Source organism: Hetaerina americana, unplaced genomic scaffold, assembly GCF_022747635.1.
Source record: "Hetaerina americana unplaced genomic scaffold, ioHetAmer1.1.p SCAF_4, whole genome shotgun sequence".
Classification (NCBI taxonomy): Eukaryota; Metazoa; Arthropoda; class Insecta; order Odonata; family Calopterygidae; genus Hetaerina; species Hetaerina americana.
In genome coordinates, this window is record NW_027286985.1 from 95,722,585 (window position 1) to 96,299,300 (window position 576,716).

Here is a 576,716-nt window from a genome sequence, read left to right on the forward strand (position 1 = left end):
CATATCACTTACTTTTTTCGCCACAATGGATGGATATAATGATGGAAAACTTCAGGTAAAGAAACTGCGGAAGGCAATACCTATATCGTGTACTGACGAGATAATAATAGCAGAGAGTTATTTCTGGCTAAATATACACGGGAGAACGTTGTCTTTAAGGTTATGGTTGCAAGCCAAGCAATCAAACTAGTAGATTCTCCTATAGCCTTGTCCCTTTCGGATGAAATAACCCATCCGAAACAGAGATAGAGCCCGCGTGATTTTCTTCGCACTCTACATTTTGCTGCAAATTATGCCTATTTGAGGGATTCCATCTTTTACCGCCTACCCAACTTTTATTTATACGTATATATAACTCAACAAGGTTAGAGCATCGGTTCGGCAAGTCGAAAGATCCGTGGTTCAAGTCCCGGTCAAGGAAATATATTCGCACTTATAGGTGGAGAAGGCACAATCTGCTCGATTCCGCCTTCCTCACCTCTCTGTGTTTGTCTTTTATATATTCTCCTTGGGTCTATATCCATGTGAATATATATATATATATATATATATATATATATATATATATATATATATATATATATATCCTCATTCACATAGAAATAGATATAAATGAACAATTATCGGCACTCCTGCAATTCTGCCTCACTCTCTTCTCTTCCTATCCCTTCACACGCAAATTCCTGCAACCTTTTATTCGACCAGTGTTTTGCTCTTAGCATCCTTGAATCACTATCCGATTCAGCCACGAATATAGAGGAGAGGACTCGAGAATCCGCGTATATATTAGCTTTCCGATCTTTCAAAATTCCCACCCTTAAACGCCATCTTTAATTTCCCTCCCTGCACCTCCCCTCCCCCGCCCAGAACCCTAACCGCTCTTCGCAAAATTTCAGTCTTACTTGGGGAAGGCCTCTGAGAAGGCCGAAAGCTTACACAATTTACAATCTGAGTGTCCTTTTAAGTGTTACTATTTCATTTGTGTTTTATTGTGTCGTCCAAATATCAAAAAAAAATATATATGTATATATATATATATATATATATATACATATATATATATATGTATATATATATATATATACATACATACGAGGGTCATCCGGAAAGTAGTACCCGTTCGTGAAATAAAGACACAAAAGTAAATATTAACAAACATAAAAAATTTTATTTGAAAGAGGATACTTTAAACTACTTCTCAACATAATCTCCAAGCAAATTAAGGCATTTGTCATAACGTGTGACAAGTTTCTGTATTCCTGCTGCATAGTCCTTCGCCGCCAGCTCATTGAGATACGCGAGGGACCCATCTTGCACAAATTTTTGCATAATGCAGATGGTGTTTAACAATTTCATGAACAATTGTTCGAGAAACATTGGGAAAATGCTCACAGATGTCATCAATTGTGACGCGCCGATCGTTCCTCACGAATTCGTCAACTGAGCTCACCAGTTGGTCTGTAATGACAGACGGTCTCCCCGAACGCTCATCGTCGTGTGTGCTCCCCCTCCCCATGTTGAAGTTGCGACACCACCGCCGAACAGACGACTCGTCCATTACATTGTCTCCATACACCTCCTTTAATTGGCGATGAATATCACATGGGCGAACGTTTCTTGCATTGAGGAATTTAATCACTGCCCTCACTTCACAACTGGCGGCGTTCTCAATTTTTTTAAACATTGTAAACAATCACAGAAACAACACAGGCAATGCTAGCGTCACGCAACTTGGCTCAGAGAAGGCAGACAAGCCACTGAAGCTATCTGACCTCGTCCAGCGGCTACTCGCGTCGTCAGCACTTCATGCGGCACGAACGGGTACTACTTTCCGGATGACCCTCGTATATATACATATACATATATATATACATATATATATATACATATATATATATATGTATATATATATATATATATATATATACATACATATATAGGGTGCATTCCGAAAGTAATGCAATTATTTTGTTAAAGTAATTTATTGAACATATTAGCACAAACACTTAAAATTCTTCAAAGTACCCTCCTTGGGACTCTACCCATTTTTTTCAGTGACTCTGCTATGAACAATACGCTTCCTTGAAGTCGTCTTCGGGGACCTCTCGCAAGGTCTTCATCACGGCTAATTGGATCTCCTCTATGGACGAAAAACGGGTTCCTTTCAGGGCTGCCCTAATGCGAGGGAATAGAAAGAAGTCTGCTGGGGCGATACCAGGACTATAGGGGGTGATGGGGCAGCGTTGGCACCTGGTGTTTGGCCAGGAAAGCGCAGACTTGCTGCGCGTTGTATTGATGGAATTGCCCGGTAGCGGAAAAGTCTTTTCTCGTCCTGATAACCATTTTTCGGAGTCTTTCAAGCACATTCACGTAGTAGGCAGAGTTAACTCTCTGTTTTTGAGGAACATACTCCTAATGGAGCACTCCTTTACTGTCGAAAAAGACAATGAGCATTGTTTTCACTTTTGATTTGCTTATTCTTGCCTTTTTAGGCTTGGGGGACTGGTCGGTGCACCACTCCGAGGTTTGGCGTTTTGTTTCTGGGTCGTATTCAAAAACCCAGGGTTCAGTGATGACGTTGGCCAAATAATCAGGTTCATTTTGAATACGTAGCAAAAATTCACTAGAAATGTCCGCTCGGTTGATCTTTTCGTCGTCTAACAACCACTTGGGCACAAGCTTGACATACACTTTCCTCATCGTTAAATCTTTAGTAACAATGCGAAACACAACAGTAGACGACAAGTTCAGTTCATTAGCAATCATCGTAATAATCAATAGGCAGTCAGTGTCCAATAGTTGTCGAACACGAGCCACATTGTTGTGGGTTTTGCTGGTTGACGGCCGCCCAGAGCGTTTTTCGTCGTGAACCTTTCCCAGCCCTCCTTGAGGCCTTTAACTACCTCGAGACTAGTGAGTAGGACAGGGTAGAGTCCCCTTAAGCCTCACAAATCATTTTGTTAGCCTCCTCAAAAGGTTTATTTCAGTTTAGCACAAAACTTAGTAATCGCGTAACGTTGCTCCATTTTTTTCGTGATACGGTCGGCGCGCAGAGATTTACAATAACTAGCGTCCTGCCGCTTCCACAGCTTGAAGAGTACTGAAAGGGGTTTCGCGGCAAAGCTTAATATCCCCCCTGCCCACTTCAATTGGTTTGATTCCACTCTAACGAGTAGGAACGGCGCGGGAAATTTAATTTCATTACTTTCGGAATGCACCCTGTATATGAATAGGTAGGAGGCAGACGGAAGATAGTCCGCGCATCATCTGTTCCTCATTTCGCTTATGACTTAAGGCTGGTTGTTAAGTCCGTGGATAAGAGATAATGGATTTTCAGTCCCAAAGTCCCTCATCCATATGTGCGTGGTCAGTTCTCGGTGGTTAGCCTTAAACAGCAATACACAGTACTAACTATTATTATACGTACTTCTGGAAGATGGATTTAAATATTTGACTCCACGAGTACTTGGTGAGTGTGTTGAATTCTTCTTGGTTGGCCTGCTAAGTAGTACCTATTCCAAGTCTTTGAAAGGAGATTGAAATCGCCTCTGGAATTCATTTTTACGACTGAAGGTATCCGATACATCCGGCCGGCTTTCTGCTTGGTGCTTCGCGCACCGCAGGTGGGCGCTTTGTGGATCGAGTCCATGGATTTCCCGCAGGGTATCATTAACTTTTGAACTTTTCATAGTATTATTTAGCCTATATTAACCTACATGATGCCGTAAAAAATCAAGTAGATAAAAAGCACATGTAGTGGCATTTGCTTATTACATAATATTTTTGATCATTAAATAACACTGAAGACCTCAGTTATTTAAAAACAAGAGATGACTCATTTTAGTCGGGCTGATCCTTGAACTACATCCATCGCTCCCTCCTTCCCCCCCTTATTATTTGCTCCACCAACCGAACCCGTCGTGCATAACACTCCGTCCGAAATTTGCTTCCTCGAGTGGAGTCGCAGGCATCGCACTGAGATTGTGCCTTTTCATCGAACTCGCCGCCAGCGTTGACCCTTGGTGGAAATCTTAGCCTTCCGTCACGTCTCCTACAATTCGAATGTTGCGGCGCGTGGCCCGGATGACCCTGTGGCCTCGCGACGCCCTTCAGAGCCGAAAACCCTCTCGCCGCGCTGCGAACTTTGGCTCTTGCCTTCCCTCTGCCCTCTCCCCACCGTCGGAAGCACGAATGACGAATATGGGGAGGGCGACAGAAATCTTTCGGACAGGTGAATGGGAATGGACAACCGTTGTTGAGCGTCCTCGAGAAATGGCCACTGCGAGGCTTTCACCCTCGTTAATCCGAGTGCAAAAGGAGCGAAGGTAAATGAAAGCGGATGGGAACTTTCATCGGGAAAAACAGGAAGAATACACAGGAAAGTTTACAGGGCTCAAACGCCCGAACAAATTTTTGTACATTAGACTTTGCATGAAAAAATATTTTGACCACTTTCACTAAGATGTGAAGAAATCATCAGCAACAGTTTGTTACTACGGAAATGTGCATGCGGACACGAAATGACTCTCCATTCGCAAATGAAAAGAATTCATCGGCCGTATCTTCATCCTTTTCAATGGTTTATTAAGCATGAAAAGGAATGTAGAGAGTATAATTGTAACACATGAAAAATCGACAATTAGGAAGGTATGACATAAGAAAAAAATATTCACCATGTGTTGGGACGTTTTATATATACGAAGTTTGTTCACATTTACGTTAATAAATATTATTTCATTTGATAATTAACTTTAGTGAATACCTGTGAGCAAGTAAGCATTCGTACATCAACCCAATTCCAACAAATTTCCAAAATATCAAATAAAATTTATTCATCATCTGTGCAAAAACACTTGCTGTGTAGGATTTAAGTGTCCTTTCCGCAGTTTTATATCGACGCAGACGGTGCCCGAGTGAGAGAACATTCGTCCGATGAGATGCCATCGAGGAGACTTTTAGTCCCGGGAGAACAGTTTTTCTGGCCGCAAGTGCCGGCCAAATCCCCGATCAGCGACCCCCACCCCCTCTCCCGGCACCCTCTCCTGGGCCGTCGCTCTCACCGCGACGCTATTCCCTCGTCGCGGGGCGACAGACGGGGACCAGTGGGGCGGCCAGGGGCACACGGTCCTCCTCCCCCCCCCCCAGAATGGAGGCGGCCGCAAAGTGAATTCGTCCCGGAGCCGCGCCGTAGACGGGGGGAGGAATGAGGAAGGGAAGGGTTGGGTGGGGGCGCGAGGGGATTCTGTGTTCATAGGCTGGGGGGTGAACCCCCTGCGGAAGGGGATGGAGGGCCCGGGAAAGGTGGAATAGGGGGGAAATGCGCTCAGGTGCAGAAGTTTGTGTTCGCCAGAGGACGGCACGCCCTCCATGTGAGAATTAATTATTCCAATGCAATTAATTACGGCTTGAATTTTATTAATGAACACTGCGTGATGTACTAATTCAGCGGACAGACGGCACAGGGTGACCGGATGACCCGGGTTCGGAAGCCGGTGGGTGATGCCCCCCTCCCCATGCAGCAGTGGGGTCCAAGCTGCGTGCACCAGGACTCCCCCATTATTAATATCCCGTTTTTATGCTCAAATTGTGTCACACTGCGCGGGGTCGTCCATGAATTGTACCCGGCAATTACTGGTCTAAGATATTAACCCCCTCCTACGTATTTACAGAAAACACCGTTAATATCGAAGACATTTTCCTGAAAAAAAAAAGAAATTAACTTTCAGTGTAATTTTTTTTTCAGTATGATCAATTATGAGTTCAATTATGTGTTTTTGTTATTGATTAAGTACACCATTCAAATAAAACTTTTATTTTAGCGTACAATTGATAATTTATGGCTTGACTTTGTGTAAATTATTCATAACGGAAAGAAAAATTGCAACCTTGTCAATTCCATAAATTAATGTCAATTTATTAATTCATGTTAATTGCATATTAAGTGGAATTAACCAATCCGTAATTTTTCTTTTTGATTCAGAGTGATGTTAAAGTACTAACGGGAAATTTAAAATTTAGAAACTAGCGTATTAGCTTTATAAATACTTTGATTAGTATGTGACGACACTTCAATTTAATAAGTCTTTGCACAAAATCTTCACTATGATCAAGGAAAATAAAAATTCTTTTTCCTTGGGCAATAGCTAAAATAATGTAAAATCGAACGTCACGTATATTTTATCCTAATAAACCTCATCCCCCAAGACACCCCGAAATAAAGAGAAGCCCCTTCGATCTTTCCGGTTTCAGACGTAAAAAGGTTCACGCGAAGGGCAAGGAGACGGGCCTCGAAGGATTGGATTCATTCCGCGAGATAAGATACACGTACGACTTTTACGGTGGACGGCGCATGAATCATGGATTGAAGGGGCCGGTGAAACGATAGGCAGGGTGTGTCATGGAAGCTTATGACCAGTGAAGAGGGACGTGAATAGGTGGACTAAATAGAGAGGGAGGAGACTCTGGGGGGGGGGCGTGGTGGATGGGAGGAATGGGTTATATTGGATGAAATCGTATGCTATTGCGAGTTCACAATTTGGCGAGACGTTTTCAATTATATCCCGATCCCTACTAGGTGTGCTATGTTCCGAAATCCATTTTAATGGTAAAAGACAAAGATATTAAAATTTCGCATGTTAAATGATGTCTGCTCGACCATGATTCAACCTAAATGGATGGCGGTGCGTAGCTAACCAGGAACCGATCATGTAGGTCCAGGCTAGCGTTTTTTGGCGCAACTAATTCTACAGGTATCCTGTATATAGATTCTCTTGTACCAAAAAGCGTCCAATTCTGCCTCCCGGAAACCAGAAGCCTTGTAAACCTCCTCTCTCCCTCTCTCTCTTACGCATCCTCAGTAGCCGTTGATGAGCTAAGCTGAGGTATCTTTCTATAATAGTGCATATGATAAACGAATATGTCCAAGTCTCAATAGAGGGCGCGGAATCGCTTACGGCAGAGACCGTCTATCCAGCCGACCGACCATAGTCCCTTTCGGAGGGCCCCGGGATCAGACTGCTTATTCAGTGGAATCATCAAATCTTCGTAATATTTACAATGACAAAAATATATGGTTCCAATTCACCTGGGTATGGATTCATATTCAACTTTTCAATGGAAGAAAACTCGCATAAAATAAATACATAGGTTCAATCATAACATGAATAAATTGGTAATCTACCGATAAAGGTAGGTTTTGGATGAACATGCCAAGTACCAAATATTTCTCATATCTCTCCTAAAAAAACAAACCCCAGCATTCTACTCTGCAACAAGCCCCTCTTCATCTCCGTATACTTCCTTCCTCCCTTCATTCCGCCCAACATGCCTATCCTATTCCTGTCCCTTCCTCGTTTTCCTAACATTCTCCCCTCGATCACAGTCTTCAACATCCCATCAACAATCAATATGCTTTGCATCCATTTTTCCTGTCTCCTAATAATTTCTCCTAACAATCAACTCTCCTCATCCACCATAAATAGCACTTCCTCATTTGTTTTCCTTTCAGTCTACTTCACCTACTCCATCCTTTTCCATACCTACATTTCAAAAGCCTCCAATCTACGCCTATCATCCTGCTTCAATGATCATGTTTCCGCGCCATTCATAACTACAAAGTTTTTAACGAGCCTTTTCTTAGCACCTTTACCCAACGTCCCTGAAATCAACCATCTCCTCCTCGTGGAAGCGTATTTGTCAAATGCAGCTCTTCTCTTTTTGTCCCTGCTACGTCGACCATTTTAGTCTAAAAGAGTTCCGAGATACGTAAACTGCTACACCTGATCTAATTTTTGCCCTCCTATTTTAGCTTAGCCTTTCCATTCAGGAAAATTGCATAACCTTTGTTTTATCAATATTGATTTTCATCCCATATTTATCGGACTGAATTTCCAATTCACTCAGCAATGCTTGCGATCCCTTGGTTGATTGACAAACTAAAGCTTGGTTATCAGCAAACCTAACTGATTTTACGAATTCCCCACCGACTTTTATTCCTACTTCCAGGTCTTCCCATGCCTCTTTATCATTTACTCCACATATAGGTTGGACAGTAATGGTGATAATGGGCAACCCTGCCCTACACCTCTAACACAGCCCATCCGGACTCTGCATTCCCCACTTGCATCTGGGCAGTCTGAGGCATGTACAGGTTGCGGATTAGCATTCCGTCTCTCCAATCAATTCCTATTTTATGCAATTTACTCATTAGTTTTTCCCAATCAAATTAACTCTATCAAATTCCTTTTCGAAATCTACGAAACAGGCATTTACCTCTTGATTGTAGACTATGTTCCTCTCGATTAGGCATCCCATTTCTGCAATAACATCGCCCGTGTATCGCTTCATCCTAAACCTAAACTTATCATCCCCTAAGTAATCATTTACCCTACTCTACATTCTCTTATTGATGATCCTGAGAACCACTTTAGCTGCGAGGAAAATCAAACTTATTGTTCTGTAGTCCTCACATATGGCATAGGTCCTCACATAGGCTGTCTTTCCTTTTTTCGGAATAGGAACTAACACTGATCTCATAAAGTATTCCGGCCAAATCCCTATCTTATAAATGCTACAAATTAGCCCATAAAAAACTTCCTCTCACATTTTCCTAAACCTTAAATAAGTTCCGTGGGAATGTTGGCTACCCCCACGGCCTTATTAGATTTCAAATTCGTTAATGCACTTTCTATTTCACCATCGCGTAAGTCTGAATCTAAGCTATCTTTGCCTACGTCATATTCTCTTTTTTTATGTCATATTACTTTGTGACATAACTACGTCATATATTCTACAGATGGGGATCGAGATGGTGCGGGGGCTAACGTACTGGCTTCCCACCCTGAGGGCGCGGGTTCAAATCCCGGCGGTGTTGAATATTTTTCAGAGGTATCTCGATCCCTACGTGAGGTGCTTTGTGGAGGGCACTTTGGGTGAGTACGCCGTCCGTCGGATGGGACGTTAAGCCGCGGACCCCTTGGCGCCTTTCGTAAAGAGTAGGCTAATGCCGACGCCGGGTTTCTCTCCACCCTTCATCCTTTCCTGTCCTTCCCCTATGGCGCAAATGACCTTAGCTGTCGGTCGCCTCCCCTCAAAACTACTACTACTATATTCTACAGATCCTGTATGTTTAAGCTTGTTGGCTTGAGTTCTTTACCACATAGTTCTTTTATATCTTTCCTTGGTCTTTCCTGGTTCGGCTATTATTTTCTCCAACTTATCTGTAACAGTTAAGCAAATCTTTCCTTCTTGCTACCATATAGTTTTTTAACCTTCTTGTGTAGTGCACCAATTTCACTCTTCCTCGGCAAACAAATATCCTCGCAATGCGACTTTAACCACGCTTCTTTTGCTCTGTTGGTACCCATATTGATTTACTGTTTGACTCTTTGTACGGCCTTCCACATCATTTTGAGAGATGGTTAAGGCTGATACTTTGTGGAAATCCAGTTGTAAAGTACGAATAAAAAACTAAAGGCTTTGCATTTCTAAAGGAAAGCCACAGTTTTTCTATTGAAACGCAGTCTTTACTTCTTTCTTCGTACTTTACTGCTACCTAACTCTGTATTTATATTTTTCCCTTTCCTTCTCTCACATATCTTTCTAATAATCTCATCCGCAATCCCCGATTTTCTAGTCCTTTTCCTATTTTGGGTTCCAATTACATTCAATGGAAAAATGTCAAGGTTTAAACATGAGAACAACCCTTTGAAAATAATCATTCGGTTTCTTTGATTAGTTTCAATCAGCAATACCTCTAGAGATTTCAGGAAAATTAATTTACACTTATAATTATAAAATGTAAGATATATATATATATATATATATATATATATATATATATATATATATATATATATATATATATATATATATATATATATATATATACACACACATATATATATATATATATATATATATATATATATATATATATATATATATATATATATATACACACACATATATATATATATATATATATATATATACCTCTTATCTAAGGAGAACATTGTTTTTTTCACACTCAGTACGGATGAGAATATTTATCGAAAGAGATAAATCACGAAAATATGGATCGTGGCAAATAAATTTGCGAATGTGCGAAAGTCGGACAGAGTGCTGACAATAAAACGCAAGAGAAGTGGACGCCTCGAATATTCAAATTCCATGACGTGCACGTCAAGGATTTCGCAAGATTCATGACTCCGTCACATCGGCAACAAAATATTTCACTGCGCATGCATGCATTTTAATCTACTGGATGTCGATGTTTGAGTCATTGACTAACAAAAATGCCAGTTCCGAATTTTGAAACGAAAAATAATCCAGAATCACGATGTGTAATCTGAATTTGATAGGGATTCTGTTTCGACCACTTATTTTTAGACAAACTCTCTGGAGTTATTCGACCATCTACCTGGATAACATACAGCAATTGCGGAAAGCAACCACCAAACGTGTTGCTGACGAATCGCTAGGCGCCGCAGATACGTACGATAGAGCAGTGCCACCACGTTTTTTCGATGCAGAATCAACGCCCCTCGAGACTCTGGCGGAAAGGAGTGCTTCTTCTTCGATGCAGTACCTCCCCCGCCCCATCTTATCCACACGGGGGGAGCGAGGGCGGAAGGAGAACTCCCTGGGTGGAAACTCAAACACTCGCCCGAACGTCCCCCGCTCCTCTCCCCTACCTGCCTCTCCCCCCCCTCTCTCTCCCCTAGAATCCCACTGGTCCGGGCACTTTGGCCGCAGGGATCATCTGCACGTGTATTTTAATCCAGGTTCCTTCAGAGTCACTCAAGCGGCGGGTCCCCATCGGAAGGTTTAAAGGGGACAGCGGCGGAAACGGGGCACGTTGGAATGGCTCGCTTCGCCACGCGCCCTTAGCGGCGACGATTCCATTAAACAGTAAGAGAGAAAACACATCCAAAGGGGAGGATTAAAAACTAATAAATTTGTGTCTAAATTTAAATTAAAAAATCACAATTGTTAACTTTTTTGAAATTTAATTCATACAATACAGTTTAGTCCTTAATTATATTTAAATCAAATTAGAAATCTGATAGCTTTGATTTCACATCCTTTTCATGATTCGGTCACAAAATGACTGCACCCACGCATTCGTAGAATATACTCAAATGAGTCTTTACTTTAAACTTAACATGAAATATTATTATGTATTTTAAGCCTGTAAAGAAATAGTTGAATTATTTTTACATTTTGCACAGAGTGCACGTATATTTTTTCTGGATCGAAACACGTGAAGAAGAGTGAGGTGTAATTTTAAATGTTAATGGGAGATGCTATGGATTTGAATATCAGAAAGTATACTTTGATTCAGGGGAAGAGAGTACGATACGTCTCTCGGGAGTCGTGAAAGAGGAAGATGCAAAGCGTGGAACGGTGTCAGTTTGGTTTGACTTCTCCTGCACCGAATTCACTGCGGAGCTCACGCCCTTCCCTCCACCACATTTTCCTCCCGTATGTTTCCCAAATGGAGAATGGGAATAATACATATGAGTGCACGTTTAGAAGGCGTTTGTTCGGCGCAGCAGGTACGAGTGCGACGCCAGAAATCGGTTGGGAGTCCTGTGGGAAAGCAAGCCAACTGATTTGACTCCGGGAGGCTGGTCTAATGACTCTCATCGTCGAGGAAACCTCAATTGAGCATCACTGCGTCTGAGTTCAGAGGCCGGGATTCAAACTGGCGGCGTCGGGGCGACGAGGGGATCACTCCAGAAGGAACTGCGGCCCTCCCTCGTTGGAGTCCTTTCGGGGAGACGGGTTGAATTCCTTTCCGCGGGCCGTAATCGATCCACGTGGGGCGTTGCAGGAGGGGGTCGTGGGGCTTTGCGGGGGTGTTTGCGCGAAATAAACACGCGGGTCCTTCCAGGCGAGTCCCGCGGCGATGCAGGAGCAAACGGAGGCGACGAAGAGGGGGCGTTAGAGGTGGGGGCGTGGAGGGAGTGGCGTGGCGGCGAGGTGTCTCCGGGTGCTGGCGGTGCTCTTAGCGACAGGTTTACTTCCCTCTGCCCACACCAGAACATCCCAAATTAGGCTCTCGAGCTTGAATTTTTGGCTAATAGTCATCAAGTATTTTGAATTTCTGCGTTCTATGAGTCAATAACGAGGTGACTAAAATTTTCTTCCACAGTATTCTACATGGTTTGCATATGAAGTACTGTGAAAAGTTTGGGAAAAATGGATTAATTTCAGATATTTGTACAATTCCTCAAAATTCTTCAAAGTACATCCCTTGAGCGTCAGCATACTCTTGCCTGCGGTTATTCTACGACTCGAAGGCTCCCTGGTAGGCGAATTTCAGAAATTCCTTAAGGATACGCGTGCAAGCTTCTTTGGGAGTATTTAGGGTTCCATGGTGTTGTCATTTGAGGGAGGATTTCACTTTTAGGAGTAGAAAGTAGTTTTCTGGGGCCAAGTTGGGACTGTCCAAAAAGTTGAGGTCTTCTACAACGCGTTGCAGAAGATCTTTGCAAGCAGACACTCGCCTTTGCTCTTGGTCGCCTGTTCAAAGACCCTCGGGACGCGTTTAGTGCAGATCGTTCGCATCGCCAAAATTGCAGTGATAATGGAATGCACTGTCATCTTACCAATGCCAATATACGATCTGTGATCATGCGCACATTTAATCGACGGTGTGATATCAGCACTTCATGCACACTTCAGGAAAAGTTGTTACCGATTCTTTTTATGCAAATCTTGTAGTTCCGTGGGAAGTAAGAACTCCATCGTGGTGATCTACGCCCCAAATGAGGAAGTGACTCATCCCTCGGTAATGGAAGAACGAGTTGGATCTTGAGATAAGTCTTGAAGACTGATCCTCTCTCGGCGATGACCAACCCCTGATAAATATCTGTATTTTAACAGACAGGAATTTTTAATGGGCGTATTTCTCGATGAGTTTCTGTTTCGAACGAGTGGTGCGTATCTTCGATGAATAATCCTACCGTGATTGTGCATGGCCTGGTCACCCTTTGGACCAGCGTGTGATCACCGATCCCCACTCCCCGGCAATATATCTCCGCTTGAACCCACGGAAAGGTGTTACAAGGCAGACCCACCGGCCCAATGGTGCAATTCCTTACTTGATATTGGCTTGATCGGCTTATCAGCATGACTTCTATCCCATTCCCTTCATCTCCTTTAGTCTCGGCTTTAAGGCAAGAGCGCAGCCCTCCTCGACCACAGCCAACGATCAAAACATAATCCCCTCTCATGGTGTGCTCTTCTTAAACATAATAAATCATGCGCTCGGTCTTATTTCTTTCTTCTTTGGTCTTTAAGACTTGAATTGTTATCCACGCCCTCTCTTCTCCGCGGGTCGTCTGGATACACTCCCGAAGTGAAACACTGACAGAACTAGAAACTTGCTTGCCCCGCCCCCAAGATCCACTCGATTCCGGATTGGTAACTCTTGCAATAAATTTTCCATCGAATAGAAAAAATATTCACCCAATGAAGATATAATCGGCGTCAAGTAAAATAAATCGTGAGGAATAACATGACTGATTTAATAATACCACCGAAAATAGAATCGACGGAGAAGTGATTCCCTCGTCTCGGTTCCAAAACGCGATGCGTTGCGATGCGTATCAAAACGATCAATTTGTGTTCATTTGGGAATAGAGGAATGATTTCAATGAGAATTGAACCTGTGGACTTAATGTATTTTTAGAATAGGAGCTAAGAGTTAACTAAGAAGTAATTAAAATATTCTTTTGAGACCCTCTCCAAATGGTCTCTCTCGAATTCACTCAGGTGAAGGGGGAGAAATCGTATTGTGATAGAATTGGGTTCGGCGCACCTTTCGTGGCAACGTGGTTCATAAATGTATTGCTCCCAAATTGCCGTGGTAATAACAGCAATGGATCCAAGATGCTCCTGTTCGGCCTTTCTGTGATGGAAGGGGAGAGGCAGAGATGGATTAGGGACTCCCCCGGGAAAGGACATTTACACGCACTCACTAGGCGTTTAAAAGGACGTAAATATCTCCTTTAATTTTCTTGATTTTCTTCGGCCGTGAAGTGAAGTATTTAGATTTGGCTTCCGTTTTTTTCCGAACAGAGACGACATGTCAGACTCAGTTTAATGCGTTTATGCAGCGTTTCTTGTTTCGTTTTTCCTGTTTCCTATTTAATTTACATGACTTTCTGGGATTTTATCGTGCTAAACAACTCTAATTAAATCATCAAAAGAGAAAGCGGATGATATAAAACCGCCGTTAAAAATGCTTATATTCGAAATTACATGATATTTCACATCCCAAAGAAAGATTCAGGTAAATCAGTGATTTTTAATAATTTTTCTCACTGTTGCATTTCATTTCTCCTAAGAGCGTACAAAGTTATCAGAAGCACTGCAAATGTAATTCTTACAACATGCCACAGCAATAAGAATGCTGACGTCTTTGCATGACGTCAGCACTCACCAATCAACCCAAATTGACGCAAGATTCCAGGACTGCATCAAGGGAAAAGGAAATGCTGTGGAGGTGTAAACAGGCAGGCGCGTGACCCCCACGGCTGATGAGGATCATACAAAGCGAGTGGAGTGACCATAAAAGCAGCCAAAATGTGGGAGTGACTCTTCATAGTGAAAATACTGCAAGTAGTGCTCCTTTATTAACGCGTGATCCAGAACATTGTGCGCCTTCTTTCAATTACGTTGTAGAAACTATTCAATGAATGTGCATTCTTTAATTTCTCATTTTATGAAATATTCGAAAATATTTTGCTCGGTTTGGATGGAATTGAGTTAATGTTGTTTGTGTAGTTATGAAAAACAGTTCAATTAATTGCAAAACGATGTCATATTCTGCCTTCTTCCCCAATTTAAGCACTGTTTATCCTAATCCTTCCGGTCAATATCGCCATTGTTTTTTCGTTGTTGAACAAGTATACATTCTTCAACGCTTACGAAATAATGAAAAAAACTGTGCTATCTCCGTGTACTATCCAGCATTTTTAACTAAAGGAACTATTGACATTAAAGTGTGTGTACGTTATCATTTTAAGGCATTAAGGTCGATAAACTTCTTCATCCGAGTGAAATTGAGACCTTAAGGACCATTCTTCCATTTGACTCTTCGCCAAGTACATGACAACAATAATAATAATAACAAGAGGAAATATAAAGCGATATAAAAGAAATAAGCACAAGATTTAGTTTTGTGGGAAAAACCTAGGGAATATAGACACGAAGATCCTAGTAAAAAACCACGCAGGAAAACACCCGTAAAGAAGGGGAGTGTGAAAAACCTGCGAAAACGCTGCAAAATATGAAAAAATATATGTAAAAAAAGTAAAATGCATGCATATATAATAGTGTGAGGCACAGTACAAAACAATATGGTATTACATATACAATGCGATATACGATGGGGTATAGTACAATAAATACATATGAATATACAGACATACGCAGTAAAGTAAAACAAGATATTATATGTTTAAAATCAAGGTAAAATTGATGGTCAGAAATTGTGTGCAGATAAAGAGGAATTGACATGACCTATGTCTGCATAGAAGTAGATTTATAGAGAAGTGTTTTCGTCATGTAGAATCATTTTAGCGTTTTTGTTTTTAAACGGAATGACTGGCAATTTCTAATGTCCTTAAGGAAAAGAGTTCCAGTGTCTACAGGCTGTTACACGAAAAGATTTGCTGTAAGTTACTGTGTCGTGTCGAGGTATTAAATAGATATTTTTCCCCCTGGTATTGGCACTGTGCATACTGTTAATGAGGACAAGTTCATCAGATAAGTACTTAAGTAGATAACTGCAAATCTGGCTGGATATTGCGCGTGCACGGCATTAAAAAAACTAAAATCTGAACTGTGCCAATACGATCGACTGGCGGAACATAGACTAACGTATAGGCTTAACAAAAATTTGGACAGATGTCGATAGCTATGTGCAGGACATGAAGCGGTAAACAAAGAGATTTACAATGATAATACCATCAAAAAACTGCGAGTTACTTTCAAGGGACGATCAAAGGGGCAAATTAATCCATCTCACTGACAATTCTTCTCTCCAATGTATGCATGCATATCAATAGGTATTCTGAGATTTATAATACTCTTAAGTAAAAACATAATGGAAAGGGTTTTATTTCATGAATACCCCTTTCTTTATTCCCAATGACGATTTTAAGAGCAAATGCCATCAATTTAGTAATGGTTTAAGTATGTGCGCATCATACACCATTCTGATCGCTGGAAGTCATTAATTTTTTATTGACAATCGGTAGAAGACGACCCGTGACCCCACGTACTGATATTCAAATCTAATAGTGAAGTTAACTACGATATCATGAATCCGCCTCTATTTTTAAGTTTTTTATTTTAGAATTGCACTTTCATTTGGAAGTTTCGAGAACTTTATCACCAACATTCTGATAGGCATGCATTGGGGTGAATTGATTAGCTCGGAAACACGGCCACCGACCCTAAAGCTCCCTGGTAAACTGGCTCCATTAATATATTAAACTATGATGCGTGATAAAATTTTACGACAATTTTTTTTAAATATTGCCTCTGTATCTGCAGGTCCACTTACATTCGCCAACTAAAAGGAAATGCGTAAATGTGATGAGGAGGCAAAGAGTGTCAAATATTTTGGAAATTACGAGAATGCCGAGTTTCACGCAGTGTGATGTTCATTCGGAACCAAGATTAACTGCACTTCACTACACGGCACTGCGTGTGCATTTATTCACTACAAGGTCGCGAGGGAGCGCGGACTCTCGCCACCCAGACGACATCTACTGTCTCTCCCTTTCCTCCCCGACTCACTCCCGCCGAGGGGCCGTGGGCGGGAGGGGATAGCGCCCTCGCCGCCGATTTATGTCGCTCTACGGTGGAAGTAACCACGGCGGCGCGTCTATTCCAACACGCACGGCCTATTCAGAGCACACAGGGCCTAAGCAAACAGCAAATGCGTAAGCAGAGATACCTCCCGCTGGGGGTAGTATTAAAACTAACGCATTTTACAAGTTTCAACTCATTCATTTTGTTTTAAATTTTGTAAATCTAATCCAATTAACGTATATCTCAGTTTTTCTCGAGTAATTCTTTAAGATCAGCAAGCTAAATAAGTAAATAAAAATTGGTGCAAAATTATTCCACTTCAAAACAGAATTTCCACGAATATGAGCTGGATAAGAGTACATATTTACCATATGTAAAGCGGTATTATAATATCTTCTTGGGTAAGGTTAAACATTAATTCAATTATTTTCCAAAACTGAAAGGAAAAGTCGAATCGAAAATATTATAAACGGTTCCCTTCGTAAGATACGGCACAGGGAACTCTGCCATATGAAGAGGGACTTAGCAGTCAATCTACCACCCAGGTGCCCAATAAAGAGGTCGTACGCGTGCCAAGAGAAGGCTTTTCTCTTCCGTCGTGGGTGGTCATTCATCGATGGCGTTGCTTTTCCCTCCCGACGAGCAAGGCCCCACGGGTAAGGGGTGTGGGGTCGCACTCACATTTCACAGCCAATGACCGAAGGAGAAAGGCGCACCCCAGCACACCGGGTTTCCTCTCTCGGCGTGGCGCATCGAAGTGCTTGCCTCCACCGGCCTCGTGGCCGCCACTCGCTGGGATGCAAACTGGAAGCACATTTACTGCGCGCCATTTCCCCTTGGAAAACTGCCAAGGGACGTCGGAGATCGACGAGATGCACTCGGCGTGGATTTCATCTGAGAGGAACACTATTTTGATCCCCGACCGGAATAACAGCTTCCCTCTTGAGTTTCCTCTTAAATTCAAGAGGGAAACTACAAGTAAGTGAAAACGTAAATGTAACAGTATATTGTGTTGTAGGGATAAATACTTCGGAAGGAGGGAGAAACATAACCTTTATAAAATTCATTACTACAGGGCATCGTTAATAACGAGTCCTTGATTATGCCTTTGCGGTTAGTATGATGCCACTTCAATTAAATGCTTCCTCCTCTATAATATTGTTGGTCGCGATGATCACTTACCACCAATGTTAAATATTTCCCCAACAAAGGTAAGGAAAATGAATTAAAGCCGTTGTTTACGTTGGCACAATAAGACAGCACCAAGGCACCAAAAGTGATCCCACCTGTGCCACTGGCTTCGGCCTTTGGTTTCACCATCCGACGGAGGGAAGTATTATAAAGGGTGCGTTCCAAAGTAATGCAATTATTTTTTAAATTAATTTATTGAAAAGATTTGTGCAAACTCTTTAAATTCTTCAAAGTACTGTCCTTGGGCCTCTACACATTTTTTCCGGCAATTCTTTCATGACCGGTACACGCCCTGGAAGGCGTCTTCACGGACGATGAAAACCCCATCGCCTTGAATACATATTTACAACGAATAACATAATATTTAAAACCGACAGACAACCCGAAATATTTATAATGAATAACACGGGAACGTGCCGTTTTTTCTATTCTGAACGATCTGCACGCCCGAGTATCCAGGAGAATGCGCTTAAGTAACTTAAAACTATTGAGCCGGCAAAACGGCATTTTTATCACTGGTCTTTTTATTCGGATTAAAGAACTGGTTTAATTTGGCCCAGGCAACCAGAAGTGGCATTTTTATAAAAATCGGTCACTTTTAATTTGAAATTATAAAGTTTCCAGTATCAATTGGTGGAATTTTTCCATATTAGAATATAATCAATAACTTTTTATTACATAAAGGTATTGATAGTACACGAGAATGGTCCCAGATATACCCGGCCTGACCTAGAGATGACGGTAGTTGTTTAAAAAATATCACTGTATTAGAAATTATGCAACCTATTTAGCATATGTTTCAAGTTTGAAGACACCACATTGTTTAGTATTTGTTTGGCAGTCATCAATAGGGAACGTTTCCAGTGAATTTTTGAAAATGGAGATAGTTGGTCATCGCAATGAGATGAAATACCTTTATTCGAAAGGCCTCAGCCGAACCAACATAAAAGCTGAACTGGATTCTACTCTGATTGAGTCTATTCCTTCGTTTACAATGGTAAAATATTGGGTAGCAGAGTTTAAACGAGGCCATACGAGATGCCAAGACGAGCATCGCCAAAATCGGTCGACCAAATGAGGTGATGACTCCAAAAACGGTGAAGAAAATCCACAAAGTGATACTGGATGATCGTCGACTGAAAGTGCGCGAGCTCGCGGACATAGTAGGTATTTCAAAAAGTGCAGTAGATCGCATATTTACTGAACATTTGGACATGAGAAAGCTGAGTGCAATATAGGTGCCGCGTTTGCTCACACTCGAGCAAAACCAGTGTCGTGCAGATGTTTCAATTGAGTTTTTAGCAAAGTTTCACAGCAATAAAGCAGATTTTGCGCCGTTTCATAACCATGGATAAAACATGGGTCCATTACTTCACACCTGAGGCAAAAGAACAATCAAAACAATGGATTTAAAGGGAGAACAGCCTCCAAAAAAGGCAAAGACCGTTTCATCTGCAGGCAAGGTCATGGCTTCGGTTTTTTGGGATGCGGGTGGGGTAATTTTCACTGACTATCTTGAAAAAGGAAAAAATATCAACAGCGAGTATTATGCAAACTTATTGCAACGTATGAGCAAAGAAATCAAGTGAAAGCATCCACATTTGGCTAAGAATAAAGTGCTGTTTCACCAAGACAATGTACCAGTTTACAAATTCGTTATTTCAATAGCCAAAATTCATAAATTAAAGTTTGAATTGCTACCTCATGCACCCTATTCCCCAGATTTAGCCCCCTTGGATTATTTTCTGTTCGCAAACTTGAAAAAATGGCTCGGTGGTCAAAGAGTTTTCGACCGTTAAGAAGTGACGTCTGCAGTCAATGGATATTTTGAGGAGCAAGACAGTTCTTATTATAAAAAGGGTATCTAACTTATTGAACATCGCTGAGAAAAGTGTATAGAGCTGAAAAGAGATTAAGTTATAAAAAAAATACTTTTTTTCCAAAATCTTTTGTTTTCTTTGTTGAGTCGGGAATTCTGGGAATACCCTCGTAGTCTGACAGTCATCCATGGGATTGCAAACATTGCTGAGGGCAGTGGCAAATCCCTGCAATGAGTATGGGATGAGAAATAATGTTCATAAAACAAAGGTTATGCGACTTTCGAAAAAGAGGAAGGCTATATTGAACATTAATAAAAATAATTTGAAGTTAATAAACCAGAAAATGTGGATCAGTTCACATATCTCGGAAGTGTTTTAGACCAAAATGGTCAAACTAGTCACGACGTAGGAAGAAGAATTGAGTTAGGCAAAGGACCTTTCACTAGGAGGGGGTTGATGACGGGGACATTCGTTAAGGATGTCAAGAAATGGCCCACCACAGCTTTGAATGAGTGTAGTTTTGGACGGCGCGGAAAGGTTATTATTGAAGCAGGATGATAGGCATAGATTGGAGGCTTCTGAAATGTGAATGTGGAGAAGGATGAAAAAAGTGAAGTTGGCAGAAAGGAATACAACTGAATAGGTGCTACATATAGTGGGGGAGGAGAGGGATTGCTGGGAGAAATCGTAATTAGGCAGGAATGATGGACACCGAGCGTTTTGATTGAGAATAGGATGTCGTAGACTTTGATAGGGGGAAACGTTGGGTAATATTTCAAACAAACGATATAGGTTCAGATTAACTTTGGTTGATTGCGCTATGAGGTGAAAGTATTCGGTTCAAAATTAGTCTGGTGTATAATCACCCCCTGCCACACACACTGGCGGTGTCTTGCAGCATACTAACAAAAAGAATTTTGCGGAATTGAAGAGGGACCTACGGTAGTGTCCGATATCACACTGTTTTTTGTGTTTTGACCCATACTTCACAGTTCTATCCCGTTATACTTTCAGTAAAGCTTCTCTTTCCCGAGCAAATTTGGACTCAAAGGATACCACAGGCATATTCTCTCTTTCCCAACCAAATCCCAAGACCCTGAATTCTATTTCCTACCCAAAATTTACAAAGAAAATAACCCTGAAAGCCCAATTGTCTCCAGCATCAACTTACCCACCGGACGAATCCGGAACCTTTTCCTCTCAATCATCCAGTAGATATTTTTATCAACCTCCTCTTATCCAAAATTTCTAGTCCTTCCTTCCTCAATTCGTTAAAACCCAAGATAATACTTCCAAATCTGAATGATTTGCTTTAAAAAAAACCCATCAACAATCCCAATTTTGTTATCATTTCTTCAGATAAAGGCTCCACAGTGGTAGTACTTAGCACCACAGATTACTTAAAAGAAAATAAAGGACTCTACCTCCTCATACGAAGCCACCCCTAACTGACCCAAACCCTATCTTTAAAAACGTTATCGTTACCAGTCTTAAAAACAGACGTTCCCGTGAAGGCCTATCTGACGAAGACATCGCCACCCTTTCCCCACCTAATCCCAGTACCCCTTAGTTTTATATTCTTCCGAAAATTCATAAACCTAGCATTCATGTCCCACCCATTGTTTCTTCCCATTATTCCCCAGCGGAATGTATATTTGCATTTGTTGACTACCATCTCCAACCCCTTATACAATCCCTCTCGTCATACACAAAAGGCAACGTTTCCAAGAAAAAACTTAATTCTTTTTCCTTTCCTAACGATACAGACTAAATAATGGTTATTATTTATGTGACCTCTTCATATATGTACATCTATCCCCCATTAAGAAAGTCTTTCCTCTGTTCAAAATTTCCTTTCCAAACGCTCCATTTCACAAGTACCTTAGCACAGATTTCCTTTTAAAACTTACAAAATTAATTTTTTCACATATTTTTTCAAAGTCAATAATATCCACTACATTCAGAGTAATGGTTTCTTATGGTCATGCGTATCATCGTAAGTTCAGTCCTTCATATGCCAATCTCTGCCTAAGCCTCCTCGAACCTAATTTTCTCTCTCACCACACCCTGAAACCCTTGCTTTGGCTCGGATAGATCGACGATATTTTTCTCGCATCACCGTATGGACTTCACATATGCTTTTCTCTTCCTTCGATACGACGTCATCTTTTTCCTTCACTTCAACGATTTCCTCCACTCAAATCATATTTTTAGGACCCCAAATCTCCCTCCTCAAAGATTTCCATACTCCAGTTTATATCAAACTCACAAACAAACAACTGTATCTCTAGTTTAATAGCTGTCATCCCCTCCACGCTAAATGGTCAATCCCGTACTTTCTTTCCATCCGAGGCTACCTTAACTGCAAAACTCCGGAGCCTCATGAAGTTGGATTAATTGGCGAATTGGATTGCGTGCAGCGTGAGGGAGCTAGAATTGTAAAACCTTGTAATGATAAACTGATTAGCGCATCAAAAATATTTGAGGAACTAAGTTAGGAATAACTCACAGACCGAAGGTTAAATTACCGATTAAATCTCTTACATCAAATGGAAGCATGTCTCTTTATCGATGATGTAGAAAATGTATTACTAAGATAGGGATATCATGAAAATAAAGTTAGAGAGATTAAGTGTAAGAAGAGATAGATTTAAATTGCCATTTTTCCCCCGGACGGGAAATGGATTATAATAAAATAACGTTTGTCCAACCGCGCTAGGATAGAAAATTATTATGGGACAAAATTAGCCTTGTATGTAATCACCCCCTGCCACACACCCTAGCTTTGACTTGCAGGGAACGAAAAAATATTGTTAAAAATCGTCCATCATTTTCAGTGCCCTCAATTCACATTATTCCATGACGCACGCACTCTTATCCTCCAATCGCCAATGCAAACACTCGCCAATCGCCACATACCACCTACGAACAAACGCACAGATCTCTTTCATTCTCACATCCCTGCTTTCCCCCAGGACGAGGAAACAGACGACCCCTGCTTCGCCTGCTAGGGGCATTGACACCACAGTGTTGGTTGCTCGTAGGTTTTTGTCAAGTCTCCCTTAGATCTCCTTCAATCGAAGTTTTGTCGAACACTTTGTCGATTCACATAGTCACGAGAAGAGCGCTCCTGTATGTATTCTTGCGTTCCATCTGCCTCCCCTTCCCTCTGGCATTCGGCCTTGTTTGCACTACCCAACATTTTCCCAATCGATCGACACAACTAGAGTGGACACAACTAAGGTTAGCATTACGGTCGACCGCCCCCTCACCTCATCGCTATTTCACCTGATATCCCTCTCCAACCTACACCCTAAGCCACTCCATTCATCGAAATGCCGTCACGACCGCAATTTCAGCCCTATCCACTCCCCAGCATTCAGTCTCATTTCGCAACACGTACTCTCTTTCCGCAATCGTCCCCGCTCTCTTATGTTGTAAATGCTCTTCATAACGCTTCCTCTAAACTCCAGTCTCCAAATCTGTAATTGCTCCAGAATTCATCCCCACGCTTACTTTTCCCACGTCAGCCATTTGCTTCCTCCCCTTAATTTTCCCTCGCCACATTTCTGCACTCACTCTATTTCCCCTCGTAAACATTAAATGCCATCTTCCGGCATGCCTTCCCCGCTAGCTGCACCCATTCTCTTACAATACGCGGCACATGGAATCTCTCATTAGAGGAGCAAATTTGCATAAATAGGAAGGAGGTCTCTTAAGCAATTATGCTGAAAATGTATTATTACCCCCAGCGTACTACGGTAGGACAGATCATGCTAATGATTTACTGCAGATCAGATGGATATAAAGTGACACTTGTCCCACGCACATTATGGGATTAGAATTACATTATCTGACCGCGGTAGGGGTAAAAATATTCGGGTCAAAACTAGTCTGGTGTATATTAACCCCCTGCCACATTCCCGTGGTTTTCAGGGTACTACGAGGTACTACGTATAAAGAAATATTTACCGTATTGTGCCCCGAGGACCCTCAACATAAGCGTGCATCCATAAAATTACGTATTTTATTGGCTTCACACTTCAATCTTTGATATACGAAGTGTGCCCAAAAAGTACCCGACCTGCATTTTTTTATTGTGAGAGTATTGTGCACAACAAATTTTCTCCAAGAGGTCAAACGATCAACAAAGAATATTACGCTAAAGTTTTGAAAAGATTTCGTGATGCCGTGAGAAGAAAGCGACCGAGTCCCTGGTCAAGCGGTGACTGGCTTCTTCACCACGATAACGCGCCAGCGCATTCATCGAACCTTGCGCGGCAATTTTTGGAAAAACACAAGATTTTACACCTTCGCCAGCCTCGGTACAGTCACAAAATAGCTCCCTGCGACTTTTGAATGCTCCAAAAATTGAAAATGGCGCTCAAAGGAAAGCGGTTCGACGACATCGAGACGATTCAGAGGATTGCGACGCGCGAGCTGAAGGTCATTCCGAAATCTGCGTTCGAGGACTGCTTTGAGGTATGGAAGCACCGCTCGGAGCGTGTGGTTCAATCAAATGGGGACTACTTCGAAGGATGCTACGGCCCGGATGACGAATATTAGCACCAATGTGGAGATATTAACGCAGGTCGGATAGTTTTCGGACACACCTCGTTACCTTAAATACGCTGATCTAAGCACCATGTACCCTCGTTCATGAGCGTGCATTCGCATATTTACGTATTTTCTTGGCTTCTCCTGGATTTTACTCTCGATTTCCTTGGTGTTTCGCCTTCCTCCCTCCCCATATTCACTTTTGAAATCACCACATACCTTGTTACGACTCACTTCCACACCCAGTTTCATTGCCCTCTCATTTCCCTCACTAACTCTGTCTCTTACCATGGACACAACAACATCAATGGTTTTCCATGAATTATCTATATTTACAAATGAAAAAGTGTTTGCCTAAAACACATATTTGAGCAATTCTTGTTTCATGCACACATTGATCAAGTACTCACCGCGATCTCCTTTACTTGGAGATCAATTAAAGGCCAAAGATCACCTTTTCAGAGTCATCTCAAACTTTCTCCGTCCATCACACCAACCTTTCAGGTAACAGCTTTCACGTAAATTCATAGCGTGTAGGGGACACCAAATCGTATTTTTTAGCGCAATCTAGAGCCCTTTTATTCAAAATCAAACGTACACCTAGAATTTTATTAATCCCTTATTAAGTCCTGACTATAAACATAAACCACTTCCATTAATTCCAACAACACCGCACATATCCTTTCACTGTGTCACACACATCATAGCCGTTCGTTTCGGGATCTTTTCTATCATCGGCACTTGTACCCTTTCATTCGCACCTCTCAAATACGAAGTGAACCCCCCAATGATGCCGTCGTATAAACGGTAGCTTGGGCAGAGGCGTCCTGTGTCTCACGCAATGCGAAGGGTCTGGGGTAGGCAGTGGGAAGGGGAGAGTGGGGGTTTGTGGGTGAAGCTGAATGGCGGCAGAATCGCCAATTGTGACCATAAGTGGACCACTGGGTGAGGTGGAGGCCCTCGGCAGGAGAGGAGCGGGGAAATCGAGTAAAGAGGGATCTCTCGCACGGAGAGACTCGTGACTCGGTCAGCAGTCATCAAAAGGGCAGCAAAGATAGTAGATAATAAAAGAGCAGACACTGCACGCTGCATATAATAAAAGAGAAGGCAAAATTGTGGCAGGGAAGCGTTGTACACATAACAGCCATACGAAACTATTTTCAGTTGTAGTCGGATAGACTACTCTAAATTTGGCCATTATCTATTTCACTCCGCGTGGTAGGGCAGCATTTTTAATGCCAGCATTTAATTTATTCTTGGTAACATTAAATCGATAGATTCAAGATTTCGTAGATAGGATCTGATAGATGCATGTGTTATTTTTTGTTCTAATTACCTCCGCATCCGTTGAATTTCAATGGCATTGGCTGAGAAATGATATCAAACACGTGTACAAACGATTTGTTATTTTATTTCATCTCGAAATATTTACAGTTTTCAGTGATGGGCCGTTTCAGAACTTCAATGTTTGCCCTTAGCGACGAAATATGGCGTCATGTCTGGCTGAAAATGGACAAAAATAGCGCCTTTAGCAAGAAGTGGATTTCGGCAATCGCAACGAATGGGGTCGTTGTCGAATGGGCACTCCCCAAAGCAGGGGGTGGGTGTGGAGGGGGTGAGGACGGGGATAGGGGAGTTAGGGGGAACCAAGCCGTCACAGGCGCTTCCCCCCGCCGAGGGGGGGAGGGCATCGGAGGGGGAGTAAGGGGGAGGGAGAACGGGGTCAGGAAAGTCGGGAGAGAGGTCGCCTCGTCCATTTCCCACTGGACGTTCTCAAGGATTCGGGGGCGGTTGTGATGGAGGGAGGGGTATGGGGGAGGGATGAACGGGGAGTGGGAGATCGCGTGCGAACGGACGGTGGCGGTCTTTCGGACAAGAATCCGCTACTTCGCGCGCTCAATGGAATTCGAGGGAAGGTAGACCCAAGGAATGGATTAGAAATGCTGACTCCAATTACGACTACACGATATGTAATGAAGGTATTTGGTGCAACTCGAGATAGTAAAAATATTAATCATGAAAATATATATAATGCACAAAATGTGCTGGAGATTCAATGCAAGGAGGAAATTGGTAAGTGTTACCAAAAAGGTTCCTGGTCATTCAGTTGTTCAGTACCAAATGTCAATCTTCGTAAACGCAGCTGAACACCTGAATGACCAGGAACGATTCAAGAGGTGCACGAATGGCAGAAGTGCATTCGGAGACAGTTTCTTCACTCCCGGTGTGTTTCGTGGGGAACCGTCCCGGGTGACGCCCCAGGAACCCCGTGCGCACGCATGCGCCAGGCGGCCGGTTTCCACCCGTATACTTAGTGGGGTGCCATATTTTCTAACTGGAACTTTGGGGGCAGAGACCATGAGTTTAACGGCCATGAATTAATAGAACTTCCCAGTTCTGCATGACCTATCTCGGTATGTTGTAGGTCTTTCGGGTAACTGGTTTCGGTTCATTTTTATTTCCTCCTTTATTACTTCTTAAAGAACTTTTACAGAGGGTTAAATTAACGCTTTTTTGGAAATAGATTTTCCAACAGCATGCATATGGATTTGCACATATTTTTGGGTTCTTTATTAATATTTTTTCACTTTTCTTAACTCTTTAATCACCATTCCTCTCCCTCGTATCTTAACCATCCCACTTTGTGCGTACACCCCCTACCATATGCCCTTCTGGTGAATCGCGGGGTATTTATGTAAATTTAGATGAAGAAACTTCCTGTTGAGGGACTTCAAAAGGAAATTTGAAAAATTGTTTCCATCCCAATTTCTGTCGGCACTCTTCAAAGCGGAATTATGGGTACAACAGAACAGTTAATATATTTAAACATTATCTGCTCATGCACGTGGAATACTTGTTATTCACGGGAATTTTTAGATAGCATGAAAATTTTAAAAATTAATAGTACTAAATTTTCTAACTTGACCGTCATACTGAAAGGAATAAATAAAAGTAAATAAAGGAAGACTTAACTTGGCGAATTTCGCTAGAATTTTTATTTTTCAAGACTATGGTTTTGTCGCTAGGCAATATCATTAGGTCGTGAACATCAGAGGCGGTATCGAAGTGGGCTTATTGTTGTGTCAGATGTCAAATTGTTTTTTTTTAAGGAGAGGTATATAGTTAATTCATAGTCATACAGTGGTATAGGCTGTGTTAATCCAAAACCTACCTTAACTGATAGAATGCCAGTAATGATAATGGTTCGTTAAAAGCTTAAACATCAATTAAAATAGAAACATAACATAGAATTGAGCAGATAAAGACGTTTATGTACATGGGAAATGAGATTTTTGAAGAATAGGGATATTGTAATGGGAAAATCAAGGAAGGGTTGCGTAAGCGGCAGAAGCATTTGATAGAAGTAAATTGATGACGAATATCAATGACGCGAGTGCAGCGAATAATTTGGTGGAGAAAAGATAAGTAATTACTTCAAAATAGAGCGTAGTCGTTTATGGATGTGAGACCTGGTCTTTTAGGCAAGAGCGTGATCGCAGATTGGAGACTTTTCGAGTTGAAGAATGGAGGAAATAAGTTGGTCAGAGAGGGAGGCCAACCCCAAAGTTTTAAATAGGGCAGAGGAAGAGTTGAGGTTGCCACTGGGGAAATCCGAAAAAGGCAGAGTAAATGAATGGAGGAAATGCGGAAAGGTGGTGGTGGTGGTGCGCTGTGAGGGCCATGACGGAAGGGAGAACGCTGGAAGGGGAAGGAGGAGAGTAGGCCTAGGCAAGTGGAGAACGGGTCGCCTCTTCGGAGTGCTTCCCGATTAAAACAGGGCGTAGTCAGGTAAGTGGAGACGAGAACGGCTTTCGGACTACTCACCCATCCGGTAGTTCTGTTGGTGCCTACGATAACTTCTTAACACATTCGAGGAATTCGGAAATCCTAGTGCACTGCGATTGCTAATGATAGATGGATAAACGTCTTCATTTGGGCGAAATCGAGACCATAGGATTCCTTCTTCCATTTAACTCTTCGTTAAATACGTAACCATTAAAATAATAAAAGGAAATAAAAAGCGATATTAAAGAAATAAGCACGAGATGTAATTTTGTGGGAAAAATCTAGGAAGTCCAGACATGATGACCCTAGTAAAAACCTTCGCAGGGAAACATCATCAAAGAAGGGGTACGTGAAAAACCAGCGAAAATCCCCACAAGATAGTAAAAAAGAAACAAATTATAATAATGCATATAAACAAATATATATGTATTATTATAATTTGTTTCTATAATATATGTATATATACGTATATATATATATATATATATATATATATATATATATATATATATATATGTACATATATACGTATATATATACAGATATACGTCAGCCAAGGGGTTGCAAGCATTGCTGAGTGAATTGGAAATTCAGTGCGACAGGTATGGGATGAGAATCAATATTAATAAAACAAAGGTTATGCGATTTTCTAGAAAGAAAAAGGCCAAGCTTAACATTAGAATAGGACGGCAAAAACTAGAGCAGGTAGAACAGTTTACGTATCTCGGAAGTGTTTTCGACCAACACGGTCAAAGTAGTAGGGACGTAAGGAGAAGAATTGCGCTAGGCAAATAGGCTTTCACAAGGAGAAGGGAGTTGATGACATGGACGTTGAGTAAGGATGTTAAGAAAAGGCTCGTAAAAACTTTGATATGGAGCGTAGCTATGTACGGTGCGGAAACGTGGTCATTGAAGCAGGAGGATAGACGTAGATTGGAGGCTTTTGAAATGTGGGTTTTGGAGAATTATGGAGAAGGTGAAATGGACCGAGAGGAAAACTAATGAGGAAGTACTTGGTATGGTGGGCGAAGAGAGGGATTTGTTGTGAGAAATCCTATGGAGGCAGGAAAAGTGGATGATCGGCAGTGGGATGTTGAAGACTGTAATTGAGGGGAGAATGTTAGGCAAACGAGAAAAGGGAAGGAACAGGATAGGGATGTTGAACGGGATGAAGGGAGGAAGAAAGTACTCAGAGATGAAGAGGGACTTGATGTAGTGTAGGATACTGGATTTTGTGTTTTTTTAGGAGTCACAAAATATTTATTTAGTAGTTGTGTCCATCGAAAAATCTACCTTAACCGGTAGATTACCTAATAATAATAATACACGTATATATATGAACATATATATATGTACATATATATGTATATATATAAATAAATATATAGATATAAACAGTATGCAGTACGGTAAAATATAATATAGCAATACATGTATAATGTGATAAACTTGTACAGTACATTACATACATGGGTATATAGATTCATACGTTGTTAATTAAAATAAGATATCAAAAGTTTGAATGATACCACCGAAAACTTTGGTGCTACAAAACTTCGATGCCTGACATTGGAGCTTACGGTTTTCCTTCCTTTCCAAGCCATCTAAATTTGCTGTTGGAGCAGATGTCTTCACGCCGCGTTTTGTATTGAGCCTCCATCACCTTGGGGTAGGGCCTCTCGTCGGCGAGGCGAGGTCTCTTGCCCCCTTCTCGTCCCTTCCCGACTCCTCGCCTATTTTTGCGTATATACCGTGGAGATCGGAAGCAGACTGATCTTGATTCGAAAATAAATAATTGAAAATGCATCATTCGACAAATTGATGCCTCATATGAGGCCATACTTCAAATATACTTCCCATTGGCCTAATTATAAAATAAGCCTGGCTGTTGTGGAAGAAATGGTAGAGATTTGAGCTCTGATTGACCTCATCTGACCATAATTTAGTATTAAAATGAAATTATTAACTTTGTCATTCCACACACTTTTATAAAATCATTTTTAGTATGCACGCGATTTTTATGAGCACACGAATTCCGCGTGCCGTGTAATATTAATCTCCAAATACCTGCTTGGAACATCCGCATTGAGAAGTGTATGTATACACAAATGGTAGCGTTCAACGCATAAAGAGGGGATTTTGGTATCTCAAGTAGGATCGCGAACAGACATGGTCATGTTTGCATTTGCATTGCTCATAGCGACACTCGAGGGAGAGAAGAATCCCCAGCAGGCCCCGCACAAGTCTGCATCACTTGAATCTTCCCTTAAACAATTTTGACATCGTTGAAAGACAGAAGTTCACAAACAGATAACTGGTCACCTAATGGTTTGCACTAACAATTATTTGTAAATCAATTAAGCAAGAAGCTAGTCCAAACAAAATAAACTAACGTCATTTAGGATTCGATGGTTTCTGGCTCAACTTTGTGGGAGTTCAATATTCATTAAATGAAGAACAAAATGTATTTTTCCACTCTTCTTTGTTTTGGTGCCTTAGTATAGTATTGTACCTAAATAAAGAACAGAGGAAAATACATTGTGTTCTTAATTTAGTGAACAGTACCAAAATAAATAACAGTAGAAAAATACATTGTGTTCTTCATTTAATAATTTAAGATTTCTAAGTATATTCAAGGCTGTAAAAAATTTCAGAGACTATATTAACAAATTCACTCAGAGAGGACAAAAACCTAGACTTTCCGAAAAGGATTTCCAAAGTGATATCTCAATACAGAATCAAATATTAAAATTCTTGGATATTCATGGCGATTGCAAAGATCATTCCAGACTGGCTCATAATGAACCGCGCCAAATGGAATTCCAGAAAATAGTGCGGCTGTCTACATCTTGTATACGTTTTCATCTCGCGGTTACACTCGGAGCATCATAAATCGCAAGGAGATTAGGCGATCTGGTTAGTGCCCATTTGGTGAAATCGACTACAAAACTACTTCTATTACGATTAATTAGATTTTTATAGAAACCGGAAAGGACGAAATAACATAATGATCCTCGTATGTTTTTGCAAGACCCAATTCAAACTAAATAACACTTTGCTTGCTGAAATTGAGACAATACTCGCGCACTTTGTCTTGAGCACTCTACAACTTGGAGTGCAGTTCCTGGAATGCGGACTCCACGAGTTCACAAATAAATTTAAAAGAGAATGATGACGACTGGTTATTTCCGCTCCCGACTCATCGAGCTCTTGTGCAAAATTGTATGCGGCAGATATCGTGGTATTGAAATGATCCTACTTAGAACGCAAAACCTTTGCGTGCGAGTCTAACTGCTCTCCATTTCCTCCGTTTCCGGCATAATTAACTTGGAATCACGAAAAGAAACAATCGAAACAAAAGGATAATAACTCCCAAACAAAAACACACTCCTCTGGGGTTTCGGTTGTAAATCTCCGGAAGTGTAGGCGACGGAGGAAGGGCTCGAGAGGCGAGGTAGCAGTAAAAATGCCCAAATATATTGAATACTTAGGACGGCGGAGGGGGGGGAGGCTTTTACTGAAAAGTAGGGAAGGGGGGGACGGGAGGTGGGTCACCTGCTGGCCGGCGATTTGGAGGCCCACATCACACACACACACTGTGTACCCTCAAGGCAACTTTCTGTCAAGAAAGCGAACTGTTTTCTTGTAATGTTCAGTGCATACGCGATCCTCCCTCTACCAATAAAACAACTGCCATTCAAACTAAGCTCGGGATATAGGAGGGAGTTTGAAACCAAGACTAATAGGTACGAGGGTGAATCAAGTGAAAGCCTTTTTTAACTTTGCTACAATTTCTAAACATCGAGAATATGCCAATTTTCGTCCCCCACAGAAAATATCAGGTTTACGCATGAAATCAATTATTAAAAAATATAGTAGGCGAAAGATCCGCCGAATTTAGCGTACTCACGTAGTCTGTTGGATCACATTGCAAATCCTGTAATTAGTATGGAGTGCAGAGTGCTCTTGTCACGTCACTTCTGAAGATTAGTTTGCCAGACACTTAGGAACTACTTTGTTTGAGTGGGGATATGACAGCAGTCTTGAACCAATCTGATATCAATATTAATAGAGGCTCATGAATGGAAACAAAACTCTAGACTGAAAAAAACAGTTCTTCTTAGCAATCCATCAAGATAAGTTTTTACCCATGGGAAGCAAATCTAAAAATGATGAATGATATTTATAATGTGGGTAACAATAAATTATCTCGTATTGATTATAAGTTTGGTATTTCAAGCATTAACGCCTATATTGCGATCAACGCGATTTACCGATTTCAAAGGCCTTTGACGATGAGGCGACAAAGGGTGTGGGAGGGAGCACTAATGGCCTTCCCTCTCAACCCTTCCCCCCTCCCTGCCCACCCTTCCTTTCAATCTCGCCCTAAAGAGGTTCGATGGCCGCCTCCATCCCATAAATTCCACACATTTTTCATTCAAGTCTAATTTAATACTTCAACGAACGAATCATTCATCTCTTGGTGTACTCTCGGTTATTCATTAATTTGTCTCAAATCTAACAAGTTAAAGGAAAACTCCTATTGCCTTAAAAAGTTAGCTTCACTCGTCCCGCAATGGAAACTAAATTTTTTGAGATGGCTTGTGGGAAAAGGAATCCCACGACAGTGACCAACCACAACGCCTCAACCAGAATACTATATCTTTCTGTAATAGTTTATCTCAAATCTGATAAATAGAATTCTATACTGTTTATACGGAATACACCGGTATCCATTACAATAACTCTACCTAATATATCGTAATACATTTTTTATTTCAAGAGCATGGTTCCACATGCTTGTTCACTGAGTTCCACTCTTTCCATCGTTGCAAATATGAACAAATATCGTGCTTCTGCATTCAATGCAGGTATAAAATGAGTATGCTCTCTCTTCCATGAGATTTCTTTTCGATCATTTTATTTTTCGACCAATATTTTCCGTCTCAATCGTAGTGGGCGGTGTTAGGAAGAGGAGTAAGGCAGTTTTAAAAGCTAGTTAGTCCATTATCGAGAGAATTTTGGGCAGGCGAGGAAGTGGCATGAGTAGGATATGGATGCTAGACGGAACTGAAGGATGGGAGGAAGTAGACATAATTTGAAGAGGGGCCTAATTGCAGGGTTGGATGTCGGGTTGTGTTTCCTTAAGAGTAATAAGTGTAGTGTCACTGTACTATGGTTGGACTATGTATGGTGGTTTGCGTCCACCAAAAGCCTACCTTGACCGGTAAATAACTGAATTAATTATTTTCCGAACTTCCTTTGGCATTCGTATTTTTAATTATTTCCTTTTATTATATTAATTCAATTATTCAAATCCACCTTATGCTATACAATAAAATAAACATTACATTGGACCTCCAACCCCGAGCTAATTATCTCATTTACCCCATGCCCTTCGCGGCCCAAACTCCTCCCTCTCTCTCTCTCCCCCCCTCATTCCACTTCTCCTCTACCCAGAGCCCCGAGGGTTATCCTCGACACCGAGCGGGAGCGGACAACCATGAGGCCTCCGCCACTTCCACACCCCTTGCCACATCTCCCCACATGTGTTCAAGGGTTTGCCATTATCGGGCAGCAAGTTTCCAGCTGATCATGCGCATTCAATTACGATGACATACGAGTGGAATATCATTCCGATTGAGCTATTACGAAAATTGCAGTTCCATGCTGGTATTGAGAAATACCATGCGTATATTTCGATTCACTGCATGATGGTTTTTGCAACCCGAAAAATTTTTAATGGAATTTCCAGCGCAGTGTTTATTTCTTTATGCTTAATTATAAGCCAAGCATACGTTATATTCCACATAATTTACCTTCTGGCTGTTGAATTCAAGTTAATAAATTATTCGGTTTCATCTTTTCAATAGTTATTATTAGTCCAATTATGTAAAAATATCCTGTCAAATTAATCTGTTTGATCTTACCCAATGACTGCGATTCCCAATCGACGGTTTTTTTTGGATCGCTGACCCTCAGTTCAGACGCAAAGCGTCACCTCGCACGCATTTATGACCGCCGTAAGTTACGATGTTTTCTGACAGTGGCAGATTAAATTCAGAGAGAGCAATTAATATGGATTGGCTACGGTTGTTACCGTTTCTCATTAGCGCGCGATGAATGGCACTACATGTGTGCCGCATACTTCATATATGTCGGCCCGCAATCTCCGCTCCCTTCCTCCATCATTGATGAGAGAAGTGAACTTGGGGTGAACGGAGTGAGAGAGAATATCGCACGGCGCACAAGGAGTGAGCGGGAGAAGGGCATTAGTGCACCCTTCTCCCCATCTTCTACGGTTGCCCTTCAATATTATATCTCGCCGCTTTTTCAGAGCCCCGGAGGCGACCTCATCCTGAAAAATTAACGCGCGAAGGACGAGCAGGGTGGGGGGAAGAGAGCGGAGGGGATCAAAGGACGGAGGGGTGAGGGAGGAGAAAGGCAGCGGGGGCGGCGGGATGGAACGGGGAGAGACGCCGAATTCCGTGCACATATTCCAAACATTTTTTCAGATGGAAAGCATTTTCGCGTTCGAAGACGGAAGACGCGATAAGATTGGGGTGGGGTTGCGAGGGCGGCATAAGGGAGACACCGGGGCGTTCCGAGTGCTATAGCCCCCGAAGAGGGCTATTAAGATACCCACGCCTCCCCCCCCCTGGGAAATTGCCTCCTCCAGCTAAGGGGTTGGTCGATCTCGCCGACGAAGGATGAGGATGGGTAGGGAGGGACAAGTGGCTGCATGGGTGGAGGTAGGGGAGGCTCTCGGAAGAGGGGGGATAACGCCGCTATGGGGGGCAAGATACGCGTGCCCAGGGGGCGGGAGGGACACTCGAATAGCTGGAGTTCGGAAGTGGATGACAAGACTGGGACTCGGCGCGGTGGCAATGACGTCGCCCATGGCGCAATCATAACGAGTGATTGCCGCACATCGTCAATGCTATGACAACCGAAGAATAAAATGTTTATTTCAATATTAATGTACAATTTTTGGATATGCATCGCTAAGATATCCTTTCCATTTTTGGCCAACTATTTGGCTCTGAGAGAAATTTAAGACTGAAAAATATAGATTTGAAACTAAGGTGTAAAATGCAAATTATTTGCAGGAAAATGTAAGTATGTTAGCCTCAGTAAGTGTAGTGTCAGAAAATAAAACGTCTGAATTACAAATTCAGGTTTCAAATTGGCTAACTTATCACTGAATAAATCAGAAAGTTCTTCCGTCATAACTTGAGCGTTCCACAATTTTATTGACCAATAGATTATCCACGCGAAGCATATGAGGCCGTCTAAATATTTTATTTTCAGAAATAGCTGTTATCAACCATAGTGCAAAGGGTTGCATGCACTGGAAATACAAAAAAATAACGTGCTTGAATGTGCTTACTCGATCAGTCTAACGAGGGATTAATTTCTTAACGCAGCCTCTCTATAAATGAAACTGCATGAGTGCGATAGGCATAATTATACCGATGATCGAATATTCCGTTTATAAAACGCTCAAAAAGAATAAATTAGAAGAGATTAGCAGAGGTGAGAATTTATTAGATCAATTACGCCCTCGTAGAGCAGGTATTTGGAAACGAAAGAAGGAGTAGACTGAAAATGAATGTGAAATTTAGTGTATCATTATTTAAATACTACACGAAAATTAGCGAGAAAAGTAAGAGAATCAATTGTAATTCAAACAACATATAAATATTCTTTTGATAAGTGGGTGGCAAAATCATTTCCAATAAAAGGAGTAAGCGGAAAATATCAAGCGAAATTGGAATGGCGAATAGAAAACCCTTCTATCGGGATGAGGTGACTATTAAGGGCTACGGGTATGATTTATGTGCAACAGAAAAAAGTATAAAACAACGCTCAGAGGCAAGGCAGCAAAATATAACTAACTTTAGAGTCATGACATTGGGGCAGGGTCTTGATCAGAAAGCGATTGGTTCTCTGTAATGCTTTAAAAAGCAGTAATTAATTAACAGAGACCATGCCGACAACAATCCATTAAAGAAATGGACAATGTGAAAAGGCCAGCGAGAGAAGAAGGACGAAGAGACGCCGGCGGAGGGAATCCGAGGGAGGGAGAGTGAGGCAAAGAAGCGGGTTGGATGGCGGATCCCACATGGACCTCACCCGTTAAGCGACGAAGGGCTCCCCCGCCCATCAGTCTAGAGGGCAAGGCGAAAACTTGTAAGGGCACGCCAAGATGAAGCGCGCTGCCTCTAGAACACCGTGAATTGGAACTCCGGGCGAACACACAAGGAGCTTAATTGGCTCAGAGCACGCTACCTGCATGGGAATCGCATGGTTGTGTGTGCCCAGAGCAAGAGCAAGTAGAGGCGCGATCCATTTGCAAGAAGCTCCCGTTGACTCCATTCCCTCTCTTCAGCCGCAATATTTCACGAGAGGGGGTCAGAGTCTCGCAAATTCCGTCAATTCCAGACTGAAAATGAAAGCCTTTTAAGTAAATGATGAAGAAGATACGCTCCAATGACGTACGTCTTTTAGTGCACATGCAAATGATTCGCAATATTAAAGCATTGCTCGGAGATATCTGAACCCTAGACTTTTCATGGAAATTCATATATATGATATATATATATATATATATATATATATATATATATATATATATATATATATATATATAATATATATATACAAATACATATAGATGATTTAGTCGACGTAACATGGAAGTGTTGAACATTATATATATATATATATATATATATATATATCTATATATATAAAGGAGAGTGTTTGTTTGTATGTATGTAATTTGTTTACTTTTTTGCTGTCATAGAAACAGCATTTTTCCAACTATGCCAGCAGGATACTTTTGCAAGAACACTATTGTATTCAGAATTGCCGAGATATTATACGTGGAATACATCAAGGAAAGTCTTTTGTAGAAGAAAAATGGGCAACTTTGATCCTGAGAATAATATTTATTCATGTGACGCATTGGGCCGAGTCTACACAGTCCATCCTAACAACGCCGAATGTTATTTTTTAAGAATGCTTCTACATACCATTAGAGGACCTCGCTCATTTGCAGAATTAAGAACGGTAAACGGAGAAATATGTGAGACATTCAGAGAAGCTTGCCAGAATTTAGGGTTGGTAGAAGGAGATCAACGCTGGGATGACTCATTGCGAGAGGCCAGTTTGATTTCTCTTCCAGGACAAATCCGAATTTTCTTTGCCATCATAATAACCTCCTGTAATCCATCTAACCCAAAAACAATATGGGAAAAATATAAAGAATCAATGAGTGAGGATATACTGGCTAAAGTTCGAAGTGAAAATCCTACATTGGATATTACGTTTAACTCCGACATTTTTAATAAAACTTTGATTATTTTGGAGGAAAAGTGTATCGCCATGGTTAAAAGACTTTAGTGGAACTCGGTCTTTTTGCACCTGTACAAGATCAACAGGGTGTATTTTATCCAGATTATATACGTGAAACTAGCTACAATGTCTTAGACTTAGAAGCATACATCGCGGATAAAAAGCCACTTCTTAATGAAGATCAGAAATTCGCGTACGAAACAATAATGGATCAAGTAGATAAACAAGAAGGAGGTATCATTTTTCTTGATGCTGCTGGTGGCACGGGAAAAACATTTTTAATTAAGTTAGTTCTCGCTGAAATCAGGGTTCATGGAGAAATTGCTCTAGCCGTTGCATATTCAGGTATTGCAGCGACATTAAAGGAAGGAGGAAGAACAGCCCACTCTGCCCTTAAGTTGCCACTTAATATTTCCCGACAAGAAAATCCCACATGTCATATAAATAAAACAAGCGGCCAGGCACAAGTTGTTATAGAATGTAAACTGATATTATGGGATGAGTGTACGATGGCTCATAAAAAATCTCTTGAGGCCCTCAACGCAACACTTCAAGGTCTTAGAGGAAACTGCAGTTTAATGGGAGGAGCTCTGGTACTCCTGTGTGGAGACTTCCGTCAAACTCTGCCTGTCATTCCAAAATCGACTCTAGCCGATGAAATTTATGCCTGTTTAAAACATTCTGTTCTATGGAATCATGTCCAAGAAATTAGCCTTAAACAAAACATGCGAATCCTCTTAAGAGATGGGAATGCTCAAAATTTTGCAAATAAACTTTTGGAGATTGGAGAAGATAGATTAGTTATTGAAGCATCTGGTATGATAAAATTGCTATCAGATTTAGGTGTATCGGTGAAAACTGTCCGCGATATGATACAAGCAGTCTATCCTAACGTTAATCAAAATTATAAAAATTTAGAATGGTTGCGAGAAAGAGCCATTCTTGCTCCTAAGAACGATGATGTTAATGAAATTAACAAGGAGATACTAGCCATGCTGCCAGGAGACGTGATTGAATATAAATCGGTTGATACCGTAGTGGATGCTGACGAAGCCGTCAATTATCTAACGAAATTCCTAAATTCACTTGATCCAGCTGGATTGCCACGACATCGCCTTATACTTAAAGTAGGATCTCCAATCATTTTATTGCGAAATTTAGATCCACCAAAACTCTGCAATGGGACAAGATTGTGTGTGACAAAATTAATGAAAAATATAATCCAGGCAGTCATTTTAACTAAAAAGGAAAAGGTGAAACAATTTTTATTCCACGGATACCTCTAATCCCAACTGATCTTCCCTTCAACTTTAAAAGATTACAGTTTCCAGTCCGGGTAGCCTTTTCAATTACCATTAATAAATCACAGGGACAGTCTGTAAAGTTTTGTGGTGTTGATCTAAGATCGCCATGTTTTAGCCACGGGCAACTTTATGTTGCTTGCTCCAGAGTAGGTTCGCCTAAAAATTTATATATTCTTTCTCCTGGATATGAAACAAAAAATGTAGTTTATAAACAGGTGTTAAATAAAAAAGATTCTTAAATTTGTATGAAGTAGTGTATTATTGTACTTTATAATTTGTTGTTTTTATTTATGTAGTATATTCATATTATTGTTTCTCCCTAACCCGTGCAAAGCCGGGTATTCAGCTAGTATATATATATATATATATATATATATATATATATATATATATATATATATATATATATATATATATATATATCTATAAACGTTTCATGGTTAGCCTCCTTAAAACAACCTGTGAAAATGTAATTCACATTGATTTAGAAGTACTATAATAGAAATCCCTCCGTATCTCCCCATGGACCTAAATGCTGCCTCTACCTTCACGTATTATAAGGGCTTGTGTGTTCTGATAACCTCCAAAGCTGTGCTATCACGAGTATTGGTAATTGCTGCTGGTAGGGTAGCACATGCCGGATGGGTCGAAGGGTAGGAGTCAAAGCTAAAAGGTAGCCTACGCACCGTCTGTTCATTACTGAGGCGGCTGAAAAGGCGTCTGGCCCTAGTGGGCCATTGAGGGATGGTGTCACGTAAAAACACCATTGAAGAACTAAAGAGGGCTGTTTGGATTAATCCAAAGGATGTACCAATATGGTTGCAGGGCATTTTGATCGGCAAAGGGAGACTGTAGATTGTGATGACGTGGAGAACCAACAACCCGTTCGTTCCGTACGGCAACTAGGTAATCGAGGAATGAGCAGGAATAATATGTGGATTGTAGGTTGAATGAAGGGAGGATGGAAGTATGCGGAATTGAAGAAAAACTTGTTGTATCGTTGGAGGAACTGACCCAGTGGAACAGCTGGAGTAATAGTTGGAGACTCGAATAGCCTTTTCCACATTCCACAATTGCAGTTAACCGAGAACATTAGATCTTTTAAAACATAATCCAAGACCATGGCGTCATATGTCTTTGAAGAAATAAGCGAAGAATTTAATTTTCAGATTTATATATTAGTAAGATGGATATATATTGTTTAAATTCTGTCCTGCAATTAGTAGTCCTGAGTTAATTTAAAAAATGCATTGCCAGAATTGATACATTCATGCTTAATTCTTCTAAGCAGTGCCCTTACGCGTTCACGCACCGCTGCCAGCGGGTATTCCCCACCTTGTACTCTTTCTGGGAGGCGGCCTCCGGAATATCGCCAAGCTCCCTCGTCACGGCTTCCACCAAGCCGTGAAGACCGTTCTTCAGCACGGATTTGAGGCGGAGGAAGAGGAAAACGTCTGCTGAGGCATTATCTAAAAATTTTTGGATCCTCACTCCTTCAATGGTCAAGAAGCTCTAAGCAGATCCGCGTGCGAGTTTCCTTTTGTTCGTCCGAGAGCACTCGGAGCACCAACTTCGCACACATCTTTCCCATACCCACCTTTTCACTCAAAAGTCGACGTGCATCACTTATAGGGATGTTCGGTTCATCAAAAACCATGCGAACACAATCTGCGATCCCTGTCAAACAAAACATCTACTCTTGCAAGATTTTCATCACTTATTGAGATCGAAGTATGCCCTGAAAGTTCGGCGTCTTCTACATATTCTCTGCCTGCCCAAAAAAACTTGTGCCAAAACAGCCGATCTACCCCTACCGTTTTCACCATAAGCTGCCTTGACCATGTCATGAGTCTATTTCCTGGTTTTCCCAGTTTCACGAAACACTTGATGGCGTAGCGCTGTTCCAATAACCGGTTCATGACAGAGCGTGACGAGCTCACATGATAGAGGTTTCACAAACGAATAATTCGCACTCCGGAAAGGCTGGGACTCCCCTCCCTCGAACCCAGCCAGAGAAACCGCCGCTCATCCATCCGTCCATCAGAGAAAAAATAAGGCCTACCACTCTTTGAGTCACACCTTACATTTTTTGGAAGGAATACTTGGGGGGGGGTTTAAACAGAGGGGCACACGTAATGGGTGTGGTTGGTTGTTGAGAGAACATGAGAGAAAGGTGCAAACTAATGGGTAAGGTTTAATCTGGGAGATTTGAAGGATTTAAATAGTCAGATGTAAGTTAGGTCTAGGGTTCTCAATTGCATTTTGCAGGTTTCTGACGGAAGGGGGAAATAATGGATACCTCGTAGCAATTATGAAAACTTTCGCTTAGGGTATCTGCCTGTATGGGGAATGGGAGATAGGCGGGTGAATTGCAGGAATCCCTGTGTTTATCAATTCTAATATTGAGGAGCGTGGTACATTTTCCAATATAAAAAGCTGACCAGAATAAAAAATGTAGCAGTATTTGATATTTTTATAAATGCAGAAAGAAGTCGAGAGGGGCGGGAGATATTTGAGCAGGTCTTTTGCTGAAGGAAATTTTCTGACAAGAATTAAGCAGGGTCTATTACGAATGTATGGAGTGGAATTGGAGTGGATTTAAGAATATTTTAAAGATTATTTGGACAGTTAAACGCTAATAGGAGCATTATAAGGTAGGTTGGCGGTGGTTTTTTTTAAAGAGAATGGGATAAAGATCTTTTAGAATAGGTTTGAGGGACTGCATACCTGGGAGGTAAATTTTGCAGATGGACAAAATGTAATTTTTCTTCTTTAGGGATCATTTAGGGGTGCAGGTTTATTCTAAAAGTTTTTGTGCAGAAGGAAATCCACGTTGGATGAGAGGCATGGAGTCTAGCAGATTTTATTCATGGAATCAGAGTTGTTGCAGATGTGGTAGCCACGGATAGAAAGAGAGTACGGGAGCGACTGTTTAGTATAAATATGATGACAGCTATTGAAATGATGATAAAATTGCTCGTTTGTGGGTTTTATAGGGATTGGGTAATAGAATTAATTATTGAGGAGGGAGATTTGAGCATCTAAAAACGTGATTTGAGTGGCGGAAATGGCGGAAGCGAAGGATAAAAAGGTTGTTGTATTAAGAGAAGAGATTAAAGTTTTCAGGTAGTCCACAAAATTTTGCCTAACGATAAAATCATCGCTAATGTATCTTAGCCAAATTAAGGGTTTAAAGGTGTAGTGGGAGAGAAATTTTATCCGAGTAGTCGAAGTGGAAATCAGCATACGAAGGACTGATTTTATTTCCCATTGCGCATATTGTACCACATAATAAAATCTGTGGAAAAGTACAAGTCTTTCTTTTTAGCATGGATATTAAATACTTCCACGAAGTGAAGCCTGAAACAATAGCATATATTTAATCTGTTTATTATTGAATGAGTAACATTTTTTTAAGTTATAAAAGGAAATCTGCGTTAGGGATTGGTGGGGTGGGGCGTTTGAAAAGGAAATGCTGGAGAGAGAGGAGAGGACTTCTCCATGGGGGATAGATGTACGGGATAGAGGGAGAAGGGGATATCTCATTCATATGGAGGTCACATCCGCTGTCATCCTTTTTATTCAGCAAAAAGAAGTCTAGCGATGCCATATCTTGGCTGCATGGTGGTTGGAGCAGCGTTTCCACCTTACGCTTGGCCAAGTAATCGGTCTTGAGGAAGGGACGGTGCGTTGTCGTGGTGCAGTCTCCAGTTGGCAAATATCTCCTTCCTGAAGCGTTGCACTCTTTCCCAGAGCCTTCCGAGGACTTTTGGAATATATGCACTCTTCTGCTGATATTCAAACACTCAGGCGTTGGTCGGAATCGACAATTTTATTCAATTTTTCATATTTTCTTTGTGTATCGTTTGCCCATGAAACGCGACACCGTGAATTCGTGACACGACCTTCGAATAAGGGTTTCGCCTAGCAGCGATCTGCACGCTGTAATGACCCGCGAACAATTGACGTGGGTGGCGTTGCTTTTCAAAACCTCCCGCTATCGCTACAAATCCACCCCAGCCGCCTGCGTCAGCGGCGAAACATCATTCTTCTGATTTTTGGGGCATATCCTGTATGCATTTGCTCATTGTTGCAAACCGTATAATACATAACGATATATGTATGTCATGCAATAATTGGTGGGTTTGAATACATGATTAAGTTATGTTTTTTTTAATATTCGAGTGTTTGGGATGGATTTGTTAAGATTGTACAAGTTTTATATCGTGCGAAGAAAAAGCGAGCGCTCGAATGCGCGGGTGGATGTGTCTACGTATCTCTCTAATTTTGTGTCTGGGACTTAATCTGCTAATACCATTTTGGTCAATAATAATTTTCCAGGTGTCGCAAGCAAAATAGGATGCCCTCCTGTACCTTTATAAAATTAAAAGTTTTCAACGAAGTAAATAGTATGCATAGTGAACTAGCTTCCGACTCTTCTGTCATGGTGTGTCACTTGTAATAGAATCCCTATAGTCAATTGCAATAATTTGCAGAATATCAGTTCAAGGCACAATATCCTGCAAAGGATTGTGGCGGGGGGTGTTAAATTATCTGCAAAAGATGCGCAACCATTAGTTCGAGCGTGATTTTGAATATTAATGGCTCAATTATACAAACACAATAGATGTCAGCTGAATTTTAACGCACAAGAAGGGTATACTGATTATTAAAGGTGACCTTAACCTTCTTTCAGTTAATGGGGGCACCAGCAACACAAGATATACAAGTGATGCGGCACTCAGGGAGTCTCGAGCCACTCATCGATTCAAGTCGTTAGTAATTCAGTCGAGCGAGAACGGTTTTAGGCACTATAAGGGCACAACCAACCACGGCAATCAACTCGACGGCTGGTCACATAGGTGAGGGTATGGCTCGATGAATACTGTAGCCCAGATGGCGTGGGGGAAATGCACATTAATCGACAGTGTATTCATAAGGAGAGAGTTCCCTGCGCGAAGTGTGATTTCCACTGAGAAGACCCGGAACCCTTGATGCCATGCAGCTTGGATTAAGGTGGTGGCGCCCAAATTCACCACCTTGAATCGAACCGAATTGACTACCGCGCCGCTCTCAAATTCTCGATTCGGTGTCGAATGTGGAATGGGGAAGGGGGAGGCAATCGGGTGCTCTCGTGCGTGACGTCTTCAGGGGCGGCCCTTTTATCAACGTCGACGTACGTATTGCAAAGCGTTGAGGTCAACCCTCACAGTGAGCAACGTCGCGATTCGATCACGTGTTCGCGCGCGCATGTGGGCGGTTGGGTTTTACGGTTATAGTCCTCTAACACTTCCCGCCACACGCCCTTGCGGCGGCTTGTGGGGTATTGTGTTTGAGATGTAGATGGAATGTCGAGGAGGGACGGGTGCAGTCGCCGAGGACATACCCTGCAATGTTACTCTTTTTTCATCTCATGATCGTTTTTAATTTCTTGGTCATTTCTAACCTCTCGTTCGATTTCTCTGAAATGCCCAATTCCATTTTTTCAGACGGGAAACGGTACTAGCATAGATAAAAGGAAGTGATTTCTTAAGAGTAATATATGGAGGATAATTTGCTACGGAAACGAGACATGGATGGATATATGGGTGCCCGAAAGGCGTTTAAGGAAATGAGACTGTGGCGCTACGCAAGAAATATCACAATTCACAAAGTGAATAGAGAGGGGAACGAATGAGGTAGTACTACGAAGATGGGTTGAAGAGATACATAATTCTATGGCATACACTTATCAAGAGGAAGAAGAGGGAAACCAACTGGAAATATCCCTAGGCACGATAGTAAGCAAGGAAAGAGGGGGAAGTGATGACAGAGGAAAGCCTGGGCGAACCACGAGAAGTATATATTTTTAAAAAAGTTGGTTTGAGGGGCATGGGTAAAATGAAGGGATTAGTAGATTAAAGATGTGCTGATGCAAACCAATTGCGCCATTGATTACCCATTGATGATGATAATGATAAGAGGGAGAAGGAATGCTTTAATATTATGAGTACGAATGGATTGAGCCCTTAGGGCAGCGTCGTATGCCCACGACACCCTTCAAAAGCGACGGAGACGCCCGAGCCACTGAGATGCGGCAAGGAACCTTAATTAACATATAAAAACAACATTTCCAAATCAATATTTGGCGTCTAAAAAATCACACTTTCCCAACGGCCTTCCAACTAAATCTCATGAACTGTCCAAAAACACCTCTCGGTTCTGTAAAACTATACACATCCTTGTATTTTTCATGTTATTTTCATCTTATTCACCAAATGATGTTTTTCGTTATTATTAACGACGACTTTTCATATTCGACATTTCATCGCTTAATGCCTCTGATGGCTAATGGCAATGTAGAAAAAAAATCGGGTGAGGAGCTTTTTTTCTTATTCGCTTTGTTATACATTTTTTGAGGAAATGGCTTCAGCGCAATCGGCCGTAAATAGCATTGTAGTAGAAGAATCTCCGGTATTCAACGTGACCTCCCCAAGCTACGCCGCGCCCAATGGAACGGCTCCAGCTGGAACCAGCAGGTCTCCTCACCTGCCGGAGAAGGGAGGGCCCACACACCCACGGCACGCCTTGGAGTGCGTGGGCGTCGCATTATGTATTTCGGGCGCCGGCCCGGGGGCGTAATCCCCAAAGAGTCAGGACAGAGCGTCGCCGTTGGCGAGAGTGGGGACCTTCCAAACGCGCACCTTTCCGTGAGACCTGCAGCGTAATAACTGTAGACAATTCGAATTCCAAAGGGAAATGTAGTTAGTGCCGTTGATATCATCATGATGTCTCGAATCTCGCGGCATTGGTAGGAGGGGAGGTGAATTGGGGGGGCGTTGTCACTCACCGCGAGTTGAAGACAATGTGCGTCAAGCGACGGTGTGGTGATCTCTGGTCAATGAGCCGATCTGCTGCCCACCACTACTCGCGTAACATGCCTTGCGCCGATTTCCACTTCCGCTGCCTCGCAACGAAGCACCGCAAAGCCAACTAATTTTAGCATAAGGAGTTGGGTCCTATCCTTGGTCGCAGTCTCGGAAGAGTGTCACTCTCTTGGGTCACTTCCGAGGACACTTGAAAGTCTCCGACGCTTTTGTTTCCAACCAAAAGTTTAAGCCTAAATTCCACAAAAGTAGTCTTCAAAATTGTAACCAATTTTCACGAAAACCCAGTTGTTTCCGGGCAAAGAGCAACTTCGCTCTTTTTACTCTGTCAGAGGCAGGCTGAAATTCTTCGAAAAGTCTGTACAGTTCAGTTCACACTCGTCATATCACTTTAGTTTGCCTCATTACAGCAATTTGGTTGCTTATTAATCCGGTCTAAATTCACTCTCATAGACAGGGATTATTGCTAATATAGGTACTCTACCGGTTAAGGTAGGTTATGGATGGACACCACTACCAAATAAATATTTTCTTTCTCCAAACAAAACGCAACCCAACATTCTACTTAATAACAGCCCTCTTTATCTCAGTGTTCTTCTTTCCTCCCTTCACCCCATAAAATATCTCTATCCTAACTCTGTCCATTCCTCGTTTGCCTAACATTCTTCCCTTCATTACAGTCTTCAACATCCCACTGCCGATCAATATGCCCTTCATCCATTTTTCCTGCCTCCTTAGTTGTATCCAAACAAACCCCTCTCTTCGCCCACCATAACAAGTACTTCCTCATTTTAATAAAATTAAGAATACAAAGTATCTTTCCACTGTCCTTTATTTGCGTACAACCGGTTTCAACGCTCAATCGTCATCATCAGGTGTGACCTGATGATGACGCTTGAGCGTTGAAACCGGTTGTACGCAAATAAAGGACAGTGGAAAGATACTTTGTATTCTTAATTATATTAAAATTAATTTACACAAGGTTGAGCCGGGAACAATTGAAAGTACTTCCTCATTTGTTTTCCTTTCAGTCCATTTTACCTTCCCCACCCTTCTCAACACCCACATTTCAAATGCCTCCAATCTACTTCCACCCTCCTGCTCCAGTGACCACGTTTCCGCGCCGTACATAACTACGCTCCATATCAAAGTTTTGGGTGGGCCTTTTCTTAACATCCTTACTCAACGTCCCTGTCATCAACTTCCTTCTCCTTGTGAAAGTCTCTTTCACTAGGTCATTTCTTCTCCTTACTTTGGTCATGGTCCAAAACATTTCCGAGTTACGTAAAATGTTCCATTAGCTCTGGTTTTTTCCCTTCTATTCTAACATTGAACTTAGTTTTTATCTTTATGGAAAACCGCATAACCTTTGTTTTCTTTACATTTATTCTCATCCCATATCTATCACTCTCTCATATTCACTCTTTTCAATAATCCTCGGCATATTCGGTTATTCTTTGTGGAAAGACGTTTGAAATATGCGTATGATACAGGACGTGGCCATTCATCGCGTTTTTACGATAATTTCATTCTCTCGTTTATCGAACGTTGTTCCACCATGCGCCCACCTTTTACTCCTGAGGCATTTTTTATTCCCATGATTTTTCTATTGACATCCTTTCATCCGATGGCTTCGCACTCACACACCATCGACAAACCCTTCCATATGTTTGCCGATGATCCATTTTGATGAGGCGATGAGTATTGATGCCTCATGCAACCACACCAATTGAAACTTGCTCAGAATTATTTCCAGAGAACATCCACTTTTATATCCTGTCCCGATTCAGTGCGATGCTTCCGATGGCGGATGTTCCATTTCTTGATTTTCGCCTGCCGCCGCCTCGAGTGTCCCTCTTCCCATATTCGGACCAATCGACGCCCCCCTCCCCCCGGCGACCACTCTCGATGCCTCTTCCACCCCCTATCCCGAGGGATGACCTCCGGGTGAACGAGATCGCTCTTGCCTCGATTCTACCGAATTATATTCGGTCAAACATTGGCGACAGGGTTAGCAATAGGAATGGCGTATCATTAAGGGATTATATTTTCAATCTCAAGGTCTCACCGCTCTTCGATATCGCCCTCTGGTAGAGGGACTGATAGCGCGGAGAAGGGGAGAGGGGAAATCGAAGTAGTAGTGGTAGTTGTATTTAGGGAAGGTGAAAGACAGCTGAGATCATTTGCACCATCAGGGATGAATGAGAAAGGAGGAAGGGTGGAGAGAAACCTGGCGTCGGCATTAGCCTACTCTCAACAAAAGGCGCCAAGGGGACACAGCCACGTACAGAACGTACCATCCTACGGACGGCGTGCTCACTCAAAGTGAGCACGTAATACCTCAAGTAGGGATTGGGGTAGAAGTGAAAAAGATCTTCCATCTCCAGGAATCGAACCCGGACCCTCTGGGTGGGAATCCAGTATGCTAGCCACCACACCATCCCGTTCCCCCAGGGGTGGGGGTCGAAGTTCGGCGACCTTTAATAATAATAAAACAACCTTTAGGATTTAATATAGCCGAACTCCCAAAAATCCGCCGTTTTCCAGCGAAGTGAATTTGCTTTAACATCAAGGCCAGGGAGAATATCTGATGAGTGGAGAAAGGTCGGAGTGGAGAGAGAGGCAGGAGGGAGGTTGGAAGAGGCGTGGGAAGGGGAGGGAAAGAAGCGAAAGAAAGACACGGGCGACGAACGGAAGGAAGGGCGGAGGGTGAGGGAGATAGGGTGGGAGGGGGGGTGCGCCCCGTCGTGGTGCGGTGATATGATTAGGGCGGAGATTATCGACCGGGTGCCGTGTGGTGACCCAACGGAGGACTGCGAAGAAGCGAGGGCATTCTAGTAAGAAGTGAGGAGAGGGCATCAATATAAGCGCTTGGTGAAAACTTAATGCCCTACAGGTGTTTACTCCCATCCGAGAGTATTTGGGATATCGACCAAAGCCCTACTAAGTCCATAAAGTGTTTGTAAAAAAAAGAAAGTATAACCTTGAACTTTGTTATTAATTCATCTATTGTGCAAGGGTTGTTCAATCATGCGATCATAAAACTTTTATTCGCATAAATTATTGTTCAAAAATTTAATTTACATGTATATTGTTTGCGTAATATACTCGTATATAACTTTCATGGACTTGAATAAAGCATTGCGTCAATAGAAGCCGTTGCAGGCGGAAACTTGTTGTCTTAAGTGTTAAAGTTCCCCTGACTACTAATTCCTTAGCGTAAAATCGTCATAAAATTGAAGAGTAAAATGTTCAATTGTTTACTCGTATTTTGCAATGCAAACAGAGGTCATGGATGGTGGAAACTTTGAAATAGTATCACTCACACAATTATTTTTATGAATAATAGTGATTGATAACAGTAGTTTTACAGACTTCTAACCGACAGCTGAGGTCATTTGCACTATTAGGGATGGACAGAAAAGGATGAAGGGTGGAGTGAAACTCAGCGTCGGCGTTAGTCTACTCTTAACAAGTCACCAAGGGACATAAAGCTTAACGTCCTATCCGACGGGCAGCGTACTCACTCAAAGTGCTCTCACCACAAAACACCTCAAGTATGGTTAACGATACCACTGAAAAATAGGTCTTATCCAGGATTTGAACCCGTGCCCTCCGAGTGGAAGCCAATACGTTAGCCACCGTACCATCCTGATTCCCTATAGTAATAGCTATATTATGATTAAGTCTCTATTTATTGATAATGAATGAACTGAAATTAATTTTAATTAAATATTTACAGCCCCAATTTCCGGAAGGAAAACTCATTATTAACCGTAAAGCCGGATAATTATCTCAATAATAAGAGAACGAGTTCTTTTGTATTTCGCATGGACTCTGGTAACTCAGTCAACACCGGTTCACGCCCACTACAAAAAAAAATATAAGGTAGATAACATAAGGTTACAATTTTAAAAATTATAGGATATTACTCACTGATGGATTATATCAGACCGTACGTCCGCGAAAGTGATGAGATTCAAAAAGAAGCGACAGTGTTAACTGCACAAAATAAATAATAAAAATTATGCGAATTGGCAGGCGGAAAATTGGATTCAAGGGAGGCATGAGGTAGCCCGTAGATGAAAGCGGCCTGTCGCCTGCATCGCTGTTCCCCCCCCTCCCCCCCCATCCGAATCCACTCTACCACCCCCAGTCCCAGGGTTCACCACTCCCGCGTGATGGCCACGTCATGTTCCGGCCGTGGAAATTCGCCAGGAGGGGTAACGACAGAGGGGGAGTAAGAGGAAAATTACGAGTGAGCTTGGAGGTAATCCCCTCACCAGGGTGATTACGGCTTGAAAATGGAGCTCCCTCCCCCCCAGGTGGGACGAGGTGGCAAATTGAAGACTACGGTGCTGCTGCATGGGGGAAGGGAGTGAGGGTGGCGTGCAGACCTGGATAACGCGCGGCCCACCTTCAGCTGGGGAACGAGAACCGATCTTAAGTTCGCCAACAAATATTTCTCAATGCCGGTCTCATCCCATGATAAGAGAGGGAGGCGAACAGGACGCACAAATGACTTCCTATTCGGCAAAATGAGACCTTCCACGTCGCTGCACCAAACACTTCACGGGAGAGGGTGCAACGCCCAGGCTGGGAAAGCACTCCGGCGCTCAGCAAGCAAATCCACTTCACTCCTTGGTTTAATGACATTTCTGGAACCAAAATATCCGTGAACTCGTCGTAATACATTGCAGAAATAGTTGCCTCCCGAATAAACCCGGTCTCACAACTGCTGAGAATTGTTTTAGCAATATTTTTTTATTTTTAGATATATTTATTTTTGCAAATTATTTCCAGGCAAGTTGCCCAAAAATTAACGAAGAAATGTAGGTGGAATTTAGCAAAACGTTGTGTTACACATACGTTTCCAATTGAACTCTTTCGTATAAAAAGTATCGTAAAAAGTTTCGGAGATATAGATTCACTTCAGATAATACTACAATGCCTCAAAATTTTTCAATCAGTGCATCCCTTGAGCGTCGACACACTTTTGCCATCGGCTTATCCATGACTCGAGGCCTCACTGGTACGCAGATTCCGGAAGGTCCTTAATGGTACACGTGCAAGCTTCTTGGATGGCAATTGAGCTCCCATGGTGGTGTCCTTTGAGGGGTGATTTTAGTGGCAGAGGAAATAGTCTGCTGATGCCAAATCGGAACTGTAAGGGGGTTGCGGAAACATCGAGATGACGTTGCAGGTCTTCACAAGCAGACGCACGACTCTGCTCTTGGTCGTCCATCAAGACCTTCGAGACGAGTTTATCGCAGATTTTTCGGATCGCCAAATTTTCAGTGGTAATGGATTGTACTGCTATCATAAAAATTCCAATACGATCTGCGATCATGCACGCACTTAACTGACGGTCTGAATTCAGACCCTCACGCACACGTTGTATGTTGTCGTCGGTTCCTGATGTCCACGGTCGTCTAGTGCAAGGCTCTTCCTCCACACTCTCTCTGCCATCTTCAAAGAGCTTGTGCCACTTCAAAACTGCAGCTTGTGACATACTTTCATCCTAGAACACTGGGAAAATCATGCCCAACGTCTCCGTATCCGAATTTCTCATTCCATCATAAAATTTGATGTTGTACTTGTGTTCAATCGTTCGCTGCGGTTTTCGCTTACACGGAGTCACTCGTCAGGGGCCCACTAAAAACACGATCGAGGCTGAAAGAGCATTAGCAGGTGGTTGGTGCCCGTTTCGAAGGTCAAACCCCCATCACCATAGATTCTGCGTGTTGCGGCGTAAGGTCACTTCAGGAAAAAAAATTGTTCCCGATACTTTTCATACAATAAAAAAACCATAAGCATAGTAATCAACCCGAAGATCGGTTTGGTAGGTGATGGTAGAGTTCACCCAGTACTAAGCCCGACGGCGTGTGAAGTTCACACATCAGAGTAGGGGAGCCAAATGAATGTTTCCCTGGAAGACATGGTACCCGAAAAATCACATAGCTTGGATGGAGCTGCAGGTACCCAGAGTACCTAGTCCAGGAATCGAACCCGGTTCCCTCCGGTCAGCAGTTCAATGCTCTACCCCCTGGACTACCGCGACCCACACTTTTTATAAATTCCTTGTATTTCTCCTGGATTATTTTCTCAGTGGCTCTCGACGCTTAGATTGGAACTATGGCTTGACTCGTTTGGGACTTATTACTCAGACTGCGACGCAAAATTTTCCGCCTCAACAAACGCAATTCAAAATGCAAGGGACTAGTAAAAGTGGAGGCCACCATGGAGGATAACGTGACATGAGCCTCACCTCAGCGAGCCTAGATGGGCAGGTGTGGTGCGGGAGGGATGTGGGGAGGTGGAAAGGAGAAGACCAGGATGCTCCGTAGAGAAGGGAGGTGTACCTCCGCCACCGCATCGTCGGTCTCGCTCCACGGGCCCCAAAGGAGGTCCCCCAAATGCGAGGGCCACCCTGTCCTTGCCTCCCCCGCACTTCCAACCCACAACCCCCGATACCACCTGCGTCAAATTTTTTCTCTGAATATTCCTCGAGTAAAATAGATTTAACAACGTTAGAGACTTCAATTAAAAGAAATGAATTATCTTATGTGAAGGACTGTAACTCTTTCTACGCCTTTTTTGAACATACCTGTAAGCGGAGTCCTTTGAGCAGGATAGCTCATTTTCCCAGGCGTTGGAGTAAATTTCGACTTTTTGTCTTCTTTCTGGTGTATGTTCCTTTTTAGAAACGACGACGAAGGATGTTTAATATATTTTTGATGCTAATGTTAAGTGTCACTACAAGAATATTTGAATGGCATGGCTGAATTTCACCTCGTCCTCACCCTAAACGAAAGAACATAAGCTTTCATCTTTGGAAAATAACATATATACCGCGTGGATCAAGTGCCGGGGCTCATCATAAAAATCTTGGGATAAAGAAATTGAGGTGGTTTCCCGATACCTTCTTCAATTGTGTTTTTACGTGACACCAATCACGCAATGGCCACCTCACTGGGGTCAGACGCCTTTGCTGCCGCCTCTCTGTGGAACAGAGGCTGCACGGATGACCTCTCTTCCGGCTCCTTACCTTCAACCTAACTGGCATGGGTGATCCTACCAGGAGCAATTGTAATTGCTCCCGCCAGTACGGCTTTAGGGGTCATCGGAACGCACAAGCCCTTTCACAACTTCAAGGTTATGGTCTCTGAGGAGGGAATGGTGATTAAGAGATCGAAAATATCAATCCGGAGAAGTAGATATTAAAACGTAGAAACGTTAGATACATAAATTTTGCAATAATTCAAAAGACAATAAAAATATCAATGGAATTAGAGGGATGAGGTACATTGAAGGATTGGTGACTCTTATGAAACGCAGTGGTTGGGTCTCCGAAACACTAGTCGGATAATTGAAATGCACTGTATCTTAAATAGACCGTCAAGATTAATTGAAACTCCTCTGTGACAAAGAACGGTGTACCTAAGATTGAGGAATTGTTGCAATCACGTCACACTTTTCCTTTTGCTAAATTTTCTGCTCCTTCTCTTTTAATTTGAACGGCTCCGCGGAATCCACCAACGTCGATGATTCGACAGGGATAGGAGCGAGAATCCGTCCAGCCGGTCGAGCAAGTTACTCTATAAATTCCTTTTTATGAAAGTTTCCTCACAACCTAATCATAAGTCAATATAGATAAGAGGCATCGTTTTTCTTTCCGAGTGTGTCGCTGAGTGAACCCGTTTGGGTTTTAGCTAGCACTTCGGTGCAGCTATCTGAAGGGCCCCTCACTTCTTCTTCCCGCTCGCCTAGGGGCTCCAAGGGCCGGATGTTCTTGTTCTCTTCCGCCCCTCGCCCTACCCCGCTTCCCTACGGTACCCCAATCTCCCAGGTCGAAGAACCGCCCGAGGCAACGCCGCTCCCTCCCCGTTAAAGTCAAAACAATCTCAACGTCACAGCATCGAAGATGGATGGTCTGAACAGGCATATTGATTTCTCCAGATGGTGTAACCACTAAAAAGCGGCGCCTTTCACATAAACGAATTACAGGACATTAGATGTGCAGAAGCCGCTAAGCACCAAAATGCATCGATGGGTTGCCTCGCAACTCTTCGGGACATGAAAGCGTTTCTGAGATTGCCATTTTTTCAAGGTTTAACCGCAGCACCACGGCGATGCGTCCTACTGACATGTTCGCATTCTCTCGACTGCATTTAAGTTTCCCATGCATTTGGTTTTTAATGGTTGCAGAAATATTCCCTTTGCATTTTGGTGCTTAGCGGCTTCTGTGCATCTAATGCCCTGTAATTCGTTTATGTGAAAGGCACCGCTTAATGTTTTCGACTGAAAATCATTTTGGAATAACCTGAAAGCAATTTAAAATCAACTGCCGTTGCTGGTCAATAAATCTTTAATGGGTCTCTTCCCTCCTCTTCAGTAGTAGTAGTAGTAGTAGTTTTGAGGGGAGGCGACCGACAGCTAAGGTCATTTGCGCCATAGGGGATGGACAGGAAAGGATGAAGGGTGGAGAGAAACCCGGCGTCGGCATTAGCCTACTCTTTACGAAAGGCGCCAAGGTTCACCCCATCAATACCTCCTTTCCCCGGTAGAGACCGTCTCCCCGCCAGAGACCACCGCTACTGATGCTATGCCCCCATTGACTCGGCTGACCCTTCTCCTTCCGCGAGGACCCCGCTGCAGCAAAATCCAGCCCTCGTCTATTAGCGTCCCCCCCGGCCGTGTCCTCAGCAAGGAGGAGAGGTCACCAGGGTTAGCACCACGGCTACCCCTCGGGCGAGCACTAAGGCTTTTCGATCATGACACTAGTAGGGGCACCCGTTGGTGCATGTTTTGCGTTGACCTCCGAGAGAGGTTTTGCCGCTGTGTTGCAGTTAGTACTTGAAAGCAGGGCGGCTATTCGAAAATAAATACAGTCCTCCTTTCATTCGATGTCTGAATTTGATTAATTAAAAGGAGGGAGGGAATGTAGGAGGCCAAATAATCTATGGCCATGGTAAGCCACATGCACCGATTAAATTTTTAAATATAAATAATTTCGATACTATTATTCATTGTGCACGCAACATTTTGCGAGGGATAAAGTATTGAATTATAGATTTCACTCGTAGGGGCTCTTGGTCTACATTATAGGGCAGTTTGCCCATTAGAATTGTGCATCTGTTGATTCCAAATTGGAGAGTGCACATACGACTGTCAACTCTGGTATACGAGGTCTGTTCGGGAAGTATCCAGCTATTTCAAATATCTCAATAACGTACAGTATTACCTTCACGAAACTGAGAGGCCAATCGCAAGAGACCTTACCGCTCATGAGTGAAAAGTCGAACTACCGTCCGATTCCCTATTCAGTTGTGAGATGCCTTTGAGCAAGGTTATGTATTGGCACACCGTCGCATTCAGAATAATCAGTAAACTAGATCAGCGAATTTGCATGAAGCTTTGTGCTTCAAAAATTGGACATTCATCCGCAGAAACCATTTTTCTGATTATCACGGATTTCGTTGAGGACTCGATGAATGTTGCTCAAATTTAAACGCGGTATCAACGGTTTAAATATGTTTTTTAGCCTGTGAAAATCGTCCACGTTTTGGAGGTTCATCGGCCCCTGAAAATATTAATCACTTACGAGCTGCAATCAACGAAAATCGACGATTGACAGAGCGAGAGTAAGAAGGACATATACGATTATGGTTGCCAAAAACTATTGCCTCTGATATTTAAACAAAAGATATCAACATGAAACAAGTGGCTGCAAAATTTGTTCCACGGCTATTGTCTCAATAGTAGAAAGAATTTTGTGCACCAGTTGCAGGGACTTGCTCTAAGCCGCAAACGATGAGCCAGGTTTTCTAAAAAAAGGTCGCAACTGGAGATGAGTCATGGGTCTTTGGTTATGGACATGAAGCAAAATCGCAGTACTCCAATGTGGAAAATACCTAGGTCTTCTCGTTCAAAGAAGGTAGGAAAAAGTCGCAGCAACGAGAAGATCATGTTCATTGTCTTTTTCGACCATGAAGAGGTGGTATATCATGAGCACGCCCCTCCAGGTGAAATGATAACTAAAATGTATTACTCAGAATTTCCTCGCCGGCTAAAGGATGCCGTGAGGAGGAAACGAAAGCAGCTTTGAGCAAGTGGTGACTGGCACTTTCACCATGGCAATTCACCTGCCCATTCATCGCGTAATGTACAGGTATTCCTGGCAAAATCTAGCATCACAAAAGTCGCTCAGCCATCCTACAGTCCTGATATGGCTCCCTTTGAATTCTGGCTTTTTCTTAAAATATAAGCACCGCTGAAAGGACGCAGATTCCAGTCGGTTGACGAGATAAAGGAGAATACTACGGTTCAGCCGATGACCATTTTGAAAAAGAATATGCTGATTGTTTTGAAGAGTTAAAGAGACGCTAGGATATGTGTGTGAGTTTCCATGGGGAGTACTTCGAAGGGGAGTAAGGTTTCATTGTTATAGGTTGGCTATTTTTCGCAAAATGTTGCACGGCTGGATCTTTTCCGGACGTACCTCTCAAAACCATTCGACGCTCTAAATCGTGATGTAAAAGTGTGCCTGAGGTATGTGCTCAGCGTATAAATTAATCTCAGAATGGTTATCATCAGACATTCCTTTCTTATATTTTTGAAAAGTGCAACGCATTAAGTCTTTATTTGAAATAAATTTTAAATTGTCACATATCTAATACGAATATACTTTCTCCTGTGGCATAATATGAAATATAGAAGGGTAGCAGTACTTTAATATTAAGAGAACATGACACCGAGTATTATTTTTCCTGGGGTAATTTAAAAACTTTCACCTCATCATTGTATCACTGCTAATAATGTGGAAAAAGGTATCATATAGAATATATTATTGTCGGAATGGTATAAACTGTAACAATTTGGGTCAGCATTTTTATGTATTCGCAGGTACACTCTTGCGTAGAATGAAAAATCTGGGAAAAGTCAGGCTAAGAGTACTCTTTTCGATCGAGCCGTGGGATCTCGCGAGGCATATACCGCGGCTCTTCGCAGGGAGGAATTGAAATCCTCCGGGGGACAGCAGTCCGCAGATCAATCGGTGCACACGAAATCGCGAGAGAGTGGGGGCCTTTTGTGGAGGCCTCCTATCCGCCACAACCTAAGCGCAGGCAGCGAAATAATGAACACTCCTGCCGCTACGCACCCCACTCCACTCTTGACTCTCCAAACTCCGATTTGTGGCGGCGCTAAATAGTTAAACTGCATTCAAATAGTCGGGAGGCCCGTTTGCTTTGAAGTTCCCCGGTGATAATTTCGGAAACCCTATCCGTCCAACATGGGGCATGTTTAGTGTTGAAACAGACAGCTCTGTGAAGTGGCACTGATACCAGGTAATTGAAAATCAAATCAAGTAGTAATTGGCCTGTAGCCACAAAGCAACCGTGAATACAAAGCCATAATTTTTTAAAAGAGATTTAGATACTTTTTCGGATTTTGACTTTACCTAATTTTGTTTTTATGTTTCTAATTTATTATAAATATATAGCTAACTGTTCTTTTGTTTCCTTCCGAACCACATCTTAATTTTAAGGTTGATCAAAATTGAGATTGAACGCTTTGCAAAATTAGACAGCATACAAAGAATTTTTCGAAGTTCCCGAAAGGATATGACTGCAGATTGAGGTCTCTGATTAAACATTATTTGTTTGCAAAAAATGATTTCATATCACCAATTATAATAAAATTTACTTTGGATCCAGTATTTCGTCTCTGTTAATTTATTAAAAAGATGGCAAAAATAGCATGTGAAATGCCTCGAAAAATGTTCACCCATTTTGGCTGCTGAATATATACGAATTTTACTTTTCGGAGTATTTGATCGTGATCCCTTTTGTTTTATACTAAACAATATTTTTCGAGAGATATTTGAGATTTGATTTGATATCCGACAATCTATTTGTAAAGTACAAATAAAGAATCAAAGACTTTGCGTTTCCACAGGAAATAATTTGATACTGTCGACTAGTTTCGCTGCACTATAGACTAAAATAATAAAATAGATAACGCGTAACAGGACAGTCACATTCAGAAAGTTTAAGCTTTCGGCCTTCCTCAGGTCAGACTCTGAAGAAGGCCGAGCGCTTAAATATTCTGTAATGTAAGTGTCCTTTTACGTGTTATCTATTTTATTTTTGTGTTCTGTAGTGCCGTCCAAATGTTAAATGTTATATTGCTCTCGTGAGTGCTCTACATCATCAATATGTGTGTGTGTGTATATATATATATATATATATATATATACACGAGTGTCCAGAAGATGCTATAGTGTAGCGAAACTAGTCGACAGTAATAAATTCTTTCCTGCGGAAACACAATTTTTTTATTCTTTCTTCGTGCTTTAAAGTATTTTTAATTTCATGGTTTATCGTGAAATTTGATATGAATTGAGCGAAATCGTGTTTAGCTCTGCTTACCTCGACAACTCGGGACGCCAATCATGGGTGAGGGGACTCAATTGATTGACCCTTCGATTTCCGACGCATTAGGATCAAGTGGTGACCCTAAAGCACATGCCTCTGCCAGTCGTACCTGCCCCCAAATATTGGGAGCAAATACCTGAGTCTCGTGAATTATTACTATCAGCACTTATTTATTTGTTTCCCAGAGAGCAACCGATATGGATATACGCACATGAATACACTAGTGTAACAGCCGCGCACCCATCAGACCATCTACCGTAGTTGCTTTCCTTGAGTCCTGAACACTGTCGAACAAGAGATTGCGTTGTTCAGAGATAGCCGGTGACTTCGCGCAAATGGAGAGCGTGTGATTCGCTGCATTTGGGCAAAGAGTGCATTGTGACCTCTTTACGAAATCCGCTTACCGATATCCATTTGGTACGTGCGCTAATATACACATTTCTAATATGTATCCCGAATTTTTTTGAGTGAAAACAAAAAATTCAAAGTGACTCCTAATGCCTTAATGCTGAGAAAATCACTGTACATAGTACATGTTACCGGGTTTTTGTCTTTCTAATTTTTTCTGGATAATTTACAAATTTCCTTTTCTTGAAGTAAAAGTACTTGTATTGAAGTCATCCAGTCGACGACCGCAGAAGAAAAGGATACAAGCTAAATTTTGCCTAAAAATAAGCTCCTTACGACTGATTAGTGCAATAGTTAGGGGGGAATAACTGAAGCAAAGAGAGTCAATCTTCTTCCGTTCACCTTTAATTCCTTTCTGCTACCTAAATAATTGGCAACAAAAATATAACGACTCAACTAAAATCTATTAGTGTACTAATGCTCAAATTATATCTGAGAGGATGTATTTTTCCTTCGCAGAATTACAGAAAATATTATTATTAATATTTGACGGTCTATTGTTTTTTAAGTAGATCCTAGGTATATTATGGAACACTTCATAGACTCTCCTAACGAGCTACTACCTGATATCCCACAATACCCTTCTTCAATTCAGCTTACTTAAAGGAAATAATGTTGCAGAAAAAATCATCTACTAGCTTAGCTAATCCACGCTTTTGCATTAGAGATTCAATATGATACTTTTTTTACTATTTCAAACCTCAGAGTACTATATTATTCGCAGCACAAATAATAATGAAGCAATTTCATAGATGTAATATATTTGACTTTTTCTTCATTTCGAGATAAGCCCTTTCTAAATCCAGATAATGGAGAAAGGAGCTTCGAGTCGTCACGCATCATGTCCCACTCTCCCTCCGCACTCCGGGTTAATGCGACGGAAACGCAAATCAGAAGAGTAGTGAGGAAGGCTTGCCTGCACACGACTCCATTTCGGCGCAAAGGCCTCTCTCCTGCCCCCCCCCCGCGAAAGCCCCACAATAGGTGAGCGTGGCCCGGATGAGCCTCGAATTGTCGGATGGGATATCCTCCGAGGGAGAGGACCATACATCCCCGCCCCTCGCCAGGAAAGACGGCTCCCGTCGCCTCGACCACATTGCTACCACCGCCCGCCCGTCCGCGATCGATGGAGGAAATGAATGATGGTTGAGGGCGCTCTTTTGGAGAATTGGATTCGGGGAGGATGACTCTCGCGGGTAATTGAAATGTGGTCTCCGTTCAGAGTTGAACCTCCACTCGTGAAGGCGTTCTCGCCGACCTCCGGCCATACACACCTCCCCTCCACGCGCCATAAATAGCATCGCTCACTTTGCGCGGCACCAATGGAGATTTGCATTGCCACCTATTACGACGTCAAAATTTCAAGTTCCCTTCGCATTTTAATTCCGTTAGGAAGTACTAAAGTACGATGCTTCTTTCTGGTTCATAATATGCGGATGAACAACAAGGATGGTTGACGTTACATATAGATATTGAGTGCCATAACTTAGAATTGAACTGAAACCGTACATTCATCGAATTTAAAATTCTGAATCTAAATTCCACACAACTTGTAATTTAAGCGGAAAATATTTTAAGGCTTCAAAGTTCACGAAACGACGACGGGTTGATGTGCATAAATGAAAACAATTGGTGAAAAGGCTTCAAAGTGTTACACCTTATTCCGTGTAATCACTTAAAAGGTAGTTAGTTGCATATGAGAAACATTCTGCGACAATAATTATCATTTCTCATTAATGTAAAAGCTGTACTGGCAAATGAAAATGAACAGAATGGAAAATGAAAAAATGAACGAATAGGACTAAAAACAGCTTTAAAATACAGTCTTGAATATTGAGAATTACATTGATTAGAATATTAGCTGCGCACCCCTTCAATCCTATTATTGACACAGATTCTTAGAATATTTATTGTAATTAGTCGTAAATAATTGATAACTTCTATGAATGAATTGATAAATTAATTACAACAGAGGGAAACTAACAAAAAATTTAAATATGGCAGAAGAAGGAAGAAAATTCCCAGTCAGAGTCTGAAGGAAGAGGAAAAAAAGGGAAGGGGAGATATTGGAAGGCGAAGTAAAGGCGTCACAAAGAAAGAAGGACGCGGAGGGAAGGAATGAATGAAATTTTTCTTGAATATTTTCTTAATATTAGCCCTGTATAATTATAAGAATAGCCTAGAATAATCTATTCGGGTAGCATAAAATTAAATTTATATTGCGTAATACATACCTGACTGAATTTTATAGGGGTGATGTCCACTAACTCACAAAACCTCAGATATTGATGAAACATTTTATATTTATATCTTATATACACGTTATTTATATGTTTCTACTCCGCCAGAAATAATATCAATCTTGAGTGCGTACAAGGTTCACATGAAAAGTATCGGTAACAATTTCTTCCTGACGGGTGCGTAAAAGACTAAAGTCAGACCGTCCGTTAATTGAGCGCATGATCGCAGATCGTATGCACATTGATAAGATGACAGTACACATCATTATTACTGTAAACTTGGCGATGCGAAAGATCTGAGCTAAAATCGTCCCGAAGATCTTGACGGAGGACCAAAAGCAAATTCGAATGTCTGCTCTTGCCAAGACCTTCCGCAATGACATCACGACGATTCCCCAACCCCCCTACAGTCCCGACTTGGCACCAGCAGACTGTTTCCTATTCCCAAAAGTGAAATTATCTTATATATGACACCACCATGGTACCCTAAGTGCCGTCGAAGAAGCAGGCACGCGTAGCCTTAAGGACCTTCCGGAATCCGTCCACAAGGGAGCGTTCGAGTCGTGGAAAAGCCGCTGGCAAAGGTGTGTCGACGGTCAAAGGATATACTTTGAAGAATATTGAGTCATTGCAGCAATATCTGAAATGAATTTATTGGTCCGAAACCTATCTCGGCACTTTTTATACAAGTCATGTATTTTTAGTAGGCATCCATGGAGTTTAATTCAGATTGAATATGACCCAATGGTAATCTGCAGCATTTCTGGGATTCTCGAGCGGGCGTTTGCGTCGTAGGAAGGGCGATGGAAGGGGTACGGAAGGAGAGGGACTCCGGCCGCAGAGAAAACGAGAAGCCAGGTGGGTGATTGTGTTGTGCAAAAACGGAGAAGATGGAACGATACGGGCTCCGCGACGATAAGGGAAGCCTATGCGCCAAGAGGAAACGACGAATGGATCTCGGACGGGGAGGATGATACTCGACGGGGTTTCGACTCACACGAAGGGAACAGGAAAGGTTAGCAGCGGAGAGCAATCTCTCCCTGCGCCTTTTCTATTTTGGCGCGCCCTTCGAGTGGGCGCCCGGGATGGAGTGACGAAGTGTGCCTCGCTGTGAGGGCACAACATTCGGCATGGGCTGAGTCAACCGTTGAGCTGTTTCAAGCGGTCTTCTTCAAAGCCATCTGCTTCTTCGCGGCTGAGGAAAGGGCTGCCCTGGCCCCTCCACCCCCCCTACCGCCCATCAAGTCCCTCCTTAGGGGACGAGCGGGAAATTTGATTTCGTAAGGTTCACGCGCGAGCAAGAGAAGGCACGAGGCCCTTTTTCGGACCAACTTCAAGAGGAGAGGAATATTTGCGTCACCTCCATTCCCTTTACTATTGAAATCTTATGAACAACTGCACAACAATGATTATAATATGAGTTCAGATAAGAATAAATAAATTATTTCACTTTTATTTTCGTCTATTTATATGATAATATTCGACGTATTTTAAGTAAGTACTAATACCGTAGACATGAAATTGCTGCTTCTGGATCCGTAAGAATGCCTCCCTTTTCATGTCTTCACGTTGATGCTTCTTGGTCGACTTCAGGTGCTATCAGTTTTTTATAATGTACATAGTGCTTTATGTCAAAACTTGAAAACGAGGCATTATCGCTCATCTACGACGAATGGCTCATAAACAATGTATTGATCACCATACCTCATAGGGCACAAACGTTATACCTTGACAAGGATTTTCGGAGGGTCTTTTTAGCAAACAAGGAAGCTTTCACTGGACAAGCTGAAAGTCAAATGCATGATTATGGGAATTGTCCTATACCATTATAAAAAGACCCTATGTGATTATAAATAAAACAGGTGACATATTTTTTATAAAAACAGCCGTAACCATAGATTTTACGCAATATGTCTTTGCAATGCAAATATACATTTGTGTTGAATTTCTCATTTTGATGATTCAACTCGGGACGCCAAAGTCCACAAAATCCATATAATAACGGTGAAGCCTATGTTTTCAAAAAGTGAGACATAGAGAATTTGGAAGAATAGGAAGAAAATGTTAAAGTCAACAGGATTGGTACTTCTTCCTTCATGATTCCCGTCTTGTGCACTTTATTCGTTGATAATGGTTTTCTTCTCTCTCTCTCGGCCCTGGTCTCAAGCGTCACTTCAGGTGGAAGTGAATTGCAAGGAGATTTGGCCAAGATGTACACGTGAAAATTGTCTGGAAGATTCCTTAACTACGCCATAAGGCAAAGCAAGACTATCAATTTTACTATGGAAGCGATAGAAGCACTTTGTACCAATCCCCCGTGTTATGCTTAAGAGAAGACCAGAGGAGAGTCTTGGTCATGCAGGGTGTGTCCCAAAAAGTAAGTAAAACAAAAAGATTTTTCCTGGCAAATTGGACGATTATAGTGGAACGATTTTTTAGAGGAAAAATAGAGGGAGGTCTTGGGAAAGCTACAAGACCCGTATCAGTTTTCTACGGGCCATTACAGTCTGCGGATCGCTGCTAGACTGAACCCCTGTTCGAGGGTTGCGTCACAAATTCACGATGCTACTTTCCGTGGAGTAATAATATGCCATAACATTTTGTGTTAAACTCGAGAAATCGAGTTCGTAGACCATAACCATGGTTAAAGATGCTTATGGGGATGGAGAAAAGCCCTAAGTGATGATTTTCTGCTTGCACTGGATGTTCTGGGAGAATAACCAGGAGATCGACGATGATGAATGCCCTGAACATCCATCAACAACACAATGAGACGAAAATGTGCAAAACGTGTTACATGCTCAATGCTGATTGACCTTCAAGTGTCAAGATGTTACCAGAATACTGCAATATTTCGTAAACCAAAGTGCATTGCATTCTTAGAGAATATTTATCCATGAGAAAGGTGTGTCAAGATGGTCCCCAAGGTACTACCAGAAGACTGCTTGTGTGACAATCTTACCTCATGGACCAGGGTGAAAGTGACCCGAATTTTTAGAATAAGTGGTTACTGGTGACGAGACATGACTCCTTGAGTAACAAGTGAATCCCCTTTGATTACGATTATGGACCCCTGGATTATGTCAAAGAGGCCATGACGAGGTGCCTGAACGAGATTACCGTCGACGCCTTCCAGGAAGCGTCCCAGAAGTGTGGCAAATCGGTGTGTTGATGCTTAAAGGTGATGTTTTGAGGAGTTTGAGTAATTTGTACTTTTATCAGTTATAAAGATTTGCCCATCATATTCTACTATTTTTTGGGAAAGACCCTGTGCAGTATAACGCATTATATTTGGACAGACATTATCACAATCATCAGGCCAAGAAAGTCTAATCAATAAGCACATTAATACTCTGGGCATTCATTATTTCGGACTCATCAGAATCACTGAATTCAGAGAAGGAGTACCTCGTATTTGTCCTGCAGGAAAACATATGCCCGAAATATTTTATCCTAAAAAGAACCGCGGACGAAGGATAGTTGAAGGATACCAGTAATAGGCAGGAACAACTTGAAAAGAAGAAGGAAGAAGGGGATAAGAGCTGTCCCCTCCATCCCCTATGTGGCCGGAAATCGGAAAAGATGAGGAAAATCAAAAGGAAGAATAAATTGACCATTAAAATGACTCTACGATTTCGAAAGTGGGTGGTATGATACCGCATTTCAGATCTCATGCACACATGAATTGTATTGAATAGCACACAAAACTGTGGGAAACCGTACATCGGACAAACAGGCAAACAGGAAAAAAATACTTTCATTAGTCAGCCCTCACCGAACATGCATATTGGGAACCCGACCGAAGAGTGTGCATGAACGCAGATCGAATTGGTATTGATAAGGTAACAGCTCACACCATTATTACTGACAATTAGTGATCCGAAAGATTTGCGCTAAACTCGTCCCGAAGGTCTTGATGGACGACCAAAAGCAGAATTGAGTGCCTGCCTGCAAAGACCTTTTACAACGGTACAGTCCCGACTTGCGCCCAACAGACTGTTACATCTTCCCAAAAGTGAAATCCGCCCTCCCTCAAAGGACACCGCCATGTGACCCTAAGCCAAGCCGTCAAAGAAGCTTGTACGCGTACCATTAAGGACCTTTCGAAATCCGCCTTCCAGGGACCCTTCTAGTCGTGGAAAAGCCGCTGGCTAAAATGTGTCGACGCTCAAGGGATGTGCTTTGTAGAATTTTGAGGCTTTGTAGAGGCAAAATCTGAAATAAATTTATTTCCTGGAAAATTTTCCCGATACTTTCTGTAACTAAGATTTTTCATCGTTCGAAAAATATAGCACATTTCTAATATGCATATATCATCATCATTGGGAAAAAGCTGTTTTACACGTCATTTAAATAAATATAAAGGAACATCGTTTGCGAATTTACAAAAAAACTTTCGGAAGACTAATAGGAAATAAGACTAAGACTCCAAAAGTTTAAGAATGGATTGCGAAAAAATGTCTTCGTTTTCGTACGCTAAGTACGAAATTCACTTTCGATTTCGGCTTCCTGGCCGTCGACGAGAGAAAGTCGCCTTTAGCGCCGTCCCCGGGTCACCGTGCAAGGGAGCGGGGGAAGCGGAGATGAGAGGAGAGGAGAAGGGGCAGCGTACGCTCTCCTGTAGAGAGCGATAGGCAGCACTAATGCAGAGATGGGAGGATATTGGGGGGGGGGGGGAGGGAGAGCCCAGTACGATCTGGTCGCCGCTTGAGTGATCATCTCCAAGCGGACGATACGTACTTAAAGACGTCCCAAAACAACGACTCAGCTCCGAGAATCTTCATATCACAATTAACGAGCGTGAGGTGAAAGCACGAAACGTACAATTAAGGCGTCCATTAAGCAGAGAGGTATTTATGGCGCAAGATGTTTTACCATGTGAAATCCATGCAATTCATTGGGCATCGTACTCTTACCACCAGCTGAAGTTTATTCAATCGAGGTAATTCAATAAAAAATCTCACGAGGTGTCAGCAAGGACTGTCCAGAAAGTAACTTACGTTTTTAAATTTAGTATAAAACTAGTGAAAAGATAAAGTTGTATTAAATGCATTTCAAAGTCACTTTCTTACGGTATTTTTCTACCAAGTTGCCATTCAAATTGAGACATTTATCATAGCGATACACAAACTTTTCAATTTCATCTCTGAAGATATCTCCCACCATGCATTTTAACAATTTCTGTTTACACCAGCATACAATTATGCCTCACTGTCAAAGCGCTGTATTGCAAGTCACGTCTAGCAAGAGTTCATTAATCATAAATTGGCAATTTTTAAGAATTTATGCATTGATTTTTTACCATCATTTATCAGTCCATCTGCCACAAGGCTAGGCCAACCACTGCGGTCATCGTTGTGAATCTTGGTGCGGTCATTTTTAAACTGAATGCACCACTGCCTCACTCCACCATCACTCATTATTCCACCGCCGAACACTTCACAGTGTTTCCCATGAATTTCTATTGGCTTGTAGTTTATGGCCGGTAAAAATTTAATCACAGATCTCGCGGGATTTGCTATTGCTATGCACAATTTAATAGTTTGCAGTGAGCAAAGTAGAAGGACCACAGTCTACGCATACCACATCAGGATTGGTGTGGTAGTGTGTAGAATGTGGTCCTTCTAAGCTTCTGAGTGTTGGGACGTTTAAACACCAAGATGGCGGCTCTAGCCCTGCCCACCGCCACGCGAGACTAAAGCGTAAGTTACTCTGGTCAGCCATCGTATTCTGCTGTGAAGCAAAGTCTCCAATTTTTATTCATCAGTTAAAAAAATATAATCTGCACTATTTCTACAGATTTGTTTTCCAAAATATAGATTGCCTTCCGGTGGTCTACCTCTGTTTCAACGAGCATGTGATTGTTCAACGTATATATTTAGTTTCCTTATATCGATAGCGGTATTTCTTCACCTCCATCCGGGTCGCCGTGTCCCTGACATCATTTTAATTTCCACCAACGTGACATATAAATCGTGCTTGTTATCGATGATATCGCTTCAAATACGAAAACAACAATTCATTAAATAAAAGGTTTACAGTAATCGGAAAAAAGATTTTAAGTATTTCACAGATTTCGAAGAATTTTCACTTTAATAAATTCCATGGTCATTTTTAAAATATTTTTTTAAAGAGACTCATGTGAGTAAGGTATGAAAAAGAAATTTGGTTTCGTGTCAATAATTCCCGTGGATAAATTCCATGATCCTCACTGGGACGTGAACGGCGTGCACAAGCAGAGATCTCACTGGATGATGGACGAATTCGTTTCACTCGCCGCCCTAAAGTGCGTGGTTGAGTGGGCGGGCACACGACCGAGCCGAGCAAGATGCAATTGAGGGGCAAAGAGGATGCGGGGCGGGGGCCGCTCGCTCCGCCCTTACATCCGGGAGCGGGACCCCGCGTGGAATGGGCCGCCGATGGGGGTGGGGTAACCGAAAGGCAGATGAGCTGGTCTTCCCTCCGCACCCCGGAGAGAGGGGGGCCCGGCTGCCTGCTGGGGGAGGGGAACGCGGGGGGAGAAGGGGCGGGAATTGAGGCAATTTGTGGGAGCCCGAGATTAAGAAGCCGCCCGCCCCTCCTCCCCCCGGCCTCCAAGCCCAGCACTCCGCTCGACCTCCCCTTCCTCCAATTCTAATCTTTTCGAGCCAAGCCCCTAAGCGGCTGATGATCTCAGTTTCGGAAAACTCTGAATTACTCTCCTGATACACAAACCGCTGATGGCAATTTCATTATTTTCAGCTCATATTCTGGTCGACGTTTACGGCACCTATGACCGTAGTGCCGAGAAGTGGTTTATTTCAGTGGTACCTAAGTATAAATTACGGTCGGTGAATATTATATTAATATATGCTTTCGTGAGAAAGAAAATCTATAAACCTTACAAATTCCTCTCTCTCTATTTATATAATTTGCCACCCATGAATATTGCCATTGAAATAATAGATTCATAAATTTATTCATCTCCGGTTTTGCCCCTGAAATGCATGCATTTATACGTACATATACGTTGTACATGAAGCATTATACAGGGGCAAGAGAAGGGAGACGAACCTCGATTGCAGCGGGGAAAACACTATTACCAATGGAGGAATTGCACAGTGTAGTATACCTAAGCACTAATCCCGTTCAAAAATATATCAACCAAGAATACTTATGATGTTTCATCAGTTTACCAATATTTCAGCACTTGCCAAACAACGTCAATAAAATTCAACTAAAATAAATAAGAACGTTGTGAAATGAGTCCCATTAATATTATTATTTGGTAGTTATATACATATTTATTTATTTATTTATATAGTATTACAACTGTATAGGATAGTTTTTGGATGGACACAAACCCAACAAGACAAAACTTGACATCCAACATTACGATAAGCTTCTGTTCAATGCCGAATACTTCCTTCCTCCCTTTTCAGACCATCTCTCTATCTATATCCTATTACCATCCCTTCCTCGTTTTCCTAACATTCTTTCCTATATCAGAGTCTTCCACATCCCATCCCCAATCAAAATGCTCTGAAACTATTTTCCTGTCTCCTTTGCATTCCTCCCAGCGATTCCATCTCCTTCCCTTTCACAATACCCAGCACTTCCTCGTTTGATTGTTATCTGTCCCTATCTCCATCCTTCTCCGCACCCACATTTCAAAAGTCTCCAATCTACGCCTATCAACTTGCTTCAAAAACCAAGTTTACGACCAGGACAAAACTATTATTAAGTTATCAAAATTCTCTTTTCAACCTACGCACTCAAAGTCCCTGCCATTAATGACTTTCTTCCTCAGAAGTTTCTTCGTCTGTTGCGATTTTTCTACTTTATTTAAGCCTACCTTATTCTCGAAAACTTCATAACCTTTTTTTCGCTTACATTAACTCTCATCCCATGCCTATCTCCCTGCTTTTCTAAATTGTGAAGAAATGACTTTAACCGCCATAGGTTAGGGGGAGGACTGCCTAATCTCAGTCTTCATTTAAGTTTTATTGTTATTATTTTTGACTGGCTGGCTGACTATAGCTAGATCAACTCGAAAATTTACATTTCACTTTTATCAGTTCGTTTTATTTCACTATCATCAGAATTGTTTGAAAATGTTCATGTTACGGAGAAGTTGCCTATTCCTCCTATTTACTCTAATTTTATGTTATACACCTATCAATTTAACCAATTCATTCTATCAGACGCCTTCTCGATATCTACGAAACAAACAAATAGATCCTGTTTGCATTTCATATTCTCCTCTATTAGTGAGCTCAGTACTGCTATGGTATCCCGCGTTTCTCGCCCCCTTCTGAACCTGAAATGGTTATCCCTTAAGTAAGCTTTTTCCCAGTTCTCCATCCACTTGTTGACGATCCTCAGAACCACTTAAGCCACGTGCAAAATCAAACTTATAGTTATGTAATCCTCCCATATGGCTGAGATTCCCTTTTTTGTGGTAGAAACTAATACGGATCTGAAGAAATGTTTTAGCAAAATTCCTTCCTCAAGCATTGGGCAAATAAGCTAAAAAACTACGAATGTCACGTTTTCTAAGGTCTTAAGTAATTTCAGAGGCATTTTATCTCTCCCCACGGCCTGATTTGATTTCAATCTCCTCAATGTTCTGTCTATCTCGCCATCAATTAAGTCAGGACATAAGCTATCCTAATCGATGACATACTCTCTTTCTACGTCCAACCTTGCTGGCATAATATTTTTACCATCTCATTCTTGAATATATATTTTTCTTTTATTCCTTATGTTTCTTCCTTGGAATGATTAATGAATTTCCTGACATTTCTGAGATTATTTGCCCGGATTTTCCCTTCTTACTTTCTGGCAGTGCTCTAGCCACTCAATTCAGGTCACTAACTTCACCCTACCTTCGTAAACTTTACATATTCTCTGACTGCGTCTATCACATAGGGCGTTTCTTTTGCCCTATTGGTTTCCTGCCTCAGTTTTTTTTTCAACTTTTTATTGTTTGTTCTACCAAAATTTGAGTTTGCATTCTTACATTTTCTTCACTCGTCTATTTCATAATTATCTCCTCCGTAATCCATGGTTTTTTGGCTTTTTTCCTATTTGCCTTTCTTATATATTCACTAGCAGCTTTCGTCATCCCTTTGTTGATGTGTTCACATTTTATTGTATAGAAAAGAAATTACTTTGCGGTTTGTTTCGGCCACACTAATAATTTTCTCTGCCGTCTTCCCGCATTCCTTTATCATCGTTCCTGTTAATACTTCTATATTTAGTTCTGTCACTCTTATTCCTTTTCATATCCTCTTGAATCTGATGTTAATCTTCTTTAATTCTAAACTAGAGGGGGGTCGTGTATTCTACCAACATATTCATCCCTCTGATTGCTTACTGGCATGGAGACCTGAGTAAGAGCAAATTTCGTTCGTTTACCGTTGACTTCCACGGATAAAAAAACATTGGAGATAAATAACAATTAACAATAGTGGTTTCCACTATAGTGTTTTTATTCACACGACCCGGGTTTCAACACTTCGTGTCATATTCAGGTGACAACTGAAAATGCCATCAAGTGCTGAAACCCGGGTCGTGTAAATAAAAATACTAGAGTGTAAATCAAACTTGTTAATTATCATTTTCCTCCAATATTGAAAGTTTTCACAGAGCCTTAGCCTGAAACTATACGGTTCGATAATGAAAAAGATGGCTTCATGCTCAACTATGCAAAATGCTTCATTTTCATGAAATAAGGAACAAATTGTACTCGTTCACTGATTTTTATCCAGATACAACTAGTATCATCGCATCAGGGTGATTATCAGGTACAATTTTTACATGAGTAGGTGTTTTTGTACATGTATGCTTGTTTGTACATGTGTTGTACATGTATGTTTGTTGGAGAGGTTGGGATGAGGGAGGAGGACGGGGGATTGGTCTGCGGTCAAGTTTGTATGGGATTGGGGAGAGGGTTACCTGGCATGAGAATGAAGGACCGACCGACCAAAGGGAAATCCGGTTGAGCCATACGCGTGCACGAAGTGAAATTCGTGTTCGTGAGGTTTAGCGAGAAGGGATATGAATTTACATTAAAATACTGGAGTAAGCTTGAAAATTGCATCATAAGTGAGGGGCAGGAGATGAAGGAGATTCGAATATTTGTGAATTAGGACCGAATATTCCACCTCAATTCTTTCTATTTATTCACTCATATACCTATCAGATATGAGGTTTCACAACTCTATCATACTTTACATAAGTACATAATCCCCAAAATACACCACCAACCGATTTCCGCAATTTAATTTTTTTAAGTATCTATTACAGTACTGTTTTAATTTTAAACTTTACCGTCTGGTATTTCCTCGGGGTTTTAATGCATTTGAGTTCTCTTCTTCTAAATAATATATCATCTAACTGCGCTCATTGAGTCCCACTTATGCACTCGTATATTATTTTATGATCGCCCAGCTACGGGAAAAGACCGATCGCTGTGGTGAAAGAGTGGGCAGTGGCAAATGGCATGCCCTCACCTCCTTCATTTCCCCTTCTCCTCACGCATGCATGGACTCCGTGCCTTCCACAATGGCATCCTTTCTATGAGATTCAATTTAAGTCTCCTCCTATTGTCTCAGCCTCATTCAGTAGGATCTGATATAATGCTCCATTCACTTTTAACCTCTTTTTTTATATTTACTCAATCTCACGTGCAAGAGAGACAACAGGTTTTTTATATTCGTGTGTGTATTTTTTCAACAGATTCGACTAAAATTTCCCTGTCGCTAATTCTTACAATACCTCCAACTGTGTCTTTATCTACTTCATCCAGAATAATTTTCTATACCCAATTCTATGCCTACTCTTGCCAGAGTACAGAATCTCATATCTCTCATCGATATCTCTCGTTTTCTTTCTTGTCCATTTTGTGTCTTTCACTCGTGCTATGTTGGTCCGTCTTTTCTTCAGAGTTGACTCCAATTGCATATTTTTTCCTGCCTTTGATCCAAAATTTACCCCTACTCATTCTAGTCTGCTTCTGTTGGTTTGTTGCCTATCGCACCATGCAGTGCCATCTACCCCTGATCGGAAGGCTCTCTCGGTGGAAAAGATGTTCACCCAAAATTTATTAATGCAGTTTCGTTGTTAACATTTGAAATATTTTCACTTGCACCAAAAGGTGGTCTCAGTGGGCAATTTAAAGAGCAGAAAACGAGAACTTTTAAATATGTTCCTGACAGCGTCAACCTCACGAAGAACAAAGCGCTGAAAATTTAAAGTCATTCTCAATTGAAAACCCGGTAATACTATTTAGTGGCAAATATTGATCTCCACGTGAAGATACAATAAAAAATTATGTCATAAAATATTATAATACGTGATATTGTACCGCATGACCTAGTCATTTTGGCCGCTTAACGCCTATTCTTAAGAGTCATAAAATGTTTAAGGAACACCGGTCATGCTTCAGAAAGGAAGACAACGGATCGCAATTCGCCAAACACCTCTTAGATAACAATCATTCCAGTAACTTCACAGCAGACATTTTACACACGGAAACGAAAGGTCGCCGGCTGAACGCTTAGGAGGAGTTGGAAATTTGGGAATCCCTTCCGCCCGATAATCTTGAGGTGGTCAATGATATCTTATACCTCTCCCGTTCCCCCTCCTTATTTTCTTAAATACCTCTTCACACCAACCCCACCCCCCAGCAAGGTAGTGATGGTCACCGTCCATCCGTTAACGAGGGTCAACCTTTGTAAGCAAACACACCCCCTTTTGTACCGTCTGAGGCAGTAAGCGTCCAATACATACCCTCACCTTCCCTTCACCCACTAATGAGTGCTGCAACTACACTACCCCCCTCTCCCTTACTTCCCCTACCTTACTCCCCTCTTGGCACCTGACTATATAAGTTGAAAAATTTCGTTATATTGTACCTGATGATGATGCGCAGCATCAAAGCCATGGTCGTAGGACATTAAAAGTATGTGGAAGTGTAAAGTTTCCGTCTTTTTTTACCCTCATCATGAAGGAATTCCACAAAGTTAAGCCTGAAACTGTTAACTGAAACTATTAATTCCTAAAATTTGACGGAAAGGGTTCAAACAACCCTCCAGGCAGCTGATTTCATTCAACGATACTTCTGTTTAAAAATGAATAATTTCTCCGATACATTGACGATTAAAATTTTTCATTCCTTTAACTTATATGTACATAATCATTAAATCATAATAATAATAGTTAATTGTTGAATTTTTATCACATATATATATATACATGTATAAAGCCATTAAGCGAGCTCAATGTTGACACTAAAAATTACTATTAATGTGGTAATAAAATAAATTTTCCGTCACGCAAGCGGAGAGTTTGAAAATTTCGTGTCTGGAAGAGGTTCGATAAACATTCAATAATGCAACTAAATAAAAAAATAGTCTTCCTTCGCCTTTGGGCCCAAGAGTTTCCGGGAGAGGGATCGGGATGGTGCAATGGCCAAGGTACAGGCTTCTCACCGAAAGGGCCCGGGTTCAAATCCTGAAGACAACAAATATTTTCAGCCGTATCCCGATCCCTTCTTGAGGTGCTTTGTGGAGAGCATTTTGAGTGAGTACGACAACCGTCGGATGGGACGTTAAACTGCAAAACCTTTGGCGCCTTTCGACAAAAGTAGGCTAATGCCAACGCCGGGTTTCTCTCCACCCTTCCATTACCATCCATCCTTAATGGCGCAAATGACCTTAGCTATCGGTCGCCTCCCTTAAAAACTACTATGAGTGTCCGGGAGCGCAGGCAGGGAAGGGCGCCGATGACGGGGAAGGGGTAAGTGGCGGGGGGCCATGTCAAAAATATCGATCAGCGTCCGCAAACCATCATCTTCTACTCCTAGTGTTTACTGATAAAGTTCTTTAGTGGAAGAGTGGTGAGTTGATGATGGAGCGCCGCATGGCAAGAAAGGAACCGTAGCCCAAGGCAAGGAGTCGCCGAGGCCTGAGCAGAACATGGTCAAGGAAGGACAGTCCAAGGGTTTAGTCATTCCCTCCGTTTATTCACGCGATAATGTTCCTCGAACTATCTCAACTAGTAGAGAATACATATAAAGAGAGACTTCATTCAACTTGATGGCTTGTTTAAATAATTCAATTGCCTCTAGCAGTTAATATTTTCCTTTTAAATTAAATATATGGTCTATGACACAATAGTGCTACGATAATCTCACACCATTACTTCCGAGGACATTTTTCGGTCGCCGGGTTTTACGGTGCGACAAATGATATCGGCGTGGCATCGCATATTTTTAGAAGGGGAACCAAATTCACGAGATCACTACACCGCATTATCCGAAAGAATACTCTCCGAAGAATACAGGCAAAACCCATCGTATGATCGATGACGATAAAGTCTTGTGAGCGACATTGTAAATTGTGGCGAAGTTGGTCCCTTTCTTCGTTCATTTGTAGCCCAAAAAAATAATTGGTTAAATCACCAAAAAGGAATAACTTAAACACACAAACACGACAACAAAAAGGAAAGGACTTTGCCCTGTACGACCAAACTGAAGCTCCTGTTTTCTATCCCTCGCAACGTCTACCAAGTCAAATTCGACCGATTGAGTACCTTTCACCAGTTCCAAATTCATCGCCAACATTTCAACACCCTTTGCCAATTTGACAGCTCTGGAACAGCCCAGAAAGCTGGCTTTCGATGGGCCACTCTAGTTGCAGTGTGTCTGTTGCCACTGCTCTGCTCACTGGATTCAACTTTGCGTTCCGGTGACTGGCCCTGCCTTCTCCCAGCGAATGCGCTGCAGAGGCCATTTGGTCGTATCAGCACAAATTTCAAACCTAAATCATGAATTCCAGTTCATGAATTTGAATGCCTTGGTGTATCAATCAACCCGCAAGAGTAGTCACTTACCTTTACCGGCGACTCTATCTCCTCATTCCCATTAGTGCAAGCCTCACTGGCTACTCAAAAAAGAGCCTGGAGTTGAAACAAGGGACTTCGTTTACCACATGACTTTTGTTCATCACGCCTTGGGTTTTATACCGTCACAAAACACTGGCTGCACCAAATGAAAGTCTAATGAAAAATATTCCTTATTTGAATTCAATTCAGCATGTTCCTCATTTCAATTCCAGAATTAGAGTATTCCACCAAGTGACGCCAAGCCCCATTGGATGTAATCACAAGCAGTCGATTAATAGTTCTGCGAGGTACGAAATTGGCACGCCTGCTCCCCTTCCTAGTTACGGACGTGAAGGCAAATCCGTCCCGGCGTACCTTCGCCTTTCGACCGCCTTCCTTCCTGGCAGCACGGAAGCAATTGCAATCCAACGCCTAGCCCAGGGGGCCTCCTGCAAAAAGATCAGGACCCTCTCCATTCTCGGACCTCGCGACTAACATACGAGAGGTAACCACTGCTCAAATCTAAATTTTCTCCATCTTCACAAATCACTACACGGGAACAACACTGGAGGCGTCCGCACCACAAATCTCTTACCCAGAGCATTGACGTGTTACGCGCTTAATCATTAAGGATTACATATTACTCCGCGAGAAACTTGTTGCGCTAGCGCCGACATCTGGAGGTGATTCCAAGATCCTTCCAAACTATCCTCGTATATTTATCAATCCGTGCATAATATTTAAGCAGATACCTGCTACTTAGATCTGGACGAGTCTATGTCGTGAAGAAAATCAATGAACCTTTAAGAAGTAGCACTCCATCACTATTTTTGCTCAAACCACACTAATTGTACACTAAATTCTCTGCGACTCTGGATCCGAAAGTTCCGAGATTTTTGGGGAGCAACCGCCCTCAAGACGGTGAAATTCGAAGGGATAGGGAGGATTATTTGACCGTTGGTTCGGTTGAGGGGCTTTTTTCTATTCTCGTCCGATGCCTTCGCGCCTCTCAAATGAATTTCTCCCGAGGAAGAACCCCTACACCACACCACCACCCCACTACCCTCTTCCCCACCCTCCCCCGAGTAAACACACTCCTCGTCTCTCCTTATCCTCTCCTGCCGGCGCTCCACCCAAGGGGTGTTGGAGGCGGCGCTGCGGTTTCATTTAATATTTCCCTTTGTCTGCAGGCGGCGTAAGATGGTCCCCCGCCGTGCACATTGCGAGGAGGGGCGAGGTGGGGAGGAGGTGAGCGGCAAGTCAAAGGAGAGAGGGAGGAAGACGATCCCCTCCTGTCGTGGGCCATCCCCACTACGTTTTGCACGCCGCCGAGTGCGCGGGGGGGGGGGGAGAGAAGGGAGTTGGTCTTTCGGGACTCGGCGTTCCTTCGTGCGGCAGCTTTCAACGGCGCCGTCGCCGTGGGCAGAAACATTTGCCTTCGACGGCCCCCCCACCCTCCCTAACCCCCCACTCCTCCCAAACAGTCGAGGGAGGGTCTTCGTGAGCGAAAGAAAGCATTCTACCGGTACGCCATCTTTCGTGTTGGGAGCGAAGTTGGCTGTTTGTCCTCTATACTCTTACGAGTATGATTTTTCGTATTTCAGGGCTTTTGATGTGCACCGTATGATGCGTGGAAATCTTGAGAATGCGAATTTTTAAAGGTTTCATAGTGTTTGAGCGAGGATTAAATTCGATAGTGTCGGGGACGACAATGTAAAAAGCGACGGAGGATATAGGAGGAAACGTTAAATCTCATTTTATAGCTTTACGTGGTGAATGCTATTCTGTACGTATTACTAGGTCCACGGGGAAGTCATTAAATAAACATGGAAGTGAAAGCTTTTGCGACGTGCTTGACTTTGCCAGTAAATATAAACAACTGAATTTAGTGCTTCTGTGTCAAGCATTTTCATTTTAGGTAATCATTTTGCAGAATATCAACAGTTTATCACCAATATCTTTTCAGACCCTTAGGGGAAGAGAAGCGGCGACCGAAAGCAGAAACCAGAGAACATGACAAAAGTCCCCAAAATGACCTGCGAACAGACAAACCCAAGGCACATGATCCCGTCTGTCTCTGAAACATCGGAGAAAATTACCAGGTTTCTTAAATAAAAACAATTTAATCACCAGGTTCAATTGCGTAAAAAAAGACGGCGGACATCTTACTGGGACCGAAAGACAGATTGCCTCATGACCGTCATAAATGAGTATACTGGGTGCCATGTTCATGTTGGAAATCAAACATTGGATAAACATTCAGCGCTACAAAAGGCCGACTGAAAGAACACCAGAGAGTCATGAAGAAAAACCAGCTTAACGCCCCACCACCGCGGAGCACGTGGCCTAGAGTGACCCCAGTCAAGACACTCTTTTTGGCAAAGCAGAAATTATTGTTATAGAGAGACGATACTATCCCAGGCTAATACGGAAAGCCATCGAAATCACAAATTAATGTGAATAGAAAATTCGGATACCCACTCAATTATGTAAACGGGATAGCCGAGACCGTAAACTTGACTGGCACTAGGTTGAAAAGGGGGTTGGGGAATAAGCCAAAGTTACAAGTAATGGGTGGGATAGAGAACACACACTAGGTCATTTTGATGTGTTTAAGAAACCCCCAAAGTGACCAAGTGACCTAGTGTGTATTCTCTGTCCCACCCCTTACTTGCTTTATTCCCCCATCCCCTTTTCAATCTAGTGCCAATCAAGTTTACGGCCTCGACTATCCCGTTTCCATTGCTATACGACCGTGGGTACGTTCATTTTATATTTACATCCACTCAATTATACTTAGAAGGGAGTCCTTCGAGAGAGAGCCAATCAGGAAGCTGCTAGCCCGCGGCACACCCAGACGGCCAAAACATCCATCTTCGATAAGCAAAAGAGTTTCAGGCTTAACTATGTGGTATTCCTTCATGATGAGGATATTTAAAAACTTTGCTTTCCCTCATAAAATGTACATAAATGTAAAAAACATTACTATTCCACGTAAATTACACATCGTAAAATATAATAAACCATTTCATGTGGAATAGTAAAGTTTTCTTCTGCCCTCATCTTCAATATTCGACCTAAAGACTGGTTGGAACTCCGAAACTGTTGTCAACAATGTCAAAATATGCCATTAAGACAAGAAAAATGGCGGGAAATCCTACTTATCAACGCCGTGGAAACCTAAAAAACAAAATTTAAGGGGTTGCGCATACTTCTGCGACGGTTTATGACGGAGTTTCTTCCGCAAACCAAGTTTTTGGGACCCAATTGCCCAGGTAAAATCGGCCTGTGCGGAAGAAACCACGGAGCATCCGGAACATCTCACCCTGGGAGGCTTCACAATAAATTCAAAACACAAGAAATTGTGTGCTTTTATGTCAGTATTTGGCGTTATTTCGTTCAAATTCGCTGTCCTGGTGCTATTTGATTTCACGTTCGCTTTGAACACCCGTCACTTTCCCCCACCCCAGTCACCCCTCTTCCCCACTCTCTCCTCCACGTCCGCATCCCACGCTCACTTTGCCCTTACTCTCTTACGCTCTTCTCGCGGGGCTTCCCTCCTGGGGACCTTTCCCTTAGAGGACCTAAATAACCACTAATGTCAGCACTTTTGACCTTGTTTGCCACAGAAGTCATAACCCTTAATTAGCACGGTTCCTCCATGCTCCACTCTCTTTACCTACTGCACAGATCCTCCTCAAAACCTTCCTCAACCGTCGTCTCAGCAACTCATTCTCATCGATTCCGTTTTTGCTTCGGAAGCAAAATCGACAGCTGATCGAAAGAAGAGGCCCGATAACATCCATTTACACTTCATTTTTCTTAGAACTTACGTTTTTATATTTTAAAGATAAGAATATTTTCTGGATTTTGAGGTAAATTAAGCCACCAACCACTTCCCTTAACTGTATTTCCTCAGATACATTTTTTTTGTAGGTCACTAGAGAGGACAGATATTTACATGATTTCACTTAAGCAAACTTGAGGTCTCCTGGATTGACTGTGACTCGTCACTACGTCATCCTTTTGATGTGTGTACTGTCTTTCCCACGTTCATTACCAATCCCATATTCCCAGAATTTGGGTTCAAATTTTTTGGCACTGAACGTTTTCTTCTACATCTTTTTGCGTTATGCTCACCAGTGTAATATCATTAGAAGGCCGCAGAGTACTGCACCATGCGATTGTGATTAGTTTCCCTTCAGTTACTTTCACACGTAGGTCCGACGAATAATATCAAAATAAAATTTTGTAAATCCACTTTATAAATAAACTATAATGTGACCCAGGTTTCGTTACGGTGTAGCATCATTAGGTCTGATATGATGCTGCAGTGAAACCTGAGCCTCATTAAAGATTATTTTATATATGTGTATTCAAATTGTTTTGTTTCGTCATTCATCAATGGAATGATTCCACAAAAATCTCCCGAAACGATTTATTATACCGTAGGTCTGATGATCGAGGTTACATCAGAAGGAGCCGTGGAGAGGATGTGTCTTTTCCTCAGTGTTTCCTCTATTCTAAATTCATTTGGTAAGCTCTCCGCTGCATGGATCCGTGGATTAGCCTCGGGAGAGGATTGAAAGCTTTAAGGGCGGACGTGACAATGCTCCCGTTGGAATCATCGAAGCGGAGAGGGCGCCGCCGTTTCAGAGGAAAATTAATGCTTACGGGAGGGTACGCCTCGGGCGGTTGCAATCGACCTTCGGAGGAGAGGGTGCGGGAGGACGGGTTGCGGGAGCAGTCGACACGCGTCCATGGTCTCGACCTTCTTAGCGATATCATACGCCAGCAGCGGTTGCAATGGCAACGCTAAGATCAGATCGCTTCAAGAATCCGTAATAATCGTCCGCTCCATACATCCACCATGACATATTTAATGGTTTGATCTTTTATAATTAACACTTTGAAAAGTCAATGAAAGAGTAAGCGGAATAAATTGGCTATTATGGTGCAACCCCAAACTCCATCACAATCACATGCAGTAAGATGTTCTTCTTCTACCTATTGGACAACTTAAAATGCTTGCTTCACCGACAGGTTTCCTGCTTTAAATATAGTTTATACCTCCTTATTACATTTATTTTCCAATTCAACTGCCTTAAATGCTAAATTATTTCTATAGAATTGTTGGTGAGCCCGATGGAATTGTTGAGAAAACGAATAAGAGTCGAATTGTCAAGCAGATAAATGTGTGTAGGAGGAGATGAGGGATTGGCTCAAGAGAGATGGAGAGTTTGACGGAGTGAAACGGGCGTGAGTGAAGCCTGAAAAACGCTCAATCCAGGGATTCCGATGAATCTCAGAAACAGAACAGGACTTGAGGAGTAATCAATGTGACGCTGGGAGAATTACGTGCGAAAGTGATGATACGAATATGCTGCCAGTTAAAACTATGAATGAGTATCAGTTCCCCGAACCATAATCTAAAATCAGACTTTACTGACCTCCCGATAAAATGAAAGACGAGAAGGTCACAAATGCATGTTTTTGTTTAGGAAAAATATTTTTTATGATGCATCATGGAAAAAACATAATTTCAAAGCATATTTATAATTCCATACCTAGCTCACGTTTGTATAGGTATGTCTTTCTGCGCGTTCTACATGGTTTAATAATACTCGCGAGGCCATTTAAAAATATTAGAGGAGTAATGTGTTCTGTCAACCTCGACGAGTACAACGCCGGCTTCTTCTCTCGCCAGAGAAGACGCTTGCTTCTCTGAGGAGGTACGCTGTTGAGCCATCTCCATGAGATCCCTTCCCTTTGAGGAAAAAGTCCAGTGAGTTAGGATTTTGCAGCCGTCACGTAGTCGCACGAGAACATGTTTTAGCACATACCTGACGACATCATTACTTTTAAAATAAGTGTATTCAGTCGTTGAAGGCGACACATATGCAATATAAATTCGAAATAGAAGAGAATTCGGTGCGGAATAACTGAGTAAAGAGTGCGAAACTTCGAGGAAAACTTTGCCAGGCTCATAAAATAATTTTATTCATAAAGCCAAAAGTGACAAGGCGAAATATATCCCGTAAGTTTACTTTCAAAAGTGTCAAGTCCTCCAAAATTAGTGTAATGTTTCTAATGCCTATAAGAGACGGACACGTGAATCATGCCATGCGTGCGAGAGCGCCACAGTTGGATTCTAGGGGCGACTGAAGGGACTGAGGCGTAGGGAGGGGGGTAGAGAAAAGAGAATGGACAGGGAGTAGAGGGGGGCTGGGGGTCACAGAGGAGCCGAGGGAGAGTTGTCGAGAGCGACGGGGTAGACGCTGAGGGGGGATACATAGTGATATCGGAAGCAATCAGTGCCCATCGAATGACATTGGAAATTGTAATTTTGAAGCTTACAAAAAGGAAATGTCATTTTTATCTAAATAAAGTCTAATATCGGACACTTTGCTTCCAGTGCCTGGTAAAACTCTACTATTGTCATGAAAATGCAAAATATCATTAATGATAAACTAAGCAGACGCGCATGTTGTTCGATAATCGTAAATAGGATATAACCCCTTAGTCTAGAGTTAAAATCAGACACAGAAACCGCAAAAGCCAGATTAAAACCTTCGGCGAATAAACCCTTTTAATTTCTGAAACTCTAAAAAAAATTTAACATTTTTCCTCTCAAATACCAAACACATTTTCTTATCGCTTACAACAAATGAAACCAATTTAAACTTTATATATATATATATATATATATATATATATATATATATATATAATGGGCTGACACAATATAACACAAATAGAAAAGAATAGACACATTTAAAAGAACACTCACACGGTAAATTGTTCGAGCTTTCGGCCCTCTCAGAGGCCTTCTTCAAGAGAGACTGAAAATATGCTAATGCAGAGGAGAGGGGAAAGAGCTATGGGCGTGGAGGGGAGGTGTGGAGGGAATGCTGGGAGGGAAATTAAATATGGCGGTTTAGGGTGGGAATTTTAAAGGAACGGAAGGATAGTATGTAGGCGGATTCACGAGTTCTCACCTCTATGTTGCTGGCTGAATCAGGTAGGGATTCTAGGATGCTTAGAGCAAAACACTGGTCGAATGAAAGGTTGTGGGAATTGGCGTGTGAAGGGATAGGAAGAGAAGAGAGTGAGGCAGAATTGCAGGAGTACTCCTGGAATCATCCTAGAATCCCTACCTGATTCAGCCACCAACATAGAGGTGAGAACTCGTGAATCCGCCTACATACTATCCTTCCGTTCCTTTAAATTCCCACCCTAAACCGCCAAATTTAATTTCCCTCCCAGCATTCCCTCCACACCTCCCCTCCACGCCCATAGCTCTTTCCCCTCTCCTCTGCAATAGCATATTTTCAGTCTCTCTTGAAGAAGGCCTCTGAGAGGGCCGAAAGCTCGAATAATTTACCGTGTGAGTGTTCTTTTAAATGTGTCTATTCTTTTCTATTTGTGTTATATTGTGTCAGCCCATTATTGTGCCGCGTGTGAGTTTTTCCGTACAATCGTTATATATATATACATATATACATACATATACATATATATATACACACACACACAATTACGAATTGTTACAGAAAATATTCATACTGACTTGAAATTTGCACAATTTATTTTGGAGATTCTAAAAAGTTATTTTCCTGCTTTCCCTTTCCTATAATACCCAACTTTTTCCCTTTCAGCATAGCCAAAATCTCCCTCAACGTAGACCACATTTCAACATGATCTCACGAAGTTTATAGCACAACCGAGCATAAAGGTAGGGACCACTACACGTTGGCAGGAAATAATATTCGCAACAAAGTCAGTGCAAGGAGTACTAGGCCGGTTTTCTGAAGGAGTGTCAAAAAAATTCCCGGCGTCCAGTGCGTTAGCGAGTGAGAGAAAATGCTGGACAGGTCCGCATAAAAAGAATATCTAAGGGGGACGGATGACAGTGGGGAGGAAGGGTGAAGGGGGACAGGCCTAAGCACTTCCAGTAGACAACGGGTCGAAAGAGCGAGCGCGCCACGGGAGATCTGCCCCCCCCCCCTGCGGCACTCCTCGCTCACTGCTTGCTCACATCAAACGAAAGGAAGACGCTCATCCCACCCCCCTCACACACCCTCCTCTCCACCCCTCTCTTGCGCCGATGGCTTGTGCTGCATATTTAAGCGGGCCCTCCTTTCTTTCCGTGGCTTTCAGAGCCCGCCACCACCCTCATTTCCCTCCCCACAAGGAAGGGGTCCCACACCACCTGGTTCCCCAAGCCCTCACCAGCCGTCGCCACCCGTGAATTTGGTACGTGCGAGCGAAAGGGCCGTGTTTTGCCATGGATTCAGAGGGGTGCTCTGTCACTAAGGCTGCGAAACGAACGCTGCGAAACGAACGCCGCGAAACGAACGGGGCGAAGCGACCGGAAGACTGGATTGGTCTTTGAAATCTCATTGTCGGTCGCACTATGCTTTAATGAATCCTTCCGACATACAGGTACCAACTTGTATCCTCCCTGTACCCCGGCATCAACCTTATGGATGACTGTATGCCATGATAGGCACAGCCAATTGCAATACAGCAAGAGCTACTCACTATGAATGCAGCAGCACTGTGACTAGAGACACGATGGTGAAGAATAGCAGACACCTCACGAAGAAGTAAACCCGTTGCGTAGAGAAATGCTTGCTCCGGCTCAAGGAGGGTGGCGAAAAGTGCATTGGATAAATTTTTAATCGTGGAAAGGGATCAAGAAAATCATTTAAAATGAGGATAAATGGTGAAGAAGCTTTGGAAACGATTAAGATTGAAAAACCATCAAAGACAAGAAATTGGATGCAGGAGATGGTAAAAATCATTCGCCTTGACTGGGACTCGAGCCCAGATCCCTCAATATCCGGTCGAGTGCCTTTAAATGGCCCAAAATTTCAGAGTTTAAGAGGACGCCTCGGTAGCTTAAGTGGCTAAAGCACTCGACCGGATATTGAGGGATCTGGGTTCGAGTCCCAGTCAAGGCGAATGATTTTTACACTCTGAAATTGTTGCATTGAAATGCACATTAGCGGATGACTCCGTTAAAAGTTACTGTTGCGGCATCTCCCGCAGTTTCTTAGGAGATGGTAAATAGTATGAATCCTTTATTGTCCCCATTTATTACAATAAAGAGTGGGAATTAGGATAACGCAGACAATGGTGGATATTAGAAAAGGCCCCTTGAAATTTTCGTAAGTGGTTAGAATTTTCAAAAAATTGAAGGCCTTGGGAGTATTTGCGATAAAAATCCGCCGGTCTTTCTCCCGTGTCCCTACTGCAGTGTCTATACTTGCTCATCCATTGTAGTGTCTGTGTGCACTCCGTAAGAACCTACCAGCCATCATCGCTTTAGAAATACCCAACCTATTCACGACCTCCTGACTCTTGAGTGAGTCGATTGGAGTTTCCAGATCCTCAGACGCCACATGGTTTGTATAAAAAGTATCGGGAAAAGTGTCGTCAAAATTAATGTACTTCAGATGTTGCTACGAATGCCTCAAATTTCTTCAATCAGTATATCATCCCTTGAGCGTCGACACACGTTTCTTCAGCGGCTTTTTCGCAACTTGAAGGCTTTCTGATAGGAGGAGAATTCCAGAAGGTCCATAACGGTATGCGGTAAATCTTCTTTGACGGTACTTAGGGTCTCATGGTGGTGCCCTTTGAGGAAGGGTTTCACTTTTGGGAATAGGAAATAGTCTGCTGGTGCCAAGAAGGGACTGAAAGGGGGTCGGAGAATCCGTTGCCATGACGTTGCAGAAGGCCTTGGTAATCCATGAAGACCGGGAGGGCGAGTTTAGCGTAGATCTTTCGCATCGCCAAATTTACAATTAAAATGATGTGTACTGTCATCTTGTCAATATGAATACAATCATGCGAACACTTAAACGACGGCCTGCATTGAGTACTTAACACACGTCAAGAAAAAATATAATCGATATTTTTATATAAACCATGTATACTTGAAGCTAAGGAGAAAGGCGTCTTCTCACACACTATGCACCAGTTCCACAAGCTGTTCTCGTTAAAATTCCCTAGCATTGCCTACGGCACAGCCAGCCGCCAATCGCCGGTACATCTCGCCCGGAGAACCCCGTTATGGACTACACAAGCGCTGGTACGACTCCAACTCCAGCACTTTCAGTGTCTGGCTAGTGTCTGGCCACCTGCCGCCTGTTGGCCCAGCCCTTCCTTCCTTGGAGGAAACCCTGGCGCGTCGCATTACGCTGACTGCAGCCCCCTGAGACGGTCTTCACCTCTGGCGCGTTGCCACCGATCCTGCTCCATGCAAACTGCTATCAAGTATTCCTGCTAATGGTCTTGCTCGGGGATCCCTCGCCCTTGGGCTGAATCAATCCCAATTTCATCCAGCTCTCAGGTCCTGAAACACACCCACAGGAGTACTCTCTCTGTCTGGCGTATTCTAGAAAGAAATTCTGGAGTACTCCTAGAACAGCGGTCGACGTGTGCATTGGGGTCACATTTGCTTCCCAACGCTGCCTGATGACGTGTCGCCTGATCCATGATGTCTACCCGAGGACGGAGCTTCAAGTGCGCCCAACCTTTAGATTCCAAGAGACCTTGCTTCTCATACGCGCCATCACGGTCGATTCCCTACTCGTAAATATTGATAGAGTGCAGTGATTTTTTCAACTCTGAATGTATCCCCATCATCAGGGCTCTGGGGTGTGTTTTGCGATCGGATAATATTCTCTTGTGTACGCGTTCGAGAGAGCGGTATTACGTCAAGCGGGTTACAGCAGGAAATGGATGCTCCCCCCTCCTTCTACGCGACCTCGTTTCAAATCGGGACCCTCGAGAACACTCCGAGGGCTGTAGAAGAGACTTGAAGCAGTGTGAAGTGCAAGAGAGAGAGAGAGACCACGAGTATGCATCTCGAAGGAGGAGGCTCCCGCGAGGATAATTCCCCGTTCGCGGCACAAGAAGGTCGCCATGGAAACGGCGAATTGATGGAACTGCAATTCCGTGGCTTTGGCCCACTCCACCGAATGATTCGCCGCTGAAGGCTCAAGTCTGCGAGGGATAAGCAGGCGCACTCATGTCTACTCTCGAAATGCATCAATGATGAAACAGCATCAGAAATTAACTGCTTCCAATGAGACATTGTCTTTGGTGAATGCTTTCGGAAGATAATCAAGGTAAAGGACCCCTTAACGGAGAGGGAATACTGAGGAGTATGCTATATTATTGAATTAGATGTCCTCTCCTGAAATTCCATTGCACCACCTCATTGCCATCTCATTAAAATTCCACATCCATTCGGAATTAGGATGATTAATGAAGATTGTAACCCCCCCGGACAAGGTTTGTATAAAAAGTATCGGAAATAATTTTTCGCTGACGTGCATTGAGTGAAGAGCGGAATTCAGAACGTCGATTAAGTGTGCGAATGATCGCAGATCATATATTGGCAGTGGTAAGATGACAGTGCACACACTATTATCACTGAATATTTTTACGATGTGCAAGATCTGCGCTGAACTCGTCCCGAACGTCCTTGGACGGACGACCAAGAGCAGAGTCGAGTTTCTGCTTGCGAAGAACTTCTGCAACGATATCCCAACGATTCCCCAACCCCCTTCCAGTCCAGACTTGGCACCAGCAGACTATTTCTTATTTCCCAAAAGTGAAATTTTCCCTATCTCAAAGTATACTACCTCATGAACATATGTCAAGCCGTCAAAGAAGCTTGCACGCGTACCCTTAAGTACCATCCGAAATCCTCCTACCAGGGAGCCTTTGAGTCATGGAAAAGTCGCTAGCAAAATGTGTCGGCGCTTAAGGGAAGTCATTTGAAGAATTTTGAGGCACTACAGAAATATCTTAAATAAATATATCTTTCCGAAATTTTTACACAAACTAGGTAGACATGAAACTAATCTCAAAATCCTCAGTAACAACATTTTTTATTGAGCACCATTAGTCGGTGGCTGTCTACCCATTTAATTATTTGACAGCCCAGCGACCATCTAGTTAGGATCATTGAAGTCTTAACGGCATCCATGCCTTCCAAATTGGTTTCTTAAGCCACTATGGCGAAAAATTATCAAATACAAAGAAAGCGCTATTAAAAAAACAATTATTGTTCTCGGAGTCGCAGCCATCTTATTAACTTGTCTTTCAATTTCTATTCACAGGTTGTATCCAGGAAGGCAAACGCTGATGGGTGCCCTAAATCGCTGCTGCCCCCAGGCACGACGGTGAGTGCGAGAACTGTTGTAAAACGTGCTCTTTTGGGGGGGGGGGGGTATTTCATGCTTTCTCTATTCCCACTTGCTCCATTAATGCTCGAGAAATTAATGCATCTGTGACACTTTATTCCTAATTAATAGATCTATTTTTGAGTAATGAATGTACTCCCGTGTGAAAATTGAAAGAATATATAACTCAAAAGTATTCCATGTGAGCTTCAACAGCTGATAAAAAACACCCATAGCTTATGAAGCTGTGATTTCAGTGATTATAAAAATGGACCATTTGATCGCGAATGTGCATCCAGAGATTTATTTTTTACATAAATCCTTTAAGCCATATTGGATTTAGTTGATAAGTTACACAGAACCACTTACTTATGTCCCGTTATCGTGTCATTCTCTCTCGCTGAATGTAGAAATTAGTCCTGGTAAATAGGCGGCCATTCTACTACCATCACCCCCGCACACACTTCACACACCCCGCCCTTTCACTTGGGCCCTGAAATTTGATTATGACGAGATTCCTTTCACGATCCTTAACACTCGAATGCTCGAATTAATTATTATTTTCCCCTGTTGGGTCGGCATATACATATATGTATATGCATATATAAATACTATATATGTATGTATTTATGCATATAACCGCTTCAGCATTTTTCATCACCTATTCCACGGTCCGCTGTGTGTTTTCCCAAGGAATTTCCGCTAAGCAAAAATGGTTTTGGCCAATGTTTCGCCAGTTCTAGGTGCCCTGGTCTCCTATTATTCCTCCTTGGCACTGTAGCCTGGTCTCATTGACCTCCTTTCCCCAAAAACCCCCTTCCGTTTCCCCGACTCCGTAGAGACATCTATATTATCCTCCGAGTCTTCACGTAAATACGAGTATATTAGCGAGTGTCCTGTTGGAAGTTTAAGCCAAGAGATATCATCTACGTAATAAAACCGGTGCTACCGTGTTAATAATAATGTTTTTAATTTTACAAAATTTATCGTATCCCTTATTCTCTAGAGATTTAGATGAAATATGGGTTGGTTAGGGGAACGACAATCAGTACTGAGCATATGCAAATGCGCTGTTTTGAAATTTTGGAGCAAAGGAAGTGATGAGCAAGACATATATAATACAATACATAGAGGGATCAAGATTAACCAGGGAAATCAAGTTAATTATTCGCGGGGAGTCCTAACACTATGCTTTTTATGGGGAAATTGATAGTAGTCTGTATTTTGTGGTGAGACTGTGGAGTCTCTTCTACCACCGAACCCCTATCAAGAAGAAGATATCAGAATAATATGTGAATCCGCCTGGAAGAAACTCGGCTTTATTAGATGGGGGGTGGCAAAATGCAATGGGATAGCTAAAGACATGTGTTATTTCGCTATAGTTAGGTCACATTTGAAATACGCCGTAGGTGTTTGGTATTGTCGGGAGTAATCTTTTCCAAACGTATTCAACAAATTTCAGAGCAAATCCGCCAGATTTGTCAAAAATCGTAACGATAAGAAGAAGAGTGTGACAGGTCTTTTAGTGGACTTAGGCTGGGAGCCGTTTGAGATGACAAAGAAAACAAGCGAGACTTACGGCTTTTGGCAAGGTTCAGAGCAAACGAGTTCAACAATGGCGCAAAAGTTCACCTCTATCACAGTCTTCAACATCTCGTCGGCAACCAAAATTCTCAGAATCCACATTCCTGTTTCCTTGTGATTTCTCCCAACAATCCCCACTTCTACCCTTGCCGCGAACTTACTCATTTGTTTCCTTTCTGTCCACTTAACTTTCTCCACGCCCACATTACAAAAGCCTCCATTCTACGCATATTATCCGGCTTTAGTGACCATGTTCCCGCGCCGCACATAACCACGTCCCATGTCAAACTTTTAATTACCCTTTTCTTAACATCCTTATTCAACGTCCCTGTCATCAACTCCCTCCTCTTTGTGAAAGCTTCTTTGCCTAATGCAATTTTTTTCTAATATCTCAACTACTATGACCATTTTGATCCAAAATACTTCCGAAATACGAAAACTGTTGAACAATCAACTTTTTTGCCTCCCTATTTTCATGTTAAGCTAAGCTTTTGTCTTCCTGGAAAATTGCATAGCCTTTGTTTTTTTTTTATATTAATTCTCATCCCGTAGCTATCTCACTAAATTTCCAATTCACTCCTCAATGCTCTGGACCCCTTGGCAAACTAACAAGTCAAATCTTAATCGATAATCAGCAAACCTAACCGATTTTATATATTCCCCGCTGACTTTCATTCCTACCTCCAGTTCTTCCCATGCCTCTTTAATCATTCCCTTGACATATACGTTGAGCAGCACAAAGAATAATGGGCAACCCTGCCTTACTTCTCTTCCCTACACTACTCATCCGGACTATCCGTCCCCCACTCGCACCTGAGCAGTCTGAGATCCATACAGGTTGCGAAATTGCCTCATATCCCTCTAATCTATTCCTATCTTCTGCTAGGTAAATATTAGATTTTCCCAATTATCTCTTTCAATAGCTTTTTTCGAAAACCATGAAACAGGCATTATGATTTTATTCATACATTATGATTTTATTCTATATTCCTCTCTGCTAGTGCTATCATACCCCCAACGGCATAATGCGTGCCTCTCCCCTTCCTGATCCCAAACTGTTAATCCCCTATGTCATCATTTACCATACTCTCCATTCTCTTTGTTGATAATCCTGATATCCAAGCTTGCTGCGCGTGAAACCTATGATTCTCACTCATGGCTGCGTTTCCCTTTATGAAATAGGAGCTAACTTGGATCTGACTAAATCTTCCTGCCAAATTCCTCCCTCATACAGGTATACTGCGAATTAGTCCATAAAAACTTTAACCTCCAACTTTTCCTTTACTTTGTCAGCCAGCCATGGAGTGTAACGATTGCTGAAGACATTGAAAAGCAATGCGATAAGTAAGATATGAGAATAAATTTTTAAAAAACAAATGTTATACCATTTCTGAGAATGATAAAAGCTATGTTAAATATTATAATATGAACTCATTGACTAGTTGGAACAGCGTACGTATCTCAGATGTATTTCTGATCAAGATGGGATCCAATATTGTAGGGATATTGAAAGAAGGAGTGCGTTAGTCAATGCAGCTTTCGCACAGAGGGGAATTATTTACTTTGAGTAAGGGTGTTAAGTAATGGCTCCTCAAAACTTGATATGGAGTGCAGCTACATATACGTACGGCGCGGAAACATGGGCACTAAGGAAAGATAATATGCATTCCCTGGACTCTTTTGAAATGTGTGTGTTAAGAAGGATGGAGAAGGTGAATTGGATATAAATAAAAATATATGAGAAAGTTTAGGGTATGGTGGGGAAGGAGAGATTGTACCTAGGAAAACTTTAAGGTAGATGGATGCAGAGCAATGAAGATTGGCAATGGGGTATTGAAGAATGTGATAGTGGGGAAATGTTAGGCAATCGAGGATGTAGGGATAGAAATAGGATAGGGATGTTGGACGGAATGAATTGAGGAAAAACTATACGGAGATGAAAAGGGGCTGCTAAATGTAATGTTGGATGTCAGGTGTGTTTTGCTAGAAGATGCATCGCATTTTTGTGCCGTTCAATTGTGTGCCATGCCCATGCAAAACCTGCCTTAAACGGTAGATTAATATTACGAAGCTAACACTCATCATATGCTCGGGAAATGAGCAGGACGGCTTGCAAATATGTCGCTGGATAAATTATATTTTTAAACAGTAGCGACTAGAGACCAATAATCGAAATGTGGTAAATGCATGACTTGGTAGCATTCATTGATAAACCACTCTTTCATATGGACTGTCACTGGAATTCGTTTGCGCAGATTAGAAATAACCCCAATGTACCCACACCAAGTAGCCATTTGCCGAATAATAAGAAAATCTGGTCCATTTTTAAAAACCAATAAAGCTTCGAAAATAAATCCGGAGGAATACACGTAATGGGACCATATTTTGGGGAATCCCCTTTTCTTGGCCAGGTCGCGTGGTGGCGAACGAAATATATTTTCGTTTCAAATTCAAGCACATTAAAAGTCAATATTTAATTTGACATCATTTGTCAAAGCATAACACTTATTACATCTTAATAAATACTCCGCAATTCATCAAAAAGGTGTGTGACTGGGGGTTTTAGAACCAAGTGGGATGAAAAGGGTATGAGGGAGAGAATGAGATATTAAAGGGGACAAAGAAAGGTAAAGAATATTCATTAAAGTATTCAAAAACTGCGTACGACTTCACATGCACGCCAGGAGGAAACCTATTACTACACAAGCGTTAATTTCACCCACTGTAAAATTCTATGGTATGCAAAAAGTGAGAAAATGAACCACAAACACTTATACGATACTAATACGATATTTAAATGATTATGATTCTGCTAAAAGGTTTCTCATTTGATCACATTCACCTGGAAATGGCAGGCCTCTCTCCCAGGAGAGAGTTGTTATCATTTTAGCAAGTCAAATATTAAATATTGTGTGCCCGCGAATACTTTCGAGATTAGCGCCGTAGGAGTACGAGCGATAGAAAACGTCCCCCCTCCTTGGAAATCCGCGAGAGACACACATCTGTGACCCTCATATTTTGCCGCCTCGGGAATTTCATTACTATGACCACTCCCAGGTTGACCTTTGACCCCTACGCCCCCTCTTCGCCTCGGGAGCTTAACGAGGTGGAAATGTTAGCCAGGGGTGAGGATGCGGGTTTACGGCGTCGCTCCCATCAAAGGAGCGAGCGGGGAGTGGTCGCAGAAGAGGATGCGGAGGGGGGGAGAGACCCACCCTGTCCTCTTGCTCAGAAGTACTTCTTTCGTTGGTGGCTAGAATCTTAAAATTGGTCAATCGGGGGGGGGTGCTGCGAGGAATGGGAAGGGAGTTTCTCTGCACTGATATTAATAATGAATTCCAAGAATATCGATCAAGGATCTGGGTTTTATCACTGATGCTGCTCCAATCTAGAGCGCCAAAAGAAAAGTCACCACCAATTATTTTGATGCTCCTAATACCCTGGCCATTTTCTTCCAAAATATTTCCGAGATACATAAACCGTTCTACCTACTCTATAGTTTTTGCCCTCCTATTTTATTGTCTAGCTTAGCCTTTGTCTTTCTGGAAAATCGCATAACCTTTGCTATATTTATGTTGATTCTCATCCCATATCTTCTTTTCCAATTTTCAATTCATTCAGCAATGTTTTCAAGCCCTTGGCTGACTGAGGAACTAAACATTGGTCATCAGAATACCTAACTGATTTTATAAATTGCCCACCGAATTCTATTCCTATCTCCAGTTCTTCCCATGCCTCTTCAATCATTTCCTCTACATACAGGTTGAATAGCAACGGTGATAATGGGCAACCCTGCCTTACACCTCTTCCAAACACTGCCCATCCGGACTACCCGTTCCCCACTCGCACCCGAGCAGTCAGAGACATGTACAGGTTGCGGATTAGCCTCCTTTCCCTCCAATCTATTCCTATTTTCTGCAACATACTCATTAGTTTTTCCCAATTCACTCTAACAAACGCCTTTTCGAAATCTAAGAAAAAGGCAAATACGTCCTAGTTGCATTCTATATTCCTCTTGATTAGTATCTCACTACGGTAATGGCATCGCGCGTGCCTCTTGCCCCTTTACGCGTGCCCCTGTTAAAACCCTATCTGATTATCCCCTAAGTAATCGTATGCCTTGCTCTCCATACTCTAACTGATGATCCTAAAGACAACTTTAGCTGCATGGGAAATCATACTTATTGTTCTGCAGCCCTCAAATGATGCAGCATTTATTTCTTTCGGAAAAGGAACCAGCACTGATCTCGCAAAATGTTTCGGCCAGATTCCTTCCCTATAGATGCTACGAGTTATTCCATTTGAACTCTTCCTCCGACAATTTCCTAAACCTTTTAGTCGTTTCGCAGGAATGTTGTCTACCCCCACAGCTTTATTTCGTCTATCTCCCTTAACACCTTTTCTGTCACTCTGTATGTATGCCTAGACCTAAGCTATCTCATCAACATCATATCTTGTTTCTATGTCGTGGCTTGCTGGTCTAAGTTTTTTACCACATAGTTCTTCCATCTCTCTGGGATCTATTCTGGTTCAATCAGGACTTTACCCGACTTATCTCTGAAGGTTAATTCCGATTTTCCCTTGATAATTCCCCATAATGTTTTAACCTTCATGAGTAACGCATCAATTTCACCCTTTCTCTGCAAACTTTCAATATCCTGGCACTGTGGCTCTAACTACGCTTCTTTTGCCTTATTTTTTACCCGTCTCAATTGATTTTTTTACTCATTGTTCTTCTTTTTAGATCTGTATTTACATTCTTCCATTTCCTTCTATCATATATCTTCCTAATCATTTCAATTGTAACCCATGGTTTCTGTCCTTTTCTAATAAACAGTTCCTATAGTTTCTTTAGCTGTTTTCGATTTATTTGACGTACATGAAGATACGAGATAGCGCTAGCGAGCAAAAACACAGAACAATACATACAAAAGAAACTCACAAGTATTCAAAGTTTTCGGTGGCCAAACCAACTTTCTCAGGTGACAGAAGGAACTGAGGAAAAGGTTTTAATAAAAGAGGGCAAGGACGCTGGACAGGAGGGAAGAGTTTTGGAAATGTGGAATTGATATGGAAGGTTTTGGGAGCGGAAGGGGCATGAAAATATCTGGTGAGTTGGGTAGTCAGTGTCTGATTAATACCTGGCTCATTCCAGAAAGCAAGAAACCAGATGTACGCCTGATCTATCATTTTGAGTTTGAGTTGAGAGTGGGAGGGATATTAGAATGGAAACATAGCATTTATCAAAGGGAGTGTAATACTCGGAGGTGTGTTTTGGGATTGGGAGCATCCTAATCAGGGAATAAATCTTGCATGAGGCACGGTAGTTATTAATTTTAATGTTTAGGGGTGTAGTGCACTATCCAATATACTTAGAAGGTAGGGTACAGTTAGTACTTCAGAGGGTAAACAACATTGCTGGAGGTGCACGAGCATTAGGGAATTAGTGCGAAAAAGTTAAAAAGCGGGTTTAACAGAGACAGATTTCTGGTTTTGAAAATGAGACAATTTTTCATCTAGTTTTATTGCAGGGAATTACAGTGGCTTTGGATCGGGGTAGGTATTTAATGAGCTTATTGTTTGATTTGAGGAGATCTGATAATTTAGCGGGGCGTTTGAAAGTAATCGAAGGGTATTTGGGGAAACGTTGGTGGTGGACTTGTGGTTCTTGAGGATAGGGTAGATGTTTTTAGGATGGATTTCTGAGACTCTAAGCCAGGGAAGTATATGGTATAAATTGAAAGAAGGTAGGTTTCTGCGGTGGAGGAAAATTTGGGAGTATAAGCATGTCTTAGGATTCATTTGTTTAGGAGGGATTCAGGATAACTTCATTGGAGGAAGGAATGGCGGAGGTTTGAGAGGAATTTATAAAGGGAGTCAGGATGATTGCACATTCTGTGTCCTCGTATGGAAAGGGAATAAGAAATAGAGCGGTTGGTGTGATATGGGTGGAAACTCTTTGTTTGTTGGTCGGTTTTACATGTACGGAAGTGTGGAATGTTTTACCTATTAATAGTATGTTTACATCTAGGAATGTGATCTCTTCCAGATATATATATATATATATATATATATATATATATATATATATATTATTATTATTAGGTAATCTACCGGTTAAGGTAGGTTTTTGGATGGACGTAACTACTAATCAAATAATTTGTGGCCCCTAGCAAAACACAACATCCTACTCTACATCAGGTCCCTCTTCAGCTCTGAGTACTTTCTTCCTCCCTTCATCCCGTCCAACATCCCTATCCTGTTCCTTCCCTTTCCTCGTTTGCCTAACATTCTCCCCTCAATTATAGTCTTCAACATCCCGCTGCCGGCCAATACCCCCTTCAGCCACTTTTCCTGCCTCCATAGGATTGCTCCCAACAAACCCCTCTCTTCGCCCACCATACCAAGTACTTCCTCGTTTGTTTTCTTCTCTGTCCATTACACCTTCTCCATTCTTCTCCACACCCACATTTCAAAAGCCTCCAGTCTAGGTCTAGATTAACATGATAGACTATACAGATATATATACTATATATATATATATATATATATATATATATATATATATACATATATACTGCGAGAAGTAAAAGAGAAAAGCCGCCTTTGCGCAAAGATGTAACTAAATTTGATGAAAATTCAGGGCACAATTGAGCTGAGCCGGGGTGTATTTCGTATTTTCCCGAGGGCAGTTAATTTGCTGAACCCAAACTGAAAGCACTTCTGCCTTCGATCTTTTGGGAAACTTTGCCAAGGTTAAGCAGGTAACGAAATTCAATTAGTGCCAACAAACCTTCAGTCGTTGAACTCTTCTGCTAATGGGTGACGGTAACACGACCAGAATAACTCCAGCAAAGAAACAGCACTACCGGAATATTTTTCCTTTGTTAAAATATAACTTACATCACCTAAAACAAAACGTGCCAACAGTACAAGAGAATTTAGGTAAATAAAATCGCATTTCTTGAGACAACATCGTAAAACTGTTTCATGATTGACCACCAAAGGCACATTTTCTCATGAAATTGATATTTTCATATAAAAGAACTGACCAAAAGTCTACACATGAATCATTTCTATCAATTAAATATGTAAAACGTTCACACTTTGTTCCAATAGTTTTGCGAGATGATAATATGTAATCCAAGTGCCGTGATGTAGAATCCTAAATCGGGAATATAATATAATTAATAAGTCTTATTTTCGTAGAATCCAAGATTACTATGACGAGAAGTTTTGCGATCGACAGTGGCAGAACAACTGACAGCGAATGAAGAAGAGGTCGCCAGTTATAATCCCATTTCAACAAGAGAGTTATAATAGGAAGGGATTTCAATCTTCCCTCCATAGACTGGAACTGTTGCAGTTTTTTGGCAGGAGATAAGGACAAGGAGTCATGCGAGTCACTTCTTCGTCCCATCGCATTCGTTAAACAAGATAGTACTCACACCTACCAGAGGAAATAATGTACTTGATCAATTAGCGACACATTTATCGGAAGACGTCCTAAACGTACCAACACTCTACATATCTATTATATTAAAAAGTGACAGGATGGAACCTATATGGTACAATGCCGAAGCACATAAACTTAAAACACCAGAGGGCATTGTATACGGAAATGAGGAGAGCCCGCTAGGAATATTTTACAAATGCACTAAATGAAATGATTGAATACTTTAAAAGAGGTAAGCGTTAATGAAATTAAGAATACAAAGTAACTTTCCACTGTTCTTTATTAGCGTACAACCGGTTTCAACGCTCAAGCGTCGTCATCAGGTACAAAATAAATCCGTCGCAGTTCACTTATAGGTAAGCGTTAGCAAGGAAAGCATGTCGCAATACCCTAACAGAATTTAAAAATAAAAGATAAGGTGGATATTTGAATGACAACCCGAAATCATTTTGATTATACGTGTTGGCAGGTTCAGGGCAACAAGTCGGTAGTGTTGTCCCTAAATAGCAACAGACATAAACTTACCGCCTGTTTAGAAAAAGCAGAATACTAAACCACTCTTTTCACATAATATTTTTGCATGAAAGTTGCTTCTTACGTGGTGGCTAACTTTTTCGGTTGCATCTTTGAAATAATATCTGTACATATGTCAATGCAATGGTTGTGCATGAATGTTTGGTGACCTCACTCCCTCCCGCCAGACGCCCTTGCAGCGACCTGACGAGTATTATGTAGACGAAGATTAATTATAGAATCATTGTTCATCAACACAGAACTTTGGTTGATATCTAGTGAATTTTACAGTCACCATGAGCACACGCTGGTAAAGCAGTAGTTATCTTATATTTGGCCTTGATAGACTTCTTTGCAAGATCAAGGTCACTAGGGGTCCTTCAGAAAAATCGGGATTACATAAGCTCTAGTATGAAGGATCTAAGGTTTTCCCGGCGTATGGTATTCAAGAAGTTCTCTCGGGTTTCCCACCGGGTCAGGTTGCAGTACACCGACGTTTCGAAGGCTGACTCTGCCATCGTCTTCAGGGTGAAGTGTTCTCTGCCATCGACTTCACCCTGAAGACGATGGCAGAGTCAGTCTTCGAAACGTCGGTGTACTGCAACCTGGCCCGGTGGGAAACCCGAGAGAACTTCTTGAAGCTCTAGTATGATTGTGACGCCATAAACAGAGGACGATCGGACGGAGAAACTCAAGTGAGAGCCAAAGAAAATACGCGCGCCTTCTTGGATGAACAGCCCTGACTTGATGGAGCGTATGATGGGCCGGGGGCGTTGGAGTGACTTTCCGTTAATTTCTCTCCACTTGGAGCTAAAAGGGCGCACGTCTCTGCGGTCCAGAGGAGATAGAGGATACACACGTATGTATGGGCCAAGGCATGGAAACTCAATGATTGACGTCATACAGCCTTATCACTCTCCTATCCTCAATACCCTACCCCCACTTGCCGTTCCCCCACCGCCGCCCCTCTCACACCAACACCACCCCGCCCTGATTTTCACCCATCTCCGCCCCGATATACACCTGCAAGGAACTTCGACATGATGCCGTTTGTAGGTGATGATAGGTTTACGGGAGAAATTAGATACAATCATTTTATTCAATTCGTCTATGAATATTAATAACGTTTATTATTTCAATTTTGTGATAGAGTAATGTCACATGGAAAATGCTATGACTTTCAATGGGTGCATTGGCACGTTAATGGCGATAGTGATGGTAGGGTGATAAGGTAATGGCTTCCCAACCCGAGGACCCGGGTTTTAATCCCGGTAGTGGCCGGATTTTTCAGTGGTATCCCAATCCCTATTTGAGGAGCTATGTGGAGAACACTTTAAATGAATGCGCTTAAATGAATAAGTCAGATGGGATGTTAAATAGCGTGTGAGTTCTTGGCGCCTTTCGGTACCGAGGACGCTAATCCGGACGCCGGGTTTCTCTCCACCCTTATCCAATTCCCTAAACTTCGTACCCCTGCCAGATTACCCGCCTATCCCTTCTGGCGCAAATTACCTCTGCTGTCGCTCGCCTCCCCTAATTACTACTTCTAGTAAACGTATTTAGACGAGAGGGAAGTATTGGCTTCTTTAAATTCCCAAGATTAATTATCATATAGGAAATTACTTCCAATATTTGAAATATATACTTGGAAAATACCTCCGTAGTAATCCCTACCTGTCCTGAACGTGTGCGTAGGCAAAGGAGGGGAGATACTGTTGACAAAAAAAAGAGTGACGAAGGATTTTATCGCCTCAAGACCTGGGGGAGGTCCCCACCCATTACCCAAACGTAGAAGGGTTGAAACGGTGGGTGGGGGACGATGGAGTACAAGGCGGCGGACGCGAGGGGATCCCATCCCATCCTGCCCTCCCCCCGGGCGAAAGGAAGGCAATTTCCTCCCTCTCAATGCCGAGAGAGATTCTCTGTCGGCTCCAATTTGCATCCAGTCTTTCATTCGGCTCAGTCCCCACCCCCTGTCCCCCTCCCCAAGGGGATCATCCCCCCTCAATTGTGTGTCGCCTCCCCACACCACCCCACGTCAACACGCGCACCCTTAAGTAATCAAGACCACCCCTCCCCCACCTCCAATCTCCTCTTTCATTCTCCTATTCTCTACTCTACTCCTTATTCCTTTATTAATCACAAGGACAAGGAATTTATGCACCAACAAGTCCGAAATACGAGAGGCAATAACCCAAGACGTCTGACGCCGGGAACTGACTAGTAGATACGTGAGAAGGGGAATATATTTTACATTCCATATTGTATACAGGGGATGTTGTCGTATGAATAATCGAGCTTCGTAATTGGCTTGTGCTTTTAAATATATTTATTAATGAGTTTCATGATAATAACCAATAAAGGTAAATCTTTTATAGTTTAGGGTGATAAAAATAGAATGGTGTCAATCATTTCGAAAGACTTGAGCTAATAGTTACTTTTTGACGTCATCTAGAATCCACAAAAATACCCCGTGATCCACAAAAAGGTGTGTGGCAGGAGTGCAAGTACCCAGGTAGAAAATGTAAGGGATGATGGAGTAGAAGGGTGTTTAAAGTGTTAATAAAAGAGAAAAAATCATTAGAATCCCTGAAATGATGTGCATAAAAGGGCAAACCCATGCATATATTAGTGGAAATCTTAAGTTAAAACAAGTGTTAATTTACCTACTAGAAGAGTTCTTGGTTATATGAGAAATTAGGGAATACATTTGCACTACAGTCATGTATCGATAGACCATCAGCAAACCGAGCCAGTTCATGCAGAACTAAAAAACAAAGAGAGGGCTGTTCTATTAATCCACGTCCATGCAACTTAAGATCTCCAACCCCTGCCGTCACAGGGAAAAAATGTGGAACTCCGCCGTTGGCAGCGGACTGCGTGAGGCTTCAACCCACGCAGAGAGGGTCGAGGAATTGAATGGGGAGCTAGAAAACACAACAAAAATGGATAGGGAATGTTGCAACGGAGACTAATGCAGTCTCCGTCCCCATTACATGACAGTCCCATTAAGTCGTGCAAAAAAAGGATTTCCCAACAAAATACGCGAAATTAGTTTAAAATGCATGCTTATACGTAAAATTAATTATTTTATTTAAAAATATTTATTCCTTGGTAAATGTGGGTGGCAGAAGTATTCTTGTTAACTAAAATTGAACGGTTTCCGTGGGAAGAATAATTCCTTCAGTCTGCTAGTCCCGGCGCCTATTTTTAGAATTCTATATTGATGATCCAATTGATCCATATACGTCGGAATACGATTAATTGACGGTACCTCGATTAAAAAACAAACCATTCTTGATTTATTTCACACAGTAAACAACCTAGCGTTAAATAGTATGTATCAAATTAATTCCCAAACCAACTCTAGATGCATTCCTGGGACGGTTTTTGGAGTTTCACGCCAATCTTAAGGGAATCGGGCCGCCACCCACTTGAGGCATCTTAACTACCCGAATGAGCCTTTAAAGACACATTCCACACCCCGAATTATTTTTTCGTTCTGGTTTTCCAGCTCTGCATTGCCGGTCCCTGTCATGGTTGGTGGAGGCCTATCGTAAAAGTGATCGCGGCTCATTTTTATTTCCTCCTTTTTCGCATCCCAAAGAATTTTTATGATGGGTAAAATTCGCACTTGTATGGAAATACGTTTTCCGCCAGCTTTGATAAGGGTTTGTGCGCGTTTTCGGGATTTTAAGCCAATTTTTTCCCTTTTCCGAGCTCTGACGTATAAATACTCTTCCTCTCCTTTATCCCTTACCGTTTTCGCTTTTTGCTTTCATACCCTACCACTCACCTTTTTGGAGGATCGCGGGGTATTTATGTAGACGCAGTTGAGCACTTTTTCTGTCGGTTTCAACACACAACACACACGTTCTAAATAGGGCCTTGCGAGAGCATGGCAGCAAAGTTTCTCGACCTTATACTCACTCCTGCCAATAATGTGTCTAATAGATCCCTTTATTTTCTCACATCACTGGTAATTTTTTGTTAAAACCGGCCTCAAGTTAAGGCGTAAGAGGTAGTTACCAATATGTATTTACTACTTCTAGGTCAACTGCAGCAAGATTTTAGACAGTACCGGCGGACCTCTTGAAGAAATTTACCGGAACATTTATCATGGTTTAGTGTTAATCTCCATTCTGTACGACAAAAGGTGCTCTGCGATATCTTTTTGTTATTCTACCGGTTAAGATAAGTTTCCAATTGACACAGCCTATGCAATTTCTCCTTACCAGAAACGCAAACTGAAATTGGGCACTAGAGTAAGTCCCCCTCTAATTCCTCATATTTCTTTCATCCCTTAAATCCATCCAACATTCCCTTCCCATCCTTTACCTTACCCGTATCCCCAACGTATCGTACAAATGGAATTCAAGACAAAACCAAGATCGCCTATAAAGAGTATTTCTATCGCCCTTGGAAGTATTTCTTAAAAATTGTAGGTGGAGGAATTGAGACTCACGTTCCTTTCAAAGCTAAATGCGGTAATAAGGAACCGAAATGGTGCAACGGAGAAGTCAAAGCGGCGTTGAGAAATAACTTAAAGGTTTGTATAAAAATATTGGCAACAATTTTTCCTGGCGTATGCGTGAAATGCTGAATTCAGACCGTTGATTAAGTGTGCGTATGATTGCAGATTGTATTGATATTGATAATATGACAGTACAATTCATTACCACTGAAAATTGGGCGAGCCAAAAGATCTGCACTAAGCTCGTCCCAAAGACCTTGACGGACGACAAAGAGCCGAGTCGAGTGTCTGCTTTCGAAGACCTTCAGCTACGACATCACGACGATTCCCCAGCCCCTTTACAGTTCCGACTTGGCCACAGCAGGGCATTTCCTATTCCCAAAAGTGGAATACTCATAAAGGACGCCACCATGGGACCCTAATTGCCGCCAAAGATGCTTGCACGCGTACCTTTAAGGACCTTTTGGAATCCGCCTACCAGGGAGCCTTCGAGCCGTGGAAAAGTCGCTGGCAAAAGTGTGTCAACGTTCAAGGAATTACTTTGAAGGCGAAGTCAGATTTATAGAAGAGTAATGACGTAGTATTTATGGACACATCTAAAGATGAACTAAGAGAATGTCGTGGTTAAACAATAAGCATCACGCATAAAGCCCTGTAAACCTTTAAAACTAAAAAATTATGCGAATACCTTAACTAAAATCTAGAGTTATTCCGTTCCTATGTTAGCGAATCATAGGTTTTAACTTCTAACTGTACATTCTTTGACAGCGAATTTATTCCGATCAAAGTATAAAACGTAAAAATTGTGAACAATATTTTCCGGTGCGTCTACAATAAAGATAAAGACGCACCACACGACCTTCGACGACCAATTGGGGAACACATGAGCGATAAAAGCAGTGACTAAGAAAGAAATAGAACATCAGCCCGATTGTATCAAAGCCTGAAAAGCACCAGATCCGGAGAAAGTACCTGCTAGAATATTAAAGGAATTAGGTGAAGATTTTTTCCCCGTTTTAGAAAGAATTTTACCTCTATAATTAATCGTCTCCAGAAATTAATCTCCGTTCTCCTTTCATCCCACCTTGCGAAGCCTCAAAACATCTTTGTTTCCTTTTTTCATATCTCGCTTTATATTCTCTGATTTTCCTGCACCCAACGTCGTCATAATATTCCAATTCCATAGTCTGAATAATTCTGTCCTCTTCTGCGCTACTACTGTCGTTTTCGCTTGTCGAGTACTTCGTGATATGATGACCGCGGAATTCTTGCCTTTCCCGCTGCCGGGCACGACACGTGGCCGATTGGACCGGGTCCCGCAGTTGTCAGAACTCATTTTCTCTATACTGTCCATTATAAAAAATCTTGGGATTAATAATTGAGGTAATTTCTCAATTCCTTCCCCAACAGTGTTTTTAACGTGACTACCTGTATATTACACAATGGCCGCTCCATTGGGGTCATATGCCTTTACAGCCGCCTCACTGAGGAACAGACGCTGCGCGAACTACCTCTAGTTAGGCTCCTAACCTTCGACCTCTCTGCCATGGGTGACCTTACTTTGAGCAATTATCATTGCTCCCGTTAGCACAGTTCTAGAAGTCATCAGAACGCACAAGTTCTTCCACCACATCAAGGTTTTTGTCCATGGGGGTTGGCCATTCTGTACACCATTTCAAAATGCAATCGAGATCCCTTGCTATAATTATTCTATTCTATCCACCAATAATTTACCGATAAACCACCGTGTATTCCGAGAACATTTTGATCTTATTATTTACCTCCTAGTTTTAATCGTTAACAGCAATCAAAAAGATCAAAGGTTCGATTTCAGATCCCTGAAGGACACCAAAGTTCACTTTAATGCTCTCGTAAGTAGATTCGTTAATTAACTCCCTCTGTTCCCGTCTGACGGGAAGTCTTCCACTCAATTTACTTATTTATCTATTAAAACCCAGTCTTATTTATGCCGGCGAGCTTTAAATCATAAATTAGTTTAACATTTATTCTTGCCAAATATCTTTTGAAAATTCAAAAACATCGTATCAATTTTCCATCCACTCTCTTCCGTTGAAAGTAAGTCATCTGTGAATAGTTCTGATTGAGTCTTGCTTGAGCGGGCTTTTCTAATTTCGTGATGATCGTTGCTTAAAATGTAAATTCTGCTGAGATACCTCATTATCGAACTGATAAAAATATGTACGAAACTTTCGCAAAAAATCAAAGTGATGGAAATGATATATACTAGAACCCTCCCTGCCACCACTTTTAAAAATAGCTGTTAAATGCGCGAATTTGCAATCCATATGGACCTTGCACTCTGTGGGGCATTTGTCAAATATTACTACGAGATACTGGACGATATTAGAAGCTTGTTGTTTTATAACCATAGCTGGTGCATTTTTAGGACGAAGGGATTTGTTGAGTTTAATTTCTTTCAACAATGTAATAATTCCTTATTCGTCCTCGGTTTCATTTCGGTATGTAGAATATCTGGGAAATCCTCGATGGCAACATCGTATGTGAAAACATTTTGGGATAATATTTGGAGAGAATTGGCTTTTGTCTCTTTATAAGTGTAAATGTCATCGTTACAACTACTTGAGCAGTTTATGGTTCGCTCACCTATCTATTTCCCAGACAGAATACTTTAGGGTCTCCGTAAAAGTACACATTTACTGGTTTACGTAAAAGTACACTTATACTACCTTGATCAAAACGTTCCCGGAATAACCACCGTGTGGCGCTCCCATCGTTCCGATTTGAGTTCTGTTTTTTTTGTTAAATTGGTACATCTGTTGTTGATATTCCCTTTAAATCTTAGTGTCATAACTTGACATTTGCAAAAGTTACGGTCGGTTTTCGGTATGTCCATCAGTGCTTCCTGCGATTTTTCCATTACTTCCTCTCGGCTGCTAAAACGCGTTCCCCGTAATGGTTTTTTAACTCGATTGAACAGAAAGAAGTCACAGGGAGCCAAATCAGGTGAATTCGGTGGCTGTTGGATGGTATTTGTTGCATTTTTCGTCAAAAAATTACGAATAATGATAGCACTGTGCGACGGTGCGTTATCATGGTGCAAAATCCACGAGTTTTCTGCCCACATTTCTGGTCTCTTTCGGCGAATTGCATCACGCAAACGTCTCATAACGCCCAAATAATACTCTTTGTTTACTGTCTGGCCTTCTGGCAAAAATTCATGATGCACTACACCGTTGTAATCCATGAAAACCGTCAGCATTGCCTTCTTTTTTGACTGAAAACGACGTGGTTTTTTTGGTCTCGGCTCATTTGGTGAACGCCATTCACTTGCCTGATGTCTGGATTGCGTGTCGTACTCATAAACCCACGTCTCGTCTCCATTAATGATCCTTTTGATGAATGTGGGATCGGATTCAGCCTCGCAAATCATGTCTTTTGCGACGTCAACACGGTCTCTTTTTTGCATGAAATTGAGGTCTTTCGGCACCAACTTTGCTGCTACACGACGGAAACCCAAATCATTAACCACAATGTCTTGGGCGGATCCATAGGCAATGTTCAAGTCCTCCGCTATTTCTCTGATGGTTAATTTGCGGTTATTGACCAACATTTCTTTTACTTTATCAATTTTTTCACCGACTTTCGATGTCGATGGTCTGCCACAGCGTTCATCATCTTCGATTGACTCACGACCACTTCTGAACCGCTCGTGCCACTGGTAAACGACCGTTTTTTTTAGAGAATCGTTGCCGAAACACTTTTCCAACATTTCCAACGTCCGTGCGCCACTAAATCCGTTTTTTACGCAAAATTGAATACATGTTTGTTGTTGCAAATTTAAATCCATTTCTGCAATTGTAAAAAATCGCCAACACACACAGAGATAGATGTACTCTTGGCTACGTAACTTTTGCAAATGTCAAGTTATGACACTAAGATTTAAAGGGAATATCAACAACAGATGTACCAATTTAACAAAAAAAACAGAACTCAAATCGGAACGATGGGAGCGCCACACGGTGGTTATTCCGGGAACTTTTTGATCAAGGTAGTATTACTTTACTTTTAAATGCATCAAGGCATTGCGTAATTGTTTTCAGTTTCAGTTTTAGAAACTCAATAATAATTACAGTTATATCTCGGTTTGGGGACATCGTATAACTCTCTTTACTTGGGGACATCGCTGCTCTAAATATATGGAGTGAAAACTTTTATCACTGTCGATTGCTGGGGAAACTCAATCATCTTCATATAAATATGAACCCTAGCACCGAAAACCTCGACGATCAAAATTGAGTAATGGTGACTATAGTGGTGTTTAAATGTTCGTCTTTTATGAGTTCCGAACCCTCGTAATGAAAGTGTTTCAGCCTGTGAATTAGTTCAGGGATTTTAATTTAGTTAAAATTATATTTTGGTCCATCCTTGATTACCACGTCCATCAAAGCCCGCGTTTATAGGAGGCCTTCATTCATTTCCAGTCGTTCATCTGAACAGTTTATTTGGAAATGACCGAAGAAGGCGTCCACGTGCGGGGGCGAGTCACACCGCTACCGCACCCCCCTCCCGCCTACGCCACCATCAACTCCCTCTACGCCCACCGTGCCTCAGCCATCTCCCCCTCGCCCGGACAACGATGATTGCGTGGCGTGTTGGAAGGGGGAGGAGTCCCTCCCATTGTTGATTACGGAATGCAAACATGCGACCGCTAAGGGACTCGAGGGAGAGAGATATGGAGGGGATCGCAATAATGTCGCCCCATAATCGGCTCAAAATTGAATTTTGTCCGAATTGCCAATCGGGAAGTAATAAAAGAGAAATTTATGCCCGCGTGTAATACACTCGAGTGTTTGGAATGTGGGGGTGGGAAAAAAGGGAGAAGGAGGTGTAGGAAACAGAGGTTTGGGGTGGCAATGCGCAGAGGGTGGGGAGGATATCGATATGGTTCAACTTGGCTCAAAAATGAGGCCTCCACTCCCCAGATTTAGAACGCGAAGAACAGTTCCTCGAATCCACGAGGAGGACGCAGGGGTGAATGAAAAACACGCCCACTTGGCCAATTGAAAGGGATATTGAGACAGAAAAGAGCGCTGGAGGATATTGAATCCTGTTATGGAGGAACTCCACCACGCCTTCCATGAAGTGTATATATCAGGAGAATATGAGTCCGCCTTAAAGAAACTCGGCTTCATCAGACGGGCGGTGAGGAAATGTAATATGATAGTTAAAGATAGGTGATATTTGGCTTTATTTAGTCAACATTTAGAATTTGCTCAAAGTGTTTGGGATCCTTGGAAGAAATCGTTGCCAAAAGAATTAGACAAAGTCTCGAAAAAATCCGCCAGATTCGTCAAAAATTGTTACGATAAAAAGACTTGTGTAACGGGCCTTTTAGAGGAATTAGGCTGGGAGCCGCTTGGGGTGTGAAGAGAACAAGCGAGACTTGGACTCTAAGCAAGGTTCAGAACAAACTAGTTTATCAATTTCACACTGGAAATCATTATTCCCACCCTATTCAGTTAGATTAGACTACAAAAATAAAATAAGGGAGATAGACTCCTGTACAGATAGATACAAATATTTATTCTTTCCTCAGACAGCCATAAATCATTACAGCAACAAAATCGAAGTCAATTTTGATACGAGTGGTGACTAAATTAAACGCTGCATAGACCTTATATGCTTTCCTAGGTTCATATACTTAAGTACATTAGTTTCATGCATATGTAAAGGTATTTCTGGGATACAGGGTTCGTCCGGAAAATAAGTGTACTGAGCTCAGGAAAAAAAAATTATTACACTTTTACATATCTTAAGCTAACATTCCTCAAAATAGGACCCTTGTGAGTCGATACACTTGTTCCAGCGGCGTTCCCATTCCTGGAACGCTCCCGCGAAGGCATCATCGGGAACCTCTCGAAGACACGTCGTCACGGCCTCTTTGACGGCGTCCAAAGTCCCGTATCGCGTTCCTTTCAAACTCCTCTTTATCTTCGGGAACAGAAAGAAGTCCGGTGGTGCCAAGTCCGGGCTGTAGGGCGGGTGCGGCAGCGTTGCCACGCCGTGCTTGGCCAAGAAGTCCGACACGACAAGCGCGGTGTGAGACGGCGCATTGTCGTGATGCAGCCGCCGGATGTTTTTGATCGCTGGCCGGACGCGGGCGACTCGTTTTCGAAGCCTGTCGAGTACTTGGACGTAAAATGCAGCATTTACAATTTGTCGTTCAGGTACAAATTCGTAGTGGACGACTCCCCTTTTGTCAAAAAAGACAATGAGCATCGCCTTGATCCGAGATTTGCTCATGCGAGCTTTCTTTTGACGGGGTGATGATGGGGTGTGCCACTCCGCACTTTGTCTCTTCGACTCCGGGTCGTACTCAAAGATCCACGTCTCGTCACCCGAAACAACATTCTCTAAAAAATGTGGATCATTTTTGCAATGATCCGCAAGTTGTGTCGCGATTTCCAAACGATTGAGTCTTTGATCATCACTGAGCACTTTCGTCACCAACTTTGCACAAATTTTTCGCATCTGTAATTGGTGCCTAATAATCTCGTGCACTATTGTTTTTGGCACATTACACTGCTCTGCTATCATCCGAACACTAAGACGACGATCAGAGTTCAGTACATCGCGAACTTTTCGCACATTTTCGTCGGTGAGTATCGTTGATGGGCGTCCATGCCGTGGTTCGTCGTCGACCTCTTCTCTGCCCTCCACGAACATCTTGTGCCGCCGAAAGATCATGTTTCTGGACATGGCTGACTCCCCGTAAGCCTGGTTAATCATACCGACAGTTTCGGTAGACGATTTCCCAAGCTTTACCGCACATTTGATGGAATAACGCTGCTCCAAAAACTTCGGCATCGCGTTCCGTGACGTGGGTCGAGCGTGGAGGTTCGCGTGCCCAACAGAGCTCCTCACTACACCACAGCTCAGAGCCGACTGCCTTTTTCAGCGTCGCTTGCCAACATACCCCCCTCCAATCGCAGCCCGTCAGAGCGGTGCTGGGCGCGCCTGGAGCGGCGGAAAAAATCAGTACACTTATTTTCCGGACGAACCCTGTATGTATCTTGTATTTCCAAGTGCGTCAGTTAAAATACGATTTTTATGAGTATATACATCTGTTTGTGTGTTCTTAAGCAAGTTTTTTGTTGGTTTCACATTTAGTTAGACGCTATTTTACTGGTCGTGTCCTAGAACCCGCCGCAAAACCACCATGTGGCTGCGTGCGAAGAACTGTGAGGATACATAAATATTTAATGTTTTTGTGTCCATAAATCTAAGTCCCCACTAGTTTTACTTCTGAGTGTGATTTCTTCAAGAAGAGCATGATCTCTTTACATCTACATCCCGAGGAGTCATTTGTCCTCACATGAGCTGCAATTATTAGCTTGGAAAAGTCATCTCAACGACAGTCACCTGGGAAATGTCGCCACCAGGGATACACCAAGGAGACAAAAATTTTTAATTCACATCCGGGATGTACACAAATGCACTTAACAATGCGCTGCAATGAAATTATACCTTCGCCTGATCGAAGTGTCAAAACAGGACAATGCAAAGTCGCAGGAGACTTATGAAAAGCCTGATCCCATAAGCTTAGCTACAAAATAGTTTTAAATGTTTAAAGAGGGGAGACAATAAATTTTAAAGGAAAAAGAACCCGGAGATTCAGCCACCGCAGATACGGAAATAAGCATCAATATCACTAAAATCTAAGAGGCTTGAGCCTTACGGTCTCCTAAAATAATAAGTCGAAAGAAAATGTCCTATGACCGTAATAAATTAGCACCACTCGTCCAAAAGGGAAACGATAAATTGCTGTGATGGTTTGTGAGAGAATGAATTCCGTCGCAGCGACCAACCATAACCTCTCAACCAAAGTACCCTTCTGTAGAGGTTTCTGGGAATGTTACTTCCTAGCCTATATAAAATCTACCGGCAAACTAATTAAAATTGTGATTTTTAGACGCACTGTTGGCTGGAGCAAATATAAGGTAAATAAACTTTGTTACCAGGCTCTTGTCAGACCTCATTCAGAACATGCATGTAGTGTATGGGTTCCAACTAAAAAAGGTCTCATTCGAGATATTGAGAAGGTTGAACGCAGGGCAGCCTCTTAAAAGCTGTCACAACCAAACGATAAGCGTTGTCACTTTTCTTTTGGTCGAAACAGTTCATATTGAATCAATTCTCTGTTTATGGCTATATTAAGCGCTTTTTCATCTAGCAACTCTTTGATTCTGCTTTTCATTTCCAGGTTGACACTCATCACCCACTTCCTCACCACGATGGATATGAATATTTTCACGAAAACACTTGTTGATATATTTCTAGGTAAGTTTCACATTTTATTTTTTAATATTCTCTTATTATTTAAGCACATTGGAATATCATATTATTCAATGTCCTCAATATGATTATTTTCTGTGGTATTCGATTTTAATATTGAATGAACGCACCTACGTTTGCGAAGCAATGAAAATAAGATAGTGGAGACCGTAAACTTGATTGGCACTAGGTTTATAAAGAAGGGAGGTAAAACAAAGTTACAAGTTAGGGGAAAGATAAGAAAAACACACTTGGTCACTAGGGTTTGTTTGGGAAGCAGTTACCTGCGTATAACTCAATCAAACACCTGAAGATGCCACGCAGTGGTGAAACCATGGTCGTCTGAATAAAGTGTAAATGTGGAATTGCTGTGTTTTCTTTCTTTCTATACGATGGAAAAATTCCACAGAGTAACGGCTAAAACAGTCTCTTACAAACACAAAGAGGCAAAATTATTAAAAAATAAAACAAACTTACAGCCATTCGATCACTAAGGTGTGTTAAGAAATAATCGAGTGGTTGTAAGTTTTCTTTATCTTTTAATGAGTTTTTACGTGTGATTGAGGTATACGTGGGGCACTGTTTCCCAAACACACCCAAGTTGTGTTCCCTCTTTACAAAATAACTCCAGCTATTTTAAAAATAACCCAGACGAAAGCTAATTATAAATCTGTTTATTAAATAACATCCAATAACAGTATTACTCAATAGCAGGATATATTCAAATCATATGGGATCAGTGTTATAAAAATGGGTCTATTTAAAATGTACGCCGGATATCGACAAAATATTTACACTACCAGTGCTAATCATCCACTTTACGTCGGCGATCATATCTATTTTGTTATGAAACCGTGCCAGGAAAAACGACACGTTAACTCTATTCGTTCTATTATCTATCTTCCTGATTTTCCGTACGTGGTCTGATCTAACCTAGTAATCCGGGGTTTGTAATATGTCCTCAACATCAACAAGGGCCTGACTCAAATTTACGCAATAAATTCAATCTGAATTTTAACCTACGGTTAGCTAGTCAATCTAATACTATTTTAGAGCAAGTCAGGTGGAATGGCATCTTACAGTCAGTGTTTATAGTCCAAGCTCTAACCGCTCCCGCACGAGATATATAGTCATCATTTCCAATCGGATAGCATTCGAGAATCACTGTTATAAATATGGGAATATATCCAGAAGCAGTCAATTAGATAATAAGCAACGAATGAAGAGAGCATCTTTAATAAAACAATGACAGCAGGAAGACAGGGACTCCGATGCTGGAAATATGTGTATAACGAGCTATTTTTACCCAACTTATGCTCAACAAATACACTCACTTTCTTTCTCTCAAAGACTATTCCGGAGGGCGTGTTTCCATTTCAGTAATGCAATTCCCATTTCCCACCGATTCCAAATATTTTAGAGTTTATATTTTTTTCTGAACGAAATAATCTTTGAAATTTGAGATGTCTCCAAGATAGTATATTAAATAACAACAGAAAATCTGAATGAGATATTTCCTCTCGTCGTCTTCATTACCGAGGGATCGAAGAAGAATCACAAAACTCTCTAGTTATTAAGGTATAAATGCGATGATTCAAGCTGAGCTTGTAGCTCTGCTTCGCGTGATTTTACTTGTGCCTTCTAATTCAGGCATGTACGAGTTACGAACACGTCATACATCCGCCCAGTCAATTCCCATATTTCTCATTGCTTCCATTAACCTTTCCTATTATACCCTGTACAATCGATCATGCAATAGCTCCAATGTATATTTCTAGTATTTAGTTTGGTTATTTTTTATTTTATATCACCGGTAGATGGCTCGATTGACCTATGAATCAAGAGTCTCCTATTAGCCTTTTTGACATCCCTCGAATCAATGGCGTGGGGAAAAATTAGGTGAGGAAGGACACTTATGCCCCGAGTTCACGCAACTGATTGCCAAGTGGCATAATGGTTTATGGAAATAATGTCGTGCGCTTTCGCACGCCGCACCATCTTCACCTCCGAACTCTTCCTCTCACCGAAGACATCAAGCGACCTGGCCAGATCTTGGGTATTACTCTTCAGACGATAGAGTGGAAGACTAGGCATGAGTCAAATATCGCCCAATCAGTGCTAAAATAGAAGTAATTGTCATCCAGATAAAATTTATAATCGATAAAATTCGTTGCATCAGCGTCCGAGGGAGAAGCAGGGAAACCTATTCCGATCTTACAGCGATGCCTCTGTAAATTCTCAACAACACATAACGCTTACGCATAACTTTAAACTTTAAATAACAGTGCCGGAGCGGCCAAAGTAGCTTTGTTTGCCTCGTAATAACAGACGATCCTAAAGATACGAACATGTCAGTTTAGTACGCGGATAGATATTCCCTGATGATAAGGCAGAATCACTACATTTCCGCTACGTGGGTTGCAACTCTGCAGGATAGATATTAAAGGGGCTGTCAAAGAGCACAAACGTCTTGAAATGGCGTAGTCTGATATCAGATGCAATTTCATTCTTCAATCATAAACGCGCACGCAACGTATAGTACTAAAAATATACACTATGCTTTTCAGTATTTTTTTACAATAGTTTTCCCGCTCATTTAAAGCGTATGATTGTCTCAGATTAAATACTATATACCTGTACGTAATTTTGTGTAGTTAACGTTGAAAGTTATTAATGTCACCTAAATTCCACTGGTTTAACGTCGCTCTTTAGATTCCAAATACAAGGCATTGCTTCTTTTTAGTAAAGAGTCCCCTTCAGATTGCACTTTACATTTATTCGTCGTGTTGACCGCACCGACCAACTTGATTTCACATTTATACGAACAAACATGGGAGGCCCCTCCATGCCGTCAGGAGCGATCACTGCACGGAGATCAGCAAGGAGAGGTGTGAATATACGAGTAGGGAAGGGAAGAAAAAAGGTGAGTTTGCATAGAGTGGGCGCGTTGCGAAGTCCATTCCTCCTACATAATTCCAGAGTAAAAGAAGAAGGTGGTTATTTTTCATACTAAGTAGCCTAGTATGTTGATCTTATTAACCTACCTAACCTTAGTTATTGTCCTTACTGCAACTCACAGCTGCTCTTTTATGTGTAGTTAAGTCTCACTCAGATACCATAGTGCATATATATATATATATATATATATATATATATATATATATATAAATATATATATATATATGTATATATATATATGTTGATATATATATATATGTATATATATATGTATATATATATATGTATATATATATGTATATATATATGTATATATATATATATGTATATATATATATATGTATATATATATATATATATATATAATGTATAACACTTAGCACTAGTGGACACAGACAAAAACACAGAAACACACAAAAAATAGTGAGTCTCTTTTTTGTGTGTTTCTGTGTTTTTGTCTGCGTCCACCAATGCTAAGTGTTATACATCATTATTCACGTCCGTGAGACTTTCAAAAATTGTTATATATATATATATATATATATTTATTTATTTATATTTATTTATTTATATTTATTTATTTATTTATATTTATATTTATATACATTTATTTTTTATTTTTTTAAATTTATATTTATATATATATTTATAATTGGATTATTTTACACGTATAATGTAACTATGAGAATCGTATGCATACATAAAAGTATGATTTTTAGGAGAATGCCGATGGCCTCAATACTAGTATTTATGTCTACATCTACATCTACGCAATGCCCACGCAAGCTATCACAAGGGCGTGTGATGCAAAAAATGAGATTAGTTGTACACACAAGAAAATGCACAGTTTTGACATTTTGGTGCAAATGAAGTGATGAATAGGACATAGGTATGCATTAAAGGTTTCAATGTTAATACGGCAGATGAATTTACATACTTGAGTAAAGTGCCACAACACCACGCCTTTCATGGGGTGTACATGTTAGAAGAATATTTGGATACGCCTTAAAGAAACTCTTCTTAATCAAAGGGGTGGTGGGAAAATGAAATAAAATAGTTAATGAGATGTCTTACTTCGCTATAGTTAGGTCACATTTGGAACACACCGCAAGTATTTGGTGTCCTTGAGAGATAGTGTTGCTAAATAATTAGATGGAGTGCAGATAACATCCACCAGATGCGTCAAAATACATAACGGTAATAAGAGGAGTTTAAAAGGCATTTCAGGGGAATTAAGCTGGAAGCCGCTTGAAATGCGAAGAGGATAAGCGATACTTATACTTTTAGCAAATTTCAGAACGCACGAGTTTAACTATAACACAAAGGGAATTATTACGGGTCAAACACCATTTAGGCAGGTTAGACCACAAAAATAAGATTAGGGAGATAAGGCTTCAGTACAGATATTAATATCCGTTCTTTCCCCAATGACAATCAGAAACCATAGCAGCAAGAAATCAAAGTAATAATACTAATAGCCAGGGGAACGAGCTGGGAAGAATCAGCGGGCAAAGAAGACCCTGTTGAGCTTGACTCATTTCTGGCACTGTAAGGAGATATGAATGTAGCTTTGAGTGAGAGCTGTAGTTCCCTCGGGGACCGTTTTTGACGGTGAAATGACACTGCTTACGTAGTTTCTCTACTTACTTGGTGAGACGGAAAGTGTGGGCGGTCTTCGATTCATCCCGATGGCGTCGTGATGTTCTCGTTCGAAGGGTGTCAGGGTTGCGGGCGATACTGGACCGCAAGCTATCGCGGGACGGTCGTCCAGACCAAGGGGTGGCATTCGGCCTACGGCATCGTCTTTCGGCCGCCTCGGCTCTAGCCCGCGTTTATCCCACTCGATTCGATCAGAGGACACCGCCAGGCTGCGAGTTTTACTGGGGCATTACATCTATCAAGGGGCAACGTAGGTGTCCTAAGGCCAGTTAAGCGAGGACAGAAACCTCACGTGGAGCAAAAGGGAAAATTTTGGCTTCATCCCGATGCTCAGCATGCATAGGAACTGTTTTAGCACGGCCAAGAAATCAAAGTCATTATACAGGTAGTAATAGTAAAGACATTTGATATACAAGTGAGGACAAAATTAAACGATATGTACGTATCTGTCAGTAAAATCCGCAGCTGCATGCGTATGTAATTTGCTAATATATGATTTATTTGCATTTGTATATATTAAAATGGGTTTGGCATGAATATATTCGTCTGTGTCGATGTAAATTGTCAAGCTTTTGTTAATATTGCCTGTGATAGTATTCTGTTTTACGGCCGGTGTGTAAAAACTCCCCGCCACACGCCCCTGTGGCGGCTTGCGGGGTATTATATACTCATAGATGTAGATATATCACTAAATGAGTCATCACGTGGCATCATGTACACTCGCACAATAGACTTGTTTAGTCATTACAACAGTTTTTACCAAAAAGCAAAAATTGAATAAATTAAAATTTATTATTCATTAATCAGCTTCCGCCTGTGAGCTAAATATTTATTATTGATATAGAATAGCATTTTATGATTATCAGAAACAAAAGTGTTTCAGGAATTGATACACTTGCAATTAAGCTCGTTCCATGTGAGTCTTATTTCAGTTTACCTACATATCGAATCTCCTTGTAAGTGAAATTGCTTCATTACTCATGATTTACAGCCAACAAATAATTAGCTCTAGGTACCACAGAAGCAAACACGAATTTTTACCAAGAAAATGATAGACATTTCGTCTTTTTTCGAAGCTAAAAAGGCTAGCTATATTCAGTTTGAATTCGCTCAAAGCACATGCTTCCTCGACTCACCCTCACTAGTTTATTCAGGAGGGGGAAGGTGGCATAACTCTCTAGGGTCTCTTCCCAGTTCTAAAACCCTCTCGAAGATGACAGGGGCCCATCGAGGAGCGACCATTGGCGTGGGCTTGGTACCTATTGTTCTGAGTGTCCCCCCTTCCCCGAGGTTCAGACGGCGGTGCCGACAGACGGACGGGTGAAGCGAAAGGAGCGCAAAGCGTGCTCGGGAGAGAGAGGAGGGGGAAGAGAGGTCGGGGGCGCGAGGTAGGGGGCAGCCCCCCGAACACTCATCCAGGGTGCGGGGAGCGCTTTTTAGGGGGCAACGGAGGGAAGTGGGTTTGGGCGGCGTTTGAGAAGGGGGAGGTGCTGTCGTAGCGGAGAGGGGCGACGGGAGGGAGGAGGTGGGGCTGGAAGCAGTGATGTCTACCGGGAGAGGGCGAGACGAGGGGGTTCGGAGAGAGAGAGAGAGGCGTGGGTTGAGGGAGAGTTTCAGACGGGAAGAGAAGAGGATGGTGTGGAGATCGCTTTCACTGAGGTAAGGGCGACGTATTTGGTGGGGCGGATGCTGAGAGATGGAGCCGACGTCCGTCCGTGAGCGCAGTCTCCACACATGAGGGTTTCAAAATTAAAGGAAGAGTCGGGAAAATGAGGAGAGGGCAAACATCCAAATGGCATTGTGTGAAAAACCTGAAATGCAATCGGGAGAGATCACTTAATATCGCCGAAACGACTCGACTCATTATTTATTAATCTCCTTTCCCTCTCCGAGTATTCTCCCTCATTACTGACTAACTCCTCTCATTATCTGCATCGTGTTTTTAATAATTACTCAATTTTAGAGAGACGTGGTAGCTCAGGGGTAGAGCATTAGACTATTGACTCGGGGGCCCACGTTATTTTTTCTCTGATATGGATTAAATACACTTTTAAAGAAGGATTTAAGTAAGTTAGCTTTTTATAAGCTTTGTGTTATTTTTTGCCCTTTCCCGTTTTTAGTGAGCGAACCGAAGGAATATTTACTTGAATTTCTCTCACATTCGACCAGAAAGTTTTGGGATTTTTGTCCAACGAGTCTCCTAACTTTTGACTCTTAAAATCAGAGAGCGCTTTCCTGAGGACTATTTCTGAACCATTGCGCCTAACTGTGTCAATATACCATAATACTACCTTGATCAAAAATTTCCCGGAATTTATTCAGAAAATTAAAAATACAAGTTTATTCATCTAAATCTATATTGTCCCCTTCAAAGTAATCCCCATCGACTGCAACACACTTATGCCAGCGCTTGATCCAATCCTCGAAACATTTTTTATATTCGGTTTTCGGTATGTCCATCAGTGCTTCCTGCGATTTTTCCATTACTTCCTCTCGGCTGCTAAAACGCGTTCCCCGTAATGGTTTTTTAACTCGATTGAACAGAAAGAAGTCACAGGGAGCCAAATCAGGTGAATTCGGTGGCTGTTGGATGGTATTTGTTGCATTTTTCGTCAAAAAATTACGAATAATGATAGCACTGTGCGACGGTGCGTTATCATGGTGCAAAATCCACGAGTTTTCTGCCCACATTTCTGGTCTCTTTCGGCGAATTGCTTCACGCAAACGTCTCATAACGCCCAAATAATACTCTTTGTTTACTGTCTGGCCTTCTGGCAAAAATTCATGATGCACTACACCGTTGTAATCCATGAAAACCGTCAGCATTGCCTTCTTTTTTGACTGAAAACGACGTGGTTTTTTTGGTCTCGGCTCATTTGGTGAACGCCATTCACTTGCCTGATGTCTGGATTGCGTGTCGTACTCATAAACCCACGTCTCGTCTCCATTAATGATCCTTTTGATGAATGTGGGATCGGATTCAGCCTCGCAAATCATGTCTTTTGCGACGTCAACACGGTCTCTTTTTTGCATGAAATTGAGGTCTTTCGGCACCAACTTTGCTGCTACACGACGGAAACCCAAATCATTAACCACAATGTCTTGGGCGGATCCATAGGCAATGTTCAAGTCCTCCGCTATTTCTCTGATGGTTAATTTGCGGTTATTGACCAACATTTCTTTTACTTTATCAATTTTTTCACCGACTTTCGATGTCGATGGTCTGCCACTGCGTTCATCATCTTCGAATGACTCACGACCACTTCTGAACCGCTCGTGCCACTGGTAAACGACCGTTTTTTTTAGAGAATCGTTGCCGAAACACTTTTCCAACATTTCCAACGTCCGTGCGCCACTAAATCCGTTTTTTACGCAAAATTTAATACAAGTTCGTTGTTGCAAATTTAAATCCATTTCTGAAATTGTGAAAAATCGCCAACACACACAGAGATAGATGTACTCTTGGCTACGTAACTTTTGCAAATGTCAAGTTATGACACTAAGATTTAAAGGGAATATCAACAACAGATGTACCAATTTAACAAAAAAAACAGAACTCAAATCGGAACGATGGGAGCGCCACACGGTGGTTATTCCGGGAACTTTTTGATCAAGGTAGTATTGTTTGTTTTGCATGTGGTAAATTCTATTTTATGAGTGGTGTCCTAATACCTCCAACCACACGCCCTTGTAGCGTCATGCGGGGTATAGTATAGATGTGGATGAGGAAATTGGATACCCCCGGAACGTTTCGAGTTTGGATCTGCATAGCCTCGCGTGGGACTCGACCATTAATTACCCAGAAACCGAATGGCCAGCGATAGCCTATTTGAGAGGTTTTTTTCCCCGGAGATAAAGATTATTCCTTTTACAAGCTGTAAAAAAATATCTCCGCTTTGAGGGAAATTTTCACATTTAAAAAAATACACACGTTCGTGGGCTACGCCGGTTTAATTTGTGCAGGTATCGACTTCACTACTAAGGTCGATAGTCCACTGAAATGAAAGAAAATTGTTCGCATGCTCCACTCTCTTCCCTCTTTATTTGTAGTTTATAAACAGCAGTGGTGCATGATAAACTTCTTCAGTAAGTAATAATTACTTATTTGTAAATCAACACAGTTTCATTAAGTGTATTTTTATTTCACTTAAAGTTTCACGAAGTCTTTCACATAAAGTTTCTTTGGTGATTTTGACACTTGGATAGCCTATAAGAGAACGGAAAATATATCATAAAACGATTTTCTCAAGGTATGTGACGTGTGACCCATATCTCTGCCTACCTTGACGGCAAAAGCACCTGTCATTCATCCCGTTGAGGTCATTTGAATATATTTCTCTCCTTAAGTGGTATCCGACACACTTAAATCAACATGGATGAAAATTCGAAAAATATACTCTCTCCTCTTCCTGTAAACGTTAGCAAAGCGGGCTTGTTGACAAATCAAAACAAGAACCGTAAATGTTGAGTTTTAAAGTCACATTGCTGATAAAAAATATTTTTGGATTTTTAGAACACTATACGCGACGGGATAGAGAAGTTTACTCCAAGCAAATGTTAGCACGGCCATAATAAACCACGATGGTACACCATAGAGGTCAGAGCGTCCTTAAGGTGACGAAGATAAGTTCAATATTGAAGATTGTTTAAAAAGTAACGAGGAAGATCTAATGCATAACTCAGAAGGTTATCTCATAAAATTTCGGATAAAAACAAACAAGAATTATGAGCACATTCTTATACAAATAGATAAAGATATAAAAACAAATCGATAAATTCTTACGTAAATAAATCTTCAGATAAAATAATTAGAAAAATTTAGAGAAAATCGGTCAGATACGTCAAAACTTGTTACGATAAGAAGACGAGCGTGGCATATAGGCCTATTGAGGGAATGAGGCTGAGATCCATAGGAGACGCGAAGAGAATAAGCTAGACAAACTCTTTAAGCAAGGTCCAGTATATACAAGCACACAAAAGGAATAATTATGGCCCCACGCTGTTTGAAAAGGTTAGACCACAAAAATAAGATAAGAAGGACAGACCTCTATGCAGATAGATATAAATATTCGTTCTTTCCACGGACAATCAGGAATCATAATAGTTTTAAAACTGAAGTCAAAGTTGTTTCGAGTTGTAACCATATTAAACGCTCACAGACATCTGTGCATTCATGATTGCGTATGCTTTCGTTCATTAGTTGCTTGTATATGTATTTACATGTTTGTAAGTTAAAATAAGTTTTTCTTGAATATATACGAGTACGTCTCTGTGGGTGTGCATTATTATGCTTTTTGTTTGCATATATTTCGGTGACTTCTTAGGTATTGTGTAGATGAAGTTGCAAAATGTTAAAAAATCGCATCAACCAGAGTGTTATTTTAACCCGATATCATGCAGGTCCCGACAGGTCATGCAGAACTGGACAGCGAGAGGGTTAAATTATTTTGACCCACAGCAATTCAACTTGAGGTGCCTACCTCTGAGGTACTACAGTGGTACCCCGCTCTTGGCCACGGATCGCGTGAGGCATCACCCCGTAGAGAGGGACGAGGGGTGAAATGGGGCAGGGGAGCTGGAAAATACGAAAACAGATGGTCAGGGAGTGTTTTTACACGTACTGCTTCGGATGTTTTTCATTCCTACTAGGTCATGCCGGAAGTGATTTGCCAGCAAAACATGCGGGGTCAGTTTAAAATTCATGCATATAGGTGAAACAATTTACCCCCTAGATATCGCGGGTGGCAGGAGGCATTGCTGATAGTTCTCTTATGAGAAGACCCCCTACTTCCATACCATGTCACAGGAACATGTCATGGAAGAATACATTGAAATACAAAACTAGAACTCAATAAGTTCACGCTGTGGCCAAGGTTTCTACAGTTCACAAACACAATCAAAAGGCCTCCAACATATTCCATAATTAGGTTTGCCCTTAGCCCTAAATCTAAATTGGAATGAAAAATTCATGTTAATTGTGAAGAATTAATTGCACGACCATGACTCAATGGCGGACGAATGCATCCAGACACCCAAACATTCCAAAACCCTTAAACGTAACAGTATCGAGATTTCCCTCGCCCCTCCCCCTGGCTCACCCCGTCCCACCCGACAGCTCCCCCACCGGATCCCGCGGGGCGCACGCAGACACTAACCGACGTCGGTGGCGGCGGCCCTCGAGTCGAATAAATCGATTTGCTAGCGGCGAACAGCGTGTGGGCAGGGAAGAGAACGAAAGCCGAGGGTGGCCGTCACTCGCGGCGTCCGATTGAGTCCATTTGCAGGACGCCTGACGTCGGTCCGGTCGGGCGACTGACCGTCCGAAAGGGACGAGTGTGCCCTCGACGCTATTCACGCGGAATCGAAGCGCGTGCGACCCAGTGACCGTGCAGATTATTTGGTGACGCGCCTGAGCTCAAAGGCGGTACACACTGACACACACACACGCAGGTGCGCTAATGACGACCTTGGCAAGGTCAATCAATTTCGAGGAGCCGTCATCCCTCTTGACGACTACCACTCACGACGCGGTCACTTTCCAAAGAGGTCTTACATTATTAGTGCTGCAAGCAGGCGATGCAAACTAGTCATAAAATAAGAAAATTTAGTCGTCTGAAGTAATTTAATAGCTGGCTAACCGATAGGTAAAATATTTTCCTACTGAACTGAAAGAATAAGTATGAAAAAGATGAAAATGTGGTATTTCAATACATATTGTTTATTATAACATTGCTCATAATGATTAATTAATATTCACGCATTTAAATCTACATTTACACCTACATCTATACGCTCTCCGTCATAACGACGTATAACGGGGGGTGTTTGATCACCAGCCATACTGAATCTACTCTAAAACGTACAAAAACACTGAAACACTACGATCCACAGAAAGAACAACTGATAGGGGGAGGAATAAACACACCATATTCATCCAAAATCCCTTATACGCATTACAACTATAATACTGTTAGTAGTTACTACACTGACTATGAAGAACAAAAATAAGGAATACCAATATAAAAGGCATGGTGGCATGCAAATCAGACACTTATTGCCAGTTAGTATTCCATATGTAAGACAAGGTATTCACTAATGGATTTGAAGTAAAAAATAGATTATACGGCACTCAATGGCGCGTTGCAGCGGGGGAGGGGGGGGGGTGAAGAGGCATGAGGACTTAAGTCATGAGGTGAGGAGAGGGGGAACGCAACCCGTATATTCTTACCTACGTATTTTCGTAATTGCCAACTAATTTTAACCTAGGTATTTCCCCTTAAAGTCACGAATAGTACGCGGGGAAATGAATGCCCGCAGCGTACTCTAGATGGGACGTAACTGACGTAAACAACCAAACTCCTCATTGTATATCCCAAGGATCCTTTTTATGTATTCTAACTTTTTATTTGCTATACTGCAAATTTATCGAATGTGTTTTCGCCAGGAAATATTATTGGTTATTGTAACACCTAAATATTTTATCGAATCTACAATGTGTGTTCCAAATGTAGTAGGACTGATTCGATTAAAAATATTGATTGCCAAAATGTATACCCTCACTCAAAAACCTTCGAAGTAGAACCTTTGTACGTCCACTTACCGCTGTTATCGGGTTTTCAAGGCCTAGTACGCATTTTGGATGGTGGTGCTCAAATTCTGATAAGCTCCTTCGTCACAGCCTGTTGTAACGCTTTCACTGAGCCACGTTGACGTCCTTTCATCATAAGTTTGAGATGGGGGTAGAGGAAAAAGTCAGGTGGGGCATTGCCTAAAAGCATAGATCCTCACTCACATGGTCGAGAAGCTCTTAATAGATCCGCGTGTGAGTTTCCTTTTGTTCGTCCAAGAGCCCTCGTAGTTCCAACTTCGCACTCACCTTTCTCATGCCCATTTTATCGGTCACAAGTCGATGCACATCACTTTTAGGGATGCCTAGTTCATCATAAACCACGCGAACACTTACTTTACGATTCCTATTCAACAAAACATCCACTCTTGCAAGATTTTTGTCGCTTTTTGAGGTTGAAGGGTATCCTAAACGTTCGGCGTCTTCCACATCTTCTAACCCACCCGAAACAACTCGTCATTCTAAATACCCGATCTAACCATGGCGTCACCAAATGCTGCCGTGATCATGTCATGGGTGTCTTTCCCGGTTTTAGTCAGTTTCGCGCAAAATTTGATATCATGGTCCTGTTTCAATAAGAGGCTCATGACGGAGCATAACATTTTCACGTTATAGAGGTTTCACAAACGAGCGATCCGCGCTCCGAAAAGGCTGGGAGGTAACTACCACCAGTTTTCAGCGTTCCCTGCTCTCCCTCCCTCGAACCCAGCCAGAGCAGCCGCCGCCGCCCATCCGTCCATCTATCCGAGAAAAAAAGTCGTACTACTTTTTTAACCGGACTTGCGAGTATTCTAAATTGAATATGTGCAACGCCACCTCGATTGTCAACTACTAGCAATCGGTTGAATACATCGTCGAACACCAGAAGAAGTATTGCCGTTCGCCACGGACACGTTCGCCAGCACTGAACTTAATCCGGAAAATAAGTACCTCCATTTTAGGGACGGACCTTATACGTTTGTTGTAAAGGTTTCCTGTATGGTGTATATGTTTTTAGATAAACTATTCTTCCTCAAAATATTCATTCAAACATAATTTATAAATTAAATTGTAGCTTCCAGGTCTTGCACTACGTTTGGATCGAATTTAGGTCATTAGGTGATGATAGTCTGTCTTCGTAACTAGATATTTTCCTACATAGTACTGGGTCGTCACCAAACAATTGTAGTTCACCGGAAACTATATCATTAGTGTATAAAAGTAACAGAAGCGGACTGATAACACTTACTTATAATTTCCACATTAACCCTAAGAAACACTTACTCCGTAGGATAACACTCCATCTATTACGTTCCTTTGCCCGCGGCCATTGTAAAATTGAGTTCAGTCTATTACACACTCATCTATCCCACAGTGTCCTCAATTCCTATAAGAAACTTCAACAAATGCCTTTTTTAAATTTAGAAAAAAAACAGAGACTAAAATATGACGAACGAAATACTACCTTGATCAAAAATTTCCCGGAATTTATTCAGAAAATTAAAAATACAAGTTTATTCATCTAAATCTATATAGTCCCCTTCAAAGTAATCCCCATCGACTGCAACACACTTATGCCAGCGCTTGATCCAATCCTCGAAACATTTTTTATATTCGGTTTTCGGTATGTCCATCAGTGCTTCCTGCGATTTTTCCATTACTTCCTCTCGGCTGCTAAAACGCGTTCCCCGTAATGGTTTTTTAACTCGATTGAACAGAAAGAAGTCACAGGGAGCCAAATCAGGTGAATTCGGTGGCTGTTGGATGGTATTTGTTGCATTTTTCGTCAAAAAATTACGAATAATGATAGCACTGTGCGACGGTGCGTTATCATGGTGCAAAATCCACGAGTTTTCTGCCCACATTTCTGGTCTCTTTCGGCGAATTGCTTCACGCAAACGTCTCATAACGCCCAAATAATACTCTTTGTTTACTGTCTGGCCTTCTGGCAAAAATTCATGATGCACTACACCGTTGTAATCCATGAAAACCGTCAGCATTGCCTTCTTTTTTGACTGAAAACGACGTGGTTTTTTTGGTCTCGGCTCATTTGGTGAACGCCATTCACTTGCCTGATGTCTGGATTGCGTGTCGTACTCATAAACCCACGTCTCGTCTCCAGTAATGATCCTTTTGATGAATGTGGGATCGGATTCAGCCTCGCAAATCATGTATTTTGCGACGTCAACACGGTCTCTTTTTTGCATGAAATTGAGGTCTTTCGGGACCAACTTTGCTGCTACACGACGGAAACCCAAATCATTAACCACAATGTCTTGGGCGGATCCATAGGCAATGTTCAAGTCCCCTCCGCTATTTCTCTGATGGTTAATTTGCGGTTATTGACCAACATTTCTTTTACTTTATCAATTTTTTCACCGACTTTCGATGTCGATGGTCTGCCACTGCGTTCATCATCTTCGATTGACTCACGACCACTTCTGAACCGCTCGTGCCACTGGTAAACGACCGTTTTTTTAAGAGAATCGTTGCCGAAACACTTTTCCAACATTTCCAACGTCCGTGCGCCACTAAATCCGTTTTTTACGCAAAATTTAATACAAGTTCGTTGTTGCAAATTTAAATCCATTTCTGAAATTGTAAAAAATCGCCAACACACACAGAGATAGATGTACTCTTGGCTACGTAACTTTTGCAAATGTCAAGTTATGACACTAAGATTTAAAGGGAATATCAACAACAGATGTACCAATTTAACAAAAAAAAACAGAACTCAAATCGGAACGATGGGAGCGCCACACGGTGGTTATTCCGGGAACTTTTTGATCAAGGTAGTATTTCGGAATAAGTGACTCCGTCGATCGAATGGTGATATATTGCCTTCGAGAGAGAGAGACAGAAGGGGGAGGCCAAAAATCGACCCGAATTTCCCGCTCGAGGGAGGCGATGGAGGCTCAATACAAAACGCGGCGTTAAGACATCTGCTCCAACATCAAATTTAGATGGCTTGGAAAGGAAGGAAAACCGTAAGCTCCAATGTCAGGCACCGAAGTTTTGTACCACGAAAGTTTTCGGTGGTATCATTCAAACTTTTGATATCTTATTTTAATTAACAACGTATAAATCTATATACCCATGTATGTAATGTACTGTACAAGTTTATCACATTATACATGTATTGCCATATTATATTTTACCGTACTGCATACTGTTAATATATATATATATATTTATTTATTTATTTATATATATACATACATATATATGTACATATATATATATACATATATGTTCATATAGTATGACAGTTGATATTCACTTTTGGAAACTGTGCTGGATCATAGCATGTAAACACTTGGAATCGACATATTTCATGATTGAACCTAAATTTATGCACTCTAATATTTTGTATTCCTATGGTTTTAGGGAGAGAGGTTCTTTCTCCGCCCACCCTAAGCTTTCGGCAGTAAAGAACACAAAAATATGGATGGAAAACACATTAAAGTACATTCACATTTCAGAAAGTATAAGCCCTTGGCCTTCTTAAGGTCAGACTCTTGAGTCCTTACTTCATACTCTGACCTGAAGAAGCCTCAGAGATGGCCGAAAGCTTAAACTTTCTGAAATGTGAGTGCCCTTTACATATTTTCTATTTATATTTTTGGGTTCTATTGTACCGTCCTAGTGTTATATATATATATATATATATATATATATATATATATAAATATGTGTGTGTGTGTGTGTGTATGTGTATATGTATATATATATATATATATATATATATATATATATATATATATATATATATATATATATATATATATGTATATACACATTCAAGCACGAAAAACCCGGCACATGGTGAACAAATATTCATTCACCTGGATATAGATATATAAGGAAAAGGGATAGGAACACATAAAAGACAAACACAGGAGAGGTGAGGAAGGCGGAATCGAGCTAATCACAAGTGCAAAAATATTTTCTTGATCGGGACTTGAACACTGTATCTTTCAACTTATCGGGCCTAACCTCTTGAGCTATCGAGGAAACGTTTTCTAACCATTTTCCCCGATTCTTTGGCCAGGAGATGGCGTTACGGAGCTGTTTCACCCACCAAAGGAGAAATGGACGAGAACACAAGAGGGAAGGGGAAAGCAATCATACAACGTCATAAAGAATAGGAACAGCAAGTTTCCTGGCACTCCTAGCCAGAAGAAGGGGACGAGCCACATTGACCAAATGCACATCCAAACACGAAAACTCGCTATAAGGCGAGCAAATATTCATTCACATGAATATTGATATAAAGAAAATGGATAGGAACACACACAAAGGACAAACACGGGAGAGATGGTGAAGGATAGGGATAGTGAGATATATAAAGAGATAGGAACACATAAAGGACAAACATGTGATTGGTGGGGAAGATGAAATCGAGCAGATCCATAACGTAAAAAACGTTTCCTCGACCGGGATTTGAACCACGGAGCCCTCGGCTTACCGGGCCGTATTCGCATCACAATCTGTTTGCCATCAATTCTCAATATTTCCATTCCTTTGCAGTGGACTAATAAAATCTTAATAATTATCCCATTTCACAATTCGCTTCATTTGTAGATATAACTATTTCATCGATTTAATTATGACTGCAAAGCAAGCGTTTCTCATTGCAGGAGTTTTTACGCAAATAAGGAGGAAGTAAATAGAAGTTCCTGATCAGAAAACAGGATGGCGTAGTATGAGTAGAGCTACATAATATCATGTAATTACAAGTAATAAGGTTCTCATTTCGTTATTTAGAAGTCAACACAGGCATTCTTAAGAGTGTCCGCCAATGAGGGCGGATCGGGATCGTCCCCCGCGTTGGCCCCCACCCCCAGGCATCCCCCATCACCCCATCTCCAGTAATCTCCTGCCCCCCACTCCTCTCTCCACCAAGGACCCTCGCATCTCAGTAGCATTTAACCCACTCTCTCGGCCGACGCACAACTTTCCGGGCCATTTCCCAGCACACCCCTCGGCGCCCTCCATCCTCCTCCCACTGGGACAGCTAGGTCGATGTCCCTGCCGACTTGAGAGCAGGGAGGGATAGTGGGGGAGCGGGAGCGATGGCTGCCCTCGACCCTCACCCGCCGCCCCTTAATCGCATCCTCGTCGTCTTCATTGCGGGCCATCCTGCATCCCCTCCACTTCCATCCCTCGTCGAGAGGGGGAACCCCGGGGGGAGAGGGGAATGGGGCGCGGGGTGAGGGTTTCCTCCTCAAAAAAGTAGCAACGACTGGGCGGGGTTATCTCGGGGACTTTTTATGCGATATCCCTTCGGAATAATTTCTGGGCCGACCCTGACTCGGGCTGCCGAGAGACCTCCCGGGGGCGGCCGAGGGGTTTCGCCGTCGACAGTACCCCCTCCCGCCACCGCCCGCACCCCTCTTCTGCCAAATTACCCTCACGGCGGCGCAAATGACATCATTCGTAGGCCTCGCACCTCGGTGGGCCTCGCTCATCCCGCCGCCGGGGAATGGGCCCCGTCAGCTCCAGTAAGGCCTTCCCCCCAACACCCATATTTGTCCTCGATTCATTAAACTATAAGCAAGGTCCAAAGTTTTAAGATAAATCTCTACTGTTTTGACTAACTCTGTAGAAGGTTTATAGGATCAGCTGTAATCTTGTGGAAATTATTGGCTTCCAGCTTTATCAATTAAAAGAACAACTTTATAGTTTCCACAAGTTTCAATGGTCAGTACACGTTTCATTACCCTTTGGCATAAAATTACAGTAATTTACCCGGAGGTTGGTTTTACTGGCAATGATGGAAGTAAAATCTGATACCCAAGCAATCACATACCTCGGGTGAAGCTGAAGGTGGCCTGAAACGTTCCTCGAAATCGAATCCGGGTAATCCGGTCAGTACATGAGCCCGAATAGAATGCCACACCCTTGTCGCATTATAATGTGTTTAATCCATGTAAAAATTCTCAAATAAAATCAGGCACAACTCCATGATGATTAAATCTTCTCTGCTCCCATTCTTGTCCTAAATTTGAGACATGGAAGCTAGAATATTTTTTAAAATTTCTTTCGATGCATTTTTGGAGGAAGAGTATTTCACCCGGAAACATTGACACCATATAGAAAACATACATAAAATGCTTAGAATCGATCAAATACTTTCATGTAACGGTAACTAAGGATATGTTCTGGGGAAAACGCATTCGCGAAATTTGAGGAATTGCTGATAAAAAGTTAGGGTTCATAAAAAGGATACTTGAAAATTGTAATGAGAGTGTTAATGAACTTTGTTATTCCACGTTAATTAGGCCTCACCTAGGGTATATTGCGTGTGCATGGGATCCTTATGAGCCAGGCTTAATTTCGGAACTAGGTCGAGTGCAACTCAGAGCAGCTAGAGTGGTGAAACGTTGTTATAAACAAGGTAGAAGTGCCATGACACCATTGGACGAATTAGGATGGGAGCCACTAGTTGACTTAAATAGAGTTTCAATATACTGCGTACATTTGAGGCAGGCTATAGGTATCTGAGGATGTTAGAGACACATTACAGACCCCGAATTACTAATGCAGAAGAGATGACATACGTAAAAGAAGGAAGATAGATTGTAGAACCTATAGATTTCAAATGTCGTTTATTCCTCGTGCCATTGGAGATGAAAAATACATACGATCGTGGCTGCTTTGGAGATAATTTTTATCAGTAGTGAATGTAATTAATTGATAACCTGCATGCATTTTAAATAGGCTCATCTTTGTGTATATGTATGTACATGTGTGTGTATGTGTATGTATGTATATGTATACATATATTTGTGTGTATATATATATATAATTATATATATATATATATATTTATAATTATATATATTTATACATATGTTCATACTTTTTTGTTCTTTTCGATGTGCAAATCTGTGCTAAATTAAATGAATTTATGCCTATCTATATGTATTTATATGTACATATGAATGTAACAATAAGTTTAATGCCTAATATAATATGCAAACGACGATGGGTTAAATGGAAGAAGGGACCACTAGGTCTCAATTTCGCCCAAATAAAGACCTTTATCTATCTATCTATCTTGATAACACTTCCCCCGTTATTTGAATATGTCTTGTTATTAAATATCCTTGCCTGTGAGTAGCTTCTTTCGACTGAATAACTTTTTGGAGTGCATGATCGAACTGATGCTAGTGTAGAAGTGATATAATTGGGATTGAGAATGCATGGCTGGTGACCTAACACCCCCTGCCACACGCCCTTAAAGCAGCTTGCGTGGTACGTATAATGTAGGGCCGATACCTATTGATGACCTTCAAATGGTACAAATTGTCCTTCATCACAATATGTACATATAAATTAAAAAACATATGACTCTGCCACGTCAGACCAATCTTTTACATTCCGAAGAGCATACGTTAGCTTCCCATCAATGGCAAGGAGAACTGGGATACATTTTCTCTGTCAGGATTAGTCAAGTTAACATGCCAAACAGTGCAATGTATGCAGTAAATTGGCCAAAGTGGCAATTAACTCGAATACCGGATGAAAGAGCACGATTGGTTATCCCACGCGTTGCTAATGCTAAGCATCCGCTCGATAAACAAGCACAGCATCGATTATACGCACTTGACCCCATGCAAAGCGAAAGAAGGCGGTAAATAAAGAATTGGAGACAAGAAAGTTGTCATCTAAGAAAGAGACAAAGCTGTTAATGAACGAACTGACTATATTTTCGGAGATTTCTCGCCATTTATTGCGCCCCCCCCCCCCATTCGACCATCTTCTAGGCCAAAGATATTTTAAACCCAAACTAGTCTCAGCATATTTAGGAGCTAAATGCTAAAATAAATATTAATAATTTCAGCATCAGTACTATTTGGTAACTGTCTACCGTGATTGGAGCGCCCATAGTCAGTTCAGAATCGAAATAGGTACTCACGAAGTCAGTGTGACAGCGGTTAAAGAGGAGAGCTAACAAGAGTAGACATAAAATGTTGTCTAGAAGAATAATTAAGTATTTTAAGTAGTTGACATGATATACAAGGTCTGTCCCAAAAGTAGCAGGACTGAATCGTTTAAAAAAAAGCATGGCCAACATTGATATATTCAATCAGAAGACTTCGAAGTAGCGCCCTTTTGCGTCCACACACCGCTTGCCAGCGTGTTTCCACGCCTCGCATACCATCTAAACGGCAGTGCCAGGAATGCTGTCAAGCTTCCTCGTCAAAAGTTTCGTAAACGAACGATCCCCACCCTGAAAAGGCTGGAAGCCAACCGCCACCGTGCTCCAGTCTTCCCTGCGACTCCCCTCCCTCGAGTCCAGTCACAGCAACCGCCTCCCGTCCGGTCCGTCCGTTTATCCCGCAAAAAATAAGTCATACCACTTTTGGGACAGACCGTGCAAGTATCCGAAATTAAATATTTGCAACGAAATCCCGGTCGCCAACTGCTAGCAATCCCTTGAATACACGTTGAGCAAAAGAAGTTTTGCCGTTTTAATTCCAGGAAATATTGTTAGTAGTCACGTTGAAAAATAAATATATGATTTTGAAACTTAAGAGTTGTCCTTTCATGTACTTTTTGCCCCCAATCTTGCCATTTGTTTTTGTATGCGCTCTACAAGTAGATGTGCATTACCATTCAGCCTACCCTCGTACATTCACTACACCTTGGTGTTCAATAGCATTTTCCGTCGACGACACACCCACACGTATCTCATGGCCTCTTACGTTTCTAAATCATATATTTATTTTCCAACATATTCACCGTAAAGGCTAACACATTGCACCCAACGTGTAACAAGTTTTTTTTCATTCCGTCGCTGAAAAACTCTTACGACTTTTCTCGACTCCAGGACTTGACAGTTGCCTTCACCTCATCGTCCGAGTTGTAATGAATACCCTTGAGATATCTCTTGAGTTAAGGAAAACAATAAAAATCGCAAGGCGCAAGATTGGGGGAATAAGGAGGGTGTGGAATCGGTTCAAATTTCAGGTTTCGCAGAGCCTCTCCAGTTCCGCGCGAGGTGTATGGACGAGTTGCAAGACGTTGTCATGTTGCAAGATTATTGGCGCCAGGGTGCCTTTTACACAATAAACCTCTTCCTTGGTTATTCTAATATTCAAATCTTCGACGAGTTTGCGATGTTTATCGTCTGCGGCCGTGATCCGACGTTTGCTGCATGTTTCACCAACAATTATGGCTTTTCCAGGCTCGCAACCACGAAATTTTACTACCCATCGATTTACAGCAGACCTATCAACGGCGTTGTTACCATAAACAGCCTTTAAACAACGATGAATCTCAGTAGGAGTCACTTCTTCAGCAGTTAAAAATTTTTTATAACAGCACGCTGTTTAACTCGCGTTGACATAGCACTAGAACACGTCTCCATACTTCCGCTTCTCGAAATACACTGGGTGAATGAAACGACTTCACACCTGCGAATGCATGTTGAGGGGGAATGCTACTTCAACATACCACCAGGAGTGCTTCTCAAGGTCATTTTGCTTGTGGTCTACAAGAATGTGTGAATTACTTTTCAGCCTACCCTCGTATCATCGGAAAAGAAACATCTTGTGGACATCCTGTTCCACAATGGCTGGTGACAAATGGATCTTAAAAGGCCCTTATAGGAAGAGAGGTGGCGACTGAAAGCAAGAACCAGAGAACGTGACAATAGTCCCCAAAAGGACCGACGAGACAGACATCCCCAAGGATGGAACCCAAGGCACACGTCATAATCCCGTTTGTCTTCGGAACATCGGAGAAAATCACAAGATTTCTTAAAGAAAAAACCATGTAATCACCAGGTTAAATTGCGTAAAAAAAAGACGGCTGACATCTTACCGGGACTTAAGACGGATTGCCACATGACCGTCACAAAGGAGTTTACCGGGTACCATTCTCATGTGGGAAATCAAATGTTGGAGAGTCATGAAGAGCTATAAAAGGTCGACTGAAAGAACACCAGAGAGTCACGAAAGAAAAACAGCTTCAACTCTCCGCCATCGTTGAACACGTGGCCTGTAGTAACCCCAGTCACGACACTCTTTTTGGCGAAGCAGAAATATCCGATTTGAGCAATAAATGGGGATTAGTATTGTACAGAATGAAATGCGCATTTTTGAAAATTTTGAGCAAAACAAGTAATGGGCAGGACATAAATTATATGACAAAGTTCAGTGTTTACCCTCTCATTTTGGTCTCCTCATATATTTTCTCTCGCAGGTCAGGTGTCACGTGATTGGTCGGTATGGAAAGATGGATTCCAAGTATTTCCGCGATTTTGCATTTCTACCGTGATAGTTCTGTTCCCTTTAAAACGGATTTTCAGACATTGGTAAGGAATATCTCGAATCCCGATTTAAATGCCTCTTTTCTGATCGATTGTCAATTGATTCTTTCACCAATAGCCTGTTATATTTTGTTGGTTAGGACTCATTTAGAATATGCTGCTAAGGCATGAGATCCTCATGAAGTTGGATTGATTGACGAATTGGATCGCGTGCAGCGTAAAGGAGCTAGACTTCTAATAAGTTGTTTTGATACACTGAGTGACGCACCAAGGTTATCAGAGGTACGTTTGGAGGTTTAATATGTAGCTTAACCTTCGCTCAATGCGAAGGAGCTCACGAAGCGAAGGTTAAATTACAGATTAAATCTCTTGCACGAATTGGAAGGAGATCTCTCTTGCAGTGGTGTTGTAAATGTATTATTAGCCCCATCGTACTCAGGCAGGAGAGATCATGAAAATAAGATTAAAGAGATCAAGCGTAGAGCAGATGGATTTAAGGTGTCACTTTTCCCACGAACGAGAGGAGATCAGAATAATACAATCTGACTACGATGAGGGGGAAAATATTTTTCAAATTTCTATGACGCTATAATATTACCATTGTTTTTCCCAACCCTTTTTTGATTGTTCTTACCGTTACTAGCAGCTCGATTTACGTATGTAAAGAAATATTTTGCACTTAAAACTTGTAGTGCATATATCTGTTGTTGACATTATCTCCATTATTTTCTTTTTCGTATCTAGTTTTATTTATTTACATTTCTAACTAAAATTTAAACAAAGCATAATGCTGATACTTCATGCCCGATGTCAATTAGATAGCAGTACGTTCCCACGAGTTAACGAATTTATTCCCGCGGAGGTTTTCATGTACTACAACATCATTTTCGGATAATCTTGAGAACTAATGCTGATATGCACACACCTGGCCGCTAATAAATTATCGGCGAGTGGTAAAGTGCTATTATTTGAATTTAATGCACTTCAATACTACCCTGATACGTTTGAAGCTACGCGAAAGAAAAGCGACCAGAACAGATTGCTGTCGGTGTGAAGCCAACAATGTTACTCAACGATGAACAGGACTCCCCATCACTCTGAATCAACTCCCTATTCTAGATTTGTAAATTTTAATGTGTGTTAATCCTCTTAATTGTACTAAATTACTCTCTATAAACTCTCTAATTGGCTTATTATCTATCAATGTCTTGCTTTGTATCAAGAGTTAAAAGAGTTCAAATCTATAAGGGGTGCCTTTGAAATTAGATACTCAAGACGTATTCTGCCCTACCAAAATAATAGACTGTTAATTGATTTCAACAATAATTTCAATATTTTTAAAATAATTTATTTTGTTCGCTACAATATTTTAATCTGGACATAAAAAATACTATATTTACTTTATAAATCTGATGTAACATTTTCTGAAACCCAGTTACGTATTCATTTTCGTTTACAATAATTATTACGCGCACGGCAATACTACGTCTTCACATCGAGAGTTGCTGTAGTACGTCGCATTTGAAAAAATAGATTGAAATAAGTCATCATTCTCTGACCTTTTCCCTATCAGGCGACATGAACGCAATAATTTGCTCAACTTAACATCATAGGGCATAACATTTTAAGTTAAATAATTATTTAATTAGTTAGAATCAAAATGGTTTTCATTGCCCTAAAATGAGTTAAATGAAGGTGTTATATAAATTAAAGAACTCTCTAATTGCTCGTCCCATATTTGGGTTTAGCACCTTAGGTCCCTCATACTCTCTCACCGTCAAAAGCCAATAATTTCACCCTCGACCCATCCGTTATGAGTTCAGCAATAAGTTTTCTCCAAACTATTCGGATTAAATAAAGCAATATGAAATGGGAATCGGACAAGAGTGAAAGAGATTGCGGCGGGAGTCACGATTCCATCCCAACATGCACGCGATGTCCCTCCACTTTGGAAAAAACGTAACTGGGCGCGTCGATCGGATTCCGAATCTATCGATCGATCCACGGGCAAGGTGGAATTTCGCCAGCATAAATTTGAGCTCACGTAGTTTAGCGAGGTCGTAGGAGACAAAGTGAATAAGCTTTCTCGGCAAACAAAGCCAGAATATAAAGCTATTCCTTCTATTTTTGCTTGTCCCGATAACTAAGAACATGCCCTGGGGAAGCACATTCGGAAATTTTGCGGAATAGCAAATAAAAATTTAGGATTCATAAAAACGGTATTTCTGCATTGTAATGAGAAGATCAAGGAGCTTTGTTATTTCTCTTTTATTAATTAATTAAAAATTGGCTATTTTCCACAAAATAAAATTTATTACGACCGGTTTACATGTAACCACATCATCATCGGGTCCACCTGGAACCGGTCGTAATAAATTATATTTTGTAGAAAATTGTAGTTGTATTGAAAAACTGTAGTTACATTGAAACCGGTCGGAATAAATTTTATTTGGTGGAAAATTGCCAATTTTAAATTGATCGTGATATTCCACCATAATACGCTTGAAACATCTCTTTTTATTTGTTATTTCACGTTCCCTGAGCTACACCTAGAGTATGCTCTGACTGTATGGGACCTTCATGAGGCAGGCTTAATTTTGGACCTAGATCAAGTGCTAGTAGAGCAGTTAGGCTTGTGAAAAGTTTTTATGAACAAGGTGGAAGTGTCTACTATTGAAATATTCAAGATAGGAGACACTAGTTGCCCGTAGGTTGAAATACAGGTTCAATTCACAACGTAAATTTTAGGCAGGTCACTTATCTGAGGATGCTAAAGACATATTTCAGTGACATACTAAGTTAAATCAAACCACCTACGTGGATAATGAAGATAGATTGTAGAACGGATAGATTTAAAATGTCATCTATTTCTCGTACCATTGATGATCAACTTTTATATGATAGCGGGCGCGAAGGAAATAATTAGTACCAGCAGTGAATATAAATTATCGATGACCTGCATGAATTTAAAATTCAACCATTACTATAACACTTCCCCCATGATTAGAATATACCTTGTTATTGATAGTTTTGCATGTAAGTAGCTTGGTTTGATTGAATAACTTCGTTCGAGTGTATGATCGAAGTGATGCCTTTGTAGTGATGTAGTTGTTGTGCATGAACGGCTGGAGACTTAACACCCCCCGCCACATGCCCTTATGGCAGCTTGTGGGGTAATGTTTTGTTGTAAATGGAGTGTAAGGTCTTGCCTTATAATGATGCATTGCTCCATGTGGTCACATACGACACACCTTGGTAATCAGGTGAGTGTAATACTCAACCTTCTTCATCATTCGCAAATCCCCAGCGTCAAACCACCTACGGAATTGTCTTCAGGGTGTCACGGCCAAGAGCAAGATCCACAGCCAAGTGGGGCATCCTCGCTGACAGTTTCTTCTAAAGGCAACTCAGCAAACTGAATAGGCAAGTCGAAAGGTTAATTAATTTTGGGGAGAGAGAATGGAATATTAAGCGCGCTCCTTCCCCCTCATCTCTGCACGAAGAGTCTTCCTCTTCGAGGAAGTGACGGCGCCCGCGCTTAGTGTAATCGCGCAACATCCTATTAAGTTGCCCCCCGACTAGGCCACTCTGGTCTAGGTGTCACTTCGTATTTGTGTGTCTAAGAGGAGTTACTTTAGTATCTGCGATAAATTTGACGCTCAAATTGCCAAACTAATTACCGAGCTCTTGATAAAATGTAATGCGAACATTTTTTATATGATTGTTAACGAAATAGTCAATTCATTAATATTATCACGTTATTCATTTTCTTTATTGTTTACTTAAAATACAACCCTGAAAATTATTAGCAGAAGGCGTATCTCTCGAGGATTTACCTATGTATGTATATATATATATATATATATATATATATATATATATATATATATATATATATATAGTACAATACACAGTAACAGCACTTCCGTGTTACGTCTATGAAAGCATATATATATATATATATATATATATATATATATATATATATATATATATATATATATATATATATATATATATATATATATATATATATATATATATATATATAGATAGAGAGAGAGAGAAATAATCTTTGAGCTAGTCACAAACAATTTCAGAACACTTTTTTCACGGAAATCAAACGGAATTACTCCAGGAAGCAATCTGCAGAAAAAGAAATAATGTATTTCCGACGAGTTCGGAACGATTGAAAAGTCGCCCAAAATTTATGTCGTAGTGTCACCATGGGGAAATGGCGTCGTCGCCGAACCGTTCGGCTAAGAAACCGGTGCCCCCTCTGTCCCTCGTGGGAATCCAACCTTCGAACTCCGCCGCTTCCCCGTCCCCCTGGTGATCGCTCGTTGGGGGGCCTGCTATATAGGACAATAAGACGGAGGGATGTCCTTCTCTGCGGCTCTATTTCCTGGCCCTGGCCAAGGCGACCCGCCCCCGTAACTGCGCTGCCGGGGGGGAGCCAATCGCCCCCCCTCCCCCGACTGGTCGGCCCTTCCTCCTCTCCGGCGGCCAGCCGTGGTCGGGCGAGAGGAAGGAGGAGAAGTTCTTCGTCGTCCGACGGATCGGAAGAGGTCGCAACTTCGGACGCTCTCTCTCCCTCACTCCCCTCCACTGCCTTCGCGGTATGCATTATTCAGGGAGACAGGGAGGGTGTGGGCGGGGACGAGTAACCCCTTTGGGATATCCTTTCTCTCCTGCCTCCCTCCTCTCCCCGGCCGGTGGGGCGTAATCTCCGAGACAGCCCCCCCGGCGTCACGCTGAATATCCCGGAGAGAAGAGCGGAATTCGGGGCCGCCTCGCGGACACACACGCTCGGATGTCTCTTCAGCCGCTCACACGAATTAATCGGTTAAAACTGTTCCTTCCACCTTTTCGTAAACAGTTCTGCGAAGGTATTAGAGCAGGTGCATGTAACCACACTCACTACTCTGTATTGTCTTTGTATTTTCAAGCTTAAAATTCCGTCCCTCCCCGTGGGGGTGATGCCTCGACAACGGCAAGGTGTCACGATTTCTACCGGTGACGTTATTGGCGGGGAGTATAAGTTGTGCGGCCATGGATTAATACGGCTTCGTTCCTTCTTATTTTCCAGTTCTTTATGACCTCTTTTGGCAATATGGGAGGTCTATCGTCTATTAAGTGGTCGCGGTTCATTTTATATCCCTCCTTTTCCGTATATTAAAGAAACATCTTATTGGGTGAAATTAACACTTGTTTGGAACTACGTTTAACACCAGCTTGCCTGCGGAATTGTATATTTTTTGGGATTTTTATTGAAAGCTTTTTCTCATTTCCTAACCAATTAAACATCCTTCCTCTCCTTTATCCCTTCATAATCGTAACTGATACTTAAACATCCTCCCACAAACATTTTTGGTGGAATGATGGGTAAATATATATACGCACATATATTGTACATCCCCTCTCCGGAATACCACCTTGACGTGGTTGAAGGGCTTGTGTGTTCCGATAACCCCTAGAGCTGTGCTGGCGGGAGTAATAATAATTGCTCCTGGTAGGATCACCCATGCCAGATAGGTCAAAGGTTAGGAGCCAGACGAAAGGTAGTCCACGCAGCGTCTGTTCCTCAGTGAGGCGGCTGCAATGGCGTCTGACCCCAGTGGGGCAGCCAGTAAGTGATGGTGTCACGTTAAAAACACCAAGAGTAATATGATGCACACTATAGAGAATATGAGTCCTGGCAACTACGGGGTTCGGCCCAATGTCCGGCAGTGGGGGAGGCAAGGCTTCCGCTGTCGTCTTCCCATGAAACCCTTGCAAGGTAGAACCGGCAGGAGCAGAACAGAAGATGCAGGATCAGAAGACCAAATTAATATAACAGGAACTTGGAATGTTAAGACAATGTTGAGGACAGAAAAATTAAACAATATTAAGCGAGAGATGGAAAGAGAAAATATAGACATTTAGGTCTATGCGAGGTGAGATGGAAGGGATTACTGGAGTGATAATTATAGAATAATATATAGCGTCGAGGACGAGAGCCAACGAGGGATTGCCATAATATTAAAAAAAGCAGTAGGAAGAAGCGTGGTCAACATAGAAGAAGCAACGGATAGAATAATACTAGCAGAGATAAAAGCAGAACCGACGAACTAGGCCAGTGTTGAGGTATACATGCCACCGAGCAACCATACGGAGGAAGAGGTCGATAGGATATACGAACAGTTAGAGGACATAATCGCGTGTGTTCCTGCAGGGAAACATTTGATAGTGTTGGGGAATTGGAATAAAACGGTAGACGACGGAACAGATGGTGATAAAGTGGTGGACTGCGGTTTAGGCACGAGGAATGACGGCGGGGAGAAAGCAGTTGACTTCGGCAGGAGACAGGGGTTAGTCATCACCAAAACTTGGTTTAGACACCCTAAAAGGCCCAGGAAAACATGAAAAATGCCAGGTGACTGAGAAAGGTATGAGTTAGATTATATTTCGGTTAGATGCAGGTTTAGGAACTGTGTGATAAATTCGCACAGCTTCCCGAGAGCGGATGCGGACGCTGACCAAAATTTAGTTGTTATGAAATGTAGCCTCCGTTTCAAAAAGATTAGGCAGGAACGGCGGGTTAGGACATGGCATGTGGAAGCTTTAAATGGATTGACAAGGCAGGAGCATCAGCAGGCTGTAGAGAAAATCATGGAGGACGGTAAATAGCTGAGTACTATCGAAGATAAATGGGAATGTATCAAGAAAGGGTTATCGAAAGACACTATTGGAACCCTTAACGAGAAAAGGACTAGGAAGCAATGGATCACGGATGAGATGACTGCAAATACGGATGAGAGAACAAAATGGAAGAATTATATTACCTAATAATAATAATATATACATATATTTGTATATATATATGCACATGGAAATAGATATAAGGAAAAGGGATAGGAACCCATAGAAAGGACGAACACAGGAGAGGTGTTTATCTGTTCGATTCCGCCTTCCAAGTAAGTGGAACGAGCAAGTCGACAAGCAAGTGGAACGATCCGGTGTTCAAGTCCCGGTCGAGGAAATATTTTTGCGCTTGTGATCTGTTCGGTTGGACCTTCCCCACCTCTCCTGTGTTCGTCCTTTCTATATGTTCCTATCCCTTTTACTTATATCTATTCCATGTGAATGAATATTTGTTCGCCATATGGCAGGTTTTTCGTGTTTGAATGCGTATTTGCCCAATGTGGCTCGTCCCCTTCTGGCAATGCGTGCCACGAAACGCGCTTTTTCTATCCTTTACGACGTCGTGTGTTCATGGAAAATGTATGCCCTTTGTTTCCCATATTTTCCATCAAAAAATAAACTTACCCAGTTGGCAGAACACCCGATGTCCCTGGTGAACCAATCACAATTCTCGCATACCACTCCACTCCGAGAAGAGCGACGATGCCTTCATCTGCACTACACGGTGGATCAGCTGATTGCAATCCCTCAACGCCCTCGATTTATTAGATGCCGACATTGCAGGGCAAGGCGCGATATTGACGTTCAAACCCAATGCTTTCATATCATCATTCAACGCGCTTGACGAGGGCATGATTTTAATTTTATTTCAAAAATACCAGTGGACACATCCCGGCGATATATTTTCCAAATCCAGTAAATCTGTTCTCTTCATTACAATGAGCTTCAGCCCCGGTGGTCGTCCGCAGGACCCAGAGGGTTCCTTGCCTCGCGGTATCAAACGAAGATGTCCTAGCGCGAGTGTTGTGCCCCCCCTTCGACCACCGATGCTGTCGGCGGTGACCCAAGAACCCGACTGACGGGCACAAGTCAGAAAGGACGAAACCCAGCGGTGGAGCGGCTAGGTTTATGTGAGCCCACATTTGGGACCAGAATACTTTGATGCGCACTTAACTGCATTTTCGAAAAGGGGTTATGGCTAAAACTAACTATCCAGCACTTCTTCCCCTTCGTTCAATTCAGAAATCTCAGTCTGGTCGGAAGGTCATGGATAATTTCAAAAACATCAAGAAAATAACCAGGGAATGCGGCCAGACAAAATTTGAACGCGATTTTTAGATGTTTTTGATTATCCATGGGTCCTATCGGACTAGTAGTTTTTCTGAAAGCTGTGGTTTACCTATGAAACATTATTTGCGAATCAATTGCAGAGGGGTAGAATGACCTTCCGAGAAAGTATCGAGCCTTTAAGTAGCCTTGAATGAGGCTCAACGCCGGGAAAATGAGAGAAAACGCTTGCCTCTGGGTCTTATAGAGCATCCCTTCTGACGAACGCCGCAATTGCTCGGCCTTTTCAACTAAATGAGACCGCTTTGCGTAGGGACTTGGCGATTCCATCAATCAATCACCTTAACAACCAACTAGCTGTTCCGACGGTGCACTGAGCGCATTCTTTTGTTCCCCACAAATAATCTAAATTTAAATTCTTCCACGACGTTATCAATCCGTTGCTGCATTTTTACTGACAGGAATGCGATACGGGATTCTGAATCATCTGTCGTAGCCGTAGGCCTCCATTGCGGATTGCAGAGTACGAAATAGATGGATAGAAATGAACAAGTATCCAACAATCCACGCAAGGGCAAGCGAAACTATTTTTGTCCTTAGTAATTCGGCCCAGGAGGACCACATGAACATTTTCCATCGCGATCTATTTTGATTTCAATTGACTTTAACTCTTGAATTTTTCTTTGACTGCTGACCCATTACTAAACACAAATGGCCTATCTGACTCACCAAATGTGGCACCCGCTGCCGGTCGGCGACGTGCGATGATGCGCATGCCCAATTTACTCGGATCCACAAGCCTTGGCCCGGACTCCGCAGACTCGCCCGACGAACACGACGTTCCAATGCACACTCGCACGCACACACTCACTTGCGAACACCCACGGTCGTTCACAAAACTACTGGCTAGTGGCACCGCCAAGTGGTGGCATGGCTTAACATCAACAAATGAAGTCTCAAAATGTCCTATTTAAGCCAAACAAGGATGTACGATTATTCTAGATTTTACCAAAGCTTTCAGTAAAGTACCTTCAAGTAAACTGCTCAGAAAGCTAGAAGAATATGGCATGTATAAAAATATCCTGGGTTTCACTCAAAACTTTTGAATGATCGGGTACAAAGAGTAGTCCTAGATGGAGTTAGCTCAAATGCAGTAGAAGTCACCACAGGTGTCCCCAAGAGAAGTGTTATTGGATTTATTTTATTCCTAATTCCCTAATTTACATTGACGGCATTAAATTCGTGAGTAATAGTAAGACAAGTGTATTTGCCAACGATGCATAGGTTTACAGAGACATCCGTAATCCTGAGAGCGTGTTGATGAATTTTTGGAAAAGGAGAAATTCCCTCCGAACGTCTACTGCATCAGGAATATACTCGATGATACTTAGGTGTTACCCTCACTCATACGGGGAATATGTGGATAAGCAAATAGCAGCAAGTTAGCATTTATTACTAGAGTGTTGGGGAAATGTGATGAAAAGGTCAAAGAGAAATGTTATCTTTCACTGGTTAGGCTTCATTTGGAATATGCCACTCGTTAAGTTGATCCTCCTGAAATTGGATTGATTGCCGGATTGGATCGCGTGCAGCGTAGAGGGACTAGATTTTTAAAACGGTTTTATGATAAACTTAGTAGCGTATCAAAATTACTAGAGGAGTTAGGCTGGGAATCACTCACGAAGTGAAGATTGAATTACAGATTAAATCCCTTGTTTAGCTTGAAAAGATGTCGCTTTAGCAATGATGTTGAAAATGTATTATTGACCCCAGCGTACTACGTTAGGCGAGATAATATCAATAAAATTAGAAAGAATAAGTATATAGATTCAAGATTTCCCACAAACGATAAGGGATCAGAATAACGTCCGACCACGGTGGGGGTAAAAATTCGAGAAAAAATTAGTCTGGTGAGTATTCACCCCCTGCCACATATCCTCGCGCTGGCTTGCAGGATACTAAAAAATACAAATAAAAATGCGAAATGTACATCTTTGTTTGTTTCGTAGATTTCAAGAACTAGTTCGATTGAGCACATTATGTCTAAGAAATTAATTTACAACATAAGATATGAGTGGATTGGAGGGCTACTTACCCGCAGCCTGTACATGTCTCAGACAGCTCAGGTGCGGGTGACGGATGGAGAGTCCGGATAGGTAGTGGTAGGGAGATGAGTAAGAAGGGGGTGTTCGTTATCACCAACATAGCGGCACATGGCACCAGAAGCTATATTGATGTACCATCGTTTACAGCATGCTCATCGAAACTGACTGCGAAATTGATAAGTAGAACTCACCAGAGCAAAGAATTTTAAGCATTACGGGGGCACTTCAAAAACGACATTACATATAAATTTACTTTGGATGTACTTTGTGTGTTATGTTTTTCATCCAGCGACGTTAACGGCAGCAAATATTTAAATATCCCTAATGGCTTGAAGAAATCGGTACGCGTCAATGTAATAATTTCCTCGTTTTTCTTGACCCTATTCAACAACCAATTACGTCCAGTTAAAACCCTTGTAATTATTTAAAAAATACGAAGTACAAACAAGTAAACAATATGTCTTATAATAATATGAGAAAACATTCATTCGTTCACAAATTGCGTGGGCAGGTGAACCTCTCTGCAAACAAAAAGAAACTAAGATTCTCCTTATAATAACACACACAGAAACGCCATAGCCCATGCTCAGGAGTACTTCGACTCTTTGCTGAAGGATGATCTTCCTTCCCACAGGCCCAACGGAGCGCTTGAACCCAAAGTCGGCGAGAGGAGACGCGCAGTTAACGAACTTCCTTCGCCACGTCACAAGTGAGTAGCCAAGATCCCACAGTTTCTCAGAATTATTTGAATTTCTGGGCCAATATGGATTCCTGGTACTATCAAAAAAAGTATTACTTCAATACTATTACTCTTGAATATGTATTAAATCACTCAAGATACCCTAAAAGTGTTGAGTGAATTCTTATTCATCATTCATGAATTACAAACCAATCAATTCAGTAACAATAGTTCATTGAATTAAAATATGTATCCGATTTTATCATCACTGCTATATTAAAGCCATCAAGATGTAATCTAAATCACATTAATATCACCCATCATTTTACAGAAGATATTCCGACACGCAACGTTGCAACAGATAAACCTCGCCGATAGTGTGCGATATGTTGATTTATGTAAGCACTTACTTAAAATTTACTTCTTCAACCATAATTAATCTTCGGAAATACTTTTTTCGGCAATCTCAGAGGAGATCCGATGATTACTTGAGGGGTAATGAGCTTGTGTGCAGAAAATATAGAAGGGCGAGAAGCATATGACAAGATCACCAAGAAAGAGAAATATCAGGAGTACGATCAGGATATATTTTTGCTCCTTGGATTTTGAAAAGGCGATCGATGGACTAAGTAGGATAGAGTTAATAAATGTATCACAGAAGATGGAAATTGATTGGTGGAATAAGCGACTTAACACCAACCTGTAAATGTCAAGAATATTTGGGTGTGAATGGCGGATGGAGAGTCGAAATGAAAAATGTTAGGAAGAGAGAAAAGGCTAAAGCGTTCATTGCTACACAAGATTTTGAATGTACACATAGAGGAAATAATAAAAGAGGCATGGGAAGAACTGGAGATAAGAATGAAAGTAGGTGGGGAATTTGTAAAACCAGTTCGGTTCGCGGATGATTAAACTTTGATTCGTCAGTTAGCCAAAGGGTTGCCAGCAATACTGAGAGCATTAGAAAGCCAGTTCGATAGGTATGAGATGAGAATAAATGCAAACAGTCCTCGTAAAATCGTGCAACATGAAATCCCCTCATTTACTTTTCCTATAACACCATGATAAACAGAGATCAGAGTCTTGGAAAAAATAGGGCTTGGCTCAATTGGCCGTATATCGCGCCCAGGGGAGGTGCAAGAATTCCCCGGTCATCATCTCACGAAATCCTTGCTAAGCAAAATCGAAAACAAAAGCACCTAAAAATCAGAAGATAACCGAACCAATCAGCACAGGTACTTGGAATTTTAGTATGATGTCGAGGACAGGGAAACAGAAAATAAAATGCGAGAGATGGACAGAGGAAATATAGACACATATACAGTGGAAGGAAAGAGAGCCAACAAGGGGTGGCAAAAATATTGAAACAAAAGATAGGACAAAGCGCAGTAAACAAAGAGCAAGCAACTGATAGAATATTATAAGTAGAATTAAAAATTTAATAAATGAACTTAGTCATTGTTTGGGAATGCATGCGACTAAACAACCATAGGGGAGAAGAAGTATAAGGCGTGATCAAAAAAAGACCGGACTGATTTTATTCTGCGCAAACCGTACAACGGATCTAGCCAAGACACCGTGCGCTATCAGCAGCAGCAGCAGCACACTGTCTGGAAAATTATGAGTGAACGAAGAAAGATGGGTACACTAGAATAAAACTGAGAACATATCATAACAGGGTAATCAAGGTTAAACCTCAAAAAAGGGCAAAAGAGGGTAAGTCTCAAAAAAACTTGTAAGTTGACAAGAAAGCGATGGACCATAAACAAAATGATTACTACTAATGAATGACTCGGTCTCAAAGATATGAAAAAATGTTTACAAAGGAAGGGTTAATTTTTGCGTGCTATACAGGAAGGTGAGAGAGCTAAAAGAATGGTCAGACCCAGTCCCACTACTTTTGGGACAGACCTCATGTTTCAGAGGCTCGTGACGGCAAGGCCTTCGCTGCGGGCAAAAAGAGACAAAAATGAGAGGTTCGGATGGAGCGTAAGGGGTCTGCTCAATCAAAACAGAGTCCCGCGAGGGTCGCTCGTTTCCAATTCCTCCCCCCGCTGCTGCGAGGCCCCCTTGTGCCAGGATGGCGCCGGCGCCTCGTGGCACGCCCCCGCTCCCTATTTCCTTACCCAAAGCGACGAAAGAGAAACAAACGCGGAGCGGAAATATCCCGCCTGCATTTCATATCGAAAATCGAATCCGGTGCGAAAGAGGGGAGTAGGGGAGGAGGAATGGGGGTGGGTAAAACAACGACCGCGGGAATGGGGGGCCAACCGTGGTCCGATCGCTTGGCACGACCCCTCCCCCACACCAAGGACGCACACAGGGTCGGGTTGGGGGGTGGTTAGGGTCGTCCGCGCCGGGAGAGGGGCCGCACGGTCGGCAATGCGGCCCGCGCGCGCACACGAGGGTGCCGGAGCCAGATTGCATGGCGCCCACTGCACCCATCTAAGGCCCTATCACGGGGTGCCCGTTTGGTGTCTGCCCCTAAGGCGTCGCATCCCTCCAACGGAATGTTGTCGGCCAAGGCCAGTGGCCCGCTCGATGAGGCACTCCGAACTCGAAAGAGTAACGTTTACTCAACGTGAAACAACCCATGATGCTACACCCCCACTGCGTCCATCTACTTCATGCCCCACTTGGGCGTGTGCCAAGGGTTGTTAGGGAAATAGCCACGCTTGCAAAATTATAAGTTGATTCAATTAAAACTTGATCATCCGTAATCCGAATTCATATTCTGAAACTTCCACCGACTTTCATTCAAATCTCCAGTTCTTCCCATTTCTCTTTAATCATTTCCTTCATATATATTAGTTAAAAAGCTCAGGTGATAATGACTAACCCTGTCTTACTCCTCTTCCTAGAACTCCCCTCATGCCTCTCCCCTTCCTGAACCCAAATTGATCATCCCCCAAGCAGCTATTTACCCTGCTCTCCATCCTCTTATTGATGATCCTGACAACCACTTTAGACGTGACCGAAAGCAAAAATATTGTGCTATAGTCCTTATACGTTATATGGCTGCCTTTCACTTTTTTTAGAATACGAGCTAAAACTGATCTGAGAAAATATTCCAGCCAAACTCCTCTGTCATAAATGCTACGAATGAGTTGATGAAAACTCATCCTCCCGCATTTTTCTTAACATATAATTAGCTCCGCTGGATTTTTTTCTATCCCTACGGCCTTTCCCTTATTGAGTTTCTATCTTTCCATCAGACCGCCTGGTCCTAAGCATTATCATCTACATATATTCATCATCTTTCATTTTACAACCTCATGTTCTCTTTCATTTGTCCATGTTAAAATGTTAAAAATGTGCCATGTAAACGCACAGTCATTATTCAGACACCTTGATGAGTTCCGGGACTACTTTCCTGCTCGAAATTATCATGTCATTGCTGTTTCTGAAAGTTGGCTTAACGAAAACATCTCTTCGGAATCCGTCAAACTAAGTAATTACAACATTTTGCGAAATGACAGACCAGGAAGAGTTGGTGGTGGTGTTTGTGTGTACTTGCACGAGAGCTTATCATTTAAATTGCTGTTAAAGTCTGATGGCTCCCCCTTCAGGCCAGAATATACTATATGTTCATTGAAATAGCTGGAAAGGAGGGTAAAATATTGTTTTGTGTCGTGTACAGATCCCCCAAAACAGGCTATATGTCTGAAGACTTTGAGCCTTCTCTGATCCGTCTTCTTCCTAGCTACAAAGGCGTGATTCTGTGTGGTGACTTTAACATTGACATCATGAAGAAAACGCACAATAGCACCTATCTCAGTGACCTACTATTTAGTTATAACTTATTCCTCATTCCCTACCAGCCCACCCATAATCTTGTGAATAGCAGTACCCTCCTAGACCTCTTTATTGTCGACGACATGTCCAAGGTTGAAGAGTATGGACAGCTCCATGTCTCTTTTTTGTCTGAACACGACCTAGTTTTCATTAAATATAGATTTAAATTGCAAACTTATAAACCTAATTATATGTGTTTTCGTGATTTCAAGAATTTTGATTTGTCCAATTTTGCTGCAGACTCACTTGAAACTAATCTAAGTGAACTTTTCAAAACCCATCTGGTGGATAAAAAAATTAATATCTTCAATACAATACTCATGCAACTCTTTGATACACATGCGCCAAAAAAAGTTATTCAGCCAAAACGTCATCCAGCTCCGTGGTTAACCTCCGAAATTAGGAACCTCATGGCCGTTAGGGATCGTCTTCGCCGTAATTTCAGAAGAACTCAACTCCCGAACCTTCACGAACAATACAAAGTGGCTCGCAATCAAGTGCAGTACCGAATCCGTACCGCTAAACAAAAATACTATGTTTCGTGATTTTCCGATAAATGGGACATAAAGTCCACTTGGCAGGAGCTGAGGCGCCTCGGACTTGGAAAGCCTAGACGTCCCCCATTCAAAATGAACTTCCCCTTGGATGATTTAAATAGCTACTTTCTCACGTCTGCTTTCAAGGATGAAAATGATGTCGAGGATGGTAACCATTCTACTCAAACCCAAAATAATCTCACTTCATTAGATCATGCATTATTCTCTGACTTTGACGATGGAAGGCTTTATTTCCCCCACTATACACCCGTAATGCTGATAACACAAGTGAAAAGTTTAAAATCAAATTCAACAGGTGTCGATGGAATCAGTGCAAGAATGCTAAACGTTATTCTCCCAGTAGTAATGCCTATGATACTAAACATCTATAACTGTTCACTCAATTACTCTATATTCCCAACCCTGTGGAAATCTGCCCTAGTTCGGCCAATAATGAAAATAACAACTCCGAAAGAAATGTCTGACTACCGACCTATTGCACTTCTTTGCTCTATTTCCAAACCTCTCGAGCGAATCGTTCATACGGTTACAGTGGAGCATCTTACGCGGCACAATTTCTTCGATGAGTATCAGTCGGGCTTTTGTAAGCTCTATAGCACTCAGTCGGCTTTGATAAAGGTAACTGATGATATACGCAGATCCATAGACGCAAAAAAGGTAACAGTTTTAGTCCAATTCGATTTGAGCAAGGCTTTTGATTCAGTAGACCACGGCATACTACTGGAACGTATGAGCAAACTCAAGTTCTCTTACTCTGTCCTTCGCTGGTTTCGCTCCTATCTGTCTAATTGTCAGCAAGCTGTTAAAGATGAAGACGGGAATGTATCTGTTTTCCAACCTGCCCTACGTGGAGTTCCACAGAGGTCAATTCTCGGGCCTTTATTATTTACTATTTTTATAAAAGAACTAGCTACCATAATAACTCATTGTAAACATCACTTTTATGCTGACGATCTACAGATATATCTTGAGTCCTACCCCTCTGAATTTAACCATGCCATTCACTTGGTCAACAAGGATATCCAACTCATCTGTGAATGGCTGACTGAAAATCGGCTAAATCTAAATCCCAAAAAGGCCAAGTCGATAATCTTTGGAAGCACCGCCAATGTACATATGCTGCTCGCAAGTGATCTCCCTAAAATAAGTGTTTTAAATATTCAAATTGACTACTCAAATACAGTGAAAAGCTTAGGAGTTTATCTAAGCAGCACCTTAACCTGGCGCGAGCAAGTAAATGCCATTTCTAATAAAGTTCACAAAACTCTTTACACAATGAAGCATTTCAGACACCTAATCCCTATAACGTTACGCCGGAAGCTTGTTCAAACGTTAGTATTACCACATCTTGACTATTGCTCAGTTGTCTACGCTGATGTGAATAAGGAGCTAAGTACAAAATTACAAAGGCTCCAAAATTCTTATCTACGATTCATCTTTAATATGCGTTTTAATGAACGTGTAACTCCTTACTATAAAATGTTGAACTGGTTAAAACTCGATCAGAGGAGAATGCTTCAAAAGGCCTCACAATTATTTAAAGTTCTGAATTCAAAAACCCCTTCATATTTACATAAAAATTTTATATTCAATTCACTTACGACAAAGAGATCAACCCGCATTACAAAAACATTCCATCTTCCCAAATACCGCACGGCTATATATGAAAAGTCATTCAGTATTTCATCCAGTAAACTATGGAACTCTTTGCCTGATAATGTAAAATTATCCAGGAACACATCCCAATTCAACAGGAAAATGTTTGAATATCTGTCTACCACACTACCAAAATGACCTTATTACTGTTCTATCAGGCTAAATATTTAACTATTGTTCTTTGTATTTGTATGTATGTATTGTACTATATGTTTCGTTCAACTGATGTAAAATTATGTCTTGTTTCACTAGTTTAGAACCAGTTTCACTCCATAGGTTTCAAAACCTAATGTAACCTGTATTCTGCTCCAAGAGACTTTGCTCCCAGAGCAATAAAAATTGTCTATATATATATATATATATATATATATATATATATATATATTAAGTGATTCAGGAAGTTCTCTCGGGTTTCCCACCGGGTCAGCGTGGTGTGCACCGACGTTTCGACGGCTAACTCTGCCATCGTCTTCAGGGTGAAGTGCAGAGCAATGAATTCGCCATGTATTTATACCCTGTCGTAGGGTCAGGTGTCCTCCGATTGGTCCGATGTGTTCCCAAGTGCCGAGCCGCCCCGGTGACGTCTCGTACTTTCAATTTTTCTCAGCACAGGTCTCCACGTGCTGCTGATCTGGAAGCCAGTGTCCCTGTTGAAGGTATTCTGTCCTTCCAGTCGGATTTCCACGGCTTCCTTCGCCACTCGATCCCAGTAGCCGTTCGTGTGACAAAGTCTTTTGGTGCTCCCCCAGTCAATCCGATGACCATGCGTGATGCTGTGTTCGGCGACTGCAGACTTCTCAGGGTAATGGAGTCTGATGCATCGCTCATGCTCCGTTAGTCGCTTTTCAATTGTGCGGCCAGTCTCCCCGATGTATACCTGGCCGCACTCACACGGGATCCGGTATACCCCCGGCGCCTTCAAACCCCGTTCGTCTTTTGCCGTGCCAAGGAAGTTCTTCAATTTTCCTTGTGGCTTGTGGATGGTTTCCACTTTATGTTTCCTTAGTATCCTGGAGATCTTATGGGATACCGTGGAAACAAAGGGGATGCTGACCCTGGCAACGGGTTTTTCTCTTTCCTCTCTCTGACGGTCGTTTCTGGTGAAGGCCCTTTTAAGGGCCAAATTGACCTCCCGGCTTGTGTATCCATTCTGAAGGAAAGTATTTTTCAGGTGATGAACTTCTGCCTCCAAACCTTCCTGGTCTGACACGCATTTTGCCCGGTGGATGAGCGTTGACATAACCCCTCGTTTTTGGGCAGGGTGATGGTAGCTTTTCCCGTTCAAATAGAGATTGGTGTGGGTAGGCTTCCTATACACCTTGTGGCCTAAGCTCCCGTCCGCTTTCCTTTCAATTAGGATATCCAGGAAGGGCAGCCGACCGTTGCTCTCAATCTCCATGGTGAACTGGATGCTGGGATGAATGCTATTCATGTGGCCAAGGAAGTTGGTGATGGTGTCCGGTCCGTGCGGCCATATGATGAAGGTATCGTCCACATACCTGAAGAAATGCCTCGGTTTTAGTGGGGCCGTTCTAAGTGCCCTCTCCTCGAACTCCTCCATGTAGAAATTGGCAATCGCCGGAGACAATGGAGAGCCCATGGGGACGCCTTCCACTTGCTCGTAAAACTTCTTTTGGTATTGAAAATACGTCGAGGTCAGCACGTGGCGGAAGAGATCCACGATTTTGCTGTCAAACTTCTCTTCCAGCAGCAGTATGGTGTCCTTCACCGGAATCTTAGTAAATAAGGACACAACGTCGAAACTTACAAGAATGTCATGCTGATCCAGCTTAATGGTCCGTAGCGTCTGGACGAACTCTGCGGAGTTTTTGATGTGGTGCTCATACGACCCCACGTAAGGTGCAAGGACACCCGTCAGGTACCTCGCCAGATGGTATGTTGGAGCCCCAATGGCACTCACAATGGGTCTTATGGGAGTACCCTCCTTATGGATCTTGGGTAGACCGTATAATCTTGGTGGAACAGGCGCCTGTGGCACCAGGCTGCTATTCCTCTCTGACGTTGGCAAAGATTTCTTGATGAGGGCAATCGTTTTCCTTACAATGGAGTCCGTGGGATCCCGGGGTCCCCATCATACCCCAACATACCATCTGGCGAGGTACCTGACGGGTGTCCTTGCACCTTACGTGGGGTCGTGTGAGCACCACATCAAAAACTCCGCAGAGTTCGTCCAGACGCTACGGACCATTAAGCTGGATCAGCATGACATTCTTGTAAGTTTCGACGTTGTGTCCTTATTTACTAAGATTCCGGTGAAGGACACCATACTGCTGCTGGAAGAGAAGTTTGACAGCAAAATCGTGGATCTCTTCCGCCACGTGCTGACCTCGACGTATTTTCAATACCAAAAGAAGTTTTACGAGCAAGTGGAAGGCGTCCCCATGGGCTCTCCATTGTCTCCGGCGATTGCCAATTTCTACATGGAGGAGTTCGAGGAGAGGGCACTTAGAACGGCCCCACTAAAACCGAGGCATTTCTTCAGGTATGTGGACGATACCTTCATCATATGGCCGCACGGACCGGACACCATCACCAACTTCCTTGGCCACATGAATAGCATTCATCCCAGCATCCAGTTCACCATGGAGATTGAGAGCAACGGTCGGCTGCCCTTCCTGGATATCCTAATTGAAAGGAAAGCGGACGGGAGCTTAGGCCACAAGGTGTATAGGAAGCCTACCCACACCAATCTCTATTTGAACGGGAAAAGCTACCATCACCCTGCCCAAAAACGAGGGGTTATGTCAACGCTCATCCACCGGGCAAAATGCGTGTCAGACCAGGAAGGTTTGGAGGCAGAAGTTCATCACCTGAAAAATACTTTCCTTCAGAATGGATACACAAGCCGGGAGGTCAATTTGGCCCTTAAAAGGGCCTTCACCAGAAACGACCGTCAGAGAGAGGAAAGAGAAAAACCCGTTGCCAGGGTCAGCATCCCCTTTGTTTCCACGGTATCCCATAAGATCTCCAGGATACTAAGGAAACATAAAGTGGAAACCATCCACAAGCCACAAGGAAAATTGAAGAACTTCCTTGGCACGGCAAAAGACGAACGGGGTTTGAAGGCGCCGGGGGTATACCGGATCCCGTGTGAGTGCGGCCAGGTATACATCGGGGAGACTGGCCGCACAATTGAAAAGCGACTAACGGAGCATGAGCGATGCATCAGACTCCATTACCCTGAGAAGTCTGCAGTCGCCGAACACAGCATCACGCATGGTCATCGGATTGACTGGGGGAGCACCAAAAGACTTTGTCACACGAACGGCTACTGGGATCGAGTGGCGAAGGAAGCCGTGGAAATCCGACTGGAAGGACAGAATACCTTCAACAGGGACACTGGCTTCCAGATCAGCAGCACGTGGAGACCTGTGCTGAGAAAAATTGAAAGTACGAGACGTCACCGGGGCGGCTCGGCACTTGGGAACACATCGGACCAATCGGAGGACACCTGACCCTACGACAGGGTATAAATACATGGCGAATTCATTGCTCTGCACTTCACCCTGAAGACGATGGCAGAGTTAGCCGTCGAAACGTCGGTGCACACCACGCTGACCCGGTGGGAAACCCGAGAGAACTTCCTGAATACTATACGCCGGGAAAAACTGAGATCCATATATTAAGTGAGTTTGTAATTTTCCGCAGACTTTATTTTAAGGCACAAAGCGTTTCGTCAACTTGCGGCATCATTAATTACAAGTTGCACGTACAGTTGTTGAATACATACCCTTCGGACAGAGGAGGGTATATATCCAACAGCTGTATGTGTAACTTGTGCCTAATGATACCGCAAATCGGTGAAACGCGTTCTAAATGAAATCTGCGGAAAATTACAAACTCATTTAATATGGACATCAAACAATTCCACGAAGTGAAGCTCGAAAGTGTAAAATATATTCTCTTTCTTTGTGCAAGCTTGCTGGCCTCATGTCCCTACTGTACTATACCAGTTCTTTTTTATGTCTTACATCTTTTTTTAAGCTTCTCGGGTTCGATACATAATTTCCCTGATTCGTGAATTTCCCTATATTTGATTGTTTGCAAGTTTTTTTTCCCTTTTCACTTCCTTACCGTGTGATCACCTACCTATTTAGTGGTCTAATTTCAACATTCCTAAGTAAAATCTCTATATTCTTGCACTGAGTGTTTTTACCACGCTTCTGTCGCCCTATCAGTTCCCTGCCTCAGTTTATTTCTCAGCTCTCTATATATTCCACTCTACCCAACTCGGTGTTTACATTCTTTCATTTCCTTCTTTCCAATGCAAAAATTTCAGAGTGTAAATATCGTAACCCTTGACCGGGATGCGAACCCGGATCCCTCGATTTCCGGCCGAGTACTTAAGCCAGTTAAGCTATCGAGGCGTCCTGTTATACTCCGAAATTTTGGGGGCTTTAAGGTAACTAGATATTGTGACGGAATACCGTACTTACATGTCACAGCCATTCGTAGTTGTGCGCGATACGCCACAGTCCACGAGGTTAAAGGCAACTTTAAACACTAAAGGGGTTGACCCCTTTGACTAATCCTAAGAAACTGTGGGAGATGCCGCGACAGTGAATTTTAACGGTGGCATCAGCTATTAAATATAGTCAAGCTAAAGCTAGGGCTAAAGCACTCGGTCGGGCATCGATGGATCCGGGTTCGAATCCCGGTCAAGGCGAATAATTTTTATGCTCTGAAATGGTTGCATTGTAATTCATATTTAGCGGGGCACTCCTATAACATTTACAGTGGCGGCATCTCCCTCAGTTTCTTGGAATTTCTTTCTTTCTTTTATATTCCTAATCATCTCCTCTGTAATCCAAACGTTTTTGTCTTTTCCGCATTTACTCTTTCCTTAGATTTGATTGTGGCTTTTGATAACGATTTTTTGACTTTTTCCCATCTTTAGTCTACTCTGTCTCTCTGTTCCCATTTATGAATTGTTCCACAGCTTTTTGGCTCATCTAATGTAACCGCCTCCCTTTTCCTCACCCATAATTTTCTCAATAGCCAACTGATACTCCTTTCTTATAGCCCCGGTTAATGCTTCTATGTTCCATTTCCTATCCCACCTCCCCCTGCGTTATGTTTTTGAATCGGACGCCATATGTCACAATTACTAAATTTTGATCTGAGTCCGCATCCGCTCCCTGGAAACTGTGCGAATTGATCGCGCTGTTCCTGAACCTGTGCCTAACCATAATTTACTCGTGGTCTAACTGATATATTTATAAATCCTCGGGTAAATTTTTTTTTGATAAATATATGACAGAAAAATATTTACTAATTTTTATTTACTGTAATACAAACCAAGTCATTTCCAAATACAGCCATTTCTTTTCAACTTTATTAGTCAATGCTGGTTACTACCGATTCGGGAGAAATGAGTTCATCTGAATTATAAAACCACAAAAAAATCCTGATGACAATTATTAATTTAAGAACGAGTGCAGAATCTTTCAATGGTGACAATAGAATATGATGAGATGAACTATCACGAGTAATATCTTCGAAATGTTTGCCCGTGCAAAGACTAGAAAGATATAATTGTACACAGGATGTTTTTTTTTAAATTTTCACCTACCATTTAATTCCCTGAATAGCAAACCAATGGAGTACGTAGAACAAGCCATTCTATTCGTTCTATGCGTTTTCCCTTTTGCTCGAGCGGCTCTTAAGAAACTTGTTCGAACCCTTAGTTGAGTTCCTCTCTCAGCAAAAAGAGCACTCGACTAATTTGAATGCAAATGAATCTCCCGTCGTGGCACGGAGGCACCAAAACCACGTTGATTCGCATTAAAATCGGCGTGCCGTAATCATTTGCGTGCCCCGAGCACTCAAATCCCGCAAGGGAAGACAATCGACCCTTTCGCCGCGAATCCTCTCCGTTCTCGCGTCCGTCGTCTCATTTCCCGTGCGGCCCGCCCAAGCTGAACGACGCGCACTCGCGGCCCACGAGGATCACTACACGCACTTTAAATTACCAAGGTTCCAATTCCGTCGCACGGAAACCGTGCAGTATGCTCATCCTGACTCTCGACATGCCTCATCATCAAACTAATAACTATTTTCCATGGTATGGATGCATGGTACACTGCATGGTATGGATGAGAGGAAGATGCGAGGTCTGTAAATACTTGGTTTATCCCTGTCACCTATGAGGATAAGTCAATAATAAGTCGCAAACGTCAGCAAGCCAAAGGCAGGAGCTGTTACGAGTATTTCATTGGGAACGCTTAGAACATCCTCCGTCTTATAGTCCTGATTTTAGCCCCAAAAGATTGCTATTTCTTCGCAGGCCATGGAGTTAACTCGTTGACTGAGACAGCAAACAAAATACTTGTCTGCTGCCGGCTTGTATTAAGGGCCTGTAATGAGACGGGATACGTGTCTGAATGTACAGGTTGAACGTGTACGAAAGCGGAATTAATTTTAGGATGTTACTTTCATTATTGTTGCCTCCATTCAGTTGTGAGAGTTATCCATTGACTTACCGTCGTAATTTAAATACACTAACTGTTATCATAGCAATTTTCCAGTATTTGCGAAATATGAAATCCATTAGGGCTCTCGTAGTTCGTATAAAGACTTTAAATAGGATCTCCTGATGCAACTCCATTTCCGATGCTAGTTCTTTATATATTCGAGCTGGTATTTGATCGAAATATTTAATTGGGATTATCCTTAGCAACAGACTTTCGATTCCGCTCGGTAAAATTTCAATTCAGGGCATCTGTCGTAGACACTGGATGGAGAGGACTTCTATTCCTCCCCCTCCCCTCCAACCTTGGATGGGCACACCCCCTTCACCCTGGGGGCCCCCAACATCCCGAGGCGGGAGTGACTCGATGAGTAGCAGCCTCTCTACATAGTACAAGACATTCCGTTTGCTTTCAAGGGCGCGGCTAGGCGCCGTGCACCCCCGAGGCGCCCCGCGGCCGTGGCCCCTGCCCGAGATGGCGTGAGCGCGGCGGCAGGAGCGGCCCCTGGCTCACCCTGACCGGAGGATGCCTTGGCTGGCGCTTCCCCTGGTGGCCGTCACTGTCCTCGGCCTGCTTCTCAACGGCTACATCCTTCTCGTGGTGCTCCTCACCAAACAGGTGAGCACCGCGGTTCGCCCTCGCTGCACACGGTTCGCTATTGACGAGCATGTGGCATCGCTGTTGCCGTCTTCGTGCCAATCGAAATGTGTCAATCCAAATTTCTCATCCTAGGCGGCAGAAGACCTTAGAGGTCAAGTTGCGCGTACCTTAATTATAAATGCGAGAGCTGTCCGGAAAGTAACCTACAATTTTCGAGTGGCGAGCAAAATAGTGGGGCGGGAGCTGAATGTATACTGTATTGATACACACACACTAAGGCGGTGAGCCTCGAGCTGCAATATTTGGAAGCCCTCGTCCTTTTTTTACAGTAGCGAGTCAAAAATGAACATCTCAATTAGAAATCCCGTCAAATGTAAAATCCATTCGGTGATAAGGTTTTTACTGGGAATAAACTTCAAAGCTGCTGACATCCATCGGGAAATTTCTGCTTTGCTGAAAAGTGATGAGTGACAGTGTTGAGTATCAGTGGTGCTGTTACTTCAAGAATGAACGAACAAATGTCCATGATGTCCTAGAACTGGCCATCCGTCAGTTCATCTGTCGCAAGGATAGGCCGACCACTGCGGTCCTCCTCGTGAACATCGGTTACACTGAATACACCACTGCCTCACTCCTCCTTCACTCATCATTCCGTCTCAGTGCACTGAAACAAGTTCCTATTAATTTTAATTGGCTTTTGGTTTTTTGCCATTAAAAACCAAATTATAGATTGTACTTCATAACTCACTGGACCTTAAATTGCAGCGCACATTTTAACTTCTCGCAGAGAGCAAAGTAGAAGAACCATAGTCTGCACACTACCCAACAAGATGCGTACTGAGTCTAAGGACGCTCAGAAGCCAAGATGGTGGCTCTAACCTTACTAATCGCCACGCTAGGCCGAAGCGTAAGTTACTTTCTAGACAGCCCTCGTAAATCAACAAATAGTATATAAAGTTAAGATAACAAAAACCGTAACATAATTAATAACAGTATAATAGGATTCGATAATATTGGCTTAATTTCTTTGCAATGAAAGTGTAACTTTTTTTATTATTTTTAAATTTTTCCTAATAGAAGGGTCCATTTAACACACATCTAATGGGTGGACCGGCCATGGTGATGCTAATAATACTATTTTATCCCTTCAGTTCTGCTCGTGGATCGGCACGTTTTCACTACATTCTATGCTGAGTCTCTCCAGTTCCCGAGAATTAGAGTAATCCGTTAAATAGGGCAATGTGAAAGTGAGGTATCATGGTCGTCAGGTAATATGTAGAGCATAACCACAGTTGTTTGGAACCACAATTGTGGCAGCGGATTCCGGCAGGATTGGTCGCGAGGAAACGCGTTGGTGGGTGGGGGGGCTATGGACCTTAGGGTTGGAGGGGGCTCGCTTTCCGTCGCCTCAGGGAAACGCCATCATCTTGCTTTGAACCTCTTATAAATTCCGCATTATTTGAGGCATTAACTTTGCAATTACTATCAGCAAGACGGAAAAGACGGTGAAGTTCTACGGGTAGGTAATACGAATACTCGCGTGGAAGTATATCCCAGTGCGTCCGTCGTACAACTTTTATTCCAATATTGAAGGCTGTCATGCCTCTCACATGCGTATTTTACTGTAAGCGATAAGGGAATGAACTGTTTCAAATTCCACTTTGGCAATATGAAACATTCATTGAGCCCATGACGAAGTGGAACTTTGATAGTTTCCTAATACAGTGTAACCTCATAATACGAGCATGATCCGTTCCGCAAAAAACTCGTTTTATTGAAACAACGTTTTGCAAATAAATTAGAGTAAAACACGATAATGTGTTCCATGTCAAAAAATATAAGTTATGTACAAGGTTTATTCAAAGAAAATAAAAAATTTATTCATCATTTAGGATCGAGGATCAGGTTCGCCGTTTCTTCAATCGCGGAATGAAGCAATCGGGAATGCGAGCTCGATTTGTAAAAGCAAAAGAGAATCGAAATTAATATTTAATTATTCATGATGCGTACCTAATTCCTTTTTACTTGAAATCTCTCCATAGACGTTTTTTTTCGCCGACGCTTCAAAATTTGGTAAAAATGCGACTGAGAATGACTGTTAAATTAATTCATGTAGCGTGCATCGCCACTGCCTTATTAGGGCGATGTCTCGTACTCATGGTACGACGCAATAATGTGCCCTGACCTCCACATCTCATTTCGGACTCATTTATCTCATCTGCTGTTTTGGACTAAACACTTTTTGAAGGCTCGTGGAGTGTCTGAATGGTAAACAATCAGGGCTTTGATTTTCAAATCGCCGCTCGCAATTGTGCAAAATATCAGCGTGGGACGGCCTTTCATTGGTTTTCGGTCGGGCAATGCATTCTATTCTACTGCTGCGTGTAGAATAATAGTCTCGTTTCAGCATCTTCTTCCTGAAAAGAACCCTCTCGTCACAATCTAAAACATGTTGTGGCAGGTAACCATTAGATTCTACGAGCTTTTCGAAGTCTCCGATGAAGTTCTCCGCTGCCTTTGACTCAAAGCTTGCTGATTCACCGTACCTCACAACGCCGTGGATGATGGTTCTTCTCGTAAACTTCTCAAACCATGCACGGCTTCCCTTAAATACTAGTTCGGCCATTAATGATCTGACAACTTATTAACGAGTTCGGCGAAAATCAGTCTCCCCTTCTCGTCAATGGTGTCGTACTGCAATTGCTTTTCGTTTATGTATATAAGAGAAGCAACCTTTCAACATCGTTGAGAATACGTAACTGTTGCGTAGATCCTCTTGTCATTCTGCTTGAAGCATCTATCACCTAAGTCTTTTCCGTGTTCTTGAAGAAGAGGCCAACCGTTGATGTCGGCCGATTGTTGATGTGCGTACTAGATCAACCACGTTCACACCGTGTTCCCGTTTTCAATGGCTTTACTTTTCATTTTGACTGTAATTTTTATTCTCTTATGCTTTCTTCTTACTGATATTTCTCCATTGTCAAATTTTTATTTATCTATTAATGTACCCTGCAAGTCACAGCTCGGTTGTGTGGCAGGGGGTGAATACACACCAGACTAATTTTTACCCGAACATGACCTTACCGCGATCGGACAACGTTATTATGATTCCTCATCGTTCGTGAGATAAATGACATCTTAAATCTATCTGTTTTACACTTAATCACTCTAATTTATTGACATGATCTCTCCTACCGTAGTACGATGGGGGTAATAATACTTTTCCAACATCACTGCTAAAGAGACGTCCTTTGAGAGAGATTTAATCTCTAATTTAATCTTTGCTCAATGAGTGATTCCCAGCCTAGCTGCTCTAATATTCGGCTAAGTTTGTCATAGCAACGTTTTACTAATATAGCTCCCCGTAGTTCAATTCAGCAATTAATCCAACTTCGTGAGAATCCCATTTATACTTGCAGCATATTCTAAATGAGGCCTAAGCAGCGACAGATAACAGACAAATAATTTCTCTTTGACCTTTTCATCACATTTACCCGCTACTCTTCTAAAAAATCCTAATTTGCTGTTAGCTTGTCCGCATATTCCCCATATGTGTGTCACCGAGGACAGATCCGAGATCCGAGATTTCGGGAGGTCAGAGATCATCGTAAGGAATGCCTCCTGTTGCGGTGGTTACCAATCGTGCCCCGCTTACGACTTGTTCGCTCTTCAGGGAAGTCAATCCATCCTTCTCAACTTCTCGTAGTCGTCTCTCGCCCACCAATGAGTGGATAAAATCATCCGCTATGCGTGTTTATCTCGAGTTACTTAAAAACGTCGATCGCGCAAACGATTGTCCTGATTCCCGTGACTTCCAACCGAATATTGATATTTGATGAAGTTTCCTCGGGTCTTCCACCTGGTTAGGGGTTCCATATTGACCGACGTTTCGAGGCTCGACTCGAGCATCTTCCTCAAGGCAGATGATTGAACATGGAACCCCTGACCCGGCGGAAGGCCCAAGAAAACGTCATCTAGCTGATATGCCGGGGAAGCGCAAGATCATCAAATATTGATAGTTCAACGCTTTCTGATGAGATTGGCAGCTCATATCTCCGAATTAAGCTCAATTTAGGACTCTGCAACTAATACTACTTCATCCTTGGGCATTTTTGTGGGTGTCAGATTAAACTTTCAGGCTCATATAAACTCCATGACAAGAAAAACTGAGAGGAAATTCAAGGATGAACGCAAAAACAGCAAATGCGGCTACGAATGTAGCTCGCTGTCTCTACTGCGATTCTCATCACTACATCGCTGGTATGTGCATGATGTATGGAGACACAGGTATTCCATGGTACACTTCTTAGGAAATTGAAAGAAGACCTAAGACTCTGCCTACTAGCAATAAATAAAGGGTATTCAACAGCTTGAACGGACGCGCAATTCGTAATTACTGGTCTACCCCAGCTAAGATTTGTAATTCTGGTATGGAGAACAATTATCGGCATTTCACCACGACAAATAGCTGCACATTTCCATGCGGAATCGATGAAAATAATCTCGCAAGTAAATGTTAGATGAGGATGATATTGAGAGAACAGACACTTTTACAATGGCAAGCGGAATGGACCCTCGGGGGAAAAGGGGTGCTCGTGCCGGGGAAATCTAGCCTGGCAACGAAGAAAGATTAAAAATTCAAATTAAATTTACGCAATCAATAAACCAAATACTCAAAGGACATGATAAATTTTAATAATACCAGAAAATAATCGCAAAATCACGAAGCGATTTTAGGTGAGCAATGAGACTCAGAAGATACCATTAAGCAGAAACGACAAATGCATTAGATTTGACTAAATCTGCCTAAATAATGATTGTGCTCCAATTCTTAAATCTTTATTATGATTCTGCATCGTATATGTATACTAGATTGAAAAAAAAATTGAAAAAAAACAATTCGGAGGGATCGCGCCATTCCATTGCATTGTATTGTATTTGCAATGAAGAAAGCCAAGTAATATATATGTCAATGTAATGGAAAAATGAGGAATCGAGCGAAAGAAGGTACAATGGTTTAATGAAAACTTTGAGGAGGGAAACATCTACACAATGATCTTTAAGACGTTGTGCAAAGAAATGAAAAGGCCTAATAGTAAAAAAGTTCCATGTACTGTATTTCTAAGTCGTTCACGTATTCCCTGTAGTCAATGGGTTATTTTTTATTTATTATTATTTGTTAATTATTTAAACGCACATGTGCAGATAGACAATGTCAGGTGGTGCACAAGTCCAAGCATTACAATTAAACTAGTCATGGAAAAATAACATGACATCTCAAATTCAATCAATATCACAAAAGATAATAAATAAAATCAGTAGAAAAAAACAAAACGCTTAAAGGAAACTTCCAAACACCAGTCTCTAACTCAAAAAAAAGAAAATCTCTATCTCCTTAACATCAGTTTTCCAATCAACAAGAAAAAAATCAGAACTAAGCTGTTACATATAATTTTATACAACAGATCAATCAAATTACTATATAAATTGTTTATATCTCTTCGTAAATGTATTTACTCATTAAGGAAAGGGGTCGAATAGTTTTGTAGGTAAGCTGTTCCAATCAACAATTGTTTTATTAAGAAATGAATTTTTTTAAAGTTGTTCTTTGTTTCTGTGTTGAAGCATCACCCAATGAAAGTTAAAACAAGGACGTGCCATTATACATACATGCATACATTCGCAATTCAAACCTAGCTATAATATTTAGGTTTCACATTCTGGAACCTTACCAATTTTATTATTACTAATTAAATGAAGAATACAATGTATCTTTCCACTGTATCTTTCAATTGTATTCTTCATTTAATTAAAATGAATTTCCACAAGGTTGAACCGGGAACAATTAAATATTTATTATTACTATTTGGTAGTCTATATTAATTTCATTTTCTTATGGACAACATTATTGTTTTTGATAACATTTTAAGAATACTCTCAACGTATCCAGAATTTTAGTTATAAACGCCACGATTTTAACATTGGAGCATAAAATAATTGATTTAATTACATTTTGGTCATAGAGCGAAGAAACATTGCTGCTTCTCTGGTTGTTGCAACATTAATACGTTTAAAGTATGCATTTTGTGAAAAATCCGCGAATGATATTTTAATTATTTAATAATTCACAAATAAGCACATAAGCAAATGGAATAAATAACTTGTGATTGAACGCAGGCACTAGACTGGAGTGTTTATCAACAGGTATTCTTACTTCACTAGAGAGCAGAGAACCTATTAAATAGAGGTTGGAATTCACTGCCAGGCTTATTCTCACGAAATTTTACAATTTTAAGATTAATATAAGCCATGAGAATTTGTATTTATTAACATTAACTAATTTTTAATCCGAGAAATGCACGATAATACATGCAGCACCAGTGAATCAGGAAAACTGTCAAAATTTCGGACGCTAATTGAGGCAACAGTAGCATTTCGTAATATCGAATACTGGAAATACATCCAGTTTATTCAGCATAGTTAAATCAATAGCAGATGGACAGAAGGCAGCTTTATAATTCTATGCACAGAACTCTCAATAAACAATTAGGTAAGAACACAAATACACACACTCTTGGCATATGCTTCCAGTTCAATGCAGATTTATATGAGTATTTCCTTTATAGCAAACAAAAGCTAACGTGGTGTAAGATTATATCTGAAGTTACGACTATACTAGCTCTTTCAAATACAGAAATGATGTCATCACGTTAGCAAAAGAAAACTGTTTACATTGTACCACTTAACTGATAACTGAGGGATACATTTTTGCGAATAATTATGTAACTTTATATTCGATTTCTTTGTCATAAAACTCGATTGCGGGTAGGAATATTATTCTCGCGAAGCACGCTGTTGCGATTTTAAGCCTGAAAAATGTTGTTGGACATCGGATTTCACATTTGACTGGCCACTTAAATCTTTGCCGTTGGCGGAAGTTGCTGTTTGAGCCTCAATCAGAGCGATCTATACGTAGATTCTAGCGTAGTACGCATAGATAATGCTGTTAATGAAACCAGCCAATATTCGAATTAATATGAAAATCTTTTAGAAGTACGCCCGACTCTTAGATATTATGAAAGCGAGTCGAGCGACGCATTCTGACATCTTGCGTTTGTCCCACGATGACTGCCCCGTGTAAGGGAGCCAACTACCCGCGGTTGCCTTCCAATCCCTCGGAGGATGGGGAGGAGGTTGGGTGGGCGACATTGCATTGGAAAGCACATAATGCGTAAGTCTGGGGAAACTGCGGAAGGCTCTAAGACGCAGGCACTCAAATTTAGGAATAGGAGAACTATTGAATGATGTAAACGTGAGAAATACTTTCAGCATGATAAATCTACGCTCATTTGGCGATCGCTGAAGAGGTACGCGAGATTATTCCACAATAATCATTTTTTCTATTTAATATGTTTAGTACCATAAAGTGGCAGGGGTGTAATACACACCATACTAATTTTAACCCGAAAATGTTTATCCCTACAGCGATCGAACAACGTTAATCCAATCCCTAATCGTTCTTGGGAAAAATGGCATCTTAAATCTATCTCTTCTACACTTGACTTCTCTAATTTTATTGGCATGATCTCTCCGACCGTAGAACGATGGGGGTAATAATACATTTTCACTATGCACAAAATATTATTAAACATATGACAAAAAAATTAATAATAATATGTTGGAACAAAACTTTGGAATAATGTGCGTTCACTAGTGACGCTAAGAGGCTATTGGAAAGAGTACTAGAGACAAAGTGAAGTAGCAAGCCCTCAATGAATCCGGAAATTCCCCTCTCCTAGTCACTCGTTATGTGAAAAGTCATAATTTGAAAAGTCACTCGTTAAGCGAGTCGTTTTCTGGACTAATATTTTTGATCTTTATGCGAATTACTCGCTGTGAGTACATTTTGAAAGAGTCAAACATTTCATACTTCCTATATTGTAATCTCCTCCCTGTGGATTACAATCTTGACGTGGTGGAAGGGCTTGCTCACTCTAATGACCCTTAGACTTGTGCTGGTAGGATGTTTAATATTTACTCCTGGCAGGGTCAGACGGAGCCAGACGAAAGGTAGTCCGTGCAGCGTCTGTTCCTCCTCAGTAAGGCGGCTGCAAAGGCATCTGACACTAACGGAGAGGCCATATGAGTGATGGTGGCTTCACGTTAAAAAGACCATTGAGGAAGACAACGGGAGACCTCCTCAATTATTAGGCAAGATATGGGAAAATTATGAATTATGATAGACACTATCATGATGGATAACAATGAATAGTTCTCACAGAAACGGGACTTGGGTCTTGAGTCTTGCCCGGCAGCGGGAGGGAAGACCACCGCGGTCGCAGTCACGCGAAATACTGGCGAACTTGGACCGACAGCAGCAATAGAAAGGAAGGCACAGAAAGAAACCTAACCAGTAAACTATAAGCATGGAATTTTACGTCGATGTTCAAGACAAGGATGTTCAAAAATATACGGCGGAGGGGATAAGAGTCAGCGAGGTGTGACAATAATTTTGAACTAAAAGTTGGATAGAAGTATAGCAAACCCATGTTATTGTAAACCCCTTCCCACAAGCAGGTGAGTGATAGGATATTATAAGCAGAAGTACAAGCTGGAGCTAGAGGACTTGGTCTTTGTTCAAGCTTACGTGACACCCAGCAATCATATGGAGGAAGAAATCGATAGGGTATACGATGAGTTAGAAGAATCCGCCGCCGGTATTCCTGGAGGGAAACATTTGACAGTGATGGGGGATTGGAACGCGACGGTAGGTGAAAGAAGAGGTGGTGATGAAATGGGGGAATTAAGGGAACAAGGAATGACCACGGGGAAAAAGCAATGAGGCTCTGCAAGAGACAGGGGTAGATAATTACGAACACTTGGTTTAAATGCACAATGCGTGAGCAATTCCTCTGGGCTCAGGGAGGTATCATTTATGCCATAAAATGGCTAGAAAAAGATATAGAAATGGCGTCGTCATTTCTCGTGCATTTTCCCTGGAGCTGATGCAAGTTTAGATCATAATGTTGAGCTAATTAAGTGTAGCGTCAGATTCAAGAGGATGAAAGAGGGAAGGCAGCCGAGGAAATAGAAATAAGAAGCATTATCGGGACGAAATCGAAGGAAGGAGTGTCACGAATAAGTGTAAAAATTAATGAGTGAGAATAGGATTATGGGTAAAATAGTTGAAAGATGGGAACATTGAAAAAGAGGACCATTAAAAGCCTCAAACAAACTACAGGAATAAAGAAATCAAAAAATGGCAAGACAGCCATGGATTACAAATTAGATTATTAGGATAGATAAGAAAATAAAAGAATATGAACAGAGAACTAGGAGGAAAAATTGCAAAGAGATGAATAATAATCTAAGGCGGGAAATTAACATCAAGAAAGAAGCTAGATTCGCAGTGCGAGGATATTGAGAGGTATATAGTGCGAGTAGATTGCGTGCAATAGTGGAAATAGAAAACACTATAAATAAGAAGGAAAAATGTGTGCATACTATCAAATATAAGTCTAGTAAATTATTGATTTTTCCAGGAAATATCCAAGAGATAGGAAAAGAACATACAGGGTTCGTCCGGAAAATAAGTGTACTGAGCTCAGGAAAAAAAATTTATTACACTTTTACATATCTTAAGCTAATATTCCTCAAAATAGGACCCTTGTGAGTCGATACACTTGTTCCAGCGGCGTTCCCATTCCTGGAACGCTCCCGCGAAGGCATCATCGGGAACCTCTCGAAGACACGTCTTCACGGCCTCTTTGACGGCGTCCAAAGTCCCGTATCGCGTTCCTTTCAAACTCCTCTTTATCTTCGGGAACAGAAAGAAGTCCGGTGGTGCCAAGTCCGGGCTGTAGGGCGGGTGCGGCAGCGTTGCCATGCCGTGCTTGGCCAAGAAGTCCGACACGACAAGCGCGGTGTGAGACGGCGCATTATCGTGATGCAGCCGCCAGATGTTTTTGATCGCTGGCCGGACGCGGGCGACTCGTTTTCGAAGCCTGTCGAGCACTTGGACGTAAAATGCAGCATTTACAGTTTGTCGTTCAGGTACAAATTCGTAGTGGACGACTCCCCTTTTGTCAAAAAAGACAATGAAATCAGTACACTTATTTTCCGGACGAACCCTGTATGTACCGCAGACTGCTGTATCAGATGGAGATTCGAGATGTACAGTGCCAGTAAGAGCGGCAAGAAAGGGATGCACATCATTTTCTGTTATTTCCTATGTATATATATATATATATATATATATATATATATATATATATATACACATTCAAACACGAAATCCCGCCAAACGGCGAATAAATACTCATATATACAGAAACATATATAAGGAAAAGCAATGCCCCTGGACATTAGTCCAAATAGTTGTGTAATCAAAAAAGCAGTTCGATTTGCGTACCAACTAGCTTAAGTCTTGACCAGTCAGTCAATGGGTTACATTCATTTGCTGAGCGTACTATTAAATTATTGTGATTGCCTGGGGATGAAGAGCAATGTATAAACTACGTAAAGAATTTTTTTGCGCTTACCGAGATGCAGGACGTCTCAGTCAAAAGTTATAGCTTGAGGGTAAAACCTAGACCAGGCAGAACAGTTTACATATCTCGGAGGTGTTTTTACAATTGTGGTAACAGAAGCTACAAAAACAAAATTGTGTTAAGCAAAGAAAGTTTCAAAGAGAGAATAGTAATGGTGACAGGGACGTTGAGTAAGAATGTCTAGAAAAGGGTCGTCAAAAATTTGAAATGGGTGGTAGTTCTAGACGGCGCAGAAACGTGATCACTGAAGCAGGATTATTGGCCTAGATTGGATAATTTTTAGATGTGGATGTGGAGAAGGTGCAGTGGACAGAAAAGAAAGTAAACGAGAAAGTGTTAGGTATTGTATGCGAGGAGAAGGGATTGTTGGGAGAAATCATAAGTAAACAGAAAAAATGAATCCAAAGATTATTGATTGGCAGTTGAATGTTTCAAGTTTGTGCAGTACATTTAGAAGCTCTGCAGCCATCCGAAGGTAGCTCCAGAGTTTCTAAATGTAAACTCAAACCATTCCCATTGATCTCTCAATGGCGAAACTCACATGTTCCCCTCAAATTGCCCTAAGTCAGCCACCACGTCACATTGGCGAGAGATAGAGACCGAACACTATAAAAAATAACGGCACTATTCAATGTTTGCATCATTGATGAGTATTGATTCAGATATGAGGTTGTATACAAGGTTTGTATAAAAAGTATCGGTAACAAGTTTTACCTGACGTGTGTGTGAAGTGCTTAATTCAAACCGTCGGTTAAGTGCTTGCATGATCGCTGTTCGTATTGACATTGATAAGATGACAGTGCACACACCATTATCATGGAAATTATGGCGATGCAAAAGACCTGCGCTAATCTCATCCCTAAGGTCTTGAGGGTGGACCAAGAGCAGAGTCGAGTACCTGCTTGCAAAGACCTTCTGCAACAACATCACGACGATTCCCCAACCCCCTTACAGATCAGACTTGGTTTCAGCAGGCTATTTCCTATTCCCAAAAGCGAGACCCTTCCTCAAAGGACACCACCATGGGACCCTAAGTGCCATCAAAGACGCTTGCACACGTACCGTTAAGGAGCATCCGGAATCCGCCCACCAGGGAGCCTTTGAATCGTGGAAAAGCCGCGGACAAAAGTGTGTCAACGCTCAAGAGACGTACTTTGAAGAATTTTGAGCCACTGTAGCCAAATCAGGCATAATTTTACCCGAAACTTTTTATACAAACTTGCGCAATTGGAGACGTCTGTGTAGCACAAAGTTTCGCTAAATTCTATCTACTTCTCTTCGTTAACATTTCGACAACATGCCCAGGAATAATTAACAAAATAAGTACATACTTCTCGATACTTTTCATACAAACCATGTATGCTAGCTGAAATGGAACCATGGTAATATCCTATAATTTATAACAAATAGTAATAACTTTGGCACTGGTCCAATAAGAGAGGCTCAAAGTGTGCCCAAAAGTGGACTTATTTTGTGCCATGTGGCGAGGGACGCCGTGAGCGAGGCGGTGTGGGCGGGCGGGAACCCGAACTTGATTCCGGATGGAGGGAGTCTTGAGGGAAATACGCGGAGACGGGTGAGATTCCCTCAAAGACGCAAGCAGAAACTTAGCAAGATACTCACAGTTAATCTTGTCACTCCATATTCCGGTCAGCGATACTGATGGGAGGCAACTCTCATCTTGTGGGATCGAGACGAGTTTAGGAGACTCTTGAATGAGAACTTTCCGTCGAATGCCGCGAATGGCGGCGGCGAAATTGAATCGAAACTGGATGGAGAATTATTCACCTTGACTGTTGATAACATCAACGCTCCTACCATATTTGATGTTGAAAGAGGAATGATTGGTTTTGCTAACTCATATCCTGCAGTCATTTAAAAATATGATAAATAGAGAAAAGGTGAGTAAAATATCATTCACGCCAATGATGAAATTTGGGCATAGACATGCAATAGCTTTTTAATGGGCATGGATTATACAATTATTGAAAGTAATGTCCGTTTTCGTGTAGCGTGAAAATTAGTGAATGGAGCCAAATGGTCGCTGAATTGACGCACACAGTATGTCAATAATACTCGAGCTGCAGTGGTTGGAAGGTCGCGTCGCTTGTCTTTGGTTTGCAATAGCGAGTCAAAATCAACAATGCAGTTTAAATTCCAGCCAAATTTTAAGTTCGTTCAGTAATAAGGTTTTTACTGATTTTAAACCTTCAAAACTGCTGACATTCATCGGGAAATCTGTGCTCTATACGGACCAAATGTGATGAGTGACAAGAGTTGTGCGTCAGTGTTGTTCAGAGTTAAGAGTGAACACTAATGTCAATGATGATGACAAATGTGGCCGCCCGTCTATTGTAAACAAAGAACTGCACCTTAAAATTGACGAATAGTCCGTGAAAACCAGCGTTTCATGATACCTGAAGTCTTTGGAATCTTTTTCTCGGATTTCTACGACTCTGCTGCATAGGATCTCTACTGAACAATTAGGCTACGTATGTTGGTGCTAATCTCGACGAGGAATTTCAAGATACTGTCATCGGTTGGTTGCGATCTCAGGCGATAGGGTTATATGATGAATGAATTTGAAAACTAGTCCAGAGCTATGGCAAATATTTAAAACTATTTGGAAACTATGTATAAAATAGTAGAGATATTTAGTTTTGAGATGAAAATAATTAATTGTCCGTATTTATTCCACTGTATTTTTACGTATTGTAGGTTACTTTGCGGACACCCCTCGTAGTTGTAGTAGTTTTTATCGAAGGCGACCGACAGCTGGTCATTTGCGCCATTAGGGATGGTTTGGAAAGGATGGGCGGAGAGAAACCCGGTGTCAAAAACAGCCTACTCTTGTCGAAAGGCGCAGAGAGAGGGGTCCGCAGTTTAACGCCCCATCCGACGGACTCATTCAAAGTGCTCTCCACAAAGCATCTCAAGTAAGGATCGGGATACCACTCAAAAATATTGATTGTCTCCAGGAGTTGAACCCGGACCCTCTCGGTGGGATGCCTATACGTTATCCATCGCATCATCCCGACCCCCTGATAGTCCTCTTATAACGTATTAATGCCTGGAGGATCGAAAATCGAAATTTGTTGGCCACGGCCCGAGAGTCGCGCACTTCACATTTCTTATGTTCACCCTCCTCGCATGCAGGCGGCCTCCTATCGGATGGGATGGCCCCTCTAGGCCCATGTTACAGCCACAGAGACCCAATATTTGGGCCCAAGCAGACCCGATGCATAATTTTTACAGAGTGAGTCACATCTAATGATTTCATATAAACCTGTTAATACCATTTAGATTAAAAGAATAATGTCTGTGACCAAGCTTATAGCCAGTAATATAAGTTAAAGTTTGTGTGCACTCCACTACGTCGACATTAATTCAAATTATAGAAGGATTCCGACCAATCGGGGAATAACCAGAGGAAACCAGAAGTGAATGAGACGCGTTATTAATAAATATAAGTGTTGACATGGGTGACTTGAAGAAGCGACATGCAAAGATATCCAAGGAGGCATGCGATTGTTTCTGTACTTCGTGTTTTGTTGTGAGCGGTGGCGCCAGCTCGCGGGCTCTCTGGGAGAGAGGCGGAGGCGCAACGGCCCCCAGTCCAGTTGCCTCTCCAAGTTAAGAATAGAGGTCAGAATTTAGCGGGTGATATCATTTTTATGGCCTTGTAATCTTGGCCGCCATTGGCTGGCATGCAGGGCTCCTCTTCCTCTGCACGACCTTTTGGAAACGTGGCTGCGGGGCGGAGGGAAGGGTGAGGCTCTCTCACTCTTCCTTGGAGAATTACTGGTAAAAAAAGCACGCGATGGGACATTGGAGTTTGGAGGCCATTGCGTGACTGCTCATCCTGCCATTTTGTCGCTGGATCGATTGGAAAGGCACGAGATTGGAGGACCCAGTCTTTTGGCATTTCCATTGGCATTGTTCCCACAGTCGATTAATATTTTATCTCGACGTTACCGAATCTATATCTCCACTCTGCCTCAAGGACTGAACTCACAAGGGTCGATCGAATAAGAAAAAATGCAGAGGGATTGCATGAATGTGTCTTGTATTGACCGAAATCCGGCATCGCAGTTGGTTTGGTATGGTTTGACGAAAAATCTAAATAAATAGATAGCATTGAAGGAAATTCCTGTTCATTTCACAGATGGAATTTATTCTTTTAACCTCTTCTTACTGGTGCATTCGAACATTATTTATTTTTCCTTAAATATTGAAAATACTACTTTAAAATGACAGAAGTAGTTAAAAATTACGAAAACAAAATAAAATGTAAGGAGTCAAATCCTCAGATCTACTCGTCATCATCTCTTTGCAGTGAGAAGTCGCACAATCAGTTCTACCTCGCCGGAATCTCAATCCATTTCATTCATTTAGAGGAAGTCATTGGAACGTCTGAGAAACCGTACTGTTTTTACATATTCGAAAGTTTATGAAACACTTCAGTGAAATTCTTCAAACCAGCATCACTTAACATTCTCCGATATCAAAATACAACTCACTGAAATAACTCATAGTTTATTCATAACTCATGCGAGAAATTGAAACAAAAGTTTAATGTAAAAAAGTTAATAGTATGTCGATTAATTACTCCCTAACGAGCGATTTCGTTTGGCCGTGGGCATGCAATTCGTCAAATAGTGAAGGGTTCATGTGATATTCTCAGATTATAACATATGAAACGGTCAAAAAGGACCACACACCCCGTGACACTTTTTCCAATGAACATTGGAAAAAGTGTCACGAGAAGACGATCACCGTTCCCAATGATCCCGAGAGCCATCCGGGATTCGCTGCACAGAGCCGCCTTGATGCCGCGGACGGCCTACGACCGACCTCGGAAGTGCCACGCCCCGCGTCGGATTCGGAAATCTTGACGATTAACTGCTTTGAATTATTAGCTATTCTATACGATTGTGTCGACACGATATTTTGCCTTGACGTCCTTAGGATGTCGCCGATTGTAATGAAAAATTATTCTCCAGATATATAAAGCTTCGGATATTTATTGGAACGACAAATTCTTCATTTAATAACTGAATAGAATTTTAATCAAATTAACGCAATAACTTCTGGCGTCCTGTTTCAGTATTCTTGCTGATTTCTTTGCTGTTTTAACAGGTTCACAATACGATTTTATTTTCTTTCTACTTAATTTGCATTCCCAATGATAATATATTTTCTTGCGGTAGATTGTTAGAATAATTACAATACCGTATGCAACATAAGAATTCTACCTTAAATTTTCTTTTAAGAGGCCGGAGTTGGAAAAAAAGATACATACCCAATGGACGAGAATCTTTTGAGGAAACAACAGCGGCCGGAAAGCGGCCCACCAAACAGACGGCAGGGCGCATCGGGTTCGAGTCTTTCATCGATTCTCTTTGAGTTTTTCCCGCGCGATCACTCGTTCTTTCCAGGTCGATGTGCTGCAGTAACTTCACTCGGCTCTAGCGGCTGGTACGGGCCGACCTACAGCCCACTGCTTCCGAAACTTTTTTCATCGTCCCTCTGAATATTTTTCAAAGTTCAAGGGAATCTCGACAGTTATTCTCATGAATAGACCGTTTCCCTCTAAATTTGAATGGGATTACTAATGGCAAAAAAAAATTGTTTTAATACTAGTTTATTTTAACTGAACAAAAAAACTATTAAGAATTTCTTCAAGAACATAGATAATGGGAGTTACAAAAGTATCAAAGAGACTGTAAATAAAATAGAAAATAGGTAAAAAAAGAGATTAAAAATATGCCAAAAAAAATTTAATGAGAAGAATGCCGCTGCTTCTCCGAATCCATGATCCTCTCAAAATCCAGATTTGTATTCGATAACAGTATCCGCATTCATAGTATTCGGCGACAATTCTGTCTCTAAGTATATTTTGTTTTTGCGGCAGCATATCATGTAAACCCAGCTCCAAACAAATAGGTAGTAGAAAAATGTATTAGAAATATGAATAACTTGTTATGCAAAATTTTAACATGCATCGAATAAATTGAATTTTCGTTTCCAATCGAATAGGTGAACTAATTTTTAAATTTTCTTACCCGTGGGCAAACCTTTATTTCTTTTATATTAAAAGTATTGTCACCTCAAAATTTTCTTGGTCCTTAAAGTTCATAAATTACGCAGATTAGTGATTCCTGTAAACTGGACAGTTGTGTTTTTATTTCAATACGGATAACCAAACCACGACCAAATTCAGTTCAGATTCTTTTAGAAAATTAATGTGTTAATAAATACTCAAGTCAATTAATTTTGCTCTAAAACTAAAATCGAATATTGCATTTTACAGATGAAGCTACCAATTACCTTTTATTTGCAATATGTTGACTTCTTTCCCTTTTATAGGCAAAAATATGATTTATTTAACTATCTGAATATGACTGTATGTACTTGTAAAGTACGCAAGAGTAGAAAGACAATTATTTAATGTCTGATAATTAACAACTTTGGTCGATTAAATGCGTCAAAAGCTCCTTCCGAAGTTCACGTCATAATTTGAGCTCGCGATGACCACCAAACCTCTGTATGCAGAGGGACGCGAAGTCGGCGTGAAGACCAGCCACGCCTTCGTCAGACAATGAGGCTTTGAAGAATGCGGTAGCAATGGCCACCTTTGAGTAAAATTAATAATCTTCACTGCTCGGTTTAAAACAGACTTCAATGTGACTGACGCATCTTTCGCTACAGATTCATATCTGTGAAGAATACAGTGATTACTATATTATAGTGTTGTACTACGTTTTAATCTACAGCCACTCAGTTTTCCTCCTCTTGTTTTCGCTCCTTGGTGTATAGTTCAATGAATTTCGGCCAGTTAACCACATACTCGTATTACGCTTACTCCAGTTGTACATATAAACATTAATGGCTGTCGTCGTCTGTAGTTAAAATTCACCAAAAATGCATTATCAGTCCCAATTAGTACGAGCCCACCTCTTTCATTCATCCAACCTCATCACTTATTGTATGTAGTAGCAAATTTAAAATCTACTTTCGTTGTTTTTTACAAGTCCAAATGCCTAACTGGTGAACTCTTCTTGGGTAATATGGTTTTCCTCTGTCATGTGACTGATTTGCTGCGACGGCTGTGTTGAATGAGCTGAAACATGTCCTAAACCATTATTTTACTGCATTTTAATGGCCGTGAAATATGGAGGTATGAATTATTATAGCCCTCTTTTTGTAAAAACAAACTCTTCACTCGTTCATTTATTTTGTTAATACATTTAAATCTACTGGAAATTCAGTGTGATGGATATGGGATAAAAATCAATATAAAAAAACAAAGATTATGCGATTTTCCTGGAAGAAAAAGGCAAAGCTAAACATTAAAATAGGAGGGCAAAAACTAGAGCAGGTAGAACAATTCACGTATCTCGGAAGTGTTTTGCACCCACAACGTCAAAGTACGAGTAGCAGGGACGTAAGGAGAAGAATAGCGCCAGGCAAAGAGGCTTCCACCAGGAGGAGGGAGTTGATGACAGGGACGTTGAGTAAAGACATTAAGAAAAGACTCGTAAAAACTTTGATGTGGAGAGTAGCTATGGGCGGCGCGGAAACGTGGTCATTGAAGCAGGAGGATAGACGTAGACTTGAGGCTTTTGAAATGTGGGTGTGGAGAAGGATGGAGAAGGTGGAATGGACCGAAAGGAAAACAAATGAGGATGTACTAGGTATGGTGGGCGAGGACAGGGGTTTGTTGGGAAAAATCCTAAGGAGCCAGGAGAAATGGATGAAGGGGGTATTGACCGGCAGTGGGATGCTGAAGGCTGTGATAGAGGGGAGAATGCTAGGCAAACGAGGAAAGGATAAGAACAGGATAGAGATGTTTGATGGGATGAAGGGAGGGAGGAAGTATAAATAAACATTTTAATCTACCTACAATGAGTACATATCATCATTCGTTATCACGAATTATACTATGCATATAACCTTTTAAATATCTTTTAATGGTCTTAATTATTACTCCCGAGATCTCTGCACAACTGCCACGTTGTTAACAAAAACTTCCTCCGAGGATGAGCGATGGAGACAATGTAGGAAGACTGGAATCGTGGATTCAAATCTCCAGACAACAATATTGAGGCGACGAGGCTTGACATGTAACTTGTATAAGGACACAAACGAGGAAACGCCAAAAAACAGCCCCATAAATTTCAGTCCCAAGTATTCCAGGTTCGACGTTGAAAATTACAAAAATATACGGTTCTACTATTTTACTGATATGAGGGAGATTTTAATAATTCTGTGAAATAAAGGAAACAAGATAGAGGTAAAACTTTCAGAGATTGCAAATGTTTAGAAACGTGTGCAAGGACTCCTACGTCCTGTCGTGGATAGAAAATCCATCTACGCTCGTAGAAGTCCTTGGTTCGACGAACCTCTGAAAATTCTTCCATTGATTAACATGTAAAACGGTTTTTTGCTCTGAGCAGAATCATTTCTTGCACTAGTCTCAGAGCGAACGACTAGCTTTAGAGACCTCAAATCGGGCTATAATGCGGATGCACGTAAAATGCCTATCGTTGGAGAGTGGGCCTCCGAATTCACAGCGGATGCTCTCACCCGCTCCTGATGGCTCCCCCTGCCCTTCCCAGGTGCAAACCGCCAACACACTGCTCCTGCTGCACCTGGGCACCGTCGACGTACTCCTGTGCGCCCTCTTCCTGCTGTTCGCGGCGCCGGGGGCGTTGGGGGCGCGGGGGCCGGCCGACGCCACCTCGCCCTGGGCCTCCGCCCCACCGCTCTGCTCGCTGCACTCCTTCCTCGCGGCCCTCCTGCACCCCCTCGCCATATGGACTCTGTGCGGCCTCAACTGCGACCGCTGCGCCGCCATCGCCGCCCCCCTGCACTACGCCCGCCTCGTGTCCACCCGCCGGGCCGCCGCCTTCCTCCTAGCCTCCTGGGTCCTCTGCCTCGCCCTCGCCCTCCCGCCCCTCTTCGCCCCGCCGGCCCCCGTGCTAACCGACACGCCCGTCCCCACCGACGGCAACGGGACTGCGGCCGCCGCCTCCTGCGCCCCCTCGACGCCTCCGCCGCCTGCCGACGCGCCCCCTCCCGTGCCCCCGCTCTTGGGGGCCTGCCCAGCCACCCGTCCCCCGCCCCTCTCTCCCTGGTACCCGTGGGCCTACGCGGCGCTCACCCTCCTCCTCCCCGCGGCCCTAATCCTTGCTTGCAACGTCAAGGTGCTCACCATCGCCCGCTACCACCGCCACCGCATCGCGGCCGCCATCTTCGAGGTGACCCTGTCGGCGCAGGTGACCATCACGCACCAGAGGAACCCCTTCCCGCTGCTGGCAAAGCCGCGCGCCCCCGCGCCGGGAGGTTGGATGGGGGCGGGGAGTCTGTTCGGTAACCGCCGCTCCGCGCTCCTCGCCGTGGTGCAGCTCGTCGGCTCCCTTCTGCTCCTCTACTTCCCCTCCTACTGCGTCCTCGTGTGGCGGTCGCTTCAAGGCGGCGGCCCCCCCGCCCCGCCCCCGCTTCTCGCCACCGCCGCGTCCGCACTGCTCGCCTGCTCCCCGCCCGTCAACGCCTTCATCTACGGCGTCCGAAGCAAGGTCCTGCGCCGCAGCTTCGCCAACTACTGGCGCAAGCAGATGTCCAAGAGCGCCGTCAACCAGGAGATACAGGCGAGGACGCCGTCCACATGCGGCTCTCGGCGGCCCTCCCTCACGCCACTCGGCCTGCAGCAGCGCCGCGCCTCCGTGGACGCCTGCCTGGGGCTGGCGCCCTCCATCGCACCGCCGCCGCCCTCCTCCTCCTCCTCGTCCGCCTCCTCGGCCGGCGGCGGCCCCCAGACGGCGGTTCCTCCCAAGATGACGCGCGTCGCCTCCGAGCTCTCCTGGCGGCCGCTGGGCGTGGCGTCCCCAATTGTGGGCGTGGGCCCCCGGAGGACGCGGTCCTTCCGCGAGAGGAGGACCAACACCGGACTCCACACTCTGCAGGCAATGTTGCCAGATGTACAGCGCACATTTTTCACTCTTTTGTTAGCGATTTCGCGAAACGTGAGGTTTCTACCCCTGGCCGTCGCATGCTGTGCTTGTTGTCTGAAAGACACTAATGGGCATTGTTTTTTCTCCCTGGCGCACCTGTAGTTTGGCGACAGCAAACGACCCTTCCATCGCTTTTTTGTCGCTTTGGTAGTTACTACACGGAACATTTTTTTTCAAATGGAGATGCTTCCCTTCACATAGATATTAGAAGACCACTATGCACAACACATTCTTCAATTCCAAATCTGGAGTTGAAGGTGTCATTGAAACCATACCAGTAAGACTCGCTCCGCATAAGTAGTAGAAAATAACTGAAGACGTTGTCAAATCCAAGCAAGCTCAGGGGATGGCACACTCTTTCCCAACCTCCTGAAGCCAATTCAGTAACTTTGGTCCACTTTGGCGAAGCACTATAATTCCTTTCTCTGCATCCAGGTGCCCGCCCTGCAGAGGTGCGAGTCTTCCATGGGATGCCACCGAGACGTACAGGCGAGCAGTTCTACAGTACCTTTCATCGGAAGAAGCCAGTATTTCCTACAGAGGGTTTTAGGCTACTGTCACTACGGCCGGGCCGCCGGCCTGGGCGGGGGGCACCTCACGGGCGCAACCCACGCCCCCCCTCCACTGGCGGTAGCGGGAGCCAACAGCGCCGCCGCCAGGAGGCGCTCCCCCCGCATCATGGTGACTCGGGCGCTATCACAGGTAGGTTACGCCCTTTGCCTGCCACCGTTCCCCATTACCGTCCGAGTGCCACCGCTGTTCTTACGATGATTCACGAGAAAATTATCCCTCTCTCTGAGTGTTCATCGGCTGTCCAGAAAGTAATTTACGTTTCTGCCTAGCGCGGCGGTGAGTAGGGCCAGAGCCACCATCTTGGTGTCTAAACGCCTCAACACTTAGTACGCATCCTGCTGTGATTAAGTGCAGACTGCGGTTCTTCTACTTTGCTAACTGCAAACTGTTAAAATGTGCGCTGCAATAGAAAAATCCCGCGAGTTGTGAAGTGTGATATGTGACTAGGTTTTTACTGGGGAAAAACCAAAATCCAATTGAAATTCATAGGCATCTGTGCGAAGTATACGGAGGCGGAATAATGAGTTAAGGCGGAATGAGACAGTGATGCACTCAGTTTTAAAATTACCGCAGAAATGTTCATGACGAGGGCCGCAATTTTCGGTCTAGCCTTAAGAAAGATGAACTGACAGATTGCCAGTTCTTGGACATCATGGACATTTGTCCATTCACTCTTAAACTAACGACACCACCGACGCACAACACTGTCATTCATCACTTAGTCGGTGCAAAGCACAAATTTCTCAATGAATATCAGCAACTTTGAAGTTTATTGCAATTGAAAACCTTATCACTAAACGGATTTTACATTTGGCGGGATTTCTAATTGTATTGTTCATTTTGACTCGCTACTGTAAACAAACGAATAGCAGCGCGGCCTCCCGAACACTGCAGATCGAGGAGTACTGCCCTGGTGTGTGTGTCAACATTGCCAACATTCGGCTCCTCCTTCTACTCCGCTCGCTACACGCAAACGGAGGTTACTTTGTGGACAGCCCTCGTATGATATTCCTCACATCTCAATAGACGGATGCCTACCTTCAATTTAGACTCACAATATGTCACATGACGATGAAACACTGCATAAGTACCAAATAGTGCTGATTTTCACTTGTGAACAATGTTTTACAGTATGATCTGCATACTTCTCAGAGATGAATTTTCAAGTAATTTCACTCCGTGTTTTTCTAATATATATATTATATATATGTGTGTGTGTGTGTGTGTGTGTGTGTGTGTGTGTGTGTGTGCGTGTGTGTGTGCGTGTGCGTGTGCGTGTGCGTGTGCGTGTGCGTGTGCGTGTGCGTGTGCGTGTGCGTGTGCGTGTGCGTGTGCGTGTGCGTGTGCGTGTGCGTGTGCGTGTGCGTGTGCGTGTGCGTGTGCGTGTGCGTGTGCGTGTGCGTGTGCGTGTGCGTGTGCGTGTGCGTGTGCGTGTGCGTGTGCGTGTGCGTGTGCGTGTGCGTGTGCGTGTGCGTGTGCGTGTGCGTGTGCGTGTGCGTGTGCGTGTGCGTGTGTGTGTGTGTGTGTGTGTGTGTGTGTGTGTGTGTGTGTGTGTGTTCTGTTTCAAATAACGCCAATGCAAAATAATGAAGATTTGAAAGTCCGCATGTACTACCTTGATCAAAAAGTTCCCGGAATAACCACCGTGTGGCGCTCCTATCGTTCCGATTTGAGTTCTGTTTTTTTTGTTAAATTGGTACATCTGTTGTTGATATTCCCTTTAAATCTTAGTGTCATAACTTGACATTTGCAAAAGTTACGTAGCCAAGAGTACATCTATCTCTGTGTGTGTTGGCGATTTTTTACAATTTCAGAAATGGATTTAAATTTGCAACAACGAACTTGTATTAAATTTTGCGTAAAAAACGGATTTAGTGGCGCACGGACGTTGGAAATGTTGGAAAAGTGTTTCGGCAACGATTCTCTAAAAAAAAACGGTCGTTTACCAGTGGCACGAGCGGTTCAGAAGTGGTCGTGAGTCAATCGAAGATGATGAACGCAGTGGCAGACCATCGACATCGAAAGTCGGTGAAAAAATTGATAAAGTAAAAGAAATGTTGGTCAATAACCGCAAATTAACCATCAGAGAAATAGCGGAGGACTTGAACATTGCCTATGGATCCGCCCAAGACATTGTGGTTAATGATTTGGGTTTCCGTCGTGTAGCAGCAAAGTTGGTTCCAAAAGACCTCAATTTCATGCAAAAAAGAGACCGTGTTGACGTCGCAAAAGACATGATTTGCGAGGCTGAATCCGATCCCACATTCATCAAAAGGATCATTACTGGAGACGAGACGTGGGTTTATGAGTACGACACGCAATCCAGACATCAGGCAAGTGAATGGCGTTCACCAAATGAGCCGAGACCAAAAAAACCACGTCGTTTTCAGTCAAAAAAGAAGGCAATGCTGACGGTTTTCATGGATTACAACGGTGTAGTGCATCATGAATTTTTGCCAGAAGGCCAGACAGTAAACAAAGAGTATTATTTGGGCGTTATGAGACGTTTGCGTGAAGCAATTCGCCGAAAGAGACCAGAAATGTGGGCAGAAAACTCGTGGATTTTGCACCATGATAACGCACCGTTGCACAGTGCTATCATTATTCGTAATTTTTTGACGAAAACTGCAACAAATACCATCCAACAGCCATCGAATTCACCTGATTTGGCTCCCTGTGACTTCTTTCTGTTCAATCGAGTTAAAAAACCATTACGGGGAACGCGTTTTAGCAGCCGAGAGGAAGTAATGGAAAAATCGCAGGAAGCACTGATGGACATACCGAAAACCGAATATAAAAAATGTTTCGAGGATTGGATCAAGCGCTGGCATAAGTGTGTTGCAGTCGATGGGGATTACTTTGAAGGGGACAATATAGATTTAGATGAATAAACTTGTATTTTTAATTTTCTGAATAAATTCCGGGAAATTTTTGATCAAGGTAGTATGTTAAGAGGCAACGAAAAATGTTCTCAATGATCTTTTCCGATAGAGGTCGATCCGACCTATTATTCAAAATGAGCAAATTGGAATTTTGCAATCAAGCGATGAGACGCGGTGACCTTCCCTCAGTGCGGACAACGAAATTGGACGGACGACCCCGGGGGTTAATGATGCCTGGTCCTCTATCACTTTCTTTCTGGATAAGCGTCCCTCGGCGACCTTGAAATGACCAAACTAAGAGACAACTGAGAACAAAGCGAAAGCCAATCATCCCGAATACAAGTCGATCCACTAGATGGAAACACCTCCACTCAAACACGAACCAATTCCATGCTAATCAATTCTCTCGTCATATGTACGAGTACAAGTACTTTCATGTTTGCGTAATTACTCCTTTCTCTAATTCAAGTGCGTCAATGGCATATCCGAGTCACCTCGGTCCCTTCAACTCTCTCTAGGTCTCAATTTCGCCCAAATAAAGACCTCTATCTATCCATCCCCCTCTCGTTCCCCTAGGAGGAGACCGTAGAGGAGGCGCCGCACCGGAGCGAGAGACGCCTCTCAGCGTCCACCACCGCTCTCCTCGAGGGAGGCAGCCACGGCGCGGAGGCCGCCGCCCCCGTGCCACCGGGGGCGGAGGACGGGGTCGGAGATGGAGGGACGGATAGCGGCGGCGATGGCCGAACCCCGCTCTGCTCCTCCCTGGACAGCGTCCTGGCAGCGGCGCGAGTGGGGCAGGTGCCGGGCGTCCTGCGGGGGACGCCCATCCCCCGGGGATGGGGGCCACTGGAGCCGGGCCGGGAGCACCACTCGTGGCCCGGCAGGACGAGGGCGGCGGCGGCGGAGGGCGGATGTGCGCCCCCCTCTGGTGCCCACGCATCGCCGCCCTCCCTACCCCCGCCGCCTCACGGCTGCGTGTCGAATTGCTAGTCGTGCGGGTGTCGTCCCCAAATTGTGTGTGACGTGGCGAGTGACGGTCAGGCGACCCCCCCGACCATCCCTGCCCCTTGCCTTGCCGGCTGATGGGTTCACATTGGGACTCCCACATTCGTGTGTCGACGAACGCCGAGGAGAAATGTCTTCGCACCATCTCCTCTTTTGCGAACACTACTAAGGATTTCGAACGACCCGTGGTCAAAGGAAAATAACACTTTCTACTTATGTAAGACAACTTTTGAGTGTCAGAAAATTCTTCAACAGGAATTTTTTTTTAAACTTTTTTAAATTGTTTTCTAAAATATTTGTTGTTAATCATTCACCGTTAATTTCACCCTTTAAACTGGGAAACATACCTCATTAGACTTTTCTGGACAAAGTTATCGTATTACTTCATTTTGGGTATCAGTCACATTTTCACAAGGGACTTCCTTTCTGAAATATGAACACGACGGTCCAACCCGGGCTCTCCACCCGGCCTCCCTGCGGCCCCCAGGGTGCGCACTCCGACCCTGCCTCGACAGGGCCTCTAATGGTTCATCGGATGATGATCCAAAGCCGTAGTTTATTTTATAAATCTGAAAAAATTCATTGAACGTGGAATGTTGGAAAGTCTCTTTTTAAAGAGGAATGTTTTTAATTTTTTTAATTACAAAGCCTGAAAGTTCTGAGATAAATGTTCTCCTCGTTAGCATTTGAAACATTCTTCTCATTACGGAAATGGTGTGATGGGAATTTTCCAAGAACAAATAAAATTTTGAACGATAATATGTACAATCCCACACTCCACCACATACAAGAGTAGTTAACAAGCATCGGCTACGTTTGAGAGGATCCTTCCGACCCATCAGACCCTGATGGAAACATCCTCTGGCAGAGTATTCCGTCAGGCAGCGAACGATTGGGAATTTGCCCTTTTAGCCTTAAATCATGCATGAATTCATACGTTAAATAACAAACTAACCGATAAACTTTTATTTATCATTAACTCGTAAGCTATAAAACTTCTTTGGACTCAGGTATGTAGCTTCGGAAAGTTGAATAAATCGCTTTCTCAAAGTAAATCATTACCACACATTCCGAGTACTCCCGTTGGAGTCCATTCGATTCAAGAGTTTTTCTCGAGACCTGCATTGTATAACATTCCTAATTCCACTCAGAGTGGAAATATTTCATATGCTTGTAACTTCTTATGCTTATTTCAACTCCCGATACGTGAGATAATGTCTCACAAAATGATTTCCATTGAAAGAACGAAATATGATTAGTCTTCTTTTAATTAATTACATTCTTGTAACTACCAGTATTGAATTTTTTGATAGGATCTTCACTGGAATGTGATACCAAATTTTCAGTCACAGGAAGCATGTTTTTTATCATTTTAAGGAGCATATCATTAATTCTATTCCACCGTTTAAGGTAGGATTTATATGGAAACAATGAAAATTGGTCCTTCCATTAACTTCGTCTTCACAGACACATTCTGATGCCAAAACTACAATAAGCCCTTCTTCATTTCCGAAAACACTCTATTTCCCTTCATTCCGTCTAACATGACCATCCTACTACCACCCCTTTATCACCCGCCTAACGATCTCTACTCCGTCGCAGTCTCCATCACCCCACTGCCAATCAAAATACTCCGCATCCATCTTTCCTGTCACCTCTGGATTTCTCCCAAAAATCCTCTTCGACTATACCAACGCCTTCTTTATGCCTAAACCAAGTTTTCGTTATGATTAAGCCCTGTCTCCTGCATAATTGCAATGCTCTCTCCCTGCGGTCATTCCTTGCTCAAATATACCTGAAAAAGGACTAAGTTCGTCGGTTCTGCTTTTACTTCTACGAGTAATATTGCCTCCTTTACTGGCTCTATGTTGACCACGCTTCTTCCTAACATTTATTAAATATTATTATGGCAATACCCTTGCTATTTCTCATCCTCTCCCCTGTAAACTACTCTATAACTATCACAAATCCGCGCTATCTTGACATTTCACCTTGGAAAGGCCTCCATATTTTCTTACATCTGTCGCTTTATATTTTTCTTTCCCCTCTCCTCAATATTGCCGTAACATTCCAAGTCCTTATTCGAACTATTTCATCTTCTCTTGTGCCTTCTTCCTTGCTGCTGCTGCTGTCCGTCCGTTTTCGCAAGAATTTCGTTAGATGACGATCACGGAATCCTTCCCCACTGGGCACGACATACGGCTAATTGGGACGAGTCCCGTTATTGCCAGGACTCATTCTCTCTATACTGTCCACCATAGAAGTCTTTGCAACCGCCTCACTCAGGAACAGATGCTGCGCGGGCACCTTTCGTCTGGCTCCTAGCCTTCGACCACTATGGCATGGGTGACCCTACCCGGAGCAAATATCATTGCTCACACCAGCACAGCTCTAGGGGTCACCGGAACGCACAAGCCCTCCCAACACATTCAAGTTTTAGTCCATGGGTAGGGATATGCGCCTAAAAGCGTACACATACGAGAATGCAATACTCGTATATGTATGTGCATATAAGTATAGTCACCGGGATGAAGATGCAACTGAATGCAAACTGGTCAATGGTCATTTCCGCGGGACAATCGCCTTTGTCAATGGAAGGAAGAAAACTAAGAGACAGGCGATGGATGAGAGGGGATAGCAAAGAAGGGAAGGTGGTGTTTTTGGAGTGACTCTGAGATGTTGAGTTTTAGCAGTTTGTCTGAGTGGGTAAGGTAGGCAATAATCGAAACGTTTTCTCGGTCATTGAAGGAAAAATTGTGGAGGAAGGCATGTTTGGGAGCTGGTGCAGAGGCTGGTGTGGTAAAAGGGTCACAAGAGACGTGGTGTTTGTTTGCTGCGGATGTTGAGGGGTGTAGTACATCACCCCAAGTAGAAATACCGACAGAGTTTGCAATTCAGTTGGTAAATTATGCTGCAGGAGGTAAATGAGGGATGGGAGAGAAAGGGTAAGTTGTGAAGGAAGGCAAGCAGCAATGGTGGAGTTGGGAAGGCTTTAAATGGTCCACTTGCAGTCCACTTTGATTGCAAGGTGTTCCGTGTGGATTGTGGGCACGGAGATTTTAGACCAGGCTGGTGTTGGTTTTCAAATTTTCAGAAAAGCTGGCGTGTCTTTTAAATGACATGGACGTTCATTTGGGCAATAATTTAGTTTTGGCTCCGTACTTGATCGGGAGGACAATGAGTCTTTGAGGGCAGATTTGAGGGGCAGATTTGAATGCCTGATAACTATGGAGTTCCATACGAAGAGGGTGCGCGGGTTACGCACCAATGCCCCCCTCCCCCTATTGGCGGAGGGGAAAGCATTCGCTGGTGCCAGAATTGGGTCTTTTTGATGGTTTTTGCGTGGCCGTGGTCTCTCAGGCTTCAAAAACATTTAGGCCGCCGTGCTGTTTGTCTCAAACACGGTGTGTGTGTCTGAGTCTTGAGTTTTTCGAAGACGTACAGAAGAGAGGATAAGAGACAAAGTGAGAAATTATTATGCTCCACCGCTAACGTTTAAAAATTACTAAATTTAGTAAAAAAACGATAAAAGAAGAAAGATTAAACGAAAATATTAAAGTATGATATGCGGCTTGAAACCTCACGTAATGTTTAACACGAGAACAAAATGAACTCAGGTACACAGTGCATAGATCTCATTACGGCAAAGTACCATTGTTTTTCACAAGCTCACCTTTAAATATACCTAATCGAGGATTGATTCTGATATTAACTTTCAAGGGATTTTGGTATTTTTCGCTTTTTTCTACTTTTTTTCTCGATATTTAAAATCCTTAAGAAATACCTCGTAGGCATCAATACTCAGTAATAAGATATTGACTCAGGCAGGTAAATTAGGGAAACTCATATATTTCACGACCAAATGCAGTACGATCAGTTTCATGGCATTTGTGGCTACCTCAGACACCAGTTTTGAAATAGCTCTCAATTTAAAATTAGAGAATATTGGGTTTAAACCAATATTAAAAAAGCAAATTCCCAAAATGTCTCATCGAAAAGTCCACACTTAAATCAATGTCTTCTCATAGTTCGACACATTTAGATCTCAAGGATCAGCTATGAAAAGAATGTGAAAATAAATTGATGTCATCAAAATTCTATAACCCATAATGATAATCTAAGAAACGTAATGTGCAGATGACGAACTATGAGTTTAAATTGCCGACTGATGAATGAGAGACGCAGCATTCCGGCTCAGGGTCGATACGGACGAGGTCAGGCCGGTATACCGCCGGAAACACTCCCCCTTAACTAGGCATTCCTGAAAGAAAACAAATGCGCCGTAGTGTTTGACAAAGATGAAGGCGGAGTCCAGAGCTATCGCTTTGAACTACTGACCGGAGGGCCCGGATTCAATTCCCGGGCAAGTCCCTATGGGCAACCTTAGCTCCACTCCAAGCTGTGTGATTTTTCGGTCCAGATCTTCCTGGGAAAGCACAGCCGGCCCAGGGAAAGGCAGTGGCTTCCCCTTATTGCCTTGATTTTCGAATTCCGCACGCCGAATAGGGCTTAGTACTGGGTGAACGACACCCGCATCACCTATTAAACCGACCTTAGGGTTGATAACTGCGTTTATGGTTTGTGGGCAGAGGCGTGCGCGTGGGCCTCTGATCCGATCCCCGCACCCTCTCTGCCGAGGGTTGTGGTATCGAGAGCAGAAGATGTCTCTTCCTCGCAATTGTAAATCGTCTGTTAAACACTCCTTCTGAAGTCCGATGATGCCGGGGAGGGCAGCGGGCGCACGATCACAAATCCAACAGCAATAGCCACCCTTACCCTTAAGGAGTCCCTAAGACCCTCAGGCCAGGAAGGCGCCTTCGCCGAGTGACTCCCCCTCCTCCTCCGGTGGCTATCAGTCGGTCGAATCCATTCAAATGACGAGGAAATAATTCCCCCTTCAAAAACCAATTTGCAGTCGCGGAACAGAGTACGCGTTAGATTCGCGAATTTCATGAGCAAGTACAAAGAAAGCGGGTGACGTACAGTGGCTGGGGAAATGTCCCCTGTAACTAAAACATAGGTGCAGCCCCAAGGAGTGTCCATGTGCGCGGATGAGAGCTTCGTTCGCCTTCCCTCGTGCACGCAAAATATCAATGGGGAACGAAATCGAACCCGATTCGGATCGATCCCTCGGTGATTGGTATCGCGCGGCACGTCCAAATTGCACGCGATTAAAGTTCAGCCGTCGTCAACATGGCGGCGTTTATATTCTGTTATTGAATGTGTGGTAGGAAAATTTTTTAAACGGTATATATATAGAGCTCTGTTTCGGGTCAAAAGTGTTTTTGTATGTTGAATGGCGTGCATTATATGTCGTGACAGTGCTATTTCAGCGTACGAGTTAGCTTTTGAGAAAATTATCGTCCAGAAAATTCGCATAATAGCGTTAGCTCCTTCTGTCTCTCGTATATTCTTTAAGATTGTTTGAAATTTCCCGGCAGTGAACTCTTATCTCACTTACTGATGTCGCTATTTTCAAGTTCATGCATCCAGTGGGTCCATCTTCCATAGAAATGAATGTTCCCTGAATACTTCCATAAACAATTTGCTTAAAAGAGAGACATGGTTAAACTTCACACGATCACGTCCACCCGTGCGTTTCGGCGCGGTTTCCGTTTCCGCGGGCGGATACGAGAGAAGTGGAGTGCCTCCTTCGGTCTGCATACACCTATGAACTATTAAGTACTCACTGAGATAATTGTCTTATGCTGTGTGTGTCCTTTACCCATGAATCATGAAATGATCTGTGTAGTAGGGTTCGATGTTCAAGTGGTCTAAAATCGGTTACAGGTCGACTAGTGTTCGAATGGTCAAATCGATTCACCAAATCGCCATCATCCATCGCTAAATATGTCCGCAAAGGGGCGGTAAAGGCGACTGCCTGTCAATACCGCCCACACGACGAAAGCCCGAACAATCCATAGCTCGTTTCCATGAAAGCACTCATTTGAAATGGTGAGGATATTGAGAGAGGAAAGAGACTTTCATGAATATCCGTTTTTATTTTTTTACTCTGCAAATTTTCATCCAGCCAGGAATAAACCTCACGCCATGTCCGTCGCGAGTCTATCAGTGCCATGGCGCGAAGAGCGTGTGCAGCCGAAAGTTTCCTGCAATCGCTCTGCCAACAGCGTATGCTTCAGACAAATGCGAGATACGAGTAAAGTAATGTAAACCACCTGGATTACCTTAGAGAGTACATGGATCAGGATTTTCAACGCAAATAACCATTAAATGGTCGTGTTTTTGGCTTAAGCGTACTCTCCACGTATAAAATGAAATTTTAAAAAGGTATAAATTGCAATCGGATGGCACAAAGATCGTGCCTTGTACGTGAAAAAGCCTAAAGCATACGGGTAAAACAGCGAAAAATGCGTCATTCACATTGCTGCACAGTACGGATGCTCCAGGAACCATTTTTCAAAAGCAACATATAAATTTATAATTACTGTAAAATAAAGGGATGAAACTTTCTAAATAACATTCTATTAAACCAGAGCTAGTGTTTTAACACATTTGCTATCATTGGAAGGTTATGTTTACGAGTAAATCTCTAGGGAAGACTTGAAACTTGAGAGGCAGAAAAGGCTTTCAGGAAAGGAGACCAGGCGGAGTGTCGAACGCCACCCACTGAAGCGGAAGTCGCTGGCACTTCAATCTCGTTCTAGGACCAAGTGAGAAAAATGGTAGCAGGAAATATGCTTCCTCCGTATTTTTTTGGAATAAGAATGAAATATTTTCCTAGAAAATCATTTTGAAAACTATTTTAGATCGACTAATCGACCGACGGACCGGTAGAACTTCTCAAATCCCCCATCCCCTGCCCCCACGTAAATGTCTCGGTGTGTTTTATTCCATGAGCAGATATGTATAAAATTGTGAAATTTAGGGAGTCCTCTTTACATTGTGAAATTTTAGGGAAAATTTATGATAAAAACTCTTAATGTTTCTATCGTGCGCGTAACTGCTCAGAGAGAAGGGCTCTTTTCAAATTTTGTTTTATTTTCCGTGACCTGTGATTCACAAAAGAGAAACGTACATTTATTCTGTGAAGAAGATTTAGTACGCATATAAATATTTTGCCACTTATGTTAATAACCCCTGTGAAAAAGAACACAGGGTACCTATTTTTTGAACAATCTCCGAGTAAAAGAGCTCTCTAAATGGGCGACGGTGCACTGCAAGTCCTGAAAATTCCTGTTTACCTTTTTTTATCCCTGCACCCTTAGGCAAACCGGGTAACGTTTCTGGATACATATCTGCGTACTGTATTTTTGTACATAGATATAGAGGTGATAGATTTTAGAACCTCATGTGTTGATAAAATAAAATGAGTGTATAGAATGTAAAGTTGTGTCCGTTTAAATGTGTATATATTTATGTATTGACACAGTTGTTTTCCAACTGATCCGTCTGATGCACCTGGGTGTTCTGACAAGTTGTTTATTTGGCCATCAATGTGTAGTGGCAGCACGGACCATTGCGGTACCCGCCGAGCTCTGGAGACTTAGTACGGCTTGGTTCCGCGTGGATGTGCTAGTATCGAGGGCTTCGTAGTGAATTTTCCTCGCAAAAGTTGGATTGTGTGCATGGCCAGCGAGACGAGAGGAGCTAAAATCGGAATTTTAAAAATCGTCGAGAATATCTCTTCGATTATGTAGAGACATATGATTCTGCTCAGTGAGATGTAAAATAAATTGTGTCCACAATTCGCTCTTATTTCTTTCCTCTAGAAGATTATGGTTTTTTTACAGTGCTCACGCAAATTATATTACCCAGCATTTAAATGGCACTCAATAGAATCCATCTGCTCATTGGTAAGTGAAATTATAATTCATCGGTAAGTAATATCTTTCAAATATTATTTTCTATTAACATTCTCCTGACTTTTTTAGGTTAGACAACAACAGATGTGACGGCAAAAATAAACACGAGGTAGTTTGCAGTGTTGCTCTATGGAAGCGGTCTGTGATTCAGTGAAACGATTGGCATTCCCACTTATAAACATTTCCACTTTATTGGCAACCGAGGCTCCGATGTATGTGTGTATGTAGTGTCATTATCAGCATGATTATTCTGAAATCTGAGGTCATACGTTACGTCGGTCGGACTTGATGTTTGTCCCACAGCCAAGTTACGGCCTACTGCGACTCTTGAGGATCGGGGGCCGTACAGTTTCATTTAAGTCCCATGAGAAATATTTCCAGCCAAGTTCGCCGAAGTTACTAGCGTCACCATTGCTGACAGAACAGCCCGGCAATTGTTGAAATTAAATAAACAGAAAAAAAATCAGGCAGCACGGAAGAGGCAGGCAGAAAATCCAGAGTTTAAAATACCAACGGACTGAATATAAATAAAAATGGGGAGAATCCGCTTATTATTATGTCGATAATATTATAGTGCACCAGTTTTCGTTTTATTTCAGATTCCCGAGATATTGCTGGGAGTTATGTATTAAAGCTTATTTAAACATTTTAGCGGCGTTTGCGGTCATCTAAGCAATTCCATCTTTTTCACAGAAACTGCCAAAAGAGCTACTAGGGTGAACCAAATCAGTCAGATCGATTTGATGCGTAATCATTACATTCACATCTGCAGAATCCCCACAAGCCGCCGCAAGGACTTGGGACAGGTCCCCAACCATGCATGCACGATCCCAACCTTGTCACCTCTATCATTAGCATGGGCATAACGGTTTCGACGATTTTATAGTTGGCTACGATAATGCCACAGAAGCCGTGGTGAGAATTAGAGGAGCATTTTCGAGGCAAAATTCGTTGTTATTTTCACTGTCGTCTCTCTTGGAACGTTTGGTGTAGCCCAGGATATGAATGATTAGACCTTTAATAATCCCTGCATCTTTGTTGGAATAAAATCCATTCGATGACTTTTTGTGTCCCCTGTTGCTGTCTATGAATTTCTCCCGAAGGAGGCCTCGAAGGTTGTATTGTTAAATATCATTTCACATTGTTCAAAAAATTCGAGCAATCAATCTCCTCTGGTATTCATCATTGACAAGAGGATGGAGAGAATGACGTATGATTACTTAGAGGATGGTCAGCCTGGGTCCAGAAAGGGGAGAGGCCCGCGTGATGCCATTGCAATAATGAGGTCACTAATGGGGAGGAACATAGAATACAATCAGCATGAATTTGTACGTCTCAGACAACTCAAGTGTGCGTGGCGGACAGAGAGACGGGATGGGCAGAGCTAGGCAAATGAGTGAGCCTGGGGTACCCTCTGTTGCCTGTTCTTTTCCGTACACACGATATGCTTAGTCAATGGTAAGAGAGATGCATGGGGAAGGCTAGAGGCAGGAATTCAAGTAGATGAAAAATCCATAACATTTGTAACATTTGCGAATGATCAAGCTTTTGTAAGCCTGTAAAGCCAAGGGCTTACAGCCATTGATGTGCCCTTAGACTATCAATACGATGGATATGTGGTGAGAATCAAAGTAAACAAAAGAAACTAAAGCTAAACGTTGGCATTGGAGCGCAGAAACTAGAGCAGTTAGAATTAGAGGGAGAGTAGAGGTAGAACTGTTAATTTATCTTTTTTGGGTGTTTTGGACCCTAATGGAGAAAGAAGTAAGGACATGAGGAGAAGAGCTGTATTAGGCAAAAAAGCTATCACAATGAGGAGAGAAATGAAGGAAGGGACATTAGGTAAGATCGTTAAGAAAAGTCTCCTTAAAACTTTGATATGGAGCGTTGTTATGTACGGCGCGGAGAAATGGTCGTAGAAGCAGGACGATCGGCGTATATCGGAGGTTTTTGAAATGTGAGTGTGGAGAAGGATGGAGAAAGTGAAGTGGACAGAAAGGAAAATAAACGACGTCTATTAGCCGTTGGCGGAATTAGGCTCGCCGCTCGGCCTAGCGACACGTACCTTCTTAGTGGCCCGCTACTTCGGAAAGAGGCCAGGTGGACTAGGCTTTCCCCACATTCCTTCCTCCCGTAAACTCCGTCCCTTCTTTTACCTTCCTTTCTCGAATTCCCTTGACTTCCCATGCAGTGAATTGGAGCGTATTTAGCAGCTTTTTCTAACCAGGGACTGAACTGTGGATGACGAGAATATTTTAGCTGGGGCGTATCCGTCATTACGCGACAAATCAAATGCTGCGTATTACTCACTGACCAACAACATTATGCAGCCTTGGTGAGGGTTTAATATCCTAAGATATTAAATAAATCCCATGCTGTCTATCTATGTTCTTTGGCAAACGGCAAGTTTAACTGAAATTTACCCTAAGGACTTCTAACAAAGGTTGCCGGCAAACAATTCATTTTTAGGTTTCCGGATGTTTACCGAATTTGATCGGCATGCATAAATAGGTAGGAGAAAAAATATTACGCTTTAATTAATTCTGAGAATATATATTTAAAAACTTAGAGGAGATGTGAATTTGGCATTTTCCCGTAATAAATGTAATGAAAAAATATCTTAGCACGATAGACAATGCTTCATTTTCAATGGAGAAATGAAAGCCGAGGACATACAGCAAGTCTCAGGTGTACTTAGTGGAAATATTTCATCTTGGGGGCGTTTGATGGAGTGACAAAACTACAATTTCCACTTAATGCATATTTTAAAAAACCATGGGTCTGCGGCAAGGTTACATCTTCAAGCAATTACAAGAAATTATATAGGTATATGCAAGGCAGGTGGGGAACAGAAAGGGAGCTTGGTTAATTCATTTATCGAAGAATTAGTCACAAGAAAGAAAAGATTAAATGCAATAAAGTGAATGAAAGAAGTATTCACAGGATGTACTATGAAGATGATGTAACAATAATCGCAGACTGAAGAGGACATGAATTAGATGATTTAAATTTTGCCCAAAGACTTCGAAGAGTTTAAATTGAAAATCAACAAGAAAAAGATCAAAACAGTGAGAATATGAAAAAGATAAGACATTGCCAGAAGCGACAATAAAAATAGACCTCACTACCTCGGTTCCATTTGAAAATGTTTTCTTCCAAAAGAGTATTATCAACAACAAAAATACGCATGAGACCGAAATCAAGAGAAGAATGCCCTCGACCAAACAAACGTTTCAAAACAAGAACTTGTCAGTTATTAAGCATATAAGGATAGAGACTAAAATTAAAATTCAGCCAAGGATTTGTTTTGAGCGTATTCTTGAGAGTATTGAGACATGGACAACCGTGAAAATAATAAGAAACAAGCTGGAAGCAATCACAAGGTGGATTTGGAAGAATATAACCAAAAAAAGCTGAGTAGAAAGAGAAGGTAATGAAAACGCGATAGAGGAAGTGATGTACGAGGGTGATTCGAAAAGTAAGGTCTTCTATTTTTATCATGAAAAATCAAATTTATTCTCAACTTTGAGTACATCGTCGGAAATGTTGAGCATTTAGCTATTCTACGAGCATAGTCACAGTCATAGTCATAGCTATTCTCGTACATAGTCACCTTGAGGATCAATCACTTGTTACATCCTTGTATACAGCTTCTTAATACCGGCGTCGTACCTTTCTGATTTTTCATGAAAAAAATAGAGGACCTTATTTTTCGAATCGTCCTCGAATATATATATGTATATATATATATATATATATATATATATATATATATATATATATATATATATATATATATATATATATATATATATATATATATATATATATATATATATATATATATATATATATATATAATAGACTGGAGGGAAAGGACGCTAATCCGCAACCTGTACATGTCTCAGACTGCTCAGGTGCGGGTGGGGAGCGGGGAGTCCGGATGGGCAGTGTTAGGAAGAGGTGTAAGCAGGGTTGCCCATTTCACCGTTGCAGTTCAACCTGTATGCAGAGGAAATGATTAAAGAGACATGGGAAGAACTCGAGGTAGGAATGAAAGCCGGCGGGGAATTCGTAAAATCAGTTAGGTTTGCTGATGACCAAGCTTTAGTTTGTCAGTCAGCCAAGGGGCTGCAAGCATTGCTTAGTGAATTGGAAATTCAGTGCGACAGGTATGGGATGAGAATCAATATTAATAAAACAAAGGTTATGCGATTTTCTAGAAAGAAAAAGGCCAAGCTTAACATTAAAATAGGAGGGCAAAAACTAGAGCAGGTAGAACAGTTAACGTATCTCGGTAGTGTTTTGGACCAACACGGTCAAAGTAGTAAGGACGTAAGGAGAAGAATTGCGCTAGGCAAAGAGGTTTTCACAAGAAGGAGGGAGTTGATGACGGGGACGTTGAGTAAGTATGTTAAGAAAATACTCTTAAAAACTTTGATATGGAGCGTCGCTATGTACGGCGCGGAAACGTGGTCATTGAAGCAGGAGGATAGACGTAGACTGGAGGCTTTTGAAATGTGGGTGTGGAGAAGAATGGAGAAGGTGTAATGGACAGAGAAGAAAACAAATAAGGAAGTACTTGGTATGGTGGGCGAAGAGAGGGGTTTGTTGGGAGAAATCCACACACGCACACACACTCGTCTATGTACAGGGGCCCCTGTATATATATATTTATACACACACAAAAATATTTCACACGAAAACCCGCCACATGGTGAACACATAATTATTCTCATGGATACAGAGGTGAGGAAAAGGGATAGGAACACATTTAAAGGCTGCGCAAAGGCTTGTGATATGCTTCCCCACAATTCCTGTGTATTTACTTTTTGTGTTCCTATCCCTATAGCGCTTCGCTCGTCAGGCAGCACCACATGCACGAGCATATCCCGGTGCACAACATCTGCATTCAATCATAAGGCATTTTCAATGTCCATGCCTATGCCTTTTGTGGTGTCTAAACCAAGTGTCCGTTATGCTTAAGCCCATATCTCCTATAGGACTCAATTGCTTTCTCCCCGCATTCATTCCTCGTACCTAAACCGTAATCCCCCGCCTCAACACCATCTCTATCTTCACCTACAGTCACATTCCAATCCCCCTTCACTATCAAATGTTTCCCTGAAGGAACACACCCGATTATATCCTCGAACTGATCAAATATCCTATCGACTTCTTCCTATTATTATTGCTTGGTGGCAGGAATACCTAAAAAATACGGATAGCAACGAGGACGCCGTCCGCGCCCAAGCATCTTCAAATATCCTCCCCAGTGGACATTTATATGGGCTATGGCGTCAGGGGTTCATCGAAACGTCATTTGCACCAAATCAATTGCCATTTGGGCACTCCTTTTTTAAATCGCTTCCTATATGAACATAAATGTTGGTTGTTAACTGTAAACTTATTAAAAATCTCTACATTTGCATTGTAAATTCGTTTTTTTCTCCTTTGGGATAATACAGCTTTTCTGCCAATAAATGTGCGTAGAAATACGATTTAAATAATCGCCAACCATGGCTCTCCTCGACTAGCGTCGGGGTTGCCAGGAGTCCTGGTGGGTACGCGGCCTAGGCCGACGAGCGGGAGTGCACCGCCTGCCACTCGCCGATTGTCACCCGTCCGCACGTGACCTTGGTGCTCACGGAGGACTTCCGTATCGGGCCATTCGCCGCGCCGTAGACGAGAAGTCCACATGGGATGTTGATGAGGAATGGAGGTTGTTGGAGGGGAAGGGGAGTGTGCCAAGCCCCCCCCCCGCCCCAGGGTCTCGCCCCCACCCACCCACAGGAGCGCGTGAGAGAGGGTCTCGCCGCCGCATCAGGATGCCACAGGAAGCTACGGAGCGGGGGGCGGGCTCCGCTGAAACTCTGACCTTGGTGGCTGGCTGGCTGGAAAGCGGAGAGGGGGGGAAGAGTGCGGGGGGAGGGGGGCCTGGCCCTCGTCTGCGGTTACTGTCCGCTTAGTCGAGCGAGGGAAGGAAGTGTCAGGGGCCCAGAGGAAAGGCGTCCATTTCTTTATTCGCTTCGTCGCGAAGGAGGGACTAGGCTTATATTAAAAGCAGATCTCGACACACCGGAAGGTTGATCTATCTCTGAGGTGGGCAATCGCGCCCTTTGACACGAGTGATTCTTTCTCGAGGAAAGAGAGGGAGTGAGCGCGCACGTGTCTGTTGGTGTGTGTGTTTGTGGGCGGAGACGGCTTTCGACAGTTCTTTGTTTCATTGTTGACTCCCTTTTCCCGCCACGTGCGCGTCGGTCGCCCGGAATATCCCGTGGGTGCATGCGTGTGTCCAGAGGAGATGGCGCTGCCGCCCCCGCTTGTCAGCCGCCCTTCTTCTGGACCCCTGAGGGGAGATGTGCGACCAGGGGGCGGCGGGGGCCGGACTCAGGGCGCAGGTGAGTGGTAAGGGGGGAGCGGGGGGAAGGTTGTGGGCGGGGGGAAATGGGCGGGGGGAGTGGTCCCGGTGACCACTGCTCTGCTCAGCCGCGGCACCTGTAGCATTCGGGGTCTCTCAAATCATGCAGCGCCAATTAACGCCCGAGCGTTTGTTCGCACGAACTTCGATTTAAACACAATTAGCTATCTCTCTCTCTCTCTCGGAGCGAGAGACTTGTTCTGTATTTGTTAATCACTGTTGAAATTTATCTCTTTTGAGGTTTTCTTGGCGATCAATGTCTTATTTCAAACACACACCCCAGTCGGGCGTCTTGAAGGGTGGGATGCCGACGAAGATCGCGTTCCCACTTGTCGGATGCGAGATCAAATCATTATAGTCCGTGGGAAACACCGGAGTATTTGAACTTGTCGCGAAATCTTTGAAGGCCCTCAGTGAGGAGCGCATGCGCGGAGCAATGCGCAGAGTCAATGCGCACGGCCCACGCTCGCCCGTAGACCCGTGGGGTGCGGCGGTCGGCTCTTGCCCCCAAGACGCCCCCGGAGCTTCGTTGGGAGGCGCGCCAGCCGTTCGTTATGGAATCGCGGACGGACAGTAGACCGGAGTTCATGTTTCAGTTTCCTCCGCGCGAGCATTGGAGCCCCGCCGGTCGTCGGTGTTGGCAATAGGGGCGGAAGATTCGTTCAATAGTCGCGGATGCCACCGCAGCTTTGTTTAACATCCTTACTCAAAGGCTCTATCATCAATTCCCTCCTCCTTGAGAAAGCTTCTTTCCCGAAGACAAATATTCTGCCTATACTTCTCCTACTACTTCGACCATTTTATTCAAAAACACTACTAAGTAGCAATAGTTGTTAGGGGCGGCGACCGACATCTAAGATTATTAGCGCCAATAAGGATGGGTGGAAACGGATGAAGGGTAAAAAGAAACCCGATGTCGTCATTAGCCTACTCTTAACGAAAGGCGCCAAGGGATCAGCAGTTTATTAGTCCCATCCGACGGACGCCAAACGCTTCTGAGATATGTAAACTGTTTCAAAGTTTATAGTTCGTTAGCACTTATTTGAATACTTAACTTCGCCTTCTTCTTTCTCGAAAATCGCATAACCTTCGTTTTGCTTGTATTTTTTCTCATCCCGTGCCTATCACACTGGCCTTCCTATACACTCCGCAACGCTTGCCACCTCTTGGCAGACTGGCAAAATAAATTTTGATCATCAACAAATCAAAAATGATTTCATGAATACCCCACCGACTTTTATTATGTCGCCATTTCTTTCCAATCCTCATTTTACCGTTTCTTTCAGGACGACGCGTTTAATTCCCCAGAGTGAAACGTTAATTTCAGGAATCATTAGTAGAAGGTTCACAAATATGGCACATCAGTGCTCAGCCTATGATCAGTTTGGGGTTAGAGAGGGACGGGGGACGCGAGATGCCATTAAAGAGGTAAGAACATTAGAAGAAAGGAGCATCGTGTATAAGCAGTATGCGTCTGTTTGTTTCTCCGATATTGGGAGGTGTTCGACCTTGTCGAGTGGGAAAAATTAACAGAGACACACCTGTACACATTGCGAAAGCTGTGAGTTGATTGGAGGGATAAGTGACTCATCCGAAACTTATGCATGAATCAGACGTAAAAAGGTGGCGAGGAGGGAGGATCGGGACGTGAAGTGATCTGCCAGGGAGTTAAGCCTACAAGAATACTTGTATTTGCCCGTTAAAAAAGATACTTTCCAACATACGATTAAATGATGAGAAAATTTCGAGGGTTGCGTGGGATAAGCTGGAGCTTGGAATGGAAATTGGCGGCGAGACGATTGACAGTGATTGACGGAACCATGCGAGATGTATGGGACGAGGATTAACCGCAAGAAAAAAAAGGCAAGGAATTTTCCTGGATTAGGAAAGCTAAGTGCAATACTGAGCCGGAGGCAATAAGCTATAGCAATTGCAGTAATTCAAGTGTTTGGGCACCATTTCAGAAGAAACAGGGCATTGTAATGGGGGCATTAGGAGAATTTTTTTGTGAAAAAGGTATTTAACAAGAAGCCAAGCGATGTCGAGTACTCAAGGTACAGTGCCTGTCCCAAAAATAAGTAGAATGATTTTTTTGCCACCAATGCAGGTGGCTGGAGTGGGGTGATTTGTTGTGGGAAAGGTAATGGGAGATCTTGGAAAAGCAACGCGACCCATGCCAGGTAACTGTCAGCATTTACAGTTTGCGGATTGCTGCTAGACTGGACCCCTTTTCGAAGGTCACGTCACAAATTCACGATACCACTCTCCATGGAGCGATGGTATGCGATAAAATTGTGCATTAAGCTGGGAAAATTTATTTCGGAGACCATGGCCATGGTTAAGGATTCTTATGGAGATGGAGAAATACGACAAGTGATGGTTTTCTGCTTCCACAGGATATTCTGGGAGGATAACGAGTAGGTACACGATGAGGAATGCCCTGGACATCCATCAATAATACAGCGTGATGAAAATGTGCAAAAAGTGAGACACATGGTAAATTTTGATTGACCCCCAAGGGTCAGGATGTAATCAGAAGAGTACAATATTCAGAAAACCACAACTGACGGAGGCATTGGCATTGATGTGTGGATACCAGTAGGAAGGGTGCTCTTATTAAGAATTTTAGTAATTTGTGCTTAGATCTGTGATACAGTTTTCCCCCCAGATTTATTTTACTTATTTTTGGGCAGACCTTGTGTAGATGTGACGTGAAGATGACTAAATATGAAGAGGACACGCGCCAAGGATTTAATAAGAGTGGGCGAATAGAGAAAGATGCCAAGGGGGAGTTGAAAAAGGCGGAGAACGTGAGTGTTGGAAATATTGAGAGGTAGCGGGACGTTGAAGGCCGTGACAGAAGGTAGAATGTTGGGAAAGTTGGGTGGATGAAGGAAGAGAACAAGAAGCCTTTCTGAGGTAGGCAGAAGTTACGAAGAAAGCACTAATATCGAGCTGAGAAAGAGGAGATCCTCGAAATTCTTAGTAGTAAATTGTCATTAGGGACCGTCCGAAAGCTATCGTTTAATAATCAGAACATCTTAAATGAATATAGTATGCTTTATATTCATTTCAGATTGAAGAATATTGTATTTCATTTGACATGTCCTCATAATATGAATTCCTCCCGCATCGTTGCATCTACTTCCCTAAAGTTGTCCGAGGTTCTTCCGGATAAATCAAAAACTTAAGACATCTAATTGAAACTTTTGGCAAAAGTTATATCCGCTGTACCAACGGAAATGCAATAGGAATATAATGTATTCCTGCGAAACACCATCAACGTTTTTAACGTGGACACCGGAAGCTCGCGTAGAAAATGGGTTTTTTAAATTCACTTGAAAGTAAGCACTGAATTTTCTAGTAATAGAAGCTTTTTCTCTTTATTTTTTTTGTTGGTTACATTCCTTCGTTTATATTTTTCAAAAAATTTAATTATTTTGATCCGATGTTCTTTGAAATACCCTTTGGTGCAGAGAAAAAAATGAGACGCGCTTTTCCGCATCCTTTGTCAGGGCTCCCCCCTCTGGCTAAAACTCGAATACTCACCGTTTGCGAGATGTTCACATACTTAACGTGAATGCAGTGTGCAGAGGATCCAAATCATTCTTCCCATCGGCGAATCTATGAATCTGCTACGAATTTTGGGCGCTGTTTTTTAAGGACCGTTCCACCGAACACATTATTTTCGTGGCTTTCCGAGTGTGTAACGTTTTTTTCTGAAATCCCAGTTTTTATCCCTTCACCGGGTGACCAGATTAGTGTTGCAGTAGAGAGTTCACTGTAAAAATTGACCAGCGGAACGGTTCCGCAAACCACCCTCCCTGGCCCGGCATCCTGGTACCTGACACCCCCCGCAACACGTCCTTCCCGTAGCTTGCGGGGTATTATGCAGACCTAGATGGATGAAGATATCCTACAATTGGCATTGCATGCACATGGCCTCGACTCCAGCGCTGTGACCTCTGCGAATTGGAAGCATGCGCGTCCTCTGTGACGGACGACCCTCTAAAGGGCACGGGCACTGATTCTCTCTCCTCTCGCCAGGAGGCGCGCAACTCAGCGCAGATGGGAGCAGCGAGGAGTCATCGGACCCCGGCGAAGAGGAGGAAGAGACCCTGCTGCAGGTAAGTACACCACCCCCTCCTCCTCGGCCAAGGGCCTCGGGTCGCATGCATCTCGGTTGCACTCCCATGAGTCACTCCTCTATAAGAGGGCTGTGCGTTTCCTCGCGGCGATTTTCTTTTGCATAAACTGGTCTCCAAAGGTAACCTAATTTCAAAATTGGTTTATAATGAAATGACGTAATGTGAGAGAAGTTTACAATACAAATCACCCGCCCTAATGTCTTGGTGCCGAAGTTAGTATTAACTGTATGGACCATCGCCATGCAGCATATGCTCATCACGGGGTGATTCGAGACCCCGTGATCAGGTAAACACTGACTAATATCGATCTGCACGTGTGCACCCGCCATCATACACTTTTGAAGCACACTGATGAACATTTCTCGGCCACATTGTATCCTGTTTCCTGACCCCCATGACCCTCATATCCATTCTCGTGGGCCCCAGCTGGGCAACACTCAACGTAAGCTGGAAAACCTGTCAAAGACCTGTCGGTCCATTATTTATAATTTCTTGTGAACAAATATGAAGAAGAGGTAATTTAGTTCGAAGTTTTGGTAAGCATGTGTATCTTACAGATCAACGGAAGGTATATTCTCCCGAATGTCGACTCCGCTGTCAGCTCCTTGGTTTCGCCAAGCACTCATTCGACCGGTGTCAGTTCGACGTCCCGCGAGGGGGGAGTGAGGTGCGTGGAGGAGTTAACGTCAGGTCAAAGTTAGTAATTGGCTGGCAGCATTAGGAAAGCAGACACAAAAATGAAGTCGAGTTCACCGAATTTAAGTCTATGCTGAACTTCCGTCGACAGTTAGTGGTGAATTATTGCATAGCCAAGTGAATGTTCACCTGAAGAAGGGCGTGTAATTGCGGAAACGGGGGTGCGTGGGGCTGGGGGTGGGGGGCAAGAAGGAAGGGAGGGAGATTGGTTGGCTGGTCATTGCCGAAACATGCGTGAGGGCGGGCTACGCCGGAGGCCGCCGAAGCGTAGTCGCTCGACCATTATGAACAACCGTTCGAGGAAATATTTGTAAAGCGCACAAAACTGATAAGCATAGATTCTTAAACTGTTGATGACCACTTTCTTTGCGTAAATAGCCTGAGGAGTGAATTGTGTTCACCTTTCGCTAGTATACGTACGTGAGCCAAGTATGACCCCACCTTTGCATTGAGGACATTCATTACTCGATTGTTCTCCTGAATGATGGTATAAATACTAAATTCTAATTAAGACACTCTTATTTCACATTCAACACCTTTCAAAGCCTCCAATCTACGCTTATTCTCCTGCCTCAACGACCAGGTTTTCAAGCCATTCATAGCTACGACCAATGTTAAAGTTTTCACTAGTGTTTTCTTAATAATTTTACTTAGGGAGCCCGTCATAATTTCCCTTTTATTTGCAAAAGCTTCTTTACCCGACTCAGTTCTTCTTTTAATGTCCTTTCTACTTAATGTTCCCATGATAGGTTTAATTTCAGTGTAGCACCCAAGTGTTTGACCTTTTCTGAGAGAGTTGATTTGCACCCATCCATTACGTATGTTGCGTCTTCTTTATCTTTTATCTTATTCCAAAACTTCAGTGCTGTATATTTTCTGATTTATAATTCCAACACGTGTATTCCGTCTGCCACTCAGAAGTATTTAGAGAGTAGCACGCTATCTACCTGCATCATTATTTATTTCTTTTTAAATCACTCTCTGCCAAAAATATAATATTGCTGCTAAAATGAGACCTTAGGTCGCTGGTGTACATGAAGAAGATTTAGGGGTCCAATAACTCTTCCCTGCGGCACTCCTAAAGTTATGCCTCCTTCAAATGAACTCAGCCCATAGACGACCTTTTTTGTTGGCGGTTAAATACTAAGTCCTTAATCCAGTTGGTCACTTCTTGTTAACGTCATAATACGTATCTTAGTTTGTGTATCAGTATCTCATGTTGGACCTTGTCGAAGGCTTTCTTGAATTCTAAAGATACCGCAACCACTAATGAATTCCCTTACCGCGATTTCCGGATACGATAAATTAGAACGAGTGGTGCTTACCCTAAACCCTTAGCTGGTTATGAGAGAGTGTGGTCCTACTTTCGAGAAAGGCCATTATATTCCTAACAATTATATGTTCCAAATTTTTATCGAATAACGATGAAAAGAAATTGGTCAATAATGACCGCGATCTTTCCTATCGTCGTCTTTGTAGGGAAGGGGGTGTTTATGTCAGGTAGCTTCCACTCGCGAGGTATTGAACCTTAATCTAGCGACTTGTGAAAAATTATTGTTGAATATACCACGAAGTCTTCCTAAGTTCTTCCAGTATTCTAGCTCGGATTTCTTCCGCTATTATTATCTTTTATTTTTATATTTCAAATCTGTATTCCTATTTCTTCCGGGAATAATAACATGCCCCTCAAGAAAACTTCAGCCGTGTAAGAGATTTTGTTTTCTTTCCACCGCCAAGTTGAAGACGATCTAAAAAATAATTATTTTAGAAGTTTAGTATTTTTAGTACCCAGCAAGCCACCGATAGGGTGTGTGGTAGGGGATAAATACACACCTGACCAATTTTGAACCGAATATTTTTACCCCTACCGCGGTCGGACAACGTTTTTCTGATCCCATATCGTTTCGAAAAATGCCATCTTAAATTTATCTGTTCTTCACTTGATCTCTTTTATTTTATTTTTATTTTCAACATCACTAATACAGGCACATCCTTCCAATTATGCAAGAGATTTAATCTGTGATTTAGCCTTTGCTTCGTGAGCGATTTATAGCCTAACTCCTCAAATAGCTTTGATTCGCTACTAAGTTTATCTTAACAATGTTTTAGAAATCAAGCTCCTCTGCGCTGCACGTGATCCCATTCGGCAATCAACTCAACTTGATAAAGATCCTGCATACCAGGATCATATTCCATATGAGGCGTAACCAGCGAAAAATAACAATTCTCTGTTATCTTTTCGTCACATTTACCCAGTAATCTTGAAATAAATCCTATTTTTTTGTTCTCTTCTCCTTACAATATACGCACGTGAATTTGTTTCGCCCGGGAGAGGTCGTGAGTGAGGGCAACGCTTTAGTATTTGATCGAGTGTACACATTCCATTTCGGTGATTCTGATGCATTAGCCGTTCCGGAGGAAATTTCTCTTTTTCCAAAAATTCATCACAACGCACATCTTAAAGTTTTATTTAAATAAAATACCAGTGAAACCCCATGAAAAGTAATGAACTGTAACTGTAGTTTATCCAAAGAGTTACTTCTTGGGTACTCGTAAAAAAGCATCAGAACTTCCAACTTACGAATGTGAATGTTTTGAAACTGGACCGACCATAAATTCATTTATTTACGCACCCTGCAAGCTGCCGTTAGGGTGTGTGGCAGGGAGTGAATACACACCAGAACAATTTTTACCCCAACATGACCCTACCGCGGTCGGGCAATGTTATTCTGATCCCCTATCGTTCGCGGAAAAAATGCATCTTAAATCTGTTTTACACTTAATCTCTCTAATTTTACTAGCATTATCTCTCCCACCATAGTACGATGGGAATGATAATTCATTTTCAGCATCATTCTTAAAGAGACTCCCTTTCAAATTATGCAAGAGCTTCAATCCGTAATTTAACCTTCGCTCCGTAAATGATTCTCAACCTAGCTGCTCTAATATTTTGGATACGCTAATAAGTTCATCATAACAATGTTTTCCAAATCTAGCTCATCTACGCCGTACGCGATGTAATGCGGCAATCAATTCAACTTCGTGAGGTGCCCATATACTAGCAGCATATTCTAAACGAAGCCTAACCAGCGAAAGATAACATTTCTGTTTGATCTTGTCATCACATTTGCCCAACACTCTTTGAATAAATCCTGATTTTTTGCTAACTTGTCCACATTTCCCCCGAATGTTCTTCACCCAGGAGGGGTCTTGAGTGAGGGTAACGCTTAAGTAACATAAAATTAAAATTTTGAAAAAAATATGTAAATGTATGATCACTCATTATTGAACAGTATTCCTATCCCTACAAACTCATTTGCCTAATATTCTTCCCTCAATCACAGTCTTCAACATTCCATCGCTAATTGATATGCTTTGCAGCCATTTTTCCTGCCTCCTTAAGATTTTGCCAAACAATCGCCTCTCCTTGCACACCATACCTTGCACTCCCTCATTTGTTTACCTTTCCGTCCACTTCACCTCCACCATCCTTCTCCATACCCACATTTCAAGAAACTCCAATCATCCCACTAAAATGGCTATGTTTTCTTGCCGTTCATAACCACGCTCATTATTAAAGTTTTAACGAGGCTTTTCTTAACATCCTTGTCTAACTTCCATGTCATCAATGCCCTCCTCCTTGAGAAAGCTTCTCCGCCCAATTCTTCTTCATATGCCCCTACTACTTTGACCATTTTGTTCCAAAACACTTCCGAGATCCGTAAACGATTCCACATACCGTACTTTTTACCTTCTTATTTTAATTATAAGCTTTGTCTTTCTATTTCTGGAAAAACGTGAAAAAATATATGTACGTACATACACACACATATGTACTCATCAAATCGGAGCCAATGTAGATTATAATAGAAGCTGATGTTCACATGAGCCATGCCCTCGAATAATTATGATTTCGAATCCAGCTTTGCTCAAGAGTGTTGATTTAATTTCATTTCGCATAAATCCCTAATATATTGACATTCTTTGGTCCCTTTATACTCTGCCACGGACGCAATGTTCACCTGTTACCCTGGCTCTTGAAAAAAGAATTGTGGATATCCCCCAAATTCTCCCGCCGACTTTCGAAGGGCCGGTGCATCATAGCCGCGGGGAGGGGTGGGACGTGCGTCCTGGGAGCGGCGCTAGTTCCCTCCACGCGACGCCAGGCGGTACTGCTGCTGCCGCGGTCGACGTCGCCGGGGGTAGACACCGCGGCGCACCCGGGCGCGCGTCACGGCGAGGGGGTGGGAAGGGGCGCGAGGCGGGCCCCAATGGCCCCACGCACCCCCGTGGAGGGCCTTGCGAGGCGTCGGCGCCTAAAGGAGACGCTGGAACCCGAACCGGGCGACGAGACACCGGGTCCTGTGCCGCAAGCCCGCCAACCGTAAGTCTCCTTCCCCGGCAATCGATTCCTTCCCACGGTTCCGATTCCTTCGCGGGGGGTAGCTCGCCGGAGATACTGTGGCGCCTCCGTTCGTTCATTTCATGGGAGGTAAATCGAAGGAGAATCGCCGCGGCTATTCGTAATGATTCTGTCGCTAGTGGTCTGATTACTTAGATACCTCGTTCTTCCCCCCCCCCCCGCTTCGGCGAGAACGTGGAAGGGATGAGCCTGAAAGGAAACAGTGTGATTGTTGGAAGTATATCTCCTTGCGCACGAATTCCGAGACGCGCCCACGACACTGACCGGACGTGTCGCCACGGTCGGCATTCAATCAGGACGGAAATATCACGACGACGCGACGACGACCGTGTCCGTGTCTAACCAGGCCAAGCTGACTCTAGAAATCGAGATACAGCCTGTAAAACGGCGCCAGCCATGAATTCATGCAATTAGCGTTTCACAGGTAAACATAAACGTCAACGTAATTAACCCGTCTAATTTGAAATTACTTTCGTGTTTCTGTTTTCTTTATTACCTTCCTTCGATGGGTTCTCTGGATCGTACATATTATTATTAGGTAATATACCGGTTAAGGTAGGTTTTGGTTGGACACAACTACCAAATAAATATTTTGTGACTCCTACTTCAGGAAAGTATATGAGAGCAGCTAGCCTGGGAAACATCAATCGTCGGCAAATAAACGTATCTTACTAGTGACTATGGAGTCAATGTCGTCAACGTAATTAAGGAATAAAAGAGGTCCAATGAAACCTCCCTAGGGAACACCTGAAGTGACTTCTACTGCATTATAGCTAACTACATCTGTCACTACTCTTTGTACCCAACCATTCAAAAAGTCTTTAATCAATCAAGGATATTTTATCTACGCCATATGCTTCCAGCTTATTCAGTAGTTTACTATTGGGTACTTTGTCAAAACCCTTTTTTAAAATCAAGCAAAACTGCGTCCAAAGATTTATAGTCTGGTGTTTATTCACACCCTAGCGTTGGATAGCAGAGTACAAATTAATTTTTAAAAATGCTTAAAAAATTCCATTTCGGAAATCATTGCTGTTTTTTCATCAGTAACACCTGATTATAAATGTGCCTCATTGTCGAGCTACTGGCATAACTACATATATCTTCCATGGCCTTGCATGATATGGATGTGAGGGAAATAGATATGTAATTGCTTGATTCCTACTTGTCTCCGTTTTAAATTTAGGTGTGACATTTTCCAGTCACTGGGAACCTTGTGATCTACTAGTGATTTCTTAAATATGAAATCTGTATAGGTCACGATTGCCGACGCTAGTTCCCAAAATATATGACCGGGTATTTGATCAGGCAAGAAGGATTTATTAGCTTAAAATTTTTCAACAAACCTTCTATTCTAGTATATGAAATTTCAATTTTGGGCATCGGTTGGCGGTAACGATTTGGTAAGCTATCACAGACATTCGGTGAGGCATTGGTGAAGACGCTCTGAAAGAAGGAATTTAATAAGTTGGCTTTTACCAAACTCCTGGTTACCTTTATTGTTTTAGTGCGTTAATTCTAATATAATTTAAATAAGTCCAGGCCACTTCCATGTTGAGCCCGTGAAATTTTCTCTGATTGGCGTCTACCGATCAATTATGAAGGAGAATGACCCATAGATTCGCGTGCTTCCTAACAACTGACTCCATACTCCGGATAAGCGCTAATCCATGAGAGTGTGCTCGGGGCGGAGAAACATATTTTGAACGAGTCATTTGAGTTGATGCCAAGAAGAGAGGCGTAAGGCCCTCTAACGGCGAAATCTTAAAAAAATACGCGTCATCCCGCGTATCGTGGCTAAAAGTGCAGAGCTTTTTAAATAGATGGCAGTCAAAGTCACTTTCCAATTCGTTGATATTGGCCGCAATTCTGATACAATAGTGAAGGGGTGGGGTTTTTTGCGTCAATTTAGCAAAATATTCCATCATATGAAGTTTTATTTCACAAATAAACCTGTTTTCAAGTGAAATAGGTTGATGGCAAATTAAAGGTAGATCGGAGTAACGTCGACATCGACTATCTCTGACGCACCATTGATTCGAAAAGTGCCTTTCCCAAGGTCAGTAATTTTGTCGATGATTGCCCCACGAGCGTCACCTTGTCCACGTCAAGAGTGGCTGATTATTCAGAAGCGGAGCACACTCGTGGAAGAAGGCATACGTCGCTTGTGGAGGAAGCCATCGCCGTCAGGATTTCACAAGGGCGAGGAAAATTTGGAGGCTGAGTGTAAACCATTGAACCCCTTGAGAATATCGGGAATCCTTCCACTTTTGTGACGTGAAATAAATATCAGACGAATTTCGGCCTTGGGTTTTACTGCTTGGCAGAACGACGCCGTCCTACGTTCAAAAGAAAGTCAAGGTTCTCCAACCGAAGAAGTCTTCTGTTCAGGCTAATCCATCGGCCAGCATTCGTTCTAGGACCTCACATTAGGATAGGCATTGAAACAACGTCTCCAAGTTCCGCTCGCTCGTGAAAGTAGGAAACTTCTACGATGGCTTTCACAATAAAGAATGATCATAATTGTTTTATCCTGCCACTGACGGAATGCTGGAGTAAAATCAATGTCACTTATTTATTTACAAGCTACGCCGCAAGCCACCGCTGGTGTTGTGAGGCCGTGGGTTGATTACACAACAGACTAATTTTGACCTAAAATGTTTTTCCCCCTACCGCGGTCGGGAAAACTTATTTTACTCTGATCCCCTATAGATCGATGGAAAAATGGAATCTTAAATATATCTGTTCTACACTTAATCTCTAATTGTATTGACATTATCTCGCCTGCCGTTGTACAATGGGAATAATAATACATTTTCAACATCATTGATAAAGAGACATCCTTTAGATATTTTAGTACCCAGCAAGCCTCCGCAAGGGTGCGCGGCAAGGGGTGAATACACACCAGACTAATTTTGGCCAGAATGTGACCCTACCGCGATCGGTCGATGTTATTCTGATCCATTATCGTTCGTGGAAAGAATGACATCTTAATTCTATTTGTTCTACGCTTAAGCTTTCTAATATTAATCACGTCATACCGATGTACGATGGGGATGATAATTCATTTTCAACATCATTGCTAGAGAGGCGCCTTTCTAATTTATGCAAGAGATATAATCTGTAATTAAGCCTTTGCTCCGTAAGTGATTCCCAGCCTATCTGCTCTGATATTTTGCATATGGTAGTAAATTTATCATGACAACGTTTAAAAATCTAGCTACTCTACGCTGCAAGTGATGCAATTCGGCAATCAATGCACCTTCATGAGGATCCCATATACGTACTAGCAGCATATTCTAAATGAGGCCTAAGCAGCGAAAGATAGCATTTATCTTTGACCTTTTCATCACATTTACCCAACACTCTCCTAATAAGTTCTAATTTTTTGCTAACTCATCCACATTGTCCATGTATTTATTTCACCCAGGAGAGGTTGTGAGTGATGGTGACGCTTTAGTAACATAAAATTAAAATTTTGAACAAATGATGTGCATGTATAACCACTCATTATTGAACAGCCTCCGTCCGGTATCAATATGCCCGAAAATGCGTAATGTTGCTCTGAGAATATTTTGAATGGACCACAGCGCCCACTCGCCCATACATAGATCTTCGCCCCTCATCTGTAAACCCTCGCCTCTGAGACGACACACACACACACGCCCTTTTGCCCTGATTGCTTTTCTCCCCGCGCACCGCATGCCTGTGTGTGGGCGATCGATGGCAAGCGCACATTCCGTATTCCGTGAAGGATTCGGCGGCGCCTCAGAATGACTCGGTTGCTGCAGCCATGGAATCCTATTCAGCATCAGTCGTGCTCTTCATATAATCACCACATTAGTGACTTGGGCTGAATACTCTCAACATTAGTGCCGTAGTCACAGTATTAGAACTCAAGGCCAAATTTCAGGTTGTTTTCATTTCCTTACTGAATGAGAAATAAATCAAGAAGATGGATGCAAAATTCTCTATAGTCAAATGAGTGGTAGGACTTGTCGTATGAAGCAAATCATAATTGAATCTGATGGAATGACTTTTTTATATGCTTTTGTGATTAATTTTGTGTTCTATTTTCTGTCTATCCCTTCATTTATATATTTTTCAAAGAGCGCCGCGTGAAGGAATGTATATCCAAACAGTGTATGTCGTTTCTGAAAGGAAATTACTGAAGGGATATTACAACGCTGAGCTCATAAAACACAGACTCCACTCTCATGGAGCAAAAGGTTTTAGATGGAAAATAGATTCATGTGGCGGCGTATGAAGAATTACTCTGCATCTTCGTGTCTATCTTAGTTCCAATTATTGAATGACCAACATTCACATACGAACGGAGGGATAACGCCTTAGGCTCTTACAATCAGTCGCCCTCCATGCTGACCTTGGGAGGACTTTGGGGTATTTTTCAGTCCGTCCAGACTAATTACAGCGATAAACCGGTGTGATATGAGCGCCTGCCATTAAAATAGTCGACGTATCTCTCTCCAATGACATCACGTGTTTCCTTTTCCTAACTGAAATAGATAAAAACGTTTTGCCCTCATTTTTTTCCTTCGTTCGATGATGGAAGTCTCACGCTCGACGAATGCGAGGTCAGATTCAATATGTGCGCGGAACAGCCCTATCGCCGCGCCTATCTCCTGCTTTCAAGCCGAGCGACACTCCTTGCCCGGCGACTGCGATGCCTTCCCACGCCAACGGACAACCAGCCCGCTCGATATTCAGGGCGACGGTTAATGTGCCCACCGCGGGGTCACCGGTGTAAACAACCCCCTCCCTATCCTCCCCCGCCCACCTCCAGTTCCGAGGACGCCCGCGCCTGTGCGCTGAAGGGCAGAGGGTTTGAGGCATGACCACTTGGATACTCAAGAGAGTCTGCCGAGTATCTGAGGCGGTGGTCATGGTTGAGAGGTCGATTACGACCGGCAGATACTCCCCCAAGACTCGCCACTGACGACGACCATTTGATGCGTGCTTTCTATCCGTAGGCAATCCAAACAGAATGCAAAAAATGATCGGAAAGGAATGAGTCACCCAAACACCATGATTCAAATTCGCTTGTGGATTCAGGTACGAGGGTGAGTCAAGTGGTAGTCTTAAAACTGCGCTACAATTGTGAAACATCGTTCCAGCACCCATTTACGTTTCCCAAAGGGATAGACATGGTTTCATGATGAGTGACCTACGACTGGCAGCATGATACCAAAACGCAACAATGTGGCGAAACAATAGTGTAAACATAGCCGCTCCACTTTCAACATACACCGCAGAGAAACAGCGATCTCTCATTCGTTTATTTAGTAGTAAGGGCGGTGAAGCGTATCTAAATCCATCAACAAATGAAAGAGTTCAGAATGATGATTCACCTATTTCACTTTAGCAATGGCGTCTGTGCTAGAACTTATTGAACAGTGTCATATCCGCATCTGGCTCTCCTCGACCAGGTCAGGCAGACACCGTGTTGTGACGGCAGAGGCTTTTAGAGCATTTTAAGCTATGGTTTTTCTAAAAGTACCCGAGGACTTTGAAGCGCTGAAATACTTCTATCATACGCCAGGAGGACTGCATATAAAAATTTCTTGAGTGAGAACCTTTAGTATTCAAGAAACTAGATAAAAAATATTTCAAGTTTTAAGGTTTTCATTCGACTCAGCATAGTCAATTTCAGGAACAGCTCAATTTTTTGCTGCGAATAGGTAAAATTATGAAGGCCTTCTCATTGACAAAAAATAATTTTTGTGGGTCTCCTCGACCCAAAACGGAAATAGTCGTTTTACGTTTTAAACATCATAACATGGAGAAAGATAAATGAATAACGCCGTGAGCTCTGAGACGATCAATCACTGGGCGATAGATTTCGAGTGAGAAAGCATACTTGCGCCACAATTGTACTCCAGGAAAATAGCGCCAGAGTCGGGATGGGCAGTGGGCAGAACTACATGCCATTTCGCCGAATTCATAACTGACGAAGAGTTTAACAGCTGAGGTTAAAGTAAATGAATGAGTGAAAGCGGTTCCTAATTCGCTCGTCCGCAGAATCTACCCGAGCAATGCTCATTCGGATCGCGACTCGTTGCATTCTAGTGGCGACCAGGAGCAAAAGGCTCAAAATGTCTATCGCCAAAAATATAAGATATCTACTCGTTAGTTTCCTAATATTTAATCTTCTAATACTGAGTTTTTAAAGATAGCCTTCTTGTTAATAATGTTTAATTAAATTGATTGCTCCGAGAAATTGGCGGATATTATGATGATGAAGAGAGATTTATTTTTAATACTTTATTCTGCTGTATTTAGGCAAATCATGATTTCTCGATTCCTTCCCTCTTCCACGCTTGAGCCAGACCCTTTCCGATAATCGATCGATTGAGTGTATCAAATGCAACATTGACCTCGGGCCGCGCTTGACACGTGACTAGCGGCATGGGGACCAGGTTGGCCGGCGTGTCCCCTCCAATCGCTGCAGGTCACGCGGGGCGACGGCTGCGGGGAGAGCGTGTGCCTTTATTTATTTAGTCCAAAACAAGCATCACACCAACGATATTGGACAAATAGCAAAGAATAAAAAAGTGACATAAAAAACTTAACGCACAAAAACAAAAGCTAACTATATAAATCAACAAAAAAATAAATTCACTGCAAAAAAGACGTTCAGTTCACATTCATGGGAAAGACAATATGATTAGTTAAGGAGATGGAGATCCGAAGAAAATTGGAAGGGAGAAAGAGCACGGGCGGGTATGGGGTGTTCGGAACGAGTCGAAGTTAGGGAGGCGTGTCATCATTGCACTACAGTTCCTTGACGGTTAACCACAGCACCCCCCCCCCCCATATTAGCACCACTCTGCACGGATGGTGGTAGGTACCACGAGTGAATCCCACAAGGCACCCTCCCCTGAAGAGCCGTCCACTGTCGCCCGTTCTAGAACGAATGCCCTCGCCGAAGGGGGGGGGGAAGAGAGGGCATTGCCCGCCGCCACTGGCTTCTCCTTCTCGGCACCCCTTCCTTCCAATCAAGTGCCCCCCTCCTTTTATCCCTTCCCCTACTCGCCCAGCCACCTCCACAGCATTCGCCTCCGCCGCGATACTCTACATTTCCTCTTAAAGCTATCATTACGGGGACATTTGAGTGAACAGAATATAGGTCTCTCGACGAAAAGATTCCTCCTTAAGCATTAGCTTCAGGAGGAATTAATCTTCATGAGAAAGGAAACCTAAGGGTATAGTTTCACAGTTAATTTATTTGAATCGGTCATGGATTCGGCAATGAGTTCAGAGTTCAAGGTGTCGGTACGTAAGATGACTTTCTATCCCTCTTCATTCCGTCCAACATGAATATCCTTTGCCTACTACCACTCTCTCGTTTGCCTAAAATCATCCCCTCTACCATTTTCTTCAGCATCCCAATATTCCCAATCAAAACACCTAGACTCCATCTTTCCTGTCTCCTTTAGATTCCTCCCAACAATCCCCTCTCATCCCCCATCATACCCAGCACTTCCTCATTTGTTTTCCTTTTTGTCCACTTCACCTTCTCCTCATTCACGTTTCAGAAGCCTCCAATCTACGCCTATCATCTTGCTACATGTATGACGAGCATGTTTCCTCGAGTACAAAAACACTCCACGTCCAAGTTTTTATGAGCCTTTTCTTAACACCCTTGTCAACTTAACACCCTAGTCATCGATTTAATCCTTCGTGCGAAACCTTTTTTAATTTATACAATTCATCTTCTTATGTCCTTACCAATTTGATCGTCATGGTTAAAACAACTACGAAGATAGGTACCATGCTCCATCCACTTTAATGTTTGCTCTCATATTTTAAAGGTGGACATGGGCTTTCCTCTTCCTCAAAACGTTCATAACCTTTGTTTTTTGCCACTATTCTCATCCAATTGCTATCGCAATCATTTTTAAATGCGGTCGGCAGTGATTACTAACCTCTTGCCTTACTTGCAAACAAAAACTATGTCATCTTAAAACCTAATGGATATCATGAATTCTCGAACAATTTTCTCTGCTATCTCCCTGCCTACAGGCGGCCATGTTACCATTTCCTCTAACCGGGATACATTTTCCCGATCTGGAGTCATCAAGCTAGCATGTCGAACAGTGTATGTATGCAGTAAATAGGTCAAAGTGGTAATTATTTCGCATCCCGGATGAAAAGGAACGAGTGGTGCTCTCTCGCGGCGTAATACTAAGCATCCATTCGATAAAAGAACACAGCAGCGATTATACACACTAAACGCTACAAAAAGTGAAGGAAGGTGGGAAAAAGAATCGGAAACAAGAAAGTTGCCATCTAAGTAAGAGACGAAACTGTTAATGCAGGAACTGACTATATTTTCTGAAATCTCTCGTTCTTGATGTTGCCCCCCCCCCTCCTATTCATGTATCTTCCAGGCAAAAGATGTTTTGACCCGAAAATAGACTCAGATATGTAGGAGTTAAATACTACATTAAAGAAAAATATTTTAAGCATTAGTGGTATTTTATTAGTGTCTAACGTGGTTACAGCGCTCATACTCAGTTCAGGATCGAAATAGGCACTCACGAAGGCATTATGACAGCGGTTCAATAGGAGATGTAACAAGAGTAGAAATAAACAAGAATAAAATATTTTATAGAAGAATATTAAGTATTTTAAGTTGTTAACATGATAGCCAATGCCTGTCCCAAAAGTAGTAGGACTGCGTCGATTAGAAAACATTTATTGCCAGAATCGATACATTCAGTCAAAAACCTTCGAAGTAGCACCCTTGTGCACCCACTTACCGTGAGAGAAGCTCTTGGTAGATCCGTGTGCGAATTTCCTTTTGTTCGTTCGAGAGCACTCGTGGCATCAACTTCGCATACACCTTTCTCATGCCCATGTTTTCGGTTACAAGTCGATGCGCACCACGTTTAGGGAAATCAAGTTCATCCGAAACCACGCGGACACTTAATCTGCGACCCCTGTCCAACATAGCAAGATTTTTTGTCCCTTCACTCTTGCAAGATTTTTGTCACTTCTTGTGGTCAAAGGATGTCCTGAATGTTCGGCGCCTTCAACATCATCTCTACCCTCCCGAAACAACTTGTGCCATTCTAAAACACCCGATCTACCCATGGCGTTATACCCATAAGCTGTCTTGAGCATGTCTTGAGTTCCTTACCCGGTTTCGCCCAGTTTCATGAAAAATTTGATGGCGTAGCACTGTTACAATAACCGGTTCATGACGGAGCGTAGTGAGGTCACATTGTAGGGGTTTCTTAAACAAATGATCTGCAGTCTAGAAAAGCTGGGAGCCAACTACCACCGGTCACCAGCCTTTCCTGAGACTCCCCTCCCTCGAATCCAGCCAGAGAAACCACCGCCCTCCCGCCCGTATATGCGGGAAAAAAGTCTTAAAACTTTTGGTACAGACCTTGTATATGCGAAGGAAATAATTAAAGAGGCATGGGAAGAACTGGAGAAAGGAATTAAAGTCGGCGAAGAATTAATAACATCAAGTATGTTTACTGATAATGAAGCTCATATTTTTTCATCAGCTAAGGGGTGCAAGCATTTGTCAGTGCATTGAATAGTCAGTCAAAATAAAACAAAAGTTATTCGGTTTTCCAATAAGGGAAAGGCTAAGCTAAACGTTAAAATAGGAGGGCAAAAACTAGAGCAAGTGAAATATGTTACTTATCCCATAAGCGTTTTGGACCAAAATTGTCAACGAAGTATGGACTTAAAGAGACGAATTGATTTAGGCAAAGAAGCATCCACAAGGAAGAGGAAATTAATGACAGGGAAGTTGAGTAAGGATGTTAAGAAAAGCCTTGCCAAAACTTTGATATGGAACGCAGTTTCATGGGTCGCAAAAACGTGGTCTTTGAAGCAGGAGGATAGACGTAGATTGGAGGCTTTTGAAATGTGGGTGTGGATAATGATGGAGAAGGTGAAGTGGGCTGAAATGTAAACAAACTAGGAAGTGCTAGGTATGCAGGAAGAGAGGGAACTGCTGGGATAAATCAAAAAGAGTCAGGAAAGATGGATTCACAGTACTCTAACTGCCAGTATGACTTTTAAGAATGTGATTGAGGATATATTAATATATGTAAACACACACACACACATGCATACATACACACACACACACACACACACATATATATTATATATATATATATATATATATATATATATATATATATATATATATATATATATATTAATTTATACATATGTACATTAAATTAATTACATAAATTAATGTACATTAAAAACTTGCACGTATGTGTTTGCGCAATGTTTAGGGACAGCACGGGTAGAGAGGAGGTCAAGGTTATGAACAAAGGCGCGGAGACGGGGAGAGGGGTAAGGGAGGTGGTGGTTGCCTGACTCCGGGAGTGCAGCGCACCACTTGGTTGTCTTGTTACCATGCGGATGAGGCGGCCCCGCCTCCCCTTTGAATCCGTCTTTTTAAGTAAGCCCCTCCCCCCACCTGACGAGGTGCCACCCTCCCTTCGTCGTGGTTTCGATGGAGGCGATCTCATTTCCTCGCCTCCCCATCCCTGGTCCCCCTGTCGCGGACCTCGCCACGTACCGCCCATCCGATCAATTAAGTCGCAAGCAAAGTTCATGCCTGCCGCTGTCCTGATTTATCATTCTTCTGGCTCCTGTCCTTTGACCTATCGGTCGATATCGATACCTGGACCAATTCTCAAAGCTCTGGTCAGCCTATGTCTAGGGGTTATCAGCACCTACAAACCCTTTCAAATTGTCTATACACGTCTTTATACATATAGCATATGTAGGTGTGTATAAGTGTATATATTGTATATGTATGTGTGTTTATGTGTATGTAGTATATCTTGAAGGAGGGTCTCAAGGATGTGAATAATAATTTAAATGAAGAAGTGAGATAGCCAACAAAAACACATACAAATGAAACTCACACGTATTCCAAATCTCCGTTGACCAAACCACCTTCCTCTGGGGTAAGAAGGAACCTTTCCCCGGAAGCAGTTCCTTCTTTCTCAGAGGAAGGTGGTTTGATCACATTGTGTACTTATATATATGTATATATATATGTATATATATATATATATATATATATATATATATATATATGCACACACACTCAGAGAAACAAATGACATATGCAGATGGTAACAACCTGTCCCGCATTCCTTGACCCTATCCCTAGGGTGGGGTGTGGAGAGGCATTTTCTAGGGGGAGAGGGATTTGTTTGGTCGCCCGAGTGCATTGATCCCATTTAAGAGATGAGGCAATTGTATTTCCTCCCGGTAGGAACGAACGCGAAAGTCGGCCAGAGTCTAGCGAGATAAGCGGCGCCAAAGAATCGTGCAATCATCATTCTTCACGGTTTGACCGATAACTTTCCGAGAGCGAAGGAGAGAGAATGGAAATCTCTCGAATGAGATTAAATTAACCTATATCGCACACCTGGCAAAGCGTTTTTCCCGGCTACGAAGTGTTTTCACTCCACTTATATGGGAGCAAATATTTTTCAATGCTTCCCGGGCACACTTTACATCAATATCCGACCTCTTTTATTGACGGGTAAAAGTTTGATGATAATCAACTGACATATTAATTAAGCGTAATGTAATGGTCATATAACAATTAATTTCGTATGTAAATTTCGAATTTCGGGGTTTCGTCCGCCCCGGGTCATTTTGCATTTCACCTCGTCCCTGTCAACGCTGAACAAAACCACTCGCGGTGCGTCTATTGTGTGACATTTGATGTACCGGCGCGGAGAGTTTTAATTGTTACCACCGCGTCAAAAATCACGGGAGAGTTAGACGAGTACGGAGCGACGCTACGGCAAGTATGAGCCATCTCGTTCTACGTATTCCTCACGTTGGCCACGGTAACCCCCAACCAGATAACCGCTACGGCTATACGCATTATGAACGAACCCGGGTTGGCTCCCGTCTGGGGACGTTCGGGAAGAGATCGCAGGAGTTGGGTTTTCGATTCTCTTATTTCGCCAATAAATATAATGAACATCTTTGGAAATGTAAAGGTAAACATGGTAAAAAATGTAAAGGTAAACATGGGTTAATATCGCGCAGATAGATTAGGAATCTCGTTGCATATACTAACTCAATAAATGGTAACACGCTTGAGTTTACTTTGAAAAATGCAAGTCTGAAGTAGTCGAAGATAAAAAGATACTGATGAAGTTTGGTAAAGATTAATTACCTTTTCATAATTACGAACAATTTAAATAAGAACGTCCTTTCTTCATGAGAGACACGTGGCCACAGTTGGAGTCCCTTTGCACATCCTAGTTGATTTAACGCGTCCACCCAAATGGATGAAGAGAAATTGACTTTCATCGCCCCGGATAACTCTACAGATATGATTTTGGGAGAATATGTTGTTTAATATTTCTGAAATCAATTAAATTCTTATGTAAAAACTTGCACATTTGTTTGGCTCAAGTCTATGTTATTTCTTAATTAATTTTCAATGCAGACTCAGACATTTATTTCATTTCTTTACTTCGACTTATTGTTGCAGTCGCAAACAAGTAATTCTCGTTTTTTTCTGCCCGTCATGGAGTTCATTCCTTCTACTGCATTTGTCCCGGCGCTTGTAATTAACGGGATAAGTGGAGCGAGCTAATGATGGCTTACACGTTCAGACCACACCCCCCCTTGCCGCTCATTGATGCCTCAACGCTGGGGAACGAGCGCTTCTCTCCGGACGCCCGCCCGCTCTTCGGCGGCCCACGTGGGCTGAGCGGTGCGCGCTGTCTTCGGATAGCCTCCGTTCGACCCGCGGGAGAGGAGGAGCGCTGCGCTCCCCGCGAAGGCCGGCGAACCGCTATCCCACTCCCCTCCACCCCCACCCCCATCCCCTTTCCCTCTCCTCTCCTCAACACTCCTCCCGATCGCCTTTTTTATCGCAGACCGGCCAAAAAGACGATCGCTGCCTCGCTCACTCAAGGTGACCCGGAGTGCGGCGGGGAACGGAGTGAAACGCTTCGAGAAATGAAAACGCCAAACTTAACACGAAGCCAGCAACACCTGCTACCCCCTCCGACGCATGCCTTTGAGGATATCAAAGGGTGGTGACGAAGGGCGGAATTACGTCCGAAATTGTCCTGCGGAGTCGCACAAGTGGTCGTCGCCGGCATTCTTGGCCTCAAGAATCGCTCGTCCATTTAGACGGATACTGAAATATTGAAAATTCGCGAGTGCCAACGTGTCATCACGAAAAATGTCGAAAACCGTAAAATTGACTTAGCAGAAGCCTTGTTGATTTTTTTCCCCGCTCCCACTGGAAGATCCATCGCGTTGCCTTGACTCTTTAAATTACGAACGAAAAACTTACGTTTGTAACGTGGCGTCAGCGTCGAGGGCAGAGCGCTCTACTGGGTCACCAGGCACGAAACAAAATACTAATGAAAATAACGAAAATAGAATTGCGGCACGCACAACCTGTCCCTCGAACCCCGGCGTTCCCGGATTCAGCGGGGTTCGCGTGGAACGGTTGGTGCGAAGGAATACCTCGCGGCGAGCCTCATTACGACACTGCATGAGCCGATGAATCTAATTCTTACTCAAAAGCACTTTTTGCTACTCAAAGTAACTTGAAAAGTTACTTCGTACACTGCATTTATTTTTAAATGTAAACGTAGAAAACGTTGGGTGTGTGATAGCAGTAATGAGGTACAGGATTATTTTAAAATACGAATGCCCTAAATAACGTCATTAATGTTAGTAATGTGCCCGATTGAATAAATGTGAATCAAAATGAACGAAGAGTTGGACAACGGTGAATCCCATCGCGGTGCGCACAATGGAAGAAAAAGTAATAAAGCAATATTTGCTCTGCAGCAGAATCCCAAAATCCTTCAGATGTGGGTTTAGCAGTTTCCATCATTAAAAGAATCTGCAGTAATGTTCGGTGGAGGAGCAACCTTCGCCGAGTTTCTCCTCTTCTCTAAACATGAACAAGATTTCCCTAAGGAGGAATGCGCAGATGGACCGATCTAGAAATTGTTATAATCCCTTAATGCCACACAACTGGAAATGGGGATGGAATTAACCGAGTGCTGGGGGTGAATTGTTAAAAAAAACGCGGATATGTTAATTTTTGCAGGAAAAATTGGTGACGACCTGCAGTTTGGGAAACCCGAAGGTTTTGTAAATGGGGAAAATGCAAAAGTTAAGACACGAAAATGCACAAAAACTTAAAGAGGAAACATGATAAGAACGGTGAAGAAAGAACGCTATCATGAAAACTAGGGAAAATGAATCAAGCAATCCCCCGCCCCATCTTCTACACCCCACTCGTGGCAAGAGCACGCACGCGTGAGTGATCGCCAAATTCGTGGCTCCTATTTCCCGCAACCCTCGTCCTGCCACAACCACCGCACGAATACGACCCCTCGTTACCCGAATGGAGCCAAAGCTGACCATAGGCATGTGCTCGCCTGCGTGATCTGGGTGCAGCAGTGCATTTTGTGCCAAAAGTAGAGGGGGAGGGAAGAACGAAGCAAGGGAACTACCAAAGTGAGATAAGTCAATGCGCTGTGAACACCAATGGGAACGTTGAAGGCCAAGGTAATCGACAAATGTCTGGAGGCAAATAAAAAGCATGCGCACACCGAGTGCAGGTCACGTCTTGACCCATGATCGTTTGGAAATGGTAACAAAGTGACTCAAACGGAGTAAGTAAATAGAGAGAGAGGAAAAGGCGACTAAATGGGCATCATTACAGTGGTGCCTCGGTATGCTTTCGCTTTAGAGTAAGACCAACTTGAAACTTATCCTGTTTGGGCGCGAAATTTTGTTTGGTACCCGGCCTTTGCTTGGAATACGACGCGCGTGAGTTAACTGTGACAAGACGTAGCGCACAATCCGTTTCTACCTCCTTCGAGGCAAACCCACGACTCAGAGCCCCCACCTCCCCCCCTCAGAACTTACCCCCTCCAAAACTGAACAAAAGCCGACCCCAAGGGCGGGGGCTATGGAAAATCACGTGCGCGCACGCCCGTCCTTAGTGTCGGTCGTCTTTTGGGGAGGGGGGCGATGGGGGGGAAGAAGGGGGGATGATGGAGGGGCGAGGGTGAGATGTGGCGTCTCTGCTCACGACCGCCCGAGTGACAGTTTCGACCATTCAGCAAAAAACTCGCGCCATTACTCTTTATGTGAAGTTTCGCGTGATTTTGTTATTTTTCGCGTAAATAAAAAAAATTCACTTTACTTGAGTTCTAAGAACGTCACTGATAAGAACCAAGCAACGAAGGAAATGGTTATTATCCCCATGAAGGTGGAAAAAGAGATTGTTGAAAAGCATGAAGGTGAGTGTCTGAACATCCGTGACTTGGCTGCTGCATACTGTTCTCCGAGAACGACGGTATCTACGATTGAGAAAAACAAACACGCAGTTAAAATCTGCTAACATTAGAAAAGGGGTGAAATCGATTGCCAAGCAAAGATCAAGGACATGGAAGCATCTCAATAAGTTACTTTTGATCTGGATAACGGAAGAAACATGCTGACGATAGCGTATCGGAGGGAATAATCTGAGAAAAGGCGATATCGATGCATGGCGATCTTTTGCGAAAACGGCAGGGGAGAGCCAAGGAAGGGAAGTGCTCGGAGCCAGCAATACAACGACAAATTGATCACTATTAAGACGAGGACTGGCATACTGGGTACGTTGGGAGGCATGTAGAGGGAGCAATGGCCACCGTTAAAAATGCGGCGCCAATGATTTTGTCACAAGAGTTCGGGAAATTCGTAGAGGATTTTGGAGAGTGCTGTTCCCCAAAAGTTTTTAATTGGGACGAAACAGGCCTGTTTTGGGAGAAAATGCCAGCAGCAAGTATTATACAAGGAGGAGGGAGAAGGCATTACAAGAGCACAAGTCAATGAAGGGCAGGCTCCCTTGTTCTGTAGCAATGTAAGTGGGAATTCCAAATCACGAAGCCTCTGTCGAACTACTGCTCTGAAAACCCGAAGGCCTATATGAAACATACGGGCGGGAAACACTGTCGTTGCCTCTAGTAAGGAGATCGAACACCAAGGCTTTGGTAATCAGCGTCAAGTTTGGGCCGAGTGAAAAAAGTTATTTGGAGGCAATAAACCTGGTCAAGAAGGCCCTCCAAGCTTGTTAGGGATTAGTACGCCGGCTTCCTGAGTTTGGACCACTTTATCAATGTTAAGTTCCTCTCCCCGACCACGACTCTTATTTAGCTTGTGGAACAGCGAGAAGTTCATCAGTAATTTCAAGAAACTCTGCATTAATCACCATTCCAGAGGCACTTTGAAGTGACCTCTGTCAATGAGTGCGCAATGGACGATATCAGAGTGATCTTTCGAAAACTCTCTCAGGGCTAAATTTGTGTTAAAGCCTGGCAGGAAATTTTCTACGAGACAATGAACTCTGCTTGGAGGAGTTTGTGTGCAGAAACAGTTCCTGAGTAAAGTATTTTGTCTCTCTGAGCAAAGCCATTGATCAGGATGTGATTGACGGTTATGTAGAGGAGTAAGTGGAGAGAGAGAGGGAGGGAAGGGCTGACCGCTAAGGTGCGACAGGAACTTGAGGAGGAGGAGCACATGACAGAGATGGACCCATTCTCTTCGGGCTCGGAGGAAATAGATGGGGCCCACGCCTTATTGAATCAAGGGAATCTTTTCCAAATGGATAGAAGTCAAAAACTTTTAAGACAAGTTGCTCAAACTCCAATAAAGGCCAAACAATCCGAAATAGAAATTGTCTAAAATGACCAGACAGAGTCAAATTTTCGAAACATCCTGAGGAGAAGGCAGAATGAAAGTTCTTTGGAGAGATTTTTAATAGAAGTGAATCTGGCTCATCGCTAATAAGTTCGAAATAGGGAAAAGAAACAGAAAAGTGCAATTACAGTTTGGTAAATTTCCACTTATGAAATCTAATTGCTTTTGTATTTATGTATTTCATTAATAAGCTGTTCTTCAATTATTTTATACAACCCATCAGTTTATGTTATGCCAATACCGATGGGGCGTTTTTCATGAGACTGTATTTATAGCTCAGCCTTAATTTCTTAGAGGTAAAGTTCGTTTTGCATAAGTTCTGATTTTTTAAGTCTAAGGGCATGGAACGGATTAAGAATGCATACCGAGGTACTATTACCTTATCCATGATATATATGCAGGAAATGGCAATCTCCCCTCTGATGGTTACATCAATTGAAATAGGACATTACGGAGCTAATTATTCTTTCAAAAAACCCATTGATAAATGACAATTTTGGTGTTGCGTCCAACGTCCCCCCTTCAGGATTCTACACATCTTATTTCCCTTCCCTAGATCCTATTAATGCAGGTTGTGAAATTCTTGACGCGATAGGGTGCTGAAAGAAGGTGAAAAATGGCCACAGGCATCCAGCAAAAAGCTCAAAAAGTGCCGAAATACGAGGATGATAATAACGTTTGAACCAGAAGTCTCCGGAGGAAGAATTCCGGAGAAGAATATGTACCTGTAGACAGGATAAAATACAGAAGATCGACACAAGGAGAAGTTCCGTTTGTGCTATGGAAGAACCGCAATAAATATTTACTATCTGACCGGGCGCAATCCAAAAATCAAATTAGCGAAAATTCATAGTAACATTTGATTACGCTAAGTGTAATCAAGCAGATTGGCTTCCTAATACAAATAATTCTTCTTCAAATTGTTGATTAACGATAACATATCATGACTCCGGTGGTGTAAAGTGTATACGTAGCAATTTTTAGGGGAGGCGACTGACAGCTGAGGTCATTTGTGCCATTAGGGATGTATAGCAATGGATGAAGGGTGGAGAGAAACCCGGCGTTGGCATAAGCCTACTTTTTACGAAAGGCGCCAAAGGGTCCGCAGCTTAACGTCCCATCCGACGGACGGCGTACTCACTCAAAGTGCCCTCCATAAAGCACCTCAAGTAGGGATCGGGATACCACTGAAAAACATCTGTCACCTCCAAGATTCGAAACCGGGCCCTCTCGGCGGAAAGCCAGTACGTTAGCCACCGCACAATCCCGATCCCCTCAAATGCCTCCCATTTGCACTTATTCGCTTTCCTCTCCGATCAAATTTCCGCATCGCAATCCTAAACTCAAAATTAAAGTATTCTATATTCTTTTCTTTTAAATATTTAATGATGGTTCCTGCCATACTCTCCTCTTTCTAAAAGCTTCTTCACCGTATATGTTCCTACTAATTTTCACCCTAATTAAATACTCTTTAGATAGGTGAACTATTCTACCTGTCCCAGTTCAACTGCCCCCAAACTTTCTTCTAGCCTTTCTATTCCTTGAGAATCACTTTACCTTCCATTTTCTATGATTGATTTCCATGCCTAACCTATCGTACTGACACTGAAATGCGCTAATTGATACATTACAGAATCAGTGCTGGCTGACTGGCTGACTAAATCTTGGCCATCCGCATATCGAATTGACTTGATCAGCTCCCACTTATATTCGTTCCTTCATCTAGCACCTCAAGTAGGGATCGGGATACTGTTGAAAAATATCTGCCGCCTTCAGGATTCAGGTCTATCCGAATAAAGTCTGTGATCACTGACCTTTTTCTGGTATGATGCTTTCTGGCTGTTTATTAAATGACTGCATGGGTAATGGGAGCTTTTCCCTGAATGTTAGTTTTTTTATTATTCACAACCGTATGTTTATAATAGCCATGATGATTCTCTAATAATAGAAGTGGTTAATTTACTGTGAAAATATGCGTCTTTAGTTGTCAGTCACGGAGGACGTATATTCATAATATTGCCATGAATGCATGGAAATGGCGTCGGTGATGCCAAGGTTTTGTGTAAGGACGATATTTATCAGCTGCTGTTTTAAAAGAATACAAAGGCTTTATCTTAAATGAAGTGGTTTTCCTTGGTTTCTCTTTTATAAGTATCCTTAATCCAAGTACATCTAGTGCAATCATACATTTTCGGTCGGATGTTAAAGCGTAATTAGAGTCACCGTTTTGAAAATCCTCTGCTACTCCGTGATTAATGAGAATTATTCCGCGATACGTATTAATATAATCTTTATGGTTTTTGTTTGCTTTTAGAATGATAAGTGAACGCTAAGTAGATGGCCGTATTTCAAGACGACAACCTCACTGAAGGCAATATGTTCAAATAAGAAATATTTAACGCAAAATGTGTGTTTATACGAGGGTCATCCGGAAAGTAGTACCCGTTCGTGAAATAAAGACACAAAAGTAAATATTAACAAACATAAAAAATTTTATTTGAAAGAGGATACTTTAAACTACTTCTCAACATAATCTCCAAGCAAATTAAGGCATTTGTCATAACGTGTGACAAGTTTCTGTATTCCTGCTGCATAGTCCTTCGCCGCCAGCTCATTGAGATACGCGAGGGACCCATCTTGCACAAATTTTTGCATAATGCAGATGGTGTTTAACAATTTCATGAACAATTGTTCGAGAAACATTGGGAAAATGCTCACAGATGTCATCAATTGTGACGCGCCGATCGTTCCTCACGAATTCGTCAACTGAGCTCACCAGTTGGTCTGTAATGACAGACGGTCTCCCCGAACGCTCATCGTCGTGTGTGTTCCCCCTCCCCATGTTGAAGTTGCGACACCACCGCCGAACAGACGACTCGTCCATTACATTGTCTCCATACACCTCCTTTAATTGGCGATGAATATCACATGGGCGAACGTTTCTTGCATTGAGGAATTTAATCACTGCCCTCACTTCACAACTGGCGGCGTTCTCAATTTTTTTAAACATTGTAAACAATCACAGAAACAACACAGGCAATGCTAGCGTCACGCAACTTGGCTCAGAGAAGGCAGACAAGCCACTGAAGCTATCTGACCTCGTCCAGCGGCTACTCGCGCCGTCAGCACTTGATGCGGCACGAACGGGTACTACTTTCCGGATGACCCTCGTAGAACAAAGAATGAGTTGTGAAGAGAAAATTTGATTTTTTACAAGTCATATATTCCAAATTTATCAATCCAATTTGTCAAAGTATGCAGGAAATATCCCATGAGATCGATTTCTTCGAGAGAATGTCGGGAAAAGTATTTGTAAAACCGATTGCCTGAATGGGACGTACAAACATAAATTCTTGCCCATCATTGAAGCAGCCTTGGCAACATCAGCATGTGGCAGGATATTTGGGTCGACGATTTATCTCACGGTCTGTGTGGATGGGTGACATATTAGTCAACACTTTGATTGGAAATAGAAAAAGTCGACGTAGCTCGCGGGATCATTTCGAAAGGAACAATTTTTGCTTCGCAACTGTCAACATTAAATACTTAGGCATTAACACCACACCCTCGAACTCTCCTGTGTGAAACATATGAGGGGAATATCTGAACAAGCTAACAAAAAATTACGATGTATTAGAAGAGTAATGGGTACATGTGATAAAAAGGTAAAAGAGAAATGCTATCTTTCTCTGGTTAGGCCACATTTAGAATATGCTGCAAGTATATGGGATCCTCACGAAGTTACATTGGTTGCCGAATTGGATCGCGTGCAGCGTAGAGGACCTACATTTGTAAAACGTTGTTATGATAAACTGAGTAGCGTATTCAAAATATTAGAGGAGCTAGGCTGGGAATCACTCACGAAGCGAAGGTTTAATTACAGATTAAATCCTTTGTATAAATTGGAAGAACGCCTCTTTAGCAGTGATGTTGAAAATGTATTACTACCCCCATCGTACTACTGTAGGAAAAATCATGCTGATAAAATTAGAGAGATCAAGTTTGGAAAAGAGAGATTTAAGATATCATTATTTCCAGGAACGATAAGGGATCGGAATAAAATTTCCCGAACGCGGTAGGGGTAAATATATTCTGTACAAAATTAGTCTGGTGTGTATTCATCCCCTCAAAGGGATCCACTGAGATGAAATTCAAAGGAGCTTTTGGAAATTTCCTTTTGATCACTGAAAATATGATCTCAAACTCTCAATTACCTCTATCTGTTTGGCAGAGAACTCATTTCGTCTGATTCAGATATGTCTTCTTTGAGGCTCTCCTTTCGTGTCAGCCTTCAATGCAGCAACAAATAATACATGAACGAAGATGGCCACAAATGCGATTTTGCACCCTAGGTGTCACTTGTAATTCCTTAAGGTTGAAAGATGGACACTCTTGAACTGGTAGAAGTCATAAGATCATCGGCGGTCGCCTCCGCGACGAATCAACATTTGCCTAACCCTCCCCATCACTCTCAGCCCAATCGCCCCCGAAAACAAAAGCACGCACACCCTCCAGCCCCCTTGGCGAATCTCCTCTCGTAAATTGTACCAAGACACGTCCCTCACCGCCTATAGGACAAAGCGCGACGCCAAAATAGCATTGTGCTAGAAATCTGCGCCGCCCCCAATCTTGGCTTGTACGTACAGTATCCACGGTGCCCATTTCTTTGTCTCCATCTTCGTTGGACCACACCAGATCCAACAGCCTCCCATACGGGTATGTGACCCAACCCCCCCGAACATTCACCGCTAAATATTCTGTGAAGGCGACCATTCGAAGATCGAACTGCCTTTCCAAGCGACGCTCATTCTCAATGACCTTCCGCCCGTTTCCCCACAGATTCAAAGTCCCTACCGAATCTGGAGCGTGCAGAGACAGTCGTCGGGATGCTCCAAAACATGCAGCTGTGACGACTGCAATTTCTATGGTGACAGCGGCAGCGACAGCGACTCCTCTTCGCTGCTTGGAGACAGGGATCCGTGGGAGGGCCGTCCTGGCAACGAGGTGACCTCAGTGAGGTAAGGAGATGTGAGAGGTCACGCCACGAGGACTTGAGTAACTCCGCCAGCGGCCACACCGGAATGACCCTCGGGGGGACCGGAATCGCCCGCTTCGACGCGCGGCAATGATTCCCTTTTCTTAATTGATTCCACGGACAAAGGCTATAATTCTTGCAAATCGTTCTCCCCTTAACAGCCGCGTGCTCTTCGTTACCCGGTTGCCGTGCTGCAGCTAACCCACTCATTCGACACACGGAAGGAAAATGTAAGGAGTAAGAGCATCGATCGGGTGCCCAAGCAGCGTGATGACGGCCACCCGAGCGCGCATTTGCTCATCGTAGCTCGAGAAAATTAAACCAATTAGGAACGAATAATGATTCGTTGAATTTGGAGAGTAATATCACCCTGGATTTATTCAAATAATCAGTGAAAAATCTCTAATAGCGAATCCTCTTTTTGCGATTGGTAGGTGGCATTGGCGCCGCAAGTGACTCGTATGTGTGGGGACTTGGTGGCCCCGGAGGTGAGATAATAGGATAGAGCGAATTGCGCGAGTAATAGTTACAGATTAATTTTCAGTGGAAGAGAAAAAACCTGCGATGGTTGGCGATAATTTTAATAGAAAGATGCGAAAAAGCGTTGTTAACATTGAGCAAGCAACGGATAGAATATTACTAGTAGAGTTAAAAGCAGAACCGACGAACTTACTTACTGTTCAGGTATACCTGCTACCAAGCAATCATAATGAAAGAAAATGGGTATAGGGTATACGAACAGAGTACATAATCGTCGGTGATCCGGGACGAAAATACTTGATAGATACGGGGGATCGGACTGCGATGGTAGGCGAAGGAAGAGATGGTGATGAGGTCGTGAATCACGGTTTAGGTGCGAGGAATGACAATATGGAGAAGGCAATTGAGTTCTGCAGAAGACATGGGATAATCATTACCAACACTACATGGACAAGCGAACAAAAAAAGGATTTATTAGAAGGGTTCTGGGTAAATGTGATGAAATGGTCAAAGAGGACTATTATCTTTCGCTGGTTAGGTCTCATTTAGAATATGCTGCTAGTATATGGGATCCTTACGAAGTTGAACTGATTGCCGAATTGGATCGCATGTAGCGTAGGGGAGCTAGATTTCTAAAACTTTGCTGTGATAAACTTAGCAGCGTATGCAAGTTATTAGAGGAGCTACGCTGTGAATCACTTATCAAGTAAAGATTAAATCACAGATTAATAAATAATTATAAATTATTGCATAAATTGGAAGGATGTCTCATAGCGTGATTACTCATCACAGTTTCCCGAGAGCGGATGCGGACTCAGACTATAATTTAGTAGCAACTAATTCAAAATATATGAAAGAAGTCCGGTTCGAGATGTAACCAGGAAGACGTTTAAGAAATGGAATATAGAATCATTAACGGTGACGACAAGAAGAAGTAATAGCGGTCAATATAGACATTATAAGCAAGGAAAGGGAGCAGGGTACTACTCGTGCAAAGGGAAAATGTAAACTTATCAAAAAATGGATACCAAAAGCCAGAAAAGAAATGTAGGAATAGTAAAATGGTAAGAAAACTATGGAACACGGACGATATGGTTAGGAAGAGCGGCGATGGAAAGAAATGGAATAATGCAAACACAGAAATAGGTGGAAGGAAGTACCTTTTTGTTATTTAATAATAAAATTAGAATGAGACAAGTAGAGCGAAAGAAGCGTGATTTGAAGACGCAGTGCGAGGATATATTAATTTTAGAGAGTAAAGGTGAAAGCTGTGGGTTATACAAGAACGTGAATGCACTCTCAGGAAATAAGAAGGAAAAATTCGTGCAAAAAATTATAGAGAAGTCAGGAAAAATAATAATTGACCCAACAAAGATGAAGAAAAGAAGGAAGAAATACATTGAGGAACCATATGATAAAGACATTATGCCAGCAAGCTTAAGCATAGGAAAAGAATAGGAATTGAAATGAAATGAGGATGTGGGGGTAGACCACATTCCCACAGAAGTACTTGGAGGTTTAGGAGAGCGTGGGAGGAAGAGTTTTGTGCACTAACCGGTCGCTATGAATCAAAGGTGTTTACTGCCTTTAGCATATTTGTGTATGCCAGCCATTTGTAACTTAGCCAGTAGTAATTCTCCCCTCAAAGAGAGTCATGTCTGAAGACACGTGACATTTCCTGTTGCTAAGGAAACATGTCGGGATGGGGCGATTCACTCGACAGCACCGTCAGCGAATATTTCTCTTTCGCTCTCTCCCTCCCTTTGCGAGATGCCCTTATTGTCGTCGGCTCGAGAGGAGGAGATGCGACCCGATTCCCCCTCGCCTTCAGCTCTCTCTCCTCTCCCTCCACGCGCCACCCTGGAAGCCCCAAGGGGACGGTGGGGAATTGAATTAGTCGCCGGAGGCAAGTGGTGTCCGCGACAGCCACCCGGGGGAGGCGATTGAAAGCGCCCCCATTCTCAAAATCCCGGTGCCCGGTTTGTGGCTAGGCGACTCGGCCGACTCCCGTCACGATGGCACCCACGGTCAGTCCCGCGCAGGTGCCCCAAGACGATGACCCCAATCACCAGAGGTGATCCCGGTGCACCCTAGCGATGAGCGGGGGGAAAGGTAAAAATTTTCCAACCCGGAAATCACTCTATTTTTCCAACGGGCTTTTGGTTATCATGCCCACATCCTGAAGATACATAGATACCGCATAGATACTCGTAGATAGTCGTTTTTATTTTGGGGCGAGATTGAGACTACGGAATCTCTTCTACCGCCTAACCCCTCGTGGGCTTCGGTGCGAAGAGGGTGAACGTTAGCCAAATTCACTCTTTACAGAGACGTTAACAAGCTCGTACGCCCGAAAACGAATGGGTCGGAGGAAAGAATGTGTACCCAGACCCGCCTCCCGTCTCCGGCATATACTCTCTCACACCCAACGACGAAGAATCCCGCATACACCTGGTAAAAAAAAGTCCCGAAATAATCCACACAAACTCAGAAATGCACATAAATTCGAGACGACGAACGATTATTTCGAGTCTGGAGAAGATACGACGTGGAATTTGGTTTTCAGTTGCTTTGGGATGCGGAAATTGAAACGAAAACGTAACAAATTTAAGCGAGACCTCCGTGACGTGAGGGAAGACGAATGGAAGAATCGACCTAACTGCGCAAGCACCATCATCTGTCGTTGGTGGTATTCCCTGCTTTGCTGCTCGTCTCTCGGTGTTATTGGGAAGTGACGGAGAAGCCCCTCAAACGTGGACTCACTCTAATCTTCTGCCAGCAGGAAGAAAAATAAGTATGCACATACAGGTATAATTGCGAAATACCCACTTCAAGACATTATTTCTCCTGGATTCCTCTTGAACTTACGGTTTACGTATGCGGTATCATCGAAGCCCAGAGAGGTCCAATGATATAAATGAGACCTCCTAGAGTCTGAGAACACCAGAAGATGAAATCTTTCCATTTATGCGCGATTTTTATCTTGATATTAGAATAAATTACATGTTCGCCTAAGCTTTCGCACAATTGACGTCATTTTTTCAAAGTTTCCAAATTATTCACGACGTCCAATATTTTGATCGATTTACCCCGACATTTCTGCGGTGAACTTTGCCCTTTTCGTGTCGCGGCGCACTTGGGTATGCCATCCTCGAGGTAATCAACGTGGCATATGTACTTCGTGTCGTTCCGCCGCCGGCCTTACCACTAAGAGCCCGCGAAATGTACTCATCTGCTGGCAACGAAAGAGCGAAATTATGGTGAGGTTGAGGTAAGGAGTTACGTGTGAAGTGGTCATACTTTGTTCGACAATCACACTCCCATTTAGAGGCTAATATGGGAAGAAAATAAGGCACCCGACTGCTGAGGACCTGCTTAGAGTCGTGAAGGATGATGTCAATACATGCAATTAGAAAGGGGTGCGTGAGTCCAGAGGGCGAGGGACTGGGTGCGGGTGAGCCTTTGTGTAACCTGGCGGTGGGTGCGGGGGGGTTGAGGGGGATGCTGTGCTCAGCACGCCGGTAAGGCTTCGGGGACCATCCCAGCCCTCGCTTAGAATCGCGCCCCGAAATATCCATCAAGTACCATAAGCTCATCCGAGATTACTCTGAGGAAGTTCTCAGTAGTGTGTGTTTTCATTATGACATTACCACTCAAATGACCGCCACAATGCGGTCGGACGCATTTGCAGTCACCTCAATGAAGAGCAGGTGCTGCGCCGGCTAGCTCTCGTTCCTAACCTTCGTCCTACCTGGCATGGATGACCCTACCATGAGCAAATATCATACAGGGTCTGCCCCAAAAATAAGTTGAATTATTTTTACTTGCATACCCGGCTGAAATGGGGCGATTTGTGGTGGGAAAGGTGGTGGTTGATCTTGGGAAAGCTACGCGACCCGCGTCAGTTACTTGCGAGTCGTTACAGCTCGTAGATCGTTGCTAGGCTGAACCCCTGTTCGAGGGTCGCGTCACGATTTCACAATGTCACGTTCTATGAAGAAACAATACAAGATAAAATGTTGTGTTAAGCTCACAAAATCTGGTATCGGAAACCATGACCATGGTTCACGATTCTTACGGAGATGAAGCATTGTCCCAAGGAATGGTTTTCTGCTGGCACAAGATGTTCCGGGGGGAGAGGAAAGTTTGACTGCGGGGAGGAGTACAGTAACGAAGTGAGTTCACTTAGCCACGGTCAGTACATCGTTACTGTTGTTGCCTTACCCGCGGTCAAACTCTCACTCTTGTTGATGGCCACCTAGTTGACCGAAATATCGGTAGAGTAGAACACTAAAACAATAAATGTTGGCTATTGGCTTAGCATCTTACAGGTTAGAGAGGAGGTTCACGACGAGAAAAGCCCTGGACCTCCGTCAACGACGTAGAGTGACAAAAATGTGCAAAACGTGAGAGACCCTCAATTCCCGACCGCAGAAGGGTCATATTCGGGTCAAAATTAATCTGGTGCGTATTCACCCCCTGCCACCCACCCTAGCAGTGACTTGCAGGATAGTAACATAAGAAATAAAAATTCCGATTGTCGCCTGATTTTCATAGTGTTCGCAGAAGATGGCAATATTCCGAAAACCACAGCGTGTCGCATTCTTACAGAAATTCAGCCATGAGAGAAAGGTGTACGCTAACATGGTCCCAGAGGTTCTGTCGGAAGCTTAGAAGGCTACTCGTGTAACAAGTTCGCGAGATCTCTTGGTCCCTACAGCCTAGATGAGACAGCGCAGTACTTCTTTTTGTACTGAATAATAAAAAGGAGCTTTGAAGGATCTCAGGTTTTCCCGGCGTATGGTATTCAAGAAGTTCTCTCGGGTTTCCCACCGGGTCAGGTTGCAGTACACCGACGTTTCGATGGCTGACTCTGCCATCTTCTTTAGGGTGAAGTGAAGTGCACAAGACGATGGCAGAGTCAGCCATCGAAACGTCGGTGTACTGCAACCTGACCCGGTGGGAAACCCAAGAGAACTTCTTGAAAAAGGAGCTTGATATGCAATCATATTGGAACACTATTTAAATTCAACGAGGCCGTGACAAGGTGCCTCAACAAGGTTCCCGTGGGCGCCTTCCAGGAAGCTTATTGGCCTACTAATGCACAAGTAATTTTTACTTTGATCAGCAATATTTTTTCCTGATATATTCTACTTATTTTTTGGGAAAGACCTTATGTGCTCTTGTCAGCAGAGTTTTAGAGGTCATCAGAATTCACAAGTTTTTCCACCGCGTCTAGGTTGTATTGCATGGGGAGAGCCCTGATCAATAATGTTAAACTATAAACCCTCCTGCCTAGCCGTAGCCACGCTTCTAGCGGCTATTCTTCAAGTCGCGTGTGGGAGCACTTAGCGCTTCTAGACGCGAGGGTAAATTAGCGTCGCAGAATGACCTCTCGAGGAGACACCCGCAGAATTACAGTCGTGGCCATCCAAACGCGCGTTCTTCCTTTGCCGCAGGTCGGCGCACCCCTGGAGGAGACTGGTGCTGTATGGGGCAATTGCTTGCACGCTGCTGGCAGCCGCCGTCTACCTAGTGGCGCTGAGGGGAGACTCAGATGACGGCCGACAAGCGCCTCTCGTTCCGCCCAACCCTGAGCTGCCCCTGCCGCCCTCACCATCCGTCGAGAGGGTGTTCGCCAGGTTTGCCGTGTGCTCCGATGGAAGGCCCTGTTCGGACGTGGGCAGGTGAGTCCCGAGGTCGAATAACCTGCTTTATCGCCTGATAAATATAACTTATCGGAGCATATTGATGGATACAGAGTTACCATAGCAAGTGTGCGAGTTCCCGACACATGCTAGAATTCTTCTCTTTCATAGAGAGCCTGTCTTTAATCACCCTTTGTTAAGTACAGGATAAACTTCAACAGTTTCCTCGAGTGTAGCCGACGGAAAGTCATGGGGGTACTTAGGAAGTATTACGGAATAAAGCAGCCTCACGGCAGACGGGTGCACCATAAACTTTAAACCTTTCTTTTGCTTGAAAGAAAATCGCAACACAGACTTATTTGGCAAAAAGAGTACGATATCCGGCACTTCTCTTTCTTTTAGTGTTTCCTTTACTTCAAAGGTGTCTTGACTGCTAATGGTCGAAACTGCTTTATGGAAATCTTCCACATATGAATCAACTGTGGTAGAATCAGAATAAGGACATTGCTGCTGATCATATAATTAAATGGGGTCTTATCATTACTGCATCAAAAGAGCTGGGTCAATAAATCCAATCTTGGTCATTCATTAGCCACCGAAAGTCCCGATGCTGCTTGGCGTGTTTGATAATTCTGCACTTTCTGAAAATATTCTTTTAGTTCATTAAAGTAATTCCTTCGGAGCATTCATATATTCATAAACTTAAGGTTGAGCGAATAATTTTTCACAATCGCCCACAGAATTATGCTTAGCTCTTCTAAAATATATACTGATAAACGCTCGGCATTATGAGACTTTGGATTAGAAAAACCTGGACCTCTACTGCACTTTGCTTATGTTCTCATTCCGCAACGACGGTACGATCATGCCAATAAAATTAGAGAGATTAAGAGTAAATAAGATAGATTTAAGATGTCATTTTTTCCACAAACGATAAGGGATCATAATAACATTGTCCAACCGCGGTAGGGTCATGTTTGAGTAAAAATTAGTCTGGCGTTAATTCACCCCCTGCCACGCACCCAAGCAATGGCTTGCAGGGTACATTCTTGAGTGGAAAGCTCGACGACGCACATCACAGCACAGCCAGTACGTATCACAGAAACACAACCAGTCACGGGGATTGTTAACGTTACGGTTGTTTTCAATGATACCTGTTTCCTCCTGGAAGAAAATGTGAATTCGGTATATAGTAAGTCGTTCTTTGCTTTTAAGTTCATATTTTCCCTGCACCGATACACTAGAAATTTTTACTTCTTTCCGCTCGGACACACCAATTTGTCGTAGTCCTCGGTTTCTCGAGCGACACTATCCGACTCCCGTCTTCACAATGACCCGGCTCAGTATTTTTTTTTAATTGTCTACTAGACAAGCAATTTGATTCGGATCACATGCCACGCCCACCTCTCATCCAACTAATCCACACCCCACTCCGTCTCTAAAAGCACCTCGGCTGACATCTCCGGCCGATTCGGTCGTGGGTGCTGCGGGCCATGCTTCTCTGTTTCTCGTTTAACCTTCGTTCTAAATCCCCCCCTCTTCCCTTCACGGCAAACTCTATCGAAACAGAAGCTGGCAGCTCAGTTCGGTCGACGCACGTTTGCCGCTGGAAAATGATGCGGTATTATTCTGGCGTTCAACGCAGGGAAATGTTTTACAATTTGTAAGACCAAGAAATGGGGAGGAGTAAGGAGACTTCCAATTTGTCTCCTATTCGAGAATTAAAATATTTGTAATAATATTAGTATTATTACATTTAATATTCAGATTTATTTAGTGACATTTTGTGTCATTATTCTTATCAATCAACAAGAGGTTTAACAGTGGTCATTTAGATGGTAGTTTAAAGCCGTTTCTAATTTTCTTAGATTGATAAAATAGTTTTACACAACCTATAGTATTTTCATTATTATTAATGAAATACCAGCATGATTTCCGAAAGTATAGACCCTGCGAGAGACAACTTGTGCTTTTTGTTCATGATATTCTTACTTCAGGAGAGAACAATGAGAGGGTCATAATTCGAAGACGCTTCAGCTCTCAACTGTGGCGTCACGCCGTGTTTACCCTACTTTTTGAGATTCTATTGGTTCAGGTATAATTCATCCCCAATTATAATTGGGATTCGCCTCTGTCGACAACGAACAAGGAACTTTTCCATTGGCTATTCATGGGAATATGGCCGTTCAAAGTACAACCAGACTGCTTTTCTCCCATGGTCTATTGGAATGCCCTTGGGGCATATTGTTGGCTCTTATGGTGGAGTGGTATAGTAGGCATGTTTTTGGAAACATAATGTAAATGGATTAAAATAAATTTGAGATGGATAAATTTGACTGACACTGTATTTTAGTACTTGGAATAATATCATATTTGAAGAGTAATCTAGGAGGCGTGTGCCGCAAGTTTTATTATTATTATTACTATTATTAATGAACACCTTGCAAGCCACGGATAAGGTGTGCGGCAGGGTGTGATTATATACCAGACATCTTTTGACCAAAAAACCTTTTGCCCCTAACGCGGTCGGACAACGTCATTTGATATTTTAGTACCCTGCAATCCACCGCTAGGGTGCGGAAGGGGGTGAATACACACCACACTAATTTTGACCCGAATATGACCCTATTGTGGTTGGACATGACCCTATTGTGGTTGGACAATGTTATTCTGATTCTTTATCGATCGTGGAAAAAAAAAAATAAAATAACATCTTAAATGTGTCTGTTATGCACTTAATCTCTCTCATGTTATTGACATGATCTCTCCTACCGTAACCCGATGGGGAATAATACGTTTTCAATATCACTGCTATAGAGACTCCCTTCCAATTCATGCAAGAGATTCGATCTGTAATTTAACCTTCGCTCCGTGAGTGATTCCCAGCCAAGCTGCTCTAATATTTTGGATACGCTACCAAGTTTATCATAACAATATTTTATAAATCTAGCTCATCTACGCTGCACGCGATCCAATTCGCCAAGTAATCCAACTTCGTGAGGATCCCATTTTTACAAGTGGCATATGCTGAATGAGGTCTAACCAGTGAAAGATAACATTTCTCTTTGACTTTTACATCTCATTTACTCAGCACTATTCTTAGAAATCCTAATTTTTTGTTATCTTGTCCACATATTTTATATTTCAGCCAGGAGAGGTTGTGAGTGAGAGGCCTGGGTATTTAATTGAGTCTACATATTCCATTTCGGTGTTCCAGATGCAGAAGGCGTTCTGGAGGGCATTGCTTTATTCCTTAAAAAATTTGCCACGACGTACTTTTTTTAAGTTTAATTCTAATTTCCAAGTGTCGCAACAGCGTTGTATATTATTTCGGTCACCTGATAAAGCTACTTATTTTCAGGACTAGAGATATCTCTGTAAACTACTGCATCGTCGGCAAATAAACGTATCTTTCCATTAACCACGGAGTTGATGTTGTTATGTCTGGTTGGACCCAACACTGTGGCCTGATCGGTAGAGAAGTAAATCATCTTGACACATGATAACGGTTGATAACATTGCATGCAAGCACATTTTAAAATATCGTCAACTCAGCTGTGATAATTTTTGCAGACACTGAAAGATACGTTCCCTTGAGCTCATCGTAATTTCATATTTTTTAAATGGAAATATAACTATCTTCCATCTATTGACCGCATCACGATGTTGCTTGTTCACCAAAGAGTGCAGCTTAAATGCGCATGCGCGGACGCTACACAAAACGTGTCAGTCATTGTTAGCCTGACTTTTTCATTCCACCGACCTTCACGAAACTTGCGTGGGTTTGCGAAAATGTTTTGTAGCACTTTCTGTTAAGGTAGTCGAGGTTCGGAAAGAGTTGATTTCACTGGATGAATATAAATTAATGCACGTCACAACAAACTAAATTCCTTCACTATAACGATAGTAATTGGCGAGAATTGCCGAAAATTTGGCAACACCCTTACAATGTGAAGTTCTTACCAATGAATTCTGTAGGTGCGTTACGACTGAACAATGAATGCATTGGGTAGAATTTATGAAATTTAAACGAAGGATTTTGTTAACGCAGGTCGCAATGTATCTTTAAAATCGCTTTCGATAGATCTAGTTTATATAAATAAACCATAAACACAGTAATCAGCCCGAAGGTCGGTTTAGTAGGTGATGGTAGAGATCACCCAGTACTAAGCCCTATACGGCGTGTGAAAATTCACACATCAGGGTAGGGGGGGGCAGTTCCTTTCCCTGCGCCGGTTATGGTTTCCCAGGAAGACCTGGTACCCGAAAAATCACATCAGCTTTATATATATATATATATATATATATATATATATATATATATATATATATATATATATATAAGCTGATGTGATTTTTTCATATATATATATATATATATATATATATATATATATAAGCTGATGTGATTTTTTCATATATATATATATATATATATATATATGAACTATGTGGGTATTATATAAAATACATATATATATAATACCCACATAGTTCATACATATATATATATATATATAATGTCTATATATATATATATATATCAAAGCTGATGTGATTTTTCGGGTACCAGGTCTTCCTGGGAAACCATAACCGGCGCAGGGAAAGGAACTGGCCTATATATATAAGGAACTGGAACTATATATATATATATATATATATATATATATATATATATATATATATATATATATATATATATATATATATATATATATATATAAACTGTGTGGGTATTATATATATATATATATACATACATACACACGCAGGAGGAGTTTTATTTATGTTCATGTATATATAAACAGCGGAAATGATTTCGCTAGGAAAATTATACACACAATCAGCCGGCAGCCATAGCATTATTGTCCGTGTATTGTGCAATCATGGCTGATTTTTAGAGTCAATGTTCCCACATTTTTCGCGATATATTAAATCCAATCCTACAAACATGAAAATACGAATATTTTATACAAGACAACGAACTAAACGTTTGTAGAAAATGGATGGAAATCCATGGGGTACCGTTAAAATGTTGTTATCATAGGTAGTCTACTGTTTAGTTTAGGTTTTGGATGGACACAGGCTATACAGAGATACATTTCCTTGCCTCACTTAAAGAGACACAACCTGACATCCAACTCTATGACAATAAGCCCCTCTTTAATTCGACGAAGTACCTCGGAGTAAACTACTCGCAAAGCTAGAAGCATATGGCAGAGATAAAAATATCCGGGGCTGGAAACAAGACTTTTTGAGTGGTCGAGTACATATAGTAGTGATAGATGGAGTTAGCTCAAATACAGTAAAAGTTACTTCAGGTGTTCACTAGGGTATTGTTATCAGACCTCTTTTATTCCTACTCTACGTTGCCCTTTTATTCCTACTCTACACCGACTCCGTAGTCACTAGTAAGATACGTTTATTTGCCGACGATGCAGGGATTTACCGTGATATCCATGATCCTGAGGACACAGCAGCTTTTTCAGATGACCTTAATGCCATTCAACGCTGGTGCGACACCAGGCAATTAGGGGATCGAGATGGTGCGGGGGCTAACGTACTGGCTTCCCACCCTGAGGGCGCGGGTTCAAATCCCGGCGGTGTTGAATATTTTTCAGAGGTATCTCGATCCCTACTTGAGGTGCTTTGTGGAGGGCACTTTGAGTGAGTACGGCGTCCGTCGGATGGGACGTTAAGCTGCGGACCCCTTGGCGCCTTTCGTAAAGAGTAGGCTAATGCCGACGCCGGGTTTCTCTCCACCCTTCATCCTTTCCTGTCCATCCCCTATGGCGCAAATGACCTTAGCTGTCGGTCGCCTCCCCTCAAAACTACTACCAGGCAATTGGCTTCCCACCCAGAGGGCGCGGGTTCAAATCCCGGCGGTGTTGAATATTTTTCAGAGGTATCTCGATCCCTACTTGAGGTGCTTTGTGGAGAGAACTTTGAGTGAGTGCGCCGTCTGTGGGACGGGACGTTAAACTGCGGACCCCTTGGCGCCTTTCGTAAAGAGTAGGCTAATGCCGACGCCGGGTTTCTCTCCACCCTTCATCCTTTCCTGTCCTTCCCCTATGGCGCAAATGACCTTAGCTGTCGGTCGCCTCCCCTCAAAACTACTACTACCAGGCAATTAGATATAAACTTTAAAAAGTGCGTATTCATATATTTTTTAAAGAGATATACCCCCTGAACGCCTACTGCATCGGAAACAGCGAAATCATTTCAATAGAAAAGATAGATTTAAGTTGTTATATTTCCACGAACGATAAGGGATTAGAATAACATCGTCCGACCGCGGTAGGGTCATGTTCGAGTGAAATTATCCAGGTGTGTATTCAACCCCTGCCACACACCCTAATGGTGGCTTGCAGGGAACATAAAAAAGAATAAATAAATTCCGCATACATCCTTCCTGCTTTCATTCCATCCATCAATCCTATATTTTTCCTATTCCATCCTCGTGTTAAGTTAAGTGCTCTCGACAGGCTTAAATTTTGGTTTTCGGGAAATAATATCGTACTTAGTACAAAAACAACCTTATATCCAGCCTGAAAGTTTTGTCAATTTCATATTTTACTATTTCAATAGATTTTTTCGCTAAACAAATGCTCCTGGTAATTTGTTTGATAATGGTTTAAAATAGACCAATTGAACCACATCAAATATTTGGGCTTAATTTTAGGTAAACACTATATCGTAGAGCAAATTTGATTCGTTTAAGTGTTAGTTAGAAGGGTTTCGATGGCCTGGACAACTCGCCCACCAAATCTCATTTCCAAAAACAGAGGTCTTTTTCACCTTTAGAGTAACTAATCCAGCCGCTGTGGTAATTTATATTTTTTTGCTTTTTTCAATTCAAGAATTCTTTATGGTTTGACTCGTCTGGGTGGTATCTATGCTACAGAACCTTGAGCCGCTTATTGCGGCTGCGAATAAAACCCTATGGGTCATTTTGCGAACAGCTAGAATTGAATCTCCCTTCCCGTTCGTTGATCCTTGAGCTGAACTGAGCATTTTACCGCTCAGGCATATGCATGTACTTTCATACAATGTGTTTGGTTTTATACGATCGCGTAGGACACAGAAGTAAGCCTTATTTGTTTACAACTGACGTAAGAACCTACCGTGTCATTGTAATTTCGAGGCCATACATGTACACACCCCCTTTGAACATTGCATCCAAACTTGTTGTTCAGTTACTTGCTGATATGTCCTCTGAAAATAAAGAGATTTTGCAGAAATTTAATATTGATCTTTGTACGGAAAGGTGTGGAAATATTTCGCAATAGATTTATTTAACAATATTGTACAATTTTAAAAAGAAATTTGACCTAGTCAATTTTTGTGAGTGAAAGTTGTTATTTCAAGCTATTTTCTTTTTTGTCTAGCTTTTATTGTATTTTCTGATTTATTTGTTCGTGCAATTGATTTCACATGACATGAATTTCACTATTGCATGAGGGACCACTTTTTTCTGTTATTGTAAGTATGCCTAATTTTATTGTTTATTTGCAACTATGCTTACTGCCGAACGAAAATTGCTGTAATCAAGAATGGCAACCCCAAAATAATGATAAATCTCTTCTGCTGTGCCTGATTTTACTATTTTGTCTAGAGTTTCATTTATGTATGCTCATAAACAAAGAGTGAATGTCGATTATCATTATTATATTACGTAGCGAAGAGTTGGTGAAAGGAATATTGCTTGGGGAATTAAGCTATGGAACTGAACGCTAATTATCAAGCTTTAGCTATTCAGCCAAGGGAACGCAATTATTACTGAGAGTATGGGAGTGTTATAAGTATGGAATAGAAATTAATCATAGGAAACCGGCAGGTGTGAGACTCTCAAGAGCCTGGCGTCACTTTTGTGGGATGACGAAAATAATGGTTCACTGAGCACCGGATAAAAAGTTTTTCTTTTAAGTAGGTGCTGTGAAAGCGAATTCGAAGCTTCCATGGCGTGTTGCGTCGAAGACTCCACGGTCGCCAATTCTCAACTATCGGTCGACCTCTTTTACGTCAGAAATTGCGGAGGACATACACATCGATGATGTCACATGCGATTTCGTAATAAAATTAACTTCGGAAAATATTTTTCAATTTAGAATTAAATATTGTTCTGATCTTTACACTTATTCAATAATTAATTTTTCCTTTCTCTTAAACACTAGAACGCCATTCTTAATTATTCGTATATGCCAAAGAAACGTTTCACCTAAGGGCAAAAGCAGTTCTGATTCACAAATGTTAAATATTGCATTGTCACTAAGGATTTGTGGATAAAACCTAAGTTTGAAAAACTAATATGAAGCCAATCATATTTCAAACTCACTCTTGAGCTTTTTTTCGTGAGGGGTGGTCAGTTCAAGGACCGCCCCGGACGACATTCCAGCTGCGCCACTGCTGAAGAAACGATAACGCTATAAAGCAAACTAAACATTTTTAAAGAAGATGAAATCTGGTGTTGAAAGTTTTAGGGCACAAATTAGACCAATTAGAACAGACCACGCATGTAGGAAGAGTTTTGGATGAAGATGGGCAAAGTAGCAAACAATTGCTTCCGACGTAGAAAATTTGAATAACTTGTTTTTCAATACATCTGTTTAAATTGTTGCACCGGATTTCTATGGCAATGTTTATGTTTACGGGATTGTGTTATATTTTTAGCAAGAGTAAGAAAGTATCGAAGAGATTATATTGTGAGTTATATGTTGGGCACGTATTTCATGATTTTTTGTCAACTGTAATTGTAGTTAATTGTTAATTTAGTTTGTAATGATGAATGGTATTTTGTTTACACCTTTATCTGTAATACAATTTGTGCTTTCCTCTTTGTCTTCAAACAACGGGTAATCCGTAACGGCGCGTTTGCTGATCTCCGTCACCTCCTTGCTATCCACATGCGTGAAAAGGGAAAGCCGGGACTACTGCGCAGCTGTCCTCGGGAATACTAAAACCGCCGCAGTTCCGCCACGAGCTTATTCGTTGCGGGGAGAGCAGAAGGTTCAGAGGTGTTCCGAAATATCCGTGTTCTGTCGAACAACTACTGTGTTTTGTTTGTACTTGAGAGTGTTTTCATTCAACATGTCGGAGAGCCATTTTGACGAGTACGAGCACTACAATTTTGAATACGACAAGCACATCTACTCAGGTCATAGCGGAAAGCAGAGGACGAAGAAGGAAGCTAGTGAGCATACCAACCATTTCGACCCCAGTGGACATTCAAGGAAGATTGTTACCAAGCTTCAAAATACCGAACAAAATAAGAAAGCCGAGGCTACGAAAGTCAAGAATTAAAGTGTCGCGGCGACCTTGAGGATCTGTGATTTGGACCGAGTGGAGTAGCCATTATTGCTTAGTGGCATTTGCGATTTATGTTACGGACTACCGAGTGTTGAAAAAGGTTTGAGCCTGTTAAAATGGCGATGAGCTCATAATTTTTGTTGTTCTTAATGGGTTGACGCCTGCTGTGAGAGGGTGGCCGAAATTGATTTCTTACGCAAAAGTTAGAAAAAAAGCAGCTTTCGGTAACCTTTGTGTTACTAATACTCATAATGTTTAAATTCATTTCATTCCTCTGAAGAATGTTGTACCGTCAGCTTCCACTTTGGCTTTAAATTTTTATATAGGTAATTGAGTACCGAATAAGGTGATCTGAATTTTGAGAATTCTGTTGGAAGCAAGTTTATGCTAATAAAATGTTAAAAACCAATTCATCATACTGTGTACTCCTTTTAACACCAGTTATCCCCGGAGTTAATCCAAAATACTATAGTATGGTGGCTTACGTGATATTTGTTTTGAAGGACTTTCAACTCAAAGAAGAGATGATAAATTTTATAATGAGTATTAATTCCCAATGAAACGTGAGCGGACAAGGAAGTTCCGTGAGAGTTTAACGGAATGTTGCATTCTTACGAAAAAGATCAAGATAAGTCGTCGTTACACAATGGGATTATCATAAGGTCCAGATTGTTCCAGTCACGGCAATATTTGGCATTGCGAAGGTTTAGCATGGTAACAGCAATTGCTACACATAACGTACGTTCAACCTATAATTAATATTCCTTTTTATTGCAAATCCTCAATCAAGTTATTTTTCGTATCAATTCTATGCGCCAACTTATTTCAAGGTGCTTGATTTTCTATACATGGTTAAAGTTTATATTTGTTTATCCTCTTGGACACCACTACCGGTTTTTGTTGAGGTTTTGGAGTATTTTGGAAATTCATTCAAAATAGGTGCCAATCGAAGAAGCCACTCTAATTACTGCTCGCTAGATTTTATACGCTTAGGAAAATTATCTATGTGACTCTATAAAAGGCTTCTGCTAGCTGAGGTGTATATTTTGGTTGACCCCAAGGTTGGTATTTTTTGGTGGAGCTGTATAGTCCCTCGTACAAACAGGTACTCAGAACTGATTTCAGTTTCTTTTTTCAGCAGAAATTGAAATATCAGTGTTAAAAAGGAACGAAAAAACACCTACGCCTACAGTGTAACCCTAAATATCTTGGTTTTAAGCTTTGGAGTACCCCAAAGCTCCTCCAAAAACGCCAACTTTGGGGTTAACAACTTTGGTTTTTAATAGAAATATTAGCTCAGCTGGGTTCAGGGGCTCGACGCGTGTGTGCAACATTCATAGGCAGGATGCCATTGATGGCCTGCGGCTGGGAGGGGAGAAGATGTGAATTGTTCACTTTCTCAACAACAGACTAGCTCAATGTGTTGCAATAGTTTGTACGACATATAAGAACTCTTCGATATTTTTCTTGGAAATACGATGTGCACGAAATGCGGAAAAAACATGGATAGTTTACGGACTCCATTAATTTTAAAAAATATTTGTACTTGCATGTCGTATCCGAAAACGTTCTATTTTCCTAAACTTCGTCTCTCAAGCTAAAGGATTTATTTTAAGTATGTTATTAAGGAGTCATCAACGCGTAGTTTAGTATATGAGTAAGGTTCTATTCGTCATTGCCATGCTCTTGTAATGAAGTAACCTCACTATGAACCGATAAGTAACAATTTAAAACATTAAATATGAAGTTCCATTGTATTTTTTTGTAAATGTCAGGTAATGTTTACTGTCATGCAGTATTACGGACATGATTTCTTCCAAGTCATTTTCTGGCCTATTATGCATTGCCCTTCATCGATCTTGTACCATGCAATACCTTAATGCTGAAAAACTAATATAATTTGCTTTCTCCATATTTTTATCTCTTGACACCCCCTTGTAAATACTTCTTGCGTCCCCATTTTCAGGCAATTATGTCATCGAATGTATGGCAAGCAACCTCACCATTAGTCCTCAAACAAGTTACGGTCATGGGAATGATATCCCTTGTGGATGGGGTCAGGAAAAGGTAGAGAGCATGGGCCACCAGGTCTTCAATGCAGTAGATCATTGGAAGTTCTTATTACCCTTTCCAAGTACTTCTGCTGACTCTTGTAAAAATGGTATATTATATAGAAAAGGTTTCTGACTCCACGCGGGTGACCTTGCACAGGTGTAGAAGCATCTCAACCATGAATAAATTAATGAACTTTTGATTTTCATTTCACTATCTTAAATGCTTAACATCTAGGTAGATTTTCCTGTGTTTTAATTCAACGCAATGTTTGTTATCTGGTATCCACCTCCAAAAATATTATTATTGAACGTTTTTGCTATCAATTCGTTGAGAAATAGGGTAGATTAAAGAGTAAAAGATGAATATATAGTCCATCCATTAAGAACAGAGGAAAATATCCTTCAGATTTTTTTTTGTTGGAAACATTTTACCACTTCGAGTTTGCCACTAATAAGTTACTTACTGCGCGTGCCAGTGGGTTTATTGATATTGTGAAGTCGTTCCGTTTGCGTGTCGAACTTAAACCTTTTGCTATCTCCATTGTCACCGAGAATAATTCTCAAAAGGGCAGCATGTCACTAGCAAATACTCTTACCGAACGATATCAACTATCAACGTGCCCTTTTCTGCAAATTATAAAATAAATAGTAATTAGACAACTTATAGATTGCCTTAAAAATAAATGGAAAGTGATCCCCTATCAACATTTCACAGAGAAGATCCTGGGTTCACTATCCAAGCTTGCCCGAAAATTTACTGAAGCTCATGGCTGTGATCAGAGCACATAGTTGTAATGTTATATTTTAAAGCTATAAAATCGGTTGTCGTGTAAAAATCTAAACAATAAAATGTCTTTAGAAATTTTAACCTATTATATTTTAACTGTAAGTGAACATGCAGGAAGTGAGGGCTTTAAAAGGGGGAGTTAATTATGACGAGTGTTTTTTTTAAGTTCTAAGTTTCCTCCGCAACATTCCTCTTCATTTATTTCCCTCAGAATCATTGAAAATTTGTTTGCTATATGCAATGATCTTGTGTATAGCTTTGAAAACGAAGTTAAGGACAATAATGAGCAAACTTCAGCAATTTTAAATGTTATGGTTGTGTGAGCAAGCATTTTCATTAACTCCTCTCCACAGGGAGAAAGTTTCCTTTGGTCATCAGTGAAAGGAGATCTTTATATGTCATTCAAAGTTAGGAAAATCTCTTGTAATGCTATATTCTAAAGCGTTGTTTTAAATTAGACAATAATCGTGAAAAATTACTGTTATGGCTAAACATGTTTATGTTGTATTCAAGCACAATTCACAGCAGCCAATTGAGGTTACTCAGAATTTTATAAAATATCTGAAACCTTCACATGAATCACTGGAATGGAATGGTTCAGTAATTACTACTGATTGGATTGTGGGTGATCAAAATAGTTGTCTAACCTGACATGCATTTCTGCTGCACCCAACATCACATTTATGGGTAGGGTGTCCATTTTTTTGTTCTTCCGACAACTTTGCAAAAATTTCGATATCTCCTCAACTTGGTTGAAATTACTCTCCGACAACATGTTGTAAACAGCTGGTAGCTTCTCCCACCTATATACTGTACAAAATCAATAGCATATCAGTGATACAAATAAACCAGGTATTATTTCCAGCCATCGGGTTGGAGAAATAGTGTCCATTTTGTAAAAAAAATTTCTACTACCATAATAATTCTAACTACCAGAAAATTTGATGGATTAGATAAATAGGACTGTGGATTCTCACCTCTTAATAGACCATTTCAGTATTTTTTTAAATCAATTTGGAAAAGCATGTGGTTAATATGATCATCTAATCTCCTCACTTGTAGTATTTTTATTACTTAAATGTTTCAAAAACAAATTCCTAGTAAGCAATAGTTAATTTAAGATAACCAATCATATTCCCTCTTCGTTCAGAGAATTCACCAAAGGCTGAGAAACCTTATAGGTGAAAAGATGAGGTCAACAGGAATTAGTTGAAACTGCCTTTTATTCTGTCTGGACATCAACTCATGAATTGACCCAATTGTCTGAGCCCTGGATTGACTTCATCAAACCACGACATACTTATAGTTAGGAGAAAATGTATGTTGTCCAAAATGATGGTCTAAGCAGTTCCAAAGTGTATTCATTTTCCATGATCATGAGGATGACTAATTTTTTTGATAAATATTCCTTAGCAAAGCTCAAAACCTGCATGTAATTTCATATATTCTGTTTAGATATTTTCACTTAAAAGCATGAGCCAATAAGTTGTTTCTGCCAACTTTAAATACTTATGATCCAAAATGGATGATTTTTTGTGTATCCAGGGATATCCTTGCAATAAATGGATCTGCTGTTGATGCTGCAGTGGCATCCATGCTCTGCAATGGCATAGTCAACTGTCAAAGCATGGGGCTTGGGGGTGGGTTCTTCATGATTGTGCACAGTCAGTCTCAAATGAAGTCATACACACTTGATGCCCGTGAAACAGCACCGGCTGCAGTCAATGAGCACTTATTTGGTGGCAATCCAACTTTATCAAAGAGAGGTAAGAAATACTATAATGGAGGTCAAACTCTTTTAGCCTAACCATGAAATTAAAGCAGGAACTCAATTGCTCGTGTGAATTGTAATACACTCTTTGTCTGTATCTTTATATTTATGACAGCTTTGATATCGGTAGCATATTTCAAGAGTCAGAATAGTTAAATATGCATGCAATTTTATTAAAACATCTTTGGAGTCGCGACCTCTTGGCTACTCAAGTACAGTTTCTAGTGATCCTTCAAAAACTATATTGGTACTGTTCTGGTGTGGTTCCTCAATTAAAATTTAATTAAATTTGAAGGGCAGTTGTGCAAACCTGGGAGTTATTCAATGAAACATTCTGTGAAGGCTAATTCAGAGAGTAATGGTCAGGCAAAATGTGGTCAGGTCCCTGTGTGAGCAGAGAAGGGGTCAAGCCCACCCTTAGTTGTTCACCCTCTTATAACATGGAATTTTCACACCGCAGGGTGCAGGATTTAGCATCCACATATATGGTCACCCAGTGGCCCCCAACCACCTCCCTCATTTACCGGAGACCTGATGCTTCTCTTGATGTTAACTGATGCTGACTACCCTACTGTCCCTATGCCCCCAAGGTTGTGGGAGGTTAAATCCCAAACCCCTTGCCGCCAGTGTTAAAGAATGCAAAAGGTTTTGTCTGTGTAACATGGGAGTAGATGTGCCTGCCAGACCCATCCATGGACATTAAGATCTGCTGACTAAAGTAGTGCATATAAGGTATTTTATCTTCCTGATCTTAGGAAAAGTACAAAGCAGTATGATATATGTATCTAAACTAATAATATACTTAGTGAATCACCCTCTACCAATAATCCTCCATTCATTGCACATTCAAATTGATAATGGTGATTGTACTCAAATGAGTGCCAAATTAAGTGATGATGTAACGGTCCATCATCCACACTGGTCTGGGAACATGATGCTATTTCCAATGATGCTGATGTATTTGGCACCCTCTGCTGAGTCCTACTCCGGTGTCTGTCAATGCCAATTCTAATTCCTCTCCTATGTGAAGCTCTGCCACCATTTCCCATGATCACAGGTAGTTCAGAATTAATATTTCTGGCATCATTTGGAGTAAGTCAGTTGCCCTCGATTTAATTCCTAGTGCTCAATGTGCCTGACAAAGGAAAAAAATTTAATTTGGAAGTGTTTCTGGATTACAGTAATGATGATACTGAGTACTCTACTGAGCATTAGAGTTTGATATGCATTCAAAGTCTCAATCCCACCTCCATGTAGTGCAGAAAAGCCTATTCAAATAGCAAGGCCTGCATATAATCATCAGAAAACTTGGTGTGAGAGCCTTTGGACCCAAACTGTTTCTGTATCAATCTGCATTTTGAAATGACTGCTCTCCACCTAGTAACTGTGAGATTAGAATTCACTCTATTGCACACCCAGTGATGACTTTGATTTGTCCAATGAAAAACTGGAGAGTGCAAGGAATTGTATTAGGAAAGAGTTTTACTCATCATCAGTATTCTGATAATCTAGTCAGTTTCACCACAGTTCCCTACATCCCACAGAGCCCTTCTCTTGGCATTTATGTACGAGCAATTCTCAATTTGGCGGATTGGACAGTCGGGGCAAAAGGTTGCGTGAGGTGAGATGGAAGGATAGGCAGAATTACAGCAGTGATAGTAATAGAGTAAAACATGGCAGAAGGGAAGAGAGCCAGTTAGAGGTGGCAAAATTATTGATCAAAAAGGTAGATTAACCAGAGTTAATATTGAGAAAGTGACTAACAGAATATTATTAGTATAAGTAAAAGCTGAAACAACGAACTTGGCCATTGTTCAGATGTATATTCCACCATGAAATCAAAAGAACAACGAAATCAGTAGGGTTTATCATCGGTTAGGAGACATAATTGTTGAAGGAATCAATTGATAGTGATGAGGGTTGAAACTCGGCAGTTTGAGAAGGAAGAGTTGGTAGTGAGGTACAGTGAAGGAACAAGACTTGACCACGGGGAGAAAGGAAGAGAGTCCTGCAGGAGACAGAACTTAATGGACACTTGTTTAAACAACAAAGTTGGCATAGGTATTCATGGAAACTAACTGGAGATTCAGACAGATACATGTATACTATACTATATCATGTTCAGGCACCAATTTAGGAACAACATGATTATATTGCTGTTTCCTGGGAGTGGATGCAGTTTGAAATCATAATTCAGTACTAATGAAGTGTAATGTCAGATTCAAGAAGATAAAGCAGGAAGATGATGTAGGAAATATAATTTAGAAGCATTAGCTAGAACAATGGGGACGAGTATCATTATTATCAGTATATGTAGGCTGTTGAGAACTTCATGGGTGAGGAAGGGAGTTGGGTACTGTAGAAGAAAAGCGAGTGTCATTCAATAATTCCTTATAAATGCAGGAGATGTTTATTCCCATAACAAAAAAGTTTGCTTTTAGCAAGCATCATCCTTCACTGGACTGCTTTTAAAGTTTCAGGTATATCCCCCAAATGGTTTAATTTTCATAGTCAATTGAAGCAACAAACTTGCATATTTAGAAGACTGGAAAAAATTGACTTTAATTTGATGATTGATTTTTTTATTTAAAATTTTTTTGGACACTTTTATTTCAAAGGCTTAACTCCGCAAGAGTTTAAAGTCGAGTTAGATGGCACGTTGGGTGAATGAGTAGAAATGTGGTTTTGCATCCACAAATGATAAAATCATACGGGGCATCCAGGAGTGACTTTCTCAGAAATGATTGATCGTTTAAAATTCAGAATATGGTTTTGAGTGATTGACCAGTCAAAGTTCTCAAAAGATTAGAGACCACATCCATGTCACAAGGTAAAGTGTTTTCCATTTTGCATGCAAAATTGGGGGTGAAAAAATTTTGGCAATATGAGTGCCACGTTTGTTCTCAGTGGAGTATAAATATAACCGTGTGGTTTATTCTGAGGCTGATTTGGTGCTTTCCCATCACAATCCAGATGATTTTCTACATTGATAAATTACTGAGGATGAAACATTGATACACACAGCTTGGAGCAAGTCATCATGAAATTCTTGACATTGACAAGATAAAGGAAAATGCGACGAGGCAGCTGATGACCATTCTGAAAAAGGACTTAGCTTATTGTTTTGAAAAGTGGAAGATGTGCTAAGATAAGTGTGTCAAGGTCCCAATGAGAGTACTTTGAAGGGGACTAAGGCCTCATTGTTCTAGGCCAACTATTTTTCCCTAAATATTACTTGGCTGGATGCTTTCTGGACAGACTTTATGTGTCCTTCAAGAAAAATCTATTGGCACAAAATGCAATAAAATCATTGTTAACTTAAAATAGCTTTAAAAAAATTCATCAATGGTTTCCTAGTGATACTTGTATAAGTAACATTAGAGCATATCATTAATGAGAACTAAAAGCATCGGTAAAAAGTTATTGATATTAAAGCACATTAGCTGATCAAAAATTGTTACAAGCAATGCTGCTGCCATATTTAAAAAAAACACATGTTATACTTCCCTAATGCCTATATGAAAGTAGCTCTACTAAGTGAATTACAATATCGAGTGACTATGCTCCATTTGTCAAGAAATATCAGTGAAACATTAAAATCAAGTGAAAACTTAAGTATTATATACATTCTTCTGGGGTTATAATTTTTTGTCACAAATATAGCCCACCCTACCCCACATTTCGACCAATATTTTGGAAAAAGGAAAGGGGGGAATATAGTCTGAGAAATAGGGGAATATAAAACCTAGGGAAACAGTGGCAGTTGTCAGTATTTTCACTACCCCCTAATTTATTATTTTCCATGCAAAAGCTCTCTGTCAGTCTAGGATTGGTTTTCAAATAACAAGGACTTGGACCCTCCCATGAACTACAACCTTGACGTGGTGGAAGGGCTTGTGCATTCTGATGACCCCTAGAGTCATGCTGGCAGGAGCATTGATATTTGCTTCTAGTGGGGTCGAAGGTTAGTGACTGCAAAGGTGTCTGTCCCCAGTGGGGTGGCCATTGAGTAATAGTTTCACATTAAAAGCACTATTGAGGAAGGCAACATGAAACCACTTCAATTATTGATCCCATGATTTTTATAATGGCCAGTATGGAGAAAATGAGTCCTGGCAACAACAGGACTCAGCTGAATTGGCCATGTGTCATGCCCAGTAGCAGGAGAGGCTAGGTTTCAGTGGTCATCATCTCACAAAAGCCTTGCAAAGAAAAACCGGCAGTATCGGCACAGAAGAAGACCATATTAGTTAGAATAGGAGCAAGGAATGTTACGAAATACTGAGGACATTAAAATTAGAGAATATAAAGTGAGAGATGGAAAGAGGAAATTAAGCTAATTTAGGTCTATGCAAGGTGAGAGGGAAAGATAGTGGGGATTACTGGAGTGATAGTCATAAAGTAATAAACAGTAGTGGGGATGAGAGCCAGTGAGGGGTTGCCATAATATTGAATAAAAAGGTAGGAAGAAGCGTACCTTGCCTAGAGCAAGCAACAGATAGAGTATGACTGGTAGAAGTAAAAGCAGAACTGACTAACTTGGTCATTGTTCCGGTATACAAGCCACCAAACAATCATAATGAGGAAGATATTGATAAGGTATATGATCAGTTAGAGGATATAATCGGGTGCCCCTGCAGGGAAGCATTTGATAGTGATGGAGGATTGGAATGCAATGGTAGGCAAAGGGAGAGATGGTAATGAGGTGGGGGATTCCGGTTTAGGTTCCAGAAATGACCACGGGGAGAAAGCAATTGAGTTCCATAGGAGACAGGCTAATCATCACCAACACTTGGTTTAGACCCACCACAAAATACCTTGAAAAGCCGGGTATACTGAGCCTCAGGAAGTTGTCCATTGGATTATATGGTTAGGAACATATTTAGGAACTGTGTGATCAATTCAGACTCTGCAGACTCTGATCACAATTTAGTGCTCATAAAGTGTTGCATCCGATTCAAAAAGATTAAGTAGGGGAGGCAGGCTAGGAGATGGAATTTAGAAGTATTAACTGAATTGACAAGGAATTAGTATCAGCTGGCTGCAGAAAAAATCATGAACGAGGGAAAGGATCTGAATACCATTGAAGAAAAATGGGAAAATATCAAAAAAGATATATGAAAAGCCACAAAATAAACAATAGGGACTCATAACAGGAATAAGAGAAGGAAACCAAGGATTACAGATGAAATGATAAGAAAGATAGAGAAAATAAAAGGAAATGGAATAATATAATACAGAGTTAGGCAAAAGGAAGTACAAAGAGTTAAATCATTAATTGAGATGGGTAACAAATAGAGCAAAAGCAGTTTGGTGGAAGACGCAGTGTGAAGAACAGAAAGTTTACAGAGGAAGGGTGACATTGGTGCACTATACAAGAAGGTTAAAAGCACTATTGGGAAGTAAGATAGAAAAATCTCTGTTAGAAATTAGACAGAGTCAGGGAAAATACTAGTTGAACCAGGAAAGATCTTAGAGAGATGAAAGTAATATATAGAAAAACTGCATGGTAAAGAACTTAAACCAGCAAGGTTAGACATAGAAATAGAATATGATGCAGATGAAGATGGTTAAGGTCCAGGCTTACTCGACGATGAGATAAAAAGGGCATTAAGGAAGATGAAATCAAGGCTGTGGAGTAGATAGCATTCCTGTGGAACTACTAAAAGGTTTAGGAAAAGGTGGGAGGAAGAGTCTATATGGATTGATTCATAGCATCTATGAGGAAGGAATCTAGCCGCAAGACTTTGTGAGGTCAGTGTTAGTTCCTATTCTGAAAAAGGGAAAGGCTACATTATGTGAGGACTACAGAGCAATAAGTTTGATATCCCACGCAGCTAAAGTTGTTCTCAGGATCATGAAACAAAAGGACAGAGGGTAGGGCAAATGATTACTTAGGGGATGATCAGTTTGGGTTTAGGAAGGGGAGATGTACACGAGATGCCATTGCAGTAATGAGATCACTAATCGAGGGGAATATAGAATACAATCAGGATGTATTTGCCTGTTTCATAGATTTCAAAAAGCATTTGACAGAGTGAATTGGGAAAAACTAATTAGTATATTGCAGAAAATAGGAATAGATTGGAGGGGCAAGAGGCTAATCCGCAACCTGTACATGTCTCAGACTGCTCAGGTGCGGGTGGGGAACGGGGAGTCCGGATGGGCAGTGTTAGGAAGAGGTGTAAGGCAGGGTTGCCCATTATCACCATTGCTCTTCAACCTATAGGTCGAGGAAATGATTAAAGAGGCTTGGGAAGAACTGGAGGTAGGAATAAAAGTGTGCGGGGAATTAGTAAAATAAGTTAGGTTTGCTGATGACCAAGCTTTAGTTTGTCAGTCAGCCAAGGGGCTGCAAGCATGGCTTAGTGAAAAAGGCTAAGCTAAACATTAAAATAGGAGGGCAAAAACTGGAGCAGGTAGAACAGTTTACATATCTCGGTAGTGTTTTGGACCAACACGGTCAAAGTAGTAGGGACGTAAGGAGAAGAATTGCGCTAGGCAAAGAGGCTTTCACAAGGAGAAGTGAATTGATGACTGGAATATTGAGTAAGGATGCTAAGAGAAGGCTTATCAAAACTTTGATTTGGAGCGTAGCTATGCACATAACGGAAACATGATCACTAAAGAGGAGGATAGACGTAGATTGGAGGCTTTTGAAACGTGGGTGTGGATAAAGATTGAGAGGGTGAAGCAGACAGAAAAAATGAGGAAGTTCTACTTATGGTGGGCAAGGAAAGGAGATTGTTGGTAGAAATCATAAGGAGGCAGGAAAAAGGGATGCTAAGCATCTAACATTTCATCGCTATTGATTAGCAATGGAATGTTGAAGACCTAGAAAGAGGAGAGAATGCTAGGTAAAAGAGGAAGGGGCAGGAACAGGTTAGGGATGTTGGATGAAATGAAGGGAAGTGGGAAGTATATGGAGTTGAAGAGCTCGTTGTAGAGTAGGATGTTTGGTTGTGTTTTGTTGGGAGAGACAAAATATATATTTGGTAGTCACATCCATTCAAAAGCTACACCAGGAGAGCATGGCAGGGATTGGAGCCCCAGGGAGGCGTGAGAAGGGGCACGGAGAGCCACATGGCCTAGCAAAAGCTGTCTCCTCCATTTGGCACACCTGTAGGTCATTAACCCCCTCCTCCTCCTTCCTTTCTTAACTCCCTCATGCATCTCAGTGTCGTGCACTTAGGTTTTGGCTACACATATCATTCTATACCGTGGAACAATTACTCCTATTACCACATTTCACTATAATTTCAATTCAGAGAACTCTGATTAAACCACTGGCAACAGCTTTGGAGATATGTTTACATAGTTTGTGGTGAGGCATTGCTGCAATAAATGTTTTGCAGCTTCTAAATCACTTCATCCCCCCTTTCTTTTAAAATCATATGACATCCATCAAATGTAGCTTGATTTCTAAATTAATCAAAAGCATGTCACTGTGTTGCTAAACAAACAAAACCATACAAAAATAAAGCTAACTTTTAGGGAGAGTAGCTTTCAGCCCACTCAGGTTAGTTCACTATAACTGCATACAAGTATCTTTTATGAGCCACACTAATTTTCAGAAACCTTAAAGTCAAATCATACCAGACTCAATTACCCAGCTAATTTAAAATGTTGATATTGAAGCTTAATGATGAAGATATTTTTGGCTAGTCATATGTATACATATGAAATGATGTATTTTATTTTATATGAATAGGCGCCTTAGCTGTGGCAGTGCCAGGAGAACTGAAGGGTTATTGGGAAGCCCATAAGCGTTTTGGTAATTTGCCTTGGGCTCAAGTTGTGCAGCCGGCCATTGAAATCTGTGAATCAGGGTACAACATGACCAAGCACCAGGCTGACTCTGTTGCTGACAATGAGAAATATGTAAGAATGGATCCTACTCTAAGGTATGAACCCTTTACTTGTATCTGCCTGATTCATATACAGCATTTTAATTTGACCCTCCTGAATTTTTATGTCCCTTAAAGCACTCAGGGAAACTGAAAATAAAATCCAGTAATTTTGCATCACACATCATTTCACAAACTTGCAGTAGTGATACTATTATTATTTTCAAAGGGCTTATCTTCCTGATCACCACTTTTGCTGAAAGCCGGACAATATTTGGAGCGAAACTGACTGCTTCAGAGAAAAACCTTCAGTGGAACATTCATGTTCTTATGATTAGTCTTTTTCACAGAATTAGTCAACAATGCATTTCCCCGCAAATCATGCCAGCAGTGGAACAGTCAAGGAAGTCCTATAAGGGGGTCAGCGGCCCTCCCAAGCATTGGTCCAACTCACCTCACTGTTACAGACAGAACACACAAGGTGAAGGAGTGGATAGCGAATGGGTTTGGAAAATTGTTTCCCCAGGTACGATGCTGGACTTACACTGTTGGAAAGACTGCGGAGAGGGAGATGGAAGTGGTTTTGAGATGCCACTTAGGTGTCAATGTGGCCTCACTCATTTTATGAGCACAGCATGGGAAAGGAGTAGGGCATTCTGGCCTAAATGGTTTGAGTGATTTGTAAGATGCAAAAATTGTCCAGTCCTGGTGTGTTTTAATGTCAGGCAGGGTCTCAGGAATTACTCTGTCACTTTTATTGAGAAGTTTTTCTATAAAAGGACAGACATGATGGACATAGTTGAAAAGTATTTATAACTGTATTTCATGTTTGCAACCCTTCAAAAGTTTCTTTGAGGATATTTGAAGAAAACATTCAAGCTTAGCTCAAGCCAAAGGAAAAGAGGAATGCTTCTAGACTCGGTGGAAATACATCTTATTTTTTGGTAGGGAGGAATTATCATAGGTAGAGCATATAGGTTCTGGGTGTGCCAAGCAATAACATCAGCATCCTAACATCCAACCAAAGTGTTTGGATTTTGAAAATACCTTTGAAACAATCAAAGGAAATGATGAGTATGTTATTCTGTTGATTCAAAATACAATAGAAATACTTGGTAGGGGAACAAATGCACACAGTGCAGAAAAAGTCAATAAAATCTTTCAATGCATTGCTGCACAAGACTTCCCATGTCACCAAAAATTGAATAGGGCAGTCTTCTGTGCTAGGTACAAATAATTTTATTGCATTCGAAGAGAAGAAGATTATCTAACATTTTTGCCCAAGCATGATGTCGCCTGTGATAACACATTTTTGACTTTTTTTGGACATGTTATTTGTCATTTTTTGTTCAAAGTATAATAACCCTTGCAAAAATGTCCCCAAAGAAAAAGCCACAAGAAGAAAGCCATAAGAGAATAAAAATTACCATTGAAATAATGAGTCAAATCATTGATAATCGAGAATGAGGTGTGAGCATAACTGATCTGACACCCAAATGCAATCAGTCAACATCAACAATTTGCACAATCCTCAAGGACTAGGATAATTATGGAGATAGATAAAAGATCTTGTGTTTTCCCATCATATCTGTTGAGTTAAATCCTCTTGGGTCTTCCAATGGTTTAGTGTCGCTGTTGCTGCCAAAGTTTTGAAAGCAAGAGATGATCACTCTGGCCAAGATTATAGGACTGGAGGTGGATAACAATGGTGTCAATGAGCTTGTGGATGAGCACAGCCAAGAGCTGAGCACTGAAGAGCTCATGGAGTTGCATTGTATTCCACCACAGGAAGTCATGGAGAAGAGTTGGTCAGATGGGATAACAGCAAAACAACAATCTTCTGGTGTGATAAGAGAAATTCTGCAAGCATGGGGAAACTGTTGCATCATACATTGAGAAACATCACCCAAATAAGGCAGTAGTTATGAGAAATACAAACTTATTTAATGAAAAACCATGTCACCTTTTTACCAAATTTTGAAGCATTGACAAAATAAAATGTTGCTTGATATCTTTCAAAGTAAAAAAAACTAGGTATGTATCATAAATAATGTACGAATTATTTCAATTTGTTTTGTTTTCTGCAATATGAATTTGCATTCAAACTGGTTAATTCCACAATTGAGGAAAATAAGATGATTCACGATCCATAGCCATGTATGTATATGTAATGACCTTTGATTAAATCTTCATCAAACCTAAACTTTGATCAACATAAATTTTGTTGAATTTTTTAGCATTGAATGCATTATTGTATTTTACATTAATGTAAATGGAAAAAACTGTTTCTCTTAACGAGTAAGATTCTGGAATGAATTATGCTCTTTAAGCAAGGTTTCACTATGTATAAAGAGGAACTGCCACCTGAAGGTTATTCAAGCAAGGAGTCATGAGTCATGCAAGAAAAATTTCACATAGCTTAGGTACCAGAATGTGTAACCTGGAGATTGAGTTTAATTGGTTGGGGTGGAGGTCACTTTTATTAAAGCTCTATCAAGGTGAGTGACATTCATACAAGGTTTGTATAAAAAGTATTGGTAAAAATTTTTTCATGATATGTGCCTAAAATGCTGAGTTCAGACCAATGGTTAATTGTGCACATGATCACAGATTGTCTTGGCATTGATAAGATGACAATGGACATCATTATCACAGAAAATTTGGTCTTGTGAAAGATCTGTGCTAAACTCGTCCTGAAGGTCTAAACAGATGACCAAAAACTGAGTCAAGTGTCTGTTTGCAAAGACCTGTAATGGCATCGCAATGTTACCCCAAGCTCCTTGCAGTCCTGAATTGGCACCAGCAGAATATTTCCTATTCCCAAAAGTGATATCTTCCCTCAAATGGCACCACCATGGGACCCTAAGCCATAAAAGAAGCTGGCAAGCATACTCTTGAGGACCTTCTGGAATCCGCCTACGAGGGAGCCTTTGAGTCGTGGAAAAGCCACTGGCAAAAGAATCTTGACACTCAAGGGATATACTTTGAAGAATTTTGAAGCATTGAAGCAATATCTGAAATAAACATATTTTTCCTATAACTACTTTTCTGCTACTATATATCCTACTTTTTATACAAACTATGTACATTAGCGGACTAATCAGGAAAGCCAGTACCTTTCCCTGTGCCTCCTGCAATTTCCCAAGAAGTTGTAATAACCAGAAAATTATATTGCTTTGATTTTGGGTGGGATTGCCCATTGCCATCATATGACCGCCAGATATAAGCCCAGGACTCTGGTCAGAAGGCAGATCCTATCCATCCCCTGGCCTCCTTTCTTCTTGAGAATTAACATTCAAGAGCTGCTCAATAGATATTAATCGTAATTACTTTCTGACAAAATACCTTTACTCATCCTTCCAATTTGGATGTTCCTCTTCAATCAAGTCCCCAATGGATACAGTGCGCTTGTTCTAACATTTTTCCACTCTTCAAAGACATGCTGGAAGCCATTTTTTGATAGTTTCTTGAAAATCAATCTCAGCAGCCTTCACCAATGCTTCTGATGGTGAAACATTCTTTCCACAAAGTTGTTGCTTCACTAGAGGAACAGGGAAGTGTCAAGTGGAGTATAGGTCTGGAGTATACGGAGGAATGAGAAACACACATCATTTTGATTTTTGGAGTACATCAGCAATGACATGTGCCACTTGTGGCCATGCATCAATATGGTGCAGCACGCAGCCTGGCTAACATAGTATCTGAATGAATTGCCAACTCTATGGATGCTCAGGAGATAATGGTGTAGGATCCCCGAAGTCTACACTCCAGCTTGAGCAACTTTAATGCTATGATGGCTATATCTTGATGGGAAGAACAACTCCTTTGGGAAACAATAACTTAGGTAGCAACAAATAAAGTGATTAAACCTTATGCAGTCATTGGAAAAGCAAGAATTATTCAAAATCAGTGATCAGAAATAAGAAGCAAATAATAGTCAATCAGTGATGAAATGTTCCCTGAATAGATTGCCTTGCACTGGAGTTGTTCTGCCCATCTTGAGACGAGTTGGGACACAAGTTGAATATCACCATATCACAACTTTAGGTATTCCCAATGAAGATTACCAGGGCATCATGTTTGGATCCCTTTTGGAAGATATCAATGCCTCTTTGGGAAGAAGATTTTTACAATGATAAACAAATTTTTGTTGGTTCCAAATAGGTTGTATCAAATTTTTATACTTAGAATTAACAAAAACATCCTTTTCTCAACCTCCACAAAAATGACTTGATTTAAATGCATTGATTTCAGATACTTGGGTGGTGACGTGGAAAGATTTCTCCAAAATGCATAATACTTCTACTTTCAAATGGAGGCTTTGAAATAGCATGACCAAGACATTCACCAGACCTGACATTACCTCATGAAAATAATTACATTGCATTTATTTGCTGTTGCTCATTAATAAAATAATTGGCAAAATTACTTAACTCAGTTGCATTGAGATAGGAAAGCCGTCCTATTGCTGAGTGGCAAAGGATGTCCCCCTTTGGTTTACCAATGGCACCAGGTAACGCATATCTTGTGATGCTCTAATACGAGGTGCATTCAAGTTCTAAAATTGCTATATTTTTTCATATGCCTGGGAGAATATGAAAATTTTTAGTTTGGCTTAAAATACGTAAATACCATTCGATGGTTTCTGGCTCAACTTGGTGGAAGTTCATGTTCATTAAATGAAGAACAATGTATTTTTCCACTGTTCTTTATTTTAGTACTACTAGTTTCAATGCTTGAGTGTCATCATCAGGTACAAATTAGTCAAGTTGCGGTCCATTCTTGTGGGGGAAGGGGTGAGTGAGAGAGGGTGAAGGAGAGGGGGAAAAGAGGAGGGGTTGGGGTGGATCAGCTTTGATGGGAAGGAGGAGAGGGGTGTTAAGCATCAGGAAAGGCGATTAGTGGGGTTCACAGTGAGGGGGGGGAAGGGTATTTAGGTCTTTCTGTGAAGGATTGGGATGCTTCCAGGATTGGGGAGAGGTATTCCAAAGAAACTGCGGCAGATGCCGCAACAGTAACTTTTAACGGAGTCATCCGCTAATGTGCATTGGGGAGAGGTATTCAAACAATAAATCGTTGACCAAATTACCCTTTTACAAATTCTTTCCGATTTCCAACAGTTCCCTGTTTTGTTTGACAAGGTCTATTGTATGCCTACTAAACAATCAATAAAACTATTAATATTACTATGGTTGGCATATTCATTACAACTTGTGTATTAATATTTTAGGGAACTCTTCATTGACCAGAAGACAGGAGAAGTCTTGAGAGAAGGTGACCTTGTGAAGAATGTCAAAATATGTAACACTCTTCGTATCATTGCTAAAAAAGGAGGTGATGAGTTTTACAAAGGTGAACTTGCCAAAGACATGGTTAATGATTTTAAAAAAATGGGTGGAGTCATAACCTCAAAGGATTTAGCAGACTACAAGTGAGTTTTCATACATGTAAGCTAGTTCCTCTGATGATTACATGAAAGGGTGTTATTTAGAAATAAAAAGGAAGACCAAAACTGAACTAAAACGACCTTGGATCATATTGATATTATCTTTGATTTAAACCATATAATGCTATGGAATGTATGGAAAGTTATAGTTCCTAATTTTTCTCTCATTGCCGTAAGGTTTTCGCTCCCTTCTCCCATTAACTCCAGCTTGAACATACTGGAAGGGCTTAGGTGTTTGAGAGACTTCCATAGTTGCTCCAGTAGGAGCAATGACTGCTGCCCATAGTTGGGTTTTTTGCCAAAAAATTAGTTGAAATTGTAACACCATCTTTGCCATAAAAATGAAATGAATTCAAATCCCATTCAATCAGTTTCAAATTCAGTGTCACTAATTAAAATACTCCACACTTTGGCTCAGAGCAAAGGCATGACAATATTAAATATAGTAGAGCTTTGCATGGGAGACAAATGGTCCCTAGCCTTCAGTAATTCCTGTGATTTATAAAACCATCTGTAAACTTGTTTTGTCAAAGTAAATGAATTGAAGAGAATATCATCCAAGGGCAACTGAAAGTATGGCCTACTCAACAGGAATTGTCCATGGGTAAATAATAAAAGACTGCATTCATGGAGGGCCTCTTTGTTATTGAAACATAAGACCTATACTAAAATTCTTCCATGAATTATTAGCTGGGTAAATTTGATGCAAATCATCAGTAAAAATATAGGATAAAATATCTAATTTTAAAAATTTGAGTTATGTGGGATGCCTGACAGAAGTGAAAATTTATATGGCACTAAAATAAAAACTCTATCTCTCTATTCTTATCTGTACATTCCTCACTATAAGCTTTGAAAGATGTCAAATAATGATGCATAAAATATTAAATAATAATACAGATCATGGATGACTCCAGAAAATATATTTGTAGTAACCCTTTTCATAGAATACCATTTAAAAATTGCCTAAATAAAAGCAAGACTTCAATAAAAAATTACAGCATTTATAAAATAGCGCAGGTATAAAAATAATGTTTTGAAATTTTTGGCAGTCATGTCATGAGTTCCTGTGTTTGCCTGATCAGAATATAGTCATATGCTGGAATACCAGCTACGTCATGACAAGACAAACATTGACTGAGGAAAATGTCAAAATTCCCAGAGAAGTCTTAGAGACTATTGTCGGGGACATTGGCATTCATGGTGGTAAAAATGAAAGTTCCCCTAGCTGCCTCAAAGATGATTATATAATAGGAAATGAATAGGAACACAGTGATATGCGTAATTGCATTCATTAAGGTAAGTAAGTTCTCGTCATAAGAAAAGAGAAAATGGTCATGCCATTTTTATCTTCACAGAAGCTCCAATTTCTAAATCACATGAAATGGAGAATTTCAAGACAAGTTTCAAGACAAAAACCCTGTTTGCCCCTTAGAAAAGGAGAGAAGTCAAAATGTTTACTATTATTTGGAATCTAAAGATATAGGTTGAATCTTCCAAACTTCAAAATAGTTGGGCATTTCATTATTTAAATTATTCTTTCAAACCATTCGAATGAATGTTGATGAATTTCAGTTATCTCTGATTGATACATAAATAACTAATGAGGGAAGATATCCTTTAGTTTATATAACAATTCATGACCAGAATATACGTAAATCATTCAGCAATACTCATAATTCTATTAATACCAGAATGCCTATAATGATTGGAATTAGTAAAATGTTGGAAAATGAACCATTATTAGTCATAATTATATTTTTTATCAATACAGTGATGGCAATGAAACTGATTTTTTTTTTCCTTTTGGCAGTGTTAGGTGGAATGAACCAGTGGAAGTCAGATTAAAAGGAGGCCTGGTTGTCCAAACAACCCCTCTGCCCTCCAGCGGTCCATTATTGGCTTTCATATTATCAGCTTTGGATGTTTATGAATTCGGACCCGAAAATGTAGCAAATATCAATAACACTATAATCACATATCACAGAATAGTAGAAGTTTTCAAACATGCATACGCTCTACGTGGACAAATGGGAGATCCATATTTTTCTGATATAGAGGAAGTAAGTACATACTAAGGCATAACTATACTTCTTTCTAGTACACAAATGCAGAGTAAGGAAATTTGAAACTAAACTACCCCATGCCCGTTAGACTATGACTTGCATAAAATTGGCTGTTCAGATTTCAACAAAAATCCTTTCTACATTGTTCAATGCATCTTCTAGATGAAGGATCTAAAATAATTGAAGAGAGACAGAAGTTTGCTGTGAAGACTTCCGCCGAGTGTAGCGATTAAAGATTCAAATCTTCAGAGATGGGAGGTCTGTTATAAATATTCTATGAGGCTCCTGCATGTGTAATTTGAAAATATTTAAAAATTCTTAATTATCTTATTTAAGTTCAAACAACTGAATTAAAAATGCCCTTTTTATTGTTTTTTTAACCAGTAAAAAACTTGTACATTTCAGGAAGAGGTTATCTTAAGAAAAAGGCCCCAGCATAACTATTTCCTGATTTGTAATAATGCTTGAAGTATCTCATCAGTATCTACTTTTTCAATTAAAATGAGGCACATGTAAATTTACTTATTTGATAAAAGTTCACAATATGATATTTTTGGTACACAAGTCAATCTAATACATTTACATAAAAGCTTATGGTATAAATAGTTTCACCACCATTAATTTAGCATTAATATCAATGCATATTGAAGAATTACCTAAGGCAATGATTATTGGGAAATATGTATGTAATAATTAAGCGTCTTCTCGCATTTTCTGGTGGGAACATTGGAAAGTAATGGAAGTATTCTTTCTTTTTAATTCACTTAAATTTCTCCCTTACCCTCAAGATTTGACAAAAATTATTAATAAATCACCCAATAAATTTATCTTTGGTTTAAGTGATATCCCAGAGAGTTATAAGGAAATCCCTTGATTTAATTAAGGATCACTTCATATAACTTATCAATGAATCCTTCAGAATCTGAGTTTCCCCTGGCATTCTTAAGGTCACCAAAACTGTACCCCAAGGTTAAAAGAAAAAATATGGATTCTCATCACTCAACTCATTCATTTGATGATAAAATTCAGGAAAATCTTCAATAAGGTTTTCTATCCTGACTGATATCATACTTTGAATCCCACAATTTTCTGTCCACTATTCAACGTGGGTACTTGACATGCCTGTTCCGGGCTCTATTTCATTTTTTATATCATCAGTATCAATGAATCAATACAATGCATTTTAGTGTGGTTACCCGCACTAAAATGCATTGTTCTTCAAGGTCCAGGTTTCTGGAAGAACTCAGTTTAGTCATGCAACTTTGACTGTAGTCCTTGCTTCCATTTTTTTAAATGGGCATTAATAGAAACTCTGTAGCTTAATACTGAGAAATCATCATTACTTTACTCGTATATCATTGCACAAACTCCACCTGACTCAAAGGCACCAATTACATAACACCATTTTACTGATGCAAAGTCATTACATAACTGTTTGAAGCCTGCTATAATCTTAAACAAATTAAAATCATTATTAACACTTTTTTGGTATTCTCATATGAGCAATGCTTCTAGTAAAAATTACCTATAGGACATAAGTAAACTATATGACTATGTGACAACTCTACAACCATGGATTGCCAAAAATGGTGCTTTTTGATTACAAGCATGAAGAGAAACCTATTCGTGCCTCACATATTAAGTCATATCTCTTGACAGAAGACCTTGCCCATCATCTTATATAGAATACAGAAAAATATAAAAAATTCACAAAAAGACTCTCCTGTTTCCGCTAAAAAGTAAAAAAATAAGTCACAAATATGTTTCTTAGAGTATCAAAAAATCATCTATGACTTTCCTGTAAAATAACCAAATATGAAGGTAGTTAGAAAGATTCTCACAAAAACCACCAGATTTCAGTGATAGTGCAACAAGTTTCCTGCATAGTAATAAGTAATCATTTATGAGTAACCACGTAATGCGTCAGTTCTCTGGGAAGAGATCTGTGGAGCATGAGCTTCTCTATTATTGTTCCCATGTAGTGATTTGTGAAGATTGAAAAAAATTAGATTCGAGCATTGACTAAATACTTTGTAAAGAAAGGTATGAAATTAAAGGAAATCCATGCTGACTTCTAGAACATTCTAAGGGGCTCTGGCTCCTTCATATTCAACTGTTGCCAAGTAGACAAATGAGTTTAAGTTTGACAGGACAGCTTAGATGATAATCCGTATAGTGGTCAGCCAAAATATGCCACTACCCCAGATTATATTGCAAAAGTGCATTAAGTATTCACGGAGGATTGCTGACTGAAAGTGTAAGAAATTGCTGAAGCTGTAGGGATGTCATCTGAATGGACAAATCACAGTTTAACACTGGAATTGGATGGAGAAAATTATCTGCTAGATGGATCATAAACACATAAGAATGGAAATTTCTGAACAATTTCTGCAACGTTTTGTGACCACAGGTGAAACTTGGGTCTACTACTTTACCCCAGAGACAAAAAAGAAGTCAAAGCAGTGGAAACATGTTGATTGACAAGCACCGAAAACAGCAAAGGCAATACAGTCGGCCAGAAAGGTTATGGCTTCAGTTTTATGGAATGGGAAAGGGATTCTGCTGACAGATTATCTTCCCACTGGCCAAGCAATTACTGGACAATGCTACACTATTATCCTGGGCCAATTAGAGCAATGGATACACGAAAAAAGGTCAGGTTTGGCAAGAAAAAAAGTCATGTCTCATCAAGAAAATGTACGTCCTCACACAAGTGTCATTGCCATGGCAAAAATACATTAACTAAGATACAAATTGTTGCCACACTAGCCTTATTCATCTAATTTGGCACTATCAGACATCCACCACTTCCCTAAACTCAAAATTTTCCTTGGTAGATGGAGATTCTTTTCAAACAAAGAACTAACAGTGGAAGTAGACAGGTATTTTGCATGCTGAAAGGAAAATCTAATTTTCGAGATGGGATTAAGACGTTGGACCATCGCTGGAGCAGGTACATTAATGTACAGAGAGACTACATTGAAAAATAAAAAGTTTCACTGAGGTTAGTCATCTATTTGTATTCCACTCCAAGAACTTTTCTAATTACCCTCATACATAGATTTCAAAACTTACTCAGTAGTTGTTTATAGAAACTGCCTTCGCAAGCAATGGAATAAATTTGTTTGTCTTTCAGAGGTTACATTTAAAAGAATATGGACTAATTGCATTCAATAAGTGAATGGTATTTTCAGGGGTTATTTCAATTTAATGATGTTTTAGAAATTTAATAAAAAGCTTATTAAACACGAAAATAAGTACAATAATAGATACTCATTTCTACCGATTACCTATCCTGGCATCATCATGCTTTATTGGCTCAGTCCTACATCTGTGAATAGAGCAAGTGGTCGCAAGGTTATTCTAAATGATTTTCACCATTAAAGTTGTTTGTTGGTCCGTAAGTAAGGTCTTAATTATTATTTCAATTTCTCTCATTTTCATAAGTTTTTCAATAGTCCTTTACTTAGAAAAAGCTAAGAATATTGTTTTCTGTTCAATTTTATCTGTCGGCTTCAGTTGAACCAATTTATGGAACTTTGCAAAGATAAACCAAATGTAAAAAGTCAAATTACTGTTTTGCACTCTCTCGTTATAATTATTAACTGAGCCATTTATCCATTTATCATCATCTCTTTTTTAAACTAGATGATATTACCAAAGTTTTGTATGTTTATTTACACTGCAATCATGAGCATGGTAACAAAAATATTTTTTCATTATGTAATTATTGACAACTACTATATGTGACATTTTTTAAAGACGGTAGCCATTTAGAGGGCCGTACTGGCCAGTCTATAGCCTTAAATTCATGAGTTTAATTCTATAGTGTAAGAGGCATTCACTTGAGATCAAATATTACGAAAATATGTATGTACGAGGGTCATCCGGAAAGTAGTACCCGTTCGTGCCGCATCAAGTGCTGACGGCGCGAGTAGCCGCTGGACGAGGTCAGATAGCTTCAGTGGCTTGTCTGCCTTCTCTGAGCCAAGTTGCGTGACGCTAGCATTGCCTGTGTTGTTTCTGTGATTGTTTACAATGTTTAAAAAAATTGAGAACGCCGCCAGTTGTGAAGTGAGGGCAGTGATTAAATTCCTCAATGCAAGAAACGTTCGCCCATGTGATATTCATCGCCAATTAAAGGAGGTGTATGGAGACAATGTAATGGACGAGTCGTCTGTTCGGCGGTGGTGTCGCAACTTCAACATGGGGAGGGGGAACACACACGACGATGAGCGTTCGGGGAGACCGTCTGTCATTACAGACCAACTGGTGAGCTCAGTTGACGAATTCGTGAGGAACGATCGGCGCGTCACAATTGATGACATCTGTGAGCATTTTCCCAATGTTTCTCGAACAATTGTTCATGAAATTGTTAAACACCATCTGCATTATGCAAAAATTTGTGCAAGATGGGTCCCTCGCGTATCTCAATGAGCTGGCGGCGAAGGACTATGCAGCAGGAATACAGAAACTTGTCACACGTTATGACAAATGCCTTAATTTGCTTGGAGATTATGTTGAGAAGTAGTTTAAAGTATCCTCTTTCAAATAAAATTTTTTATGTTTGTTAATATTTACTTTTGTGTCTTTATTTCACGAACGGGTACTACTTTCCGGATGACCCTCGTATATCTTATGATTTTTCAGAAGTTACTTCACCACTTCAATACAGGGTTACCTCTTTTATTCCGTAAATGGATTTTTGAAACTATTTTTTACCTCTGTTTTTTGCCTTTTTACCTGTTTTATCCAGTGTATGCCTCTTTGAACTTATTTTATACACAATCTATCCTATGATTTTACATTGCCAAAACTTCCTGGAAAAATAAACATATACATTGTGTTGTATTTTAATATAGGAATGTTTTACATGTAATAATATATTTGCTGCAATTTTCTTTATCTATTTAGGTCATGAGAAATCTAACTTCAAGAGATTTTGCTCAATGGGTGGTGAAGCGAATAAGTGATAGCTCGACCAGAGAGGACCCCTCATGGTATGGAGCAACGTCACTCACTTCAGATGACCATGGCACTGCTCACCTGTCTGTAATTGCACCTAATGGTGATGCAGTTTCACTCACAAGTTCAATAAACCTTTAGTAAGTTATAAATAATGATAGGTTATTTCAATGAACAGTAATTGCTTACATTTAAATCTATCAATCAATCTTATAATTGAAATTCCAATGTCTATTCCTTTAATCTCTGAATTAGGGAAAATATTTCGAAAAGTCTATTATGAGGGAAGTTTGGGAGAGTTTGAAAGCAGTTATTGTCCATTTATTTTTTCATTATATCGATCTGAACAAATGAAGGTTATTAAAATGTAACATAAAATCAAAATGAAACATACACAAGACTGCTACTGCAAAATGTATTTTAATCATGCCTGGTGTGCTCATTCAAACATCTTCTCAAAATCCACAATGCATACAATTGCATCCTTATGATATTCTATTTTCCTTTCTACTCATTATACCTTTGACATCATGCATACCCATTCCCTTTCCAAACCTAGATTGACTTTCTCTTGAGTATTTGCTCCTTTGCTCTCTTTTCAATCTTTTTTCTGATAATCTGAAGCATGTACTACCTTTGCCGTCCATGAAATCAAACTCGTACATCTATAATCCTCAAATACTTTCCTTTTTTGGTGTGGGTATCAACACTGATCCAACAGTCTTCCAGCGAACTTCCTCGCTCATAATTCTATGAGTTCATAAAAACTCTTCCTTCTCCATTATCCTAAATTCATCTGTAGTTTTGCATGGATTTCATCTGTTCCCTTCTGCTCTCTTTCGTTGAATTTCCCTTAATGCCTTTTCTATCTCATAGTCAAGTATTCCTGGTCCTCAGCTATCCTTATCTATATCACAGACCTATTTATCTTTACCATCAAGTTCCTCAATACATTCCATCCATTTTGTCAGAACCAATTTTTCAATTAACAGTTTACCTGTTACATCTGTACATTATTTACAGAATTCCATTTCTTACATCCCAACAGTTCCCTCTACTTTCTTCAAAAAGTTTTTATTTTGCTCTGTCTCTGTGGAATCTCCATATCCTTACCCTGGTCTTTCCACCGTGCTTCTTTAGCCCTATTAATTTCTCATTTTAGTTTATTGTTTAGCCCTTTGAACTTTCTTCTCCCTAATTTTGTATTCACCGTCTTCCATTCCCATCTCTCATCCATCTTCTTCATTATATCTTCTTTAGTTCATTTTTTCCGAATTCTTTTTCATTCTATGCATTCTAATCCCCCTTTCAATATCAAAGTTTATTCTCCGCACACTTGTTATCATTTCATCTATCCCATCTACTCCTTCCTCCCTCTGCCTATTGTCAGCATTCACACCTGAATAACCACTAATTGACCAGTTCTGCTCTTATATCTACGAATAATAATCTGAAATTCCCCTATTCCATGCTCACCATCCTTCTCCCCAGTTTCCTTTCCATTGCTATAGCCACCCCTCACTCCCTCTCTTCTCATACGCTGTATGTTACTCCATAATGATCACTCTAATAATCATCTGTATCCTTCCATCTCACCTCACAAACACCATAAGTGCCTATAATTCCTCTCCATCCATTTCCCATGCTATTTTTTCTATTTTACCCATGCCTAACATTCGGAGTCTCTATTTCTCCCGGTGGTATTCCTCTTTTGCCCCTCCTTTTCTGCTGCCATCTTCTTGCCTGTGCAAAGATTTTGTGTGACGACAACCTCAGAGGTTGGATTCAAGTATTGCTTCCTCCATTCCTGGGTACACCACTTGGTCAAGTCCCATAGTTGCAAGGATTTATTTTCATACTTGGTTCCACCATCATTGCTTGGGATAAGCCATTAAGGTGGTTCCCCTTTGCCCTCCTCACATGATCTATATGCACTTGAATTTCTTAAAATGGCATCATTACCATCCAAACTAATCAAATGACACAGTATGAACAGTGCCAGTATTTACAAATAGAGCTTGCATTGAGGCTATGCCTAATAAACTCGGAGGGATAGTTTTAAATGATCCATTAAAGATAATTGCAGAAAATGTAAGAGTGGAAATCGTGACCCATTGTCTTTCATTGTACACATGGGGAAATAAATAAGTATTTTTTTTAATTCAATAAAGGCATTTTATTTTCAGTTTTGGAGCTGGAATCATCTCCAACAGCACAGGAGTAATTCTCAACAGCTGTATAGATGACTTCTCTTTGCCTGGCATTGAAAACTATTTCGGTATTCCTCCATCTAAGGCAAACTCCCTCAAACCTAAGAAGAGGGCTTTATCATCAATGGCTCCAGCAATAATTTTACAAATCCCTTACATGAATAAGCATGATACAGAATCAGAAGGGATAATAAGACTGGTGATAGGTGCTTCAGGAGGCACCAAAATACCTACTGCTATGTCCTTGGTGAGCATATAGTTTACATTAATTTCACATTTGGGCAAATCGCACAAAATAAGGCAGACCCACTTATATTTACCTTGGAATTATTGAAAGGAAAGTAGAAGGAATCTCCTCCCAACAGGAAATTTTTCATATTTTTTACCTCAGTAAAAATTTGATTGAATTGAAATGGAAATATATGTACAGGTACTTATTGCTCTGGGATCAGTCTGGTCCCATAAAGTATAAATGGTTACATATAATGCGAACTTTTCCAAACAGAATAATTTGATAGTTTTGACATTAAGATTATTTTATATTAATTATTATTTTATTTTTACATTTAATTGACATTATCTTTATATTAATCAGAATTTATCTTTATTTTAAGCACCACCTCTGGGATTATTTTTACCCTTTGGGCATTTTTTAAATGTACTGGTAAAATATTCCATACTTTACATCCACTAATTGAGGATGATTTCTCATGCAAAACATCAAAATGGAGTAAGATGAAATTTCTCCTTTTTGGATAAGATGTTTTCCAGCATATGCATTATATGTAAATATTTTGTTAAAATAAGTTGGTATTTTATATTGCATTCATTTATATATAAAAAAGCTTTATACTATCAACACTTCTGCTCAAATTTGAGCTGATGGAGTTGTGTGATGATATAGTATTGCATAATAATATAAAATATATATCTTATGCGAGAAATCTGTAATCTTTGGATTCACATTAAATTCTTCATAAATATCAGAGCTAACAATGGAAAAGTAATAAAAGTATGGAAATAGCATAGCTTCAACAAGCCTTTAAAGAAGTCTTAGAGTTATAAGGTACCTGAAGTATTTCAGCTAGCCCAATGTTATTTATTTATTGCATACTGTATCTGTATGTTCATGCCAAGTGCTAGTTTTATTAATTGACACACAAGACCAGGCTCCAGTAATTAATAACAAGTACCAAATAGTTTCAGATTTTATTTATTTAAGTGCTAGATGTAGAATTAATTATGTGCAGTAAAAATCAAAATTTTTCAAATTGTATTCTGATTGATGAATATTTGTTATTTATAAGTAGTTTCTCATGTTAGGTTAGTTAATCAATGGACTCTTGCTCTAGACACTACCGTGCTTCTAAATCCTGACCCATATTACATAAAATATCCTTAAACTGTGCACTACATATAACAGAAACTCATTCTTTACCTCTGAATACTTTCAAACCCCTTTATTTCATTCAGAATGCCTGCTCTCTCTTCCTGACTCTGGTGCATTGCTTTCCCTTAACATCCTCCACTTTATACCAGTATCCATTATCCCAGTGCCTCTCAGCGTCTCCTGCATTCACTTCTCTCACCTCTTTTGTATTTCTCCCAAAAATCTCCTCCTCCCCTACCATGGCTAAAACTTTATCACTTGTTTTCCTTTCTGTCCAGGTTTCCAAGCCATACACAAAAATGCTTGATATTTAGGTTTTCATTCATCCTTTCTTTACATCTTTATTTGTAGGATCAACTCCCAACCCCTCGTTAAAGATACTTTGAAACATAATTTGAGCTGAGCAAAATGAAAGACTTTAGCAATGATCTACAGTCTTTAAATTTGTCTTCATTGGCACAGTAGATTTTATCTTTCCTACAAGCCAATACTGATTATGAAATAATATTTTACATGGTAGCAGATGTAAAAATAAAAAAGGAATGAAACTGGAACTGCATCAGTGAATTCTATTATTATTAGAAGATCACATTTCAAATGCAATATCAGGTTGAAAAGAAGAAACTTCAACTTCACACCTAAAATAATGATGTTAAAGAGGTCTACTTTTGTGAAAATATATGAAATAAAAAGCTGTATTTACAAATAAATTATTATTCTAATACTGATAAATGTATATGTCTCAAAGTGTTTACATATTGATATAGTATATTATAATATAAATATGTAAACACAACATATTATTTGTGCTTTGATCATAGTAATTCAAATAAAAGAAGTCTTAGCATAATAGTTTACGCTTCACATGGTATGGATAAACAATAGACTAGAATGAAAAAAAGATACCATTAATCATGTGCTCCTCACCTTATCCACTGATCGATATTTTTAAGTGACACTTGCATCAGCAACAATTCCTTTAACTCGTGACTAACCTTCTCAGCTATTATTGGAGCATATGAACCCTAAAATTGTCCACTGGCAAAACCTTCATGCTCTCACAATTGACCATCAAAATTGCTCTGAAAATCACTCAATCCGGCAGCTCTTTTTTGGTTTCTCTGAAAAAAACATATATATTCTGTAACATTGTCATTTGATTAGTTTAGATATAGTTGCCAATTTTCTGAATTTTGTTTTATTTTCCCCCTCAAGTATTTTTAACTACATATGAATTAAGAATATACTCATCCCTTCACCCCATCAAATCGTTTTACACTGTGCCATTTTTTCAAGTTGGTAAATAAAAAAAAGTCACCGAGGGGCAAATCAGGTGGATACAGTGGATGTTGTAATGATTCAAACCTTGATTCCATCATTTTCACCATTGAAATTGCACAGGTGTGCACCTGTGCATTGCCTTGATGAAGGAGAATTTATTCTGCCAATAAATTTCAAATTCTTTCCATATTCAATTAATACTCTCCATTAATCGTTTGATTCGCTGATCATTCAAAACCATATCGTAAATTTTATCAATCCTTTGGAGTAAGTCACTTCCATTGGATGTCCCAAACGATGCTCATCATTCGTGGATGCAAAATGGATGTGGTTCGTGGATGCAATTTAAACTCATTCACCCAACCATAAAGAGTCTTAAACGCAGGTCTCTTTTTATCTTAACTTATCATTCATAACATTTAAAATTACAGTAAAGGCTTATGGAATTTACATCAAATAGGGCCATGACAAATTAGATAGCAAGATAGGGCATTGGAGTGATTTTGTACATTTCTGCTCCCTCTCTTTGGTCTTGTGTGCACCTCTCACCAGGGACAACTTAATGTATTAGTTATAAAAAAACCATAGATGGTTATCACCCCGAAAGTTGGTTCCATAGGTGAGGGTAGAGTTTGCCTAGTACTAAGCCCAGCAGCATGTGAAATTCACACCTCAAGGTAGAGGGGGGCCAGTGCCTTTCCCTGTGTCATTTATGGTTTCCTGGTAAGATCCTGGTCCTCAAAAAATCACTCAGCTTGGGTTGAGCTTAGGGTGCCCAGAACCCGCACCCTATGGTCAGTAGTCCAATGCTCTACCCCAGACTACCACAACCTTTGTATTAGTTATAATTCGTCCAAATGGACATGACATAGGAACAGCGCACTCACTCTTAAGCAAGTTCCCCACTAATGTATACAAATTTTATCTCTATCGGCAGATAAGCCGCTCAGGTGCATGTTGTAATTTCTAAGCTATTACAATTCATGATTCTCTTTTGGTTACAGGTGACACTCAGGCATTTATGGCTGAATGAAAGTATAAAAGAGGCAGTTGATGCAAGTCGATTTCACCATCAGTTAAACCCAATGGAGATTTCCTATGAGTACGGAGTACTACATGTAAGAATGAATTGCCAGTCAATATGCTTTGCATCCATCTTTCCTGCGTATTTTTGATTTCTCCCAGCAATCCTCCCTCACCATACCCAGCACTTAATTTGTTTTTGACCTTCTCTATCCTTATCCAAATCCACATCTCAAAAGCTTCCAATTCACCCTTATCATTATTCTCCAATGAAAATGTTTCCGCACCAAACAAAACCACATTCCATATCAAAGTTTTGACATGTCTTTTCTTAACATCCTCACTCAATGCAATATAATCAATTAACCCCTCCTTGTTAAATCTTCATTGCCTAACACAATTCTTCTCCTTATATCCCTAATAATTAGCCGGTTTTGGTCCAAAACACTTCTTCTAAGATGGATTAACTTCCACCTGCTCCAGTTGATGAACTCCTATTTTAATACATATTGAACTTAGCCTTTCTCTTTCATAAAAACTGTATAACCTTTGTTTTATTTACATCTATTCTTATCCCATATCTGTAGCACAAACATTCCAATTCACTCAGCAATGCTTGCAATCCCTTGGCTGGCTGACAAACTAAAGGTCGATCATCTGGAAACTCAACTTGCCAACTGAATTCCCCACCGACTTTCATTCCTATCTGCAGTTCTTCCCGAGCCTCTTTTATCATTTCCTCCGCATATTTGTTGAACAAAAAGGGTGATAATGGACCTTGCCTTATGCCTTTTCTTAACACCACCTATTCAGACCCAGTAGGTTACTAATAATCATATTTCTTTCAAGCATGAAAACGTGCCAAATGGTGAACATCTATTCATTCATATGGATTTAGATACAATGAAAAGGGATAGGAGCACATATTAAGGGCAAACACAGGAATGGCGGGGAAATAAAATAAATTTTATTGGGCCCAGGACTTTACAAGGTAAAATATAGGACAAGTCAGAGAACAAACAATCAGTTGTTTCAGTGTTCTGAAGACACCAGAAACTCTTTCACACTATAATAAAATTCATCCATCAGAAAAGTTTCCTGGGTCAAGGGAACATTTTTTGCACTTGTGATCTGCTAAATTCCACCTTCTCCACTACTCCTGTGTTAATCCTTTATATGTGTTCCTACCATTTTTCCTTATATCTATAGCCATATGAATGAGGGGTATGTGTGTCAATACGAGAGAGAAGTATACAGATGCATGCATGAACCTTTGAACAATGCTAGCTAAATTATATTGTATTACATTGTATTTTCAGTCCATCTTTTTTGCATGCCTAAGGCAAATTACTTTTCAGGCTAAGGTTATTTCCGCCTACTTCAACTAAGCACTAACAATACTTTCTATCTACTTACAGCAAGTGATTGAAGGGTTGGAACAAATTGGCCATAAAACATCCAGATATCGTGAAAGAGGATCCATTGTATGTGCCATTTCAAAACAAGGAGTTCACTTGCATGCCAACACAGACTACCGAAAGGGAGGAGATGTTTTTGGTTTCTAAAGCAATGTGGCTGAAGAAAATATATGAGGAAATGCATTTTCATATAGAGAAGTATTTTTAACATGAATGGACTTTTCTGATATGAATAGATCAGTTGAAGATACGGCTACTTGGTGTTCTTCAAATAATTTGTTATTAAATAAAAAGAAAGCATCATATCAATTTTACATAAAGTAATCCCAACCATTGCAGTCCCCGAATAAAACTGAAGGACTCATCCATTGGAAGGACACAGTTGAAAAAATATATATATCACATCCAAATACATGTTTATGAGAGCCCATTTGTCAGCAATGGTGGTGGCAGAGTAACATTCTCATCAGCCAACCTAAAGGTTGTGGGTTCAATTTCTGGCAGGGTGGGTTTTCCTCCACCTAGGGCTTGGGTGTTTGTAATTGTGTCCATTGTTATCATTGTTAATAGTCTGATGTAAAGGCCTAAATGTGTTTTTTCAGACTAATGCTCAAATAAAAATAAATAAATAAAATTATTTTTTTTAACTGCATTTAAGACTTCTAGAAGGTCAGTTTTTTCACTATATATTCCTTCACTGAATGCAATAATATGAAACATTATTTTTTGCATTCAATGTTTGATTTGCATGCCAAACCCTGTTAGTAAAGGCAACTGTTTCAGTTGATGGTTAGTTTTTGTAATAAAATCATAATTTAGAATACATTTTCAAGAGTGAAGGAAAACTCATGGGAGGGATGAATTAAATGATGAAAGGGGTAGCTGTGGAGAGGATCAGATGGCAAGTGAGAGGAAGGCAGAGTGTATGGCAGGGGTTGAAAACTGAATCGGTCAAATGAAAGAGGTCAGAAGAGTGGAGGGTTTAAGTGAAGAACTTAAATATTGTTATATACAAGGAAGAATGAAACGGTAAACTCCAGATGATGCTACAGTGTGGCAAAACTAGCTGGCAGTAAAATGCAATTCCACAAAGCATCCACCTCAACTATCCTTCAAGTGAAACGCTGCGGTTTGGGAATAAAATTTTGCCGTGAAGGTTTCTGCTTCCTAATATCTCTCACCTAAATCCTTGTGATCTGCATAAAATGGCCACATTAGAGTGAGATATACATAGTAGTCATCCTATAGGGATCTAAACCCCACTCCTGAAATTAATGTCAGCCTCAGTTATTGGCGATATGCATGGGGTTTAGCTTTAGAGTTTGTTAGGCAGGCAACTAACCCCCCTTGACCTTGTCACTATGCCACAGCAGTTTTATATGTCATTGGCTCATTATTAGTCAAAGTTCAAAAAGGCCCAAGCAGCTGTGCAATATTGGACTCCCATGTCTTTGCCAGCCCATGTTATCACACAATGTTTGCTCACTGTTAATATGATTTAATTTTATGTCAATCAGCCATTATTAGCCTGATATTCGGCCCATATCCATGCAGGGTTTGCCGGTATAGCCCAACATTCAGCTAGAATTGAATAACATTCTAGCTGTAGTTACCAATTTTTTTGCCAGTATATCCCAGCATTCTTATAGCAAAGACCAAAAATTTGCAGAATCAATATGCATACAATATTATTTCAATGTACTCATATAGGTATTAATATTCTGATCATTTAAATTATATAATGCATAAAATAGAACCATTGATGTCTATGAATAATTTCTGAATTATTTGCGTAATAAACAATAATACAAGTCATAGTACTTACCTCGAGCATTATTAATATTGGTATTCTACTGGTATTGTTGGCTTTGGATGGACATAGCATAAACAATGGTAAAGCAGTACCTTTACTTGCCTCTCCTAACAAAACACACCTGATATGCATTTACTTTCCAAAACAGTTTTTACTTACAAACCAGAGGCACAGTGATGGAAATAAGGGTGGCAACTTCACATATCAATTTCTACATTGGTCACCTAGAAGAGGCCTTTCTTTCACAACTACTCCCACCACTTTTCTGGGTCCTCAACGTAGATGACATTTTTCTCCTCTGGACTCATGGCTCAGAGTCTCTTAGCAATTTTATATCAGCCCTAATTCATCTTTCAAATTGACTCCTTCCATCTCTTGACTCCACCATCACCTTTCTTGACATTGGCATTTCACTCCACATCCAAAAATTCCCCTTTTCTGTACATATCAAACCTACCAACCACCAGCAATACCTCCATTTTATCTGCCGTCACCCAACCCACACAAAATGCTTCATTCCCAATTCTCTCTCAATCTACGGACACTGAATTTGCAACTCTACAGCCTCCCTCAACAAATACCATCACAATCTCCACAATGCACTCCTCTTCATTGCCTCCCCACCTCACTACCATGCCAACCAACTCTTCAAAAATGTAATCTATCTTTTCTGGTGAAAACAATCTTCATCTTTCTGCATCAATTAATGCACTACACCCTTGTACAGCCGCATGAACAATCACCACTTTTCATCTAATTCTGCCTCTTCATCTCTTCCACTTCCTGTACCGCCACATGCAACACCTCACAACCTTTCCTTTGATCTCTGTTTCTCCCCGACTATCCTCAAATCTCTCCCTGAATCCACCACCAATATAGAGGTGAGAGCTCATGAATCCATCTTTATATGGGCATTTAGACCTTTTGAATCTCCCTGGCTCAACTTTCATCATTAGATGTTTATGGTTTTTCTCCCCCTTCCCAGGACACCACGCAATACCCCCTCCACAACCATCATATTCCTTCTGCCCTAAATCTTCAAACCTGACATGAAGAAGGATTGAAAATTTATACTAACTGCAATGTGAGCACCCTTTTAGGTGTTTTCTACATACAATTTTTTATGTTATGTTGTGCCATCTAAGTGTTATATTGCTCTTGTGAGTGATTCTACATCATTGATACATCTAGCTGCTGTTTCTGCCTCTAATCATGTTTGTCCTGGGATACAGGACTAAATCCTGCACTGCTGATTCTGCTCCATTGTGAATGTGCTATTCTTTCCATCACCATTGTCTTCCTTTATTCCCAAGATTCCCTCACAAAACCCTCATAATTGACCAAATATGAACCAGCCTTCTCCTATTTCATTTTGGATCCAAAAATTTTGCCATCATGCATAAAAGCTTGCCAAATATTCCAGTCACACAAAGTTATAATCCCTTGCCAATTCCTAGGTATCATTCCCAATTATCTCGACTATTTCCCTAACTTTATCTGCAACACTTTCAGATATCCACCCCCAGCTTCATGCCTTTTTTCACCAAAAGTCACTCAAATAAGCCTACTTCATCCTCATCCAATACCAATGTATTTGTGAGCAACTCATCATAAACTTATTTTCTGTCTTCAACATAATTTCCTTGGTTGCCATTCATCTAATCCCACATCCCAACACCATGGTTTCATCCACCCTACGCTCCCTCAAACGTGGAAAGCTTACCCTAACAAACTATTCAAAACCGGCTTCAATGCTGGAAGAGAAGGAGTTTATTCCAGAAGGTGAAGCAAATGAGTGGAACTCGCAAGATATTCAAAACTCATGAAGTGCCATTATTCTCCACAGCAACAAGGGCCCACAAAGACAACACTACGAACTAGTAGTAAACTGAGTAAAGCTGTTTACACGTTAAGAAAGCTCAAATGTCTCCTTCCAAATGAGTATTTTTGCACACTTTACCATGCCTTCCTTCAATGTGTCTTGAAGTATGGTGCAGAGTTATGGGTCGTTTCCCACATGTTAAACAAATCTTGCTACTACAAGAGAGAGATATTTGTTCTCTTGTTAATGTTCCACCATGTGATCCTTGTCTTTTTTTATAAGGCATGGAATCATGTCTGTGTTCAGTTTATACGTCTTTCAGACTCTAGTTAATATGAAAGTTAACCTAGAAACTTACTCATTAAGATCTGATATCCACAACTGTGCAATTAGATGCAATGCAAACTAGGATAATAAATATTAGAGACGGACTTCAACTTATAACTCATTTCAAAAGTAAACATTCATGTATATAACTGGCTGCCAACTCGGTTGAAATCTGGTTGTATCCCAAATTTCAAGAAGAGGGTATACATCTGGTTTTTTGCAAATACACAATCTTCATCATATTTAAGAATTTATTTTGTTTTACTTTATATATTGTATTATTTATCTTGACAACATTAAATATGGCTGTAAAATTAATCAAAATGAATAAATTACATCATTATGACAACCATACAAGATATATGAGTAAATATTGGTAGATATTATGAGTAAATATTTCAAGAAGAGGGTATACATCTGGTTTTTTGCAAATACACAATCTTCATCATATATAAGAATTTATTTTGTTTTACTTTATATATTGTATTATTTATCTTGACAACATTTAATATGGCCGTAAAATTAATCAAAATGAATAAATTACATCATTATGACAACCATACAAGATATATGAGTAAATATTGGCATAGTAAATCATTTCATGGGTTTGATGAATGTTACTTGTTCTTTCTTATCATGTAAATGCCTTTGCGAGTTTGTTAAAAAAGGTGATTGATGGGAGCCATCCAGTCGAGACTCTCATATCAGAAAAGGCCTAGGAATTTGACTATTGAAGAACATTGGGACGTATGGCTGTTTAAGTTTAATAATAGACTACTCAAGGGGGCACATTATATAGTGACATTGCATGAAACAGGTTTTGCTATAATTTAACATCAAATAACATAACACTCAACAATTTGAATGTACTCCCTGAATTAATTTTTTAAGTTAATTACTGGTTGCATTAGCTTTAATGTTTCAAAATTAGAATGCAATGCGTAAATTTAGGAAATTATTATAAGAACTAAGTATAACTGAGCTAATTTATGTAATTTTGTGGGGACATTTTTTAAAGCCTTTTTTAAGGTGAGGGCCTTTTGGTGGGAAATGTTGACCCAGTAGCTTTAGTTGAGTCACCTCCTGGTGCACGTCCACAAATGAAAGATATTCACACGGTGTAAGTGGACGGCTTGTTGGCTTACCTGGCCTTAGCATCGTATTTCATGACCCATAAGATGCACTTCTTTTACTACAAAAGGTGCTCTAAAATCAGCATGCGTCTTATGGGCCGGGGGTATAACTTCAACTTATTAGCCCAGGCCGATTTGCCGGAGAAACACATATTATTCAGTATTTTTTCATTGATCAGGCAGAGAAAATGGTTGCCGTGATTACAAATTTCGATAACATTGTTTTGAGCCAATAGTTTGCAACAAAATTTCAATATTTCGTTGAAAGATATTCCTAGAAAAAATTCCAACTAAATCCTAATTGAATATAATGTAGCGCACTTAGTTTCATCTCACATGGGCTGCTGCTGCAAAACAACACGCGTTGGATTGGCAACACTTGGCGATGTCGTCCCACTGTAATACCTAAGTGAGCATATTGTAGCTCTCTCGATGAACTCGGGAGTCAAAGGGGACTCAACTTTTACTGGGAAGAGTGTCATTTAAGCCATAGAAAATGTTGGCTTTTCATTCAAATTTCGATAATATCAAAATAATAACAGAGGTCAAGAGTTGCATAAAGAGATTAAACAATAATAACCTCATGAACTCTTAAGAGAGAATATTGTCAAACAGTATCGGATTTAAACTTGAAGTCATGAATTACCATATAAATTACAGATTCAGGTGTGATGTAGTAGAACTATAACATAATTACAGAGACGAAAACTCCTGCAATTTTCCATTTATTAAAGATTTATTTTTGACTAGTTTCGATGTACTAAATCATTTTCAAGTGAAGCTTTCTGACTGTTTCTAAGTTCGTTCATTCACACCAACAACACAGCTGAATCCTTACCTGATATGGGGCGCCAACCTCGAAAAACTATTTTCAACTTTTAAATGTTAAACAGGAAATTTTACATCACAAACTATGTGCTTGTTACCGCGATTCCAAAAAGAGGTCATTTCGAATTTCTTACTAATAGGTAAAGAGCGGCAACGCCGAAAATGAGGTATTTACTACCTCTTCTTAAATTCAATTAACTCTCTATCCTAATCTGTAGACCCCTTTAAAGCTCAACCACTTCTGCACATAATCCTTGCTGGCGAATGCTGCGGAAGCCATAAGGCATAGCCAGATATCGCATGATACAAGGTATATAATATTAATTCAAATCAGTATTCAATTCAAACCTAATAACGATTACCAAATACATATTTCAGGATATTTATGACTTTCAATAAATCCCGGATCTGATCCTTCTGTGTTAGTAGGGGACGATATCAACAACGGCCAGCAAGATCTCATAAATATACCTTCGTTCGGGCCGTTATAACCAGTTCTTATAGATTATTCAAATACCTTACACCTATTGGTGATTTCTCGAATGCTGTGCAAATTCTCTGTCACTTTCCGAGTTTTACAGTGGAGTGGAATTTTATCCTTTCATATGCAGGTTTTCATACTTGTTTCACTTTCGTATTGCCCTCTCTCACTTGTTGAGCCTATAAAAAATTTTAACAAGAGCGCATGCGCGTTTATTTTTCCACGATCGAGGTAATTTGGCGCTGTTTTGGCTTTGTTTGGAACTTAGTTCGTAGTACCAAAACTCTCAAGTATATGAAATATTTTTGCTAAGGTAAAGTGTGAACTTTATGTGACCAAGTATATTACTTCAATAGAAGATAATAATATGTACTCGGTTTTAAAATTATAATCTCTTGCCTTTCTATCTAGCATTGTTGAAGATGGGATGAGTGATTGAATGATGGGATGTACTACCTTGTCATGCCCCTAATACACACTATTAAGCACATTACCAACAACTCATGTTATAGGTCCCCAAGCAAATTAAATTACTGTTGATTTTTTGTGTAATATGGGCGTTAAGTACGACTTAGTTAAGTAAGAGCATTGTTTTTCCCTCGGGTAATGAGTGAACCAAACCCAGTTAATGGGGGTGATTATTTAATTTAACTGGAAAGTTGTAGTTGTACCCTCTCGTGAAATGAAATTTTTATTGTATATTTTTTTGATCAATCGCCTCATCTTCTTCGTCAGTAATTGTGTAGTTTGTTCCGACAATTAGGGAGTCGTGGATTAAGTTCAACTTATTCGTATGCCTGTCGAGAAAACCTAATATGTTGAGCAAATAATGCTACTATAGTTTGTTTAAAGTAGTTTATTTAAGACTCTCACTTGTCGGAGCCTTAAAACTGATAGCTATGGTTTCCATGAGTATCTTATTACTTAACGGGTATAACTAATTAAGTTTTCCCCTTTTATATTTTTAGTGTTAATTGATAGAAAATGTCTAAACGAAAAGGACTCAGTGTAGAGGAAAAGAAGAAAAAAATGTTGGAGATATTTCATGAATCACTAGATTTCTATCAGCTTAAGGTACCTACTTATTTTTTCTCTTAATCATTTAAAATGAAAAGTGTAAAACTAGTTAAATGTGTTGCCATATATTATTGTTTTTTCTGTCAGATCAAGAGTTTTTCACCCTATATCAATTATTTTGATATTATCCCAGTTGTTTTCATAGCTTTATTTTAATATTAGCGTAAGGTATTGCCCCTCTTTTAATGAGTTGTTGTCGCATACAACTATTTTAATATCAGCGGCTTAATACTGGTGAATGTGCTGTCTTACAAAGAATAAATTTAATAGCTGGAAACTGATTGTTTTAGGTTTCATTTGTAGATAGGCTAATGATAAGAGGGTGATTGTGGATGGTTATTAACCATTGCTTCCTACGCATCTTCTCTAGAATACCAATCACTTCAAACTTTTGTCAGTCTTCCATTATTTCCTTTCTTTTGCTTTTCACCACTGTTCATGGCCATGAACTATGGCATCATTGGCCAAATCTCTTTCTCCACATACTTCTTCCTTCTTTTATGGGTGTCAACATCCTCCAACTCTTGTCTATCAGCAATGCCTCCACCCACCTGTTGTGCCAAATTCAAATTTCTTTGGATCACTTCCTCTCCCCTCCCCAAATGCATAACAATTCAGAGTTTTTTTCCTCTCTGACAAACTTATTTTCTTTTTGTCGACTCTATTTCTTAATGTCAATACAATTGTTTTCACAATGCATGTACCAATATGCCCCTTTTCCACATAAATATTAGCTAACAATATAATCTCTTTAACAAGCTCCGATTTATTCATAGGACATTCCATGTCTGTACAACCAGCCCATGGCACCCATCACCTTAAAATTTGGTGAAGCTTTTTGTTTACGATATTTCATGTATTTATTTAGGGTACATTTTGTCCTTCCACTAATTTAAGTAAGCATGAAAAATTTTACTTAGCTGTTAATAGTTTTCTTTATGGAGAGTCAAACTTAAGTTGAATTATTTATGTTATTCATTTCCTCGGCATAGTAAGGAGGGTGCTCTTTCTTGCAAAATAATATGTATCTCTCTCATTAATCAGCCATTATTCAACATATTATAGAGCAAGGTTAATCAGAGTATGAGAATTTCTGAGAAAATTTACAGACCCTCATAATGTTTGATTAGTACCAAATAAATTGTTCAATGATGTCTTAGCAACATTTTTGATGGAAAACATGGCTAGCTGTTAATTTGATCATCATCCGTAGGGAATGAGATAATCTCCGTATCTCATTTTTTATTATAATCCCAAAAATATGTTCTTGCCCACAGTGTGGTTAACTTCCACAGTTTCCCAGGAGCTGATTCAGAATCATTGGTACAAATGAAGTGTAAAGTCAGATTTAAGAGGATAAAACAGATGGATGCTGAAATGAATTGTAGAAGCATTAAACAGGATGAAAGAAAGAAGCAGAAAGCATTAGTAAAATTTATTAGTGAGGACAAAGAGCCAGGTATTGTAAAAAAATGGGAAGTTATCTAAAGCCAAAAAAGAAACTAATCTATCACCTTATTAATGGTACAGCTGTAAAATTATTAATTGAACCAATATTGATTCAAGAGAGATGGGAACAATACACAGAGGATCTGATAAGGATATTAAGCGAGCAAGTTTAAGCATAGAGAATATGACATACCATATATGGGGATAGCTTAGGTCCAGGTGTACTTGATTGCAAGGCAGTGGGAGCATTAAGGGAATTGAAATCAAATAAGGCAGTTGGATGATGATGTGCAGCATGAAAACCATGGTCGTGAAATATTAAACCCTTTTGGTGGAATTGTTAAGTTTCTTTTTACCCTCATAAGGCATTGGGGGTTGATATCCTGCAGAACTCCTTAAAGGTTTAGGAAAATGTGGTAAGAAGAGATTTATTGGTTATATCATAGCATTTATGGGGAAAGAAGAATTTGGCCAGAAGACTGTCAGGTCAGTGTTAGATCCCATCCAAAAAAGGAGACATCCATATGCGAGGATTCGTGATCCCAAACTGATAATCCCCTAAGTAATCATTTGCTCTGCCTTCATCCTCCAATATAAGGGTAAAAAGAAACTTTACACTTCCACAGTAAAGATTTAATATTTCACCACCATGGTTTTGATGCTGCGCATCATCATCAGGTAACATACATCAACATTTTTTCAACTGATATAGTCTGGCTCCTAGACTATATAAGTTGAAAAAATGTTGATGTATGTTACCGGATGATGATGCGCAGCATCGAAACCATGGTTGTGAAATATTAAATCTTTATTGTGGAAATGTGAAGTTTATTTTTACCCTCATAATGAAGGAATTCCACAAAGTTAAACCTGAAACTGTTATGTTCATCCTCAATTTGTGATTCTAAGTACCACCTTGGCTGTGTGTGACATCAATTAAATGCCCTCTAGCTTTCTTTTCTTGATAATGAAATTTAGAGTAATTCTGCTTTTTCAATCAGCGTTGCTCAGTTATTATACAATGTTTTTAGAGAAATATAGATATTGCAGCAAAATCCAACATTAGTCTATGTATACATTTTTTTTGTGGAATCCGTGATAGATTTTGCTTAACATTTTGTCAAAGTTAGGCTGATCAGTGAATGAGATGCATGTTATTTAGTAGGAGAGTGCACCTTGCTTAGCATGTGTAGGAAATGGATAACATTCATGATTCAACTAAACAAGTAGTTCTTAAAATGTAAGATAAAACTATTTGTTTCCTTGAACTGTTGAGGGGAATAAACACTCCTAGTTTATTGAAAATCTGAGGTGATGGGTACCCAAACAGTTTTAATTGGTTGAAGTGATGTGAAGTGACTTGCCTACTTGAACCGTTTACTTCATGTATCTCGAAGGTATCATTACTTTAATTTTGTTATTATTAATTTTCATTCCACTCTTCACAGATCTTGTTTGGCATATAATAATATCTGTAGTCCCTTGGCTGTCTGTGAAATTAATGTTTGATTACCTGCAAACCTCTTTCAATTGTGTTTCGTGTGGAACTACAAAGTTAGTCCTTTCATTTATTTATAATGAATCGGTTCCATAAATTTACGCCAGAAACCATCAATTATCTTTCAATCATTGCTTGTACTCCAAACCCAAGCTCCTCCAATGTCATAGTTAGCATTTTGTGCATCAGTTAGAGAACTCTGGGGATAAAGGAGAGTCAAAAATGAGGAATGGGGATGTTACACTCACCCTCAATAATACTATATACTTTACGAAACTACCTCTTTACATTAAGTAATTTTATGACCAAAATCATCAATTAATACAGTTCAAATAAAATAATGTGTAAATATTGTTGCACATATTTTGAATAATAGTGTGTCAGGACTGAAATAATGAAACTGATTCATATTGGAAGAAAGGCTAAGGCCAGGAAAAATAAATGTATGAAAAACTGCATTGCAAGACTCCTTTTATTGCCAACATTCTGTATTGCTCTTAACTTTTGAGCATATGGTGAATGACATTACACCTTTAGCTTTATTTTTTCATGCTGAGGAGTTGGAAAAAATTGCTCCAAAACAAAAAGGGGTTATAGCTCAATCGGTGAAAGATGTCATCCAAAGCTTAGTGGATGATGGCCTGGTCGACACAGATAAAATTGGAACATCTGTTTATTATTGGTCATACCCAAGGTATTTTCTTTTTGTATTGAAATTTGCATTTTATGACTGTTTATGGAACGTGTTAATTTAGAATTAATATTTTTTTTCACTTTTAATACCACCCTATAGTAAAACAAGAAAATCCAAAGAGCGACTCCTGGAGCAAAAGAAAAACCAGTTGCAGGAATGTAAGAAAAAACTCAAAGCTACCTCAGATGCAGTGGAAAAGGCCAAGGTTAGAAAAGATGTGCAAAGGGATATATGCTTCTTCAATTAGGTTGGATTTCATGTTGTTGTTATCCATCCAAGTATAATTCTAACTGATGCAAGAAGGAAAACCCTTTAACACCATTTATATTGCTGGTGGGGGCTATAGACAGGAGGAAGATGCTGTGAGTGAAGAGTAATGTGAGATTGAAAAGTTTCCAGATTTATATTAAAAATGGAGGAAGACAGTTTGTCTACTTCTTCGTATGGCAATCTGCAGTTGTTCCAGCACATCATCAATGTTTCATAGAATATTTAGTCTGTACAGTACTTTTAGATGAATTCACCATTTTATTGTCTAGTAGATGTTTTGCAAAGTGTGATTTGGGGTTATTTTCATCTCAAACGGAATGGAGGGAAAACTTTAGAAATAGTTGCCATGTTAAGAAGCCTCAACGAAGGGATCTACGAAGTCGAGGTATTAGCAGGCATATGCTTGGCTACCCGCAAGGATCATACCCTCATAGCGGGGAACTTGAACCTTCCAGGTATCCAATGGTCGGCAGACGAGGTCATGATAGGGGGTGGGGGGCCCGAGAAATCGCTAGTCGTCTCATAAACAAAGAGGGTTTTGTACAGGTGGTGGTAAAACCCATGCGCGGGGGAAACATCCTTGACATCATACTTGTGAGACTGAAAAAGTGGGTGAGGGAAGTTGAGGTCGTTCCAGGAATAAGCGATCATTCAGCTGTTCGTACTTATCTAAACTGGGAGAGGTCTCAGTACAAGGGGCTAGCGGACAAAAAAACAGTCTGGCAATATGAACGCGGTGATAAGGAGGGGTTCCAGACCTTTGTAAGGGAAAAGTATTCGGAATAGGTAAGTGGTGGGCAGAATGTAGAAGAAATCTGGAAGGCATTTAAGGAGATAATGGAAGAGAGATTAAATAACTTTGTCCCAAAAAAAATTCTTGAAGAAAATATTGACCCAAAGTTCTACAACCGTAAAACCAGATCCTTGAAGAAAGAACTAATGGTGATTCATAAACAATGGAATGATAGCTCGAAATGGCTCATAAATTACAACATATAAGTTCGTGAATTAAATAGAGAAAAGAAAGTAGCCAAATAAACTTTCCCACAGAGCATAATCTCATAAGATAAAGGAAATAAATTTAATTAGTACCTGCGGAGGAGGAAATACGACAGGGAAAACACAATAGCTTTAGAAAAAGAGGATGGAACACTAATCTCAGATGATAAGGAAAAGGCTAATGCATTTAACAATTTGAATGCAAGTATATTTTAGGGGATGGTAACAAAATGGATTCTGTAGATACATCTCTGAGTCTGCAAGGATGCGAAAACAAAATAAGTACTAAAACTATTAAAATGACTAGGGCAGAAATTTATGAAAAAATTAGGAAATGAGGGCGAATAAATCAAAAAGGCTCAAATAGGGATCAGGGTACTACTGGAAAATATTTGCCGACACTGTGATTCGAACCCAGGCCCTCTGGGTGGGAAGTCAATACATTGGCCACCACACCATCCTAATCCCTGTATAATTGCTGTTTCTGTAATCTGTACAAGAGGAGATAGTTGAACTTCTCTCTGATGAATCAATACTAGCTTATTATAGCGAACAATTTGTAACCACAATATGCTCAAAAATGTTGGTCTACCTAAGACTAAGAGCATTCAGATAAAAAGCAAGTCCCTCATTTAAGACACTCGAATCAAAAGTACAATACAACATGGACATAAAATAAGCATGTACAATAAAACATACCAGCACATATTTAATTTTAAGTAATTACTTAATTGCTCTAGGTTTATTCATGATTTATTCTCCAACTCTTCCTAGTTAGTAGTGCATAAATAACATAATAGTTATAAAGGGATCTGCACATTCAGTATGTATTTCTTTCAAAAAAAACAATTTTATGAAATATTTTGCCTATATATTATGTTACAATAATTACAATATGGCTACATTTGAGGTCTGCTATTTTTGTCACCAAGGACTACTGCATTGTTTGTCAAATATCAAAATCTTTTAATGGATATCTATGAAATAAGCCCACTGAAATATTTTCCTGAATGGTGGCATTTCTCTTGAAATCACTGTGAGACTTCAGACTGGAACAGCATAAGTTAGGTGAACTTAGAGGATTGAAAGTGAAAAAATGCTTAGTTAATTGTGACAGTCCCCAATTTCTTAGCCTGTTCATGTTTCCCTTGGGAGAGTAGAAGAGAGCACTATTGCTGGGCAAAAAATGGAATGAAAATGGGGAAGGGGTTTCAATTCCACTCAGAAGGGAAAGGATAGGAAAAGGTTCATTCTTTTTTAGAGATTCCCTCATAAATTCCAAGAAACTGTGGGAGATGCCGCAACAGTAACTTTCAACGGAGTTGTCCACTAATATGCATTTCAATGCCACAATTTCAGAGTGTAAAAATCATTCGCCTTGTCCGGGATTATAACCTACATCCCTAGATGTCCGGCCGAGTGCTTTAGCCAGTAAAGCTATCAAGGCGACCTCTTAAACTGTTAAATTTTAAGGGCTTTAAAGAAACAAGATATTGTGATGAAATACCACACGTACAACATCACAGGCATTCATAGTGTGTGCGACATGCCACAGTCCATGAGGTTAAAGCCAACTTTAAACATTTAGGCTGTTTTTACCTTTAACAAAGTCCAAGAATCTGCGAGTGATGCTGCAACAGTAACTTTAAATGAAGTCATCCACTAATATGCATTTCAATGCAACAATTTCAAATACTACAAAATAAGACTACGAATGCCTGTGACCTTGTATGTACGGTATTTCGAGCCCTTATTTCAAACTTATCAATCAATAACTTTAACCATTTCGCAATGATGTGGGCATTGGAGGGAGGAGCATGTCAGGTAAACAGGAATTTACCTTTATTCAATTGTTCCCAGCTCAACTTTGTGGAAGTTCATGATCATTAATTGAAGAGCACGATGTATCTTTCCACTGTTCTTCATTTGCGTATAACTAGTTTCCGCATTATCTTTTGGTAGTCTACCCTTAAGGTATATTTTGAATAGACACAGATTGAAGAACAATGTATTGCTTTTGCTCTCCTAACAAAACACAGCATGACATTTAATGCTAAATAAGCCCCTCTTTAATGAGTATCAGACTGCATGGGTGCAGATAGCAAATGAATTTTTAGAATGTGTAGTGCTAAGCATGGGAGTGATACAGGTATGTCTGTTCTTTTCAATGTATAATAGAGGGAATGGTGAGTTAAGCATGGGAAGGGCTAATGGCAGGAGTGAAAGTATATGGGAAAATATATAATCAATAGATTTGTGAATGATCTAGTATTAGTTAGCCAGTCTGCCAAAGGGTGGCAATCATTGATTAGCACATTGCAGAATCAGTATGATTGTGGGATGAGATTTAATCACACAAAAGTTAATTTTTAATTAATTTAATCATACATGAGGTATTGACTCAAAAATTAAGAAGACTAAGATAAACATTAAAGGTTAGGGGCATGAACTAGGATAGGTAAGAAAATTCAGCTATTTATGTAGGAAATATGTTGGAGGCAGGTGATCAGATTAGTGGGGACATTAGAAGAACTGTGTCAGGTAAAGAAGAGTTCATATAGAGGTGGAAATTCATGCGACATCTTAAGTAAAGATGTAAAGAAAAGGCCTGTCAACACTTAATAATACTGAGTGCAGTTTTGTATGGCTTGGAAACTTGGTCAAGAGGATAGTAGAAATAGGATGCTTTTGACATGAGGTCAAGGAGAAGAATGAGGAAAATATGATGCCTGTTCAGAAACTATCCAGCCATGCGATAATTTGAGAAAAATCGCCTGCCTAGAACAAAGAGGCCTTAGTTCCCTTCAAAATTCTCCCTTTGTGACCTCACACACTTATCCCAGTATCTCTTTTACTTGTCAGAACAATGGACCAAGTCCTTTTTCAGATTGGTCATTAGTTGCCTCATTGCTTTCTCCTCTATCTCGTCGACCGACTGTTGGGTAGACTGAGGTTTTGTTTCTGGGTCATAGCTGTAGACCCATGATTCACCTCTAGTTATGACTATTTTTAGAAAACCTAGGTTATCGTTTGTGGCTTGAAGCAAGTCACCTGCAATTGCTGCACCAAATTCTTGACATTAACAAGCTAAAAGAGAATGAGACAATAAAGCTGATGACCATTTCGAAAAAGACCTTCGTCGATTGTTTTTGAAAAGTGGGAGAGATTCTTGAATAGGTGTGTGATGTCTCAGTGGGAGTATTTTGAAGGGCATTGTTCTAATGAATAACTGATCGTAGCACTTTTCCACTTGATAAAAATATTTTTATTTATGACCGGGTTTCGATGTATTACATCATCATCACAGGCATTGTTCTAGGTAGGCTATTTTTCTCAAATTATTGCATGGCTGAATCCTTTCCGGACAACCTCATATAATGGATGGAAAGGAAACCGAATGATTGAGTTCTAAGTATGGCAAGTGATGGGAGATGGGTGTAAAGAGAAGTTCATAGAAGGCAGGAGAATTGGGATGCAGGAGATGCTGTGAGAGGCAATTGGATGCTGGAAGTGGTGATAACAGAAGGGAGAATGCTGGGAAAGCAAGGTAGGAGTATGGAAAGAATAGGCATTTTGGATGGAATTAAGTGAAGGAGAGAATTAGTGTACTAAGCTAAAGAATGAATTGATGTAATATCAAGAATGGGGTTTAAGGATATGTTGAATGGTGTTATTTAGGCTCATGAGTGCATTAATGTATAATGACAGGGTTCATCAAAAACTTGCGGTGAGGTAGGAGATTGCTGCCAATAATAATAGCTGGCATGATTCCAAATACTTTTTTCAATTTTGTAACTCAAACAGGTACCTTTTTTCTTCCAATGCAATTTTACGTCATTAGTGTGTTCTCTGCTAACGGCAACTATTTGGGGTAATTTATAACATTTATAAAAATATTTATGCCCATTCTAAACCCTTAAAAATCTGTCCCATTTTTATGAATGAAGGAACTATATTCTATCACAATTCTCATATGGTACTGATATAGATATAGTCAGTTAATACATCTTATGAGTCTAGCTTTGAGACAATTTGCCTCATTTTTGTTTTTTTATCACGCAATTTGTTGAGTATTTGCAGTTTCTTAAATCTCCATAGATTGGCCGGGAGGAAAATGAACAACGCAGGTGTATATTAAAGGAACTCTCTGAGGGAAAGTCAATCCTTGAAGAATTAAGAGCAGAGATGCGCAAATATCAGGGGAAGGATCCAAAAACTATGAAGTTGCTGAAGGAACAGACTCAGGTTTCCATTTATTTTTTTATTGGTTGATTTAATCTTCATTTCTTTTAGGTTTCTTGTGAAATTTTGTAGAATGCAATAAATTGCCATCGGTCATGAACTAAGAAGTGATACTTCATGTCTCTGATAGTGATGCGTCCCAAAAATCTCTGCTCTATGCAAATTTCCATTGGACTTTTGTGACATGCCTGAAGAGCATTTGTAGTTTTAAAGTTTCTTTTGTGCCAAAGCAAGAAATATTCAGCCTGAAATGCTTTATGATGTGGTATACCTTGGATACTACCAGGGTAAATTTGCCAGCATTAATTTATGTCAACATTATATCCAAAAGTTCTATTGATTTAGATAATGGATGGTGGACAGCTGAAAATATAGTGCAAATGGCATATTCCTTAGTCTGACCCATCACTAGGTTTAGGAATGTGCCCAGCGACTTCTTGCCTTCAGCACTGGTCAAGCCATATCCAGGGGTTCCTTTAAGGCACGCTACCTACTCCGCAAGGTTTGGCATGAATGGAAAAGAAGCCAGCTGCTATGTTAAGTGAAAAGTATACTGCAGTAAATGGAAAGTTTCTTTTTAGACACATCCTAGGTCAACATCAAACACCTTGTGTGAACACTTTACCATGGAAATGCTCCTAATGAAAACATTTGTACTCGGTATTTAATGAATGGAGGAAAGGCACAGTGTATAAAAATGGATAATACATGTAATAATTTTGAAAACATGGTAAAAAAAATTCCGGATGGGCATGGAAAAATGCAGCATAAACATTCTGTGAATTCATTTTAAAAATTAATCTGAGATATAGCTCAGTAAGGCCCAGTTTTATGATGTGTCATTAAATTTAATCATTTGGTAAATAGAAGTTAACTAACTGTGAAGATTACCTACAGATCCAATTCTATGAACAAATGTGATTTCTAAAATTAGTGAATGTGAACAGCATAACAGTAGTAACATTGTCTGTAAGTAATTTAGTCGTTTAATGCTCGGTTTTGAACTTGAATGGCAGTCATGAAACTGAATTTTAGCCTTAACCGGAGAAGGTTTAAGTTAACCTTCATTTTAATGAGACATCATAAAATCTGGCTTAAATCTATTTTCATTAAGATTGGCCGAAAAAACAGATTTTTTCTGGAGTGAATTAGCCTTGTGAGCAAAAGTTGCCAATGGATGTAAAAATCTTCCATAAAAAGTAATTTCAAAATCAGTTAATATTTATTACAGTCACCTTGCACCCAAATTTGGCAATTTTTGTAAATTTCTGATGAAACTTACCATAAGCCCTTCTATAGAGGATGTGATACTTCAAGCACTAAGGCACTCTCTACCCAGTTGCCTTACGTCATCTCTGCAAAACCACAAAGATTTATTGAGCCAATAGTTTTTTCCTTTCTCTCTTGCATGAGATAAGAGTGAGTTAGTTGGGTATGGTTGCCACCCACATAATAACAAACCAAGTCACCTCCTGCAATCTATGACAGAGGCCAAATATTCATGATACGAGGGTGATCTGAAAAGTTCTGGGTCTGATGATGAGAATGACAATTTATGTTTTCGAAGCATTTTTTTTTTGACATAGTTTCTTTTAATAATAAGAAATTTCATCCAGGGGTGTTCCAGTGCCAGTATCCAGTCTGTAGTGTTCTTCCAGAAGTGCTGGAAAGTACTCGTCTACAGTCACAATTGCTTCTTGATTGGATGAAAAGCATTGACCAGTGAGGAAACTTTTGAGTTTTTCGAAGAGATGGAAGTCCAGGAAGCGCTAAATCCAGGGAATAGGGTAGATAATCCAGCTCTTCATAATGTATATCCATCAATTTTCCCATCACAAAGATACTTTAATGGGCAGGTTCATTGTCCTGGCAGAAAAAGGATTTTTTCTTCTGCAAGCCAGGACGGAATTCACAAATTTCATTTGAAGTTAAGAATAGTACTCCCCAGGTATTGTTTTTACCTTTTTCATGATAGTCAATCACTATAACTCCTTTTGCATCCCAAAAAACCGAAGTTATGACCTTTCCTGCCATCTTTGCCTTCTTCAAAGCTGAAGAACCTGCCTCTATCCACTGCATTGATTGTTGTTTCAAATTTGGTGTGTAATGGCAAATCGACATTTCATCCTTTGACTATTACCAATGCAGAAGATCACTCCTGTTTTTGGTATAGTGCGCTGTGCTCCATTTGGAAAGAATTGTTCAAATGCATTCTTGATCCACAGTGAGCACAGTGCGGCACCCATCTTGCGCATGGCCTTGTCAGGTGAAATTCCTAGTGAAAAGTGTAACCAACACATTCTTTTGATATGCGTACAGCATTAGTAATTTCATGCACCTTTAAATGCCAATCTTCATGAACCATATAATGCACTTTTTTTATCATTTCCAGGGTGTTGGCACGTTTAGGACATCCTTTACGTGAATCACCTTGAAGGCTTTCAAAGCCATGTTTAAAGTCAGCCGTCCATTTCTTCATTATTGAAATAAAAGTAGAAGATATTTTTAATGTTCTCTAATAATAATCATATTTAACACTAATTTAATTCTTTACAAAAATATTAAAATTAAGAAAACAAACTTCCCTGCCTCTTAATGAACATGAAGAATGTTTGGCCTCTCTCACAGATCGCTGCAGATGAGTAGGTTGGTTCAGAAAATCTAGTTCAGAAGGAATCATTTGTCAAAAAATGAAATGTGCATGCATATTGCATGTAAATTATTAATTTGAGACAAATTTTATGTTATTTCTCTTATAGATTGCAATGGATGCTGCCAACCGATGGATTGATAATATATTCATTTTGAAGCATTGGTGTGTTAATAGATTCAACATTGAAGAGGAGAAATTGAATAAAGAGTTTGGAATTGATCCTGATTTAGATTACATTAAATAATGTCTTAGTTATAACTTATTACTAATTGTTGTTAATCCTTGAAAAATCCCTTGTTAGCATACCTCACCTCAAATTATATAAATCATAATAAGGATAAATTTGAACCAAATAAAAGTGTTATATCTTGATTGTATATTAATTTTGTACCAGTCTTTTTACAAGTGCATAGCCAGGATGTAGACCTTTCTCAGCTATTTCTGCCTCTTGCTGCATTCTACATGTCTCTCAATGGTAATGTTTAACCATTCATCCGACAGATTATAATTAGGTAATCTACCGGTTAAGGTAGATTCTGGATGGGCACATTTACTGAATAAATATTTTATTTCTCCTAACAAAACACAACCAAACATCCTACTCTACAACATGCCCCTCTTCCTCTCAGTGTATTTCCTTCATCCCGTCCAACATCCCTATCCTATTCATGCCCCTCCCGTATTTGCCTAACATTTTCCCCTCTTTCACACTCCATGCCCACCTTACCTAGAACTTCCTTATTTTTTCTGTCTGCTTCACCCTCTCATTCTTTATCCACACCCACAATTCAAAAGCCTCCAATATACAGCAATCATCCTGCTACAGCAACCATTTTTCGGTAGGGTACATAACTCTGCCCCATATCAAAGTTTTGAAGAGCATTTTTTTAACATCCTTACTCAACGTCCCCGTCATCAATTCCCACCTCCTTGTAAAACCTATTTTCCTAGTGCAATTCTCCTTACGTCCCTACTACTTTGACCGTGTTGGTCCAAAACACAACCGAGATACGTAAACTGTTCTACCTGCTCTAGTTTTTGCCCTCCTATTTTAATGTTTGGCTTAGCCTTTTTCTTTCTGATAAATCACATAACCTTTGTTTTATTTACATTGATTCTCATCCCATATCTATCACACTCTATTTCCAATTCACTCAGCAATGCTTGCTAACCCTTGGTTGACTGACAAATTAGAGCTTGGTCATCAGCAAACCTGTTTTTACGAATTCCCCTCCAACTTTCATTCCTACATCCAGTTCTTCCCATGCCTCTTTAATCATTTTCTCTACATACAGGTTGAAAAGCAACAGTGATAATGGGTAACCCTGCCTTACACCTCTTCCTATCACTGCCCATCAGGAGTCCCCATTTCCCACTTGCATCTGAGCAGTTTGAGACAGGTACAGGTTGTTGATTAGCCTCCTGTCCCTCCAATTTATTCCTATCAAATGCCTTTTCAAAATTTGTGAAACAGGCAAATACGTCCTGATTGTATTCTATATTCCTCATGATTAGTGATCTCATTACTGCTATGGCGTCACACATGCCTCTGCCCTTCCTTAACCCAAACTGGTCATCGTTGAGTATGCCTGGACCCAAGCTATCTTCATCTACATCATCGTTTTCTGTCTAACCTTGCTGGTCTAAGTTCTTTACCATACAGTTCTATGAATTCCTTCCTTCTCTCTTGGATTTTTTCTGTTTCAACCATTATCTCACCCATCTTGTCTCTTAACTGTTAACACAGATCTTCCTGATAGTGTCTTAATCTTCTTGTATGGTGTGCATATTTCTCCCTTCGCCTTCAAACTTTCCATCTCCTTGCACTACGTCTTCCAGCGTGCTTCTTTTGCTTTATTTGTTACCGTCTCAATTTATTACTTAACTCTTTTTACTTCCTTCTAGCTATCTCTTGTGTTTACATTCTTCCATTTCCTTCTCTCGTCCATCTTTCTGACTATCTCATCCGTGATCCATGGTTTCCTAGTCCTTTTCCTATTAACTGTGTCTGGAGTTCCATTTTTTCTTGATAGTACTTGGCTCTTTACCATCCACCATGATTTTCTCTATAGCCTGCTGGTACTCTGTCCTCGTCAAGCCATTTAATGCTTCTAAATTCCATTTTCTAACCCTCTGCCCCTGCCTTATCTTTTTGAAACAGACGTCACACTTCATAACAACCAATTGTGGGCAGAGTCTGCATCCGCTCCTGGGAGGCCAGAATATAATCTAGCTGATACCTTCCTGAGTCACCTGGCATATTCCATGTATACCTGCGCCTTTTTTGGTTCCTAAACCGAGTGTTGGTGATGACTAACCCCTGTCTCCTGAATTCGATTCCTTTCTCCCCGTGGTGTCCTACCTAAACTGTAGTCTCCCACCTCATCACCATCTCTTCCTTCTCATACCATCGCATTCCAGTCCCGCCATCACTATCAAATGTTTCCCTGCAGGAAAACATGTGATTGTGTCCTCTAACTGATTGCATACCCTATTAACTTCTTCCTCCATATGGTTGTATGGTGGCATGTACACCTGAACAATGACCAAGTTTGTCGGTTCTACTTTTATGTCAACTAGTAATCTTCTATCAGTTGCTTGCTCTATGTTAACTACAGTTCTTCTTACCTTTTTTTCAATATTTTGGCAACCCCTCATTGGCTCTCATCCCCTCTGCTGCATATGAATCCATAACTATCACTCCAGTAATCCCTGCTATCCTTCGATCTCACCTTGCGTAGACCTAAAATATCTCTTATTTCCTCTTTCCATTTCTCACTTTATATTCTCTAATTTTCCTGTCCTCAACATTGTCCTAACATTCCAAGTTGCTATTTTAACTAATTTGGTCTTCCTCTGCATTGCTGATTTCAGAGTTGGTTTTCGAGAAAAATCTTTACAAAAGAAATGCCAATTTTGGGTAGGTGGCACTAAAATCTTCTAAAGATGCTTCTTTATTTACTTTTATCTGGCTCTGCGATTAAGAAAAATTATTATATTAGAATTGTGGCTTTGAGCGAGGATTTGTGAGTAATTTATATGAAATCTGGTCAATTAACAGTTGAAGGAAGAGCTTTCTTATCACTAATTTATTGAACGAATGGCCAAGAGTACCGCAATCACCATTTAAGAAAATTAAGAAGGTGGCATCACAAAAATTGGTGAAAGCAAATTTTATGGCTGAAGACTCATAACGATAGTGAAATAATTTCTAGGATTATGTAGACAACATTTTAGAAAAAAATCAATTAGGTCATTTGCTTCATGAATACTTCGTTGATATTTTAATATTTCGGAACCCTGCAAGCCATCGCCAGAGTAAGCGGCAAGGAGTGAATACACGCAGACAAATTTTGCTCGTGAATAGAATTTTTACAGGTTGCCCCCTCTACATTAATCTACCAGAGTCAAATTCGGAACTGTTTGAAATTGTGGAAGAAGAAATAAATAGTTATTGTACTCTAAATGGTTCTCAGGGGAGAAATAATGCATTAAAGATACAGAAAATTTTATTTTAAAATATAAAAACCATTCTCGTCGATTTTGGCACTCGTGATGGCGATTTCTTTATCATGGTACATGGCTGCAAGTAGCACGATATAGGTTGTAGATTTTGAAGTAATAGCTACAGAGTATTATCATAGAATTAGATGCGGATGACAGCGATAATTTGGTACTGTACGATAGAGGCTTTTTTGTTATAATCATCCTTTATTTCTGAGGCTGTTCCTGGCCAAAGTTAACGTTAGTATATTACTATTATACCGTATTTTTAATGATGATACAGTAGCTGGCAATGTTTGATGGGTAGTCGGTATTTTTCCGGCCGTTATTTTTTTAACATTCAGCCAAGGATTTCTGTAGCCAGATCGGGCCCTAAGGAACTTGAAAATTGCCTTTATAAATTAATATCACACTCTCATGATACAGCACACAAGAATGATGTGCAGGTTCGTGTAATGTGACGCAATGAAGTTACATTAACTCTCTGTATCATGATATACAATTTTTGGCGTCACGGCCTACTTCGAAGACTATCAAAATGGCGATTATTATTTAATATTGTTTATTGCAGTAACATGCTTCCAAATTGAGAAAATGAAAGTTAATGGACTCTACCATGATTACAACCTTTCCACAATGTTTTTAAGATGCTTAGGACACGCGCTCTTGATTCATGTTCACAATTATTTTTTTCAATCGGGTAGTATTCAATCTAGACCTATTTAAGTTAAGAACTATTTCTGAGAAGTACATGTAGCTAATGCGTTAACTATTCCCTTTGCTGTGGGATTCACGCCTTTTAAATGGCTACGCTCCGAGCTTTGCTGGGAAAAACCGAATAAATTATGGGAGAAACAACGATTTTCAAAATTTCACATTTAGGCATAGTTGGAACTCTGTGGAAACTAACGACGAACCCACACACATCAACTAAGATGAATCCTTAGATCAAAATTGAAGTAAATTTCTGATAACCGAGTATAACCAAAATAAACAAAACAGTACATATTCAGTTTTCGACTGTTTTATGATATCCGTTTAATCGTTTTAATGTTAATTCGATTTTACGCACTCATATCAAGGCAATATATGATTTAATTGTATCGAAAATTATGATTTAAATTTATTTAGCATTTTTTTACGAAATTGACACACATTTCTAGACTTTCTCAAATATTATTGCAGTCCCCAGCATGGGTAAACTGCTGTAGTCAAGTTGCCAAAACAAGGTACACTGTACACTGAGGAAGTATTATTGGGTCTTGTATTTCCGAAGTTCTTTTCTGTAAGGGGAATAGTAAGGTGAGAATATGAATGTTTCTTAAGTTGTACTAAGTTAGTGTCGAATGCAAGTTTGCTTGAGAGGATAAGACAAAGGTTAGATTTACGAATCGAATTCATGCATCAACTTGATATGTTTACTTGTTAGATCTTATTTGAGGGGTGATGCTAACATAATACCATCTAGGTCAAATTCCTAAATCAGTCAGTGACCAAAATGATAGCCGAAAAGACTGCGGCTACTAGCAACAATCCATTAGAGCAGTTCGTGTTACTTGCCAAGACAGCCAAAGGAGCGGCTGCTGTAGAATTAGTGAAACAAGTTTTGGAAGCCCCAGGTGTCCATGTGTTCGGTGAACTTCTTGATATGCCAAATGTGAAAGAGGTAAACTGATTCATTGGTTGTGGATATTTATTTCAATGCTAAAAGTTTTTAACGATTGATATGTTTCTTTAGTTGGAAAGCGGGCAGTACGCAAAGCATTTCAACACTCTGCACTTGTTTGCTTATGGGACGTATAAGGATTATCTTAAAAATCAAAACAATTTGTTGGAGTTAACGCCTGCACAGAAAAAGAAATTGCAGCATCTTACAATAGTCACGCTTGCTACGAAAACAAAGGTAAGTTTGTCACTGATTATCCAAAACTGGTTATTGCTTTTATGAAATTAGATTGCCAGTTAATATTTTGCTGTTTTGTACTGAGAGTTTATGGGTATCAGCTCCCTTCGAATAGGAGCTTTAAGATTACCATGGGTACCTCCCTATAAAAAGTTATTTTTATAAACGGTTGGTATGATTTAAAAAAGTTAATAATAGCACACTTTTGAATGCGTATGCAAGGGAAATCATTTCAAAACTAATATAAATCCCACGGATTTGAAATATAGTTTAATAGTTGTGATTTTGGAAATCATTATGCATATCATATTTTTATCTATTATATAATAGTAATCGTGATATTCGTATTTATTTGTCAGTAATTGCCCAGGAATTCCAATTTTGTGCATGGGTCATCAGTTATACCTTGATATTCACCGCTAATTGCCATCATTCAATAACGTTTCTGGAATTATACGATACATAGGTGATATGTGGTTAGTTTCATTGTGCCTCCTTTTTTTAGCATTGGAAGCAATTTATTTATGGATAGGAGCACGCATTCTTGAAATAAAATTTGAGCATTCATATTTCTGGCGGGCTGTGATATTTTGATAAGATGAAATGCCCCGATAATTGGAATTGCCCCAAAGTGATAAATGTGAGATACCCTAGGTTGACTACAAATTATATGCAATTAATAAATAATATTCATATCATGAATTAACGTTCAAACTATCCCGGCAGTCTAGTTATCAAATGTATGTTTGTCCCTCCCCATGGGCTACAACCTTGATATGGTGGAAAGGTTGCATGTTCTTATGATCCAAAGATAGATGGAAATGTAGGAGCCAGATGAAAGTCAAGCCACACAGGGTCTATTTCTCTTTGAGATGACTGCAAAGGCACCTGCCACTGAGGGGCGGTAATTACAGTGATGGTGTTGCATACTGCATTGAGGAAGGCAACAGGAAACCACAGCAATTATTCCTCATAAGAAATGATGATGATCCAAATATGGAAACAAGGGGCCTTGGCCAATTGTCACACTTGGCAGTGAAGGAGGCAAGGCCTCCATTGTCATTGTCTCACAAGATCTTGGCACAACAGCAAATGGTAGAAGAATATAAATATAATGAAGCTACTAGTAGATTGGAGTCAAAATAAATTTCCATAGTCAAAACCTAATTGGTTAGGTGAGATGTCACCATTTATTAGGCATTATTTCTGTGAAATCTATGAACCTCTATGAGTTATTAGGTATAAGTGCAAATGATAGATATTCATTTCTCCATATTGCTTCATGGGACCCACTCTAGAATTCGAGACCCAAGTACATTGATCACCATTCTGAGAATAAAAAGGTGATAAATATAAAAAAAGTAATTTAATTTAGGTCATTATTATTTAAGACTGGAGCAAGAGCTATGCAAGCTTTGGAAAGGAATAAGTGACTCCAACCTTTTGCCCATATTTTAGGCCATTTTTCATGCACCACAATCAACAATCACTATCAGTCAAGCTATTTCAGGCAACTTATGTACTTAGTTCTCGTCTATTTTATGTCCTTGGCAGGGAATCCAGCTTCGTCAGCATGAAATCATCCATCAAAAGTTCCGGGGAAATCCAAATCTGTGATTTCACTTGTCTGATTCTGTAGTGTGTGTGTGTGGGTCATTCAGTAATTTCTTAGAAAATTTAAAAGATGACAGTCTTAGTATCAAAAAAGGTTTGCTTTTAGTAAGCCATGTCTCTCACTAGACTGCTGTTCAAATTTCAGGTATATTCTTCATGTGATTTCATTTTCACAGACGATTGAAGCAACAAACTATTTTATAGTTATAAACATGGAAAAGAGTTTAGTGCAGTGAATAAACACTTCTATTCTAGAAGTCATTAGACGGAAAGAGATCAAATTCGATTGGATGAAGTTGATGGCACATCTGCTCCTGTGTTTGCAATTGAGTTTAAACCTGGTCACACGTCCACTAATGATGAACATCGTTCAGGACGTCTAGTGTAATTGAATTTCTCCGTTATAATTGAAAAAATCCATGATTTGGTTTTGGGTGATCAACAAATCAAAGTTGGCAAAGTAGTTCAGGCCATAGGTAAATCACAAGGTACTGTGGTTTCAATTTTGCCTGTGACTTTATTTATTTGTAAACAATGGAAAATGGCTAAGCTGAAAACAATTCACATTGAATGAGGAGATCATTGCCCACTCACATGCCTATTTTGCTGACCTAAAATCTTACTTTCTGGATGGCTTAAAAAAAGTTGGAGAAGTGTGCGAAAAGTATCAAGCAAAAGGAGATTATACTGAAAAATGAAAAAACTCGACCTTTGATTTATTGATTGGCCCACGTAGCAATCGTAATGTGTGAATGAAAATGGTTTGGAAATGGAAATATTTCTTAAAACTCTCCCCATGAATCAAAATCAATGGCTCGCAGCATGTTAGCCTTCTTGAATAACCATACCAAGTTAACTATTTCATGGGGGAACTCATCAGAGATGTCACTTCTCTCCCCCCAAGTGTGTTTTCACCTGTGAAGGCTCCTATTAAAGCCATTTTTTTTTCACTTTTTGAAGAGGCAACACCCTTGGCACTGGCAGTTCTTGCATCACTGACTTTCTAGAGCCATTACTGTCTGACTTCTATTGATATCTTGAAGCAAGCAAGAATGAATATCTTGATAAACTAATTTATTCTACTTTCCCTGTTCCCTCCACCTGCATTAAATTCTCCTCTCCTCTTTTTTTCTCGGTGTCAATGATACTAGCATATTGTTAGCTTGCCTTTTCTTCTAGCTGGAAGATGTATCAATTGAAAAAGAAGCTAATTATGTAACACCTCAGAGCATCATTTACCCTCAAGTACCCTTAAGGTATCAGTACATAAGTGAGCACTTAAAATGCAGAGGAAGGCAAAAGTGCTGGTAGTCAGCAGCCAATAGCCAAAAATGCAATGGGATGCCATTTGTCTTGCAATAAATGTACATAATCAAAATGTGTGAAAGTTACAAAGTTTTAACGCTGTCTCTGATCTCCCCCTTTGCCCTGGTGGCCTTTGTTCCTTTATCCCTTCCATACATGTCACTAATGCTAGTGATGGATCTTCCCTTTGGTATTTCTTTACCCCTCCCTCTGAACCTTCTGTCTTTCCCCCTTCCTTTCTCCCAACACTCCCATCCCCCCCTCCCCTACGACTAATGCTATCAAAAGAGTCCAGGTGAACTATCTGCTCACTTTTGAGATGGAATACAGCTAAAAACCAACACATGCCCTTCTTGTTTGATGGAATTTATGTGTAGAATACATTATAATTGTATTATATTTGAAACTAAGTAGGTCAATAGGAACTGATTATTTAAATAAATATGAAGTCTTGCTTTATAATTTGGAAAATTTAAAGAGTGACTGCTCATATCCACAATCTACGTAACAAAAATGCTTATTTCCGGTTAAGCATACCTTAAAAACGTTGTGATATCTACTTGGTAACGTTGCAAATGTTGTACTCTTATTGTTTTTACCAATAGAGAAATTGCTTGTCAATACAGGGTCTGTTCCAAAAATTAGTAGATTACATGCGGGGAGAGAAAATTTATGGCAGATCACGGTGCAAATTACTAAAACTCTTCAAAATAGAACCATCGTGGATTGGCAAACCTTTGCCAGTTATGGTATTCTTTCTGGAAAGTGTCGCTGGGGACCTCATTCAGGCACATGGTCATGCCCTCTTTGATGTTATCCAACGTTCCAAAATGGTTGCCTTTCAAGCTCATTTTTATTCCTGGGAACAAACCAAAGTTCAGGGGTGAAGGCCACTTTCAGAGCAGTCGTAAAGATCACGCTAGCAGCTGTCTGATCTTCCGATAGCACTGTGGAGAGACTATCTTGGCGTACACCTTTCTATCATGGCTAAATCTTCTTTAAGAATGCAATGCACTGTGGTTTTCAGAATATTCCACTCTTCTGCTTACATTCTGACACTCTGGCATCGATCGAAATTGAGTATGTCTCTCACTTTTTGCACATTATTGTCACATTGTGTCATTGACAGATGTCCAGGGCTTTCCTCATAGTCAATCTCCTATCTACCCTCATGGAACATCTTGTGCTAACTGGAAAACATTCCTTGGGTTTCTCTGTAGGCACCCTTAACCATCTCTTTTATTGTGTTTTGTTTATAGCTGTTCTATGCATATACTCCTTCCATCTCTCTTAAATCTTCTCTGGTTCAATGAATATTTTTCCTCATTTATCTCTGTGTTATCACAAATTTTCTCGTCTTACTTTCGGACTGTTTTAACCTTTCTGTATTGCACTCAAATTTCACCCTCCCTTTGTTAAACTTTTCATGCCCTTGCCCTGCATCTTCCTCCTTGCTTCTTTACCTTTATTTGTTACCCTCCTCAGTTCATTATTTATCTCTTTATGATTTACGTGGTTTTTGTTGTTTATATTCTTCCAGTTCCTTCTCTTGTCTTTCTTTCTTATCATTTCGCCCTTTAGTAATCGTTTCCTTGTCTTTTTCATATTTATTATTCCTATAGTCTGGCTTTTCATACCCCTTTTTTTATATGTTCCCATTTTTCCTCAATACTACCCATAGTATATCTTCAATCATTATTTTCTCTAAAGCTCCTTTCTATTTGTTTCTTTTGATTCTCCTTTGTAGTCGTTACTCTTAATGCTTCTATTTTCTGTTTCCTAAAAATCTTCCCTGTATTAATATTTGAAATCGTTTGCTATACTTCATAATTACTGAATTTTCATCCAAATCTGCATCTGCTCCCGGAAACTGTGCGAATTGATCATGCTGTCCCTGAATTTGTAACAAACCATAATGAATTAAAAATTGGCATTTTTAATTAATCGTAGATTCCACCGTATCACACCTGAAAGTCTCATTTTATCCAAACCAAAATATAGCCTTTAACTGATACCTTCCTGGATCCCCAGGCATTTTCCATGTACACCTACATCTTCTGTAATGTCCAACTAATCCAGTCCTCTTCTGTGCTGCTGTTCAATTTGCTCGGCAAGTATTTCATGTGATGACAACCTCAGAAGCCTCCCCTTTGCCTCTGCCAAGCACAATATGGCTCAGCAAGTCGAACCCCAAGATTCATGGGATAAGTTATTGAGGTTGTTTCACATTGCTTTCCTCAATAGTGTTTTCAACATAACACCACCACTCAATGTCTACCACACCCGCGGCTGGAGTCTGACATCTCACATAGGAACCCATTACGCCAGAAACCATTAATTATCTCACATAGGAACAGACACTGTGCTGTCTACCTTTCATCTGGCCTCTTACCCTTCGACATGAGTAAACCTACAGGACATTAGTAAATGGGAGTCATGTAATTGTAAAGGTCTGGCAGATACCATTGGAGAGAACCATGAAGAGACCTGTTTTTGAACTGTTCCCATTGGCCATATTTTATCAAGATAAGTTTGTTGAACCATGATTTCAAAATAATGCACTGGATAGGCAGCAAGATAGTTGATACCTTGTCTCCTGTAGTGATAGAGTGTAGAGAATAATGAAGTGTGAACGTCATACTCTAGTGTGCTGAATCTGCCCATGCCCCATAGAAAATAATGTGATTTTTGAGGTGTGCTGAATGAGGAGAAACAAGAGAATTTTGTGCATTAGCAAGTAGTGGGTGGCCTAAATCAAAAGATAAAAGTCTCTGACCCCTGTAAAAAATGTCGAAGGGCTATCGAGTGAAGGGTTACTGTTCCATGGGAACAAGTCATATTTGCCACAAAAATCAAGGAGGGCACTTATATCTTAAATTATTGAATGTTATTTTGGAGTGGATGACCGTACAGCCATGGCAAGAAGAGTATTTTTTGGTCACATCTGTCGATGCGATATTGGAAAGATGGTGTCCAGTGTGAAGTACGAGTTAGTATGAGTTATCTAAGATTGAACATCAGAGAGCCATATTTTCCTCTCCCTATCCCAGAGGTAGTGGTCCAGAATTAATGAAAGTCCATTTTGTGGTAAATCTCTAATTGTTGTGGTTGTCTACTATTACTGCCAGTGAATGGAACTGAAATTCTTCCTCTCAAAGTGTTTTCTGGGAATGCGTACAAAAATGGAAAATGAATTAGTTTGTTGGATAAATGCCCCAATTCCAGATAATATTTGAGGAGAGAATCGTAGAAGTATCCAAGTACATTCTGGCCAAGGTAAAGGAAGCAAGTGTTCTTTTGGCATTACCAGAATATGGAAACATCCCAGTTGTTCGCTTAAAATTATACCCCGCCCAGATATTACTTCATTGGAAGTAGAAATTCTAAATTTCTATGAATTGATGACTATGGACGAAACATTCAAAAGAAACAAAAGTTCTGAGGGATATAATGGATTATTGAAAAGGAAACAAGGAGTTGAAATAATTCGTCATGACAGGATGTCCAAACCATTGCAGCAGTTGTTGTCTAATGATAAAGAGTTGGTTTAAAGTGGAAAGAGTCAGTATATTGTAGTTGTGAAAGAAGCAGGGTTGTCGAGGGCTTATAATGTTAAAAGTGGGGATGGGGTGTGGTACCGAAGGAATAGAATGCTACTCTTGGGAGGTGTTTCATTTGATTTGCCTGAGAAGGCAGCATTTTTCCTGTTTATGCTGATGATACATTTAAGATCTCATCTAGATTTTTTTCAAATGAATATAAGATGTGCATATTCAGTTTATACTTACAAGCGTCGAGTGACAGTTCATACTATGGATACGTGCATCTGTGCGTACAAGCTGTTGTAGTTCTGCTGCATGCTTTTTCAGTCTACCACGTGGTTGCCTATTCTGCTGGACTGTGGGCAAACCTCATCTCACAGATATGGCAAAATGTGTCATCACTCTGAGCTCTTGTTATCATTTCCCTTCATTTTATTGAAAACATAGACAACAAATAACCTAGATGTCTATGGCACAATTCAGGGGAGTTAAGGATCAAATAGCTACATTTTAAAGAAATCTAGGTTACTTTAATTAGAAAGAAGGCAGTATTTCAAACCTTATAATTTCTGAGAGTAAATTAGTTTCAAATACCTGCTCAATACATGTAGTATGCTGAAATCTTCAGATCTGAGCCATTTTTCTAACATTAGAAGATAAGGAATTTCATAAATTTAGCACAAACCATTGATTAAGGAGCAATTTCATTAAAATCATCTTCATGGAACATTGTGCATCTATTTTTAGAGAATTTTGATTAAAGTCCCTCATCAGTCAACTTAGAAGTCAATCAATTTTCTGTTTGGCCTGAAATGCATATAACATAAGACCTTAAGAGAAATGCATTTTCTAGGACGTAGAGGTTTGGATGGATGTTGACCTTGCTTCCTCATCTCATCAACTCTCTTTTTTAGAAGGATGTCCGATTTCTCATTTTAAAGTCATGGCAGTAGCCACACACTTTCTGATATCTGGTATATCAGCTGCTCACCCCCACCTCCCACCCACGCCATGCACTGCTTATAGCACTGGAACCAGAATCTCTCGTCTCCCCCTCTGCGAGTAGTCAAGTCTCAACCACGTCAATGCTGAGTTCCCTGCTGTGGTGATCAAAGGCCAAAGACATAATTACAGAGTAAGGGATGAATGAGGAGACTAATTTTTGAAAGGGTGTCTTCAATCTTTGCTTAACCAAAGGATCTTTCATCAACAGTGTCTATGATATAGTTCCACAATTGGAGTACATACACACATATAATGTTCACACACCCATATATTTCATAAACCCTTGCTAATGCAGACTGTTTTGAGACAGAGGTTCAGATTACATGAAATCCAAGTTGACTAGGGATTTGACAAAATCCCCCTGAGTGTTTTATCACCATTAATCTTGCATTCTCTTAGTCACTGAAGACTTCAAATGACTTCATGTGATGAACAGGAAACCTCAAGTATAAAAATATCTTATGCAAATTTGAGGAAAGCCTATTTGTATGAATTACGAGGGTCATCCGGAAAGTAGTACCCGTTCGTGAAATAAAGACACAAAAGTAAATATTAACAAACATAAAAAATTTTATTTGAAAGAGGATACTTTAAACTACTTCTCAACATAATCTCCAAGCAAATGAAGGCATTTGTCATAACGTGTGACAAGTTTCTGTATTCCTGCTGCATAGTCCTTCGCCGCCAGCTCATTGAGATACGCGAGGGACCCATCTTGCACAAATTTTTGCATAATGCAGATGGTGTTTAACAATTTCATGAACAATTGTTCGAGAAACATTGGGAAAATGCTCACAGATGTCATCAATTGTGACGCGCCGATCGTTCCTCACGAATTCGTCAACTGAGCTCACCAGTTGGTCTGTGATGACAGACGGTCTCCCCGAACGCTCATCGTCGTGTGTGTTCCCCCTCCCCATGTTGAAGTTGCGACACCACCGCCGAACAGACGACTCGTCCATTACATTGTCTCCATACACCTCCTTTAATTGGCGATGAATATCACATGGGCGAACGTTTCTTGCATTGAGGAATTTAATCACTGCCCTCACTTCACAACTGGCGGCGTTCTCAATTTTTTTAAACATTGTAAACAATCACAGAAACAACACAGGCAATGCTAGCGTCACGCAACTTGGCTCAGAGAAGGCAGACAAGCCACTGAAGCTATCTGACCTCGTCCAGCGGCTACTCGCGTCGTCAGCACTTCATGCGGCACGAACGGGTACTACTTTCCGGATGACCCTCGTACATTGCAGAATGTCCTCTGTAATTAGCTCATTGATTCTAAAGTGCCTTCAGTCAATTATGATAATATGCAATTAGCTACTTTGTCAATGGCATTATTCCATTTATTTTATCTTTTTACATTCATTAAGTGAATAAATGCAGCTTTTACTTAATGAGTTCAAGTTTAACTTTATGGAAATGGCCTAGTTTTCAATTGTAAATTTTACTAGTGCTGATGCAATTCTCGATCAACTCTGTTCTCTTGGATGCTTCAATTATACCAGTCACATGATACATTTGGCAATTGTAAATCATATTCAGCCATCTGTGAACTCATGACTTTCCCAGAGACCCTTTAATTACAAAAGTAATGTCCCCTCCTAAACTGTCGTAGCCAACCACTACTTGCAATGAAGTTCTCTTCTTGTAAGTGTTTGGCAAGTTTTTGTGCTGCTTCCTGAAGTTTAGTGCCATCAATTTGTACACAACTCGTTCGCTGCCGTGCGTGTATCACCTAAGGGTGACTTCTTCCAGTTTTCCATGTCATGGTAACCTTAGTGTTTTCCAAGACTTCTGGTTGATATTCTGAGCCCCCAGGCAGATTCCGTGATTTTAATCCTCCTTTTTCAGAGAAGAAATAGTCTGTTTAGCTATACCATACTCAACAATCAGAAAAGTCATAGGGACCCAAGCTTTCCAATTCTCAATTTCCTCCACCTTGCCTATATTGTTCAAAGTGATGCATTTTCTTCTAGTGCCACACTTCTTTGATGCCATTTTCATTAGACCATTTCACTGCAAGAAGAACTTAATTAAGAGTAATTAGGTCTGTCCCTCAGAAGCTTTGAAAGCACATGGAAAGATCTGGCTATCTCTCATAAACAAAGTGTGGCAACTGTGCAAACAGTGCAACCATCTTGTGACCCCATACAAGAAACTTCCTACACTACGAGGCCAGACTTAACAACAGATTAACCTGGGTCCAGATTAGCAGGGCTTCACTGTACATACATACACTCACATGCATAGACTAACCACAATGCATCTGTCCATTGTGTATCCATGCATAGAATCAGTTTGTCCATATTTTTTTAGCCCTTGTCTTGTATTACGACAACCAGGTGCATAGAAAATATTTTGACTCTGGTGGTGTCGTGGCTAGAATGCATAAATGGGCAGAATGGAAATATTCGCTGCAAAAACTAAGTGTAAGAGTATCATATTGCTGCGATTTGACTATGCCTGATTGCTATTCTTTAATATTAAGCATTTTTTTGGGAAATCGTAATGCTGATATTTGGAAGATCTTTGTGTTCATTCATTATGAATGAAGCTGTGAGATAGGAATATCCTGAGAAAATTGACATTTGGTTTTGTATGACTGGAAAGGCATACTCCCACAGTTGTGGGAGTTTGTTTGATTGACTTGTATTAATATGGAAATCTTTTTCCAGTGCATACCATACGCGGTTCTTTTGCAAGAACTGGATATGAAGAATGTGAGAGATTTAGAGGACCTCATCATAGAAGCTGTTTATGCCGGTAAGACTTTGCCATTAGCTGCACATGAAATAGTCTTATTTCCTAGGTAACACAAGTTGAGTAATTTATTTTCAGATATTATTCATGGAAAACTTGACCAGAAAAATAGTCAATTGGAGGTGGACTATGCTATTGGTCGAGATATCAGGGCAGCAGACATAGGAACAATAGTTTCAACACTTCAGGAATGGTGCAACTCATGTGAAACTGTGTTGTCATGTGTGGAGACTCAAATTAATAGAGCTAATGCAGAGAAGAATAGACGTGTTAAACATAAGGAAGCCATTGAACAAGAGGTATGGTATCCAATGTATTAAAATTTTAAGTTTGCACTATTGGCTCTTGGTATTTTCATAAAATTGTGGAAGCCAAGTATACAAACTGATTGACATTTATGTCAAAATATTTTTGGGTGTGTTTAGACATTCTGCAAATTGTGGCTGTCATATTTTATTGAAATTCCTTCTAATAGCTTTCGCTCTGGTTAATCCTGGCACCAACAATATACTAAAATTTAATTTCATTTCACTGCGTTAAATTTTTTAAACCTGAGATAGGGTAATGGCTGCAGACCCGGAATTGGTTAATGACAACCCTCCAAATTGATTCCTGCCAGTATCTCCATTCCTTTGTGCTTCCATGTGCTGACTTTTCCATCATTTGCATCTCATAATTCATTTTTGCCCAGCCTCCTTAGTTTTTATCTTCTGTAGTTCTTTCTATGATGATATCAGTCAAATATAGCCTAAAATTGTATTTGGTGTTCATTTGTATCAGCCCTCCATTCAAATGCTCTCGCAACTCTCTCTCTATAAATCATAAACAAATAAGAAAGAGCCTATTTATAAATCACCACTTATTTTCATTAAACGTACTTCCATTATCTATGGTTTTCTAATACAGGTGTGCTGTTATAGCCCCAATCTTATAGCCACCTCAGGTTGAACATCATGTTAGGTTTTGATGAACATTTCATAATTCTCTTCACTTTAAATAGTTCCTCTGATAGAAAACCTATCCTTGAGCTATTCCTCTTATTGTAAATATCTCTCTTGTGTCCTTCTTTAATTTTATTTGAAATAATTTTCCTGATTCAGATACATACTTTCAAGTTTATGTTGTCCATTCATGTTTCGTTTAGGATGAATGGTGCTATGATCTTTTCTAAACTGCTGTGTGTGCTTTCTCCTGATCCACATGGATGTTCATTATCAATTGGTCTTTTAATATACCCTTCTCTACAGAAACTGTGAGGGCAGGAACTCGGAACTTATTTTAAGCTGTCCAAAAAATTGAATTTTGAACTTTGCTTTGGAGCTCATTTTTACTATTTTTCTAAATAAACACAAAGTTGTTGAATCAATTTACAAAATAAAAATGAAACCACGTGGTGGATATGGCTGAAACTTTAACAGCAGTCTAGCATGAGATGAGGTTTATGAAAAGTAAACCTTTTTCAACACTACAAATGCGACCTCTTGGATTTTCTAAGTAATTATTGAGTGACGATTTGTGCAATACTAATATGTATTTGGGTGGAGTTAAGTTCTTACAAATTAGTGTTTTAGCACTTAGGTTGCACACTTTTGTGTTTTACCTGCTTGCCATACCTGATGAAAAATTTGGGATTCTATGAGATTCTTTGGGTCCATTGAGTAACCAGAGAGGTCATGTCTCAAATTTTGTTGCAATTAAAAATTATATTTTTATTGTAAAATATTTCTTAAATAGACCTTTTGCTTCACTTTGTAATTGGCCAGTTTTAGAAATTGAATGAAGATAATCTGCACATTTTTTATTGAATTGATGTGGAAGCTGCTTGCTTTTGTTTCAGATAGACCCTTTATTCCTTGAGAGCATCAATACAATGCAAATATGAATATTTCATCTCTCCTACATATTTACCACAAAGTAGTACTTTGCTGGTAGGCCATTAAATTTGCTTGACAGTCATTGCAGGGTCCCATAACACACATTCTTCTCTTTCTTTTGGGCTGCTGATGTCCCAATCATAGTCAAGAGTATTCAGTTGTATACAACCCTGGATCACCTAAACTAATAGGCTTCTATCAAGTCAGATGCTTTTAGTTTGTCAGTCAGTCTAAAATTTAAACTCTGAAATTTTCTTGGGCTTCAGAGGAGCAAGATGAAATAACAAAATACTGTACAAAATCTATGTGGAATTTCCCACTCCACAAGGTATTTCATCTTGACATCTTGGCCTTTTAAAGCCCCCAAAATTTCAAAGTGTAAGAGGGTGCCTTGGTAGCTTAACTGACTAAAGCACTCAGCCAGGCATTGAGGGTTCCAGCTTCGAATCCCAGTTGTGGAAAATGGTTTTTACACCTTGAAGTTGTTGCATTGTAATGTGCATTAGCAGATGACTCTGTTAGGTACTGTTGTGGCATCTGTCACAGTTATTTGAATGTATACAAGCTTAAAATCATGTCTGAATATTATTTGCCCATAACTTCTTGGAATTATGTGCAAATATGTCTGCAAATATTGTAAAGCATGTAAAAAGCCTGCCTGTGTATTGCTGAATGCAGTGTATACTTCCTGCACATCTGGTGTAAAATATTGTGATATTATAAAATGATTGTGTTCCCAGAAGGAGCTTTTTTGCCCTCTTCCTTAACATCAAAGCATATTGTACTGAGATGTGGGTGCATTTTTGTTCACTAGCCTCATGTGTACTCAATTGGGGGATTGCTTCATTGCATTTTGGAAAGGCTGTCTCATGCATAAGATGTGTTAGAGCCATTTAAAAAAATGTCAGGTACTTTAGGAAATTGTTGAAAATCCATTCTTGTGTGTGATTATGCCATTGTGTTGTTTTTTTAACAATGTATTGTCATTTCCATTTCCATTGATCATGTGTTTTTGAAGTGTGTGTGCATGCTCATTGTGAATATGAACCCAGTCAAATTCATATGGAACAAAATGACAGATATTTTCTGTTATGTGGGGGTAACATTAAAAATTTGTTTTTTAATTAATACTTAGTTGAGGTATAAATATTTATAAATGCTCTTTCATCAGATGTTCAGATGAAAAAACTCTTCCGTCAGCCCTCTTGCATATGCCATGTACGACACATAAGAGGAAAGCACAAACCATATTATTTCTCACCTTTTATGGACCTCTTCCGTTCTTTCATTCATAACTGTTGCTCCAACAACCCCTGCCAGTGTGAATGACATTTTTTCCCCATTGAATATTGTGAAAAAACACTTATTAAAATCAGGAGAAATTGTTGTGTAAGCGCACTCACTAATTACCGCCAATATTTGCAGGTCATCAACATCAAGAAGACTCTGAAAACTCAGGCACAAGATACAGATGAAGCGATGGCTACAGACACACGGGAGGCAGTTGCTCAATGTGACAAAGGTAAAAAGCAAATGAAAAGCAAAGGTCTGCGGGGGAGTGGAAAATTTTGGCAAAAGTCCTGAGACTCTTAACACCTGTGATAAATGAGGCTGTGTGCACATTCAATTATATTTGTGTGTCTGTATGGTTCTGTTGAGGAGGGAGTCCATGTGTACCCAATTCATGAGACTTCTCTGGCTGGAAATGTTGTTTGGATATAAGGATTCTTTGTATTTTGTGTTCTCCATTTATATTAAACTGTGTAATGAATGTTTTGAGAACCTCATTTCCTTAAATGTTCCTTGGACATCTTTCAGCCTGTTAGGTCATTTAAAAATTCATTTTGGGTTATATGCTTAATTATGGTGGAATATCTGCTAGAACACTTTCCAGGATCTTTATATTATGGTTTCTAGGATGTTAGAGTTGAACCCAAGCAAGTTGTGAAGAAAAAGTATTTGTGCAGTCCTTCCTTTTGCAAAGAGTAGTATTTTTAATGGCTTTGGTAGCCATTTTTTTACATTTCCATTCAAATGAATGGCTTTGGAGGAGTTGTGCTTGGAAGTGTACGTATTTATGCTTAAGTGTCATTGAAGCTTGCACATGTGTAACGGAGTTAATGACTTCAATTCCAACATATATTTTCCAAAAGGTATTTTTCTACAATTTCTTCAAAACTTTATAGTGCTTATAGTTTTTACCTGATCTTTTTATTCTTGAAGTTCCAAATAAAAACTGCATTTCTTTCATTGGTATCTGTATTCCTGTTGGTGCCACAGACCAATATATTAGCTAATGAAAAGTGCCAGCATGTATTTTAAAGTTTAGACCGGCCAGCCAGCATATAGGTTGCACTTTTTCTCCTCAAATACAGCTGAAATATTAGCCGTCTTATGCATGGGTAATCAAAATAAGGTGATATTAGTGTCTAAACTTTCTGGTTTTATTAATATATATTTTTAAGCATTCTATTTCATTTGGAAGTGTCACCTGTCTAGCAACTTGTGTTCACCCAAAAGCTACCTTATCCGGTAGACTACCAATAGTAATAATAATTGCATTTTGTTTTTTTGTGAAAGAGTGGTTTTTAATAAATCTTTCCACATTTTTTTTTCTTCTGTAAAAATAATTGTGTGGTATATTTTTTGCTTCACTCAAAAAGAGGAACAGTGGAACCTTGCTAAATGAGCACCTCGCATAGCGAATAATTCAGATACGAGCAAAATATTTTTTTTTTAATGAGTCACTCAATGAACAAATTTTTACTTGACAAGGAGAGAGGGATTTCTGGAATAATTGAGCGCCGTAGTTTGTGCGTAGCTTCATTTTGCTAGCATCTTAGTGTCGCTAGTAATCAAACATTTTTCCAAACTTGTGCCCAGACGTACAATTTGTGATTTCTTTTGGCAAAGTTTAATAATAAATTGTGAGTAGTTTTAAGAATGTCCCTGAAGAAAAATCAGCAAGAAGACAGCTATAGGAGAATAATTATAACCATAGAAATGGAAAAGTAAGAACATTTTCATTGAAAAGTAAGAACAAGGTATTAGCACGGCTGATCTAGCATGCCCAAACAATCGGTCCACATCAATGATTTGCACTATCCTCAAGAACAAGGATAGAATTAAGGAGATAGATGCTTCAAAGGGAGTGTCAAGAATATATATGCAACAGTTATGTAGTCTCAACCACGTTGATAGGTTGCTTCTCATGTGGATAAACAAAAAGCAATTGCAAGAATTAACTAGAACATCATTTGTGAGAAGGCACAAGTGATTTTTGCTGACCTCGTTCAAAAGAAGCCGGGATCATCAATGGACGAAGAAGAGATATTTTAAAGAAGCTCTGAGTGGTTCAAGAAGTTTAAGAGAAGAACCTTCACCATGGCGTTTTGAGTCATGGTGAAGCTGCAAGCTCCGACTTAGAGGTAGCAGAGAACTTCATTCATGATTTCAAGAAGCTCATAGATTCTGAGGGTTACCTGTCACAACAGGTTTATCATTGTGATGATATGGGTCTCTTCTGGAAAATGATCCCAAAGTGAATCCATGTAACAGCAAAGGAGAATACATATCCTGCCCGAAAGCCAATGAAAGACCATCTCACGTTGGTATTTTGTGTCAATGCAGGCAGAAATTTGCAAACCAAACCCCTGCTAGCTTACTATGCAGGAAATCTATGAGCCTTCAAGAGTGTTAAGTCCAGTAGAGCAGGCTAAATGCAATGTGGAGGTCGTTGTAAAAATATGGGGTACAAATTCTAAAAAATCTATAAATACTTTTCTTGGCATAAACCTTGAATAATATTTATTTTTTTGGGATGGAAGGCATTATTGTATTTTACATTAATTAATAGGGAAAAAATCGTTTTGCTTTATGAGAAAGATTCCAGAATAAATATTGCTGGTTATGCGAGGTTCCTCTTGTGTGTGTTACTTGATCAAGCAAAGATTTGGTGAAATCATATAATTTGGATGTGAATGGTGCTGCTCCCTACTTTAAGCTAAGCTCTCTTAGGGTGTACACTAGCAGTCAATCTACATTCTTCGCATTATTGTATGAATTTTAGTAAAGCACTTTCAGCAATATCCTACTCTTTATACAGGAGATTATCATTCAAAATTTGGGGGGGAGGGGTGAGGAAGTAGCTAGGATGACCATTGCTGGATGGGCATGAGCCTGTTATCCATGTGCAATCACAATCATTGCAATAGCATTCGCCCATCAATGACAACATAGGAACAGCAGAGTATTAGTATGTTTTCAAATGTTGGAATGCATTTTTGAATTAAGCATTTATTTACAAATCGTCAAAGTTATTTTAGTGTTGAGATTCCATGGCAGAGCATGGCTCAAAAACAATGGAGATTCTTATTGTGATATTGCTTTCAAGCAATGAGTGATGACGTTTGCCAATAAACACAAATAGAGCAGCAGAGAGAAATTTTAGATCACTGCCAACTGAAGAGAGAATAACTTAACCAGAGGCAGGGGGAGGAGCTAGGAAAAGATGTGTATAGTAAACACCTTTTGTGATATTAAATTGCAAATTTGTCCAAACTAAAAGAAGAATTAAACTCTCAGATGAATATTAGACCACAGAAGATTGTGATTTTCAATTTGTACAAAAGTTACTCAGTAATTAGCAAGAGTTATTGCTACTAACAGAGACTGAGAAAAACTGTCTGTGGGTGTGTTTGTGCATGCTCATCCTAAGAGCTGGATGGTTGAAAAGGGGATGAAGTTGTGTATGGACAGTATGCTGTCTAGACGTCCCAAAACCTACCTTGCTGGAATAGGATCAGTTACAGAGACACAGAACAACAGCTGTGGAAAATGAAATCCACCAACTGAAAACTCAAATAGCTGTAATTCCAGGTGGCATAACGAGCCTGCTCCAATCTTTAGAGATTTGCATTAAGGAGCCTTTTAAAGGATAAATGGAACAGTTTGATTCAGTGTACAGATTTGGAGGTGATACCTTCAGGAAGGAGGAAGAAGCCTAGAATTTGAAAGATTTGCGAATATGTCTAAACTTCTTGGAATGCTGTGAAATGTTAAGAGTTGTAAAATAATTTAAGAAAATATGGAATTTTCAACTTAATTGATGGCACAGAGAGTGCTTCGTTATGCATACAACTCTTCATTTGGCTCCAGCCATTGAGATTGGCAATAAAAAGACACCTAGCTACAATATTCCCTAGTTGCATCTTTATAAACATAAATAACTTAATATTAGTACAATGAATCACAACGGAATTCCATGATATATTGAGTAATTATTTTCCTTGAAATGTGTATGAAAAAAGGAATCCTATACTTCGGCAAATTGCAATACTTTTTTACATTGAATGTAACGTTTTTTTTACTATAAATGGTGTAAATAATTGCATAAAGGTGAAATTATTGCACCAAACATAGTTTGAAAGAATAATAAATTTACAAAGAAAATAGTTTTTGTGACTTGCTAAGTCATACCTTATTTGTCACATACACTAAAAAGCTTAGTGTATAGAAAACTGCTATAACTATAAAAATAAGTTAACTTGAAAGCTCTATCAAAGAAGTGATGAAAATTTAGTGAATTGCATAACTTTTAGTTGGCCTCTGCACACATTCATTTTCTAACTATCCATTTTCTATCAAACTACTTCTACCTTTGGACTGTTTGTACAGCACGTATTTGGACCAGGCATATGCCATGCATACCATTTTATCCATGCAGTTCAGGAACTATACTTCTTCTGACCATGTTTTCCACTGCTAACGATGCAATTGTTTTCTTTCATGCCTGGAAGTTGTCTTTGTCCATCTTATAACGTACCAATCGGTTGACCTGCAGGTGTAATTACATCATTCTCTTGTTTTCCCGAGCCATTCAGACTCCATGGTCTCTCTGATCCCTGGTATGTATTGAAACATAGTTTCTTTTGCTGGACTGTTCTCTTTGTAGATTAAGCATGAATTGAGAACCAAGCACACAAGAAAGAGCTTTTTTTCAAAACTTGATCATGACAAACTGAAGTTGGTAGGAATAATTTCTTACTGTTTTCATGATTTATGCTGAGCTCAGTGGCCATGTTGAATCAGCATCATTATTACAAGCATCATCTCCACTATCATCTATCATTCCAGGTTTGACTATTTATCCCAGTGCCTTTGTCATTGGACGTTTTCAATTATTTGGTCTATCCGACATACACTCTCCCCTTGTCATCTTTCTCTTAGCGATGACTAAAAATTTAGCGAATCTTCATCTCTGTTATTCTCTAAAGTATAAGAATTAATTTTAGTTTTCTCATATTTATGGTTACCATTTTAGGGAAAAGAAGGGAAATTTTCCATATATCCATGCTATTTTTCAGCCCACTTCACCCATTCATGCACCCGCAAATGAAGAACCTGATTCCCCTTGAACAAAATGGATGATGTCATTTTTTGAATAAATCTCCTCGTATGCTTTTTCAACCACATGTTAAAAACTAAGTAATCCTCTCTGTCATAGAATTGCTGCCTGTATCTCCCCATGTATTGAATCGCTTGACAGTATGCAGTCTCTTGGATAGATAGCGAGACAGAGAAAAGTGTTTACAAAGTAACTTTTAGTCTCATCATTATTGTTTTATTCTCTTTTTCTATCATTTTATTCGAGCATTTTAGCATTCTTCGAAGCAATTCACTCTGGAGAAACAGTTACAAATCATAAACGATTACATTACAAACATTGGATTTACCTGTGCTTTTCAATGTGAAAATGTATGAATTGAGAAATAGAGCTAGTTCTATGTCTTATAAGATTATTCATAATAAATATTAAAAATAATAAATGCATTTATGATAAAGTTGAGAATACACCCTTTTAAGTGTTATCCATTAAAAATTATGTAGTTGTTACGATTTTAATAATAGACCATGCTTAAGCCAATATATTGACTCATCACAATTTTTGCCCTAGAAGGAAAAGCCAATAAATTGGCCTGTGGTACTAACAGGGTTTAGAGCAAGTTAAAAACATCTCTAAGCAAAAAATCATCTCAGCACTCATCTCAATTATTTATGCATGCTTGTCTTCTCCCTTCTTTTGAAAAAGGTGATTGTGTCACCAAAGTATTTAAAGAATAAAAATTGTGACTGTCCTTTTTTGTGTTTTAACATATACATGCACACATCTTTATACACTCTTGCACTTATAATTTATACACACTTATAAATAAGTAGACATACGTGTGTGTTTGTGTGCATATATAGTTGGCTACATTCTTTGAAACCTCTTGTGAAGTAGTGCTGTTAAAAAAAAATTAAATCAAGACTACAGATTTGGGTTCTTGGGACACAAACACTAGGATTTGGTTCAGCAATATTTTTTAATGGACATACTATAACCTAGCTACCAAAAGTCATTTTGTACTTAAACTTATGTAAAGGTGTTATTTTTTTGTTTCTTCATAAAATTGATGTTTTATCTGATGTACCTCAGCGTTTTCATCTGCCTTCCCCAGCATAGTTAGGTGACCAAGAGCATTATCAAGTAACAGGAGTAACTTAAAGGACAGATTTGCTTTTTTAGGTATCAAATCTCTGGTCTAAGGCACATGGAAAAATATGAACTTGTCAAGGAGCAATGCTGCAGTTAATGAAGCCTTTCAGTTTGATTTCCAGTTGTTAGAAATATATTTCCCTTTAAGTCATACAGTTTTATAGCTTGATGAGATAGTATTAGTTTACCCTCAAATGAACTTGAAGGATTTGAGCCCTAATAGTATAAGATGGTCCTTAGCTGCCTGGGATACAGGTGCTAATAGGCCCTACTTCGAATATACATTCTTCCTGGCATTTTTATCCAAAATAAGATTCATACATAGAAATCAAAATATTTGCTGGGAACTATTAAATTCTCTTTTTAATCAAGGCAGTTAGTTATGGGTTAAAGTTTTTGGCAGTATAATGATCAACAGAAGCTGTTTCTCACTAATTGCAGTATGACATTTAAAACTCTTTTAAACCTCTCAAAACAAACAGACTTGCCACTAAGAGAAAACAAGTGGATAACTCCATATTTTTCCCACTTTTAAATAAATTCAATACCCAGTCTCATATGATGGCTGAACAACAAAGATGCAATTTTCTGGTCTTAACCATGGGCACAGCAATTTTTTCATCCTATGATAATGAGCATTTGGTCTCTGAAATCTTTTAAATGTCTTAACAGTAGAAATTTCAATGGCACTAAGTTTCTAGCCATGCATTTCTGTTTTTTCTTCTCTTAAGACAACTTTAACTTACTTTGAGAAGGAATTTTCAAGATTACCAGAAATAGAAGAGACTAAATATTAGTGCAGTAGTCACCTTAATAGCATGCATTTACCAATACTTACTGATAAAAATGATGAAAGATACAAATTAATACCTGATGGTACAAGGGTGATCTGAAAAGTTCTTGGCCTAATGATGAAAATTACAATTTATATTTTCTAATAAATTTTATTTTTCAACAAAATTGCCTTTAATATTAAGAAATTTCAACCAGCGGTGTTCCAGTTTCGTCATTCAATTTCAGTAGTGTTCTTCCGGAAGTGCTGCAAATTACTCATTTACAGCACCAATCACTTTTTGATTGTACGAAAAATATTGAGTGGGAGGAAGGTCTTGAGTTTTGAGAAGAGGTAGCAGTCCAAGGGAGCCAAATCCAGGGAATAAGGGGATGTTCCAGCACTTCATAGTGCAAATCCATCGAACAGATACTTAATTGGGCAGGTGCATTGTCCTGATGGAAAGTTTTTTTTTTCCCCTCTGCAAGCCAGCACTGCTCTGCTTTCACAAAGTTGTGCATCCAGTTTCGTTTGAAGTAAAGATTAGTACTCCCCAGTTATTTTTTTACCTTTCTCAAGATTTTGATCAACAGAATTCCATTTGCATCACAAAAAACAATGCCATGACCTTTTGCACTGATGACATCCAGTCTTCGCCTTCTTCAGAACTGTAGAACTGCCCTCTATCCACTGCATTGGTTGTTGTTTTGATTCTGTTGTGTAATGGCAGATCTATGTTACATCCATTGTCGCATGTCAATGCAGAAAATCACTTGTTTTTTGCAAAGTATACCAAGCACTGTTTGGAAAGTGTTGTCTGAATGCATGGTTGATCCAGTGATCAAGTGTGGCACCCATATAAGGCAAAGCTGTTTAATGTTAAATTCCTCGTGCAAGATGTAACTAACTGACATTCTTTTGGTATCCCTGCAGTTATAGCAATCTCATGCACCTTCATATGCCGATCTTCCAAAATCACCCTACACGTATGCAATCAATTGGCATTCAACCTTTTATTACAAAGAAGTTTATTACTGCATGGTTCTAATTTTTTTTCCATTTCTAACAACACACACCGCAACTAGTTCAAATGACTGCCCTCCTTGACCTGCTGGTTGGAATGGCTAGAAATGTCACGCAGCAGCAATAACTTAAGTCTACTGTCAGTTGTGCCAACATAAGGGAAAACAATACTGCAAGAAGTGATACAATATATGGGCAAGGCCAAGAAATTTCAGACCACCCTCCTACTTATACGACCCCCTCCAGGTTAATCCAAAAAATGCAGAAGAAATGGGGCTTAATTTCAACTGCAGAGCTTGAGTGTCTCTGTCCAGGTTATTATATTAAATGAAGGGGAAATGGTCTGCTAATGTCGTTTCAGAATGAAGTGAGTCATACTCTAGTTACAAGTAAATAAAATACCCCTCTGGGTTGTATTAAGGGAAGTAGTTACTTGCTCGCTGGATGCAACATGGTGATGTGATAGAAAAATAATTTAGTGTAAATTTTCTCTGTTTTTCAATTATTAAATTTGATGGGTTTACTACCCACAAATTACTTTGGTTGTACAATCTTTAAGTGACCATGCACATCAAAAGGTGTGCAATTTAAAAAATTTGGGCCAGCAGCAGAAATCAGAAGGACATTTTACCAGAAAACACCATAGAATCCTAGAAATCAGGGTGTCTTAATCCAAGGATAATTTGCACCTTCAGGTCATGTTCTACGAAATGAATACCCTGGTTTTTATTGGATGTGTTGAATAAGTAAATACACACACACACACACATATATATATGTATATATATATGTATATATATATATATATATATATATATATATTTTATATATATTATATATATATATATTATATATATATATATTTTATATATATTATATATATATATATATATATTATATATATATATTATATATATATATATATATATATATATATAATATATATATATTTTATATATATTATATATATATATATATATTATATATATATATATATATATATATATATATATATATATATATATATATTTTATTTATATATATATATAAAATCAATCAGAGTCTTACTTGAAGAAGGCCGAAAGCCTAAACAATTTACCGTCTGAGTGTCCTTTTAAGTGTTACTATTTTATTTGTGTGTGTATGTGTATATATGTGTTGTATGTGTGTATATATATGTATATGTGTGTGTACACACGTACATACATGAACATTCATGCACCATCTGACAAACATACGAGAGGGTATTGTTAATTTATAACTATTACTAAAAAATTAATCTAGATAGAAACTTAATTTTTATTTATTATTCTTAAAGACTACATATTCACCTTCCAGAGTTATTCATCTATAACCCTTTGTGTCTTGACCGTTTGAAGGCCATCATTGTAGAACTTGGCATATTGCATTGAAAATCATTGTTCCACCTCTTGAATGATGTCATTTGTGGTGTCTAATCTCCAACCTCACAACGGTTTTTTTGAGTTCTGGGAATAAGAAAAGTCACGAGAGAATAGGGTGGATGTGGCAAAATTTGAAAGTCACATCGCTTTAATTGGTCAACCGTACCTCGAGATGAGTGAGCAGGTGCATTGTTGGTGAGAAGACGATAGTACCTTTGCTGATCATGCTGCACCAATTTTTTTTCAGACCATCTCACAATTAATTCAGAATTGTGAAGTAAAAGGTACCAGTCTGACACTTCTCCAGGTAGTCTGTGAAGATGGCTCTATAATTGTCTCAAAAAACAGACAGCATAACCCTCCCTACAGACTTCTGCACCTTAGGTGTCTTGGGGGAGGTGAGTCACTGTGCGTTTTCACTCCTTGCTCATCTCTTTGGTCTCTGGATCACATTCACAGATCCAAAATTCATCCATTGTAGAAGGCAACTAAAAATATCCTCTTCAATTTTTTTCAACATCTCCCTTGCAAGGTCGCTCCATGTTTACTTGTGAAAAGGAGTCATTAGTCGTGGAACCCAGCGGGCTGACACTTAAGGCATGTGCAGATCATTGTGAATGATTTTCCACCCACTGTCTTCGCTAAGATGAATCTCATTCATTTTGATCAGTCCGATCTAAGTATTTTTTGTTAATTCTTACCTGAAAAATCATGGTGTGTCTTATGGCCTGTGAAATACCCTGCCTGTGTGTGTGTGTGTGTGTGTGTGTATGTATATGTGTGTGTATATATACACTATGTATGTATATTTGTGCATTTAATTACAATTTGCATTAGAAATACATTCTTGAATAAGTAGAAAGATTTTATAGAATTCCTGGATATAAGCACCAGAAGCTCTTCATCTGATGTTTGCGAGATGCATGAAATTTTTCTACTTTTCCTAAAATGTCTTTCCAGTGTAAATAATTCAGTTGACTTTATAATTGAAGTTTTCATCATTTCACACACAAAGACTCCTAAAGTAGCACTTTGCCCTTTAAGCCACTTAAATTACTTTACCAAAAAATAGTCAATGAAAGCAAAAGAAGAATGTAATGACACTAATGGATGGTCGACATTTTGGGGCGAAGAGGCAGCCCCTCTGTCAGCAGAGGACAACTCAGATGAAGGTGCAAAGAGAGTGCTGAAATGTTTAAACCTCAGTGTGAGTGTACTTTTTGTGTTTAAATATATTTCTACTGATGTTATGTATTGTCGCTACTTGCCAGCATTTTTTTAGTGTGTCTACATACACATGTGGGTGTGTACATATATATATATATATATATATATATATATATATATATATATATATAAATACGTATAATATGTGTGTGTGTATACATTATTATGGGTCGCGGTAGTCCAGTGGGTAGAGCGTTAGACTGCTGACCGGAGAGTCCCTGGTTCGATTCCCGGGCAAGGCACTCTGGGCACCTGCAGCTCCACCCAAGCTAGGTGATTTTTCGGGTACCAGATCTTCCTGGGAAATCATAACCGGCACAGGGAAAGGAACCCTACCCTGATGTGTGAATTTCACACGCCGTCGGGCTTAGCACTGGGTGAACTCTACCACCATTCAGGTTGATTACTGTGTTTATGGTTTTTTTATATACATATATATATACATATATATATACATATATATACATATATATACATATATATACATATATATACATATATATACATATATATACATATATATATATATATATATATATATATATATATATATATATACACACACACACATATATATATATACGCACACACACACACACACATATATATATATATATATATATATATATATATATATATATATATATATATATATATATATATATATATCTTCACAATCACAAACATGGCAATTATATGTAAAACTTAGAAACAAAACAAAGAAACACTCACAGTTTTGGTTTTTGAATATTTTGGTGGCCTGATCACCATTCACAACTGAAGGTAGAAAACTGAGGATGAGGGTGATAAACTGGATGGTTGAAAGAGAGTCAGGGGGAAGAGAGAGGGTTTTAGGGGTGATCGGAAGGGGTAGGGGTCAACATAAAGGAGGTGTACCTAGTGTGCAAGGTTCAGGATTAAATTTGAGCCATTGCCAAGGAGCTAGATACATGCAGACATGAGAGTTTTGAGTTTTAACCGTATGTCTGAAGGGGAAGGGAGGCAATAACAGATGCATTGAAACAATGGTTGAATGAAACATTGTGGAGGGAGGCATGTTTAGGTACTGGTTGAGAGGCCAATGCAGAAGAAAATTTGCATGAGGCACGGTGATTGTGGATGCAGATTTTAAGGGGTGAGGTGCACAACCCCCTTGTAGAAAGGGGGGCAGAGTTTGCAATTAAGTTTATAAGCTATATCGCAGGATTTACATGAGGGAGTACCGTGGGATCGGAGAGAAATAGTTACTTGAGATGGTAGGCAAGGAGCGTTGAAGATGGGACATGTCTTATCTTTAATTATATTGCGGGGTATTGGGTTGGATTTGTGGTTGGCAGTGGATTTGGATCAAGGCTTGGTGGATATTAATACGTCCAATAAATTAGGGGATCCTTTTAAGGTAACCAAGGGGCATCTATGTAATATGTTTGCAGTCGTTTTTTTTTTGTTGGTCGAAATGGGAAAGAGGTTTTTTTGTGTTACAAAGTTTTTTATATATCATCACCACGCTTGTGACAGACCTTATTTTCCCTTTTGTGAACATAATATACATGTATAATGTTCACAAAAGTGTGTGTGTGTATATATATGTATGTATGTATGTATGTATATAGACACACGCATGCACATGTATATATAAAACACAGTCATCAACTGAAAGGTTGGTTTGATTGGTGATGGTGGAGTTCAACCATTACTAAGCCCAATGGCTAGTGAAATACATATGTTTTTGTGTGTGTGTATATATATGTATGTATTTATATGTGTGATTTTTTGGGTACCCGAACTTCCTGGGAAACCATAGGCAGCATAGGGAAAGGATATGGCCCCGCTACCCTGATGTGCCAATTGCATATGCCTTAGTATTGGGTGAACTCGAACATCTCCATTTAAACAGACCTTCTGGTTGATTACTGTGCTTATAGTTTTATATGCATATATATTCACAGGTGTATACAAGTACACATTTATATAATTTTTGAAGTATTATATTGTAAAATATATAATTGTTTTGATGATTATTCACATGGTTAACTCATTAACTTGCTAAAATAAACAGGATAATGAGACATTTCACAGGTGATTGTAAATGATAAGTCCCTGGGTGAAAATATGTACATGCCGCTACTTGTTCAGTTAATTGGTGAGTGCAGTGTAACTTATTGAGTGGGATAAATAGATGTTGTGTAAGGGAGGGCACTCATGCTTGACAAATTATTTGATTTATTATGTCATAAGAAAGACTTCGTTTTGTACTGTGGGTTGTGTATTTTATTTGTAGAGAGTGTGTGGTTTTCTAAAATATGCAAGAATATGATGAGTGCCAAGGTATCGGAGCTAACAATTTTTCCTCTAGTTCTCAACAGTAATCTACTACTCCCCTGAAGTTGACTTAGATAGTTTCTTAGCAACAAAGTTTTAAAACATTGTGACAGTAATAAATTGCTTGCACAAGAATTCTGAGTCAGTCATTGCTAATGACCCTTTCAAATTGTTAATTTTAAAGCTTCATCTATACTTAAGTCTGCTATGTTACTGTTAAGTTTCATGTTATGGAACTAATTCTTGTTTAATTTTTATTTCAACTAGTAATTATCCGAAAACTTTCTTCATTCATTGGAGGTTAAATGATATTTTTATGTCCAAATATTTGAACTAACTCTTCTTATCAAAGAAGAATTAGACATTAGAATGTTCAGCAATGACAGGAAGTGTGCACCTATGCAGTAAGTCTTATATTTGCAACATTTTTTCAAAAGAATTTGATCTGGAATATAACAATATTGAATAAAAAATGCAAAAAATATGGTCTTTTGAATTTATTATTGTTTATATTGATGTGTTTTGTTATTTTAAGAATCAGAGTCGAGAGTATCAAAGGCGTTTATCTTTTGTTGCTAATAGAGGTAGAATACAGTAAATTATCCGAAGGTATGTGAGGCACATAATGACGCTGGCCCTCAAAAATGAGTGATTAACCTGTATTCCTGCTTATTGAATAAGTGAAACAAGGGTTAGATTGTTGTGAATTGTTTGATGCATTACATTTGGGCTCAAGCTTGAACTGTGTATCTCTTGGGTCTTGTGTGCTTCTATACATTTGCCAGTTATTTGAGACATGATGCAGTAGAGTGGTTAAGGTCACAATTAGAAGGCCCAGCTGTTTATCCTAAATATGTTGTTGAAGACATTTTTGTTAAACCCTGATGGCCAATTCTACCAGGATGTTGAGTTAGAGGTTTGACCAAGAGAGAAATGATCCACTTAAGGTAAATTATAGTTATTAAACCTAGACATTAACAAATATTTTAGTCATTGAAGATATGGTGCCATTAGTTTATTGCCTTTAAAATGTCTACATTTAATTAGATGGTATCATCATATTTGACAGACTGCTGTTTTGGTGACTATCAAAATAATATTTATAATCGTAAGTGATGCCTCAGTTAAAAGACTGTTGAATCATTTACCAGTCCTATAAACACTTACATTGAAGGGATCTCTATTTTAAAGATTACAAGTCAAATTTATAGAATATGATAAATTTTGAACAACTTACCTGTTGTATTGACACAAATTGCACTATGAATTACCAACATGTAAACTGCTTTGATTGACTTAAAGGAAAGGAATCACCTCATCTTGGTTTATTTCCTTAACTTTCAGCAAAGGTTCTAATAATACTAACAATGTATAGAATATTTGGTGCTTTATAGTGACATATTAGTCCATGGGGTTGAGTGTTGGACAGCTGACCGGAGGGCCCAGGTTCATTTCCCGGTCACACTTCTCTGGGCACCCCAAATTCACCCAACTATGTAGTTTTTCATACCAGATCTTCCTGGGAAAACATAGGCAGCACAGGGAAAGGATCTGAATCCCTTACCCTGATATTACAGCTGAAGTGTCATTGTGTTTTTTTATAAATTTTTCCAGTGCTTCCCTCCTCCTAACTTTCATAGCTGTTACTGAGGCTTAGCTTAATGTAATTTGTGTTTTTTTTATAATTTTGCTATTAGCTCTGAAATAGATGGGATTAAGAAACTCTTAAATAAATGTATTGGAATATATTTTTTTGTGCCTAACAGACAACATGTCCAGCTAGTAATGCATTGAAATTTTTCTATTATTATGCTCAATTTTATTTTTTAAATGACCATTGTAATAATTTTGCATAATATTTGTATGTTTTTAAAGGTTCTGGCATTTATCATCACCCAGTTTCACCTAATGATATCTATTAAGAGTGGATTCAAACTCTTCAGTAGGAGGAAGCTGAATGACGCCATTGTTATGCCGTTTTATCGGGTCTTCATTAGGTATTTGAAAAGATATATGCAAAGTTCTTTAACATGTCATTGACAGAATTTCCTCTGTACCTCTCATAATACTAATCATTTGTTTTGCCCCACAATAACAGGCTCTGTCTTGAGAAATTTTATGACGAAGCCATACTGGATGAATGCAGCATATATGCTCACCAAGGGCTGAGATGTTTATGCATAGTACAATGGCGGGAGAAGGAAATTCCCCTTGGTTCTTACCCGCTGGATCTCATTTCATTTTAGTTGTTTCTAATGGTGTGGTTACACTGATAATAGTGAGAAACGTTGCCAAAATTAATTATTATCCTCCATATTATGACATTTAGTGTGAAGTTACCATTAATGCACATCCATTGGTTTACCAAATACCTGTGTTCAGTGTATTGTACATGTGTAAAGAAACTGTGTCTATTGTTGTCCATAATAATGCAAAAAAAATGAACATGATGTCTACACAGTTTTGATCAGTGTTTGTATGTGTAAACTTAATCATCCAGAACTGATGGTATTACTGAACATGCACATCAGCTTTTTTTTATTCTAACTTGGGAAGAAATTGTTTATTTGCGTACAAAATGAGTCATTGATTTTGATTTGTCCGATTCAGAGATACTTGTAAGGAGGACTGCCAATCAATTTTGAATTGGTGTGATTGATGTTGGTTATTATTTATTATTTTCAAACAAATAAAAGTTTTAAACAGTCACTCACAGTTTTGAATTTTATGTTGACAAGCCCCTGTAGATTTTTCTTAAATGCAGACTCACAGGCAAGCATGTGTGATTGAAAGCAGAATGCTTTTCATCAGTTTCTGTAGCAGGTCCCCTTGGGAAAAAAATGATACAAATGTATATGTGCATGTATTGGTTTGTATGCATGTGTGTTTGTGTGTGTGCATGTTATTTTGTGTTAATTGGTGACACAGGCATGAAAAAAAAAGAAACAGTTTAATCTTTAAAGTTTTCAGTTATGCAGCCACCTTTAGCGGTTGGATGAGGCAGGAGAGGGAAGGAGTTAGTAGGTGAGTTAAGAGGGAAGTGAAGGGTGCCATATGAAATACATTAAATGATGATAAGCTTCTACGAGCCACATGTATGCCAGCTATGGTGCTCTCAGTTAGATTTTGGTCATTTGTGGGGGTAGTGAGATGGTTATGTAGTTGCAATGATTGAAGGTAAACATTGTGGAAGGCAGTATAATTTGATACCAGGTAAGATAGGTTGTGGGTAGTGTTATGGTTGTTTACCTGAATATTTAGGGGTTTGATGTATTGACCTCTATAGATCAAAGCTTAATTAGGGAACAGGATTACTGAGAAGAGAGCACCCACCCCTCTCCTTGTAACCATCTCTCGCCTTATCTCCGAGGACATCATTCTTCTTTGCTCAATAAAGGTTTGATCATCAACGTGTCAAAAATAAACATCCTTTTTATTTGTTGTATTTGATGGCATAGATCGTGCAACCTGATTTCAGTAGGGCACACAAAAGAAAAGTTTTAATTGTCTATGAAAAAATTCCGTGGTAATTTATTAGGATAATTGTTTTTTAACAATTAGTAATTTCACTGTGAAGGAAGAGTGAATGCTTGATTCTAATAATCTGTTGTGATAAAATAGGGTAGAGTTTGTTTGATATCTCACTCTTACCTGTTTCGACATTGGAGAAGTAATCAACACAATATTGATGTCACATAATAGTGATGAGCTTTATAATAACAATCCCAACTTCAAGTTTTTTTTCGTTTCTAAACAGAAGGAAGGGCTTACTGAGTTTTCTTCCATCCATTGAGTAATAGCTTGTGCCACCAAAATATTCCAGAAACATAACTCTCTCTTTATTTTGTGTTTCTTAGTTTTATATGCCATTGCCATGCTTGTGACTAACCTTGCATATGTACATATTTTATTTTTATGCTTTTTTTGTTCATAAAATGTTGTCCAAACTTTCTAATACCATATTTCCCCGCCCATGAGACTGGTGCATAAGATGCCCTGTGATTTTTCAGGTTAGAATTAATGAAAAAATACTAGGATCAGACAAATTGATTGAAGTATTTTAATGTTTATTGTTAATTAACTCTTTAAAAAAGGGAATAGAGATGTTATATTAAAAATTAGCAGCGATATCAAAGTTTACTCGTTGTAGAATCATAGAAATTCATCACTGCTGCTAAAGCATTTCCCCGGTTATTTTCGCTATGGTTATCACTTTCCTCATTTTCAATGTATTCCATGTAGCACATTGCTAATTTTACATTTTAAAGATACATTTTCATAATCTCAGTTTAAACATTCTGCCAGGACTTTTTCAACCAATTGCGAATACTAGAAATTGACTGCAGCTTCATTCTTCCTTTCAGTGTGATGTTTTTAGTTGGTGCTTTATAACATTACTTTCATATTCAAGTGGCAGTTTTGTACAATCGTAGTTCTGGCTCAAAGCAGTGATATTATCATCATTTGTAATAAAATTTACCATTTACTGTTTGATTTGGATAAAAATAGTTTAATTTCCAGTAAAATGGCATATGTCATATAAGCCGAAGTTTTACCCTTAATATCCCATTAGATGAAGGCTGATTTTAGAGGACATTTTGGAGAAAAAACAAGTGCGTCTTATGAGCCAGGAAACATGGTAACTGAGCTATATGGCATTGCAAACATTCTAACAAGCAAATCGTACAGTTAATATGAAATCACTCTGGTAATAGAAATCACTTTGTGGTGGTACAGTTCTGTATAATTGAGCTGAATTATTTTTGGTAATTCACGACGTGTGTTCATAAATTTATTATTATATTTGTACTTGAAGGATGTTTCTAAAATGCTATGACACATTTCCCAGTTTAAAGGCTTATTTTACCATGATGGTTTAATTCAAGAGAGACAAACTGTAATCTATTGAAAAGTGAACAATAACTCCACCTAATAGTTTATCTTTCAGTGGTAAAATTCTGTCTTCATGTTTTTTTTGAAGGTGCGGCCTATTTTGTGGTAACCTGAAAAATCAACATTGGGAATAAAATACCAGATTCAGACATACAAGTGAATCTCTGATGGAGCATATTAAATCTATTTTGGTGGCAGAATGGTATCCTTGGGGCAGAAGTTTCTCTTCATAGGCGTGAGCCCATGGAGCAAATTGGTTGACATTTCTTTCCGTCCCAATCTCCCTCCCTGATCACTCCGACCATGGCACTGTTAATGGACTCCAGTATTTTCTTTTTAAACAAACAATTTTGCAACAAAATGTGTTGTAAATTGTATAGCTGTTAATAATAGACATTAATACACTTACAACAACAAAGGTTTTGAGGGAGAATTGAATTTGTAGTTGAGAGTTGAGAATCATTTTTTTAGAATCCATCTGTAACAAATTAGTATGTCTAAAAACATATTGATTCAATAAAAAGATTGATGCTACTCTACAAAAGTAACTGCAGGAAGACTTTCCTAAAATCTGAAGAGCAGTGTGCTTGGTCCCCGTGTTATTTTCAACCTTCCTTAAAAATTTGAAGTATTGAATTGTAAAATATGGTGTGATTTTATGGGCTTACCGATAAAAATTCTACTTTTCCTCTACGCCAGCATGACATACCTCCTATGTTTATCATTGAGTCATAAATGTGCCTCTAAGCAATGAGCGACTCTTCCTTGAAGTTTGAAGTTTGGCCTTCAGTGGTGACTGAAAATCTGCTCTCCAAATCTGAATATTCCATTTGATAAAATAAAAATCCTTTTCAGGAAGTTGCGTGACCCATTGCATGCATAATCTTTTACAGCCAAAAGTGTTTCAGCTCGGCTTCTCCTCTGGAAAAAGAACTTATTTTCTCCTTTAACATGTGTCAATGCGGATGTCTTCCTTTACTGAGAAACTGTCAGCAGCCGTGGTTGACAGCCACGCCTTCCGAACATATAATTCCGAAGTATGTAATTACTATTCATTCATCTAGGCAATACCTTCAGTACTGCAAAACTTCATGGTGGAATTAAAAATTTTTCACAAAACTAAATTTAAGCAGGCACTTTAAAATGATAAAATATCAATGGCCTTCATTCCAGTTGTGGAACCCAGTCTCTCAATCCCTTGAGAACCTTTAAGTACTGAAGCCTTAGTCGATATCCTTCACTATCATGAAGGTATCTTAACTTTCAATTTCAAATTTTATAACTGGGGCCAAACCTCCCCCTGACAATATCATTTAATTTAAATCTCTATGTTCGTGTCCTCATTGTAGCCAACAGGTACTCGTACAAGAGAGTAAGTGGCACATCAGACTAATTCAGTGAGAAACAGCTCCCCCATCACATGTGAGTGACTGGAAGAATGCCCATTTTCATTTTTTGCTGTGTCCACAGTGGATATAGATACTGTTGAGGGATTTCCCAGATTTTTTATTCGGACTACATATGCCATTACATTGGAAAGTATCAATTCAATTAACAGCGCAGAATTTCTATGGGACTGGGCAGATCCTGTAATTTAACACGTTTAACCCGGCACACAATTTTCTATGCATGCCCAGGTGGTAGCAGAGTGCCAAAAAATAGTGTGTATTGAGCAATGGGTTAATAATAAAAAAATATATTTCAATGGTACACTATGCTAATTTATTGTTTTAATACATTAATGTATTTGAGGATGGCGATAACGTGGTATAAAAAGATAATAATTGAGCTTATTTGTGGCACCACATTGGTGTATGCTTGGTTTATTCTCAAGAAGTTAGGTGTAAAGCTCAGCATTTTACAATATTGTGAAAAGATAATACCCACTTCACTCGATCAACAAACGATTGCTGCTACACCATAAGTTCCAAAGAAAAAGCATCATTTTCTTAAGAAATGTGAAGGTGCAATTTGAGTAACATGAAAAATATGTAAAGAGTGCAATAACACAATAAGCAAAATAGATGGAATATGACCAGCAATTTAAAAAAAAACTAAAATGTTTGTAACTTGTAGCCCAAACTGCGAGAGTAAACCAGCAATACAACTGGAATGTTTTAAGAAACTGCCTAATTAGTTCACTTGAATGTAGTGGTGGTTAAATGGTGATTACTATTCAAGAGATATGGAGATGTTTTCATGACTCCTTGCCTATGACTTCCATCAGTGGTAATTCTTGGAATCCCAGAGCCAAGAAATTCTTTTCACCACAAAATTTTCTCCACATATTTTATAACAACGGAATGGTTAACACTTGTACAACATATTGTAGCAGTCACAGTTCTCTTTAAAAAGTGAACTAGAGATAGAGTAATCTCATCTTATAGCTTTGAAATCTCCACTTTAATGTTCCACCTTTGGGATGGTGGTGTGGGTTTGGCGACATGAAGAGATCAGAAGGAACATCACAAATGAACAATCATTTCACTCCCAATGTCCATCTAGCTTCTCTCGAGTGCATTGGGTGCTTAGAAGCAATCTGATTTGATAGTAGCACATTGCTCTAATGGTGCACGGGGACGTAGTCCGGTCCCGGATACTTCTTACTTCCCTCTGTCTGAATACCCATCCAGGACTCGGATATGAGATGCCCTCCATGTGAACACTTTATTCAAAATACCTGCTCTCCAGCCATTGCTGGATCTTAGCTCTCCAGTCTCATTGGTTTAGCCCCCCTTAGAGGATTTCTTTTGGTTGGTAGCCAATATCTTGGCTGATGCACTGACAACATATCTAATTCCCAGACAAATGTATATTACACTGAGTACTCTGCAGCGTATTAATGAAATAGTACAGCACACTGACACCACACCAGTGTAGTGTCAGTGTGCTGTACATATTACATTCTTATGCCATGGTCAGCCTTCATTCCATGCTGTAAGGGTAGGCCAGCTACATTAGATAAGGCATTTGCGTTCACAGATGGGAGTGGGATGTTCACCATTAATTGTTTTGGGGTATGTCGTTTGGCTAGTGGTGCACTAACTCTTTTACTTTTTAGTGAGAGACGTCTTTCCCAGATGGAGGGGTGCGATTGTAGGGAAAGCCTCTGAAGAGAAGAGTTATTGGGATACATACCACAAGTGCACTTTTGAAATAAATCTCTTGTAACTTGGCTGGCTCAGCATGCACTTTTAGACAGAGTTTGTTTCTGACCAGCCTCAGGCTTCATCTAGGAGAGGGGCCCATTTTTGGTGGCCGTGATTTATTACTTCTTCGTAGAACCCACTTCTACTGTTAATGTACTCACACATAGATTTCACCAGGAGCTGGCCTAAGCCATCACTAGCTACTCCTTATGGTGGTGTCCTTACCTCCTGGATGGTGTTGAGTTTTATTACTAATGAGAATAAAACCAATAAGTAGCTTGCGGTCTAAATCCTTCATTATGAGTTTAAAGCATGAGGATAAGATAAATGAAAATTCTTAGCTTACCTTTGAAGAGAAAAACAAGCAATTAATCATAGCCCCAAATCAATTTTGGTGACACTGGATCAAAAGTGCTTCATCTCTTAATCTTCCTCTGGGCTGAATGAAATGAAAAATGGTGGTTAATCTCATGGAGTTTTTTAAATTGAATTATTTTGTAGTTGTCACCAAAAAAACTGACCATATTTTAGAAACAAAATGTTTTCAATGAATGAAACCAAGGGTTAAAATATCTCGAGTACATCTCAGACAAGAGGCATTTATTATTTGCCAACAAAATTTCATAATAACTTTTTTGGGTAAAACTTAAAAGGGATAAACCTGAAGGATTTTCTACTTTGAAGTTTCCCCCTACAGGTTAATCCCTTTGTGGTTATGACACTCCTTTTACTAAATTTTACTTTATTCAAGAAAGCTAACCAAGCTGTTCTTATTTAATATCTAGCAAGGCCACAACATGAATGGTAGGTGCTATATGGTAAGATAAAGACAGCGAGAGCTACTGAGATTTAACCAATGTCTTGTAAGATCGAATTAAGTTATATCAAGAGGGTTTATGATTTTTGCAACATTATTATGACGTTTAGGGTGCATACTATGAATATTTTTATGTATATATTAATAGATATTTCGATTACTATGTGAATAGTTAAGTAGTTAGGTATATAAAACCATAAACACAGTAATCAACCCGAAGGTCGGTTTGGTATGGGTGATGGTGGAGTTCACCCAGTACTAAGCCCAACGGCGTGTGAAATCCACACATCAGGGTAGGGGGAAGGTATTGAATATGACATGCAAATTTAATGCAGAAGGGTTTTACTGGAAGGGGTACTATAAATTGTAACGAAAAAAAATTCATTTATAGAAAAAATAGGAATAAAAATTGGGAACAGACAGCCAAATCAATCTCTATAAATAATGACAAGCAATACTAAAAATTTATATTTACTCTTTTATAAATCTCGATGAAAATTACATAAATACTTATATACACTCAAATACATTCATAAATGCATGTACAAAATTATGGACCTCCTAATTTTTGGAAATAATAAGCTTTGGGCTTGTTACACAGGAGCACTCGTGTATCTGCAGACCCAGGCAAGGAATTGACCAAGAGGTGATGAGGTGCCAGAACAATGACCACCCAGGCTATTTAATTGATGACAGAAGTGGAGCCTGGCTTTCTATTGCCTTTTTGTTTGCCTTTTTTTTTGTCTTCTTATCTGAAAAATATTATGAATAAGAATTACATTTTTGTCCTGGGAACATTATTAATTTTTACTAGAACAAAGTGCCTTGCCAAATCTGACACATAGGCCTATGTAAAAGGCCGGTCAGAAGATAAACAATATTAAACTCTGCCCGGCCTTTTACATAGGCCATTGTTCCACACCCCTGAACCTTAAGATTAACAACCACCATGCCTCGTGCAATCCCTCCTCCCTGTCCGCGGGTCTCCCCATCCCTAAACATGCTTCCCATCATAAAACCCCCTTCAACCAGTGCTACAATGTTTCCATCCTAGCGTCCCTTCTCACATCCGATAACCCTATAGAATTAAAAACTCTTGAAATAGCATTCATTTGGCTCTGTATGGCCTATCAGCATCTGGGCCTCAATGTCATTCACTGATGAGAATGGTCCGAATTGTCACTTTGTGGAAGCAATGCACATCGGAGAGGTGAATACTTTGTTCTTCCATATGGGTTGGTGTGCTTGGCCTTTGTTTCGACTTGCAGGGTCTTGATCATGACTTCGTAAGTTGAAACCTGGGTCTCCGATGTTGCAACAGTTGTGGTGAGCAGATTGTTTTCTTTTCCGATTTTGTGTCAATTCCACCTCCTCTCTCTCACTCCTTCCCTATCTCCGCTCCCCTCTAGCCGCTCCTCTCCCCCAACCATTCCTCTCACCCTTCCTCCACCTCCCATTCTCCCCTTACTCTGGCCCCCATTCCTTTCTCTCGCACCCCTCACCTCTCCTATTCCAGCAGTCATTACTTCTATCTCTTCCGATGAAGACGGAGCTGAATTCCGTTGAAATGATCAAGAAATAATGTGTGAGTGATCTTTTCATGTGTTCTTATTTTATGTATATATTATTATTATTATTATTATAAGGTAATCTACCGGTTAAGGTAGGTTTTTGGATGGACACGGCTACTAAATAAAACATTTTGTAACTCCTAGCAAAACAAAAAATCCAGCATCCTACTCTATATCAGGTCTGAGTACTTTCTTCCTCCCTTCATCCCGTCCAACATCCCTATCCTGTTCCTTCACTTTCCTCGTTTGCCTAACATTCTCCCATCAATAACAGAATTCAACATCCCACTGCCGGTCAATACCCCCTTCATCCACTTCTCCTGCCTCCAAAGGATTTATCCCAACTAACCCCTCTCTTCGCCCATCATACCAAGTACTTCCTCATTTGTTTTCTTCTCGGTCCATTTCACTTTCTCCATTCTTCTCCATACCCACATTTCAAAAGCCTCCAGTCTACATCTATCCTCCTGCTTCAATGGCCACGTTTCCGTGCCATACACGTGCTCCATATCAAAGTTTTTACGAGTCTTTTATTAATATCTATCCTTACTCAACGTCCCTGTCATCAACTACCTCCTCCTTGTGAAAGCCTCTTTACCTAGCGCAATTCTTCTCCTTACGTCCCTACTACTTTGGTCGTGTTGGTCCAAAACACTTCCGAGATATGTAAACTGTTCTACCTGCTCTAGTTTTTGCCGTCCTATTTTAATGTTAAGCTTAGCCTTTTTCTTTCTAGAAAATCGCATAACCTTTGTTTTATTAATATTGATTCTCATCCCATACCTGTCGCACTGAATTTCCAATTCACTCAGCAATGCTTGCAACCCCTTGGCTGACTGAAAAACTAAAGCTTGGTCATCAGCGAATCTAACTGATTTTAGGAATTCCCCGCCCACTTTCATTCCTACTTCCAGTTCTTCCCATGCCTCTTTAATCATTTCCTCTACACATAGGTTGAACAGCAACGGTGATAATGGGCAACCCTGCCTTACACCTCTTCCTAATACTGCCCATCCGGACTCCCCGTTCCCCACTCTCACCTGAGCAGTCTGAGACATGAACAGGTTGCGGATTAGCCTCCTATCCCTCCAATCTATTCCTATTTTCTTCAATATACTCATTAGTTTTCCCTAATTCACTCTATCAAATGCTTTTTCGAAATCTACAAAACAGGCAAATACCTCCTGGTTGTATTCTATATTCCTCTCGATTAATAATCTCATTACTGCAATGGCATCACGCGTACCTCTCCCCTTCCTAAACCCAAACTGATCATCCCCTAAGTAATCATTTGCCCCACCCTCTGTCCTTTTGTTTCATGATCCTGAGAACAAATTTAGCTGCGTGGGATATCAAACTTATTGCTCTGTAGTCCTCACATAATGTAGCCTTTACCTTTTTTGGAATAGGAACTAAAACTGATCTCACAAAGTCTTCTGGCCAGATTCCTTCCTCATAGATATGAATCAACCCATATAGCCTCTTCTTCCCACATTTACCTAAACATTTCAGTAGTTCCGCAGGAATGTTATCCACCCCCATGGCCTTATTTAGCTTCAACTCCCTTAATGCCCTTTCTATCTCATGGTCAAGTATGCCTGGACCTAAGCTATCTTTTTCTACATCATGTTCCTTTTCTATGTCTAACTTTGTTGGTCTAAGTTCTTTACTATATAGTTCTTCTATATATTCCTTCCATCTCTCTTGGGTCTTCCCTATGTCAACTATTATCTTACCCGCCTTATCTCTAACTGTTAGCATAGATCTCCCTTTCTTACTTCCCGATAAAGATTTAACTTTGCTATACAGCGCACCAATTTCACCCTTCCTCTGCAAACTTTCCATATCCTCACACTGTGTCTTCCACCATGCTTCCCTTGCCCTATTTGTTGCCCGCCTCAATTTATTGTTTAACTCTTTGTACTTCATTTTGCCTATCTCTGTATTTACATTCTTCCATTTTCGCCGCTCATCCATCTTTGTAATCATCACATCCGTGATCAATGGTTTCCTAGTCCTTTTTGCATTAACGGTTCCAATAGTGTCTTTTGCGGCTTTAGATAACCCTTTCTTGATACTTTCCCATTTTTCTTTGGTAGTACATAGCCCTTTACCATCCCCCATAATTTACTCTACAGCCTGTGGGTACTCCTTCCTTTTGAATCCATTTAATGCTTCTACATTCCATTTTCCAACCCGCTGCCCCTGCCTTATCTATTTGAAACGGACGCTACATTTCATAACAACTAAATTGCGGTCAGAGTCCGCATCCACTCCAGGGAAGCTGTGCAAATTTATCACACTGTTCCTAACCCTGTATCTAACCAGGATATAATCTAGCTGATACCTCTCTGAGTCACCTGGCATTTTCCATGCATACCTGCATCTTTTGTGGTGTCTAAACCAAGTATTGGTGATGACTAGCCCCTGTCTCCGGCAGAACTCAACTGCTTTCTCCCTGCGGTCATTCCTTCTGCCTAAACACCGTAATCCCCCACCTCATCACCATCTCTTCCTTTGCCTACCATCACTATCAAATGTTTCCTTGCAGGAACACACGCGATTTTGTCCTCTAATTGATCATATATCCTATTGACCTCTTCCTCTGTATGGTTGCTCGGTGGCATGTATACCTGAATAATAACCTAGTTCGTCGGTTCTGCTTTTATCTCTACTAGTAATATTCTATCCGTTACCTGTTCTATGTTGAACACGCTTCTTCCTACCTCTTTATTTAATACTATAGCAACCCCTCCTATTCCATCCCTCTCTCACTAATTCCCTACTCCTCCTGCATCTCCAGTAATGTAGTTTACCTTCTGAATTGCCAACTATGCCCTGCCTTTTATTTTGGACAGTGTACCATGCCTCAAAATATTAGGATAAATAACCACCGTACCACTTGAAACAATTCTACCCTTGTGTCTCTATTCTAATATCCCTCCGAACTTTCGACCCTCCACTCAAACTAAAAACAATACAAAAGGCATGCATCTGGCTCCTCGAATCCATGAATGAGCCTGGGATCAGATATTAATCACCCCAATCTCCATACATTTTCATTCCCCCTCCACTCCCAAAATCTTCCTTATCAATCCCACACTTCCCACCTCCCCCTTACATCCAGCATCCTCGTCCCTTATCTTCTCCTCTTCTGTCTTGCCCCAATGAGAAATTGTTAGCCCCCTTTAAAAGCTAGTTCAAACCAAGGACTACTGGCAGGTTGATTGCAATGATAAGGATTTACTAATAATGGAAAATGCAAATTATGGCATATTACGTGACCGATAAGAATTCTTAAATATTTTGTTAACCTTATTTCTCTATTAAGATTTTATGCATAGATGAGAAATACAATCATAATACTATATAAGTATTAAGTGTTCAGGAATATGTAAGTAAACTTTGACCCATATGCTGAAGTCGCTGACTCACTTTTAGGCATAAAAGTCCCAGGCACCCTTCCCAATGCTTCATTAAGAGGGGTGATGATTGAAAAATCAAGTGGTAGCCAAAGGCTTGAAAAAACGGCTGGCTCATCAACACTTGTATCCACATTGTACTGTTCATGGAGGTCATACATCCCATCACTGCAAAGAAGAGTGTTAAACATATAAAAACACCATAAACACAGTAATCAACCCGAAGGTTGGTTTGCAAGGTGATGGTAGAGTTCACCCAGTACTAAGCCCTATACGGCGCGTGAAATTCACACATCAGGGTAGGGGGGCCGGTTCCTTTCCCTGTGCCAGTTATGGTTTCCCAAGACAATCTGGTACCCGAAAAATCACTTTAACTTGGGTGGAGCTGCAGGTGCCCAGAGGGCCTTGCCCGGGAATCGAACCCGGGACCCTCCGTTTAGCAGTCCAACGCTCTACCCCATGGACTACCGCAACGGACTGTTAAGGATATAAACATAAATATACCAACTTTTCACACACCATTTCTTGTTTTAAACTAAACCATATGCATTCATAGAATCAGAGGACAAAACAATTTTGAAATCTAAAGAAGTGACCCAATAGCTAAGGAAAACTGACATATTCAACTCAAAACAGATACAGAGATTAACAATATGCTTTTAAATTAGTATAAAAAATAGAAAAAGTGAGAAAATGTAAAGAAGGTGACGTATATAAATCAGTAAGTAATGCAGATTGAGAAGGACACATTTTGAGGACTAAGGAGGATGCAATGGCATATGTGCAGATGGTGCATGTGATTTGTACATCTGCACTTTTATTTTCACTTCACTAAAATTGTATCTTCTACCTTGGTACATCCAAATAATATGAGTATATTTATGTTCTGTGCATGAATGAGGATGACATAGTGAAATTTACCAGAGGAAGGTGGGTGGATCCTAAAAGCAGAACAAAGGAAGCAATATGAATGATACACTAGGAAAATTGAAATACCATGGATCACAGGAGAGATGATTAAGATTTTTAAAAAATTAGCATGGATATGAGAAAAACAATATGCAGAAAACTAAACAATAAACTTAGTGTAGACTCTAATTGGGCCAATTAAATAAGAATTAAAGTTCAGTTTGAAGATATGGAGACATTTATTTGACAGAAAAGTAGAAGTTGCCCAGAGAAGGTAAGACATTTATTATTTTATTAAGAAGTTATTATCCAAAAGATTGAATCAACTACTGGCTTATTACAGTACAGAATACCATTTCTAACATATTTGAAATAATCATGTAATGACAGTTTTTAACATACTTGGAAAGATTATTTATTTTCCACTAACCAATATGATTTTCCACATGACATTTGTCACGCCATATCAGATTCCCTTGAAAATAGGCAAGAAATATTGGTACTACTTTTATCCAACTGAAGCATTTAACCATGCCAATTATGATTTTTTTGGAATTCTAGCAATTAAGGTGGGTTTTCGGGGGACACAGCCTCAACACCAATTCTTTTCTAGGTCTTGCTTGACATGACATAACCTTGCCCCCTGCATGAAAATAAACCATTTCTCAATGCAAAATACTTCCAATATGCCTATCCAATTCCTGCCCCTAACTAAGGCTTTCCTTCTCTCAAGGCCTTCAACATACCAAGGCAAATTGAGATTATAGGCATCCACTTTTCCTGCCTTCTTTGGATGTCTCTTGACAATCATTCTCTCCCCCATCAGGCTTCAAAATTGGAGCGCAATTAAACAAAACTTTCAGAATTCCTTAGAATTGCTAAGTGAATATGATCCACTATAGAAAGAACACATTAAAAAACAAAGAAATAAAGGTAAAGGAATTCCTTCTAATCTATCAGCAGTGATATGTGCGTAATCTATCTCGCTGATCGGAGAGATGGTTATAAAAAATTGTTGAAGTAATAGATGCAAAATATTATTCAATTAGCCATGACTTTACTTTTGATTATTACTATGTATGTCAATGGACATTAACTCAACAATATGCGACAAGTTGCATACATACCCACTTATAGTTTCTAGCAATTTATCCCCATTTTCAGTCATACATAACTGACCAATGAGATCCTCAATTTCTTGAACAACATAGGTATTCTAATTGAAGATTGTTGGTAGGTATGGATGGCAGGTAAGAAAGTCTCAATCATACACTTAAACCTATTCTAATGTACCTAAGCAAGAGCCATTTATGTAACTTTTGTTGCCATAAAGAGAGGTCGTGAAAGTGAACTTATTGTGAAAATGGATCCTGAATGAGTGAATTAATGGTGACTTAATTCCAATATGAGTACTCAACTGATGTTCAAACCAAAATTTCCTCCTTTTGAGTGTTCAAAAGTTTCTCAATTGTTAAGTCACGCAAGCCTATGTCAGTGAGTGTATTTATTCACGCAAATCTAACCTTACATTCAATTACTACTTGATCATTCATATCCTTCATGGCCACACTATTCATTTTATAAAGTCAACATCTTATTATATCAAATTATTTACAAATGGTCTTTAAGAAATCAACGCGGCAGCTAAGGAAATCTTGCGTACCCTGGAAGTATGAGACAATGATCCATCAGATGTGAACACTGACAACAATGCAATCTCCCAGGAGTTGACTGCTCAAATAGATGATTAGAAATGAACACAAAATTTTTCTGGATGATTATGAGAGTTACTCCATGGGAAATCTCTGAAGAAGTTTGCAGCTACATGGCAAGGCAAAGAAATAACACACTGTGAATGCACAAGGTGAGAGAAATTAAATCAGTTGCTCACTGCATGAAGGAGGGCACAACAGACAATGACATGTTCAGTGATGGTAAAGGGTACGTTTCGCAGGAAGTGAACAAAAATTTGTACGTGAAGCCAAGTCATTTCTGACAGCTTGCATGTTTTCACAGGTATATATGAATTGAATACTCTCCTGACAAAGATCGTGCATATGGATCATCTAGATACCCACTAACCTCTCATCATTGGTGGCCACATAAATATTCCCAAATGCACCCATTTTAGGCTCATGTGTGAAAACATATTGCGCAGGCGGCAAATCACGGAAGGCATGCAGCACAGACTCCAATGTGCGAACGCAACTGGATGCTTGTGTGTTGTGGTACTTTTCATCCCAGTAAAAATCCTTGCATTCCTTTTGCTCCACCATCGTAACATCAGATGTGAAAGCATTTATGCGAGCTGGAAAAAGAGATGAGCCAGCTACTAAACTAACAATATTTTAAAAATTCAGAATGATGCAAAATTAAGCATAAACACTGTTCAAGAGTTGTTAGCCTGAGAAGCACCCCTGTAATTTTCAGAAATATCAGAATAATTTTACATTTTTTTATAGGAGTGACAAAAACAGTTTGATAAATCTTTTTAAATCAATACACATTGACAGCATTGGTTGTGGGAGAGTTCTCAGCTTCTGTGTTCTCCAACTGCTACTCTGGCCCCCGGCTGTTTAAATTATGTTCTATACCCAATGCAGGAGACATCACCCACAGAAATACATGGAAAATCAGAAACTTCCGGCAACATAGCATTGTGATGGTCTTTAGCATGTATATATTTGGATAATCTTTTGTTTTCAAAATGTTAACTGAATTTGTTTACCATTTCTGCTCATTCAACACTCATGCACACTAAGGAGATACTCCATTCCAAAAAAACTGCGGTCCAAAGAAACCCACCCCAAGTCCAGAAGGCAAATGATTTTTACACTCTGAAATTGTTGCATTGAGGTACTCCATGGTTTCCCAATTGCTCCATTTCCATCAATGGCCTTTGTTCAGATCATGGACTAGTTTAGGAGTACTCCAAATGGCTGTTACATCTGGCAAGCCCAGACTGGATGTTGTAGGTGTTTCTTTTAAATGTCATTAATAAGTGTTAAGAGAGTTGGTGCCCATCTCCTATATCAAATTTTCAGTTTTTTGTCAATTTCTATCACCTCCAACCTAGTAAATTGTCTATTTTCTTTGACAAAGATTTTGCCTTCTGTGAACTTTACATGGCGGTCCAGGTGGAGAACAGGCATGCTCTGCCACAGGGGAACTGTTCACAGAAACTGCGGTAGATGCCATGACAGTAATGTTAACAGTCATCCAGTAATGTGCATTAAAATGCAACAATTCCAAAAATATAAAAATCATTCGCCTTGACCAGGACTCAAACCTAGATTCAACGATATCTGACCAAGTACTTTAGCCAGTTAGGCGACTGAGACATTCTAATACATACTGAAATTATAAGGGATTGAAAGGAACCAGATTTTATGACAAAATTCCATACAAATAATGTCACAGGTATTCATAGTCATGCGCAATATTCTACGTATGGTATTTTGTCATAAAATCTGGTTTCTTTAAAGCCCTTAAAATTTCAGAGTGTATTAGAATGCCTCAGATATCTAACTGCGTAAAGCACTCAGTCAGATATTGTTGAATCTAGGTTTGCGTCCTGGTCAAGGCGAATAATTTTTATATTTTTGGAAATGTTGCAGTGTTGTGGAACTGTTTATTTTTGGCCAACCTTAGGTATTCTGCTAATTGACATTTAAAGGCCATGAATGTATTTCACCAATGAATGCTTTTCTGCAGGTGCAATTCAATGTATACCTTTGTGCGTGTTGAGTTTATTGACAAAGGACCTTTTTCTATCCATTCAAGGTAATCAATTGATAAGTCATTGCCGCCATCTCAAACCACCATGTAACAACCCCAGGGGCACAGTGGGGACTCTGGTGATACTTGCCACCACCACCAACATTGCATGTGCCTGGAAAGAGCCTTGTTTTTTCATTGGCTCTCTGAACAGGAGGTAGCTTCAAAGATCTTTTTTAGGCACACATGATGTTCAGAGTCTTTCTTCTGGGGAGTAAAGAATTTCAACAGGGAAGATAGTCACCAAATCTCATATACTTTAAATTCAAAATGAGGCTTATGGATAGCTCTTCTTCAAAAAGAACGGTGCTGCCAAGCAAATTGATCGTTTTGTGAAAGACATATGCCTCTAGCCCTAGAATTCCTATAAGATATGGCAACACTAATTGGGAGCTTTCTCCCTGAGTGATTCACCACCTTTCGCCCCTTTGGGCAGTAGATACATGCAAAGATCTCTCAAACAGCAAGTCACAAAAATATTTGGATCGGATAATGGTGAGGTTCCAAAAATGAGCACCTCTGATTGGGATTTATAAAATGAAATGGTGCACTAATGTTCCATTACACTTCAATACTTTCCTAGCAGTCTTGCCTGCTGCCATCATATATCATGGAATCACTACCCATTATAAAGTTTAATCAAATATAAAGTTTGAAGAGCTTCAAAACCACCACTCAAATTGAAAAGTTGTGAAGCACGCTTTGAATGAAAATGTCCTCAAGAAGAGCATATCCTCTAAACAAAGCAACAACCATTTTTATGGTAGTTTACCAGTATTAGTGGGTTGTGTGTTTCTGAAACTTCCCTTCCATGATAATGAGTAGCAATATACAAACAATGCACAGAGCAAAGTGCCCTCAAACATCAAGGCTGATAACTAGTGCCACATGGGTTCCCTCACTGCAAGTATTACAGTAAAATGTTGGCTGTCTAACATTATGCGCTATTCAGCAAGTCACAGGCCATTCACCACTCCCTTCCCAATCCTCTTCTCACAGAACTGGAATAAAGAGTAGCATATTCAAGAAACTCACAATGAATTTTAATCACGAGTACTGTTTTTTTTCTTACCTCTGATGAGGTTTGAATTTGGCCTTATTCGTACGGATAACCAGTCATGGATCATCTCACTGACTGTGACAATTTCTGCACCAAACTCAGGCTGGAATTCAAGCTTTGACACAATGGTTGCAGTTTTATGTTTTGGAGGAGCCTTTTCGAAAGAATGATAAAAGTTAGAGCAAACATGGCATAAACCCAAAACAAATACATTTGATACGATCATCGAAAAAATCAAATGCTATAAGAATAATGAATAAGTGTTCAAGAAAGAACTCAGAATGAGAGTATCATCTTCCTTTTGCACTATTTAATGCTGTCATATTATTAGCTAAATATGATATACAGTGGAACCTTGCTTAACAAGCACTTTGAATAGCAAGCAAATCGCATTATGAGCAAAAATATTTTGCCAAAAATGAGTCACTTAATGCATAACTTTTGGCGTTAATGCATGACTTTTCGCATAAAGAGTGGACAAGGAAAGGGAGATTCCTGGAATGATTGAGCACCTGCAACTTTACTTTGTGTTTAGCACTCTTTCAACTAGCATCTTATTGTTGCAAGTGATCATACATTTGCCCAAACTTGGGCTCAGACATATTATTGATGATATTTTTGCACAAAGTTTAATAATATTTTGTGCATAGTTTTAAAAAGGTGCAAGATGATAGCCATAAAATAATAAAAATAACATTAGAAATGAAAAGTAAAATTCTTGAAAAGCAAGGTGGTGTGAGCATGGCTGATCCAAAATTTTCATTGATTGCCTGAACGGGTAAATATAAACCATCCTGGTGAGTGAAATTTCACCTTTACAAGTCATTGCACATAAGAAACGCATAGCATTGAAAGAAAGAAATATGGCTGAAGTGGAAGTGTGGTTTGCGAGAAGAAGAAACTAAAAGCTATAAATAAAACAAGAAATCTTAGCCTAACAAGAAAGGAAAGCCGACAGGGAACGACTTATTACAAACAAGTACAAATAAGAATGTCACTAACAGCACTAACTGCCTACCGGCACACTCTGAGCATAGAGCGGTACAAAAAGGAAACAGAGGCAAGGAGCATCCATTACCAACAGCGGGAAATCACACTTGAGCAAAGAGAAGAGGGTGGTAGCAAGACTGTGAAGCTGATAAAATGATACCAAATAACATGGAGGATGAGACCCGTTGGGCCATGAAGCGGCTTATTGCAATTAAAAAAATTAAATGACTTAGGAAATACTCATAAGCAAGTTATACCTTTAGCCAGTGTTTACGTGTGTTTCTCTCAAGGATCATAGTCCCAGATGGTTTGTAATAGCGGACTAGCACGCACATACCATCAGTTGACATCAAAGATTTGCACTATCCTTAAGAACAAGGACAAAATTAAGGAAACAGCTGTTTAAAAGAGAACAACAAGAATATCTAAGCAGCAGTTACACATTCTCAAAAATGCTAAAAGGCTGCTTCAATATATGAGAATCTATAAATGAAAAGCAATTACAATTTGAAACTATTTACGAGAACATCATTTGTGAGAAAGCAAATGAGATCTTCGCTGGCCTAGTTAAGAAAACACCAGGATGATCAATGGCCAAAAAAGAAGTATTTAAGGGAAGCCTTACGTGCTTGGAGAAGTTTAAGAGAAACACCGGCATCCACGGTGCTGTGAGGCATGTTAATGCAGTAAGCTCTAACTCAAAGGCAACAAGAACTTCATTGGTGACTTCGAGAAACCTTTGGTTTCTGAGGGTTATCTGCCACAACAGGTTTTCAATTGTGACAGAGTCTCTTCTGGAAGATGCTGAAGCAAGCCTATATACACATGAGAGCAAAGGAGAATGCATTGCCTAGCCAAAAGCCAATGAAAGGCTGTTTCATGCTGCTATTTTGTACCAATACCAGCGGTGATTTGAAAATTAAACCCGTTTGTTTACCACTCAGAAACTCCACAAACCTTTAATAAGTGTAAAGACCAGAAGAGCAAGCTAAATGTGATGTGGAGGTTGTGGCAAAGCATGGGGAAATGTTGCATTGTATGAAGCATCACCCTGATAAGGCAGTGACTGTGCACACTAGAAATTCATTTAACAATAATATTGAGTCACATTTTCACAAAAAATTGAAGCATTGGCCAAAACAAATGTCTTTAGACAGCTTCCTAGGGAAAAAGAATTACCAATGTATCATAAATAATAATCTTATTATTTTTATTCTCTTGCTTTTTCTACAAATTGAACTTGAATTTCCAGATTGGTTCATTCTGCAATACAAGAAAAGATGAATTTGTGTATTGTATTATGTATTTCTGAAAACGTATGATGGCATCAGGAGGGGTCCCAGATCCCAGCCCCAAGTCCAACAATCCTAAACAATGTGTATATAATTTTCTTCCAAAAAACATTGTATATTATTTCTTTGGCATGGAGTACATTTCCGTATTTGACATAAATTTATGGGGAAAAAATATATACATATAGCTCATATTTAATATTTTTGTATTTTTCCCTTATTAAATAGTGAACAATTTTAATATAGAGCAAGAGTTTGCAGGTGTAAAATTTTCAGGGATGAGAAAATATAGGAAGAGAAAAAACACTGCTAAAAATGATTGAATTTCTGTAAGTAAATACAATTCATTTACACAGTCAAACTGATCCATTTTTATTTAAAATTAAAAATGAAGTGTGTATATATATATTAAAAAATAATAGGTTTTTGCAGAAGTCTAGAAAGTTATAGTGTCATAAGTCAGTCACCTTATGACATTCATTTTGACAAGAAGTATTCATGCGATTTGAGAATAGGTAAAAATTTTATCATAGAAAAAATTAAGATAATTATTTAATTATGAAACTGACGTAACCTTATCAATAAATAATCAATCCAGGTGAAACTTACTTCTCGGGCATCAATTTTACATCGTATCAATAGTTTGTATCCAGGGGATGATATATCTTTCCTCTTCAGGGAGAACAGCCTGTACACATAGTTACCATCTCTTGGTGGAGGAACTGGCTGGTAGCCTGAAAGGGTAAACTTCTTCTCTTTGGTGTCATTTGGTTGTGATGGACACTGATTAGATTTGGGACGTTCATGGCTCAGCCATCTATTCTGCTGCTCAAGAATTTCATCTAACAAGCTTAGTGGCTTTTTCCTCACTTTGCTACCTTCCCCACTGACACCACTGCCATTGTCACACTGTGCATCTTTCACTTCTTCATTTGCATTATAGATTTTTCCTGCTTCTGAATCTTTCGATGAGCCAAGCTGAGAAATTTTCTCAATCAAGCTGTTTTCTCTAAAATGACCATGTTTCACACCAGCAATTTTCTCTACTTTCTGAAGGTTTTCCAACATCTTTGTCACACTTCTAGTACGAGGTTTCGGTGACTCGTCAACAAAAAGTTCCTTTTTAGCATTCATGTTTCTGATGGTTGGAGTCTCTTTTCCAGACTTTTTAGACCCAGGTGCAATGTTATCTTGTGACTTTTGCTGTTTCTGAATATCAATGCCTCCCTCAGGAACATCTATCACCCATTTTTCATCATCACTGTCAGACGTGCAGTCAGGGCTAACCTCAGCATTATCCCCTTGCTCGCTCAAACCATCGTTTCCAAGTGAAGCACTAACTTCATCAGAAGCTTCCATCGGGACTTCATTTTGTTCTTTCAGATTCACACTTTCTGTATAATTATTAGAGTGTTGAGCTTTGGTTTTTGAACAATTTGGCCCAGCCACGCCAAAACTCTCATGATCATTTGCATCACACCAATCTAGTTGCAGAAAATCTTCATGCTCCTCATTACGTAGATGTAAATTACATTCCTCCAACCTAAAGGGATAATTAGATACCAATGGAACATACAAATTACAAAACAGGCATTATAGAAATTATTTTATCATCTTCAAACAAAGATATAGCAAAAAAATGCAAAATTTGTTTAAAATAAGGAGAATAAATGAATTTCTAGCACATATTTCAGTGGTTAAAATTGAATATTACTTCCTAAAAACTAACTATTCCTGGTTCTCCACCAGGAAGTTGTAATTCATTAGGAACTCACCTCTCTTGGGGAAGTTTTGATGGCTGATAATGTACAAGAAAGCGTTTAATAGCTATTTTGTGATATAATGCTAATTTGTCTACAACTCTCATTCTTCGCCTAGGCAACACTTTGTCGATGAATATCACCCTCTTCTTTCCAGAATGGCCATTTTCTGTGGCAAAAACAGTCATATTAACTTAAATCCACAAAATATAATTTGCAATTCTAAGAAAATAAAAAAGAAACTATATATTTATTGCTTTTAAATTACAACTGATGCAGAAAACTTCATTCACAAAGCAAAAAATGAAATTTTAGGTTCATTGTCTAAGTTCCTCATCAAACTCAGTAGATGAAGCAAAAATAAATACTGAGTTCTAGGAAAATCTTTACAGCTCTAAAACAATTATGCAGACTTTTGAAATAATTTTATGATTTTTACAAGTTCAAGACATCCAAGGATTACCATATTTCCCAGCCCATAAGATGCACTGTGATCTTATGGCATAGAATTTACATTAATACTTGGATTAGACAGAAAAAGATCAAAACATTTCACTGATAACACAAAAGCTGAGGAAAATGAAATTGTTACACTAAAAAATTAGCAGCAATATAAGCATTCATTCATTGCAAAATCCCAGAATTTTGTCCCAGAATCCAAGAATAACACAGAAGGGAGTTGGGAACCACCAGCATAACACGCAAGAACAACACTCAAGTGAGTGTTCTTGTTTCCAGAAGTCTTTACCATTACTGTCTTAGTACCTTTAATTTCCACTGTTCTATTTCATGGCACATCAAATGTCAATCTTAACTCACACATGTTCCCTCTTTACCTCGAAACACAGCCTTTTTCTCTATTACGTATTTGTGGAATTCTATTATCTTTCCTTCATGATCAAGTGGCAGTTTTTCTGCTATTGTGCAAGGTCTGCCCCAAAAGTAGAGACTTTTTTCCCGGATAGACGGGTGGTGGTTTTCCTGGCTGGGTTTGAGGGAGGGGAGTCTCAGGAAAGGCTGGAGGCCAGGAGCTTTTGGCTTTCAGCCTTTGTGGAATGGGAATCGTTCATTTACAAAATATCTAAAACGTGAAATCATTACACTCCATCATGACCTGCTTATTGGAACAGTGCTGTACCATCAAATCTTGCGTAAAACTGGGCAAACCAGGAAAAAGACTCATGACATACAGCTTATGATGCATACAACTTTACAACTCTCTCATACTACTTAAAGTCGAATAGGCTGTAGACTCTGAGTTTATTGGGATAGATACAATGTATTAATAGAGGGGTGACATCCCCATTAGTCCAATGCATATAAGTTTCACAGAAGCATCATATTTAAGATGAAACTTAATTTGTCACATGGTATACATTTACAATTTACAAACTGAGTAGCTTCAGGCGTGATGTGGTGGAAGTCATACATAATGAATAACTGATCGTAGCACTTTTCCACTTAATTTTATTTAAATTTATTTTACGACTGGGTTTCAATGTAATACATCATCATCAGGTCAGACCTGATGATGATGCAATACAATGAAACCCGGTCGTAAAATAAATTTTATCAAGGGGAAAAGTGCTACGATTAGTTATTCATTACTTACAATTTATTTGGGTTTTTTCCAGGAAGTGCTGTCAAGGTAATACTAAAATTCTATTACTTACTACTGGCTCAAAATAGTCATATTATCGGAATTGGTAATAAAAGCAATGATGTTCTTTGCCTGATGTGGGATAAATGCTTAGTAAAAGCATTTTTCCTGGAGAATCAGCTAGTGTCTTGTAGATCAAATTTATACTTTAAGCCCTCGTCCCATCACACACGGGCTGATTTTATAGTAGATTTACAAAATTGTATCTTATGGGCCATTATGGCATATTCTGAGCAAAAATTTCTAATTGGAAATGAAATAAATATTAACTTGTAATATGTAAATATGAATCAACTCCATAGTGTTGGGCCGGAAACCATCAAAAATCCTTCAGTAGCCTCATTAGTTGATGGATAAAAAACAAATTTTTTCTTAAGAAAGCAAAGGGAAATGATACATACCTTCCACATCCAATTCTTTCACAATAACTGGTATTTCCCAGGAGTTATTAAATGGAGGATAATTATCACAGATTCTCTTTAAACTACTCGAGGATAGCACAAAGTCTACATTCATGTTCTTTGCAATTACTTCAGCATTTGGATCTTGGCTCACTGAAAGAAAAATGATTAGAAGAACACAAAAACTTTCAGAAAAGGTTTTAAATATTTGAAAAATATTTAACAAGCATTGTTTTATCTACCAATGGAGAATTCAGATAACTGCAATGGTCTAATGCTGTTTCTGAGAAGGCCCAACCTTGATATTTCACTCAAAATCTCTCTTCCCCGCCATAAATTTCAAGCAGGCCAACGTCCCTGACACATCCTAGAGTCATTTTTTCTAGTCCCATTTTTTTTAATTGATCCCAGATTGATTAGAGAAAAAAAACAACCATATCTTATGATCTAACATGTCTAATATAAATTTTTTATTGAAAATGAATAAGATTCTTCATGAAGCATGGAAAAGGTAACACTACTAGTCCCAAAAAAATAATATATATTATGTATGTAGCTATTTCCATGTATACACGCATACAGGGTGCGTTTGGAAAGTAATTCAATTATTTTTTTACATTCCAATATATATGAACACACCTGCATTTTTTAAAAGGCTAGGTGAAACAGTGACAAACATTACAGCCATTGTTTCTATACACACAGATTAGGAAATTCTATACAATATTTACAGAGGAGCCTCACTTCATGAGCATCTTGCTTAATGAGTAATTCTCATCACAAGCAGAGGTAATTATTTCTAAATTACTCGTTTAACAAGCAAAATTTTGCATAATGAGTCATGAAAGGAGGGAAATCCCTAGAATTTTCATGCACCTGCTGTATCAGTTTGCATTTAGTGCTTGTTCTACTGGCACCTTTGAGTTGCTAGTGACCACAAATTTTTCTAAACTCATGTTCATGGATATGATTTTTGATTTTTTTGTGCAAAGTTCTAACCCTTCCAAAAATGTTCCCGAAGAAAAAGTCATGCGATAGCTGAAACAGTTTCTGGCATCACTTGGTGGAAATTCTTCATTTAAAATTAAATTTAAAATACTTCGCCTTTCCACATAAACCACTTTTATTACTACCTAGGTTTCGTTGTGGAATAACATCATCATGATGATGTTATTCCACAACGAAACCTAGGTAGTAATAAAAGTGGTTTATGTGGAAAGGGGAAGTATTTTAAATTTAATTTCATCATGCGATAGCCATTAAAGAACATAAATTACTGCACAAATGAAAATAAAATCACTGTCAAATAAAATAATCATCATTCAGAACAAGATGTGAGAAATATATGAGTTAACATAAAAAATAAATAATTATCTTACATCACAGACTAACCCTACATATTTCTAAATGAAAAACTCAAGCCCCTGTGATTCAATGCCATATCATTACAATCCCCATTAGACATAATACAATTGAAAAAAATGATTACATAAGCATACTATTATAATATTACCAAATATTTTTACCTGGACAATTGAAGATGGTTTCCTTATTACTGATTTCCTGGTTAATGATTGGATGTATTTTCACAAACTTTGAGTAACTTCTCTCAATTTTCAGTACTTTTTTTTCTAGATTCAAGATGTTCACTCTTCCCTGATTAAGAAATGAATAACATTAAACAAGGTTCAGCAATCAGTAATGAGGTCACTAATAGAGAGGAACAGACTACAATTGGGATTTGTCAGTTTCATATATTATGAAAAGGTATTCGACAAAGTCAATTGGGTAGAATTAAAGAATGTATTGCAGAGAATAGGAGTATATTGCAGGGACAGGAGACTAATCCGAACCTGTAAATGCCCCAGACTGCTAGGTTGTGAGTGGGGTATGGAGAGTCTGGATGGGCAGTGTTAAGAAGATATGTAAGGCAGGTGGCTCATAATCACCCTTCCTTTAACATATATGTGAAGCAGTTTACCTATCTTGCAAGTGTTTTGAACAAAAATGGTAAAAGTGGTATAGACATAAGGAGAAGAATTGTGTTAGATCAAGAAGCATCCACGAGGAGTGAATCGATGACAGGGGCTGTGTTAGGATGTTAAGAAAAGGTTCATTAAAACTTTGATATGGGGTGTGGTTTTGTACTGAATAGAAACATGGTCTGCTTGGCAGCCATTCCATTAATCATTCTTTGTCTGACGAAGATGAAATTCTTAATGATTTGTGTCCCTCCCTCTTCCTCTCTCTCCTTTCCCTTTGCTCATTCCTTAAATCCCTTTCGTCTATCACTACCCACCGTTACCTTCCACCCCACCTCACCCCTACTCAGTGATCACCCGGTATCTCTTGCTGTTCAGATATATAGTTAACTCTCAATTATCCATGAGCGGATTACCTGTTTTATGGATCATCAGTGCCACTCTCTTCCCAGCACCTCAAAATTTTAATGAAATTACAATCATAAAGACAATTAAATGTTTGAAACTTTCATACACTTATCTAAAAAATAAAAGTTTGAAATACATGGGTTTCCTAAATTTTAAATTTCACCAAATCAAATTTTATGTTATGTTTTGATTTAAATATTGTTGTACTATCCATACTGTATTCCATTATCGTTTCCCCATATTCATTAGCCCATAGAATTCCACATTTTCCTTTAGGGTGAGCAAATACATAGCCTTTAAAAAATGTACATATTTGCTCAAATAGGTATCAACAATGTATTATTTTAATGGATAGCATATGATGAATTTGAATCCATATCAACAATCCTTTGTCAATGTTCGTCCTTTGCCTATCATTTGTTTGTTCCTGGCCATGTGATTGGTTTTACTTTCTGAGGAAAACATGCTCTGCTATTCACTTGATTCAGTAAAACTCTTCCCCTTCCAGTAAAACTCTATTTCCACCTTTACAAAAATGGTTAAAAATACAGAAAAAAATTTACCATCCATTGCTAAAAAAATGATAATTAATTACAAGGAATGAAAAATGGTACTTGTTATCATGCCCATATTTTCTTCATAGTTTTGTTATCCACGTTTTTCAATTCTCCATTCATCCATCAGCATGCAAATAATTGCAAGCCTTAATGAACTTCCTTACTTGGCCAAGACCAAAGGGGTCCTAATATTTGCTAATGTTAAAATTTGCTAATTATTACGCATACGACATTAACATCATTTAAAAAATAAAATATATTGAACGTTGTTGACATGATGTAATTTTTTCAAAGATAAAAATGAAATTCATAGAAAGCAGTACGTAAAACATGACTGAAACCATACAATACCTAAGCGTAGAAGAATATCATACACTTTAACCCTCCACTAAAATAAAACCCTGAGATGTATTTTTACATAAGTTTCAATGCACATAAAACTGCCCTGGCTTCAAACCAGAAAACTGGAATGATAGAAACACCAAGACATAAAATCATTTTAATATAGACTATAATCATTCCATTTATACAAACACATGGCTTTCCTTGTACTGCAAGTCATACGTAAACATCACTTAACAATCCATTGGCACCTGTTAATGAATTGGCACATCTACACAATGCCACATATTAGCAAAGAGAGGTGAGCTACACTTCATACTACACCCAAGATCAATGAGTGCTAGGGGAGGCAAGCAATTTGCATGAGAAGATAAATGTGTATAAAACCATAATTATATCATCAAAATATTTAAGTCATGAATGGGAAAATAGTACTTGTATATGAGCAACCTTCACACATCCAGAAGTAGTGCAAAAATGAAACTATTATTTATAATTAGCAATTTTTTTTCCACCTTTTTCAGTATTTCATCCTCTGGTTTTAAATCAAGCAATTCTTTTGAATCATTTAAAACTAGTCCAATTGTCCGGTAAGGTCTGTAATATCTTGGATACTTCAAAGGATTCTTCAGCTTCACCTAAAACAAATAAGCACAAGTGTGAATAATAAGCAATGCCATCTCATGGCTAAGGCCTACTTTGATTTGCTTATGTATATATGCACGCAAAGGAGTGTGTCAACACAGTTGGGGAGTGGGAGGAAGTTATCAGAGGGCAAGGGAGTAGATGAGGGGAATGGATGGGTGAGAAAGTCATGCATGTTGATGGGGTTTTCTGAGGGCAGGAAAACTAAAATAAAGAGCAAGAGGAATACAATTGTTCAATAAACAGACTTTCTTGCCCCGCACATTGAAACCCAGGAGAATTTCTAACCACTCCAAGCTATGTAGCGTGGACAATCCCAGTTTAAATTCACAAGTATGGCCAAAGGTGCTTGGTAAAGGGCAGGGTTGGAGTTCTTTTTACATAGCATGATGTCCTTTTTGGCTCTGATGTGAAACTTCTACCCTTATTTCTAATGCCATAGAAACGGCAACCCTTACATTTTGATTGGTACTCCATTCCATTTCTTTTGTCTTTTATGGTATTCAATAAGTATTTCCATCATAAAAGATTAATCTTGATTTTTAACCATGGAAGCATTTTACACTCTAGAAGGCAATAGTCTACTCACAAAACATATTCCAGGTCAACTTGGGTTGAAATATGATCAGAGAGCCGCTCTATTGCCATCAAGTCACATGACTGCGAGAATGTCCAACAATTATTTTCAATGGGCTGGAGTTAACCAGTTTGGACCCATCAGATGTGCAATGGGTGTAGCTAACATCTATCCTTAAGAAAAGAAATCAACCTTATTGAGTGGATTACCAGAAATTCCCAAGCAATCAAACTTTCTGTTAAGAATATTGTTTTGCAAGTTTTAATTGCTGTCATATCATACTAAAACACCATCTGGCTCATATTGTGGCTTTCGCATGGAAAATGCTGTATGTGAACCTCCTTAAAAGGACCCTGTGCAAGATCTGCAATTTGATACACAATGTTTTTGAATTGCAGTAATTTGGCTGAAACATAAGAAGGGGCAAAGGGTTTCATTTTTATGAATTATCGAACATAATTTATGGCTAATGTTGGGTTATGTCCTCTGTTAATGAAATACTGCATTACATAGTCTCACCATAAGGAAATTTCATAGGGAAATCGTAAAACGTTGTTTCTTTCCTGGGTTATTGTTTAAGAAAAATATTTTCTCATCTTCATGATGTCTTTCCTCCTCATTTAAAAAAAAGGTATAAGACACACTTTTGATATCTAGATGGGAAGGCGGTTATATTATTATATGAACCATTGTGTAAAGCCATTCCTGATAATTGCTTTCCATAATCAAAATTTATGAAAAATGTCCGAAACTGTCCCAGAGAGTAACAAAAACACTAATATATTAATCAATGAACAAAGAAGTAAAACAGCTTACCTTCCATAATTCATTAATGTACTTCTTGATATCTGGGCAAATGGATGAATATCGTGACTGATTTGAAATGGCAAAATTTTTTAGGAACTCCAAACATTCCATTTGCTCAGAACTAACCTTTTCCTTTAGGGTCTGTAAAAATTTGAAAAATATATATAAAATATTCAATTCTTCATTTTTCCAAATAAAAGTATTGCAAGAGTAAAATGTATAAAGCATCAGTCATGTAATGAGGAAAAAAAATAAAAGTACATTCATAACCAATACCTAAGTTCCATATTTGGTAATAAAGAGTGCCCAAGTTTTGCAACCTCTCCACCAACTGAATACAACCTTAATTAACCCAAGTTACATCATATTTCCAAACTGCATTAGCTTAAGGTCAAATGAATTAAGTTTCATTCAAAAGTATGCAGTCTGGCTTAATAAACAGTGCACTTGTCAATAGAGAGAAGGATTCCTATTGCATATCCATGTAATCACATAGGAGACACTTATCACGATTTACCTGGCCATGGACACAGAAGGCCAACAGCAGAATATAGACTTTCTTTAGCCCGAACCTGTGAATCAACACGCCACTTTTGACATGTGGTACAAGATAAACTCTAACCTAAAGGCTACGTGAATTGGATAGTGTTCCATCTAGGTACCATGAAAATGCATTACAGCATTTGAACTGAAACATGCTACAGTATATGTCATCAATCGCAAAGTGCTTGAATGGAAATTGCAGATAATTATAAACTTTGCTAAAATAATATTCCATTTTCTCAAAGATTGTTTGCATGGGACGCCATAATTTTGGTTTCCCTCCTCAATAATGATTTACCCACTGCAAATTTTAAATAATTCCGAATCGTGCTGTTTCATTTTGAAAAAAAATGTTGACTTGACAATCTTATTCCTGTGGTACCTAACCAGCCTACAGCTTCAGAATCATGAAGAACGATGTTATACATTAGGGTATTTACTAATCTTTTCCTTCGATATTTTCATGGCGTACCTCTAATCAATTCTTCCCGTCTTGTAAATGCTTCTTTTCGTCCTTCAAATTCTTCTTTTAATGACCAGACTATTATTCCCAAATACGTTCATTTTTCCACATGTTCTTGTTTATCCCCTTTAATTTTATGATTAATTTAGTTTTCCTACTTCTCTATAAACTCATTACTGTCAATTTATTTTCATTATCTCATATCTTTCGAACTGCTCCTTTAGGACACTCAAAAGTAACTGCATTACTTCGCCTCTCTGATTAACTATTTCTTGATCATTTCGCTGCCTACTTCTACTACCCTTGAAATTATCTATTTAAAGAAAAAATATTTCTCCATAAATTAATTAACATAATCACTGATATTGGGAATATCGATTAGATATCGCACTGCATAGCCAACTAAATAATAATTTGCCATGTAAGTTTCACTCCCAAGGCCATTCTAACGCGATTGCGACTGTATTAGAGCCATTGAAAATAATTTCCTCAAATTTTGATAAGGGTCGCAAAGATCTGGATTATTTGGAGATATAAATCACGATTACAAAGAAAATAAGACCATACGCTCTATACAATTACTTGGAAGAGTAAAATATCAAACCTGATATAGTTGAAATTCCTCTTGATCTTTCTGACTCATGCTCTGCGGAAAGTTATTCGAGAATTTTTTTACCAGTTGCAAATATACTTGATGCTGGTTGACGGTCAAGAATGACATCCTCGGATAGGCTGAGAATGGCTTATACATTCTTAATAGACGCCTCGTAATCCCTTTCTGGGGGTTTGTTGTCGTTTTCTCCGGCAATTCCCGTTTTTTCTTAGTGTCATCATCAGAATCGCTGCTCAATACTTTTGTGAAATTGTCATTTAATATTTTGTATGTTGCAGAATTCTGACGGATGTACTCTTCTGATATAAATTCATTTTTGCTCTCCAGTGGCGTTTTCCTGGAAGTAATAATGTTCAATTAAAAGAATTATCACCGCCAACACTTAGTTAAAGTCGTGGTAAAAAACAAAAGATTAATCCAACCATTGAAGACGAAGGACTTCTACTGGAAACTGATCTTGTTCCATTTACACGACTTTTTAAAACTTGTATTTTGAACTTCAACCTTCATGAGTATTGCGCGCCATGGATATTTCGTTCCATTTCTCGCTAATGAGGGGCGAGTCAATTCATGAACTGTTAGTTTGAAGAGCCGTCGCGTGGTGGATCACAACTCACTATACCAATTCCACTGGTGGAGAATAGAACGAGGAAAACCTCTCCCAAGATACATGTTCACACCGATAGTTGAGACCTTAGACATTTTATGAAGGGATAGTCAACTAAATGGTGTACGATGAACATTTTCCGAAAGATGAGCTCCGAGAAGAGTCGCTCTTCTCGAGCTGGTCTTTGGAGTAGAAGTCGTTTCAAACCTGTATGGATCGAACGGTTCAGATGGTCGACGTCAGCAGTCGATTTTTACTCGATTTTAGAAATCGATTACTTTCATCTCAACCTGGTGATGCTATTGGGATTCCATCATGGAAGTCTCTTGTTATTTACGCAGAGATAATACTGTGCTTCAGAAGACGATCATGGACTCCTGCTGATATACTCTGAATTGCAAGTAAACTGCTATTAGACCAAGTGCTCTGAAACATCTTATTTGTACAAGTTTTTTTCACACTTCCTTATGATTTGGGTCAAATAATGCTTGTCCAGTAACGCCCACATCGGCCTTACAAATTCTCGGTCATATTAACCATTAAAAATGCTTTTGAGGGAAGGTTTTGACGAACATACGATGCAAAAATTACCATTCACTAATAGGTGTTTTAATTCTGAGCTGCATGGTGTATGGAAGATATCTTCTTGGTCGGCCGTGAATATATATTATTGACTTATTTGATTTATGTTAAATCACAACTCTTAATCCTCTGTTGAGTATTTCAGATATGCTACTACTCTTAGTCAAACGGCAGTGCATATTTGTCAAACGGTCCTGATATATTTTACCAAGTGGAATAAATGTCTTATTTTGTCATATTTGAAAGTTATGGGAAAGAGCCGGTTGCTATTCTGACACATTCTCATGTATTCCTAAAAATGTTTTTTGTAGATAATGCAATGAAAGGCGATTTTACGGAGGATTTATTGTAAGCATGCAATCGAGATTTTGACTCTTTAAGTAAAGAATTAAAAATTTCCAAAATGGTTCATATACCGCCAGCTTATGCGCCAGATTTCTGGTGTCAGGGCTCCACCGATCCATCGGTGGAGCTCAGCTGCCTCTTGCCAAATGGAATATTTATTCTTCTTGAAGTAAGTCGTACAGCTACTCTTCAGGAAGTCAAAGAGGTAACCTAAAGTGTAATACATGTTTACGAATTTTAAGTAGTATCTGTGAATGAAATTATATAATGACTATTTATCTCAGGATCTATGGGAAGAAGCTGCAAAATATCCCTTGCATTGGAATTTACATGGGAGTTCAGCCTACGTATTTTGTTGTATTAATAGTATGTGTGAAAAAGAACAAGTGATTGATGAGAATCGAAGACTTTGTGATGTCCGGCCGTTTTGTTGTGTTCTTCAAGTTATTGAAAGAAAGGGGGCTAAAGCAGAAGAGACACTTGACATACAGATTAGTCACCTAATTGGGAAAGGTATTTTTGAATTGCATAATAATTATTTCAGTTATAGTAATGAAGCTAGTAAAAATTAATTATAGAGAAAATGAACTAACTAATTAAACAGTATGTCAGACAGTAAAGTGAGCTGGGGATTGGTCATTTTTCAGGATTGTCTGAATTTGATACATTAAAGAGTTCAGAGGTAAATGATTTCCGTTGGAAAATGAAAATGCTAGTGGACGATATAGCACAAGCAAGGCAACATGTGTCCTGGCTTGAAAAATTGCATTATCAGTTTCCACCAAGATTGGCAGCAACACCGGAACTGCCAGCAAATATAAGATCTCGTTTGCAGGAAGGGAGTTTGTATGTAACAATCAAATTCGAAAGTGCAGAGGTAAGTACTTGGAACCAAAGCCTTTTTATTTAATGTGCTAACTATAGTATTCACCATATATTCGAGGTCATGGGAAAACCTGATCATTTTTTACCTCTTTTATGTAGTGTTTTGTAAAAGTAATGCTTTAGTGAGAACATTATGTACTACAAATTATGTTTGATTAATCATTTCCATTTTAAACCACTTTTCATAATAACAAACAAGGTTTAGTAATTGGCAATATGTACTTCTTGGTGCTGTTGCCATTTCCAAACATTTCAATTTCATCAAATGTTTTATTTTACTACCAGCCAAATTTGGCTGATTCAGATTTATGGTGACTCCTGGGCAAAAGATTTCATGTAGGGTACTGTCCCAGGCTCAACCATGTGGTATTTCTCCTCATTCCAAGGAATATTAAAGCCTACCTAGAGCTTGATGGCCTAACAATCGACAGTCTGCTTTCCCCACTGTGGGCGGATATTTATTTGGACAACGTTGAACACTTTGCTTCCCCCTGTACATCTACTCGTGGAGATTGTGTACGCCTGTACTGATAATGTGGATGATGTGTTTTTTGTAGGATTAGTACCCGAGAGACAGTGTAACAGCTTTTTTTGCAATGCTTGAATTCACTAGATAAAAGTATCAACCTCTCATGAACGCGAGAGAATGGAGGAACTCTTAGTGATTTGGATTTGTGTATGAAAATGATCAATTGGAAGTTTGAGTCAGTTGGGCCCAAGTTGAGGGGGTTCCCCTTCCGTTGTGGAATATCTCTTAACATCCAAAGACTGTTCCCCAAGAAGGAAGGCCATGTTTTTGTCATGATGGACATTCTTAAAATATACTTGGGACCAACATAGATAAAATGAACATTTCAATGCAAAGAGGGGTGAACTAACTTCATAGAAATTTGATAGGAGACAGACAGGATGAGTTTTCAACATTAGAATCATGAAGGTCATGAGGAGTTAGAGTTGCCATTTATGGCAAAATCTGATTCAGTACCCTTCCCTAGTCCCGCCTCCTCCCGTGCGTTATCTCTCTGTTCCCCCACTGTCTGTCTACCCTGTGAACCCTACTTCTTCCCTATTATTTAGTTGCGTGTTGTTTATGCGTCTCCCCATACCTCCTTCCCACACCATCCCCTTTGGAATTAGTATCCATATAATTCCACCTTATGCTTGTCCCTGTTGCACAGGATGAAGCTGTGCAGCAGTAAAACAATGTTCACAAGTGATGATAAATTGTGAAGAGTGGAATTGCAGAGTTTCTTTCTACCGTACCTTGGAAGAAGTTTCATAATTTGAATGAGAAGATTTAAGTCTTATATCTCTTTTGGCAACGTAACAAGTTATTTATTTAGAATAGTGTCAACAAAATTGTGCTAATTTTATTTTAAGATCAAAATTCCTTTTTTTGTTGAATATTATGGTACACAATTATTATTACGTAGCTATCTATATAATACCCTGCAAGGGCATGTGGCGGGGGCTGTTAGGTCACCACCCATAAAGGAGAATAAAATGCAGGAATTTTGATGATTAAATGAAAAAATGATGACTCTTCAGTCTTGATTACTTGTGGTGAGGATGAGCACCGGCTGGTTGTTGTTGGCAACACTCTCACTGTGTCCAAGCAGCTGGACACAAATGTGTTAACACAGGTACGGTTGTGGTGTGACCAGCTGTTTGTGAGGGCCATAAGATGTCCAAGGGAAAGGAGAGAGAAAAAGAGGAAGGGACTCATCCATTTCTTTAGCTATGTCATATTCATCTGGCAAAGAATAATTGCATGGAATTGCTGCCCATCAGATTGAATGGAAGCAAAGGCAAGGAGGAAGGGGTGGATCAAATTCGTGAGTATGATTGGAAGAGGGGGAGACAAAGGGGCCCTGGTCTGTGTATAAACAGTTGTTAAATATCCGAATTTCCAAAAATGCAATCCTTAGGGGTCAAGGATGTGGCCAGGGGGACTCTTGAAGAGGTGTAAAGTCAGTAGGAGATATGGCTGTGTTTGGTGTCAATCAAATGTTTTATGATAACAAATTTTTCAGGTCCATTTTATTTAAAATTCACTAAATGTTCTTTGAATCCAATGATTTGACACTTAGTTTGCATGGTATGTGTTGTGAGGTGGAGGAGTGGTAGTATATTTGGTGTATACTGTATTTTGAAGAGATGGGGCACAATTTTGGCAATGGAGAGCAGGTTTTTAATTTGAATTTGTTGAAGAAAGAAATTGATATGTTGTTTAAAAATAGAAGGGAGGTCATAGATTAAAAAAAGTTTTCAATATATTTTCCATGATATGAAGAAATTGATTAGTTCATCTGAGTTTTGTTTTTTTAGGATCCAGTGTATTGGATTGATGTCGTGATCTAGAATGGTGGCTATGTTTTCCTTGGGCTGGAGTTCTTTAAAAAATACATGTTTATTGTGTGGGACTGAGAGAACACTTTGGAAGGAGGAAATTTGACGTGAAATTTTTGTTTCTGTAGTGGTTGAAGGAATTGAGAAGGGATGTGAAGTTCCTCAGTAGATAGTTTCCTAAAAATTTCAAGTATTAGTTGTTCTGAGGGGAAGTAACTGCCAGCTAAGGTCATAAGCATCATTATGGAACGATTAATGTTGCAGTGGAGGTAGGAAATTCAGGGAATGGATGATGGGTGGAGAGAAACCTGGTGTTGGTATTAGCCTGCAGTTAAGGAAAGTTGCCTAGGGGTCCACATTGTAATGTTCCATTGTCGACATACGTTGTTCTTCACTTGAGGCGCTCTTCACCCAAAGTGGGATTGTGATACCACCTAAAAATCCTACAAATACCAGGATTCAAACTTAAAAGTGGGTAAACATTTCTATAACCAACATATTGTTGGGGTTCTGTTTTATTAATGTGTCGAGGAAGGTTAGTAAAATGTTGGATTCTAGTTCTGTGGTGAAGAGAATGGATACAGAAGCATTAATTAGGTCAGTTTGGAATGTTATCATCATCTCAGTGTCAAAGATGATGAATATTTCATCAACGTTGTCAAAGTAAATGGATTGAAAATAGTCAGAGGAGACGTTCATATTAAAAGAGTTGTAATTTTCCACAGACTTGATTTCACAGTATAATACGTTTCACTGACTTGATGCGGTGCCGCAAGTCAGTGGAAGTCTTAATATGGACATCATACAATTTCACGAAGTGAACCCTGAAAGTATAAACTATAGTTAGAGGAGAATTTGACAGTGTTTACAAAATTATTCTATTCTAGCTAAGAGTGGGAAAGGAGGGTCAACCATGTTAGTTATTGTTAATAAACTGATTTTGAGGAGGAAATAATATTAGGTATTGCCAAGGTGTGTTCATCTATTGTTTAAGTTTTTAGATTTGAATCAGATTTTAAGAATGCCAGGAATTCCATTAATAATGCCTCTCAGGGATAAAATTTTAATTTTGAAAGAAGCAAGAATTCTGAGCCTTTGATTGTTAAATTCTTTTGGTATAAGGGTCAGTTAAATGAAATTTTTTAAAAGATGATTTGCTGATAAAAGGGGTTGCATTGAATTATGAGAATAATCAACATGCTACAGAATAGGCTGGTGAATTTATTTCAGACAGTATAGGCCACATTAGATAAGTGGTTTGAGTTATTTATTTAATTTTTTTACAAAAAAAACCTTATCTCCTTCATGGTACTCCCATGACAATTCATGCATTTGTCTAATCTGCGATTCTGGATGTTTTGATGCCTAACAGCTGCTGCCTTTTTTCTTTATACCTTTTCCAAATCATCAAAATGTCCTTTCATGTCCCTTTTAATTTGTGGAAACAAGAAGAAATCACGCAGACTGGAAAAAAATCTTGGTCAGCTCAGGGATGATCTATCAATGCATGGCAAGTATCAATTCGATTCTCTTTTTGCTGTTCAGTCAGGACCCGAGGCACGAATTTTGCGGTGACCATTCCCATCTTCAAATATTCCATCAAATTCTCTGAACCAACCTCCACGGTATTCCAGATAACTTAGTAATTGCTCCGATAATTCATCGTCTGTCTTTAAGTACAATACCATGAACTTTTTCATCAATTCTAGAAGTTAACAGATGTCCTGAACGAGGTTGTCATCAAGTGAGTTTTCTCCTTTTTTGAACTAAAGAAACTATTGGTGCACTTGAATTTTTCCCATAGCACAATCCTTGTCTGCTGTTTTTAACATCACAATAGTTCCTGCGGCGTTTCTCCCAAGCAGAAGAAAAATTTCAGAGCAGTACGCTGTTCACATAAATCCCCCATGAAAATAAACGAGGAGCAATTGAAACTGCTTTTATAAAGCAAAATGTTGTGACTGAACACAACCTTCCCAGTTGACAACAATGCCTGAACAGAACTTGGAACAATTTGCACTATTCTCACCTTGAGGAAGAAATGCATGCTACAGAAGTTCCGCCAACCGCAGCAATTTTCCGATTATTTTTGGATACATTGTTGAAGGAGTCTTTATGAATTTGTGTGTGTGGATTGGGATTGAGAATAAGTTAGACTTTAAGCAAGTATTCTGTTTTGTCTGGGATTACAATGGGGTCACCTTCATCTGTCTTCAGGATTACTGGTTTTGGAGATTAGGTATTGTAAGGCTTGGAAATGGCCATTGGAAGAGGTTTGTTTGGGTGGGGTTCAGGACGAGGTTATCTTTAAACATCATACCCTAGCATTTTAATGTTATTTTTAATTGCACTAATTTGTTTACTAATATAAAATGAATTGGTACATGATGCCACTTTTTCTTTATGATCTGAGGAAAATGTCTCAATGGCAAAGACTACACATGTGTCCAATGTTCATAAATACTTTTATTTACCCCAGAAGCTAGAGATCCCTCGCCCTTCTCTTATTTTCTTCCAATCGCCTCTGCTAGAAACTCTTTCTTTTGACTCTGCTGTGTCTTAAAATATGTTTTGTTATGCTATAATATTTCATTAAGGAAAATGGGTAATTTTTTTGTTATTTGAGCCTAAAGTATATCAGCTGCAATCATAAATGGTGCTCAGTTGATGATATCATGTCTCTCTCTCTGCAGGAAAATAATTCTCTTCTTTGATTCTCTCTTACTGTTTTTGATATGTTATTCTGTACATTTGTATTTCAATTTAGATAATTATGCAGACTCAGTATAATCGACTATGTTATGTCTGCATTGAATGTGAGAACACAATATGATGTGTCCCATACATCTTCCGAACATGTTTTTTAGGAACCAATAAACATTATTATTAATAGTATCCTCTTTTCCTATGCATTCATTGTAACCTGACCTGTATTGGTTTTAGATGCAATTCAGTTAGTAATTGGAGGAATATTTTGTTTCAGTCGTCATTCACCTTTAAGGTTTCCACTTCAATGACTCCTAAAGAGCTTTTGAAGAAGGTGCTGAACAAAAAGGCTGTCACACACAAGGCAAAAGAAGAGAGAACGCAGGATTATGTCCTGAAAGTCTGGGGGAGGGAGGAGTACTTGCTGGGCAGGGATATGCCCCTGTCAAAGTACATCTACATACAGGAATGCATTGCCTTGGAAGTGTATCCCGTCCTGATTGCATGTCCTTTTACGAGCATCATGGGTAAGTCACGTGAATATCATCATTTGTGCTGAATGGTTTTGGTGTATTCTTTGTTTTTTTTATCCACATAAGAAGAGCATACAAATAAGAGACCTTATACCGAGGCAACACATTAACGGACAAAGCAATGAGAATATATGGGAGAAGTTGCCATTTAGTCATTACATTACTATGTGAGAACATGTCACTACCAAAATGACTTGACCAGCTTGTCAGTATACACTCATTGGGATGTTCTAGTCCATAAGACATACCTTCCATAGAGGAAGCTGCTCTGTATCTCATCTAGTCTTCAATTATGCCCTGATAAAATCTATTAGCTGTTTGTTCTTGTCAATGTTGGGGAATTTGGCTCTTGATTACTCATATCAGGATTACCTGTTTTTGCTGATTATCCATGCTATTCTCTTCCCAGCTCCTCGAAAGTTTAATAAAATCACACTCATCAAGGTAATTAATAGCTTTGAAACTTCTTGAAAAAAATAAAATTTCAATAACTGGGTTGAGAATTTAGAGAGAGATAAATAGAATCATTGTGTTCAATTCCCTACTTGGATTTAGCCAATGGCTTTTGTCTAGTCCCACTGAAAACTGATGTTCTGTTGAGAATCCCCCACCCCTTGCCCTTCAGAGTTTGTGGGCTGAGAATCACATGCTTTGTTCATCAATGCAAAAATAAGATCTATGTATCCTGAATGGCAAACTGTGTAGTCCAATGAAGCCATAAATTTACCATGTTTTAGAGTAGGTTTATTCTTCCGCAGAAGTCTTGTAAGCAAATGGTGATTTTTTAATATCTTTTAGCCTCAATATTTGCTGAAAGTGCTCTTAGGTGTGGGATGGATTTGGTGGGGAGTGATTCTCAGCAGGAAACCCTTGGTAACTCTCAATGTGAAAGTAATGGTAAAAACAAATCTGCAATTCCGTAATACACGATTTATTAACTCGACCATGGCTTGGCTGCCGCACACAGCATCAACGGGTGGCCTAAGATGCTGTGGGTCAGGTCACCTGATTTTGCTGAATGGCACCAAAACCATGGTTGTGGCAATAAATTGTGATTTATGGAATTGCGGAGTTTTTTTACCACCCTTTGCAATATTGGGAAATTCCACTCAGTTAAGCCTGATACAATGTGGCATTCAACATGGTATTGTAGGGTGAAGTTGGCATGGATAATATGAAATCTAGTCTGAAGTATAAAAAATACATGCTGGTTTTAAGATTTCAAGTATACAAATTCATAATTGTTCGAAAGATAATTGAGGTCGATACTTTGTGGAAATCCATTTACAAAGCACGGAGAAAAGAATCAAAGACTTAGCATTTCCACAGGAAAGAATGTATGATTGTCCACTAGTTTCTTTAAACTCTAGCAGGAGTCCAGATGATACAACTGCATAGCAAAAATAGTCGACAATAATAAATTAATTTCTGTGAAAACGCAAAGTTATCGATTCTTTTCTTTGTGCTTCACAGATTCTTAATAATTTTTGTTGGCCCAAAGTGAGGTCTTTTTTGTTAGCAGCTACCCCTTGTTGGAGCATTCATAGTACCCACAGAAGCAGTAGGTTTTTGTTGTTTTGCCAAGAAATTGTTGTTATTTAATATTAAAAATGAAATTTTTCGGAGCTTTATTATCCTCGTGTAATCTTAAAAGATGAATTATTACATATTTTCAATGTATAGTGGAAATGGACGACCTATATGAATATCCAGAATCTTTTGAGAGTCATACAAGGCCATCGTCCGCCACCCTGAGGAAGAAGGGAAATTATATCTCATCATGGAGTGTGGATAAGCCTTTCAAATTTGGTGTACAGGAGATATGCAGGCTGAATTGTGATGACAACCGCACTGTTGAGGTGAGAGATTTGAATCCTTCGAGGGTGTTATATAAATTGGGGTCCTTCACCAAGCTATAGACCCCTAATTCAATATAATGAAAAGAGGAACTTTGTTTGACCCCTAATTCAATAGCAAAATGCTGTGATTTTTAATGGGTATTGTATGTAATTTGCAAATATTGATGTAATTGGTGATCTCATTTTGTAAATTTTTCATCCCTGCTACTGTGAATCTAAATATAATGAATACTCTCACTATTTAAATATATTGCTTGATATAGGAAACTGTAATTAGTTGTGGTAACAGCGATACAATTACCTAACTTCAATGACTTTCAGGTTAATTAACCATTGTTGCCAGTATTTTACAAATGTAATATAAGGATTTCAACCAGGATAAGGAAATGAACTGCAGTAAAACCCCTTATTTACACTTTTCTAGAAAAAATTTTTAAATGTGGAAAAGGGAGAATTTTCACTTTTATCTTCTTAAATACTGAAGTGATTGTCTACAGTATCATCACCATCAAGGATAACTTAAACTGGAATTTCTTCATCACAATCAAAATAAAATCCTACCTACCTAAAGAAGTCTTGTATTGTGATGAGAGTTCCCTACTGCTACTCCTCAAATGCAATATTTTAGCACCTAGAGCATTGATACAAAATATCATTTCCAACTCCTTATTATCTTTTGAAAGTGTTTAATTATTAAATTTCAGGCTGTAGTGTTGGCTGGGATTTTCCACGGGGGAAAGTCTCTATGTGAAACCCGGAAGACTCTTGAGCATTCCGTAGTGGATGGCTTTTGTCAGTGGGATGAAGATCTTGTATTTGACCTAACGGTGCGCAACATCCCACGTGCTGCTCGTCTCTGTCTTGTTGTGTATGAAATGTCTCGGAGTGCCAAAAAGGTGAAATCACGGCGTGTGCAAGAAACAAAGGCAAGTACTTTAACCTTTACTTTATTGCAATAAAAGTGTATACTGTGTTGATATAAGTATTTTGTGGAGCAAAGAGAAAGTGGGGGGATCTTGGAATTAGTTATAGAAAGAATGCATAGGTCAGAGGTCAAGAGGCCATCTTATTTCCTGAGGCTCGAGATTCTGTAGTGGCTAGCATACTTGCTTTCCACCCCGAGGGCCCAGGTTCAAATCCCAGGTTCAGCAGATATTTTTCAGTGGTATCCCGATCCCTACTTGAAGTGCTTTGTGGAGAGAAGTTTGAGTGAGTACGCCATCTATCAGATGGGACATTAAACTGTGGACCCATTGACACCTTTTTTAAGAGTAGGCTAATGCCGACGCTGGATTTCTATCCACCTTTCATTCCATCCAGCATTCCTATCCTTTTCCTGCCCCTTCCTCATTTGCATAATATTATCCCCTTTATCATAGTCTTCAACAGCCCGCTCCAAGTCAATATGTCCTGCATGCACCTTTATTCCCTCTTTTTTATTTCTCCCAGCAATCCACCCTCCTACCCCACCATATCTAGCACTTCCTCGCTTATTTTCCTTTCTGTCCACTTCACCTTCTCCATTCATCTCCACACCCACATTTCAAAAGCCTCCAATCGGTCACTACCTATCATCCTGCTTCAATGACCACATTTTCACTCCTGACAAAATCATGCACCATATCAAAGTGTTGACAAGCATTTTCTGAACGTCCTTACTCAAAGACCCTGTTGTAAATTCTCTCCTTATGGAAGCATGGCATAATACCATTGCGTCACTAATACTTGGACCATGTTGATAAAGAACACTTGGTAGGTAGGTAAACTGTTCCACCAGATCTAGTTTTTTCCCTCATAATTTGATATTTAACTTACCCTTTCCTTTCTGGAAAACCACATAACCCTGCTTTTATTTGCTTTGATTCTCATCCCATACCTATCTCACTGACATTTCAATTCACTCAGCAATTCTTGCTACCCCTTTGCTGACTGACCAACTAAAGTTTGTTCATCGGCCAACCCATCTGATTTAATGAACTCCCCATCAAATTTCATCCCTATATCCAGTTCTTCTCATGCCTCTTTTACCATTTGCTCCGCATAAATGTTGAACAGAACTTAGGATCAATGCAACAATTTCAGAGTGTAAAAATCATTCGCCTTGACTGGGATTCGTACCCAGATCCCTCAATATCCGGTCGAGTGCTTTAGCCACTTAAGCTACCGAGGCGTCCTCTTAAACTCTGAAATTTTGGGGCTTTTAAAGGAACAAGATGTTGTGACGAAATACCGTACATACAATGTCACAGGCATTCGTAGTCGTGCGCAAGGCGCCACGGTCCAAAGTGAAAACACCATAAGTGTTTAAAGTTGGCTTTAACCTCGTGGACTGTGGCGCCTTGCGCACAACTACGAATGCCTGTGACATTGTATGTACGGTATTTCGTCACAACATCTTGTTCCTTTAAAAGCCCCAAAATTTCAGAGTTTAAGAGGACGCCTCGGTAGCTTAAGTGGCTAAAGCACTCGACCGGATATTGAGGGATCTGGGTACGAATCCCAGTCAAGGCGAATGATTTTTACACTCTGAAATTGTTGCATTGAAATGCACATTAGCGGATGACTCCGTTAAAAGTTACTGTTGCGGCATCTCATGCAGTTTCTTTAGAACATAGGATAATGGGCAACCCTGTATTACACCTCTGCCTAACAACTGCCCATCGTGATTCTCCATGCACTGCTTTCACCTGAGCAGTCTGAGATACTTATATTTTTCCATTTACTTCTCTCTTCTGTCTTTAAAAATTATCTTGTCCATAATCCACGATTTCCTTGTCCTTTTCCAATTAACTATTCCTATAGTTTCCTTTTTGATATCTCTTTTTTGATATGTTCCAATTTTTCTTCTGTAGTACCCAATTACCTTTTCTCACTCATGATTTTCTCTACTGCCAGCTCATACTTCTTGTTGATCTGGTCAATTCTTGTACATTCCATTTCCTAAAATATCTTCCTTAGTTTTTTTTCTGAATGCTACCCTTCATTATTACTAAATTATGGTCTGAGTCGACATTTGCTCCTGTAAAACTGTGATTTAATTATGCTGGTCCTAAATCGGTGCCTAACCATAATATAATCCATCAGATATCTTCCTGAATCACCTGCAATTTCTATGTGAACCTTTCGTGTTATCTAAACCATGTATTTTTTATGATTAATCCTGGAGAAGTCTATTACTTTCTTCCTGTGGTCATTCCTTGTTCTTAAATCGTTATTCATGACCTCATCACTCTCTCCTCCTTTGCGTACAATCATGTTCCAATCCCCCATCACTATCAAATGTTTCCCTGCAGGAACACATGCAAATATGTCCCCAGACTGATCATATACCCTATTGACTTCTTCCTCCCGATGATTGTTTGGTGACATATATACCTGAGCAATGACCTAGTTTGTTGGTTCTGCTTTTACTTCCACTTGCAATATTTCTATCTGTTGCTTGCTCTATGTTAACTATGCTTCTTCCTACCATTTTATTCAATATTATTGCAACACCTTGCTGGCTCCATTCCTCTCTACTGTAAATTTATTACTTTATTACTATCAGTCCAGTAATCCCTGCTACTCTTCCATCTCACCTCAAAAAGACCTACAACTGCTTTCTATCTCTAGCTTTATATTTTCTAATTTTCCTGTCGTCAACATTGTCCCAACATTCCAAGTTTCTATTCTAACAAATTCTCTCATTTTCTGCATCTTTTCTGTTGCTGCTGTTAGTTTTTCTTTTCAAGAATTTCATAAGATGATAGCCACGAAAGCCTTGTCTCTCCTGCTGCCGAGCCCAACAGGCAGATTGGTCTGACTCCCACAGTTGCCAGGACTCACTTTCTGTGTAGTACCTATCATTCAGTTCTAGGTTTAAGGGATGGAGGTGGTTTCCCATTGCCTTCTCCAATAGTGTTTTTAAAGGCACACCATCACTCAATGGCTGCTTCACTTGGGTTAGACATCTTTGCATTTGCTTCACTATGGAACAGATGCTGCAGCGACTGCCTTTCGTCTGTCTCCTATCCTTTGACTTATCTGGCATGGGTGACCCACCAGGATCAAATATATTTTTTCCAATTCTTCTACCCGAAGTTCTTAAATTCTAAATAAATGAAAGGACTAACTTTGTAGTTCCACACGAAAATTTTTCGTGTAGAACTACAAAGTTAGTCCTTTCATTTATTTATAATGAATCGGTTCCATAAAGTTACGCCAGAAACCATTAATTATAGTTCTTAAATTCCATAATTGTCACCGAAGAAACACTAATGTGCATCGTCTGAATGGAAGAGAATTAATTTGGTGGAAAGGCGAGGGTAGAGTTCACCCAGTACATACCTGTAGTTCAACAGCATTTAACATTCGAGCATCAGGATGGGGGCCCAGATCCTTTCCCTGAGCCATATGGTTTCCCAGGAAGTTCTGGTGCCTGAAAAATCACATCGCTCCGGTGAAGCCTCTTTATTTGTGTCTATATTGCACAAAATGGCACCTGAACATGGTACACAAAACTGTAGCTCCTGGGAAAATTCGATTGAAACTAATGGTAAATTAGTTTTCTGTGTTGTGTCCGCAAATATTTCACGCTAAATGTACAGGGCTTATAGAAATATCACTAAATGCCTTATTTGAAGACCGAGAGGTTTGCTGGAAATGGTTTCTTGCCAATTCTGCAATGTATCGCTAAATAACATTGTTGCTGACAACGAATCCTTGAAGAATGAAATTAAATCTCTTGTTATCTCCAGTAATTCTCTCAAATACCATAAATTTTTTAATGTCTCTTTAATGTCATGCTTAGAAATGAAGATAGAGGAGAGATGTATAGGAAATACTCCCTTAATAATTAAGGGAGTAGAACACAAAATACTATGGACAAAATGTGAGGTCCTCTGTGTAAGAGAGTTGCTGTGAGTTGGCTAAAGACACACTTCCAACCAACAACAGAAGGTTGTTTTCTGCAAAGATGGAAATATTTTTCCCTCATCTCCTCTCCAGGTGACCTCAGACATATGTGATTGGTTCAATACTTTTTAAATATTTATTAATGAACTATCCATAAATTTAATGGTTAACTACAATCAATGTGCCATGTATGCTGAAGATATGAGCATCATCAATTGTAATTCTTTGAGTAACTTATTGGATTCTGGTGAACTGGGGATAAAGGTAATGTATGAATGGTGTAACAGTAATGGTATGGTCCTTCACAATGGTAAAACTCGAATGTTGTTTTCTCCAAGGCAGTGTGTAACTAACAACTTTGGCTTTCTAAGTAAGTTGTATGATATCATGGTGGTAGAAAATTTTAAAAATTTAGGTTTACATGTCGACCCTCATCTTAAAGTGGATTTCTCCAAGGTATGTGAGACATTCAATTCAGTTTACTACCAGATATCAGTTTTAAAACACACTGTTAGTTTAGGTGTCCTAAAAATATTATATGATGGCTTGTTTTATTCAGTAACTTAGTATACAATTGTAATCTGGGGAACATGATCCTGGTTTAAATCAAATATTTTTAGGGCAGAAAAAATAGTAAGACTCATACATAATCAATCTAATCATGCACATGGTCGACCTCTTTTTCAATATTTGGGAACATTAACTATATCTTGTGTATATATCTAGCATTCAGAGACTTAAGCTACAAAAAACAAGTGTCTTTACAATGAAGAATAGTTGTCACTGTCACAATACCAGAAGATGTAAAGATATACGTGTGAAAATATCAAACCTGTATATGTTTGCTAAAGGGCCAGCATCAATGTAAACAAAATTGCATATACATGCATGATTTTGTTTGCATATAATTATTTATTTATTTGGACCTTACCATCCTTTTATATTTTTACTCTAATGTTTATTTTAAGATCTGATTAGTTAATTTTGGGCAAATACAGGCTTTCATTTAAATTGAACTTTTAAAAAAAATTTCTTTGAAGAAAATCGACAAGGTAGGGGGATAGTCTCTTCCATGAGGACGTAATATTGTAAAGAGTTGTACCAAGTGTACTGAAAAACATTTCTATCGCAAAACCTTTTTAAAAGAAACTCAAAGTGTTGATAAAGGATGATGCATTCTATGCTAAGGATGAATTCATACAATATTACCAAGAGTTGAGATAAACACTTATGCCCAAAGGTTAATGTAGGCAATTTGTTTTGATACATCATATGTTTATTGTACTGGCAAATGCCTATAACTGCATATCCCGCGATTGTTTTGTGGATAAATACATAAATAGATGCACCAATCCTACATTCCAAGTGAGCCTATCTCTCTACCATACAAGTTCTGTTCAAAAAGTATTGCAAATTTTGACTTTCCGCAGTTAACGTATATTTAATTTTCAATTTTTTCATGGCGTTATGTTGGTTCTTATGTCTTTAACTTATGCCGAAAAGTTCAGCCATTTGGAATGTTCCATTAATTTTTGACAGCTGTTTTGCTGAAACGTATTTTGGCTTGTCTTCGATTTTTGCCTGTTTCAAAAAATGGATCAAAGAATCTGTATCGAATTTTGTGTGAAAAACGAAATTAAGTCTGCAGACGCATTCCAAATGTTGACTGTGGCATATGGAGAATATACCTTGGACCGAAGCAACGTTTATCGGTGGTACAAAATATTCTTCAGAGGGCCGAGAAGATGTGAACGACGAACAGCATGCCGGATGCCCGAGCCCGTCAACAACAGATGAAAACATTGATGAAGTGAAGAAAATAGTATTAGCCAATCGTCGAATCATGGTTAAAGAAGTTGCTAAAGACCTAAACATATCGATTGGTTCATGCCATTTGGTTTTTACCATTGATTTGGGGTTGACACGGGTCGCCACGAAAGTCGTGCCAAAATTGCTCATTTTCGACCAAAAACAGCAACACATTAACATTGCTAATGAGGTGTTGGACTCTGTCCAGGATGACCCAAATTTGCTCCAGAGGGTCAAAACTGGTGACAAATCATGGGTTAATGGTTATGATGTGGAAGCTAAAGCTCAATCATGCCAATGGAAGCTGCAGCACAATCCAAGACTGAAAAAAGGGCACCAAGTTTGGTCGAATGTGGAAGTTTTGGTTACAGTTTACTTCAATTGCAGGGGCGTAGTGCATCATCAGTTCTTGCCACAGGGTAGAATGGTAAATAAGGAATATTACCTGTAAGTTATGTGCAATTTGCAATCCGCCACGAACGCCTGGATTTGTGGAAGAACAAAAATTGGCTATTGCACCATGACAAAGTTACTTGTGCACGAAATTTTGGCCAAAGACAACACAATAATGATGCCACAGCCACTGTATTCCCCAGTGACTTTTTCTTGTTCCCGAAATTGAAGAGGCCCATGAAAGGACGACGCTACACTAAGATTGACGAGATATAGACTGCATTGAAGGAGGAGCTGAACAAGATCACAAAAAATGATTTATTGAAGTGCTTTGAGGTTTGGAAAAAATGTTGGCACAAGTGTACGATATCTACTGGGGATTACTTTCAAGGGAACAAAATAGATATTCATGAATAAATAAATAATTTTTCAAAAAACAGAAAAGTCTTTGATACTTTTTGAACAGACCTGGTGCCTGATTTTTTCTTTGATGGCTATTAAAATTTTGAAAACTATTTTTATTAATTCACTATCTACCAATGATGGGTGTGCTTCAGGGAAGAAAATACTCAAAATATTTGCACATATTAATTAAACAGTGGCCATGGGATCAGGTATACTACCTTGATCAAAAAGTTCCCGGAATAACCACCGTGTGGCGCTCCCATCGTTCCGATTTGAGTTCTGTTTTTTTTTGTTAAATTGGTACATCTGTTGTTGATATTCCCTTTAAATCTTAGTGTCATAACTTGACATTTGCAAAAGTTACGTAGCCAAGAGTACATCTATCTCTGTGTGTGTTGGCGATTTTTTACAATTTCAGAAATGGATTTAAATTTGCAACAACGAACTTGTATTAAATTTTGCGTAAAAAACGGATTTAGTGGCGCACGGATGTTGGAAAAGTGTTTCGGCAACGATTCTCTAAAAAAAACGGTCGTTTACCAGTGGCACGAGCGGTTCAGAAGTGGTCGTGAGTCAATCGAAGATGATGAACGCAGTGGCAGACCATCGACATCGAAAGTCGGTGAAAAAATTGATAAAGTAAAAGAAATGTTGGTCAATAACCGCAAATTAACCATCAGAGAAATAGCGGAGGACTTGAACATTGCCTATGGATCCGCCCAAGACATTGTGGTTAATGATTTGGGTTTCCGTCGTGTAGCAGCAAAAGACCTCAATTTCATGCAAAAAAGAGACCGTGTTGACGTCGCAAAAGACATGATTTGCGAGGCTGAATCCGATCCCACATTCATCAAAAGGATCATTACTGGAGACGAGACGTGGGTTTATGAGTACGACACGCAATCCAGACATCAGGCAAGTGAATGGCGTTCACCAAATGAGCCGAGACCAAAAAAACCACGTCGTTTTCAGTCAAAAAAGAAGGCAATGCTGACGGTTTTCATGGATTACAACGGTGTAGTGCATCATGAATTTTTGCCAGAAGGCCAGACAGTAAACAAAGAGTATTATTTGGGCGTTATGAGATGTTTGCGTGAAGCAATTCGCCGAAAGAGACCAGAAATGTGTGCAGAAAACTCGTGGATTTTGCACCATGATAACGCACCGTCGCACAGTGCTATCATTATTCGTAATTTTTTGACGAAAAATGCAACAAATACCACCCAACAGCCACCGAATTCACCTGATTTGGCTCCCTGTGACTTCTTTCTGTTCAATCGAGTTAAAAAACCATTACGGGGAACGCGTTTTAGCAGCCGAGAGGAAGTAATGGAAAAATCGCAGGAAGCACTGATGGACATACCGAAAACCGAATATAAAAAATGTTTCGAGGATTGGATCAAGCGCTGGCATAAGTGTGTTGCAGTCGATGGGGATTACTTTGAAGGGGACAATATAGATTTAGATGAATAAACTTGTATTTTTAATTTTCTGAATAAATTCCGGGAAATTTTTGATCAAGGTAGTACGTGACAAACAGTGTAGTGAAAATGGCAGCTCAAAACCTAGAAACATCTTTTTTTTGCCCTTTTAAACCAGGAAGAAGAAAAAAAATTTAATTTCTGATTACCCTGGAACCACTGATTGCTATTTTACACTTTCTATTTTAGGATTTGTTCATTATTCCATTGGCATGGGTGAACACGACTGTATATGATTTCAAGAATCAGCTCAGGAGCGGAGCAATGACTTTGTACATGTGGACATATGCTGAGGACACCAATACAGATGACCTTCTTCATCCCTTGGGGACCATTGTTTCAAATACTAATGTAGATCATGCCACAACTCTCACCATAACATTCCCAAGGTAAATATGGCAATCTCAAAAATAGAGGAGATTTCTTTGAAAGCATTCCCTTGCTCATTTATGTTTAGTGTATATTAATGTCATTTTGATGAGCCAAGGGGCTAATCCTTAATATGAACTAAAGTCTATGACCAATGAGTAATAGATCCCTGAATAATAAAAAGTATTCACTTTTGCTTTATTGCATTATAACTACCCTGGATTAAAGAAGATTTAATTTTCTTCAATAAATTTTGAAGCTGGGCACTGTTTGATCTTGTTGAACGGCTAGGTTGCTCAGATTCTCGTGTGTTGAGTTTACCGCAATCACTTTAAAACTTATCCTGCTTTGCGAGCCGTGAAAAGCACTGTTCTTTTCCTTTATGACATTGTATGATTGCTTTCCCTACAATCCTTTCTTCTTGTCCACGTCCATTTCTCTTTTGGTGGGTGAAATAGCTCCATAACGTCATCTCCTGATTAAATAATCATGACATTTGGTATATAGTATTAACCCCCTGTAGATTTCAGTGTAAATTATGTTTCCTCATTAGCTCAAGTGGTTAAGAATATTGGCCTGGCAAGTCCATGATTCAAGTCCCAGTCAAGAAAACTTTTTTGCGATCGTAATTGCTCAATTCTGCCTTCCCCTCCTCTCTTTTGTTTGTCTTTCATGTGTGTTGCTATCCATGTTAATGTGTTCCATATCCATGTTAATGAATATGTTTTTGCCATATGGCTGGTTTTTGTGTTTGAATGTGGTATGAGTATATATACCTATATATATATATATATATATGTGTATATATACCTATATATATATATATATATATATATATATATATATATACTACCTTGATCAAAAAGTTCCCGGAATAACCACCGTGTGGCGCTCCCATCGTTCCGATTTGAGTTCTGTTTTTTTTGTTAAATTGGTACATCTGTTGTTGATATTCCCTTTAAATCTTAGTGTCATAACTTGACATTTGCAAAAGTTACGTAGCCAAGAGTACATCTATCTCTGTGTGTGTTGGCGATTTTTTACAATTTCAGAAATGGATTTAAATTTGCAACAACGATCTTGTATTAAATTTTGCGTAAAAAACGGATTTAGTGGCACACGGACGTTGGAAATGTTGGAAAAGTGTTTCGGCAACGATTCTCTAAAAAAAACGGTCGTTTACCAGTGGCACGAGCGGTTCAGAAGTGGTCGTGAGTCAATCGAAGATGATGAACGCAGTGGCAGACCATCGACATCGAAAGTCGGTGAAAAAATTGATAAAGTAAAAGAAATGTTGGTCAATAACCGCAAATTAACCATCAGAGAAATATCGGAGGACTTGAACATTGCCTATGGATCCGCCCAAGACATTGTGGTTAATGATTTGGGTTTCCGTCGTGTAGCAGCAAAAGACCTCAATTTCATGCAAAAAAGAGACCGTGTTGACGTCGCAAAAGACATGATTTGCGAGGCTGAATCCGATCCCACATTCATCAAAAGGATCATTACTGGAGACGAGACGTGGGTTTATGAGTACGACACGCAATCCAGACATCAGGCAAGTGAATGGCGTTCACCAAATGAGCCGAGACCAAAAAACCACGTCGTTTTCAGTCAAAAAAGAAGGCAATGCTGACGGTTTTCATGGATTACAACGGTGTAGTGCATCATGAATTTTTGCCAGAAGGCCAGACAGTAAACAAAGAGTATTATTTGGGCGTTATGAGCCGTTTGCGTGAAGCAATTCGCCGAAAGAGACCAGAAATGTGGGCAGAAAACTCGTGGATTTTGCACCATGATAACGCACCGTCGCACAGTGCTATCATTATTCGTAATTTTTTGACGAAAAATGCAACAAATACCATCCAACAGCCACCGAATTCACCTGATTTGGCTCCCTGTGACTTCTTTCTGTTCAATCGAGTTAAAAAACCATTACGGGGAACGCGTTTTAGCAGCCGAGAGGAAGTAATGGAAAAATCGCAGGAAGCACTGATGGACATACCGAAAACCGACCGTAACTTTTGCAAATGTCAAGTTATGACACTAAGATTTAAAGGGAATATCAACAACAGATGTACCAATTTAACAAAAAAAACAGAACTCAAATCGGAACGATGGGAGCGCCACACGGTGGTTATTCCGGGAACTTTTTGATCAAGGTAGTATATATCTATAAAGAAATTAATTAAATCAAAGATATATGTATATACATTATATATTTGTATATTTTTTTCCTCATGCATACACTTACGTGTGTGTGTATATATGGAGAAAGAGAGATATTATTACATGAATTTGTTTCCAGGTATGGTCAAGGGAAGGCAGTGGTCTATCCAACTCCAGAGGGGATGAAAGAGCACCTGAAGTCGGGTACCGTGGCAGGGGAGGCCAGGGATGAGGGCGGTGGAGGAGGAGGTGGTGGTGCGCCGGAGGAGGAGGGGGGTAGTTTGTGTGTGGAGGAGGAGGGTGGTGTGGTTGAGATGTCAGTGGCCTCTTCGCCCCCACCTGCCCTCCCAGCATGCTCCTCCCCCTTGCTGCCAATGCAGGTGACCCCAGATCACATAGAGTTCCTCAGGATGATGGGGGAGCGTGACCCCTTGCTGGAGATGCATGAGCAGGAGCGGAAGGACATGTGGGCCCTCAGGGAGGAGTGCAAGCAGCGAGCCCCACACCTCCTGCCCAAGCTCCTCGATTGTGTCGAGTGGAATGACTTCCGAGAGGTAGGTTGGCTGGTCATTTGTGGGTGAGAGGGGGAGATGGCCCATCACATCGTGGAGACATCCAAATCTAGCAGATGAAGGCAGATGCTGTGAAGCATCCATGCATCTTGTTTTTACATTGACGACAAAATTTGCATGCATATTTATTTCACTTGAGAGTCGGAAGTGGTCATGATAAATATTTCCTTTTTGGTTTTATCACCTGAAAGTTATAAATGTTATTTAATGCCATTGCATAAAACAGTTAAAGAATCTTGTAGAAACATTGGATCATTTTTTTAATGAGCAAGTTCCCTTGCCGAATTAAAACATTCACAGTGGTCGTCAGTATTTGGTGTGGTGAAAAGTGTGAGGCAAGGCTAGAAATTCTAGTTTTCTTAAAAAATTCAGATCAGGGAAAAGGCAATATTTTATGGGGGCAGGAAATTTATTTGCATGGTAAAAATGTGAATGAGGGGTTCCTGATGAGAACGATGTTCCTTGAAGTTGTGAGATCAGTTTGTGTTAGATGTATGGTTTTGTGCATACAGTCCATGAGCAGAACCAGAACTATAGTTTAAGTGACTTAGTGATACAGGTGGCAAGTTAGGTAATGAGGACTGGCCACCCAGCACTTAGCAGGCTTCTCTGGGCTTTTTTTTATCTCCTAAAGACAGTGGCTATTGGGACTCAAATATTTGTTCAATACTTTAAAGTGTATGCTACTTGCAATGAAAACTGCTTCTGATATTAATACATGCCCTATTTGCATACACTTCTACCTCATGGAAAATGCCGTAGATTTTAATATTTTCTGTTTAGTCTGTGATGTATCTGTATCAAAAACGTATGCAGAAAATGTGCTTACTTATGTTCTTTCATTTTTAAGCTTCACATTGAACAATAAGTTATAACCATCCTATTTTTATCAGGTTACATTTTCTTTACTTTTTTCTGTACTTAGCTTCATCCTCAAGCACATTTGAATTTGCCATTTCTGTTCACAACTTATTTCCATGGAAATTGTGTTAGTTTATGGTTATAGGTGGGCTAATAAGGTGGTTATGGTTCTGAGTCATAAACCCATTAAACGACCTGATCTCTTTGAGAAATACCTCCATTTTTCCTATGGGTATCTTAAACTTGGCAGCATGATAAACTTCAGGATGGTTAAGGGGATTATGGAAAGTTTAAGTTCCAACCTGTAGTCCACGAATTTGGTCTCTTATTCTACCCCAAGATGACATCCTTTCAGGTATTGCACCTCACTTTAAGTGAGAAATTCTTGATCTGGGAGAGTGTGCAGCAAATTGGTTAATGAAGGTGCTCTGTTGAGTGTCTGGGTTATGCAGGGATACTTTTTTAGTATGTGAGTGAAGCCAATAGCAATGTTCAATGGTCCTTGTGTGTGTGAAGGAATGCAAAGTCCAGTGATGGTTTTGTGAAATATTATAATTTGAGCTTGCCCCTCTTCATACACTTAAAAATCATATTTGGATCCACTGAATTTTTATTCGAAAAATTTCTACAGTGAAAGCTCATTTAGCATTATCTTAATACTTTCCTACCAGGTGGCTGATGCTATACTTCTCCTTCAACAATGGCCCAAACTTCCTGTGGAGAAAGCCCTTGAGCTCCTGGATTATGCATATGCCGACCAATCAGTCCGAAGCTTTGCAGTCCAGTGTCTAGAGTGTGTGAGGTAAAGCATGTAATTGTATTTTCATAAGCATACATACATATATGTGTGTCTGTGTATATGTATATATTATATATATATTATATTTATTTATTTATTTATTATATTTATATATGTGACATATAAATAAATGCTTTTATATTCTTATTCTTCCAGCGATGATGATCTCTTGTTATACCTGCTTCAACTCGTCCAGGCATTGAAGCATGAATCATACCTGCTCTGTGATCTCGTGGAGTTTTTGCTGAGGAGAGCCCTAAACAACTCAAAAATTGGTCACTATCTCTTTTGGCACTTAAGGCAAGTATTGTCTTTGATTGTGAAAATTAGATAACATCATTAATTTATCTGCTTGTGGGTTATTCCATGCCACTTTTGACTGAAATTGGCCGTTGACCTCTTTGATTTGAATGGAAAATGTAATGCAATAAAACATTTTTGAAATAATGTAATGATGTATAATTTTTGGATTGTTTTTCAAAATTTGAATCAAGCAACAAAATTAATGCCAGTTGTTACAAAAACACTAAATATTCATGACCTGATATCTTCTGGTAGACTGTGTAGAAAGACATTTAAATGCTCTATTTCAGTCAAAATAAAATTCAAAATTTAACTTTGGCAAAACATTTTTACTTCAATCAATTGCTTAAAAATGTTACCTTTAAAGCTTTAAATGCTTTCACCTTTAAGGTGACACATGGTATTTGTAGTTTTATATCTTATAATGTGCATAACATATTAAGGTTGTATTTTTTTCATTTTAGAAAGAAAAACATTTCATTTTTTCTCTAGCAATATTGCTATTCAACAAAATTCCTGATTTCCATTGTTTTCGTCATTTTTATTTCATGTTCCATTTTGCAAAGAGTAAAAATAGAAGAAAATTGCTAAATTTGTTGTTGAAAACAAACTCATGACATATTTATCTTGATAAATTAAGTGAAAATAGTCTGTTAGAAAGGTACACAATATTAGTGGTGTCCGCTTTGAATCATTTACTTTCCTTCCTGTTGATGACCCTCTGTTGAGTCTAAATATGTCTGAAACTCCAATGTGAGAGAACTCTGCAACTCTACCAAAATAGGGATTTGCATTTAGGTGATACATTTACTTGTTAACATAATTTTCATTAATTCATTGCCAACGTCTGCATACCTATGACAGAGGGTAAACTGCCAAAAAATATTTGTTTATAATTTGAGCAGTGTCTTTTGATACTCTCGGAGGAATGAAGTTGTATAAATGGTGGCACAAAAAAACAAGATTAGTCAGTTCTTATTCTTGAGAACCTGCAATCAGAAACCATTGTATTTGATAGCCTCCCTGATTCAATCCAAAAATTGTAGGTTTCCCAAACAATTCGGAAGAAATCATATGCTCTTTGTAATTGTACACTTATGTATATTTTTATATTTATAGTATTTTGTAGTGCAATAGTAATTCATATGTATTCTTATGAGAGAGCCACTAGAATTATACTTAAAAAATACAAACAAGGTTAAGGAGCAAAAGTCAGTGTAAACATTCATTTTTCCCACGAGTTTATGTTTGTGAGAAATAATGCTATTAGTCACGTATTAGTTTCCAATCCAATTAAGATAAAATTGAGTAGTTTCAGGCATGATGTGGTGGAATTCAAACAAAAAGAACAGTTAGTAACAATTTTCCCCTGGATAAGATTCATATGCAACCGTACTTATGTACATTTATCCAATTTAGGTTGCTCTTTAGTGTATTTTCAAATATTTAATAGACCAGCTAACTGATTCCATAATGAATAATTATTTAAATATGAAGTCAACTCCACTAAATTGTTAAACTATAAAAATGCAAGTATTTCTCATTACTCATTGTAGGTCTGAGATGCAGGTTCCTTCAGTCTCTGTCCGTTTTGGCCTAATTTTGGAGGCTTACCTTCGTGGAAGCAAGCAACACCTGAAGAAACTTACAAAGGAGTCTGCGTGCCTGGAGAAGCTCAGGACGACGAGCGAAGTGATTCGCATGCGCAGGGGTGAGGGGAAGGAGAAGACAAAGGCATTTCTGCAGGAGTATCTGACGCAGCCACATTGCATGGAAGCATTCTCCAACGTCCTCTGCCCTCTGGATCCAAGCTTCAGATGCAAGAAGATAAAGTTCAGTGTTCATTTTTGTTCTTTTGAAATTTTATTAAACCTAGAGAATGTTTCTGAAAGTAAAGCCATTTGTCATCTCTGATGTCCAGTAATTTGACTTATTACATACTAAGTATGAATTTTTACAAGGCAGTACACTCTAGTCGCTCTGTAAATGAATCATATGAAATGTGATTTTCATATTGTTCAATTTCCTCTCAAATAACCAATTCAATACTCACGAAGAACCTTTGATTTTGCTTTTTTTGTGATTCCTGGAGGTTGGCTTATGGACTTGTTACATCTATCATTATGTAATAGTTCTACACGTTTTTTATCTCAGTGTCCTCCAAAATTTACCATGTTCCATTATCTAGACGACCTTTCCCCTTGGTTTAATGCTAGTTCAAATACCATGTTTACTAGAATTTCTCAAGCTAGGTAATTTCATTTCTGAATCCCTAAAGTGAAAAAAGTCTCAAAGTAAATTTTCTCTTCATTCATACATGAGTATGTCATGAAGATTTGCAGCTTTGAAGAAAATGAAATCGGCAAAAGTTATAAACAGGATTTTTTCAAGATGAAACTCTGGGATGTTCAAAGCAAAACCCCTAATGGAAGCATTCCCCTCAGCTTACAGTAGCATTTCCTTTCATACCCTAAACTGAGTAGCAGCAACACCTTGTTTGGTGTTTGTTTAGTTTAAAAGACATCAATATTAATTAAATCATAAAAGACTTCATAAAGTGAAATTTTGGCCTTATTCCTGGAATATTGTAGTCTAAAAGTTGTATTTAATTAATAAATGAGTGTGGTAATTACAATTTTTTGTGTTTGGCGAAAATTAAAAACAAATGTGTAAATTAGAGACCATTTTGTCAAAAATATTTTAAGATTTTTTAATACTTTTTATGAATTATGCATTTTTAACAGTAATCAATATCTAGTATATTGGAATCAATAATCATTCTAATTGTTCCTTAAAATCAAAGTGATTTGTGATTAATCAGTTTTAGCTTACTTGAATGACATTATTAGATATCCATTTATTAATGTTCTTTGTTTATGTTTATGGGCTAATATGTTATACCATATGCCTCAAGTGATCTAATTTTGAATTACTTTCTTGCTAAAAGAATCTTTTCTGTCTTTTGATTTATTTTAGACCAGAAAAATGCAAAGTGATGGACAGCAAAAAGAGACCGTTGTGGATTGTGTTTGAAAATGATGACCAGCATGCTGATGATATTTATGTAATATTTAAGAATGGAGATGATTTGCGTCAGGACATGCTTACCCTACAGATGATCAGAATCATGGATAAGTTGTGGAAAAATGAAGGGCTGGACTTGAGGTAAGTCAAAGAGATACCTCCTACATCATACTTATTTTTGTTGAGATTTGCTGCTGTATCCACTGGGTGTTGCACTCTCTTCACCATGAAGAGGGTTGTGTGCCTTCTAGTGCACATGTAGTGTGTGAACGCTGATGATTCAAATGTAAGAAAGCCAATATAAAAAAATCAAGTCTTCTGAACCAACAAAGACTGTATCATCATCAATATCATCAGCTTTAAATGTAAGGAGTCTATCAAAACTCAAGTTAGTCCAATCACACCCCAAAAAAGGTATACACTAAAAACCTTTGAAATCAAATGAAATTTCTTGCGTGATGAGTTTTGATAGTAGAAACCATTATTTGATTGATTAAATTGACTACCCCAGTGAAAATAACTGCAGAAATCATTAAGCGGCTGTGATGTCAAATTCTGGGACTATATGATGAATAAACATTGACATACATGGTAATTTTTTCATATAAGAATTTCATTGTCTTCCTATAAAATGTTAGCATTAAAATACTTTGATCATTTTCTGCCTTATCCAAGTATTTTTTTTGTAAATTCTTACCTCAAAAATCACGGTGGGTCATATGGTCTAGGAAATGTGGTAATTCCTGAGTAAGGTTTGTTTTGGTCCTCAGAAAGGATGCTCATGTAGTTATGCTCTTGCTTAGCTTAAATTTGGCCCAAACTTGCAACAGAAGGAAATACACATCAGATGCTTTTCTTTTTCCTCTATTTTGCTAGGTTATACCAAACTACCTCTTTAAAATTTGTAATATGAGGTCAGCAGATGCATGCCTCCTTAGACTTGCCCTCCTTGCATTAGCCATTACCCGGACGCATTTATATCAAGAGTCCTTTCTTCTTTCAGCCTCTTAACTATTTAATTCGTTGCCCCATAATCTTAAAAGCTTAGGTTCCTTACGTGCATCAAAAATAAATTGGTATTTTTATCAATACTGAATTATTGTAATATACATTATTTTTTGATTGCCTAGTGCTCAAAGTTATGCGAATGTGTTAGGCTAATGTATCGTAATTGGTTATACTCTCGGCTCCACCTGTAATATGGTTGCACTGATGAGCTGGAATATTATTCCACGTGGAGGGGCTTTGTTGATGGCATAAACCTGGTGAAGCATTGTGAATGTAAGTAAATGAAGCGGGCTCTTTACTTTCAGAATGAATCCTTATGGATGTATATCAACTGATCACCGTCTTGGAATGATCGAGGTTGTTCTACATGCCGAAACAATTGCTAATATCCAGAAGGAAAAGGGAAAATTCTCAGCAACATCTGCATTCAAGAAAGGCTCCCTTTTGAGTGAGTTGATTACATGTGTTTATTACTTGTTGACATCCATAACATTTAGCTCCTCATGAATATGAATGAATAAAACAACAAACAAATTTTATAAGAAATTACAAAAATTATAAAACAAAACACTTATACAAGAAATTTAACATCATAAGTTATTGTTAACTGTGTTGTATATAGATCATTTTCATAGTAATTCATTAGACCCTAGATTAACTATGCATTTAGATTGTATACAAGTATTTTAAGTAGTGCTGACTCACTTCTTTGCTCTAATAGGCTTTTTATTTGAAATTTATGATAAAGATGTAATGTGGAGCAGGATTGGTCCCTAAGAGAAGTAATTTTGATATGGTTGCAAGCCCAAGGATGGTTCCTATATGAAAGAGGCCCTTCTTTCCCCCTCTTTGCCTCCTCTGGTCTCCTGTACCCATGTAGTGACCAGAAGATCATACTGAATGGAGTTTTGCATGGGTTTGCCAACTAAGGCTTTACCTTCAAAGGGATTTGAAACTAAGCCCTTAAAGTCAATAGCCTAGTGCTTACCCACTTAGCAGCCATACCTCTCACTGAGAAACATATCAAATAATTTTATGAAAATACAAAAATAGTACTTAAGGTTTTTTGTTGTTTTACTCTTACGAATTCCAAGCAACTGCAAGAGATAAAGTGGCAGTAACTTTTAACAGTGTCACGTATTGCTAAATACGGATTACAATGCAATAATTTCAGAGTGTAAAAATCATTTGCCTTGACCAGGATTTGATCTCCAATCCCTTAATGTCCACCCATGTGCCACGGCCCACCAGGTTAACTTTGGTTTTAACCTCAAGATTACGGGTCATTTTTTTATGTTTGAATATTGGTTGATCAAGACAAAGTTGTACGCATGCAGCACCACCATCTAATGATTGTTTCCAAAGCCACATTATTTTTTTAGCTGAAGTTATTTTATTTATTCGGTTGTCATTTGCCAATCGGTGAATACAGGTAACAATGTCTACAAAAATTGTCACTCCTGCCAGTTGCAAAGTGTGATCTCTGACTTAATTTTAGTGTGCATAAGGTTCATCAATGGCCCAAATCCATTGGGAGTTGTACTTATTTTATGGTCGTGCAGTAATAAGTATAGGAAAGATTTGACATTGTTGTCGTGAATTCAAAAATAGCCTCGCATATGTGCATGATGAAGAGGTGAGTGGCAGGCCCAGTTTTCAGGCCAATATAATAGTTCAGCAAGTGAACCAAGATCAGCAACCTGATCAATGATTTAAGATTAGTGTTCTGGCTGACAAATTTCCTTTACTGGATGCACCACTGTTTACATGATTGTTGTGGAAAACCTTGGATATCACAAATTGTATGCATCATGGGTATTGAAAATGCTTACTGATATCACAAAGGGCAAAGAATGTTCAGTGGACGAGGACTTTTAAACTGCTATCAACAAGACATTGATGACTTGACCTCACATCTAATGACTATTCCCTCTTCATGCACTTGAAACTGTAGCTTGGTAGATGGCGGTTTGAAGATGTTGAGGCATACAATACTGCCATTGTCAATTGGTTCAATTTCCGGGTGGCGAATGTCTATGCTGAGGCATTAAAGAAGCTGGTGCAGCATTATTCAAAGTGCTTAGAAAGGAAATGTGTTATGTAGGAAAGTAAATTTAGTTTTTAAGAAACTGAAACCATCTAAAAACTTATTATAGCGAATATATTTTTTGATGAATTAACAACCCTTTTGGAATATGCCTTTCGCATGTGAGTATCCTATAGAAAGCCTTTGAATTGGTGCACATAACACACTTGCTGCTTTGTGGTGGTAAAGGTTGAAGGACCAAAGTTGAGTGACGTCAACATTGTATCCTTATTTAAACCAAAAGTGGGACACTTGAACCTTGTCATCCTTACTCCAGCTTATCGCTAATCCAAGGTAAAAGGGGACATGGCCATTTGGATTGAACTATTGAAATATCAGTGAGTGGTAAATAAAAAGAAAAATAAAAAAAAGGGAACACTTTCAGTTCGATTAATCCAGCCAGAGAAAAGAATGTGCATAAGATTCAATCCAAATATAAAGCCATTCATGTCTAATAATGATGTAGAAATTCAGAAGCTTTTTGATTGAGTTGATATTTTGCCAAATCATTTTGGTGCTGACTAATATTGCCATCTTAATCATTACTATTGTATTCAGCTGATTCCTTAATGAATACAGTTGCATTTTTTGTTATTCATACCACTAATAAAATTGGTGTTTTATTTTCCACATGAAGCTTGGCTAAAGGAGCATAACCAGACAGAGGAATTATTGTCGAAAGCAATTGAAGAATTCACCCTCTCCTGTGCTGGCTACTGCGTGGCTACATATGTCCTTGGTGTAGCGGACCGGCATTCAGATAATATAATGGTCAAGAAAACAGGCCAGGTAATATGTGAACTTTTTTAATTTCCCTATACATCATTCTATTACCAGAAACATGATAGAAATTTTGGGCATTAATGTCAAATGGCATCACGTTCTAATATACAGTGGGTATCAAGATGTTGAAGAATAATCAAGCAGTGCCACTTTCATTCGATACTCTAGCTTCCTATCTTGAGACAGGTTTTATTCCTTGAAATTTATAGTTCATTTTAGTAAGATGTCAGTGGCTGTTTCCATTTTGACTCTCTTACTATGGGAACAGATTTGCATACTCATGCATAAATGTGTCACCAGGTAGAATACCCTTTGGATGGCTCTCGTGAATATCCTTGTGCATTATTTTTCTCCTGCCATTGCCACCCTTGAATTAAATTGTGACATTAACCACCCTCCACCTCTTCATGTTCTTCCCCCTTCACACACTTGGGGCCAGTTTCACCAAGGGCAGTCAACACTTCAAATCAGAGATAACTTCTTGATTTAACAGGCAACTTTGTTGATTGCATTTCACTGATGGAAATCAGCATTGAACGAGGATGACTGGTCAATTTGAGTTTGGATATTGGGCAATCTAATGGAGAAACATGACGGAAATAGTTTTATCATCAGAATAAGGAAATGGTCTCATTTCATTATTTGAATTGAAAGGTCCTTGTTTGAGTGTTTATAATAAATGCGCATTTCAAAATTGAGTAAACTGTATACAGTTGATTTCTTAGAAAGAAATACTCAAAATGATCCCAATATCTTATCTCCAACAAGTCAATTTTTAGTAAACATTCAATATTTTGCTTGGTATTCATGCTCTGCGTAATGTTCATTCACAATGAATTTCCAATTATCCAGTACTTCAGTGATGAGAGTAATGATTCTCGCAATTAAAATCTTGACCTGCCCAACTTGGGCATCAAAGTTGCTTCTAAGATTATAAAGGAGTAGAAAAACAAAAAAAGACACTTATTCATATCACATAAACTGAGATGAAAGTCACAAAGTGTCAGTTTTCAAAAGTCAAAATACATTTCAGTGAATGAGAAGAATTATTTGTCTTGATGAAACAAATTCCGTTTCTCTGAAAGGGCGGAGGGTAGTACATACTTGTAGATCACTGTGCAGTGAGGTTGGTCCATGCATTTTTCTTTTGCATCTTACAAATTGGGAAATGACAGCCAAACCATTAGAATTAATGAAAAATTGGCAATTTTCTACAAAGTAAGATTTATTATGACCAGTTTCAATGTGGCTTCATCATCATCACCTGATTTTTAATGAATCATGATATTCCACCATATCATGCCCAAAACATCTCTGTTTAAACCATCAGAATTCATCCAGTGAATACATTTGACATGTTTTGCATGTACGGCACAATTTTATTTCTCTTCCAAGTTATTATTGAATTTTGGAATATACTTGGTTATTTATTCAGATTTGTATCACAGTGCAAATTTTTCTATGAAAAATTTTAACTTTATTCTTCGTGATAAGGTAAAATAAATGTTTTAAAAGTATTAATGGCATATGTATAACCTTCAAAGGTTATTGTAAAAATTTTGAATGATTTAAGCAAATATCTGGCTAGCTTTTGGGATTGCAGTTTTTTTTTTCGTTTGAGCAGGCAATCCACACTCTAAAGACTGATCCATATAACACAGTCAGTTGTCCATGAGAGGCAACTTTCTCTACCTCAGAGGCCAAACCTTCATATACATACACATATATATATACATATATATACACATATATACGTACCGTATATATATACACATATATATACACATATATACGCATATATATACGCATATATATATGCATATATATATGCATATATATATATATATATATATATATATATATATATATATATATATATATATGTATGTATACACACACACAACATATATATATATATACACACACACATGCACACATATGTATATATTTATATAACTAACTATATTTTATTCTTTTCTTATTGTTGCAGTTGTTCCACATAGACTTTGGGCATATATTGGGACATTTCAAAGAAAAATTTGGCTTTCGCCGCGAACGAGTACCTTTTGTTTTGACCCATGACTTTGTGCATGTCATCAACAAAGGACAGACAAAAAAGGAAGCCAAGGAATTCCAGAGATTTCAAGATCACTGTGAAGAGGTCAGTTCGATGTTTAACATGTCAATAAAGGGTGGTTTTGGTTTAAGACCATGCACTTGCATGCATCCAACAAATGCCAAAGTGTTATAAATCACTCCATCATAGTGCTTGGATTATTTTAATTGACTGCAAGCAAGATTTTGATAGGCATAATTCTAGTAGTATTGCAAAAGTATTTTGTCCCATTGAATCCCAATATACTATTGTGAAAAGGCATTATTTGTATCTTGTGAATTGATTAAGGTATGGTAAAGTTTTGCTTTAACAGAGGTTCACCACCAACAGTAGAGCATGCCCTTGCACATCGTCAGTGTAGATAATTTCTTTTTAATGCCAAAAAAACCATTTAAATCACCTCTATAGCTGATTTTACCATATCCGCCTTCTTCAGAGTAATGGTTCCATGTTTCATCCACAGTTATGTATGAAAGCAGAAACTGCATGATGGATATAGCTGAAAATTAAACATCAGTCTAGATGATGCTTACTGAAAGAAAACCTTTTCTAATGTTATGAGCCCCATCTCTTGTTTTTTCTAAGGACTAATTGGGGAACGCCCATATCTTTAATAATATTGGTCCATGCATAAGTATATACTTTTGGTTTACATATGAGTTCTGGGGCAAATTAAGATACATTTTAAAAGAGTGACTCTGGTGAGAGACTAATAAGAAAAGGAAACTGGTCTGGTTGGGTTGGAAAAATAAGAAATTCCTCCGAATAAGTGGTCCAGGTGACTTACAGGGGGATGGCAATGAAAGTAAATGGTAGAATGTATACCTAGGAAATGGATTATTTGTCTTGAATATACAGGCACTAATCTCATTATTTGTATACTTACTGTGATTCCAAGAGAACTATTGATTTTCCCTTACATGGTAAGTGACTTCGAGAATTAGTGAAGAGTATAAGAGCAATGGAATAAAGCACTATTCAACAGTTTCAAAATAGATCAGTGGATAAAATGTTAGCAAAAAAGATTAGACTCAAAAGGAGTTGATATATAAAGTGAACAAACTATGTAATAAAAAAATACAGGTACGAGAAATGGGCCCCTTTTAAAATGAAGAGGTGAAAAATTGGATGTGCAAAGAAAAAAAGTGTAGGTCCCTCTCGGACATTGCATGAAGTGGGATACCTTAACTCAAGGATAATGCTGTGACAGTGAAGAAAGTGGAGGACTTAATCCACAAATTAGACGAAAGAGCAACCATCCAAATGATAATGAATGAGATTGACCTTAGCTGTGGCAATGGGTGGAAAATTATTCAAAAACAACTGCACATGCCAAAAGTGTCAGCACCTTTTCAGAAGCAAACATGGCACCATATGTCAAGGTTTCAAAGATGCTAAATCTTTTGAAGCAAGTCGAAGAGGATTTGTTTGGTCGTTTACAACTAATGGATGAATCTCGAATCTATCAATGAGATCAAAGAGAGGAACAAGAAGTGAAAAAGCAAAGCAACTCACTTCCCCACAAGAAGTCTTAGGTGCAGAAGTCTGCACAGAAGGTCAACACTGTCTATTTGTTTGGGACTGTCATGGTGAAGTCTTCAAAGACTACCTGGAGAAGGGTTAGACCATTACTGCACACTGCTGGGCAAATTTCATAATACTCTAAAAAGGAAATGGGGATGTATTATCACCAAAGGCATCCATCCTCTTGCCAGCAATTGCTCACTCATTTCAAGGTGTGGTTGAGGAATTAAAGCAATCATGCTTTCAAATTTTGCCACATTAGCCCTATTCTTCCTGTCTCATCCCAAGCGACTTTCTCTTATACTCTGAACTCAAAAAACCATTATGGGGTTGGAGATTTGACAACACAAAGGACTTCATTCAAGAGGTGGAACACTGATTTTCAACGGAATTGCTGAGTTCTCTGCCGTGATGTCCTTCTAAAGCTCAAGGAATGCTAGGAGAAATGTTTAACTCTGGATGGCGACAATGTAGTGAATTGTTAAGAATAACAAATAAAAATAAACTTTTTATCTCAATTATTTTTTTAGCAATAATTGAAACTTTATGTTACATCCCTAGTGTACAATGTGTGACAGAAGAGGGAGAAGTATGCATGGATGGGGACTCTTGGAAGGGAATTAGTGCAAGGGATTTGGGCTCCCTCCAATACCTTGAAGTCATTTATTTTTCACTCTCTTTTCTAATAGAAAACTGTGCAAGTGGTATGCATGTATGGTATCAATTCGAGTTCTTATGGGTAAAGTTAACATGGAATTTTATTAATTTAATTCAACTGTTTCAAAAGTAGGTGAATGTCTGCCTAAGTTTGATGTCAATGAACTACTTTAGAGAAAGTTCATTTTGAAACAAGTGTGCAGTATTTAATTGTACTTGAACATATGCTGTAGTATTTTCAGGTATTGCTTTGTGGAAGTGACGATGCATGTTCAAAGAAATGACAGGTATGGTGATTTGTCATAGTATTTATTTGCACAAATATGGCCTGTGTCACCTGAATAAGGCATCTTATGGTGAAGATGGCCAGGAGATGGAATGTGACATGAAACTGGTTACATGCTTTTGAATAAATAAGAGTGGAAAAAGTGTCGTATATGTCATTTCTTTGAGTGAATACATGCTTTTAAAATGCTTACTGTTGCAGTGTGCTTATTTTGCTCTATGGCCTAGATTTATTCAATGAGAAATGTAGCACTTACAAGTTAATTGATGGTACTCCCATTACTGAGATTTTTACCTCTTCACGAATTTCAATCAAAATATGCATAGGTTTTTGTTATTGAACTTACTGTCTATATTGTTTCAATTTTTTTAAGTAGTCGCACTTTTTTATTCCAGGCTTTCAAAATTCTCCGTCGCCACGGTGGCCTTATACTTTCCCTCTTTGCCATGATGATATCAACTGGATTGCCAGAGCTGAGTTCAGAGAAGGACCTTGGTTACCTTAGGGATACACTGGTGAGTAGAGCCAGAATCAAGTCATAATGATTGCAATGAATTTAGTAGGCATTTTTGCAATAAGACCGAAGAATCATTTTCAGTTTTAAATATAACTATTGACAAAAGGGAAAACAACTAATGTTTTTAATAATGTAATTTCATTTTCAATATTCGGATAATTATTTAATGGCCACTTCTAATGTGCCTCCTATAATTCATCGATGTGATGGATACTGTGTTGGAAATTTCATTCTCATCCCTCCACTGCATTCCAAGTGTGAAAATGTATTGTCTTTAGATGAGAATAGGAGGTTTACTGCTACTCTTTGTTATTTCAGGTCCTGGATCTTTCAAATGATGATGCCCTCACCCATTTTCGCTCTAAATTTGATGAAGCTTTGTGCAATTCGTGGAAGACTTCACTTAATTGGGCCTCCCACAACTTGGTAAAGAATAACTAGCAATAAAGCCCTTTTAAGAGTGACAACGGAGTAAATGTGTTGTGAATGCAAATGGGCGTTGTTGTTGTGACCCAAAGGAGAGTTTTGTATGGAAGAAATCCAAGTGCATTGTCCCCATTTCAATGCAGAGTTTTGATACTGTAATTGTGGTGATCCTTGATTCGTAATGTCCCTTTCATTGATGTGCGTCGTTATAGGTTTTTGTTATAAAAGGATCCTTAATTCACTGTGGCCCTGATTTTTTTCTTCGAACGCACATAACTCTATGAAGCATAGTAAATGTGCATCGGTCCTCCCCTCCACTGTGTGTGTGCACGTGCGTGTGTGTGTATGTGCTGGTGCTGCGGACTCAGTTTATTGGTGCGCGTGTTGCATCAGGGTGCTCATCACCCGGCAGTCCCATGCCCCTCCCGAAATAGAATAAAACATATTTGGTCCAAGTTGTTCCTTATAGGTGATGTGTATATGAAAGCAACAGATGAACATAATATTGTCTCTGACAGAAAAACAAAATGTGCAAATAAAAGGGTTATGGAGGCAATTTATAGAAGCAATTAATCATTGTGTAAAAAGAGTGAGTGTCTGAAAAGAAAGGGAAGACTATTGTGGCATATGTGTAAGTGTGCATACATTATTAAGTAACATGCTCCATGAACATTTGTAGGTCCTACAGGAGAGATTTTGGCCAGGTGTCATCACATTCTTTGATATCTTGTGGCTCTTTAGGAAGTGACTTTCTGATATGTCAACATGCTGTGATTCATAATAGTGTGGGGGTGGGTGACATGCCAAATTAATATGATGATGATGAATTGTTTGAATTTCTCTGGAAGCCATGTTTGCTCTCGGTGTTCCACTCCATGAAAGATTCCGGGGATTTCTCAGCTGGGGGAAACAAGCAAGCGTTGCTCTGGTGCCTTTCACTCCCTGTGCCTCGCTCACTGTGGAAATGCCTTCTTTCAACCGTAGTGACATGTTGAGTTGAATGTAGTGAAGTGCGGAGAGATATTGTTATCTATACCTGCATATTTAAATGTAACACACATGCATACACACATATATGTATATATAAAAGGTAAACATATCAGTAGTTGACCCTTTAAGGACACAATTTTGCATTGGCTGCCATATCTTTTTAAGTTATTGCCAATAATGTGGAACTAAACCACTTATTAACTTTCCTCTTATTTCCAGTTTTTGCATCTTCTTATGCAGAGCCATTTTTTGTGTTAGTAGTTTATCTTTTAAAAAACTTCAAGATGCAATAGTAAAATCATTTAAAATATCCATGATTTTTAAATGACAGCTTTATTTATTACATTAAGTATGGAAAAAATAAATAAATTAAATTGAATACCAAAATATTCACAAAATGCGTGAAAAGTACAAATTCATTTGTATATGAGGCATGAACCAAAGCAAGTACATAAAGTTGGACGAGGTATTGTAATTATAACTTTGTCCCTTAAGTAAGTCAACCTGTCTAATCTCTCCATCTATAAGCTGAAGTTCTGCTTTAAAAAAGTAGAAATTATGTATCCATTTAACAAAACTTCTTTAATTTGTCATGGAAAGGAACTTTCTTCATATGCTACAATAAAAAAATCACATTTCTCTAAACTATCATTTTCAGCATCATCTGAGGAGGACTTGCCATTTCCTTCCTCTTCACTGATATCTCGGGTGTGGACGAGGAAAGGCCAGAGTCCGACTATTGTTATATCTCCCATTTTTTTTGCCCTCAGTTTGATTTCCTTATCCATTTTTTGTTCTCAATTTTCTTGTTGCTCTTTTCTTCTTTTCTGATGAATCTGCCAATTCTTTCCTCAACCTTCCTGTATCCATTTCTTTGTTTAGTTTATTCTCAAAATATATTCAACCAAGGTGCCCAGGCTGCATGGCTGGGATTCTTTCTGTTATATATTTTTCCTTGGAGCATTTTTATTTTCTAGATTACCAAGAAAATACTGTTTAAAAATTGGCAAGTGTTGGATGGCGCATGGGTGAGTGGTTTGCGCTTGAAGGCATCTTGTTATTCTCTTTGCTCATGTTCTGTTGCAGCATGACTACAATTCTTTGCAAGAAGAGGCTGCTTGCTAATGCAGTCTACTTGATTTTGATACAGCAGTAGTCTGGGACTGGTTGGAATTTCATTTGGAAATATTGGTAGAGGTATATCTTTTGATGCCCTGAATACTTAGAAGCTCCATTTTTGTATTCTTTTGTATTATGCAAAGTGACTGAAAGAAACATCCCTTCTCCATGTCTTGTTCAGATTGCTTGGGACATTTTCATTTTTTTCTTCCAATATTTTACTTAAAAAGGGAAATGCCTGCCCTAGTTATTTTACATTTGCATGAGAGTCTTCCTGTGCCGGTTCAGATTTCCCTGGCACCTTAGGGCACTGGTTTCCTGGTACCCTGGAACCCTTTTTGTGTCCCAGGGATAAAGACCTCACCTTTAAAACTTATGGGCTGTACGTAAGTAGTAGCATATCTATCTGCAACATTCTTGAAGAGGTAAAAATAAGTCTTAAAAGGATCATCTAAACGTTACATCTATTATTAATGAACTTTATTCTACCAAATTCCAAAGAAACTGCGGGAAATGCCGCAACAGTAACTGTTAATGGAGTTGTCCGCTAATGTGCATTTCAAGGCAATTCTACCAGTTTTCTTTCAAAGTTTGAAAGACATCAGCATCCAGGAGTCATAAGATGAATGTTGTATTTGCATAAAGTGCTATATAGGTGATTCCATTTTCATCATAGAGCTGGCTGGAATGCAGGCTTAAATCAGAATCACATCTCTTGACAAATAATATGACTGGAAAAGGCATTTAATTTTTAACTGACCAGGGGTGGCCAAATAAATTCGGAGTATTTAGCTCGTTTTGCATTTGCCTTGACTGGCTCTATCCTAGAGCCCTGTCTGAATGAAAATGACAAGATATTTCTGGAGGCAGATGCTCATATTTCAAGACGACCTTAGCATGGGACTCAAAAGAATCCCCTCAGTTTTTGCAGTAAAGAACTCGGGCATTCCATTTTCATTGGTTGGCTTCCTTATTAACAGCCCATTGTAGGAGAATGTCAATGCACAAGCATAGGCTGAAGCCAACTTCGACTCATCCTAAATGACATCTCCTACCAAATGATGATTAATGCAGACATGAGAATAATTAGTCCTGACAACTATGGGACTCAGTCCACTGAACATAGTTGTGTCATGTCCAGCAGTAGTCCTTAGTGGCTGTCATCACATGACATCCTTACACAGTCAAATTGACCGCAGAGCAGAAAAAGTGACACGGAAGGGAAACAAAACTGTTAGAATAGGGGCTTTGAATACAAGGTTTGTATAAAAAGTATTGGTGGCAATTTTTTCCTGATGCGCGCATTAAGTTCAGAATTTAGACCATCGGTTAAGTGTGCACATAATCGCAGATTGTATTGGCATAGATAAGATGACAGTACACACTATTATTACAGAAAATTTGGTGATGTGAAAGATCAATGATAAACTAGTCCCTAAGGTCTTGAGTGCTTGATGCTCCAAGGTAACCAACTACGTGATGAAAAACAGCATCCGATGATTCCCCAACCCCCTTAGTCCTGAATTGGCATCTGCAAACTATTACTTATTTCCAAAAGTGGAATCCTCGCTTTGAGGACACCACCATAGGACCCTAAGTGCCATCAAAGAAGCCTGCACGTGTACCCTTAAGGACCTTCCAGAATCTGCCTACCAGGGAGCCTTCAAGTCGTGGATAAGGTGCTGGCATGAAAAGTCTGTCGACACTCTAGGGATGTATTTTGAAGAATTTTGAGACATTGTAGCAATATCTGAAATAAATATATTTTTCATAAACATTTCCCGATACTCTTTATACAAACCATGTATATAGTAGACTAAGTCAATTGATAAAACATAACAAATACACATACTACCTTGAACAAAAAGTTCCCGGAATAACCACCGTGTGGCGCTCCCATCGTTCCGATTTGAGTTCTGTTTTTTTGTTAAATTGGTACATCTGTTGTTGATATTCCCTTTAAATCTTAGTGTCATAACTTGACATTTGCAAAAGTTACGTAGCCAAGAGTACATCTATCTCTGTGTGTGTTGGCGATTTTTTACAATTGCAGAAATGGATTTAAATTTGCAACAACGAACTTGTATTAAATTTTGCGTAAAAAACGGATTTAGTGGCGCACGGATGTTGGAAAAGTGTTTCGGCAACGATTCTCTAAAAAAAACGGTCGTTTACCAGTGGCACGAGCGGTTCAGAAGTGGTCGTGAGTCAATCGAAGATGATGAACGCAGTGGCAGACCATCGACATCGAAAGTCGGTGAAAAAATTGATAAAGTAAAAGAAATGTTGGTCAATAACCGCAAATTAACCATCAGAGAAATAGCGGAGGACTTGAACATTGCCTATGGATCCGCCCAAGACATTGTGGTTAATGATTTGGGTTTCCGTCGTGTAGCAGCAAAGTTGGTTCCGAAAGACCTCAATTTCATGCAAAAAAGAGACCGTGTTGACGTCGCAAAAGACATGATTTGCGAGGCTGAATCCGATCCCATATTCATCAAAAGGATCATTACTGGAGACGAGACGTGGGTTTATGAGTACGACACGCAATCCAGACATCAGGCAAGTGAATGGCGTTCACCAAATGAGCCGAGACCAAAAAAACCACGTCGTTTTCAGTCAAAAAAGAAGGCAATGCTGACGGTTTTCATGGATTACAACGGTGTAGTGCATCATGAATTTTTGCCAGAAGGCCAGACAGTAAACAAAGAGTATTATTTGGGCGTTATGAGACGTTTGCGTGAAGCAATTCGCCGAAAGAGACCAGAAATGTGGGCAGAAAACTCGTGGATTTTGCACCATGATAACGCACCGTCGCACAGTGCTATCATTATTCGTAATTTTTTGACGAAAAATGCAACAAATACCATCCAACAGCCACCGAATTCACCTGATTTGGCTCCCTGTGACTTCTTTCTGTTCAATCGAGTTAAAAAACCATTACGGGGAACGCGTTTTAGCAGCCGAGAGGAAGTAATGGAAAAATCGCACTGATGGACATACCGAAAACCGACCGTAGCATAGATATACATAGATATATATCTAGTATACATGTGTAAGCATTTATGCTTAATAAAGAAACTATCAAAAATAAAGAGGAGACTCGCAAATATATTTTCACATAGGTCGTCTGGTGCCTTTGTTAACTAAGAAGAATATTCTTTGTCATTCAGCAATGGTTTCACGACTGCAGAAGTGTTAAAAGCAATAATGAGTTTCTTTTTGTGTCTTAATTAAATAGTGTCTATAATATGTATAGTCTCTGATATATGTCTTAGGGTGTGTGTTTGGGCATGTGTTTGTGTGCTTGTGCATGCATGTGGCTGTTCATCTTCGTGGTAATCATTTGCCCTGCTCTCCATCCTCTTATTGATGAGCTTGACGACCACTTCAGCTGTGTGCTAAATCAAACTTATTGTTCTGTAGTCCTCGCATGTGGCTGCCACTTTCCATTTTTTTTGGAATGGGAACTGACAGTAATGTGGCAAAATCTTCTAGCCAAATTCCTCTCTCATGATCCATGAAATATTCTATTAAAGCTATTCATCCCATATTTTCCCAAAATCTGAAGTAGTTCCATGGTAGAGGCGAACCCCTATTGCCTTATTTAATTTCTGTTCCCTTAATGCCCTCTCTATCTTGTCATCAACTAATCCACGGCCTAAGCTATTCTCATCTGTGTCATAGTCTCTTTCCCCTCTATGCCGTATGTCCAAGGTTCCATCTCTTCCAGCATCTACTGTTACATTCCAGCTAATCGCTATCAAATGTTTCCTTCCAAGAAAACTCACAATTTTGTCTTCTAACTGATCGTATACACTGTCCACTTCTTCCTCTCTATAACTGCTCCCGGGGAACTGTGTATTTAATCACGCTGTTCCTAAATCTGTGCTTAACCAGAAAATAGTCTGACTGATAAATGAGTCCCTGGCCATTTTCCTTGTACACCTACACCAGTTGTGGTGTCTAAACCAAGGGTTTATTATGGTGAAACCCTGCGGAACTCTATTGCCTTCTCTATGTGGTCATTCCTCATACCTAAACCATAGTCCCCCACCTCATCACTATCAAATGTTTCCCTGCGGAAACATCTGGTATTATGTCCTCTTATTGATCGTATACCATATCGACTTCTTCATCCCTATGATTGCTTGGTGGCATACCTGAACAGTGACCATATTCATTCATTCAACTTATACTTCTACTAATAATGTCCTGTCAGTTATTTGCTTTATCTTTCTTCCTAACTTTTTGTGCTTTATTATTACCACCCCATCCCCAGTTGTTTTCCCCTCTGCTGTGTATTACTCTATAAACTATTGCTATCCTCACTATCCTTCCATCCAACTTGCAGAACCCAAAAATATTTATATTTCCTCTTATCATCCCTTCCATTATATATTTTCTACTTTTTCTGTCATTAGCATCGCCCTGACATTCAGAAGCCTTGGCTCTCACATTGTAGGGCATTACACATGGCCAATTGTACAGTCTCATAGTAGCCAGGACTTATTATCATTACAGTGTTCATCAGAGCATTTTGAGAGTAAATAATTGAGGTGGTTTCCTGTATTGTTCCTCAATAGTATTTTTAATATGACACCATCAATCTGATGGCACTTGTGAGCTTTTTCTCCCACTGCTTGAGAGAAGGACAAACATGCAAGAGGAATTGATATAACAAGTAAAGCATTCAATTAATGTCATAAAGAGTTGGTAGTATGTGTTTAAATGCATGCATATTCGGTAGAAGAAAAGGAGCCATACTGGCCTACCACACTTTCAAATAAGAAAACCTACCAAATGGCAAAAGCATATTCATTCTGGTATAGATGAAGGGATACAAACACTAGGCTAGTGGGCAATGGTGTGGATTCCAATGAGGAATGTTTCCTTGACGGGCACTTGAGGCATGGACCTTTAACTTGCCAGGATGGTGCTCAACCATTTAGGCTATCAGGGAAATGCAATTATCAAATGAAATGCACTAGGGGCTAATGGAACCCAGTGCCTCAATTCTTTGGTTAAAAGATGGTGCTCGTGAACTGTTCATCACAGGAAAAAGTCAAATGAGGAAGCATTCAAGAAAGGAGTATAGGAAAAGCAGTTTTACAATGTCATTAAGAGTAGGTACAATGCATTTAAAGGCACGCTTAGCCAGAAGAAGGAAGTGAGCCGTAATGGCCAAACACAAAAAACATACTTACAGACTGGCAAAAAATTATCATATGGATGAAGGGATGGATTCACACGAAAAGGACAAGCACAAGCTAATTGGAGAAGACTGAGGTGTGTGGATCCTGAGCCAGTGCAACAAAAAGTTTCCTTGATCAGGTGTTGATCTGCTTGTGACTTCCCAGACTGCTGATCTACCAACTAAGATATCAAGGAAACATAATTGGGGTATGAAAGCAACCATGTGTTCTAATTCTTTAGCCAAGACATTGCACCTTGCAGCAGTTGCTCCCACAACCAGAGAAATGGGACAAGCTAAAAAGGTGGAAGCATAACAGGGACAGCAGTCACAATGATATCATTAAGAGGAGGTGCAATTGATAATGAAGGAATTTATAGCTTGTAGAAAGAAGTAAGTAATAATGATCAAAAACACTACATCCTGCAAAATGGGAAAACATTCACATGGATATAGATAAAGATGGGGCTAATAATACATCATCACAAAAGTGACATCCTTCCAATTTATGAAAGAGATCTATTAATCAACCTTCGCTACATGAGTGATTCCCATCCTAGCTCCTCTAATAATTTTGATACATAACTCAGTTTATCAATAACAATATGTAAATTTAGCTCCTCTACGCTGCACGTTTCAATTCAGCAATCAATCCTACTTTATGAGCATCCCATATACAGGGTGTGGCAACATCCTTTTTTAAGGGGGTTTTGCTTCATAAAAAAAGGAAGTTATGTTGCCGCAGCATGTTCTAAATAAGGTTGAAGGGTATTTATGTTCAGTTGTTGAATGTAACTCATCCCTCCTCACCTCGTTTAGTGACTCGCAGAACTGGTATTAATTTGGAGGACACAAGGAATTTTGAGAAATAGATCTCACGGAGCGAGAAGTTTTCAGTCTCGAGGACTGCTTGTTTCTTCTGTCATGGAGGCTCTTGCAGTGGTGGGGAATGATACTTTTCATCATGGACTGGTGATATCTGGCACGAGAGCTAACATCAACTATGACTGCCCTTTGGACAATACCATTAAAAAATTCTTGAATCCAGCCCAGGATATTTTATTTATGCCATATGCTTCGAAGTGTAGAAAAACCCCGTACAACAAATGATTAACATTCTCCTGAATCCAAAATTTCAAAAACAAAAAGTGTTAAGTCGTTCTGGCTCTATCCTTTCAGGAACCATACTGGTTTTTCAACAATACCTCTTGGCTAATAAGTTGCCTCATTTTGGAGCTAATAATATATGTTCTATGATCATGAATGTGAGGGAAATGGGTGTATAATTACTTGGTTCCTCCCTGTTTGTTTTTAAATATTAGCTGTTTTCCAGTCACTGGAAACTTTGTGGTCTCCTGGTATTAGGGACTTCTTAAATATGATTTCCTGGTACATTGCAATTTCTGATCCTAGTTTCTTATTTATGTGAACTGTTATTAGATTGGGCCTGGAAAATATGTTAGGTCTATGTTTTTCAGCAAATTTTATATTCCATTTTGTGGAAATGATTTGGTATGCTTTCAGAGGCATTGGTGGAAATGCTGTGATAGAAGTAATTTAATTAGTTGACCTTTTCCAAACTGCTGGTTATCATTTTGCCTTTATCATTTTTGAGTGAATTAACTATAGATTTATTTATCTGGACCTCTATGACTTGGAACCAAAATGCTTTTTGATTCTCATTTAAATTTTCAGCTAATCTTTTCCTTTTGAATTCACTTACTGCTTTCCAAAATTCCTACCTGGCTCTCACCCTTGATAGCTTTTCTTTGTAAATTATCTCTTTCTGTTTGTTGCTAAGGATATTGTTCCATATATTTTTCATCTTGGCATGACATAACCTTTGATGTATCAACAATTGTCAAACCTTCGCATTGCACTATATAGGTTCCATGTTATCTTTTACTACTTTACTTGGAATGAACCTGTTGACTGCTGAGTGCACAATGTCAAGGAAGTGATTCCACATAACCTCAGTATTTCAGTGTTTACTATCTTTTGCAAAATTTTCAAATGAACTCTGTAATGCGGATTTCTAGCCAATAGGATGAGAAAATTTAGATATGCTTGTCTAGTTCAAGTAAACCAATTCTATACGCCTGTTGGTATGTAAAATGTACATACAGGTATTCTTTTGAATTGAGGACTTTTAATTGAATACTTCATAAACCATCCTTTGGAATTAACTCTGCCCTACTGACACAAGAGTGCTTAACTGCAATAAAGACACCACCCAGTATTCTAACCACTCTGTCATTTCTGTAAATGGGGTAGGATATAGGCAAAATTTCACTGTGCTGATTTCAGTGGATAACTGTGTTTGAATCAGGTGACAATATTCTGCTGTACATTCAGGCATGCATAGCCAGAAGGAGAAATAAGCCACATTGGCCCGTCACATTGAAACATGATATCTGCCAAGTGTTCAAACAAATTATCTCAGACAGGGCAAGCTGGAAGGGTGTGGATCACCCATTGAAAACATTTTCCTTGACTGGGACTTAAACCATGAACCTTCAACTTGCTGGGCTGATGCTTACCCAAATAAACTATCTGGAAATGTAATTAGCACTGATATTTATGAGGGTTTTATGCAAAAAATCATTTCTTTGGCTAAGTGACTTCCTCTTAGGTGCTATTTCTCCTGTCTACCAGAGAAATGGATGAGCACATAAAGAGTACCGGGCTGATACTCGACCAATTATGGTAAACTATCTAGAAATGTAATTACCACTGATATTCATGGGGTTTTTATGAAACAAATCATTACTTTGGCTAAGCGATTGCTCTCAAGAGCGATTTCTCCAACAACCAGAGAAATGAATAAACACACTAAGAGGGAAGGATAACTGGGAAAGTAGTCTCATGATATGATTAACTGTAGGGACAATACATTTACAGGCATAAAGAAGAAGAAAATCATCCATAATGGTAATGCTCCTGTTCATTAACAAAAACCCACAAATGACAAAAAAATATTTACAAAGATAAAGGGAAAGAAACTCAAGCAACGGAAAACCTGTAACAACTGAAGTGTTGCCTAAAATAAATTTAAGTCCAGGACCTGTTTGCTGTACCTACTCGTAAACTTATTTTTTTTAAGTCTTGAGAGCAGTTTAATAATAAAAGTGGAATAAACTTGCTTGCTAAAATACAACAATTATTAATAGATATTTTTATTATCATATTGTTCCAAATAATAAAGGAATTATTTAAAGATTGGCAGACTACTGAATGCAATTTTTTTTGTAACAGACAGTTGGCATAGATGGGGACTTCTCAAAACCCAGTGTATGTATGCAAAATAAGCATTAAATAATACCAAATGTTAACATTTAAAATATTATAATTAACACCAAAAATTTTAATTCATTCATAAACTACTCAATCAATAGACAAAGTGCCACAATAAAAATCCATAATGTCAAATTGCATGGAGTGAATTTCACAGATGATCAATTCATGATATGACTAAAATGTATGTTTCCTGTTGTAATGAATGGAATCGTAAAAGATGAAATTGCCTGACAACTGGCTAAAAAGACCAGTCAATAGGAAAAAAAATCAAGCCTTTTATCAATTAAGTGTTCAAATTTTTCTTAAGAATGGACTGGAAGAAATTAACCCAACATACAGGTTAATATTGTGCAGGGGGGATATAATTTTATTCAAGAATGCACAATCTTTACATCTATAGATGCTTCAGGCTATGCTCCGGAACATCTTAACAATTAACTCCAAAAGTTTGACAAAGAAAGTGCTACTATTATCCTGCTGCTGTCTACTTCTCATATAAGGATCTTCATTCTCTTCTCAGAGAATTTAACGATTTTCCTCAGCTAAAATTTCCTTTTTTATTAAATATTTCTCCCTGGTTGATATTATAGAATGGACCTGGTAACATGGAACATTCTATTGTGAGTACACTGTATAATTTCAAATGACTCAATGAATAATTTGAAAAAATAGTCTTGAGGGTTGTCTTGTGAGAAAAAATACAAGTATGAAATCATTGGTAGATTGGATTGACTGCCCTGCTGTGTGAGACCAGTTCAAGCAGTCGGCAGGTTTAGGGTTCTATAACTTGGTTCCAATGCTTGTAACATACATTATATATACATTTTGAATATGTTGTGAATTTATTACCAAGATGATAAATAAAAAATTTTAAATGTTGCAACAGGATATTTGATGTTGAGACATCCCAATAACATCTTGACACATTTTATATTACCAATGTCATTTTTTCAATATCATATTCTATCAACATATTGACCCATGAACCTTGATGGTGATGGGTTAATCTTTGTTCTGCCATCTACAGGTACAGGGAAATTAAGAATAGTGACACATCAGGATGAGAATTGTGAAATGGGTTTTTGGGAAATTTTAAAAAAGGACTTAGAATACATTAACAAATGAAGCATCATACAACGTGTTTATGCCATTTTTTTCCCTGGCTTTGGAGTCAAAGACTCTGTGGTTTACACTGAGAGATATGGTATCAATGGGGAGAGTTTTCTTTTTTATAGAAGATGGGCATTCATGAGAGTAAAGACTCGCATCATAATATTAAAATGGATATTCACATTATATTAATACAAGTAAAAGCAATAGTGTATCCATTGGTCATTATTTGCCCCTAGAAATTATATAATATTCAAGCTATTACAATATTATTTCTACATTTCTTTCAAAATTTTCAATTATTAAACTTATTAGCAATATTAGTATTGATTTAAAAAAATAATTAGTCGATCATCAAAATGTTATAATACATTTTGATACAGAGAAACTTTCAAATTATATTTTTCTTTGAGCATAGACCTCATAAAATGTATTAAATAATTTTAAAATGCCTACTAGTATCTTTTAATAGTCCTCTACTATTTTGTATTACAATTTTCTCTTGCAGTTTTCATCATTTCTTGATGGGACTACTAATGAAATTTGGAATGGTTTTTCCTATTAAATACATTTAAATACTTAAACATGGAGTAATGCATAAGTTGTTAAGAATTAAATCACTTAATAATTTTCTGATTTTTTCAAAGTTGAATGAAAGATCTTGTTACAATATAAGATGACATAAATTACATTGCATGAGTAATTTATTACCTTTAATTTGTCCACCAATTCTTAATATTTAAAAAAATTATTGTTTTTTAAAACCATGTACAGTAGAAGTATGAACAGTGAGCATAATTTCTTCCGAAATTTTTCTTGTAAAGCAAAACTAATTTTCCCGTGGATATGTTTTCGAGACATTTCTTTTTGCCTCAGCTCCACAATTTTGTGAAAATGTGAATCAGCATTATCATTTAATTCCTAGCGCAAATTGCAACTTCCTTATTAGGGTGATGCTTTATATGCATGATGTGATGCAACAGTTTCCCATTCTTTCCCGTAACCTCCTCATCACCACTGTTATTAGGGTGATGCTTCTCAATATATGATGCAATAGTTTCTGACCCTCAGAATCTACTCAGTAATTGAAGTTGCCAATAAAGTTCTCTGCTGCCTTTGAGTCAGAACTTGCTGCTTCATCATGCCTCACAAAGCTTTTTATGCCAATTCTTCTCTTAAACTTCTCAAACCACTCATGGCTTCCCTTATATACCTCTTCTTTGTCCATTGATGATCCTGGCACCTTCTTAACAAAGTCAGCTAAAAATCACTTCTGCCTCCTCACAGATTATGTTCTTGTGAATAGCATCACCTTGCATTTTCTATTATCCATATGAGAAGAAAAATTTCAATGCCATTGAGAATAAACAAGCATTGGGTAGATATTGCTGTCAATGCCTTTCAAGCATCGATTTCCTTATTCTTGTCCTTTTTCTAGAGGTTAGTGCAAATCAGTGATGTCAACCAAACTATTATTCTCTTTATGGCTCTCTTCTCATAGATTTTTATTCAGGGACATTTTTCAAATTACGCATAAAATATTATTAACCTTTGCACGCAAAAATAAAATGTCTGAACAGAAGTTTGGAAAAATATGTGATCACAAGTGAAAGTAAGATACTAGCAGAATGAGGGCTAGATAAAAACCGAAGTGTCTGGCATGCAATCATTCCCTCTCCTCATCACTTGCTATGAGAAAAGTCGCTTGTCAAGCAAATGGCAGAATATTTTTGCTTGTTATGTAAATTACTTGCTATGCCAGGTGCTTGTTAAAAGAGGTTCCTCTGTAATTACAAAATGTGAATTGTGTGCAGTATGCTGGAGAAATTTTCCCTTAATTCTTCAGCATTACAAATATCTTTTATTAGATAATACCATTTTCTTCCACATCTTACCCATCACGGTGCTACAAGAGTGTTCAGCACAGGGCATTAGGTCACCATCTATTGGAGTAATTGGTAATTTTTGGCATTTGGTGTCATTTTTGGAAATTTTGAATTGTTTTAAATGATATTTTCTACTGTTCCAACCACAAAATTCATCAGAGGTAAAAAGGATTCTTTTTATCGTTCCATTCAACAGTCTACTTCCTTTTTCAACGTGGTCTCATCAACCAATGTTAATTAGGGCTAGAATATTTTCTTTTATGGTCAAATCAAATGATTTGTATTTAATAGTTTTAAGTCATGCACATAATCTTCATGCTCCCATAGCTCCCAGTCCAGCTTACCCTCTATACTTACTGTTGATTCAGAGTTACTTCATGAAATGGGCAGTTTTCTAACCAATAAATTTTAGTAGCCAAAATAATGATTCTTCTTAACTTTTCTTTTCAAAATTCCCCCTCTCCATTTGTTTGATGAAACTATTGTTCCTTTAATATACTTTACAGTTTCAGGCTTCACTTCATGGAATTTTATAATATATATACATTAAAAGATTTTATACTTTTCCATAGAATTTATTTTAAGGTACAATACATTTCACCATCTTGCGGCATCATCAGGAACAAGTCTCATTCACATGCAGCAGTTCAATATTTACCCTCAGGACAGAAGAAAGGGAGAGGAAGGGTGGAAAGTAAAAGGTGGGTGTCAGGGTTATTTGGGTAAGGGAAGGCAAAAGGTGGTGGTGCCTTCGTTATGACATGGCATAGGGTTAGGGGCATGGAAGCAGTAGGGGCGTTGTATCTAATAATAAATTCGGTGGAAAAGTACAAAATCTTTTAATAAGGATACTGTTTCTTTAATGCAGCCCTGCAGAGCTCCTCATGTGATTTCTTCACAGAAAATGGGTGACCCCCCCAGACATAATGCTGGGTCTGTCAATCATAATTATTAATTCTTCAGAGTTAAAAGGGGAAAGGGTGTATACATTTCTCTTTCCATAAATTCACTAATGCACTTTTTTTGATTAAATGGGGGATCTCAATCCTGAATTCAAGCACTTAATATTTTTGAGATTGCTGGAAGGAGTCTCATGCTTTGATTTGTTACTTATATTGCAGTAGAGAGTCATATCATTTACAAACTCCTGAATTAGCAGATATGAGCTTCCAGTTTGCTCAAATGTCATCATACTTATGCAATAAGGCACCAAGGATGGATACGAAACAATTCAATCCACACTTTAGGAAAATTAATGATAAATTTATTTATTTCTGATACTTTTTTAAAAATGTTCATTGATGAATTCAAGTATAAGATGTAAAACATTACTATGGCCATGTTACCTTACTATGGAATTAATCATCGGAAAGAATTACCCATACCATTATCTTTGGGGGAAAGGGACACAGGAATGTGAAAAAAGGGGATGGAATGAATAAAAATAGACAACAAGCACACACTTGAGTTGATGTAGAACATGTTGACCCCCATGAGTCTCACATACTTCGCAATCTCTCTCACACACACACACAATTTATGATAAGAAACTCATGGCAGTGGCCTACCAAATGTAACAAAATTAATGAGAAAATTAAAGCTTATAAACAAATGGTTAGCAACTCCATTGCCATTGATCATCCAACTCTCTGTCAGTCACACAAACAATCACTCATCAACACACCACAGGAGAGGGAAGTGCTAAAAACATACCTTGACCTTGAAGTAAGTCTCTTCTGATAGAAATCATGTTATGCCCAAGGACATGACCAATCTTTATTATCTGCTATTTTTCTTAAAAAAAATTACAATTTTTCATAAATTGCAATTGAAATTTTAACGTCTAATATTAGGGATAATCTACACATTTTGTACAATGCATTAACATAATCAACATGTGAATGAACCACCATACTTTAGGTATTGATCTTTGATTTCAAGAGAACTTCATTGGCAAATTCTTGAGCAGCCTGTTGGGCCAAATCAAATTTCTTCAAAGATTCTTCTCTCGACAAATTAGCAGGTAACTTTCTCTCCTTCATGTTAAAAACAAAATGTGGATTGTGACCTTTGGGTGCACTTCCAGCACCTCTGAAGATATTCATGACAGGTTCCATCCATGTCTCTGCATTGAATTTTTCATTAGCTATCTCCTATATGAATAAATAAAACTAGAATTAGTTAACCTATTCACTTATGGTACAATTATATTTCCTTAAATTCTACATACTTAAATTCAGTAAAGGAAAAGTATATAATTATGCTTATTTTTCCATTGGTTGATTATACAACTTGCCAATCAATAAGAAAAAGACTAAACACATCACATGAATGAATTTATAATTAATTAGATAATCCAATAATTACTGTCTCATGGGATACGTGACAACTCCATTAATTAAAAATATGAAAGTGAGAGAGAAGCTCTTACAATGAATAGAGAGGAATTAATAATAACTAGAACAACTTAAAACTTCTTTTTAAAATATGAATGGGACATTTCATATTCAGTCAAAAGAAAGAGGAGGTTGACTCACTAAAGTCCACTTCAGAAAATCAGGAGTCTTTTTGGATTTCTATTCAATTTTTAGGTAGAGTACCCCCATTTTCATTTCACCACTGAACACCCCAATGCATTCTACCTTCACAAATAATTCATAATGCATGGAACAAAACTATTCCTCACTATGCATAAACATTAATGGTCCAATTTCATGTAAGAGCTTTTAGCATGAAGCAATAGCTCCACTTCGGTGGTATTAATGGAAGGGGTATGTACTGCTGTGTAAGTAAACTTATACATTGTCATGTGATGAAAAAAATGCATTATACTGACAATTGTGTACATAATTTGATAAGAATAGGAAGTGATGCAGGTGATACTATGTCACCATTTCAGCAGTACTGGCAGGGTTGAAGGCAAGTTACATTAGAGCAGAAAATCTTTGGTGATTCTGGATTGAAATTAGCATTGGTCAGTTTAATGCTTAATATGAAACCTTAAACAAAGTGATCTAGATTTTTGGTATATTATTATTATGATAGTTTATCATTTGAGGGCGGCTATGGATGGACACAGACTGAACACTGATTAACTTCTTTGCCTCTCCTAATTGAAAAAAACACTACATCAAATCCTTCTTCAAATCCTCATACTCCCTTCATTCCATCTAACTCACCTATCCAATTACTGCCCCTTCCTCCCTTGACAAATTTTCTCCCCTATATCACAGTCAACATCCCATTGCCAATCGAAATGCTCTGCATCCATTTTTCCAGCCTCCTTTAGCTTATTGAGTTCCTCCTTCGAACACACACAATTATGCCCTCTAACTGATCGTATACCATATCCAGTTCTTCCTCTTTATGATTGCTTAGGGGCAATAGATCTGAACATTAACAAAGTTAATTGGTTCAGCTTGTGCTTCTACTAGTAATATTCTATCAGTTCCTTCTTCTATGTTTACTATGCTTTTCCCTAAGTCATTTCACTGTCTTGGTCCTCTTCAGAGCTGGATGGCCTTAGAAACCTGCTGTTTTGACTATTCCTTTGTCCTTAAAATGTAGTAGTGCATCAAAGTTTCATCCATAGTTTTGTATTGATGCAGAAACTTGCCAGAATTATGACACAAACCACATTCCAAGTCGACCACACGATTATATTTATTCTCCATTGAGAGAATAATTTACCAAATTTTTATGTAAACAAAGGAGAACTTAACTTGTGAAAAATGGCAGTAGTTTTCATTGGTAATCAGTTCTAGTAATGCAACATACATTCACCACTGCTCTCCAACATACGTAAATTTCAATATCCACCACTGAAAAATATTCACTTGCATACTTGGTGGTTGTGGCCAAAATATTTAAGAATATTACAGCTAGCAAATGTTCTGTGGTGTTGAAAATTGATCAAATTAATGATATTTGAAAGCCATTAGATTTCAGTGAAGCTTCAATGGATGAATGTTGTTAACAGAGTTAATAAGCCTCAGACTGACGACAATGGCTGCTGGAGCATTTGTTGGGTTTTTCTTGATGTGTTATTTCAATGGAAATGAATGATTTCATATATTCACTTGATGCTAGTTATCATTACGAAAATGGACTTTTATATCTTCCTTGGGGACACCCAGAGCATTTATTTGTCATTTCTTAATCAATGGGAAGACATTATTATGGACCCAGCCCTTCACTCCAATAAATCATGCATTTGTTGACTTATTTTTAGTTTGAGAGAGGTCATTCACTATCCCCTTCAGTGGTCAAGGTTGTCAATATCATCCCATGACAACACTCTTCAACTTGTGGCTATGATTAGCATTAAGTATGAACATCCTCCCATCACTGATTTTTCATCCAAGAATCTTGGAGCCACTTTATAGATCTTGCATATTTCTGACAAAGCTCTTCAGTACTCAACCATTTCATCTGTTTGATATGTCTAAGATTACTGTAAATCATATGGAGTCATCAGTGCTTGCAAATGCCCATTAATGGTTCAATGGCATTATCATCAGCACTCATGATGTGCATTTATGGTAAATAATACTTCCCCTAGGGAGCCATAGCCAACCACCACTTACATTGAAGTTATCCTCACACAAGTATATATTCGGAAAGGCTTTATAATGATGAACACATCTTGGTAAGTCAGTGCCAAGCATTTCCACCCCACGTTTGTTCCTCCATTAGATACTACCACTGATCATCCTCTTCCTATCTTTCAACTTCTGGTAACATAATTTCCTTAACCTGCCACGACATTTTTGGGGTCATTTAAGAGCAAATAGATGGACCTTAGTCTTCTTCTTTTTCAGGTTGGATAGTGTGCCAAGCAATATCAAAATTCCAAAAGAGACCTCTGCATCCATCGTCTCAAGAAACTTTGTTGTTTAATGCTTGAAGTTTCATTTTCTTTTGCCGCCACTATTTTTTGGTGCTACTGTCAAAACTTAAGTTTTTCTTCCACAAGATCCCATAACCATTAAATATCTAAATGTATAGAGGTTCATGAAATCACATGGAAAGAATTAGCTATATCTTTTGAATATGTGTCCGTATTGTTTCAAATAGTATGTACTGGTATACACCTGTTTTGAGTTACATGAACAACTTATGAGGAAATTTTCTAGACAAACTAATAGTACTAACCGCACAGGTATTTGTCTGCTAAATAATCAGCAGCAATAACCACTACTCGTATGATGCTCACATAAATGCATTAGAAACATATTCCCATTACAGCTCTCAATCTCTACAATGATACTAAGTTTTTACACTTCAGTTTAAAACAAAATCAAAGTGAATAATTTATTTTTTACCAATGTAGTAATACCCAATCAATTGAAAGCAAATAAACTGAAAATTGAAAGCAAAAATTCTGAATGAGCAATACTCTCCCACCACTTCTGCCACCAAATAAGAAGCTGAGGAACTTGTATGATATGAAACAGGGCAGATATGAGTTCTTGAGTTAAAGATCACCTTTCTCTGAGATGTGAATCTCTATGAGGGAAGGATTACATATTTGAAACAAATAGGGTTTAAGGTTTTTCACTTAAATGAATATTCAACACCAGTACTTGAGTAATGCCAGTCAATGTTTTCAGCGATAACACTGATGCAGCCATGTGTGGATGAAGGAGAGAGAGAGAGAGAGAGAGTGAGAATATCATGGAAAGGGGAAGGAGATTCCTCTCCGATGTGAATGATAACCTTTGAAAGATTGTCCCTACCAACACAGGTACACATGAGTGAAGGCACATCATCCCCAGATCACTACTGCACCAGAATAAGATATTCATCTAAATTACAATTAATTTGCAGGATGCATAAGAGCAGTATGCACCTTCCTGCCAACAACCCCAACAGAAATTGGAAGAGAGGGATTTTGGCAGCTCCTTGATTCACTTACCTTTGGAACCACACAGCGTGCCTTTACAGACTTCCCCCCATCCACAGCTGCAAGGACCAACACAGGGAGATCTTTTGGGCACAATTTCATGGCTTTCTGGAGGACTTTGTCTGGGCCTGCAGCTCCATAATGAAGGCAGTGCACGAGGAATTTGCTGTCACCTAGGGATTCAACTACTAGGGACATTTCTTGGTCAATGCTCTGATGATTTTTTTCTTTCCTGTATTCCTTCACAGAACCTTCTAGCGTTGACAGCAACTCAAGAGCATGGCAACGGTCCATATATGGGATTGCAGTTGTGAAAGACTCACTGCCCACCCTCTTGGCTCTCTTAAGAAGAACCTTTAGTTCCTTTCCTAAAGAATCCACCTGGAATAAGTTAGTAAGAGAATACTTAAAAGCATGGACTGAGACAAAATTGCAGGAAGAAACCTTGAGACTTCACTTTTAATTAACTCTGTTTCCTTCCAAACCTGAGTCAGCCAACTTGACAGCCCTTAGCCAACTAAATAATAATTTTAAATCAGAGCAAAAGATTCTTACACCAACAAATATTGTATGTTCACTTATTTCAGTACAGTACAGCACCTACACCACCAAATCCCATCAAAGCTAAACTCTTGAACTATACAGCAGTCACTCTGGGAGTCAGAAAATATTGCTCCTTATGAATTTCCAACTAACTAGAATGTTAACACACTTTATTTCACAGATTGGAGGTATGCACTGTTTTCCTTGACTTTCAGGACTCAGTGAAAATGGCATGGAGAAATATTTGAAATACTAATTAATTCAGTTCTCTGTCTGACATTTGAAAATTAACAGCTTACTGAGCAAGCACATGTATGTGTGTAGTCTATGTCATCAGCAAAAGGTTAAAAAATAAGAGAACCTAAAACAACAGTGTGCTTATGCAATATTGAGAGTTTAACAGCTCCATTTTATTTCCTAAAATTTCTACGTTGAAGTATTATCTACATGTCTGTCTTCATTTCAATATTTCTAATTATATTAACAAATTGGGTACTAACCAAAAGTTGAAGTTTAGCATCTTCAGTTCCACTTGCTTCGCCATTCTTCACCCTTAGGAGAATGTCATCAGCTCTTTTACTCAAGTCTTTAATCTGGAGTAGTAATTGACCTCCCCTGGAGTGAGCAGAAATTGCACTGGGTCCAGTGACAGCTTTCACAATCCTCGAATTGGATCCGGCTGATTCAACATCAATCAAACAGAAATCCATTATGTCGGTAGCATCAAGCACATGTGTTCCACAGCAAGGCTCCCTTGACCATGTCAGCAAGGCATTTTCTCTCCGCACATCTTCACTCTCATTTCCAACTGCAAAACATTAAATAGCAGAGTTTCTTAATCGTAGAGCATGGAGAAGTTCTATATTTCAAAAGCCAAAAAGCAGTGCTTTCAAATTAAAACATTGGCATTACCAAATACTGTTTTTAGCATTTTTAAAACCTATTAAAATTGTAGCATTTTAAAATATCAGTTCCTTTAGATATTATCACTGTCACAAAAAATTGCTTACTACAATTAAGACTAATACATAAGCTATATTATTTTTCCAAAGATGAAAATTCCTTGACCGTGCAGGTAACAAAAATGATTCTTCTCACATCAGATGAAATTTTATGTTTAAATGTAACTTAATGGTGCTAAATGGCACATAAAATCTCTTTTTTCCATTAATATGCACAATTTATTGCCCATTCAGTATGTCGGCTGTTACTTGGTACCAAATGTGTTAGCAAGAACATGAATCCTGCACTGCAGTTTCATTTGTCTCACAAACGCATGTTTTTATGACCTAATGGGAAGGAGGACGATTTTGGCTGTATATTCAACAAATATAGCAATGGACATGAGCAGATAAGAACATGATTTTAATGCAATACCTTCCATTTTCATTGTTTTGTTTAAGTACACACCTTACAAAACAGGAATAAAGAGTATAATATTTTGAGTTCTATATTTTTATAAATATGGATTCAAGGCAAATCATTTTTGTGACAATAAATTACACTTTGTGCTTGCAAGCCATTGGTACCACAAACCACTTTCTATGCTATCAGCAAGATCAAATTTTCTGATTTTGGTTTCATTTTGAACAAATCAATTGTTTTGTTTATTTCCTTTTGGTTGGTTGTGTAACATAAAATATTAGCTAATCACTCTTTTGGTGTAAAATAAGTGGTTTCAGTATTGACAGTACATGACATACTTAGTCTTCTTGATCAAGACTGTACTTCAGATAGGCCAGAAAATCACAATCTCCTACAAATTTTGTAGGTAGTCTTGAGTTAAATCAAAACATAGTTATGCTTTCTTAAGTATATATTGTTATTATAAATATAAAAAAGTTATTACAAACATGGCTTTTATTTCCTTACTCATTTGAATGTTACAATCATTACTTCGTACACTGTGGAATCAGTTTGATAAGAATGTGGCCCAATGGCACTCACAACTGGCCTCATGGAAGCTCTGCCCTGGGGTATTTTTGGCAATCCATACAGTCTGCGAGGTGTAAGAGCCAGTTGTACGAGGTTCCCTGTTCCTCATTTGGGATTCCCACTCTTGTAATCAAGGTAACTGTCTCCCCCACTCCACTGTCCGTTGAGTCCTGTAGGTTGCTGTGGATTTTATGGTATTAATATTCTGTCTCCATAACCACCGTGGTGTTGCCCATATCTGCTGGTAATACAGTATGGTGAAGGTTGTGTTTTCCTGTATCCAGTGTAGACCATGCATGTCTTCCCTAAAGATGCTCACTTTGACAAAACGACCCTTTTCAAGACTATAGTGACTTCACTCCTTATCTCCTCTTCAGTGTCCCATGGGAGCTTAAAGGATGCTTGCTGAGTACCACCCACGATATCATCATGAGGGATTGGCCAGGGGGCAGGAGCACAGTAAACCAACATTGTGGTGTTTGCCGGTTAGATTTTTTTTTATTTTGTGCTAATCTAAACAGCCTTGTTTTGGCCAGTTTCATCAGACCATATAAAGGGAGCAACGATATAACTTCCTTTTTTCAAATACATAACACTTTCAAAAAAAGGAAGTTATGTTGCTGCACCCTGTACATGAAATAACACTAAGAACAACTATAAACATCCAAGCCCTAGGTGAAGAGAAATCCACCCATGCAGGAATCTAACCTATGACCTCTGGGTTGGCAGGCGAGTACATTACCCCATTGATGTTGATGACAAGCGGACTCTTCTCCAGCTCCAGAGTTGTCTTCTTTTGATTGAAGAGTACTTCAAACTTCTTTTTATGTCTCTCTGCATCATTGTGACATAATATTTTGCCCTGGGCAGTGGGGGCTCTGTTTATCCTGTTCCAATCAAAAGGAAGGAGGGAAGCCGTAAGGCAGAGATGCAGTTACTTTAGGCTTTTGACATTGTTGCCTCAAGCTCTCATTTTCTGTGAATCCATTCCCTTACCAGTGCCATACTGGCCCTGTTCTTAATGTATTGTGCCACATGTGAGTCCACAGCATCGTGGATTTAGGCAAAGTTAGGTATTATGTCTTGGTCCTGGCACCTAAGGAGAAAAGCTTATCAGCTAAGAAGCTTTGTCCTTTCCTACAGAAGATTTTCAAAGCAGGGTATGGTGAAATGTATTTCCTCCACATAGAAGTGAGATACAAGATACTTGTATGGAAGAGTTCATGTTTTCCCAGGACACAATGCAAGCTAAGTCTTTGCAGGTTTTCCACTCAGTGCGCAAGGTGTCAGCTGCCAACATTTCAATGGCTAACTCTGTGATAATCCTCAGGCCATTGACACAGAGATTTAGGCTGTCTTTATATATAACCTCTGCTTGGGTTCTGGTGATTCCTGATTGGCCAACAGCCTCATTCTCTCTCATTCTCCTTGCAGTCTTTATTTTCTGGAGCACAGGCCTTCATGCTTGGCTGGGTGAATCCTGTATCTCAGTTTAAGTTTATCTAAGTTTAAGGTTTTTCCCTCCAGATGGAAGTCTATCTCCTGCTTTGTCAGACAGGCCCAGATGATGTTTCCTCTGCTAAAGGTTTCGTTGAAGTGAATCAAATGGCTGGACATGCTCCACCATAGCTAATTTTTCTGAGTAGCTCATTCTAATGCATTTCTTGTGGTTTTTACCATGCAAAGCCTGTCTCTTCGATGCAAGCTTCTCCACATTCACATGGGATGCAATGAATTCTGGTAGTCTGGAGTCCCAGATGGTCCTTCACCTGGGCAAGATGGCTTCTTAGTTTCTCTGGCGGCTTGTGGATTGTCTCGATTTTATAATTTCTCAATATCCTCCATAGTTTTCTTACAATGATGAAGATGTATGGAAGATAAGCTCTTACAATTGGTTTCTTTCTTCCCAGGAGGTCCTTTCAAACTATCGTCTAATCTCCTTGCTTTCCATTCTTTGTTCTACCTGCGACAAGATTATTTTGAATCACGTCCATTATTTTTCCTCCTTTTCTGACTACCAACCAATCTAGCTTTAGTCCTGGCCAATCATGTGTGACAAACTTATTTAACACCATGTTCTGAATTCTATTAAAAACTCAAATTACAAATCAATTCCATTACAAATCCGTAGGGCTATAATGTCTGGTGCATTATCCACAAGGTCAGGTATAACATCAGGAGTCACCAGGTCAGCATCCTAGGACCTTATCTTATTGATCCTTACATTAATGATCTAGCCTACCTATTCCTTTCCTCTCTAGCTCACATCCTACTTTATGCTGATGACTACCAGATATTTAAATAAAACATAGTACTGCAGGCTGTTATGAACTTCGGGATGCTCTTAATAGGATCTCAGAATGGTGCCATTCCTGAAAACTGAATCTCAACTCAAGAAAATCAAAAACTAGAATATGTATACCCACTGAAATGCATCCCCTAGTAACTGGAACCACCATCAATTCCATTCCATGTGTCCTCAATCAAGGATCTTGGGATATTGACAGAGGAAACTAAATTTCTCAGACCATATCAAGGCAGGGAAAAATTTAGTCATGTATCTACAAGGCCTCCTACATGGCTTCATGAAAATTAAAGATCCCAGTGTACCCAAATTGTTCTTTTTAACCATTTTTCTTTCAATACTTTCGAACTACTCTCCCATTTGGTAAAATAGTGAATCCCAAGAATCTGCCATTTTTGCAATTTGTCCGATGATGCCATTCTGTCTTTTGTAATCTTCAGGCTTAAAAAAGATATCAAGTTCATTTATAATCTTGTTAACTCCATCACTAAGAACCCTTAACTGTTTCCTCTGATATACTTGAGAGAGTACTATCCTGACCAACCTGTGACAACTCTTTAATCTACTTGCCTATTCCTAGATAATCACTTGGTTAACGATCACATCTCTTCAACCTTACTTAATGCTACATGATTCACAATTGATTAGCAACATTGCAATATGTTGGCAGTTTTTTGTAAATAATTTTTTTTTTAATTTTGAAGGAAATAAAATGAGCATTGCCCATTTTAAATTAGATGAAAATCTTAGCTGGATAGTTGATGTTCCACTTTCTATGAATAAACAAATGCTTAGAATGAAACATAGAGATGATTTATCACGGGGTTCCTCACCTTTTTCAACTGATAAATTTTTGACTTGGTGTCTGCCTAGAAAAGTTCCTGTAACTCTTGTCATTGCTTCTCTGCTAATATTTTAGCCTGTGAATCCTAAAATCATCCACTGGCATAATCTCTGTACTCAGACACACATAATCATCAAAAAGACCAGACGACAGTTTACTCTGGCAGCTTTTTGCATAGTTTCACTGAAAAAAATGTAAATGAAAAGATAACCTCAAATGCTGTTGAGAAGTTAAAATGACCCTTAAAACATTAATGATTGTTGCATCTAGGAATTTGAAATTTCATTTTCAGTTATAGTGCTATGTTTACATTGTGAAAAGAGTTGTAAGTTGAGGACAGTCTACAATAAGTAATATTTAGATTTGCTTTGCTCTTTATGGTGTAGTTATGGATGTGAGATCTTAATTAGCAAGTTTCTAGATTAACATTCACCTGAATCAGGGCCTTAAAGATATATAAAATAAATACAGTCATGACTCCATGCCTAATAAAAAAAGGCTTGCATGAATCATGTGGTGGTATATCAGGAAGAGAACGAATAGCTATCTTTGTGGTAGCAAGATTTGTTTAAAATGTGGGGAATGACCCAATAACTCAACACCATAATTAAAATGACATTGAAAGAAGGCATGGCAAAGTGTTAAATGATACTCATTTGAAATGAGAAAGCTGAGCTTTCTTAACATACTGAAAACAGCTTTACTCAGTTTATTACAAATGACTGATGTGAGTCCCCCAGTTAAGTTTTGTATCAATATAAATTCCTAGTATTTTAGAGTTTTAATATCAGTTCTTTTTGATTTAGGACTGCATACATCATGCTGAGGTTTGTTAGTGTTTAAATGTAAATGATTAATATCAAACCATTTCTTAGCCAGTCTTTGGGCAGCACTAGATTGTGCCTTTGCATCTTCTAGATGTTGACATTTTTGTACAAAAGTAGTGTCATCAGCATATGAAACAGATGTAAGTTTCATATAACAGGGCAAATCATTCATTATGATGATGAAAAGTACTGGGCCAAGCATAGAATCCTGTGGGACACCACATTTTACTTAAAGAGCTGCAGATCGACAGCCATCACGTTCAACCAATTGGTGACGATCATCCAAATATGACTTCATTAGTTTCAATGCAGCTCCCTTAACAAGGCAATATTCTAGCTTCGAAAGTAATATTAAATGATTAACACAGTCAAAAGCCTTACTTAGATCGCATAATGTCACAGAGACTGATTGATGACTCTTCAAATGTGTTAATGACATAATGAACTATGGACTCAACAGCCATAATTGTAGATTTCCCAGACCAAAAGCCGTACTGTGATTTGGAAAAGAGATTATTTGACTCAAATAGTTAAATATTTGATTTTTCATTATAGCTTCAAATATTTTCCAAAATTAGGGGCTATGGAAATGAGGCGGTAGTTAGTTAATTCATCTCAATCACCTTTCTTATAGACAGGTACTGTTTTGGAATATCTAAGAGCTGTTGGTAAATATCCTGTCTCAAAACATAAGTTGAGTAACATAGCTAATGGGTCCACAATAATGTCCTTGATTAGGGAATTAGACAGACCATAAATATCCTTACTGCAACAATTTCAGAGTGTAAAAATCATGTCCGGGAATCCCAGTCAAGGGGAATGATTTTTACACTCTGAAATTGTTGCATTAAAATGTATATTAGCAGATGACTCCATTAAAAGTCACTGTTGCAGCATCTTCCACAGTTTCTTAGATATCCTTACTGTTGGATTTAAAAAATATTTTTGCGGTCGATATAAAATCAAATGGACTACCAACATTACATTTAAAATTTAAATTAATAGGAGGAAGATTTTGCAGCATATTGCCAATATTGGCAGCATCAACTTTTTCAGAGAACAAATTGTCTTAAACAGCTTTTAAGAAAATATCGTTTACAGTATCTGGGATAAAAGGAATGCTTTCTTTTGCATTACCGTGATCAACTTAGTCATTGATTACTCTCCATGCTGCCTTTTTGTTTATTTTTTGAATTGAAAATAAAATCCTTGTATGCTTTATTTTTTGCACGCCTAATTGAGTTATAATAATCTCTTTTATATTCAAAGTATGCCTCGGTCGTGCAGGCTTCCACTGGATTTGTAAGAGTCATAGTAATTAAGTAAATCATTTCTAGGGGCTAATAACGTCTCAGTATACCACAGATTACTTTTAGTTTTAGTGAGCTTACAGCTGAATATTTTTTAAGAAAGCAATGTTTGAAAATGTCTAGGAAATTACCTAAAAACTTGGAAAACTAAGTTCCTCAACAGAGCCTGTGCAAATACCATGCCAATTGATACAAGATAGAAGCAGTTTAACTCTCTAAACCCTCTAATGTTATGGGCCTAATAGTTATGGTTTTACTTCTACTTGAGGATTTCTTTGAAGTTACTTAGGTCTTAAAAGTGAAGCTTATACCTTGGTGGTCAGAAAGGAGGTAGTCAATAACACATACTATTCAGTCCAGGACCAAAATTGGTAATTACATTATCTAGGCAGGCAGAAAGTCGAGTAGGCTGTTTGTTTGCCCAGGAAAAATTACAGGAAAGCAAAAGATTTACAAGAACCTGACAATCCCTAATTTTTTAGGGTTATATCAATTTTGAGATTCCCAAAAATTATGATATTGGCTTTCAGAGTCAAGAAAAGAGAGAGCACTAGTTCCAGTTTATTACAGAGAAGTTCAAATATACCATTAGGGGAGTGATAAACAGAAACAATGATCAGATTCAGGTCCTTTAACATGATCGCAGATATTTCAAAGTGCAATTCCATACAGAATGTCTAAATCAATTACTTTAAAAGGCATATATACAGTTACAGACCGGCACCAGCATTATGCCAAGCTAAAACTGCTAATGTCATATACAACACCTTCATTTTTTGCAAGCCAATGTTCATTGAGACACAATATTGAAGCCACAATATTTACCAACTGCTTCCATCTCAGATATCTTATTTCATAGACATTTCATAATATCTGGCAAAATATACTGATGCCACTACCTAGTCAGAAGGACTAAGGTTTTGAAAGTCCCATTTGGAGGCGGGTAACATGCTTAACCAATGAACACATTTCCGCAACATTGGCATTTTAGGCCCTTGTTCCTGTGGTGGTTACTGCCGCTTCACAATTTTTCGATAACTTTGAGTTCAACTCATTTATTACCCCAGCTGCACCTTCCGGAATGTACTCCTTTTCTAGCATTGGAGTCAGTTTCTGAAGTTTGGTGGGGTAAAATTTTCCCACTTTTACTCCAACTGGCCAAATGTCATCTTAACGAAGATTTTCTTTTAGACTAATTGGCACACTGAATTTAAATGAACTGTATATTTCACCAACTCTCAAACTTTCACATTTGAAATCACTCCGGGGAACTATCCCGAACAGATGCTTCACAATGTCATCAGGCATTGCATTAGACTGGACACGACCAACGTAGGAGAGAGTCCTGTGAGGAACTCCCACAAAGTCAGACACTACAGTAGGGTGCTTACAATTTCCAAACACTGTTTCATTTGCATGTTCCTCTGATAATGCACCATTTGGAAACCTTCCCCATCAGTAGCAGTGAATTTGTAACTCATGGTGTGAAATCCTGAGTTTCCACTTTTGGGACACATTTCTGGGTTTTCACTATTGGGACAGAATTGTTTTTGTCCTCAAACTTCAATACCTTACATTTTTAAATGAATTTTTTATCATGAATTTTGTGTTATATGTAATTATGTATGTAATTTTGTTTGTAATATACAGTGAATATTCATGGGAACTTCCCAAAACCCTATGTACGAGGGTCATCCGGAAAGTAGTACCCGTTCGTGAAATAAAGACACAAAAGTAAATATTAACAAACATAAAAAAATTTATTTGAAAGAGGATACTTTAAACTACTTCTCAACATAATCTCCAAGCAAATTAAGGCATTTGTCATAACGTGTGACAAGTTTCTGTATTCCTGCTGCATAGTCCTTCGCCGCCAGCTCATTGAGATACGCGAGGGACCCATCTTGCACAAATTTTTGCATAATGCAGATGGTGTTTAACAATTTCATGAACAATTGTTCGAGAAACATTGGGAAAATGCTCACAGATGTCATCAATTGTGACGCGCCGATCGTTCCTCACGAATTCGTCAACTGAGCTCACCAGTTGGTCTGTAATGACAGACGGTCTCCCCGAACGCTCATCGTCGTGTGTGTTCCCCCTCCCCATGTTGAAGTTGCGACACCACCGCCGAACAGACGACTCGTCCATTACATTGTCTCCATACACCTCCTTTAATTGGCGATGAATATCACATGGGCGAACGTTTCTTGCATTGAGGAATTTAATCACTGCCCTCACTTCACAACTGGCGGCGTTCTCAATTTTTTTAAACATTGTAAACAATCACAGAAACAACACAGGCAATGCTAGCGTCACGCAACTTGGCTCAGAGAAGGCAGACAAGCCACTGAAGCTATCTGACCTCGTCCAGCGGCTACTCGCGTCGTCAGCACTTCATGCGGCACGAACGGGTACTACTTTCCGGATTACCCTCGTATTTATATGCAAAATAAGCATTAAATAAAGACAAATTTTACCATTTACAATACGAGGGTAGATAGAAAAGTGCTAAAATCACCACCATATGTCAGTGCCAGTGTGAGTTTCCCACATATTACCAGGTAATCCTTTTTGAGTAAACACGCATCGCAGTGCTCTGGGAAGTTATCTGTGGTGTGGAAGCCTCTCTGTTGTTGTTCCTATGTAGTGATTTGCAAAGATGGAAAAACTGAGATTCGAGTACTGATTAAATACTTAGTAAAGAAAGGTATAAAATCAAAGGAAATTCATGCTGACTTTAAGAACACTCTGGGGGACTCTGCACCTTCATATTTGACTGTTGCCAAGAGGACAAACGAGTTAAAGTTTGGTCAGATCAGCTTGGATGATGATCCTCATAGATGTTGGCCAAAATGTGCCACTACCCCAGATATTACTGCAAAAAAGCATAAAATGGTCATGGAGGATCGCCAACTGAAAGTACGATTAATTGCAGAGGCTGTAGGGATGTCATTAGAATGGCCATACAATATTTTCTGCGCTGGTTTGCGACCACAGATGAAACTTGGGTCCACTACTATACCCCAGGGACAAAACAGCAGGGGAAACATGTTGATTCACCACCACCAAAGAAAGTAAAGGCAATACGGCAATACGGTCGACTGGATAGGTGACGGCTTCAGTTTTCTGGGATACAAAAGGGATTCTGCCAATAGATTATCTTCCAAATTGTCAAGCAATCACTGGACAATACTATGATAACCTCCTGGAGCAACTACAGCAAAAGACACATGAAAAAATACCAATTTTGGCAAGGAAGAAAGTTATCTTTCGCCAAGACAATGTATACCCACACACGTGTTGTTGCCACGGCAATAATACGTGAACTATGATATGAATTGTTGCCACACCCACCTTCTTGGCCTCACTTGGCTCAATTTAATTTCTTTCTCTTTCCCAAGCTAAAAATTTTTCTTGGTCGATGGAGATTCTCTTCTAACAAAGAACTAACAGCCAAAGTAGACGGATATTTTGTAGGCCTGAAGGAATCTAATTTTTGAGATGGAATCAAGACATTGGAACATTGCTTGACCAAGTGCATCAGTGTACATGGAGACTGCATTGAAAAATAAGAAAGTTTCACTGAGGTAAATCATTTATTTCTATTCCATTCCAAGAACTTTTCTAATTACTCTCGTATACGAGGGAAGTCTAGCAAGATAATTTCACAAGATCAGTTTTATTTCCTACTCCAAGAAAGTGAAAGGCATGCAAATATGAGGATCATAGAACAATTATTATTATTGGTAATCTCCAAGGTAAGGTAGGGTTGAATGGAATCAGATGATACCATGTTACAACAATACATATCCTTGCCTCTCCTGATAGAAATATCCTGATACCAAGCCTAGCATTTCCTCATTGGTTTTTTCTCTGTCTATCTAACCTTTTCCATCATTCCCCAAACCAACATTTCAAAAGCTTCTACAATCTACAGGTACGCATGTAGGTCTATTGCCTAGCTTCAATGACTACATATCTACCCCATACCAAACCAAGCTCCATACCAGTCATTTCTAGCATCTTTACCTGACTCTCTGTTCATAAATTCCCTCTCGTCTTGAAAGTTTATTTCCCTAATGGAATTTATTTTCTTATGTCTCTACAACTTTGACCATTCAGATCCAAAAAACTTCTGAGATAGGTAAAGTTTCACTTGCTCTTTTTTTATGGCCTCCTATTTTAATACATACAAGTAGCTTTCCTCTTTCTGGTAAACAATGTAACTTTTGTTATGTTTACATTGATTCTATTGCCAAACATAGCACCTTGGCTTTGCCATGCACTCAGGAATCCCTTGGCTGACTGGCAAACTAAAGTTTGATCTTCAGCAAAAATAATTGAATTTATTTTTTTCACTAATTTTCATTCATGCCTCCATTTTTCCTTCACTTGATAAAGATAATAGAAACACAGTAATTCCTCAATTGTTATTCACAGCTGACCACGATTTTGATAGTGGGGCATTATCAGGACTGATATACTTTTTTGGAATGGAAACTAATACTGTAATCACGAAATCTTCCAGCTAAATTCCTCCCTCATAAATGCTACCAATTAGTCCATTAGACTCTTCATCCCATATTCACCTATATCTTTTTACAGATTTCCATGGAAATGCTATCCAACCCCACAGCCTTATTTCATTTCAACTACTTCAATGTTCTTTCTAAGTTGCAATCAAGTATGCATATGGCTAAGCTATCCCACAACTACGCCATATTCTCTTTCTATATCTAAGCTTGCTGGCCTAACTTCTTTACCATACAGTTCCTCTATATATCATTCCATTTTTCTCGAGTCTTCCCTGGACCAATTAACAATTTTCCTAACTTATCTCTAATTGTTATCACAGATTTGCACTCCTGATAAAGCTATCACTTTCATGTATAGTGCACCAAATATGGTCCGCCCTTCCTCTATAAACTTTCCATATCCTTGGATTGTATCTTTTGCCATATTAGTTTCCTCAACTTATTGATGTATCAGTACTTTCTGTTCCTAATTATTTGTCTAGATTCTTTAATTTAATTCTCTCGTCCATCTCCCTATTCATTTCATCGTAATTCATGGCTCCCAAGGATTAATTTGTGGCATTTGATATCTCAATTTGGACATGTTTCTATCTTTCTTCTACTGTACCTGTACATTACCTGTCACACACTCCATGTTGTCGTCGGTTCTTCAAGTCAATGGTTGTCTAGCAAGGGGCTCGTCCTCTACACTCTGTTGGCCATCTTTGAATAGTATGTGCCATTTGACAACTGCAGTTTGTGGCATACACATACACATCTCCTGTCATCCTTGAACACTTGGCGAATCATGCTCAATGTCTCTGTAGCTGATTCAACCTGTCCAATTTTCCCAAAATTTGATGACGTACTGCTGCTCAATCATTCAATATATTTTGCACTTGCAATGAGTCACTAGACAGGGATACACTAAAAATATGATCTAGTCTGAACAAATGCATGCAGGTAATTAAAGCTTGGCATGTGTTGAAGGTCAGATCCTCCACCATCAAGCCTTCACACTGTGACATACAGTTACATCAGGGAAAAATTGTTTCTGATTCTTTTTCTACTATCCTTGCATGATTAAACTGCTTTCTCCAGCAGAACTCTATTTCTTTATTCCCATGGTCAATCCTGGTACCTAAACCATAATCCCCCACCTAACCACCATCTCCTCCTTGGTCTACCATTGCATTCCAATCCCCCATCACTATCAAATATTTCCCTCCGGGAACTCCCGAAATTATATCCTCTAATGGATCACATAACTTATCAAATTCTTCCCCCTTATGATTGCTTGGTGGTATATATATCTAAACATTGACCAAGTTCGCCAATACTCCTTTTACTTCTACAAGTAATATTCAATCTGTTGTCTTTGTTTACTATGTTTCTTCCTACTTTTTTTATTCAATATTATTGCCATTCCTTGCTGACTTTCTTCCCCTCTCTTGTATATTCTCTATAACTATTACTCCGTAATGCTTGTTATCCTTCCTTCCCACCTTGCACAGCCTTAAAATATCTGTATTTCATCTCTACATCTCTCACTTTATATTTTTCCAATATTCCTGTCCTTAACATTTTCCTAACATTCCAAGTCCCTATTCTAACTAATGCACTCCTCTTTTGTGTCTTCTACTGTTTGTTTCAATCTGCAAGGATTTTTTCGGATAAGTACCTCAAAAAGCTTGCTTCTCCCACTGCTGAGCACGACACACAGCCAATTGGGCCGAGACCTTTAGTTTCCAGGACTTACACACAGTTTGACTTCTATCATAGTATCATGGGGTTAATAATTAAAGCGGTTTGCCATTGCCTTCCTCATTAGTGTTTTTAATATGACACCATCACTCAATCACAGGGATCAGACACCTTTGCAGCCACCACACTGAGGAATAGATCCTGCATGGAATACCTTTTGTCTGGCTCCTATCCTCCGACCTCACTGGCATTGGCAAGCCTATCAGAAGCAAATTCGAGGCAATTTGAAAAGTAAGCGCTGTTTTCTTATATTTAAATATTGGCAGGTGAGAACAAAGTTGCATGCATGCAGTGCCAAAATAACCTTCATAGGAACCCAATCTCTCATTTTGCACCCGCCACTTACCTAGGTGATTCAGGGCATTTGAATCAGGAGAAATCATTATTTCAACGAGATGAACACCACTTTCTGGATACACCTCACCAGGGACTGTCGCAATCTCCTCCAGTTTACTGGATGCTCTGCTCATCTCATCCAATAGCTGCATTCCACTCATGGTCTTCCTTCTCACTGGTGCCCCTTTACTGCTGACCACCTGCCTGACCTTATTCTCAGCAGATTCTAAAAATGACCGCCAAGAAAATGTATTGGTATGTGATTTAAAAGAATTAGAGTCTTGCTTTTCTTTTTCAGTGTTTGGCAAAGAAGTCTGCATTCCATAAACTGAGAACTGGTAACTTAAGTGGGTAGGGGTCACTAGACTTGAGCGCTGAGCAATAGCTGGTACACTATGTCTGATGGCCGCTCCCAAGCAGTGCACAGCAGTGTGGTTCCTCATCATATTGATTCTATGCTCCTTGTCAATGTACAATTTGACAAGATCCCCAACTTGGAATCTTGGGTGATTTTCCCTCACAGAGCCATCACTCTGATCCCTCTGGAACAATGCCCAGTGTATCACATATTCACTTGATTTCTGGACATCTTGGACAAGCATTTTGAAACCATTACCTGAAAGCAACAGAAGTAAATTGCAGTTACCCTATTTTTTTATGACATGTACAAGCAAAAAGTATTTCTTAATCTATCAATTTAACTTAATGCCCAAACACTGGGAAATGAGACAAGAGAAAAAGAGATTATCAGTGGTTGCAAAGATGCTATTTAACAATTATAGTAGCTTTTGAGCACAGGGCTGGTCCAATGTATATGTACTGGCCAATAATGAATGAGGCCATTCTTGGTACTGGTCAATAATGAATGATGATAATTCTTTGGCCAATTGGCCAATCCAATGTGTCAGGAAAAAAAATCAAGACAAGAGACTGGCATTTGGGGAAAGATTGAAAGTTCTTTGGTCTGTAGAGCCAGAGTGCCCAGTGTGTACTCCTGTATGAGAGACTGTCTGGGGTACGAGACTCCACAGGTGTAGGAGAGGGTGGGGTGTATTGGTCATCCAGGAAGGACAGCAGATAGGGTGTGGGGGAATAGTTAATAGAGCAGCGGGAAGTGTCTCCGAGGAGACATGGACAAGGCGAAACAATTAATTATCCTGTTAGATCTTCTAGCTGTTTCCAAATGAATACTATGTCCAACTCCTATCCAAAGCATGGATAAACAAATTACATTGATAATATGGTCATGACATAAATGGATATGTGCACTTTTTCATTCCTTGTGATAAATTTGAATTTATCAGCAATGGAAATTATATTTCTTCAGTTTTTCAGCCATTTTCATAATGGTGGAATTATAGATTTACAAGAACACAGAACTATCATCAAATCAAAGCAGAATGCATTTTAACTCAGAGTGCTGAACCAATCACGTAGCAATGAAAAAACAAACGACTGGCAAAGGACGTATTTGAAAAAAATTCGCTAATGCAGATTCATATATGATACCAATTAAAGCAATGTGTTTTAAATGGCCAATGACATATTTGTCGCATAGAAAAACTATATATTTCTTCGCCTTAAAAGAGAATATGGAATTTTTAGGGCTTTTGAATGCGAGGGGAAAAATAATGGGAAAGTATGAAGAATTCAAAAATGTTTAGATAAAAACATCCTTTAAAAAATTCTCAAAGTTCCAAAGCATCTCATTATCTTTATGTTTGTGATTTTAATAAAATTATAAGGTGCTGGGAAGAAGAGAGGATAGCACCAACAATTCACATATTAAGATTCGAAAACTGTAGTTTTGATCATTTCTGTGCTATCCAAATTAATACTCACCTTTAACTGGGATTATAAAACCTGTGTCGGAAACCTGGCCACCAGACTCATGATAGAAGCTTGTCTGGTCAAGCACAACACCAAGGATTTCCTTTTCTTCAACTTCCATGTGAGACACCACACTTCCTCCACAGATGATTGCCTGAACCACTGCTTCAACGCTCTCAAACTGATAACTGCCTGATGCATCCTTGTGGTAGCAATACTTAAGCTGATCTCTGGTGGGAGGAATACCCAATGCACGCAACTCCTCAGCCACTCTACGGGACACCATGCCTGCCTCTCCTGAGCTGAGGCTGCCACACTTCCTGCTCCTCTCCCTTGCCTCCTCCAACTTCCTATGAAGTCCTTGGACATCCAATTCCAGGCCAAGGGCAGCCCCCACATTTCTCAGAGTGGCTTCATTCAGACCATACGTGTCATACAACAGAAAGGCCTTCTCATCGTCTACTTTCTCTAAACCTCTGCTTGCCAACATCTCCAACTCTTCAATAACTCTTAAAAGTCCTGGAGAAGATTTAATGTCAATATGAGCAAGCTGAGGTCTTTTCAACAGATTTTTTTCCCAAATGTTCTCTGTTTCTGCCTGGAATTTTGACAGCACCAAGTCCTCATGCATCAGCACGGCCCTGATGCACTCAAGACGAGAAACCAACCCTGGGTAGGCACCCTCCAAGCTCTCAGCTGCTACTGAGCAGAGGTCACAGAGGAGTTGATGCGCTCTATCTTTGTTGCTCAAAAACACCTCCCTGCTCACTGTGAGTGCTCTGCGAATCACTCGGCGTAAGCGGTGGCTACGAGAAAGAGATGTTCAACATATTAAAATAATGTGATATATTGTGAAGCATGGTGATCAAATCAGAGCTCCTTCCACTACATTTGAGGACAATTTTCAACAATTTAACTTAGGAAGAAAATTTCAAATTTACTAAAATTATGGTTGAAGATGATCACTCTGTTGGTATTGCAAATCAAATAAACCATATATTATGCTAGTTGAGGAGTATATATGCGCACACATATGCTGCAGTAGGGAGCAGAGAACCCTACTGGGACTGGCACTGTCCAGCTGATTCGGAAAATAATGTCTCAACAACATTTGTTTTAAATTACTTTCTTTTGACCTCAAGTGCTGAGAAAATCTATCAAAGTTTCTTTCATGTAGTCATTGAATATGTTGTGCAAAGTTACAAGGAATATGCATTTTTTTCATCTTAGTTTTTAAAAATCTGAACCAAAACAATTTATTTTTGGATGCAAAATTATGATGAGCATCTTTAAAAACTTTTGAAATAGTTTTCTAGGAATTGCAGAAAATCTTTTCAAAACTTCCTTCCCAAATGCCTCTATTTTTACCAACTCTGTTCTCCTGGATACACATAGCATTATGCATGCAATACATATAGGTGGCAGACAGTATGGCAAGGATGTGATATGCAACCACTTAAGTGTGGACCTCCTAATTCCAAAACTCTGCGTTGACCAGTGGAGTACAGGAAGGGCCTTAAAAAATACATGTATACACAGATGCATGTACGTGCAAAAGAGTTGTGTTTTGTTTGTATGAGGTTTGTTCAAAAAGTTTCAGAACTTTTTTATAGCATGCCTCTAGTTGGTTATTAATTAATCTACTTGGAGGCATAATGTCCGGGGAAAATTTCTGAATAACCACCAACCACTTTAATGATATCCTGTTTTGTTGATTAGATACGCCCATTTAAGTGAAGGGGTGTTCGTGGAGTGTAATGAAAAATCAGATCTGTGTAACTGAGCTCTTTAAAGGAGCCACATTTTTCTTTGAAATTCTGCGTGAAACCCTGCAAATCCTTCACAGAAACTTTTGAGTCGATTACCAAGGTTGTTTAAAGTGAGGATTCTATGAAACGTACCACGTATTATGAGTGGTTTACCAGTTTCTAAAAGGAGCAGCAATCAGTGGAAGACGACAAGCATTCCGGAAGACTATCAACGTCGACTGATGACCCCCCACATCAAAAAAGTGAACGATCTCGTTTGTGCATATTGATGTTTGATTTTCAGGTAACATGCAAATGAGTGTGGCATATCAATTTGCTCATGCTATGAAATCCTGACTAAAAGATTGAGGATGCATCGATTCACCACCAAATTCGTGCCTCGCCTGATAACAGCAGACCGGAAATAACATTGAGTTCATACCTGTCAGAAACTGTTTGATTGAGCTGAAGAGGATGAAACCTTCTTGTCCAGGATCATAACAGATGATGATACATGGGCTTATGGATATGACATTGAAACAAAAATGCAATCTTTACACTGGATTGGTGAACCAACTCGCTGCCCCAAAAAAACTAGACAAGTTCGCTCGGATGTCAAGGTTATGTTAACGGTTTTTTCGATGCAAAGGGGATTGTGCATCAAGAATACTGACCTAAAGGTCAGACAGTTAACACAGAGTGTTACCAGAGGGTTATGAAATGCCTAAGAGAGAGAATCAGTCAAAAACAGCCCAAACTTTGGAGGAGCGGCGAGTGGCTTTTTCACCACAACAATGTGCCAGTTCATTTGTCTCTCAGAACTCATCAGTTTTTCACCAAAAACAAGACCACTGTGCACCCATCCTACTCGCCACACCTGGCCCCATATAACTTTTTCCTGTTCCCCAATCTAAAAAATCTGCTCAAAGGATAAAAGATTTGCCACCATTCCAGAGATAGAGAACAATTTTAAGGAGGAGCTTACGAACATTCCAGGACTGTTTCAAAAAGTGGAAATACTATTGGGATAAGTGTATACATTGGGAAGAAGACTACTTTGAAGGAGACCATGACCAATAATTTGATAGTGAAGTATTTTTTTACCTTTTGAACAGGCCTTGTATACAAGGGTAAGTTAATAAATAATTCTCCTAATTAACTAGACAGAGGTAATAACAATCTGAGTACCCTCCTGAAATTTATTCCACTTTTCTACATATTCACCATGTATATTCAGACACTCACCCCATCTCTTTACAAGTCCTGGGTACCAGCCAGCAGCAAACAAGTCTTTTGTTTGCTGTTGTAACCAACGAGTAACCTCTATGGCCTATGGCATCATCATTTTCAAAATGTTGGACACCGAAATGATTGTTCAGGGACCTGAACGGATGACAACCCTTGGGGCTAGGTTGAGAATGGATGATGGTGAATGTTCTCAGCATTACCATTGAAATGTTCGTAACAGCTCCTGCGTTTGTCTCACAGATATTTGTGGCTTATTTATTGACTTACCCTCATGTAAACACAAAACACAACAGCAGCTTTTGAATTTTTGATTGCTATTTAGAAGGAAGGGCCAGAATGAGGAAAGAGTAATGAAAAGGAGGATGCATGACAAGATTGGGGTGGACAAAATGGTGGGCATCTAGAGGGGCAAGACAAGGCATGAGGGGCAAGGCAAGGGGTGAGTGTGGGCAGGAGAGCAAGTGATGGGATTGGCTATGGACTGGAGAGGCATTCTAGAAAGTCAATGGAAATCATTGAGTGTGCGCAGGCTTAGAAGACCTTTGCATCTGCTCGATAGCAATCATGATTCATAAAACTGCCCCCTCCCCCCCACTGAACACCACCTTCTCAATTACTGCTTTTCAGTGGAAGTGTTGGTGGATGCTTGGCATAGTTTCAATGCATTGAAACCAACTTAATGACCATGTGAAAACATGGCATAGTAATTAAATAATTAATTAGAACTAAGCACGAATGTAAAGATAAAAATTAATAGGTGCTTCTCTGTGATTTGAGGAATCTAATGAATAACCACATCATTCTTGTTTTATGCTATGTCAACAAGTTTTCACTGAAATCTAGTAAATTTAATAATAATAATAATAACAATTTCACACATATAAACGTGTCAGCACATACTTGTGGTCTGGAAGCATCCCATCAGCAATGGCAACAGTAATCATTCTTGAGTGATCAGCAAGGATTCGATAGCCACTGTCCAATCCATTTTTATCATCTGATCCAAACTTCCCTCCATACTGTGGGGCACCACTGCTCTACATAATGAGAAAATTCCAAATATAATTCGCTGTGTATTGTAGAAAAATTATCCCATTTGGTTTACTTAGTTTCTTGACATTTATTTCTGGAAAATTACTAGCCTTCTTACCTCCAGAATAAAATATGAATTTGTAACATGAACACGTGGCAGCAACAGGACTCAAGGGAAATCCAATTAATGAGGACAAAAATGCCAGAAAGCAGATGACTCAGAAGTGATACATTGATTGATTTTATATAATTATGAAACTAGAATAATACTAATTAAAAAATTAAATTCTGTGTTCTACTTACTATCTATATTAAAACACTCTGTAAGCCAAAATGTACTGATGACATTATATTATGGATTATTCCACTCAAGAATTTCATATGGAATTGTACTGTGGGGACTACCCTCTCACCTTCTCAGTATCCTGAAGTTACAGAAAAAGATTGTGAGAGTTATGTGTAATGAAAAATATTATGCTCACTGTCAACCTCTTTTTAAAAGGTTAAAATTGTTAACTGTACCTTGTGTATATATTTATCAATGTGTAATACTTGTTAAATTGCATAGGGCTGACTTTGAAACTAATAACAGCATCCACTTATATAATACGAGACAAAACTACAACCTACATGTGAGGTCAACTAATTTAACCTTGGCTACAAATGGCCCCAAGTCTATGAGTATAAAACTATATAATAATCTACCTGAATGTATAAAAAGAGAAGGACGTGTAGCTGTGTTTAAGAAAATGGTTCGTGAATTGCTCGTTGAAAAGTGTTATTATAGAGTAAAAGAATACCTGAGGCCTAATTTAAAAATTTGTAGCATTTTCTAATTTTGTAATATTTCTTATTTTTGTAATAATTTCTATTTTTGTAAATCTTGTACCTGACAAATCCTATGCAATTGCCAGTATTATTACTATGCACTGTGTCTCTTGGATGAATAAATATTATTATTATTATTACCAGCAACTATTTTATCTTCTTAATTCAATGATTTGGCTGACAAATAATAATAATAGCAATTAATAGGGGCAGACAATATAAACATCGTTGGGAGACACTGCAAACACATGAAGATTACATCCATCAACTTTTAGAAAAGTACCACAAAAAATTCGAGTTTAAAAATCAAATATGGAGATACAGATAGAGGGAAAGAGAGATGGGGAATGTATTTCTAATACCACTTTACAGTGATAGGCGAAACACCACACAGGAATTGACTACAGACCAATCGATACGAGGCAGCATTTTCTTTAGGCAAATCAAGTTGGAAACAATGAATTGAACATCCAAATTCTCATTAATCACCAATCATCAATTGCTCTATTGGATGGTCTATTGGACCTAAGACCCCCCTGCCACACATCCACAACACAGCTCCCAGGGTAAGATGTAGAAGTACAAGTAACATTCAAGAATAATCAGTCTTATTTCACTAGAATTTGAGATTCCAAGATGTGCTATATCTACTTGTAAAAAATACAGCAGTAAACTCTCGATTTTCCATTTTGCAGATCATCTATGCTACTCCCTCTCCCCAGCACCTCAAAATTTTATTAAATTCACAATTGATTTGAAACTTCAATATACCCTTTTCAAAAACACAATTTGGAAATACCGTGGCTTTCTTAAAAGATTTTTATCTCACAAAATCAAAAGTTGTCAATGGTAATTAATTTTTTCATGTAAAAATGTTTGCACTATCTGTACTTTCCCAATATCGATTCCATAGCATTCATTTGCCCATAGCCCAATTCCATAGTCTCCTTTAAAAGCAAGAGCAAATACATATCTTTACTTGCTATGCAACAAATAAGTCATTAACTACCCACAATATTATTTTGACTGATATTATATGGTGAATATGAATCTACATCAGTGATTATTTTTATAAATTCATCCTTCACCAGTAATTTGTTTTTTCCTGGCTGTGTGATTGGTTCAGCTTTCTGAGGAAAATACATTCTGCTATTAACTTACAATAGTTCTTTGTTCTTGAAAATCTATGACTCCATCCTAAAAAATGGCTGAAAAAACATTCCTTCGAGAGCCTCCGCATATATCTATTTATATCATGACCATATTTTCCATGTATTTCTGCTATCCATGTTTTTCAATTATCCGCGCTTTAACACACATCCATTAGCACTAGAAAAATCAAGAGTTTATGGCATAACGTTTTATAGATGATGACCATTTTGAAATTATGAAGAACAAAGGCATCAAAGAGGATGGCGGCAATTTCTCTTGAGAGTTAGCAAATTGATGAATCTTAAAAAAATTATGCCTGAATCCTGGCATCAACTACAATTCTTTTTCTCACTAGACTGACTCACTACCACTAGACCACTCTCCAGTCTGAATTCTAGTCCAAAGGGAAGACAGATACTTATTTAGGTCACAAACTCTCTGATAAATTCCAAAATTATTAATTGCCCCAGGCTTCAACCCCCAAATGGTTTTTAATTTGCTGTTAATTACTGGTTAACATTTATGTTGTTATTAGTACAAACATGGGGATCGAGATGGTGCGGGGGCTAACGTACTGGCTTCCCACCCTGAGGGCGCGGGTTCAAATCCCGGCGGTGTTGAATATTTTTCAGAGGTATCTCGATCCCTACTTGAGGTGCTTTGTGGAGGGCACTTTGAGGGAGTACGCCGTCCGTCGGATGGGACGTTAAACTGCGGACCCCTTGGCGCCTTTCGTAAAGAGTAGGCTAATGCCGACGCCGGGTTTCTCTCCACCCTTCATCCTTTCCTGTCCATCCCCTATGGCGCAAATGACCTTAGCTGTCGGTCGCCTCCCCTCAAAACTACTACTACTACTACTAGTACAAACATGTTAATACAGGTTAACCTGCATTAAAATTTTTGTACTAATTACAATTAGCTCAGGTGTGAACCTGACATTTTTGTTCCCATGATTAGAATTTGTTGTTTCTAAGAGAAAAGTATCATTAACAGTATTATGAACTTGTTAAAGAAAGTGTTGAATATAGCATCAACCTCAAGAATGTAATCATGATACTGCCAGGTTTCCTTAGACAAACTCAGAAGAGATTCATCAATGATCTTAGCATTATTAAAAAGTTTGGTTACATACCTAGGTTCAGAAGAAAGAAAGACATTAAGTTTTCTCCCAATATCAAGCTCTGAGTGGTCAGATTGGTGACTACACATAGTATCACACAATAATCACTTGGTTGGTAGGTTCGATACAACAAATCCATTAGAGTGAGGGGTTACTCTCATGGGAATATTATTGATTACTGCTAAACCGAAAGAATGAATTTAGGCACCTAATTCATAAACTGATAAGAATTATATAACAACTCAGTGTTAAATTCTCCAAAAATTATCATGCTTTCGTTATTACAACTAAACTCAAATTCAAAAGTATTATTTAATTCATTATGAAAGAAATGAAGCAGGATAAGTGAAAATCTCAAGGTAGGTTTGCAGAGGATTGCAACGCAACCTACTTTATTATACTTTTTACAAAACAATGCAGCAAGTCTTAAGTCATTTCTCCTATTCACTAGGTGACTAGGAAAAAGTGACATTTACTCTGTTAGTATCTTAATGATAATGCATATGTTGAAGCGACTATTCTACAGTTTATCGATTATATTGGTTTCTACATACTTTTGTATTTATTGAATTAGCTTATTCTTAATTTCACTGTTGACACAGGCTGAATATATAATGATATTATTATTTAACATGGTGTAGTTGGAATTGTCAAAATTTCATCATTATTTTCAACCACACTTGTAGAAACTTGCAAGCAAAATACATTTTGCAGCTAAGTAGAGCAGTGCTCGCTCTCATGACCCCTTAATTAACCACCCACATTACATGCCCAAACTGTTTGAATTCTACATGAGTCTAGATTAGCTGGGTTTGAATTATAAAAGGGTTTACCATATTACCTTTTGAATGACATCAAAGAGCGGTTGGAAGATATCAGTATCATAAGTAGAGGTGACGCCCTGCAGGACAGAAGCGAGCCTCTCCAAGCCCATGCCAGTGTCAACGTGGTGAGATGGCAGAGGGGAGAGGGAACCATCCTCATGCCTGCAGAAAGGGAAACAACTGTCAAATGGGCACACCACTGCACAGGGCACATTTGGGTAACATCACTGCGGCTGAAACCAAGGTTTGATTGCAATTCCTCTGCTAAGCACTGCAATCTGCAGTCTGCTGCAAACAATAAGGGAGTACATAAATCTTGTCTATGACAGTTTGATAGCTGGAGGTGAGGGGAGTGCATACCACCACTTCCAAAATCCAGAGTATGCCCCTGGTTTAAACCCTCTCAACCCCAACTTGTTCGATTGCTTTTATGGCCACCAGAACTTAATGGAAGACCTCAGACCCCCAAGTCAAAGCCTTGATTTCACAAATCATTTGGGGTTAAGTAAATCAAGAGAACTTTACCTTCCCCTTCAAAACCAACCTTCAAGTAACAATTGATGTTCATCTATTCATTGAACTATTATTCAATGATCCAAAGAGAAATTCACAGAGTTGGCATATCTTGCTTAAAAAATTTCAATGCATAAGCATACTGAAAATATAAATAACAAGCCATTGGAGTGAGAATGAGAAATTAACGAAGTGTGGGTCAGATTAAAATTGATACAAAGATACAAAAAGGCAGTAATTAATGAAGCATGAACATGAAGGGATATACCAATAATTACAACTACCAAAAGAAAAAGAGTACATATGTATACAAATCCTTTTCATATTGTTTATAAAAAAATTACAAAATAATTTAAATTTACAAGACTATCCCTCAAAGACAACCTCATAAATTGTCACAACTGACCTTTCAAACTGTATGAAAACCAAGTTCCACAGTTCAATCAAGTCTGGATGGCCTGCATTGACCCTTTCAGCCACATTACTGCGCCCCATGAAGTCATAGTGTATTTCAGTGCATGGGCCACATGGTCCAGTGGGGCCCATCTCCCACAAGTTGTCCTTGGCTCCAAATGGCAACACTCGACTCTCAGGAACTCTGAAGGTGCAACAAGCAACCGATTAGACAGCTCCCACAAGGGTTATCTTCCTCATAGAATACATTTATGGATGGTCCTTCCATTTAATTAGTGATACGGCATTGGAATTGGGGTATATTAAATTACCTTTTACATTACATAGTATCTTGCCAGCCATCACTACAGTACGTGGCAAGGGGTTTTTACACTCCAAACTACTTTTGACCCAAAATACTTTTCCTCCCTAGCGCAGTCGGACAGTGTAATTCTGATTCCTCATCATTCGTGGGAAAAGAAAAGGAAGGAAAAGTTAGTGAAGGTACAGGGAGAGGATGGAGTGAAGAGAGAGTATGGCTTAATAAAAAGGAATGATCATGGGGAGAAAAGTACATAGATTAGCAGGATAAATATGTTAATTATTATTAACATGTAGTTTAAAAATCTCAGTAAACATAGGTACCGATAGAAAAGGCCATGAGACGGAAGTATCGGGGACTTCATATTTTAGTTCCCTCCCCATGAACTGCAGCCCTGGTGTGGTGGTGCATTCTGATGACCCCTAGATCTGCCCTAGCAGGAGCAATGATAATTGCTTCTCGTAGGGTCACCCATGCCAGATAGGTTGAAGGTTAAGAGCCAGACAAAAGGTAGTCTGTGCAGCATTTCTTCCTCAGTAAGGTGGCTGCGAAGGCATCTGAGCCCAGTCGATGATGGGAGCCCATTTGAGTGATGGGACATATTAAAAACAATATTGAGGAAGGTACAGGAAATCACTCATAGTTTGTTAAAAACATACTATTTAAAAGAGGAATTCAGGTAGATATTATGCTAGCCTCGGACCCTGATATTCCTAAGGATGCATTTGCTCCCACGGAGAACACAAATGTTACCACTTCAATGCAAACATTTAGGAAATTTTTGATTGATACTAAGAATTATATTAACATTATTAACTCTAATAGTTAATTATAATATTCTTCTTAAAAAATTTCCGAAACTTTCAACACTCAAACTTTCCCAAGGGAAAATTATGATTCAATTCACACATGACTTTCATGAGCTATAACTATTATTAAGAATATATATTATTTGATGATTTAACAAGGAATTCCACTTAGGCTAAATGAAAATTTAATTTTTTACACCATTAGAAAAGTCCATTATCAAAGGGAAATTATTTTTTAAATGAAATGAATTGACTTCAAAAACAGCTCAACTTTATAAGAAGATATTTTCATTTAGTAAAAAATCAATAATGTCTTAACTCCATAAAAATATTATAATTGATATCATGATGAAGAGTAATGGAAGAATATAATACCCAATTTCAAGCCATATTTCTCTTGTTTCATAATCAGGTTCAAGTCCAGAGTCATCCTTTCCTCCATAGTAGGTCACATAAAGTTTCTTATGATCTAAATGAAATACTTCAGTCAACTGCTCCCAAGCAAACTGACAAGCTTCCTTCTATGGTGACAGAAAGTAATAAAGGAAGTATTAATTTAGTAGCTGGAACATATAAATATGCTTTAAATCAAAATTGAAATGAAAAGTTCACATCTGTGAACTTTCCGGTAATATACAATCTCCCCCGTGGCTCAATGAAGTGGTAGCAATGCAATGATCTTACTACATTCTTACTACATTATGGACTAACTATATGCACTTGAGCAAACATGTGTTTTGTACCCTCAGTACTTTGCATTGAGATGAACAATGAAAGATTCGGAAGAGCAACATTCCCACGTGAATCTGATTACAGTTCAATAAAATTATGAAGGCTTTTCAGATAATTAAACAGATTTTGTACACAGTGGAAGCATGATAGTTAAAGGAAGATGATAAGCATAGATAGGAAGCTTGTGACATGTGGGTGTGGGAAGGATGAAAAAGTAAAATCGATGGAAAGGTAAAAAAAGCAATAGGCTGGTTATAGAGGATTGAGGGCTCTTGGAGAGGTTTTTGAAAGGAATCCAAAAAAGGTAATAAAGATGGATGCAGAGCAATTTGATTGGTAAAGGAATGCGCAAGACTGTGATTGTGGGGATAATGTTAGGCAAGTTGGAAGATGTATGAAGAGGATAAGCATATTGGATAGGAGGAAGAAAGTATGTGGAATTGATGAACAGTTTATAATGTGCTCTGGGGCATCAGGTTGTATCTTGTTTGGTAAGTGCATAAAACCCGTGTCAATCCAAAACCTACCATAAGCAGTAGACTACCATTAAAAAAATTGTAAAATCTCCCACACTCGTAACTGCAAATATAGCTTTTGTATTAACTATTATATACAAGACATAACCACATACCAATTTTTGTGAAAAATAACCCAATTGTTTTCTAATCATGTTAGGGGCAAATAAAAATACTCCAGCTCACAATAGTGACTTTTGATATTTTGGACAGTCAAATAAAAGAAGTTTGTGCAACATCTATTCATTTAACTACTATCTTATCTAATGTGGCCAGTCAATTGAAACCTGAACTTCACAACTAGGCCAATGCATGAAGTTGATCTCTAATTTACTAAAAGCGTTCATGAAAGGATCGCTTGGCAAAGCAAGAAAAACTTCGATAGTCCTTCCATGTACTCTTTCATGTATTTTAGCCGACCCCGGTAACATCCTCATCTGCCATTCCAAGGGTCGCGGGTTCGATTCCCGCCTGGGTGAGTTTCCCTCCATCTAGAGCTTGGGTGTTTGTAAATGTGACCATTGTTATCGTTGTTAATAGTTCGATGTAAAGGCCAAAATGTGCTGTTTTTGGACTAATACTGAATAAATAAATAAATACTCCTCCTGTCTGTTTCCTAAGCCATCATCTTCTATCAGCATATTCCTGTTACCATCTCTCATGTTGCACCATTTAGCTTTTCTTTTAACAAAGTGGCTCTTCATCAGTTATGCTGTTTTGGTGCTCTCATTTTTCATCTTGTTGTTGATTTTATCACATCAGTTCAGCTTTCTATCCACACTCTTCTTTGACTTCTTAAATTTTAGCAGGACTTGTTTCGGAAGCACCTTGAACAGTGCTTTCTCATATTCATTTCTGGGTTTTCTTCTTTCTTCCACATGTTCATTTTCACACATTATTGCACAAAATTGCCTCAAGTCACCTCTCTTACTCGGCAGAGTACTCGTCTTGCACTTCAGTTACATTATTTCATCACTTCTGTGTGCCATTTTATTATTCAAAATTTATTTTTCATCAATGACCACTGTGTAACTTTCTCTCTGGCTACTTACTTGTGTTTTACCCTCTCCATCTTTTTGCATCTGAGTTTGCTATCCATGACAACGAAGTTGGGTTAAATATTTATTTAGCATTCGAACTGGGGGCCTGCAACTTCTTAATTGCACTCAAGTTACCCATAATACTACCATTGCTTAAAGTAGGATAGGTGCAGAGACAATAGGTGTACATATTTGGGTGAAACGATTGTCCCAAATCATTCATTTATTTAATTACTACCTACTAGAATGTGAAGAACATTTATTCATTAAAAAATACAGAAATACACAATCCTTGCCATTGTGATCATATGTCTGTCCACTTGACCTTCGAAAATAAAATCTCATCCCAAAGCTCTTCATCTCATAAGAGGTAAGTTCACCCAATAAATTAAAGAAGGAATTAAATTCTAAAAGAAGCATCAACATTTTTAGAAGAAAAAAAATTACTCAGCTTTTTGCTGTGACCAAATATGAGAAAATTTATACATTACTTTCAGTGCATTTTTGTACTTAGTATGAACAAAAATGGCTACTGTAACCTCAGATTTGGAGATCACTTTTTACATCTAGCAGTCTAAAATCAGTACTCAAGTTTTTTCTTCTCCTTGTATCTACGCAAAGAATAAAGCAAATTGCATAGATACAATTTTTTAAATGTGCGCATTTAGAAGCAGAAGGCAATTTAAATATTACTAACCACAACCTCTCACACACATGGCACCAAAATCATTGACACAAAATTATCATAATTACAAATTTTAGGCACAATATGATCTATTTTATTAACATGCCATTTAAAGATTTCAACAAGATTGTGATTGAAGAGAATGATATCCACTTTCAAGGATAGAGGGAAAGAAGGCAGCAATGAAAACGGGCACTCTTTGCCTTCTGTACTCTCAAGCTTACAACTTGCAAGTGCTCATGTAACTAATTTTTATTCAAACCCTTCAAAGTTTATGCCCCCTGAATCATGTGACTTTCCTAATTTTATCTAATCGAAAGAAATTAAAAATTTTTGTAACAACTTTGGTCATCAACTATGAAATCACAATTTAACTTTAAAGCAGAGTGTTCCATATAGTGGCATTGATAGTAAAAAAATTATGTTAGCACCCACAGTTTTCATACCAAATACAGAAAAGGCCTGAATTTTGAAGTTAGATCCATAAGTTTCAACTAGCAATGCTCATCTCTCCATTCAAAGTGGAAGGATACCTAGTTCCAATGCATTAGTACATTCACAGTAATGTTAGGATTTTATAGCATAAGTAATATTTATCTTGAACAGAGTTAATATACCTTGAAATAATCTCCAAAAGACCATGATCCAAGCATTTCAAAAAATGTATGGTGATACCCATCACTGCCGACAATATCTAAATCATTGTGTTTGCCACCCACCCTTATGCATTTTTGACTGTTTACTGCTCTGGATGCAGGTGGAGGACTCTTTCCTAAAAATACCCCTTTGAACTGAAAGAAAGTAAATATTCATTAATACCACATGCCATTCATCTCCAAATCCTACAGGAAAGTAATAAACTTCACATTGTGAACATCAAGACATTTTTACAAGTATGCAATGGTGTGGCCATTATATTGTGGAACTCTTTCATGTTAAGTAGGAAATAAAATATTTTAAATAATTTAAAAGTAATGAGTTGGAAAGAAAATATTTTGTTGCTACACAAGATGTAATTTTATAGTGACCGGTTTCAAAACAAGAGTAACACTATCAGGCCAGGTGATGATACTCTGTATCAAAACTGGTCACAATAAAATTATCTCTTGTGGAACAACAAAATATTTTCTTTCCAACTCATTATTTTTAAATTATTACATTTTAAGAATTAGTTTTACCAGTAGCATTACAGTTATTTCAGGAAGACAAAACGTTCTTATGTATGTGATACTCTAGGTAGATAAGAGTCCTAGGCTACTATCTGAGGACCCGAGTTCGATCATTGTTCACCTTTTGTTTCACCCAAACTGTGATTTTTCGGATACCATATTATCCTGTGAAACCAGAGAGAAAGAAATTGGCTCCCATTCTTAGAACGGTGAGTGAATTTCAAACAGTTTGTCATCGTATATGACCCATGACATATCCCTGAGACTTCTCAGTAATGGTAACCAGAAAATGAGAGCTCGAGCTAAAATTAGAAGAGTCAGACTCGGACCTCAAAAGACATAGTGGGTAATTGATTCACGCACTTGATTGTTCCACCGCCACTAAAATTACAAATATCGTCCACTCTCATGTACCACAACCTTAAGAGGTCCTCACCTGATTCATTCCTGCATTAACAAAAGTAACGGAAGGATCACAATAAGGCACTACAGGGCTAGATTTTATTATCTTATGACCACGACTATTGAAATAATTAATGAACTCCTCTCGAATTGTATTTGTTTTCTTATTACTGTTATAGCGAGAATGACTCATTTCGTTGAAAGCCCGGAAGCGACTCCCAAACAGCATGCAGCATCTACTAAATTCCTTTCTCTTCCTGCATACATGCATGCGGCTCTCCAACGCGCGGAATAGTACACATTGAACTACCATTCCGACGTAATAAGAAGTAAACTTTTACTTTGAAGATCAGTAACCGTTGACATTCGTTTGCTCATTAAATTTCAATTAATAACTATGTTTCTGCTGAAGACAGTAGCCAAGATAACATTGCATTAGCCCGTTTCATGATATGTTGTCACAGTCGTGGGGACGAACTACCCTGAGTCACATCTACAACATTAAAATGGATTTCACCATTGTAAGAGCTGCCTGTCCAACCTTCCTATTTGCATTTTCAAGAACCTAGAGAATTTTCAAGAATGAGATCGAAGGGGAAAATGGTATTCGAAATTAATATTGTTACTCAATTGTTAAACTCATGGAAATTCCAAGTCGATTTGCTGCCCTGTTCCTGGCCACCTATTAAATGATCCTCAAACTACATCAATCCGGTCAACATTTCTGAGACCTAGCCGTCCCCGTTTTCAAAAAGAGATAACCGAACGGATGGTGGATGCATTTAGGGGTTCTGGGAAATAATGGAGTAACCGAAATGCTAGGTCACGCCATGCCTTCCCCACCTTTACTATTCTAGTCTTCTGGACACAAGTTCGAGGGAAGCTTTATCCTTCGGATATTATTTCCACCGACTATATTGCATGTCCTGGGTTGTCCAAGCGTCGATGGGAAGTTGTACCAAATCTCCGTCAGCAGGTATCCATATGCCACTTGTTATTGTTTTTTCGAATAACGTTTCATACACATATGTACGCTGTGAAACGATGTTTCACAAAATTTATTGATCTCGACGACTACATTTATGTAATGTATTAAAATCTTTCTCCTATCAATGAAAGAACACGTGATCACCTTCGTAATGAACCAATGTTATTTAATGTACACATACTTTTAAATTCATGAGAACTTATTTCTGCGTTGTCATCTGCAGAAGCCTCAGAATGTCTTAATCAAGCGATTTCCTTGAGATTAAAGAAGAATGAACGAGAGTGAATATTTTTGCCATGTTGCAATTAATTCATTCACCCAACTCCGAAATGGATTTCATGAAATCTGCTTAGAATCGTCATAAAAACTTTTCATTAGGGTTTAGTTCTGCCTGAGACATGAAAAGAAATTTTACCTGACTTGTATACTGTTTTTGTTTAAGCATTTCTCAATTTTGAAAGTTTATTATAATAATTTTATTGGTCATTAAGTAGGCACAAATATATTATCAAACAAGGCACATCGGTCATATAACCCAAAACAGGCACATCAGACACAGCTTATCACAAAATCATATCAGTTTTTCAATGAGCTAAAAATTCATTTGCAGAGTAAATGGCTTTAGATGTAAGTCGTGAATGGTAGAGTGGAGAGCTTGAAATTTTTCTAGAAGTCTGTGGCAATTGATTTAATTATTTTATATCAAAGTAATTCAGGCTATGCTGTGAATTAGTTAATCTACAGTTACACATGGAGAGGTGGTATTTTTTTTATTCTGGTGATATGTACCTCATGTCTTGTGAGAATCAAATGCTAATTGTCTTTCCCATAAATCAATATTTTATAGATATCTATGCTTTACATAGAATATTAATTCTAATTAATAATAGACTACAGTTCTTTGGTGCAGAAAATTGAGTAATTTTCCTAATGGCTTTTTGTAGGATAAAGGCATTTCATACCTGAAGCATAGCCTCAGATAACCATGCCATAATTGAGAAGACTGTTGAAGAAATCGTAGTAAATGGACTTCAGGTGCTCTGCAGGGATTAAAGTAATAAGTTTTCTTAGAAGATATAGTGCCTTTGATATTCTGTGATGATAGAATTAATATGTTGACTCCAGCTCAGCTTGGAGTCTAGATGTAATCCCAATAATTGTGTGGGGCTTTGTCTGCATCAACAAATTTTTGTATCATAATTATTTCATACAAATTTGCATAAAGCGAGGACACTATTGGTTGAAGTAAAGTAAACATTAAACAAGTATCAGCTTTTTAATGTTTATTAGGATTTAATTTAACTTGTTATATGTTGCTACTTTGTGTTTGATTGATATTAGTGAATTTGTGCTTTCTCAAAAAATAAATAGTTTCTTCTCGCTTTTAAAAATTATTTTTTCTAATCTCCTTTGAAACATCTGTTGTTATGCTTATTGGGATATCGTAATGAATGCCTTTATTAAAACTCTTGTCAATGGGTATTTTCCAGTGGTAATAAATTCATTCAGCATTCACACGTAGTATGGCATTTGTATATTTTTTGCCAGCTAGTTCAATGTAATCCAGCGCCTACCTTGCGAAATATTAATGGGTGATAAAACATATAATTTCTTCATTAGCGCCATACAATAGCTTAGTCTTTCAAGGCACTGAATGATGGTGGAAAAATGAAAAGGGATTTGCAAGCACTGAACTACTGGAAGTTCCCATTTGTATTTCTACCATTTATATAATTTTCTATCATGTTATTGAATCACAATTATGCTATTAATTTAAATGTTTCTTACAGGACAAACGCTTGGAGAAGATGCTGCAGCAATCCAGTTATGGATAAATATACATTGAAGGCACTGCATAATAACTTCCAAATTTGCAAAAACGTTTTTCTATGGATGATTTCATCTTCCCTTTTTCAGAAAAATCTTATTTGATTGGCTGGGCCCACTTTTTTTCCACCAATGACAGATTGTAAATCAAAATCAGTCATCATCATCAGTTGCTCTGACACATGGTGACAGGTTCACTCATGATTGACCTCCATATCTTCCCACCCTGAGCCATTCTATTGGTTTCTTCATATTTTCTCCTAGTCTTAACCATGCCAATTACCATACACCTCTTCCTCCCTCGTCCATTCTATCACTTCTTAACAGTCTCCTGCAGGCACTCCTTCCTCACACCAGGTAGCCCTATCCATTTCTCTCCTTGATTATCTTTGCCAATCGTCTCCCCTCCCCAATCCTTCATAGCACCTTTTCATTCTTCACTCTATGCTTCCTTCCATTCTCCTCCAGATCCACATTATGAAGGCCTCTATTCTTTTCACTTCATATTTCTGCTAAGTCCTGTGGTACAGTTTTTAAAACCTCCCCTATCCTTTATCCACAATATCCCATTATGATGAACCTATCCTTCTCACAATTGAAGAGCCGATGCCATTAAAATCTTCATCTGCTTCTGCCTCACTCTTCTCCACTATGTATCTGGTATCCCCTTCTTAGATTCTTATTGATAATACTCATGCAATCATCCCATCCCCTACCGAAGCTGCAACCTCATCTCCACTGGAAACAACCACAGAAACCCTGCCTGAAAATCTGAAAAGGGAGATCTCTCCTCTGCAGCATTGGGATGATTACACTGCTACGGTTCATATCTTTTTTTTGTAAGTGACAAATTATTATACCTGTGAGCCTATATTGTTATATCTGTGATATTTATTTTGCAGTTTCATTTATTAAAAAAATATTTTTCATTTTTATGCTTTGTTCTGAGGCTAAGTTAAATGGCTTTTTTTTGAAGTATGAAACAATAAAATTAAATGTGTATTATCTATATGATACACGCTATTTTAAAGTCCAATCAACACAAAGTGATTAAGTGCATGATACTGTATTGTGCATACTTTACTAGAAATAAAATAATATTTCATAACAGAAAATAAATTACCTACATAGGTTGCTTATTTTTTGGTAAAGAGGATATTTTTATGCTGTAACTTAAAGGAAGATATTTTTACAGCACATAAACTACACCATGCCATTTCTTTTCCATTTCGACCTACTACTATTCCTGATCACTCGGATTTTTTTTAATTTGAGAGTTGAGATGTAGAATGAAGTTTCTATAAATGCTGTTCTTTTACAAATGTTCAATGTTTTAATTTTTTACACAACACATGTACGTTCAGTTCAACAGGCACTATTCCTTCATTTTGCATTTTATTTCTTTTTAGGGTTAACGCTGTTTTTTAGTTAAGATAAGTCGAAGTTACTGACTGAGTTAATAGATGTCACTAAATCGCAGTACTGTCGCGTTCCTCAATACCGTCTTTTATATAATTTATTATTATATATCATTGTTTATTATAAAAGAGAAGTCCTGGTATTAAATAATAGCCTAAGTGATAGAGTGATATATGAAAACATCTGCATCAGCAGTGACATTTTAAGCGAACGTAATTGCTAAAACAAGTTTTAAATCCTCATGATCTTCACTGGTATCAAGCTGCCGTCCTTGTTTAAGCGGCATGCGAGCGTACTTCAACGTCATCTTATTGATGTTTGGTATTTTTGAATCCTATTTTTAAAGTTGTGAAATAAACATTTTCATACTAAAATGGAGATATTGTTGATACTGATTCCAATGTTAGGTATATTTTCCCCGCTAATGCGCGCAGAAAATGTTCATATGACTACTGTGTTTATTTTACCTATTGAACCTTCTATGTTCAATTGGACATTACGTGGTAAATCTCTTTTGTATTTACATATGCTGGTGATTTTCAACTTAAGATTAAATAGTGATGCCTCTTTTCTTGCCTTTTAGAAAATGACCAGTTTTCCTATAGGCCTTCTCTTTTGAATGCCCCAGATTTACCTCCGTGGATTCATTATGTTTATAGCAATAGGCAACAGTCAGGGTTTTTATACGGAGTACCACCGCGGGACCAGTCTGGTGTTGAGGTAGGGTGTGGGTGTGTTTTATTATTTAAAAACCTGAAACCAAAAAAATAGAAGCTATTGTCGTCCCTACGGAAACTTTTACATGTTAAACATTTATTATTCGACATTTCCTAGTGGAAAAATATTTTTGATCGTACTTCCTCGATTTTACTGATGTTTGTCATATTTCCATCAGTACCCAATGGCATTAATATTTTTAAAAATGTCTCTTGATCAGATGCCCCATGTTCACTTAGTATACAAAGAATATATAATGTCCAGCTTCATTTTCAGTAGTGGTATCAAGTAATATGAAACTCAATGACCAAACTTCAACTTTGTACTTACTAATGAGATAAAATCTTTCAGCTGGAGATAGTTGGACTCGACAAAGAAACCTATGAAACACGTCGGCATGTGGTTCATGTAAATGTGATTGAAAAACCAGGTATGTATAGAAGTTAATGTCATTTTTTAGCTTAAGTGTTTACATAATTTGTCAGTTTCAATATACCCAAGTATTATAGATCCTTCCAGGTTTGATGTTGCCCTAAAAATAGATAATTTGAATGTGGAGGATTTGTTTGATTCTCCAAGAATGGATCGACTTCTTGATGTGTTCCGGAAAAGGCTGTGGAGGGAGAGCGTTTCAGATCTCCATCTGACATTTCTAGCATCTGCAGTGTATCTAGGGGCGAGGCGTCCTCTCCGCCCATCAGAAGAAGAAGGGTTCGTATATCTTTTTATTATATAAGGACAAATTATCAAACCATTCCTTCTTTCTTTAGATTTTTTTTGCAGAGATCATCATTCAAAAGAAACATTTTCACACTGGACTCATCAAATCCCCTAGGGCTCTGTTTTCACCAGTGTTCTCCATAGAAATTGCCTACCAACTCAATACATAAACCCTATGAATAATACGAGGGTCATCCGGAAAGTAGTACCCGTTCGTGAAATAAAAAGACAAAAGTAAATATTAACAAACATAAAAAATTTTATTTGAAAGAGGATACTTTAAACTACTTCTCAACATAATCTCCAAGCAAATTAATCATTTGTCATAACGTGTGACAAGTTTCTGTATTCCTGCTGCATAGTCCTTCGCCGCCAGCTCATTGAGATACGCGAGGGACCCATCTTGCACAAATTTTTGCATAATGCAGATGGTGTTTAACAATTTCATGAACAATTGTTCGAGAAACATTGGGAAAATGCTCACAGATGTCATCAATTGTGACGCGCCGATCGTTCCTCACGAATTCGTCAACTGAGCTCACCAGTTGGTCTGTAATGACAGACGGTCTCTCCGAACGCTCATCGTCGTGTGTGTTCCCCCTGCCCATGTTGAAGTTGCGACACCACCGCCGAACAGACGACTCGTCCATTACATTGTCTCCATACACCTCCTTTAATTGGCGATGAATATCACATGGGCGAACGTTTCTTGCATTGAGGAATTTAATCACTGCCCTCACTTCACAACTGGCGGCGTTCTCAATTTTTTTAAACATTGTAAACAATCACAGAAACAACACAGGCAATGCTAGCGTCACGCAACTTGGCTCAGAGAAGGCAGACAAGCCACTGAAGCTATCTGACCTCGTCCAGCGGCTACTCGCGTCGTCAGCACTTCATGCGGCACGAACGGGTACTACTTTCCGGATTACCCTCGTATATGTAATGCTGTGCACATGGTTTTAAGCTTAATTTATTTATTTCCCTAGCTGTATATCTTATCTTCTACTTATAAATTTCACTATATCACACTTTTAATCCCAGTTGGATGTGCATGGATCACAATAGGGAAAGGTGAACACATTTGACTTAGGTTTCCATCTACTATAACTTTCTACTGTACTAATGCCATGGCCATTTATTACATGAGTTGAAGGGGACTGTGCTGAATTGTGTGCATGTGTTATGAATGATTGGTAAGGAATGCCAATCAGCTCCTGAGGATGGTCACAGATGGGGAGGTTCTGTACAAACTGCAGACTTTCATTGTGGCAGTATGTCCTATGTTGTCTGACACTTCCATTGTGAAATTTCAAAATTATTTTCAATATCTATGTTATTTTGCATCAGTCAGTATGATTTCTGTGTTGAAATTGTGACTGGGAAGAAATAGATGTGATTATCGATTTCTCTACCCATCATTAGCAATTACTATTTTCAAGACTAGTGGACCATGCAAGATAGGTGTTTGATGGAGGCCTAAGCCTTGCTACACGTCTAAGCCCCTCCCATCATAACTCCAAATATATTCCCCACCTGGATTGCAACAAACTATTCTTCAACTCCATGTACTCCCTGCCTCCCTTCATTCCTCCCAGCATGCCTATTCTTTTCATGCCTCAGCCTCATCTACCCAACAGTCTCACCTCTGTCACAACCTTCAACTTCCCCTCAACATGCTCTAAAGCCACTTCCCCTGCGTCCGTTGAATTTCTCTTGACCTTCTCTCTTCCCTTACTATGCCTGGAACTTTTTTGTTTTTCTTTGCATCCACTTCACTTTTCCTCATCTCTTCCACACCCACATCACAAAAGCCTCTAATCTACACCATATCCTCTTATCTATCATGTTGCCTCGGTGACCAAGTTTCCCAGGCATGCAGTAATATGCTCCATATAAAATATTTTGCTAGTTTCCTCTTCACATCTTGACTTATGGTAACTGTCTTCAACTCCCTCGTCTTTTTAAAAAATTCTCTTTGCCTCACACAATTTTAAAAAATTTCTTTAATACTTTGGGTGACTTCTTCATCCACATCTTGAACTTCATCTTCCCCAAATTGAACTGATTTCATAAGTTCCCTACCAACTTTCACTTCCTTCTGTCACATTTCCTCTGCTTATGAATTGAAACTCACAGGTTAATAGTACCTGTGCACCTAACATTGCCCATCCACAAGCCTTAGATAGACTCTCCATTCATTAACGTCAGCTATGCAGTCTGAGAAATGTAATGTTTCTGATAATTTGCATATCCCTCCAGTCTTCTCCGATCTTTGGCAATGCATTTATTAATTCAACCCAATTTATACCGTGGAATTACTTCTTAAAATCCATGAAACATTTTAAAAATTAAAAAGTGAAATTATTAAAGTTTAGAGAAAATAATAATTACTTTTAAGTAAGGGGGTAAGTTAGCCTTGTGAGAGTCTAACTTGATTCTCTTTCACAATGCCTTGTGGAAGATACTCTCCCATTGATTAAGTCCATTTCTAGCCCATGATGTAATTGGGGTTATAGTTTATTTATTTTTAATTTCTAAAATTTATTTTAGGGTGGTACATAATTTATTGTTATCGTGTAATACCCTAATTGATAATCACTAGGTTCTATATCTCTCCACTATTGACCTCCTATTCTTCTTATCCCCTAATGCCATAACAGTGTGGTGCTCCGAGTGGGGAGTGCACATCCATTTTCTGTAGCCCTGCTTGAACTGCAGGAGGAAGTCAGGCCATTGTGGAAAGTGGGCCCTTCATGCCCCCGGGACTTCAAGCGAACCACTGTTGATCGTCTGTTCAGAGAAGAGGGCTTTGCACTGGATTGGTGTGCTTTTCGATTGGTATGTGCATCCCCAAATGACTGCAATGGCTTCTATATTAAATGTATTGGCTCTAACAATGAGGTTTCATCATAGCATTTTTGTGTAAAAAGAATTAATAATGAGATTTATACTTTTGAATATTCCTCTGTAGTTCTCTCTCAATACTGTTTATCCCACCCCCATATGCATATTTACTTAAAATATACCATGTCTCTATTGTTTAACATTTGGCAATATCTTTTTGATATTGGGTACCTGAGTAAATACCCACAAATATAGTACCTCTCATACCCTCCCATCTCAACCCTTTGCCTTTCCTTTCCTACTCACCCTTTCCCTTGACCCTTACTCAACCTCACCAGTCCAAAATTTGCATAAAAGTTATGTAGTCTTGACTGCATTATATATTATTCAGTTTTACATTTTATTATTGTTGCAGATAAATATAAAAAGTAGCCACAAAAAAAGTCTCCCTTTTCCCTCTGGTGAATTTTGTCTTCACAGAAGCCTCATGAAATGATGTCCTAATTGCTTTGGGCTCTTCCATAAAAAAATTAAGTTTGTACATTAGTTGCTGTCTCCATTCTAATTTTCATGTTTGTCATGCTGTCAGTTTCACATGGATAATTACCTGGGTTTGAGGTGATGTTGGTGAATAATGGCTGGCCAGATTTCATTGTGATAGGCATGGTTCTATGGCCTGTTTCTTCTTGCATTTATGAATTTTTGAGGCAATTTTTTTTGGAAATTATTTTTTGTTGATAATATGCAGCGTAAACGATGGAGACCTTTTTTAGGTCCCATAAACTGAATACCTAACTTATGAGATTTAGAGAAACTAAATTGGCTCAGTTGACTATTATCAAATGATAACACATGATAGAACATACATTTTTAAATGTTTATGTGGTAATTCCAAGCCCTATCCTCATTATGCTAGTAATTATATTCATTTCATAAGTAAACTATTTCTCTGCAACCAGGCGTCTGAGATGTTCAAAAGTAAGCTCATTGTATTTCTCTCGATGTCATAATTGTGATCAAATCATTTTCTCAGCTTGATACATTTATGTACTATTATAGCAATTTATGCTAGAGTTTAACTTTTGGCACTGATGGTTGGCCTGGGCAAAACCAGACTGGCTATTTTCCCAGAATTTTGCTACCATTCCTTGTTGCTGCAGCCATGACTAATGTGTTGCTGATTTTTAACTTGATGCCATCTTTGCTGTTTCATTCATGGGCAAATCATGCCATTATGAACCACAGCAATATTCTTCCCATATTGTTTTCATTATGTGTAGTGGGGGTCAACTTTACTTGAAGATGCCTCGAAGGAAACCATTTTCAATTTGATCATCATCAATTAACCCAAGTTTCAACCGGTAGCTAAAGGAAATCTTTAAGACTTTGAATTATTGAAATGCATATTAAAATAAAACAAGCATGAAAATCCATGGATAAAATGTAAAACTTGTCTTTAAAGCTGTCATTTAAGATCATAAACCTTTAGGATTACTCCAGCACAAGGGGAAGAATGTAAACATCCCTATTGTAATCTATTGCATTTGTAAAAAATTAATATTACTCCTATGGTGTCTACTCACAGTACTGTTGAAGGATATTCACCCTGTGGCGTCCCTTGATGATATGCTTAACATCCATCCAATATGGCAAATTTAATTCACAACAAGACCTGTGTCGGTATATGCATCACTTACTCTCATGAGTCATCTGGTGTTCTGCAATTAAAATCAAAACATGCACCACTATGCTAGCAGGCTACTGACTGACATTCATTAATCCTATCATAAGGATCAGAGCACCTACCCTTGACATCAAGACTATGGCCATTGCCATGTGTCAATCTCTGCAAAAATATTGTGAAACCAGCAATATTGTATTTCAAAGAAGAAGAAACCCTTGTTGTAAACCAGAATTTGATTCTGTTGATGAGGACCATGACTCTTCATATTTACGAGGATTGTACATTTATTAGAGATCATGCATTTTTTAATCGTGTAATTCATTGTGCAAAAATAAAGAACATTCTTCAGTTCTGGCACTGTGCCCATTGCTTGCAGCAAAGAATATTGAGTCAGTACAGTCTGGATCATGAATGATGTGAAAATATGAAGTAGAAGACTTATATTGGAATTGCATTTGTTGCACTGTGGAAGTCGACATCAAAAGGAGTATGTGCGTTGTTGTCCCTGCTGTGTTTCCATAATCTGCTCCACTCTCAGTTTGCTGATAAAAATATTATTCATTTTAGGGGAACTTATTCTTGGACGAGACCTGTTCATTGACAAGTGATCGTAAATGTTTTATTAATTTTATTGATTTTTCAAAATGGTTATATTTCCCCCCCTGTCAGCTTGAGGAGGACTGGGATCGAGGAGACGACCCCACCAGCCAGCCCAGTCCGTCGTCTTCCCATCGCCCTGCTGCCTCCGTTGGTGCTGCCGATGCCAAAGGCAGTCACCCTTGGAATGGAATCATGGGTGTGCATGGGGCGGACGGAGGGTTTGGGGGGCGAGGGGAGAGAGATGATGATGTGTGGCAGGTGGTGCCAAGCCGTCAGGGCGTCCCACAGCGCAGTTATGCCAAGGAGTTCATCTTCTCCATCCTAGTGCCCACCCTGGCTCTACTGGTTCTCGTTGTCATTCTCTCGCTGCTGCTTTGCTTTCACCATGAAGGCATGTAAGTATGTCCATGTAAGATGTCTTTAAACGAGCATTCATCATGGTGTCCAGTATAATTGGTGTAAGTACTCCCCAAAAATTCTGTCCCTGACAGTTACCATACTGAGAAATAAAAAAAAAATTCTGGGAAACTGCAAAGTCGTCCCATATTCTAAAGTTCTAATGCAGCAAAAAAATTTTATATTAGAAGAAAGGTGATTAAATTAGTGTGATCATATGTGCATATTTGTACTCAGGGACCCTTTCTAATGCCTTCATATGTTACCAGAAGTACGCTATACGATACACATCGGGCACAGCTCATTTTATTTTTTTCCTTGAATTTAATGGCGGTGGCCTCTCATCTTCATCTTTTCTATATGCAGAATAAAATAACCTGGAACTGCCCAATTAATTTGTTTAAAACAAAAATAATCGAAATATTTAGTGTATTAATTATGATGCAATAAAATTCTCTGCTGCGTTTGAGTCAGAGCTGATTCTGATGCTCAAAAATGTCTTATACTACTCAGATTGGTTACTTTTTATAAAATGGGTAAAGTATAGCTTATATGTATGGGTAAAGCAAAATGCATTACTATGTAATGTGAAACAGAAGCAGCACTTCTTTCTTTAATTTATTTCTATTTCTGCTGTCATCATGGCTTATCGTTTTAAAATATAGATTCTCAAATTTGCACACTTAAGTTGGTAGATTTGAATATTTTTGTTGAAAGACCATATAATCATAATTTTCAATTTCAGGCTCCGATGTATTGTAACATCTTAAATCTTTCAAAAAAAATATGCTATTGGCTTATAAAATATTTATTTTGGCATTCTTGGGTTGATTCCTTTTAGTAATCAAGTATTTGTTTGTAGTTAATGAAGTACTTGTTTTGAAACATCTCTGCTTGTGTGTGTATGTGTGTACGTTAAGGTGTTTCTTCTGTTGCCATCATGGCATTTGATTTGGAAGGGTAGTAGCTGTAATAGTAGTTAGCAGTGCATATGTGTAAACTCAGTGAACTCTGCTATCAAGATGCTGTTCCTCTTTTGATGCAAAGCTAGGTGTACGTTAAATGTTTAAAACAACTTCTGGTGTTAATTATTTTTGTTCTTTGTTTTCCATAACTAAAGCATGCCAGAACTGTATCATTCTTTGAATTCATTATCTTGTTCGGTCTTGTTGCTCATTTAACATCAAAGCTCTTGTCCACTATTTGTGGTATCATGTAAATTCTTCTAGTTTGTATGTTTATTTATTTGTTAAAGACATCCTCCTTTACTTTGTATGGCTTTTCCAGGGATGATGTGTCAAGTGAATACTTTGAATCTGTCTTTGATATCTTTGAAGATTATTTGAGGTAAGACTGCTTTTTGTGTGACATGCATTTCAATATTAACCAAGTGTGAAAAACCAAATGGATTGTCAATTTGGTGAAAGGTTCTAATAAGAATATTTAAAATGGAGCATTACTAATATTTTCACGGAGATTGATTGGAATGAATGAACAAAAGCTGAGTGGGAAGATGCTAAGGGAGTTGTTTTTTTTATATTGTAAAGTATTCTGAAAGGTTAAATATGTAGATAGAAAAGAGAAGCAGTTTAAACCATTGTCTTTTGGAAAATTCACCTTCCCACTAGGCTGAACTTTTATTTTTTCCGAGTTGAAGTGTCAATGAGTGTCTTTGGCCTTTAAAATTAATAAAATAGGCAGTACAGTAAAACCTCGTTATTTCAGTCCTTAATATCAAATCTTGTGTAATTCAAAGTGGCAAGCATTCCCCAGGTGAAGTCATTGGATAATGCATACTTTACAGCACGCTGGGTTTCTCTCCACCCTTTATCCTTTCCTGTCCATCCATTATGGTGCAAATGACCTTAGCTTTTGGTCACCTCCCATAAATACTACTACTACTACTGAATAATTTGAAATTCATGTAAATTCAAAATGCCACATGATGCCCCAAAAAAGGCTTAACTCGCGAAACTACATCATAAGTTGCAATCAGGAACGTGTCCTCTGAAAAATAATGTGCAAAAGTCAATCATACTGGCATAGTATTGTCTTCACTGTTTGACGGAGTTATATGAATGCATCACATTGTCAATACTTTACTTGAAATTAATCGAAAAGATATGCACTTTGTACTCGATAAATCATCTTCTGAGAAAGCAGTGGCAGTATGATGCACAGTATGAGTGGCAATTGCCACTCAAAATTACATCCAAGTTCGAACAAACTGAAGAAAGCACTATTGCAAAGAGGCATCAGGAAATCCTTTTCCTGTTTCCTATCCGCAGAAAAGGTTTCTATCTATTCAATATTTCTTGTCTCTTACCTAGTAGTTTTATTTTTACATATGCCATTTTAATTCATATCTGAATAGTCCTCTGTGGGAATTTCAAGAAATAAGTAGAGAGCATGGCATACACAAGCTGGACTTTAAGATTAATATTTCAGTCCTTATGAGTGTCAATTTAATCGCTATTTGAATCAGTTAATTATTGTACAGATTTATTTGTTGTGGATTGATTTATCATGCATCAATAATGTAGACATTGAGGAAACATTTGTATAAAATTTTATATTTTGGTTTTCGTAAAATTAATTATTTCATGATAATAACAAAATGCAATGTTGTACCAAACATTATCTATGACAAGCTGCAAAATGAACAGCAATATGTTATAATGTCATGAATTGCACGCGTATAAGTTATGCCACCCACATTTAGATTGCAACTTGGCACGAAAAGTCAACCTTGAGTGGCTCATTTTACTGGTTAGTAAATTCAAAATACTGAGTTCCTTGAAAAACGAAATAGTTGAGGCCATAAAATTGATTGGCACTAGCTTTGTAAAGGGGGGAGGTAAAAACAAAGTTAAAAGTAAGGGGAAAGATAGGGAAAACACACTAGGTCACTTCGGTGTGTTTGGGAAACAGTGATCTACGCATTCCTCAATCACACACAAAAAAGCAAAATTAATAAATAATATAACAAACTACAACCACTCGATCACTAGGGTGTGGTAAGGAATAGCAGTCACTCCCGTGAATCGAATATATACACACTCACAGTTTGCAAGGATATCTCCTATGCCAGAGATGCATTGTACTCACACAGGAATGAAAAACAATTGAAATTAATATCAAAAAGAAAAAGGCCCAATTTCATGTTTGCAGTCATTCAATCACTTGGATGTGTTTGATGTTTGTGAATTGCACTCGTTCAGGGTTTACAAGGATTCCTCCTATGACAGTGACCCGTCAATCACCCAGATTAATGCAAAATTGTAAAACGGATGTACGCACATTATCGCTCATTTACTCAATCTCTTGGGTGTGTTCAGAAACAGGGACCTTTGTGATTCATAAGTACTCACTGGTTCAGGGTTTATGAGTAAAAGAATTCCTCCTATGCCAGGGACCCATCTATCGCATAAAAACAAATAAAACAGATGGACATAAGTTCTTGCTCATTCACTCAATCACTCAGGTGTGTTCGGAAACAGGGGCCTTTGTGAATCCCACATACTCACTTTTACAGGGTTTACAAGGATTTCTTCTGTGCCATTGATGTGTCAATCACACAGCAATTACAAAACGAAACAAAAAGGACTTAAGTAAACGCACTATCATTCAATCACCCGCTTGTATTAAACCTTTGTGAATTGCATGCTCATTCAGGGTTTGCAAAGATTCCTACTGTGCCAGGGACCCGTCAATCACACAAATACAAGCAGAAACAAGGAAATAAGTAGCAAGGGTAGGTTAATGCCTAGAGGAATCCTGTCACCAGGTGTTTCACCTGCCTAACAGGCTTCTTCAGAGAAAATTCTTCTCTGATGAGGCCTGCTAATCAAATTTGCTCAGCCCCTTTAATAACGAGGTTTTACAGTAAAGACTTCTTCCTCACAATTTATTTAACCCAAGTACCAGTCCCCTGGTAATCATAACTTTATTTAGATTTCTTAAGTGTGTTTCTTACAACTAACAATTGTATCACTAAATATTCTTTGGTTAACTATTGTGTTCTTGTAGATTGCCATTAACCAAATCTTGCACAATAATGGTAATAGTGAACTTTTTGATCTCCTGGGGTGGATTTTTTATCTTTTTTGAAATTTTTCACAAAAATATTATCTGACCATAATTTATTCCTTATAAATTTTTTCTATCTACCATTTATGTACTGATGTACCCCGAACTTTTCATTGTGATGCTTTAGTGCAGGTGGGATTTTCACAATGCTTTCACTCGCCATGGAAACTCAACAAGTGAAATGTCATTTTTTTCTTAAAGGAGTTCATACTGTTTACTTAACCCTCCTTAAGGTTCTTCCACCATATGCTTTCAGTTATCTAGTGTTGTGCGAGGGTTGTCTGAAAAGTTTCTGACCTCAATATGAGGAGGTAGAAATGGTAGAACCATCTCAATATGAGATGGTAGAGCTCTTCAACATAAGTTGAGGAATGTGTTTGTGATTGCATTGAAGGTACTCACCAAATTTCAGCCTTTTTTGGCCCTTGGTTGTTATTTGACAATCATTTGAGTGAGTCGCTGGGAAGGTTTGTGAGTAAATCAAAAAAATTGAAAATTTCGATGCCATTAAAAATTTGTTTTTGAAAGCTAATACCCCTGCACAAATCAAAAGGCAAGTTAGATTCTGTGTACAGGAATTCTGCAGCATCATTTATGGCCATAAAAATTTGGAAAGCTGAATTTAAATGTGGCTCTACCCGCTTGGCTGATAATGATCATTCGGAATGGCCAAAAATGTGGCAACCCCTGAGAAAATCAATAAAGTTCACCAAATGGTACTAGATGACCTTTGAATTAGCTGCGGGCATATTGAAAGAATATGTTTTTCATATATTGACTGAGAATTGGACATGTTTAAGCTATCTGCACATTGGATGCCGCATTTGCTCACTTTGAGCCAAAAACACATTTGAATGAACATTTTCAAGGCCCTGTTGGAGTGGTTCAAGCTAAGGGAGTCAGTTTTTTGCATCAATTCATAACTGTAGATGAAACCTTGATCCACCACCACACCCCTGAGATGAAGGAACAGTCAAAACAGGACTGCAAAGGGTGAACCTGCAGGGAAAAAGACAAAGAAGGTTCCAGTGGCCAGGAAGATGATAGCGACTGTTTATTTGGGATAGTCACAGAAGTGTTCATCCATTATCTTCAAAAAAGTAAAATAATAATAATAATAGGAGAGTGGGCTTTACATCATTACTTGACAAGGTGAAGGTAGGAATGAAAAAAAACGATGGCATTTAAAGAAGATGCAGTTGCTTTGATCATTCACCAGATCTGATCCCCTGCGACTTTTTCCTGATCCTTAACCTTAAAGTTTTGCTTGGAGGATATAGATTATCATTGGACGAAGAGATTATTGCATGCATAAATGCCTATTTTTTTGAGAAAGGCTTAAGCTACTATTTGGAAGCTTTAAAAAAGTTATAGCTTCACTGAAATCCTGATTGTATTCTATATTCCTCCCTATTAGTGACCTCATTACTGCTATAGTGTGGTGGGTGCTTCTCCCTTTCCTGAACTCAAACTTATCATCACCTAATTATCAATTTGCCATGCTTCCCATTCTCTTATTGATGATCCTGAGAACCACATTAGCTATGTGCAAAATCAAACTTATTGTTCTTAAGTCCTCAGATATGCTTAATTTTATTTTCTGGGATTGGAACTAATGCTGATCTGATGAAATATTCCTGCCAAATTCCTTCCTTGTAAATGCTATAGATTAGTCTACAAAAATACTTCCTCCTACGTTTTCTTTCGGAATGCCTTCTACCCCCATGCCCTTAAAAGATTTCAATTCTTTTAATGTCCTTTCTGTCTTGCCTTCAATTATATCTGGAATTAAGATATTCTCACTTCATTTTTAATGCAACAATTTCAGAGCGTAAAAATCATTCGCCTTGACTGGGACTCGAACCCAGATCCCTCAATATCCGGTCGAGTGCTTTAGCCACTTAAGCTACCGAGGCGTCCTCTTAAACTCTGAAATTTTGGGGCTTTTAAAGGAACTAGATGTTATGACGAAATACCGTACATACAATGTCACATGCATTCGTAGTCGTGCGCGAGGCGCCACTGTCCACGAGGTTAAAAGCCAACTTTAAACACGTATGGTGTTTTCCCTTTGACAAATTCCAAAGAAACTGCGGGAGATGCCGCAACAGTAACTTTTAACGGAGTCATCCGCTAATGTGCATTTTTAATGCAACAATTTCAGAGCGTAAAAATCATTCGCCTTGACTGGGACTCGAACCCAGATCCCTCAATATCCGGTCGAGTGCTTTAGCCACTTAAGCTACCGAGGCGTCCTCTTAAACTCTGAAATTTTGGGGCTTTTAAAGGAACTAGATGTTATGACGAAATACCGTACATACAATGTCACATGCATTCGTAGTCGTGCGCGAGGCGCCACTGTCCACGAGGTTAAAAGCCAACTTTAAACACTTTAAACTTTAAACTTTAAGTTACTGTTGCGGCATCTCCCGCAGTTTCTTTGGAATTTGTCAAAGGGAAAACACCATACGTGTTTAAAGTTGGCTTTTAACCTCGTGGACAGTGGCGCCTCGCGCACGACTACGAATGCATGTGACATTGTATGTACGGTATTTCGTCATAACATCTAGTTCCTTTAAAAGCCCCAAAATTTCAGAGTTTAAGAGGACGCCTCGGTAGCTTAAGTGGCTAAAGCACTCGACCGGATATTGAGGGATCTGGGTTCGAGTCCCAGTCAAGGCGAATGATTTTTACGCTCTGAAATTGTTGCATTAAAAATGCACATTAGCGGATGACTCCGTTAAAAGTTACTGTTGCGGCATCTCCCGCAGTTTCTTTGGAATTTGTCAAAGGGAAAACACCATACGTGTTTAAAGTTGGCTTTTAACCTCGTGGACAGTGGCGCCTCGCGCACGACTACGAATGCATGTGACATTGTATGTACGGTATTTCGTCATAACATCTAGTTCCTTTAAAAGCCCCAAAATTTCAGAGTTTAAGAGGACGCCTCGGTAGCTTAAGTGGCTAAAGCACTCGACCGGATATTGAGGGATCTGGGTTCGAGTCCCAGTCAAGGCGAATGATTTTTACGCTCTGAAATTGTTGCATTAAAAATGCACATTAGCGGATGACTCCGTTAAAAGTTACTGTTGCGGCATCTCCCGCAGTTTCTTTGGAATTTCTCACTTCATTCATACCCTCATTCTATGTTTAAGCTTGCTGGCATACTTTCTTTGCCACATTGTACATTAATGTAATCCTTCCATGTCTCTTGAGTCTTCCCTGGGTTGATGAATATTTTTCCAAATATATCTTTGATTTTTACAATGACTTTTCCTTCTTACTTCCCGGAAGTGTTTTAACCATCCTGTATACAAGTTCTGGCTCAAAAGTAGTGTGCCTTATTTTTTCCCGGGTAGACAAACAGATGGGCGGCGATTTCTCTGGTTGGGTTCAAGGGAGGGGAGTCTCAGGAAAGGCTGGTGGTAGTTGGCTCTCAGCCTTGGCAAAGTGTTGATCGTTCGTTTGCAAAACCTCTATAACGAGACCTCTTTACACTCTGTCATGAAGCAGTTTTTGAAACAGTGCTATGCCATCATATTTTGCATGAAACTGGGCAAAACCAGGAAAGAGACTCATAACATGCAACTTATGATAAAAATGGCATGGGTAGATCAAGTGTTTTTGAGTGGCACAAATTGTTTCACTAGAGTAGAGAAGATGTGGAAGACGTCTACCATTCAGGATGCCCTTCGACCTCTATAAGTGATGAAAATCTTGCAAGAGTGAAGGCTTTGTTGGACAGGAATCGCAGAGTTATCAGTGAAGTGAAGGTTAAGTGAAGGGAAAGGTATAAGTGAAGTGTTCATATGAACTGGCATCCTTAAAAGTGATGCACATCGACTTGTGACTGAAAACATGGGCTTGAGAAAGGTGTGTGTGAAGTTTGTGCAGCGAGTGCTCTCAGACAAACCAAAGGAAACTCACTCGTGGATCTGCCAAGAGCCGCTTGACCATGTAAGTGAGGATCCAAATTTTTTAGACAATGCCCCAACAGACTTCGTCCTCTACCTCCGCCTCCAATCCATGTGGAAAGGACGGAACCACGGCTCAGTGGAAGCTTTACAACAGGCCTTGACCAGGAAGCTTAGCAGCATTCCGGGCGCCACCTTCCAGAAGGGGTATGATGCATGGAAAACCCGCTGGCAGCAGTGTGTGGATGCACAATGGTGCTAATTCGAAGACTTAAAGTGAATGTATCAATTCTGCCAATAATTTTTTCTAATCAACTCAGTCCTGCTACTTTTGGGACAGATCTTGTAGCTCACCTATTTCACCCTTCCAATGTAAACTTTCCTTATCCTCGCACTGCTTCTTCTACTATACTTCTTTTGCTGTATTTGTGACATGCCCCAGTTTATTATTTAACTCTTTATACTTATTTCTACTCAGACTCTTCTACTCTTCCCAACTCTCAGTTTATATTCTTCTATTTCCTTCTCTCATGGTTCTTTGTAATCATCTCATCCATAATCCATGTTTTCCGTGTCTTTTTCCTATTTACTCTTCCTATTGTTTCATTTGCAGCCTTTGATATCTCTTTTTTGATATGCTCCCATTTTTCTTCTATGTAAATTATCCAGAATTCTTTCCTCACTCATGATTTTATATACAGTGTGCTGATACTCCTTGTCTTTTCTATTAAGACTTCTATATTCTATATCTTAAACCATCATTCCTCTTTTATCATTTTTTATCTGATGATAACTGTCATTTTTGCTAAATTATGATCTGAGTGCTCATCCACTCCCAGGAAATTTTGTGAATTGATAATTCTGCTCCTAATCTGTTCCTTACCATAATGTAGTCTGATTTCTTCTTCAATCCCCAGGCATTTTCCAAGTATACCAATGCCTGTTCTGTTGTCTTAACCAGGTGTTTTTTATGATTAAGGCCTGTCTCCGGCAGAACTTCATTACTTACTCCCCTGGTATTTGATCTGATACAGTGTTCACTTCATCCTCCCTATGGTCTTTTGGTGGCATGTATACCTGAACAATGACTAAGTTCATTTGTTCCACTTTTGCATCTACTAGAAATGATCTATCAATTGACTGCTCTATGTTAACTATGCTTTTTTGTCTTTGTTCAATATTATTGTCCTCCCTTACTGGATCTCTATCCTTCCATCTCACATCGCACAGACCTAAAATGTCTCTATTTCCTCTCTCCCTTGTTTGTATATCTTGCCTTATATTTTCTAATTTTCCTTTTCTCAACATTGTCCTCTCATTCCATGTCCCTATTCTAACAGATTTGGTCCTCATCTGTGGATTCTGTGCTGCTGCTGATGCTTTCTTTTATGCTTTGCAAGGAATTGATGGGATGATGACTATGGAAGCATTGTCTTTCCCGCTGCCAGGCAAAACACACATCCGAGTGAACTATCAAATAACATAATCAAATGACATTATTCTTTTTTTATTGAATATTTTGAAACATGAAGCTCATCGATCAACATTATCAGTCACTGTCTGGAAATGGATGTATCACAGCACAGGTGAAGCGGAGGGTGCCCAGAGGCATCAACCGGATCTGTACCCCTAGTCTTCTCTTCACTAACTGAGCACTACCCAACCAAGTTTTTCATTTCTTGAAAAAGCGTGTAAATGTGTGGCACTGCGATTGAAGTAAATATGCTTAATAATCTTTTATTTCAGTATGTCTAATGACTGTGTGTGTATGTATTATTTACAGATTTTATCTTTTTTAGCATTCATTGAGAAATATGTTATTAGTTTTCCATCTTATCAGAAGTATAAATGAATTCAAATCGAGCCAATTTGTTGGAGTTTAGTAAGATGGCCTCCTTATTTTTCAATTATGAATCATCTGCATGAACAGTGCTATTTACTAGTACCAATCACCTTTATTCAGTTTGTTCAACCATAAAAATCCATAATGTGCTCACTTCAAATTGCACTGTTCCCCTTAACAGTTAGCTGGCAAATTATCCAAATATATATAGAAAAATGCTCTATGAACACAATTTTTTCCTGTGATAAGTTGTGTTATATTTTATCAAGAGATCCTTCAATTCTTATGGAAAAACTGGGAAGTACTTTATAGCAGTATGTACTCGCCTGTGGTTATCCCAAATGGGATGGCAATTCATTATCTGCCAATCTCCCAGTGTTCCCACTGTGTAATATCCCTGCACAAAAGGCTGAGACATACCAATTCCACTTACTGCAGGCTCTCAATAATTGAGAGCCTCACAGTGATACCAGCTATTTTGTTGCTAATGGTTTCTCTCTTTTCATATTACAGGGCTATTTGTGTATTTGCTCGGTGTGAAGTCAAAATGTTTTTTGCTGGTAGTGTTGTATAATTTGGATGATTTTTTTTAAAGGGGTTTTTGTATCTTTCCTGCATAGTTCAATTACAAAATTTCTTGTTACCAAACCTATGGGATAGAGTCAAATGGAAACCTTAAGATTTAAATATTTTAATCTCATCAATTACAGATTACTAAAGATGCGTACTTATCATTTAACCTCTAGTCTCATGATTATGGACTAAAATCAATTATTTTGGGACCTGATGAACAGGTTTATGTCTCTAATAAGTGCAAATGTTTCATTTCAAATTAAGCCTCGAGAATTAACTTAAAAGTTGTCAACTTTTGCCTGAAGTTTCTTCTTGTGAAATAAGTTTAGTGAAAAAGTGGACAGTAAAATAAAAGAAAGAATTAAGTTAAGAATAAACTTTTTTAACTTGTAACCTATAAGTTCTCTAATGCAGCATTTGGATGTATATGATTGTACTTTTGATATTTCACGTTAGGAACAATATCATAATGCTAGTTGTGTTCTGTCCCTAGTAAAATAAATAAATTATTAATATTATTTCATTCATAAATGTCACTCCTTCCTCACTCCTCTGTGCACGACATTGTTCCATTGTCAGGTGGGCTGATGAAACATTCTCTCGAGAGTGACGTAATATTGGTGGGTCATGGGTACCACTTCTAAAATATATTATATGAAATGTTTTTTGCACTTGAGCAATCTTTTGCTATCCTGCCATATTCTTGGAAAGGCAACAATTTTAGAGTGTAAAAATCATTAGCCTTGACCAAAGCAAATGATTTTTGCCCTATGAAATTGTTGCATTGAAATGCATATCAGCGGATGACTCCGTTAAAAGTTAATGTTGTGGAATATCCCATTTTCTTGGAAATTTGAGCACTCCAAGAAACACCCCCACCCTCTCTGTTACTTGGTCGCCATTCCATGCTTGTTGCAATGGATAATGATCATCAAATATTGCCTTGGAACAGAAATGCCCAAAGTATTAGTCAGAAATTCAATAATAATTATCATTGTACTCGTCACCAATTGACAGCTAGATGGTGGAGATGCATTGATGGCATTCTCTACCAATTGTTAGGAGAAACAACTTGACCTATTCCTCTGTACTTTTGTAATGATGTATGCATGCATTCAATTAGGGTCTCTAATGTTTTGGCATGGGTGCTTCATCTGGACCATCTCGGGGTAGTTGTCATGGCAGAGTCAACCTAGGAACAGGACCTTTCAGTGCGATCATCTCTTTGCAAGATATTTTGACTTTAGTCCCATTATACATCTTGCTGCTGCTGTATTTTTTTCTCTGAATGAAGCTTGGGTGGTTTCATGCATGTTTGAATTAAGGTTCATCAGTATTGGTCATCAATATGTTAATTTAAGCTTTCGAACATTTTATTACAGATTTTTCATGGCATGTTTTTTTACATATCTCTACGTGGCACACACTGGATATTTAATGTTTAGTATCATTTGTGTTCAAGATGATGCTGGATTCATCTGTTCCATAGAATCTAGATGTTCCTTGAAGCTGATAAGGGGTAGTTGAAATTTCATTTGTCAAGCATAAGTTTTATTTATATTATTTATACATAATATGAAACATCTATATTGGTGAATTCTGAATTTTGAACTGAGGGAGAGGGGATATTTATGACTTTGAAAAGAATATTTCTTATTCAACTATATTTTACCAGAAGATGGACCTGTTGTGGCTTATGGAAACAGCCAGAAGATCTTATGGGGTGGTTGGGTGGGAGGAAGGAATAGCAATCTCACATATTTTGGGTGAGAATGGGAACAAATATAGATGCCAAAAAAGTGTTTCATTTATAGAGTGAAAAATAAGATGCTGTTATGGGGATGAGTTGAATCCAAAAATTTTTGCAGCCCAAATCTCTTTTCTCATCATATTTCTCATTTGATTTTTTTTTGCTTTGAATTTCAGGACCTGACTATTTTATCGATTGGACAACAGGATTAAATCTAAATTCGATTCTATATGTTAAAATATTTATTTTGAATCTCTTATGGCTGCATATTGCAATGTACCTTCGAAGCTTCCACGTTTTTGTTTTAATTAAGCTCCCATTGTTTACAGTGCTTTAAAACTGTTTTGTTGGTTAAATGAGGAGCACAATGTATTTTTCCGCTGCTCTTTATTTTGGTGCTACTAGTTTCAACATACATAATCATCAGGTACCAGGAACATGAACCTCCACCAAGTTGAGCCAGAAACCATCGAATACTGTTTTTTTGCTTAATCAATCTTCATAACTGACAGTGTATCATAATTAGACTCACCACAGTTACTAAGTCTGCATAATCCTGCCTGTGAGCTGAAGTAGTTCTTCAGTGAATGTAAACAGTATGCCCCTTGTTGAAGTCACATGATAACTAATTTTATGATACTTAGTAGTGTGTAATATCACACTATGGTAATATGGGTATGCATTCTCACGCATAAGCACATGGCGTACACTGCAAAGTCTGTACTACAGCATCACTAACCTAAGTGTAGAATTTACTAAAATATGAATCTTTAAATAATAGCTCTTTCAAATCCTTTTATTATTAATAATAAATCAGCAGCCATCTTACTGCTGGGTTCTAATGTGCTGATAGCAGCATCTACTGGCTGTGATTACTACAAAGGCACCCAGCAGAGAATATGAATCACCTCTCTGCGAGAGCATATGTCCTGCTCAGCAGACTTCACTAGCCAGAGTGTGTTTGCATTTGCAAAATTATTCTGCTAACAGCTTCCTGCATAATTTGAGGATGCCATCGCAAACAGAATTAGCATAGCTACCCTGAATTGGTCGAGTTCTAGGTGTGAGTTGCAAATATTTTCTCGGAGTTGATCGTACTTGGCTAGTCAAAATAATGGCATGAAATATTAAAAGCAAACAGTGAGAAATGTCTCCCTATAAAATTTTGGGACTTTTACTCAAAGCATTTTCCACGGTCTTTTGTTGAATATTTATGCCATGAAAATACTTGAGAGCAGTAAAATATCTCCTAGAAATATTTTTCAGATCAAGAGAAAATATAGTATGAGGTAAACATTAAAGTCTTTCATAAAATACCTTACTTCTTCCAGATACTTGCATATAGGTTGGAAGATTTTTTACCTGTCTAGTACATGAGGCTGACCACCACTTGGTAGTTCGGGAAATCAGGGAAAATTTGGAGGGATGCAATTTCGCAAATCTGATATGGGAGTCAGAAATTCCCCAAGGATGATACCCCTCTCAGTGTTGAGATCAGGTTGTGTCTCTTCAGCCATCACACATGAAGGCCCTGGCAATACAGACTGCACAGTTGGCCAACTGGCTTAGTTAATACTGGTGGTATGCAAAGCGATTCTACATGTTCGACAGAAAAAAGCATGGGTTCAGATTGCAACCACGGGGGAAAATTGTGTCAAGGAGAAGGGCAGGTTTGTTGCAAAATACAGGAAAAATTTGAGAGTCAGGTTCCAGAACATGCGTGGCCACCCAGTGCATGTTTATTTACTTAATTAAATTTAAATATTACAATGTTCTTAATCACATATAAGGTGTAATTTCATTGTATTGCAGAAAAATGTTGAGAAACTAATTTTTTCATGCTGGTGCTGTGCCTAGGTGTCACTTCACTGTGGTTCATGCTTTCTTTGTCATTGTTTATCATATGCTTGAGACGTCCTGGTGGAAGAAAGGAAGTGTGTGAAGAGCATGGGCTGATGGGCAGTCAGATTTAATCAAGGGTGGTTGGGACTTCCCAGACCGGGAGGGGGTTCTTGGAATGGCAACGGGAGAAAAGAAAGAGCTACTTGGGGACTTGCCTGGTGGATTGGTTGGGTAGACATATTCATATTTCTTGAGGGAATTTGACTATTTTTCATTTTCATCACAATGAGACATCAATTTGAGGATTGGTTTGTAGCAGATCTCCAATCAATGTATCCTGTTCCAATCTGCTAATCTCTTCATTCCTGCACAGTTCCTTGCAATGGCATTTTCCGTAACTTGCATCATATGTACAATTTTATTCTTATTTTATTCACCCTAGACCTACCAATGTCTCTCTTCCCATCCATGATTCCTTTAGCAATCATCCTCAACCAACTGTCGTGCCTTAGGATATGTCCTATCAATTTCCCTCTTCTTCTTATGTCCTCTATAAGCTGCTCTCTTTGCCCTCTCTTTGAAGTACTTCCTTATTTGTTTCCCTGTATCCATTTTATGTTGATCATTCTTCCACAGCACCACATTTCCATCAGCCCCATTCTTAATTTCTATGCAGTTCTATCCCAGTCTCACATCCATAGATTAGAAGACTCCATGAATAGGTTTCTATAAATCACTTCCTTAAGCCCATGTTAGTGCTATCTGCTGTTAGTAGTTGCTCCTTTTTATAGAAAGCCCTCTTTGCCGTCCCTATTCAGCTTAGTATGTATACCCTTCTTGCTTATCCCATCACCAGTGATATTGGTGCCTACTTAGCAAAATAAGTTTGCTTTTTCTATCCTGTCTTTCTCTGGTCTTATATAAGGGGATTGAGATGGTGTGGGGGCTATCGTACTGGCTTCTCACCCAGAGGGCCCGGGTTCAAATCCCGGCGGTGTTGAATATTTTTCAGAGGTATCTCAATCCCTACTTGAGGTGCTTTGTGGAGAGCACTTTGAGTGAGTATGATGTCCATCAGATAGGATGTTAAACTGCAAACCCCTTGGTGTCTTTCGACAAGAGTAGGCTAATGCCAATGCCAGGTTTCTCTCCACCCTTTCTTTCCCATCCATCCCTAATGGTGCAATTGATCTTAGCTGTCAGTTGCCTGCCATAAAAACTACTACTAACAAGCAAAAACGTTGGTCCCAAAAATGACTCTCTTATTGAGCATCTTTTTGCATAACAAGTGACAAGGAGAGGGAAATTCTTAGAATGATTGCACGCCTGCTACTGCAGTATGTGTTTAGCACTCGTTCCGCCATCATCTTAGTGCCACTAGTGATCAGACATTTTTTCAAACTTGATTTTTGTGCAAAGTTTTAAAAAGGTCCCCAAGGAAAAATCCACAAAGAGACAGCCTTGAGAGAATAAAATTAATGACAAAAGTTGTTTCACTAAACAAGTGTTTTTCTTTATGAGAAAGATCACAGAACAAATTATGCTCATTGTATGAGGTTCCACTGTATTGCAATCCAGTCTCCAAGTATAATTAGATTTTTTCACCCCTTACATTTTTATTGCTTTGGCGATATCATCATATACCTCCTCCACGTCATCAACATCATAGTCTGTTGTGGGAATTTAAACTTGTACCCCTGGGGTATCCATGGGTTATGCTGCTATCTTCTCCATAGTGATTTTTTCATTGTATGTCAGAAGATATTGACTCATTGCATCAGTTTTCCCTTCTATTATGTCCATTTCATCTCTGATCCCCCCACATCCAAAATCCTTATCACCATGCAACTAGGCCAGATGTCACGCATGCACCATCCTCCCCACTCCTGCCTATCCCAAACCCGCTAATCGATTCTTTGCCATCCCTCCTGTTGCACCTCCTCACACGATGTAGTGTATCTGCTATTAATCCAACCTCTGCCCCAATGCATACATATGGCAAAGTACCACATAGGTTCACATAGTATCAATAACCACGGCATATCAGGCAAACCTTCCCTGTCAGCTGGCCCCCCAGTCCTAAAACATGTTTCTCTTCATAATTTCTCATTCAATAAGTGTTACAACATTTCTATAATTGCCTTGCTCACCCCTACCAACTCTCCGATCAAACTATACCCCTCAAGCAGGCCTGCAAATATTGGAGCTTTCCATCACCCATAATTCAGTGTTGTTCACAAGGTCAATTTTTCCCCTCGCTCTTTTTTCTTCTCTTTCCCATCTTTGAACTGCCCAATCAAACCCTTGCCCCTCCCCCTATCTCATGCCTCCCCGGTCCTCTCTCTCACCTCCTGAAGAAAATTGTGTGGGACAAAGGTATGACAAGCATAATATATAAAACTCAGGAAAATGAAATTCACATAGGAGGAATGAAATTCTGTGGCATGATAAGCCTTCTGATGAACCATAATGATTGGAAAGGAACTTAATTATTTTCCCCATCTTAATTCAACTATGGTGATAAAATTTTGGAAACGCACGCTGTTCATCTTTTTTATTTGTATCGAAACTCTCCTTTAAATGTAAATGAGGAGAAATCTTACATCTTTATCCTCGTCCTTCATCTTTTGTTTAATGGTAATTTTTGCAATGTAAAGATTAACATGTACTTTGAAAATTGATGTTAGAAAATTCTTTGTAATCTTTCGGCTTTCAAACCAAATATGGTGTACTGTGGTCATTTAAATTTGCATAAAATAATATATGTGATGTTGAAAGTAACAGTCGTGTTAATTTAGTGATGATTTGTGTGATCACATCATGAGAGAGAATAGTCATGTCATGGTCCACGACATCATTTTCTCCTTTAGGTTTGTTTTGCATGATAAACTTCAAGTTCTTTTTGCCTACTTACGGGAAAATTTTTATATTTCACCGTTCTAGTTAATCAAATTTTTTATGAATTTCAGTTACTCTGGAAATTTAGGTCTTTGTTAACATATGAAATGATTATCTGTAAATTAATGGAATTAGTTCATGTAAGTCCATGAATCATTCTCTGTCATTTAGATAAAATCACTTATGGATCTTTTTTTTTCTGGCTAGAAGCAAAAGGCTAGATGAAACCCCTGCTGTGCAGATGGTGCAGTATGAAGCTGTTCACCGTGCCACCAGAACCCTGAGGTCTCTCTCTTCAAACAGGGCCTCACCTTCACCATCACTTGCCTCAAGCATGACCCTTCCCCTCTCTAGCTCTCCAAGGTGAGGAACTCATTGGTATGCATTTGAAAAGCACCAGCTGTTGGCTCTTTTAAGGCCCTTCAGTTGTGCCCCAGTGTTAGGGAAGGCGAGCGACTGAGAATATTGAATTGTGAATGTGTTCCTGGATGCCACCAGGTTGAAATGTTGAGAAACCCAGCTCAGTCACTTGCCATTGCTTTGCCTTGCCTTCTCCATTTGTGGGAATAGTATGGATTACCTCCCTGCACTCACGGTAGGTTGCCTCTAAGAAATTGTATCAGATATTGATGGAAATCCAACCAATCTGGGCTGTTATAATGGGAATTAAGAATGTTAAAATGGTAATAATAATTTTTTCATCATTTAGCCTACTTGTAGTAAACTCTTTATGATCCATGTGCAGATAATCTATTTTGTGGATTATCCATACTACTATTCTCTTCCAAGCACCTTTGAAATTTTAATAAAATTACAATTGTAAAGAAAATCAAGTGCAATGAAACTTTGAGTTACTTTTTTCAAAATACAAACTTGAAGCACATTGCCTTCCTGAAAAGTTTTTAATTTCACTGAATTAAAAGTTGTCAGTAGAATTTAAAGTTTCAATGTAGACATTTTTGTACTATCCATAATTTCCTATTATCGCCTACCCAGAATTCATTCATTAGTCCTGAGAATACTTAATTCTTCTTAAAGAGGGGCAAATAGATAGTTTTACCATGCAACATATAAGTCATTAACCACCTAAAATGTATTGTTTGAATTGGTATCTTATGATGAATATATTCTCTGAGCCTATCATGATTATTTACTTTCTCTTTTAATCTAGACACACTCAGTTTTTTCTCATTCTTTTTTCCTCTTAACCCGCACAATTTCTCCAGTTGCAACTTAAGGCCAGGCGTAGCCTGCCTAATAATGATACCACAGGTTAATTACTTGGTTTATTAGTATGTGCTCTAGTTTGGGAGTGCTCCTCCATCCTGAAGGTGGTCCCTGGCAAAGGGATTGACCCCCACAGAAAACACTTAGGTGGCAACTTTTTGAGAGTGGCATTGTGTGGTAGTGTGAATGTTCATCAAGTCCATACTTATCACTTCATGGCAATCGTCCATATCTGGTGAGTCAGTAGTCCTTGATGGAGGATTAAACTTCCCTGCTCACCATTCCAGCCTGGTGGGTTATTTATCGCTGCCTACTGACAGAGATCTCTAAATATGTACCACGAGAAAATGCCAATTACTGGTAATGTGTTTTGTGGAAGGTTCCTGGTGGTATATTGATTCTCACATAAACTTTCATGCAGCAGAAATGTGTGTATTGTGTTTGTGACGTACAAGTGGGTTCATGTGGATTCCAAAAAACCTTGGAAAGTTACAATTCATATGATTAGAGTGTGTGTGTGTTTGGTTGATTTGTTTGTTTCTGTGTGCCCTTAAGCAGTGTTCCGACTTGTGGTGCCAAATTTTTTTCTGTGATTGGAGGATATTCCCCTTTCAGTTTCAAGCCTGATTCTTTATTGGGGACAAAAACTGTTGAAGATGATGTAAATACTGCGACATATTTTAAAACAACTTCAATTATTGAGGAGTTATATTATACCTTAACCATGCTGATGATATAATATTTGGTGAAAGATCTGGGGTGAGTAAAGAATTCATAGTTGATTTTGTTGGTGACTTTGAAGGTAATGATGTAATGGTCGAGGGTAAAGAGTAAGTAGGAACTAGTGGTTGTAGAAAGCTGTTGACTAGAAACAATATAGATGTAAAAGCCAAAGTAAATTATGACTGAGACACTTGTTGAGAAATTGATGAGAACATATTCTAGAAACAGAAGCAATGACACTACTAGTGCTTGCTGAAAATCTAGTTGAAGTGAACACAAAGATAATATGAAACCCATTTAGGTGTCAATCAAGAAAAACAGTATGCCTAAGGAAAGCAAGGGCATTGAGAAATTTTTAAAGTATCCCAAGAAGTAGAATTGGATGTATGACCTTATATGGTTGATTAACCATTGTTGGTGATCATGCTGTAGAACATGCTGGTAGTGAGAGCTATAAATGCAAGGAAAAGAGAATAATGAGTATCCGGAGAGAGACTGGTTAGAGAAAATAAAGGAATATACCAGTAGATGAACCTGTCAAAGAACATGACATCACAGTCATCATATTGATTTAGTGAATAGACACATCATGAGTGATAGAGTGATAGCAGTAGTTATGGTCAATGGTGTGAGTCTTTAGAAAAGGTTGACAAAACAAAACAGCCACATCGATGAATATCAAGGAAGTAGGCTGGGGACTGTAATAAGTTTTTATATGTATAAATAAATGACTATTGAAACAAATCTTGGGTTTGATGTCACTCTAGGCAGCAATCGTTTTTGAAAAACAGAAAGGCCTCTAGGAAGAAAACAATGCTGATGAAAAAATATAACTCACAGGGCTTGATCCATGATTGGGCAATCCCTCAACAATTGGCACCTATAGGACCAGGTGAGTGTTGTTGCCAGCAGTTTCTTAATACATATATCCAGGCGGCAGGAGATACCAGGTGGTCACTGGAGTAGGGATGTGGTATGGTGGAAGGCAAGGACAGTTAGTGAGGGACAAAAGCTATTTAAGAAAGGAGCAAAAGGAAAGGAGAGAGACAAAGAGGAATCTGTGAAGGTGTATAAAGGTATAAATGTGATCATTTTTTCAATAGCTCAAAAGATGAGGTATTGTTGTGCTTTTTTTAAACAAAAAAAGGTTTTGGAAGGGTAGGGAATGGTTGGGTTGTCTTTCTATGGTGAAGAAAATAAATGGGGAAGCATTACCGAGGCCAGTGTGAAAGTCATGCAAAGTGACGTTGGAAGTGTCAAAGATGGTTAATACCTCATTAACATTGCAGAAGTTAATTGGGTATAGTCAAAAGGAATATTTAAAAATTATTCGAGTATAGTTCAGCGAGAAATTGAGAAAGAGGGTTATCCCTGTCAGGGCAATTTTTCTAAAAATACAGGTGGTTGAATTGGAAATAATTGTGGTGTGTGCCAAGGCTGGTAAGATGTGGGTTCATTTATTTTAAGGAAATCTACTATTTTTTATTTTAACAAGATTCTGAGGATTGGATGAGTTTCATTGTTTGATATTGTGGGGAATAAATTTTTAACATTGTGAGAGGTAACAATTTCTGTGATTTATGTATTTGCAGTAAACAAATAAGGGTTGTGCAGTAACATGGTATGAGAAACCAAATATTATAATAATAATATTTTTACTGTCTACTGACTATATATATCATGTAGGTAAAGTAGTCACCAAACACATAGAATAGTGCAAAATACTGGTAGATTTCAATGCTATAAATGTGCTTCAAAAAGGGCATATAGAGTATGTAATAGAAACATAATGCACTACAACTGTCATTGCAAAATTCAGTCAATCAATGGTAACACTTCATTAGAAGGAGGCTCTTGTGTTTCTATTTGGTACTACATAATTTAAAATTTGAAATAGAAAGGAAGAATGTCCTCCAATGGGGCCATTAAAAAATTTAGCACCAAACATGGGATCACTGCTTGGTGATGAGTGGAGCAACAAAGAAAGCAACTACACACACACATAAGTACATCCTTCGGTTATTTACAGGAAAGTTAACAACCTGCCATACATATATAGTGAAGTTATTCATTAACCTGTATCTCTTCAGTGATCTGGGACACATCTGCACTAACCTTTCATATCATTGGGCAAACATCTCTTAGTACAATTAGTCTTTTGGTTTTATGTGAAAATGCAATCCATAGTATTTCTATGTTAGCAACTAGGTAGATTTTTGGAAGGTTTTTGTGCAGAAAAGAAGGGATGATTGCTTAAGCACCACATGCATAATTTCTGTAGTTTGTAATTGAGAAATATTTGCTGCAACTGTGGACTTTCATTGTAAAAGTTTGCACTGTGCCATAGCTTCCTTCAAGTGCTCTCATTCAAATTCAAGTGGGATATTTATAATGTCATAAGTCCTAATATTATGTACTTTCATGAAAGGATGGCTCTTTTAAGAATACCTATGTTTGGACATCCCAGCATTTGTATTAGATTACAGTACCCTCCACAAATAAAGAAACTACCTATATTCAATATCTTTTTGGTTTAGAGGAAGTATTGTCTTTGCTGTCATATTTTCCTCAGTACAGTATAATAGTTACTAGTCCAAATCACTTAATATTGCAGGCAGACAATGGAACGAGGTCTCCTGCATCATCCCAATCCACCTCCTTACAACAGTGGCAGTGTGGGACGCCCTTGAATGGACCAGAGAGGCTGTAGAGAATATTCTAGTCACCACAATTGCATAGTAATCATCCAGAAGAAGAGTGCTGCAGGATGAATTGAACCAATAATTGCCAAAGTAGATATCAAAGGCATTGTCTCTATTTAAAAATGGAGAGTGATGTGTGTTATTGTTGTATGTTTAGGAGTAATTCAGTCATTTCAATTAATTTATATCATTAATCATGCCCTGATAATTAAACATAAACAAAACGTGTTGTATATAAGTGTTAATAAAATCTTTTATATGTTGAGAGACTCTAATGAAAATAATGCTCTGCTAAGCTTCTGGTGGAAGCAGTTCTCTGCAATGATATTGCTTGCTAGCTTCAAAAGTTGCCTTTAGTGACATCTTGGAATTCGATATGAGGAGTGGTGGTGGACTTTTCCTTTTACCATGCTCTTCATGTACATTCTGTAATGATATTGGTACCTCTGTCGATATTAGAACTGCCTCTCTTAAGGTTCTATTTGTATGTAACTGTTTCAGAGCACCTAAAAGCTCTGGAACTCTTCAGATACATATACATCTACACAATACCCTGCAAGCCGCCACAAGGGTATGTGGTGGGGGATGTTAATTAACCAGTCGTACATGCACAATGGCTATCATATTACCTCCACACACATTAGTTTGAATCAGATAAAATTATTTGGTATTGACCTGTGTTATGCTTAATTACTTATGTGGAGCATTATTAAAAATTATTCATGGGGACCATTAGCATTGAAAATAAATTCAACTTGAGTGTCTACCGGACCTTACCATTTGTTTTTGAATAGCAGATACCCCTTTAGTGTGTGTGGAGTACCAAATCAATTCATAAGGGTAAACTACCTTTAAGTGGATTTTACTTTTACACAATGGAATTTTTTTCATAAATAGATGCCTGTCCAACTTACTTAGCTCATTTCAGTTCATATGGCATCTATATTGCTCCCTAACCCTTAAATATAGAATTGCAAAGACACCTCATTTTACAAGTCTTCCTCGAAACATGAATCATGTTAAACCGTATATATCCATCTTACAACATGAAAAAAAATGTCATTAATCACATGAACAAGATTCAGGTTTTAAATTATTTTTATACTTTAGTTTACAATTACCAAAATCACAAAAAATTATAACTCAATGGCAGAAGTACAAGTACAGAAAACTATAAATATGAGAAATTGCTGTTGTACCAAAGAGTACTTCTTAGTGGGGTATGTTGTAATACACAACATATAAAATAGTGTGGAAAATAAAAATCCATGCAAAATTACTTGACACAAGTACTGGAGCACTGAAAGGAGATGGATTGTGTACTGATTTCCCAGCCCATAAGATGCACTGGCACATTCAAGGCTAGAATATGCAAAAAATACTTGGGTCAGACAGTAAAAGATCAAAATATCTTAATGTTAGCACTTAATACAAAGAAAATGGATTCGTCACATTAAAAAATTAGCAAATATGTCAAAATGTATTCATTGTAGTGTCCTGGAAATTCATTACTGCTGCTAAATCATTTCCGCAGTTATTTTCCTTGGAGTTTTTGCTTTCCTAAGGCAATACCATCTTCCATAAAGTGCATTGCTTATTCCATGCTATGAAAAAGACATTGTGATTGTCTTTTAACTTTCTGTGCTAGGACTTTTTAAACCAATCGCAAGTACTAGAAATTGATATTTGTTTCATCCTTCCCATCTATGTCATGTCATGAGTTGGTGCCTTATAACCTTTCTTTGTATTCAAGTGGCAGTTTTCCTGCCATTGTAGTCCTGGTATGCATACACAGGCAATTTCTCTTCATGAATCCCTCTTGTTATGATGTTGTCCCAGAAAAATTGGCAATAGACATACCTATCACTAATTTTTTTGCTTCAATATAAGTAAATTTTGTTGAAACAGTAACTCCCTTCTTCCTGTGATTTATTATAGAGTTCGTAACATATTCCTCAACATGTTTTTTTTTTCTCCTATCTGCATTCACGAAATCAATTTTCTGCTCCCTCCATTCTCGTTTCATCTTCTCTGTTGGAGGTGGGCCGAGAGTTTCAGCTGCCCTGTTTCCATATTGTGAAGCATAATTCATGACTTCAAGTTTAAATGCCAAACCGTTTGTCAATCTCAATATTTTCAAATCCCATGTGGTTACTCTTATTGCACCTTTTTATGCAACCCTTAGTTTCTGTCATTATTTTGATATTGTCAAAGTTTGTATTATAGGTAACCATTTTCTATGCCTTTATGACAGTGTCACACTGCTTACGGATGAGTTGCTATAGACTCCTAGAGTTTATTGGGAGAGACAACGAACAGATGGGTGGTATTGCCAGTGGCCCAATGCGCATAAGTTTCACAGCAGCACCACACGAGGGGTTACTAAATGCACTACATTTCATGCATACATGATTTTTTGGAAATTTTTGTAGGAATACACCCGAGGAAATGTTTAAACTGCATTACTTACTACTGTCTAAAAACAGAGATATTATTGAAATTAGTAATATAGGCTGTCACTTTCCATGCTTGATATAAGAAAAAGTACTTAATAGTAAGTATTTTTTTCTGGCAAATCAGCTTGCATCATATAGGCTAAAGTTATACCAGAATATCCTCGGCTAATAAGAGGCAGGCTGATTTTATTTTTTATTGGAGTCTATTGAGCTGGGAAATACAGTGCTTACCCTACTCCATCAGAGGGATGGCAAGGTATGGAGGAAGGTGGAAAGACATAATGGTATTAAAGTGTGGACAAATACCAAGAGCATTTTTTCCTTTATAGAATATGAAATCTTTCCAAGAAGTAAAGCCTAAATCAATTCATTGCAAACATCATTTGAAAGTCCTAGTTGGCCGATAGAATAAAACCTCTCATTAATGGGCTCTGAATATGTCCAGTCCTTGAATATACATAATTTTAAATGTTCAGGGTAGCTCTCCATATCAATTAATGCAATAAAGAAAGTTAATGTTTAAGTTTATCCACCATTTATCATACATCAATGTGCTATTTGAAATCAGAAACCTATGAATATAAGTATCACTGTATGTAGCAGAAGATGTTATTGATGTTATGATCAAATAGTTTGGATGAATAATGGCAATACTTTGCAAATGGCCGAGTGACAATTTTGTGGTAGTTTGATGATTTGTTCTCCTAGGGGACACCTCTGTGACTGTGTGGAAAATTTAAACTTGTGATTGGGTCTTTCCAAATCTTTAAAAGATGTAGCTTTTGAAGTCATTTTTAGTGTTATGTCCTTAATATGTTTCATGAAACATGTAAATATTAATAAAATAGTAAATAATGATTTATTATTAATTCTATCGTAAAATATTTCTTTCAAATGTGATATTTACTTGTATTAGGCTGACTAATGAACTGTGCTGGACCTCTATCCTACCTACAATCTGTCTAGTTCATATTTAAGAGTTAAAAGAGAAATGTTTTTTTTTAAAAAGATCTCTTTGTGCCCTCCACAAAGCACCTCAAGTATGGATCGAGGTACCACTGAAATATATTCAACGCCGCTGGGATTCGAACCTGGGCCCTCTGGGTGGGAAGCCAGTATGAAAGCCACTGAACCATCTCATGAAAAGTGAAAGATACAGAGGAGGAAGAGTTGCGAGAGGAAATGGAGGATAAAGTTTCGCGTCCATGGGACCAAAAGAGGAAAAGTTCATTAATATAGCAGGCCCAGAAGAATGGTTTTAGGGTTTGTTGGTGGAGAAAGGTATGTTCAAAGGTATCATCCTGGGAAACCATGACTGGCTCAGCGAAAAGAACTGGCCCACCTACCCTGATGTGTGAATTTCACATGCCGTCAGGCTTAGTACTGGGTGAACTCTACAATCATATACTAATCCGACCTTCGGATTGATTACTGTGTTTATGGTATATATATATATAAATTACTCATGTTAGGTGAGACAGGGGTATCAGTAAGATTATACCTGTATTATCATTAGGTGCATATTTATGACCTGTGCAATCAATTCACACAGTTTCCTGGGTGCAGATGTAGATTCCGATCATATGTTAAGAAAAATGAAGGGTGGTATCCAATTCATTTGGTAAATGGAAGTATAATGAGTAAAATAATTAAGTGAGGCAGGAAAAAATCAAAATGAAGGAAGCATGGTGTAGGATTTAGTGCGAGGACAGGGAAAGTTACAGAGAAAGGGTGAAATTATCGGGTATACAGGAAAGTAAAAGCACTGTCATAGCGTAAGAAGAGAAAATCCATGACAACAATCTAAGCTAAGTCAGAAAAAATTTTAATTGAACCAGGGAAGATTCAAGAGAGATGGGAGGAGTATACATGGGAACGAATTGAACGATTTCAAAATAAAACGCCCAGTGCGAACACTTTCAATTGTACTCTGCACTTGTATGTAACATCTCGACCATTTTGAGATTACGACTGTTTACTAGATGCCTATAGCTTTCAAGAATGCCGATTGCGACCTCCAGTGGAACTACGATATGGCGGGAAGTTTAAATTGAAATTTGTCTGGATTTAAGTGCTGCACCCTGTATATAGTTAAGACATTAGGCCAGCAAGCTTAAACATAGATAAAGGATATGACTTAGATGAGGATAGCTTATGTCCAGGTTTACATGATGATGAGATATAATGGGGATTTAGAGAATTGAAATCAAATAATGCATTCTCGCAGAACTTCTCGAGAGTTTAGGAAAATATAGTTGAAAGGATTTTTATGGTCTAATTTATATTACCTATGAGGAAGGAATTTGGCTGGAAGATTTTATCAGATCAATGTTAGTTCCCATCCAAAAAAGGCAATGGTAACATCATGTGAGGACTAAAGAACAATAAGTTTGATTTCACATGCAGCTCAAGTCATTCTCAGGATCATCAATTAGAGGATGAAGAAGAGAGCAAATGATTACTTAAGTTTGGGTTTAGGATCAGTTTGGGTTTAGGAAGGGGATACAAGATGTAGCAGTAATGAGGTCACCAATATAGAGGAATATATGATACAAGCAGAATGTTTTGATGATTTTGAGAAAGCATTTTATAGAGTGAATGGGGTAGAATATGTATAAATATATAGTATTACTGAAAATAGGAGTAGATTGGAGGGATAGGATACTTTTCCACTACGTATAAAGTCTAAGACTGCTCAGGTGCAACTGGTTGATGGATAGGCTGGATGGGCAGTATATGGAAAAGGGGTAGGATGGAGGTGTCCATTATCACCTTTGCCGCTCGCTGTATATGTGGAGGAAATTGTGGTGGGCATTGGATGAACTGAAGATGGGAGACAAAGTTGCAAAGAAATTTACAAAATCACATAGGTTTGAAGATGATCAATCTTTGGTTTGTTTGTCAGTCTAGGGATTGCTCAAGAAATGGATTTAACCGAAAAGGGTCGAAAATTCACACATTTGAAGGAGAATATCTTGAGAAATGGCCATTGGAGAGGGCACTTCTTTGGGAATTGGACCGGAAAGAGTTTCAGGCAGAATTTGGGATAAGAAAATTGTAATAAATATTTATAATTTCCTATTGGATCCGAAGTTTTTCCAATTATCTCAGGGGTATTCCACGGTATAATCAAGGGGTTACCGCTTTCGTGGATGCCCAACAAACGACCTCATACTGCCTGATATGGTAGGATATCCTATCCAAAACCTTTCGCCAGCATACAAAATCATGGGCACACAATATTTGGTTGGTTAGATTGATATTTGTAGGTTTTTTTACGAATTTTAAGTTCATTTAATAGGTGAACAAAACTAATCTATCCTTGATGGACGGGAAAATACTGAGGACGCGCCCACTATATGACACCATATGATTAACAGAGGAACAAGATGGAAATAAAATTTTAGTGCTAAGTTATTTTGGTACTTTTGAAATTTTCAGCGGAAAAATTGAAGTTTTACAGCCTCATGTGCTTACCATTCAAATCATAAATTCACGGTTGTGAAGGGTTAGATCGTTAACCTAAGATTGTGTTTTGTTCCGAGTAAGTGGAAGCTTCGAAGGGTACGAAAGCGTTCCGTCCCTCCATTCTATCATGCAGGCAACCTTTTAGCATTTCCAATCCGCTGTCGTATTTTTAAGCCATTTTTTCTTCGTGCCCCAGTTTTATCTTTGATTGGTAAGCTTTTAATTTATTGCTCAGGTTCTATATGCATTTGAAAGAGTCAAACAAATTTTAGGAACTTACATAGTATTCAAATTTTATCATGAAATTTTCGTTTAATACAGTTTAATAATGGAATTGCGCTGGATGAATAATGTATTTACACAACATATCTACTGATAAATGTTGGGAGATATACAGTGATGGATATTTAATTCCACATACCTATTATGCTCATGAATTCGACCGGGAAAAAACTTTCGGCTCTAATGGGGATTAAATATCCTAAATGCATAAAAGAAGAAGGTCAGAGTCTTCTGGGTAAAATATTTATTTTTTCAAAAATGAAGAACTAAAGTGAAAGATTGACTTGACTTCGACATCGTTTTGAATGTTCTACTTCGCGCCCCCCGAGGCTTGGCACTGCTAAAAAGACAGGCGATTTACGCATGTAGTGACTCCACTTCGCGAAGCACTTTGTTGTGTTCACGGAGAAGGAGATTTTATCAGTAAATCCCGTGAGACATATTTGTATTCATACTTTCTTTTGGTCATTATACTAGCTACGACTTTTGTGTGGCTGAATGCCTAACTTAATATAAAGATCATTATTTCTTTTAACAAGGAACGTTGCTGAAAGGATGAACGCTCCTCCAACATTTGAATCATTTCTTCTTTATGAGGGAGAGAAAAAGTACGTAGTCATGAATTTTTTACCTATCAGCGTCTTTAATCTTGGCTCTCACAGTTTTATTATTTTTAAGGATTATCAAGGAACAAGATACCAAAGTTCCAAATGCAGCAATTTTCACAATTAATAAGGAGGACCATACTTTGGGAAACATGATCAGAAAGTAAGTATGTAATTGATGTTAATGTGACATTAAATGTACTTTTCAAAAATGAGGAAGTTAATGAAGTTTATTGCAGTCAGCTCCTTAAAGATCCTAGTGTTTTATTTGCTGGCTACAAGCTACCACATCCCTTGGAGCACAAGGTCATTATAAGAATTCAAACTACATCCGATTACACGCCACAGGATGCTCTAATGAATGCTATAACGGATTTGATTGCGGAGCTATCATTATTCGAAGAACGTTTCAAGGTAAGCATTCGTTATTGATATAAGGTTGGACGTCATATGTTTTCCCCTTAAAAACGTTGTGCTTTGAGACCACTATATCTATTTCAGGAAGCAATAAAGGAAAAGAAAGAGGGTTTAGATTAAAGCGCCGATGCCATTTCCATTGTCACTCTGATGTAATAATGTACTCCATGGAAGTTGCATTCCAGGTGAATCATCAGAATGAATTATTCGTCATGTGATCTGTTTAAATTAATTTGATAGGTTTATATTATTAAAATACTTCCACGTAAGTCTTATTGTATTATTTTCCTCTATTGTCATGAATTAGTAATGAACTGAAAGAAACGAAATAGTAGAAAAGGAACCACAGTTCCAATGGATTAGGGCTAATTTTTTGACCCGGTTTTATGAAGTCACTAATGTTTAGTAGGCAATTACTACTATTGATGGTTATACATCATTTCCTAATGATAATCTAAGAGTGCTAAGAGATCCTCGTGTTGGGTTCGGAAACACTTTAGAAGACGATGAGGATATGTGCTCTCATTAGCAAATATCTTTCAGTATCATTGGAAAAAGTGAACCGTTCATACACTAAAGGCAATTAAAGGTATTAAAAATGATCAATGTAAATGTAATTTGGTTGGGTCCTCATCAGGAAAGTATACAATTGAGCGAATGTGGAGTCGTGCTAAATGGAGAAACAAAGATGGGTGGAGTGCTGCAAAGACTATTTAGGCTGGTTTATTAGTATTTTGAAAACTAGACCTTGAACAACTGGTCCCCCATACCAATGCTTCCATGTGTGTTTATTTATCTATCAGTGAAGTGTAAGGAAGGAGGAGTGGCTCTTGATTTTTCAATGCACTCAAAATAATTTGATCAGAAAAGGTCATTAATAATATCAATAATTAGCTTGAAGCTACATTGTCTATCTACATCCCTAAATGCTTCAAGATATCCACCTGGGTTGTTTGATTACTCAAGAGGTGTTGTAAAGGAAAAGTTTTGAAAGAAGATTTGATCCTGTGGAGAAACTGGAGGGGTCAAATTGCCAAACAATGGAGTGATAATTAAATTGTTTGAGAGGAAGGAGTACACTGAGAAAGTCTTGGCTGAATGCGGTCAAGAAAAATTATAGCCAGAGCCAATTAAGCATATCTTAATGTGCCAGTGTTGAAAGAAATATACAATGAAAGAGCATTGCCTATTGAATATGCAAATTAATAAACAGGACTGTAACCGTATAAAGCTTAAAAATCAGTATTTTTTACTTCACTGAAAGGGTTGGCATGCTGTTTTGGTATGTAAGTGTATTAGTTAAGTATGGATAAGAATTTGTAACTATTGAATCCATTCGTATCTGTATGAAGGAGTGTGTATAAAAAATAAATGGAAGGAAAATATTTTTCTTATTATTTATCAGGGGATCAATGCTAGGGCCTCTTTGTGAAAATATTTCAATGCTATAAACAAATTTGGTCATCATTATATGGACTCAAGCCTATTCTTTGGAGATGAGGATTACAATATGTAATTCGAATGGCATAAAGTGTGTTGAAAGGAAATATTTAGGGAAATTGATATTTGTGTCGGTTGGAAATGCTCTTGAAGTTCACAAAAAAGTGCAGTCTTTCAAGGGGCTGTCCAAGAACTCACCTTTTTTTCAGTCTGATTAGATGTATTAATATGTACTCATTTCATATCAGGAAATACAGGTGTAGCATTCATGATAAAGGTTTAGTCTATTTGAGTGACATTAAATATAGATGTATAATTTTAATTCACCTCAAGGTTTCTGAAAATAATGTTCTAATGGCTCGTCTAAAATCAAGCCTGTACACATCAAATCTGTATATCCAATATTTGCTCGTCAAATGTAATTTTCTCAGATTTGTCCTTTAAAAAAACTCTCAAGGGGATCCCCTGGGTGGCTTTTCAGGTTCTGAAAATAATGTTGTAAAGGCTCTTCTTAAGATACAAACATCATGGTTAGTATATTCTATTGTTTCAGGCTTCACTTCGTGGAAGTAATTGATATCCATTATTGAAATAGAAAGAAAGACTCGTACTCGTACCTGATGATGCCGCAAGTCGGTGAAACGCGTCGTGCCGTATAATAAAATCTGTGGAAAAGTACAAGTCTTTCTTTCTATTTCAATAATGGATATCATGGTTAGTCTTTGAAAATGTTCTGAATACATTTCTCTTTGCGGATGTGTGTACTAAAATATCACAAATACAATCTTACTGATCAAGCCCCAAATATCCCCATGTTTTGACTTTTCAATCCCTATCACCCACATCTCATCTCTCCACACTTCACTATCACTGGCCATTGACAACTTGTCTTCCTAATATTTTTTTAAAATTCTAATTAGAAATCTTAAATTCTTTATAAATTCTCCTTATTTCAAAATGTGAATACATCACAGTTGATACCTTCATTAATTTTATTTTTTATCATTGTTGAAGTAAATATAGGGGGCAGGGTTAGATCAGAGGTAGTATGTCTGCCTGTGGAGTTGAAGGTTGCTGGTTTGATTCCTGTGATCGCTAAAAATTTAGCTAAGAAAAATATTTGTTAAAGGTTTTTTGGAATGTGGCAACCACGCATTAGTAGAAAAAAAACAACAATGGTATTTCGGAACGAGAAAAATGGACTCCCACCTACCCTGAACCCATGGTGAAAGGCAGCATTTTCACCATTAGGAACTGGTGGCACAGATCGAGTGGGTCAGCCTGGCATCAGCTGTGGGCGAGAGTGAATTGCACAGTATCGGCTGCAGTACTGCAATATGGAAGGCAATGGGAAACCACCACAAAATTCTCCCTAGAACATGCAGCCTTGCCTTGCATTCAAATTTAGTGTAATGGAAAGATATGGGCTGCTAACCAATCCTAGGATTGCAATACTGTTGATGAAAGTAAATACAGATATCTCTAGATACCTTTATTTAATGTATTGTATTGCAGATATCTGCATTTACTGTAAAACTATCTGTATTTACAGAGACTACTGATGTAAAATTGATCTAGTTTTTATTTGAATTTTTATTAAAAATAATTTTTCGCTATAACTTTTATTTTATTTCTCTAATAAATCATTTGATATTTGAACCAATGTTGCCACATGGAATGCGAAGAGAACTTGGAGAAAACAGTTTCAGATGTGACAAAAACAAGTGAGTTCTTGACACATTGTAGAGAAGTGGGGTGTCCATAAAAAATGATAAACCTTAGGGAGAAGTCTCCCTTTGGGGCATCCTACAAATTTATCATCTCTAAAGAGGAACATGTAGTAATGCATTTCTTGATATCCAGACAGTAGATACTTCTTTTTAAGTTTTATTTTCAATTTTGTAATATCTTGCATATGTGAATTTAAAAAAAGTATATTGGTGGTATATTAAAGTAGGTGTATTTAAAAAAATTTATTGGTAAAAATTGCTCTGCGACCATATTGACTACCCTTTTTGGATTCTTTCTAGCAACTTAAAATCCTTTCCTACTAACCAATCACTCTTTTCCCCTTTCCATCTTTCTCTACACCCGCATATATAGATGTATTTGTGTACGAGGATGGTACCCAGAAGTACCTGATCCAACAAAGAAAACAAAAATTTTAGAAAAAAATGTATTTGTTTATCAATATAATCTCCTTTCAGCTCTCTATGCTTTTCCCAGCAATGTTCAATAAGTTGGATACCTTTTTTATAATAAGAACTGTCTTGCTCCTCAAAATAGCCATTAACTGCCGACATCACTTCTTCACAGTAGGAAAATCTTTGGCCACCAAGCCATTTTTTTCAACTTTGCAAACAGGAAATAATCCAAGGGGGCTAAATCTAATTAGGGTGCATGAGGTAGCAATTCAAACTTAAATTCATGAATTTTGGCCATTACAGTAATGGATTTGTGAGCTGGTGCATTGTCTTGATAAAACAACACTTTCTTCTTAACCAAATGCGACCACTTTTGCTTGATTTCTTCGCTCAAAGGTTGCAATAGGATCGCATAATACTCGCCCTTGATAGTTTTTCCTTTTTCAATATAGTCAATGAAAGTTAACCCACGTGCATCTCAGATTAAACTGATGCCATGACCTTGCCTGCAGATGAAACAGTCTTTGCCTTCTTTGGAGCTGATTCTTCATTTTGAATCTATTTTTTTGTCTTGGGTGTGAAGTAGTGGACATCATGGAGTTTCATCTATGGTTATGAAATGGTAAAAAAATTCTGCTTTGTTGCTGTGAAACTTTGCTTAACACTCAATTGAAACATCTTCACCATGCTGGTTTTGCTCGAGTGGGAGCAAACTTGGCACCCCTCTTGCCACAGCTTTCTCATGTCCAAATTTTCAGTTAATGCGCGATGTACCGCACTTTTTGAAATGCCTACTATGGCTGCTAGCTTATGCACTTTAAGTCAACGATCATCCAGTATCACTTAGGGATTTTCTTCACCGTTTCTGGAGTCATCACCTCATTGCATTAATGCTCTTCCTATGTGTCAATCAAGTATGCCTGGGCCTAAGCTATTCCCATTATGTCATATTTTTTTCTATGCCTAAGGTTGCTGGCCTAATATATTCTCCATGTAATTCCTCCATATATTTCTTTCATCTCTCCTGAATGTTTCCTGGCGTATCTTTGATTGTTTGATTGGTTTTCCCTTTTTACTTCCTGACCATGGTTTTACCTTCCTGCTAAGCATATTATTTTACCCTTCCTTTGTACACTCTCCTTACCCCAACATTTTTCAACCATGACTGCTGTTCTTGCTTTCTATATTTCCAATGCCTCTTGGTATTCCTTCCTTTTCACCCATTTCTTTTACATTCCACATCCATCTCCATTTCCCCTCTTGAATTTACACTTCATTAGTGGTAAATTATAATACGAATTCACATCAGCTCTCATGAAACTGTGCTAATGAAAAATTCTGTTCCTAAATCTATACCTAAATATAATTTGGTCCAACTGATATCTCTTTGAATCCCAGGATATTTTGTAAATGTAATTTTTTGAGTGGAAAATAGGCGTTTGTTAAGATTAAACCCTGTCTCTTGCAGACTTCAATTGATATAGCCATTCTTTGTCCTTAAACTGTACTCCCATACCTCACCCCTATCCACCGACCTTTCTGACACATTCCCATTTACCAGCATTATCAAATGTTTCCTCCAGGGGATACATTATTTTCTATAATTGTATACATGTCCTATTTCTCCCTTCCTATTGCTACTTGTTGGCAAGTAGACCTGAACAATGACCAAGCTCATTGGTTCAGCATTTAATTTCTCTAATAATATTTTATCAATTGCTTGCTCGTGTTAACTTCTTTTCTTCCTACCTTTTCACTATTATCAAGATTTTCCTAACATCCCAAGTCCTTGTTAAAACTGGTTCAGTACTCACTTCTTCTCTGCCACTGCTATCAATCTCATTGTAGCTTTGCTTCATACTACCTTCTGTCATGGATGAACCTCACCGGAGCAAAATCAATGCCCTCGCCAGCATTACACTACAGGTTGTCAGAATACACATGGCCTTCCCCACGTCAAGATTTTAGCCAATGGGGAGTTATTGAGTGATTGTATTTGAATTTATAACTTCTAGCCTTTTGAGATTAAATTTAAAATACTTCGCCTTTCCACATAAACCACTTTTATTACTACCTAGGTTTCGTTATGGTATAACAACATCGTCAACATAAAAGTGGTTTATGTGGAAAGGCGAAGTATTTAAAATTTAATTTCAATATGAAGAATTTCCACCAAGTGACGCCAGAAACTGTTTCATTCTAGCCTTTTGTTGCCTCTGCTAAAATAGTGCAGAGGTATATTTATTTGAAGTCAACAATTAAATTAGACAGTTACTCATTTACATACTATATACGTAACGTGCTAATATAAATTGATGCATATACTATTTAAATCCATTAAATATTTACTCATGATTTGTCAACGACAGAATTTATACTACATTGAGAACTAGTGATAACTTAGTAGTAGTAGTTTTGAGGGGAGGTGACCGACAGCCAAGGCCATTTCCGCCATAGGGGATTGACAGGAAAGGATGAAGGGTGGAGAGAAACCCGGCGTCGGCATTAGCCTACTCTTTATGAAAGGCGCCAAAGGGTCCGCAGTTTAACGTCCCATCCGACGGACGGCGTACTCACTCAAAGTGCCCTCCACAAAGCACCTCAAGTAGGGATCGAGATACCTCTGAAAAATATTCAACACCGCCGGGATTTGAACCCTCAGGGTGGGAAGCCAGTACGTTAGACCCCGCACCATATGCCGTTTCAAATTGAAACTCAATGGCCTCCTAATGAAATTTGATTATTCATTGAATGAATTTTCAAATGACAAGCATATGTAATGTATTGTTTTCACTGCATGGTTTCATGAGTACGCTATTTTTTTAGGAATACTCATTTGTCGAAATTTATTTTAAATTTTTACTTAGCGCTTGACGACTCCTTTACCAACAAGTTTCGCATGAACAGCAGGCAATAAAAATATTATTGTTAAAGTTGTGCACATAGCGGATATCCCAAACAATTGCCATTGGATGAAAGTCAATAACTTGGGTTGCAAATTGATGACATCATTCTCAACTAATAAAATCGGGGTGTACTTAAACAAGTCAACCAATGAGATAATTGGAGAGAACTTAGGTCATCGTTGATTGGAGCAATTATTGTATTCGTACTCTTGTCTTTTTGAATGAAACTTACAGCTAATTATTTAGCTTTTTCCAATGCTATTACAGTTATAAAGATTTATTAATGGGAAAAATAAATACTCTCGATATAAGATATTGTTTTTAAAGGCTAGGAATCCCTACAGTGTATTTTAAACGTCACGTGGTACGATGACCAATCAGCTTGGTTGACGGCAGCACAATCGAATTCTTGAGCCTGGCTTTGGATGTTCAAGTAGCCATTACAGTTTTGGGAAATTCAATAATAATGGAAGAATAAGGTGGTACTGGATTAAGAAATTTGGCGGGAATTGAAGTTTTCTAATTGTGTTAGAAACGGGGTTGAAAAAATCATCGTTTGGGTAAACATTACATTTTGCTCCAGACAATAGAAGATACCAGTGGAACTGCTTCAAGTACTACAATGAGAGTTGGCCTGTTTTGAGAAAAACACTCCTCGAGGATCACCATAGGAAAAGTAGGTTCCTATTACAGTATGAACGACTATTCTGAACACATTAATATTTTTCGACGCCATATTTGCTGCATAATTGTCTCTGATGAAGTCCACCCTGGAAGTGGCGTGGGCATAGTATTAGTTCTCATCCACTAGATCTCTATATTCATATTTGTTCAAGGTAATGACGTTAACGGTTTGGGGTTCTGTTATTGCAAAGGGGGAATTGTGATCATTAAAGTAATTTTTCAATTTATTAATAAAGAGGCGGAAAAACGGAAGAGTTGATGCCTTGGTCATTGTGGTTGTGCGCGAACTACTTAATGGCTGATCGTGGTAAATTTCACATGTCGATGTGTATGTCCACTTTCCTCGCCATGGAATAATGCGGACTGGTGTTTCGCACGTTTTATTAATTTTTGCCCCATTGCTCGCGGTGTATTATTTTTAAAATGCGAGTTGATGCATTCGGTTAGATAATTTGTTATAAACGGATTACATTTTAACCATCTCTTATTAGGAGTTAACTTTACAGTATTAACTCAAGATTTTTACTCATTTCCCTCTAAAATGTTTCCGTTTAGCACTAAATTTGCCTGCTATTTGCCAGTTTTCGTGGATGAAAAGCTGTGTAATTTACACCTTCCGAGTTATTTTGATTTATATTTACTTTTAACTCCGGAATGTTTTCGATCAACATTGAATGAGTTGAGGGCAAGTTTTTAGAATTTTGGTTATTTGTTATATTTTAACTGGCCACCGTGGAGCTATTGCTGATTATTGAAAGCAAATTTGAAAATTAAGCTTCCAATTGCGGCGGCGCACCATTATTCTTTTATCCAATCGGGTTTACTAATATTTTTATTATCAATTTATGCAAGAAGTTAGTTTTTTATGGACTGGTTTAGTGTTAGTTAAAAAAGTGAGCAACTCTGGAATATGTTCCCAGCGTCTCCAATTACGCACGGGACAATTAAGCGGGAATTTTATTCCATTTTTACATCGGAATTGTTGGGACACATTTTACTCACTTATTAGGCTGTTATTTTGCTCGGCAATAGTAAATAGGGCAATTCTATGATTTCAGGCTTATTTTTTTGGAAATCAATATCACTGAATTAGAAATACCAATGTATCTTTTCGGTACAACTAGTTTCGACGCATCGGCGTCATCTTCAGGTACACCTTCTGGCATATCACCGACCTGTATGTGTAACTCAGTACGTCAGGATGACGCCGATGCGTCAAAACTAGTTTTATCGAATAAAGTTGATTGGAATGATACATTGGTATTTTTACTCCAGTAAATTGGTCAGATCGAGCTTTAGCATTCAAATATAGTAGCATTATTTTCAATGCTGGACGAATCAATCAACGTTAGTATTCAATTGATCATACATGTCATCATTTTCAGTTTTCTTCCGTAAGTGAAGATTCCGAAGACCATATTAGTTATTTTTATCAATTCAGCCTATCCAGAATTCTATGGTTCGTCAATTTCTAAGTTTTTGTGGAACTAATTGTAGATGACAAACTGGCCTGCTAATAAATTAACGTTAAGTAGTAATTGAAAGCTATGGGAATTGAATTGCCTTTATATTGTGAGGTATACGCGGCTATTCGATGCATTTATAATGGGTTAAAATATAGCAATGGCGACGGCATTGACTATACATATTTAAAATTCATTCAGGATCGTGTTTTACGTCATGAAAGGTCTTCAATTGATAAAAAACATTTGTTAGTAAACGTTGAATGTGGAGCATTAACTACAATCCTAGAGTGCCAAATTTGGCGAATATGTGTATTTATTTTCTTGCAGTGATTTTTTTTATCATGGGTAATTTGAGAAACTAAAGCCATTCAAAGAAAATGAGGTGAGTACAATTTTCCAGTTTGGTAGTAATGAAAAGGGAATGGGCGAACAATTTCTATTGGAGATATAGTTGCTGTGAAAATATAGCTGTAGCAAATGTGTGAGAAATATCTTTAACATTATGCTTGACTTCATTTCGGATTTCATTGATAAAGTGAACACGAATTCAAGCAATTGATACTCGAATTTCGATAGCTGATGCAACTTGTGCAGACCATTTTAACTGCCTGTGGAAAGTTTTGTGCTCATGGATCAGTGTAAACGTTAAACTTTGCTATTTGTATTCCCAGTAAATGTTAACATCCTGTTAAATGCATGCCTTTGACATTTAAAATTGGTGTAAGAGCTAGTAGTGTGAGTATACATTTCTGGTCAATTTCCTTGAATTACATAAAAAAGTTCAATAAAAATAAATGATAATGCAAATTGAGCTTCTTGCAATTGCCAGCTTTTCAATGCGGTCATTCAAAGTTGATTAAATTCTGTACTCCTTTGAAAGCCATGCCTGAATCCTTCTCTTCACTGACAGTGTAACTCCTGTGAGGGAAATATAAGGTTGGCAGAAAATGTCTGATTGCATTCTAGCCTTATGGTTTGTGTTGGAATGGTTCAACGAAATATTCATTTGCACACAATACGTTCCATCTAACGTTTGGATTTTACAAATGTCACATGAAGAATAATCATAAATTGGCATTAGCACACACATCATTTTGTTTTATGCATGTTAAAGAAAGCATCTATGAATGAAGCAATTAGGATATCCCTATCCTTTGGTCATCATGTACTCTTCATCCACATAAATAAAATTAGTAAAGAGTATGTATTGCTTAGCCCACTTGCCCCAACACATGGTAAACAGGTTAGAAGTGACATAACTAGAACTTTCTCCATAAATTAAAAGCTAAACAAATTTTCTTCAACTGATGTTTATTAACTGCTTTCTTTGATGGTAGAAAACAATTTCTGATATGATTTAGAAAATCTTTTTCAAAACATAAATTAATTAGAATGTACATCCCTGATTACATCGTTCATAAAACTGGGTTCTATGATTTCTTGCGGAGCTAATTCTGTCCATTTGTATTTATTTTCTTGATTTCCTTCGTGCTATTTCTAATGACTCTTAAGAAACAGTAACAATATTAGAATATATTTTGTGAAACAACCAATGAGAGATGCTCTTGCAACTATGATGAATAAAATTTGAAATGATGCCAAAGAAAGAAGATTGTGGGAATTTCATGAAGCCTGATCAGACTGGTAAGAAGAATTTAAAAGGTTTATATATGGTTAGAGGGATATCAGATATCCTCGGCTATATATGTAAATTCTCCAAGTTAATTCATTTAGGTCTCATATATTTATGTAATTATTCAAGGTTAACATACCATTCAAATGTTTATATGATATATGAACATACACTACCCAGTAGGTGGTTTTGAGCCTCAAGTATTCATGTCTCGTAGGCAGAAAGACATTTCCATGTATACACATAATTTTCCATGCAGTATTTAGCTCAACACACATTATTTGCAATGGGGAACATTGGACAAAGTTCTTTCTATGACATTCTAATGATAATGTATTACATCAAATTGTTGCACATGATAATATTGGATAGCTACTTGGTCTTCTGTTTTGGTTCATAATACTGTGAGCAACTAATCATGTCTTAATAGTAATTGTGAAATATTTATTAAAAATTTAATCAAACTTAAAGTAAAATTTTAACTTAAGTAACTTTGTATTTGCAATGTTGCCTATGATAATTTTGCGGCATTGTGTGGAAGTCGAGGATACACCTAATGCATAATTTGGATATGATATGAAATAGAATGTTCCATGTGCAATCTGACATAGATTTATATTGCCCGATTTTCTTCATGCTGCTTGTGGTGACACTGGCAACAGAGTAACAAGTTCAGCAGATACATACACCACACTTTGACATCTGTCAACTATAGGTTACTTGAAGAAATTAAAGGGAAAGAAGTTTGATTTATGGACATTACTTCAATCTTTGTGAATTTTAAAGCTGGGTAATAATGGGATGTCTGTTGGTTGTATGATATTACTTAAATTAGCCCAATAAAGTTACATGGCATGTCTTAAAAATAAGTAGGTTAAATTTGGGGAAAATTTAGTTTGCAGGCCTAAGTACAATTTACTAATGTTCTTTATGATAACATCCTTGTGCATTCAAACACCAATGCCAGCACCTCTGCCAAATTTGAAAGATGTTGACAGGAACCTCATCACAACCTCCAGAATTCCAAAATGGTTGCCTTTCAAGTTCCTTTTTATTCTTTTGAAAAAAGAACGTCTTTTGGTGCTACATAAGGGCAGCTGGGGCAGTATTGCCACCCTGTGCTTGTTCAGGTACTCTGTCACGAGGAAGGCCGTGTGGGATGGAGCGTCATCATGGTGAATCCTCCTGGGCAAAGATCTCCTTCCCTATGTGTTGCACTTACATTTTATAGGATGTCGAGGACGTCCATGTAAAATTTAATGTTTACCGTATGTTCCTGAGGCACAAACTTTTTGTGGTTAAAACCTTATGATTCAAAAAAGACATCGGGGGCAGACCCTGTATATTGGCTAATCTGCAAGAACTAAATTATAATAGAAGTTCATGAAGTGAAACTTGACACGACTCAAAAGTTGGATTTAAGAAATTTTGTTTGACTGGAGAATATAAAAAATTAAAGTTGTAGTTTGGTATGGCTTCTTATGTAATTGTGAGATCTCAGAGTTGTAAGGTTTGAATAGTTGCAAAAGTATTTCGATCCTCCTGACCAAGCTTGCTCCCAAAGCAGGCCCATGCAAATGTGGGTGGGAAATAGGGAAAAATTGATATCTTTGATATTTAAGTTATGGTGGAGAGTTGTTTCCTCCAGAAATCGAGGTTGAATGGGGAGAGCATTGGTGTGATCAATTATTTATCAATCAACAACTTAATTGGGGTGAGGCTTTATAGTCCCTACTTCCACCTTCCCCCTACATATCACATTGAAGACATTTCCAAACACCCAGGCCCTAGGTGGGAATCAAACCTGTGACCTCTGGGTTGGCAGGTGAGGACATTACCGGCAATTTTCTTCATGCTACTACTTTATCTGCTGTATCTTTATATGTTGATATCAGTGCAATTAAGCTGAAATGAAGAGAATGCACTGCCCTTCCTCATAAGGATCAAAGCAATGGCCATTTTATATTGTTCGAATTATAAAGTAAAATTTGCTTATTTTAAAGTTGATATGGTATGATTAGACATGCCATTTGTTTTGATGGTCGAGTCTAGATGCCGGCTCAGTGCTCTTGCTGCCATGGTGTTCCTTTTTATCTTTTATTTGTGAGAAGAGTAATTTTGAAGGCCAGGAAGACCATTTTAATGTGGTGGTTTGTGGAGGTATAGTTTGTGCATTCGGAACTGTGGTGTTAGAATGAACAGGGCTGTGACAGTCCCTACTTACCACCTACGTCACATGGACGATTTCACACATCTTCACAATCCAACAGGGGTAGGGGAATGATGGCTACTGAAAGATGACAGGTCACGTATGATTTTCTACTCTTCTTGCTGCATATTGGAAATTATGTCAGCTCACTGAAGAAGTCATATGGCAACCTAATCTCTGTTGTTAGTGTGAATAGACCTCAAATTGAAGGGACACTGGACTGCGATTTTGGGGATGCACATTTCTAATCCAATCAAAGCCTTGAATATTTCTTTATTTTACCTCATCTGTGTAAACAGCAATGTGATCAAAGACATGGGGAAGTTGACTCAGAAGATAGTATAGTAGTTTTGTTTCCTTGAAGTTGCATCCTTAAAAATTTAATCTACTTCTTGAAACATTCAACAAGAGAGCATAATAGAATACAAGCTGAAGCAGTAACACTCTTAAATGGGTTAGAAGTTTGATACCGTTATCAATCATCACGTAAATATTGGCATTATGATACCAAGAAATGATTCCCTGGAGTAGCAGTTATACCATGGGACTGACAGTTATACATGGCACTCTTGGGCTTGACCAGCAGCTAAACATGCCATCCTGATCTGCCATCGCTGGATTATGAATTCTTAATAGAACAGTTCACCATGGTGGCTCTGCTGTAAACCTTCAATTTCACAAACTCAAAATATTCAAACCAAACTCCTAATTGGTACTAGACCTTTTTCTCCTCCTTCTATTGTGATACCGTTACAAAAGTTCCTTGTCATGCATATAGACTTTTATTGGTGCTACTATCAATTAATTTTGCAGCAGTTACGAAACTGTCTTGTACTAATAGTATGTGTGCTATAAGTGAGCCTCTCGGCTTAGGGATATATTCTAAAAGATGTCTACTAGCTCATGCCAAATTGTTTGCTGTGTAATTTCATGATCACTTGATTTTGTGTTCTAACTATATTCTCCAACCAACCATCCAAATCACTTCTTAGACCAAGTAAAATTGGTTATAAATATGAATGCATATTAAGTTGAGCTGTATTAAATGAAATTTCTTTATTATTTTAATTTTTAATGGGAAATGCAATCCCATTTATTTCAAACAATTTATTCCTTCTCAATTTGATTGATGTCTTTTGTTTATCTTTGTTGGCTTGTCATTGTGGCACTTGGTGTTGCTATTGTTTCTTCTTGGCAATAGTCGTTCTTAAAGTATGGTTTTCCTTTGATTTTTATACACTAATTAATGCAATGGGATTGCATGTGCGGTTCTTGTTTTGTGCTAGTTTCTGCAGCCATGATAAAATATCTATCCAACTCCCCTTGATGGCTGACATGCATAAGCAATTATGAAATTTTGGCTCTTGATGTTTATTTTATGCTAGTAATTTGTTGTGAACTTCTCAGGGCAATATCAGGAGAAGGGAGGTGGATACTGCCGTGTGCTTGTGGCTTATGTTGAAATGAATTTTATTGCATAAATTACAATACACTTTATCAAAGAGATATATGCCTTCTTAGTCCTTGAAAGTTAAAAATCAACATTGTAAAAGTTCTTTCAAGATTATTCTACATTTTGGAAGTGAATTTCATGTCAACCTGCTCCTGGTATAGCTTCAGAAATGTAGTCATTAAATGAAGATTATTTTTAAAGAATAAGAAATATTATAATATTATTTTTAAAGAAAATTTTAAAGAAATTGGAATTTCAAAATTACAGCTTCATTTTATTAGGTGAAAGGGTTTTTTAATCCGTGGTGTTAATATACAATTGGAAAAGTAATGTTTCCACTTAGTGAATCCTGCAATTGTTGGATTAATACACAAAAATTCAGTCCCAGCAATCAAATTTGGCATTTTTAAGCTTTCATTATGGTCTATGGAAAATGTAGTCATGGTGAAAATTGAATGCCATTTCACTAGCAAATGAATATAGTTAAATTTGAATTTCTTTTGCATATCAAATGTGTACCTACCAACAAAACTTGCTCCTTAATTTTTTATCGCAGATTTGGAATGAAGTTAGCCAGGTAATGGTATAATATTACTGCCATTCTCGTATGTTTTACAGGAAAAGATAATGGTGAAGGGAACTCAAGTTAACCATATTTGTGTCGATAACCACCCAGTGAAAAACCTTCATAATCAAGAATACTAAGCCAAATTCAGTTGATATATTTTGAGACAGTACTATCAGGCTTATTCAGTAAAACTGATTTCAATTGCTTAACGTAACTTGCTAATAATTAATTATTCCCAAGAAGCATTGGGCATTTTTTTAAAGAGAGCCTGAGCAATGGTAAAAGATTTTTAAATGCACTCGGAAGCTGAAAACATGAGATAAATGGTAACTTACTTTAGGTACATTGGTGTGGTTCACATGGAAATAATTAATGAACATTGGGGTCCATGTAGGATCCCATGTTTAAGTGAGGAAGCATTAAAAAATGTATATACCAATACATATACACATGTGTGTGCATGTATATTTTTTCACACATACAAAAACTGACTAAATGGCATAAGGATATTCACATGCTTGTGTGTGAATATGTTAAATAATTACTTAATTATTAGCGAACTGCTGTCAACTAAGTTCTGAACTGAAGGGAAAGGGAATGATTCAGTACATCTTCACGATCTAGAATATCTCCTTGCCTCAAGACAAATTTGCTCCTCAATTGATTTACCAACCATTGACCCATAGCAAGCCTCAACAATTTTTGAGGAGTCATCCCAAAGAGGGACCTTACGGTAGACACCATCATGATAATATTCCCAATTCATTTTAGGGCAGTAATTAATGTTTTGTACTATGGGTTTGTTGTATGAAAAGAATCTAAATTTCTTTCTCTAATACTCTGGCACTGGGAGAGTGTATTTTGCTCAATCCAAGAAACCGCTAATTATCTTCTACTGATCTTTTACTGTGTATCTTATGTAATGCTAGCAAAATTGTTTATAGTTAAAGACATGGAAACTTTAAAACTGAGAGTATTGCTATCATTCATTCAATGTATAAATGGTAATATGTGTTAGGAATTCATCTAAAAAAATGACAACACATTGGTCATGGTATCACACATTCATGAAAGGTTATTTATAAGTTATACAAAGTTACTGGATGAGTAAAGTGTTCCGAATAGGTTTTTAATTTCTTACCATTATATACTGGCTTGTATGAAGCCTTCAATAACATCAATCTAAAGGCGTGGACAGGGTGGAGATCACCTGGCACCTAACATTCACATATTCGGGATTGGGGACAGTTCCTTCGATCCTGTGTCTCCTGCATTTGCTCAGAAAATCATCTTGGGTTTTGGATGGACCTGTCTACAAGCATCATGTGGATTAGAACCAGAAACCCTCCAGGTGGTAGTTGAAGAAGTACATCATAGGCTACAACTTCTGGCCTAAAGCGCATTTCTTCAATTAATTCCCTTGGAATAGGGGTTTAATTAATTGTGTACCTAAACAAACTTTACTTTTTAAATCACATGAGAACCTATATTCTGGGAAAAACAGTTTTGAAATATGTTGAAAAATTAATAGCTGGGTGATTTCAGTTCAACCACAATAGAAGAAACAAAACAATGCAACAAATGTAGTTGCATGACTGCATAGTAGAGACAATCTTAAATGTAACATCTAAGTGAACACCTTATTTTGGCGTAGATGCAGTTCTCCACCTGTGCTCCAGACAATCTTTTCTGCTGTAGTAGGAAGTTATCTGGTAATAGAATATGCTTCAATGGAGTTCATGCTTGGTAGGTCTGCAACCATTGCAGCTGTTTAGTTTTCATCTACTGTTAACGAAAGAGGGCCTGTGGTGGAAGAGCTTTCTTTACTGTGCATTGTCTTGCTTGAAATTATGTGGAGTAATGAGGTAATCGATTGGGAAGTGAGAATTTTGGGGGTCTCTGCAAATATATGATTCTGTTTAGCATTTGGAGTTAAACTGGAAAGAAATGAATGCTGCATAATTTGGAATTCATTTGCCCTAAGTTATGAAGGAGGAAGTGAAGGACAGAATATTCAGACTGTAATCTCTCTTGAAAATGGTGTTTTTATTATCTCTTTAAGTAAGTTGCGAGTTTTTATGTTTAAATCTAGACCAGAGTTTCACTTAGTGTTAGATTGCCGAATTCAGGGATTTATTTAATTTTCATTACTTTTACCAACCCGATTCAGAGATATTAAGGAATGCATGTAATAGAACACTAAAATACCTGTTCCTTGGGACAGTCCTTGCTGTATTTTACTTGTAAGTGGAATACCTCCGTAGCAAAATCATCTCTTATTAGCCTTTAATATTTATAATGCCTTTCTTATCCGGTTGAAATAAAGAAGAGGTTGTTGACATACTTTTGAATGGGCAGGTTTCAGTGGTTTTCAAACCATGCCTGTCAATCAGCATCCAAATATTTGTCAACCTAATTTTGCGGAGATTAGTTAATAATGGATTTGAATGTAATTCAACAACTGTTTAAAACAAAGGCCCCCATGCTTTTTTATAACCATCCTGCAAAATTCCTTTTGTACCAAAATTAAACTATTTGTATATCTCTGCAAGAAATTACATTTTCTACTGATATTTTAGTATTAATCCAGACTAAGCCTTTATGTAGGATTTTTTGACATGAAAATAACAAAGGCAAATCTGAACATTCAAGCCATAGTGGCTGAAAACACCTAGGTGGGAACTGAACCCTTTTGACCTATGGATTGGCAGATGTGGACAGTGCCTGGCCACTACGAAGCTGGGCAAGTATAGTATGATTATAAATAGTATCAAAGAATTAGAAATCCATCCTTTGAGAGGATTCCTTTAATGTGAAAGTGGCCTGATGGCTGTACATTTAAGTGTCAGAAATGTAAATTACTACTACTTATCTCTCGGCCAAATTGTTTCCAATCAATCAAGAAATTAACATTTTTCAATTAACCATTAGCAACAGTGTAAACAACTAAGAATTTTAAACGCATCTGTTAGGAAAGTAATTTAATTTTGTAATGCATTATTTTGGTGTTACAGCTGTTGAGAGAAATCAAAATGTGATGAGCTGAATAAATTTCAGTGCTTCTAATTCAGAGCTTAGTTAAGAGAGCTGGGTCAAGGTCTCATATTAAAGTTCTTGAACCGTACTTTGATATGATAGCGCTTAAAAAATACCAAGTTTTTTCTGAAAAAGAATCTTTATTCTGAACATTCAAATAGCTTACATTTTTAAAATGGGATCACTTGAAAAAATAATTTCAAAAAATGGAATGCAATGAATTTCAATATATTTCCAAGCCAATCTGCTGTACAGGTGTCTTCAAAAATAAATTCAGGATGTTTTAAACATTTACATCTGCTGTGGTGGTACAGTCTCCTTCGGTAGTCCCATGCCATTGTCTTTCTCATCCTGGCTTCGCCAGCACTGATGTACGAGGATGCCATTCCAATGCATACTAAGAATGCCAAGTGGTGCAGGGTGTGTGTGTTGGACCAAGTCCACAGAGATAAGGAAGGCTTCCTAGACTCCTTGCTCATCTTCAGATGAAGTGAGAACTTATTCCAGGCACCAGAAGTCACCACGTTGACATGCCATGAAACCAATGGTAGTCAATGAAGCTAAGATCATCATGGCATTATTTTTGCCTCCATTGAAGATGCTGGGAAGGAGTATTGTCTAGTGAGCCCTTTACTCTTACCCACTGGGATGAGAAGTGCAATTGGTATGGTGTCAATGGTCTTTGCAGATATAGTCCAGTCTGTCCTGTTAAGTTTCTCATCTTTGTGCCCTGCATAGAATTAATGTTGGCTGCAGTCAACCCATAAAGCTGTCTGAGTACCATGAATTGCTCGCAGTAAACAAGGTGATGGCTTCATTTCAGCTGGCCTCTTCACAGTGCCATCAATTCCATTGAATCAATGGGAGGTTTCGATTAGATGGCACTACTTTGACACCTAAGTCTTCCTAATGTAATCACAGACTTGTGATCAGAAGTGACAGAAGTCCATTGTGCACTTCACTTCAGAAAAGAATACTTTGGTGGTGAAGTGCCACCTGATTAATTGTGCAAGTACCCATTGAAAACAGTGCCAAGAGTTGGCCCAACAGAATTTACTTTTGGCGTGCTGCAACTTTTCACTGCTGTCACCCCTTTTAGATGAAGGTGAATTGTCAATTATACATTATTTCAATTGATATCCATAAGCAGCATCTTTCAAAATGAAGTAGTTAATAGCAAAATCACTAAGTATTATAAACTCTGAGCTGCTCCTTATTACCAAGAAATAATTAAGATTTGCAATTAAAGAATATTAGTGTTTTGAAAGGGATTCATGGAAACCTGTTGTGAATTTCTCATGGTTTGTGATAAATTTTAAATTTGTATTCTTGTCAATTAGAGGCCACCATTCAAAAACTTCAATGTGAGACCTTCATCAGCTCTCTTCCTGATGCTCTTAAAGTAAAAGAGATACAAAGTCAATCCCAGTAGCTATGACAGGCATATCTGTGGCTCATGGGATTCGCGGGCATTACCCCCTTCCCCCCCCCCCACTTAGAGGCCAACTTATTTCCAGTAATAATACCCACCCATGGTGACAGTTCATCTTGGAATTGTTGGACCTAGTGAGTAGCTTCAGTGATTGTGTTGCTTGGTATCGGATGCTGTCATAAGAGACCATTGGGGAATTAGCTTTATTCTCGATATTTCTCTGCTCTTATACCTTCTTCATAACTGGTGATGGATGAAATTACAAAATGATATCTACCTTAAAGCTTATCTGCTCAAATTCGTCTGGCAAATTAGGTCTGGAATTAGATATGGTGGAAGAAGTCTTGCAAAACGTACAACCCATTATCAGCACTTATGCCATCTTGAATGATCGAGTAAAATGTGCGACAAGGTTTATAAAGAGTAAAAGTAATCACATCAATTTTATCCAAAAATACTCTGCCAATAGTATCATATTACCATTTAGGTATCCCCGGGAAGTTACCATTTGTAATTTAGCTTTCATTTGATTTGTTCCTGTAACTGGGCCAGCCACCCCATGAAAATTGTGGATCAGAAAACCTTGCAAAATTGAGGATTTTGGAAGATCAATGTTATTTTATGAGAAAAAAGTTGACAAAACAAGGAAAAGCATCTTATGATGGATTAATTTAGTGAATTTTTTAACAAGCTGCTTTTAGTATGTTTTATGTATTCTTCAAGAAGGTAAAGAGTTATTCGTTTCATGTGTGTCTGGAGTGTTAACTGATGGGGGTATTTGTGTGCAGATGATTGGGCTGACCAACTGTCGTGCTGCAAAGCAATGGCTGAACTAAAGGTGCACTATAAATGAGCAGTTATTATTATGCACTTCTTTGTGAGAAAATAGTATGTTAGATAAATACTCGCCAAAAGAAATGAGTTTCTCACAAACATTGGGTGCCTGTTATTGACTAGTTAACGAATTGGTATTTTCCAAATTCTAGTGATAAAAAAATTCATGGCACAGTTGACATTCATCAAGGCGCTAAAAAATATTTGAAAACTCCAAATGAGCTCTCTAGCACATCTGGCATTTTAATTAGGTAAGCCCTTCAATGTTTTAGCTATTATTATTAAATTATCTGGCCTTTAATGCCTATGCTACATGGGAAACTGCTGAAATATTTGCTCATGAAAACTTAAATCATTGCATTAGATGAGGGATACATAATAGTGGAAATTATAGCACTCAACCTTGAAAAAAGAATCTATATCCATGAAAAGCTGGTATTAGAACCTATTTAACTGCTGGCCACCCTATATCAAAGACCTCTACAAATCTGTTGGTAGAAACATTGGGATTGGAAATTCTCAAGCATTAGACCCCTGTGTTATGAATCTGTTCTGAGAGCCAGTGGTGAGAACATTATGGTGAACCTGAAACAGGCCTAGTCATTTTTTTCTCTATATGTATGGAAAAGCTGCGAAGTAATATCTGTTGGTGTGTTATGGCACTTTTCCTTATGTTTAAATAGCTATAATAATAAAATAACTACTTTTGCCTCTATTGAAGTACATGTATGATTATACTGCTTCGTAAAAATGAAAAGGTCGAATGCCTAGTCATGCACAAAAGTCATGTTCATATTCATTTGCTTGAAGTACTGCAGGCTTTGGGACTTGGTTATCATAGTTTTCCAAATTAGCATTAAGTTTTTAAAGCATGCAGTATTTGTTCACCTATGGGTGATATTTTGGAGGTTTTCATCTAAGTTCAAAAACTACTTGGATAATTTTCATCTCCAAATCAAGGCTCTGCAGAAGAGAAGGAGAGTTTAATAGTGGTGGCATGCTGTTTTTGATCTTTTAAAACCCCTTGCACTTACTCAGGGTTCACTATGGTGGATGTGATGGTACTGCAGTGCATTGAGTGATGACAGGAAACATGGAATTAAGAAAATTCTCAGAGAGTGAAATTTTTGTGAGACTGGAGGGGGAATCAAGCATTTGAATTTCTGTTTAATTAGATTTTTATTACTGCAGTTGTGAAAAGTTTCATCTTCAGCCTTGGAGCCAGTTAATAAAACTCAAAATTATGGTACTAATTGAGTGATTCTGTGGATAGCTAGGCTACTCTTGTTCTGTGCCCTTGTCATGGCATGTCAACAGAGCCAATTACCTCTCCTAAGTGCTTCTAGGTAGATCAGGAATCTTTGTGGGAGTCTTCAGTTATGGCCCTTCCTCAAGAGAAGAGCGATTGCCATTGAATTTAATGGAAGGGTGTCAAGTTTCATTTGATCCTCACATAAAGAAATAGGAATTTCGGCTTGTAAAATTGGGAGAAGAAACCACGATTGGGTTAATCCAGAACTAAGCCTCCTTGTGTGTATGTAGAGCAAAAGTTCCATTTCAGAAGAATCATTAATAGGTATAATGGGATTAGTTTTAAGAAATGAAGTACCTAATGGAAAATTCATGAAGCATCTTGCTGCTGCTTTGATGGGTACAACAAGGAGTGAGCAAGCAAACCTTGTTTGCAGATATGGATGAATTGACTTCGCTGTCAATTGTCTTCTGGAGTTTTTGTAATTAATTGTTCAACGTATTTCTCCAGATCCCAGACTGTTAAATTTGATGTGTGAAATAGTTTGCATATAGTGAGAGTATACAAAACTTAAGAATTATTCAGTTGAATGAAAATAAATTTTCAATTTTGGAGTTTCAGGCATAAATATATGGTAAAATGTCATAATTTGAAGACTTTCAAATCTCTTTCCAATTTGCTTATATATGATAATTATTACATCAATTCAAAGAAAATTGTGTTGAAATTGTTAATCATCTTTTCTTTTTTCGAGGAATGAGTCAATCTGGAAATCAAATTTGAATTGTAGAAAGCAAAAAAGAATCAAAATAATTAGTTTATTATTTATGAATTCAAATATAATAATAAAATATATTATATTTATTTTTTATTTGTATTTCTTTTTTACTTAAACTGTCAAGAGACTTCTTTTTGCTGGCACTACGATTTTGTTTTTGCAAAAAACTTAAAGGACCTATCTTATCACAATTAAAAACTTGTCACAGCAGGTAACTTCCAGAATCTACAAGCTTCTTGAAATCTCCATGCCTCACAATGCTGTGAGGAATGGTGACTTCTCAATCACCCACAGCTTCCCTAAAATACTTCTTTTTCGGCCATTGATGATCTTGGCATTATCTGAACGATGTCAGTGAAAATCTTGCATTTTCAAAAATAATGTTCTCGTTAATAGCATCGCCTTGCAATTTTTTTTTGTTTCTGCATTTAAGAAGTAACCTTTCAACATCGTTGAGAATACTTAATCATTGTGTAGAAGCTTCTATCTCCTTAGTCTTATCCTTGAAGAGAGTGGAAATCCTTCATTTTGACTGATTGTAAATGCTTGCACTGCCATGGTCGCACATTGTTCCTGCTTTTCAGTGATCCTAATTTTCATTTCTTTTTTTATTTATATTCCCTTATGGCTGTCTTCTGGCTACACGTTCATAATTCACAAACTGAAGTGGCAAGTGTGCAATAATATTGAGAATCCCTCTCTCCTTGTTACTCACGCAAAATTTCAGTCATTAAGAGGGTCCTTTTTGAAAAAATCTTTGCATTTTGGGAAAACTCTCTAGTCGAGGTGCTTGCTAAGCAAGGTTCAACTGTGCATCAAATAGTAGCACAGGGCTAGAAGGTGTAGTGTTAATTTTAGCATTTATTTATTTAGCCTTATTTATATAACTTTGCTGGATAGTGGCTAATATTTAGCTATTGCTGAAGATATGGACTTTTTGTTTTAAGGTTTTAAAGATGCCCTATTCTTATTGCACGATTAGTGTGACTTTAATAATTGATAAAAAAACCTTTAGCTGAATGACCAATTAGAGATTCCCTTGAAACCCGTCTCAATTGTATGCTTTACACTGCCAGCTGACCTTTGTCTTAGTTGAGCCGCCTCATCATTAGTGTTGCCAGGGGTGTCAACTCAGCCTTGAAAACTGGGGAATTCATCTCAGTTACTACACCCTCTGTGAGAAAGCTGGTAATTTTCTAGGATTACAAGATATTTTGGAGTTTCTCTTTGATCGTGATGACATATGATGACCGGGTCCCAGGAAATGACCAGTCATTATGGAAATCATGAACTCCATCAGTCCAATGATGTTTTTGTAGAGCTTTCTCTTGGTTTATATTTCTAATATTGATATCGATTTTTCGGTAGGTTTAATTTGTGTTTCAACATATCCTCCTTTTAGCCAAGCAAAATATTCTCAGCATTTCTCCAACTTTAAACCATCTAAAAGTAGGATTTCGCAAGACCCTTGAAATTGGCATCTTTGTCGGCAATGACCTCCCCATTCGACATGAATGTTTTTCGCTGAGCCATTTTTTTCAAGTTTATAAGTTGAAAACACTGCTGGTAGCCAAATAAGGGGGGTGTTGAATTATTAGAACTAATTCCATAATGTACGCCTTAAAAACAGTGCAGGTGTACACCCATTCTTTTTCTGATGAAAGATAATTATTTTCTTTTCCAAAGAGAATGGTTTTTCTTAATTTCTCTGCTCAACTGGTGCAATAATTATGCATAATACTCTACTTTTATTGTGTATTCTTGTTGTGAGTAATTGATGTAGATGATTCCGCATGCATCCCAAAAAACCATGGCAATTACCTCTTCAGCTGAGTTGCATTCTTCAGGGGGTGACAGCGCCTAAAGGCGATTTGCCTGTAGGAACTCACTGTTCCTCTGTCACTGTTGTGTAGTAATGTCTCCATATCATCCTTGGCTATCTATCGGCACAGAAACTTGTCAGGATGGCGATGGAAAAGCACCAAATCAGCCTTCTAATCAACCGCAACAGCTGCATTTGTTATCCACTGAGCATAAATGTGGCACCCATCTTGCGAGGTTTTTTAAAGCACAATTTTTTGTGCTAAATTGAAAACACCATGTATCTTGTGATATTTTTGTGGTCTCAACTATTTTGCAAAATTTGATTCATCAATCACTCCAAATCATATTGTGGTTTTAGTCAATCATTTCAGATGATGTTCATCATTTTTAGATGTAGGGCCAAGTTTAAACAGTCTCAAACACAGGAGTGTGTGTGCCATGAATTTCATCCAACTTGGCTTTTATCTCTTTTGGGGTTTAGCCATTTAAATGGAAGTGTTCAATCTCCACCCAAAACTCATTTTTTTTTCAATAAGCAAAAATTATTTGTTTCAATGAGCTATGAAAATGAAACCACGTGATGGATATGATTGAAACTTAAACAGGATTCTGGTGAGAGATCAGGCTTACCAAAAGTAAACCTTTTCCACTACTATATATGATCTCTTGAATTTTCTGAGGAAATATTGAATAGCCCACATGAGAAAATAATGCAGTTATGTAAATAATCAAACTTTTAATTAAAATATATTAAAACATTGAAATTCTATGTTATCTGGAAAATGCTTGATGTGGAGAATGTGTGACTAGCTTGATTAATTACGTCGGTGCTCATCTTTTCCCCCTGATCTTTATGCATCCAATGCAAGCTTAGCACTTCAGTGTAAAAAAAGGATGTGCAGAATTCATTGTGCTCAACTGTCTAAAACTTTAGCCCTTGAAAAGTCATTATGAGAATGTAGCATTTTAGGATAAAAAATTTTACTTCTGTAAAATTGGTCTAGGTATTATTGGTTTCATGCCTCATTTTTATATTTTATATAATAGAAGGAACATTTGAACCCACGATATACGCATTGTGGGGTCTGCCCCCTTCACAATAAACTTCCCTTTATTGAGTGAAAGAAAATTTATTTTTGAAAAATGATCTAATTATTTAGTGAATATTTGTCACTTTTATTGATCCAACATTTTTAGAAATTGTATAAAAATATTGATAAACATGAATAAGATGAAATATAATGTTCAGTATACTTCTTAGTATACAGGTATAGTCTATTATTTTACAGATTCTTGTTATAGCCCTCCAATGAATCCTTTGATGGCTCTTCCAAACACTGTTGATGTGGCTAATATTTGTTAATTTATATGTGCTATTTTCTATGACACCATGCTTACAACTCTATTAATTGACTATACATTTAATCGGACCATATTGATGCAGTGAAAGTCTCTATTATCAGTGGAATGAGTGCTTTCAAATGTTGAAACTCATCTAGATGGCATTGTGTAAAATCTGCAAATGGAAAGGATCTGTTTAGAGAGGTGACATTTGCATAGCAGACCCATGCCATGGATTTTTATTATGGCCATTTAAATGAATTTTTGTTTCCGCAAGCAAAGTATAGATATAGTTTTATTTAGAATGGTATAGTTGTACATTTGACTATTTGATTCACATTGATTAGTCTTCCTTCTACTTGATATCAAATTCTAGTTGAGGTAATGTTCATGAGGTCATCAAATAAACCCATTAATCACCTTGAATGCAAGATCAAGTGAATGATTGGGGGTGTATTTAAATTGCAATTTGTTCACTTTGCACTGAAGAGTCAGTGTGTGAATATGTAGACTTTGGGGGAAGCAAGTTGCTCTGGAAAGTGTTAGTGTAAGGCATAGACATGTTACAGTACCTTCTAAACTTCATCTGCAACATCTGGTGCAATTTGAATTGATTCGCAGGTAGTACATCTTTAAGAAAAGGGTACTGAAGGATATCCAAGATGAGTGTCATAATCAGGCTGCAGAATCTGCCATGGTCAGCAAACGCCCTGGACATCAGGCAGTACTTCAGGGGTCTGTCCATTCCAGAAGGTGGTGTCCACATTGTTGGCGGGGAGCAAGGAGATGCATTTATTGCTTTCAGGTAGGTTTTTAGGCAGGCATTTAGAGAAGCCATGTGGAAGTTGTGAGTCATGTGGGTGTAATTGTCATATGTAGAATGGATGAAAAATAAAAATGTTATTCTTGCATATTTGGTTTTTTTGACAAAAATGCAGCTTTAAAAAATAGAAAGAAGTACAAATGGCACACCCCAGCAATGATGAGAAGTAATAATTTCTTTTGCTTGATAATAACACCGTCAAAGCCAGTAAATGTTGACTTTGTTATACATACTTAACGGATTTACTGGGAGTCATTCTGTGTTTAGGGAGTCAAGTTGGGAAGTGTACCCCTTGATCCCTTTAATTTTCCAATACATTTTCCCTAGTTGGGCTTAAGTATTGCTGATTGCACATCATAAGGTACTTTGTTTTAATGGTGACAGTAGAGAAGAACATACTCTCTTTCACTCTTCAATACCTACTTAATATTTTAAGGAGATGGGAAGAAATTCAGTTATATTTATACAATTACAATTTTAAGAAATGAATTTGCCTGATTTGACCATTCAAAAAAATGGATTGGTTTACCTTACAAAGCTAAGCATATCTAAATGGTATGGCAAATTTGCATTAAAATGAGATAATGCAAATGCAAGGATAATGTAAATATCATGCAAATTTGCATTATGCTTGCTGGAATTTGTTCAACAAAGAGACATTTTGGAGGTGGGATTACTAGTCACAGAAAAGGGAATTTTATTTTAAGTGTGTATCAATTTGAAATTAATTTCTTGTTCTTAAAGAGCAGTTCCAAAGGCATGACTCAGTGAACTTCATTATATGCTTTGGCTCGGATTTGGTATGATTCTTTTCCATCAAGTCCACCTGAATCATGAGGAAAATTGCTTAATTCATGGTTTCAGCTTAAGTGAAAAGTTGACACATTTTGTGCCCTATTTTGATCACAAATCAAATGCGAAGTGCTACAGGATCAAATTTTAAGTTTAGATTTCTGTGAGTTTATGTTGACTTTAGGCTTGAAGAAGGGTACTGAAAGAGTAGTTAGAAATTGTCCCTTGGACTAATGTGATGCATAAAAAATACACAGTCATCTGACTCACTGAACCCAAATGAAACTACACTTCACCTTTAGTTGAGATTAGATAACCTTCACTGCTAAGGGCCAGGCATCAACAATTACTCACAAAATGTCTGACTTGCTTTAAGTTCAGACGGACAGCTGATAAATATATTCTAGAGAAAGAACAGGCATCATATTGTGAGTTCCTAAAACTTTTAGGTCGCCCAATTTTTTTATATATTAATTTGAGACTCATTCTTTGGTAATAAATTCCTGGTCAATTGAATAATCAGAATCTTTGCATAAATTTTATTTTAATCTCTTGCCCTAGAGCCTTTAAAAATTTTATTCTGAATGAAAATAATAAATTCACTATCCAAGCAGATATTACTTCACCATTTTATTTGTAAGAACTGGCTGAATTTAATGTTACCTAATTTTGATTATTCCCAATTTTTTGATTGTTTCCTTTTAGGTTTCATATCAAATTACTGATGTTAACTGTATTAAATTTTGAAATCTTAGTCTTTTATATTTGCATACAAGGTTTAGCTGATACTCAGAAAGTCATGCGTTATGTTCTCTTATTAAAATTAATGATGCCAAATTAGTTATGACATTGCAGTAATGAGGGCTCTAATAGAGAGGAGCATAGAATAAAATTAGGATGTTTGCCTGTTTAGTAGTAATACTGAATATATTGCAGAAAATAGGAGTAGTTTAGGGGATAGGTGGCTAATCCGCAGCCTGTACATCTCATATTACTCAGGTGCAAGTGGCAATTGGAGAGTTTCAAATGGGCAATATTCAGTATGGGAATAAGACAGGGTTGTCCACTGCAACTTGTGTCGTTGAACGTCTATGTTGAGGTAATGGTTAATGAGGTATGGGATGAACAGAGATGGGAGTGAAAGTTAGTGGAGAATTCATAAAATCAGGTTTGTAGATGACCAAGCTTTAGTTTGTCAGTCAGCCAAAGAGTTGCACACTCTGCTGAGTGCATTAAAAAGTCAGTGTGGTAGGTATAGGATGAGAGTAAAAGTTAAATAAAACAAAGATTATGTGGGTGAATTCTTCTCGGGTCTTCCACCGGGTCAATGGCTCCATAGCTGCCGACCTTTCGATTCCCGACTCGGTCATCGTCATCAGGGCTGATTGCCGTTCCGCCAAAAAGTTTCAAATATCAGATCTTTCAAAGATTATGTGGTTTTCTAGGAAGTGGGAAGCTAAGCTAAACCTTAAAATAGGAGGGCAAAAACTAGAGTAGGTGGGACAGTTTATGTACCTCGGGAGTGTTTTGGACCAAAATGGTGGAAGCAGTAGGAACATTAGGAGAAGATTTGCTTTAGGCAAAGAAGCTTTCGCAAGAAGAAGGGAATTAATAAGAGGGACATTTAGTAAGAATGTTAAGATGAGGCTAATCAAAACTTAGATATGGGGTGTGGTTTTCTATGACATGGCATCATGGTCATGGAAACAGGATGATAGGCATAGATTGGAGGTTTTTGAAATATGGCTGTGGAGAAGGTGAAGAGGGCAGAAAACAAATGAAGAAGTGCTAAGTATAGTGAGGGAAGAGAGGGGATTGTTGGGAGAAATCAAAAATAGATGGGAAATATGGGTGGTGAGCATTTTGATGTGTCGTGGGATGTTAAACACTTTGATAGAGGGGGAAATGATTGGCAAATGAGGACAGGGCCTGAGTAGGAAACAGATTAAATGAAGAATGCAATGTATCTTTCCACTGTCCTTTATTCATGTACAACTCAGTTGTACGTACGTCAATAAAGGACTGTGGAAAGATACATTGTATTCTTCATTTAATTGACATGAATTTCCACAAAGTTGAGCCGGGAACAATTGAATATTTAGGAAACATATGTTGGATGGAATGGAAGGAAGAAGTATACAGAGATAAAGAGGGGCCCAGTGTATGGTTTGATATTTGCCTCTGTTTTGTTGAGAAAGACAAGAGAATTGTTGCTGAACCATTTGGCGCCTTTTGTCCATCCAAAAGCTACCTTAAGTGGCAGATTACCAGAAAATAAACAATATTTGAAATAAAAACCATAAAGTTATCAAGTCAAAGGTGATTGTGATTGGTAATGGTAGAGTTCTCTGAATACTAAGCCTAAAAGCTTGTGAAATTTTTCAATGGGGATAGGAGGACCTTTTCCTTTCCCTGTGCTACCTATGGTTTCCCAGGAAATTGTGGTCACACGTCATAGGTGATGCTGAGGATGCCCTTAGGCATGCATGGGATTCAAAACTGGGCCTTTGGTTAACAGTTCAACTCTCTACCCCTGCATGAAGTACATATCCATCAATGCATAAATGGGTATGTACTGTGTGTGCATAAGATATTGTAAGTGAGTTTATCTGTCCCATTCAATGGCTGAATTCAAATTAAGATACCTCTGCACACATTGTTGGGTTGTACAGGAATTGAAATCAAATAAGACCATGGGGTAGAAAACATTTATGTGGATTTGATTAAGGGACTAGGAAAACATGGAAGTAAGAGTTTTTATGGACTATTGAGTACTATGGACTAAGGAGCAGTAATTAGGGAGGAATCGATTGGAAGATTTTGCCAGATCAGTGTTTGTTTCTAGACCAAAAAAAAGGAAGGCAGCTAAATGTGAGGGCTAAATAGCGATAAGTTTGATTTTGCATGCATTTAAAGTGGTACTCAGTGTCATTAATATGAGAGTGAATAAAAGGGTAAATGATTTTATAGGGAATTGTGTTTGGGTTCTGAAAGGAGAAAGACATGAAAGGAATTGATTGAACAAATAAGAATGAAAGCCTTAGTTGAATTCATGTAGTCATATAGATTTGTCGATGACGAAACTTGCCCATCAGCCAAGGAGTTGCAAGCATTGCCGAGTGCATTAGGAAGTCGATGAGAGGTATGGGATGAGATTAAATGCAAACAAGGTTATGTGGTTTCAAGAAAGAGGAATACTAAGTTAAATATAAAAATAAAGAGTTGTTATACTAGAGCAGGTGAAACAGTGTACTGATGTGAAGTGTCTTGGACTGAGATGACTATAGTAGTAGCAACAGAAAAAGAATATGCATTCAGCAAAGAAACATTCACAAGGAGAGAGTTGATGATGCTGAGATGTTGAGTTGATGAGGTTGGGACGTTGTGTGAGGATGTTAAGAAAAGGCTAGTCAAAACTTAGATAAGGAGCATAGTTATGTACGGTGCGGAAACATGGTCATTTAAGCAGGAAGATAGGTGTAGATTAGGGGCTTTTGAAATGCAGGTGTGGAGAAGGTGAAGTGGACTGAAAAGAAAACAAATCAGGTGCTGAGTATTGTGTTGGAGGAGAGGAGATTGTTAGGATAAATCACAAGGAGGCAGGAAAAAGTGATGCAAATCATATTGATCAGCTGTAGGATGTTCAAGACTGTGACAGAAGGGAGAGTGTTATGCAAACGAGGAAGAGGCTGGAATAGGATAGGGATTTTGGCCGAACTGAGGGAAGGGAGGAATTATAAGGAGTTGAAGACGGGCTTATTTTATTGTATGGCATAATGCTGTTCTTTGTTAAGGAGTGGCGAGGAAATGTATTGTTGTACCATTTTATATTGTGTCCATCCAAAACCCCTCATCTTAGCCAGTAGAATACCAATAATAATTTCCGATCCAAAAAGAAATTCTTTAGAGCTAATCCTATGAAGCAATAGGAGGGAAAGAGTGGGGAAGAAATGTGAACCAAACAGCCATGGACTTGCATTGGTAAAGGGATAATCTGTTGCCCCGAGGATAAAATACCCCATCAAAATAAGCTTAAATACTCTAATTCTCAGTAAAGAGCTTGTACCCGTAATTTTGGTAATGGAAATTGTTCAGTAAATTTTGGGTGTCATCTTGAGAAATGATCAGTGGACAAAAATGCTTGGTACTCGCAAAAAGAAATGTTTGATTTGTTTATTTGAAATAGGTCAGCTTAGTTCTAAGAATATGTCCCAATGCACTGATGCATTTTTATGGTAATTGCATGATTTGTTTGATGGAATGGTTTTCAATGTCACAATTCTGCAACTGGGAAGTTTTGACTGTGTATGTCCATAGACCAAAAACCACTTTAAATCACATGGCATAAATCGCCAAGCAATTTACAATCTTCCTGAATTACCTTGTATAAATGGAATTACTTGACACTTCCCTCCAATTACCATGGATCAAAGTGAATTGCCTTTTTATTAATGTGATGGTTTATTCATTCATGGATTAATTTACCATAACACTTGGCATGTTTACAGTGAAGCACTGCAACGCTACCCTCCAGATTTTCTGAAAATAATAAAAGATATTTTTATTTTACTGACTGTAAACACTGTTGATGTTATTCAAGGAAAAGAAAGGTGAATGCTATGGCAAACTAATTAATTTGCAGAAAGAGCAATTATTACATATGTAGGATTTAAAAGCATGGCACTCTGCAAATAAACCCATGTCATGCCTATGTGAATTAAAGATCCTAGTCTGTGTCCCCATAATCTTTCTTTATTGATTATAAAAAATGCATTGTGCAGATGGAGACATCTGATGCTCCGTAGAACTTCTGAGAAATCTTTGACTCTCTTGACTGTGGGGCTGAATTGTCAGCAGACCATCTAACATACGCACAGTCCCAACTGCCACCCAGTATGCCCTTGAAAAAATTAGCTTGCCACTGTCATCTGTCGCCAATAATGAAGCCAATCTTACTAGCCACTGGTATAGCTCTTAATTCTTTTTTTTGTTGAACTTATCATTGTTAAGAATGCATTTCCAGTAAAGTTTAAATACCGAATGCTGAATTGCTATGGCTTCATTATTACTCTGTATTACCTTTGGTAATGAGTCTGCCAAGTTACTTGGTCTTTTTATTGAAGAATTGCTAATCATGCCATAATAACCCATTTTGTTGTTGTACTCGTAATATAATTTTGGTTAAGAAGATCATTAATTCTTATATTGGTCATAATCATATGTCAGTTACTTAATTATGTAAGCATTTCTACAAATGCTGGTCAGGTACACAAGCGGCCACAACCTAAATGTAATGTGCTTGATTTCTTATATTCAGGGTGTGGTTGCTTTTAAGAAATTGTATATTCAACTAGTTTTCTACAGTAAGAAGCTCATATTTAAAAGAATGCCAGGAAAGAATTTAAAGGAAGCTCTTTGGGTAAAAAGCTGTTCACACAAGGGTGACTTATAGAATGACATTTTTACCCCCACCGATATCCAACTTGTGGGCAAAAATATAGATTCATTTGGTGAAGGGTGCTAGAGCAATTTTCCATCAGTGTTTGCTTCTTTGTGGTAAGAGTTCAACTGATCAGCATGGTAAATTCTATACTGATGACACACTACTTGAAGTTTTCTCCTCAGAAAGTGGGGACTGCAATTCTGACTAACATCAGCAATTGTCTGGGTTCATGGCATGAGAAGCCATCTTTATGCTGCTCCGCACTAATCTTAGACACAGTCAAAATACATTACTTTCAGATCTCTAAGCCTACTTAATAATGTTTCAGCGTGTTATTAGTGAGATGTTTTCGAGTATCCTCATAACTTACCAAACTCCTAAGGATTGCTGCCTATCTGCTAGTTAGAGCCTCCAAGATTGTTAATTTTTGGTCAGTCCTTATATCTTATTCTTAAAGCAGTGCATCTGCATAGTTGCTTTTTCCAACGTACTGACATGGTAAATCTGAAATAAACTTAATCTAACAAGATTGGCCTACAAATCCGTTTTACTACTATCTATGTGTGACATGAAAGCATCGTCAACCAGAACCCTACATGTGTCAGTATGGAATAGACATGTTTAATCATTTTTCATTTTCTTGGGTTGGAGTTGAGCAAGCAAGTACCTTATGTTTTTGCCTGCACATGGTCTCCTTTTGTACCTTATTATTGGGTTTTTATGTTCTTATTCGGCCAATAATTTCATAAAAGGTAAAAATCAATTGGTTCCATTAATGGTGAAGGCTAATTTCACTAAGAATATAAGGTGTCTGTATTCTGGTTAACAGGAGAGTTACCAGAATTAGTTCCATATTTCAAATGAAATGGGCGAGTGCCATTGCAGGGCTGCTACTTGCCATCTGGAAAATTGGAATGGAATATTGGGAAAATTACTGGAAATTATTATTCCTGGGCATTTTTATTTCTACTCATTGACAGGATATGGTTTAATATTTGTCCTGTATTATATGAAGGGAGGCAGAGGCTGTAATTATTCAGGAAAGGAAATGTATTGCTTCTTGCCTTAAGTATTCATTATATATTTGCTATCAAACTTATTTCAACAAACTTTGTTAAATTAACCTTAAGGTTTTCATACGATATCCTGGAAAATTTCATAATAAATGCATCTAAATAAATTAAGAGTATGATATTTTGTAGCATGGGGGTGTCGAGATAAATTTTAAGGAAAAGTATGGGAAGGCATGATTTTTGGTCTGAAAAATGCAGGGAATAAAGAATAAAGTGGCAGGCCTGCGTATGTTCTCGCATATTCCATTTTAAAGGTTAATTAATTTATTTTGTATTTGAGATTCCAATTTACAAACACTATCATACTTGCGTTATTAAACCAGATATTTAGGAAATATTACATACATAAAAATAAATGATATGGCATTAGAAGGGTTGGCATTTTTTTTTCAAAGTCAGGTACACAAGTGGCCACCAAGAGAGAAAGACTTTGAAGCCATTTTCTCATTAATAGAAATGAGAATAATATTCATGAACATATGTTAAGGGTTGGAGGAATCCGAAAATATTGCTACTACCTTTGTTATTGATTTTTATGGGTACGTGGATGGTAATAAGAACAGTAACCAGTAATGTTATATTGACCCAGACTCCAAGAAATGTACCACATCAACTGCAGTGATCGTCACTAGGCAACTTCACATTTAGTTATTATGCAAAACTATTATAATGGCGTCTTGGGTAGTTTCATTGTTTGTGTGTGACCATCATATCCGTTTACAATACTTGTCACCATATTAAGTTTCTGCAATTACACATTTGGAAGTGAATCAAAGTCCCAACCACAAGTGCCAAAAGAGGCTCATGTTTCCCAGCCACTCACTCCCTTTCCTTAAAACATCAAGGCTGGTTGCCAAAAATCTACTGAAGCCGCATAACAATGCAAAAAAGCACTTGGAATACCAAGGGTAGCATATCAATAGGACACTGCAAATGTAGTGTATTCCTAGAAGGATTTCGGTGATGCTGGTTTATTTTGGCAGTGTACTCGCAAGTAGTTTCCTCTTGACATAAGGTCTTATTGCAAAATGTTAAGCCTGTACATGTATTGGGAGTTTTTATGCCTGTTCATGGAAGAGGCAATGTGTGATGTTAACATAATTACCTTACATGTTCTTTTTGTGTGCAATACAATCTGAAATATAGGCATTACTTATTACTGAGAGTTTACAATTTTGAATATTTTCCATGCCTTGGTTGTGACTCAATTCTTTCTCAATGAATTAGGGCATCACTGGTTTAGGCTTAAAAAAATTGATGGATTAGATTTTTTCCTCCAAATGAAGATTGAAACAATCTCTTACATTTTTTTAATGATGAGGTTGAAGTTGTGTCCTACAAAGACAGTATATTGCCCATTAAGTAGACTAGACTAGAACTTTTTATTGTATCCACTGTGCATGTGTTGTTCTGGTTTACAAGCTAACCTTAAAGCAATGTAAATTATAAGCTTTTATGTGTAAATGTTATTCTCTTGACTTTCCATGGAAAATGTCAGATCACAGTTTTAAGGGCACATTAATTAAAATACTAATTGTCAGAATTGTTCCATATGTGCTTATCAGTAATAGCAAATTTTACTCGACTCAATTGGGAGAATGCCTTTATTTAAGATAAGGGATATTTTTAAACTCCTGTTGCTATCAACTAATAGGCTTGAATATAGTACCATATTCTAAGTGAATTGAATTTCAGGCATTGACCTTCCAACTGGTTACATTAGAGAAAGGAAGCATAAGTAGAGTTCCCTACAGCCTGAACCAGTGTTCAATATTTTTGTGTGTGCTTGTTTGGGGAAATTTAGTCTCTCTTGCATAGTGGCATCTGTTGTGAAAATGTAATAATTGCTATTTCCAAAGTTATGCCTCTAAAAATATATACAAAATTTAATCTTAAATCACAATTAGTTTCAACTCTATGAAATGTAATTGAATTGAAATTATTGCCATCTTCCATGTGAACAGAGTGAAGTTCAATTTTTTTCTAAAAAAGATTTCCTTATCCAGGAAGTTACCATGGTGAAGACATATGGACTACATTTACTTCATTAATTAATCATTGCCATATGAATAATATTGTTCATAATTCCATTCTTGTAAACATATTTGTCATAACCTTACATCTAGAGAAGAGCTGACTCATAAAAACATTTTTCATCAAGGTAAACCTGATATTAGTTGTTTGGCATGGGTAAGGCACCAGATGGCATTTCTAGCTGATAAAGCAGCTACACGCCTTTATCCAAGTAATTATATTGTTAATGGAGTAATTAATATTGGTTTGTCTTAGAATGTATTTAGACAGTATGTGTATGATCTTCAACAGATGGTAATTTTAATCTGCAAGTTATTTCATGATACCCCAAAGAATTTGACAGTGGAATAAGGTTATATAAAATACCCTGCATTATGACAAAAGATCCCATTGTAATGTTATTTCTCTTTAAAGAAATTATAAATCTCTTGTCACTAAGTTGATCACCCTATGGCAAAATCATTAGCACTGCATTTAAAAATATTCAATCCTGGCTTTCTGTTAATGTTATATTTCTGGTCATCATTTTCACCTTTGTGATGGAGCTAACATCCATATATTTGCATCGCAAGCACAATTCAAAATGAATCAAAATCTCAGCATCTAATATGACTACGGAATTGACTTGGTCCGTTCAGTCAGTAGATATATGGCAGTGATCAACTCCATAGTCATTATCTTTAGTGATCATTAGATGGTTACATGCTGGAATATTTGTCACAAAAAATATTGAAAACACTAAACAAGAGTACCCATACACAATTTAAATTCATTTTACTTAAATACCAAGTCATTGGTGTCAGTCTGAAGAAATTAATTGTTAAGGATCTTCAATCTTGGGTGATTTATATAAATGGGGACTATAGAATTTTTTACAATTAATCTTCAGAGGAACTAGTCTATTGATGCATTTTTGAAGGTATTCTTGAGAGCAATGCTAAAATGTTGGTGCCATATGTAGAAACTGGCTTATTAAATAATGTGATGCCCAAGCACTTTCTCAAGTCTTATACTAAGGTTCATTTAGCTTATGTTTCTGTTTTTTGTTATTGAATGCATTGGATCTTGTAACAGGATTATAATAGTCTTGTACATCACATAGGATAGCAAATATATGGGCTGTAAACAGTCCAATTCTATTAAAAAGGTACAATGGTTACACTGATATCTAGATGCTGTATTACAAATTCATTGTGACTGCTTTCTTTTGTAGAAAGAGGACAGATTTGGCCCTAAAGAAATTGTCCCATAGTTACTGCATGTAAGATAGTGTTGGAAAAATGCATAGTGTGCATTAGCAAATAATGCCCTTTGTAGTTATGTTTTCACTTTCACTGATAGGAATTTTGGGATAGTTAAACACCCGAACTGGAATTTGGAATTGATCAAGAGTAATGCCTAATTCATCCTCATTCAAGTTTTTATATTTACTCCTATATATAAAAGTAGTTTCATTGGCAAACAGCATTGATTAACAGGGAATGTTATTGGGCAGGTCATGGACCATAAAAAGACAGAGCAATGATCTCAAGACTTGAGCCTTACGGAACAATGTTATTTATATCAATTTTTTTATTGTGCCCCAACACATTCAATGTGCTGCTTTCTATTTGGCTAATGGGATTTTATCAATTCTTTCTGCAAGCTTTATACACCATAATATTCTAATTTTTGGTAATATTACTGGAGATACATAGTAAAACGCTTAAATAATTACATGCCAGGTAAGTCGTATAAACCATAGATACAAACTGCCCCATCCCCCTGGGTCTGAAAGCAACAATCTGATATGATATTGAGTATTGTAACATGTCAACTGCTGGTGTGCCATATGTATATTTTTCCCCTACTCTTAATTGTGATGAATACCAATTTATGTTTGAAGTTGCTTCTCGTTGTGCACTATGGCCCCATACTGTTCACATATTAGGTACCATTTGTTGCCACTGAAGTTCACGCTTCCATTTGTTTTTCTTATTTCAAGATATCACATGCATAAATTCTTTGATTTGTCAGAGGACAAACACCATAGAACACTTCTTATCAATGCTGTGTGGCTGTTGCTATTGCTTTTAGTTGTTTATTATTTTTCTGCTTATGTCTCGTGGTGTATTTCTTAAAGTTATATATACTAACAGGGAACCACAGAATTTTTTACAACTAATCTTCAAAGGAACTGGCCTATTGATGCTTTTTTGATGGTATTCTCAAGAGCCAAGGGGGCTGTAAAGATAACAATTGGCCACTTAAGTGAGGCACCCTAGCTTAGTGAAAAATTCACCAGAATTTGCAAAAGCTGAAACCAGTACAAGTATGTGAGTCTTCATTTGGAAGAGGCGTGGCAACTCTGGAAAATACTCATTTGACATTTTCTCAGCCAATCTCCTAATAGGCAGAATTAACCTTCATGATGTTGTGGTAGACATGGCTATTGTCTCAATAAAAGTTACACTTTTAAAAATACATAGAGTTTATAGAACACCTATTTTTTCCAAGTAATTTTTACTTATGGAATTATTTCCTTTTACTAAACAAGAAATAGACCAAACTTTGCCCTCCTTGAACTGGCTCTGGCCCAAAATTTTGAGCTAGCCAGTATGATACTGTTTATTCAGTGGATATTGGTTTGCACTATTGTAAATGAATATTTTCCACATTTCCTAATTTTGGCATACCAACAAATGACACCCAAATACTATGTTGACCTCTGGAGAGGTATGTCGAGAATACAATTGGCAGTTAACCAAACAAAGATATACTCTCCTCCCTGAACTGAAGGGAGGTTGATGATTAAAACTATATTTTCCATGGCAAACATTAGTATCCTATTCATATTAAGTCCGGATGAGGTAGAGAGAAGGAAGAACCCTTATACCTCTGGCATTTCACCTGTGTGAACTAAAATGTCATGGTGCATCATTCAAGTTTGGTGGACAGTGTAAAGGTATTGAGTTTTACCAGTGGTTTCTAATGCCAGAAGACAACAGTTACGGGGCATGTTTTCTGCACATCAAATGGAATTCCCCTGTCATGACACATGAGACATTTACCCTTGAATGAAATGCTCAATTGTATTGCATACTTTTTTGGCTAAATGGAAAAGTTGTGTGATGAAAACGTTTTTCATTTCAAACAGTCGTTCATCTCTAGAGCCTGGGAAATGTATGTGGCATTTGCTCCTGGAAGTTTGTAAGCATTTCAAAAAGTAAAACAATGGTACTTGATATATTACAATAAGCCTAGAAAAAACGAAAGATGGAGAATTTTTATGACAAAAGAATAAAATATGTTTTAAATGTGTGACAATAATGCCATAATAACTAATATTTTCTGTGCTGCTGGACTATGTTCAACATCACAATCTGCTCTTCAAGGTTTTACTGGCTAAAACCTCACAGCATTAAAAAACCAAAGGATATGCATTGGGCATCGAAATATACACATTACTACACCCAATCCAGATGCGTGTATCTTATGGATATGCATTTCATATCCTCTGAAAAAGACAATCAGCACACCAATGACAGTTATCAGCCTAAATGTTGGTGTGATAGGAGAGGGTAGAGCTAACCCAGCACTAAGCCTAGCAGTAAGTGATATTCATGCTTCATGGAAATCTGGTATTAAAAAATCACACATCTTAGATGAAGCCGATGGTGCTCTGTGACATCCATGGGCGTTGAACTGGGACCAACTGGTCAGTAGTCCAACGATCTAAACACTAGACATCCACTTCCCCTCATCAGTATATCTGTGGATATTTATAGTTATTTACATTTGACATCTAGTGTTAGATCAGTTATAACATGCAATTAACACAACTTTTGTGATGACACTTTACTTAGAGTAGTCTACTCTTAGTATATTTAGAAAAATTATTGCTATATGCATTTACTCTTCTCAAGTTAAGTTTGGAGTTACACAAGCTTTAGTATGGTCAGTTTATTCACATAATTACATGTGTACTGTGTTGCCCAAAGTGCATACAATATTATTATTAGTATTCAGCTGTTTAGGGTAGGTTTTGGATGGGCAAAGATTGAACAACAAAAAATTTCTTTCTCTCTCCTAACAAGATAAAACCTCTCAGCCCTATACTGCAATAAGTTGTTCTCCAATTCAGACTTCATTCCATCCAAAATATGCATCCCTATCCTTTCTCCCTTGCCTAACATTCTCCCCTCTTATCATAGTCTTTAGCATTCCATTGCCTGTCAAAATACTCTGCCTCCATTTTTTCTACCTGCTTTGGATTTCTCCCAACAATCCCCTCTCCTCCCCCACCATGTCTAGAAGTACTTGCAGCTTAGAAAGTCTAAGACTTATACAGGTTGGGGTAAGTCACCTCTCCCTCCAGTTTACTCCTATTTTCTACATTGCTTTCACCAATTCTGCCCAATTCATTCTTATCGAACACCTATTTGAAATTCAGGGAGCAGTTATACATCCTGATTGTATTCTATGTTCATCTCTATTAGTGACATTAATGCAGTTTCATCGAACATGCCTCTCCCATTTCTGAACCCAAATTGATTATCCTCTGTAAGTAATCTTTTGCCCTCCTGTGCAGCCTTATCATCATGCAGGCCATAAAGGTATTGCTAATGATGAATAGTGGTGAAGTTTCTATTTACTTGAATACACTTCCAAATCTCATCCTGATCACCATAATAAAGACTGCTACTTTCCATTTTTTGATTTACAAAGCATTTTGTTGCATGGTCCCAAACACATTACGGTGTGTCCATCATTTGATGAACTACCATGATTTCAGATTTTGGTTGTTGGATAATTTCCCTATGTATTCACATTGTTAGAATAAAATGATGTTGAATAAATAATATGCCAGTACAAAATATTAAACAATGATCATGCCAAAAGTGTTCACATGCAGGACAGTGTCATTTGTATTCATTCAGAGTGGGTGATGTCCTTTTCTGGAAAAGAGAAATTAAGATACTATGCTGTACACCACATGATAACCTGTTGCACTGTTGGCTCCTGCAGAGGTCATCTACTCCGCCCTAGCAGACATAGTAGGGGGTAACGATACTTGGGAGAAGAGAACTGTGCTAAGAACATTCCAAAAGGGGGTTAGAGTATAGGAGAGAGGGAGGCCAGCCTCCCGTCAGTCGAGAAGTGGGGGGGTTAGATTGTTTATGGCATTTGCTTCCTTGGATGTGCCTCATATATTGGGTATGTTATTGCTAAAATACTGTGTTACATTCATCAAATCCAAATGGCTGTCTGCAGATAGGAGGTGCTAGCCGTGCATTAGGGATTGCTGAATGTAAGGGTGGGACCTGATGGAGCGTAACACTTGAAATTTGGTCTATTTATCTTTTGGCTACATAATATTATGGGAATTAGCTTTCAGGTAAGTGGAATTGGAAATGTGATGATAAGAGATTGGTTTTCTCTCAAATGAGAATGTCAGTCTGAATTATGGTTTTTGATGTATTTTGGGAACATTATCATTAAAATTCTTGGAGGAACCATGGCATTGATCGTAATGCCTGAAGCTTAAGGAATCTCCAGTGCTGAAATGTAGGAACAAGGAAAAACTTATAAAATATTTTTTTGTGACCATCATAAAAAAGTTAACATTTAGAAAAAATTGCCTTTTTAGGGCTTCTCCTAACTTAACCAATGGTTTGTTGTAATGTAAGTCCACTGTTGTAGTTACAGATGGGCAATTATTGACTAAACACCTTTACAAGACAACCAAACACACTAAAAGACAATATACCTTTTTAAATTGTGCATATTCATGCCTCCAATTCCATCCAGCATACCTATCATTTTCCTTTCCCTACCTCACTTGCCTGCTGTTTTCCCCTCTGTTAACTGACTGAAACTTTCCTTCCTCAATGGAAATGCTCTGCATCCATTCTTCTTGCTTCCAATGAATCTCTCCCAACAATCTTCTCTCTTACCATCCCTAGTACTTCATTGTTTCTTTTCCTTTCTGTCCATTTTGTTTTTTCTAATTCACAATGATTGACTCTTAACCAATGAATAAGCTGAACTTAATAGTAATTATAGTATTGAATTAAAGAAGCTATGGAATATTCATCCAAATGGGGCAATAAATTATTGGAAGCTGTGATATAAAATATTTATGCATAGCATAAATTTCTGTAGGGTATTTCACCTTCTTTTAAGTTTATTTCCATTGTAAATAGGAAGACATGAAAGTACCAGCTAGAATTATTTCATTACAGAAAATGACATACTCTGGTAAATTGAGAAGTAGCTTAAGAACTAACCATTCAAAATATATGTGTGAAACTGAAGTTCATTGCTTAATGTACTGTTTAGAAAGACTAGGGTCACTACCAAGTGTTGCATTGTTATGCCAAACATTCAATACTGTCTTCAAAATTCAGTGAATAGTAATGATTCTGAAATGATCATTTTTGCAAATAAAGTCATTCATTGAACAATTTGAGTCTCCCTGAGTGGGACACTTATTGAATTGAACCACTTATTTGCAAAAATATTTAATCTCATCAAAATAATATAAGTTTTTTTATTATTTTAAAATCTTTTTATGCAGGATCTTCATACAAAGGAAATTCAACGTCTTTTCATACTTTACTGAGCGAGCAGTCTTAATCATTCTGGGAGCTGGTGAGGGGCAGTAGAAAGAACATCCCCCGACGGTGATTTTTAGGGTTTAGATGCATTGCAATACATACAACCCGTCACAAAATTTAGCGCGATTTCATTTAGCCCGAAATTCGGACATTTGCGTTCTGTGACGAGTGATTTGGAATTTACCTGTCGCTGCCCGGAACGAACGAAGTCGAATATTTAGTCCAGAATCTTAACGTTTTGGCTTGGTAAACATGTTCGAAGTCTGGATGTGGAGGTAACCTGTGCCTTAATATTTCTAGAACTGTGCGTGACTACAGCCGAATACTCGCGTGTTTTTGTTTACTGAAGGCTCTTATTTTTTCTTATATCAGTAGTAAATTCTGTACGACAGGAAAATGCAGTCTTCCGTGATTTGGTGTAACCTAGATAATTTTGCTTATCCCCCAGATAAACAGAAGTGTGAGGAGTGGATTATCGTGCTCTTTAAAGTTGAACCAATTAAAATAGAAGTATAGTATTTCATATTGCTATCTAAGGGGTGTAATGAAGATGGACAGCCGTTTAAAGAGTGCCTACCTACAGGGTGCATACATACCTGTATATGCTTGAAGTCATTTCTCATTAATTGCTGTGTACACCTCAAAAGCGTTTGCAAGCCCGGCCGATATTATCACCGGTAACGACATAAGTAACCTGCAATCAAGATTAAATTTTCTTTACGTATTCCCCAAACTATTTCAATGGGTAACACGCGTGGAAATTGATGTAAAAATGTTATTTTGTGAAGGACATATGGATGTCGTAAATTTCGTAGAAGATAACCCGTAAATCCGTCTCCGATGTCGACGTTCACCTTCCAAAGCGTGTTTGCAATGCTTGTTTAGAACTCAGCATAATTAGTTTATACTTGGTGCTGGTAGTGAACGTTGCTCAATGTGTTTGCTAGTTTATTTAAAAGTTATATTAAATCATTTGCCCTAAAAAGTTTGTTAGTGTTCTCGAGTTTGCGATTTACATGAGGGGGCGTTGCGGTCGTAACTTGCATTGATGAAACTGATGACCTATAAAAGAAGCGATAATTTTTCCTTTTCCGTAATGCTTATTTTTTTCGTTTATATGGATAAATAGCCTTTGTTGTTTGTGCAGACTTCTGTTTACGATGTTGCTCAGTTTTGTCATGCGGTACGAAAGTATATTACTAATGTAACTATTCAGTAGTTTGGCTTTGCTTATATTTGGTGTCATTTTGGCCAAATTATTCTCCCGTTGTTTTGAAGTTGTGTTATCCTCCGACAGCGATTGCCTCCTGCTGGAATTGTCAATTAAATATGTACTTTCTAATGAGATAAACTGACATACGGAGCACAAAGCCGCTGTGACTCTTCGGTGCGAATAATAATACTCTTAAGAGTATTTTAGAAGTAAGGAATGATGTTTGGGGAAAGGCTAAATAGATACACGAGTTTGTTTTCACCCTCCCTGCCGAGAAGTCAATTTTGGATATTTAAGTATTTGCTGCAGGCGTACCATAGCATGCATAAAAAGCATCAGATTAATAAAGTATTTGCAGCGTACACGTCGGAATGGGCGCTCTTAGGCCTTTAATAATTCATCCAATAAACCGTCAGGAGCCTTCAGTAAACTAAAAGTCGCGTACTTATCGAAATTTCTTAGAAGGAAGTTATGTTGTTTTCTTTTGATTGACTTAAGTGTTGGTAAGTCTTAAGTTGGAAGTGCATGGGTGCATACGCATTATTTTTTGGGTCTGTAGGTCGCGATCTGTTGTCCAACAGGTAAAGCGCTTCTTTTCGTAGTGTTGTGAATGAGGCAATTGTTATACAAGAATTATGACTTGTTCTGCTCTTCGCTGGGAGTACCTCATGTCTGCTCAAGTCTGAACGTAATCGTCTATGTTCGTACTTGACGAAGTCGTATCAAGTTTCATTAACTGCTCTTGCCCTGCATTAACCATAAACGGCAACTTCATGGTAGGTGAATGGGTCGAGTAACCCGGCGTAATACACGTTGATGACCAGTTTGACAAGCAGTGGTTGAGAATAATGAGTGAATAAGGATTTTGCATTACGATCTTATATTTTGCTGCATTTGAAAAATAATGATCAGCTGGTGAAGTGAATCTCGAAGGAAAGGACAACGCCGTTCAAGATACAAGATACGAATACTACGGGCGTAATAAACAAGCGCAACAACACAGCGCTTGAGAGCAGACAGCATGTAGAAGGCAGATTTCAATCGTATCGAAGTTCATTGTTTAGTTCCGCAAAATTCAAATTGCGTGTAATGATGGCTGCAATAGCGGAGTGTACCATTATCGCATTGTCAATGAAGAATTAGTGTTTTTATATATCTAAAATGCATTAAAAAAACCTTAGTTTTAAAATTTTCAACATCGATAGACTGGAGTTAAGATAGAATAAATAAATCTTTCTCGTAAAATTTTATTGAATATGCACGGATATCACTTTGAATGGCAGGAGTGCGAAATTCATTTACTCCCTTGAACGCTTTAATTGTAGCACATTGAAAAAGACCCTCGTTAATTAACACTGTATGTTGAGTGTTCATCCACCGCACGTTTTCATCCTTGTTTGATTCAAATTTGCATCCATGAACGTCTGCATTGAATTCCAGATGCCATTAAGTTCACATTTTCAGACCATACTGGTCAGGGAAATTGTAACACTTAATGCTCAATTACTTATTAGGAGTAGGCGATGACTTGATTTAAAAGATGAATAAATTTGGCACGGCTCTGGCATTCCCTGATTCTCTGTCATCATAAGCTCTGAAGAAATAAAAACTGAACACCAAATTTGTACATAGTGAATAGTTTCCTCTTGAGTTGGTAGGTTGAGTTGTATCCACCAAATTTTGAGTGACAACTGTTTGAAAATCAAAGCATTGCTTAGCATATATTGTTGGATTTAATTTAGTGGGTCCAGTTTCTTACAGAAATCGTCATTCCTCTTACAGAATATATTTCTTACTTTATTCACGCTTTTCTCATCTTTTTGAAATAAGAATATTTTCACTTAACATTTTTGGTGACTACATACATCTTGATAAAACATATTCTTTTAATGGTGATAAGGTTAAACGCATAAATGATGCTGTGCCAGTGGTAGTAACTAACTAAAATAAACTTCCATATTCGTCAGGCACTTAATGTAAACTATTTCCTTGTCAGTCATCCAATCATTTCAATTATGCATGTTACTCGGACAAATCATCTTATTCTTTAAAGTGTGTGCTAGTGAAGCCATGGTTTTAAATACCATTTACTGTAGTTGTGGATGGGAACATCAAATATGCATCCTCATCCCTCATTGCAGCACCGATGAAGATGCCAGGCAGGCCATGATGTTGGATGGTGGAAAAATAAAAGAGGTGAAGATTCGCCTCCTCCTCAGCTCGCGAGCCCAAATGCAGAAGGTCATCGAGGTGGCGAGGCAGCAAACAATGGGGCTGCAGAGTTTCATGGCTCCGCTGACCACGGCGGCCCCCACACACCCCATGCAGGCGGCTCACATGGTCACTCATCCCCTGGCCTCTGCCGCGATGCACGGCCAGTCCCTGGGCCAGCCCATTGGCCAGCCCATGGGTCAGCCGATTGGCCAGCCCATAGGCCAGTCCATGGGACAGCACATGCCCCCGGTCATGCTTGGCCACCCGGGAATCGGGCCCTCGACTCCAGGCGGTGTGGGGCAACTCGGAGGGATCCTACCGCGACCCCTGGAAGTGCCACCGCGGATGGAGAGCGCCGAGCGCAGCGTGGAGCGGGGGCGGAGCGAGCGCTCTCACTCGCGGGATGGCGATCGCCGGGATCGCCGCGATCGCGATCGCAGGAGGCGTCGCGATCGCAGCAAGAGTCGCAGCCGCAGTCGAGAGAGAGGGAGCAGGCGGCGGGGGAGGAGCAGGTCCCGCAGCCGAAGCAGGGACAAGGAGAGGAGCTCCAGGTCGGATAGGGGCCGGGACGCGGCGTCGGACGATGGCGACAAGAGGAGCTCTGCGGGCAGCAGCAAGGATCAGAATGGGGACGTGGTGGTGGTGGCCCACTACCCTGCCCCAGGTCGAGGTCGCCCCTTGGCCTCGCAAAGGCCGTCATCACTCCAGCCCATGACGGGCCCATCACCTCCTCTTCAGAAGGGGGTGCCACAAAGGCCTCAGGGACCTATGAGGCCTATGGGAATACCAAATGGGGCTAACGAGAAGGGAGGGACAGGAGAGGTGCAGCACAAGTGGCCCATGGATGCCCAGCAGCAGGGAGGTGGTGCACTTAGGGGTCTGCCGGGCACCCCTTTGCTGAGGAATGCCGAGCATCCCGGAGTAGCAGCCTCAAGCATGGGCAGTGATGGTGGAATGAACATGGGTGGCATTGCCATGATCCCTGACTCATTGCCCGGTGGCTACTCGGCAACGGAAGGGCCGAGGTTTCCCCGCAATGAAAGGTTTCTTCCATCTGGTGGAATGGTGGGGGGACAAGAGGGGCCACCACGGATGAGACCCAGTGGTTGGGGAGGTCCACGTGCTGAGGGCTTTGCTCCAGGGAGGCCCATGGGGCACTTTGGAGCCGATGAGGAGCAGAATGAATTTGAGGGCCACTCAGAGATGTATGAGGGCCACCCGGGAAGGCCCTTCCGGGGTGCAGGACGAGATCCACAGTTAATGGAAGTGGGGGGGAGTGGAGGCAGGCCTTACATTGGGAGAGGCAGTCAGATGGGTGAGCGGGGACCTTATTTTGAGGGAAGGACTCCCATGGACCGAAGGCAGTACATGGGTGGAAGGGAAGGGCCTATGCCAGGGCTCTTTGAGGGTGGTGAGTTTCACCGAGGAAGCCATCCTCAGTTTGATAGACTGTATGGTAGATTTGGAGGTGAGAATGTTTCCGAGGAGAGGTTTAGTGACCACAAGCCAACTCAGAGGGGAAGGGCAGGGGGTGGGGGCAACTGTGTTGAAGTCAGGAATATGCCTTTGGAAGCAGGCTATAGGGAAGTGCGCGAGTTCTTTAAAGGGCTTCATATTTCAAGTTCAGGACTCAAGGTGATTAATGACAATCATGGCAACAGAGTTGGGATATGCTATGTGAAGTTTGTGAAAGCACCCGATAGAGAGATAGCCCTTAACTTGAATGGTAGACTTATGCAGGGGTCAGCAGTGGAAGTACTTACATTGGATGATGAAATATTTGAAAGAGCAATCGATTCCTACCGGCCAAGCAGAAATCCAATGTACAATAGTGGCAGTAATCAAGTTACCAGAGGGGCAGAGTGTTTGGCTCTTGTGGGTCTTCCTCATTATGCCAAAGAACAAGACGTTATGAAAATTTTAAAAGATTATCCTCTGGTGGATATTGTGTTGGAAAAGTCGAAAGATGGCAAAGGCCGAGCATATGTTCAATTTAGTACTCAGGAAGATGCTGAGAAGGCCCTCAGTAATAAGTTCACGATGGATCAAAAGCCATTGAGTGTCATCCGTTCGAGCACAGACAAGTTTAACGAGGTGAAGAAAGCACTTGATCTCAAGTCCAAGAGGGAAGTGACCCCCCCTGACCAAGTAGCGAGTGCAAATGACGAAAGCAAACTGAGTGAGTGTGAAAACAATACTGATGCTGAATCCAAAACTCCCATGACTGAGTGCATCATCCTCAGGGGCCTCCCAGACAATGCAAATGACCGTGAAATATTAGACTTTTTCTCCGATACAGGCTTGGTGCCGTTTAGAATACACATAATGCTTGACACTTTTGGGAACCCTTCGGGTGATGCATTTTGTGAGTTCAGCTGCCGTGAGGAAATAGTTCAGGCCCTGACAAAGGCCAACTCACCAATGGGTAAGAACAACATAACTGTGCAGGCTGTGCCGGTTGGAGAGATGCACGAGGCACTTGGTGTGCCCCCTAAGCCAATCAAAGAGCAGCTACCCACCGAGGAGCGCCTTCACAATGGTGGTGGTGGTGGTGGCAGTGGTGGTGGTGGCAGTGGTGGTGGTGGTGGCGGTGGTGGTGGTGGCAGTGGTGGTGGTGGGGGTGGAGGTGGGGGTGGAAGCCTCTCGGAGGCCACCCACCCCACACATGGGGGCCAGAGGGGGGGTGGACCCATGGGTCGAGTGTCGCAGGGCCTCCTGGGTCACAACCCTGCTTCACTCAGCCCCAGCCACCCTCCTTCAGGAAGTTCGGGCACCAGGCCACCATTGCTGGGCCGGCACCCAATGCCAGGGCCACCACTCTTGGGCATGCGTGGGGCACCCCACCATGATGGTATGCCACCCTCTGGGATGATGAGTGGGCAAGGCCCTGAGATGTCGGCAGTGGAGGGATTTGGGAAGCCTGGATGTGTAATTGCTATGAAGAACGTTCCCTATAAGGCAGGAGTAGAAGAAATCTTGGATTTCTTCCGAGCTTTTGATGTTTCTCGAGAGAATGTGATTAGACGCTACAGTGACCAGGGTATGCCCACAGGTGATGCTCGTGTGGCATTTATAAGTCCATCTGAGGCACAGCGAGCGCTAAGGGAACTCCACTATGGCAAAATTCGAGATCGATCAGTTTACCTTACATTGTTATAAATGTTTCATATTGTAAATAGTTCTGTGTTATGGACTCGAGCATTCCCATATGAGTAGATCATTGTGTGTTTGTAATTAGCTTTATGACTCCATGTGAATGAATGTTTTTCATCTGCTCTTTTGTTTACAAAATGGGACTGGACAATTGTTGAGTGGTGATTTTTTGATGTGTTTTTCCCCTCTCTCATAAGCAGAATATTCTATGATTCAGTCAGCAATAATCAACAATATAATGGATTATTTTTGATTTTTACAAAACTGTAAATACCCTTTCATTGCCATAAATAATACTTACGAATTGAAATAATAAAAATTTCACAAATTGTTTACCTTTGTTAAAAAGTGATTTGTATTTGCTGGTGTTTTCACATACCTTCCATCAAACTTTCTTGGAAAAGAATCCCAGGAGGGAACCCTAAAGCCCAGGATCAAAGGTGTCCTAGATATGATATTTCAAAATGACTGAAATAGGCACATAATTTGGCATCTGGTGTGATATAGTGTCTCTATATAAATGTTTAACCTCATCAATAAAAATGCTTGTGTTTTTATATTGATTACAAAGAAGTAATTATATTCACAGAAAATACAGCTTTGTAAATAATTCAATGTATGTGATTTGTATATCTCTGACATGCTCTCAATTTTAACCAAGAATATACTTTTGTAACAAATAAAAAGATTTTTCATCGGTGTACATAGTTAGGTGCCCACATTGTCGTACTTGGTGGAAAATCTGGAACTCTAATGTTTTAGTAGCAAAAGGTTAAACTTGTGTTCTTAAAATTCACCCTATTTTGATTACATAGTTTTCAATACTATATTTGCATCAAATTTTATGAGTGATACATTATGTGCTGTAGTCAACACAAGACTCTGGAAACACTTTATATTTAGTGTGATGTGGAATATTCTGTGAAATTGCTGCCCTTGGATTAATTTCATATTGTATTGGTTTACATGAAAATATCATCCCCTATGAAATCTCTATCTAAAACAATGTTCCAAAAAATAACATTTTTCAATTTTATTTTCCCATCATAAATTTTGATTATTCAAAGCTATGATGTAACTTGGCTTAAGTGCTTTGAAAAAAATATAGATTACAACATTACCCAATGGCTCTAGATTGCCAATAATTCTGGAAGCATCCATTACTAAGCCAATGTTTTTTTTAGAAATTGATCGCTCTCTCATACATATATCACAAGCGCTGTTGCGTGCCCTGCCATTACTTCACTTATCACACCCTCCACCCTAGTGTAGTGCTCAAACTTCACAACTTTTTCAGCTCCTTTTCTTTATGGCGCACCCAATTTTGAATGAGTTCACTTGTGGTCCTCATGTGCTCTTATAGAGCAGCGGTGAGACTGTGGCCCACTTAAGTCATAGGTCGCTCATTTTTTTGGCACTTACCAACTGTAGCGAGTGCTCCAGAGGGGGGCCACTGCAGTGACCATGGGAATGAAACTCATGGCTTCCCATGTTGATGAATTGAAAGAGAAGCACACATTGCCCTGGGCATGGTAGCCCAGTAGGTGGAGATAGGACTGGGCAACTGGCTGGAGGGCCCGGGTTCAATTCCCAGGGATACCTCTGTTACACCCTGTGCAGCTTCGTCAAAACTGTGATTTTTGGGGTCCACCAAATCTTTCAGGGAAACCATATAGGTGGCACTCAGGGAATAAGAAATAGCCCCCCATAGTCGGTGAGTGAATTTCACCGTGCCATTTAGGGGTTAATATGAAAAGTTAGCCCTCCCTTCAGTTATGAAGCCACTTTTTGGGTTGATTACTGTGGTTATAATTACTAGTAGTTTGTAGGTATGCTGTAGATAACGTGTATCTAAGTGAAAGTGTCACATAATGTTTGCTCCAAAGTTTCCTGTTTAATTGCATTTTTGCAATTATCATCATTCTGCCTTATTTACCATGCATTGGTTATTCAAATTTCAAAACTTAAGTAATAATTGAAAAAGTTCAACGGTATATGCTTTTCCTTAGTAAAATTATTTCCTTTATATTTTATTAGAGATAACTCAAATTCCTATAATACAGTAAGCAGTGGATGTTTTCCATGAGTTTAAATAAATAGTTGATGCAAATTATGCCAAAATTGGTTTTAATATTAGTTTAAACTGGCACAGTGTGGCTGGAAAATGTTCCCCTTCTGTTAACAATTGCTGTTGGGCATGAAAAGGAATACAGTATCAGCTGATGATTGCCTAAGCTGATTTCTCTCCCAGAAGATTTGAAAATTGATTGCCCAAATACTGAGAAAGATCCTTTTAAAAAATAAAAGCAAAGAATGAATCAATAAGCAAAATAAAAGACCATATTGAATGAAAGGAACTTTTTCATCGATGCTTGTATTGGCTCCCTCTGGGGAAACACAAATTAGGACTCAAGTCTTCGCACCTCTGGGTCACGTATGCACAGTGGTACTTAAAAAGTTTTTCAATTTCATGTATTTGCATTTTTATTCCAATATGGGATCTTCTCATTTTATTTTGTGCCAGGAGCCTTGAAAATTTCTTGGCCCCCATAATACAGCGATACTTCGGAGTCTGGACTCAGTATGTTCTAGAACCCCATTCTAGTTCCACATTGTTTGTGCACCAAGACAATTTCTTATCTTTGAAATAATTGAAACTGGGTATCCTAATCCATTTTATTGATTAAGTATGGTTTTAATAATAAATTCCTTGGATTTTCAGGTTTAGCAGAGGTATAATATTTGAATACAAATGTTAAGTAATAAAATTAGTGAAAAAACCTATATTTACCTTGAAGAGGAGTGATATTGGTGAATGTATGCTGGAGAAGGAGAGAACTTATTGCTTGGATGGGGAGTCACCTTCCATGATAACTAGTGGATGACTGCATTTCTGGTGTCTGCATTTTTTCCTTTTCATGCCCTGTGCTTAAGGTACCCCTTGTAGAGGACTTGGGGTCTCTGTCATAGACTAGACATTCTTGGGATGAGTGAGATGGGGTGGGAGTGGAGAGTATATGATCTACTATTCAGGCAAAGAAAAAACTAGATTAAAAGGAGTTGGAATAATGGTAGGAAAATGGATGAAAGGTAAAGTGATTAAGGTAGAGTACATTGATGAAATGATAATACTGAAAAGAAAAAGTGAAGACCTTGTGATAATACAAGTATACATGCCACCTAGTTGACACTTGGAAGAAGTGCCGAGGACAAGTGCTATGAGAAGATAGAGCTAATCACTGAACAGGAAATATGGGAGGCTTTAATAGTAGTAATGGGAGACTAATGCAGTTGTGGGTGAAAGTGGTGAGGGTAAAACTGGGAAAATTTGAACTAGGGAAAAGGAACGAAAGAGGACAGAGACTAATGGAATTGTGCAAAGAAACTCTGGTAGAGGGTAATACATTGCTTGAGACCAATAAATGGAGATGTACATGATGAATAAATGAAGTGATGCACCAAATTGGTTTTATTCTATTACCACACAGGTACAGAAATTGTATGAAAATAGCAAAATGTTGTCCAGGAGCAGATAGCGATTCTGACCATAACCAAGTAATAACAGAGTTATGTTTAAAGCAGAGAAGGACATGGAAAGAAAGTAAAGAAGAGAAATTAGACATTATGAAGCGAAAGGTAATAGGAAAAGCTGAGGAAATGAAAAAACTATTTATGGAAAATTTGCCAAAGGAGATAAGAACTATTTCAATGATATATGGGAGAACATCAAACACAGCACAAAAGATGTAGTTGGTGTAATGTGCAAGAAGAAAATAAGAACGTAATGAATCACTGTTGAGATGCTTTACTAGACAGAGAAAAGGAGTTGGAAAAATGTAAATATAGAAGAAGGTAGAAGAGAATACAAGTGACTTAATAATGAACTCAGAAGAGAAACAGACAAGGTCAAAGAAAAATGGGCAAGTGACATGTGCAGTGAGATAGAACAATTAGATGAGGAAGGAAGATGAGATGTATTAGGAAGCCAGGGACCTAATGCTTATTTATTGACTTTAGGGCAAGATTGAGAATAATAGTCCCTTCTACCAACTAACACTTAGCAATGACATTGAAGACAATTACATACACCCAAGCCCAAGGTGGAGAAAAATCCAACAAGGCGGGAATCCACGACCTTTGGGTTGGCAGGCAAGGACGTTACCCTGCCGCTGCCGGCATAGGAGAGTAGCAGTATCTTTGAGATAGAAAAGAAAGATGGAAAAAATAATAGTGAGCCAGAGGAGGTAATGAACAAGTGGAGGGAATGTATTGAATGGGAGAAAAGACCCATGGAAAGTGAATTGGAATTAGAGGGAGAAAACAAGGTGGTCGATGTGGTTGAAATAGTTCTAAAAGCGATGAATGGAAGGAACTATAAAGTGTTATGGTAGAAGAACAGAGTAGACTCACGATGAGGTGTAGATACAAGAAATGCAATAGTCCCATTGAGATTTAACAGGGAATATTGAAAGAAACAAGGAAAAGAATAAAAAAGTATAAGTTGTATACATTGACTTAGAGACAGCCTTTGATAGAGTTAGATGGAGCAAATTAATGATGATTCTGAAAAAGAATGGGATTGATTGGATGGAAAGATGACTAATAAATGACCTGTACCACAGTCAAAAAGTCTGAGTAAGGATAGGAGGCTGGTTGGCAGACGAGATTTGAATAAGAAGGGTAGGTCCTTAGGTGAAACAAGAGGACCTGCCACAAGAGAAAAAAACCAATGATGATGAATAAGATCACAGGGGTGGGAGTTGAGCCAAGGCTGCAGATGGATAATCAAAGAAAGAATGGTCTAAGGGAAGTATTTATGTTTGGTGAAGGAGAAGTTTAAAGCCAAACGAAAGAAAATATATAGTCATGCAGATGAGCTGTTGGTGAGACAAAAATGGGGCGAGGAAGTTGCCGTTAATATGGGGGGTTGGGGAGAAGGAAGTTTTACAAATGTAAAATACTTGACAGGAGGCATTTGATATTCTTTGAGAAGATGAAAGGTTTGTTTGTAAGGGTTGAGTGAATCTGCCGGTGGAGGCAGGATTTGAAGAGACTAGATAACACACCGAAGTCTCTGGGCCACTCTCTTCCACCAAACCGAAGCTCTCAACTCAACATTATTCAAACAGGGATTGAACCATTGATCCACATATTTGGAGAAATAAGCATAGGTGCATTTAACAGAGTCACCAAGACTGCAAATAGGTATGGTCCCAAGATAAGACCCTTGGAGTGCACTTTAACAAAAATCAATAACAAGAACGATTTCATCACTCACCTTCTCCTTTGAAAATAGGCCTGACAGATGCTCTTCACGGTTCAATCACAAGGTTACCACGAATTCCAACTTAAGAGGGCAAACGCATCAAGCAGGTCAAATAGTTTACACCAACAGTACTATGCTATTTACATGCCTCTTAAATATGCAATTTAAATGAAATTACCAGTTGGATTAATAAATTTATTGATTTTTTTCCCTTTCAACCTGTTTGATTTTTAAATTTCTTTTGTGGCTATTTACACATCTGAATGATTGCAACAAAACAGAACCACTGACTCCCCTTACTTTTATTGCTACCTTATACATTTAACGACACCATTTGTATCATCAGAATCAGCGGTATCATTCAGTCTAAAGATTTGCTCAACATCCAAATATGCCACCTTAAAATGTGATAATAGAGGAACAATGACAGTGACTCTAGGAAATGAATGAAATGGGAATAACAATGGTGTTTCACTGAAGGTCAAGTTGCTTCTAAAATACTGTGGTGTTGGTGGAGCATACCACAAAGTGGTGCTTTTAGTATCAATAGTCATAAAGTCCACAAAATTAAGTCATAGATTACATTTCTTTGGGGATATGATACAATTTGTAGAGCATAAAAACTGTAATTTCTTGAAAACAACCCGACATGAACCTTAATTATTCTCCCTTACTGTGGATACTGTTGCACCCCCATTGGGAGCCTTATCTGCTTATTAATTGGGAACTTATACTATATCTATACGGTATTGATTTATTAAAATAACCAAAACTGTAATTTGATGAGCAGAAAACATCAATTTAATTAACAACACTTTTTGTACATATTTACAAATGAAACACCAAAGTACACGATTAAAAATACAAATTAGATGAGTCTGGTATAAAATTGTACATAAATTGGCAGTAGAGGAAGCAGATTATAACTTTTTTAATTGACACCCAAAGAGCAAATATTCAAGTCAAAATTATTTTTCTGAACTTCTTCCTTCAGTAATGCAACATCCTCAGATTGTAAAAATTCATGCTCCAAAAAGGTAAGTTGATTTATTTTAGGGCAGTTTTCAAGAACTTGCAATATACCATTAAAGGATAAAGGGCACCCGACATAAAGATACAGAGCAATAAGCTCTCTCATGGGATTGATGAAAAATATCCTACTCATGATCTTATCTAACAGATTGAGATAGGAAAAATTTTGCAGGCTGAGAGTTTTCAAATGAAATGCATATGATAAACATAGTCCAAGGATAATTTCAGGGTTCCAATCTTGACCATTCAATTGCAAGCCTTGGAGACATGAAAAGGGAGGAATTTTACTGTCAAAGCTCGGACTTTTATGCCAGGGATGAACTTTCACTGATGCTGGCTCAGGGCCCATGTTCTTCACACACAAACCTTGGATGGAGGGGCAGTTCCTTCCGATGGAAATTATATCCTTTGAACTCATGGCATTACTAGTATTGAGGTCAAGGTTGGTTATATGATCACCTTTTACTTTCAACAAATTAAGCAAGGTTTCTTCAAACTTGAACTGATTCAATTCCAACCCAGTAACATTGATTGAACTTCTAGATAATGCTTGGAGAACCATGCCACCCTCCTCATTCCCATCTCTGCCATCACTGACTTGCGACACATTCCCCGTGGGCATACTGAGGCTAAGACACTGCAACCTGGGACACAAACGGGCAGCAGCATCGATGTGAATGGGACTTGGATGCACATCACTCAGTCCCTGAAGATTTAAAGCGCTTATGCCTTCCATACCATGTGCAATGACAGAACCTGTGTCACCATAGCTAATGAACTGAAGATTTGAAAGGGCCCGTAACAATTTTCTTATTCCATTGTCGGTCATCATCCTCCCCACATAGTGACTGCGAAGCATTTTGTTCATTGTGAGCTTCTTCAATTTTTTACAGTTACTAAGATATGAAAGCCCCTCATCAGAAACAAAAAACTTGAGTTTCAGGGCATTGAACGAACAAGCTTTCGCTCTCTTGTCTTGTTCTAAGCGAGACACTATGTTGATTTCTTCGAGCAATGGGCAAAATCTCCCAATGACTTCCAAAATTTCATCGGTGCAAATCAGGTGTAGGTCAAGTGAAGTAATAAATGGTAGTCGTGATAGGTGATCAATCCAAAATGGGTCCTCAATTGGAAATTTGCACTTCGTCATGGCAACGTCAACTGAAAATTTCCTCATGTTTCTATGCAAATGAATCGCTAATCTTATTCTGTTATCCCGTCGAAGAGAGTGTTTCACTACACTTCTATGTTCACACAGATCGTCCAACACTGTACTTGACAAATTGCATGATAGGTATCTGTTCAAAGAATTCACCTGAAACTTACATAAATCCACGTCAAAATTTCCATACCAACTTTCGATATTAATGCATGCTGTCTCCACGAGAATCTCTGTTAGTTTCAAAGCAACTGAGTATAGTGTTTGTGGTAACTTGTACAATGGCATAGTTCAAATCTTCTGGAAGCCCTGAAATATTTACACACAAAATATACATATCTATTCAATGTTGATTTGTGATTTTTGTTTACAAATTTAAACGTGGAAATGCAAACTCTTTACGACAACTCATTGCAAAATACTGACATACATACTATTGCTGGTACTTGTAACCATTTGGTAGGGGAACAGAAATAGCTATGGTAAAAACTACAAGCAATACAAAGAATCCTTCATGCAAATTTAGGTAAAAAGAATGTCGATTGAAATCAGACAGTAAAACCGAAAATTAAAGGCACCTACTTTTGTCGTCAATACCACCAAGTCTGCCAGAGATTTTAGATTAAGTTATTATCCAAGGGAGGCTTATGGCTACAATCGTTAATCCGTGCAAACTGTAAAGTATGATGTTAGTGCTATGTAATATTCATCCTCTATTAATTTTTAACGTTATACTATCTCTAAAATCTACATAACACCAATATGCAGCGATTACTCTAATGGTAAACATTAAATTTTATCAGTAACTATCATGAATACTACAGATTACTAAATGCATTATTATGGGGAATTTGCTCGGAAAGATGTATCGTTATCGAATAGTTACACGACTGCAGCAGATTTTCAAAAACATTTAACATTTGTGTGCAATACATTGATCAACACGAACGACTGCATAATTATCACTTATTTCTCAGGTTTCTCAGCGTTACGCATTAAATGCGTCAGCTTTTATCAATAAAATAGCCGCGCTCTTTCGCCTCATGCAAACCGTTGATATTCTTCAAGGGGTCATTTCAGTATTCAAAATGATTCGAACATTAATGGATAAAGTGGTTACTAACATAGACTCGACTCTATGCTTGAATAGAAGAGAAATTAAATCAATGTATCTCATTATTATGAAAACTTCATAGAAGCGGAAAGATATGGCGTCTTGATTGCTTGTAACAGCAGATTGTCTGCATCTTGATTGTTACTTGAAGTTCTGTAAATGATACGCAAGACCTTTTTATACTTCAAGAGGATTCTAGAACAGCCCACTTTTGAGAACCCTTCCATTTACTCGGCGAACCACAAAATACTCTCAACTTAAAATTATCCCTTTCGAAGAGTTGTACGGGGTAAGTAGCGTATCTAACAAATTTAGGAATTTTTTCATAAAATTTGATTCTGAAGTAATTTGCCAGTGCCTCATCTTCTTAGTTCAAAACAGCTCACAGCATTTAGTGAAATAACTTTTGCTTCCTGAACTATTTCACTACACCCTGTAGGCAAACTATTTCACTACGCCCTATAGGCAATAGGGCGTAGTGAAATAGTACTGACTTCAAAAGACGTCCTTTTCGACAATTTTTTCTTCAACCTCAACAACTTTTGTTATAGTTAGCACATATATCAGACATAAAAGTTTAACTGATGTAAATATGACCCGTTTAGTTTATTTTGGATATTCTCCTGGTTTTAATGATTCTTTTCAATGTCCAAAGTTATCTGTAAGAATTGGTACTTTTTGTAAAGTTAGGTATAATATACGCTATGAAGCCCGTTTCGTAATTGTCCATGTTTCCTACAGCGTAGTGCATACTTAAAGCACGAAATAGAATTGGGAATGGAATTGAAATATTCCACTAAGAAAAAAATCTTCTCAGCTAAGAATTAAAAAAATGTTAGACCTAAAAAATTCACATGGAAAAAGTGCTTAGCACCAGTAAGACTGGTAATAAGCAAATTCTTCGTATCTGCATTAAAATAAAAGTGATCTTTTAAATACAAGCTTTAGCGATATAGCGAACTTGTACCTTATCAATAACTCTTTCCTGACCCGAAAGCCCGACGCGATCCCGGCAGCATGTCGGTATTCTTAGCGTTAAGTTGACGGTTAAATTAACTAATGAATGGATTCATCGAGAGAAATTATAAAATAGAGACTTAGTGATGTCTCCTTTGTCCTAAATACATTTTGGTCGTCAAAAGACCGCTGCCCCAAACCACCAATAGCAACCGTACGCCACCGATCGGAGTGTACGATACGACTCGGCCACCGAGGTCGCTATTTGCAAGTAGAGAAGAACTGCAGTCTTATCGTTATCAAGCCTCGCAGATTTTATACTTGCATAGCATAAAAAAAAACATATTTCTATTTTTCAAGAATAAATCTCCCCTAAATAATAACTAAACAATAGACACAAAGTGCTTTTTACGATTACCTCGTAATTTTAGAATTACGATAATTTCTCCTGAATGAATGGCACAACAGTACTGACACAAATAAATAATATTATACAATAATAAATAATCTACAAATACTTTGGTTGTTTATCTTGGAAATGGAATATTTTGTTGAAATTGACCACTTTCACTGTTTTTTGAAAACATATACGATCAATGACCCAAAAGTTAACATTCCTGGGCGATAGGGAATTTTCAAAATATTCGACCGTCTCAATAAAACAGCAGCAACGCAGCCGGCCACATTCAAAAGAATCGGAATCAGCAAAGGGCTCTTCTGTTCTTATTCAGCGGGTGAGCGGCGATGAGGTAGATGCCGGAGATTAGTCCAAACCTTACCTAGCACGGGTTGTTATATCCTTTGTCTTTGGCATGTTTCACATGTTGGGTGGGGTGGAAGAGATCGCTACGTGGGCTATTTTCGAGTCTACTTATTCGGCGCACATGTGATCCATCCACACACACACACATATACGGGGGGAGGCAGTTCCTCGGGGGAGGGGGTCCACCATTCCACAGAGTTCCAGGAACCAGATAATCGCACCGCTTGGATGTTTGGAATGGATTGACAGGTAGGAGGTATTCTCGGCAATCGGGGTTACAGGATGAACCGTGAAGGGCACAGCGGAAAATTAGGGTATCCAAATTCCCGACATTTTGTAACCTTCGGGAATTGAGAACGGGAAATCGCATTTCCCGTGAATTCCCGAAATAATCATTTTTATTTAATTTTCGTTGGTCATGTGTAATAGTGACTGTAACAGTAGATGCCAATAAACAGAAAAGTCGTAGAGAAGGTGGGGCAACCGGGTTCCTGGATCCGGCGCTGTCTTTCAGAGGTTTCTAGACACTCCTATATGTAATAGATCAACGCAAAGCTTGAGTAGATAAAATTTCGAAAATGGACGTCGACCGGCATTTCATGAATAGTGCATCTTTTGCCCTCAGCGCTACACAGGGGTCACGATAGTATGATTTTGCCTAGACTTCTCAAAATATAAACAATGTAATTAATACAAACTTGAATAAACCAAACTTTATAGTATTCAGTGAGTTTTTACATATATCACACAATGTATCAACATTCCCAATATCATTTAAATATTTTATGTACTAACTTAAGCATTACTGGAAAACAAATACAAATATTATTCGTTTGAAAATTAAAATAATACTTCAAAGAGTTTTCAATTGTCATTTTTTAAGTTAAACTTCAAGAGCATTTATTGCCCGATTAGACAATCGTGATCTTTATTTTTTAACAAATAAACTTAATGTGGAAAAATGTCTTTCATTTGCTGTAGACTTCGGTCTATTTATTATCACTGCGCCTAAAAGGATCTTCAAGTTGGCCGTGAGAAAATTCGTTGCTTCATAAAAGCTCATTTCCTTCCTTAGAGAAGCAACTATTTTGTCTACGTGCATGGGGCTAGGCTTTGATGTCGGAATTGATATTGATTTAGTCAATTCGCATTGCGAATCAGATTCTGATTTTATGTCAGAACTCTCTTTAAGGGCATATTTTGTTTCTTTTTTGGAACTTATGCTGTAAATGTCGCTTTAAAAAATCTTTCCGTCAATGAATTCGCAAATCGTGAAATTTCATTCTTACTTGACATGGCAAAAAATTCATTCTCAGCCATTTCACATAGACAACTAACGTTGCTCAAGTACTTTTTGAGAGACGCTACAGTCCAAACTAACTTCTAGTTCCCTCTTTTCAATCCTGGTTATTTCATGTTTAAAAAGAGAAATGTTTACTGAAGAATATTTAAATATTTTCACAGTTCCCGATTTCCCGACCAAATTTTCTCAGGATTTAAGAGCGGGAAAGCGAAAAAAATTCCCGAGAACGGCTAGAAGGAAACCCCGCCCAGAAACCCTAGCGGAAATGTTGTCATATCGGTCGACAAGGGATCGGAATAACCAAATCCGACCGCGCTATGTAGGGAGAAGAATAGTTATTTTTTCATTCAAAGTAGCCTAGCACCTCGTCTAGTCTGTTTATTGTCCTTTTTGTTACTTTGTTTTTTAAGTTTTTGTTTTTTAAGTTTACGAACTTAAAAAAAAAACTACGACTCACTTAGATACCGTAGTGCATGTACTTGTAGCTATCATGTTCTAAATTTTTTAAATTATTTTACATTTATATATTGTGACTAAAAATCAGGAAAAAATTAATTTTGATGTTTCATGCCAGTTGCGAAATAAGCCCCTGCCACAAACACTAGCGGTGGCTATAGGGGTAGTATGTTAAGGTATAAGATGACAAGGTAGTTTACTTGGGGATATCTGGAAAAGGGGATCGATTAATACAGGCGAAGGATCTTGATAGCATTACGAAATGGTGTTCAAAATGGCGACTAGAAGTAAAATATAACAATTGTTAAGTGGTAAATTTCCTTAAAATATCCACGGGTTTTGTGTACTAACTTGCTGGAGTTGATTTAGAAGTGATTGATACAGTAAAATACGTACCTAAGTGTAACTATTACCGACGACTTATAATGAGGCCCCCACATAAGTAAAATCTGCGAGCGAGCAAATAAAAAAGAGGTAATCATTTGGTGCATTGTTGGAAGGAGATATAAGTTCTGGGAACCATGACCTCGTGCGGCCCAATTTAGAATAAGCTTGTAATGCATGGAACACAACGTAAAAAGACCTCATTGAGAAGGTTCAACGCAGGGCAGATGGATCTTTCAAATAACTTAACCACTTTAGGGGGTGACTGGACATCGTTCATGCGATATTTGGAACACACATCTCACCAACTGTACTCTTAGTAAATTTACTACACGAAGAACACAAATGCGGGAACCAATTAAAAAGGGCGGGTTCACATGGAACGCAGTCACTAATTACCAGGTAGCATTCCACTCATGAAGGAGGGAAAATTCACAAATGAATTAGATCTACAAATTTATTGTTTAGACGACACCCCGCCACCACCTGACCCTAGGGCGCGTGGCGGGGGTAAGACGCCAGGTATTAAAAGAGTTGAGGGGGAATGTACGTAACTCTTATGTTCCTTGGGAACTATTTTCGCCTGTGCATGCCGTTTTCTGTCTCCGAGTTTTCCCTTTAAATTGTAGTCGAGAATAGTACGCGAGAAAAACGGACGTTTCAATATATGTATATATATATATATATATATATATATATATATATATATATATATATATATATATATATATATATATATATATATATGTGTGTGTGTGTGTGTTTGAATATATATATATATATATATATATATATATATATAAACTAATGAGTATATTGCAGAAAATAGGAATAGATTGGAGGGAAAGGAGGCTAATCCGCAACCTGTACATGTCTCAGACTGCTCAGGTGCGGGTGGGAATCGGGGAGTCAGGATGGGCAGTGTTAGGCAGGGTTGCCCATTATCACCGTTGCTGTTCAACCTGTATGCAGAGGAAATGATCAAAGAGGCATGGGAAGAACTCGAGGTAGGAATGAAAGTGGGCGGGGAATTCGTAAAATCAGTTAGGTTTGCTGATGACCAAGCTTTAGTTTGTCAGTCAGCCAAGGGGCTGCAAGCATTGCTGAGTGAATTGGAAATTCAGTGCGACAGGTATGGGATGAGAATCAATATTAATAAAACAAAGGTTATGCGATTTTCTAGAAAGAAAAAGGCCAAGGTTAACATTAAAATAGGAGGGCAAAAACTAGAGCAGGTAGAACAGTTTACGTATCTCGGTAGTGTTTTGGACCAACACGGTCAAAGTAGTAGGGACGTAAGGAGAAGAATTGCGCTAGGCAAAGAGGCTTTCACAAGGAGGAGGGAGTTGATGACAGGGACTTTGAGTAAGGATGTTAAGAAAAGACTCGTAAAAACTTTGATATGGAGCGTAGCTATGTACGGTGCGGAAACGTGGTCATTGAAGCAGGAGGATAGACGTAGATTGGAGGCTTTTGAAATGTGGGTGTGGAGAAGAATGGAGAAGGTGAAATGGACAGAGAAGAAAACAAATGAGGAAGTACTTGGTATGGTGGGCGAAGAGAGGGGTTTGTTGGAAGCAATCCTATGGAGGCAGGAAAAGTGGATGAAGGGGGTGTTGACCGGCAGTGGGATGTTGAAGACTGTGATAGAGGGTAGAATGTTGGGCAAAAGAGGAAAGGGAAGGAACAGGATAGGGATGTTGGACGGGATGAAGGGAGGAAGAAAGTACTCAGAGATGAAGAGGGACCTGATATAGAGTAGGATGATGGATTTTGTGTTTTGTTAGGAGTAATAAAATATTTGTTTGGTAGTTGTGTCCATCCAAAAACCTACCTTAACCGGTAGATTACCTAAATATATATATATATATATATATATATATATATATATATATATATATATATATATATATATATATATATATATATATATATGCTCATTTATATAGAAACAGAAATAAGGAATAGGGATAGGAACACACATAAAGGACAAACACAGGAGAGGTGGGGAAGGTGGAATCAAGCAGATCACGGATGTAAAAATATTTCCTAGACCGGGATTTGAACTCCGGATCTTTCCACTTACCGGTAGTTCAAGCGGCGACGACAAAGGCGCTCAACAGTATTCCGAAAACTGACATCCAGCGGGCTATGTATTTTGAAGATTATTAAGTAATTGTAATGATAACTGCAGTGCATTTTGATTTTTGGAACCAGTCCCGATACTTATTGAACGGACCATAAATATGTATATAAATAAATATATAAACACACACACGCACATATACATATCCCTCCCCGGATTACAACCTTGACGTGGTGGAAGGGCTTGTGCGTTCCGATGACCCCTAGAGCTATGCTGGCGGGAGTAATAATAATTGCTCCTGATAGGGTCACCCATGCCAGATAGGTCGAAGGTTAGGAGCCAGACGAAAGGTAGTCCACGCAGCGTCTGTTCCTCAGTGAGGCGGTTGCAATGGCGTCTGACCCCAGTGGGGCGGCCATTAAGTGATGGTGTCACGTTAAAAACACTATTGAGGAAGGCAACGGGAAACCACCTCAATTATCATTCCCAAGATTTAAATGATGGACAATACAGAGATTTTGAGTCCTGGCAACTACGGAGCTCGGCCCATTCGGCCGTGTGTCGTGCACGGCAGCGGGGGAGGCAAGGCTTCTGCGGTCGTCATCCCACGAAACCCTTGCAAGGGAAAACCAGCAGCAGCAAGGCAGAAGACGCAGGAGAAGAAGACAAAATTAGTTAGAATAGGAACGTGGAATGTTAGGACAATGGTGATCACAGGGAAACTGGAGAATATTAAGCAAGAGATGGAAAGGGGAAAACTAGATGTTTTAGGTCTATACGAGGTGAGATGGAAGAATAGCGGGGATTACTGGAGTGATAATTATAGAATAATATACAGCGTCGGGGACGAGAGCCAACGAGGGGTTGCCATAGTATTAAATAAAGAGGTAGGAAGAAGCGTAGTCAACATAGAGCAGCTTAGGTACAGGCATACTCGACGATGAGATACAAAGGGCATTAAGGGAGATGAAACTAAATAAGGCCGTGGGGGTGGATAAAATTCCCGCGGAACTTTTGAAATGTTTAGGAAAATGTGGGAGGAAGAGGCTATATGGGCTGATTCGTAGTATTTATGAGGAAGGAATCTGGCCGGAAGACTTTGTGAGTTCAGTTTTAGTTCCTTTTCCGAAAAAGGTAAAGGCGACATCATGTGAGGACTACAGGACAATAAGTTAGATATCCCACGCAGCTAAAGTTGTTCTCAGGATCATAAACAAAAGGATAGAGAGTAGGGCAAATGATTACTTAGGGGATGATCAGTTTGGGTTCAGGAAGGGGAGAGGTACGCGTGATGACATTGCAGTAATGAGATTATAAATCGAGAGGAATATAGAATACAACCAGGAGGTATTTGCCCGTTTCGTAGATTTCGAAAAAGCGTTTGATAGAGTGAATTGGGAAAAACTAATGAGTATATTGCAGAAAATAGGAATAGATTGGAGGGAAAGGAGGCAAATCCGCAACCTGTGCATGTCTCAGACTGCTCAAGTACGAGTGGCGAACGGGGAATCCGGATGGGCAGTGTTAGGAAGATGTGTGAGGCAGGGTTGTCCATTATCACCGTTGTTGTTCAACGTATATGTGGAGGAAATGATGAAATAGGCTAGGGAAGAACTGGAGGTAGGAATGAAAGTGGGCGGGGAATTCGTAAAATCAGTTAGGTTTGCTAATGACCAAGCTTTCTTTTGTCAGTCAGCCAAGGGGTTGCAAGCATTGTTGAGTGAATTGGAAACTAAATGATATAGATATGGGATGATAATCAATACAAGCACAACAAAATTTATGCGGGTTTCCCGAAAGAGAATGGCTAAGTTAAGCGGCAGAAAATAGAGCATGGAAATTCAGTGTGACAGATATGGGATGATAATCAATGGTTATGCGATTTTCTAGGAAGAAAAAAGTTAAGCTAAACATTAAAATAGGAGGGCAAAAACTAGAGCAGGTAGAACAGTTTACGTATCTCGGAAGTGTTTTGGACCAACACGGTCAAAGTAGTAGGGACGTAAGGAGAGGAATTGCGCTAGGCAAAGAGGCTTTCACAAAGAGGAGGGAGTTGATGACAGGAACGTTGAGTAAGGATGTTAAGAAAAGACTCTTAAAAACTTTGATATGGAGCATAGCTGTGTACAGCGCGGAAACGTGGTCATTGAAGCAGGAGGATAGACGTAGACTGGAGGCTTTTGAAATGTGGGTATGGAGAAGAATGGAGAAGGTGAAATGGACAGAGAAGAAAACAAATGAGGAAGTACTTGGTATGGTGGGCGAAGAGAGGGGTTTATTGGGAGAAATCCTATGGAGGCAGGAAAAGTGGATGAAGGTGGTATTGACCAGCAGTGGGATGTTGAAGACTGTAATAGAGGGGAGAATGTTAGGCAAACGAGGAAAGGGAAGGAAAAGAATAGAGATGTTGGACGGGATGAAGGGAGGAAGGAAGTACTCAGAGATGAACAGGGACCTGATGTAGAGTAGGTTGCCGGATTTTGTGTTTTGTTAGGAGTCACAAAATATTTATTTGTTTGTTGTGTCCATCGAAAAATCTACCTTAACCGGTAGATTGCCTTATAATAATAATAATATAATGCATATTTTATATATATATATATATATATATATATATATATATTTGCACATTTTTTTGGCAGAGTATCTCTCTTCTTTTGGAGCCATGGGCTGACCTGCTGATTAAATTGAGGTGCTGCTGAATGATAGCTTCCATTTGGAAAGGAAAACTACACGATTGATATCTTTGGAATAACTTCAATCTTGCTCTCAGTTTTCTTATGCCCAGTGGTTCCCATATCAGATCTTGTAGCAAATGTCTTGAATTTACTACAAAATCTGGAATTTCTGTGATCAACTTTTTTTTAGATGGATACCATTTGCTCTCCACATTATCTATGTGGTCTGATACGAAGGCATTAACTGGGTATATTGATACCATGAGTGTAGACGCTTTGAAAGAAATTATTTAGAGTATTTTCACTTTGCGAGCTGTGTACCGTTAAATAAGACCTTGGGAAAATATAGCAAAATAAATTAATTTGGATATTTTTGATTACTTTTCAGTAACTCTTTCTAGCGTGATACTTTTCCCCAGCATTTCTCTTTCTTTTTTAAGCGGACAAAAAAGTACGATTTCGGACACCTATAAGTTGATGACCTCGTTTGACGTGAATATTTTTCCGCAGCTCAATTTTTTTCAATCTTGACAATAAAGAAAAAAATATGGGGGTCCGATTATGGTGGATACGGTGAATGTAGTAATAATTCGAACTTTAATTCTTCAATTTTTGCCATAAAAACTGCGCAAAGGTGTACCTGAGCACTGTCTTGATGGAAGAGAATTTTTTTATTCTCCGAATGAGAACCTTTTTTCTTGATTAATTCGCTCAACCGGCGCAATAACGACGCATAGTACAAACTGTTCATTTATCGCATGTCCTTTTTGCAATTTATCGATATAGATGAATATTATTTGAATTACCGGCAGTCAATCTGAATGCGATATCATGCTTACACTGTTAACATAATATTTGCCAAACATCAACAGCTTTTCGTGTTTGCCCTCAGTGTTCTCTCTTGAAAATGGTTTACTTTTAGCGACCATTTAAAAGTCGTACCTAAAACGACATCCGAAGTAGTGTGATTAACGGTTTATAGAGCGAGCTGCCGCACCACTTCTCAGCGCTCCTAGCAGGATAAATGCGAACTACCTCGTCAATACCTCCCACCGAGCTCCTTCGTATCCAAACAAACGTTCTCGGGCCTCTCTCTATCTGTATCTATTTCTCTCTCTCAATTGGTACGGCGCGGCGGTCAGCGGTCGCTTGCGGTGCGGCCACACTCCGTCGCGAGCAATTCGCAACCCTCGTCGACCCGACCACCCCGAGACGATTCGAAGGAGTGAGGCGGAGGCCCGCAAGCGCGGCTGCGGCGAGAGCACGTGTTGACGGGAATGGCGGCGGGCGCGGTGCGGCTGCTCCTCCTGGCAGCCTGGATCCTTTGGATTGGGGCGGCCGGCGGCGAGGAGATCCGGGGCTGCCCCAATCGGTGCATATGTTTCCGGACGACGGTGAGGTGCATGTTCCTGAGGCTGGAGAGGGTCCCGCCCGTGCCGCTGGGAACCACTATCCTGTAAGTGACCCTCAGAGACGAGTCGGCCGTGCCGCATTCGAAAGGGCCCGCGCGAATGTCGGACCGTCCGCGACACATCGGTCGCATCGTTTTTGCGGCCATGGAACCCGAGGGAGGAGCAAGGAATTCCCAGACCGGGTCGTACTTTTTTTTTGTAATTGGGCGAGAGTCGTGAGCATCTTGTTCCTCGCCGTTGGGGGGGGGGGAGGTGATGGATGCGTTTTGTCGTCGACATGTTTCTCGAGGTCGCTCGGCGGTGCCCGCCCGATCCGATGTGGCCGGCGCCCACCCTCCCGCCCCTCCCGCGAGGTGAGAGTGGGATCGTGGCGGCCCACAAAGGGAAGTCGAACTCGCTGACCGCTATACACCATCGGGTACCGCGTCACCAACATATTTGGTTATTTAACCCACCGAAAAGTGAAATCATATGCGCCAACTCGGAATTTAACCGGACAAGAGACGCACAGATAATCTTTTCGGTGTACTAAATGGGTTTTATAGAGAGAAGAAGAAGGCATTAAATATTTCCGGGAAAAACCACACTCTTGATGCCACGGTCCGTTCCATTTTGTCCGCGACGCCAGTGCTCGTTGAGTGGTGGGCGGGGTGCTTAATTCAATGTGTTTCCAAAGGCAATCGTTTCAATTCATGCAATTCATAAAGACAGCTGATGCGGATAAAGGGCTCTTTTTTTTAAACGAAGACCTCTGTTTGCATCGATGCCAAACTGATGTCGTGAGGTGTCCGTGGGGTCGCTCTTGGACCGCGTGCCGTGAGCTGATGGGTCCACCGAGATAGAGTGACAACACGCATCTTCTCACCGCGACTACTTGCGTGTCGCGCTAAGCGATTATGTGAGGGCCGCGGTCAAGTTTTAATTTGAAGGGAAGAGTGAAGCGATCGAATGCGCTGTCCTGCGCCTTCGTTGATCTCTCCGAGCTGTGCACTTAAATGATGCCCTTTGATGCGATTAAGTTCTCAAACCTCGCGTTCAAATACACCAAAGTGCTTATTTAAACCTTTCTCATCCGACGGAACTTTCATTAATTGAGACAGCTAGCTCTATGTAATCTTTAAATGCATTAATTTAGTGAGCGTTCTGCATCGATTGCAAGTGTCTTCTACACGATTCCTAGCCCCATATTGCGTCAGTACGTTGAGAAGGGAGATGGTGCCCGCAAAACTACTTTGAGCTTCAAAAGACGTAGTCTTTTAGTCGTGGTTTCATAATATTTGGAAGAATTGTTCAAGTTATGATTAATTTGACTAAATATGATCTTAAAATGCTTGATGTACTACCGTTGAAAATTCGCATTGAAAAATCCCCAAGCTATTAGCGTAATATTCTTCGTGTTTGCGATATTGTGTTTAGCTCCGCGATCATTTTCACGGAAGGAATGTTTCAACCACTGACGGCGGTAGCATAGCCGTTGAAGCCAAAAGCCGTGTTCCAAACGATGGGTAGAAAAGTGCGTTGGGCTCACGTGTGCCCCTCGGTGCTCTTTGAAGGAGGTTTCATAGGGCCCTAGAATCTGCACTACAGCCAAATATGGTTTAAAACAAAAGAACAACAAATCTGAATGTTTCGTCGATATTTGTTTAGCTAGGAATTTTTGGCGCGTATAGGTTTCATTCACGTTGCCTGTCAGATTACAGTTTATTCAACTTAATTTAGGAAATTTTTCCATAAATTATATTATGCTATCCAAAATTTATATTTAGCAAACATTTGGAATATATTTTCTAGCAAATAAAACATAGTTATAGCATAATTAGGTTACAGTACTTTAAATTTTCAGTCTATTCTTTTAGTTTGAGGTTATCCTTTTCAAATTAATTTTTCTTTCGCGAGCAATACTTTAATTTTTACCATTTTAATACATTTGCATAGGATGCACCCAACGTGCCCCCATAATTACCCACTTCAAGATGGCTCTGAGCGCCGAGAGGAATGCGCGAAAGTGTGCATTGCTCGCACCCTTCGGGTTGAGAGGGCCCTCTTCACTCGCTGGGGCCCTTAACAACGTGTGCGACGTCCTTCGAAAGATGGTCGGGCCCTGCGAAGGACCGTTCGAGAGCGCACAGATGTCGGGACATGAGTGAAGGCGGAATCGGCCGGTCGAGAAACGGTGGGTGCCCTCTTTCGGAAGGGCAGAGGGCACCACGACCGAGTTCGCGAGAGAAAGAGGTGGGTGGGGGCCGTGTGTGCGCGCCGCCCCTTTTCCGAGCGCCGCCGACTGCGGGCCTCCCTCTTCCCCCCTCAGCACACCACGGCGCCACATTTGCGTTTCGCGTTGACAATCGCAATGGCAGTCCATTCGGTAGCGACGTGAAACGCATTTCACATCATCACCGACCGACCGATATGCAAATTAAAACCTTACCTCATTAGAATAAGTACGTAATGGATTTTCCTCGTCTTTCCATGAAGCCTACGATATCAAGTCCCAGTAATGATGCAGAAAACCCATAATTTTGACGCAGTTCGGTATATCTATACGCACTCCACCAGGTCGCTTCGCACGTTGACTTTGGCCATCAGCCTTTCATGCACGAATATTCACTTATTCATACGTGAATGAAGAAATATATATTTGCTCAAACATAAACGTACGTACCTTCACGCTCATGCACTCAGATTTACTGTGTGTAATAATGGGAGTACTCGAGTTTTGTCGTAAATATTGTTAATTTTTAGATAGTGGGAGTGGTTAAATTTGTGCTGATTACTTATAGTGCGAGGAAATAGCGAGTAAGCTTGAATCTTGAATCCAAGCTCTCTTATTCTCTCCGAGTTGTATAATTCGCCTCTTCAATGTTGGACCGTAATAATTCCCTCAGCTGTTGCAAGATAACATCGTGTCCCTTTCGAAAAGTCTTAATCGTGTCTGCTCTCCTCGAGAATCAAGAGGCTCCCAAACAAAAAAGCATACCCCTCACTCATTTCTCGTGCGAGTCTTTACCAAGCCTAGTGGATTTTCTCGCAACTGTTTCCAATTCCTCAATTATCGCTTTCTCCCGTGGACCCCGAATAGACTGGCCGAGCATTCCAAACGTGGCCGCCTGTCTTGAGCAAAGTGGCACCTCTCTCTAAACTTTTAACTGAATTTTGCTTCAACCCGTCTAATGAAACGTAGTCTATGCGTAGCCGCATATTTTTCTTATATGTGTGCTCCATGAAAGGTTTTATGTTAAGTGTTGACACCAACATGTACTTCAATCTGTTTCTTTTCTCCTGTGCCATGTCACAATTTCATGTGTGCCTTGTCCGTACGTTTTTATTCCAAGATTGCAGAACTGAATTTTTCGTGTTAAATTCTAACCCCTATCACTTGAAACGCTCTGATATTTTGTCTTAATCACTGCAGATTACCCCGAAATCTGATTGTGTGCTTATTTCTGTAAATGTAATGGTGTTGTCTGCGAATAATCGTAAGTTAATGCTAGCTTGGGAACTTAAGTCGCTCATGAATACCAAGAAGAGTAGGGTCTCTGAAACACTTCCCTGTGGCATTCATGTATTTACAAATATGTCATAAAAATTATTTGTGTATATATTTCTTGTGAGGGACCTTCTCAAAGGCTCTCTTTCAAATCAAAAGATACACTTGTGTGTTCTATTCCCCCGATTTCAGGATCCCACGAATAAAAATATCCAGTTTTGTTTCGCGCGCTCTGCTTTTCCTTAACCCGTGTTGCCTCGGCTTCCTCAATCCGAGGAAGTTTTGCTAACTACGTATGATGTTATAAGATTTTGCAGTAAATATATGTTCAGAGAATCGGTTAACACGTGCTAAGATCCTCCCTATCCTTGCCTTTATATGGAGAGGTTACGTGACCTAGCTTTCTCTTCCGAGGTACTGAACCTTCTTCTATCTATCTCCTTGAGTAAAACTGTTCTCCAGTAAGGTGTGATGTCTTCCGCGAGTTCTATCAGTTTGGCAACAAGGATTTATTCAGGACATGAAGATATATTTGTTCTGTGTCAGCGCTGTGGCCATAATGATTGAGTAATTGAAGTTATAGCTTTAATTTCTCCCATTAAATTTCTCTTTTTTGAACAGGTATACTCTTTGGAAGAGGCAAGTTTTTCCTCGATCACTTTTCTTCAAATTTAATTTTCAATTCAACAACTATGTCTAGCCTTCGTCCTCCACTTCTCTCTTGACGCTTTGAAAAGGTGGAGGTATAGATAGGTTTGGAAGGCGTACTCATAGAACACTGGGGAGGTGAAGGGTGGCGACTTTAGAGCAGGCTAGTTCCACTGCTAGGCATAAAAGAGGCCCAGACATGCCCCTGCGGACCTACGTGCCCATAAGTAGTCACCCGGAAAAAGAAATAAGACGGATTGTACGATCAATTATAAAAAAAATATGAGATAAATTTGAGCAAGGCAGTAGAAGTAGATAACATCCCCGCAGAATAAGTAAAATGCTCTGGGAAATATGGAAGGAAGAAATTCTTTGAATTTATGCGCAGAATATATGAGGCTGGCATTTAATTCGCTAGCAGTAAAAGTTTAAAGCAGCTTTATGCTAGGACTGCAGGGCGATAATTTTTTTTTAAACATGCTTCAAAGGTTTTTCTAAGAACTATCCCTAGATGGTTACAATAGAGGGCAATCAACTCCCTAAGTGAAGATCAGTTTCGCCTCTGAACGTGGAGAGGAATAAATGTCGCCATTGCAGTGATGAGAACATTAGTAAAGATGAATTTTTGACACAATCCAGATGTCTTAGGGTGCTTCGGAGATTTTGAGAAGGTTCGACCATGCGGAATGGGCAAATTCATTGATGATATTGCGAAAGATTGGTGAGTTGATTGGAGGGAGAAGCGACTCATCCGAAACTTGTACATGGACGGTAATTGGACGGTAGAGGCAAGGGTAGCGAGGAGGGAGGTTCGGAACGGGCAGTGATCGGCAGGGGAGTTAAGCATAGTTGCCCGTTATCCGTGATACTTTACAGCATACGTGTAAATGCTAATAAAATTTCGAGGGTAGTGTGCTACGGGCTGGAGCTGGGAATGGAAGTTGGAGGCGAGGCGATTGAGTGAGATTTGCAGATGATCGAGCAATAGTGAGTCGATCGGTCAAGGGATTGCGGTTACTGTTGAGTGCCTTGCGGGAACAATGCAAGATGCACGGGATGAGGATAACCTTAAAGAAACAAAACCAATAGGATTCTTGAGGAGAAGCAAAGCTTAGTTAGCCATTAAAATGGAAGGAAAAGTAGTATTTGGGCAATGTTTCAGAGGAAAAAGGACATCTTGGTGGGTGTATTATTATTAGGCATTCCACCGGTTAAGGTAGGTTTAGATGGATACAACTATAATATGAATATTTTTTTTCTCCTAACAAAACACAACCCAACATCCTACTCTACAAAAAGTCCCCCTTCATCTCTGTGTACTTCTTTCCTCCCTTCATTCTCTCCAACATCCCTATCCTATTCCTGCCCTTTCCTCATTTGCCTAACATTCTCCCCTCTATCACAGTCTTCAACCGATTGCCGATCAATATGCTTTTTATCCATTTTTCCTGCCTCCTTATGATTTCCCCCAACAATTCCATCTCCTCGCCCACCATTCCTAGTTCTTCCTCAGTTCTTTTCCTCTCGGTTGATTTCACCTTCCTCACCATCACCATCCTTTTCCACACCAACATTTCAAAAGCCTCCATTCTAAGTCTATCATCCTGCTTCAGTGGCCATGTTTCCGCGCCGCACATAACTACGCTCCATATCAAAGTTTTAACGAGTTTTTTCTTGACATCCTTGCTCAATGTCCCTGTCATAAACTCCCTCCTCCTTGTAAACGTCTCTTTGCCCTGTGAAATTCTTCTCCTCAAGTCCCTACTACTTTGACCGTGTTGGTCCCAAACACTTCCGAGATAAGTAAACTTTTCCACCTGCTCTTGTTTTTGCCCTCCTATATTAATGTAAACCTTAGTCCTTCTCTTTCTGGGAAACCGCATAATATTTGTGTTATATATGTATATATATATATATATATATATATATATATATATATATATATATATATATATATTCCCTCATCTTATTTATCGCACTGAATTTCCAATGCACTCAGCGTTGCTTGCAACCCCTTCGCTGACTGACACACTAGAGTTTGGTCATCAGAAAAGAGGTAGAATTACGTTAACGAAAGAAGCATTTGCAAGAAGAAGACAATGATTTGAACACCGTGCGAAGGGGTGGCGAAAAGATAAGTAAAGACTTTTATATGGAGCGTCAGGTTTTATGGTTGTAAGTATTGGTCATTGAGGCAAGAGGATAGACGCACGTAGATTGGAGGGTTTTTATATGTGAGTGTGTCGGAGAAGAATGGAGGAAATATGTTGGGTAGAGAGGAAGACGAATGCCAAGGTTTTAAATAGGGCGGCCGAAGAGAGGAAGTTATTTGGGGAAATCTGAAAAAGTCAGATGGAGGAAATATTGAAAGGTAGTGGGCCGTGATAGAAAGAAAGGAGAATGTAGGGGAGGCGGGGAGGTGGAGGAAGGAGAAGAGAGTAGGCTTTCCAGGCAGCATGAAGGCAAGCAGAAGTGACGATGCATTGAAGAAGGGAATAATGCAGGGAAAGGAAGAGGAATTTGTCGTGATGCTTGGAAATAAGTAGCCGTTTTTAGGGGCCATTCAAAACCTACCTTTAAATAGGCATGAGTACCTAGAATGAAAGTGTAACCTTGTGGTCGTTGATGCTGTTTGTAATTACCATGTTTGTGATAATCTGCGGCGTGTTAGTCGCAAATATCTCAAGTATGTTGTTACCTCGTGTCGGCGGTTTAAGTATTTGTTCTGAGGAGTACTTGGCTAATTTAGTGATAAGTTTGTGTAATGAATTGCGATTTTTACTGGTTTCCTACGTCACAGGTATCCCAATTAAATTACAACTTATTAACATCGCCGACGACTGCAAGTACTTTCTGATTTACTTGGTGAAGAGGCTTCATAATTTTTCATCGAGATTTGGAAGGATATCTGATTAGAAGTCTGAAAAATAACCGTATGAATAAGCTTCTGTGACTATAATCCTTCCCATTGCACTGAACGTTGTCCATATCGTTGTCATTACGTTAAATAAAGGTAGCTATTGAATAATCAGCCAACTGAAATCAACACTCCTCCAACAAGTTTTTGCTGTAGATGATGAAACCATTAACAAATATTTCGATATCTTCTATATCTTTTGCGAGCCATAGTTCAGTGCCTATGACAATGTCTGCCCATGTACTTTTAAAAATGTGCTGTGTACATATCCGATATTTTATTTTTTATGCTTCAGCAGTTTGATGTGATAGCATTTTTACTGTTAAGCACTTCATGTTCATTAGCATTACGAATGTATAATAAGGCTTAGTCGGCTTTCCTTGTTAAATATCTTTTTAGCGGGGCATGGAAATGCATTTTACCTATTTCTACTTTTACCCATTGAAACCACACCTCCGCCACCCCTAGGTCCAGATGAGGTGACATGATTGTGATTGTGCATGCATAGCTGGTGACCTAACATCACCCCCCCCCCCCAATTTGTTTGGATGTAGAGATAAGGGAACGGCTTTATTTCTCTCTGCCGAATTTGAACTGTTATGGGTGCGAGTTACCCTGTGAAAAATATACCATTGAATACTATCCAATATCTTTCCTCACTGACTTCTCCCCGAAGATGGTGGTTTGTCATTGTATTCCATCTTGACCGTTTGAGGTGGGAGCCTTGAAGCACCACCCTTGCGGAGCGTCCTCCCAGAAGCCTTTTCTTTAACCCGAGGTCCACTAATTAATCGGCGGATTTGGTGGACCACACATATCGCCGGGAAATCGTGGATGATGTTACAGAAACGTCGTCCCTCGTCACAGAGGTATTGGTCGCTATTTGTTCTTTTAGTTCGTCGCAATCGTACGCTGCCAACTTTCGCTCGGGGGCTAGGTTTAGTGAAGTCGATCCAGAGACAACTCGCACGCCAATTATTTTGATGGTGCTCGTCGTTTTGGCTACTATGTCCGGTTTCTGCAGACCAATACACTCCAGTAACGCGGATGTTCCTCCACTTTCCAGCCTCTTCGCCTTGGCAACGCGTTGGCAAGGATCTTGCATTGGACGCGTCATGGCAAAGGACTCTCCCTCCATGTGTTCGGAAACAACTCTGGATCTCATGTATGTGCTCTGGTCTTCGGGAGCTTCGTTTACCTACTGTGAATGATCTTTGGATATTTTCATTCTAGTTCCAATTTATTGTCTCGGGATAAGAACTAAGAAAAGTCTCTACACTCTCCTAGCCTACCACCAACTACGCATAACTCTCGTCCTTAGTTTGTTCCTGTACGGGCTACTCTCCGCGATGTCTCGTTTCGTATATGTAGTGTACTTCTCCCGAGTTATGCAAGGGCCCTCTGGCACTTGTCTGGGACCGGAATCTGGCGAAGAACTACGCTGCCACAGATTGTTAAAGAGGCCTCCGGTTTGCCTGCTTACCTGGCGCCTCCAGACCATTGGGCCCCGAAGTGGGTAGTGATAAATTTTTGGAAAAAGAAAAATTTCCTCCTGAACGCCTACTGCATTGGGAACACCGAAATGGAATGTATAGACTCAATTAAATACCTAGACGGCACCCTCAATCACGATCTCTCCTGGGTGAAACACCTACGGGGAATATATGGACAAGCTAAAAAAAAATATGATTTATTAGAAGAGTACTAGGTAAATGTGATGCAAAGGTCAAAGAGTAATGTTATCTGTCGTTGGTTAGGTCGCATTTAGAATATGCTGCAAATATATGGGATCCTCATGAAGTTAGATCAATTGCCGAGTTGGATCGCTTTCAGCGTAGAGGAGCTGGATTTGCAAAACGTTGCTATGATAAACTTAGTAGCGTATCCAAAATAATAGAGCAGCTAGGCTGGGAATCAATCACGGAGCCAAGGTTAAATTACAGATTAACTCGCTTGCATAAATTGGAAGGAGATCTATTTAGCAGTTATGTTGAAAATGAATTAATACCCCCTTCGTACTACGGTAGGAGAGATCATGTTAATAAAATTCGAAAGATTAAGGGTAGAACAGATAGATTTAAGATGTCATTTTTTCCACGGATGATAGGGGATCATAATAACATTGTTCGACCGCGGTAGGGTCATGTTCGGGTAAAATTATTCTGGTGTGTATTCACCCCCTGCCACACACCTTAGCGGTGGCTTGCAGGGTATATAAATAAAAAATAAATAAATTGTATCTTTCTAGACAGCAAGCCCCCATGCATCCAAGGCACCGATCTGCATGTGGCCAGCCTCATGCTGGCTTGCCCCCGAGGCGCTGCTGCAAAACCAGCTTCCTTCAAACCTCTATCACGGACGACATTCAAATCGAATGTGATCTTCCGTCGGGAGGGCATTTAAATGAAATCACTCTCCCAATATGTAGCATGACTTTCGAACCTTTCATACACCATTATCCTATCCTTGTTAGTGAAGAATGATAATGCCCCACTTCAATGTAAACTTTCCGTGACATATTCAGCTTAGTATTTGAATAAACTACTATTAATTATTTTAGTACGTCATAGAAGGTATTTTATGTAATTATAATACTTATACAATGACGGATTGTTTATATATGTTGCTACATATTCGGGAATAACTCAAATATAATTGAATATTCAAATTAATTTCATTGAGTAGTCTGCATCTTGATATGTTTCGGAGTAATTCAGAAACGAAGCGACTGATCAAAAAGTACACAATGTGGTATCTTTGTCCCAGTGCAAAAAAAATAATGTAGCGACTTCGCTTGTCCCTTCATTTGGATTCTATGAATACCACCAGGATGTTGTTCGTCCGCGGTCCTTATTTGACTCCGAGTCGCTTCCTTTTTGTACACGCATTGGAAATCTTTTCAATTTAGAGGAAATCAACTAACGAAAAAGTATGAAATCATGTTTTGACCTGGCGTCTTTCAGCGAGTTGGCAAGTTCGGGAGATTTTTACCCCGCAAACTGTTTACAGCATTAATCAAAGCGAAGTGACGATTTTAAGATCAACAAATGCTTTAAGCGCCACTCTTACCCATGGCCTCTCTTGGCGTAAACCTATATGGCAAATATGCGGCGGAAAGAATGGAGAATGAGGTTTTCTGAGCAAGTGGAATGCGAGAGGAATGTGAGGGAAGGAACAGCCTCGCCTCACACTTCTTTTGCTGCTCGCCAGTGTTTGGAATCCTCACGGGGTTGGGTCGTTCGTGAAAGAACATGGTCGTGTGCAGTGCGAGGGATCGAAATTTCCTTAAAGAAATTGCGACAAACAGAGCGAACGATGTGCTGGCTTAAGCCGTCAAGGATTTTTTGCGTGGGAACCTCACCAAATTCGAAGATGACACCATGAGCTGAATCTCTTTCGGAACACTTTAAATGCACGGAACTTTCCCGAAGCGCAAGGAGCATTTGAAAAACTCCATCGTATGTATTATGGGGAAGAGAAGACGAAGGGTTCAAGATCAGAGGGATAGATTGCAAAACGGATTGGTTTGGGGCGTCGTTTTTCGGAGAATAATTTGGGGAAGAAACAGCTGCTCACCCAAATTAACTGCGGGAGTAGATATCATCACTATGTAATATTGATCTTATAGTATCCCTTTTTTGATTTCATTCCTTCATTTGTTCCGAGGCGTCTATTAACCTCCGCTCGCCTCTTACATGTTTTTAAAAAGGCGTCTGTATTGCTTTTACTTTTCTCCCTTTTCTTCTCTTTTGTGCTGGTAAATAATAGGTTTTATTTTTGCTTAACCTATTAGAAACATATTTAGTGATGTTTTTACCTTTATTAGTAAAGTCTGCCTCCCAAAGGTGGTACTCTATTGTTCTTCAACATGCCAACGTGTAAGTACTCATTGCGTAAGTATGGCGGACGTTTTTTTGTAACCGGCAGTCTTCCATTTGTGGCACGAGACCGCAACTTTTCGCGTCCTCTGCTTGCCTGGTGTGAATTTGAGCATATACCCTCCGCCATGTTAAAGAGGTATCCTGTTGATGAAGATAAGTTTAAAACACTTGAACCGGGAATCTCCTCTGAGGCATGAAAACCGCATTAAACCCCCCAACGCATAAACCACATAATAGATATAGTTTACCCAAAGTGCCCTTAAACCGTTCAGTCGATAATTTACCGGAAAAGGTCCCTCTGCCCTACGATGAGTGAGCGTATTATTATTAAATGACGTCATTCTTGCCTTTTCCTTTTACAAAGTTGCAATAATTCAATCAATTCTCCCATTCGCTGGGCACAGTTAAGTTTTGCGGGCATGCAGTGGACATTTTGACATCGAAGAGTCCATCCACACCGCGGTATTCAGTTTAAGTCTCCCCTCCTCAGCTCTTAAGTTAGCCATAATTATGCCTTTCACTGCAAAGTGCCTTCTCCAAAGTTGTTACCAGCATCCATGCAATTGACTCTTGCATTTCATCTTTTATGGGTTTACTTAGAATGAACCTGTTGGCTGCTGAGCGCACGATGTCAAGGAAGTGATTCCACGTATCCTCTGAATCTGTAACACGTATTTTAAGCCATCATGCATGTAGCCCCCTTTTTTAAACAAGTACGCTTTTCTTAGAGGGCTTCCTATTTCGGACTCCATATAGAGAAAACTTAGAACTTATTGTGCTCTGTGGTCGCACATTCATTCAATAGTGTCTCTAGCTATGACTTTTTCAGATATGTTCGTTGTTAAAAAATCTTTAATATTATCGCACCTAGATGTTGAAGTGAGAAGCTGAGACATGTAGTTTATCGTAAAGGAATGTAACTCGCAGGTATCTTTGTCTTTAACCCCCGTTTTAAAACTATATGCGCTCCAATCAATAGATGGAACTTTGAAATCTCTAACAATTATAATGTCGCGATCGCATTTTTGGAATAATGAACTTATGAATTGAGAGTCTAGTTCTAATATTAAATTGTCTTTATCGTCTGGTGGTCTCTAAATCCGCGTACATAAATTATTTTGGATTCAGGGCATTTAATTGAAAACCTAACACTTTTCGAATTGTCATCTGGAATAATCTTTGAACTGCCAACGCACGAGTTTTCAATCACAATGATGAAAAGATTCTATTTTCTCTGTCGTCATTGTAAACGGAAAAGGATTGTGGGAAAATGTCACGGTCGACGATATTAGTGGATAACAGCTTTCGGTTACAATAATTATATCCGTACCTAAGCTTTGAACGAGGTGATGATAATCAGCTACTTAATTCTTTAAACTTCGGCAATGAATAACTGATACAGATGATTTTTACTTGACGCTGCGGTTGCTTGAATATTTAATGAAATTTAGCTGATCATGTTCTTATTAGTGATTAATCTCTTATAAAAATATCTATTCGATGCTATCTGAATCATGTTAAGTGACCTATTGCATGCATCTGTAGCACCGACCCTCACTTTATTTAAAGCTAAATTATTTGGCAAAGAGGACTTTAGAGACCCACCATTTGACTTATGAGTTGCATCGAAAAAAACTCTGCAATGCTTGAGTATCCTACACGCTACACACCTGGCGGCCTCAGACGTGTATATAATGAACACCAGAACGGTTCAGAGGGTTCCTACACGATTAGATCGCCGTCTGAAGGTCGACGAAGGAGGCCCCGATATCTCCGCAGAAATGACGCAACCTCTAATGAATGCCTTCCACTCTGCTCCAAACCAGAGGTCCACGATCGATCCTTGGCACAAGGCTGCAGATCGAGAGCGTCAAATCAACCCCCTTGACGCCACCCATCCGCTTCACTTTGAAGTTCAATTCCCGGAACGAATGCAGAATCTCCTCAGAAAAGTGCAACTTAGGTTGGGCAACCAATCGAATACTTTCAACCGGGTATTAAATCGTCTTTGTTCAAATGATTCCCGACCCAACTTTAGAAGCATTTCGGTGACGCTTTTCGTTTCGCCGTAACATTTTTAAACGAATCGGAAACTGCCGAGATTGTTTCTAATGAATCCCTATTTTTTATTTGCTTGCTCGCAGATTTCACGTATGCGGGGGCCTCATGATTAGCCGTCGGTGTTAGTTACGCATAGGTATTTTTCCGTAAGTATTTCTAGATCAACTCCAGCAAGTTTGTACGCAAAATTCATGGATCTTTTAAAATAATTTACCATGATCAGTCATTATTTAATTCAAATCCACATTTTGTACACCATTTTGAAATACTATCGAGGTCCTTTGCTACCATAAATCGTTCCTCATCCCCAGATATCTTCCGGTAAATCATCGTGTCATCTGCGGACATCTAAATCTTACTAATCACTTCACTGTTCAAATCGTTAGCAAAAATCAAGAAGAGCAGGGGTCCGATCACACTTCCCTGAAGAACACCATGGCTCAATTGCACGCTATCAGAATTAGTGCCGTTGAGGACTACCCGCTGTTCTCGTCCTGGCAAGTCTTCCACCCAGTTTATTTCGCTCTTATTTATACTAGCGAGTATAAATAGGAGCGCAATACTAATTTATAAATTATTTTCCTTCGGGGATCCTGTTAAATGATTTTGAAAATACTAAATCAATCACATCCACTTGCGTTCCACATTCTCCCATTAAATAACTCGTACATAATTAATATGTTAATAATCCTAATTGAGTCTAACATGAGCAGGCTTTTATGATCATTGCCTGTTAAGTTAATGCAGTCGAAATATTCCATTTTCGAACTGGCAATTATGCGTTCCAAAATGTTGCAGCAAATCGACGTGAGGGAAATGGGACCTGGGGATTTGTTGGGTTTAATTTCTTTAAGCAATTTGATAGTTTGTTTTTCGTCCACTGTTACATTAGCCGTTATTTCGGAATGTAGAGTATCTGGGAAATCTTCGGTGGCAACATCTTTCATGATAATACTTGGGGAGAATATATTGAAAGCATTGGCTTTTTCCTCGCTGCCCCTGTGAATAATATTGCTACAATCCCTTGACCAGGCCACCGTTTGCTCGCCTACCTGCCCCTCAGTGACGTATACAAGAACGCTTTAGGGCCACCGTTCAAGCTCTCGCTTGTAACTTGACGTTTAAAGTTTGGGAAAAGCCGCGTAATTTTCTTTTAGTTTCAATTTTAGAAATCTATATACTGGTGCATTAAATACCTCTTCTCCAAGGAAGATATGCTCTCACTCACTTTCCTTACTCTTAATTGTAACATTATCAGCTTTCGATGCGTTTTCCTAACGCCATCATTGTACCAGCTGGGATCGCAGTTTTTTGTTGTGTATTTAGTAAGAAAAAATCTTTGATGCTTTCCTGTATGATACTGAAACATTATTTCCAAGCTTCTTCGATATTGGAATTACTTGCGTGCATTTTGAACTCTGGTAGTAAAGAATTTGATTTATCGGCAAAATTTTCAAAATCAGCTTTATGATAGATATACATTTTTCCCCTTGGTTTGATATACCTTTTTTATTCCTTCGTCAAAGTTGATATGAACGTATATATGGATGGATGCTCAAGCCTTCGTCATTAGCTACACTCAGAATACGCTCTTGAGTGTTTGTAAGAAATTAAGATAATATATTTTTTCACGGGATAGCATGCACACTTCCTGATGAAGGGAATTTATCTGCACTAATGTTAACAATCTTTTGCAAGAATCGCGGTCACGGATTGGCCGGCCGCGGTCGGACGTTCTCTTGTAGTTCCTCAGGGATGATATATGGGGTCTATCTCACAAAGTAAGTAAAACGATTTTTCCTGGCAAAGCGGACGACATACGTGGGACGATTTGTGGCGGGAAATATGGTGAGAGGTCTTGAGAAAGCAAAACGATCCGCGTCAGTTGTCTGCGGGCCGCTACAGCCTGCGGATCGCTGCTAGACTGAACCCCTGTTCGACGGTCACGTCACGAATTCTCGATGCTACCTTCCATGGAGCAATGATATGCGATCAAATTGTTCATTAAGCTTCAAAATGGAGAAATGTCCCAAGTGATGATTTTCTGCTTGCACAGGATGTTCTGGGAGGGTAACGAGGTGGTTGACGATGAGGAATGCCCTGGACATCAATCAACGACACAGTGTGATGAATATGTGCAAAAAATGAGACTCATGCTCAATTCTCAGTGACCCCTAAGTGTCAGAATGTTAGAAGAAGAGTGTAATATTCAGAAAACCACAGTGAATTGCATTCGTACAGAAGATTTAGCCATAAGAAAAGTACGCCAAGATCGTCACCTAGGGGCTGTTGGAAGACTGCTTGTGTGGCAATCTTGCCTTTGACCTCTTGGACCACGGAGGAAGTGACCCGAATATTTAAGAATAAGTTGCTACTGGTTACCAGACATGAGTCTTTGAGTCCGACCCAATCATAACCCCTTGGAGTACCATTTTGGACCACTGGATTATGTTAAAGAGGCCACGACGAGGTGCCTGAATGAGGGTCCTGTTGATGCCTTACAAGAGGCATACCACAACTGGCGGAGGCACTGGCATTGATGTGTTGATGCACAAGGGTGCTGTTTTAAAGAGTATTAGTCATTTGGACTTTGATCTGAAATAAAGTTTTTCCCTGATTTATTCTACTTGTTTTTGGGACAGACCATGTTTATCTCATGTGCCTTATTTGACTGTGATTGCATTTATATTTCGCGATCAATTATGCCTGGAACTAAGCTATACTCATCTATGACATATTTTTCCTGTCATAGCTTGTTGTAACATCCTGACCATGGCATTAATCCAGTTCTTCTGTATAATTCCGGGGTCAATCATTTAGCCTCGTCCAGCATTACATTTGATGGTGACGACGGAGTTTCCCTCTTTGCTTGCTGATTAATACTTCGCCTTTCTATGTGCTTTACTCCCATTCCTCCCTCCCGCCGCTAAGTATGTGTTACTTTCGTGCCTCTGTTTATTATTGATCTCTCTTCATACTTTCTTCCACCTCAGTGGTTTTCGATGAATCCCTTTTTTGAGATGTTCCCATCTTTCTTCTGCTGTACGCGTCCTTTCTTTAATCCACATTTTGTATTACCTCCTGGTAGTCCTTAATTATGTCCCAGCCAATGTTTCTATTGTCCATTTCCTCATCCTCTCCCCCCTTTCTTATCCTCTTGATTATGATGTTTTAATTCCGCAGTACTAAATTTTGATCTCAATACGCATTTTTTCCTGAGGAACTGCGCCGATTGATCACGCTGTTAATAAATTTTTACTTAACCGCAATGTGGTCTAACTAACCCGTTTTGCATTTAAACCTACGCCTTTTATGGTGTCTTAACCAAGTGTTTGCAATGATTAATCCCTGTATCCTACAGAATTCAGTTGCTTTCTCCCCACGGTCATTCCTCGTTCCTAAGCCGTAATCCACCACCTCTCTACCATCTCTTCCTTCGCATACCGTCGCGTTCCAATCCCCCATCACTATCAAATTTTTCCCTCCAGGAACACCCGTAGTAATGTCCTCTAACTGATCGTGCATCGTGTCTATTTTTTTCTTCTCATGAACACCTGCCGGCATGTTTACTTTTTATGATGATACCCCGATTTAATTTTGGTACCAGATTAAATAAATAACGAAGGAATGTGCCTTAAAAGTGTAATTGGCAAGGGATTGAAGCCACATGTCCAAATTAAAGTTTAATTGGCTTCTATATGTAGTATATTGATTGTCATCAGGTGAAGGCACTTGGGAGCTTCAAGAAAATTTGAACGAAAAGCACCATTCCTTAAATTTCCGCGATATTTCATCTCGCTACGTATACCTAGCCTTACCTTACATCTCCATAATGCCCTGCAAGCAGCCACAAGGGTGCGTGGCGGGGGGTGTTAGGTCGCCAGCCCAACTAAAGAGTACATCAACCAGGTCGGAGGTAAGTGGAGGTAAAGACGATATGGTATATTTATGTTAAATTTTGTATCAAAAAAATCGCAAATGAAGAATTTTTATGACAGTTAATCAAATGTACGAAATTGAAATGAAAGAGCTCTACTGTCCAATGTCTACACCTAACATTTAGTTTTTCAATTTAATATGTTAACCCAGAAATTGAGTAAATAACAGCAAATATAAAGTGAATTAATGCGAGAGAAATTTTCGATGCAGTTCGTATGCTAATTTATGTTCATCTTCGAATGGTCATTCCCGTAACGAGTCAACTTTACCCTCCTGTTAGTCCACTCTTTCATGGTTTGCACATAGCAGAGAATAAGTAAAATATTCTAGGGCAATTGAATGAAACATTCTAAATTTGAATTTAGTCTTTCAATTTGGGGTCAGTGTGTGTCCTTGGTTCCCAAGCGATCGTCCAACACCAACACTCTTCATGGCAGTTCACTCACTGCTGCCATCGTCTACATTGCACATCCAGAAAATGGATAAATTACATTGCTCCAACCATTATGCTCATGGGTTTCAAAAAGCCATTAATGAACTCGTGGTTGCAGTGTCTCAGACTTACTGAAGAGTTGTCTCTAAAAAAGCTATGTTGTCCCGTAGACACAATTGAATTTTTGAAAGAGGTGTACAGTGGTCTGCAATTTCTTTTCCTGTTGTACAGGTGTTCATTAAATCCGTGATAAACCCCATCAAGTATGTTCGTTTTTACAGGCCACTCGATTACTCTGGCGACGCAATGCACGCCTTGGATAATAACCAAGCGTCAACATTTCGAGAACATGAAAAGCGGAATTATATTGTAGTAGGAGGTGATTTCAATCTCCCTTCGATGGAGTGGCTGAACTGCTGGATTGAAGAGGCGAGGACCCGAAACTCATGTGAGGGAACACTTACAATATGCTCACCACCCACGCAATCCATCGAATAGTAAGAACACCAAAGAGGGGATACAGTATTCTAGATCTCCGTTTGATAACCTACCCGAACGACGAACCACGCGTCTGGGTGTAACCGAAGGGATAAATGACCACAATGTATGCATTGTTACCGTATTACACGCGTCGGTAAGTAAAATCGTCAATCATAGGAGAAAGGTAGCCGTCTTAACTTTTAACTTTTTATATTTTCTAATTTATTTACCGCCCTATGAGCCACTGCTAGGGTGTGTGGCAGGGACTGATTTCACACCGGACTACTATTAGGCATCCTATTACGGACATTATATAGGGAAAACTTAGCATTTATTGCCCTGTGGTCAATGATTACTTTAATAGTTTATATAGTAATGAATGTTTGGGGTATACTATATTCGATGCTAAAAAATCAATAATATAATCGCCCGTATTTGGCGAAGGGACAAGTTGAGGCATGGAGTTCAACGTAATGTAATAGCGACTAGAAAGTATGTATCTATGACTTAAACCCCGTTTTAAAACTATATGTGCTCCAATCAATTGATAGGACATTGAAATCCCCACCGATTATATTAATTACTTTTTTGTTTATTTAGTATCCTGCAAGCCATTGCGAGGGTGTGTGGTAGGGGGTGATTACATACCAGACTACCATTGATACAAAACACCTTTCCCTCTTTTCGCGGTCGGACATTATTTTTTAACTGCTCCTTGATCGTTCGTGGGAAAAATGAAATCTGAAATAGAGAAAAGTACATAACTAACTGACGCTCCTCTCCGCGCGCCATTGGGGGCGTGGCTGGTGTTGTGGAAATAAATTTGTAGTTATAATTCATCCGTGCGTTGTGCTTTCTGCATGGTTAGGATGATAGGTGACTGTGTTGCATGTGACCTCAACCTTTTATTTGGGTTCCCAATCTGTCTTCATAATATAGTCAGCAGAATAGTTACTAACGGCGGCTCGTTACTCAATGCCCCTATCATCAATTCCCTCCTCCTTGTGAAAGCTTCTTTGCCCAAAGCAATTCCTCTCCTAATTTCCCTTCTACATAACCATTTTGGTCCAAAACACTTCCGATGTGCCTGAACTGTTCCACATGCTCTATTTTCTGCTGCTTAACTTAGCCATTCTCTTTCGGGAAACCCGCATAAATTTTGTTGTGCTTGTATTGATTATCATCCCATATCTATATCATTTAGTTTCCAATTCTCTCTGCAATGTTTTCAACGACTTGGCTGACTGGCGAACTAGAGTTGGGTCATTAGCAAACATAACTGATTTTACGAATTCCCCTCCGACTTTCATTCCTACCTCCAGTTCTTCCCATGCTTCTTTAATCATTTCCTCCACATATACATTGAACAGCTCCGGTTACAACGGACAACCCTGCCTTACACCTCTTCCTAACACTACCCATCCGGACTCTCAATCCCCCACTCTTACCCGAGTTGTCTGAGACATGTACAGGTTGCGGATTAGCCTCCTGTCCCTCCAATCTATTCCTATTTTCTGCAATATACTCATTGCTTTTTCGCGATTCTGTATATCAAACGCCTTTTCGAGATCTACGAAACAGGCAAATACGTCCTGATTGCATTCTATGTTCCATTTGCTCCACCTCAATGACCACGTGAATTTCAACATCGACATCAGCATCGCCCTCGACATTCATATCGGTCTCGAGATTAATATCGTCCACGATGAGTCGACGACACCAAAAGCACGTGTAGAAGGCATCAGAGTCAGCATCCAAGTGTCGCGCCTCCCCGTTGGTACCCGCGGTCTGGTCCGAGCGCGAGGAAAAGGGGTTTGGGCTAAGGGGGAAGCCCTTCCTCTCGATTTCCATACAAGGAACGGGGTGGCCCAACCCGCGACCCACTTGTAGCACGAAACCCTCCCAGCACCCTCCTCTGCGGAATGGTAAGGGGGGGGGGGCGAGACCGGTCTCCGATCGCCTCCTCACCACGTGCCCCCGCCCCACGTGTCCCCTCCACCGCACGCGCCGTCAGACTCGCCCCGCCATCCGGTTCAATCCGATGCAACGGGAAAATCGCGAGCGGGGGCGGGGGAGGCAGGCACCCCGGGGGGTGGCGCAATTGGGTTGGGTTGTCGAGGGGGGCGAACCAGCTCCACACGACACACACCTGGGGGCGGCAGCCAGTATCGCGCGCCCCGTCTCTCCCAACGCCAGTGGCCGTGCGCCTCCGAACCACCACGCACGCCGGTAGGAGGGGCCGCAGGAGCGCCTCTCGGTCTCCACCGAGGGCATAATCGTTGCAATTGGGGTGGTGTGGCGGCCACCTGGGGATGATTCGTCGCCGTCGCTGGGCTGACACAGCTAAAGAAAATATCGACAAATCATCGATGAACAAGACATGATATGCAGCCACGGTAACCCAAGCATATCCATAAAGATAACTCAAAGGCATTGTTAATTACCGAAACTTACTAGCTCATTGCTTACATGTTACCTGCCAAACCTCAAGTATCCATATCTGTGATATACGAGGTCTATCCGGAAAGGATCCAGTTATCCAATATTTTCATTAAAATAGCCTACCTAGAACAATGAGCCCTTAGTCCTCTTCGACGCACTCCCCTTGGGACCTCACTCACTTATATCTGCGTCTCTTCTACTTTTCAAAGCAATCGGCAAAGTTTATTTTGGAGTGGTCATCAGCCGCCTCCAGCTAAAATTCGAGCGGTATGTTGCCTCCCAGAACGCTGACCACTCTCCCTTGATTTGCGGCAAAGTTTGCAATCGGTCGAACCGTCCCGTAATTTGTATTACCCCTATGGCATCGTCTCTGAATAGTTGCTGGATTTTACTGAATGTTTCGCTTCTAGAGAATCACCAAGCTCTTGAAAAATTTAATTCATTATCTATGCTCAACTCGTTCAGTCATCTAGAGAGAGAGAGAGAGAGAGCGAAATCGATGAACCCGAATGCATACCTAACTCGGGGCTGCCAGCAGGCAGGGACTGGCTCACTGGAAGGCAGAGAAAAAAATGTAAGCATGCGCATCGGGACTTTTGAGGCTAATGAATGACCTAGATTGGATTTTTTGACTCTGCTCTTTTGATGTATTAGGCGTTCGGGTGGGAATTGCTCTTTTTCCAAAAAATTATGACTACGCACTTTTTTAAGTTCAATTCTAATTGTCAAGTGTCGCACCGGCTTTGAATAGCATTAAGTTAATCTTATAAAGCTGCTCTGTTAGGATCACGGATGAACGGTAAACCACTGCATCATCAGCGGGTAAACGTATCTTATAAGTGACTACGAGTGAATGTCGTTAACTTAAAGTAGGAATAAAAGAGATCCGATAACACTTCCCCGGGGAACACCTGAAGTAAATTCTACTGAATTTGAGCTAACTTGTGTTATCGCTGCAGTTGAGCTATCTTTGTACCCACCATTCAACAAGTCTTTAATCCTACCACGGATATTTTTATCTATGCCATATACTTCTAGCTTTGCGACTTGTTTGTTATGAGGTACTTTGTTGAAGGCATTTTTAAAATCTAGAAAAATTGCGTCCCCTGGAACAACTCTCTCCCGAAGTAAGAATATCATGAACAAAAAAAGGCTTGTGATCCTTGTGCCTTGTGAACCTTGTGAGAAGTTGGTTTGCAGCTACTTCTTAAATGTATTTCTAGGTACGGCGCAATTTCCGAACCCTGATCCTTAAATATACGAGTATTTCATCGGGTCCGGAGGATTTATTAGGATTAACATTTTCCAGCAAACATTCTTTTCCATTAAATGAGATTTCAATTTTGGGCATCGGCTGACCAGCACGATTTGGTATAAGCTATCGTAGGAATTCGGTGAGAAATTGGCGAAGACGCTTTGAAAGGAGGAATTTCGTAAGTTAGCCTTTTTAAAAATGCTGGTAACTCTTTCGCCTTTATCATTTTTGAGTGAATCATCAGTTGAATTATTTCCCTGAACGTCTCATATGTATGACCAAAATGCTTTCGGATTCTCTTTCAAATTTTCCGCTAACCTTTTCCTTTTGAATTCGTTTAACGCTTTCTGAAATTCATTCTTGGCGTTCAACCTTGATATCTTATAATCATAAGTTATCTAATCCTTTTACGCTCGAAATAGTTAGGTAGTAGTTAGTAATTCGCTAGGTTTTATAAAAAGGAATGGCAGAAATACATTATATGCAGTTAATTAAAAGACTACATCATTATGATGGCGTAACACAAGTATTATTTTTCTCATTGTATTGATCGCGCGAGACCTGTTGTTGAGGTCACGCAGGTATCCATTGTCGAATGATAATGTTTACATGGTCGATATTTCTATCCTTGGGATGGCTGACACTTCCTTCTTCGATAATGTAATGGAGGGTAAAATTATGAATATTTGTGCAGTGCTTCTCTCGTCAATGTTTTGAGCGATTCTTTGAATGAATCTCTTTTTATGGCTGAAAGTAGTTATTTGGTTAAATTTAAATGACCTTGGAATCATGTTTGGAGTGAGTGCCCTTCTCAAGTTGGGCGCCGCTGGGTGGACCGACACGGGGGGAAGGGCAGGGGGAAGGGATGGGTTGGAGCCCAGTGCCAGGACATGCTCCACGACATTCTTGGAGGCGCATGCGCAGAGAGAGGCAGGGCTTTTCGATGTATGAAGTTGGTGGGGAGGGGGACTGCCCCCTCATTCGGCGCACAGCTGCCTCTTGGGTTTCTTTATTGCACTTTGCTATGCATATATGCGCGCATTAGTCTAGGAAATGTCAGGACCGGATTTATGGATGATCGATTTCTCTGAATGGTGGCGTTTAGACGATCCCCCTCGTATCTCCGAGTGCAAAAACAACTCCTTTTAAGGCGCAGAGGGCCAACATTTAGGCGTGGTTATCACTTCTAAATGTTGCATCAAGTGTCTAAACATGACACTCGCCATTGGCAGCGTCCTACGACCAAGGTAAAATTGGCTTCGTAGTGTAGCTATTTTTATTGCATTTTAAAATTTGGTTTCTAGTGTTGCTTGTAATTAATGGACTTTAATTCTGCATCTACATCCATGCACAACCCCGAAGCCGCCGGGGGGAACCTGTGGCAGAGGGTGTTAGGTCACCAGCCGTACTAATTCTACATCTTGTACTCCACTACTTCCACAAAAACATACCATCGTGGATGGGAGGCGACTAAACACTCCATATTCATTCGACATCCGCTGTGCGCATTGCTAATCTAATGCTATTAGTAACTAAACCTAGTTCCTCTAATAATTTTGATACGGTACTCAGTTTATCATAACAATGATTTAAAAGTCAAACTCCTCGACTCTGCACAAAATCTAATTCGACAATGAATCTCACTTCATTAATACCTGTGTTGTTCCTCTGTTGTAATTGTTTATTTAGAAAAATCGCGAAAATTAGTGTTGTGCGGTGATTCAAAACTAATATTTAAAATGCTTAACACCAAAAGAGATTAAAGTCGAGTTCCCATGTCAAATCTGTTCCTGTGTTTGCGACTGTTTACCATTGGGTGAATGAGTTCAAACGTGGCCGTACAACCACAAATGATGAACATCGTTCGGGACGCCCAATGGAAGTGACTTCCGCCGAAATGATTGATAACAATCTGGAATATAGTTTTGATTCATTGACAAATAAAAGTTCGCGGATTAGTTGAGGTATGAGGCATATTGAGAAAAATTGTGAGTGAAAAAAACCTCGGGAAGATGTGTGCCGCTGGTCCTGCGCTTTTCCGTCGCAATCCTGACGAGTTTCTGCGTCGATGCATAACCGTGGACGAAACATGGATGCTTGTTCTACATTCACTTCAGGGACAAAAGAACAGGCGAAACTGTGGGTTTCTGCAGAAAATGGCGAAGACAGTGAAATCGGCCGACAAGGTGATTGAGGTGGTTTTTTGGGATGCCCGCGGAATCATCTACATGGATTACGTATTTGCTAAAGGGACAAACGATAAATGGAGAGTATTATGCGTCGTTATTTCAACGGTTGAGCAAATAAATCAACCAAAAAAATACTTATTTGGCAAAGAATGAATTCTCTTCATCAAGACAATGCACGGGTGGACATTTATGCAATTTAGATGGCAAAACTTACGGCATTCAAGTTCAAAATATTACATTTTTTTATTTCCAAAAATTGCTCGACAGAAAACGATTCCCGCTGATCGAGGATGTCGTCACCCACACCTATGCCAATTCTGAGGACCTTCCCGAATCGTATTTTTTGGGCATTTTAAAAAAGTTAGAGAAATGCTGAGAAAGTTTATCGAGCTTAAAGGATGTTATATTGAGTAAAAAATCTACCCAAAATAGTTGGCTTTTCTATTTTTTCATAATTATTTATTAAACGACAAACATATTAACATCATATTCTATATGAGGCAAAACTAGCGAAAGATAAAATTTCGCTTTAAACTTTTCATCACATTTACCCAGTTCTCATCAATTAAATCCTAATTTTTTGTTAGCTTGTCCACATATTCTCCGTATATGTTTCACCCAGAAGAGGTCGTGAGTGAGGGTAATGCCTAAGTATTTAATAGAGTCTACACGTTCTATTTCGGAATTCCGGTTGCGTTATGCGTTAGGGAAGCAATAATTATTTTTTTTAATTCATCACAACCCACTTTTTTAAGTTTAATTCTGATTGCCAACTGAGCACTAGCGTTGTATAGCATTAAGATCGTCTAATAAAGCTGCTGTGTCCTCTGGATCATGGATATCACGGTAAACTACTGCATCATCGGCAAATAAACGTATCTTACTAGTGACTACGGAGTCAATGTCGTTAACGTAAAGTAGGAATAAAAAGAGGCCCGATAACACTTCCCTGGGAAACACCTGAAGTAACTTCTACTGCATTTGAACTAATTCCATAAATGACTACTCTTTGAACCCAACCATCCAAAAAGTCTTTAATCATCCCCGGATATTTATATCTATGCCATATACTTTTAGCTTTGCGAGTAGTTTACTATGAGGTACTTGGTCGAAGGCTTTCTTATAATCTAGAAAAACCGCGACCATTGGAATATGGCTCTCTCACAAACGAACTAGCAACTTTATGTTCCATAACCTTGCATGAAATTCATGTGAGGGAAATAGGTCAATAAAAAGATAAAATAAGATAAAATAAGAAAAATAAAGAGACTCTAAAGCTAACCCAATGGTAATAGATACAGGGTTCGTCCAGAAAATAAGTGTACTGACTCCTGGGCTGGGCGCGCCGCTCCAGGCGCGCCCAGCACCGCTCTGACGGGCTGCGATTGGAGGGGGGTATGTTGGCAAGCGACGCTGAAAAAGGCAGTCGGCTCTGAGCTGTGGTGTAGTGAGGAGCTCTGTTAACGCGAACCTCCACGCTTCGACCCACGTAACGGAACGCGATGCCGAAGTTTTTGGAGCAGCGTTATTCCATCAAATTTGCGGTAAAGCTTGGGAAATCGTCTACCGAAACTGTCGGTATGATTAACCAGGCTTACGGGGAGTCAGCCATGTCCAGAAACATGATCTTTCGGTGGCACAAGATGTTCGTGGAGGGCAGAGAAGAGGTCGACGACGAGTCTTCGAGAGGTTCCCGATGATGCCTTCGCGGGAGCGTTCCAGGAATGGGAACGCCGCTGGAACTAGTGTATCGACTCACAAGGGTCCTATTTTGAGGAATATTAGCTTAAGATATGTAAAAGTGTAATACATTTTTTTTCCTGAGCTCAGTTACACTTACAGCTTTACAGTTACAGCCTTACACTTATTTTCCGGACGAACCCTGTATATTTACGGAGAACACGCAATATGCGAATGTTCTAAATTACTTCTTTTAAATCGTCTCTACTCACGAGACAAAAATACCCAGTGAATTTACTGAGTCTGACCCCTCAGGAAGTTAGGTGACATGGTAATTATTCGCAAAAGTTAAATTCGCAAATTAATTTCACAGAAACTACTCCACATCGAAACATAATATATCCTCCGGTCCAGAGTAATTGCCCGCCAGAGTCCTGTAAG

General features: G+C 39.4%; 12 protein-coding genes and 1 long non-coding RNA gene across 28 annotated transcripts in view; 10 read left to right on the forward strand and 3 right to left on the reverse strand.

Moving 5' to 3' along the window:
- Positions 1-86,808: 86,808 nt before the first annotated feature.
- On the forward strand, positions 86,809-155,438 carry LOC139691810 (uncharacterized). The gene is made up of 4 exons (XR_011701692.1): positions 86,809-86,874; positions 109,147-109,223; positions 142,433-142,507; positions 155,393-155,438. It is a non-coding gene; the product is annotated as an uncharacterized lncRNA (long non-coding RNA).
- A 19,210-nt stretch (positions 155,439-174,648) lies between these two features.
- On the forward strand, positions 174,649-180,587 carry LOC139692518 (5-hydroxytryptamine receptor 6-like). Its single transcript, XM_071590738.1, has 3 exons — positions 174,649-176,094; positions 176,578-176,844; positions 180,174-180,587. Exons 1-3 carry the CDS (start codon positions 174,649-174,651, stop codon positions 180,585-180,587), a joined length of 2,127 nt encoding a protein of 708 aa, XP_071446839.1.
- A 13,809-nt stretch (positions 180,588-194,396) lies between these two features.
- LOC139692589 (scoloptoxin SSD14-like) lies at positions 194,397-273,754 on the forward strand. 3 transcript variants are annotated; one of them, XM_071590855.1, is made up of 12 exons: positions 194,397-194,829; positions 198,897-198,976; positions 225,720-225,898; positions 231,855-232,082; positions 245,736-245,956; positions 253,673-253,865; positions 259,039-259,239; positions 261,068-261,317; positions 266,235-266,425; positions 268,472-268,742; positions 272,171-272,284; positions 273,608-273,754. In XM_071590855.1, exons 1-12 carry the CDS (start codon positions 194,733-194,735, stop codon positions 273,752-273,754), a joined length of 2,172 nt encoding a protein of 723 aa, XP_071446956.1. In that variant the 5' UTR covers positions 194,397-194,732. The 3 variants fall into 3 exon arrangements, with proteins under 3 accessions (XP_071446956.1, XP_071446957.1, XP_071446958.1); XM_071590856.1 differs by lacking the exons at positions 194,397-194,829; positions 198,897-198,976; positions 225,720-225,898 and adding an exon at positions 203,901-204,077; XM_071590857.1 differs by lacking the exons at positions 194,397-194,829; positions 198,897-198,976; positions 225,720-225,898 and adding an exon at positions 229,375-229,666.
- LOC139692591 (meiotic nuclear division protein 1 homolog) lies at positions 273,698-293,235 on the forward strand. Of its 3 annotated transcripts, none has more exons than XM_071590860.1 (6): positions 273,698-273,805; positions 280,980-281,085; positions 284,593-284,729; positions 284,829-284,934; positions 290,097-290,243; positions 293,000-293,235. In XM_071590860.1, the coding sequence occupies exons 2-6, from the start codon at positions 280,996-280,998 to the stop codon at positions 293,135-293,137; spliced, it is 618 nt and encodes a 205-aa protein (XP_071446961.1). In that variant the 5' UTR covers positions 273,698-273,805; positions 280,980-280,995; the 3' UTR covers positions 293,138-293,235. The 3 variants fall into 3 exon arrangements, with proteins under 3 accessions (XP_071446961.1, XP_071446960.1, XP_071446962.1); XM_071590859.1 differs by lacking the exon at positions 273,698-273,805 and adding an exon at positions 280,191-280,324; XM_071590861.1 differs by lacking the exon at positions 273,698-273,805 and adding an exon at positions 280,483-280,645.
- Positions 293,236-297,573: 4,338 nt separating this feature from the next.
- CSN7 (COP9 signalosome subunit 7) lies at positions 297,574-330,061 on the forward strand. 4 transcript variants are annotated; one of them, XR_011701740.1, is made up of 8 exons: positions 297,574-297,699; positions 297,884-298,063; positions 298,136-298,300; positions 308,451-308,538; positions 308,614-308,834; positions 311,835-311,931; positions 326,569-326,690; positions 329,675-330,061. XR_011701740.1 is itself a non-coding variant. In XM_071590460.1 (6 exons), the coding sequence occupies exons 2-6, from the start codon at positions 297,896-297,898 to the stop codon at positions 311,991-311,993; spliced, it is 801 nt and encodes a 266-aa protein (XP_071446561.1). In that variant the 5' UTR covers positions 297,574-297,699; positions 297,884-297,895; the 3' UTR covers positions 311,994-312,180. The 4 variants fall into 4 exon arrangements, 2 of the variants coding, with proteins under 2 accessions (XP_071446561.1, XP_071446562.1); XR_011701739.1 differs by lacking the exon at positions 329,675-330,061 and adding an exon at positions 326,792-327,402; XM_071590460.1 differs by lacking the exons at positions 326,569-326,690; positions 329,675-330,061 and having other exon boundaries at positions 311,835-312,180.
- A 3,948-nt stretch (positions 330,062-334,009) lies between these two features.
- Ice2 (Interacts with the C terminus of ELL 2) lies at positions 334,010-358,066 on the reverse strand. Of its 2 annotated transcripts, XM_071590552.1 has the most exons (12): positions 357,754-358,066; positions 357,323-357,668; positions 355,722-355,853; positions 354,199-354,321; positions 351,921-352,050; positions 350,395-350,547; positions 348,349-348,502; positions 347,183-348,116; positions 344,304-344,445; positions 341,537-341,762; positions 338,559-338,713; positions 334,010-334,304 (listed from the first exon to the last, which is right to left on the reverse strand). In XM_071590552.1, the coding sequence occupies exons 1-12, from the start codon at positions 357,795-357,797 to the stop codon at positions 334,231-334,233; spliced, it is 2,613 nt and encodes an 870-aa protein (XP_071446653.1). In that variant the 5' UTR covers positions 357,798-358,066; the 3' UTR covers positions 334,010-334,230. The 2 variants fall into 2 exon arrangements, with proteins under 2 accessions (XP_071446653.1, XP_071446654.1); XM_071590553.1 differs by lacking the exons at positions 357,323-357,668; positions 357,754-358,066 and adding an exon at positions 356,728-356,875.
- Positions 358,067-358,236: 170 nt separating this feature from the next.
- Pi3K92E (phosphatidylinositol 3-kinase 92E) lies at positions 358,237-396,230 on the forward strand. Its single transcript, XM_071589658.1, has 18 exons — positions 358,237-358,335; positions 358,832-359,070; positions 359,150-359,378; positions 359,513-359,742; positions 365,083-365,332; positions 367,022-367,197; positions 367,902-368,123; positions 376,368-376,567; positions 378,856-379,270; positions 380,821-380,951; positions 381,105-381,248; positions 382,808-383,083; positions 384,228-384,416; positions 385,589-385,731; positions 388,007-388,158; positions 390,143-390,313; positions 393,131-393,250; positions 393,571-396,230. Exons 2-18 carry the CDS (start codon positions 358,924-358,926, stop codon positions 393,691-393,693), a joined length of 3,318 nt encoding a protein of 1,105 aa, XP_071445759.1. The 5' UTR covers positions 358,237-358,335; positions 358,832-358,923; the 3' UTR covers positions 393,694-396,230.
- A 12,825-nt stretch (positions 396,231-409,055) lies between these two features.
- On the reverse strand, positions 409,056-444,532 carry AlaRS-m (alanine--tRNA ligase, mitochondrial). 2 transcript variants are annotated; one of them, XM_071590343.1, is made up of 11 exons: positions 443,957-444,532; positions 442,969-443,142; positions 439,755-439,900; positions 438,262-438,453; positions 437,360-437,504; positions 433,287-433,423; positions 429,403-430,196; positions 427,571-428,176; positions 414,223-414,530; positions 413,192-413,560; positions 409,056-409,427 (listed from the first exon to the last, which is right to left on the reverse strand). In XM_071590343.1, exons 1-11 carry the CDS (start codon positions 444,233-444,235, stop codon positions 409,191-409,193), a joined length of 3,387 nt encoding a protein of 1,128 aa, XP_071446444.1. In that variant the 5' UTR covers positions 444,236-444,532; the 3' UTR covers positions 409,056-409,190. The 2 variants fall into 2 exon arrangements, with proteins under 2 accessions (XP_071446444.1, XP_071446445.1); XM_071590344.1 differs by lacking the exon at positions 443,957-444,532 and adding an exon at positions 443,642-443,690.
- Positions 444,533-448,277: 3,745 nt separating this feature from the next.
- Positions 448,278-479,955, forward strand: Scgalpha (sarcoglycan alpha). Of its 4 annotated transcripts, none has more exons than XM_071589955.1 (9): positions 448,278-448,659; positions 448,740-448,876; positions 449,225-449,303; positions 449,383-449,584; positions 452,257-452,434; positions 454,794-455,119; positions 456,408-456,467; positions 472,237-472,392; positions 476,594-479,955. In XM_071589955.1, exons 1-9 carry the CDS (start codon positions 448,530-448,532, stop codon positions 476,667-476,669), a joined length of 1,344 nt encoding a protein of 447 aa, XP_071446056.1. In that variant the 5' UTR covers positions 448,278-448,529; the 3' UTR covers positions 476,670-479,955. The 4 variants fall into 4 exon arrangements, with proteins under 4 accessions (XP_071446056.1, XP_071446057.1, XP_071446059.1 ...); XM_071589956.1 differs by having other exon boundaries at positions 472,240-472,392; XM_071589958.1 differs by lacking the exon at positions 456,408-456,467 and having other exon boundaries at positions 472,240-472,392.
- A 3,288-nt stretch (positions 479,956-483,243) lies between these two features.
- Polr2J (DNA-directed RNA polymerase II subunit RPB11) lies at positions 483,244-484,178 on the forward strand. Of its 3 annotated transcripts, none has more exons than XM_071590144.1 (5): positions 483,244-483,319; positions 483,427-483,495; positions 483,566-483,655; positions 483,732-483,906; positions 483,994-484,178. In XM_071590144.1, the coding sequence occupies exons 2-5, from the start codon at positions 483,443-483,445 to the stop codon at positions 484,027-484,029; spliced, it is 354 nt and encodes a 117-aa protein (XP_071446245.1). In that variant the 5' UTR covers positions 483,244-483,319; positions 483,427-483,442; the 3' UTR covers positions 484,030-484,178. The 3 variants fall into 3 exon arrangements, with proteins under 3 accessions (XP_071446245.1, XP_071446246.1, XP_071446247.1); XM_071590145.1 differs by having other exon boundaries at positions 483,261-483,310; XM_071590146.1 differs by having other exon boundaries at positions 483,273-483,319; positions 483,406-483,495.
- Positions 484,179-490,784: 6,606 nt separating this feature from the next.
- Positions 490,785-533,276, forward strand: LOC139692519 (RNA-binding protein 12). Its single transcript, XM_071590739.1, has 4 exons — positions 490,785-491,075; positions 509,531-509,714; positions 529,028-531,662; positions 531,777-533,276. Exons 2-4 carry the CDS (start codon positions 509,572-509,574, stop codon positions 532,257-532,259), a joined length of 3,261 nt encoding a protein of 1,086 aa, XP_071446840.1. The 5' UTR covers positions 490,785-491,075; positions 509,531-509,571; the 3' UTR covers positions 532,260-533,276.
- A 5,055-nt stretch (positions 533,277-538,331) lies between these two features.
- On the reverse strand, positions 538,332-540,698 carry LOC139692000 (uncharacterized). Of its 2 annotated transcripts, XM_071590001.1 has the most exons (3): positions 540,597-540,698; positions 540,293-540,384; positions 538,332-540,019 (listed from the first exon to the last, which is right to left on the reverse strand). In XM_071590001.1, the coding sequence occupies exon 3, from the start codon at positions 539,996-539,998 to the stop codon at positions 538,451-538,453; it is 1,548 nt and encodes a 515-aa protein (XP_071446102.1). In that variant the 5' UTR covers positions 539,999-540,019; positions 540,293-540,384; positions 540,597-540,698; the 3' UTR covers positions 538,332-538,450. The 2 variants fall into 2 exon arrangements, with proteins under 2 accessions (XP_071446102.1, XP_071446104.1); XM_071590003.1 differs by having other exon boundaries at positions 540,293-540,698.
- A 9,906-nt stretch (positions 540,699-550,604) lies between these two features.
- Positions 550,605-576,716, forward strand: part of Pxn (Peroxidasin) — a 179,085-nt gene continuing 152,973 nt past the window's right edge. Inside the window, exon 1 of the mRNA XM_071590599.1 lies at positions 550,605-550,907. Within this exon, the coding sequence (XP_071446700.1) occupies positions 550,729-550,907 (179 nt within the window). The 5' untranslated portion in view covers positions 550,605-550,728. The remainder of the gene's footprint in view (positions 550,908-576,716) is intronic.

Coding starts and splice junctions, on each gene's coding strand:
- LOC139692589 (XM_071590855.1), top strand. CDS start 194,733: ATGGCGCTGCCGCCCCCGCTTGTCAGCCGCCCTTCTTCTGGACCCCTG. Junction 225,899..231,854: donor AACGAGGTGACCTCAGTGAG/GTAAGGAGATGT, acceptor CCTTTGCCGCAG/GTCGGCGCACCCCTGGAGGA. Junction 268,743..272,170: donor TACCTACTGCTATGTCCTTG/GTGAGCATATAG, acceptor TTTTGGTTACAG/GTGACACTCAGGCATTTATG.
- Scgalpha (XM_071589955.1), top strand. CDS start 448,530: ATGGAGATATTGTTGATACTGATTCCAATGTTAGGTATATTTTCCCCG. Junction 452,435..454,793: donor ATTGGTGTGCTTTTCGATTG/GTATGTGCATCC, acceptor CCCCCCTGTCAG/CTTGAGGAGGACTGGGATCG. Junction 472,393..476,593: donor CCCCTCTCTAGCTCTCCAAG/GTGAGGAACTCA, acceptor TTAATATTGCAG/GCAGACAATGGAACGAGGTC.
- Pi3K92E (XM_071589658.1), top strand. CDS start 358,924: ATGGTTCATATACCGCCAGCTTATGCGCCAGATTTCTGGTGTCAGGGC. Junction 380,952..381,104: donor CAGTGTCTAGAGTGTGTGAG/GTAAAGCATGTA, acceptor TTATTCTTCCAG/CGATGATGATCTCTTGTTAT. Junction 381,249..382,807: donor TATCTCTTTTGGCACTTAAG/GCAAGTATTGTC, acceptor TACTCATTGTAG/GTCTGAGATGCAGGTTCCTT.
- Ice2 (XM_071590552.1), bottom strand. CDS start 357,797: ATGGAACAAGATCAGTTTCCAGTAGAAGTCCTTCGTCTTCAATG. Junction 357,669..357,753: donor GAAGTCCTTCGTCTTCAATG/GTTGGATTAATC, acceptor TATTACTTCCAG/GAAAACGCCACTGGAGAGCA. Junction 344,446..347,182: donor GTAAAATTGATGCCCGAGAA/GTAAGTTTCACC, acceptor TCTTTCGAAAAG/GCTCCTCCAAAACATAAAAC.
- CSN7 (XM_071590460.1), top strand. CDS start 297,896: ATGATAGCCGAAAAGACTGCGGCTACTAGCAACAATCCATTAGAGCAG. Junction 298,301..308,450: donor CGCTTGCTACGAAAACAAAG/GTAAGTTTGTCA, acceptor ATCTTTTTCCAG/TGCATACCATACGCGGTTCT. Junction 308,539..308,613: donor CATAGAAGCTGTTTATGCCG/GTAAGACTTTGC, acceptor ATTTATTTTCAG/ATATTATTCATGGAAAACTT.
- LOC139692518 (XM_071590738.1), top strand. CDS start 174,649: ATGCGGATGCACGTAAAATGCCTATCGTTGGAGAGTGGGCCTCCGAAT. Junction 176,095..176,577: donor CCGGACTCCACACTCTGCAG/GCAATGTTGCCA, acceptor CTCTGCATCCAG/GTGCCCGCCCTGCAGAGGTG. Junction 176,845..180,173: donor TGACTCGGGCGCTATCACAG/GTAGGTTACGCC, acceptor TCGTTCCCCTAG/GAGGAGACCGTAGAGGAGGC.
- AlaRS-m (XM_071590343.1), bottom strand. CDS start 444,235: ATGGTAGTTCAATGTGTACTATTCCGCGCGTTGGAGAGCCGCATGCAT. Junction 433,424..437,359: donor TCTTTGATGTCATTCAAAAG/GTAATATGGTAA, acceptor CTCATTATGTAG/AGCAGTGGTGCCCCACAGTA. Junction 409,428..413,191: donor CACGCTGTGTGGTTCCAAAG/GTAAGTGAATCA, acceptor TTATTCATATAG/GAGATAGCTAATGAAAAATT.
- LOC139692591 (XM_071590860.1), top strand. CDS start 280,996: ATGTCTAAACGAAAAGGACTCAGTGTAGAGGAAAAGAAGAAAAAAATG. Junction 281,086..284,592: donor TAGATTTCTATCAGCTTAAG/GTACCTACTTAT, acceptor TTTCATGCTGAG/GAGTTGGAAAAAATTGCTCC. Junction 290,244..292,999: donor TGCTGAAGGAACAGACTCAG/GTTTCCATTTAT, acceptor TTTCTCTTATAG/ATTGCAATGGATGCTGCCAA.
- LOC139692519 (XM_071590739.1), top strand. CDS start 509,572: ATGAGTGTCATAATCAGGCTGCAGAATCTGCCATGGTCAGCAAACGCC. Junction 509,715..529,027: donor GATGCATTTATTGCTTTCAG/GTAGGTTTTTAG, acceptor CCCTCATTGCAG/CACCGATGAAGATGCCAGGC. Junction 531,663..531,776: donor GTGGTGGTGGTGGCAGTGGT/GGTGGTGGCAGT, acceptor CATGGGGGCCAG/AGGGGGGGTGGACCCATGGG.
- LOC139692000 (XM_071590001.1), bottom strand. CDS start 539,998: ATGCCATTGTACAAGTTACCACAAACACTATACTCAGTTGCTTTGAAA.
- Polr2J (XM_071590144.1), top strand. CDS start 483,443: ATGAACGCTCCTCCAACATTTGAATCATTTCTTCTTTATGAGGGAGAG. Junction 483,496..483,565: donor CTTTATGAGGGAGAGAAAAA/GTACGTAGTCAT, acceptor ATTATTTTTAAG/GATTATCAAGGAACAAGATA. Junction 483,907..483,993: donor TATTCGAAGAACGTTTCAAG/GTAAGCATTCGT, acceptor TATCTATTTCAG/GAAGCAATAAAGGAAAAGAA.